General features: G+C 47.1%; 4 protein-coding genes across 8 annotated transcripts in view; all 4 read left to right on the top strand.

Moving 5' to 3' along the window:
* pir (pirin) overlaps positions 1-3,870 on the top strand; it is a 146,334-nt gene extending 142,464 nt beyond the window's left edge. Inside the window, exon 7 of the mRNA XM_086006518.1 lies at positions 3,584-3,870. Coding sequence (XP_085862644.1) covers positions 3,584-3,708 — 125 coding nt within the window. The 3' untranslated portion in view covers positions 3,709-3,870. The remainder of the gene's footprint in view (positions 1-3,583) is intronic.
* Positions 3,871-55,395: 51,525 nt separating this feature from the next.
* vegfd (vascular endothelial growth factor D) lies at positions 55,396-150,980 on the top strand. Of its 2 annotated transcripts, none has more exons than XM_086006517.1 (7): positions 55,396-56,111; positions 128,135-128,327; positions 128,424-128,614; positions 142,793-142,935; positions 144,732-144,823; positions 144,924-145,065; positions 148,284-148,795. In XM_086006517.1, exons 1-7 carry the CDS (start codon positions 56,019-56,021, stop codon positions 148,291-148,293), a joined length of 864 nt encoding a protein of 287 aa, XP_085862643.1. In that variant the 5' UTR covers positions 55,396-56,018; the 3' UTR covers positions 148,294-148,795. The 2 variants fall into 2 exon arrangements, with proteins under 2 accessions (XP_085862643.1, XP_085862642.1); XM_086006516.1 differs by lacking the exon at positions 148,284-148,795 and adding an exon at positions 150,743-150,980 and having other exon boundaries at positions 55,399-56,111.
* Positions 150,981-161,318: 10,338 nt separating this feature from the next.
* Positions 161,319-192,317, top strand: piga (phosphatidylinositol glycan anchor biosynthesis, class A). 2 transcript variants are annotated; one of them, XM_086006515.1, is made up of 5 exons: positions 161,319-162,078; positions 164,817-164,949; positions 174,983-175,115; positions 185,532-185,738; positions 191,974-192,124. In XM_086006515.1, the coding sequence occupies exons 1-5, from the start codon at positions 161,427-161,429 to the stop codon at positions 191,998-192,000; spliced, it is 1,152 nt and encodes a 383-aa protein (XP_085862641.1). In that variant the 5' UTR covers positions 161,319-161,426; the 3' UTR covers positions 192,001-192,124. The 2 variants fall into 2 exon arrangements, with proteins under 2 accessions (XP_085862641.1, XP_085862640.1); XM_086006514.1 differs by having other exon boundaries at positions 161,326-162,078; positions 191,834-192,317.
* A 15,605-nt stretch (positions 192,318-207,922) lies between these two features.
* Positions 207,923-403,064, top strand: LOC147107462 (ankyrin repeat and SOCS box protein 9-like). Of its 3 annotated transcripts, none has more exons than XM_086006512.1 (8): positions 207,923-207,993; positions 236,974-237,098; positions 257,103-257,182; positions 288,683-288,790; positions 293,455-293,605; positions 320,965-321,099; positions 338,194-338,385; positions 364,666-368,247. In XM_086006512.1, the coding sequence occupies exons 2-8, from the start codon at positions 237,011-237,013 to the stop codon at positions 364,788-364,790; spliced, it is 879 nt and encodes a 292-aa protein (XP_085862638.1). In that variant the 5' UTR covers positions 207,923-207,993; positions 236,974-237,010; the 3' UTR covers positions 364,791-368,247. The 3 variants fall into 3 exon arrangements, with proteins under 3 accessions (XP_085862638.1, XP_085862639.1, XP_085862637.1); XM_086006513.1 differs by lacking the exons at positions 207,923-207,993; positions 364,666-368,247 and adding exons at positions 236,756-236,860; positions 402,851-403,064; XM_086006511.1 differs by lacking the exon at positions 207,923-207,993 and adding an exon at positions 236,756-236,860.
* Positions 403,065-576,716: the final 173,652 nt, after the last annotated feature.

Here is a 576,716-nt window from a genome sequence, read left to right as displayed (position 1 = left end):
CCCAATTCCTACAGGGGTTACATTTGCTATCCTCCAATCTGCAGGAACCATTCCAGGATCTACAGAATTTTGGAAGATGACAACCAATGCGTCCACTATTCCAATGGCCACTTCTTTCAAAACCCTAGAATGCAGGTCATCCGGTCCTTGGGATTTATCGACTTTTAGTCCCATTAATTTTGCTAGTACTGTTTTTTTACTAATAATAATTTCTTTAAGTTCCTCATTCTCGTCACACCCTTGGTTTTCTCGTATTTCTGGGAGGTTTTTTGTGTCTTCCTCCGTGAAGACAGAAACAAAGTATTTATTTAATTTCTCTGCCATTTCCTCATTCCCCATTATAAATTCTCCTGTCTCTGACTGTAAAGGACCTACATTTACCTTCGCCAGTCTTTTCCTTTTCACATACCTATAGAAGCTTTTACAATCTGTTTTTATATTTTTCGCTAGTTTGTGCTCATATTCCATTTTCCCTTTCTTTATCAATTTCTTGGTCCCCCTTTGCTGATTTCTAAAAAGATCCCAATCCTCAGGCTGACCGCTTTTTTTGGCAACTTTATCGGCTTCTTCCTTTGACTTAATACTAGCTTTAATTTCTTTTGTTATTTACTAGTTGGATCACTTTTCCTTTTGGGTTTTTATGCCCTAGAGGAATATATCTTTGTTGCAAATTATGCATTATTTCCTTGAATGTTAGCCATTGTATGTCCACCTTCATACCTTTTAGTGTAGTCTCCCAATCTACCATGGCCAACTTATCCCTCATACCCTTGTAGTTTCCTCTGTTTAGATTGAAGACCTTAGTTTCAGATTGGACTACATCACTCTCAAACTTAAAATAAAATTCAATCATATTATGGTTACTTGTTCCTAAAGGCCCCTTTACCACAAGATTATTGATTAGCCCTTTCTCATTACACAGTACCAGATCCAGAATAGCCTGTTCCCTGGTTGGTTCCTCCACATACTGATCCAGGAAACCACCTCGCATGCATTCCAAGAATTCGTCCTCCACACCATTAGTGCTAATTTGATTTGCCCAGTCAATATGTTAATATGTTAAAGTCCCCCATGATTACCATATTGCCCTTGTTGCATGCACTTCTAATTTCTTGATTGATACTGTGCCCTACATTATTACCACTACTGTTTGGTGGCCTATACACAACTCCCACCAATGTCTTCCGCCCTTTGCTGTTTCTTAGCTCCACCCAAACTGATTCCGGTTCTACATCACGATCTGCCAAGCCAAGATATTTTATCTCTACCGTACTGATCTCATCCCTTATTAACAGCGCTACGCCACCTCCTTTTCCTTTTTGTCTGTCCTTCCTAAATGTTGAGTACCCTGGAACATTCAGTTCCCAGCTTTGGTTACCCTGCAACCATGTCTCTGTAATGGCAATTACATCATACCCATTTACTTCTATTGGTGCCATTAATTCATCCACCTTGTTGCGAATGTTACGTGCATTTAGATAAAGTGCCTTCAACTTTGCTTGTTTAATATTTTTCTGCACTTTGACCCTCTTTACTGTTGGCCTTTGTTTCTGCTCCCTACTAGTTTTGCTGACTACTTTTCTAACTTGCACTTCCAGCTTTGTTTCTCTCCATTCTGGGCCCACACTTAGGTTCCCAGCCCCCTGACAAACTAGTTTAAATCCTTCCCAACAGCACTAGCAAACCCCCCTGCAAGGATATTGGTCCCATTTCTGCCGAAGTGTAACCCGTCTGGCTTGTACAGGTCCCACCTTCCCCAGAATCGATCCCAATGCCTCAGGAATTTAAATCCCTCCCTCCTACACCATCTCTCCAGCCATGCATTCATCTGGTCTATTCTCCTATTTCTGCTCTCGCTAGCACGTGGCACTGGGAGTAATCCTGAGATTACTACCTTTGAGGTCCTGCTTTTTAATTTATTTCCTAGCTCCCTATATTCTGCTTGCAGGACCTCGTCCCTCTTTCTACCTATGTCGTTGGTACCGATATGGACCACGACCTCTGGCTGTTGACCCTCCCCCTTCAGAATGTCCTGCAGCCGCTCAGTGACATCCTTGACCCTGGCACCAGGGAGGCAACCTACCATCGTGGAGTCACGTCTGCGGCCACAGAAACGTCTATCTGTTCCCCTTACGATAGAATCCCCTATCACTATTGCTCTCCCACTCTTTTTCCTCCCCTCCTGTGCAGCTGAGCCACTCGTAGTGCCACGGACTTGGCTCTTGCTGCATTCCCCTGAGAAACCATCTCCCCCATCAGTATTCAAAATGGAAAATCTGTTGGAGAGGGAGATGGACCCAGGGGACTCCTGCACTACCTTCCTAGTTCTTTTACTCTGTCTGGCGGTCACCCATTCCCTGTCTGCGCACTCTTTACCTGTGGTGTGACCACCTCGTTAAACAAGCTATCCATGAAGATCTCAGGACTGGACAGACTAGATGCAGGAAGGATGTTCCCGATGGTAGGGGAGTCCAGAACCAGGGGACACAGTCTAAGGATAAAGGGTAGGCCATTTAGGACAGAAATGAGGAGGAATTTCTTCACCCAGAGAGTGGTGAACCTGTGGAACTCTCTACCACAGAAGGCGGTGGAGGCCAGTTCATTAAATATATTCAAGAAGGAGTTGGATATATTTCTTAAGGCTAAAGGGATCAAGGGGTATGGGGAGAAAGCAGGGACCGGGTACTGAATGTGGATGATCAGCCATGATCGCATTGAATGGCGGAGCAGGCTCGAGGGGCCGAATGGCCTACTCCTGCTCCTATCTTCTATGTTTCTATGTTTCAGCCTCGCGGATGCTCCACAGTGACACCAGCCACAGCTCCAGCTCCGAAACGCGGATTTCGAGTAGCTGCAGCTGAAGACACTTCCTGCACACGTGTTCGCCCTGAACACCGAAAGTGCCCCTGACTTCCCACATAGCATGGGAGGAGCACTCCTCGCTGCCAAGATGCCCTGTCATGTCCTACCCTTAATTTACTCCCTTTACTTCAAGAATATTAAATACACTAGGGACCTTACTTCACTTTAAACACTACTTACTCTAAACTAGAGACCTTACTTTTACTTTAATGACTGGACTGTAGAAATACTCACCAGGTCCTACTTACCAATTAGCTCCTTCCCTTGTGCTGACGTCATTTTTAATCTCTGACGTCACTTTCGAATGCTGCTGTTCCCAATAGCTCAGTCTGGGCCTCAAGCCTCGTGCTTTACTTCCTCACTCCTCCTTTTCCCTCACAGGTTGGTCCGCTCTCGCTGCTACTCCCAATTAGTGAACCAGATGGGTTTTTACGACAATCTGATAGTTTCATGGTTATCATTACTGACACTAGCTTTTTATTCCAGATTTATTTAATTAACTGAATTTAAATTCCCCAGCTGCCATGGTGGGATTTGAATTTACGTCTTTGGATTATGAGTCCAGTGACATTTCCGCTATGCTACCGTTCCCGCCAATTCAAGGGGACACTGGAGGAGTAACTGCCATGATTTTTTATAGAAATAAATGGATTTATTTTAACATTTGACATAAACTAAATAATGGATAAAGTGGATTTAAAACCTGTCCCTCTTTGCCCAGGTCCATTTGTGATGAATTCTCAGCAGGAGATTGCTGAAGCTTTAGAGGACTATAGAACCAGCAAAAATGGATTTGAAAAAGCAAAAAGCTGGAAGTCAAAAGCTGTGTCTGAGAGAAGGATGTGAAATCTGAACAAAAAGTGAATTGCTAAATGCAAAATGCTTACTAACTTTACGAAGAACACATTTAGATTAACATGCTCTGTTTCCACTCCATGCATCCTCAATAATTTGTTATACTCTGAACTACAGCTGTTTGTCCTTGTTAATTAAAGCACAATATCTCAATCAGAATAGGCTGATTTCTTTAAAAACTTGTTATAGTTGCTCAATTCTTGAAAAAGTACAATATTGCTCAATTTATTCAGGATATTGCGTCCTCCGGTTAATTGGATTGTTCTTTCAAAGAGCCGGCACACGCACGATGGGCTGAATGGTCTCATTCTAATGATCACATCTGAAGTTGAGGGGCAGGTTCATTGCACGGCAGTTTGGAATTGCCTGGGTCGGGACAGTTTCTAATCCACCCCGCACTGCCTGGGTCGGGGCAGTTTCTAATCGCCCCCCCCTCACTGCCTGGGTCAGGGCAGTTTCTAATCCCCCCCCCCCCCACTGCCTGGGTCAGGGCAGTTTCTAATCCCCCCCCCCCACTGCCTGGGTCGGGGCAGTTTCTAATCCCCCACTGCCTGGGCCGGGGCAGTTTCTAATTCCCCCCGCACTGCCTGGGTCGGGGCAGTTTCTAATCCCCCCCCCCACTGCCTGGGTCGGGGCAGTTTCTAATTCCCCCCCGCACTGCCTGGGTCGGGGCAGTTTCTAATTCCCCCCCTGCCTGGGTCGGGGCAGTTTCTAATTCCCCCCCCCCTGCCTGGGTCGGGGCAGTTTCTAATTCCCCCCTTGCCTGGGTCGGGGCAGTTTCTAATTCCCCCCCTGCCTGGGTCGGGGCAGTTTCTAATTCCCCCCCTGCCTGGGTCGGGGCAGTTTCTAATTCCCCCCCTGCCTGGGTCGGGTCAGTTTCTAATTCCCACCTGCTTGGGTCAGGGCAGTTTCTAATCCCCCCTGCCTGGGTCAGGACAGTTTCTAATTCCCCCTGCCTGGGTCAGGACAGTTTCTAATACCCCCTGCCTGGGTCAGCACGGTTTCTAATACCCCCCTGCCTGAGTCGGGACAGTTTCTAATTACCCCCAGCCTGGTCCGGGCCATTTCTAATCCCCCCCACCCAGCCTGAGTCGAGGCAGTTCCTAATTTCACCTGTGCCTGGGTCGGGGCACTTTCTAATTCCCCAACTGCCTGAGTCGGGGCAGTTTCGAATTCCCCCCCTGCCTGAGTCGGGGCAGTTTCGAATTCCCCCCCTGCCTGGGTCGGGGCAGTTTCTAATTCCCCCCCTGCCTGGGTCGGGACAGTTTGTAATTCCCCCCCTGCCTGGGTCGGCACAGTTTGTAATTCCCCCCCTGCCTGGGTCGGGACAGTTTGTAATTCCCCCCCTGCCTGGGTCGGGACAGTTTGTAATTCCCCCCCTGCCTGGGTCGGGACAGTTTGTAATTCTCCCCCTGCCTGGGTCTCGACAGTTTGTAATTCCCCCCCTGCCTGGGTCGGCACAGTTTGTAATTCCCCCCCTGCCTGGGTCGGGACAGTTTGTAATTCCCCCCCTGCCTGGGTCGGGACAGTTTGTAATTCCCCCCCTGCCTGGGTCGGGACAGTTTGTAATTCCCCCCTGCCTCGGTCGGCACAGTTTGTAATTCCCCCCCTGCCTGGGTCGGGACAGTTTGTAATTCTCCCCCTGCCTGGGTCTCGACAGTTTGTAATTCCCCCCCTGCCTGGGTCGGCACAGTTTCTAATTCCCCCCTTGCCTGGGTCGGGGCAGTTTCTAATTCCCCCCCTGCCTGGGTCGGGGCAGTTTCTAATTCCCACCTGCTTGGGTCAGGGCAGTTTCTAATCCCCCCTGCCTGGGTCAGGACAGTTTCTAATTCCCCCTGCCTGGGTCAGGACAGTTTCTAATACCCCCTGCCTGGGTCAGCACGGTTTCTAATACCCCCCTGCCTGAGTCGGGACAGTTTCTAATTACCCCCAGCCTGGTCCGGGCCATTTCTAATCCCCCCCACCCAGCCTGAGTCGAGGCAGTTCCTAATTTCACCTGTGCCTGGGTCGGGGCACTTTCTAATTCCCCAACTGCCTGAGTCGGGGCAGTTTCGAATTCCCCCCCTGCCTGGGTCGGGGCAGTTTCTAATTCCCCCCCTGCCTGGGTCGGGACAGTTTGTAATTCCCCCCCTGCCTGGGTCGGCACAGTTTGTAATTCCCCCCCTGCCTGGGTCGGGACAGTTTGTAATTCCCCCCCTGCCTGGGTCGGGACAGTTTGTAATTCCCCCCCTGCCTGGGTCGGGACAGTTTGTAATTCCCCCCTGCCTCGGTCGGCACAGTTTGTAATTCCCCCCCTGCCTGGGTCGGGACAGTTTGTAATTCTCCCCCTGCCTGGGTCGGGACAGTTTGTAATTCTCCCCCTGCCTGGGTCTCGCCAGTTTGTAATTCCCCCCTGCCTGGGTCGGCACAGTTTGTAATTCCCCCCCTGCCTGGGTCGGGACAGTTTGTAATTCCCCCCCTGCCTGGGTCGGGACAGTTTGTAATTCTCCCCCTGCCTGGGTCGGGACAGTTTGTAATTCTCCCCCTGCCTGGGTCGGGACAGTTTGTAATTCCCCCCTGCCTCGGTCGGGACAGTTTGTAATTCTCCCCCTGCCTGGGTCGGGACAGTTTGTAATTCTCCCCCCTGCCTCGGTCGGGACAGTTTGTAATTCTCCCCCTGCCTGGGTCGGGACAGTTTGTAATTCCCCCCCTGCCTGGGTCGGGACAGTTTGTAATTCCCCCCCTGCCTGGGTCGGGACAGTTTGTAATTCTCCCCCTGCCTGGGTCTCGACAGTTTGTAATTCTCCCCCTGCCTGGGTCGGGACAGTTTGTAATTCCCCCCCTGCCTGGGTCGGGACAGTTTGTAATTCCCCCCCTGCCTGGGTCGGGACAGTTTGTAATTCCCCCCCTGCCTGGGTCGGGACAGTTTGTAATTCTCCCCCTGCCTGGGTCTCGACAGTTTGTAATTCTCCCCCCTGCCTCGGTCGGGACAGTTTCTAATTCCCCCCCTGCCTGGGTCGGGACAGTTTGTAATTCTCCCCCTGCCTGGGTCTCGACAGTTTGTAATTCCCCCCTGCCTGGGTCGGGACAGTTTGTAATTCCCCCCTGCCTCGGTCGGGGCAGTTTGTAATTCCCCCCTGTCTGGGTCGGGGCAGTTTGTAATTCCCCCCTGCCTCGGTCGGGGCAGTTTCTAAATATCCCCCTGTCTGGGTCGGGGCAGTTTGTAATTCCCCCCTGCCTCGGTCGGGACAGTTTGTAATTCTCCCCCTGCCTGGGTCGGGACAGTTTGTAATTCTCCCCCCTGCCTCGGTCGGGACAGTTTGTAATTCCCCCCCTGCCTCGGTCGGGACAGTTTGTAATTCTCCCCCCTGCCTGGGTCGGGACAGTTTGTAATTCTCCCCCCGCCCCCCGCCTCGGTCGGGACAGTTTGTAATTCTCCCCCCTGCCTCGGTCGGGACAGTTTGTAATTCTCCCCCCTGCCTCTGTCGGGACAGTTTATAATTCCCCCCTGCCTGGGTCAGGACAGTTTGTAATTCTCCCCCCGCCCCCCGCCTGGGTCGGGACAGTTTGTAAATCCCCCCCCTGCCTGGGTCGGCACAGTTTGTAATTCCCCCCTGCCTGGGTCAGGACAGTTCCTAATTCCCCCACTGCCTGGGTCGGGACAGTTTGTAATTCCCGCCCCCTGCCTGGGTCAGGACAGTTTGTAATTAACCCATGCCTGAGTCGGGACAGTTTGTAATTCCCCCACTGCCTGGGTCGGGGTGTAGGGGGGCATCCATTACCTGGTTTACAGTAATTTACCTTCCTTTACCTGGTTTACGGTAATTCACCTGGTCAGACAGCTTTTGCTGCTGCACTCTGACCAATCCCAATCAGCGGTTTCAAATCGCTAAACCCACCGTTCCAGTTCTGACTGGAGGAACTTATATTTAAAGATATATTAAAATGGACAAATGGTCTGGATGTGAGAAAGTCAAATTTTATTAAACTAAGGAAACAACACCACACGATTAAAGCAATCACTGTAAAATTGCTTAAATAGGGGAGGGAAAGAAACGGACACAACGAGGGAAAAACGACTAAAATAACAATTCTTAACGAAATCCCCACTTTACCCCCACCCCTAAGCCTACCCTAAGTTGCCTTGTGGAAGGCCAGAAAAATATATGCTCTCCACTTGCAATGCTAGCTCCGTGCCCTGCGATCTTAGATCTTCACTGCCCAGAAGTGAAAACACCCCAGTGTTTTTAAAAGTAAACTGCTGGTGTTTATCTTCCACAGACAGATGCCACACTGTAGAAGGCACATGGAGGCAAGCCAGAGAGAGAGAAAGAGAGAGAGGCCTCCGAGAAGCTATCTCTATATACCCCAATTTTGGGGCCAAAATGTTCCCGCCCACATCCGGAAGTTTCTGGGCTAAAACAAAAGGATCCAAACTATCCCCTTGTCTGGGATGGGTTTGAATAAAGTTGCCATTGTCTGTGATGGCTGTCGATAAAACTGCAGGGGTTTTGAATGTGTCTTCATTCACCTTGATGGGTTTGAATGGGGTTGTATCACTATGTAAACAGAAACCCATTGTGGTCACTGAAACTGCAGTCTCAAGTGGTTTATTCCCTTATGCAAACATCCTTGTAGTAGTTTCCTGTAAACAAACATCGATTGTCTCTGCTGGGAGGGGCTTCCCAAACTGCCTTTGATTGGCAGATTCAAACGGGCTACTCCCCAGTGTAAACAAGCAGCTGTAGGCTACCTGACCCTCCCAAATACCACAGGGTGATTGACAGCTCGGGCCCCATTCAAATGCTAATGGCCTGTCTGTCCTTTTTACTGCTGAAAATTCTGTTTCAAAACTCAAGAGTACATCTTTATTTTTTTAATAAAATGTACTATCTTTAAAGTGTGCGATTTTCACAAAGTCCTTTGATTCTGGTGTCCAAGTGCTGCTTAGCTCACGGGCTCCTTAACGCAGCCTTTTGCTGTTCTGGGCACATTTTAAAAACATTGTCCAACCCAGAGACAATTTAAATTCCACAAGTCTTCGTCCAGGATGTGGATTAATATTTCCCGATCTTCGGGGGCTGAGGGGATTTTGCGAACCCCTACATTCCACCCTTTGGATACTTCCACCTTGCTTGCAGTATCCACTTGAAGAAGTGAGCACAATTTTCCGACCCCCGACAAACAACCATCCCCTGTCAGTGAGTCTGGAGGTCAGCGACCGGTGGGGTAGTACCCAAAGGAACTGACTGAGGAGGAACATCCTGAGCAGAAGCCACAGCGGCTGGGTGTTGAATGGTCTGAGTCCACGTATTTACCTTGTCCAAAATGCTTTGGAGAAGTTGCTCAAGGTGGCTGAGGAAAGCACCTTGATGGGAGAGAATAGAACAAAATTCCTCCATCACTGCTGGGTCCATACTGGCTCAGTCTTGATGTCAGGGCAAGGCTGGTTCTGGACCCAAGTGCAGACAGACGAGGCGAGAAGCAGGTATGCAGGTATGCAGTCTTAAATAAAAGTACTTTACTAGAATCACACAGGTAAACAGTTACAAACATAGGAGCTCAAGACAAACTACCACTAGGCAAATGGCTTGTCAAGACTGAGCACGGAGGGAAGAAACCACAGAAGTTAAATACAAGCAAAAACAGGTGAAACCAATAAACCTGATAAAAGGCAGTTAAGTAATAAACACAGGAGAAACTAGTAACAATTAGCAAAGGGAAAAAAACAAGTGAAGGTGCCATCTAGGGGTTACTGAGGGAACTAACTGGCACCCTCACAGGACCCCCTCCCCTATGAATGGTCAGGGTGGCGACGGCGAAAATCCCTGATGAGTTCAGGATCCAAAATGTCCCGGGCCGGAACCCAGGAACGCTCTTCAGGACCATAAGAATTCTGCAAAGCGAGCCGTCAGCCCATGAGGAACATTGTGACACACACAATCGGCGTGCTGAAGCAGCGGTTCCGCTGTTTGGACCATTCCAGAGGAGCACTGCCGCACTCGCCTGAGCGAGTCTCACACTTCGTGGTTATTTGCTGCATGCTCCAGTAGCTCGCTACCCTACATTCCCAGCCAATGCCAGCAGACATTGCCACCCCAGCAGAGGAGGAGGAGGAGGAGGAGGAGGAGGAGGATGGGAGGGAGGTACTAGCTGGAAGGGCCGTGCGTCTGAGGCTGATCAGAAATCGCTTCTAGGCCCCTCTGACGGAATGCTTGTAGCCAATCCAAGAACAGGAATGGAACCGACCTCATACCCCCAAGCCTGTGAAGGGCAAGATGCATGTAAAGAGCAGGCATGGCCATTTTAAATGAACAAAGTGTTTATTACAACAAAAGTTCTCCCAACATGATTAAACAAAACGAACAGAAATCAGAACTCACACACAGAAACATTTGTCTCTCCCTCCCGTGAGACTGGTGAAATAAAACATTACATTCAGCAGAAACATTTGTCTCTCCCTCCCGTGAGACTGGTGAAATAAAACATTACATTCAACAGAAACATTTGTCTCTCCCTCCCGTGAGACTGGTGAAATAAAACATTACATTCAACAGAAACATTTGTCTCTCCCTCCCGTGAGACTGGTGAAATAAAACATTACATTCAACAGAAACATTCGTCTGGGCTTGCGTCAACCTGGACAGGGGCTTCAGGGACACCCCTCAGTTCTTGCCCCCTGATGGGGATCGTGGTCTTTTACTACTCTGGCCCCTTCCCACCCTGGAGCTCCTCCTTAAGGGGACCCCAGTGGCTGCGGCAAGGCTGGGGGAGGCCTGCTGACTGTCCCTGAGTGCAGATGCCCCTAAGGTGCGTCCTGGACGACCTCTGGGCCTAGAGGGCCCAGCAGCTGACTGCTCCACCTGTGCATGGGTGGAGGCAGTCTGTCCTGCGGGTGGAGGCAGTCTGTCCTGCAGGTGCTGGCAGCTGCAGTGGTGAAGTGCCAGTGGTGGCAGCAGGCATGTTGTCATCCTGAGAGAGGACAGCACCTCCCTGCTCCACCAACACACTGGCACTCCCACGGGGCAACACCTCAGCATCCGGAGCAATCTGTTGGAGCACAGATTGCTGGCCTGCTGCGGTGCTGTGAGGGCCCTGGGTAATCATGCCTGAGCCATCGAGGGTGGCAGCAGTCACTGGTCGCGTGGCCTCCATTTGCATCTGTCGGAGACCAGCAAGTGACTGCGTGGCAGCACTTAGCACTTGCATGGCAGGTCCCATTACTTCAGCGAAGCCCTGGACAGTCCTTTCCATTGCCTCGGCCAAGCCCTGGACACTCGTTTCCATTGCTCCACTGAAGCGCTGGACTCTCATTTCCATTGCTCCGCAGAAGCGCTGGACACTCGTCTCCATTGCTCCGCAGAAGCGCTGGACACTCCTTTCCATTGCTTCGCTGAAGCCATGGACAGTCCTCTCCATTGCTCCGCTGAAGCCCTGGACAGACCTTTCCAATGCTGACCTGAAGTCCTGTGCACTCCGGGCCTGTGCTGCACCGATGTCTTGGACACTGGCCGCCAGTGTCTTGATGGTTTCAGGCAACCTGGCCACTGCAGCCATGAGCTCAGTGTGCCTCCGGCCAGCCTGGGCGCTCATCTGCGAGAGGGCACGCACCTCCTCTGCACTCTGTGCAGCAGTCATCGTGGCCTGACTCGCCCTCTGGGGAGACGGCCCCCGAGCTTCCCTACTCCCCCTGCATTGCTGCAGCCCGCTGGTGCCCGCAACTGGCTCCTCGTCCGAGCTGGCCCCCCCACTCCCCTCCTGGGAAGGTGTGCCCCCAGTCCGCCGCAGCGCTGTCTCACCTGAGGCTTCTTCAGATGGTCTGGCTTCCTCATGATCATTGCCTCCAGAGTCACCCATAGTTGCAGCTTGAGTGCCCGCCTCCTCCTTGGACGAGACAGCAGCTGAAAGGAGGGAGGGACAGGAGTGCCTTTAGCATGAGGTCAGGGTGGCAGCAAGGGAGGCATGAGTGCTGCAATGTACTGGAGTGGGTCGACAATCAGAGATCATGCTGGTGGGGGGAACAAGTGGTAGGGGAGAGATCCAAAAGGCGAGAACCTTACCATCATAGGCCACTATGGGGTCGGCAGATGCAGAGGTGACAGGAGCACTCAGCCGGGTCCCCATGATCGTCCGGACCCTCTCCTCCAGTTCGCTGAGGGCCTGGATGTTAGGCGCGCCTCCTCCATGGCGCCTTTGCTCGCGCCTCATTTGGCCCAGCTTCGCCTGCAAGAGAAAGGATGGGAATTGCTGTAACATGCTGCTCTGAGCACACATCACCTGCCCCCCATGGTTGAATAGCCCTCATATCATGCAGTCAGCTCACATCACCTGCCCCCCATGATTGATTAGCCCTCACATCATGCAGTCAGCACACATCACCTGCCCCCCATGGTTGAATAGCCCTTACATCATGCAGTCAGCACACATCACCTGCCCCCCATGGTTGAATAGCCCTTACATCATGAAGTGAGCACACATCACCTGCCCCCCATGGTTGAATAGCCCTCACATCATGCAGTCAGCACACATCACCTGCCCCCCATGGTTGAATAGCCCTCACATCATGCAGTCAGCACACATCACCTGCCCCCCATGGTTGAATAGCCCTCACATCATGCAGTCAGCACACATCACCTGCCCTCCATGGTTGAATAGCCCTCACATCATGCAGTGAGCGCACATCACCTGCCCCCCATTGTTGAATAGCCCTCACATCATGCAGTCAGCACACATCACCTGCCCCCCATGGTTGAATAGCCCTCACATCATGCAGTGAGCACACATCACCTGCCCCCCATGGTTGAATAGCCCTCACATCATGCAGTCAGCACACATCACCTGCCCCCCATGGTTGAATAGCCCTCACATCATGCAGTCAGCACACATCACCTGCCCTCCATGGTTGAATAGCCCTCACATCATGCAGTGAGCAGCATGTGCATGTGTCTTTCCTGAAAGGGCCACGGGTGCTGGCTGACAGATGGCTTCTGTGGGTTCGGACACCCTCTAGCCATAAAGTCAGATGCACATGGAGGGATGAATAAGATCGTGGAAAATGCACTCACCCTAACGACCCGAGTGAGGTCGTTGAACTTCTTTCTGCACTGGACCGCACTCCTATGGACCACGCTTCTGGATGCCACTCTGGTAGCCACTTCCCAACAGGTGGCGCCCTCCTGCCATCCTCAGGGTACAGTGTCTGACGGTGGCGCTCCACAGCGCCAACCAAAGCCTGGAGGGCCACCTCGTCAAAGCGCTCAGCCCTCTGCCTCACCCTCAGCATGTCTGCACAGCCTGGAGTACCTCTGGTAAGTCTGATCCGAATTTAAGGCATGCCAGGAAGTGCTTTGTCTGGTGATCCTAATTGACCCGCCCCTTTAAGAGCTGTCCGGCACCAGTGTGTCTCGGGATCAGTGATTATTGACGGCACCTGCTCTCCGCCGCGCCGCAGCGATATTGGGTAGCGCCTCCGCGTTAGCGCCTTAACAGTCGCGTGCAGCACCTGATTTACCGCCGCAAACACCATCAGGGGCGCAACGACCCAATATCGCGGCAGGTGGCACTAATTCGCAACTGGCGGTAGTCTTTGCGCTTCGCCAGATCTAACGCCCCAAACGGGGCTATACCGAATTTCTAGGCCTCCATCTTTCTGTTACATGGGGCATGATCTGCTCCACTAAACCTTTGGTCGCAGGCCAGCTTATAAGCTGCCCTTACCTCCTTAACCTTTTCCTCCTGCTCTGTTACTTCTGAGGTGAGGCAGGCATTCTCTTCCCGCAGTCTCATCTCGTTACTCTTAACTTCTGTAATTTGGCACTTTAGGAACTCTATCTTGTGCCTCGCATGGCTTTTGCCCTCGCTAGCTTCTTGGGTGAGGTGTGCATTTTCCTCCTGTAGCCTCATCTCACTGTCCCTAACCTCTGTGACTTCCTGCACAAGGTGCTCTATCTCTGCCTGGCATTTCATGACCTCTAGTGTGAGGCATGCATTTTCTTCCCGCACCCTCATCCCACTATCTCTGGCCTCATTCACCTCTCTTATGAGGTGTTCTACCTCCACCTGGCCTTTTTCAAACTCTGACTCCCGATTCTTGGCCTCTTTAACCTCCTCCCGCACCCTCATTTCACCCTTCTTAACCCAGCCACCTATACCATAATAGGTCAGCTTACATGCTGCCGCTAACTTCTGCAGGGCTACCCACAGACTAAAAGCAAGAAAAGCAAGAGCTGATGCTTTCTCCAGATCCAGACCACTTATCATATCAAAAACTGCCTCCAGTCCTCCCGCGGTCGCCAATTTGTAGGGGGGCATCCTTTACCTGGTTTACGGTAATTTACCTTCCTTTACCTGGTTTACGGTAATTCACCTGGTCAGGCAGCTTTTGCTGCTGCACTCTGACCAATCCCAATCAGCGGTTTCGAATCGCTAAACCCACCCTTCCTGTTCTGACTGGAGGAACTTATAATTAATGATATATTAAAACGGACAAATGGTCTGGATGTGAGAAAGTCAAATTTTATTAAACTAAAGAAACTACACCACACGATTAAAGTAATCACTGTAAAATTGCTTAAATAGGGGAGGGAAAGAAACGGACACAACGAGGGAAAAATGACTAAAATAACAATTCTTAATGAAATCCCCACTTTACCCCCACCCCTAAGCCTACCCTAAGTTGCCTTGTGGAAGGCCAGAAAAATATATGCTCACCACTTGCAATGCTAGCTCCGTGCCCTGCGATCTTAGATCTTCACTGTCCCGAAGTAGTGAAAACACCCCAGTGTTTAAAAGTAAACTGCTGGTGTTTAACTTCCACAGACAGACTCCACACTGTAGAAGGCACACGGAGGCAAGCCAGAGAGAGAGAGAGAGAGGCCTCCGAGAAGCTATCTCTATATACCCCAATTTTGGGGCCAAAATGTTCCCGCCCACATCCGGAGTTTTCTGGGCTAAAACAAAAGGATCCAAACCATTCCCTTGTCTGGGATGGGTTTGAATAAAGTTGCCATTGTCTGTGATGGCTGTCGATAAAACTGCAGGGGTTTTGAATGTGTCTTCATTCATCTTGATGGGTTTGAATGGGGTTGTATCACTATGTAAACAGAAACCCATTGTGGTCACTGAAACTGCAGTCTCAAGGGGTTTAATCCCTTATGCAAACATCCTTGTAGTAGTTTCCTGTAAACAAACATCGATTGTCTCTGCTGGGAGGGGCTTCCCGAACTGCCTTTGATTGGCAGATTCAAACGGGCTACTCCCCAGTGTAAACAAGCAGCTGTAGGCTACCTGACCCTCCCAAATACCACAGGGTGATTGACAGCTCGGGCCCCATTCAAATGCTAATGGCCTGTCTGTCCTTTTTACTGCTGAAAATTCTGTTTCAAAACTCAAGAGTACATCTTTATTTTTTTAATAAAATGTACTATCTTTAAAGTGTGCGATTTTCACAAAGTCCTTTGATTCTGGTGTCCAAGTGCTGCTTAGCTCACGGGCTCCTTAACGCAGCCTTTTGCTGTTCTGGGCACATTTTAAAAACATTGTCCAACCCAGAGACAATTTAAATTCCACAAGTCTTCGTCCACGATGTGGATTAATATTTCCCGATCTTCGGGGGCTGAGGGGATTTTGCGAACCCCTACAGTGGCAGTTTGTAATGCCCCCCTGCCTGGGTCAGGGCAGTTTGTAATTGCCCCCCTGCCTGGGTCGGGACAGTTTGTAATTCTCCCCCTGCCTGGGTCAGGACAGTTTGTAATTCTCCCCCTGTCTGGGTCAGGGCAGTTTGTAATTCCCCCCGTGCCTGAGTCAGTGCAGTTTGTAATTCCCCCCTACCTGTCTCGGGACAGTTTGTAAAAAAACCCTGCCTTGGTCGGGACAGTTTGTAATTCCCCCCCTGTCTGGCTCGGGACAGTTTGTAATTTCCCCGCTGTCTGGCTCAGGACAGTTTGTAATCCCCCCCCCACCGCCTGAGTCGGGCAGTTTCTTATTCCCCCACTGTCTGGCTCAGGACAGTTTGTAATTCCCCCACTGCCTGGGTCGGGGCAGTTTATAATTCCCCCCTGCCTGGGTCGGGCCAGATTGTAAACTCCCATTGCCTGGGTCGGGCCAGATTGTAATTCCCCCACTGCTTGGGTCGGGACTGTTTGTAATTCCCCCCCTGCCTGGGTCGGGGCAGTTTGTAATTTCCCCCCTGCCTGGGTCGGTACAGTTTATAATTCCCCCCTGCCTGGGTCGGGACAGTTTGTAATTCCCCCTGCCTGGGTCGGGCCAGTTTGTAATTCCCCCCCCTGCCTTGGTCAGGACAGTTTCTAATTCCCCCCCTGCCTGGGTCAGGGGCAGTTCCTAATTCCCCCCCTGCCTGTGTCGGGGCAGATTGTAATTCCCCCCCGTCTGGCTCGGGGCAGTTTGTAATGCCCCCCCTGCCTGGGTCAGGGCAGATTGTAATTCCCCCCTGCCTGGGTCAGGGCAGATTGTAATTCCCCCCTGCCTGGGTACGGGCAGTTTGTAATTCCCCCCAAATAACAACAGAGAATGCTGGAAAAACTCAGCAGGTCAGGCAACATCCGTGGAGAGAAATTTGAGTTGACGTTTCGGGTTGAAACCCTTCTTCAAAACTGGAAAGAAAATAAAAAGATCGAAGGCAAAGCTGCGATCGAACAAAAGAAGAAAAGGAGACAATAAAAGGTATTAGAAGCCAGATGAGATGGTAATGGGCCCATGGAGACAAAAGGCAGCTGAGATTAGGTGTGAAGTGTACTGGCAGGATAAGGACAGCTGCCAGGTGAGAGAGAGAAACAAAAGGAAAGGAGGGGGGGGGGAAAGGAGGACCCAAAACAAAGGGGTGGAAAAAATTTAAAGGACAAAAGTAAGAGAGGCCGAGGTTGTGACCTGAAATTATTGAACTCGATATTGAGTCCGGAAGGCTGCAAAGTGCCTAATCGGAAGATGATTTGCTGTTCCTCGAGTTTACGTTGAGCTTCCGTGGAACAATACAAGAGGCCAAGGACGGTGAGGTCCAAGTGGGAATGGAGCGGTGAATTAAAATGACAGGCGACCGGAAGCTCGGGGTCACCCTTACAGACTGAACAGAGGTGTTCCGCGAAGCGGTCACCCCCCTGCCTGGTTCAGGGCAGTTTCTAATTACCCCCCTGCCTGGGTCAGGGGCAGTTTCTAATCCCCCCCCCCCGCCAGGGTCGGGGCAGTTTGTAATTCCCCCCCTGCCTGGGTCGGGACAGTTTGTAATTCCCCCCCTGCCTGGGTCGGGGCAGTTTGTAATTCCCCCCCTGCCTGGGTCGGGACAGTTTGTAATTCCCCCCCCTGCCTGGGTCGGGACAGTTTGTAATTCCCCCCGTGCCTGGTTCGGGACTGTTTGTAATTACCCCCCTGCCTGGGCTGGGGCAGTTTGTAATGCCCCCCTGCCTGGGTCGGGGCAGATTGTAATTCTCCCCTGCCTGGGTCGGGACAGTTTGTAATTCCCCCCTGCCTGGGTCAGGGCAGATTGTAATTCCCCCCCTGTCTGGGTCGGGACAGTTTGTAATTCCCCCCCTGCCTGGGTCGGGACAGTTTGTAATTCCCCCCCTGTCTGGGTCGGGACAGTTTGTAATTCCCCCCCTGCCTGGGTCGGGACAGTTTGTAATTCCCCCCCTGCCTGGGTCGGGGCAGTTTGTAATTCCCCCCCCTGCCTGGGTCGGGGCAGTTTGTAATTCCCCCCCTGCCTGGGTCGGGGCAGTTTGTAATTCCCCCCCCTGCCTGGGTCGGGACAGTTTGTAATTCCCCCCCTGCCTGGGTCAGGACAGTTTGTAATTCCCCCCCTGTCTGGGTCGGGACAGTTTGTAATTCCCCCCTGCCTGGGTCGGGACAGTTTGTAATTTCCCCCCCCGTGTCTGGGTCGGGACAGTTTGTAATTTCCCCCCTGCCTGGCTCGGGACAGTTTGTAATTTCCCCCCCGTGTCTGGGTCGGGACAGTTTGTAATTTCCCCCCCGTGTCTGGGTCGGGACAGTTTGTAATTTCCCCCCCGTGTCTGGGTTGGGACAGTTTGTAATTTCCCCCCCCTGCCTGGGTCGGGACAGTTTGTAATTTCCCCCCCCTGCCTGGGTCGGGACAGTTTGTAATTTCCCCCCCGTGTCTGGGTCGGGACAGTTTGTAATTTCCCCCCCGTGTCTGGGTCGGGACAGTTTGTAATTTCCCCCCCCGTGTCTGGGTCGGGACAGTTTGTAATTTCCCCCCTGTCTGGGTCGCGACAGTTTGTAACTCCCCCCCCCCCCCCACCGTGTCTGGGTCGCGACAGTTTGTAATTTCCCCCCCCTCCCCCCCGTGCCTGGGTCGGGACAGTTTGTAATCCCCCCCCTGACTGGGTCAGGACAGTTTCTAATTCCCCCCCAATGCCTGGGTTGGACAGTTTCTAATTTCCCCCCACTGCCTGGGTTGGACAGTTTCTAATTCCCCCCCCCCCCCCCCACCGTCTGGTTTGGGGCAGTTTGTAATTTCCCCCCTGCCTGAGTTGGGGCAGTTTCTAATTCCCCCTGCCTGGCTCGGGACAGTTTGTAATTCCCCCTGCCTGGCTCGGGACAGTTTGTAATTCCCCCTGTCTGAGTCGGGACAGTTTGTAATTCCCCCCCTGTCTGAGTCAGGACAGTTTGTAATTCCCCCCCTGTCTGAGTCGGGACAGTTTGTAATTCCCCCCCTGTCTGAGTCGGGACAGTTTGTAATTCCCCCCCTGCCTGGCTCGGGACAGTTTGTAATTCCCCCCCTGTCTGAGTCGGGACAGTTTGTAATTCCCCCCCTGTCTGGGTCGGGACTGTAGTGTATGTACCCGTCTACCTTTAAGAGAACTATTGTATGTAACCGTCCACCTTTAAGAGAACTACTTTAGGTGTTGCACTACTTTGTTGGCTTCTGTATACTGTAATACCGATGGTGACCACACCGGTATATAAGTGCTGTGTCAGGAAGTATTGGGCAGATTCGCCCTGACCTTCGAATAGTAAAGTCCTGTTTTAAGTTACTCTTGGAGTCTGTGTATTAATTAACTAAACAACCCACAGACTTTACAGTGGCGACGAGTCCGATCGTACCCTGCGGCAACAATACTTCCGAAGCAGTTAACGAGCGTCTAGAAGAGGCAACCGCCCTCGTCATTCTGCTGGGAGAAAACTCGAGTCTGCAGAGCTGGAAAGGAGGAAGAATTCAGAGACAAAGACTTCCATCAGCAACAGGCACTGACTGTCCCTTCTGCCACGGTGAGGAGTGAGCCGATCAGCACGAGAAGCAAGGCGGCCACGGTGACTGTGAGTAAGGGAAAAGCAAAAAGAATAACCGGAGGATAAGGGCGGTGCACTCGACCACGGTCGAGGGGGAAAGGAGCCGGACAGAAGTCGGGCCCAGAGGCGCTGAGACTGGGGCAGCGTGGAGCAAGGAAGCCGCGGTACAGACAGGCTGGGGACGCAACGGCGTCGTGAGACAGCTAGACCGCGACCGGCGAAAAAGGCCGGGCAGCGACCGAAGCCACGAAGCGCTGCGACCGGGAGCGTAGGCGCGGGAAGATATAAAAACTCAGCCGCAGCCGGGGAGGGAAGCACCGGACTGCGAGAGGGCTGGGAGGCGCGATTGGGAGCCGAGCGAGCGGGAGAGGCAGAGCCGACCAAGGGAGACTGAGCGAGAGCCAGTCCAGCGGCTGAAACTGTTCGCCGTCAACGGGGTGTACCCAGCGCCGGTAGAGCCGAGCGAGCGGGAGAGAGACAGAGCCCGAGCAAGGGGAACTGAGCGAGAGCCAGCCCAGCGGCTGAAACTGTTCGCCGTCAACGGGGTGTACCCAGCGCCGGTTGCCCTGCCGAGAAAAGGGAAAGCACTGAAGCCGACGCGCAGGCTGTGAACCTGAAAGCCAGCGGCCATCGCCCGTGGGGAAAGTGTACCCCTCCCGCCAGGGGAAGAAACGCGGGAAGCCGCCATTAGGCGGAGAAGAAGACAGAAGCGGGAAACCGCCATTGAAGTGGGCGGGGAGAGAAGATAAGCGCGGGAAACCGCCATTTTCGCGGGAAAACCGCCATCTTGGAAAAAAAAAAATTTAAAGAAATAATTCGTGGTGTTATCAGGAAGAGAGGAAGATGCCTAAGCGTGGTAACATCAATGATTTTAATTCCGAGGTAGAAGACTGGGCCACGTATGTGGAACACATTGAGATCTATTGTGAGGCCAATAAAATAGAAGAAGATGACAAAGCTATAACCTTGCTAAACTCGATGGGCGCGAAGACATACGAGCTCTTGAAGCATCTACTAGCACCAGCTAAACCGGCGGATCAGACTTTCGATGATATTGTGACTGTTCTGAAGGATCACTTGAACCCCACACCGTTGATGTTGGCGGAACGATTCAAATTCTATGCGAGAACGCAAAGGAAAGATGAAAGCAACGCAGAATACTTGGTCGAACTGCGTAGACTAGCGAAACACTGCCAGTTTGGAGGGAATCTGACAGAGGCGTTGCGAGACAAATTCATGTGCGGAATGTCGAAGGAAGAAACACAAAAACGACTGCTCGAAGAGAACGATCTTACACTTGAGAAGGCTGTCCTTATTGCTGCATCGAACAAAGCCGCAGCGAAAGGAACGGCGGAAATGCAGCTAAAGGCAGCGGCACTCAGGGTGCAGCAAATTACTTCGGGTACAACGAAATGCTATCGTTGTGGGAAGACAACACACGACCAGAACCAATGCTGGTTTAAAAACCAGGAATGTAGGAAATGTGGCAAGCTCGGTCACATAGCTAAGGTATGCCGGTCAGGAAAGAAGACCAACAATAATGAGTCACCACAAAAGAGGTACAGGAAGGTACATGAGGTGACTAGGAAGAGTCCGGAAGAACAGAATTCGGACTCACACTCCAACTGCAAGGAACTGGATAGTCTGAGAATTCACAATGTGAGTAATGAAGCTGACCGACAAGCTATCTGGATCACACTACAGATTGCAAAAGTCCAAGTGAAAATGGAAGTGGGCACCGGATCGGCGTTGACGGTCATGAATAAGCATGATTATAAAAAGTTATTCAAGCATATTCCCCTACGGGATACGGAACTAGTATTGAAGACATACACGGGGCACAAAGTATACCCCATCGGAAAGATAGAAGTCAAGGTGAGATACAAGGACAAAGAGCACCAAAGGATGGACATGTATGTGTTGCCTGAGGGAGGTCCACCACTTCTGGGACGGGAGTGGATCAAGAAAATAAAGATAGACTGGCATTCACTAAACACCATGACGGTAGATTCCGGAAAGGAAGATGTCAAACCTGAACGGTTGTCCAGAATATTAGACGAAGCTAAAGAGGTATTCCAGCAAGGACTGGCAACGCTGCGAGGAATTAAAGCAAAGGTTAAGATTGCAGAACAAGCAAGCCCAAAATTTTTCAAAGCCAGATCGGTACCTTACGCGATACGACCTGCTGTGGAGGCAGAACTGGAAGAACTTGAACGATCAGGGGTACTGTCAAAAGTGGACTGGAGTGAGTGGGCCACGCCCATTGTTCCCGTCATGAAGTCTTCACCAAGTAAGAAGCCAGGGGGACCGGGGAAGGTCCGCATCTGCGGAGACTTCAAGATCACAGTGAATCCGGTGCTTCACACGGTACAATACCCGCTTCCGCGGATTGAAGATATCTTTGCTTCGTTGGCTGGAGGGAAACACTTCACCAAGATAGACCTGGCACAGGCATACTTACAAATGGAAGTCGAGGAAGAGTCGCGTCAGTACCTCACCATCAACACACACAGAGGCTTGTATCGTTATAATAGACTGGTTTTTGGGGTAGCTTCGGCTCCAGCAATTTGGCAGAGGGCCATGGAGCAGGTATTACAAGGAATTCCAAGCACGCAGTGTTACTTAGACAATATCCTGATTACGGGAGAAGACGAGGAAGAACACCTCACAAATTTGAAACTGGTGCTCACTAGGTTGAAGGAATATGGCCTTCGAGTTAATCGCAAGAAATGTGAGTTCTTCCAAAAACGGATCTCGTACTGCGGTCATGTCATTGACCGAGAGGGGCTGCACAAGTCTCCTGACAAGATAAAAGCTGTCGTGAAGGCCCCCGCTCCGGAAAACGTATCACAGTTAAGATCATTCTTGGGGTTGATTAATTATTATCACAAGTTTCTGCCGAATCTATCCACGGTGCTGCATCCGCTGAATGCTCTGTTGCGGAAAGAAGTACCATGGAAGTGGAGTGAGGAATGTAAAAAGGCCTTTCGCAGAAGCAAGGCGTTGATTACCTCTGAAGAAGTGTTGGCTCATTTCAACCCAACGTTACCTCTTCATCTAGCTTGTGATGCTTCCCCCTATGGAATTGGAGCAGTACTTTCACACAAGTTACCAAATGGCTCGGAAAGGCCAGTGGCATTCGCGTCCCGATCATTGACCTCCGCGGAGCGAAATTATGCTCAAATATGCTCAAGGCCCTCAGCCTTGTGTGGGGCGTAAAGAAATTCAATCATTATCTGCAGGGCAAGAAGTTCACATTACTTGTTGGTGTCCATATTCAACCCTAACAAGGCCGTTTCCACCATGACAGCGCAAAGGTTACAGAGGTGGTCCGTGTTACTTGGGGCACACCAATATGACATCGAATACAAAAGGTCCAAACAGCATGGAAATGCTGATGGGTTATCGCGCTTGCCATTGCCGATAGTAGAAGAAGCGACTACAGTGGACCCGGTAGAGATGTTCCACTCATCCATAGTGGAATGTCTACCAGTAACAAATTCGATGATCGAAAACGAAACAAGAAATGACCCGACTCTCTCACGAGTCTATGATTTAACGGTGGAGGGATGGCCAGCACAGGGCGAACCAACGCTGCCAGCATTTTTGCAGAGAGAAGAACAGCTGTCAGTGTGTCGAGGAACCCTGATGTGTGGATCTAGAGTGGTGATTCCACCCAAACTTCAACAGAAGGTGTTAAAGGAGCTGCACGAGGGACATCTGGGTGGAGTGAAAATGAAGAACCTAGCAAGAGCGTTTGTGTGGTGGCCAGGCATTGATGGGGACATCGAAGAAATCACTAAGAGCTGTCTAGGATGCCAGAAGGTCCAAAACGCGCCACCACAGGCTCCTCTGCATCCATGGGAGTGGCCCTCATCTCCTTGGCAAAGGGTACACATCAACTTTGCTGGTCCATTTATGGACTCAATGTTTCTAATAGCGGTGGATGCACACTCCAAGTGGCCGGAGGTAATAAAGATGTCCACCACCACCACGGAAAAAACCATCACAGTGTTAAGGACCATGTTTGCTAGGAATGGGCTGCCGGAACAGATCTGTTCTGATAATGGACCGCAATTTGTGTCCGAAGAATTCAAGAAATTCTTAAAGAGCAATGGGGTTAAGCACTACACGTCAGCCCCATACCATCCCGCCTCCAATGGATTGGCTGAAAGGTTTGTCCAGACCTTCAAGAAGGCCATAAAGGCCATGGGTAATGAAGCCATTAACTTACAACATAAGGTGGATAGCTTCTTGTTGGCGTACAGGAATGCAACACATGCGGTCACAAATCAAACTCCCGCCATGATGTTTTTTAATAGACGACTAAGATGCCGGCTGGATTTGCTTAAGCCAAACGTCAGAAGGGACATAGAGAACCGGCAATTCCAGGGCATGAATGAAAGGCCAACTAGATCTTTTCAGATAGGTCAACAAGTTTTGGCCCGGGACTACCGTACCGAGAAATGGCAGCCTGGAACTATCGGAAAAAGGCTAGGGCCGTTGATGTATACGGTGGACATTGGGGACAGTATAATAAGGCGCCATGTTGACCAGATCATAGGGTCAGCCACAAATGGCCAACCTACTCCACCACCGTACACGGTTAATGTTGAGACAGAGATACCCAGAACACCTACCTCCGATCTGGTAATACTGGAATCAGATGAACCTGACACTGTCCTTCAAGCCGAATCGACCTTGCCAGAAGCACCTACTACCCCGCCGGAAGTTACGACACCACCGAGGCGTTATCCGGACAGAGTCCGGAAACCTCCAGAGAGACTGAATCTGTGAACTGTCTTGCATAAAGTTGTATATATGTTATAATGTATGTTTAATCAGTATGTTGTAAGCTAAAAAGGGAGGATTGTAGTGTATGTACCCGTCTACCTTTAAGAGAACTATTGTATGTAACCGTCCACCTTTAAGAGAACTACTTTAGGTGTTGCACTACTTTGTTGGCTTCTGTATACTGTAATACCGACGGTGACCACACCGGTATATAAGTGCTGTGTCAGGAAGTATTGGGCAGATTCGCCCTGGCCTTCGAATAGTAAAGTCCTGTTTTAAGTTACTCTTGGAGTCTGTGTATTAATTAACTAAACAACCCACAGACTTTACAGAGACAGTTTGTAATTCCCCCCCTGTCTGGCTCGGGACAGTTTGTAATTCCCCCCCTGTCTGAGTCGGGGCAGTTTGTAATTCCCCCCCTGTCTGAGTCGGGACAGTTTGTAATTCCCCGCTGTCTGAGTCGGGACAGTTTGTAATTCCCCCCTGTCTGGGTCGGGGCAGTTTGTAATTCCCCCCCTGTCTGAGTCGGGACAGTTTGTAATTCCCCCTGTCTGAGTCGGGACAGTTTGTAATTCCCCCCCTGTCTGAGTCGGGACAGTTTGTAATTCCCCCCCTGTCTGGCTCGGGACAGTTTGTAATTCCCCCCCTGTCTGAGTTGGGACAGTTTGTAATTCCCCCCCTGTCTGAGTCGGGACAGTTTGTAATTCCCCCCCTGTCTGAGTTGGGACAGTTTGTAATTCCCCCCCTGTCTGGCTCGGGACAGTTTGTAATTCCCCCCCTGTCTGGCTCGGGACAGTTTGTAATTCCCCCCTGCCTGGCTCGGGACAGTTTGTAATTCCCCCCCTGCCTGGGTCGGGACAGTTTGTAATTTCCCCCCTGCCTGGCTCGGGACAGTTTGTAATTCCCCCCCTGTCTGAGTCGGGACAGTTTGTAATTCCCCCCCTGCCTGGGTCGGGATAGTTTGTAATTTCCCCCTGTCTGAGTCGGGGCAGTTTGTAATTCCCCCCCTGTCTGGCTCGGGACAGTTTGTAATTCCCCCCTGCCTGGCTCGGGACAGTTTGTAATTCCCCCCCTGCCTGGGTCGGGACAGTTTGTAATTTCCCCCCTGCCTGGCTCGGGACAGTTTGTAATTCCCCACTGCCTGGCTCGGGACAGTTTGTAATTCCCCCCCTGTCTGAGTCGGGACAGTTTGTAATTCCCCCCACTGTCTGAGTCGGGACAGTTTGTAATTCCCCCCTGTCTGAGTCGGGACAGTTTGTAATTCCACCCCTGTCTGGCTCAGGACAGTTTGTAATTCCCCCCTGCCTGGCTCGGGACAGTTTGTAATTCCCCCCCTGTCTGAGTCGGGACAGTTTGTAATTCCTCCCACTGCCGGGTCTGGATTTAGCAAAGAGGAATTTGGTGTATTTGGACTTTCAGAAGGCTTTCGATAAGGTCCCACATAAGAGATTAGCGTGCAAAATTAAGGCACATGGGATTGGGGGCAAGGTATTGACTTGAATAGAGAACTGGTTGGCGGACAGAAAGCAAAGAGTTGGAATAAACGGGTTGTTTTCCGAGTGGCAGGCAGTGACTGGTGGGGTACCGCAAGGATCGGTCCTAGGACCCCAGCTGTTCACAATATATATTAATGATCTGGACGAGGGAATTGGATGTAATACCTCCAAATTTGCAGATGACACAAAGCTGGGTGAGAGGGTAAGCTGTGAGGAGGATGTTGTGAAACTCCAGTATGATTTGGACAGGTTGGGTGTGTAAGGGGTCGTTTTAACGAGCTTATGGTGTGCTAAATCGGTTTTGATTTTCGCACTACTCGTGAGCGGTTTTGAAGCGCTCCCCCCTCACGGTTCTAGACACTGGGCTTATTGCCAGACAACCTTTGTGTGTTGGCCCAACTCGTGACTCGGAAGACAAATGGTCAGATGAGACAGATTGACTTTTAAATCAAAACGATCTTTATTTTTGAAAGAGAATGTACACAGAGAAAAATGGCAAGAATAAATGCAGACGAAAAATAACGTTTCTCACAGAGGACTAAATTATACACTGAGAAAAATAACTTTAAAGCATATAAACAGTTCTAAAATAGCGATAAGCTAAAAGCAGGGGTGAGGGAAGCGCACGGACACATCGAGGGATAAATCACACTCCTGACTTACAAATACCCTTAACGTTACAAACCCTCCCGTTACTGAATATACCTCAATTATGTCAGTTAGGTAGAGTTGGGCCTTTATGCTCACCAGAATTTCAAAACCCTTCTGGACCTTGGTACTTCTTGTTACGTCTGGAATTTCCGATCTTCCTTATGGGACCGGCTCCTGGACCCTGTTACTTGGTGTCGTCCAAGACCTCCGACCTTCCTTATGGGACCGGCTCCTGGACTCGCTCTCCTGTACAATCTTTGGAAGTCCTCTGAAATCCTCGAGCCGTTTTCTGTTCCGCACGGTCCTCGAACTCCTGATGGTAACTGGACTTGGACATCACGGTGTGAACCGTCTCCGGAGGAGTCTTCCTTACTCTGGTCGAATCTTAGACTGCCTTGCTGATGATTTACCTGAACGGTTATACTCTTTTCTGGCCCTAATCTTGGCGCCAAATCAACCGTTTTCCTTTGTTAAGGTTGCTTTAACAAAAGCAAGCACATTAATTTTAACTGCTCGCAAATCGAACTAATGGAAATCCGTTTAGTGTCCCTCCGTTTGTGTATGCTCAGCGGTTTCTGAGATCGGTTACCGCTCTGCCAGCGATTAGCGCACCTCCAGGTGCTAATAGTTTTGTTTACTGCTGTAACCACATTACAATATCAAAAACAGTAAGGTTCTGGATCCTTCTAATCGATGATGACTCAGACTGCTTTTAGGTACTGTGTGTGCGTCCTTTTGAACTGGGCCATGAGAACTGCCAACTCCATTCTGTGTTCTCACAATGTGGCCACTTCAGGGGCCCTACCCGTATACTGTATTTCATGGATTTTTGCGAATCCTACAGTCCCCCCTGTGATACAATGAGCATCTTCAATCGTCTTTGTATCATAACATGTCTTTGGATGAGCACAAATCCATTCCCTCCCCAATTGACCTTCCCCGTAATTTACCTTGCTAAGGAGTGTACCTCGCCTGCACTTTCCTCATTCCGAACAACGAAGTTTGAGAAAACATTTCCTATTGGAGACAAACCTCTAAACAATATACAGACTCACCTAGAGTCATAACAGAATAATCATAATACAATATAATGTGAAATCAAACAAGGTACAGAACAATCCAAAATATTACAAAACCATCCAATGGAATGCCTTATACATTCATTCTAAAATAACAATAACTAAACCTTACTTAGCAAACTATGGTGTATGTACATGTTCCGTCCGTCTCCGGACGGCCAGCTTAAAATCTGTGGGGACTGTCGCAGGCCTCCCCCTGCGGCGTTCCCACCTCAGGTTCAGCTGCTGGTTGTGAACTGTTTAAAATTCCCACAGCTTTCCTACGGGGGTATCTTTTTACAGTAACCGGCGACCAGACCTTTTCAATGCTACACTGAGGGGCAAGACCTAAGACCTCTGGCTCCTCCCCTTTACCGCTGTCGGGGGCGGGAACTTCGTCCTCCGACTCGGCTTCACTTTGGCCAGGGACAGGACCTAGGACCTCCGGCTCCTCCCCTCCTGGGTCCCAGAACAATGGGGGAGTCTCCCGCTTAGATGGGACAACTCCTCCCCTCACGCAGGCTGCACGTCCAGCCTGTGTGACCTGTGGCTGCAGCTCCCCTACAGCGTTTGACTCTTTACTGGCCTTTTCAGCCCCTGCTGTCTGTTTCCCTGCCTCCGGCTTAAACAGCTTGCACTGTTTAATATACCTGGCAGCTAGCCAGTAATCTAGTTTTATCTCCTCTTCCCTACCCACTCCTGTACTGGGGGCAGGTATCCCCTCACCACCCGCTGCTGGTGGTTGAAAATCTTCATGAACCATTTTAAAAACCTTTAGCTGACCCTCTAAACTGCCAGCCCTCGCTGTTAACCTAGCGTTCTCCTCCCTTAAAGCCTGCTCAATTAACTTAGCCTCCACAACCTGGCACCGCAGGTATTCCTCCATTTTACTGGAGGTCTTTTCCTGTGCATGTCTTTCTGGGGGACACAGGTCGACAGGCTGCGCTGGCTCTAGTCATTGTGTGGGGGCAGAGGTGGGGGAGGGAACTACAGCAGCTGTACTTCCCTGGCCAGTCAGAAGAGACCGCATGGCCTCTAAAAATGACTCGATCCCAGCGGGAGCAATTTCTGTCTCTGCCTTTTGGACTGGGGCTGTGGGAACTTTTTCCCTTGTGTCCTTCCAGGGATTCTTACAGTCCCTGCGCCAATGCCCCTCCTTCCCGCAACCGTAGCACGTTTGCCTGCTTTTGTTGGGACGGCTCCTTTCCTGGCGCCACTCTTTACGGGGCTGGTCACCAGGCCTGACCTCACAAACCTTCCCATTTTTCGGGGGGGTTTCACTATCTCTACCATTTCTAAAAGTGACTGTGAGTTGACGGATCACCGTCGTCTCCGTGGTCAGAGGGTTTCGGGGGTCGAACCAAGCCATTGACTGCATTCGAACGTGGGACAGGGAGTTATTCATAAGGCACCTTAGCCAGTGAACTAACGGTTCCCCGTCCAGGTGCGCTCGCGCCGGCATTCCCGGGCACGCATCCTGGTAGACTGGCCACAGCCTGTCCGCGAACGCCTGCGGGAATTCCCCGGGGAGCTGGACTGTTCTCTCTACCTGGGAGAACGGACTCCCCTCGTTCATCCCCATGGCCTCCAGGATCTCTTCCTTGAGCTTGCCATAATTCTCCTGACCCCTCTTACACTCATCGGGTAGCGTCTGGAGGAGATCGCTACCCAGGGAGAACAGCATCATTTTGGCCTTTTCTGCCTCATCGCAGTCATTCACACAGGCCGCCTGCTCTATCTCCCTAAAGTGCAGGGAAGGGTCCCCCCTCATGGTGAGCTTGGGGATGTAGCTCACCATGGAACGCAATTGTTGCGTACCGTGTGGAATCTGGAATTGGTTCTGGATGTCCCCAGTTTCCCCGTCGTTACCGGGTGGTCCGTACCTCCGCTGTATAACGGGGTACACCGGTCCTGGTCCCTGACTCTCTCTTGGGCTAGCCTGGCCTACCTGGGGTTCTTCATCCCCCACCTGCTCCTGTTCCCAGACCTCTGGAAAACTAGGGGCTAGGGGTGGTGGCTGTGCAACCTCAGGTTCCCTAACCCGTTTTGTTCTGGGGGCTGCCTGCGGGACTGCCCTGACTGGTTTGCCGTTAAATTCGGCCTGGCCGATTTTTGGGCTAATGAGACATATCATCCCCTTTGCTTTGGCCAACTCCATACGTAGGCTTTCAATTTCCTGCCTACAGGGTCCGTGGTCTGCTTCCTCAATCCCCTGAGCGCAAGCCATCTTATAAGCTGCTTTTACCTCGGCTACTTTCTCCTCCTGTGCCTTAAGTTCCCCCGTGAGACTGCTAATTTCCGCCTTTAACTTCCTTTCTCTTTCCCTAGATTCTCTTGCTTGGTACTCAACATGTTCTACCCTAAAACTAGCACTCCCCTCTAACTCAGCTATCTTGCCCTTTAGCCTTTCTACCCTGGCTTGGTGCTCACACTGTACTTCAGCGGCCTGGCTTTCCATGTGCTCTACTTTCCCTCGATGATCCCGGACCATCGCTGCCCTCTCTTGGCTTATTGCTTCCAGGGCCACTAGCACTTTCCCTTCTGCTGCAACCTTTTCCTGCAGCTCTTGGGACAAATGCCTAATCTTAGATTCTTTACTGGCCACCGCGTGGTCCAGTACCAGAACCTGCTTTTTGTAACACATGAGCCATACCTCTTTCTCAATGCCCTTGCGGTGCTTTTTACTAGCCGTCCACTGAGCGGCTGCCTTTAGGGGACGCTCGGCTCCTAACATGTCATACACCCATTTTTTCACTACATTGACTTTCCCACACACGTAGGAAGCTAACTTATCTTCCATCACATCTGTCTCACCCGAGTCTTTGTCCACCACACAAGGTTTCTGTAGCCAGTGTCCTGCCGTGGTCGCCATTCTGTAAGGGGTCGTTTTAACGAGCTTATGGTGTGCTAAATCGGTTTTGATTTTTGCACTACTCGTGAGCGGTTTCGAATCGCTCCCCCCTCACGGTTCTAGACACTGGGCTTATTGCCAGACAACCTTTGTGTGTTGGCCCAACTCGTGACTCGGAAGACAAATGGTCAGATGAGACAGATTGACTTTTAAATCAAAACGATCTTTATTTTTGAAAGAGAATGTACACAGAGAAAAATGGCAAGAATAAATGCAGATGAAAAATAACGTTTCTCACAGAGGACTAAATTATACACTGAGAAAAATAACTTTAAAGCATATAAACAGTTCTAAAATAGCGATAAGCTAAAAGCGGGGGTGAGGGAAGCGCACGGACACATTGAGGGATAAATCACACTCCTGACTTACAAATACCCTTAACGTTACAAACCCTCCCGTTACTGAATATACCTCAATTGTGTCAGTTAGGTAGAGTTGGGCCTTTATGCTCACCAGAATTTCAAAACCCTTCTGGACCTTGGTACTTCTTGTTACGTTTGGAATTTCCGATCTTCCTTATGGGACCGGCTCCTGGACCCTGTTACTTGGTGTCGTCCGGGACCTCTGACCTTCCTTATGTGACCGGCTCCCGGACTCGCTCTCCTGTACAAACTTTGGAAGTCCTCCGAAATCCTCGAGCCGTTTTCTGTTCCGCACGGTCCTCGAACACCTGATGGTAACTGGACTTGGACTTCACGGTGTGAACCGTCTCCGGAGGAGTCTTCCTGACTCTGGTCGAATCTTAGACTGGCTTGCTGACGATTTACCTGAATGGTTATACTCTTTTCTGGCCCTAATCTTGGCGCCAAATCAACCGTTTTCCTTTGTTAAGGTTGCTTTAACAAAAGCAAGCACATTAATTTTAACTGCTCGCAAATCGAACTAATGGGAATCCGATTAGTGTCCCTTCGTTTGTGTGTGCTCAGCAGTTTCTGAGATTGGTTCCCGCTCTGCCATAATGGGAATCCGTTTAGTGTCCCTCCGTTTGTGTGTGCTCAGCGGTTTCTGAGATTGGTTACCGCTCTGCCAGCGATTAGCGCACCTCCAGGTGCTAATAGTTTTGTTTACTGCTGTAACCACATTACAATATCAAAAACAGTAAGGTTCTGGATCCTTCTAATCGATGATGACTCAGACTGCTTTTAGGTACTGTGTGTGCGTCCTTTTGAACTGGGCCATGAGAACTGCCAACTCCATTCTGTGTTCTCACAATGTGGCCACTTCAGGGGCCCTACCCGTATACTGTATTTCATGGATTTTTGCGAATCCTACAGTCCCCCCTGTGATACAATGAGCATCTTCAATCGTCTTTGTATCATAACATGTGTTTGGGTGAGCACAAATCCGTTCCCTCCCCAATTGACCTTCCCCGTAATTTACCTTGCTAAGGAGTGTACCTCGCCTGCACTTTCCTCATTCCGAACAACGAAGTTTGAGAAAACATTTCCTATTGGAGACAAACCTCTAAACAATATACAGACTCACCTAGAGTCATAACAGAATAATCATAATACAATATAATGTGAAATCAAACAAGGTACAGAACAATCCAAAATATTACAAAACCATCCAATGGAATGCCTTATACATTCATTCTAAAATAACAATAACTAAACCTTACTTAGCAAACTATGGTGTATGTACATGTTCCGTCCGTCTCCGGACGGCCAGCTTAAAATCTGTGGGGACTGTCGCAGGCCTCCCCCTGCGGCGTTCCCACCTCAGGTTCAGCTGCTGGTTGTGAACTGTTTAAAATTCCCACAGCTTTCCTACGGGGGTATCTTTTTACAGTAACCGGCGACCAGACCTTTTCAATGCTGCACTGAGGGGCAAGACCTAAGACCTCTGGCTCCTCCCCTTTACCGCTGTCGGGGGCGGGAACTTCGTCCTCTGACTCGGCTTCACTTTGGCCAGGGACAGGACCTAGGACCTCCGGCTCCTCCCCTCCTGGGTCCCAGAACAATGGGGGAGTCTCCCGCTTAGATGGGACAACTCCTCCCCTCACGCAGGCTGCACTTCCAGCCTGTGTGACCTGTGGCTGCAGCTCCCCTACAGCGTTTGACTCTTTACTGGCCTTTTCAGCCCCTGCTGTCTGTTTCCCTGCCTCCGGCTTAAACAGCTTGCACTGTTTAATATACCTGGCAGCTAGCCAGTAATCTAGTTTTATCTCCTCTTCCCTACCCACTCCTGTACTGGGGGCAGGTATCCCCTCACCACCCGCTGCTGGTGGCTGAAAATCTTCATGAACCATTTTAAAAACCTTTAGCTGACCCTCTAAACTGCCAGCCCTCGCTGTTAACCTAGCGTTCTCCTCCCTTAAAGCCTGCTCAATTAACTTAGGCTCCACAACCTGGCACCGCAGGTATTCCTCCATTTTACTGGAGGTCTTTTCCTGTGCATATCTTTCTGGGGGACACAGGTCGACAGGCTGCGCTGGCTCTAGTCATTGTGTGGGGGCAGAGGTGGGGGAGGGAACTACAGCAGCTGTACTTCCCTGGCCAGTCAGAAGAGACCGCATGGCCTCTAAAAATGACTCGATCCCAGCGGGAGCTATTTCTGTCTCTGCCTTTTGGACTGAGGCTGTGGGAACTTTTTCCCTTGTGTCCTTCCAGGGATTCTTACAGTCCCTGCGCCAATGCCCCTCCTTCCCGCAACCGTAGCACGTTTGCCTGCTTTTGTTGGGACGGCTCCCTTCCTGGCGCCACTCTTTACGGGGCTGGTCACCAGGCCTGACCTCACAAACCTTCCCATTTTTCGGGGGGGTTTCACTATCTCTACCATTTTTAAAGTGACTGTCAGTTGACGGATTACCATCGTCTCCGTGGTCAGAGGGTTTCGGGGGTCGAACCAAGCCATTGACTGCATTCGAACGTGGGACAGGGAGTTATTCATAAGGCACCTTAGCCAGTGAACTAACGGTTCCCCGTCCAGGTGCGCTCGCGCCGGCATTCCCGGGCACGCATCCTGGTAGACTGGCCACAGCCTGTCTGCGAACGCCTGCGGGAATTCCCCGGGGAGCTGGACTGTTCTCTCTACTCGGGAGAACGGACTCCCCTCGTTCATCCCCATGGCCTCCAGGATCTCTTCCTTGAGCTTGCCATAATTCTCCTGACCCCTCTTACACTCATCGGGTAGCGTCTGGAGGAGATCGCTACCCAGGGAGAACAGCATCATTTTGGCCTTTTCTGCCTCATCGCAGTCATTCACACAGGCCGCCTGCTCTATCTCCCTAAAGTGCAGGGAAGGGTCCCCCCTCATGGTGAGCTTGGGGATGTAGCTCTCCATGGAACGCAATTGTTGCATACCGTGTGGAATCTGGAATTGGTTCTGGATGTCCCCAGTATCCCCGTCGTTACCGGGTGGTCCGTACCTCCGCTGTATAACGGGGTACACCGGTCCTGGTCCCTGACTCTCTCTTGGGCTAGCCTGGTCTACCTGGGGTTCTTCATCCCCCACCTGCTCCTGTTCCCAGACCTCTGGAAAACTAGGGGCTAGGGGTGGTGACTGTGCAACCTCAGGTTCCCTAACCCGTTTTGTTCTGGGGGCTGCCTGCGGGACTGCCCTGACTGGTTTACCGTTAAATTCGGCCTGGCCGATTTTTGGGCTAATGAGACATATCATCCCCTTTGCTTTGGCCAACTCCATACGTAGGCTTTCAATTTCCTGCCTACAGGGGCCGTGATCTGCTTCCTCAAACCCCTGAGCGCAAGCCACCTTATAAGCTGCTTTTACCTCGGCTACTTTCTCCTCCTGTGCCTTAAGTTCCCCCGTGAGACTGCTAATTTCCGCCTTTAACTTCCTTCCTCTTTCCCTAGATTCTCTTGCTTGGTACTCAACATGTTCTACCCTAAAACTAGCACTCCCCTCTAACTCAGCTATCTTGCCCTTTAGCCTTTCTACCCTGGCTTGGTGCTCACGCTGTACTTCAGCGGCCTGGCTTTCCATGTGCTCTACTTTCCCCCGATGATTCCGGACCATCGCTGCCCTCTCTTGGCTTATTGCCTCCAGGGCCACTAGCACTTTCCCTTCTGCTGCAACCTTTTCCTGCAGCTCTTGGGACAAATGCCTAATCTTAGATTCTTTACTGGCCACCGCGTGGTCCAGTACCAGAACCTGCTTTTTGTAACACATGAACCATACCGCTTTCTCAATGCCCTTGCGGTGCTTTTTACTAGCCGTCCACTGAGCGGCTGCCTTTAGGGGACGCTCGGCTCCTAACATGTCATACACCCATTTTTTCGCTACATTGACTTTCCCACACACGTAGGAAGCTAACTTATCTTCCATCACATCTGTCTCACCCGAGTCTTTGTCCACCACACAAGGTTTCTGTAGCCAGTGTCCTGCTGTGGTCGCCATTCTGTACGGGGTCGTTTTAACGAGCTTATGGTGTGCTAAATCGGTTTTGATTTTCGCACTACTCGTGAGCAGTTTCGAATCGCTCCCCCCTCACGGTTCTAGACACTGGGCTTATTGCCAGACAACCTTTGTGTGTTGGCCCAACTCGTGACTCGGAAGACAAATGGTCAGATGAGACAGATTGACTTTTAAATCAAAACGATCTTTATTTTTGAAAGAGAATGTACACAGAGAAAAATGGCAAGAATAAATGCAGATGAAAAATAACGTTTCTCACAGAGGACTAAATTATACACTGAGAAAAATAACTTTAAAGCATATAAACAGTTCTAAAATAGCGATAAGCTAAAAGCGGGGGTGAGGGAAGCGCACGGACACATCGAGGGATAAATCACACTCCTGACTTACAAATACCCTTAACGTTACAAACCCTCCCGTTACTGAATATACCTCAATTGTGTCAGTTAGGTAGAGTTGGGCCTTTATGCTCACCAGAATTTCAAAAACCTTCTGGACCTTGGTACTTCTTGTTACGTCTGGAATTTCCGATCTTCCTTATGGGACCGGCTCCTGGACCCTGTTACTTGGTGTCGTCCGGGACCTCTGACTTTCCTTATGTGACCGGCTCCTGGACTCGCTCTCCTGTACAATCTTTGGAAGTCCTCCGAAATCCTCGAGCCGTTTTCTGTTCCGCACGGTCCTCGAACTCCTGATGGTAACTGAACTTGGACTTCACGGTGTGAACCGTCTCCGGAGGAGTCTTCCTGACTCTGGTCGAATCTTAGACTGCCTTGCTGATGATTTACCTGAACGGTTATACTCTTTTCTGGCCCTAATCTTGGCGCCAAATCAACCGTTTTCCTTTGTTAAGGTTGCTTTAACAAAAGCAAGCACATTAATTTTAACTGCTCGCAAATCGAACTAATGGGAATCCGATTAGTGTCCCTTCGTTTGTGTGTGCTCAGCAGTTTCTGAGATTGGTTCCCGCTCTGCCATAATGGGAATCCATTTAGTGTCCCTCCGTTTGTGTGTGCTCAGCGGTTTCTGAGATCGGTTACCGCTCTGCCAGCGATTAGCGCACCTCCAGGTGCTAATAGTTTTGTTTACTGCTGTAACCACATTACAATATCAAAAACAGTAAGGTTCTGGATCCTTCTAATCGATGATGACTCAGACTGCTTTTAGGTACTGTGTGTGCGTCCTTTTGAACTGGGCCATGAGAACTGCCAACTCCATTCTGTGTTCTCACAATGTGGCCACTTCAGGGGCCCTACCCGTATACTGTATTTCATGGATTTTTGCGAATCCTACAGTCCCCCCTGTGATACAATGAGCATCTTCAATCGTCTTTGTATCATAACATGTCTTTGGGTGAGCACAAATCCGTTCCCTCCCCAATTGACCTTCCCCGTAATTTACCTTGCTAAGGAGTGTACCTCGCCTGCACTTTCCTCATTCCGAACAACGAAGTTTGAGAAAACATTTCCTATTGGAGACAAACCTCTAAACAATATACAGACTCACCTAGAGTCATAACAGAATAATCATAATACAATATAATGTGAAATCAAACAAGGTACAGAACAATCCAAAATATTACAAAACCATCCAATGGAATACCTTATACATTCATTCTAAAATAACAATAACTAAACCTTACTTAGCAAACTATGGTGTATGTACATGTTCCGTCCGTCTCCGGACGGCCAGCTTAAAATCTGTGGGGACTGTCGCAGGCCTCCCCCTGCGGCGTTCCCACCTCAGGTTCAGCTGCTGGTTGTGAACTGTTTAAAATTCCCACAGCTTTCCTACGGGGGTATCTTTTTACAGTAACCGGCGACCAGACCTTTTCAATGCTACACTGAGGGGCAAGACCTAAGGCCTCTGGCTCCTCCCCTTTACCGCTGTCGGGGGCGGGAACTTCGTCCTCCGACTCGGCTTCACTTTGGCCAGGGACAGGACCTAGGACCTCCGGCTCCTCCCCTCCTGGGTCCCAGAACAATGGGGGAGTCTCCCGCTTAGATGGGACAACTCCTCCCCTCACGCAGGCTGCACGTCCAGCCTGTGTGACCTCTGGCTGCAGCTCCCCTACAGCGTTTGACTCTTTACTGGCCTTTTCAGCCCCTGCTGTCTGTTTCCCTGCCTCCGGCTTAAACAGCTTGCACTGTTTAATATACCTGGCAGCTAGCCAGTAATCTAGTTTTATCTCCTCTTCCCTACCCACTCCTGCACTGGGGGCAGGTATCCCCTCACCACCCGCTGCTGGTGGCTGAAAATCTTCATGAACCATTTTAAAAACCTTTAGCTGACCTTCTAAACTGCCAGCCCTCGCTGTTAACCTAGCGTTCTCCTCCCTTAAAGCCTGCTCAACTAACTTAGCCTCCACAACCTGGCACCGCAGGTATTCCTCCATTTTACTGGAGGTCTTTTCCTGTGCATGTCTTTCTGGGGGACACAGGTCGACAGGCTGCGCTGGCTCTAGTCATTGTGTGGGGGCAGAGGTGGGGGAGGGAACTACAGCAGCTGTACTTCCCTGGCCAGTCAGAAGAGACCGCATGGCCTCTAAAAATGACTCGATCCCAGCGGGAGCAATTTCTGTCTCTGCCTTTTGGACTGGGGCTGTGGGAACTTTTTCCCTTGTGTCCTTCCAGGGATTCTTACAGTCCCTGCGCCAATGCCCCTCCTTCCCGCAACCATAGCACGTTTGCCTGCTTTTGTTGGGACGGCTCCTTTCCTGGCGCCACTCTTTACGGGGCTGGTCACCAGGCCTGACCTCACAAACCTTCCCATTTTTCGGGGGGGTTTCACTATCTCTACCATTTCTAAAAGTGACTGTGAGTTGACGGATTACCATCGTCTCCGTGGTCAGAGGGTTTCGGGGGTCGAACCAAGCCATTGACTGCATTCGAACGTGGGACAGGGAGTTATTCATAAGGCACCTTAGCCAGTGAACTAACGGTTCCCCGTCCAGGTGCGCTCGCGCCGGCATTCCCGGGCACGCATCCTGGTAGACTGGCCACAGCCTGTCTGCGAACGCCTGCGGGAATTCCCCGGGGAGCTGGACTGTTCTCTCTACTCGGGAGAACGGACTCCCCTCGTTCATCCCCATGGCCTCCAGGATCTCTTCCTTGAGCTTGCCATAATTCTCCTGACCCCTCTTACACTCATCGGGTAGCGTCTGGAGGAGATCGCTACCCAGGGAGAACAGCATCATTTTGGCCTTTTCTGCCTCATCGCAGTCATTCACAAAGGCCGCCTGCTCTATCTCCCTAAAGTGCAGGGAAGGGTCCCCCCTCATGGTGAGCTTGGGGATGTAGCTCTCCATGGAACGCAATTGTTGCGTACCGTGTGGAATCTGGAATTGGTTCTGGATGTCCCCAGTTTCCCCGTCGTTACCGGGTGGTCCGTACCTCCGCTGTATAACGGGGTACACCGGTCCTGGTCCCTGACTCTCTCTTGGGCTAGCCTGGTCTACCTGGGGTTCTTCATCCCCCACCTGCTCCTGTTCCCAGACCTCTGGAAAACTAGGGGCTAGGGGTGGTGGCTGTGCAACCTCAGGTTCCCTAACCCGTTTAGTTCTAGGGGCTGTCTGCAGGACTGCCCTGACTGGGTTGCCGTTAAATTCGGCCTGGCCGATTTTTGGGCTAATGAGACATATCATCCCCTTTGCTTTGGCCAACTCCATACGTAGGCTTTCAATTTCCTGCCTACAGGGGCCGTGGTCTGCTTCCTCAAACCCCTGAGTGCAAGCCATCTTATAAGCTGCTTTTACCTCGGCTACTTTCTCCTCCTGTGCCTTAAGTTCCCCCGTGAGACTGCTAATTTCCGCCTTTAACTTCCTTTCTCTTTCCCTAGATTCTCTTGCTTGGTACTCAACATGTTCTACCCTAAAACTAGCACTCCCCTCTAACTCAGCTATCTTGCCCTTTAGCCTTTCTACCCTGGCTTGGTGCTCACGCTGTACTTCAGCGGCCTGGCTTTCCATGTGCTCTACTTTCCCCCGATGATCCCGGACCATCGCTGCCCTCTCTTGGCTTATTGCTTCCAGGGCCACTAGCACTTTCCCTTCTGCTGCAACCTTTTCCTGCAGCTCTTGGGACAAATGCCTAATCTTAGATTCTTTACTGGCCACCGCGTGGTCCAGTACCAGAACCTGCTTTTTGTAACACATGAACCATACCGCTTTCTCAATGCCCTTGCGGTGCTTTTTACTAGCCGTCCACTGAGCGGCTGCCTTTAGGGGACGCTCGGCTCCTAACATGTCATACACCCATTTTTTCGCTACATTGACTTTCCCACACACGTAGGAAGCTAACTTATCTTCCATCACATCTGTCTCACCCGAGTCTTTGTCCACCACACAAGGTTTCTGTAGCCAGTGTCCTGCCGTGGTCGCCATTCTGTAAGGGGTCGTTTTAACGAGCTTATGGTGTGCTAAATCGGTTTTGATTTTCGCACTACTCGTGAGCGGTTTCGAATCGCTCCCCCCTCACGGTTCTAGACACTGGGCTTATTGCCAGACAACCTTTGTGTGTTGGCCCAACTCGTGACTCGGAAGACAAATGGTCAGATGAGACAGATTGACTTTTAAATCAAAACGATCTTTATTTTTGAAAGAGAATGTACACAGAGAAAAATGGCAAGAATAAATGCAGATGAAAAATAACGTTTCTCACAGAGGATTAAATTATACACTGAGAAAAATAACTTTAAAGCATATAAACAGTTCTAAAATAGCGATAAGCTAAAAGCGGGGGTGAGGGAAGCGCACGGACACATCGAGGGATAAATCACACTCCTGACTTACAAATACCCTTAACGTTACAAACCCTCCCGTTACTGAATATACCTCAATTGTGTCAGTTAGGTAGAGTTGGGCCTTTATGCTCACCAGAATTTCAAAACCCTTCTGGACCTTGGTACTTCTTGTTACGTCTGGAATTTCCGATCTTCCTTATGGGACCGGCTCCTGGACCCTGTTACTTGGTGTCGTCCGGGACCTCTGACTTTCCTTATGTGACCGGCTCCTGGACTCGCTCTCCTGTACAATCTTTGGAAGTCCTCCGAAATCCTCGAGCCGTTTTCTGTTCCGCACGGTCCTCGAACTCCTGATGGTAACTGAACTTGGACTTCACGGTGTGAACCGTCTCCGGAGGAGTCTTCCTGACTCTGGTCGAATCTTAGACTGCCTTGCTGATGATTTACCTGAACGGTTATACTCTTTTCTGGCCCTAATCTTGGCGCCAAATCAACCGTTTTCCTTTGTTAAGGTTGCTTTAACAAAAGCAAGCACATTAATTTTAACTGCTCGCAAATCGAACTAATGGGAATCCGATTAGTGTCCCTTCGTTTGTGTGTGCTCAGCAGTTTCTGAGATTGGTTCCCGCTCTGCCATAATGGGAATCCATTTAGTGTCCCTCCGTTTGTGTGTGCTCAGCGGTTTCTGAGATCGGTTACCGCTCTGCCAGCGATTAGCGCACCTCCAGGTGCTAATAGTTTTGTTTACTGCTGTAACCACATTACAATATCAAAAACAGTAAGGTTCTGGATCCTTCTAATCGATGATGACTCAGACTGCTTTTAGGTACTGTGTGTGCGTCCTTTTGAACTGGGCCATGAGAACTGCCAACTCCATTCTGTGTTCTCACAATGTGGCCACTTCAGGGGCCCTACCCGTATACTGTATTTCATGGATTTTTGCGAATCCTACAGGTCAGAAAAATGGCAAATGCACTATCATGTGGATAAATGTGAGGTTATCCACTTTGGTGGGAAAAACAGGAAGGCAGATTATTATTTGAATGGCAATAGATTGGGAGAAGGGGAAGTGCAACCAGACCTGGGTGGCCTTGTGCACCAGTCGCTGAAGGTAAGCATGCAGGTGCAGCAGGCGGTTAAGAAGGCAAAAGGTATGTTGGCCTTCGTAGCGAGAGGGTTTGAGTACAAGAACAAGGATGTCTTGCTGCAGTTGTACAGGGCCTTGGTGAGACCACACCTTGAGTATTGTGTGCAGTTTTGGTCGCCTTATAAGAACATAAGAACATAAGAAATAGGAGCAGGAGTAGGCCAATCGGCCCCTCGAGCCTGCTCCGCCATTCAATAAGATCATGGCTGATCTGATCCTAACTGCCAATCCACTATCACAGAACCATCTCCTGCATATAACAGAATTAGACACACGAAATAGGAGCAGGATCAGGCTACATGGCCCCTGGGCCCGCTCCGCTACCCACAGGGCCATGACCGATCCGAACCTAGACTCATGTCCAAATTCCTGCCCGCTCCCCGTAGCCCTTAATTCCCTTTACTTCTAGGAAACTGTCTATTTCTGTTTTAAATTTATGTAATGATGTAGCTTCTACAGTTTTTTGGGGCAGCATATTCCATGGACCTACCACCCTCTGAGTGAAGTAGTTCCTCCTCATCTCAGTTTTGAAAGAGCAGCCCCTTATTCTAAGACTATGCCCCCTAGTTCTAGTTTCACCCATCATCGGGAACATCTTCCCTGCATCCACCCAATCCAACCCCTTCACAATCATATATGTTTCAATAAGATCGCCTCTCATTCTTCTGAACTCCAATGAGTAGAGTCCCAATCTACTCAACCTCTCCTCATATGTCCATCCCCTCATCCCCGGGATTAACCGAGTGAACCTTCTTTGTACTGACTCGAGAGCAAGTATGTCCTTTCTTAAGTATGGACACCAAAACTGTACGCAGTATTCCAGGTGCGGTCTCACCAATACCTTGTACAACTGAAGCAATACCTCCCTATTTTTATATTCTATCCCCCTAGCAATGAAAGCCAACATTCCATTGGCCTTCTTAATCACTTGCTGCACCTGCATACTAACCTTTTGAGTTTCGTGCACCAGGACCCCCAGATCCCTTTGTACTTCAGTACTTTCCAGTTTCTTGCCATTAAGATAATAACTTGCTCTATGATTTTTCCTGCCAAAGTGCATAACCTCACACTTTCCAGTATTGTATTCCATCTGCCAAATCTCTGCCCACTTACTTAGCCTGTCTATGTCCCCTTGAAGGTTTTTTATGTCCTCCTCACTCACTACTTTCCCCCCCATCTTAGTATCATCTGCAAGCTTTGATATGTTACACTCGGTCCCCTCCTCCAAATCGTTAATATAGATTGTAAAGAGTTGGGGACCCAGCACTGACCCCTGCGGAACACCACTAGTTACTGATTGCCAGTCTGAGAATGAACCATTTATCACAACTCTCTGCCTTCTGTTAGATAGCCAATCCTCTATCCATGCCAGAATATTTCCCCCAATCCCGTGATTTTTTATCTTAAGCAATAATCTTTTGTGTGGCACCTTGTCAAATGCCTTTTGGAAGTCTAAATACACTACGTCCACTGGTTCCCCTTTATCCACCCTATATGTTACTTCCTCAAAGAACTCCAGCAAATTTGTCAAACATGACTTCCCCTTCATAAAACCATGCTGACTTTGCCCTATTAAATTATGGTTATACAAATGTCCTGTTACTGTCTCCTTAATAATGGACTCCAAAATTTTACCTACCACAGATGTTAGGCTAACCGGTCTATAGTTTCCAGCCTTCTGTCTACTGCCCTTTTTAAATAAGGGTGTTACATTAGCAGTTTTCCAGTCTGCCGGGATCATTGCCGAGTCCAGGGAGTTTTGGAAAATTATTACCAATGCATCCACAATCCCTACCGCCACTTCCCTCAAGACCCTAGGATGTAAGCCATCAGGTCCAGGTGATTTATCAGCCTTGAGTCCCATTATTTTACCAAGTACCACTTCCTTAGTGATTTTGATCGTGTTTAGCTCCTCCCCCCCTTTAGCCCCCTGTTTGTCCAGTGTTGGGATATTCTTAGTGTCTTCTACTGTAAAGACTGATGTAAAATGTTCATTCAGTGTTTTTCCATCTCCATATTTCCCACCATTAATTTCCTGGTCTCATCCTCTAAGGGACCAACATTTACTTTAGCCACCCTTTTTCTTTTTATACAACTATAAAAACTCTTACTATCTGTTTTTATATTTTTTGCTAATTTACTTTCATAATCTATCTTCCCTTTCTTAATCAATCTTTTTGTTATTTTTTGCTGTCTTTTAAAGTTTTCCCAATCCTCTATCCTCCCACTAGATTTGGCTACCTTATATGCCCTTGTTTTTAGTCGAATACTATCCTTAATTTCTTTACTTAGCCACGGATGGCTGTCTTTTCTTTTACACCCTTTTCTTCTCAGTGGAATATATACTTTTTGGAAGTTGTAAAATAACTCCTTAAATGTACACCACTGATCATGTATCGTCTTACCCTTTAATCTATTTTCCCAGTCCACTCTACTCAATTCCGCTCTCATACCTTCATAGTCTCCTTTATTCAAGCTTAGCACGCTTGTTTGAGATCCAACCTTCTCACCCTCTAATTGAATATGGAATTCAACCATGTTATGGTCACTCATTCCAAGGGGATCCTTTACTAGGACATTTTTAATTAATCCTGTCTCGTTACACAGGACCAGATCTAAGGTTGCCTGCCCCCTGGTCGGTTCAGTTACATACTGCTCAAGAAACCCATCCCTAATACACTCAATGAACTCATCCTCAAGGCAGCCCTGCCCAATTTGATTTGTCCAATTAATATGATAGTTAAAATCCCCCATAATTATAGATGTTCCCTTATTACAAGCCTCAACTATTTCCTGATTGATACTCCGTCCAACAGAGTTGCCACAGTTCAGAGGCCTATAGACTACGCCCACTAGTGTTTTTTTCCCCTTATTATTCCTTACCTCCACCCAAACTGTTTCATTGTCCTGATCTTTTGACCCAATATCATTTCTCTGTATTACAGTGATTCCTTCCTTTATTAACATAGCCACCCCACCTCCCCTTCCTTCCTGCCTGTCCTTCCTGATCGTTAAATAACCTGGTATGTTTAATTCTCAGGCATTGTCACCCTGCAGCCATGTTTCTGTAATGGCCACAAGATCATAACCATATGTAGTTATTTGCGCCATTAACTCGTCTATTTTGTTACGAATGCTACGTGCATTCAGATAGAGAACTTTCAAAGATGTTTTGTGACACTTAGTTCCTGCTTTTGCCCTTTTTATTACTTTACCTTTTACTCCATGCCTTCTGCCGCTTCCTGACATGCTCTGGTTTTTAATTTCCCCACTGCTACCTAAGTCTATGACCTTCTCTGTTGTCATTTGTATTATTTGCTCTCTTGGAACCTTCCCCCCACTAGTTAGTTTAAAGCCCTCTCTACAGCCCTAGTTATATGATCCACCAGGACTCTAGTCCCAGCACTGGCCAAGTGAAGCCCGTCCCAATGGAACAGCTCCCTCCTGCCCCAGTACTGGTGCCAGTGTCCCAGGAAGCAAAACCCATTTCTCCCACACCAGTCTTTGAGCCACGCATTTAAATCTCTAATTTTTTTTGTCCTAGCCAAATTCACTCGTGGCTCAGGTAATAATCCAGAGATTATTACCCTTGTGGTTCTGCTTTTTAATTTGGCCCCTAGCTGCTCAAACTCCCTCAGCAGAACCTCCTTCCTTGTCCTATCTATGTCGTTGGTACCAACATGGACCACGACAACTGGATCCTCCCCCTCCCACTCCAAGTTTCTCTCCAGTCCAGAGGAGATGTCCTTAACCCTGGCACCGGGCAGGCAACACAGCCTTCGGGACTCTCGCTCTCGGCTGCAGAGAACTCTATCTATCCCCCTAACGATACTATCCCCTACCACTACAGCATTTCTTTTAACTCCCCCCACTTGAATGGCCCCCCGCTCCACGGTGCTGTGGCCAGGTTGCTCATCCTCCCCGCAGTCCCTGTTCCCATCCTCACAGGGAGTAAGAGCCTCGAACCTGTTGGACAGATGCAAGGGCTGCGGCTCCTCCAACACTATCTCCTGGATCCCCGTACCTGCCTCACTTCTAGTCACACCATCCTGACCCTGGCCACAGACTACATCTGAATTAATTGATCTAATTGGTGTGACTACCTCCTGATACACAGAGTCCAGGTAACTTTCCCCCTCCCTGATGTGTCTCAGTATTTGAAGCTCGGACTCCAGCTCTTCAACACGGAGCCGGAATTCCTCGAGCAGCCAACACTTACTGCAAATGTGATCACCGTGAGCATCAATGGTGTCCACCAGCTCCCACATATTGCAGCAGCAACACATCGCCTGATCTCCCATTCTATGTAATTAATTAAATCTATTAATATTATTCTTAAATACCCTCTGCCTCGATTCTAGATGGTGTATATCACACCTTATAGAAACTATAAACCAAGGAGATTTAAGCTTAAAAAGGGAGAAATACTTACCAACCAATCACTTACCCGCTTTGTGGTGACGTCACACTTGAATACTTTTTACCTCTCTCCTTCCCTGAGATTGGAGATTGGTATGCCTACCTGAGCATCTGGGGCCTCTTGTAGTCGCTCTGCCGCTCAGCTCCGCCTCCACCCGCTGCCGATGCCGCACTGGGGCCTACCTGAGCCTCTGGGGCCTCTTGTAGTCGCTCTGCCACTCAGCTCCACCTCCACCTGCTGCCGATGCCGCACTGGGGCCTACATGAGCCTCTGGGGCCTCTTGTAGTCGCTCTGCCGCTCAGCTCCGCCTCCACCCGCTGCCGATGCCGCACTGGGGCCTACCTGAGCCTCTGGGGCCTCTTGTAGTCGCTCTGCCGCTCAGCTCCACCTCCACCCGCTGCCGATGCCACACTGGGGCTTACCTGAGCCTCTGGGGCCTCTTGTAGTCGCTCTGCCGCTCAGCTCCGTCTCCACCCACTGCCGATGCCGCACTTATCTGAGGAAGGACGTTCTTGCCATGGAAGGAGTGCAGCGAAGATTCACCAGGCTGATACCTGGGATGGCAGGAATGACGTATGAGGAGAGATTGTGTCGATTGGGCTTATACTCACTGGAGTTTAGAAGATTGAGAGGGGATCTCATCGAAACCTATAAAATTCTGTCAGGCCTGGACAGACTAGATGCAGGAAGGATGTTTCTGATGGCCGGGGAGTCCAGAACCAGGGGTCATAGTCTAAGGATAAGGGGTAAGCCATTTAGGACTGAAATGAGGAGGAATTTCTTCACCCAGAGAGTGGTGAACCTGTAGAATTCTCTGCCACAGAAGGCGGTGGAGGCCAGTTCATTAAATATATTCAAGAAAGAGTTGGATATATTTCTTAAGGCTAAAGGGATCAAGGGATATGGGGAGAAGGCAGGGACAGGGTACTGAACTTGGATGATCAGCCATGATCTCATTGAATGGCGGAGCAGGCTCGAAGGGCCGAATGGCCTACTCCTGCTCCTATCTTCTATGTTTCTATACCTATCTTTTACCACATGCACGGGCTGCTGCTATCACTTTTAGTGACTCCTTTGATAGGCCTCGGGCGGAAGCCCTCACTGATGATGACTCTAACCTAGCTGATGACAACCCTACCCTAGAAGCCTTCACTGATGACGACCCCACCCTAGCGGCATCTTGGCAATCTGGAAGGAAGTGTTTCTTCTGTGGAGGTGCATGCCACTATAGGAAATTCTGTCCTGCTTGTAACGCAACCTGCAATCATTGCAGTAAGAAAGGTCACTTTTCTAAGGTATGCCAGTCAAGAGCCTCTGCTAGTAAGAAAGGCCACTTTTCTAAGGTATACCATTCGAGAGCCCCTGTTAGTTTTGCAGCTACTATCTATAAAACAGCTCCTCCCCCAAGAGCCACTACTAAGGTTACAGCTACTATCTATAAAACTGCTCCTCCCCCAAGAACCACTACTAAGGTTACAGCTTTCAAGGGTAAAACTGCTCCTCCTCCCATCACAGCTGTTTTTCCCCAACGTCTGTCCCATGCAGCCACGAATGTTTCGGTAAATGGACACATTTTGAGTGCACTAATCGACTCATGCAGCTTTGACAGCTTCATTAGTGAACGGGTGTCAGTAAGTTAAAACTGCATATTTACCCCTCGGACAGGGAAATTGCAATGGCTCTGATGACACTGACCACCAACTCTTCTGACTTTTGTCTTGTCGACCTTATTCTTAATGGCCGCACTTATTTCTCCACCCGGCTCGGGGTGCTCAAAAACCTATGCAGTGATGTGCTCCTGGGACAGGATTTCCAGAAACAACACAAAAGACTCACTTTCGAGTTTGGAGGGTCAAAGCCGGAGCTTACTATTTCCAAAGTACCGTTTTGTGCGCTTTTGGCGGCTTCGCTTGACGAGCCCTCCTTGTTTGCCAATCTTTCCCCCCAATGTAAGCCCATAGTCACTAAATCACGACGTTTCAGCCAAGATGATCTATCCTTTATTGAGGCAGAGATCTCTCGCCTTCTAGTTGACGGTATCATTGAGCCATGTTCATCTCCCTGGCGGGCTCAAGTCGTCGTTATTAGAAATACTCTGAAGCAACACAAGAAACATCTTTGCATTGATTACTCGCAAACTATTAACCAGTATACCAACCTGGATGCCTACCCACTACCACGTATCGATGACATGGTCAATAACCTTGCCAACTACAAGGTGTTTTCAACTTTTGACTTAAAGAGCGCGTACCATCAAGTACCGTTAAAAGACTCTGACAAAAAGTATACGGCCTTTGAAGCCAATGGTCGGCTTTACCAGTTTTGTCGCCTTCCATTTGGGGTCACCAATGGGGTGGCCATCTTTCAACGGGCAATGGATAGCCTCGTCAAACAGGAGAACTTAACGGACACTTTTCCATATCTGGATAATATCACCATTGCTGGTCATGACCAGAAGGAGCATGATGCCAACCTCCAGAAATTTTTTGACGTTCTCCGTCATCGCAACTTAACCTTAAATGAGTCCAAATCTGTGAAATCAGTACCATCGTGGGTTTCCTCCGGGTGCTCCGGTTTCCTCCCACAGTCCAAAGATGTGCGGGTTAGGTTGATTGGCTATGATAAAATTGACCCTTAGTGTTAGGGGGATTAAATACGGGGATAGGGTGGGATATGTGTTGGTGTAGGGGTTACGGGGATCGGGTGGGATATGTGTCAGTGCAGGCTCGATGGGCCGAAATGGCCTCTATCTGCACTGTGAGGTTTCTGTGATTCTGTGATCAGTCAACATCCTTGGCTATTGGGTGGGCAATGGTGTCATCAAACCGGATCTGGAGCGACTTTGTCCGCTTCAGGAGCTCCCTCCCCCTACGAATCTCGGCTCTCTTCGTCGGGCACTCGGCATGTTCGCCTATTATGCGAAGTGGATACCCCACTTCTCTGACAAGGTCCAGTCCCTGCTTCACGCAAAGTAATTTCCGTTGCAGGCAATGGCTATTTCAGCTTCAAGCGACAACTGGAAAAAGCCACGATTCGTTCCATCGATGAAACTCTCCCTTTCGTGGTCGAGTGCGATGCATCAGAGGTGGCGATCTCGGCTACCTTGAATCAAGGTGGTCGACCTGTTGCATTTCTCTCCAGAACTTTGCAGGGTAGCGAGCTCCATTATCCTCCTGTTGAGAAGGAGGCTACGGCTATCATCAAAGCAGTACATAAATGGAGTCATTTTCTCGCTCATCGCATTTCACGCTTATAACCGATCAGCGCTCCGTGGCCTTTATGTTGGATAACCGGAAATGCACTAAGATCAAGAATAACAAAATACAGCTCTGGAGGATGGAATTGGCCGCCTTTGGCTACACCATACATTATCGACCCGGCAAAAAGAATGTGGCCCCGGATACCCTTACGCGTGCATTCTGCTGTTCCATGTCAACTTCGACTCTTGTGGATCTTCATACTGATTTATGCCCTCCTGGCATTACCCGTATGTTGCACTTTGTGCGATCTAAAAATCTAGGAACGTGCTCCACTTGTAGAATTTGCATGGAATTAAAACCGCAATTCTTCCATCTATCGGATGGCTCGCTCATACACACTATACAGCCTATGCAGCAACTCAGCATTGACTTTAAAGGGCCATTGCCTTCCCCAAACACCTACTTGCTTACTATGGTGGACGAATATTCACACTTTCCCTTTGCTTTCCCCTGTCCCAATATGCTTACTTCCACAGTGATCAAATGCCTCGATCAGGTCTTTTCCCTGTGCAGTACGGCCAATTTCATCCACTCTGATCGGGGTCCCTCCTTCATGTCAAGCGAACTCAAAAGTTATCTTTCTCAACGGGGAATCGCCACAAGTAAAACAACACCATATCATCCCATCGGTAACGGACAGGTTGAGAGATACAATGCTATCATTTGGAATGCTGTTCGTCTTGCACTGAGGTCACACAATCTACCAGACCAGTAGTGGGAAACTGTGCTCCCTGACGTGTTGCATTCCATCAGGTCTCTTCTTTCTACGTCCACCAACGTTACTCTTCACGAACGATTCTTCGGGTTCCAGCGTCGCCCCACTCATGGGACGTCTCTGCCATCATGGTTGGCAGCTCCCGGCCCCGTGCTATTCCGAAGATTCATTTGATCTTCCAAGAATGATCCCCTCGTCGACGAGGTGGAACTAACAGATGTTAATCCCACATACGCGCACGTGCGGTACCCTGATGGCCGGGAGTCCACCGTTTCACTCCGAGATCTGGCCCCCTGTCCAACCGGTCCCATGGACCCCACTGATAGAGGGATCCATATTAATGATGCCAATATTCTGCGCTCCTTTGAGGATGACACCCTACCCGGGACATCAAGGGATCTGCCGGCTACTCCGCCGAATCAACTCGGGGAGCAGAGCGCTCCCCATGGGATGGCCACCCGAAGCCTGGACACTGGACAATCACCAGCTACCAAGCAAGATGAAGCCAGCTCTGCGCCTGTGGGGACCCGTACCTGGAGTCATGATCTCCCCAGTCCCCCTCAGATCGATCAAGGCAACACGGGCCCTGTCAACCTACCTATACGAACCAAGCGACCCAGGGACCAAGACACGGTCCGAGGAGACATGCCTTCCGGCCACAAACAGAGATCGAAACAACTGCAGCTCTTCGTGGTCCGTTATATCTGCTAGAAGGAAGTCGCTGGACTTCCAAATCTTTCAGGTGGGAAAAATGTAATGAATCTTACCATTTATGTAGAAATGACTCATGAGATAACACTGGGCAGCCAGCTGGTGGCGCCGTCTGAGGAAAGTATAAATACTCGGGTGTGGGCCCAGCTTGCTCAGGACGTTTTTGTAACCAGGAACTAGTGATGTAACTAGTAACTCATGGTTGTGAAACAGTTGATTAAAGCTTTGTTTTATACTCAAACCAAGTGCTTACTAGTTTTCTTATGTCAGTGTGTGTCAGTGCATTTGGTGCGAGGGGTTGATCCTTGCTGCACTGGGGCAATGTGTGAGTCAGTGGATTTGGTGCAGGGGTCGTCCTTGCTGCACTGGGGCGCTGTGAGGTGCAGGGAATTTGATGCGAGCGTCGTCCTTGCTGCACTGGGGCGATGCATGGGTCAGTGGATTTGATGCGAGTGTCGATCCCTGCTGCACTGTTGTGATGTGTGGATCAGTGAATTTGGTGCGAGGTGTCGATTCTTGCTACACTGGGGCGATGTGTGGGCCAGTAGGTTTGGTACGAGTGTGGCTCTTGTTGCACTTGGGCGATGTTTGAGTCAGTGGATTTGGTGTGGGGGTCGTTTCTTGCTGCATTGGGCTGATGTGTGGGTTAGTGGATTTGGTGTGAGGGTGGAACTTGCTGCACTGGAGCGATATTTGGGTCAGTGGATTTGGTGTGAGGCCTCGATCCTTGCTGCACTGTGGCAATCTGTGGGTCAGTGGATTTGTTGCGAAGGGTCGATCCTTGCTGCACTGGGGCAATGTGTGGGTCAGTGCATTTGATGCTAGGGGTTGATCCTTGCTGCACTGGGGCAATGTGTGAGTCAGTGGATTTGGTGCAAGGGTCATCCTTGCTGCACTGGGGCAGTGTGTGGATTAGGGGATTTGATGCGAGCGTCATCCTTGCTGCACTGGGGCAATGTGTGGGTCAGTGGATTTGATGTGAGCGTCGTCCTTGCTGCACTGGGGTGATGTGTGGGTCAGCGGATTTGATGCGAGTGTCGATCCTTGCTACACTGGGGTGATGTGCAGGTCAGTGGATTTGATGTGAGGTGTTGATGCTTGCTGCACTGGGGTGATGTGCAGGTCAGTGGATTTGGTGCGAGGGTGGAACTTGCTGCACTGGGGCAATAAGTGCGTCAGTGGATTTGGTGCAAGGGGGCGATCCTTGCTGCACTGGGGCGTTTTGTGGGTCAGTGAATTGGATGTGAGAGTCGATACTTGCTGTACTGGGGAGATGTGTAGGTCAGTGGATTTGGTGCGAGGGTCGATCCTTGCTGCACTGGGGCAATGTGTGGGTCAGTGGATTTGGTGCGAAGGGTCGATCCTTCCTAAACTGGGGAAATGTGTGTGTCATTGAATTTGGGTCAAGGGTTGGTACTTGCTGCACTAGGGCGATGTGTGTGTCAGTGGATTTGGTTCAAGAGGTCGATCCTTCCTGCAGTGGGGTGATGTGTGGTTCAGTGGATTTGGTTCAAGAAGTCGATCCTTCCTGCATTGGGGTGATGTGTGGGTCAGTGGATTTGGTGTGAGGGGGCGATCATTGCTGCACTGGAGCGATGTTTGTATCAGTAGGTTTGGTGTGAGGGGTCGATCCTTGCAGTACTTGGGTGATCTCTGTGTCACTGGATTTGGTGCGAAGGGTCGAATCTTGCTGCACTGCTGTGATGTGTGTCTCAGTGGATTTGGTGCGAGGGTGAAACTGGGGCGATGTGTGGGTCAGTGGATTTCGTGCGAGTGGTCGATTGTTGCTGCACTGGGGCGATGTGTGGGTCAGTGTATTTGGTCTGAGGGTCGATCCTTACTGCACTGGGGCGACGTGTGGGTCAGTGGATTTGATGCGAGGGTCGATCTTTGCAGCACTGGGGCAATATGTGGGTCACTGGATTTGATGCAGGGGTCAATCCTTGATGCACTGGGGTGATGTGTGGGTCAGTGGATTTGGTGAAAGGGTCAATCCTTGCTGCATTGGGGCGCTGTGTGTGTCAGTGGATATGGCGTGAGGGGTCGAGACTTGCTGCACTGGGGCAATGTGTGTCATAGAGTTTTACAGCACAGAAAGAGGCCCTTCGGCCCATCGTGTCTGCGCCACCCATCCATCCCTGTCCAGTCTAATCCCATTTTCCAGCATTTGGTCCATAGCCTTGTATGCAATGGCATTTCAAGTGCTCATCCAAATGCTTCTTGAATGTTGTGAGGGTTCCTGCCTCCACCACCCTTTCAGGCATTGAGTTCCACATTCCAACCACCCTCTGGGTGAAAAAGTTCCTCCTCAAATCCCCTCTAAATCTCCTGCCCCTTACCCTGAATCTATGCCCCCTTGTTATTGACCCCCCCACTAAGGGGAAAAGTTCCTCTTTATCTACCCTATCTATGCCCCTCATTATTTTGTACACCTCAATCAGGTCCCCCCTCAGCCTTCTCTGCTCCAAGGAAAACAACTCCAGCCTGACCAGCCTCTCTTCATAGCTGAGGCGCTCCATCCCAGGTAACATCCTGGTGAATCTTCTCTGCACCCTCTCCAAAGCAATCACATCCTTCCTATAGTGAGGCGACCAGAACTGCACACAGTACTCCAGCTGTGGCCTCACCAGCATTTTGTACAGCTCCATCATAACCTCCCTGCTCTTATATTCTATGCCTCGGCTAATGAAGGCAAGTATCCCATATGCCTTTTTAACCACCTTATCTACCTGCTCCGCTGCCTTCAGGGATCTATGTACATGTACACCAAGGTCCCTCTGACCCTCTGTACTTCCTAGGGTCCTACCACTCATTGTGTATTCCCTTGCCTTATTTGTCCGTCCAAAATGCATCACCTCGCACTTTTCAGGGTTAAATTCCATTTGCCACTTTTCCGCCCATCTGACCAACCCATTTATATCGTCCTGTAGCCGAAGGCTTTCCTCCTCGCAATTTACCACCCCACCAATTTTCGTGTCATCTGCGAACTTACTGATCATACCTTTTACATTTTCATCCAAATCATTTATGTAGATCACAAACAATAAGTGACCCAGCACCGATCCCTGAGGTACCCCACTGGACACATGCTTCCAGTCACAAAAGCAACCTTCGACCATCACCCTCTGCCTCCTGCCACTCAGCCAGTTTAGGATCCAACGCGCCAAGGCACCCTGGATCCCATGGGCTCTTACCTTCTTGACCAGTCTCCTATGCGGGACTTTGTCAAAAGCTTTACTGAAGTCCATGTACACCACATCCACAGCATTTCCCTCATCCACCCCACTAGTCACCCCCTCGAAAAATTCGATCAGATTTGTTAGACATGATTTACCCTTGACAAAGCCATGCTGACTATCCCCGATTAATCCTTGCCTCTCCAAGTGGAGATTAATTTTGTCCCTCAGAATTTTTTCCAATAATTTCCCCACCACAGATGTTAGACTCACTGGCCTGTAATTCCCTGGTTTATCCCTGCTACCCTTCTTGAATAATGGTACTACGTTAGCTGTTCTCCAGTCCTCTGGTACATCCCCTGTGGCCAGAGAGGTTCTGAAAATTAGTGTCAGAGCCCCTGCAATCTCCTCCCTTGCCTCCCACAGCAGCCTGGGATACATCTCGTCCGGGCCTGGGGATTTATCCACTTTTTGGCCCGCTAAAACCGCTAGCACCTCCTCCCTCTCGATGCTAATATGTTCAAGTATGTCACAGTCCCCTTGCCCGATTTCTATGTCTGCATCGTCTTTCTCCATAGTGAACACAGATGCAAAAAATTCATTTAAAACCCCGCCTACATCCTCTGGCTCTACACACAGATTGCCACTTTGGTCCCTAATGGGCCCTACCCTTTCCCTGGTTATCCTCTTGCCCTTAATATACTTATAAAACATCTTAGGATTTTCCTTTATTTTGCTCGCCAGTGTTATTTCATGGCCCCTCCTCGCCCTCCTAATTTCTTTTTTAAGTATGCCCCTGCACTTTTTATACTCCTCTAGGGCTTCTTCTGTCTTTAGTCTTTTGTAACTGCCAAAAGCCCCCCTCTTATTTCTAATGCATTTTTGTATATCCCTTGTCATCCAAGGTTCCCTTTGCTTGTTGGTCCCACCCTTGACCTTTACAGGAACATGTTGGCGTTGTACTCTCTCTATTTCCCTTCTGAAATAGAGAGAGTACAACGCCAACATGTTCCTGTAAAGGTCAAGGGTGGGACCAACAAGCAAAGGGAACCTTGGATGACAAGGGATATACAAAAATGGGTCAGTGGATTTGTTGCGAGGTGTCAATCCTTGCTGCACTGGGGTGATCTGTGGGTCAGTGGATGTGTTGCGAGGGGTCGATCATTGCTGCACTGGGGCAATGTGTGAGTCAGTGGATTTGGTGCAAGGGTCATCCTTGCTGCACAGGGGTGCTGTGTGGATTAGAGGATTTGATGCGAGCATCATCCTCGCTGCACTGGGGCGATGTGTGGGTCAGTGGATTTAATGCATGTCGATCCTTGCTACACTGAGGCGATGTGCGGGTTGTGGATTTGGTGCGAGGGTGGGACTTGCTGCACTGGGGCGATATGTGCGTCAGTGGATTTGCTGCAAGGGTGCGATCCTTGCTGTACTGGGGAGATGTGTGGGTCAGTAGATTTGGTGTGAGGATGGAACTTGCTGCACTGGGGCGATGTGTGTCAGTGGATTTGGTGCGAGGGGTCGATCCTTCCTACACTGAGGCAATGTGTGTGTCAGTGGATTTGGGTCAAGGGTCGATCCTTGCTGCACTGATGTGATGTGTGGTTCAGTGGATTTGGTGCAAGGATGGAACTTGCTACACTGGGGTGATGTGTGGGTCAGTGGATTTGGGGCAAGGGCTGATCCTTGCTGCACTGGGGCGATGTTTGTGTCAGTAGATTTGGTGTGAGGGGTCGATCTTTGCTGCACTGCTGCGATGTGTGTCTCAGTGGATTTGGTGCGAGGGTGAAACTTGCTGCACGGGGCGATGTGTGGGTCAGTGGATTTCGTGCGAGTGGTCGAATGTTGCTGCACTGGGGTGATGTGTGGGTCAGTGTATTTGGTCTGAGGGGCGATCCTTGCTGCACTGGGGTGACGTGTGGGTCAGTGGATTTGATGCTAGGGTCGATCCTTGTAGCACTGGGGCGATGTGTGGGTCAGTGTATTTGGTCTGAGGGTTGATCCTTGGTGCACTGGTGCGATGTGTGGGTCAGTGGATTTGGTGCGAGGGTGGAAAATGCTGCACTGGGGCGATGTGTGGGTCACTGGATTTGGTGCAAGGGTAGATATTGCTGCACTGGGGCAATGTGTAGGTCAGTGGATTTGGTGCAAAGGATCGATTCATGCTGCACTGGGGCAATGTGTGCGTCAGTGGATTTGATGCGAGGTTCCATCTTTGCTTCACTGGGGCGATGTGTTGGTCAGTGGATTTGCTGCGAGGGTCGGTCCTTGCTGCACTGGGGTGATCTGCATGTCAGTGGATTTGGTGCGAGGGGTCGATTCTTGCTGCACTGCGGCGATGTGTGAGTCAGTGAATTTGATACGACAGTCGACCTTGCTGCACTGGGGCGATGTGTGGATCAGTGAATTTGATGTGAGGTTTGATCCTTGCTGCACTGGTGCAATGTGTGAGTCAGTAGATTTGATGCGAGGGTCGATCCTTGCTGCACTGGGGCAATGTGTGGTGCAGTGGATTTGATGCGAGGGTCGATCCTTGCTGCACTGGGGCCATGTGTGTATCAGTGGATTTGATGCAAGGGTCTATCCTTGCTGCACTGGTGCGATGTGTGGGTCAGTAGATTTGGTTCGAGGGTGGAACTTGCTGCATTGGGGCAATGTGTGTAAGTGGATTTGGTGCAAGGGTCGATCCTTGCTGCACTGGGGCAATGTGTGGGTCAGTGGATTTGGTGCGAGGGGTTGATCCTTGCTGCACTGGGGTGATGTGTGGGTCAGTGGGTTTGATGCGTGGGGTCGATCCTTGCTGCACTGGGGCGATGTGCGGATCAGTTGATTTGGCGCGAGGGGTCGATACTTGCTGCAGACTAGCACTTGGTCGATGTACGTGTTATTTTCTGGGAGCATTACTGCTGCTGGGAGTGGTGGGGTGTTGGGCTTGTGTTGGAAGCCAGCCATGATTTGATTGCAGTCTCGGCCTGAGGTCTGGATCCCATTTAAACCATATGCTGCTGCAGTTTCTAATGAAGTTCCTGCAGCAGAAGATTTGAGACAAAGTCAGAGTCCAGCCCCCTGCAATCCACAAATCCGGTTAGTGAGAACACAAACTCCCACTGGAAGCTTCAGAAAGGAAGAAAGAAGGAGTCGCATTTAGTCTGAATTCTTTGTCAAGGGAAGTACAACGGAATCTTGCTGTTTGAGCAAGTCAAGAAATAAATCGTTTCTCAAAGTATCTCAGCATTAGAGCAGCATCTGTCTACTTCATACTTCATGGTGAGACGCAGAAGTTTCTTTCGGAATTTATCTTTGTTACATGGCTATCAGGTACTGCATCTGACAAGAAAACTAGCTGTGATGTTGAAATCCAACCTTTCATCAATGGAGCAGTAAAACAGTTGGGTACAGGAGTATGCAGCAAATCTCCTTTCTGGCTAATGATGATATGGTTACCGATTGTTACAGAATTTCAGTAATTAGACTTAAAGTCAGAAGATCTGTAATCCCGGGTCGAGCAATGTAATTCTGAACTGTGATCGATTGTGCTACTGTGTAAAGCTATCAAGCCTGATCAAAAAGCAACAGCAACACTTACCTCTGCCAATCAAAGGGCCACAATGAAAACGCATTATAGTGTTTGTCTACATCTTGTCATTTTGTCACTTCTCCAGCTGTTACAAGGAGATTACTATGAGCACGACCCCAGACTGGTAGGTGAACTGCTATAGTTTATGTACTGCTCACTAAGTAAATGACTCAAACGTTTCCAACACTGAAGTGGACTGTTGCCAAGGAATGTGATATCATTGCAAACATATATTTTAAAAACCTGAGGTAATGAAATGACTAGTTATTGTATATGATGCTTTCTCATTTTAATATAGAAGAAAGGAAAGTGAATTTGTATTGTTTCTTACGTTTGGTGCATGGCTCCTCCGAGAGCTCAGTGAATTTGTCAAGGGCATAGCTGAGTTATATAAAGTCAATCTGAGTATAAAGCTGATTCCCTTATTAGATTTCTGCTGATGTTTTCACTAATGTTAATGAATAGAGGAAAACATACCCCACAGGCCAAAACGTTGACAGGTTGGATCCTCTGTGCTGAGTTAAGTGATCTCACCTGGGTGGCAGGGAAAAAGCTGCTTGGCCTCAGTGCCACTGCTTCAGGAACAGAAAAGTCTGTTGAGGATTGCCACTCCCAACTGCTATCCGCTGAACCCATTTCAAAGTGTGTATGCATGGCCATCGGGTGAGGATAGGACTGGGCCTGGGCACAATGCCTACCATGGTCCAATTGGGTGTTGCCACATGAACAATGGCTCTGTGAGAGAGCTGTGGAGCCAAACCCCAGTCAGGAGAGGAAGGAGGACATTGCTGAGGGAAAATAAAGTCAAGGTCCTGAATTTTTGGGTTTAGAGAAGAAGGGTAATTTAAATCTTTGAATATTTGTTTTGATATATAGTGCACACATAAGGTGCTTTATCCTGTCTTTTCTGAAACAAGTTTAGTAGGATTGTTCTCACCACCATTAGAATTGCATCCACTATGTGGAGTCCTCCATGTGCTAGGAGACAGAATTAGATTATTCTCCGAAACAACTGCATTTCCATCATAGTCTATTGTTATGCATCACAAACCACCTGATTAGCTGTGTAACCACCTGATTAGCTGTGTGACTCACTCGCCCCGGCATAGTGTCAGCTAAAAACAAACATATCTATAATAATACAAAACAACTAGGGCTTCCATACAAAAAGTGCAAACGAGAGAATCCCTTGTTGGTTTAGAGCCAGTCGTATACGTTCAAAAAAACAATTTTGGACGGTTGTTCATTATTTAGGTGTCAGTTATGCATCAGTGGGCAGCACTCTCTCCTCTGAGTCAGAACGTCGTGTGTTCAAGTCCCACTCCAGAGACTTGAGCACAAAATCTAGGCTGACACTCCCAGTGCGGTGCCGAGGGAGTGCTGCACTGTTGGAGGTGCCATCTTTCGGATGAGACATTAAACCCCTCAAGTGGACATAGTAAGCACGGCTCTATTCTAAGAAGCACAGGGGAGTTGTCCTGCTGCCTTGGAAAACATTTATCCCTCAACTAACACCATCAATAAAACAGATTATCTGGTCATTGCTGTTTGTGGGATCTTGCTGTGTGCAAACTGGCTGCTGCTTTTCTCTACATTACAACAGTGACCACACTTTAAAAGTACTTCATTGGCTGTGAAGCACTTTGGGACGTCCTAAGGTTGTGAAAGGTGCTATAGAAATGTAATTTCTTTCATTATTGTCCAACACAATCCATTTTGCTCTGTGTATGCTGCACATTGACTATAACATCCTCATCCTCGTTTCCAAAGCCTTCCTTTAATTTTACTTAACCCTCTGCCCAGCACGCATCCTCTCCTCTTCAGACACTGGCTCTCTGTGTGTCCCCATCCTCTGCTCCAGTCCTCAGCCATCATTCCCTACACCCTGGAATTTGCATTCTAAACTCCTCCACATGCCACCATGAATTCGGCCACCAAACTCAATATCACTTCCTGCCCAGATCCCGACTCTCCTGTGAAGTGACTTGAGATATTTTGCCACGTGAAGGTGCTATAGAACTGGATGCTGTTTACCCTGCACTTCCCACCCTTTCTGCACTGCCATTGACAGCTAAGGGGAACGAGGGGCGAAGGAATGCTGAATTTCCAACAGGAAAATACAAACATGTAGCTGTGAAGAAAAATCATAAAAATGGTTTGGAGAAAGTAAAGCATGCTGGAAATCCATTACAATCCACCAGGAGGGAGAGCCAGCCAGGCTTCCCATAACATATCCACGCCATAACTAAGACCGCCTATTTCCCCTCCATAACATTGCCCATCTCCGCCACTGCCTCAGCTCATCGGCTGCTGAAACCCACCTCCATTACTTTGTTACCTCTAGACTTGACTATTCCAACGCACTCCTGGCTGGCCTTCCACGTTCTACCCTACATTCACCCATCACCCCTGTGCTCGCTGACCTACATTGGCTACCGGTTAAGCAACGCCTCGATTTTAAAATTCTCATCCTTGTTTTCAAACCCCTCCATGGCCTTGCCCCCTGTGACCTCCTCCAGCCCTACAGCAACAACAACAACATGTATTTATATAGCGCCTTTAACGTAGTAAAACATCCCAAAGTGCTGCACAGGAGTATTTTAAGACAACGAATTTGACACTGATCCACATAAGGATAAATTAGGGCAGGTGACCAAAAGCTTGGTCAAAGAGGTAGGTTTTAAGGAGTGTCTTAAAGGAGGAAAGAGAGGTTGAGAGGCGGAGAGGTTTAGGCAGGGAATTCCAGAGCTTAGGGTCTAGGCAACAGAGATTGAGCGATTATAATCAGGGATCCTCAGCACTCTGAAATATCTGTGTTCCTCCAATTCTGGTCTCTTGCGCATCCCCTGCTTTTAATCACTCTACCATTGGTGGCTGTGCCTTCAGCTGCCTGGGCCCTAAGCTCTGGAATTCCCTCCCTAAACCTCTCCACCTCTCTTTCCTCCATTAAAATGCTCCTTAAAAACTACCTCTGACCAAGATTTTGGTCACCTGCCCTAATATCTCCTTATCTGGCTCTGTGTCCAATCTTGTTTGATAACACTCCTGTGAAGCACCTTGGGACGTTTTACTACGTTAAAGGCGCTATATAAATACAAATTGTTGTTGTTATGTTACACCCGTTGCTTTGCTTTGTCTGTCGGATGCAGGCATTCACACTTCTCAGTAAAATAGCAATGTACCTGCCATCAGAGCAAAAAGGGGCGGGTTTATTTTAGTGATTTTTATTGTAATATTCCTCACATTGAGTATTTCCCAGCGGGAACTCTGCATCATATTAGAATGAATTCTTGTTATTGCTGGACTAGGCTGATGTTCACGTTACCAGGGTGAAAGTGATTGTAGCTAAAAATTGTGTAACTTTTGGCAGATTTAAAAATGCTAATGATTCTAAAGTTAGTATTTGTAACACCCCGTGAGAGGTTGCCAGCTTGTCCTGAGTTAGGTCGCCTTTGAGCTGCAGGTTAAGATTGCCCGAATGGTGGGGCTGCAGTATTGTAGCTCTAGTTCTCCACATTGGACTCTTCACATAGATCCCTGACTAACAGCAGAGAGAAGATTCTTTCACCCACTCAGTCTAGTTTGAGCTCAAGCTGAGGTCGTATGGGTGAAAGAGCAGTGTGGCGAACTCCCTGCACTCCCTGGAGATTTCATGGGAATCGTGATTTAACTTTGAATCTCCACTTGCGAATTTGACCAAGCCCTTGAGATTCCTGACTAACGCATTTCATTTGAAACATTCTGTTCTAGTCATACAGTAAGTCATACGGTTTAAAGCCTGACTAGACCCCAATAGTTGGTGACTAATCTGGTGTTAAACTGACCCACGTTGATATAATGAAAAAGTAAGACAGAAGTGAATCTGCCTCTGAAGTAGAGACTGTGGGGGAGAAATTCCCCACCCGTTAGTGCCTTAAGAGGGCGATAAGTGGGGCGCTAACCAACTAGCGCCCGGGTGCGGCGAGCCCTGCGCCTCTCGCGAAATTGAGCGGACATTTAGCGGCGGCGTTAAACCCTACCGCCCGCTCTCCTGTGCATGCAGATCTTGACGTCATTCCAGAGTGCAACGCCCTTGGGGCACCCCGGACCAGAAATTCAGTGGTGCCCCCCTCCTTTCCACCTGTCGCTACCAACGACAGGTTGACTGGAACGCTTCCCAGTCGCTGTGGGGCTGGGGGGGCGCTATTTAAAGGGGGCTCTTCCTGTCTTCTGTGTGGTAGCCATTTTTGGACCACTCGTTCTGTGAGAGAGAGAGAGATTTGCTGAGAGACAAAGGGAGAAAGAGAGACTTCTGCATTGAGCCAACGCTGTCTGAGGTAGTTTTGGCTTCTGCCCATAACTTTGTAGTTGCTTTGCTTTTTCACCGGCATAACTTTGATTGCCCACATATTATGGGGGCTGCAATGGATGGGCACGTCATGCTTCTCCATCACATTGAGGGGGCACAGAGACGCAGAGATAGAGTGGCAATCATGGCCAGACGGAGGAGGGCCAACAGGCGTCGGTACAGGAGACCTTACCATCCCAGGGTTTTTCGACAACAGTTCTCATACATCAATATTCATAGAATTCACAGAATCACCACAGTGCAGATAGAGGCCATTTCGGCCCATCGAGCCTGCACCGACACATATCCCACCCGATCCCCGTAACCCCACATATTTAATCCCCCTAACACTAAGGGTCAATTTATCATAGCCAATCAACCTAACCTGCACAATATGTCTGAGGAGCAGTGTTTGCGAAGGCTGCGATTCAGCAAGGAGGTGGTCACTGAGCTCTGACACCTCCTCCAGCCAGATCTGCAACCTCAACTGAGGAGCAGGACGTCTCTGTCGGTGGCAGTGAAGGTAACAGTGGCTCTCAACTTTTATGCCACCGGCTCCTTTCAATCTGCTACTGGGGACATTGCCAATATGTCCCAGTTTGCGGTGCATTGCTGCATCCGTCAAGACACGGTGGCATAGTGGTTAGCACTGTTGCCTCACAGCGCCAGGGACCCGGGTTCGAATCCGGCCTCGGGCGACTGTCTGTGTGGAGTTTGTACATTCTCCCCGTGTTTGCGTGGGTTTCTCCGGGTGCTCCGGTTTCCTCCCACAGTCCAAAGATGTGCGGGTTAGGTTGATTGGCTATGATAAATTGACCCTTAGTGTTAGGGGGATTAAATACGTGGGGATAGGGTGGGATATGTGTTGGTGTAGGGGTTACGGGGATCGGGTGGGATATGTGTCGGTGCAGGCTCGATGGGCTGAAATGGCCTCTATCTGCACTGTGGGGTTTCTGGGATTTCTGTGAAGTCACAAATGCCCTCTTTAAAAGGAGACAAGAGTACATCTCTTTCCTGATGACCCCCGGCAAGCAGCAAGATCGCGCAGCAGGCTTTGCAAGAATAGCGGGCTTCCCCATGATGCAGGGTGCCATTGACTGCACCCATGTGGCTTTGCGGGCGCCGCAAGAGAATGCTGAGGATTTCCGCAACCGAAAGGGCTTCCATTCCTTGAACGTCCAGTTGGTCTGTGACCACAGACAGCTGATACTCGCTGTCAATGCCCAATTTCCAGGCAGCAGCCACGATGCCTTCATCCTGCGCCAGACTTCTGTGGCAGACCTTTTTGAGGCCCCTCTTCACCCAGGAGGCTGGCTTCTCGGGGACAAGGGCTATCCTCTGTGCACTTGGCTGATGACCCCGCTCCGTTCGCCCAGTACCCCTGCAGAAGAACGATACAACAAGAACCATCAAGCTACCAGGAACATCACTGAGCACACAATTGGCGTGCTCAAGCAACGGTTCCGCTGTCTGGACCACTCTAGAGGAGCCCTGCAGTACTCGCCTGAGCAAGTCTCCCACTTCGTTGTTGTCTGCTACATGCTGCATAACCTGGCAATCCTCAGGACCCAGCCAATGCCAGCGGGCCTTGGAGCACCAGCAGAGGAGGAGGAGGAGGAGGAGGAGGAGCATCAGCACCAAGACGGGAGGGAGGCACAAAGTGCAAGGGCCGCCCGTCAAAGGCTTATCGCAAGTCGCTTCTAGGCCCCCTCTGAGGGAATGGCTTCTGCCATTAAGAGAACCTGAATGGAACCATGCCGCAACCCCTAAGCCGGTCAAGGCAACAATGAGTGCAAAGAGCAAACATGCACATTTTGAATTAACACACTTCTTTATTAACAAAACTGTGTATCCTTCTCGCATGACAAAGTAATAGAAAGAAAGACACAAAGAAACAGTCACAACCTGGAGACAATGTCTGAAACAGTAACAAAGATATGACCACGATCCTCGGCCTTTTCAAAAAAACAATGAAACACATTTTGCCACACCTTCTACTTTTTGCCCTTCGAGGGTGATCTGCTTCCCTTGCGAAATTGCCCCCTTCCCACCCTGCAGCTCCTCCGCACTGGGACCCCAGTGGCTGCAGCAAGGCTGGGGGAAGGCTGCTGAGTGTCAGAAACTGAGACTGCAGATGCCCTTGAGGGACAGCCTGGACCAGCTCTGGGCCTGGAGGGCCCGGCTGCTGACGGCTCCAACTCTGCATGGGCGGCAGCAGTCTGTCCTACAGGTGGTGGCAACTGCAGTGGAGAAGTGACAGTGCTGGCAGCAGGAATGCTGTCATCCTGAGAGAGGACAGCAATTCCCCGCTCGACCGACACACTGACACTCCCACGGGGCAGCACTTCAGCATGCGCAGCAATCTGCGGGAGCACAGATTGCTGGCCTGCTGCGGCACGGTGAAAGCCCTGGGGAAATCTGCCCAATCCAGCGAGGGTGGCAGCAGTTAGTGCTCGCGTGGCCTCAATCTGCATCTGCATGAGACCACCCACTGACTGCATTGCAGCACTTAGCATTTGCGTGGCAGACGCCTGTGCTGCACCGAAGTCCTGGACACTCCTTGCCAGTGACTCAATGGATTCGGGCATCCTTGCCACTGCAGCCATGAGCTCAGTGTGCCTTTGCTCCGCCTGGGCGCTCATTTCAGCGAGGAGCTGCACCTCTTCTGCGCTCACTGTAGCAGGACTGGAGGCCATACTCTCCCTCTGGGGAGAAGGCCCCCGAGCTTCCCTACCCACCTCGCGTTGCTGCAGCCCGCTGGGTCCTGGAGCTTCACCCTCATCAGACCATTCCCCCCACCCCGCTCCCCTCCAGGGGAGGCGTGTCCCCAGTATGGCCATGGGCTGCCTCGGCAGAGGGTTGCGCTGACGGTCCGGCTTCCTCTTCCTCCTCGCCTTCAGATTCACTCCCAGTGGCAGCTTGAGGGCCCACCTCCTCACCTGGTGAATCAGCATCTGAAAGCAGGGAGGTACAAGAGTGGCAGCAAGTGAGGAACGAGTGCAGCAATGTACTGATTTGGATCGAGAGTGTCAAAGGATGCTGTTGTGAGGAACAAGTGGAAAGAGAGAGGTCAAAAAGGTGATGACCTTACCATTGCTGGCCAGAACAGGGTCGGTTTCTCCAGTGGCGACGGGGCCAAGCATCTGACTTGCCACAATCCGGTGGACTCGCTGCTCCAGATCAGTCAGGGCTTGAAGGTGAGGCCGGCCTCCCCCGGTCCGTTGCTGCTGTCTCCTATTATGTGCCAGCTTGCCCTGCAAGAAAAAGGACGGGGTCTGAGTAAAGATGCAGTCATGATCTTGGCTGAAATGCCTCCCATGGTGGAATAGCCCTTACTGTGTGCAAAGTGCTGAATGTGCATGTGAGTTTCCTGAAAGGGCCAAAGGTGTTGGAGGAGTGCTGGGCATTGGAGCTTTCAAGACCCTTTGGCCATAAAGCGAGGTCAAGATGGAGGGATGAAGAGGTTTCTGAAAAAGGCACTCACCTTGACGACCCGAGTGAGGTCGTTGAACTTCTTCCTGCATTGCACAGGGGTCCTAGGCACCATGCTGCTGGAGGTCACTCTGTGAGCCACCTCCCTCCAAGCTTTTCGGTACTCGCTGGGCAGAGGCCTCCTGCCACTCTCCAGGTACAGGAGAGATCGCCTGCGTTCCACCGCGCCTACCAGAGCCTCCAAGGCCCCCTCGCTGAAACGCTGCACTCGCTCCCTGGCCCTCTCCATGGTCCTTGGCTGCAGGATTTGGCAACAGGTCTGTCCAGGCCGAGATTCAGGGCTCCGATGCGCAGGGTGCGGCTGCAAATCAAGATCGACCCTCCTCTTTATGAGCTGACCGGCACCAGCGTTTCTGTGTGCAATCGCTAACTGACAGCACCTGCGCTGCGCCCGCCCTCTGAGTTAGCGCCTCGCTCCTCCGGCTTAGCGCCTTAAGAGAGTCATGCAGCGCCTGATTTAGCGCTGCAATCGGCTCCAAGGGCGAGACAGACCAATTTCGCAGTAGGTTTGCGCCCGGCCGAGAATTGCGCCCCAAATGGGGCGATACCAAATTTCTCCCCCTGTGTTTTTGGATCACAACAGTATATTCTTAAATAAATAATAAAATTCACCATATTACAAAGTTCATAGAAGTGACATTCAGCAGAAATTACTGCAGTAATTGTGGATTTTGCTAGTTTGTAATGAAATAAATGTTTGGAGTTCAGTGGAATGGCCAATCAATGCTGCCCTCTGCTGTCTGAGAATCTATTTCAGCAGATTTCCTGAACTCCAGAGCGCATGGCTTTGAGCTAGACTTCTCTAAAGCCCTCACACCAGAACCACAGTGGTAGTAAAACCACCCTATCCTTCCCAAATGGCAAGTTTCCTGGGGAAGAGGAAGCCTGTTCATGCAGTGAAGATGAAAGCCCACATGTGCATAGTGTGTATTAATGTGTAGTCATTTTGTTTCCTGGCAGTAACTGAGCATTGTCTCATTTTCCCCACATTACTAAAATTCCTTTTGGGATATTCCCGTTTAACACATGTAAAGTTTTGGATTAAGGGTTTGTAGCTTGTTACACCCCAATTCATGGCAAACACACAAATGTACTCATGCTTGGCATTAAAGCAGTGGAAAGAGCCACCACAGAACGCAGCAGAGACACTGCCAGCCCCCTTGCTGGGGCAAAGCTTTGCTGGACATGATCATGGGATGGAGGTAGGGCTACGATATTGTAGCTCCAGTTCTACACCCTGAACTCGCATCTGGCGTCCAACAAGCTTCAACATTGGCAGTGGAGCCTCAGCAGTACGAGGCCTTTCCTTTTAAGTTTATCTGCTGTGCTCCTATTATTTAACCCAGAAAGAAAAGATTTTGGTTGCTAGGAGACCAAGGGGGAAAAATTCGGTTGCTTTGCGCCTCCCGTTAGCAAGAGGGCACTAATGGGGCGCAAAGCAACTAGCGCCCAGGTGCAGCAATGTTTGCGCCACTCACTAAATTGACCAGACATTTTGCGGCGGCGCTAAACACTACCGCCACGAACTCCTGCGCCCGCAGATCGTGACGTCATCAAGTATGCAACATCCTGGTAGCGCCCCGGACCGGATATTGAGTGGCACCCCCTGCCTTACCACCTGCCACTAGCAACGACAGGTTGAGGGGAGCGTTTTGCAGTCGGGAAGGGACTGGGGGAGCGCTATTTAAAGGCGACCGCTTCCTGCCTTTTTTTGTCAACGATATTTTTGCACCACGCATTCTGAGAGAGAGAGAGACTTCTGGAGAGATTCAACACTGTGTGAAGGAGTTTTGGGTACCGAGCAGCACTTTGCAGGTTCATTTTGATTTGACTTTCCTTGCATCGATTTAGAAGAGACTTGGGGGCTGCACGCTGAGCTCTTTCCCTGGGCCTCTCCATTGTTCTTTCCAGCAGATTTGATGTACAGGTCTCGCCAGGCCAAGATTCATAGAAACATAGAAGATAGGAGCAGGAGTAGGCCATTTGGCTCCTCAAGCCTGCTCCGCCATTCAATGAGATCATGGCTGATCATCCAAGTTCAGTACCCTGTCCCTGCCTTCTCCCCATATCCCTTGATCCCTTTAGCCTTAAGAAATATATCCAACTCCTTCTTGAATATATTTAATGAATTGGCCTCCACTGCCTTCTGTGGTAGAGAATTCCACAGGTTCACCACTCTCTGGGTGAAGAAATTCCTCCTCATCTCTGTCCTAAATGGCTTACCCCTTATCCTTAGACTGTGACCCCTGGTTCTGGACTCCCCGGCCATCGGGAACATCCTTCCTGCATCCAGTCTGTCTAGTCCTGTTAGAATTTTATAAGTTTCAATGAGATCCCCTCTCATTCTTCTAAACTCCAGCGAGTATAAGCCCAATTGACCCAATCTCTCCTCATACGTCATTTCTGCCATCCCAGGTATCAGTCTGGTGAATCTTCGCTGCACTCCCTCAATGGCAAGAACATCCTTCCTCAGATAAGGCGACCAAAACTGCACACAATACTCAAGGTGTGGTCTCACCAAGGCCCTGTACAACTGCAGCAAGACATCCTTGTTCTTGTACTCAAACCCTCTCGCTACGAAGGCCAACATACCATTTGCCTTCTTAACTGCCTGCTGCACCTGCATGCTTACCTTCAGCAACTGGTACACAAGGACAGCCAGGTCTCGTTGCACTTCCCCTTCTCCCAATCTATTGCCTTTCGGATAATAATCTGCCTTCCTGTTTTTGCCACCAAAGTGGATAACCTCGCATTTATCTATATTATACTGCATCTGCCATGCTTCTGCCCAATCACCCAACCTGTCCAAATCATACTGGAGTTTCTCAGCGTCCTCCTCACAGCACACACGCCCACCCAGCTTTGTGTCGTCTGCAAACTTGGAGATATTACATCTAATTCCCTCGTCTAGATCATTTATATATATTGTGAATAGCTGGGGTCCTAGGACCAATCCCTGCGGTACCCCACTAGCCACTGCCTGCCAATCAGAAAAAGAGCCATTTATTCCAACTTTTTGCTTCCTGTCTGCCAACCAATTCTTTATCCAAGTCAGTACTGTTAGATCCATGTATTTTTGATGTAGTGTGTCCTACAATAACTAAACACTCAGACTGCAGGAACAATTCAACAGGTATTTACTGGATGAGGGTTACTCTAAAAACTAACGTACAGATCCCTACTCAGGGTTTATATACAGGTGTGGTCACTGCCGGTACTACAGTATACAGGAGCTGTAAAAAGTAGTTCTCCCCTTAAAGGTACATACACTACAATTCCTCCCCTTTTAGATTTACAGTACCATAACATTCATTTTACAATTAACACTTTTAACATGCACATTAACTGAAAATAGTCCATTTATAAATTCAGTCTTTGGGGCGGCTTCCTGATCCTTTCTGGATAGCGCCTTTCCTGAATGTCTTGTTCTTGGTGCGGAGGCCCCCTGTCGTCAGTTGGTTCATCAGCTTCCGATGCTACTGTTTCTGGGGTAGATGCTACCTGTATGTCGGGTTCATCACCAGGTGGGCGAGACATGGGGTTGACTCATTCCTGTGACTCTAGGATTTGGTCAACATTGTAAAGTCTGTGGGTTGTGCAGTTAATTACGACACAGACTTCAGGAGTAACATACAACAGGACTTTACTATTCGAAGGTCAGGGCGAATCTGCCCTATAAATCATGCCACAGCACTTATATACCGGTGTGGTCACCGTCGGTATTACCGTATACAGAAGCCAAACAAGTAGTGCCACACCTAAAATAGTTCTCTTAAAGGTGAACGGTTACATACAATAGTCTCTTAAAGGTAGACGGTTACATACACTACAATCCTCCCTTTTTAGCTTACAACATACTATTTCTCATTAACATACATATATTCAACTTCAGGTAAACAATTTACAGATATAGTCTCTGTGGGAAACAGTTCACAGGTTCAGTCTCTGTGGGAACAGTGTATAGATTCAGTCTCTAATCTTGACTCGGTCCAAACAACATCGCTGTGGTGTAACCGGTTCACATTGCTAGCGTGACTCCTCCACTAGTCTTCCCCTTGACGTAACAGCTTGAACTTTCGTCCTGCTGAACCAGCAATGCTGACTTTTACAAACAGCTGTATTGCCTTGGTAATTTTTCTTACTTTCCAACTGATTTATCTCCCTTTGTAGGGCCCACGTGCATGATCTGATAGGAGTGATAATGATTTTGATGGTTATCATCTTCTGCTTCTTCTTTTTCTTTTCTGCTTCTTGGAGACTCTCGGGGCTCCCTTATCAGCTGCCAGCTGTAGCGCCACCATCTCTCTATGTTCCTTAGACTTTAAGTGCTTCATCCTGATTTCTGCACTTTGGGAGTTTTCATCACAAGCTGGGCAGACCAGATCCTCGTAATATTCAGTGTCACTCAACAGGTCATGGTAATATTCGGTGTCGTCCTGAGCTAGTCTAGCAAGAGGGCCTGCTACTTCTTCCGTACCCAACTGGACGTTAGCCGACTGTTGTTCCCTCCCTAGACATCTTTCCTGAAGAGACTTCTTCATGCGTTCATATTCATCCCGCTCTTCCTGGGTTTCCTGCAAATCCTTCACTAATGACCTCGTTTGTGATTTCAATACTTCCCCTTCCCTCGGGGATTGATTGATCAGGCTATTCAATCCTTCTACTGGAGCAGCTGTTTCAACATTCTGCTGTTCACATTGACGTGATTCAGCGTACTTTTGGCATCCCTGTAAAATCTGTGTTGCAACCTCAGCTATTTCCATAACTTTTGAGAGCTCCGAACTCCTTCCCTTTGAAGATTGAAGCTCGTGTTCAGATTGTTCCCATTGTAGAGTCTTGTCCTTCAGCATATGAAGGAGTTGGCTGACCGTTAACTCTTCCACGGGAACACTGTGGGTCAGAGTCTTCTCCATTTCATCCACCTTTTCCTCCAATGCTTTCACCTTCTTTTCCTCTTGTACTTTGGCTTCCAGCGCTCGGAGAAGTTGCGCCTTGATGCTCTCTAGCTCATGTTCAGAGGCCATTCTTACAGTCTCTGTGTTTCTTACAGTTCCCTTTTCTTCCACTGAACGGATTCCCAGTTGAATCTGTTCTTCAAGTTGTTGAATCTCGGTCATTGCCGCCCCATATTTGTCTTGGGTTTCCTTTAATATTTTTATGAGTTCTTGTACATCTTGTCTTTCAGGTTCTGCCATGTCTTTCACCTCTAATTTCTCATCTATGGATGGAACTTCTACCGATGAGTCTGTCTTGGCCTTGAGCTCATCAAGAATTTCCTGCAGCCTTTGGACTTCTTGCTCATGTTCAACCTTCAGTTGCTCATATGCTTCCACTGAAACTAGCTTTTCGGAGGTTGCCGAGTTAACCCCTTCCAGAATTGTAGCCTGGGCCTGTTCATACTGTTCTTTCAACTTCTCACACTCTGCTTGTAAGGAGTCGTAGAGAAGAACTGGAATAAAATCCTGGCTTCCTGCAGATTCCTCTTCATTTGCTTCTTCCTGCAAATATTCTAACTCCTGAACAGCATAAGGGAGATGTGATCGGTAATTGGTCACGATGGCTCTATGGTCGCTCTCTGCTTGAGCTAGCTGCTTCTGTTGTCTTTCCAGATTCTCCCATTCGGTATCATAGAACTTTTTCATTGTTTTCATCTCTTGTACGAGACGGTAACTCAATTGTTCTAATTGTTGTCGTAATTTGAAATAAGTTTGAGTCCGAGCTCGGTGTTCTTCCGTCATGGATATGTCCGTAACTTGAACAGGCTCAGAATTTTCTGTCGAACTAGGTTGTCTTTGTTCGGTGGAGTTCTGTTCTGAAACTTTGTTCTTCTCTGGAGCATAAGCCTTTATGCATGCCTTCGTTTTTCCAACCTTCGTCGGCAAGTCCATTTCAGCCTTGTCTTTCATATTTGGGTTGGTCTTATCGTCATCCGTTTCAGAATCTGAGCTGATTGTCTGCACCGAGTCCTCACTCGTTATGGCTTTTAGATAGTGCCATTCCATGTCTATTTTCTTGATCCACTCCCGTCCTAGAAGTGGTGGTCCTCCCTCATGTAGTACGTATAAGTTCATTCTTGGGTGTTCTTTACCCCTATCTCTCACTTTGACTCTTATCTTTCCCATGGGGTATACTTTATGCTCCGTGTATGTCTGCAATACGAACTTGGTATCTCTTAAGGGTATATGTGAGAATAGCCGGTGGTAATCCCTTCGATTTATGACTGATAGAGCTGATCCAGTGTCCAACTCCATTTTCACTTGGATTCCAGCTATTTTTAGCATGACCCAGATAGTTTGTAGGTCAGCTTCCTTACTCACATTGTGAATTCTCAGACTACCCAGCTCCTGGCCGTTTGGGTCTGAGTCTGAATTCTGTTCGTCTGAACTCTTCTCAGCCACCTTGTGTACCTTGTTGTACTTTTCCTGTGATGGCTTCCTTTGGTTGTTGGTCCTTTGGTTGTTGGTCTTCTTCCCTGACCGGCATACCTTAGCTATGTGACCCAGTTTGCCACATTTCCTACATTCCTGGTTCTTAAACCAGCATTGGTTCTGGTCGTGTGTTGTCTTCCCACAACGATAGCATTTTGTTGTTGTCGAGGTAATTTGATCCACACTTAGTGCTGCTGTCTTTAGCTGCATTTCCGCAGTTCCCTTCGCTGCGGCTTCGTGCGATGCTGCAATAAGGACAGCCCTGTCAAGTGTAAGGTCGTTCTCTTCGAGTAGCCGCTTTTACGTTCCTTCCTTTGCCAACCCGCACACGAACTTGTCTCGCAATGCCTCTGTCAGATTCCCTCCAAACTGGCAGTATTTCGCTAGTCTACGCAGTTCGACCAAGTATTCTGCGTTGCTTTCGTCTTTCCGTTGCGTTCTCGCATAGAATTTGAATCGTTCCGCCAACATCAACGGTGTAGGGTTCAAGTGGTCCTTCAGGACAGCCACAATATCATCGAAAGTCTGATCCGCCGGTTTAGCTGGTGCTAGTAGATGCTTCAAGAGCCCGTATGTCTTTGCGCCCATCGAGTTCAGCAAGGTTATAGCTTTGTCATCTTCTTCTATTTTATTGGCCTCACAATAGATCTCAATGCGTTCCACGTACGTGGCCCAGTCTTCTACCTCGGAATTAAAATCGTTGATGTTACCACGCTTAGGCATCTTCCTCTCTTTGGGAACAACACAAGTATTTCTTTAAATTATTATTTCTTTTTTTTTCTAAGATGGCGGTTTTCCCGCGAAAATGGCGGTTTCCCGCTCTTATCTTCTCTCCCCGCCCACTTCAATGGCGGTTTCCCGCTTCTGTCTTCTTCCCCCCTAATGGCAGCTTCCCGCGTTTCTTCCCTGGCGGGAGGGGTACACTTTCCCCACGGGCGACGGCCGCTGGCTTTCAGGTTCACAGCCTGCGCGTCGGCTTCAAGGCTTTCCCTTTTTTTTTTATGGCAGGGTGACCGGCTCTGGGTACCCCGTTGACGGCGAACAGGTTCAGCCGCTGGGCTGGCTCTCGCACAGTTCCCCTTGCTCGGCTCTGTCTCTCTCCCGCTCGCTCGGCTCTACCGGCACTGGGTACACCCCGTTGATGGAGGACAGTTCAGCCGCTGGACTGGCTCTCGCACAGCTCCCCTTGCTCGGCTCTGCCTCTCTCCCGCTCGCTCGGCTCTACCGGCGCTGGTTACACCCCGTTGACGGAGGACAGTTCAGCTGCTGGACTGGCTCTCGCGCAGTCTCTCTTGGTCGGCTCTGCCTCTCCCGCTCGCTCGGACCCCAATCGCGCCTCCCAGCCCTCTCGCAGTCCGGTGCTTCTCTCCCCGGCTGCGGCTGAGTTTCTCTCTTCCCGCGCCTACGCTCCTGGTCACAGCGCTTCGTGGCTTCGGTCACCGCCCGGCTTTTCCCGCCGGTCGCGGTCTCTCACGACGCCGTTGGACCCGACTTTTTGTCCGGCTCCTTTTCCCCCTCGACCGTGGTCGAGTGCCCAGCCCTTATCCTCCGGCTATTCTTTTCACTTTCCCTTACTCACAGTCACCGTGGCAGAAGGGACAGTCAGTGCCTGTTGCTGATGGAAGTTTTTGTCGCTAAAATCTTCCTCCTTTCTATTGCTGCAGCCTTGAGTTTTCTCCCAGCCGAATGACGAGGGCGGTTGCCTCTTTTCGACGCTCTTTCGTTGCTTTGAAATTATTGTTGCCGCAGGGTACGATCGGACTCGTCGCCACTGTAAAGTCTGTGGGTTGTGCAGTTAATTACGACACAGACTTCAGGAGTAACATACAACAGGACTTTACTATTCGAAGGTCAGGGCGAATCTGCCCTATAAATCATGCCACAGCACTTATATACCGGTGTGGTCACCGTCGGTATTACCGTATACAGAAGCCAAACAAGTAGTGCCACACCTAAAATAGTTCTCTTAAAGGTGAACGGTTACATACAATAGTCTCTTAAAGGTAGACGGTTACATACACTACAGACATGGCGTCTCACAATGTTCTCCCCAACATCCACTGTGTACATTAGTGGCCCCTGCCGTGTGCATATCGTTCCTGGTTGCCATTTCTCTGTTCGGTAGTCGCGGGCCAAGACTGGTTGCCCTACATTGAAGCTCCTTGTCGGCTTCTCATTGATGTACTGGAATTGCTTATTCTCAACATCTCTTCGTACATTTGGTCTGAGCAAATCCAGATGAGATCTCAACCTTCGGTTAAAGAACATCATGGCCGGGGTCTGGTTGGTGACTGCATGTGTCGCATTTCTGTAGGCTAACAGGAAATTGTCCACCTTATGCTGCAGTGGAATGTCGTCATCGCACATGGCCCTTACTGCTTTCTTAAAGGTTTGTACGAACCTCTCAGCCAATCCATTTGTGGCTGGACGATACGGGGCGGATGTGTAATGCCTTACCCCATTCCTTTTCATGAATCTTCGAAACTCTTCAGACACAAACTGTGGTCCGTTATCAGAGCAAATCTGCTCTGGCAAGCCGTTCCTGGCAAATATGGTCCGTAGGACTGCAATAGTTTTCTCCGTGGTGGTGGACGACATTTTGATCACCTCAGGCCATTTCGAGTGCGCATCCACGGCTATTAGAAACATTGAGTCCATGAATGGACCAGCAAAATCAATATGCACCCGTTGCCATGGAGATGAGGGCCAATCCCATGGGTGTAGAGGGGCATGTGGTGGTGCATTTTGGACCTTCTGGCATCCTGAGAAGCTCTTTGTCAGGTCCTCGATTTGCTGATCGATCCCCGGCCACCACACATAAGCCCTAGCAAGGCTTTTCATTTTTACCCCTCCCAGATGGCCTTCGTGAAGCTCATTGAGCACTCTCTCCCTTAACTTGGGTGGAATTACCACTCGGGATCCACACATCAAGGTCCCCTGGCATACTGACAGCTGTTCTCTTCTGGATGAGAATGCTGGCAACAGTGAGCCGCCATGTGTTGGCCATCCCTTCACCGTCAAGTCATATACCCGAGACAGTGTCGGGTCATTTCGGGTCTCCTTCTCTATATCAGCGTTAGTTACTGGCAAGCGTTCAATTATAGTCGAATGAAATATTTCGACAGGGTCCACTGCTTGTGCTTCCTCCGCAGTAGCAGGCGTGATAGCCCATCAGCGTTTCCATGCTGTTTCGTGCCCTTATACTCAATTTCATATTGGTTCGCCCCTAGAAAAAGCGACCATCTTTGTAGCCGTTGCGCAGTCATCACCGGCACGCCCTTCTTTGGATTAAAGATGGAGACAAGTGGTTGGTGGTCCGTCAGCAAGGTGAATTTCTGCCCGTGCAGATAGTGGTTGAACTTTTTTACTCCCCACACTAGGCTAAGGGCCTCCCTGTCAATCTGGGCGTAGTTACGCTCGGCTGAGGTTAGTGACCGAGACGCAAAGGCTACCGGCCTCTCCGAGCCGTCCGGGAACTTGTGCGACAGCACCGCTCCAATGCCATAGGGTGATGCATTACACGCCAACCGAATTGGTAGTGCTGGGTTGAAATGAGCCAACACCTCTTTTGATGTGATCAATTCTTTGCACTTCTGGAAAGCTCGTTTACATTCGTCATTCCACTTCCATGGTACCCCCGTTTGCAGGAGGGTGTTCAGTGGGTGTAGTACTGTAGACAAATTCGGCAAGAACTTATGGTAGTAGTTCACCAGCCCGAGGAATGACCTCAGTTGTGGCACATTTTCCAGTGCTGGGGCCTTGACTACTGCCTCAATCTTTTCAGGGGACTTATGTAACCCCTCTTCATCAATAACGTGGCCACAATACGAGATCTGCTTCTAGAAAAACTCGCATTTGTGGCGATTTGCTCGGAGCCCATATTCCTTCAATCTAGTGAGCACCTGCTCCAGGTTGGCAAGGTGAGTACTGTCATTTTCGCCCGTGACCAGGATGTCGTCCAAATAACACTGGGTCCCTGGAATCCCTTGCAGGACTTGATCCATTGCCCTTTGCCAAATAGCCGGAACTGATGCTACCCCGAACACCAGCCGGTTGTATTGGTAGAGGCCTTTATGAGTGTTGATCGTGAGGTACTGTTTCGAGGCTTCTTCTACTTACATTTGCAGGTACGCCTGGGCCAGATCAATCTTAGTGAAGCGTTTCCCTCCAGATAGCGAGGCGAAAATATCTTCAATCCGTGGAAGCGGATATTGTACCGTGTGAAGGACTGGGTTCACTGTCACCTTAAAGTCCCCACAGATGCGAACCTTCTTTGGTTCCCCAGGCGTATTACTCAACGACCTCTTCATTACAGGAACGATGGGTGTAGCCCACTCGCTCCAGTCCACTTTGGACAGTACTCCTGAACGTTCCAAACCTTCCAGCTCTGCTTCGACGGCTGGGCGGATCGCATAAGGCACCGGCCTTAAAAAACTTTGGGCTTGCATTTTCCTCTATTTTGATCGTCGCTATTATTCCTTTTAGTGTTCCGAGTCCCTCCTGGAATACTTCTTGTGCGTCAGTTAGCATTTTTGACAGTCGGCCAGGTGTGACGTCGTCATCCTTTTTGGCATCTACTTGTATGGAATGCCAATCTAGCTGTATCTTCTGGATCCATTCACGTCCTAGTAGTGGTGGTCCTCCATGTGGCAATACATATAGGTCCATTTTTGGTGTTTCCTTACCGTTATATACAACGTTCACCCTTATTTTTCGTTTGGGGTAGACTTTTTGCCCCGTGTACGTCTTCAAGACAATCTCTGTACCTCTCAAGGGTATATGTGAGAATAGCCGCTTGTAGTCCCTTTGGTTTATGACTGTTAGGGCTGATCCTGTGTCCAATTCCATTTTCACTTGGACTCCAGCTATCTTGAGCGTGACCCAGATAGTTTGATGATTCTCCGTTTGGATCACCTTATGTAGTTTCAGACAACCCAGCTCCTTGCTTCCGGAGTCTGTATCACTTTTCTGTTCATCTGAACTACTCTCCGTCACCTTATGTACATTCTTGTGCTTCTCCTGTGGAGATTTCTTGCTGCTGGTTTTCATTCCCGACCTGCAGACTCTTGCTATGTGTCCTGCTTTTCCACACTGTCTGCACACTTTGTCCTTAAACCAGCAATCATTATGGTCGTGTGTTGTTCTGCCGCAGCAATAACACTTCACTGTTCCGTATGACATTTCATTTGTGCCATATTCTTGCGGTCTCCGTTGTATCTCTGCAGTGCCCCGTGCGGCTGCTTCGTGTGATACTGCCATGCTGAAAGCCTTTTCCAGCATAAGGTCCTTTTCAGATAAAAGCCGTTTCTGGTTTCCTTCACTTTGAAGCCCACACACAAACTTGCCGCTCCAAACTGGCAGTGTTTCGATAGCTTACGCAGTTCCGTTAAATACTCAGCATTACTTTCATCTTTATGCTGGTTCCTTTTGTGAAACTTAAATCTTTCTGCTATCAGCAGCGGTGTGGGGTTTAAGTGGTTCTGTAGGGTTAACACTATGTTTCCAAAATCCTTGTCCACTGGCTTCTCTGGGGTTACTAGGTTCCGCAGTAAGCCATACGCTTTTGCACCCATGGAATTCAACAATAGCAGCGCTTTCCTCTCATCTGGCACTTCATTCGCCTTGCAGTACACTTCTATGCGTTCGACATATGTCATCCAATCTTCGACTTCATTGTCGAACGCTGTGATACTGCCACTCTTCGGCATCCCTGGGTGTGGTTAGACTGGCTCAAAATGGCGTTTTCCCGCGCTTCCCTTCTTCTCCACTGCGGCTCAAAATGGCGTTTCCCCGTGCTCTCCCTTCTTCTCCGCTGCGGCTCAAAATGGCATTTTCCCACGCTTCCCTTCTTCTCCGCTGCGGCTGCTCGGCCCTTGAATACCGACTGCGCTCTGCGCGTTTCCCTTTCTTCCCCGCTGACGCTGCTCGTCCCTTGAACACCGGCTGCGCTCTGCACATTTTCTTTCGCGCCTCTCGCTCTTCTCCCATCGACGCCGTTCGGTTCTGAACACTGGCTGCGCCCTGTGCGCTCTACCCTCTCTCTTCTCCCGTCGATGCCGCTCGGTCCTGAACACCCGCTGCGCCCTGTGCGCTCCACCCTTTCTTTTATCCCGTCAACGCTGCTCGGCCTTTTCTGTGCCGTCGGTCGGCTCTAGCTGCCGCTGTCCAGGAAGGGTCTGCGCCATACCTGTTGCCAGCCCATTTCGCTGGACCACCGTGGCTGGAGAACCAAGCCCAGCTCTCAACAGCCTCCCCTGCGATGCTCAATCTCTGCTGGATGACTGGGCGGTTGCTCGTGGTCGACGCCCGTGCTTCTGGCCTCAACTTTCTTCCACTGTTCTCCAGGAGCGAATCCCTGGGAGGTAATGCAGAGTTGCAGGTAGGTTCGAATCTGCCTCGTCGCCACTGTTAGATCCATGTATTTTTGATGTAGTGTGTCCTTCAATAACTAGACACTCAGACTGCAGGAACAATTCAATAGGTATTTACTGGATGAGGGTTACTCTAAAAACTAACGTACAGATCCCTACTCAGGGTTTATATACAGGTGTGGTCACTGCCGGTACTACAGTATACAGGAGCTGTAAAAAGTAGTTCTCCCCTTAAAGGTACATACACTACAAGTACCTTGCCCCGAATCCCATGTGCCTTAACTTTACACGCTAACCTCTTATGCGGGACCTTATCGAAAGCCTTCTGAAAGTCCAAATACACCACATCCACTGGTTCTCCCATATCTATTCTACCAGTTACATCCTCAAAAAATTCCAGTAGATTAGTCAAGCACGATTTATCTTTTGTGGATTCATGTTGACTTTGTCCGATCCTGTCACTGTTTTCCAAGTGCTCTGCTATTACATCTTTTATAATGGACTCTAGCATTTTCCTCACTACCGATGTCAGGCTTACCAGTCTATAATTCCCCGTTTTCTCTTTACCACCTTTTTTCTATAGTGGGGTAACATTAGCTACCCTCCAATCCATGGGAACTGTTCCGGAGTCTATAGAATTTTGGAAGATGACCAGCAACGCATCTACTATTTCTAGGGCCACTTCCTTAAGTACCCTAGGATGTAGATTATCAGGCCATGGGGATTTATCAGCCTTCAATCCCGTCAATTTCCCTAACACCATTTTCCTACAAATACTGATTTCTTTCAGTTCCTCCCTTTCATTAGACCCTATGTTCCCCAACATCTCTGGGAGGTTATTTGTGAAGACAGAACCAAAATATGTATTTAATTGGTCAGCCATTTCTTTGTTCCCCATTATAAATTCCCCTGATTCTGACTGCAAGGGACCTACGCTTGACTTCACCAATCTTTTTCTCTTCACATATCTATAAAAGCTTTTACAGTCAGTTTTTATGTTCCCTGAAAGCTTACTCTCATACTCTATTTTCCCCCTCTTAATTAATCCCTTTGTCCTCCTTTGCTGAATCCTAAACTGCTCCCAATCCTCAGGTTTACTGCTTTTTCTGGCCAATTTATATGTCTTCTCCTTGGATCTTAAGCTATCCCTAATTTCTCTTGTTAGCCATGGTTGAGTCACCTTTTTTGTTTTATTTTTATGCCAAACAGGGATGAACAAATTCTGTAGTTCATCCATGCGATCTTTGAATGTTTGCCATTGCCTATCCACCATCAACCCTTTGAGTAACATTCCCCAATCAATCCTACCCAACTCGCGCCTCATACCATTGTAGTTTCCTTTATTTAAATTCAGGACCCTAGTCTCTGAGTCAACTACTTCACTCTCCATCTTAATGAAAAATTCTATCATATTATGATCGCTCCGACCCAAGGGGCCTCACAGAAGATTGCTAATTAACCTTTTCTCATGACATAATACCCAGTCTAAGATGGCCTGATCTCTAGTTGGTTCCTCGACATATTGGTCCAGGAAACCATCCTGTATACACTCCAGGAATTCCTCCTCCACAGTATTGTTACTAATTTGGTTAGCCCAATCTATATGTAGATTAAAGTCACCCATGATAACTGCTGTGCCCTTATTGCACGCTTCTCTAATTTCCTGTTTAATGCCATCCCCAACCTCCGCATTACTGTTTGGAGGTCTGTATACCACTCCCACTAACGTTTTCTGCCCTTGGTATTTCTCAGTTCTACCCATACAGATTCCACATCATCAGAGCTAATATCCTTCCTTTCAATTGTGTTAATCCCCTCTTTAACCAGCAATGGTACCCCACCTCCTTTTCCTTTTTGCCTATCTTTTCTGAATATTGACTACCCCTGGATGTTGAGTTCCCAGCCTTGGTCACCCTGGAGCCATGTTTCTGTAATCCCAATCATATCATATCCGTTTACCTCTATTTGCGCAGCTAATTCATCCACCTTATTACGAATGCTCCTCGCATTAAGGCACAAGGCCTTCAGGCTTGTTTTTTTAACACTATTATTTACTGTGGCCATGTTTGATTTAAACCCTTGATTTCTCTGACTGCCACCTTTGTTTTTCTCCTTCCTGTCTTTTGCTTCTATCATTGTTTCCCTTTCCTCTGTCTCCCTGCTCAGGTTCCCAACCCCCTGCCATTTTAGTTTAAACCCTCCCCCTCAAGGCTGCAATGAGCAAGGCGTGGATGGAGAACAAGATCGACCCTCCACTTTAAGAACTGGCCTGTGCCAGAGTGTCTGTGTTCCATTGCTGACTGACATCACATGAACTTCGCCAGCGCTCTGAGGTAGCGCCTCGCTCCTCGGCGTTAGCGCCTTAAGAGAGGTGTGTAGTGCCTGATTTAGCGCTCCAATCACCTCCAGGGGCGATAGAAGCCAAATTTGCAGTCATAGGCAATAATTAGCGCCAGGCGTTAAACTTTGCGCCCGGCCGATAATTGCGCCCCAAACGGGGCGATACCGAATTTCTCCCCCCAATGCTCCTTTCTGACACCCTTCTCATTACAGCTCTACAAAAGCTTTATATACTTGCAAAGCAAAACTGTAATGAGGTGCATGAGTCTACAAGAATGATCATTGAATACACTATAGCGATATTAAAGCAGAGATTTGGGTACCTAGACTGATCAGGGATGTCCTACAATTAAAAATATCTGTTAATAAATGAAAGTCAGCACAGATTTGTTAAAGGCAAATAAGAACATAAGAACATAACAAATAGGAGCAGGAGTAGGCCATTTGGCCCTTCAAGCCTGCTCTGCCATTCAACAAGATCATGGCTGATCTTCTACCTCAACTCCACCTTCCCACACTATCCCCATATCCCTTAATTCCCTTTGTTCCCAAAAATGTATCGACCTCTGTCTTGAATATACTCAATGGCTGAGAATCCACAGCTCTCTGGGATAGAGAATTCCAAAGATTCACCACCCTCTGAGTGAAGAAATTTCTCCTCCTCTCAGTCCTAAAGTCCCTTATTCTGTGACTGTGACCCCATGTTCTAGATTCCCCAGCCAGGGGAAACATTTTACCAGCATTAACCTTGTCCAGCCCCTTAAGAATCTTATATGTTTCAATTAGATCACCTCTCATTCTTCTAAACTCTAAGGAATATAGGCCTAGTCTACTCAATCTCTCCTCATAGGGCAATCCCCTCATCCCAGGAACCAGTCTAATGAACCTTCACTGCACTCCCTGTAAGGCAAGTATGTCTTTCCTTAGGTAAGGAGACCAGAACTGTACACAGTACTCCAGGCATGACCTCACCAATGCCCTGTATAATTGTCATGGTGTGGAGATGCCGGTGTTGGACTGGGGTGGACAAATGTAAGAAGTCACACAACACCAGGTTATAGTCCAACAGTTTTATTTGAAATCACAAGCTTTCGGAGCGCTGCTCCTTCATCAGGTGAAGTGCAGAGATGCATAAAGACACAGCTTATATAGTCAGAGAATAATGCCAGATGATTACAGGTAATCTTTCTAACTGCCATTTATCACACCTCGGCAGAGAGATAATCACAGCAATCAAAGGTGTGAATGGTGTCCAAACAGGTCAGTCAGGAAAACATTACATCAAAGAACAATGAGGTGGGGTCACAAGGGGTCAAATGTTGCAGATGTTTCTTCCTATGGACCCACGGCGAAGAATCACTGAAAAGACTACACGATAACATCAACAACTTCCATCCCACCATCAAACTCACCATGGACTACTCCTCAGAATCGGTTTCATTCTTGGACACATGAAAGCTTGTGATTTCAAATAAAACTGTTGGACTATAACCTGGTGTTGTGTGACTTCTTACATCTGTATAATTGTAATAAGACTTCTTTACTCTTATACTCTAATCCCTTTATAACAAAAGCTAACATACCATTTGCTTTCCTAATTACTTGCTGTTAACTTTCTGTGACTCATGTACAAGGACACCCAGGTCCCTCTGAGTGCAAACATTTCCCAGTCTCTCACCATTCAAAAAATATTCTGCTCGTGTTGACTATCTGATTGAGTTCTTTGACGAAGTAACAGAGAGGGTTGATGAGGTTACTGCGGTTAATGTTGTGTATAGGGTCTTTCAGAAGGCGTTTGACAAAGTGACACATAATAGAATTGAAGCCCATGGGATTAAAGGGGCAGTGGCAGCACAGATACACAATTGACTAAGGGACAGAAAGCAGAGAGTAGTGGTGAACGGTTGTTTTTCAGACTGGAGGGAATTGTACAGTGGTCATAGTCATAGTCATAGAGTTGTACAGCACAGAAAGAGGCCCTTTGGCCCATCGTGTCCGCGCCGACCATCAAGTCCTGTCTATTCTAATCCCATTTTCCAGCACTTGGTCCATAGCCATGGCGTTTCAAGTGCTCATCTAAATGCTTCTTGAATGTTGTGAGGGTTCCTGCCTCTACCACCCTTTCAGGCAGTGAGTTCCAGATTCCAACCACCCTCTGGATGAAAAACATTTTCCTCAAATCCCCTCTAAACCTCCTGCCCCTTACCTTGAAACTATGCCCCCTGGTTATTGACCCCTCTACTAAGGGCAAAAGTTCCTTTCTATCTAGCCTATCTATGCCCCTCATAATTTTGTACATCTCAATCAGGTCCCCCCTCAGTCTTCTCTGTTCTCAGGAAAACAACCCCAGCCTGTCCAGTCTCTCTTCATAGCTGAAGCGCTCCAGCCCAGGTAACATCCTGGTGAATCTCCTCTGCACCCTCTCCAATGCAATCACATCCCTCCTATAGTGTGGTGACCAGAACTGCACACAGCATTCCAGCTGTGGCCTAACTAGCGTTTTGTACAGCTCCATCATAACCTCCCTGCTCTTATATTCTATGCCTTGGCTAATGAAGGCAAGTATCCCATATGCCTTTTTAACCACCTTATCAACCTGTGCTGCTGCCTTCAGGGATCTATGTACATGCACACCAAGGTGCTTCTGATCCTCTGTCCTTCCTAGGGTCCTACCATTCATTATGTATTCTCTTGCCTTGTTAGTCCTCCCAAAATGCATCACCTCACACTTTTCAAGGTTAATTTCCATTTGCCATTGTTCAGCCCATCTAACCATCCCGTCTATATCGTCCTGTAGCCTAAGGCGTCCCTCCTCTCTATTTACCACTCCACCAATTTTCATGTCATCTGCGAACTTACTGATCATACTTCCTACATTCATATCTAAATCATTAATGCACACTACAAACAGCAAAGGACACAGCACTGAACCCTACGGTACACCACTGAACACAGGCTTCCAGTCACAAAAACAACCTTCGACCATCACCCTCTGCCTCCTGCTACTAAGCCAATTTTGGATCCAATGTGCTAAAATGCCCTGGATCCCATGGGCTCTTACCTTCTTGACCAGTCTCCCATGTGGAACTTTGTCAAAAGCCTTACTGAAGTCCATGTAGACTACATCAACTGCACTACCCTCATCCACACACCTAGTCACCCCCTCGAAAAATTCAATCAAATTGGTCAGACATGATCTCCCCCTGACAAAGCTATCCCTGATTAATCCCTGTCTCTCCAAGTGGAGACTAATTCTGTCCCTCAGAATTTTTTCCAATAATTTCCCTACCACTGATGTTAGGCTCACTGGCCTGTAATTCCCTGGTTTATCCCTACTACCCTTCTTGAACAATGGTACTACATTAGCTGTCTTCCAGGCCTCTGGCACCTCCCCTGTGGCCAGAGAGGTTCTGAAAATTTGTGTCAGAGCCCCTGCAATCTCCTCCCTTGCCTCACACAGCAGCCTGGGATACATCTCCTCTGGGCCTGGGGATTTATCCACTTTTAAGCCCGCTAAAACCGCTAGTACCTCCTCCCTCTCAATACTAATTTGTTCAAGTATATCACAATCCCCCTGCCTGATTTCCATGCCTACATCACCCTTCTCCATAGTGAACACAGATGCAAAATATTCATTTAAAACCTCACCTACATCTTCCAGCTCTACACACAGATTGCCACTTTGGTCCCTAATGGGCCCTACTCTTTCCCTGGTTATCCTCTTGCCCGTGGTGTCCCCCACAGGTCGGTATTAGGACCACTGCTCTTTTTGATATATATTAATGACCTGGACTTCGATATACAGAGCATAATTTAAATATTTTGAGATGACCGAAACTCGAAAATGAAGTAAACAATGAGGTGGATAATAAAAGACTTCAGGAGAACATAGACAGACTGGTGAAATGGGCAGACACATGGCAGATGAAATTTAATGCAGAGAAGTGTGAAGTGATATATTTTGGTAGAAAGAATGAGGAGAGGCAATATTAACTAAATGGTACAATTTTAAAGGGGGCACAGGAACAGAGAGACCTGGGGGAGTAACTACACAAATCTTTGAAGGTGGCAGGACAAGTTGAGAAGGTTGTTAAGAAAGCATATAGGATCCTTGGCTTTATAAATCGAGGAATAGAGTACAAAAGCAAGGAAGTTATACTAAGCCTTTTAAATCACTGGTTAGATCCCAGTTGGAGTGCTCTGTTCAATTCTGGGCACCACACTTTAGGAAGGATGCCAAGACCGAGGAGAGGGTGCAGAAGAGATTTACTAGAATGGTACCAGGGGTGAGGGAATTCAGTTATGTGGAGAGACTGGAGAAGCTGGGTTGTTCTCCTTAGAACAGAGAAGGTTAAGGGTTCAATTTGATAGAGCTGTTCATAATCATGAAGATAATTTGATAGACTAAGTAAAGAGAAATTGTTTCCAGTGACAGAAGGGTTGATAACCAGAGAACAGAGATTTAAAGTAATTGGCAAAAGAACCAGAGACGAGATGAGGAGAATTTTTTAACTTAGTGAGTTGTTATGATCTGGAATGCACTGCCTGAGAGGGTGGTGGAAGCAGGTTCAACATTGAAAAGGGAATTGGATAAATACTTGAAAGGGAATAATTTGCAGGGCTATGAGGAAATAGCAGAGGGGTGGGAAAATTGGATAGCTCTTTCAAAGAGCAGGCACAGGCACGATGGGCTGAATGGCCTCCTTCTGTGCTGTATCATTCTAGGCTTCTATTATTCCAACCCAGCCAAAGTCTCCCACATTATTGTAGTCCACATTTACAAAATTATACAACACAAGAAAGCATCAATGTAGAGCACCTGGAGGAGGCAGACAACAAACATCAACAAGGAGAAGGCATAGAGGAGCTGAAGGATGCTGAAGATACAGCTGTTGAACTGCCATTGCTATAGCCAGCTAATCATTGAGGAGACCGTCTCACAACTAACCCATCCCCCCACTACACAAACAGCCCTTCCAACATCTCCACCATTCTCGCAACAAGAACGCCTTCATCTATATTGCCTTCGCCTCCTAACACCTGCCAAAGGTACCATTCCTGTCACCTGCAGATACAGAGCATGTTGCAGACACAGTCAAATTCAAAACTTAGGTTCTTCCTGTAAATATGATCTGAGTTGTTGCTAGTGCTTGCCTCCCCAGTGCTACCCCTTGTTAACAGTGTCTCTACAACCTAATCTACTGCTTGCTTTGGGCTGCGGAAGAGCAAGAATATTTGAGCTGGCTGAGGCTGCTGCGTGTCCATTAGAGGCTCTTGGGATTGAAGTAACCTCATCCTCTGGGGGCAGGTCCCTGAGATATCCTCATTGAAGGCGCCATCACTTCTTCAACTGTGGGGGGACACCTGGCCCTTACTGTTTTCTCATGAATGCACAGTAAGTGAAGGGAGGAAGGAGATTCGGAGACATTGTCAAACTGAGAGACAGCAGCATCGACAATACAATTTCATGTCTACCCGTGTTACTGGGCATTCTCACAATGTCTACCTGTGTTACTGGGCATTCTCACAATGGCTACCTGTGTAACTGGGCACTCTCTCACAAGGTCTATCAGTGTTACTGGGGATTCTCTTACCATGTCTAACCCTGGGCGCTCTATCACCATGTCTACCCAGGACACTCTTTCACCATGTCTACCCTGGGCACTCTCTCACCATGTCTACCCTGGGCACTCTCTCACCATGTCTACCCTGGGCACCCTCTCACCATGTCTACCCAGGACACTCTCTCACCATGTCTACCCAGGGCACTCTCTCACCATGTCCACCCTGGGCACACTCTCACCATGTCTACCCTGGGCACTCTCTCACCATGTCTACCCCTGGGCACTCTCTCACCATCTCACCATGTCTACCCCTGGGCATTCTCTCACCGTGACTACCCTGGGAGCTCTCTTACCATATCTACCCCAGGCACTCTCTTACCATTTCTACCCCGGGCACTCTCTCAACATGTCTATCCTGGGCAGTCTCTCGACATGTCTTCCCCGGGCACTCTCTCACCATGTCTACGCCCGGGCAACCTCTTACCATGTATACCCATTACTGGGCAGTCTCTTACCATGTCTACCCTGGTCACTCTCTCATCATGTAGAGCACGGGCACTCTCTTAACATGTCCACCCTGGGCACTCTCTCACGATGTCTAGCCTGGACACTCTCTCGCCATGTCTACCCTGGGCACTCTCTCACTTTGTCTACCCTGGACACCCTCTCACCATGTCTACCCAGGACACTCTCTCACCAGCTCTACCCGGGGCACTCTCACACCATGTCCACCCTGGGCACTCTCACCATGTCTATCCTGGGCAGTCCCTCGTCATGTCTTCCCCGAGCATTCTCTTCCCATATCTACCCTGGGCACTCTCTCAACATGTCTACCCCGGGCACTCTCTCACCATGTCTACCCCGGGCGCTCTGTGACCTTGTCTACCCATTATTGGGCAATCTTTTACCATGTCTACCCCGGGCACGCTCTCATCATGTCTACCCTGGGCACTCTCTCACCATGTCTACCCTGGACACTCTCTCAGCATGTATACCCCGGGCACTCTGTGACCTTGTCTACCCATTATTGGGCAATCTTTTACCATGTCTAACCCGGGCACTCTCTCATCATGTCTACCCTGGGCACTCTCTCACCATGTCTACCCCGGGCACTCTCTTACCATGTCTACCCATTACTGGGAACTCTCTTACCATGTCTACCCTGAGCACTGTCTCATCATGTTTACCCCTGGGCATTCTCCCACAATGTCTACCCCCGGGCACTCTCTTACCATGTCTACCCTGTTACTGGGCCCTCTCTCACCATGTCTACCCCGGGCAATCTCTTACCATGTCTACCCCGGGAACTCTCTCACCATGTCTACCCCTGGGCACTCTCTCACCATGTCTACCCCCGGGCACTCTCTTACCATGTCTACCCATTACTGGGCACTCTCTTACCATGTCTACCCTGGGCACTCTCTAACCATGTCTAACCGTTACTGGGCACTCTCTTACCACGTCTACCCTGGGCACGCTCTCAGCGTGTCCACCCTGGGCACTCTCTCACGATGTCTACATCAGGCACTCTCTATCCCTGCTACTGGGCACTCTCTCACCATTTCTACCTCTGTTAATGGGCACGCTCTCACCATGTCTACCCTGTTAATGGGCACTCTCTCCATGTCTACACTGTTACTGGGCACTCTCTCACCATGTCTACCCTGGGCACCCTTTCAACAGGTCTACCCTGGGCACTCTCACACCATGTCAACCCTGGGCACTCTCTCACCATGTCTACCCTGGACACTCTCTCACCAGGTCTACCCTGGACACTCTCTCACCAGGTCTACCCCGGGCACTCTCTCACCATGTCTATCCTGGGCAGTCTCTCGTCATGTTTTCCCCGGGCATTCTTTTCCCATATCTACCCTGGGCACTCTCTCACCATGTCTACCCTGGGCACTCTCTTCCCATATCTACCCCGGGCACTCTCTCACCATGTCTACCCCGGGCAATCTTTTACCATGTCTACCCCGGGCACTCTCTCACCATGTCCACCCTGGGCACTCTCTCACAATGTCTACCCTGGACACTCTCTCACCATGTCTACCCTGGGCACTCGCTCACCATGTCTACCCTGGGCATCGTCTCACCATTTCTACCCAGGACACTCTCTTACCATGTCTACCCAGGGCACTCTCTCACCATGTCCACGCTGGGCACTCTCTCACCATGTCTACCCTGGGCACTCTCTCACCATGTCTACGCCCGGGCAGTCTCTTACCATGCATACCCATTACTGGGCACTCTCTTACCATGTCTATCCTGGGCACTCTCTCATCATGTATAGCGCCGGCACTCTCTTACCATGTCCACCCTGGGCACTGTCACGATGTCTACCCTGGGCACTCTTTCACCTTGTCTACCCTGGACACCCTCTCACCATGTCTACCCAGGACACTGTCTCACCAGCTCTACCCGGGGCACTCTCACACCATGTCCAACCTGGGCACTCTCTCACCATGTCTACCCTGGACACTCTCTTCCCATGTCTACCCCGGGCACTCTCTCACCATGTCTACCCCGGGTGCTCTGTGACCATGTCTACCCATTATTGGGCAATCTTTTACCATGTCTACCCCGGGCACGCTCTCATCATGTCTACCCTGGGCACTCTCTCACCATGTCTACCCTGGACACACTCTTCCCAGGTCTACCCTGGACACTCTCTCACCATGTCTACCCCGGGCGCTCTGTGAGCATGTCTACCCAGTATTGGGCAATCTTTTACCATGTCTACCCCGGGCACTCTCTCATCATGTCTACCCTGGGCACTCTCTCACCATGTCTACCCAGGGCACTCTCTTACCACATCTACCCATTACTGTGAACTCTCTTACCATGTCTACCCTGGGCACTGTCTCATCATGTTTACCTCTGGGCATTCTCCCACGATGTCTACCCACGGGCACTCTCTTACCATGTCTACCCTGTTACTGGGCACTCTCTCACCATGTCTACCCCGGGCACTCTCTCACCATGTCTACCCCTGGGCACTCTCTCACCATGTCTACCCCCGGGCACTCTCTTACCATGTCTACCCATTACTGGGCACTCTCTTACCATGTCTACCCTGGGCACTCTCTTACCATCTCTAACCGTTACTGGGCACTCTCTTACCATGTCTACCCAGGACAATCTCTTGTCATGTCTACCCCGGACACTCTCTTACCATGTCTACCCTGGGCACGCTCTCAGCATGTCCATCCTGGGCACTCTCTCACGGTGTCTACATCAGGCACTCTCTATCCCTGTTAATGGGGACTCTCTCACCATGTCTATCCTGTTACTGGGCACTCTCTTACCATGTCAACCCTGGGCACTCTGTCACGATGTCTACCCTGGAAACTCTCTCGCCATGTCTACCCTGGGCACTCTCGCACCATGTCTACCCTGGGCACCCTTTCACCATGTCAACCCTGGGCACCCTTTCACCATGTCTACCCAGGACACTCTCTCACCATCTCTACCCGGGGCACTCTCTCGCCATGTCTACCCAGGACACTCTCTCACCATGTCTACCCTGGGCACTCACTCACCATGTTTACCCTGGGCACTCTCTCACCATGTCTACCCTGTTACTGGGCACTCTCTCACTGTGTCTACACTGTGACTGCGCACTCCCTCACCATGTATACCCCGGACACTCTCTCATCATGTCTACCCTGGGCACTCTCTCACCATGTCTACTCCAGGCACGCTATTACCATCTCTACCCATTACTGGGAACTCTCTTACCATGTCTACCCTGGGCACTCTCTCATCATGTGTAACCCTGGGCATTCTCTCACCATGTCTACCCCCGGGCATTCTCTTACCATGTCTACCTTGTTACTGGGCACTCTCTCACCATGTCTACCCCAGGCAATCTCTTACCATGTCTACCCCGGGCACTCTCTCACTATGTCTACCCCTGGGCACTCTCTTACCAAGTCTAAACATTACTGGGCACTCTCTTACCATGTCTACCCTGGGCACTCTCTCATCATGTCTACCCCGGACACTCTCTTACCATGTCTACTCTGGGCACGCTCTCAGCATGTCCACCCTGGGCACTCTCTCATGATGTCTACATCAGTCACTCTCCCTCCCTGTTACTGGGCACTCTCTCACCATTTCTACCCATGTTAATGGGTACTCTCTCACCATGTCTAACCTGGGCACTCTCTCAACAGGTCTACCCTGGGCACTCTCACACCATGTCAACCCTGGGCACTCTCTCACCATATCTACCCTGGACACTCTCTCACCAGGTCTACCCTGGACACTGTCTGACCATGTCTACCCTGGGCACTCTCTCCCCAGGTCTACCCTGGGCACCCTATCACCATTTCTACCCTGGGCACTCTCTCATCATGTGTACCCCGGGGCACAATCTCACCATGTCTACCCCCGGGCACTCTCTTACCATGTCTACCCATTACAGGGCACTCTCTAACAATGCATACCCTGGGCACTCTCTCACCATGTCCACCCTGGGCACTCTCTCACCATGTCTACCCTGGGCACTCTCTTACCATGTCTACCCCTGGGCATTCTCTCACCATGTCTACCTCTGGGCACTCTCTTACCATGTCGACCCCTGGCACTCTCTCACCGTGTCTACCCTGGGCACTCTCTATCCATGTCTACCCTGGACACTCTCTTACCATGTCTACCCTGGGCACTCTCTTACCATGTCTACCCAGGACACTCTCTCACCAGCTCTACCCAGGGCACTCTCACACCATGTCCACCCTGGGCACTCTCTCACCATGTCTATCCTGGGCAGTCCCTCATCATGTCATCCCCGAGCATTCTCTTCCCATATCTACCCTGGGCACTCTCTCACCATGTCTACCCTGGACACTCTCTTCCCATGTCTACCCCGGGCACTCTCTCACCATGTCTACCCCGAGCGCTCTGTGACCATGTCTACCCATTATTGGGCAATCTTTTACCATGTTTACCCCGGGCACTCTCTCATCATGTCTACCCTGGGCACTCTCTCACCATGTCTACCCAGGGCACTCTCTTACCACGTCGACCCATTACTGTGAACTCTCTTACCATGTATACCCTGGGCACTCTCTCATCTTGTATAGCTCTGGGCATTCACCCACGATGTCTACCCCTGGGCACTCTCTCACCATCTCTACCCGCGGCACTCTCTCACCATGTCCACCCTGGACACTCCCTCACCATGTCTACCCCGGGCACTCTCTCATCATGTGTACCCATTACAGGGCACTCTCTTACCATGACTACCCTGGGCACTCTCTGATCATGTCTACCCCGGGCACTCTCTTACCATGTCCAGCCTGGGCACTCTCTAACAATGTATACCCTGGACACTCTCTCACCATGTCTACCCCGGGCACTTTCTCACCATGTCTACCCCGGGCGCTCTGTGACCATGTCTACCCATTACTGGGCAATCTTTTACCATGTCTACCCCAGGCAGTCTCTCATCATGTCTACCCTGGGCACTCTCTCACCATGTCTACCCAGGGCACTCTCTTACCACGTCTACCCATTACTGTGAACTCTCTTACCATGTCTACCCTGGGCACTGTCTCATCATGTTTACCTCTGGGCATTCTCCCACAATGTCTACCCCCGGGCACTCTCTTACCATGTCTACCCTGTTACTGGGCCCTCTCTCACCATGTCTACCCCGGGCAATCTCTTACCATGTCTACCCCGGGCACTCTCTCACCATGTCTACCCCTGGGCACTCTCTCACCATGTCTACCCCCGGGCACTCTCTTACCATGTCTACCCGTTACTGGGCACTCTCTTACCATGTCTACCCTGGGCACTCTCTTACCATGTCTAACCATTACTGGGCACTCTCTCATCATGTCTACCCAGGGCACTCTCTCATCATGTCTACCCCGGACACGCTCTTACCATGTCTACCCTAGGGACGCTCTCAGCATGTCCACCCTGGGCACTCTCTCACGAGGTCTACATCAGGCACTCTCTATCCCTGTTAATGAGTACTCTCTCACCATGTCTACCCTGTTACTGGGCACTCTCTCACCATGTCTACCCTGGGCACTCTTTCAACAGGTCTACCCTGGGCACTCTCACCCCATGTCTACCCCAGGCACACTCTTACCATGTCGACCCCGGGCACTCTCTCACCATGTGTATCCCGGGGAACCCTCTCACCATGTTTACCCCCGGGCACTCTCTTACCATGTCGACCCATTACTGGGCACTCTCTTACCATGTCTACCCTGGGCACTCTCTCATCATGTATACCCCGGGCACTCTCTTACCATGTCCACCCTGGGCACTCTGTCACGATGTCTACCCTGGACACTCTCTCGCCATGTCTACCCTGGGCACTCTCAGACCTTGTCTACCCTGGGCACCCTCTCACCATGTCTACCCAGGACACTCTCTCACCATCTCTAGCCGGGGCATTCTCTCACCATGTCCACCCTGGGCACTCTCTTACCATGTCTACACATTACTGGGCACTCCCTTAGAATGTCCATCCTGGGCACCCTCTCACGATGTCTACCCTGGACACTCTCACACCTTGTCTACCCTGGGCACTCTCTCACCATGTCTACCCTAGGCACCCTCTCACCATGTCTACCCAGGACACTCTCTCACCATCTCTACCCGGGGCACTCTCTCACCATGTCCACCCTGGGCACTCTCTCACCATGTCTATACTGGGCAGTCTCTCATCATGTCTATCCTGGGCAGTCTCTCGTCATGTCTACCCGGGGCACTCTCTCACCATGTCCACCCTGGGCACTCTCTCACCATGTCTATCCTGGGCAGTCTCTCATCATGTCTATCCTGGGCAGTCTCTCGTCATGTCTACCCTGGGCACTCTCTCACCATGTCTATCCTGGGCAGTCTCTCATCATGTCTACCCTGGGCAGTCTCTCGTCATGTCTACCCTGGGCACTCTCTCAGCATGTCTACCCTGTTACTAGGCAGTCTCTCACCGTGTCTACACTGTTACTGTGCACTCTCTCACCATGTCTACCCCGGGCACTCTGTTACCATGTCTACCCATTACTGGGCACTCTTTTACCATGTCTACCCCGGGCACTCTCTCATCATGTCTACCCTGGGCACTCCCTCACCATGTCTACCCCAGGCACTCTCTTACCATGTCTACCCATTACTGGGAACTCTCTTACCATGTCTACCCTGGGCACTCTCTCACCATGTTTACCCCTGGGCATTCTCTCACCATGTCTACCCCCGGGCACACTCTTACCATGTTTACCCTGTTACTGGGCACTCTCTCACCATGTTTACCCTGGGCAATCTCTTTCCATGTCTACCCCGGGCACTCCCTCACCATGTCTACCCCTGGGCCCTTTCTCAACATGTCTACCCCCGGGCACTATCTTACCATGTCTACCCGTTACTGGGCACACTCTTACCATGTCTACCCCGGACACTCTCTTACCATGTCTACCCTGGGCACGCTCTCAGCATGTCCACCCTGGGCACTCTCTCATAATGTCTAAATCAGGCACTCTCTATCCCTGTTACTGGGCACTCTCTCACCATTTCTACCACTGTTAATGGGCACTCTCTCACCATGTCTACCCTGTTGCTGGGCACTCTCTCACCATGTCTACCCTGGGCTCTCTCTCAGCAGGTCTACCCTGGGCACTCTCACACCATGTCAACCCTGGGCACTCTCTCACCATGTCTACCTTGGACACTCTCTCACCAGGTCTACCCTGGACACTCTCTCACCAGGTCTACCCTGGGCACTCTCTCACCATGTCTACCCCAGGCACTCTCCTACCATGTCTACCCTGGGCACTCTCTCACCATGTGTACCCCGGGGCACACTCTCACTATATCTACCCCCGGGCACTCTCTGTCTACCCATTACTGGGAACTCTTTTACCATGTCTACCGCGGGCACTCTCTCATCATGTCTACCCTGGGCACTCTCTCACCATGTCTACCCTGGGCACTCTCTCACCATGTCTACCGTGGTTACACTCTCACCCTGTCTACACAGGACACTCTCTCACCATCTCTCCCCGGGGCACTCTCTCACCATGTCAACCCTGGGCACTCTCTTCCCCTTACTATACCAGACACTCTCTCAACATGTCTACCCTGGGCACTCTCTCACCATGTCTACCCTGGGCACTCTCTTCCCATGTCTATACCAGACTCTCTCTCACCATGTTTACCCCGGGCACTCTCTCACCATGTCTACCCTGGGCACTTTCTCACCATGTCTACCCTGGACTCTCTCCAACCATGTCTACCCTGGGCACTCTCGCCAGGTCTATCCTTGGGCACTCTCTCACCATGTCTACCCTGGGCATTCTCTAACCAAGTCTACCTGTTACTGGGCACTCTCTCACCATGTCTACCCTGGTCACACTCTCACCATGTCTAACCCTCGGCACTCTCTTACCATATCTACGCCAGGCACTCTCTCACCATGTCTACTCCGGGGCACTCTCGTACCATGTCTACCCCAGGCACCCTCTTACCATGACTACCCTGGGCACTCTCTCACCATGTCTACCCCTGGGCACTCTCTTACCTTGTCTACTCCGGACACTCTCTTACCATGTCTACCCTGGGCACTCCCTCACCACATCTACCCAGGGAACTTTCTCACCATATCTACCCTGGGCACACTCTCACCATGTCTACCCTGGACTCTCTCTCACCAAGTCTACCCTGGGCACTCTCTCACCAGTTGTACCCCTCGGCACTCTCTCACCATGTCTACCCTGGGCACTCTCTTACCATGTCTACCCTGGGCACTCTCTTCCCATGACTATACCAGACACTCTCTCAACATGTCTACCCTGGGCACTCTCTCACCATGTCTACCCTGGGCACTCTCTTACCATGTCTACCCTGGGCACTCTCTTACCATGTCTACCCCGGGCACTCTCTTACCATGTCTACCCTGGGCACTCTCTCACCATGTCTACCCTGGGCACTCTCTTACCATGTCTATACCAGACACTCTCTCACCATGTCTACCCTGGGCACTCTCTTCCCTTGTCTATACCTGGCACTCTCCTACCATGTCTACCCTGGGCACTCCCTTACCATGTCTACCCTGGGCACTCTCTCAGCATGTCTACCCCTGGGCACTCCCTTACCATACCTACCCCTGGGCACCCTCTCACCAAGTCTACCTGTTACTGGGCACTCTCTCACAATGTCTACACTGGGCACTCTCTTCCCATGTCTATACCAGGCACTCTCTCACCATGTCTACCCCGGGCACTCTCTCAGCATGTCTATCCTGGGCAGTCTCTCGTCATGTCTTCCCCGGGCATTCTTTTCCCATACCTACCCTGGGCACTCTCTCACCATGTCTACCCTGGGCACTCTCTTCCCATATCTACCCTGGGCACTCTCTCACCATGTCTACCCCGGGCAATCTCTTACCATGTCTACCCCGGGCACTCTCTCACCATGTCCACCCTGGGCACTCTCTCACAATGTCTACCCTGGACACTCTCTCACCATGACTACCCTGGGCACTCTCTCGCCATGTCTACCCTGGGCACTCTCTCACCATGTCTATCCTGGGCAGTCTCTCGTCATGTCATCCCCGGGCATTCTTTTCCCATATCTACCCTGGGCACTCTCTCACCATGTCTACCCTGGGCACTCTCTTCCCATATCTACCCCGGGCACTCTCTCACGATGTCTTCCCCGGGCAATCTCTTACCATGTCTACCCCGGGCACTCTCTCACCATGTCCACCCTGGGCACTCTCTCACAATGTCTACCCTGGACACTCTCTCACCATGTCTACCCTGGGCACTCTCTCACCATGTCTACCCTGGGCATCGTCTCACCATTTCTACCCAGGACACTCTCTCACCATGTCTACCCAGGGCACTCTCTCACCATGTCCACGCTGGGCACTCTCTCACCATGTCTACCCTGGGCACTCTCTCACCATGTCTACGCCTGGGCACTCTCTTACCATGTATACCCATTACTGGGCACTCTCTTACCATGTCTATCCTGGGCACTCTCTCATCATGTATAGCACCGGCACTCTCTTACCATGTCCACCCTGGGCACTCTCACGGTGTCTACCCTGGACACTCTCTCACCATGTCTACCCTGGGCACTCTCTCACCTTGTCTACCCTGGACATCCTCTCACCATGTCTACCCAGGACACTCTCTCACCAGCTCTACCCGGGGCACTCTCACACCATGTCCATCCTGGGCACTCTCTCACCATGTCTACCCTGGACACTCTCTTCCCATGTCTACCCCGGGCACTCTCTCACCATGTCTACCCCGGGCTCTCTGTGACCATGTCTACCCATTATTGGGCAATCTTTTACCATGTCTACCCCGGGCACGCTCTCATCATGTCTACCCTGGGCACTCTCTCACCATGTCTACCCTGGACACACTCTTCCCAGGTCTACCCTGGGCACTCTCTCACCATGTCTACCCCGGGCGCTCTGTGAGCATGTCTACCCAGTATTGGGCAATCTTTTACCATGTCTACCCCGGGCACTCTCTCACCATGTCTACCCAGGGCACTCTCTTACCACATCTACCCATTAATGTGAACTCTCTTACCATGTCTACCCTGGGCACTGTCTCATCATGTTTACCTCTGGGTATTCTCCCACGATGTCTACCCCCGGGCACTCTCTTACCATGTCTACCCTGTTACTGGGCACTCTCTCACCATGTCTACCCCGGGCAATCTCTTATCATGTCTACCCCGGGCACTCTCTTACCATGCCTACCCCTGGGCACTCTCTCACCATGTCTACCCCCGGGCACTCTCTTACCATGTCTACCCATTACTGGGCACTCTCTTACCATGTCTACCCTGGGCACTCTCTTACCATGTCTACCCAGGGCACTCTCTCATCATGTCTACCCCGGACACCCTCTTACCATGTCTACCCTGGGCACGCTCTCAGCATGTCCACCCTGGGCACTCTCTCACGGTGTCTACATCAGGCACTCTCTATCCCTGTTAATGGGCAATCTCTCACCATGTCTATCCTGTTACTGGGCACTCTCTTACCATGTCATCCCTGGGCACTCTGTCACGATGTCTAACCTGGAAACTCTCTCGCCATCTCTACCCAGGGCACTCTCTCGCCATGTCTACCCAGGACACTCTCTCACCATGTCTACCCTGGGCACTCACTCACCATGTTTACCCTGGGCACTCTCTCACCATGTCTACCCTGTTACTGGGCACTCTCTCACTGTGTCTACACTGTGACTGCGCACTCTCTCACCATGTCTACTCCGGACACTCTCTCATCATGTCTACCCTGGGCACTCTCTCACCATGTCTACTCCAGGCACGCTATTACCATCTCTACCCATTACTGGGAACTCTCTTACCATGTCTACCCTGGGCACTCTTTCATCATGTTTCCCCCTGGGCATTCTCTCACCATGTCTACCCCCGGGCATTCTCTTACCATGTCTACCCTGTTACTGGGCACTCTCTCACCATGTCTACCCCAGGCAATCTCTTACCATGTCTACCCCGGGCACTCTCTCACTATGTCTACCCCCGGGCATTCTCTTACCATGTCTACCCTGTTACTGGGCACTCTCTCACCATGTCTACCCCAGGCAATCTCTTACCATGTCTACCCTGGGCACTCTCTCATCATGTCTACCCCGGACACTCTCTTACCATGTCTACTCTGTGCACGCTCTCAGCATGTCCACCCTGGGCACTCTCTCATGATGTATACATCAGTCACTCACTTTCCCTGTTACTGGGCACTCTCTCACCATTTCTACCCATGTTAATGGGCACTCTCTCACCATGTCTAACCTGGGCACTCTCTCACCATATCTACCCTGGACACTCTCTCACCAGGTCTACCCTGGACACTCTCTGACCATGTCTACCCTGGGCACTCTCTCACCTTGTCTACCCTGGGCACCCTCTCACCATGTCTACCCCGGGCACTCTCTCATCATGTGTACCCCAGTGCACCATCTCACCATGTCTACCCCCGGGCAGTCTCTTACCATGTCTACCCATTACAGGGCACTCTCTAACAATGCATACCCTGGGCACTCTCTCACCATGTCCACCCTGGGCACTCTCTCACCATGTCTACCCTGGGCACTCTCTTACCATGTCTACCCCGGGCACTCTCTCACCATGTCTACCTCTGGGCACTCTCTTACCATGTCGACCCCTGGCACTCTCTCACCGTGTCTACCCTGGGCACTCTCTATCCATGTCTACCCAGGACACTCTCTCACCAGCTCTACCTGGGGCACTCTCACACCATGTCCACCCTGGGCACTCTCTCACCATGTCTACCCAGGACACTCTCTCACCAGCTCTACCCGGGGCACTCTCACACCATGTCCACCCTGGGCACTCTCTCACCATGTCTACCCAGGACACTCTCTCACCAGCTCTACCTGGGGCACTCTCACACCATGTCCACCCTGGGCACTCTCTCACCATGTCTATCCTGGGCAGTCCCTCGTCATGTCTTCCCCGAGCATTCTCTTCCCATATCTACCCTGAGCATTCTCTCACCATGTCTACCCTGGAGACTCTCTTCCCATGTCTACCCCGGGCACTCTCTCATCAAGTCTACCCTGGGCACTCTCTCTCCATGTCTACCCAGGGCACTCTCTTACCACGTCTACCCATTACTGTGAACTCTCTTACCATGTCTACCCTGGGCACTGTCTCATCATGTTTACCTCTGGGCATTCACCCACGATGTCTACCCCCGGGCACTCTCTTACCATGTCTACCCTGTTACTGGGCACTCTCTCACCATATCTACTCCGGGCAATCTCTTAGCATGTCTACCCCGGGCACTCTCTCACCATGTCTACCCCTGGGCACGCTCTCAACATGTCTACCCCCGGGCACTCTCTTACCATGTCTACCCGTTACTGGGCACTCTCTTACCATGTCTACCCTGGGCACTCTCTCACCATGTCTACCCTGGGCACCCTCTCACCATGTCTACCCAGAACACTCTCTCACCATCTCTACCCGGGGCACTCTCTCACCATGTCCACCCTGGACACTCCCTCACCATGTCTACCCCGGGCACTCTCTCATCATGTGTACCCCGGGGCACCATCTCACCATGTCTACCCCCAGGCACTCTCTTACCATGTCTACCCATTACAGGGCACTCTCTTACAATGTCTACCCTGGGCACTCTCTGATCATGTCTACCCCGGGCACTCTCTTACCATGTCCACCCTGGGCACTCTCTAACAATGTATACCCTGGACACTCTCTCACCATGTCTACCCCGGGCACTCTCTCACCATGTCTACCCCGGGCGCTCTGTGACCATGTCTACCCATTATTGGGCAATCTTTTACCATGTCTACCCCGGGCACTCTCTCATCATGTCTACCCTGGGCACTCTCTCACCATGTCTACCCAGGGCACTCTCTTACCACGCCTACCCATTGCTGTGAACTCTCTTACCATGTCTACCCTGGGCACTGTCTCATCATGTTTACCTCTGGGTATTCTCCCACAATGTCTACCCCCGGGCAGTCTCTTACCATGTCTACCCTGTTACTGGGCCCTCTCTCACCATGTCTACCCCGGGCAATCTCTTACCATGTCTACCCCGGGCACTCTCTCACCATGTCTACCCCTGGGCACTCTCTCACCATGTCTACCCCCGGGCACTCTCTTACCATGTCTACCCGTTACTGGGCACTCTCTTACCATGTCTACCCTGGGCACACTCTTACCATGCCTAACCGTTACTGGGCGCTCTCTTACCATGTCTGCCCCTGGGCACTCTCTCACCATGTCTACCCCTGGGCACTCTCTCACCATGTCTACCCCCGGGCACTCTCTTACCATGTCTACCCGTTACTGGGCACTCTCTTACCATGTCTACCCTGGGCACACTCTTACCATGCCTAACCGTTACTGGGCGCTCTCTTACCATGTCTGCCCCTGGGCACTCTCTCACCATGTCTACCCCCAGGCACTCTCTTACCATGTCTACCCGTTACTAGGCACTCTCTCACCATGTCTACCCAGGGCACTCTCTCATCATGTCTACCCCGGACACTCTCTTAACTTGTCTACCCTGGGGACGCTCTCAGCATGTCCACCCTGGGCACTCTCTCACGATGTCTACATCAGGCACTCTCTATCCCTGTTAATGGGCACTCTCTCACCATGTCTAACATGTTACTGGGCACTCTCTCACCATGTCTACCCTGGGCACGCTTTCAACAGGTCTACCCTGGGCACTCTCACACCATGTCAACCCTGGGCACTCTCTCACCATGTCTACCCTGGACACTCTCTCACCAGGTCTACCCTGGACACTCTCTCAACAGGTCTACCCGGGGCACTCTCACCCCATGTCTACCCCAGGCACACTCTTACCATGTCTACCCCGGGCACTCTCTCACCATGTGTACCCCGGGGAACCCTCTCACCATGTTTACCCCCGGGCACTCTCTTACCATGTCTACCCTGTTACTGGGCACTCTCTCAACATGTTTACCCCGGGCAATCTCTTTCCATGTCTACCCCGGGCACTCCCTCACCATGTCTACCCCTGGGCCCTTTCTCATCATGTCTACCCCCGGGCACTCTCTTACCATGTCTACCCTGGGCACGCTCTCAGCATGTGCACCCTGGGCACTCTCTCATGATGTCTATATCAGGCACTCTCTATCCCTGTTACTGGGCACTCTCTCACCATTTCTACCACTGTTAATGGGCACTCTCTCACCATGTCTACCCTGTTGCTGGGCACTCTCTCACCATGTCTACCCTGGGAACTCTCTCAGCAGGTCTACCCTGGCCACTCTCACACCATGTCAACCCTGGGCACTCTCTCACCATGTCTACCTTGGACACTCTCTCACCAGGTCTACCCTGGACACTCTCTCACCAGGTCTACCCTGGGCCCTCTCACACCATGTCTACCCCAGGCACTCTCTTACCATGTCTACCCTGGGCACTCTCTCACCATGTGTACCCCGGGGCACCCTCTCACTATATCTACCCCCGGGCACTCTCTTACCATGTCTACCCATTACTGGGAACTCTTTTACCATGTCTACCGCGGGCACTATCTCATCATGTCTACCCTGGGCACTCTCTCACCATGTCTACCCTGGGCACCCTCTCACCCTGTCTACCCAGGACACTCTCTCACCATCTCTCCCCGGGGCACTCTCTCACCATGTCTACCCTGGGCACTCTCTTCCCATTACTATACCAGAGAATCTCTCAACATGTCTACCCTGGGCACTCTCTCACCATGTCTACCCTGGGCACTCTCTTCCCATGCCTATACCAGACACTCTCTCACCATGTCTACCCCGGGCACTCTCTCACCATGTCTACCCTGGGCACTTTCTCACCATGTCTACCCTGGACTCTCTCCCACCAGGTCTACCCTGGGCACTCTCTCACCAAGTCTACCTGTTACTGGGCGCTCTCTCACCATGTCTACCCTGGTCACACTCTCACCATGTCTAACCCTCGGCATTCTCTTACCATATCTACGCCAGGCACTCTCTCACCATGTCTACTCCGGGGCACTCTCTTACCATGTCTACCCCAGGCACCCTCTTACCATGACTACCCTGGGCACTCTCTCACCATGTCTACCCCTGGGCACTCTCTTACCTTGTCTACTCCAGACACTCTCTTACCATGTCTACCCTGGGCACTCCCTCACCATGTCTACCCAGGGCACTTTCTCACCATATCTACCCTGGGCACACTCTCACCATGTCTACCCTGGACTCTCTCTCACCAAGTCTACCCTGGGCACTCGCTCACCAGTTGTACCCCTCGGCACTCTCTCACCATGTCTACCCTGGGCACTCTCTTACCATGTCTACCCCTGGCACTCTCTTACCATGTCTACCCTGGTCATGCTCTCACCATGTTTAACCCTGGGCACTCTCTTACCATGTCTATGGTGGGAACTCTCTCACCATGTCTACCCCTGGGCACTCTCTTACCAGGTGTACCCCTCGGCACTCTCTCACCATGTCTACCCCTGGCACTCTCTTACCATGTCTACCCTGGTCATGCTCTCACCATGTTTAACCCTGGGCACTCTCTTACCATGTCTATGGTGGGAACTCTCTCACCATGTCTACCCCTAGGCACTCTCTCACCATGTCTACCCCTGGGCACTCTCTTACCATGTCTACCCTGGACACTCTCTTACCATGTCTACCCTGGGCACTCTCTCACCATGTCTACCCTGGGCACTCTCTTCCCATGACTATACCAGACACTCTCTCAACATGTCTACCCTGGGCACTCTCCCACCATATCTACCCTGGACTCTCTCTCACCAGGTCTACCCTGGGCACTCCCTTACCATATCTACCCCTGGGCACCCTCTCACCAAGTCTATTTGTTACTGGGCACTCTCTCACAATGTCTACACTGGGCACTCTCTTCCCATGTCTATACCAGGCACTCTCTCACCATGTCTACCCCAGGCACTCTCTCACCTAGTCTACCCCTGGGTACTCTCACACCATGTCTACCATCGGCACTCTCTCACCGTGTCTACCTTGGGCACTCTCTCATCTTGTCTACCCTGGACATTCTCTCACCATGTCTATCCTGGGTACTCTCTCACCATGTCTACCCTGGGCACTCTCCCACCATATCTACCCTGGACTCTCTCTCACCAGGTCTACCCTGGGCACTCTCTCACCATGTCTACCCTGGGCACTCTCTCACCATGTCTACCCTGGACACCCTCACACCAGGTCTACCCTGGGCATTCTTTCACCATGTCTACCCTGGGCACTCTCTCACTATGCCTGCCCTGGGCACCATCTCAACATGTCTACCCCTGGGCACTCTCTCACCATGTCTACCATGGGCACTCTCTCACCATGTCTACCCTACTGTTACTGGGCACTCTTTCACCATATCTGCCCTTGGGCTCTCTCTGACCAAGTCTACCTGTTACTGGGCACTCTCTCACCATGTCTACCCTGGGCACGCTCTCACCATATCTACCCCTGGGCACGCTCTCACCATATCTACCCCTGGGCACTCTCTTACCATGTCTATGCCGGGCTCTCTCTCACCATGTCTACCCTGGACACTCTCTTACCATGTCTACCCCTGGCACTCTCTCTCCATGTCTACCCTGGCCACGCTCTCACCATGTCTAATGCTGGGCACTCTCTTACCATGTCTACGCTGGGCACTCTCTTCCCATGTGCGAGAATTGGCGGGAATCGTGGGCTGAGGGGCTGTATAAAGGCTTCCGAGACCCAGGTAAGGCCTCAGTGCGAGAATCGGTGGGAATCGCGGGCTGAGCGGCTGTATAAAGGCTCCCGAGACCAGGTAAGGCCTCAGTGTGAGAATCGGCGGGAATCGTGGGCTGAGCGGCTGTATAAAGGCTCCAGAGACCAGGTAAGGCCTCAGTGTGAGAATCGGCGGGAATCGCAGGCTGAGCGGCTATATAAAGGCTCCCGAGACCAGGTAAGGCCTCAGTGCGAGAATCGGCGGGAATCGCGGGCTGAGTGGCTGTATAAAGGCTCCCGAGACCCAGGTAAGGCCTCAGTGCGAGAATCGGCAGGAATCGCGGGCTGAGCGGCTGTATAAAGGCTCCAGAGACCAGGTAAGGCCTCAGTGCGAGAATCGCGGGCTGAGCGGCTGTATAATGGCTCCCAAGGCCCAGGTAAAGCCACAGTGCGAGAATCGCGGGCTGAGCGGCTGTATAAAGGCTTCAGAGACCAGGTAAGGCCTCAGTGCGAGAATCGGCGGGAATCGTGGGCTGAGCGGCTGTATAAAGGCTCCCGAGACCCAGGTAAGGCCTCAGTGCGAGAATCAGCGGGAATCGCGGGCTGAGCGGCTGTATAAAGGCTCCCGAGACCCAGGTAAGGCCCCAGTGCGAGAATCGGCGGGAATCGCGGGCTGAGCGGCTGTATAAAGGCTCCCGAGACCCAGGTAAGGCCTCAGTACGAGAATCAGCGGGAATCACGGGCTGAGCGGCTGTATAAAGGCTCCCGAGACCCAGGTAAGGCCTCAGTGCGAGAATCGGCGGGAATCGTGGGCTGAGCGGCTGTATAAAGGCTCCCGAGACCCAGGTAGGTTTACCAATCTCCAGTCTGGGGACTCAGAGGGAAGGATAGAGGTAAAAAGTAATCCAAGTGTGACGTCACCAGAAAGCGGGTAAGTGATTGGTTGGTGAGTATTTCTCTGTTTTTAAGCTTAAATCTGTGGTTTATAGTTTCTAAGGTGCGATATTCATCATCTAGAATCGGGGCAGAGGGTATTTAAGAATAATATTAATAAATTTAATTAATTACATAGAATGGGAAATCAGGTGATGTGTTGCTGCTGCAATATGTGGGAGCTGGTGGACACCATTGATGCTCACGGTGATCACATTTGCAGTAAGTGTTGGCTGCTCGAGGAATCCCGGCTCCGTGTTGAAGAGCTGGAGTCCGAGCTTCAAACACTGAGACACATCAGGGAGGGGGAGAGTTACCTGGACTCTGTGTATCAGGAGGTAGTCACACCAATTAGATTAATTAATTCAGATGTAGTCCGTGGCCAGGGTCAGGATGGTGTGACTAGAAGTGAGGCAGGTACGGGGATCCAGGAGGTAGTGTTGGAGGAGCCGCAGCCCTTGCTCTTGTCCAACAGGTTTGAGGCTCTTACTCCCTGTGAGGATGGGAACGGGGACTGCGGGGAGGATGAGCAACCCAGCCACAGCACTGTGGAGCGGGGGGCCATTCAAGTGGGGGGAGATAAAAGAAATGTTGTAGTGGTAGGGGATAGTATCGTTAGGGGGATAGATAGAGTTCTTTGCAGCCGAGAGCGAGAGTCCCGAAGGCTGTGTTGCCTGCCCAGTGCCAGGGTTAAGGACATCTCCTCTGGGCTGGAGAGAAACTTGGAGTGGGAGGGGGAGGATCCAGTTGTTGTGGTCCATGTTGGTACCAACGACATAGATAGGACAAGGAAGGAGGTTCTGCTGAGGGAGTTTGAGCAGCTAGGGGCCAAATTAAAAAGCAGAACCACAAGGGTAATAATCTCTGGATTACTACCTGAGCCACGTGCAAATTTGGCTAGGGTAAATAAAATTAGAGAGTTAAATGCGTGGCTCAAAGACTGGTGTGGGAGAAATGGGTTTTGCTTCCTGGGACACTGGCATCAGTACTGGGACAGGAGAGAACTGTTCCGCTGGGACGGACTTCACTTGGCCAGTGCTGGGACTAGAGTCCTGGCGAATCGAATAACTAGGGCTGTAGAGAGAGCTTTAAACTAATTAGTGGGGGGGAGGTTTTAAGAGAACGAAAAATAAAAATGACAGCGGAGAAGGCAATAGAGCAAGGTAGCAGTGGGGGAATTAAAAACCAGAGCGTGTCAGGAAGGGACAGAATGTATAATGATAATAAAGGTAAAGTAGTAAAAGGGGTAAAAGCAGGAATAAATTGTTAGAAAACGTATTTGAAAGTTCTTTATCTGAATGCACGCAGCATTCGTAACAAAATTGACGAGTTGACGGTACAAATAACCACACATGGGTATGATCTGGTGGCCATTACGGAAACATAGCTGCAAGATAATCATGACTGGGAACTAAACATACAAGGGTATTTGACAATTAGGAAGGACAGACAGGAAGGAATGGGAGGTGGGGTTGCTATGTTAATCAAGGATGGAATCACTGCAATAGTCAGAAATGATATTGGGTTAAAGGATCAGGATAGTGAAATAGTTTGGGTGGAGATAAGGAATAATAAGGGGAAAAAGTCACTAGTGGGCATAGTCTATAGGCCTCCTAACAGTTGCAACTCTGTTGGTCGGAGTATAAATCAGGAAATAGTTGGGGCTTGTAATAAGGGAACAGCTATAATCATGGGGGATTTTAACTTTCATATTGACTGGACTAATCAAATTGGGCATGGCAGCCTTGAGGAAGAGTTCATAGAGTGTATTAGCAATGGGTTCCTTGAGCAGTATGTAACTGAGCCAACCAGGGGGCAGGCAATCTTAGATCTGGTCCTGTGTAATGAGACAGGATTAATAAAAAATGTCCTAGTAAAGGATCCCCTTGGAATGAGTGACCATAATATGGTTGAATTCCAAATTCAGTTTGAGGATGAGAGAGTTGGATCTCAAACCAGCGTACTGAGCTTAAATAAAGGAGACTATGAAGGTATGAGAGTAGAATTGACTAAAGTGGACTGGGAAAACAGATTAAAGTGTAAGACGGTACAAGAGCAGTGGTCTACATTCAAGGAGATATTTCACATCTTTCAAGATAAATATATTCCACTGAGGAAAAAGGGGCATAAAAGAAAAGACAGCCATCCGTGGCTTAGTAAAGTAATAAAGGATAGTATCCGACTGAAAACAAGGGCATATAAAGTAGCCAAATCTAGCGGGAGGATAGAAGATTGGGAAGCATTTAAAAGCCAGCAAACAATAACTAAAAGATTAATTAAGAAAGGGAAGATAGATTATGAAAGTAAACTAGCAAAAAATATAAAAACAGATAGCAAGAGTTTCTACAGCTATATAAAAAGAAAAAGGGTGGCTAAAGTGAACGTTGGTCCCTTAGAGGATGGGACCGGGAAACTAGTGGTGGTGAACATGGAGATGGCAAAGACGCTGAACAAATATTTTGTATCAGTCTTTACAGTACAGGACACTAAAAATATCCCAACACTGGACAAACAGGGGGCAATGGGGGGGGGGAGGAGCTAAACACGATTAAAATCACTAAGGAGATGGTACTCAGTAAAATAATGTGACTTAAGGCGGATAAATCCCCCGGACCTGATGGCCTACATCCTAGGGTCTTGAGAGAAGTGGCAGTAGGGATTGTGGATGCATTGGTGATTATTTTCCAGAGCTCCCTGGACTCAGGAAAGGTCCCGGCAGATTGGAAAACTGCTAATGTAACACCCTTATTTAAGAAGGGAAGTAGACAAAAAGCTGGAAACTATAGACCAGTTAGCCTAACATCTGTGGTTGGCAAAATGTTGGAGTCCATTATTAAGGAAACAGTAACAGAGCATTTGGATAAACATAATTTAATAGGACAGAGTCAGCATGGTTTTATGAAGGGGAAGTCATGTTTGACAAATTTGCTCGAATTCTTTGAGGATGTAACATACAGGGTGGATAAAGGGGAACCAGTGGATGTAGTGTATTTGGACTTCCAAAAGGCATTTGACAAGGTTCCACACAAAAGATTACCGATCAAGATAAGAAATCACGGGATTGGGGGTAATATACTGGCACGGGTGGAAGATTGGCTATCTAACAGAAAACAAAGAGTTGGGATAAATGGTTCATTCTCGGGCTGGCAATCAGTAACTAGTGGTGTTCCGCAGGGGTCAGTGCTGGGACCCCAACTCTTTACAATCTATATTAACGATTTGGAGGAAGGGACCGAGTGCAACATATCCAAGTTTGCCGACGATACAAAGATGGGAGGGAAAGCAGTGAGTGAGGAGGACATAAAAAACCTGCAAAAGGACATAGACAGGCTAAGTGAGTGGGCAGAGATTTGGCAGATGCAATATAATGTTGGAAAGTGTGAGGTTATGCACTTTGGCAGAAAAAATCAAAGAGCAAGTTATTATCTAAATGGAGAGAAACTGCAAAGTGCTATAGTACAAAGGGATCTGGGGGTCCTGGTGCATGAAACACAAAAAGTTAGTATGCAGGTGCAGCAGGTGATCAGGAAGGCCAATGGAATTTTGGCTTATATTGCAAGGGGGATGGAGTATAAAAACAGGGAAGTCTTGCTGCAGTTATACAGGGTATTGGTGAGGCCACACCTGGAATATTGCGTGCAATTTTGGTTTCCATATTTAAGAAAATATATACTTGCTCTCAAGGCAGTTCAGAGAAGGTTTACTCGGTTGATTCTGGAGGTGAGGGGGTTGACATATGAGGAAAGGTTGAGTAGGTTGGGACTCTACTCATTGGAGTTCAGAAGAATGAGAGGCGATCTTATCGAAACATGTAAGATTGTGAGGGGGCTTGATTGGGTGGATGCGGTGAGGATGTTTCCACTGATGGGTGAGACTAGAACCAGGGGGCATAATCTAAGAATAAGGGGCTGCCCTTTCAAAACTGAGATGAGGAGAAACTTCTTCACTCAGAGGGTAGTAAATCGATGGAATTTGCTACCCCAGAGAGCTGCGGAAGCTGCAACATTAACTAAATTTAAAATGGAGATAGACAGTTTCCTAGCAGATAAGGGAATTAGGGGTTACGGGGAGAGGGCAGGGAAGTGGACGTGAGTCAAGATTTGGATCAGCCATGATCCTATTGAATGGCGGAGCAGGCCCGAAGGGCCATATGGCCTACTCCTGCTCCTACTTCTTATGTTCTTATGTCCATACCAGACACCCTCTCAACATGTCTACCCCGGGCACTCTCTCACCATGTCTACCCTGGGCACATTCTCACCATGTCTACCCTGGACTCTCTCTCACCAGGTCTACCCTGGGCACTCTCACCATGTCTACCCCTGGGCATTCTCTCACCATGTCTACCCTGGGCACTCTCTCACCATGTCTACCCTGGTCACGCTCTCACCATGTCTAACCCTTGGCATTCTCTTACCATGTCTACCCTACTGTTACTGGGCACTCTCTCACCATATCTGCCCTTGGGCTCTCTCTGATCAAGTCTACCTGTTACTGGGCACTCTCTCACCATGTCTACCCCTGGGCACTCTCTTACCATGTCTACACCGGGCACCCTCTTACCATGTCTGCCCTGGGAACTCTCTCACCATGTCTACCCCTGGGCACTCTCTTACCATGTCTACCCTGGGCACTCCCTTACCATGTCTACCCTGGACACTCTCACACCAGGTCTACCCTGGGCATTCTCTCACCATGTCTACCCTGGGTACCTTCTCACCATGTCTACCCCTGGGCACTCTCTCACCATGTCTACCATGGGCACTCTCTCACCATGTCTACCCTAGAGTTACTGGGCACTCTCTCACCATATCTGCCCTTGGGCTCTCTCTGACCAAGTCTACCTGTTACTGGGCACTCTCTCACCATGTCTACCCTGGGCACTCGCTCACCATGTCTACCCTACTGTTCCTGGGCACTCTTTCACTATATCTTCCCTTGGGCTCTCTCTGACCAAGTCTACCTGTTACTGGACACTCTCTCACCATGTCTACCCTGGGCACGCTTTCACCATATCTACCCCTGTGCACTCTCTTACCATGTCTACGCCGGGCTCTCTCTCACCATGTCTACCCTGGACACTCTCTTACCATGTCTACCCCTGGCACTCTCTCTCCATGTCTACCCTGGTCACGATCTCACCATGGCTAACGCTGGGCACTCTCTTACCATGTCTACACTGGGCACTCTCTCACCATGTCTACCCTGGGCACTCTCTTCCCATGTCTATACCAGACACCCTCTCAACATGTCTACCCCGGGCACTCTCTCACCATGTCTACCCTGGGCACTTTCTCACCATGACTACCCTGGACTCTCTCTCACCAGGTCTACCCTGGGCACTCTCTCACCAGGTGTACCCCTCAGCACTCTCTCACCATGTCTACCCTGCGCACTCTCTCACCATGTCTACCCAGGACACTCTCTCACGATGTCTACCCTGGGCATTCTCTCACGATGTCTACCCTGGACACTCTCTCACCATGTCCACCCTGGGCACTCTCTCACCATGTCTACCCTGGGCACTGTCTTACCATGTCTACCCTGGGCACTCCCTTACCATGTCTACCCTGGGCACTCTCTCACCATGTCTACCCCTGGGCACTCCCTTACCATGTCTACCCCTGGGCACTCTCTCACCAAGTATATCTGTTACTGGGCACTCTCTCACAATGTCTACCCTGGGCACTCTCTTCCCATGTCTATACCTGGCACACTCTCACCATGTCTACCCCGGGCACTCTCTCACCAAGTCTACCCCTGGGCACTCTCTCACCATGTCTACCCTCGGCACTCTCTCACCCTGTCTACCTTGGGCATGCTCTCATCTTGTCTACCCTGGACATTCTCTCACCATGTCTATCCTGGGCACTCTCTCACCATGTCTACCCTGGACTCTCTCTCACCAGGTCTACCCTGGGCACTCTCTCACCATGTCTACCCTGGGCACTCTCTCACCATGTCTACCCTGGACACTCTCACACCAGGTCTACCCTGGGCATTCTCTCACCATGTCTACCCTGGGCACTCTCTCACCATGTCTACCCTGGGCACCTTCTCACCATGTCTACCCCTGGGCCCTCTCTCACCACGTCTACTCTACAGTTACTGGGCACTCTCTCACCATATCTGCCCTTGGGCTCTCTCTGACCAAGTCTACCTGTTACTGGGCACTCTCTCACCATGTCTACCCTGGACACGCCATCACCATATCTATCCCTGGGCACTCTCTTACCATGTCTACGCCGGGCTCTATCTCACCATGTCTACCCCTGGGCACTCTCTTACCATGTCTACCCCTGGCACTCTCTTACCATGTCAACTCCGGGCACTCTCTCAGCAAGTCTACCCCTGGGCACTTTCTCACCATGTCCAGCTCGGGAACTCTCTCACCATGACTACCCTGGGGACTCTCTCAGCAAGTCTACCCTGGTCACCCACTCACCATGTCTAACCTGGGCCCTCTCTCACCATGTCTACCCCTGGCACTCACTTAGCAATTCTACCCTGGGCACTCTCTCACCATGTCTACTCTGGGCACTTTTTTACCATGTCTACCCCGGGCATGCTCTTACCATGTCTGCCCCGGGCACTCTCTCACGATGTCTACCCCTGTTACTGGGCACTCTCTCACCATGTCTACCCCTGGGCACTCTCCCACCATGTCTATCCTGGGCATTCTCTTACCATGTCTACCCCAGGCACTCTCTTACCATATCTAACCCTGGGCACTCTCTCACCTTGTCTACCCCGGGCACTCACTCATCATGTCTACCCTGGGCACTCTCTCACCATGTCTATCCTAGGTACTGTCTCACCATGTCTACTCCGGGCACTCTCTCACCATGTCTCCCCCGGGCACTCTGTTACCATGTCTACCCATGTAACTGGGCAATCTCTCACCATATCTCAGGATTGCTACCAGTGCCACGTGCTAGTCAGAGAAGAAATAGAAGGATATTTCAGATGAATATGTGGCTAGAGGAATGTTGCAAGGGGGAGGGATTCAAATTCCTGGGACATTGGAACCGGTTCTGGGGGAGGTGGGACCAGTACAAACTGGACGCTTTGCACCTGGGTGGGACATGAACCGATGTTTGCTAGTACTGTTGGGGAGGGTTTAAACTAAAATGGCAGGGGGTGGAACCTGTGCAGGGAGACAGAGGAAAGGGAAGCAAGGGTAGAAACAAAAGACAGGAAGGGGAAAAGCAAAAGTGGAAGGCAGAGAAATCAAGGGTGTAAATCAAACAGGGCTACAGTAAATAATAATTCTAAAAGGACTAAGAGTGTTAAAATAAAACAAGCCTGAAGGCCTTGGGGGAAAAATTTAGTTGTGTGCGCCTCCCGTTAGCGCCGTAGGAGGGCGCAAATTGGGGCACAAAGCAACTAGCGCCCTGGCGCGGCCATGTTTGTGCCGTTCACGAAATTAACTAGACATTTTGCGGCGGCGCTAAACACTACCGCCACAATCTCCTGCGCCGGCAGATCATGACGTCAGTCGAGTGCACAACGCCCCGTTAGCACCTCTGACCAGATATTGAGTGGCGACCCCTGCCTTACCACCTGCCGTTGGAATGACAGGTTGAGGTGAGCGTTTTGCTGTCAGAAAGGGACTGGGGGAGCGCTATTTAAAGGCGACTACTTACTGCCTTTTTTTGTCGGTGACATTTTTGCACCACGCATTTTGAGAGAGAGCGACTTCTGGAGAGATTCAATGCTGTGTGAAGGAGTTTTGAGTACTGAGCAGCACTTTGCAGGTTCATTTTGATTTGCCCTTCCTTGCGTCGCCAGCGCTCTGATGTAGCACCTTGCTCCTCGGCATTTGCGCCTTAAGACAGGTGTGAAGCGCCTGATTTAGCACTCCAATCGCCTCCAGGGGCGATAAAAGCCAAGTTTGCCGTTGGAGGCGATAATTAACGCCAGGCGCTAAACTTTGCGCACGGCCAATAATGTCGCCCCAAACGGGGCGATACTGAATTTTTCCCCCTTTGTGGCTTAATGCGAAGAGCATTCTTAATAAGGTGGATGAATTAGCTGCGCAAATAGATGTAAACGGATATGATGTAATTGGAATTATGGAGACATGGCTTCAGGGTGACCAAGGCTGGGAATTCAACATCCAGGGGTATTCAATATTCAGGAAGGACAGGCAAAAAGGAAAAGGAGGTAGGGTAGCATTGCTGGTTAAAGAGGAAATTAACACAATAGTAAGGAAGGATATTAGCTCTGATGATGTGGAATCTGTATGGGTAGAGCTGAGAAATACCATGGGGCAGAAAACGTTAGTGGGAGTTGTATACAGACCCCCAAACAGTAATGCTGAGGTTGGGGATGGCATTAAATGGGAAATTAGAGACACGTGCAATAAGGGCACAGAAGTTATCATGGGTGACTTTAATCTACATATAGATTGGGCTAACCAAATTAGTAACAATACTGTGGAGGAGGAATTCCTAGAGTGTATACGGGATGGTTTCCTGGACCAATATGTCGAGGAACCAACTAGAGATCAGGCCATCTTAGACTGGGTATTATGTAATGAGAAAGGATTAATTAGCAGTGTTGTTGTGCAAGGCCCCTTGGGGAGGAGCAATCATAATATGATAGAATTCTTCATTAAGATGGAGAGTGAAGTAGTTGACTCAGAGACTAGGGTCCTGAATTTAAATAAAGGAAACTAGGACAGTATGAGGCGCGAGTTGGCTAGGATGGATTGGGAAACGTTACTTAAAGGGTTGACGGTGGATAGGCAATGGCAAACATTCAAAGATCGCATGGATGAACTACAGAATTTGTTCATCCCTGTTTGGCATAAAAATAAAACAATAAAGGTGACTCAACCGTGGCTAACAAGGGAAATTAGTGATAGCATAAGATCCAAGGAGAGGATATATAAATTGGCCAGAAAAAGCAGCAAACCTGAGGATTGGGAGCGTTCTAGGATTCAGCAAAGGAGGACAAAGGGATTAATTAAGAGGGGGAAAATAGAATATGAGAGTAAGCTTGCAGGGAACATAAAAACTGACTGTAAAAGCTTCTATAGATATGTTAAGAGAAAAAGCTTGGTGAAGTCAAGCGTAGGTCCCTTGCAGTCAGAATCAGGGGAATTTATAATCACAGAATCACAAAAACCCCACAGTGCAGATAGAGGCCATTTCGGCCCATCGAGCCTGCACCGACACATATCCCACCCGATCCCTGTAACCCCTACACCAACACATATCCCACCCTATCCCCGTAACCCCACGTATTTAATCCCCCTAACACTAAGGGTCAATTTATCATAGCCAATCAACCTAACCTGCACATCTTTGGACTGTGGAAGGAAACCGGAGCACCCGGAGGAAACCCACGCAAACACGGGGAGAATGTGCAAACTCCACACAGACAGTCGCCCGAGGCCGGATTCGAACCCGGGTCCCTGATGCTGTGAGGCAACAGTGCTAACCACTATGCCACTGTGTCATAATGGGGAACAAAGTAATGGCAGACCAATTAAATAAATACTTTGGTTCTGTCTTCACAAAGGAGGACACAAATAACCTCCCAGAGATGTCGGAGAACATAGGGGCTAATGAGAGGGAGGAATTGAATGAGATCAGTATTTGTAGGGAAATGGTGTTAGGGGAATTGACGGCATTGAAGGCCAATAAATCCCCAGGGCCTGATAATCTACATCCTAGGGTACTTAAGGAAGTGGCCCTAGAAATAGTAGATGCATTGCTGGTCATCTTCCAAAATTCTATAGACTCTGGAATAGTTCCCATGGATTGGAGGGTAGCTAATGTAACCCCATTATTTAAAAAAGAGAAAATGGGGAATTATACGCCTGACATCAGTAGTGGGGAAAATGCTAGAGTCCATTATAAAAGATATAATAGCAGAGCACTTGGAAAACAGTGACAGGATCGGACAAAGTCAACATGGATTTACAAAAGGTAAATCATGCTTGACTAATCTACTGGAATTTTTTGTGGATGTAACTGGTAGAATAGATAAGGGAGAACCAGTGGATGTGGTGTATTTGGACTTTCAGAAGGTTTTCGATAAGGTCCCGCATAAGAGATTGGTGTGCAAAGTTAAAGCACATGCGATTGGGGGTAAGGTACTGACTTGGATAGAGAACTGGTTGGCAGACAGGAAGCAAAGAGGAAATAAATGGGTCTTTTTCCGAGTGGCAGGCAGTGACTAGTGGGGTACCGCAGGGATTGGTGCTAGGACCCCAGCTATTCACAATATATATTAATGATCTAGATGAGGGAACTAGATGTAATATCTCCAAGTTTGCAGATGACACAAAGCTGGGTGGGCGTGTGTGCTGTGAGGAGGATGCCGAGAAACTCCAGTATGATTTGGACAGGTTGGGTGATTGGGCAGAAGCATGGCAGATGCAGTATAATGTGGATAAATGTGAGGTTATCCACTTTGGTGGCAAAAACAGGAAGACAGATTATTATCTGAACGGCAATAGATTGGGAAAAGGGGAAGTGCAACGAGACCTGGGTGTCCTTGTGCACCAGTCGCTGAAGTTAAGCATGCAGGTGCAGCAGGCAGTTAAGAAGGCAAATGGTATGTTGGCCTTCATAGCAAGAGGATTCGAGTACAGGAGCAAGGATGTCTTGCTGCATTTGTACAGGGCCTTCGTGATACCACACCTTGTGTGCAGTTTTGGTTGCCATATCTGAGGAAGGATGGTCTTGCCATGGAGGGAGTGTAGCGAAGATTCACCAGACTGATACCTGGGATGGCAGGAATGATGTATGAAGAGAGATTGGGTTGATTAGGCTTACATTCGCTAGAGTTTAGAAGAATGAGAGGGGATTTCATTGAAACTTATAAAATTCTAACAGGACTAGACAGACTAGATGCAGGAAGGATGTTCCCGATGGCAGGGGAGTCCAGAACCAGGGGTCACAGTGTAAGGATATGAAGTAAGCCATTTAGGAATGAGATGAGGAGGAATTTCTTCACCCAGAGAGTGGTGAACCTTTGGAATTCTCTACCACAGAAGGCAGTGTGGTAAACCACTGTTATTGTATCCTACTGTTATCGTTATTGCATATTGTTACCTCTGGTTGGCGCTGTGTACCAATGCATGCCTCAGCTGGCTCCGCCCACATGACCAGGTATAAAGGTGGGTGTTTCGGCAACCCACTTCCTTCTTGGAACCAGTTGGCCATGAGAGGCATGCTCTGTTCTTTAGTTAATAAAAACCTCTTCATTACTTTCCTAATTCATCGCCTTTTATGGAGTAATTGATAAGCGTATCAGGCAGTTGATGCCAACTTATTAAATATCTTCAAGAAGGAGTTAAATATATTTCTTAAGGCTAAAGGGATATGGGGAGAAAGCAGGTACAGGGTACTGAATTTGGATGATCAGCCATGATCTCATTAAATGGCAGAACAGGCTCGAGGGGACGAATGACCTACTCCTGCTCCTATGTTTCTATGCCATTTGCCTTCCTTATTGCTTGCTATACATGCATGCACTCTCTCACCATGTCTACCCCTGTTACTGGGAACTCTCTCACCAGGTCTACCCTGGGAACTCTCTCACCATGTCTACCCCTGTTACTGGGAACTCTCTCACCATCTCTACCCCTGTTACTGGGAACTCTCTCACCATGTCTACCCTGGACACTCTCTCACCATGTCTACCCCTGTTACTGGGAACTCTCTCTCCATGTCTACCCTGGGCAATCTCTCACCATGTATACCCCGGGCACTGTCTCACCATGTCTACCCCGGGCACTCACTCACCATGTCTACCCCTGTTGCTGAGAACTCTCTCACCATGTCTACCCCTGTTATTGGGAACTCTCTCACCAGGTCTACCCTGGGCACTCTCTCACCATGTCTACCCTGGGCACTCTCTCAACATGTCTATCCTGGGCACTCTCTCACCATATCTATTCTGGGCACTCTCTCACCATGTCTACCCTGGGCACTCTCTCACCAGGTCTACCCTGGGCACTCTCTCACCATGTCTACTCTGGGCACTCTCTCACCATGTCTACCCTGGGCACTCTCTCACCATGTCTACCCTGGGCACTCTCTCACCATATCTACTCCGGGCACTCACTCACCATGTCTACCCCTGTTGCTGAGAACTCTCTCACCATGTCTACCCCTGTTATTGGGAACTCTCTCACCAGGTCTACCCTGGGCACTCTCTCACCATGTCTACCCTGGGCACTCTCTCACCATATCTACTCCGGGCACTCACTCACCATGTCTACCCCTGTTGCTGAGAACTCTCTCACCATGTCTACCCCTGTTATTGGGAACTCTCTCACCATGTCTACTCTGGGCACTCTCTCACCATGTCTACCCTGGGCACTCTCTCAACATGTCTATCCTGGGCACTCTCTCACCATATCTACTCCGGGCACTCTCTCACCATGTCTACCCTGGGCACTCTCTCACCATGTCTACTCCGGGCACTCTCTCACCATGTCTACCTCTGCGACATTGCCCATCAGACGCAGCATCATGGTTGGGTCCACAACTAATGGAGTTGCCAATCATTTCCATCCTGGAAATCATGGGCTCCAAGCTCCGTGCAAAGCCCCGTGCAATGTTGGGTCCTGACCCCACCATGCTCCTTGTCAGTGACAAGAGGCTCTCTGGCAGGTCAGCCATTGCACCTAGCATTTCTTTGTGCATGACCATCACCCTTCTTCTGAAGGCCAAGCCATTGAAGTCCTCATCTGATTGCTCTGCTGCAGAACTGGTGCTTGACCTTGCCCTCTGGGGGAGCTGGCTTCCTGCACTACCCTTTCGCCCTGGCCTGGCTGCAGCCCAGCTGTGCCCAGTGACTCACGACAGATCCCACCTGTATACTACCCTCTGCAGCTCATGCTGTGCCATATTCTGAGCTGGTACCTTGGAATGTCAGATCAAGTGACAGTGTCTCTTCTTCTCCAATGTGTTTGGGTGATTTGCCTGCCATGGTTGAAAAGCTGACATTGTGTGCAAGGTGTGAGATGTGGGTGTGAGGCTTGCAGCAGTGTTAAGTGTGTGAGGGTGAGGTGAAGCTATGATAGTGAGGTATGAGTGGTGATTACTAGAGATTGTTGTTGGGTGAATGATGGGGGTGTGAGGCTAATGGTGCAGATGTTGGGATATGGCATTTGAAGATGCATTCACTTATCTTGACCATACGTGTGAGGTCATTAAACTTCTTGTGGAAGTGGATCCAAGTCCTGCGGGGGCAACACTTATGGCACTGATGGCTTCAGCGATCTCCTCCCAGTGCCCTCTGCCATTCTGTCTGGAAGGCCTCTTGCCCCCCTGTGGGTAGAGGACCTGATGTCCTCTGTGTACAATTAAGGAAAGCTTCCTGGAAATTTCTCTCCAATTCCCGAAGATCAGAACACCATGATAGCCCACAAATCTTCATAAATTACCAGCTCACCCTCCAGAACTGGAAATGTTCTCTCCACTCAGAAACTTGTCGAGTTCCTGTTGAAAGGGCTCATTAACAGTTTGTTTCAGAGGGTTAATCGAGAGAACAATCAGGAGGAAAGTGGTCTCGCTGCTTGTGCCAGTTAGCACAGCAGCTCAGGCCAAGATTTCTGAGCAAGACCCTTACCTAGCCCTCTAAACTAGAGAAAGACGTGCAGTCTAAGGAGAGCATAGAAAATGAAGAAGAAGAAAATATGAAATAATATCTGAAGACATTTTTTTTAAAACACATGAATTAGACATTCACGGTGGAACATATAAAATCCACACAGATTTCACAACAAACTCAGGTGGGTTAGTTACCCGCTCAGAATTCAGCCCTTTCCCAACACCTGGCATCTTAAGCTGCGGGGATCTGCCGGTGACTGAGGGCCTGCATAAAGCAAGCAAGGGCCTTATGAATTGATACAAATCAGGGTCCTATTACATCAATTAGAGCCTGATTACCCTTTAATCTGGGCTTAAGCAGGGAAGTCTTTCCCGCCAAGTGAAAGCAGGCCGGCAGTTGTCAGGAAGGACCTAAAGGCCAAGAAGGTAAGTCAGAAACCTTCCTCTGAGGGTCAGATGGAGCAGGAGAGCTCCTGTGGCCTCCACAAGGAAGGTTGTGGTCTTCCCTGCCCTAAACTCTCCTCCTTCCCTTGCCCCGAGGCTCTCACGAAACCCCCTCCTCGCCGCGTAGCTAAGAAACCAGCAGGTGGCATGGGCCTGCCCGATCTTCACCTGCCTGCAGCCACTTTGTGCCCTCTCACCGCCCCTTGTAGGCTGCAAGTGGGCCAGCAGAATTTAAACAAAACCTGCCAGTTAAAATCACTGGCAGGCAGGAGATTAACTCGCGGTTTCCTGTTCCTACTTAAAATCCTCCCCTTGCTTTCCTGCCTCCACATTTATTGTGCCAGCCATTGGGATTTCCAGGCATTTTTGATACCCAAACAAGGTTTGAACATGTTGAAATATACTTTAAATATTATCAAGCTTTGTAATTGCTGCCAATGTTTTTTATTCCAATATGTAGCCACATCCATTTACATTTTCTGTAAGCAGACCCCTTTGCTTGCTTTGCAACATTCATACTCATGTTGGAATCCTCCAGACTGTCCACTGAAAGTTACCTAAAGAAAGCTGCTTTGGGATTAAAGTGGGTGAGATTGCAAGAAATGAGTTTTGGAAAACCAATCTTAGCTCTTTATACCCGACTGTGGTCAATACCTTTACTCAATGTGAAAGATACCTTTTGATAGTCTTTATCGCTGAGGAGAAGGATTAATTACAGCTCTTTGCCCAGGCTGTTTGGTACCAGTTCAACAGTTCTACTTGTTCTGTTAATGTAGAAGTGAACATCTGAGGGCTGGGTGGGAAGTGCAAACCTGACATTTAAGTTTTGTGTTACAGACTCTTATCCAGGTTCATTGTTATTAAGAGAGTTAGTGAAGCATTCCATTCATTATTATTTTGTGAATGGAGAAGTTGTAAGCTAAAAGTTATAATTTTGTGGAAACCAGGTTAATCTTTTGCTACTATTTAATTTTTACTCTGGTAATAAGCCTTATTTGTCACCAATCTGCTAGGGTGGTACTTCTTGGTACCAAGATTCAAGGAACAAGCAGAGTATGAGATGGCTCATGTCATTTCATGTGAGCTAATTGCAATAACAAGGGGCCTCACAGCGCCAGGGACCCGGGTTCAAATCCGGCCTCGGGTGACTGTCTGTGTGGAGCTTGCACATTCTCCCCGTGTTTGCGTGGGTTCTCTCCGGGTGCTCCGGTTTCCTCCCACAGTCCAAAGATGTGCGGGTTAGGTTGATTGGCCATGATAAAAATTGGTCCTTAGTGTTAGGGGTGATTAAATACGTGGGGTTACGGGGTTACGGGGATAGGGCTTGGGTGGGACGGCTGTCGGTGTAGGGACCGGGTGCTAGGGTTTGGATGATCAGCCATGATCTCGTTGAATGGCGGAGCAGACTCGAGGGGCCGAATGGCCTACTCCTGCTCCTATCTTCTATGTTTCTATGTTTCTATAAGAACATAAGAAATAGGAGCAAAAGTAGGCCATTTGGCCCCTCGAACCTGCTCCGCCATTTAATGAGGTCAAGGCTGATCTGATCTTGGGCTCAGCTCCATTTCCCTGCCTGCTCCCCATAACCCATCACTCCCTTATTGTTCAAAAATCTGTATCTCCACCTTAAATATATTCAATGACCCAGCCTCCACAGCTCTCTGGGGCAGAGGATTCCACAGATTTATGACCCTCTGAGAGAAGAAATTCCTCCTCATCTCAGTTTTAAATGGGAGACCCCTTATTCTGAAACTATGCCCCCTAGTTCTAGATTCCCCCATGAGGGGAAACATCTTCTCTGCATCTACCTTGTCGAGCCCCCTCAGTATCTTATATGTTTCAATAAGATCACCTCTCATTCTTCTAAATTCCAATGAGTATAGGCCCAACCTGCTCAATCTTTCTTCATAAGTCAACCCCTTCATCTCAGGAATCAACCTTGTGAACCTTCTCTGAACTGCCTCCAATACAAGTATATCCCTGTTTAAATAAGGAGACCAAAACTGTATGCAGTCCAGGTGTGGTCTCACCAATGCCCTGTACAGTTGTAGCAGGACTTCCCTGCTTTTATACTCCAGCCCCCTTGCAATAAAGGCCAACATTCCATTTGCCTTCCTGATTACTTGCTGTAGCTGCATGCTAACGTTTTGTGTTTCATGCACAAGGACCCCCAGGTCCCTCTGTACTGCAGCATTTTGTAATCTCTCTCCACTTAAATAATAATTTGCTTTATTTTTCTTACCAAAGTGGATAACCTCACACTTTCCCACATTATACTCCATCTGCCAAATGTTTGCCCACTCGCTTAGCCTGTCTATATCCCTTTGCAAATTCTTTGGGCTGGATTTTACCTGCCAAGACAAGTTGGGGACGGGACTGCTGCCTTCCGGATTCTAGTCCCACCTGCAGCGACGTCCGATGCACAGACGCTATTTTCCCCTGATTGGCCTCGTTATGCCCACCCTACGGGCTTGCCGGCCAATTAAGGGAAAGCTGGTGTCAGGTGACGTCAGTTGATGACGCTTCATCTGCCGGCTTTCTTAAAGTGACACGAACTTTTATTTTTGACAGATGATCTGTCAGTGTTTGACAGCATTGTGGTGCTCTCAAACACTGACAATCACTGTACAAAGGTGAGCCCTTCCACCCAGGCTCTCCAATGACTCTCTCCTTAGGATAAAACAGATGCCAGCTGTAGGTGAGGGTACAGAAGCGATCTGTCACTTCTCCCAATGAGGTGAGGCCACACAAACACTTCAAAGCTTGTCACCTACAGAAAAATCTAAACACATTAAAAATGACTTTCCCAACATTTCCTTACCTCTGATACTCACCAGTGTCCCATTGCATCCTTCACACCACTTCTGCAGCTGTCATCTATACACAAACATAACAACAGACCCACATCACACCTCACTTATCCTGGCGGGGTTCCCTGACATCGGGAAGCCCGCAGCAGAAGTCTCAAAAGGGGAAAAAGCCTCTTAACTGCCTGTTAACTACCTGTTAACTGGCAGTTAAGTGGCTATAATCCTCTTCCCACCGCTAGGAGTCTTGTCCCTGCGCAAATCAGGTACCCGACTCCCGGGAAGATTGGTTGGAGGCGGGTTGGGAGTGGGTTCGGGACCCGCTCCCATTTTTGGGGGTTTTCCCAGCAGTCCCGCTTCCAGACCTGCCTCCTCAGGGCTGGTAAAATCCAGCCCCAAGTGTCCTCTTCACAACTTGCTTTCCCACCTATCTTTGTATTATCAGCAAATTTGGCTACATTACACTCGGTCCCTTTATCCAAGTCATTAATGTAGATTGTAATTAGTTGAGGCTCCAGCACTGATCCCTGTGGCACCCCACTAGTTACCGTTTGCCAACCAAAAAATGACCCATTTATCCCGACTCTCTGTTTTCTGTTAGTTAACCAATCCTCTATCCATGCTAATATATTACCCCCAACCCCGTGAGCTCTTATCTTGTGCAGTAACCTATTATATGGCACCTTATCGAATGCCTTCTGGAAATCCAAATACACCACATCCACTGGTTCCCCTTTATCCACCCTGCTCATTACATCCTCAAAGAACTCCAGCAAATTTGTGAAACACTATCTGGTGAGCACCTGAAAATGGTAACACGGCCCTCTGAACATCGGCAATGCAATCTCTTCCAATAAAACCATTTTCATTCACTGCAATGTACATTTTATTTTATGTATGAGAAATCAAACTCTGCTTGAGATCAAATTTTATGGATAATTTTCTACAATTAGTCAAGCTAAAGCTGTACGAAAAAATTGGGCAAAACAGACATAACATCAATATATAAAACCGAAGAAAATTAATATAGCATTGAGACTTCAAGTTACAATTGGTTGGTTTACCAGTAATATGAGCTAGCTCATTTCATTGCGCTGTCGTGTTCTGTGAATCAAGCATATACCACAATGATTGTGCAGATCAATATACAGATACCCAACACAGAATCGCATGATTGCTAATAGGGAAATTTAGAGAGTTCACCTCTCCATGTGATGTTAGGTTATTTACTATCTTTTATGTATGATAAAACAGGTTTTGTTAGTTACTTGAGATCCTGAATTCATGGTTCTTTTGCCATTTTTGGTAGAGCAGCCCTCCCAGTCCAGTGGCTCAGGTGGTAGCTGGTGTTGACATGTTTGCAAATAGATTCTGGTGTTACATCTTCTTCCAAAGTTAGTGGCTAAGACTTGGAAATAAAGAAAAGACAGCAGAGCAATGCTAAATACTCAGCTTTTGTAAGCGGAGGTGCGGGATGAGGATCTTTTCTTCACATGGTAGCTTCTGGTTAGGGGTAATGAGTTGCAGTGTACCTTGTAAATGATGTATCTCTCTTCACTTCATTCTGTTACCACAAAGCAGAAATCAGCACCTCCTGATGCCAGTTTCAGAATGATTCCAATCTGGCTCTAATATTAGCCCAGAAATTCGGGTCGGAGGCTTCCCGCGGGTGCAAGCCGGATTTACCTAGCGCGCCGGCCGTTGAGCTGTGGGCCTGCGTGGGATTCCGATCCTGGGCCTCCTCCAACTGCCAGCGCACAGTGCTTGCGTATCCCAGGGGCGCAGTTAGTTCGATGCACCCCCTGGGATCACGTGGGCCATGGAGAGCCAATGGTAGCAGGGAATGCTTCATTCATAAAATTGACAGGAAGAGCTGTCAAAACTATAAATACTATAAGCCCCAAAACATCACTAAAACTTCAAATAAATATTTTTTTTAAATCACATTTTTAAAATAGCTATAAATTACATAAAATAACTATTTTAAAGAATAATTTAAATTTTTGAAAAAATTAATTACATTTTCTAACGGGGCTAAAATAAACTTACCTTTCTTTAAAGTATTTAAAAATAATAAACCTGCGGAAAAAATGTTTTAATTTTAATTAATTCACCACTTACCTTGTTAAAAGCAGGCCTTGTGCCTGCTTTTTACATGTGCAACTCCTGGAGACTTACCCTCCCAGAGAAACCTGCAAAAAAAACGTAAGTTCCATGCGCATGCGCTGCCTCTCCGGTGCACGCATTCGACTTCTGAACCCCTTCCTTTGAGGGAATGGAAGTTCCGGTTTCCCGCGCATGCACAGTGCATGCATGAAACCGGCACTTCCATTGGGCCTACGGGTGAGTACAGTCATCCCATAGATCGAATACACACAGCTTTGACAGAAAATACATTGGAAATGAGGACAATTGAATTTTGTTAAGATCAAGGCTTTCATCGTCACAAGATATTGAAGCAATAATGTTTTATCTCATCCTTTTATCTCAATGTGTTGTATGGGTTTCAGTTATTAGTAATTGTGATTATTTTTATCCTTGGATATTTTGCGATTAAGTTGGCAGATCTAAACATGAGATATCATGAGTAACTCTTTGCTGTCTTAAGAAACCACAGAATTGTTCCAAAATTGCTAGAAATTTAAACTTTAGTCTTTAAAAACGAAAGTGAAAACAAAAAGATGGAGCACAGGATGGTCAGATGTGGGCTCACTCCCATCACGCCCCACATGGTGAGTTCCTGGTCTAAGCCGGGCCATGGGGGGGAGGCTGAGATGTGCCTTCTGTTGTGTATGTCCCTTTAAGGGAATAACTGGTCTTAGACTGCAGTACCGGCAGTGACCACCCTTGTATAAAAGGCCCTAGCAGGCTTCTGTAGTTTCAGTTTCAAGCTGCCTCTTGTTCAGTAAAGTACCTGTTAAACTGTTCTCCCGAAGTCCGTGTATTATTGAGGCGCGGACTTTACAGTGGCGACGAGTAAGTTCGAACTCACCTGCAGTGTGGCATCATCTCACGGGGATCTCGCCTGAAAGGAAGGTCCTGGAAGGTCGTAGTCTGAGCAACGGGCGTCGACCGAGGGCAACCGCCCAAAGAATCCATCGGTGTTTGGAGAATTGCGGGAGAGACTGTAGTTCCAGCGAATCGTGCTGGTAGCAGGTAGCGCGCTGACCCTTCCGGACTGCGGCGGGCTCAAGCTCGATCGAGCGGCTCTACAAATCGGGCCGCGCAGCGTCGCCGGGAAAAGAAAACAAGAGAGAGAGGGTGGAGCGCACAGGGCACGGTCGGTGCTCGAGAACAGGACAGCGGAGAGAAACTAAATGGGGGGGAAGGAAAGCGAGACACGCCGAAGCTGCGGGTCGCCGCCATTACCCCGTAGAACGCTAGGAGCAGCGTGGCAGTAAGGGGAAGAAGCAAAAGCACGGGAGGCGCCATTTTATCCCGTTGGGGAAGAAGCAAAAGCGCGGGAGGCGCTATTTTATTCCATTGGGGAAGAAGCAAAAGCATGAGAGGCGCCATTTTAAATCGCCCAAGATGCCGAAAAGTGGCAGTATCACTGCTTTCGACAACGAGGTAGAAGACTGGACCACATATGTGGAAAGAATTGAAGTGTACTGCAAGGCAAATGAGGTGGCTGATGGAAAGAGGGCGTCGGTATTATTAAATTTGATGGGTGCGAGTACGTACGGCCTATTGCGGAATTTAATTACCCCAATGGAGAAAAGTTTTGAGGAGATTGTTCATATCTTACAGGAACATCTAAGCCCTACACCACTGCTGATAGCAGAAAGATTCAAGTTCCATAAAAAAAACCAGCACAAAGATGAGAGCAATGCTGACTATCTTACGGAACTATGCAAGTTATCAAAGCACTGCCAGTTCAGAGCAGGACTGGCAGACACCTTACGGGATAAGTTTGTCTGCGGGCTCCAGAGTGAAGGAACCCAGAAACGACTACTTTCAAAAAAGGACCTGACGTTAGAACAGGCTTTCAGCGTGGCAGTATCCTACGAAGCAGCAGCACGGGAAGCTGCGGAAATACAACAGAAACCACAAGAATACAGCGCTAACGAAATGGCGTATGGAGCCGAAAAGTGCTATCGCTGCGGCAGAACAACCCATGAGCAGAAGGACTGCTGGTTTAAAGACAAAATATGCAGGCAATGCGGGAAAATGGGACATATAGCAAGAGTCTGCAGGTCGGGAAAGAAGACCAACACGACAAGAACTATTAAGGAACAGTACAGGAAAGTAAAGAAACTGACAGATAGTAGTTCAGAAGATCAGGAGAGTGATAAGGACTCCGGGAGCAGGCGACTAAGTTCTTTAAAGTTACACAACATGATCGCAAAAGAAGATCACCGAACCATTTGGGTCACCCTCATGATAGTAGGGTCCCCAGTGAAGATGGAATTGGACACAGGATCAGCCCTAACTGCCATGAATCGACGAGACTATGAGCGGCTATTCTCACACATACCCTTAAAGGACACGTCCATTGTATTGAAGACATACACGGGGCAAAAGGTCTACCCCAGAGGAAAAATAAGGGTGCCAGTTGAATATAACGGAAAGGAAACACAGAAACTATACATGTATATACTACGAGATGGAGGACCACCATTATTGGGACGTGAATGGATCCGAAGACTACAATTGGATTGGCATTCCATTCTGGCACTAACTGTGACTGACAAAAAAGATGATGACGTCGCACCTGGACGTCTGTCACAAATTCTATCTGACGAGGAAGAGGTGTTCCAACAAGGACTTGGGACTCTAAAAGGAGTAAAGGCAACCACAAAGATTGAGGATAACGCAACCCCAAAATTTTTCAAGGCCAGACCGGTGCCATACGCGATACGCCCAGCTGTGGAAGCTGAACTGGAGAGTCTGGAGCGTTCGGGGGTGCTGTCTAAGGTGGACTGGAGCGAGTGGGCCTCACCCATCGTTCCTGTAATGAAGAAAGCATTGAGCAGCACGCCTGGGGAGCCAAGGAAGGTTCGCATCTGTGGGGACTTCAAGGTGACTGTGAACCCAGTCCTGCACACAGTACAGTATCCGCTTCTGCGGATAGAAGATATTTTCGCCTCACTATCTGGAGGGAAACGTTTCACAAAGATTGACCTGGCTCAAGCGTATCTACAAATGGAGGTGGAAGAAGCATCTAGGAAATACCTCACGATAAACACTCACAAAGGCCTTTACCAGCACAATCGACTGGTATTTGGGGTAGCATCAGCCCCGGCTATGTGGCAGAGGGCAATGGAACAAGTCCTGCAAGGGATCCCGGGGACCCAGTGTTATTTGGACGACATCCTGGTTACGGGCGAAAATGACAATGAACACCTTGCCAACCTGGAACAGGTGCTCACGAGATTGCAGGAATATGGGCTACAAGCCAACCGTCCCAAATGTGAGTTCTTCAGGAGACAAATCTCGTATTGTGGCCACATGATTGATGAGGAAGGGTTGCATAAGTCGCCGGACAAGATTGAGGCTGTAGTCAAGGCTCCAGCACCAGAAAATATGTCGCAACTGAGGTCGTTCCTCGGGTTGGTAAACTACTACCATAAGTTCTTGCCGAATTTATCTACAATTCTGCACCCACTGAACGCCCTCCTTCAAACTGGTGTAACATGGAAATGGAGTAATGAGTGTAAGCGTGCCTTTCAGGAATGTAAATGCCAAATCACTTCAAAAGAAGTATTGGCCCACTACAACCCAACACTACCGATTCGGTTGGTATGTGATGTGTCACCTTACGGCATTGGAGCGGTGCTGTCACACAAATTCCGTGACGGTTCAGAGAGGCCAATAGCCTTTGCATCGCACTCGCTAACCTCAGCCGAGCGTAACTACGCCCAGATTGACAGGGAGGCCCTCAGCCTGGTGTGGGGGGTGAAGAAGTTCAATCACTATCTGCACGGGCAGAAATTCACCCTACTGACTGATCATCAACCCCTGGTCTCAATTTTTTAACCCAAAGAAGGGCGTTCCGGTGATGACGGCGCAACGGCTGCAAAGATGGTCACTTTTTCTAGGGGCACATCAGTATGACATAGAGTACAATGGTACGAAACAACATGGAAACGCTGATGGGCTGTTGCACCTACCGTTGCCTACGGCGGAAGAAGCACCTGCAGTGGACCCGGTGGAGATATTCCATGCGACCATAGTCGAATGTTTGCCTGTTACAAACGCAAGTATTGAGAAGGAAACCCGAAATGACCCGACACTCTCTCGGGTCTATGATTTGACGGTGAAGGGATGGCCAGCATATGGCGACTCACTGTTGCCAGCATTCTCGCCAAGGAGGGAACAGCCGTCAGTGTGCTGGGGAACCTTGATGTGTGGATCCCGAGTGGTAATTCCACCCAAGTTGAGAGATAGAGTACTCAATGAGCTCCACGAGGGTCATCTGGGAGGGGTAAAAATGAAGAGCCTAGCCAGGGCGTTTGTGTGGTGGCCGGGAATCGATAAAGAAATCGAGGATATGACCAAGAGATGCACAGGATGCCAGAAGGTCCAAAACGCTCCACCACAGGCCCCGCTACATCCATGGGAGTGGCCCTCATCTCCATGGCAACGGGTACACATTGATTTCGCTGGTCCATTTATGGACTCAATGTTTCTAATCGCTGTGGACGCCCATTCGAAATGGCCAGAGGTCATTAAAATGTCCTCCACCACCACGGAGAAAACTATTGCAGTCCTAAGGACCATCTTCGCCAGGAATGGGTTGCCAGAACAGATCTGTTCCGACAATGGCCCACAGTTTGTGTCAGAGGATGTCCGGAGGTTCCTGAAGAATAATGGGGTGAAACATTACACATCTGCCCCATATCATCCAGCCACAAATGGATTGGCTGAGAGGTTTGTTCAGACCTTTAAAAAGGCCATAAAGGCAATGTATAATGACAACATACCACTGCAACACAAGGTGGATAACTTCCTGTTTGCTTACCGGAATGCGACACATGCAGTAACCAACCAAACTCCAGCCGTACTGTTTTTCAACCGGAGACTAAGATGTCGCTTGGATTTGCTCAAACCAAACATAAGACGAGATGTTGAGGATAAGCAGTTCCAGCACATAAATGAAAAGCCAACCAGGAGCTTCAAGATAGGGCAACCAGTCTTGGCCTGCGACTACCGAACAGAAAAATGGCAGCCAGGCACGATATGCACACAGCAGGGACCACTAATGTACACAGTGGACATTGGAGAGAGCATCGTGAGATGCCATGCTGACCAGATTCTAGAGTCACAGGAACAAGCCAAACCTATACCACAAGCATGTGCACCTGGTAATGAGCCCGAAGTACAGATTGCATCTACCTCAGAAGCAGGGGTATTGGAAGCTGACGAACCAACCAATGACAATGAGCCAGAATTGACTCCACCGCCAGAACAGGATACTCGAGAAAGGCGCTATCCAGTCCGGATCAGGAAGCCTCCTCAAAGACTGAACTTATAAATGACTATTCCAGTTGATGTATATATATTACTGAGAAAATTGTAATTGTAATTAGTTATTATTTAGTTGTTAAATGAATGTTATGTACTGTTTATCTAAAAGGGGAGGAATTGTTGTGTATGTCCCTTTAAGGGAATAACTGGTCTTAGACTGCAGTACCGGCAGTGACCACCCCTGTATAAAAGGCCCTAGCAGGCTTCTGTAGTTTCAGTTTCAAGCTGCCTCTTGTTCAGTAAAGTACCTGTTAAACTGTTCTCCCGAAGTCCGTGTATTATTGAGGCGCAGACTTTACACCTTCTGCTTGTGTTTCCCCAGAGAGAAGAAAGGAGGAAGCTGGGAGACAAGTAGACAAGTTAATCTGAGTCACTATTATGTATCTCTTAGCAGAAGCATCAAAAGCAGCTATAAGAGAGGCTGAGAGACAGTGTATTGGGGAGGCACCTTAGGAGACGACTATAGGGGCAAATTAAAGAAACTTTTTTTTTTCTGGCCAATGTTTCTCCCTTCCTCTTCCAGAAGGCATTGCCATTTGTGGTCGTGGTTTTGTGTGTGTCTGTACCCTGCCCAAGATACCAATATTCATTTGTGAGTCTTGGCAATGAATGTCAGCAGGGTGACTTTGAGTCTTCAACCCCAGATGCGCACACACACACTTCCACCAGGAGTCGCTGGGTTGTAAGGAAGAGAAGGGACCCTGACTGATATTCCCCATCCTAATCCAGGGCAGTGAGGCCAATTCCAGCATGGCTAGTGCTACTTCATCTGAAGAAACTAATTCAGATCATACCTCAGGCTTTGCTGGTCTGCATGGGCCAGCCATTCACCATTTCCAGTTTTGAAGAAGGGTTTCGACCCGAAACGTCAACTCAAATTTCTCTCCACGGATGTTGCCTGACCTGCTGAGTTTTTCCAGCATTTTCTGTTGTTATTTCGGATTTCCAGCATTTGCAGTATTTTGCTATCATTCACTGGATAAACTCACTGAGCAAAAAGTTACTTTCTAAATAGGAATAGTATGTTTTAATCAATGAACATGTTTATTTAATTTTACTACGTGATTTGCATTTACCAAAAAGGCTGTAAAGCTGAGTCTGAGCATTGCTGAACGAAGAGAGCTCTTTCGTTGTGTTATGTTTCTGGTTCTGTTCCCTTTCAGAAGCAGAAGAGAGCAAGTTTAGAGCAACAGATCAGAGCGGCTTCAAATGTGAGGGAATTACTGTCAATTATTAACTCATCAGATTGGAAACAGTGGAAATGCCGTCAAAAATTCAAATATCTGGCAGGCTTTGACACACGATCACGATCAACCAGGTTCGCTTCTCCATACTATGGTGCAGAAACTCTCAAATGTAAGCTTATTTATTTCCAAACCTCTTCCTTTTTATATTTGCAATAAACGTGGGAAGTTTCATTTACAGCATATTTGCTATTTGTTTTCAATGTAGCCATCGATGATGAATGGCAGAGGACGCAATGTGTCCCCAGGGAATCCTGTGTTGATGTTGCTAAGGAGCTTGGAAGAAGCACCAATACCTTCTTCAAACCTCCATGCGTGTCTGTATTTCGATGTGGTGGATGCTGCAATGAAGAAAGTCTAGTCTGCAAGAACATCAGCACTTCCTACATCCGCAAAGAGGTGGCTGTGTAGTTTATTTTTTTAAGAAAGTAAATCTTGTTTACATTGGAAAGTTAGTTGGTTACACTTAGTACATGAAAACTGTACTATCCTTCAAAATGAGCCCCCTTGGTACTTTCCAGTTAATGATTTCATTACACATGGATTTATTATAAAGCTCTGGTTAGACCCTATTTAGAGTACTGAATTCAGTTCTGGGCACCGCACCTCAGGAAGGATATATTGGCCTTGGAGGGGGTGCAGCACAGATTCACCAGAATGATACCGGGGCTAAAAGGGTTAAATTATGAGGACAGGTTGCATAGTAGGCTTGTATTCCCTCAAATATAGAAGATTGAGGGGGTGATGTAATTGAGGTGTTTAAAATAATTGAAGGATTTGTTAGGGTAGACAGAGAGAAACGATTTCCTCTGGTGGGGGAGTCCAGAACAAGGAGCATAACCTTAAAATTAGAGCTCGGCCATTCAGGGGTGATGTCAGGAAGCATTTCTTCACACACAGGGCAGTGGAAATCTGGAACTCTCTCTCCCAAAAAGCTGTTGAGGCTGAGGATAATTGAAAATGTCAAAACTGAGATTGATGGATTTTTGTTAGGTAAAATTGCCTATGTTAAAGGTTATGGAACCAAGGCGGGTAGATGGAGTTAAGATACAGATCAGCCATGATCTAATTGAATGGTGGAACAGGCTTGAGGAGCTGAATGGCCTCCTCCTGTTCCCACATTCCTAATTGCCAATTAAACTCACTGCAGATAGTTAGGGCTGATACTTAACAGGGTAAGTACCATTTTAATGACAAGATTTATGTTCTTGCAATGCCACTCAACCTCTTTGGCCCAGAAAGATCGCAATTGAAACTGTGGAGTCTCAATTCCAGTTAGTAAATTGTTGTTAGAGATTTTTTTTTAATTACATTTTTAATTTCTTTTCTTACTTTTTCTTTGTCTTTTATCTAATTTATTTCCATTTCTGTACCTGATTTGACTCTAATTCACCTTATTTCCTTCTCCATTGTTCCTTCTCCTTTCTCCATCCTTAAATCTCATTGGTTAAGGAGATAGACTGTTGTCCCTCTCGTTACTGCTCGCACTTCCAGCAAAAACATTTCAAGCTGAAGGGTGATCGAAAAAGTCTAACGGCAATATTCTCTGCATTACTCTGTCCCTAAGAATCCAACTTGCAACACTGCAGTTCTGAAGCAGCGGGAGGAGCAACTGCAATGTAATCTGGGTGGAACCAAACATTTTGCAAATAAGACTTATTGAGCCAAAATTCAGCAAAGCGTTATAGAGCACATAACAACACGTGGTACAAAGGTTAATGATGTAAAGTGCAGGCAGTTGTCCCAGTGGTGGAAAAATGTAATGCTCCTGAGCAAATTTCCACACCTTTCTCAGCTTCACCGTAACTCATGCTATCCAGTTCAGTCATTTTAAAGGACACATGGAAAAGCTGTGAAAATAAATGCTTTAATGGAATTATAAATAATTGTCCCTTATACAGAACAGCAGTTTTCAAAGGAGTGGCAAAGTTAAAACAAATAAAATGTTGCAGCGTGGGTACAAGAAATGATTGAATGATGGCAATGTCAATATAGATGCCAAATATCTTCACTTAATAGTTAGCTTATTGGAGTGACGTGTTGCAGAAATGATTACAGAAGCATAGAGCCTGAAATTCTGGTAGAGTTGGAGGGCAGAAGTGGGGCTGGAATTTGGCGCACAACTGAAATCTGCTTTGCCTCTCACCCCATTTCAAATGTAGTCTGAGGGAAGCTGGCAAGTCTTCCATCAGCCCCCTCCCATGTCCAAAGGCTCCTTTGGGAGCAGTCTAAGGGAGTTCCTGAGTGACTCCAGAAATTCCACCCATTATGCTCTCCCTACTCCCAGCAGGACCTACACCAGCTAAGAGCTCACACAGATCCAGTACTGGACCATACAAAGGCCCCAATTACCTTTAAGTATCTGGCCATTGTTATCTTCATGGAAAATAAAATGCCTTTTCCCTTTGGCTCCACCATCCAAGCAGCAGGATACCACTCCTCAGCTCAGTCAGGGTAGGTGCCTCTGTTGTCCATAAAGGTGTAGCCACCGACCTCAACTATTTAAATGACCCAATGAGCCCAATAAGGGAGGGGGCGGTTTTGGACTTAGTTTTAGGGAATGAAGCTGGGCAGGTAGAAGGCATATCAGTGGGGGAGCATTTTGGTGCTAGTGACCATAATTCAGTTAGATTTAAGATAATTATGGAAAAGGACAAGGATAGACCAGGAATAAAAGTTCTAAATTGGGGAAAAACAAATGTTGCTAAGCTCAGAGGGGATTTAGCCATAGTGGACTGGAAACAGCTACTTGAAGGTAAATCAGTGTCAGAGCAGTGGGAGGCATTCAAGGAGGAGATCCGGAGGGTTCTGACCAAATATGTGCCCTTAAAGAAAGATCTAGAGCCCCCCTGGATGTCTAGGGACATATAGGGCAGGATTTTAACTCAGGAGTCAAGACCTTTTGACAGATGAAATATCCGTGTTTCACAGCTGTTTAAAGCTGTCAAACACTGACAGTCTTACTTCTAACCTGAATCCTTCTCCACAGACTCAGTTAGAAATCTCTGCTGCACAGAAAGCTGAAGGCTGTCACTTTTGACAGTTTGCAGCCATTCTGCTTTCTGTGCCGGTGAGATGAGGGACTCCCGGGATCTAAAGGAAGGAAAGCTGAAAAGGTAAGAAAAGGTAATTTAAATGTCTTTAATTACATTAGACACACCAAACACACTTACCTTTGCACTCATGCGCACATCACTCACCTGAACACCGACATCTCGACCCCTCCAAGTCCTTCAACCCGACGGCCCGCCTCCTCTAACTTGGCGTGGTTTGGAGCCATCGGGAATCCCACACTTCAACCTTAAAAATCATAATTAGGTAAAAACTACCTGTTAACTACCTGTTAACAGGCAGTTAATTGGCACTAATCCCTTCCCGCCTCGCGTAGGCGGGTCCCAGTGTGGGGCGGATACCCGCCTCCTTTGAAACTGGCACGGAGGCGGGTTTGGGTGCGGGATGGGGTCGGGACCCCTGATTTCGAGATTTTAACCCCCACCCCCCCCCCCACACCTCCAATCCTGACTCCACGGCCCAATGAAAATCCTGCCGATAGGGTAGGATAAAGAAAAAAAGGGAGACGTATGACAGATACTGAAGGCTAAATACTGCAGAATCTTTAGAGAAGTACAGAAAGTGCAGGGGTGCAATTAAAAAAGATATTAGGAAAGCAAAGAGAGAGCATGAAAAAATTTTGGCAAGTAAAATCAAGGAAAACCCAAAGATGTTTTATAAATATATTAAGAGTAAGAGGATAACTAAAGAAAGGGTAGGGCCTATTAGAGATCATGAGGGAAGGTCGTGTCTGACAAACTTGATTGAATTTTTTGAGGAGGTAACAAGGAGGGTAGATGAGGGTAGTGCATTTGATGTAGTGTATATGGACTTTAGCAAGACTTTTGATAAGGTTCCACATGGCAGACTGGTCATGAAGTTAAAAGCCCATGGGATCCAGGGCAAAGTGTCAAGTTGGATTCAAAACTGGCTCAGAGGCAGGAAGCAGAGGGTAATGGTTGATGGGTGTTTTTGTGACTGGAAGGCTGTTTCCAGTGGGGTTCCGCAGGGCTCAGTACTAAATCCCTTGCTTTTTGTGGTATATGTCAATGATCTAGACTTGAATATAGGGGGTATGATTAGGAAGTTTGCAGATGATACTAAAATCGGCTGTGTGGTTGATACTGAAGAAGGAAGCTGTGGACTGCAGGAAGATATCAATAAATTGGTCAGGTGGGTAGAGCAGTGGCAAATGGAATTCAATCCGGAGAAGTGTGAGGTAATGCATTTGGGGAGGGATAACAAGGAAAGGGAATACACATTAAATGGTAGGACACTGAGTAGCGTAGAGGAACAAAGGAACCTTGGAGTGCATGACCACCATTCCCTGAATGTAGCAGGCCAGGTAGATAAGGTAACCACCTTACGTAATGCTTGCCTTTATTAGCTGTGGTATAGAATACAAGAACAGGGGGGTTATGCTTCAACTGTATAAAACATTAGTTAGGCCTCAGCTAGAGTACTGCATGCAGTTCTGGTGGCCACATTACAGGAAAGATGTGATTGCCCTAGAGAGGATACAGAGGAGATTAACAAGGATGTTGCCAGGAGTAGAGAATCTTAGCTATGAGGAAAGACTGGATAGGTAGGGTTTGTTTTCCTTGGAACAGAGGAGGCTGAGGGGAGACCTTATTGAGGTGTATCAAATTATGAGGGACCTAGATAAAGTGGATAGAAAGAACCTATTTCCCTTAGCAGAGGGGGCAGAAACCAGGGGGCACAGATTTAAAGTAATTGGTGGAAGGTTTAGAGGGGATTTGAGGGGAAATCTCTTCACCCAGAGGGTTGAGGGGTCTGGATCTCACTGCCTGAAAGAGTGGTAGAGGCAGGAACCCTAACCACATTTAAAAAGTACTTGGATGTGCACTTGGGATGCTCTAGCCTGCAGGGCTACGGACCAAGAGCTGGGAAGTGGGATTAGGCTGGATAGCTCTTTGTTGGCCGGCGCGGACACGATGGGCTGAAATGGCCTTCTTCTGTGCTGTAACTTTCTATGATTCTATGACCCTGCCCCTAGTATTTGAGATGGGATCCGTTGCATTTGAGGTTGGCGATCGGGAGTCCTCCACTGTTGGTGGTAGAGCGGGGACCCCAAAATTTCAAGACCTGTCATTTTGTTTCGTTTTGTTAGCAGAAACCTAGCAAAGGCCTAAACTCTATTCAGAAGGGAAAACACGGCGGACCGAGAAAGCTTGCTTTGCCAGAGTTCCGCAAATGTAGACTTTTCCACTGCACTGTAACCTGAGCTCCAGTTTCACATTGTCATGTTCATTTACATCTAATAAAATGAGCTGAATAGCAGAGCAGCACAATGCTGCATGTTCTTGTTCAACTGCAATTAGACCCATTGGTGTCAACTTTTAGTTTGAGATCACGCGATCAATAACAACTGGGTTAATGTGTTTGTGTGAAGTTCATGTGTCTGTTATCATAACAAACCCTTTTATAAATTAATCCCTTCATTAAAATAGCAGACACAGGAATTTTATATGAAACTATTAACGGGTTTGTTACTAATATGGCAGCTAGATTTCAACCTCTAAGTTTCCACCGCTGATAAAAGAGGGGAGGGGCGTTCTGATACTGTGGTGTATGTAACCTGTTCCACCTTAAGAGAACTTAAGCCTGGTCCACCTTAAGAAAGGTACTACTTTCTTTGGCTACTGTGTACGTAATACCGGTGGTGACCACACCGGTATATAAGCACAGTGTAATAATATTGTATTCAGTATAGTCCGACCTCCAACCAGTAAAGACCTGTTGAATTTACTCTTGTGGTCTGTGTAGTAATTCTCACTATAACACACAGACTTAACAGTGGTGACGAGTCCGATTCTTACCCTGCTGCAGTAATTTCCACGGCGACTTTGTCCACAGACAGGACGTCGAAGAGAGGTTTCCACCCTCATCACCTACGGGAAGACAAGTCGAGCGGCAGGCATCGAGCAACCGGAGTGCAGAAGACATCCGGACCTCGAAGCCTCCATCAGCGACTGTCAGCTTCTTCTACTACCTCGTGGTGGGTAAGCCGGGCAGCGACGCGACAGAAAGTCAACCGCGTTGGCTGTACAGACGGGGCTGGGAAGACGGAGGAATAAGGGCGGTGAGGTCAATCGCGACCAGAGATACGGGCCGGGCCGCTTTCGAGCGAGAGGCGCAGCGCGGGACATCGATCGCGACCGGAGATAAGGGCCGCATTCGGGCTAAAGGCGCAGCGTCTGGGGAACCTGAAGGCGCGAGAGCCGCGGTGAAGCGGAGACAGCGTCGGGGGACGGGTGAAGACCGCCAAGCGCAGGAAAACCGCCATTTTGTGGGCGGAGGACGACGGCAAGAGCGGGAAGCCGCCATCTTAGATAACATTAAAAATACGATAAATTGCTACGATGCCTAAACATGGGAACATTAATGCCTTCGACAGTGATATAGAAGACTGGGCTATGTATGTAGAACGCATACAAAACTATTGTAAGGCAAATAAAATTCCTGAGACAGATAAAGCACTAACATTACTAAACTTAATGGGTGCGAAGACATATGGGCAATTGAAACACCTGTTATCACCAGATGAACCGGCGGATAAGACGTTCGAACAGATTGTTACTGTCCTAAAAAAATCATCTTAGCCCCACGCCGCTGATGCTAGCGGAACGATTTAAATTTTACGATAGAAGACAGCTGCAAAATGAAAGCAATGCTGAATATTTGATGGAATTACGTAAGCTAGCAAAATATTGTCAGTTTGGAACGGGACTGACAGAGGCACTTCGAGATAGATTTGTGTGTGGTTTATTTAAACAGGGTACACAAAGGCGACTGCTCGAGGAGAATGAGCTGTCTCTTGAGAAGGCGGTCACTTTGGCAGCAGCACACGAGGCCGCAGCGAGAGGCACGGCAGTAATGCAGCTACGGCCACCGGAACTCGGTACAAACAAATTGGGTTTGAGTTCTGTCAAATGTTATCGTTGTGGAAAGACAACGCACGATCAGAACCAGTGTTGGTTTAAAAACCAAGAATGCAGAACGTGTGGCAGGCTTGGCCACATAGCTAAAGTATGCCGGTCAGGAAAGAAGACCAGCAATAAAAAGTCACCGCAAGGAAAATATGCAAAGGTACACAAGGTGACAAAGAACAGTTTGACCGAACAGAAGTCAGATTCAGACGCTAGCAGTAATGAACTGGATAGCTTAAGAATACACAACGTTGGTAAGGATACAGACCTCCAGACAATTTGGGTCACTCTTAAGATAGCAGGAGTCCAAGTAAAAATGGAATTGGACACTGGATCGGCATTGACGGTCATGAATAAGAAAGATTACAGAAGGTTATTCCAACATATTCCCTTACAGGATACGGAGATTATATTGAAAACGTACACGGGGCAAAGAGTGTACCCCATCGGAAAAATAGAGGTAGAAGTGGTCCACAAGGGCAAAGGAAGCCAAGTAATGGACTTATATGTGCTACCTGAAGGAGGTCCACCGCTACTAGGATGGGAGTGGATTAGGAAAATGAATATGGACTGGCACTCCTTGAAAGCACTAACGGTAGATTCCGGGGAAACAGCTGTCAAACCTAAACGATTGTCCAGAATATTGGATGAGGCTAAAGAGGTGTTCCAGCCGGGACTGGGAACACTGAGAGGAATTACGGCAAACATCAAGATTGATGAACATGCACAACCAAAATTTTTTAAAGCCAGACCGGTACCCTATGCAATACGACCTGCGGTTGAAGCGGAGCTGGAAGCACTAGAACGTTCAGGGGTACTGTCTAAAGTAGATTGGAGTGAGTGGGCTACGCCCATTGTTCCTGTTATGAAACGTCCTGCGAACAATAAGCCAGGAGATCCAGGGAAGGTTCGCATCTGTGGAGATTTCAAGATCACCGTTAATCCGGTGCTTCACACGGTGCAGTATCCACTTCCACGGATTGAGGATATTTTCGCTTCACTGTCTGGCGGGAAACACTTCACCAAGATAGACCTGGCGCAGGCGTACTTGCAGATGGAGGTTGAAGAAGAGTCACGCCAATACCTCACGATCAACATGCATCGAGGGTTGTACCGGTACAATAGGCTGGTTTTTGGTGTGGCATCGGCTCCAGCAATTTGGCAGAGGGCCATGGAGCAGGTATTACAGGGAATTCCAGGCACACAATGTTACCTGGACGACATTCTGATCACAGGTGATGGTGATGAACAGCATCTCGCTAACTTGGAACTGGTGCTCAACAGACTGAAAGAGTATGGACTTAGAGTAAATCGGCAGAAATGTGAGTTCTTCCAGAAGCGGATCTCGTACTGTGGTCATGTCATTGACCGGGAGGGGCTTCATAAGTCTCCTGACAAGATAGCGGCAGTTGTAAAGGCTCCCGCTCCGGAGAATGTCTCTCAGTTGAGGTCGTTTCTAGGATTAATTAACTATTACCATAAATTTCTGCCAAATCTATCCACGGTGCTGCATCCATTGAACGCTCTTTTACAGAAAGGGGTACCATGGGACTGGGGCAAAAACTGTAAGAAGGCATTTCGCAAAAGCAAAGAATTGATCACCTCAGAGGAAGTGTTGGCTCATTTCAACCCGACACTGCCTATTCGGTTGGCTTGTGATGCTTCTCCATATGGTATTGGGGCAGTACTCTCACATAAATTGCCAAATGGCACGGAAAGGCCAGTCGCGTTTGCATCCAGATCATTGACCTCCGCTGAGCGCAACTATGCGCAGATCGATAGGGAGGCCCTTAGCCTTGTATGGGGAGTGAAGAAGTTTAATCATTACCTACAGGGCCAAAAATTCACACTTCTGACGGACCATCAACCGTTGGTGTCCATTTTTAACCCTAAGAAGGGTGTTTCGGTGATGACAGCACAGCGTCTCCAGAGATGGTCTCTTTTCTTAGGGGCACATCAATATCAGATAGAATTCAAAGGTACGAAACAGCATGGCAATGCTGATGGCCTGTCGCGCCTGCCACTACCTGAAGATGAAGACACGACGGAAGTTGACCCTGTTGAGTTATTTCATTCGACCATTATCGAGTGTTTACCTGTCACCAACACAAGTATTGAAAGAGAAACCAGGAACGACCTGACACTGTCCAGAGTCTACGAGGTGACAGTGAAAGGATGGCCAACACGGGGTGATCCTCTGTTACCGGCATTCTCGGCAAGGCGAGACCAGCTGTCCGTCTGCCATGGTACTTTGATGTACGGGACAAGAGTGATTATTCCTCCCAAGTTAAGGGAAAGAGTTTTAAAAGAACTACATGAAGGTCATCTGGGGGGAGTTAAAATGAAAAGTCTTGCTAGGGCTTACGTATGGTGGCCGGTTTTGACCAACAGATTGAGGAGTTAACGAAAAGCTGTGCTGGGTGTCAAAAAGTGCAAAATGCACCTCCGATAGCACCGCTACACCCATGGGAATGGCCTTCAGCCCCATGGCAACGCATACACATTGACTTTGCTGGTCCATTCATGGACTCCATGTTCCTAATCGTGGTGGACGCACATTCCAAATGGCCAGAAGTCATCAAGATGAATACCACTACTTCAGAAAAGACAATTGCGGTGTTAAGAACAATATTCGCAAGGAACGGATTGCCAGAACAGATCTGTTCGGACAACGGACCACAGTTTGTATCGGAAGAATTCCAACAATTCTTAAAGAAGAATGGAGTTAAACATTATACCTCTGCCCCATATCATCCGGCGACAAACGGGTTGGCTGAAAGATTTGTCCAGACATTCAAAAAGGCTATTAAGGCCATGAATGATGATCAGATTCCGCTGCAACACAAGGTCGATAAGTTCCTGATGTCATATAGAAACGCCGATCATGCCGTGACTAACCAAAGTCCTGCTATGATGTTTTATAACAGGAGGTTGCGGTCCAAGTTGGACTTGATAAAATCAAATGTGCGGAGGGAAGTGGAAAACAAACAGTTTCGGCATATTAACAGCAAGACCACTCGAACTTTCGACGTAGGACAACCAGTGATGGCAAGGGGCTATGGAAACAACAAATGGCAGTCCGGAACAATCCGGGCCAGACAAGGACCTCTGATGTACACCGTAGATATTGGTCATAATGTGATAAGGCGTCATGCGGGTCAACTGGTAGAGTCGAGAGCAAGGGTCGAACCCATGGTTGTGACAGAGACAGCTGTGGAAGACGTTTATGAACCTGAAGCATCTACCTCGGCCGAGAATGTATTTGATGATGATGACACCCAATACATTGGCAACCAACTAGAGGAGGCACCTCAACAACAAGAATCAGAGACCACTGAAAGGCGTTATCCAAGCCAAGTCAGAAAGCCTCCAGAGAGACTGAACCTTTGAACTGTTATACCTGAAGTTATATATGTCATAGAGTCATAGAGTCATAGAGTAATACAGCACGGATAGAGGCCCTTCGGCCCATCGTGTCCGCGCCGGCCATCAAGCCCTGCCTAATCTAATCCCATATTCCAGCATTTGGCCCGTAGCCTTGTATGCTATGGCATTTCAAGTGCACATCCAAATGCTTCTTAAATGTTGTGAGGGTTTCTGCCTCCACAACCCTTTCAGGCAGTGAGTTCCAGATTCCAACCACCCTCTGGGTGAAAAAGTTCTTTCTCAAATCCCCTCTAAACCTCCCGCCCTTTACCTTGAATCTATGCCCCCTAGTTATTGACCCCTCTACTAAGGGAAAAAGCTCCTCAGCATCCATCCTATCTATGCCCCTCATAATTTTGTACACCTCAATCATGTCCCCCCTCAGCCTCCTCTGCTCCAAGGAAAACAAACCCAATCTGCCCAGTCTCTCTTCATAGCTGAAGCGCTCCAGCCCTGGTAACATCCTGGTGAACCTCCTCTGCACCCTCTCTAACGCGATCACATCCTTCCTGTAGTGTGGCGACCAGAACTGCACACAGTATTCCAGCTGTGGCCTAACCAGTGTTTTATACAGCTCCATCATAACCTCCTCGCTCTTATATTCAATGCCTCGGCTAATGAAGGCAAGTATCCCATATGCCTTTTTTACCACCTTATCCACCTGTTCCGCCGCCTTCAGGGATCTGTGTACTTGCACACCCAGATCCCTCTGACCCTCCGTCTTGCCTAGGGTCTTTCCATTCATTGTGTATTCCTTTGCCTTGTTAGTCCCCCCAAAGTGCATCACCTTGCACTTTTCCGGGTTAAATTCCATTTGCCACTGTTCCGCCCATCTGACCAACCCATCTATATCGTCCTGCAGACTGAGGCTACCCTCCTCGCTATTTACCACCCTACCAATTTTTGTATCATCCGCGAACTTACTGATCATACCCTTTACATTCATATCCAAGTCATTAATGTAGACCACAAACAGCAAGGGACCCAGCACCGATCCCTGTGGTACCCCACTGGCCACAGGCTTCCAGTCACAAAAACAACCTTCGACCATCACCCTCTGCCTTCTGCCACTAAGCCAGTTTTGTATCCAATGTGTCAAGGCACCCTGGATTCCATGGGCTCTTACCTTCTTGACCAGTCTCCTGTGCGGGACTTTATCGAAGGCCTTACTGAAATCCATGTATACCACATCCACTGCATTACCCTCATCCACACACCTAGTCACCCCCTCAAAAAATTCAATCAAATTAGTCAGACATGATCTTCCCTTGACAAAGCCATGTTGACTATCCCTGATTAATCCTTGCCTCTCCAAGTGGAGACAAATTTTGTCCCTCAGGATTTTTTCCAATAATTTTCCTACCACTGATGTTAGGCTCACTGGCCTGTAGTTCCCCGGTTTTTCCCTACTACCCTTCTTGAATAATGGTACTACATTAGCGGTTCTCCAGTCCTCTGGCACATCCCCTGTGGCCAGAGAGGTCCTGAATATATGTGTTAGAGCCCCCGCAATCTCCTCCTTTGCCTCACACAGCAGCCTGGGATACATTTCATCCGGACCTGGGGATTTATCCATTTTTAGGCCAGCTAAAACCGCCAATACCTCCTCCCTCTCGATGTTAATATGTTCGAGCATATCACAGTCCCCCCGCCCTATTTCTATGTCTACATCGTCCTTCTCCATAGTGAAAACAGATGCAAAAAATTCATTTAGAACCCCTCCTACATCTTCCGGCTCCACACACAGATTGCCACTTTTGTCCCTAATGGGCCCTATTTTTTCCCTAGTTATCCTCTTACCCTTAATATACTTATAAAACATCTTTGGATTTTCCTTTATTTTGCTCGCCAGTGTTATTTCATGGCCCCTCCTTGATCTCCTAATTTCTTTTTTAAGTATCCCCCTGCACTTTTTGTACTCCTCTAGGGCTTCCTCCGTCTTTAGCCTTTTGTATCTACCAAAAGCCCTCCTTTTTTTCCTAATCCATTCTCGTATATCCCCTGACATCCAAGGTTCCCTGTGGTTTTTGGAACCACCCTTGACCTTTACGGGAACATGTTGCCATTGTATGATCTCAATCTCCCTTCTGAAAGCCTCCCATTGCTCCGATGCGGATTTTCCTACAAGTAGCTGATCCCAGTCCATTTTGGCCAGATCCTGCCTTATCCTATTAAAATCGGCCTTCCCCCAATTTAGAACCTTTATTTCAGGCCCATCCCTGTCCTTTTCCATGACCACCTTAAATCTTACCATATTATGGTCACTATCACCAAAGTGCTCACCTACTAGCACTTTTTCCACTTGGCCGGCCACATTCCCTAGAATTAGGTCCAGTACCGCCCCCTCTCTTGTAGGACTTTCTACATGCTGGCTCAAAAAGCTCTCCTGGATGCACTTTAAGAATTCTACACCCTCTGAGCCTTTCACACTCTGACTATCCCAGTTAATATTGGGGAAGTTGAAATCCCCCATTATTATTACCCTATTATTTGCACATTTCTCTGAGATTTGCCTACATATCTGTTCCTCTATCTCCCCCTGACTGTTTGGAGGCCTATAGTACACTCCCAGCAAAGTGCTTGCCCCCTTTTTGTTTTTAAGCTCCACCCATATGGCCTCATTAGAGGACCCTGCTAATATATCATCCCTCCTTACTGCAGTAATTGACTCCTTAATTAATATTGCGACACCCCCTCCTCTTATACCTCCCCCTCTGTCTCGCCTGAAGATTCTGTACCCCGGAATATTGAGCTGCCAATCTTGCCCTTCCCTCAACCATGTCTCCGTGATAGCAACAATATCATACTCCCATGTGTTTATCAACACCTTCAGTTCATCCACCTTATTTGCAAGACTCCTTGCATTAAAATAGATGCCATCCAGCCTTGCCCTTATATATTTGCCCTGTCTACCAAGCTGACTTGTTTTTTTCTCTATAATTGGCAGCACATCCCCCCCTATTTCAGCTCCCCTCTGTATCCCATCCCCCTGCCAAGTTAGTTTAAACCCCCCCCAACAGTGCTAGCAAACCTCCCCGCAAGGATATTTGTCCCGCTCTGGTTCAGGTGCAACCCGTCCGACTTGTACAAGTCCCACCTTTCCCAGAAGCAGGCCCAGTGATCCAGGAAAGTAAAACCCTCCCCCCTACACCAACTCTTTAGCCACGCATTCATCTGCTCTATCCTCCCATTCCTATACTTACTAGAACGTGGCACTGGGAGTAATCCAGAGATTACAACCTTTGAGGTCCTGCTCTTTAATCTGTTACCTAGCTCCCTAAATTCTTGATGCAGGACCTCATCCCTCTTTTTACCTATGTCGTTGGTACCAATGTGGACCACGACCACTGGCTGTTCACCCTCCCCCTCCAGAATGCCCTGCAGCCGCTCAGTGACATCCTTGACCCTGGCACCAGGGAGGCAACAAACCATCCTGGATTCACGTCTATGGCCACAGAAACGCCTATCTGTTCCCCTTACTATAGAATCCCCTACCACTATTGCTCTCCCACTCTTTTTCCCCCCTTCCTGGGCAGCAGGAGCACCCCCAGTGCCAGGAAGTTGGCTGCTGCTGCCTTCCCCTGGTGAGTCATCCCCCTCAACAGTATCCAAAGCGGTATACTTGTTTGAAAGGGGGGATGTTTATTTGGGGATATGACTGTTAAGCTAAAAAGGGAGGATTGTGGTGTATGTAACCTGTTCCACCTTAAGAGAACTTAAGCCTGGTCCACCTTAAGAAAGGTACTACTTTCTTTGGCTGCTGTATACGTAATACCGGTGGTGACCACACCGGTATATAAGCACAGTGTAATAATATTGTATTCCGTATAGTCCGACCTCCAACCAGTAAAGACCTGTTGAATTTACTCTTGTGGTCTGTGTAGTAATTCTCACTATAACACACAGACTTAACAGATACAACCATTCAACTGCTTCAGATTATTAGTTTAAAACAAGGAATGAATGTTGAATACAAAATCAAAATACTGCGGATGTTGGAAATCTGAAATAAAAACAGAAAATGCTGGAAATACTCAGCAGGTCAGGCAGCATCTGTGTAGAGAGAAACACAGTTAATGTTTCAGGTCGATGAACTTCCATCAGAATGAATATTGAAATTGTGTCACTAATATTTCACTTGTATCTCCAGCTCTTTGAGATTGCCATTCCCCTGACCAATATACCAGAGCTCTTGACTATCAGAGTTGCGAACCACACTTCTTGTAAATGCATCTCCAGTCGACATGCATACTCCATCATTCGAAGGTCAATCCTCACACACAAAGAATACAGGTAAATGAAATCCCCTCCCACCTAGGGATACTTCTGATAAACTCACTGTTGGGAATGCAACAGCCAGTGTGGAATTGGACCAAACACCACTCCAGTCCTGCATTTTTATTTCATTTGAAAACTTAAAAATGAAACTATTTGATAATGTGGGTTCCCCCTGCAGTTCCACACACTGTAAGTTCCCAATCTCAGCCAGGCTGGCTGGGGGGAGGTGCTGAGCTCACGCAGATGCTAACCCAGCTGGCTCAGAGGAACAAAGCAAAATGGAGGGCGACTTACTACCAAGCCATTATGCACTTTCAGTGTACGAACATAAAACCTGCAGTATAATGAAGTCACTGATCTGACAGAACACCTGTTTGCCAAGCATATGCAGCAGGTAGTTTCAAATTACTTTTAGCTTTCACTGGTTGTAGCATGACTGCAACCGATGCAAAGTAAACTTTCAAAACTGTTTTAGTGTTAGGAAAGGCTGTTTAAAAACATAACAAAATTGAAATGGCATTTGGGCACAGCTGACCACAGACACCGTTTCATTGGGGGAATTTTAACACCAAAAAACAGGTGGGTTGGGATCGGGTAGGAATGCAAATCCTAACCCAACCCGCCCACTTCTGGGTTTAAAGGAGGCGGGACAGAGGGGCAGTCCGCCAACCCGCTGCCTGTCATGAGGAGGGTTGGCTCTTTAAATGTGATAATGAGGCCCTGAAGCCTTTGCTTTGTTTAACTGTGACCGGCTGGGGGTCCCGTGGCTTGGGATTTCCAGTAGCAGCAGCAAGGCGAGGACAACCTTGGGGAGCAATCCTTGTGGACCGGGAGGAACAGGAGTGCTTCCTCCCAGCCCCGCAAGCTCCCCCACCATCAGCCCGCCCCGCCCGGCTGGAAGCTAGGCTGTCAATCAGGAGGGATCAGCAGGGAACCTGTCCATGAGGTCACACACATGCTGTGGAGTTAAAACGCCAGCGTGCTCTACTGACACCCCACTCCCGCTCCGGGCAGGTCATCGTATCTTAAATCTCAAAGTATCAGTTTGGTTGAATGGTAACACTCAACTTTGAGTCAAAAGGCTGTGAAATTGAACTCCACTCCAGAGATTGAGCTCAGAATCTAGCTGATACTTCAATCCAGTTCTGAAGGAGTGCTGCACTGTCGGAGGTGCAGCCTTTCAGATAAGACATTAAACCGAGACCCTGTCTGCCTGTGCAGGTGGATGGAAACGATGGTTTTGCTCTTTAAAGGTGGGCATGGAGTTTTTCAGGTGCTGGGCAACAGCAACAAAACCAACTCATTGTTTATTCAAATCAGCTCTGTTTCTGGCACCCTGCTGTACATAACTTAGCTCCCATTTTTGCCTGCAAAATGACAGTGATTACAGTAGAGAAGTAATTCATTGGCTGTGAAAAGAAGCTACACCAATTTGAATGTGCCATGTTAGCTAAGAATCAAATGCATGTTATCCCATAGTCCAAGTACGCACAATTTCAGTGCAGCGGATACAAACCCAAAATTAAAGTAATAATTCTCATCGACTGATCAAAAAAAAAATCCTATTAGAATAGTAATTAATGTTTGGAATACATGAACTGTATCCTTCAAAAGGCACTTGAATGTAATGTGTAGCTGTTTATTACTGATAAGTTCAGTGTAAGAGCTGTGCCTTTTACAGACAAATAACACAACACATAGCACATGTTGTATCTGGTTCATTTAGGGGTTCTATGTTGTAGAGAGAATACGCCAGTGTAAGTTTAACAGCAGAGACAAAAGGACTAACAGGTTGCTGCTATGACTTCCAGCTGTCTGCACAATGAAAATCACTGCTCCAGGGGCCTGGTGTGGGACAAGCAGAAATGCCACTGTGTGACTTCTTCCAACCAAAGAGAAGATGGTGACAAACTCCATATTTTAGAATTTGTTTCAGATTTCAAACATTACAAAATCAATAGGTGTGAGCTGCACTTTCTCAAATGTGTTTCTTTTCCGTCCAGAACTTTCTCCCATTGCAGAACTGGCCATCTGTGGGCCCTACATGCAGTTCAATGAGGATCTGTGTGATTGCGTCTGCAGGAACATGGAAAATCATGAAACATGCTCGCAGAAACAGAAAGCGTTTGATCCAGATTCCTGCAGGTGGGAACACTGATAACCTAACCAAGTTAATGTGATACATTGAGAGGGTTAAAGAAAAACAGTAAGAATAGCAAACTCTCACTGTATTGGCAAAGATTATGTGAAGCCTCCATTTTATATCATAGAGTCATAGAGTTATACAGCACAGAAAGAGGCCCCTGGTGTCCACGCCAGCCATCAAGCCCTGTCTAATCTAATCCCATTTTCCAGCATTTGGTCCGTAGCCTTGTATGCTATGGCATTTCAAGTGCTCATCCAAATGCTTCTTGAATGTTGTGAGAGTTCCTGCCTCTACCACCCTTTCAGGCAGTGAGTTCCAGAAAAAGTTCTTCCTCAAAACCCCTCTAAACCTCCTGCCCCTTACCTTGAATCTATGCCCCCTTGTTATTGACCCCTCTACTAAGGGAAAAAGTTCCTTTCTATCTACCCTATCTATGCCCCTCATAATTTTGTACACCTCAATCAGGTCCCCCCTCAGCCTTCTCTGCTCCAAGGAAAACAACCCCAGCCTGTCCAGTCTTTCTTCACAGCTGAAGCGCTCCAGCCCAGGTAACATCCTGGTGAATCTCCTCTGCACCCTCTCCAAAGCAATCACATCCTTCCTATAGTGTGGTGACCAGAACTGCACACAGTATTCCAGCTGTGACCTAACCAGCGTTTTGTACAGCTCCATCATAACCTCCCTGCTCTTATATTCTATGCCTCGGCTAATGAAGGTAAGTATCCCATATGCCTTTTTAACCACCTTATCCACCTGTTCTGCTGCCTTCAGGGATCTATGTACATGCACACCAAGGTCCCTCTGATCCTCTGTCTTTCCTAGGGTCTTACCATCCATTGTGTATGTGATGAAATATTCCATTCATCACTGCCTGTGACTGTGGTCGGTTTCAGTGTCATTTCCCTTCCCCCAGTCCTCATTGTATTGTTTATTGGAATGTGCTGGAATGTGCTGTGTGTGTAGGGCTCCGCCCATACCTGGCCCCTTTTGTAAGCTAGCTCAGTCTGGCCTCAGTCTCCAGAAGGAAGATATCTCTCTCTCTTACGTGTTACGTTCTAAGTTAATAAAAGCCTTGTTTTGTTTCGCTAACATCGAGTCTCGGAATTATTGAGGCACATCAGTGTATTCCCTTGCCTTGTTAGTCCCTCCAAAATGCATCACCTCACACTTTTCAGGGTTAAATTCCATTAGCCACTGTTCTGCCCATCTGACCAACCCATCTATATCGTCCTGCAGACTGAGGCTACCCTCCTCGCTATTTACCACCCCACCAATTTTCGTGTCATCTGCAAACTTACTGATCATACCTTTTACATTCACATCCAAATCATTAATGTAGACCACAAACAGCAAGGGACCCAGCACCGATCCCTGCGGTACCCCACTGGACACAGGCTTCCAGTCACAAAAACAACCTTCCACCATCACCCTCTGCCTTCTGCCACTAAGCCAGTTTTGGATCCAATGTGCCAAAGCACCCTGGATCCCATGGGCTCTTACCTTCCTGACCAGTCTCCTGTGCAGGACTTTATCAAAAGCCTTACTGAAATCCATGTAAACCACATCCACTGCACTATCCTCATCCACACACCTAGTCACCCCCTTGAAAAATTCAATCAAATTGGTCAGACATGATCTTCCCTTGACAAAGCCATGCTGACTATCCCTGATTAATCCTTGCCTCTCCAAGTGGAGACTAATTCTGTCCCTCAGAATTTTTTCCAATAATTTCCCTACCACAGATGTTAGGCTCACTGGCCTGTAATTCCTTGGTTTATCCCTACTACCCTTCTTGAATAATGGTACTATGTTAGCTGTTCTCCAGTCCTCTGGCACATCCCCTGTGGCCAGAGAGGTTTTGAAAATTTGTGTCAGAGCCCCTGCAATCTCCTCCTTTGCCTCACACAGCAGCCTGGGATACATCTCATCCAGGCCTGGGGATTTATCCACTTTTAAGCCTGCTAAAACCGCTAGTACCTCCTCCCTCTCGATGCTAATATGTTCAAGTATATCACAATCCCCCTGCCTGATTTCTATGTCTACATCGTCCTTCTCCATAGTGAATACAGATGCAAAAAATTCATTTAAAACCCCACCTACATCTTCTGGCTCCACTTTGGTCCCTAATGGGCCCTACTCTTTCCCTAGTTATCCTCTTGCCCTTAATATACTTATAAAACACCTTAGGATTTTCCTTTATTATGCTCGCCAGTGTTATTTCATGGCCCCTCGTCGCTCTCCTAATTTATTTTTTAAGCATCCCCCTGCACTTTTTATACTCCTCTAGGGCTTCCTCTGTCTTTAGTCCTTTGTATCTGCCAAAAGCCCCCCTTTTTTTCCTAATCCATTCTCGTATATCCCTTGACATCCAAGGTTCCTTGGGCTTGTTGGTCCCACCCTTGACCTTTATGGGAACATGTTGCCATTGTACTCTCTCAATTTCCTTTCTGAAAGACTCCCATTGCTCCGATGTGGATTTTCCTGCAAGTAGCTGATCCCAGTCCACTTTGGCCAGATCCTGCCTTATCATATTAAAATCGGCCTTCCCCCAATGTCCTGTAATACTGATCCTTGTATAATTCTATTTCTAATACTTATACATGTACTTGACTAGAGAATTTTCCATGGTTATATTTATCTACAGCCCTATTACATAGATGACTTTGCCTGTGGGGTAATTGTCAGAGCCAGAGGTCTGAGGAACAGTAGTATTGGATGAATAAGCCACACCTACAGGACTCGGTCCAGCCTTGCTCTATCTGCCCAACTTTGATTTGACCTATTTGCCAGATCCAAACATTGGCAGTCCGCACCCTAGCAGTCCGCACACTGACAGTCCGCGCACTGGCATTCTGCGCACTGGCAGTCCGAGCACTGGCAGTTTGCGCACTGGCAGTCCGCGCACTGGCAGTCCACGCACTGGCAGTCCGCACACTGGCAGTCCGAACACTGGCAGTCCGCACACTGGCAGTCCGAACACTGGCAGTCCGCAAAATGGCAGTCCGCACACTGCAAAATTACAAGAGTCTGTGGAATGAGAAAGAGCCTTTAGCTCATCAAGCTGAGTTATAGACGGCTTGGTGCCGCAGACAGCTCCAGACCACTGTCAGGCTAGGGTCCTGTCAGACCCTGAACCATCATTGCTTTGTGACTTTTTGGGCTAAAAGTATTTCCCTGTGACAAACCTTCTGACATTATTTTGTTCACTCTTCTAAAGGAAGCATTAACGTGTTCATTTTAAACAGCAGAGCTCCGCCATAAAAACAGCAAACACAGCAATCTCACAGGTCAGCAGCTAATATTGCCTAGCAGTCATTGTATTGTAGAAATTTGAAAAAATCTTATATCTCACTGAAAATCTTCACATATTTGTTAGATTTGTGATTTTGATAAAGCAGCATCATTGGTAAACTGGATGGGGCATGTGCTCATCGAGCACCAGAATCCGAGCATTGCTGCAATAAATACCACAGCTTCGCACTTTTAATTTAATTTGTTTCCTTGCCATCATGCTGCACAGAAATTAGCAGAAAACCTTCTCCAAGCCTTCAGCTGTCATTCCTGTGACAGCTCCTGCAAGCAACCTTTCCCTGGGAGCAGGCAGCTGTGGGAGTCCGAGTTGATTCTCTCCTACCTAACCCAAATATATGAATGCCCAATGTAGGGCCCATACTGCTGCCGTAACAGGGATCAGCTAAGTCAGCATACAACACAGATCAGAGATGGGAGCATCCTGGGCCGGCACAGACACGATAGGCCGAATGGCCGCCTTCTGTGCTGTAAATGTCTATGATTCTATGGCTCAGGTACTCATTAGTTAAGATCACGAAGCCATCAAGGCAGTACAAAGAGGTTTCTTTTAACCATTTAAAGATATGGCAAGAATTTCATTTTGCTCACCAAGCAGTCGTGATAACAGCGTCTGTCCTCAGCACAGCACAATGCGGAGTCAGGAAGCTGGCCCACTCACAGGGTCAGGCCTTGCTAATGTTTTGCCGCCGCCAATCTCGGCGCTTACTTGTAGTGGAAAAGCTACTGGCTGCAGCAAGCAGCTGGCCAACCGGTAAAGCCTATCGGGTGCAGGCTCGATGCTGGGGCGGGGGGGGGGAGCAATGCTGGGGAGGGGGTGATGGCAGGGGAGATGCTGTGGGGGGCAATTGTGGGGGGAGATGCTGTGGGGGGGGCGATGCTGGGGGAGGGCAATGCTGGGGGAGGGCGATGCTGCGGGGGGGAGATGCTGGGGGGGACGATGCTGGGGGAGGGAGATGCTGGGGGAGGGCGATGCTGGGGGGGGAGATGCTGGGGGGGGATATGCTGGGGGGGGCGATGCTGGGAGGGTGCGATGCTGGGGGGGGAGATGCTGGGGGGCGATGTTGGGGGGGGCGATGTTGGGGGGGGCGATGCTGGGGGAGGGCGATGCTGGGGGGGGGCGATGCTGGGGGAGGGCGATGCTGAGGGGGGCGATGCTGGGGGGGGAGATGTTGGGGGGATGCTGGGGGGGGGCGATGCTGGGGGGGGCGATGCTGTGGGGGGCGATGCTGGGGGAGGGCGATGCGGGGGGGGCGATGCGGGGGGGCGATGTGGGGGGCGCGATGCTGGGTGGGCGATGCGGGGGGACTGATGCGGGGGGGCGATGTGGGGGGCGCGATGCTGGGTGGGTGATGCGGGGGGAGCGATGCGGGGGGGGCGATGCTGGGGAAGGTCGATGCTGGGGGGAGCGATGCCGGGTGGGTGATGCGGGGGGAGCGACACTGGGGGGAGCGACGCTGGGGGGCGCCACTCTGGGGGGAGTCACTCTGGGGTCGCGATGCTGGCACAGGAACGATGCGGGGGGAGCGATGCCGGGTGGGTGATGCGGGGGGAGTGATGTGGGAGGGCGATGCGGGGTGGGCGATGCTGGGTGGGTGATGCGGGGGGTCGATGCTGGGTGGGTGATGCGGGGGGAGCGATGCAGGTAGGTGATGCGGGGAGAGCGATGCGGGGGGGCGATGCTGGGTGGGTGATGCGGGGGGAGTGATGTGGGGGGGCGATGCTGGGTGGGTGATGCGGGGGGAGCGATGCGGGGGGAGCGATGCGGGTAGGTGATGCGGGGGGAGCGATGCGGGGTGGGCGATGCTGGGTCGGTGATGCTGGGTGGGTGATGCGGGGGGAGTGATGCGGGGGGGGTGATGCGGGGGGGCGATGCGGGGGGAGCGATGCGGGTAGGTGATGCCGGGGGGGCGATGCTGGGTGGGTGATGCGGGGGGGGGCGATGCGGGGGGAGCGATGCGTGTTGGTGATGCGGGGGGCGTGATGCGGGGGGGTGATGCGGGGGCGTGATGCTAGAATACTTTTTTGGTGCAAAGCTGAGACTGCTTTGCACAAACAAGCTGTGCAGTGTCAGAATAAAGCAAACAGCAATGCCTGCACAGAAATATTCCTCAGTAACGATAAAGCACATGCAATCTTCCCAGGTCTTCTGTAATATTATTTAGTTTAAACTTTTGTTATATTTTAAATCTACAAAGTTTCTGGGTGAAATTTCAATTGATAATTTCAGCTAAAAGATTGTATGAAATGTGATTTTCTTTTACTTGGTACTTGTGTCGACCTTTTCCTAAAATTATCGACAGGTGGTATTTCAGCTGCTCTATCACTATCCCTGTTTAAGCTGCTCTCTCTCTGTTCTTGTTACAGTTGTGTGGACAGACCTGCCTGTCTATACCACAGCAGATCGTGTGCTGTGGGGATGGTCTTCAATGAGAAGCACTGTCAGTGTGTGTGGAAGAACAAACACTGACGCTGTGTACAGAGAGAAGGCAACTGACAATCGTGGATTTTGATTTTAACAAAAGTGCTAGTTCTATACTTCTAGCCTTGTTTTAAATTATTGATACTGTAGAATTATGTAAAATATTAAACCACTTAGCAGTCACTGACGTCTTATGTTTATCCTTTCCAGAATGTGAGCAGCATATTATCTACGTAATAAACATCTGTACAAATTCTCTGTTGAATTACTGGTCAAAATGCACCATACATTGCAGCATCCTAACACTCAATGTACATTGTTCTCTTCCATTATACTTTCTCCATTTATTTTCTTCTTTTGCATTAACCCCATTCCAATGCCCAGCTGAGCAAGTGCGCTGGCAACATGTTCCAGTGCCAGTGCTGTTCTGAAAAGAGAGATTCAGAGCTGTGCTATTATTGCTTATCCGAGAGGAAAGGCCAAGGCTCATATTGCGGAATAGCACCAAGGTTGAAAGGAGTGAAAGAAATGAGGTAGCTCAGGATTAATTGGCACCAAGCTTTGGGCTTTGAAAGCCTGAAGATTGTAGAGGAAGACAAGTCTAGGAGAGGAAAGAATTGGAGCAAAAGACCATACAGGAGTCTTGACTTCACGAGTGAGGATAACAACATCTTCAGGGTACCGTGTCTCCAACCATAACCTTAGCCAAAATGGCTTTGGCTTAATCAGATTTGCCACTGATATACAACGCTCTCAAATAGAGATGCTTCACCTACCATCCCTCAACCTAAGACAAAGAAACCCTTAACAGACACTTTTATTTGAATAATTCAAGTCTCTGCACCTAGCTACAAATTCATATCAAAATTTTGAAACATGAAATTTGGATATCTAACTTGAAAGCGGATGGATCGCCTTCAATCACACGGAATCAGGCGGAATGCATTCCGCCTGATTGCCACCTGCACTTGATGGCATGCCTGGGATCAGGCTAAACATACAGGAACTTGGGTTCACTGAAGCAACTTTAGACCTCTCCAACGTGTATATTACAAGCACCACTGAGTTGAATCTGTTTTAAAATTCAAATTTGTCTATTAATACTTAAATATAACTATTTAACTATTTAACCCATATTCGCTCCATCACCAAAACCGCCTACTTCCACCTCCGTAACATCGCCCGTCTCAGGTCAGCTGCTGCTGAAGCCCTCGTCCGTGCCTGTTACCTCTAGACTCGACTATTGCAATGCTCTCAAGGCCGGCCTCCTACCTTGCACCCTCCATAACCGTGAGCTCATCCAAAACTCTGCTGCCCGTGTTCTAACTCGCACCAAGTCCCATTCACCCATCACCCCTGTGCTCGCTGACCTACATTGGCTCCCGGTCCAACAATGCCTTGTTTTTAAAATTCTCATACTTGTTTTCAATTCCTTCCATGGCCTCACCCCTCCCTATCTCTGTAATCTCCTCCAGCCCTACAACTGCCTCACCCCTGCCCCCCCACTGAGATCTCTGTTCTCCTCCAATTCTGGCCTCTTGCACATCCCCAAATTTTATTGCTGCACCGTGCCTTCAGCTACCTGGGCTTAAACTCTTAAATTAACACCCTAAACCTCTCCATCTCTCTCTCCTCCTTTAAGATGCTCCTTAAAACCTGCCTGCTCGGTGTTAAATTTTGTCTGTTTATGCTCCTGTGAAGCACCCTGGGATGTTTTACTAGTTTAAAGCAAGTGCAATTTGATGTTGTACAGTGAATCAGTATTGCACAAAATGTTGCTTTTTGTGGGACCTTGCTGTGTGTAAAATACTGCTTTCAGCTACAGGTGAATATTACAAGCCTGGTAAGGATACAATTGTGTGATTGCTTTACACTTGGTAGCTGTTCAACATCTGGGAATATAGCCAGCAGCTGAGACCCGTTGCCTGCACATCCTGCGTCACGTGAGAACTCCAGGACGCTTTGTGTGTCCTCGATAACCAGGTGTGCAGGAAGTGCCTCTGACTGCTCGAACTTATGGAGCGGCTTGAGTCACTGCAGGGCAGACGAGAAAAAATACTTTTATTTCTACAGCATTTTTCATGACCACCGGACGTCTCAAAGCGCTTTACAGCCAATGAAGTACTTTTGAAATGTAGTCACTGTTGCAATGTGGGAAATGCAGCAGCCAATTTGCATACAGCAAGATCCCACAAACAGCAATGTGATAATGACCAGATAATCTGTTTTTGCCATGTTGATTGACGGATAAATATTGGCCAGGACACCGGGGAGAACTGAGAGGCTGAAAGTTTCCTGGAGCGCACGTTCCAGGAGGTGGTCATGCAGCTACTGAGAGTTCAGGAGAAGAGTAAGTGGATGGCCATCTGACAGGGCAGGAAGAGGCAGACAGTGCAGGAATCCTCCGGGAGTGTGGCACTCACAAACCGATTTCTGTGTCGACACCTCAGGGGAGCGCAGTCGCGAGCACATCCACGGCACCGTGGGGCATATAGCTGCACAGGGGGGCACAGTGAAAGGTAGCAACGCAGTGGTCAGGGGATTCAACAGTCATGGGGATAGACAGGCGTTTCTGCAACCGCCGACGTGAGTCTCGCGTGGTGCGTTGTCACTGAACGAGTGCAGAACATTCTGTGGGGGTGGGGAAGGGGAACTGCCAGATTTCATGGTCTATGTTGGAACCAATGACATAGGAAAGAAAAAGGCTGAGGTCTTAAAGACAGAGTTTCAGGAGCTAACGAGGGAACTAAAGAGCAGGACCTCAAAAGTAGTAATCTCTAGATTACTCCCAGTGCCACGTGCTGGTGAGTATAGGAACAGAAAGAAAAAGCAGGTTAATGCGTGGCTGGAGAAATGGTGCAGGAGGGAGGGCTTCAGATTCCTGGGGCTTTGGGACCAGTTCTAAGCAAGAGGGATCTGTTCAAGGTGGACAGGGTGCACCTGAAGGCTAGTCAGTCTAACATCGGTGGTGGAGAAACTTCTCGAGACCATAATCTGAGACAAAATTAATTGGCACTTGGAAAATAATTAGTTAATTAATAACAGTCAACACGGATTTGTTAAAGGTAAATCATGTCTGACAAACTTGATTTGAGGTCTTCGATGAAATAACGGAGGGTTGATGAGGGTAGCGCAGTCGATGTTGTGTATATGGACTTTCAAAAGGTGTTTACTAAAGAGCCATATAATAGATTTATTAGTAAAATTAAAGTCCATAGGATTAAAGGATTAGTGGCCGCAAGAGAAAGCAAGGAGAGCAGTGGTGAACAACTGTTTTTCAGACTGGAGGGTAGTCTGCAGTGGTGTTCCCCAGGGGTCGGTATTAGGACCACTGCTCTTTTTGATATATATTCATGATCTGGACTTGGGTATGGCGGCACAATTTCAAAGTCTGCAGATGACACAAAACTTGGAAATGTAGTAAACAGTGAGGAGGATAGCAACAGACTTCAGGACACAGACAGACTGGTGAAATGGGCAGACACATGGTACCTGTTGTGTTTTCCCTCCCAAATGTTTGCAATCCATTCTAAGACTTGCCTTTGGAAGCTTCAATATACCGGCACTTCCCCCTTTTATCATGTGACTGCCCTATTGCTGGCAAGTAGAACTGAGAAACATTACTGAAGTTACACTCTGCTCCAATTGAGAGCAGTTTGAAATGAAACAAGAATTTTGAGTGCTAAACTTTTAAGTGAACAGAGCTGAATGCTGGAGGGTGGGAGGGGGATTTTGTAAACAAATAGAAATTGTCTTCGTCACTAAAGATCTGTGTTTGTAAACTTTCCTCATCTGGCTGTGAGCAGCCTTCTGGTTATCAGAACTTCGACAGCACCTCCCAAACCCACTAACTCCACCACCTAGCAGGACAAGGGCAGTAGGTGCATGGGAACACCAGCACCTCCAAGCCACACATCATCCTGACTTGGAAATATATCGCCATACCTTCATCGTCGCTGGTTCAAAATCCCAGAACTCCCTCCCTAACAGCTCTGTGGGAGTACCTTCACCACACAGACTGCAGCGGTTCAAGAAGGCGGCTCATCACCACCTTCTCGAGGGCAATTAGGGATGGCCAATAAATTTTGCCAGCCACACCCACACCCCGAGAATTAATTTTTAAAAACTTCTCGCACCACAGCTGCTGGCACAAAACCACGAGCAAAGACATTCAACTGCCAGGGACCCAACCTTTATAAGGTAAATGTAGTAACATTGTCAAACTGTGGAAAAGTGTCAACAAGACCCAGAAGATACGCACCCACCCAACCCCACATGGTAGTTATCCATCGTCTGAGAGTGTCGTAAGTGTAAGAAAGGGGAAATCTTCATTTCTGAGTCTCCCTACTAACTCCCAAATTGAGAGAACAATAATTAGCTAGATTAGTCAAGAGCCAATTGTGAGAAGTCAATAAGGATATTTCCTTCTCAAGGTGGGGAATTGTAAGAAATCGTGAATTGTAAGAAATTGGAAATTGTAAGAAATAATAGTCTTATAAAATATGGGTTTCCCTAGCTCAGCAGTCTGCTGAGTTGATGACACAGAACAATTCTAATCATGTCAGATAAAGATTTTCACAGAGAACTAGTTACAAGATCATAACACAGACAGGCCTTCGAGTAGGCATAGCTGGGCCTGGTAAAAGGTTGAGTAAGGAGCCTCATGATAAACAAACTGTCCAGGAGAAGGTAGCAAGATGTCCAAACAAGAGATAAGCTGAGGGATGATCTCATGGGGACAGCCGGGGTTTGCCATAGGTACTTATTCCCCTGTAATTGGAAATTGAATGGGTAACAAATGATTGACAAGAGATATCCACCGACCCCGCAATATAAATAATATAAACGGGCAGCCAAAAGTGAAAAATAGGCAGAAAGGGGATCTCATGCTAGCTTCGGCCGAACACCTCCGCCAGCTCGGGAGACGATCAAAGAGGAAGAGACCACTGCCGCAAGCTGCAGGGATCCGAGACCACCGTTCTGCCTCAACCCCCGTCTGTCTGTTCAGGGGCCGGTAAATCGTTCTCATCTGTTACGGGCTGTATGTCTACTATGTCTATCCTGATTTAACTATATTTCAACTGCCACTCCTTAATAAAGCGACCTATGACTGCTAAGACTCTTTGGGTCATCTGTGTGTGACCTGTGATCCAAATCTTACATAAGGAACAGGTTCCACTGTACAGGTCCTGTACTTGGCACTTCAGTTTTGTTGTTATATCTGCTTCTAAACTTAAGTGCTTAGCATTGTTGCAGCTGATTAGGTGCTGCTCACACGCTCTAATACAAAAGCAAAATACTGTGGATGCTGGAAATCGGAAATAAAAACAAAATGCTGGAAATACTCAGCAGGTTGGGCAGCATCTGTGGAGAGAGAAACAGAGTCAACGTTTCAGGTCGCTGACCTTTTGTTCACGTTCTGACGAAAGGTCATTGACCTGAAACATTGACTCTGTTTCTCTCTCCACAGATCCTGCCTGACCTGCTGAGTATTTCCAGCATTTTCTGTTTTTATTTCTGCTCATATGCTCAGCTGGTTCTTCAAGATTGTTGAGGAAATGTTTATAGTACGATGAGCAAGGGGAGCGGTCAGAGATAAAGGTAGGCCCAAGAGCCCAGAGCTCAGAGGGAGCGCGAGCGTCAGGGAGCAAAGTAAAAAAAAACTAAAGTGATGTCAGCACAAGGGAAGGAGCTGATTGGTGAGCATGAAGGGATAATTACTAGTCCTAGCCCCTTTCGGGCTACCCCGGATCAGGCGTATTCCCCAGATGTTCACCTTCAACTAAAGTTAGAGGTAGCCGAATCCCAAAGACGCTTAATTGGTCTAAAGGTCCAGACTATCTCTCCCTAAAGGAAAGGAATGACCTGAAGATGTTACCGTCCTCCAGATAGCACTTTTAACAAGTTTAGCTAGACTGTAACCTTCCGGATATTATGAGGGTCCAGAAAACTCCCCCAGAATTCTGCAACTCCTCACCAAAGAACATACAGAGATTGAGTTCGCGAGTTTGATACAGAAGTACTATGTGAGACATTTCTAAAAAAATATGTAATTAAAGTAGGTGTTTCAATCGCAACATTAACAGTTCCAAATAGAAAAATCTTTTACAATCTTATCATCAGAGATCCTTATTCTCAAATCTTAACTTTGTTACATTTTTACATTTCTTAGTCTATTCCAGGATATCCACCAAAATCAAATACAGGTACCTTTTTGATCCCTGACTCAAAGAGTTGAAGACCTACAGAGCTTGCCTCTGAAGCCTGAGAATCGCTTTTCCCCTTTCAGCGAATTTGTCTTCCTATTTGAAAGTCCAATTTTTATATTCTTTCTCAGTGGTATATCCTTTGAAGTTTTCTGCTGATGTAAGCTAATTATCTCTAGTCATTTTTGTTGACTTCTATTCTTACAGTCAGTTCAGCTATAGCAAGCAGACTTGTGCCTCTACCTTTAGGTGTTCAAAACTTATCATAAAAACAATGTGATGGCTATGCATCTTTTTGATGTCATTCTTATCAAAGTCTCCTGTTTGTATCTTTTGCATTTAGAACACCTCAACTGGTTGTACCACAGACTCGTGTCTCCGTGTTTCATTTGATGTCAGGTGTTTCTTTTACTTTATGTCATTTTTACCAAGGCACGTTTCTTTATAATGTTCTGTGTTTCTTTCCGAAGTGTTGGTTTATAACACCTAAACTGGGTTTGGCTATTGTGTTCTTTCCAAGGCTTCAGACTTTTAGGAACCTTTAACTTTCTACTTCAACAGGGCTATTGATTCAGTGTCAACAACTTATCTTATCTCAAAAGCCTGTATGCTGTTTACAGCTTTTGATTGTTAATACTTCCAGACTTCCAGACCCATATGTCATGTTTTAATAAGGCTTTTTCTTTCATAGGATGGTGTATTTTTCTGAATATGGCTATTCCTTCACAAGTAGCTGGTGATTTTTTTTAAAGTATTGAGTTTATTTCTGTTAAGTTAGTTAATAGTCTATTAAGTAGAGGCATGGCAGGGCACCTCGGTCTTGTGGAATGCACATCTTGTGCAATGTGGGAACTCCAGGATGCTTCCTGTGTCCTGGACAACCACGTGTGCATGAAGTGTCGTCAGCTGGAGGAGCTTGAGCTCCGGGGTTCGGAGCTTGAGCAGCAGCTGGCGTCACTGCGGTGCATCCGTGAGGCTGAGAGCTACGAGGATAGCACGTTTCAGGAGGTGGTCATCCCGCAGCTTAAGAGTGTGCAGGCAGAGAGGGAATGGGTGACCGTCAGACAAGAAGAACCAGGCAGGTATTGGAAGAGCCCCCTGAGTGCATATCGCTAGCTAACTGGTTTTCAGTTCTAAATACTGGTGAGGACGATGGTACCTCTGGGGAGTGCAAGCAGAGCTAACTCCACGGCACCATGGGTGGCTCAGCTGTACAGGAGGGGGTAGGAGGAGGAAGATCTGGAAAGCAATAGTGACAGGGGATTTAATAGTGAGGGGAACAGACAGGCATTTCTGCAGCCACAGACATGATTCGAGGATGGTATGTTGCCTCCCTGGTGCCAGGGTCAAAGGTGTCACTGAGCGGCTGCAGAACATCGTGAGGGGGGAGAGTGAACATCCAGAGGTTGTGGTCCATATTGGTACCAACGACATCGGTAGAAAGAGGGATGAGGTCCTGCAAGCAGATTTTAGGGAGCTAGGAAAGAGATTAAAAAGCAGGACCTCAAAGGTAGTAATCTCTGGATTACTCCTGGTGCCACGCTCGAGTGACTATAGAAATCAGAGAATAGAGCAGATGAATGCGTGGCAGGAGAGATGATGCAGGAGGGAGGGCTTTAGATTCCTGGGACTTTGGGACTAGTTCTGGGGGAGGTGGAACCTGTACAGGCTGGACGGGTTGCACCTCAAGAGAGCCTGGACCAATATCTGCGTGCTTTTTTTGCAGTGCTTTTGGGGAGGGTTTAAACTAATTTGGCGGGGGGTGGGCACCAGGATGTACCATTGGAAAGGAGAAACAAAGTGCACAAAGGTTGGGAGAGACAGATAGCACTAGAGTAAGAAATAGTATGGTAGGGTCAGACTAAGAGAATACAAGAAGGTCTAAGATAGGTTTACAGTGCATGTGTGTAAATGCACGAAGCGTGGTAAATAAGGTCGGTGAGCTGCAGGCGCAAATAGCCACATGATGTTGTGGTGATAACAGAGACCTGGCTCAAAAACGGGCAGAATTGGGTACTAAATATTTCTGGATATAAGGGGGGAGAAATTCAGTTGGTTGCGCCACCCATTAGCGCCTTAAGAGGGCACTAAGTGGGTCGCATACCAACTCGCGCCCGGGCGCAGCACTCCCCATGCCTCCCGCTAAATTCCGTGGGACATTAGTGGTGGCGCTAACCGTTAGCACTGCGCCGCTGCCGATGATGTCATCAGTGTGCGCAGCGCCCCGCTGACGCCCCGGCCGCGATATTCGGCAGCACCCCCTGATTTACCGCCGGACGCTATGTCCGCCAGGATCAGGGGGGCCTACCTGCGGCCGGGGAGGCGCAAATTAAAGGCGAGGTGCGGGGCGGCCATTTTTGTTGTTGGCCACCTGCCAGCACCTGCCTACGCTCCCGACCCCGGCCTCCTGAACCCCCCCTCCGGCCCCGCGGAGTGCCGGCTGCGCTCCAAGAGCCTGGCACTTCTCCTCGGTGCCGGGCTCTTTTGCCTGCACTTCCGATCCTCGGGGGTCCAGCTGGGCCCCAGATCGCGCTGCACAAGGCCCCTCCCCTTTAAGAAGGGGAGGAAGGCCTGCAATACCGCAGCGCGACGTGCCGCAGCGTGTGATGCTGCAGCATGTTGCACCATGATATTCACTCGCAGCGCCCCACAAGAGGGATGCGGGGTGCCTCCAGTAGCGTCGCGCTTCCCTTTGGGGCACAACCACTCAATTTCCGGTGCGGGGGCGCGAATGGTTCCGGGGCGCTACTTTTAGCGCCCTGGCGAGGCTGGCGCCCCAAACGGGGCTATACTCAATTTCTCCCCCAAGGTGTTCAAGAAAGATAGGGAAGGAAAGAAAAGAGGTGAGGTGGCAGTATTAAGGAGAATATTACAATGCTGGAGAGAGAGGATGTCCTGGAGGGGTCAAGGACAGAATCTATTTGATTAGAGTTAAGAAACAATAGAGATGCCATTACACTACTAGGTCTGTTCTATTGGCCACCAACTAGTGGGAAGGATATAGAGGAGCAAATTTGCATGGAAATTACAGAAAGGTGCAAAAACTATAGAGTAGTGATAATGGGGGACTTCAACTATCCGAATGTAGGCTGGGATAGTAATAGCGTTGTTAGGGTGAAAATTATATAGCTTAAAGCAGCAACATAAAGAGTTAAAGAACGTATTGTAAGAAGTGAACTTGTAAATAAGAAACATGGGCACAAGACAAAACAAACTCAGCTTAAGACGGGGCAGGAATTAACTGTTTGTGACTGCTCCCATTAAAACCATTGTGCTTGACATTATTGTTGAACAGTTATTGAATGTGGGAAACACTAAATATTTCACAATTATTCAGTGGTGCAGCCTTCTGCAAACTATTTGCTGAAAGCCCTTTGGATGTATTAATGTAATTCTACTATTCTATAATGCAAAGTCGATGAATCAAAATTGTGTGTATTGATGAGTTACAGTAATTAGTAGCTGCAAAACTGCCCAACATTCTGGAAGGCTCCATATCATTCCTGTGAGGACAGGGGAGTTGTTGCTGGGGGAGCGTGATTGGTTGAAGACACCTGTGTGTAATATTTTGCTGTAAAGTATAAAAGAAGTTTCAATACCTTGTTGCTGGGGGAACGTGATTGGATGAGGACAAGAGAATTGTTGCTGGGGGAACATAATTGGATGGACACATTTGTATAAAGTTTCAATACCTTGTTGCTGGGGGAACATGATTGGGTGAACACATTTGTGTGTAGTGTTTTGCCTGTATAAAAGAAGTTTCGATATCACTGTAATGGTGAGAAGGTGATCACTAGACCGCAGGGTCTATGGCTCTTCTCCCAGAGCGCTCTGACCAATAAACTGTGAGCTTCTACTTTGAGACAGACTCGAGTGAATCTATTTTTCACCAACAGTGTAAAGGGCAGAGAGAGGGAAGAATTTCTGAAGTGTGTTCAAGAGAACTTTCTTGATCAGTATGTTTCTGGCCCACTGAGGAAGGAGGCATTGCTGGATCTGGTTCTGGGGAATGAGGTGGGTCAAGTGGAGCAAGTGTCAGTAGAGGAACATTTAGGGAATAATGCATAGTATCATAAGGTTTAGATTAGCTATGGAAAAGGACAAGGAGCAATCTAGAGTAAAAATATTTATTTGGAGGAGGCCAATTTCAGTGGGTTGAGAACGGATCTGGCCCGGGTAAATTGGAATCAAAGATTGGCAGGCAAAACTGTAATCGAACAATGGACTGCCTTTAAAGAGGAGATGGTTCAGGTAGAGTCGAGGTACATTCCCACAAGGGGGAAAGGTAGAGCAACCTTCGCCCCCTACAACCCCGCCCCCAGCCCTCCTCAACTTCGCCCCGCCTCTTCCGGCCGCGGCGCTGACTGTTGGGAGTTGGTTGTTCAAACCCGGGCGGGTAGGTTCGGTGGACTCCCGGGTCCTGATGGCGGCCTCCCCAGGTCTCAAGCACCGGGTGTGCATGGTGTCGGACTTCTTCTACCCCAACATGGGCGGGGTGGAAAGCCACATCTACCAGCTGGCGCAGTGCCTGGTAGAGCGCGGCCACAAGGTGCTGGTGCTGAGCCACGCCTACGGCGCGCGGCGCGGCGTGCGCTACCTGACGCGCGGCCTAAAGGTGTACTACCTGCCGCTGCGCGTGCTCTACAACCAGTCCACCGCCACCTCGCTCTTCCATAGCCTGCCGTTGCTGCGCTGCGTGCTGGTGCGCGAGCGCGTCAGCCTGGTGCACGCGCACAGCTCATTCTCTGCGCTCGCGCACGACGCCCTCTTCCACGCGCGCGCCTTGGGCCTGCGCACCGTCTTCACTGACCACTCGCTCTTTGGCTTCGCCGACCTCAGCTCGGTGCTGACCAACAAACTGCTCACCGTGTCGCTGTGCCACGGCGGCGGACACACCATCTGCGTCTCCTACACCAGCAAGGAGAACACCGTGCTGCGGGCCGCCCTCAGCCCCGACGCCGTCTCCGTCATCCCCAACGCCGTGGATCCCACCGACTTCACCCCCGGCACTGGCACCGAGCCCCAGCCCGGCACCCTCACCGTGGTGGTGATCAGCAGGCTGGTGTACAGGAAAGGTACGGCCCTTCCCTTCCCCACCCTTTCTCTAACTCCCCCTCTACATTATGTTAGCTGTGGCTCAGCGGGTAGCACACTCGCCTCTGAGTCAGAAGGTTATGGGTTCAAGCCCCACTCCAGAGACTTGAGCGCACAAAGATAGGTTGATACTCCAGTGCAGTGTTGAGGGAGTGCTGCACTGTTGGAGGTGCTGTCTTTCAGATGAGACGTTCAACCGAGGCCCCGTCTGCCTTTAGGTGGACGTAAAAGATCCCATGGAACTATTTCAAAGAAGTGCAGGGGAGATGTCCCTGGTGTCCTGGCCAATATTTATCCCACAACCAACTGCTCTTTATCTGAAGGATTGGAGTGATTTTGTGCTCAAGTCCCTGGAGTTGGAGGTATTAGGCCCGGTGACCAAAAGCGTGTTGAAAACGGTAGGTTTTACGTTGTGTTTTGAGGGAGAGGCGAAGAGGTTTTGGGAGTTCATTCTAGAACTTCACACCTAGGCAGCTGAAGGCAGGGCCGTCAATGGTGGAGCAATTTTTCAAGAATTGGAGGAATTCTGAATTCTGAGATCTCTCAGGATAGTACTCAATGTTCCCTGTAATTCAAAATACAGCACATGCATGGTTATTCATAGGAACGGGAGTCAGCATTGAGCCCCTTGAGCCTGTTCTGCTATTCATGAGATCATGACTGATCTGCGACCTAACTCCATATACCTGCCTTTGGCCCATATCCCTTAATATCTTTGGTCAACAGAAAGCTATCGATCTCCGATTTAAAATTAACAATTGATCTCGCATCAGTTGCCGTTTGCGGAAGAGAGTTCTACACACAGAGTGGTAAGAAGTTTGGAAGTGTTTCCTAACTTCACTAAAAAGTCTGGCTCTAATTTTTAGACTATGGTCTATAGTCCTAGAATCCCTAACCAGTGGAAATAGCTTCTCTCTCTCAACCCTATCTGTTCCCCTTTACATCCTGAAAACTTCGATCAGATCACCCCTAAGTTCTAGGGAATACAACCCTAATTGGTGTAATCTCTCTTTGTAACTTAACCCTTAAAGTCCTGGTATTATTTTGATAAACCTACGCTGCACTCCCTCCAAGGCCATTATATCCTTCCTAAGGTGTGGTGCCCAGAACTGCTCACAGTACTCCAGGTGTGGTCTTACCAGGGGTTTGTGCAGCTGCAGTATAATTTCTACCCCCTTGTATTCTAGTCCTCTAGATATAAAGGCCAGCATTCCATTAGCCTTTTTGAATTTTTTCTGTACCTGTTCATGACATTTTAATGGTCTATATACCTGGACCTCCAAGTCTCTCTGAACGTCCACTATTTAGCTTTTCACCATTTAGAAAGTACCCTGTTCTATCCTTTTTAGGTCCAAAGTGGATGACCTCACATTTGCTTACATTGAAATCCATTTGCCACAGTTTTGTCCATTCACTTAATCTATCAATATTCTTTTGTAATTTTATGCTTTCATCTACAATGTTGCCTATCTTTGTGTCATCTGCAAATTTGGATATATGACTTTCTATGCCATCATCTAAGTTAATAAATACTGTGAATAATTGAGGCCCCAACACTCCTACCCATTATCCCTACTCTCTACCTCCTGCCGCTCAGCCAATTTCCTAACCAGATTAATAATTTGCCCTCAATTCCGTGGGCTTCTACCTTAGTTAACAGTCTCTTATCACAGAACAGAAATCACAGAAACCACACAGTGCAGATAGAGGCCATTTCGGCCCATCGAGCCTGCACCGACACATATCCCACCCGATCCCCGTAACCCCTACACCAACACATATCCCACCCTATCCCCGTAATCCCACGTATTTAATCCCCCTAACACTAAGGGTCAATTTATCATAGCCAATCAACCTAACCCGCACATCTTTGGACTGTGGGAGGAAACCGGAGCACCCGGAGTAAACCCACGCAAATGTGGGATTTTATCAAATGCCTTCTGGAAGTCCATATAAATAACATCCATAGACATTCCCCTGTCCACTACTTTAGTCACCTCAAAAATTTCAATCAGGTTTGTCAGGCATGACCTACCTTTCACAAATCCATGCTGGCTCTCTCTGATCAACTGAAAAGGTGTTCAGTCACTCTATCCTTATTTATAGACTCTAGCAATTTCCTGACAACAGATGTTAGGCTAACTGGTCTATATTTCCCTGACCAAAAAAATTGCAGAGATATGGGGAAAGAGCAGGGGAGTGGGACTAACTGGATTGCTCTTCGAAAGAGCCGGTGCAGACTTGATGGGCCGAATGGCCTCCTTCTGTGCTGTACTATTCTGTTACTCTCTGGTTCTGAAGGGTGAGGTAAAAATCCAACTCTCGCTCCAGCAAATTCTGAGCCGTTGTCTCCTCAGTGCCAATTTTTGTCTGATTACTCTCCTGTGAAGCGGCCGGGATGTTTTATTGTGTTAAAGGCGTTCTATAAATGCAAGTTATCACTCAGTTGCTTCCTGCGCTCCCACTTGCTGCTTTTCACTTGTTTAGAGTTAGTACTGTATCAAAAGGATTTTTTCTTTTTTTTTCTGTGGTGGTGGGGTGTATTTAACATTTAAAAAAAAAGGACAAACAGATTGTGAATGTTGGGGAATCTTGGCCATAAGCCAACACTACTACAGTGGCCTAGTGTGCTGGAACACAACCTGGCTCTATTCTTTTGATTTTGTACTTCAGCCATTTTTTGAATTGCTAATATTAATGTTTGTTATTACACATTTAGGAATTGATTTGCTTGCTGGTATAATTCCTGAATTATGCCAGAAATATCCAGATTTGCACTTTCTCATTGGTGGTGAGGGACCTAAACGGATTGTATTGGAGGAAGTCCGGGAAAAATACCAGCTTCATGACCGGTAATGGGACATTTCCACACTTCACTTTTGTTGGGGAGAAACCGCAGTAATGTTGGTCTTATTCCCAAAAATGGTTTAATTATTGTTTTATAACAGGATTAGAATTCAAATTGTACCTCTTGTATGGATACAGTACAACTTTATCGAACAAACTCTAATTTTTGTAGGTTTTTGCCTGCTGCATGCCTGGATTTTTCACTAATTTAGGTAACATAATTTCTATTGAAGGAGAAAGCAATAATGCTAAGTACTTGACTGTAAATGACTTCTGGTTGATATTTAATATTCATATATACTTACAGAGCTATCCATTGTACTGCATTTCCCAGCTTTAATACATTGCTCACCCTAGCATGCTTTGGTTTTTGCAAATTAATAAGGATGGCTTACAGTGCTTCACAAATGAGCCAAGTAAATATTTATTTTGAAAATGAGTATTTAAATAAAAATCCTGTCTGTATGGGATGGGAAATATTTCAGTAGCTTTTAATTCCTAGTTTTTAAGAGTCCACTTTATCAAACAAAATTACTTTAAAGTAATTCGTCCCCAAACATTTGGCTCCTGCTCCATTTTGGTGCAAATAGTGACTTGGAAAGGGGGGCCTAGAAATCCGACGCACTGCGCTCATTTTACAGGTGTAAGGGTCCAATATGGCGGGTGGTGAGCGCACGCTCATTCCGTGGCAGAAGTGCGCCACCTGCCATATTGAATTAGAAACATAGAAGATAGGAGCAGAAGTAGGCCATTTGGCCCCTCGAGCCTGCACCTACACTTCACCAGGGAGGCTGTCACTGAGCTCTCTCACCTACTGCAGCCACAACTCCAGCCTCAAACCAGGGCATGGACAGCATTGCCTGTGGCTGTAAGGGTCACTGTGGCCCATAACATTTATGCAACAGGCTCCTTCCAGGTTGTAGCAGATGACAGCTCCCAGTTTGCTGTGCACTGTTGTATTTGTGACATCAGAGGCGCTCTACGCATCACCTTGCCAATGGAGTGGAGCAGGATGAGAGACCACTAGGGTTTGCCTGCAGTTGCAGGCTTCCCCAGGGTACAAGGTGCCTTGTGTGCTCACCATCGCCAGCCTGACATCTCTCGGAATAGAAAGGGATTCCAATCCGTCGCTGTCCAGCTTGTTTACAACCACAAGCAGCACATCGTGAAGGCGTGCTTTCCTGGCAGCAGTCATGATTCATTCATCCTGCACCAGTTCTCTGTACCGACTTTATTCCAATCCGGCTGTCTAGTCACAGGCTGGCGTCTGGGTGAAAAGGATGTATCCCCTCCAGACACGGCTCATAACTCCAGTCAGGAGCCCAGGCACAGCAGAGCTGGTCGACAATGTTGCCATCAGAAATATCATTTGAGTAAACATTGGGTGTTCTGCTTCGAGTGGAGCTTTGCAGTGCAGCCCTGGCCATGTATCCAGATTTATGGTTGTGTCTTGTGTGTTGCATAACTTCATGATAATGAGGGACCAGCCCTTAACACCACCTGGGGAGCAAGAAGTGCAGGAGGAAGAACAACATCGACCAGCACTGGCTGTAGGTGCCAGAGTCCTTGGTAAGCAACCCGTCCAAGAATGCTTCACGTCACACAACAGTCCTGTAATCCTTAGCACCACCATCCTTACTCCCAGCAGCCGATAGCTTTTCTTGAGTCTTATGGACCTTTCCCTCCCTTCTCTACGAATATTAAAGCACCAACACCCAAAAAACTGAATCCATGAACTCAATTCCATCTGTGTGTAATATTTAACAGGAATAATAAGAATCACTGTTGTGCAACCCCTTAGTGCCTGTCTAGTGTGCTTGTTAAAGAATTCAAGTGTTTCCCCAGTGGCTGCAGTTTAGGAGGTGGAAGGGTGGCTGAGCTTCCATTGAGGACACTGTAGTTGACTGTTGTGAGCGAGCAACAAGCAGCTCTGGGCCTTGAGGTCCTGGCTACAGACTGCAGCATCACAGCATAGGCTGGAGCAGTGTGGCCCAGCTGGATGTGGCACTGGCGGAGTGGATGGCAGGGGAGCAGGTATGATGTCATCCTGAGAGAGGACCGCAGGTGTCTCCCGAGGAACCAAGGCCACGCTCATGGGACTACGCTTTAGCCCTCCTGCAGCTCTGTGAGAACAGAGTGCAGGAGCGAAGTGACGTTCTGGAAGCCCCTTTCAGCACTGGCCTCGAGCCAAGCTGATGGGCGTCTGAGCTTCTATAGCAGTAGTGTGAGCTGTCAGGAGCAGCTGCATGATGATGGGACCTGTAGTCGTGCAGATAAAGCTGACAACTCTGTTCATGTTGGACAGAATGGTCTCCATGCTTTGCATGAAGCCCCAATGCAAATTGGAGCCTGACTCCTCCATCTCTGAGCTATTGTGCTGACTAACAGGCTGCCCAGTGCACCTAGTATTTCCCACTGTATGCCCATCAGCCTTCTTCCATAGTTTGGGCCTCAAAGTTAAGTTCTGAGTCCTCTGCAGCAGTGCTGGTATGTGATCTTTGCTCTCTGGCGAGTTGGCACCTGTGGACTCCTATCCCCCCGCCCAAGCTCCTGCACGCTTGTACCCAGAGATTCACCATGTGAAGGCCCCTCCTCTTGCCTACTATCTAAAGCCGGCATGGTGCCAGTCTCTGATCTGGTGCTTGCTAGGGTGTGATCGAGTGATGCTGCATCTTCAGGAAGGCTGGCTTCCTCTAACTGAAATGGCATAGGGGCTTTCACATCTTCTGGGCCTGCAGTGAAAGAGAAACAAGGGTTAGCTTGTGGTGTGAAGGTGGAGTAAAGAGAGATGAGTGGCTGGTGAAAGCATCTGCTGTTTGTTATGCAGACTGTGTGGAGAGAGAGGGAAGTGAGATGGGAAAAGGAGGATCCAGTGTGAAGATACCGTGTGACCTCTCCTCCAGCGTTGCCCGTAGCCACAGCCGTGTCTCCCCCGGCCATGATGGACAGCACGTTTTCTTCCAGAAGGGACAGGGTGTGCAGTTGGGCCGGCCTCCTGCTGCATGTTGTGCGTGACTATCTCCTGCAAGGAAGAAGGGAGTGTGTTCATTAGTGTTGTGAGCAACGTTCTCTTTAACCCGCGCAGCTCTTCAGGGATCCTGCGCAGCCGGCTTTTCAATGCAAGAACTGTGTGTCTGGTATTTTGAATGGGCCATGCAGCTCCTTAAAGGAGCCGTACAGTGCCAAAAAAAATTACAGGGAACATTGGTTGTGAGGTGTAGAAAATGTATCTTGTCATGGTTTAATAGTTGACATGCTATAAGGCACAGATCACAACATGAACAGAATGCATCATAAACAGAGTGGGAGGTTGAGAATTTGGTCAGCGGGGAAGGAGGTGCACCTTTTAGTTTAATTTGTTTACTATAAACCAAGTGAATTAATCCTGACATAAACTCCATTCCCTGGCCACCGACTCCATCCCACTCCCTAGCATCTGTCTGAGGCTGAACCAGACCGTTTGCAACCTTGGTGTCATTGACCCTGTAATAAACAAATAATTTAACAGTACGTTTGTGTTAATGGAACATTGTTGAGCTGTAAAGTTGTTAGAAAAGCCTTTTCCTTTTATTGATAATGTGACTCAATAATGTGCTTGTATTGTAATCTCCTCATTCATGGCACATAAATGTTATTGTGATGCGTGGTGGTTCTAGCCTTGCGGTGTCCAAAATCAGCTCATGAGCTGTGCATGCAGCTCTTCTGTGGCTGAGGTGCTGCTCTTTGCTTAGCTGCAGCTGCCTCCAAGCATCCTGGCAAAGTAGGAAACTGGAATTGATGCTGCAACCACTTCCATAAACCTTCACACTATAGAGTGTGAATCTGCCTTAGGAAACACCAGTTTCAGTGGCAAAATCACAAGATCATTTATAATAGCTTTACAGATCCTACAAACCTTTTCAGTGACACAGTGGCGCATCACAGTGGCCACCACATCCTGAGGACTGCCTGCAAGCTGGCCTGTAAAAGATGCGAATTGAGAAGTGACCGAATTCAGAGGGAACAGAAGACACGTGGGCAATCGGCTTTCTTTCAATAACCCTCTCTTACACTGGCTGCTGTTCCTCTGCCGTGAATAATCCAGGCTGACTCATACAGACGAGACATTAAATCAAGGCCCTATTTGCCCCCTCAGGTGGATGTAAACAATCCCGTGGCACTGTTCAAAGAGCAGCCGAGGAGTCCTCCGCAGTGTTCTCAACCAACACAACTGAAACAGATTATCTAGTCGTCATCTCATTGCTGTTTGTGGGAGCTTCCCCCACATTACAACAGTGACTATAGGCTGAACATTGGCTGTAAAGTGCTTTGGGACGCCTGAGGTTGTGAAAGGCACTATATAAATGCAAATCCTTTTATTGAGGCTAGTAAGCATCACTGTACTGAGTGTCACCTGTGATTAGGTTTCTCTTTTTTTGTAAACGAGTTTTATACTTGTCACTTTTTTTACAGGATAATTTTGGCAATATTTAGTCAAAGCTTGTGTCTGAATGACACTTGATTATGTTAGATGGGTAATTAAGAATTGAGTTTTAAGTGCTTTATTGCTGTATGTTGTGTTATTGATAGCCTATCTATCTCCTGTTATTAAACAGCTTATTTAAAAAGGGGTGCCTAATAAAGGGTTAGCAGTTGTTGATTATTTAATAACTGCCTGGAGAGCTTAGAACTAGGGTCACAGTCTCAGGACATAGACAGACATAGACATAAATATAGAAGATAGGAGCAGGAGTAGGCCATTCGGCCCTTCGAGCCTGCTCCGCCATTCAATGAGATCATGGCTGATTGTCCAAATTCAGTACCCTGTCCCTGCCTTCTCCCCATATCCCTTGATCCCTTTAGCCTTAAGAAATATATCCAACTCTTTCTTGAATATATTTAATGAACAGGCCTCCACCGCCCTCTGTGGCAGAGAATTCCACAGGTTCACCACTCTGGGTGAAGAAATTCCTCCTCATTTCGGTCCTAAATGGCTTACCCCTTATCCTTAGACTATGACCCCTGGTTCTGGACTCCCCAGCCATCAGAAACATCCTTCCTGCATCTAGTCTGTCCAGGCCTGACAGAATTTTATAGGTTTTGATGAGATCCCCCCTCAATCTTCGAAACTCCAGTGAGTATAAGCCCAATCGACACAATCTCTCCTCATACGTCATTCCTGCCATCCCAGGTATCAGCCTGGTGAATCTTCGCTGCACTCCTTCCATGGCAAGGACGTCCTTCCTCAGGTAAGGCGACCAAAACTGCACACAGTACTCAAGGTGCGGTCTCACCAAGGCCCTGTACAACTGTAGCAAGACATCCTTGTTCCTGTACTCGAACCCTCTTGCTACGAAGGCCAACATACCATTTGCCTTAACCGCCTGCTGCACCTGCATGCTTACCTTCAGCGACTGGTGCACAAGAACACCCAGGTCTCTCTGCACTTCCCCTTCTCCCAATCTATTACCATTCAAATAATAATCTGCCTTCCTGTTTTTGCCACCAAAGTGGATAATCTCACATTTATCCACATTATAGTACATTTGCCATGTTTCTGCCCAATCACCCAACCTGTCCAAATCGTACTGGAGTTTCACGACATCCTCCTCACAGCTTACCCTCCCACCCAGCTTTGTGTCGTCTGCAAATTTGGAGATATTACATCCAATTCCCTCGTCCAGATCATTAATATATATTGTGAACAGCTGGGGTCCTAGGACCGATCCTTGCGGTACCCCACTAGTCACTGCCTGCCACTCGGAAAACAACCCGTTTATTCCAACTCTTTGCTTTCTGTCCGCCAACCAGTTCTCTATCCAAGTCAATACCTTGCCCCCAATCCCATGTGCCTTCATTTTGCACGCTAATCTCTTATGCGGGACCTTATCGAAAGCCTTCTGAAAGTCCAAATACACCACATCCACTGGTTCTCTCTTACCTATTTTACCAGTTACATCCTCAAAAAATTCCAGTAGATTAGTCAAGCATGATTTACCTTTTGTAAATCCATGTTGACTTTGTCCGATCCTGTCACTGCTTTCCAAGTAACAACAGAAAATGCTGGAAAAACTCAGCAGGTCAGGCAACATCCGTGGAGAGAAATTTGAGTTGACGTTTCGGGTCGAACCCTTCTTCAAAACTGGAAAGAAAAGAAACTGGATCGAAGGCAGGGCTGCGATCGGACAAAAGAATAAAAGAAACAAAAGAAGTAAAAGAGATTAAAAGCTAGACGAGATGGTAATAGGCTGAGATTAGGTGTAAAGTGTACTGGCAGGGCAAAAGATAGCTGCCAGGTGTGAGAGAGAAACAAAAGGAAAGGTGGGGGGGGGGAAGGAGTGGAACAATTACAAGAGAATAGCAGAGCACTTTTCAAGTGCTCTGCTATTACATCTTTTATAATAGACTAGCATTTTCCCCACTACCGATGTCAGGCTTACCGGTCTATAATTCCCTGCTTTTTCTCTACCACCTTTTTTGAATAGTGGGGTAACATTAGCTACCCTCCAATGCATGGGTACTGTTCCAGAGTCTATCGAGTTCTGGAAGATGACCAGCAATGCATCTACTATTTCTAGGGCCACTTCCTTAAGTACCCTGGAATGTAGATTATCAGGCCCTGGGGATTTATCGTCCTTCAGTCCCATCAATTTTCCTAACACCATTTCCCTACAAATACTGATTTCTTTCAGTTCCACCTTTTCATCAGACCCTATGTTCCCCGGCATCTCTGGGAGGTTATTTGTGTCCTCCTTTGTGAAGACAGAACCAAAGTATGAATTTAGTTGGTCTGCCATTTCTTTGTTTCCCATGATAAATTCCCCTGATTCTGACTGCAAGGGACCTACGCTTGACTTCACCAGTCTTTTTTTCTTCACATATCTACAAAAGCTTTTACAGTCAGTTTTTATGTTTCCTGATAGCTTTCTCTCATATTCTATTTTCCCTTTCTTAATTAATCCCTTTGTCCTCCTTTGTTGAATCCTAAACTGCTTCCAATCCTCAGGATTATTGCTTTTTCTGGCCAATTTATATGTCGTCTCCTTGGATCTTATGCTATCCCTAATTTCCCTTGTTAGCCATGGTTAAGTCACCTTTTTTCTTTTATTTTTATGCCAGACTGGGATGAACAAATTCTGTAGCTCATCCATTCGGTCTTTGAATGTTTGCCATTGTCTATCCACCATCAACCCTTTGAGCGCCATTCCCCAATCAATCCTACCCAACTCGCTCCTCAGACCATCGTAGTTTCCTTTATTTAAATTGAGGACCCTTGTCTCTGAGTCAACTGCTTCATTCTCCATCTTAATGAAGAATTCGATCATATTATGATCGCTCCGACCCAAGGGGCCTCGTACAACAAGATTGCTAATTAATCCTTTCTCGTTACATAATACCCAGTCTAAGATGGCCTGATCTCTGGTTGGCTCCTCGACATACTGGTCCAGGAAACCATCCCGTAAACACTCCAGGAAATCCTCCTCCTACAGTATTGTTACTAATTTGGTTGGCCCAATCCATATGTAGATTAAAGTCACCCATGATGACTGCTGTGCCCTTATTGCACGCTTCTTTAATTTCCCTTTTAATGCCATCCCCAACCTCCACCTTGCTGTTTGGAGGTCTATATACCACTCCCACTAATGTTTTTTTCCCCTTAGTATTTCTCAATTCTACCCATACAGATTCCACTTCATCAGAGCTAATATCCTTCATTACAATTGTATTAATCCCTTCTTTAACCAGTAATGCTACCCCACCTCCCTTTCCTTTTTGCCTATCTTTCCTGAATATCGAATACCCCTGGATGTTGAGTTCCCAGTCTTGGCCCTCCTTGAGCCACATTTCCGTAATCCCAACCAAATCATATTCGTTTACCTCTATTTGCGCAGCCAATTCGTCCACCTTATTACAAATGCTCCTCGCATTAAGACACAAAGCCTTCAGGCTTGTTTTTTTAACGCTCTTAGACCTATTAGAATTATTATTTACTGTGGCCATGTTTGATTTAAACCATTGATTTCTCTGACTGCCACTTTCGTTTTTCTCCTTCCTATCTTGCTTTTATCCCTGTTTCCCTTTCCTCTGTCTCCCTGCTCAGGTTCCCAACCCCCTGCCATTTTAGTTTAAACCCCCCCCCCCCCCCCCCCCCCGAACAGTGCTAGCAAACCTCCCCGCAAGGATATTTGTCCCGTTCTGGTTCAGGTGCAACCTGTCCAACTTGTACCAGTCCCACCTTCCCCAGCAGCAGGCCCAGTGATCCAGGAAACTACAGCCCTCCCTCCTGCACCAACTCTTTAGCCACGCATTCATCTGCTCTATCCTCCTATTCCTATACTCACTAGCACGTGGCACCGGGAGTAATCCAGAGATTACAACCTTTGAGGTCCTGCTCTTTAATCTGCTGCCTAGCTCCCTAAATTCTTGATGCAGGATCTCATCCCTCTTCCTACCCATGTCATTGGTCCCAATGTGAACCACGACCTCTGACTGTTCACCCTCCCCCTTCAGAATGCCCTGCAGCCGTTCAGTGACATCCTTGACCCTGGCAGCAGGGAGGCAACAAACCATCCTGGAGTCACGTCTACAGCCACCGAAACGCCTATCTGTTCCCCTTACGATGGAATCCCCTACCACTATTGCTCTCCCACTCTTTTTCCTCCCTTCCTGAGCAGCAGAAGCACCCCTGGTGCCAGGAAGTTGGCTGCTGCTGCCTTCCTCTGGTAAGTCATCCCTCTCAACAGTATCCAAATCGGTATACCTGTTTGAGAGGGGGGTGGCCACAGGGGTCCCCTGCACTACCTACCTGCCTCTACTGCTCTGCCTGATGGTCACCCATTTGCCTTCTGCCTGTGCAGCCTTTACCTGCGGTGTGACCAACTCACTAAGCGTGTTATCCACGACCCTCTCAGCATCGTGAATGCTCCAAAGCCCATCCACAGCTCCAGCGCCGCAATGCAGTTTGCTAGTAGCTGCAGCTGGATGCATTTCTGGCACACATGGTCGTCGGGGACACCGGCAGTGTCCCTGAATTCCCACATAGAGCAAGAGGAGCATAACACGGGGCTGGGCTGTCCTGACATGACTTACCCTTTAATTTAAATTAAATCAATACCACCAATTTAATGATATATACTCAAGGGCGCTTGCCTGCCAGCAGTCCCTGCTACACCACAGAGACCCTAGAAACTATAAACCACAGAATTTAAGTTTTGTAAAGAAGGAGAAAGAGTAAATACTTACCAACCAATCACTTACCCACTCTCTGGTGACGTCACACTTGGATTACTTTTTACCTCTCTCCTTCCCTCGGACATTGGAGATTGGTACGCCTTACCTGGTCTCGAAGCTGTTTATCAACTTGCCGCCGCTCAGCCTCGTTCTCTCGCAGGTCCGCCCGCCTGCCTCCGCTGCTCTGAGGCCTTACCTGGTCTCTGAGCTGTTTTTCAACTCACCGCCGCTCAGCCTCGTTCTCTCGCAGGTCCGCCCGCCTGCCTCCGCTGCTCTGAGGCCTTACCTGGTCTCGAAGCTGTTTTTCAATTCGATAAGGGGTCAGCCATTTAAGACTGAGATGATGATGAGGAATTTCTTCACTGTGAGTTGTGAATCTTTGAAATTCTCTACCCCAGAGGTTTGTGGATATTCAAGGGTGTGATCGATAGATTTTTGGACTCCAGGGGAATCGAGGGATACGGGGATCGGGCGGGAAGGTGGAGTTGAAGTCAAAAATCAGCCATGATCTTATTGAATGGCGGAGCAGGCTCGAGGGGCTGCATGGCCTACTCCGGCTCCTAATTCTTTTATTCAATGCAAGAACATGTGTTTGTTCTCTTTATAAAAAAAAAACTAACGAACTGTTGTTAACACGCCCAATAAATCTTATTTTGCTGCACAACTTGCATCCTCAAAACCTGTTTTAAAGTTAAACAGCAAATTGCTCAATATTTAGTGCAATCACTGGGCAGTATAATAACAAATGCCAGTTAAAGATAAGAATATATGTATTTTTTAGCCATTTTGTCGGCTGTTGCTTCTATTTTGCCTTTTTTCTTTTTACAGAGTACGCCTTCTGGGTGCCCTTGAGCATAAAGATGTGAGAAATGTTTTGGTGCAGGGTCACATTTTCCTCAACACTTCTCTGACGGAAGCCTTTTGTATGGCAATAGTTGAAGGAGCAAGTTGTGGTCTCCAGGTAAAGCAATTCCAAAATGTCCTGATCTATGTATAGAGGCTCTCGGTCAGCTATTTGGGTCTGATGCATCTGTAAACCAGTGGAGTTCACCTTACTACTAATTTGAAGATAATCTTCCCAATCAAAGCCTTCTGTTCTTCATTAAAAACAGATTAAACTTAGTTTTATTTTTCCAAGAGAAAAAAAAATAGAAATCAAATAGGGAATTCAGAAGAAACTCCTTTACCCAAAGGGTGGTGAGAATGTGGAACTCTCTACCACAGGGAGTGGTTGAGGTGAATAGTGCAAATGCATTTAAGGTGGGGGCTAGATAAGCATATGAGAGAGAAAGGAATAGAGGGTTATGCTGATAGTTAGATGAGGAAAGATGGGAGGAGCTGCGAGTGCTTGGGCCGAATGGCCTGTTTCTGCGCTGTATATCCTATGTATAAAACCTATAACTGGGAGTGTTAATGTACCCGAAGGACCTGAATTAACATTTAAATTTATCTGCACACAATTGAAATTGCTTAAGAGTATGTGTTAAAGTTGTTTTTGAACAGTAGAAACCTGATTGTCTTTGTGGGTACAGCTGTCAAGCTTGCAGTATAAACTTAACATTAATTAAACCTCAAGTATTCTAATGAAAATTATTTTTTGTAAGTAAGTATATATTTTCTCTTTCCTTCCTATGTCATCCCTGCAGCCAGTAGCATGGTCAAGAATCATAGAATAGTACAGCACAAGGAGGCCATTTGGCCCATCGAGTCTGCGAAGAGCAGTCCAGTTAAACCCACTCCCCCGTTCTTTCCCCGTATCCCTGCAGTTTTTTCTCCTTCAAGTATTTATCCAGTTCCATTTTGAAGGCTACTATTGAATCTGTATCCACCACCCTATCAGGCAGTGCATTCCAAATCCTAACCACTTGTTGCTTAAAGTTATTCCTCATGTCACATCTGGTTCTTTTGCATAGGATTACATGGGATATACGGCACAGAAACAGGCTATTCGGCCCAACCAGTCCATACCTGCGTTTATGCTCCACTCGAGCCTCCTCCCGTCTTTCCTCATCTAACTATCAGCATATTCCCTTCTCCCTCATATGCTTATCTAGCCTCCCCTTAAATGCATCTATACTAGTTGCCTCAACTACTCCCTGTGGTAGTGAGTTCCACATTCTCACCACCCTCTGGGTAAGGAAGTTTCTTCTGAATTCCCGATTGGATTTGTTGGTGACTACCTTGATGGCCTCTAGTTATTCTCTTCCCCACAAGTGGAAACACTCTCTGTATTTACTCTATCAAAACCTTTCATAATTTTAAAGACCTCTATTAGGTCACCCCTGAGCCTTTTTTCAAGTGAAAAGAGGCCCAGCCTATTCATCCTTTCCTGATAGGTATACCCTCGCATTTCTGGTGTCATCCTTGTAAATCTTCTGTGCACCCTCTCCAGTATCTCTATATCCTTTCTATAATATAGCGAACAGAATTGTACGCAGTACGCCAAGTGTGGTCTAACCAAGGTTCGATTCAAGTTTAGCATAACTTCACTACTTTTTCAATTCTATCCCTCTAGAAATAAACCCTAGTGCTTGGTTTTCTTTTGTTATGGCCTTGTTAATCTGTGTCGCAACTTTGTGATTTGTGTATTTGTACTCCGAGATCCCTTTGTTCCTCTACCCCACCCAGACTCACCCCCTCCAAGTAAAAAGTGACCTCCCTATTCTTCCTACCAAAATATAATACCTCACATTTCTGTGTTGAAATGCATTTGCTAATTACATGCCCATTCTCCAAGTTTATTAATATTCTCCTGTAATTTGTTGCAGTCCTTCTCATTATTGACTCCCCCCAGCGCGCCCCCCCCCCCCCCCCCCCCCCCAACACACATTTGGTGTCATCCACAAATTTAGAAATTGTGTTTTTGATTCCAAAGTTTAAATCATTGATATAAATTGTGACCAACAGTGGTCCCAGCACTGATCCTTGTGGAACACCACTCCCCACCTTCTGCCACTGGGAATAGTTACCCTTTACCTCTACTCTCTGCTTTCTGTCCTGAAGCCAGCTAGCTATCCAACCTGCTACTTGTCCCCTGACTCCACATTCTCTGACCTTATTCAATAGTCTATGATGTGATACCTTATCGAAGGCCTTTTGAAAATCTAGATAAATTACATCTACTGCATTACCCTTGTCTACTCTCTGTTACCTCTTCAAAAAATTCACTAAGGTTGGTCAAGCAAAACTTTCCCTTTTGAAATCCATGCTGACTATTCATCATTATTATAACTTTGGTTTCTAGATGTTCTATTTTCTCCTTTAGTAGGGATTCCATTATTTTTCCTACCACCGATGTTAAACTGACTGGTCTATAGTTCCCTGGATATGTTCTATCTCCCTTCTTAAATATAAGTATTACATTAGCTATCCGCCAGTCCTCTGGCACTACACTTTTTTTAACGGATTATGCATGTGGTAATGCCTCTGTTATCTTCCCTAGATTCTTTTAAAATGCGTGGATGTAATCTGTCCGGACCAGGGTTTTTTCCTCTTGAGTTTGATTAGTTTATTTAATATATCTCCCCTTTTTATTTTAAATACATTTACTAACCTCATGATCCAACCTCATGATCCAATGTCATGTCCACCTGTTCCATCTCCCTGGTAAATACTGAAGCAAAGTAATTATTTAATATTTCTGCCATCTCTATCGTGACCTGTGGTATTATTCTGTCCATCCCTTAATGGCCCTATTCCCATCCTGACCATTTTTTATTTACGTGCCTATAAAATATTTTACTGTTTTGTTTTATGTTCCTTGATAATTTAATTTCATAGTTCCTCTTTTGCCAATCACAAATCTGTGTCCTCTCGTTATCGACCCTGGATATTGGAAACAGTTTCTTGTGGGAGACTACAGTCTCCCGCGTAAAGAAATAGGCAACACAGCGAGCTACAAGAAATAGGTCTTTACTCCAACTCTCACAATACAGTACTGAATTCGTAAAGCCCGCGAACCTGTGATGACTCACGGATTGGTCACCTGCTGGAACCTGATTGGTTTTCCTTCTCTCAGCAGCAGGCAAGTCTGAGCATGCCTTATTCCTCTCAGCTTGCAACTGTCTTGCGGGGGGAGGGGAATACAGCAGTTAAAAGGGGATTATACAGGTTTATCTACATACATACAGTGTTTCCCCAATGTGGCAACGCCACATACGCCCCCCCAGAATCCTCGTTAACTGTAAAAGTCAGTCTCTGCGGAGGTTTGACCAAACGGCCGTAGCGGCTGTAGTAGCCATCTGGCGTGTGAGGAGGGCTGTCTGGGAGGTGGGCCGGTTGGTTCGTCGGCTGGTCTGCCGGTGGGCTGGCTGGACGGGCTGCCGGCGAAGGTGGGGCGGCGGCCGGGAAGTAAGGTTCTGGCGTGTCTTGGTCCTCTTGTGGGGCCGCCGCCAACGCGGGAGGTCTGCCCCGCCGTGGGGGAAGAGCCGGACGAAACGGGAAGCTGAGGTCCAGGTGCGCCGGTTTGAGGCGGTCTACTGAAATAAGGTCCGGTTTCCCGCCGACGTCGATAAGAAAAGCTTTGTCCCCTGTCTCCAATACTGAGAAGGGGCCGGTGTATGGTGCCTGCAGCGGGCCTCTGTGCGCGTCCCGGCGCACGAAGACGAACTCCGCATGTCGTAAGTCCCGAGGCACGTAGGACGGCTGTGGGCCGTGTTGCGAAGTGGGCACTGGACGGAATTGCTGGGCCGCGTCCTGGTGCAGGGAAAGCTGTCTGGCGGCCGACCACGGCTCCGTTGTCAGGGGGAGGAAGTCGCCTGGTACTCTGAGCGGTTGGCCGTAGACCATCTCGGCCGCGAAGGTCCTCTTTGGGCGTGGTGCGCAATCCCAGGAGGACCCAGGGTAGTTTGTCGATCCAGCTGGTGTCGGCCAGGCTGGCGCGGAGGGAGGCTTTCAAGGAACGATGAAAGCGCTCGCAGAGCCCGTTGGCCTGCGGGTGGTAGGCTGTTGTCCTGTGCAACTTGGTGCCGAGGCCGGCGGTGATGGCATTCCACAAGTGGGAGGTGAACTGGTGGCCTCTGTCCGAGGATATGTCGGTCGGCACGCCGAACCGGGCCACCCATGTCGAGACGAATGCTCGCGCGACGTCGGTCGTGGTGGTGGAGGCGAGGGGAACCGCCTCGGGCCATCTGGTGGTGCGGTCGACGATCGGGAGCAGGTGTGTGAAACCGTGCGACGGCGGCAAGGGGCCTACCAGATCGACGTGGACATGGTCGAAACGCCTCTCGGGCACCGGGAAACACTCCAATGGCGCCTTGGTGTGCTGCTGGACCTTAGCGCGCTGACACGCCACGCATGTGTTGGTCCAGTCTCTCTCATCCTTGTGGAGTCCAGGCCAGACGAACTTGACGGACATGAGTTTCTGAGACGCACGCATCCCTGGATGTGAGAGGCCGTGGATGATGTCGAAAACTCGCTTGCGCCAGGCGGATGGGACGACCGGCCTAGACGAGGGGACTGAGACGTCGCACAGGAGGGTTGTGCCGGCTGCGTGGAAGTGGATGTCGGCCAGAGTGAGGCTGGTGGTTGACGTCCTGAGGGCCTGGATCTCCGCGTCGGCGGCCTGGTCTCTCGCCATGCTGGCGTAGTCGACGCCCAGGTGCACTGTGTGGAGCGAGGGTCTTGAGAGGCAGTCGGCCACCAAATTGTCTTTGCCGGCGACGTGGCGGATGTCCGTGGTGAACTCCGAGATGAAGTTGAGTTGGCGCTGTTGGCGCGCGGACCAGGGTTCGGTTACTTTGGCCATGGCGAAAGTGAGCAGCTTGTGGTCCACGAATGCGGTGAACGGCCGGCCTTCCAGGAGGAAACGGAAGTGCCGGATTGCCAGGAACAGGGCCAGGAGTTCTCTGTCGAACGTGCTGTAGGCCTGCTCGTTCTTGCGCAGCTGTCGGCTGAAAAATGCCAGTGGCTGCCACGCGCCTTCGACCCACTGTTGCTCGACAGCGCCGACGGCGTAATCCGAGGCGTCCGTGGTGAGGGCGGTCTTGGTGCCCGGGATGGGGTGGGCCAGTAGTGTGGCGTTGGCCAAGGCGCTTTTGGTCTGGTGGAAGGCTGTCGCCATCTCGCTGGACCAGGTGAGTTGCTCTTTGCCCGTTTTGCCCCTGGTGGCTTCGTAGAGGGGGTGCATGAGTGAGGCGGCCTTGGGCACGAAACGGTGATAGAAATTGACCATCCCCAAAAATTCCTGCAGCGCCTTGACCGAGGTGGGCTGGGGAAAGTCCGCCACCGCCTGCACCTTGGAAGGTAGGGGAATGGCTCCCCTTGGCGCGATTCTGTGGCCGAGAAAGTCAATTTGGGCTGCTCCGAACTGGCATTTGGCCGGGTTGACGATTAGCCCGTGTTGGCTGAGGCGCTGGAAAAGAGAGCGCAAATGCGCGATGTGCTCGGCCTTGCTGGTGCTGGCCACGAGGATATCATCCAGATAGACGAACAGGAAGCTCGGGTCCTGTAGGACGGAATCCGTGAGCCGTTGGAAGGCCTGTGTGGCGTTCTTGAGCCCGAAGGGCATGCGCAGGAAACGGTCCAAAGGGGGTGATGACCGCCGTCTTCTGGACGCCTGCGGGGTGGACGGGGACCTGATGGTAGCCGCGAATCAGGTCGACCTTGGAAAAGACGGACTTTCCTGCTAGGTGTGCAGAGAAGTCTTGGATGTGCGGAATGGGGTATCTATCGGGCGTGGTGGCGTCGTTGAGCCGTCTGTAGTCACCGCAGGGGCGCCAGCCACTGCCCGGCTTGGGCACAATGTGGAGGGGGGACGACCAGGGGCTGTTCGAGCGGCGGATGATGCCCAGTTTCTCCATCGTGGCGAATTCTTCCTTGGCCACCGCCATCTTGGCTGGGTCCAGGCGTCTGGCTCGGGCGAACACTGGTGGTCCCGTAGTGGCGATGTGGTGCTCGACACCATGCTTGGCTGCCGCGGCTGAGAAGGTCGGTTGTGTGAGCCTCGGGAAATCTGCGAGTAGTCGGGCGTAGTCGTCATCCGCCGGGGCAGAGCAGGACCCGACGAGGGCCGGGCTGTTGCTCTGCTGGCAGGCCAGTGAAGCGAAAGTTGCTGCGTCGATCAGGCGCCTGTCGCGGACGTCGACCAGGAGTCCGTGGGCGCAAAGAAAATCGGTGCCCAGCAAGGGATGTGCCACCGAGGCCGTCACGAAATCCCACGTAAATCGCTGGCCGTTGAAACAAACCGCGGCCCGTCGCTTTCCAAAAGTAGCGATGGCTGCGCCATTTGCCGCCACGAGGGGTGGGCCGCTGCAGCCTGCCTGGATGTCGAGCTGGGAGGCAGGAATTATGTTGCATTGGGCTCCGGTGTCGCAAAGGAATCTGCGCCTTGAAAGGGAGTCGGTTATGTGCAGCAGTTTACCTGCGGTGCCGATGGCCATCGTGGCGGCGGGGGTGCGGTCGAGCGGGCCTAGACGGCGGCACGGGGCTGGCGCGTTGGGCCGGGCGGCCATCTTGGTTTGATCGAAAGAGCAGGGTGCTCTGCAGCGTTGGGCTTTGTGGCCGAAACGCGCGTGGTAGTAGCATAGTTCTGCGGCCTGGCGTGGCGGCGCGCGCTCGGTGGTGTCGGGGAGCCTCGCGGCTGCACAGCCGAGTTGGGCGACGGCGAAGACTTTGTCCGCGGCGGCTGCCAGTTGTACGCAGTCCGTGATCGGGGACCCCGCGAGGGCAGTCTGTACCTGCTGAGGAAGCAGGCTGAGGAAAAGGGCCCGAAACAAGAAGCACTGTGGTTCAGAGCCCAGGAGCGCAAGCATCCGGCTCATCAACTGGGTCGGGGTAGAGTCAGCGAGGCCTGGTAGTGAAAGAAGCCTACCGGCCCTCTCCTCCCCGGACCGGCCGTAAGCCTGCAACAAGCGGTCCTTAATGGTTGAGTACTTGCCGGTCTGTGGAGGGTTCCCCAGCAGGTCGAGAACTTCGGCGGCGGTGGAGCTTGCTAGTGCTGAGACTACGTGGAGGTACCTTTCTTTATCGTCTTGAACCCTGCGAAGGGTGAATTGGGCCTCCGTGTGCGCGAACCAAGCTGGTGCTTGGTGTTCCCAGAAGGTGGGGCGCTTCAAGGACGCGGCGCCGGCCGACATCGGGCTGCTGCTGGTTGCCGTCGGGTCGTTGCTGGCCTCTGTAGGGCTACGTGAGTCGGGGGCTTCGGCCGCCGACATTCGGGGTCACCAATGTGGGAGACTACAGTCTCCCGCGTAAAGAAATAGGCAACACAGCGAGCTACAAGAAATAGGTCTTTACTCCAACTCTCAATACAGTACTGAATTCGTAACGCCCGCAAACCTGTGATGACTCACGGATTGGTCACCTGCTGGAGCCTGATTGGTTTTCCTTCTCTCAGCAGCAGGCAAGTCTGAACATGCCTTATTCCTCTCAGCTTGCAACTGTCTTGCGGGGGGAGGGGAATACAGCAGTTAAAAGGGGATTATACAGGTTTATCTACATACACACAGTGTTTCCCCAATGTGGCAACGCCACATTCTCTTCATTTGCTATCTAAATCCTTCATGATTTTAAACACCTCCATCAAATCTCCTCTTGGCTTTCTCTGCTCTAATGAAAACAACCCCAGCTTCTCTAGTCTCGCCACATAACTGTAATCCCTCATCCCTGGAACCGTTCCAGTAAATCTCTTCTGTATCCTCTCCAAAACCTTCACGTCCTTCTTAAAGGGTGGTGCCCAGAATTGGGGACACAACACTCCAACTGGGGCTGAGGTTTAGCATAACTTCCTGGCTTTTGTACTCTATGCCTCTCTTTTTGTCTACATCACAATAGTGACTGTACTTCATTGGCTGTGAAGTGCTTTGGAATGTTCTGAGGTCGTGAAAGGCGCTATAGAAATTCAAGTTCTTTCTTAGTCCCTCACTGTGGGGAGGCACCTCTTTTTTGCTGATCATTCTTCGAGATTTGTTTGTCCCTGGCATTTATTGCCCATCCCTAGTTGCCCTTGAGAAGGTGGTGCTAGCCGCTGCCTTGAACTGCTAGAGCCCATAGGTGAAGGAACTCTCTCAATGCTGTTGGTTGGGGAGTTCCAGGAGTTTGACCCAGCAACAATGAAGACTGGATGGATTGCCTTGGTGGTGATGGTATTTCCATGCACTTGCTCCCCTTGTGCTTTTAGGTGGTCAAGGTTGGTTGGTGTGGGAAGTGTTGCTGAAGGAGTCTTGGTGAGTTGCTGCAGTGCATCCTGTATATAGTACAGATTGCAGCCATGGTATGACGGTGGTGGAGGGACTGGAGGTTTAAGCTAGTAGACAAGGTGCCGATCAAGCAGACTACTTTGTCCTGGATGGTGTCGAGCTTCTTGTGTTTGCAGCTGCACTCACCCAGACAAGTGCAGAGTATTCCATTACTCCTGACTTGTACCTTGTAATTGGTGGTGAGGCTCTGGGGAAATCAGGATGAGACACAATCACTGCAGAATACCCAGCCTCTGACTTGCCCTAGTAGCCACAGCATTTATGTGGCTAGTCCAGTTAAGGTTCTGATCCATGGTGACCCCCAGGCTGTTGATGGTGGGGGCTCGGCGATGTGCCATTGAATATCAAGGGGAAGTGGTTAGGCGCTCTCGTTTGAGATGGTCATTGCCCGGCACTTGCGTGGGGCGAATGTTACTTTTTGTGAACAGGGCATACCTGGGCCACTTCCTGTATGGTCGGGTAGTGCCAGTGTTGTAGCTGTACTGGAACTGCTTGGCTAGAGGCACGGCTAGTTCTGAAGCACAGGCTCCAGCACTGCAGCCGGGATGTTGTCCGGGCCCGTAGCCTTTGCTGTATCCAGTGCGTTCAGCCATGTCTTGATATCACATGGAGTGAATCGAATTAGCTGAAGACTGGCTTCTGTGATGGTGGAGATCTTAGGAGTAGGCTGAGATGGATCATCCACTCTGCACTTCTGGCTGAAGATGGTTTCAAACAATGTTCCCTTTAAGCTGCGCAGCGCTCGGAAGCTCCTGTGCAGCTGGCTCACCAGCTTTTAAATGGGAAAAACTGAACATGAGCAGTATTTTGAATGGGTTGCGCAGCCCCTTAAACGGGCCATGCACCCCCCAAAAAATTCAAGGGAACATTGGTTGCAAATACTTCCGCCTTGTCTTTTGCACTCCTGTGCTGAGCGTCGCAGTCTTTGAGGATGGGGATGTTCTTGGAGCTTCCACTCCCATTAGTTGCTTAATTATCCACCACATTGATGACCGGATGTGGCAGGACTATAGAGCTTAGACCTGATCCATTGGTTGTGGGATCACTTAGTTCTGTCTATAGCATGGTGGTTTTTCTGCTTAGTCCTGTTATAGCTTCATCAGGATGGCACCTGGTGCTGCTCATGACATGCTCTTCTAGGCTCGTCATTGAACCAGGGCTGGTTACTTGGCTTGCTGTTCTTGAAAGAGTGAGCCGGGCAATGAGGTTACAGACTGTGCTGGAATACAATTCTGTTGTTGCTGATGGCTCACAGGGCCTCAAGGATGCCCAATTTGGAGCTGCTAGATCTGTTAATCTATCCCACTTTGCACGGTGGTAGTGCCACACGATACGATGGCGGATGTCCTTCATGTGAAGATGTGACTTGGTGGTCACTCCTACCCGTACTGTCATGGTCAGATACATCTGCACCAGGCATATTGGCGAGGATGAGGTGAAGTCGATTATTCCCTTGTGTTGGTTCTCCCACCACCTGTAGCAGGCCTAGACTGGCAGCTATGTCCTTCAGGACTCAGCCAGCTCGGTGAATAGTGGTACTACCGAGCCACTCTTGGTGATGGACACTGAAGTCCCCCACCCAGAGTACATTCTGTGCCCTTGCTACCCTTAATGCTTCCTTCAAACGGTGTTGAACCTGGAGGAGTACTGAATCATCAGCTGGGAAGGGCAGTAGGTAGTAGTCAGCAGGAGGTTTCCTTGCCATGTTTGACCTGAAATCATGAGCCTTCATGGAGTCTGCAGTGTTGAGGACACCCAGGGACATTTCCACCCCCTGCACTATACCACTGCTCCCATCTCTGATGCGTGTGCCCTGCCATTGGGACAGGATATACCCAGGAATGTTGATGGAGGTTTAGGTGTTGACTGGTGGGTGCAATTCTGAGTATGACTAGATCAGGCTGTTGCTGGATTAGTATGCTGGACAGCTCTGCCAACTTTGGCACCAGTCCCCAGATGTTAGTGAGGAGGACTTTGCAGAGTCGGCTGGGCAGGGCTTGACTAGTGATAGCACGGCTGAGACGGGGAAACTCGCTGACTGTGGAGTTCCATGTGTCACCTAAGCCCTGTTACTCTGGCACGCTGCATCCTCCAGTGAAGGTCCTTATTCATTATACATTATAAGCTGAGTTACCTCCTAATTTAGCTTCAAAACTGGTTGTTCTGTGCTTTTGCCAAAGGTTGTGAGTACCAAGGTTGGTGGGGTGCCAGAGGTTCTACCTGAGGATCTTATCATCTTGTGTGAGCCCACTGTAAAGTCCCTGTGTGAGGGATTGGAAACTGCTATTACCCGGCAACGGCTAGGGATACTGCCACCAGCTGAAACAATCCATGACAGAGTGAAGAATTTGTACACATGGAGAAATGTGGCAGAACGCACTGAAAAGGTAGGTACTTTTTTTTTTACATCAGTCGTTGAGTCTTACTGTTTAGTATGGGCCTTGGGGGACTCTGATGTGAGAGTAATTCTTTTGAAGTAAAGCAAACCAAACATTAATAAGCTTAACATGTTAGTACATAATGGAATCAGGGCTTGTGATAGTAGTTTCCCCCAAATATGGTTTTTGTGCATAACAAAGAGAAGTATAGATTAGAGAGGCCATTTAGCCTGTCTAGCTCATATTCCATAGAAATCTATGAATTTCTCCCCCAAACAAAGCATTAAGCTGCCTCTTGAATGACTGACTCTCGGCATTTTGCGTCCATCCTGGCCCCCCACTCTCCATCCGGACCCGACCTGCCCTTTGTGCCCACCCCCCACTTTCCATCCAGACCACGGTTGGATGCTAATTGCCCTTTGTCATGATATGCCTGTTGGAGTTGCTCTCATTGCTGGCCTGGAGCGGTTATTTGATTGGTCGAGCTGACCATGATGACAGCTCCCCTCTCCAATACAACGTTGCTGGTGTTTCCATGATGTTTACACCTGTGCTGCACACTATTTTTAAGATAACCAATAAGCAGTAACCAAGGAGGTAAAGCGCACACAACAGTCACATTCTGCTTTTTGCCGTACTATTTTACCAACAAACACTCACAAAAGTTAAAGTTCACATGCATACGCCACGTGAATGAGTGTTGAGATCACACTGCCCAATGACTGTCTATTAATTATTTTTAATTTACTAATCAAAAATGCAATTAGTCACATCTGGATTCCCAGTTAGCCACATGTGGCCAGTGGCTAATGTATTGGACGGCACTGGTGTAACCCATATAAATAGAATAAAATATTCCCTGTAAATGGCACGCTGGCTGTTAGAATGATGGACTGAAGTTGCAGTCTTAAACTGCACCTGTATGCAAAAACGCTTCCAATTAATCATCGCTGCTATAAAAATTTGGCTTTACTGAGCTATTAATATTTTGCCATACTATACAGGATTTTAAGTTTGTACCTGCACAATTACAATGCATTAGTTTGAGAGTTCAGATAAATATTTTCAAATGGTCCGGACCTAAAATTAAGTCCTGGTTCTTAGACCACAAATACTGCAGGTGTGAATGTACCAGAAACAACATATATAGGATTTATCCATATTCCTGTTATTAAATTGGTCTCAACCAGCAATTCAAAGTGAGATTGAGTACCATTTAGATTATATGACTCGTACTGTACCAGTTTCAGTATCATAGAATGATTACCGTATGGAAGAAGGCCATTTGGCCCGTCAAGCCCATGCCGACTCTCACCTAGTCCCTTTCCCTGTAGCCCTGCAATTTTTTTTCCTTCAGATACTTATCCAACTCTCTTTTGAAAGCTGTGATTGAATCTGCCTCCACCACCCTTTCAGGCAGTGCATTTCGGATCTTAATCACTCGCTGCATAAAAAAGTTTTTTTCTTACGTCGCCTTCGTTTCTTTTGCCAATCACCTTAAATCTGTGTCCTCTGGTTCTTGACCAATGGGAACAGTTTCTCTCTACTCTGTCCAGACCCCTCATGATTTTGAACACCTGTACCAAATCTCTCAATCTTCTCTGCTCCAAGGAGAACAGCCCCAGCTTCTCCAGTCTATCAACGTAACTGAAGTCCCTCATTCCTGGAATCATTCTCGTAAATCTTTTCTGCACTTTCTCTAAGGCCTTCACGTCCTTCCTAAAGTGTGGTGCCCAGAATTGGACACAGTACTCCAGTTGGGGCAGAACCAGTGTTTTATACAGGTTCATTGTAATTTCTACACTTTTGTACTCTATAGCTCTATTTATAAAGCCCAGGATCCAGTAAACCTTTTTAACTACTTTCTCAACCTGCCCTGCCACCTTCAACAATTTGTGCACACATACCCCTAGGTCTCTCTGTTCATGCACCCCCTTTAGGCTTGTACCATTTAGTTTATATTTCCTGTCCTCATTCTTTCTACCAAAATCACTTTGCACTTTTCTGCATTAAATTTCATCTGCCACGTGTCTGCCCATTTCACCAGCCTGTCTATGTCTTCCTGAAGTCTATCACTATCCTCCTCACTGTTCACTATACTTCCAGGTTTTGTGTCATCTGCAGATTTCGAAATTGTGCCCTGTCCACCCTGTATATCAGGAAAAGCAGTGGTCCTAGTACCGACCCCTGGGGAAACACCACTGTATACCTTCCTCCAGTCTGAAAAACAACCGTTCCCCACTACTCTGTTTCCTGTCACTTAGCCAATTTCATATCCATGCTGCCAGGGATCCGGGTTCGAATCCGGCCTCGGGTGACTGTGTGGAGTTTGCACATTCTCCCCGTGTTTGCGTGGGTTTCCTCCGGGTGCTCCGGTTTCCTCCCACAGTCCAAAAGATGTGCGAGTCATATAAAGTTGCCAGAAAAAGTAGTAAGCCTGAGGATTGGGAGCAGTTTAGAGTACAGCGAAAAAGGACCAAGAGATTCATTAAGAGGGGAAAAATAGAGTATGAGAGTAAACTTGCAAGGAACATAAAAGTGGACTGTAAAAGCTTCTACAAGTATGTAAAAAGAAAAAGATTAGTGAAGACAAATGTACGTCCCTTATCGTCAGAAACAGGAGAATTTATAATGGGGAACAAGGAAATGGCTGAGCAATTAAACAAGTACTTTGGTTCTGTCTTCAGGGAAGAGGACACAAATAACTTCCCAGAAATGTGAGGGAACCAAGGAGCTAGCGAGAAGGAGGAATTAAAGGAAATTAGTATTCGTTTAAAAAAAATAGTGCTGAAGAAATTAATGGGACTGAAAGCTGATAAATCCCCAGGACCTGATAATCTGCATCCCAGAGTACTAAAAGAGGTAGCCATGGAAATAGTGGATGTATTGGTTGTCATCTTCCAAAATTCTATAGATTATGGAACAGTTCCGGCAGATTGGAGTGTGGCAAATGTAACCCCACTTTTTTAAAAAGGAGGGAGAGAGAAAACCAGGAACTACAGCCTAACATCAGTAGTAGGGAAAATGAAGGATGTGATAACAGGACACTTAAAAAATATCAACAGGATTAGACAAAGTCAACATGGATTTATGAAAGGGAAATCATGTTTGACAAACCTACTGGAGTTTTTTGAGGATGTAACTGGTAGAATAGATGAGGGAGAACCAGTGGATGTGCTGTATTTGGATTTTCAGAAGGCCTTTGATAAAGTCCCAAATAAGAGGTTAGTGTGCAAAATTAAAGCACATGGGATTGGATTGAAAATTGGTTAACAGACAGGAAAGAGAGAGTAGGAATAAATGGGTCTTTGTTGGGGTGGCAGACGGTGACTAGTGGGGTACCACAGGGATCAGCGCTTGGGCCCCAGCTATTCACAATATATATCAATGATTTGGATGAGGGAACCAAACGTAATATTTCCAAGTTTGTTGACGACAGAAAACTAGGTGGGATTGTGAGTTCCAAAGAGGCATTAAGGCGATTTAGACAAGTTGAGTGAGTGGGCAAAAACATGGCAGATGCAGTATAATGTGGATAAATGTGAAGTTATCCACTTCGGTAGGAAAAACAGGAAGGTAGAGTATTATTTAAATGGTGATAGATTGGGAAATGTACAAACGGACCTGGGTGTCCTTGTACACCAGTCACTGAAAGCAAACATGCAGGTGCAGCAAGCAGTTAGGAAGGCAAATGATATGTTGGCCTTCATTGCAAGAGAATTTGAGTACAGGAGCAAAGATGTCTTACTACAGTTGTATAGGGCCTTGGTGAGACCACACCTGGAGTACTGTGTGCAGTTTTGGTCTCCTTACCTAAGAGAGGATATACTTGCCTTAGAGGGAGTGCAGCATAAGTTCACCAGACTGATTCCTGGGATGGCAGGACTGTCGTATGAGGAGAGATTGGGTCGACAAGGCCTGTATTCACTAGAGTTTAGAAGAATGAGGGGGGATCTCATTGAAAGGTATAAAATCCTGATGGCTAGACAGACAGGGAGGATGTTTCCCCTGGCTGGGGGGTCACAGCCTCAGGATACAGGGTAGGACATTTAGGACTGAGATGAGAAATGTCTTCACTCAGAGGGTGGTGAACCTGTGGAATTCTCTACCACAGAAGGCTGTGGAGGCCAAGTCACTGAATATATTTAAGCAGGAGCTAGATAGATTTCCAGACACACAAGGCACCAAGGGGTATGGGGCGAGAGCGGGAATATGGTATTGAGATAGAGGATCAGCCATGATATTGAATGGCGGAGCAGGCTCGAAGGGCCGAATAGCCTACTCCTGCTCCTATTTTTCTATGTTTTATGTTTCATTGGCTGTAAAGCACTTTGAGACGTCCTGAGGGCGTGAAAGTCTTTCGTTCTTTTCACCCAGGGCTTGAGCTGCTGCCTACAGCAACACCGACTCCCCACTGGCATACACAATTCTAGGTGAAGTAGATAACCTCACTGTGCTCCTATCACAGAAAATGCTTTGTCTTTGTTCCTGACCTGTTGACTGTTGGGTGCTTGATGCATTGAGCATTAGAGCTAAGGTTGGAAGACTCGTTTTAACCAACCTTTACCAATTATAGGGATACTATTGATGATGAGTTATTTTTGAAAATGGTTCTTGTTTCGAGAGTAGTTGTGAATATAAATCTCAAGTCTCACAAATGAACTCAATTATCATTTGCACATCACTGTGTACTTTCCACTCATTGTGCTTTGCTTTTTGAACGCTTTTCCATCAACATCTTTGTCAGGGGTATTCCAAAATTTAAAAGCAGTTTTGAAAAGGCTAGTCCAGTGAGATTCTTTCAGTAACTGTACTAGATGAGTGAGTACAACCATTGTACAAAAAAATCATTAAATTCTGCTTGCTCTTTAAAGTTGCACCTTTACTTACCAACCAGAATTACAAGTGTTTCCTATCTTGTATTCCTGTCTCATAAGAACTTAAGAAATAGGAGCAGGAGTAAGCCATATGGTCCCTCGAGCCTGCTCTGCCATTCAATAACTGAACTTCTACATTAACTCCCCTATCCCCATATCCCTTGATGCCTTTCATGCCGGTCGATCTCAGTCTTGAATAGACTCATCGACTGAGCATCCACAACCCTCTGGGGTAGAGAATTCCAAAGATTCACAACCTTCTGAATGAAGAAATTTCTCCTCCTCCTCAGTCCTAAATAGCCGACCCCTTTTCCTGAGACTGTGACCCCTAGTTCTAGACTCTCCAGCCAGGGGAAATAGCCTCTCAGCATCTACCCTGTCAAGCCCTCAATGAGATCATCTCTCATTCTTCTAAACTCCAGAGAGTATAGGCCCATTCTACTCAACCTCTCCTCATAGGACAACCCTCTCATTCCAGGGATCAATCTAGTGAACCTACGTTGCACTGCCTCCAAGGCAAGTATACCCTTCCTTGGGTAAGGAGACCAAAACTGCACGGTACTGCAGGTGTGGTCTTGCCAAAGCCCTATATAATTGCAGCAAGACTTTCTTACTCTTATACTCGAAACGCCCTTGTAATAAAGGCTAACATACCATTTCTCTTCCTAATTGCTTGCTGTGCCTGCTTGTTAACTTTCTGTGATTCATGTACAAGGACCCCCAAATCCCTCTGAATTCCAAGATTTACTAGTTTCTCACCTTTTAAAAAATATTCTGCTTTTCCATTCTTCCTACCAAAGTGGATAATTTTACACTTCCCCACATTATACTCTCTCCGTCACCTTTTGCCCACTCACTTAACTTTTTCCCTTTGTAGCCTCTTTGACCTCCTCACAGCTTACATTCTTACCTAGCTTTGTATCATCAGCAAACTTAGATATGTTACACTCGGTCCCATCATCTAAGTCATTGATATAGATTGTAAATAGCTGAGGCCCAAGCACTGATTCTTGTGGTACCCCACTAGTTACAGCCTGCCAACCCAAAAATTACCCACTTATTCCTACTCTGTGTTCTGTCCATTGCAATAAAGGCTAACATACCACTTGCCTTCCTAATTGGTTGCTGTACCTTGCATCTCCTCTTGATGGCCTGGCAATGGTCCTGAATCCAGTACCAATACATAACTGGGTGGTTCTAACCTTGCTTCTTGTGATTTTGTTTTAGGTTTATGACCGAGTGGCCAAAGAGGGGTTGCTGCCTATGAACAAACGATTGTACAAATTAATGACCCACTGTGGTCCTGTGGCTGGTTGTATTTTTGCTTTAGTTGCTGTTTTGGACTTCCTTTTCTTGTTGATTTTAAGGTGTATAGTTCCAGATTCCATGATTGACATTGCTGTTGATGCCACAGGTGTGAACGGAACTTGGAAGCAAGAACGGGAACTTTCAACAATTGAAAAACTTGGGGAAACTCCACCTTGCTCTGAAAGGAACAGTCGCAAAGTGCGAGCTTAATGCTTTTGTTTATAGCTGCTTCTGGACCCTAGATTTGAATCCTTTGGGATTATCAAATTGTTTTTTGCAGTTTTTCTGTTTTGTAGGATGGAGTACCTTCGTCTAGCTGTTTTGCTACCTCTTAAGTAGCCATTATGAACTTCAGCTGCATAGAAATTAAAGCAGAATTTAATATATGGATGAAAACTTCTAACCGATGTAATTGTCAAATTTCTATGTGTTCATTTATGTATGATCTCTCCTTCCCCAGCAGTTCTGAAAACTTTGGTCAGTACTTTGTGCCATCAGGTCACTCCTGCTGTAAGAATTTTTTAGTACAGTGAAAATGTTAGTAATTTATCTTTTGTCCTGCAGAGCTGCTTTCCTGGCTACAGCCTACTTTTAAATCAGTCATTTCATTCTATTTATCTGATAATTCAAATTATTTAGCACAAAATTCCCACTTTGTGTTATTTACATTCAAATTATCGGATAATTCACAGTTTTTTAGCACAAAAAAGACTTAACATTTTGAAGAGTACACTATACTCATTCCTCTCCAAGTCTTTTTTTTTGATCAGCACATTTAATCAACACATTTTAAGTCTCAAGTTACTGAGCAATAGAATTTCCTGGAAATACTCAGGTCAGGCAGCATCTGTGGAGAGAGAAACAGAGTTAACGTTTCAGGTCGATGACCCTTGCATCCGCAGTATTTTACTTCGGTGTTGCTGTAGAATTTCTGTTTGCTTGCTATGCAGTGCAGAATCTCTTTCCAAAGGGACACACCCGACTTGCCTAAATCCAGAGAGCTAAGGCTCATGTTAGCGGCACCAAGGCTTAGGAATCTCCAGATGTTTGCAGGGGTACTGAAGGAGCTAAAACCCACAACTTGTACATAGCACTGACTCTACCTGTCCATGAGCCAGCCAATCAGGCTCAAATCAGCAGCACAGAAGGAGGCTATTTGGCCCATCTTGTCCGTGCCGGCAGACCAAGAGCTATCCACCCTAATCCCACTTTCCAGCACTTGGTCCGTAGCCTTGTAGGTTATGCACTTCATATCCATGTACTTTTTAAATGTGATGAGGGTCTCTGCCTCTATCACCCTTTCAGGCAGTGAGTTCCAGACCCTCACCACCCTTTGGGTGAAAACATTTCTCCTCAAATCCCCTCTAAACTTCCACCCAATTACTTTAAATATATGCCCCCTGGTTATTGATCCTTCTGCTAAAGGAAATAGGTCCTTCCTATCCACTCTAGTCCCCTCATGATTTTATACACCTCAGTTAGGTCTCCCCTCAGCCTCCTCTGTTCCAAAGAAAGCAACCCCAGCCTATCCAATCTTTCCTCATAGCTAAAATTCCCCAGCCCAGGCAACATCCTCGTAAATCTCCTCTGCACCCCCTCTAGTGCAATCACATCCTTCCTGTAATGTGGTGACCAGAACTGCACGCAGTACTCTAGCTGCGGCCTAACTAGTGTTTTATACAGTTCAAGCATAACCTCCCTGCTCTTATTCGATGCCTCAGCTAATAAAGGAAAGTATCCCGTATGCCTTCTTAACCACCTTATCTACCTGTCCTGTTACCTTCAGGGATCTGTGGCCATGCACTCCAAGGTCCCTCTGATCCTCTGCACTTTTCTGTCCTATCATTTATGTTGTATACCCTTGCCTTGTTAGCCTTCCCCAAATGCATTACCTCTCATTTCTCCAGATTGAATTCCATTTGCCACTGTTCTACCCACCTGACCAGACCATTGATATCTTCCTGCAGTGACCTGGAATACTGCAGATCTGCCTGGCCAGGTATTGGATTATCGAGTTTGCTACAAAAGGTTGATTTGGTTCTGAACTTCCATTGTCAGGGGTGTCATGTTGAGCCCAAGAAGAACCCACTCCTTCCTCCCCTCATCTGTGTAAACAAAAAAAAAAGGGAAAAAGGGCAATAAGCATAAAGCAGATTACTGTCAGCCTAATTCAGTAGTGGGTAGGTTTCTGAGAGATCGTAAGTGTTTAAAGACAGCCAGCAGTCCCATGCAAATATCGGGTCACCGGTAAAACTCGCCGTAATGTAAAAGGCATGTTGTGTCTGACAAATTATGACTTTTTATTAGGAAATATAGGAGTGTATTGATGATGGAAAGGCTATAGATTAATGATCTGGATTTGGGTACAGTATAGAGAGCATGGTTAGTTCTAAAGAGGATTTCCAAAAGATATGGAAAAGTTAGTAGATGTGCGGTGATACATTTTGGGAAGAATAAGGAAAGACCATATATACTAAATAACAAAGCTTTAAAAAGAATAGAGCAGCAGAGAGACTTGAGGGGTCTGATACATCAATCTTTAAAGGTAGGAGAAGTTTATAAAACTAAGGATCCTAAGTTTTATAAATGGGGGTGTGGACGTCGGTGTTGGGGGAGGGGGGAGAGAGGGGGCTGTGATCACTGCAGGGAGTGTACATCGGTTTTGGGGGAGGGGGGAGAGGGTCTGTGATCACTGCAGGGAGTGGACATCAGTGTTGGGGGAGGGGGGGCTGCGATCACTGCAGGGAGTGGACGTCGGTGTTGGGGGAGGGGGGAGAGGGTCTGTGATCACTGCAGGGAGCGGACATCGGTGCTGGGGGAGAGGGCTGTGATCAATGCAGGGAGTGGACATCGGTGTTGGGGGAGAGGGGGCTGTGATCACTGCAGGGAGTGGACATCGGTGCTGGGGGGGAGAGGGGTCTGCGATCTCTGCAGGGAGTGGACATCGGTGTTGGGGGAGGGGTGAAGAGAGGGCTGTGATCACAGCAGGGAGCGGACATCGGTGTTGGGGGAGGGGAGAGAGGGGGCTGTGGTCACTGCAGGGAGTGGACATCGGTGCTGGGGGGGAGAGGGGTCTGCGATCACTGCAGGGAGTGGACATCGGGGGAGGCGGAGAGAGGGGGCTGTGATCACAGCAGGGAGCGGACATCGGTGTTGGAGGGGAGAGAGGGGGCTGTGGTCACTCCAGGGAGTGGAGATTGGTGTTGGGGAGGGGGAAGAGGGGGGCTGTGATCACAGCTGGGAGTGGACATCGGGGGAGGGGGAGAGAGGGGGCTGTGATCACTGCAGGGAGTGGACATCGGTGCTGGGGGGGAGAGGGGTCTGCGATCACTGCAGGGAGTGGACATCGGTGTTGGGGGAGGGGTGAAGAGAGGGGGCTGTGATCACTGCAGGGAGTGGACATCGGTGTTGGGGGAGGGGAGAAACGGGGCTGTGATCACTGCAGGGAGTGGACATCGGTGCTGGGGGGGAGAGGGGGTTGTGATCACTGCAGGGAGTGGACATCAGTGTTGGGGGAGGGGGCTGTGATCATTGCAGGGAGTGGACATCGGTGTTGGGGGAGAGGAGGCTGTGATCACTGCAGGGAGTGGACATCGGTGTTGGGGGAGAGGGGGCCGTGATCACTGCAGGGAGTGGACATTGGGGGAGAGGGGGCTGTGATCACTGCAGGGAGTGGACATCGGTGTTGGGGGAGGGGAGAGAGGGGGCTGTGATCACTCCAGGGAGTGGGTTGGAGATTGGTGTTGGGGGAAGAGGGGGGCTGTGATCACAGCAGGGAGTGGACATTGGTGCTGGGGGGGAGAGGGGGCTGTGATCACTGCAGGGAGTGGACATCGGTGTGGGTGGAGAGGGGGCTGTGATCACTGCAGGGAGTGGACATTGGTGTTGGGGGAGAGGGGAGAGAGGCGGCTGTGATCACTGCTGAGAGCGGATACCGATGCTGGGAGGGGATGGGAGAAGAGAGTCTGCGGAAGGGGGGAGGCCGAAGGCTTCCTTGAGGGGAGCTGGGGGGACCAATCCTGCTCCTCCTGCTGGCCCACAAGGAATGCTGGGAAAGGCTCTTGCCTTCTGAAGCCGGCAGCTCCCGCCTCCCTTTCACTGCCAGGTTTCCTGACCCCTGGGAAAACAACCCAGCAACTGTTGCATTTAAATCAGGCTTCCAGTTGCCCTGTGGGAGCCTGATTTAACTCTGTTAATAAAGCTTCCCGTCTCTCCACAGCGAGACGCTTGCACACCACGCAACCCCCGCTGTGAAAATGGCAACAGATGTGTACACAGCGAGTTGGGGACTCATTCCATGTTTTTACCTTTTTACTCCTCCACCCTCCACCACCGTGACCCTCTACTGCCTGCTGGGGGTTTTGGGTGGCCTGAGTGTCCAAACTGTGACCTTTCGGCTGCATGATGTTTCCAAGCCCTGGCAAGGCTGTCCTCAAAACTGAGGCCATTCAATCCATTTCTGCTTAAAAATCCTGGGCCCAGATTTCTGAGGTCCCTGTTCTGTCACTGGAAGTACATCAGGGTGAGACTCTTGGCTCAGCAGCTGACTGAGAATCTGAGGGCAGGCTCATTTTAATAATTGGGCCGGTTAGCCCTCGCCTGTAATAATATGTTTGTGGTCTACATTAATGACTTGGATATGAATGTAAAAGGTATGATCAGTAAGTTTGCGGATGATACAAAAATTGGTAGGGTGGTAAATAGGGAGGAGGGTAGCCTCAGTCTGCAGGACGATATAGATGGGTTGGTCAGATGGGCGGAACAGTGGCAAATGGAATTTAACCCGGAAAAGTGCGAGGTGATGCACTTTGGGGGGACTAACAAGGCAAGGGAATACACAATGAATGGAAAGACCCTAGGCAAGACGGAGGGTCAGAGGGATCTGGGTGTGCAAGTACACAGATCCCTGAAGGCGGCGGAACAGGTGGATAAGGTGGTAAAAAAGGCATATGGGATACTTGCCTTCATTAGCCGAGGCATTGAATATAAGAGCAAGGAGGTTATGATGGAGCTGTATAAAACACTGGTTAGGCCACAGCTGGAATACTGTGTGCAGTTCTGGTCGCCACACTACAGGAAGGATGTGATCACGTTAGAGAGGGTGCAGAGGAGGTTCACCAGGATGTTACCAGGGCTGGAGCGCTTCAGCTATGAAGAGAGACTGGGCAGATTGGGTTTGTTTTCCTTGGAGCAGAGGAGGCTGAGGGGGGACATGATTGAGGTGTACAAAATTATGAGGGGCATAGATAGGATGGATGCTGAGGAGCTTTTTCCCTTAGTAGAGGGGTCAATAACTAGGGGGCATAGATTCAAGGTAAAGGGCGGGAGGTTTAGAGGGGATTTGAGAGAGAACTTTTTCACCCAGAGGGTGGTTGGAGTCTGGAACTCACTGCCTGAAAGGGTTGTGGAGGCAGAAACCCTCAACATTTAAGAAGCATTTGGATGAGCACTTGAAATGCCATAGCATACAAGGCTACGGACCAAATGCTGGAATATGGGATTCGATTAGACAGGGCTTGATGGCCGGTGTGGACACGATGGGCCGAAGGGCCTCTATCCGTGCTGTATTACTCTATGACTAAGAGGTGCTGGAGATTCAGAGCTGCAACTTATTACTCCGATAGGGAGGGGGTGCCAGAGGCTCTTAATGTGCTCAAGATTCGTTCTTCACAGGAAACCAAAGCTGACATCATGAGATAATCAGAGCCCCAAGACAACCTCTCCCTAAAAGTCTCTACTAGGAGGGGGGCGGCGGCAGGTGGATAACCCACCTGTGCTGTTGCAGCTCCCCCCTCCACCACCTGTAATGATCAATAACGTCATTCTATAGTGGACACTAGGTGGCGCCGTAGAGCTGTGTATTGCTGTGTATATAGTATGTGTTTAAGACTACACTACCCACGATGCACTAGGCTACCCACAAGGCAGTAGTCAAGATGGAAACCTCTAGAATGATGCTGTAGAAGTCCTCATGTACTGAAGTCCTCATATACTAAATAAAGTGACTAGCTTAGAAGCTAGCTGTGTTCATAAGAATGTCTATTTATTAATAAACATAACATGGTACCAGGATTGGTAAATATCTGCTAAAAAATTGTGAAAAGCGACATGGAGAATTTGAAGCCACCCGAGCGTTTGAAACTCACGGAAAATGTCGACTACAATTGGCGGATTTTTAAACAACAATTCGAACTCTACATTGCTGCCATCGGGTTCGGTACGAAGCCAGACGCAAGGAAACTAGCATTGCTGCTCACGGTTGCAGGCCCACAGGCGATAGAGGTATTTAATACATTTGTATTTAATCCAGAGGAGAACAGGGAAAATTTAGACGATGTGCTAAAGAAATTTGATACACATTGTTCTCCCAAAAAGAATGAGACCTATGAAAGATACATGTTCTGTTCAAGGACACAGCAGCAAAATGAGACTTTTGATAGCTTTATAACTGATCTGAAACTGAAAGCACAGACATGTAATTTCTCTGAGCTGAAAGCATCCATGATTCGTGACCAAATTGTGTTTGGTATTCATGATGAAAAGGTCAGGGAACGTCTGTTGAGAGAAACTGAACTAACATTGGAAAATGCTGTGAATATATGCCAAGCCAGTGAGCTAACTCGACAGCACGCAAAGACGTTCAGTGAAATCAATAATGATGCGAGTGTAGTAAGTGCTGCTGTCAGTGCTGTGCCCTACAAGGGGAAGAAACATGGGCAGAACAGAAATGAAAAGCAATCGGAGGAAGCAATTTTTAATTGTAAATGCTGTGGTTACAAACACCAGTTAAGACAATGCCCAGCGTTTGGAAAAACGTGCACAAAATTTCATGGAAAGAATCACTTTGCCAAACAATGCTTTTCAAAAGTAAAAACAAAGAAAGGGCAACAAAACCGAGTTAATGTGATTGAGGACACTGATTTAAGTGAGACATTTTTTGTAAGAATGGTGTCATGTGACAATATAGAAAAGGATACAGAAAATGTGCAGCCCTCAGGAATAAACAATGCTGAACATAAAGTTAATGCAGTAAAAGAGGACGAATGGATGATCCCACTGCAGGTAAATGGAGCATTAGTTACATTGAAACTAGACACTGGGGCAAAAGCAAACTTAATCAGTATGAGTGAGATTAAAAATATGATAGAAAAGCCCAAAATACAGAAAAAGTCAGTACTACTGAAGGACTATAATGGACAGAAAATAGATAGCTTAGGTGTATGCAGACTTAAAGTGACAGTCAAAGACAAAGTGCATCTCATGTTTTCTGTTGTGGCTGAAGGACTTGATTCACTACTGGGTGACAAAGCTTGTGAGGACTTCGAATTGGTCAAGAGAGTATACCGTATCAACTGTGCCATAAACAGACCAGATGACTCAGTGGATTCTGTAGTAAATAATTTCCAGGATGTGTTCAAAGGATTTGGAGTTCTACCATTCAGTTACAAGATCCAGCTAAAGGAGGATGCTCAGCCAGTGGTACATGCTCCATGAAGAGTTCCAGCACCCCTGCGTGACCGGCTCAAGAAAGAACTGGACAAAATGACCACACTAGGAGTCATCAGGAAAGTCGAAGAGCCAACAGACTGGGTTAACTCCATGGTATGTGTAAAGAAAAAGAACAATGATCTAAGAATATGCATGGATCCAAAGGACTTAAATGCAAACATAAAACGTGAACACTACCAGATTCCCAAGCGAGAAGAAATCACCAGTGAAATGTCAGGTGCCAGATACTTTACAAAGCTCGATGCCTCACAAGGATTTTGGCAACTAAAACTGGATGAAGAGAGCACCAAATACTGTACCTTCAACACCATTTGGCAGGTATTGTTTCCTCAATGCCTTTCGGGATAATATCTGCATCTGAAATCTTACATAGAGCAAAATTGAAGGTCTGGAAGGAGTCCGGGTCTATGTTGATGACATTATCATCTGGGGCTCCACACTAGAAACACGAGACTATATAAGAGCAGATCGATGACAATGCCGCAACTGCATCTTGTCAATCACTACCAGAACAATCTCATGAAGACACATCAGACTTACCCATGTTGAGAAGATCCACACGTGAAGTAAAAAAGCCTGATAGACTTAATCTTTGAGTATAATGTAAAGCTTTGAAAATGTGTTGACTTGTGAAAATGTTTGTTTATAGAGCACTAACAAAAGTGTTACTGATATCATCTTTATTGTTTTTCTTGAAAGTTGATTGACATTGATTTTGTTTAACCTCAAAGAAAGGGGGATGTAATGATCAATAACATGTCATTCTATAGTGGACACTAGGTGGAGCCGTAGAGCTGTGTATTGCTGTGTATATAGTTGTATGTGTTTAAGACTACACTACCCACGATGCACTAGGCTACCCACAAGGCAGTAGTCAAGATGGAAACCTCTAGAATGATGCTGTAGAAGTCCTCATGTACTGAAGTCCTCATATACTAAATAAAGTGACTAGCTTAGAAGCTAGCTGTGTTCATAATAAGAATGTCTATTTATTAATGAACATAACACCACCCCCACTGCTGCTGGTCCGAAATTACCAAGGGATCTTTAATGGGTGAACCTGGCACGCCTCGGTTCTGTCCCACTGTCTCAATTTCCTGCCCTCCGTATGGACAATCCACCAGGATTGTGCCCTTTCCACCCGAGGAACTTTGGCCTCCTTAGTTACTGGTTGTTTGAATTTTGCGGTACGATGGTTTAGAAAGAGCTACTTTTAGTGGGGCTGCCTCATTGGTGGATAAGTGCTACATCAGAACATCAGAATTTGTTAATATTAGTAACAAGATATATTGAAATTAATGGGAATATGTATTGAAACTATATACGACAACCAGACTCGATGGGGCACATCTATGAGGTTACTATGACCAAAAGTTGGCCAATGCCATCTCTGGATCAGCAGGGGAATGTCCATCACGCATAGCCCTTGGCCATGTACAGTAAGTACTATAAATCTCAATTACCCAAACTGATCCCAAATTTTTCTCTAGTATCATGTGGGTCGATGGAGGTTCAGAGAACACTGGCACTCATTCCCTATTCCAGAGCAGCCAGACATAATCAGTAGCACTTAGTCATCCTCTGCTTTACCTCAGCCTCATGTTCTCTGCCTGACAGCTATTTTTACAAGTTAATTAAATGGACTACAAACTTATTAATGCCTATATGATGTGGTAATTCAGTTTGATGTTCTTGCTTTGTATTATGCTGCTGCCTATCATTTAACTAGTGATTACATTTTCTGATCTGATGGGCCAAATGATGTAATTAAGTTAACACAAATGCAAACTACTGTGGATGCTGGAAATCTGAAATAACAACAGAAAATGCTGGAAACACTCAGCAGGTCAGGCAGCATCTGTGGAGAGAGAAACCGAGTCAGTGTTTGAAACATTAACTCCGTTTTTCTCTCTCCATGGATGCTGCCTGACCTGAGTGTTTCCAGCATTTTCTGATGTAATTAAGTTATTGTGTTAACAATATCGGGTGAAAAGAATGGTGGAACTAAGTTTATATTTTGCATGTTTTACAAATTGTACATTAGTCTGCTTTAATTTCTGTACACAAGATATCGCTAATACACAAGATATCCCAAAAGCTATCCTTCAACATCATGGAGCATAAACATGGACTGGTTGAGTCGAATGGCCTGTTTCTGTGCTGTATATCCTATGTAACATCCTGGGGGGTCACCATTGGCCAGAAACTTAACTTACTGTGGCTACAAGAGCAGGTCAGAGGCTGGGTATTCTACGGCGAGTGTCTCACCTCCTGACTCCCCAAAGCCTTTCCACCATCTACAAGGCACAAGTCAGGAGTATGATGGAATACTTCCCACTCACCTGGATGGGTCCAGCTCCAACAACACTCAAGAAGCTCGACACCATCCAAGACAAAGCAGCCCGCTTGATTGGCATCCCATCCACCACCATAAACATCCACTCCCTCCACCACCGGCGTACCGTGGCTGCAGTGTGTACCATCTACAAGATGCATTGCAGTAACTCGCCAAGGCTTCTTCAACAACATCTCCCAAACTCACGACGTCTACCATCTAGATGGACAAGGGCAGCAGGTGCTTTGGAACACCACAACCTTCCAAGTTCCCCTCCAAGTCACACACCATCCTGCCTTGGAAATATATCGACGATCCTTCATCGACGCTGGGTCAAAATCCTGGAACTCCCTCCCTAACAGGGAGTACCTTCACCACACAGACTGCAGCAGTTCAAGAAGGCGGCTCACCCTCAACCACCTTCTCGAGGGCAGTTAAGGATGGACAATAAATGCTGGTCTTGCCAGCGATGCCCGCATCCCGTGAACGAATAAATAATTTAAAAAAGGCTTTGTGACTCTACCTCCCAACCAGCAGCAACACTGGAGTGGATGTGCTGGATTGGTTGAAGCCGACAGCCAGGGAGGCCCAGTTACAAACCACATCCTCCCAGTCACTGACCCGCTCAAATCCGGCAAAGTTGTCGTTACCAACAGCGAAGCAAGACCTTTTGCAACAGGAGCCGGTGGTACCAACACAGTGCAGGCACAATATAAAGGCAGATAAACTGGAACATAAAGTTCTTCATTTGGAGCCCCATCACTTGTTCAAGCCCTGCTTTCCTACACAAAATATTAACATGATCCAGGACCCCAACCAATACTGACACACCCTGCACGCACTCGGATAGGGATGTGAATTTCCCGGGCACTGCTGTTAGCAGCCTGGAAGCATTTTTCCCTTTAAATTTCTCACCGTAGTAGTGTCCCCTTCCTGCCGCCACCCGCTCTTGAACATCACCCTCCCCCCACCCCCCCTGCCCCGCAACCCCACCACAGAACGTCAGTTGTCACTTAGCAATGACCAGAAATATTAAAAAATCTCTGTTTTTAGGACAAGCAGCTTCAGTTTTTTTTAACAAAATCAAAATACTGCAGATGTTGGAAATCTGAAATAAATACAAAATGCTGGAAATACTCAGCAGGTCAGGCAGCATCTATGGAGAGAGAAACAGAGTCAATGGGCAGGATTTTCATTGGGCCATGGAGGCGGGATTGGCGGTGTGTGGGGGTGTTAAAATCCCGAAATCAGGGGGCACGAACCCATCCTGCCCCCAACCCGCCTCCATGCCAGTTTCAAAGGAGGTGGGTACTTGACCCGCACTGGGACCCGCCTCCCTGAGGCAGGAAGGGGATTAGTGCTAATTAACTGCCTGTTAACAGGCAGTTTTTAGCCTAATCCCTATTTTCATTGTTGAAATGTGGGATTTCCGATGGCTCCAAACCACGCTAAGTTAGTGAGGCGGGCCGTCGGGGTGAAGGGCTTGGAGGGGTCGAGATGTCCGGTGTTCAGGTGGGTGATGGGTGCATGAGTGCAGAGGTAAGTGTGTTTGGTGTGTGTAAAGTGTTTAAAGAAGTTGTACTTACATTTACTTACCTTTACAGCCTTCTTTCCCTCAGATCGCGGGAGTCCCTCATCTCACCGGCACAGAAAGCAAAATGGCCACGATCTGTCAAAAGTTCCAGCATTCAGTTTTCTGTTCCGGGGAGATCTCTAAATCATCCTGATGGGAAGGAATTAACTTGGAGTACAGATTATCAGTGTTTGACAGCTTCAAACAGCTGTCAAACACTGATATTTCATCTGTCAAAAGGACTTGACAGATGAAATATCAATCTGTGACGCCACCTGTTGCCAGGTGGCCTTTCATTGGCCTGCTGAGCCCACTGGGTGGGCTCAACAAGGTCAATCAAGTCAAAATCGCATGGGTTGGCTAGAACTCGATGGAGGCGGGACTACAACCCCAAAAGTTGTAGTCCCGCCTCCTACCCAACTCCTCAATGAAAATCCAGCCCAATGTCTCAGGGTAACTCTTTCTCTCTCCACAGATGCTGTCTGACCACCTGATTATTTCCAGCATTTTCTGTTTTTATTTCAGTTTTATTTTAAATCGGACATACCATATACATGGCATAACTAACCAAAAATAATTTTCTCCACTTCGTATTTGCTTTCCTCTCATCCAAAATATCTCGCCTAACCTTGGCTTCATGTTTGTAATGATTGCTAACTCCATGCTCTCCTCCGTCTGCCACTCTGGTGACCTTGCAATGATGGTCTGTGTCAGGGAACACAGTGCAGATGGTGTTGGGATCCCAATGTCCCTTATTTTGTGAAAGTGGTCCATTCTTACTACAGAAAATAGAGAGGTTTCCCGAATTAGAATTAGCCTCCCCCAACAGCATTCTTCAACCTTCTTAATGTTGCAGGGAGATTTAGGAAATCTACAACAGATCACAAAGGCAGCTAGCACTGCACCAAACATGCATATCTACTAGAGGAGCAGTCTAAAATGTTAAACACCTGGATGATCTCCAACCCTATAATTCCATGGTACATGCCTCAGGCATCATTCAATGTCTTCCAGTTGCCAGAGATCTGTGTATTCATGCTCACATACGGCGAACACCTCGAGTCTCTTCGCCGGGAGCAAGCGGAAGCCAAGTGCAAACAGCGCAAGGAGCATACATCAACCCAAGCACCCCATCCACCCGCCCCTTCAATCACCGTCTGCCCCACCTGTGACAGAGACTGTAGGTCCCGCATTGGACTCAGCAGTCACCTGAGAACTCATTTTTAATGTGGAAGAAAGTCATCCTCGGTTCCGAGGGACTGCCTGAGAAGAGAAGAAGCCCTTGCCCTTCTAGGTGGTAGAGGCCCTGAGTTTGGGAGGTGCTGTCAAAGAAGCCTTGGCGAGTTGCTGCAGTGCATCTTATAGATGGTACACACTGCAGCCACGGTACACTGGTAGTGGAGGGAGTGAATCTTTAAGGTGGTGGATGGGATGCCAATCAAGCAGGCTGCTTTTTTCTGGATGGTGTCGAGTTTCTTGAGTGTTGTTGGAGCTGCACACATCCAGGCAAGTGGAGAGTATTCCATCACACTCCTGACTTGTGCCTTGTAGATGGTGGAAAGGCTTTGGGAAGTCAGCAGGTGAGACACTCGCTGCAGAATACCCAGCCTCTGACCTGTTCTTGTAGCCACAGTATTTATGTGGCTGGTCCAGTTAAGTTTCTGGTCAATGGTGACCCCCAGGATGTTGATGTTGGGGGACTCGGCGATGGTAATCCCATTGAATGTCAAGGGGTGATGGTTAGAAGCTCTCTTGTTGGAGATAGTCATTGCCTGGCACTTATGTGGCACGAATGTTACTTGCCATTTATCAGCCCAAGCCTGAATGTCATCCAGGTCTTGCTGCATGCGGGCATAGACTGCTTCATTATCTGAAGAGTTGTGAATGGAACTGAACACTGTGCAATCATCAGTGAACATCCCCACTTCGGACCTCATGATGAAGGGAAGATCATTGATGAAGCAGCTGAAGACGGTTGGGCCTAGGACACAGCCCTGAGGAACTCCTGCAGCGATGTCCTGGGCTGAGATGATTGGCCTCCAACAACCGCAACCATCTTCCTTTCTGCTAGGTATGACTCTAGCCAGTGGAGAGTTTTTCCCCTCATTACCATTGACTTCAATTTTACTAGGGCTCCTTGATGCCACACTCGGTCAAATGCTGCCTTGATGTCAAGGGCAGTCACTCTCACTTCACCTCTGGAATTCAACTTTTTTGTCCATGTTTGGAGCAAGGCTGTAATGAAGTTTGAAGCCGAGTGGTCCTGGCGGAACCCAATCTGAGCATCAGTGAGTAGGTTATTGGTGAGTAAGATAGCACTGTCGATTTTCCTTTGTTTAGCATGCATGTAGTCCTGATTTGCAGCTTCCTCATTTTTAGGTACGCCTGGTGCTGCTCCTGGCATGCTCTTCTACACTCCTCATTGAACCAGGGTTGGTCGCCTGGCTTGATGTTAATGATTCAGTGAGGGATATGCCGGGCCATGACAGATTGTAGTGGAATACAATTCTGCTGCTGCTGATGGCCCACCGCACCTCATGGATGCCCAGTTTTGAGCTGCTAGATCTGTTCTTAATCTATCTCATTTAGCACGGTGGTAGTGCCGCACAACACAATGGAGGTGTCCTCAGTGTGAAAATGAGAGTTTGTCTCCACAAGGACTATGTGGTGGTCACTGCTACCAATACTGTCATGGACAGATGCATCTGCAACAGGTAGATTGGTGAGGATGAGGTCAAGTAGGTTTTTCCCCTCGTGTTGGTTCTCTCATACCTGCTGCAGGTCCAGTCTGGCAGTTATGTCCTTCAGGACTCGGCTAGCTTGGTCAGTTATGGTGCTACCGAGCCACACTTGGTGATGAACATTGAAGTCACCCACCAGCAGAGTACTGATTCATCAGCTGAAGGGAGGGCAGTAGGTGGTAATCAGCAGGAGGTTTCCTTGCCCATGTTTGACCTGATGCCATGAGATTTCATGGGGTCCGGAATCAATGTTGAGGACTCCCAGGGCCACTTCCTCATGACTGTATACCACTGTGCCGCCACCCCTGGTGGGACAGGACATACCCAGGGATGGTGATGGAGGAGTCTGGGACATTGGAAGGTATCAGTAAGAGTCAGGCTGTTGCTTAACTAGTCTTGGGACAACTCTCCTAATTTTGGCACAAGTCCCCAGATGTTGGCGAGGAGAATTTTGCAGGGTCGACTGGGCTGGGTGTGCCCTTGTCGTGTCCGAAGCTGGTTGCGAGGTCAATGCCGGGTGGTCCGTCCGGTTTTATTCTTACTATTGTTTCTTGTAGCGGTTTGTTACAACCGAGTGACTTGCTAGCCCATTTCAGAGGGCAAATTAAGAGTCAACCACATTGCTGTGGGTCTGGAGTCACATATAGGCCAGACCAGGTAAGGACAGCAGATTTCCTTCCCTAAAGAACATTAGCGAACCAGATGGGTTTTTACTACAATCATGTAGTTTCATGGTCACCATTACTGACACTAGCTTTTTATTCCAGGATTTATTTAATTAACTGAATTTAAATTCCCCAGCTGCCATGGTGGGATTTGAACTCACATCTCTGGATCATTAGGCCAGACCTTTGGATTACTAGCCCAGTAACATAACCACTATGGTACCATTCCCACAACTCCATGTTCCCGCCAGCTCCCCATAGCCCTTGATACCCCTGGAGTCCAAAATTCTATCTATCTCAGCCTTGAATGTACTCAATGACTCAGCCTTTTGGGGTAGAGAATTCCCAAGATTCAGAGCCCTCTGAATGAAGATATTTCAGCTTTTGATTCTTTATTAAGTTGTCAGCTTTTGAGAGATTTTTTTTTGCATATTTGGATTAAGGTGCAGACAGGGAGGAAAGCTGTGTGATCCTAAGACACAGCGTGGCTGTGACAATGGAATAAATACCACTGTGGAGTTTGATGAAAACTACCTTTCTGGAGCAATTTCTCTCATGTTACACAACATGACCCTGTCTACATCTTGTTCCTGCTTCAGGGAAATGCTGAGCTGGCTGCCCATCCCACAGCTGTGTGACCTGCCAAAGCAGATCTCTGAGCATTTGTCCAAGTATATGTACATAGAGCTCTGCTCATTTATGCCCAGATCAATTTACATTTTCAACATTTGCAAAGAGCTGACAAACACATTTACCAACAAAAAGTTAAAAGTAAAGTTTAAAACATTTGCTGTGAATCAACTCCATAGTTGTACTGAAGTTGGTGCAAAGGCTCCTTGAGGTGATCTCACATTGGTTGCCAAAAATAAGTTCCTGGTGACTTTAACCACTGGTTTTGAAAAGGAAAAAATTGCAGGACTATGGGGAAAGAACAGGGAAGTGGAACTATTTGGATAGCTCTTTCAAAGAGCAGGCACAGGCACGATGGGCTGAATGGCTGCTGTATCATTCTATGATAGTTATAACCTTTTGCTTCATTCAATGCAAATGAGTGGTATATCTGGCCTATCAGTGCCCATGATAGCGATGCAATGTACTGTATGTTCTGCACTACTGCCACTTAGTGACCAACAAAGAACTGCAGCTGCTAGGAACTCTGGGGAGATTTTAAGGGGCAGTCCCTCCAAGGAATGGCAACTGAGATAAGGTAGGAAGTCTCTGGTGCTCCTGGAGGGAAAATGCTTCATATAAAAAAGGTTAGAAATATGCTGATTTTGTTTTTTGACATATGATAGATCTGAGTCTTGGTATTGGCAAGCTCAGACCTGTGGAAACAGGTTTGTTCACAGAGAAGCCGTGTTCATCACTGCAAACCAGTGAAACTCGACAAGGCCAGCTCACACTTTATATTTGAAAATAAATAGTTTAGCGTAGGGTGGACAGAACAAGTCCTACCCTATACCTGGTAATAAAATCATGCTGGAAAGGTTTCTAAGGAGTCTGGACTTTAAGGCCTGTGACAGGTTTAAAGCTCTTGCTTTTCAGATCTTTTAACATTGTCTGCCTCCTCCAAAGCCAATGAGTTACTCATTTAACCAGGTGACCTTGGAAAGATGCCAGGGAGGGGCCACATGTCTCCCCATACGGAGCGAGGTAGGGAAGCTGGAGGGAAAGTCACCTCAGGCTGCTCTTACATAAAGAGCTGTCACCATCGGCTAAAAGCTCAGTGTGAGTTTCAGTCACAAGTCAGCTGCATACCCAAGACTTCACCTCATGGTGAGCTGCGTCTCAGCCACAGGTCTGTGCCAGCTTTCATCCTCTTACTGCTCATGTGGCCACTGATGTTCTTCGATTGTTGTCAGAGTAACAGAGTTCTATCTCCTGGCGAGAAGCCTTTGTGAATGTTAGTGAAAAAGTCAAGGTGAGTATAATGCAGGGTGAAACCAGTGCTTCACATACACTTCTGATTCAAATATAAGTGTTGGTTAGACTGGGAAACACAGGCCTCGATTTTACAACCCCACTGCTACCCCCCCCCCCCCACGCAAAGGGTGGGGGGTGGGAGAGGGGATGGGGTGGGGCGGGGTTAAAATACTGGGCTTGAGCAACCCAACCACGTTGCCGCCCCTTTAAATTTCAATGTACAGAAATGAGGCTATCCATGAGGCTCCTGCAAAAGGCAGGCAGGGGCCTAATTAACATTCAAAGTCGCAGCCTGATGACATTGACACTGCGACTTAAATGTAACAGCGAGTGAGGGGGTGACCCACGCTTTGGGATTCCCGGCAGCTGATCCAAGACTGGAGGTGCCGACTGGCCAAGGTAAGTGCTGATGATCAGCTTCTTTTAGCACTCCTTGTGGGCCAGGAGGAGCAGGAATGGCCCTCGGGCTCCACAGGATAATAAGGACTGCGACAGCCAGAGCTCCCAACCCATGATCACACCCCCAGATCTACCTTTCTCACGGCTGGGCTGGGACATCCTCTAGACCAGCGATATTGCACTATCCTGGAATGGGCGCGCTGCATTGGAATACCCGTTCAGGGTGTGCAGCTTCCCACATACATGTGAAAACAACCCCCACAGACATGTGAACACAGCCCCCACATACGTGTGAACACGACCCCCCCACATACGTGTGAACACGGCTCCCACATACATGTGAACACAGCCTCCCACATACGTGTGAACACAACCCTCACATCCTTGGCTATGGTATTATTTATTTTTCTTTTAAGTTCCCCTTAGCTAAGGAATTCTTTGTTGAATCATTTGTGCAATTGAAAATATGTATTCTATTACTTTCTAACCTGTTTGCAAATTGAATCTTTGCCAAAACAATTCCATTATTCACGATGTGTGTTAGCTGTGGCTCAGTGGGTAGCACTCTCTAGGTAGGAGGGGCTAGGAGTAAGCAGGTGCTGCTGGTTGCCTGACTACTGCAGGGAGTTGGAGTGAGCTTGTAAAAAGTTGGTGGTGGTTTTTTTTTTAAGGTTTTAGGGTCTTTTTTGTCTCATAAACAGCAGCCAGATGGCTGCTGAGGGGCCTGGAATGCCAGGCCACTCAGAGGACAGAGTTCCCAAGATGAATTTAATCAGGGGAGAAACTGTTGTTGGAAGGAAGAGAACATAGAAACATAGAAGATAGGAGCAGGAGTAGGCCATTCGGCCCCTTGAGCCTGTTCCGCTATTTAATGAGATCATGGCTGATCCTCCAAATTCAGTACCCTGTCCCTGCTTTCTGCCCATATCCCTTGATCCCTTTGGTCTTAAGAAATATATCTAACTCCTTCTTGAATATATTTAGTAAGTTGGCCTCAACTGCCTTCTGTGGTAGAGAATTCCACAGGTTCACCACTCTCTGGGTGAAGAAATTCCTCCTCATTTCAGTCCTAAATGGCTTACCCCTTATCTTTAGACTATGACCCCTGGTTCTGGACTCCCCTGCCATCAGGAACATCCTTCCTGCATCTAGTCTGTCTAGTCCTGTTAGAATTTTATAAGTTTCAATGAGCTCCCTTCTCATTCTTCTAAACTCTAGCGAATATAAGCCTAATTGACTCAATCTCTCTTCATACATCATCCCTGCCATCCCAGGTATCAGTCTGGTGAATCTTTGCTGCACTCCCTCCATGGCAAGAACATCCTTCCTCAGATAAGGCGACCAAACCTGCACACAATACTCAAGGTGTGGTCTCACCAAGGCCCTGTACAACTGCAGCAAGACATCCTTGCTCCTGTACTCGAATCCTCTCGCTATGAAGGCCAAAATACCATTTGCCTTCTTAACCGCCTGCTGCACCTGTATGCTTACCTTCAGCGACTGGTGCACAAGGACACCCAGGTCTCGTTGCACTTCCCCTTTTCCCAATCAATTGCCATTCAGATAATAATCTGCCTTCCTGTTTTTGCCACCAAAGTAGATAACCTCGCATTTAGCCACATTATACTGCATCTGCCATGCATCTGCCCAATCACCCATCCTGTCCAAATCATATTGGAGTTTCTCTGCATCCTCCTCACAGCACACACACCCACCCAGCTTTGTGTCATCTGCAAACCTGGAGATATTACATCTAGTTCCGTCGTCTAGATCGTTAATATATATTGTGAATAGCTGGGGTCCTAGGACCGATCCCTGTGGTACCCCACTAGTCACTGCCTGCCACTCGGAAAAAGACCCGTTTATTCCAACTCTTTGCTTTCTGTCTGCCAACCAGTTCTCTGTCCAAGTCAATACCTTGCCCCCAATCCCATGTGCCTTAACTTTACACGCTAATCTCTTATGCGGGACCTTATCGAAAGCCTTCTGAAAGTCCAAATACACCACATCCACTGGTTCTCCCTTATCTATTTTACCAGTTACATCCTCAAAAAATTCCAGTAGATTAATCAAGCACGATTTACCTTTTGTAAATCCATGTTGACTTTGTCTGATCCTGTCACTGTTTTCTAAGTGCTCTGCTATTACTGTCTTGTTTTGCATACTTTGTATAAAAATAATAACTTGCAGGACAACGGAGTATTATAGTTTAAACTCTTTTATGAAGCATTAGGTCTGATCTTACTCACAGCAGTACAGTGGGGACAAGATGGAGTTAGGACCCCTTACAGATGCCTACAGGCCAATGACAACTCAGCATGTGATCACATGTGAATATAACAGGTATTCCTTACAGATGCCTGCGGGCCAATGATAATTCAATATGCAAATTTAACATCCCCTTTTAAAAGAAAAATGTTATGCATTACTTTTAAACCTTTCTTCTACATAATGTTCTCGGTAGCATAAACATATAAGTAAACTCAGCATTTAACTAGCACTGAAAACATCTCAACGTTTCAATGACGATATACAGTTTTTTTTTAGGGCAGCGATCCGCCTACACCCTTTGACAGTTTACAAGTCAAGGATAACTCTAGGCCTGACCTCTCGTCCCAACCTTGTGTGGTATGGAACTGAGCATGCTCCTGAATCGGTCAACAAATCAGGTTCAGGTTTAGGTTCAGGTAAGTATGATGTGTTTTGTGTATTGCTCTGTTCATCACACTCTGTTGAACTGATCCTCTCGTCGGAATGACGGTGTTGTTCCTTGGTGTTCAGGAGGTGCCTGCGATTGCGGCGGTACACCTGTCCTTCTGGGGTGCGGACGTGATACGATCGCTCAGTGTCAGCTGGCTGGATGACGACTGCTGGCTTCCAGTAGTCATGCTCCTGGATTCTGACGGATTCTCCATTGTGCAGCGACGGCAGTAGTCTAGCTGACCTGTCATAGTATCTCTTTTGCTGTTGCTGTCTCCGTACATGTTTTGCATGCACTTGCTTGCAACTGACGACCTCTGGCTGCAGCTGCTGGTTGGTGCTTGGAAGGATTGAGCGAAGTCTGTGGCTCATCAACAGCTGTGCTGGTGATTTGAAGTTGTCAACCGGAGTGTTGCGGTACTCAAGGAGACTGATGTAGGGGTCTCTTTTGTCCGCTTTGGATTTGTCCATGAGTGCTTTTGCAATCTGGACAGTTTTTTCAGCAAGGCCATTACTTTGAGGGTAATGTGGGCTTGATGTGACATGTGTGAAATCCCATGCCTTGGCAAACGACTCAAACTCTTTTGATTTGTATTGGGGGCCATTGTCTGAGACTAAAGTCTCTACAATGCCATGCCTGGCAAAGGCTGCCTTTAGCTTGTGGATCACAGCTACAGATGTGGTGCTGTGAAGCATGTCCAGTTCAAAACATCTGCTGCAGTAATCAACAGTCACTATGTAGTCCTCGTTGTTCCATGTGAACAGGTCCATTGCCGCGACCTGCCAGGGCCTGTCTGGGATACGGTGAGGTATCATGGGCTCTTTGACATTTGATGGGCGGCGTTCTAGTCAAATGGAACATTTTCCGACAATGTCCTCAATGTGTTTGCACATTCCGGGCCAAAACATAATGTCACGTGCTCTTTGTTTGCATTTTTCCATGCCCATATGTCCAGCATGAATTTTTGTCAACATCTCTTTGAGACTGGTCGGAATGATGATTTTCTCCCCTTTGAAGAAGATTCCGTTGATTTGTGACAGTTTGTCTCTGTGGTTCCAGAATTCAGATATGCTCTGAGGGCATTTCCTCCTTTCCTCAGGCCATCCTTCATGTATGACTTTGCTCAGCTGTGTGAGTTGTGCATCTTTCTCTGTTCCTAATCGGATCTCCTTCAGTTTTGAGTCTCTCACAGGTAAGCTGTTGTACACCATGTGCACCTGCACATCCATGCCTTCACTAAGGCTGCTGTCCTGGTAGCTAAGAGACTTTCTGGAGAGCGTGTCTGTGACAGGAATGTCTTTGCCTGGACGGTGAATGATTGTGAAGTCGTACTTCTGTAGCTGAAGGATCATTCTCTGTAGCCTTGGTGGGGCTGCGGCTAGTGGTTTCCTCATGATTGACTCGAGGGGCTTGTGGTCGGATTCCACAATGACTTGTCGGCCATAAACGTACTGGTGGAAACGCTTACTGTAGTGTATGTACCTTTAAGAGAGAACTACTTTTACAGCTCCTGTATACTGTAGTACCGGCAGTGACCACACCTGTATATAAGCCTTGCGCATGCCTCAGTACCCCCAGTCTTGAGACTACCCTCCTCCAGTAAATACCTGTTTATTGTTAAGTTACAGCATCCGTGTGGTTATTGAAAAACATCATACTCTCAGAATCACGGATCTAACAGTGGCGACGAGTGTCGATTCGAATCTACCTGCAACTCTGCATTTCCCTTTGAGGATTCACTCCGGGAGGGCGGTGTAAGAAAGTCGAGGCCAGGAACACTGGCGTCGACCACGAGCAACCGCCCAGTCGTCCGGCAGAGAGTGAACATCGCAGGGGAGGCTGTGGAGAGCCGGGCTTGGTTCCCCAGCCACGACGATCAGCAAGAGACTGACGACAGGTCCAGCGCAGACCCTTCCTGGACAGCGGTGGCTGGAGCCGACCGACGGTGGAGAGAAAGCCGAGCAGCGTCGACGGGGTAAGACAGAGGGTGAAGTGCACAGGGCGCAGCCGGGGGTTGAAAACCGAGCGGCGTCGAGAAAAAAAACAAAAAAACCGGAGAGAGAGAGGGTAAAGCAACAGCCGGGTTCAGGACTGAGCGGCGTCGAGAAAAAAAAAAAGAACGCGCAGAGCATAGCCAGGGCTCAAGGGCTGAACAGTGTCCGTGGGGAGAAGAAGGGAGAGCGCAGGAGACGCCATTGAGCCGCGGAGAAGAAGGAAGAGCGCGGGAGATGCCATTTTTAGAAGCCGCAGCGGAGAAGAAGGGCGAGTGCGGGAAGGAAGGAAAGCGCGGGAGATGCCATTTTGTGCTAGCGGAGAAGAAGGGGAAGCGCGGGAGACGCCATTTTTGATAGTTAAATCACACCCAGGGATGCCGAAGAGTGGCAGTATCTCTACGTTCGACAATGAAGTCGAAGATTGGGCGACATATGTGGAACGTATTGAGGTGTACTGCAGGGCGAATGAAGTGCCAGATGCTAGGAAAGCACTGGTTTTGTTAAATTCCATGGGTGCAAAAACTTATGGGTTACTGCAAAATCTAATAACCCCAGAGAAGCTGGTGAACAAGAATTTCGAAAGCATAGTAGAAATCCTACAGGACCACTTAAACCCCACACCACTGCTGATAGCAGAACGATTTAAGTTCCATAAAAGGAACCAACACGAAGACGAAAGCAATGCTGAGTACCTAACGGAACTGCGCAAGCTATCGAAACACTGCCAGTTTGGAGCGGGACTAGCAGATACGTTAAGGGACAAGTTTGTGTGTGGGCTACAAAGTGAAGGAACCCAGAAATGGCTTCTATCAGAAAAGGATCTTACGCTGGACAAGGCTTTCAGTATGGCAGTATCACATGAAGCAGCCGCAAGGGGCGCTGCAGAGATACAACGGAGACCGCAAGAATATGGCACCAATGAAATGTCCTATGGAACAGGGAAGTGCTATCGCTGCGGCAGAACAACACATGACCAGAAGGATTGTTGGTTCAAGGACCAAGTGTGCAGACAGTGTGGAAAAGCAGGACACATAGCAAGAGTCTGCAGGTCTGGGAAGAAAACCAACAATAAGAAATCTCCACAGGAGAAGTACAAAAAGGTACACCAGGTGATGGACAGTGGTTCAGACGAACAGAAAAGTGGCACAGACTCCAGAAGCAAGGAGCTGGGTTGTCTGAAACTACATAAGGTAACCAAAATGGAGGATCACCAGACTATCTGGGTTACACTCAAGATAGACGGAGTCCAAGTGAAAATGGAATTGGACACAGGATCAGCCCTAACAGTCATAAACCAAAGGGACTACAAGCGGCTATTTTCACATATACCCTTGAAAGCTACAGAGATTGTCTTGAAGACTTATACGGGGCAAAAAGTCTACCCCAAAGGAAAAATAAGAGTGAAAGTGATATATAAAGGCCAGGAAATACCTAAAATGGATATATATGTATTGCCAGATGGAGGACCACCACTGCTAGGATGTGAATGGATCCAGAAGATACAATGAGATTGGCATTCCATACAGGCACTGAAGGTTGAGGTCAAAAAGGATGACGACGTCACACCTGGACGACTGTCAAAAATGCTAACTGACGCAAAAGAAGTGTTCCAGGAGGGACTCGGAATACTAAAAGGCATAACAGCAATGATTAAAATAGAGGAAAATGCAAGCCCAAAGTTTCTTAAGGCCAGACCAGTGCCTTATGCGATCAGACCAGCTGTCGAAGCAGAGCTGGAAGGGTTGGAACGTTCAGGAGTACTGTCCAAAGTGGACTGGAGCGAGTGGGCTACACCCATCGTTCCTGTAATGAAGAGGTCGTTGAGTAATACGCTTGGGGAACCAAAGAAGGTCCGCATCTGTGGGGATTTTAAGGTGACAGTGAACCCAGTCCTTCACACGGTACAATATCCGCTTCCACGAATTGAGGATATTTTCGCCTCGCTATCTGGAGGTAAACGCTTCACCAAAATTGATCTAGCCCAGGCGTACTTGCAAATGGAGGTCGAAGAAGCTTCGAAACAATACCTTACGATTAACACTCATAAAGGTCTCTATCAATACAACCGGCTGGTGTTCGGGGTAGCCTCGGCTCCGGCTATCTGGCAAAGGGCAATGGATCAAGTCCTGCAAGGGATTCCAGGGACCCAGTGTTATTTGGACGACATCCTGGTCACGGGCGAAAATGACAGTGATCACCTCGCCAACTTGGAGAAGGTGCTCACCAGATTAAAGGAGTATGGGCTACGAGCTAATCGCCACAAGTGCGAGTTTTTCCAGAAACAGATCTCGTATTGTGGCCACGTCATTGATGAAGAGGGGTTACATAAGTCCCCTGAAAAGATTGAGGCAGTAGTCAAGGCTCCAGCACCGGAAAATGTGTCACAACTGAGGTCGTTCCTCGGGCTGGTAAACTACTACCACAAGTTCTTACCAAATTTGTCCACGGTATTACACCCACTGAACACCCTACTGCAAACAGGGGTACCATGGAAGTGGAATGACGAAGGTAGACGAGCTTTCCAGAAGTGTAAAGAATTGATCACATCAAAAGAGGTGTTGGCCCATTTCAACCCAGCACTACCAATTCGTTTGGCATGTGATGCATCACCCTACGGTATTGGAGCAGTGCTGTCGCACAAATTCCCAGACGGGTTGGAGAGGCCAGTAGCCTTTGCGTCTCGGTCACTAACCTCAGCCGAGCGCAACTACGCCCAGATTGACAGGGAGGCCCTCGGCCTAGTATGGGGAGTAAAAAAATTCAACCACTATCTGCATGGGCAGAAGTTCACCTTGCTGACTGACCACTAACCACTTGTCTCCATCTTTAATCCTAAGAAGGGCGTTCCAGTGATGACTGCACAACGGTTACAAAGATGGTCCCTGTTTCTAGGGGCGAATCAATATGAAATAGAATATAAAGGCACGAAACAGCATGGGAACACTGATGGGCTATCGCGCCTGCCACTGCCTACTGTGGAGGAAGCACCAGCAATGGACCCTATCGAGATATTTTATTCGTCAATAATTGAACGATTGCCAGTAACTAACGCGGATATAGAGAAGGAGACCCGCAATGATCCGACGCTGTCTCGGGTATATGATTTGACGGTGAGGGGATGGCCAACACATGGCGACTCACTGTTGCCAGCATTCTCATCCAGAAGAGAACAGGTGTCAGTATGCCAGGGGACAGTGATGTGTGGATCCAGAGTGGTGATTCCACCCAAGTTAAGGGAGAGAGTGCTAAATGAGCTACATGAAGGTCACCTGGGGGGAGTGAAAATGAAAAGCCTTGCTAGGGCTTATGTGTGGTGGCCGGGAATCGATCAACAAATCGAAGACCTAACTAAGAGCTGCTCAGGATGTCAGAAGGTCCAAAATGCACCACCACATGCCCCTCTACACCCATGGGAGTGGCCCTCCTCTCCATGGCAACGGGTGCATATTGATTTCGCTGATCCATTCATGGACTCGATGTTCTTAATAGCAGTGGATGCTCATTCGAAGTGGCCTGAGGTGATAAAAATGTCCTCAACCACTACAGAGAAAACGATTGCAGTCCTACGGACCATATTTGCCAGAAACGGTTTGCCAGAGCAGATTTGCTCTGATAATGGACCACAGTTTGTGTCCGAAGAGTTTGGAAAATTTATGAGAAGGAATGGGGTAAGGCATTACACATCCGCCCCGTATCATCCAGCCACAAATGGATTGGCTGAGAGGTTCGTACAAACCTTTAAGAAGGCGATAAAGGCCATGTGCAACGATGAAATTCCACTACAGCATAAGGTGGACAATTTCTTATTAGCCTACCGAAACGCGACACATGCAGTTACCAACCAGACCCCGGCCATGATGTTCTTTAACCGAAGGTTGAGATCTCGTCTGGACTTGCTCAGACCAAATGTGCGAAGAAATGTTGAGGACAAACAATTCCAGCACATCAATGAGAAGCCGACAAGGAGCTTCAATGTAGGACAACCAGTCTTGGCCCGTGACTACCGAACAGAGAAATGGCAACCTGGAACGATATGCACAAGGCAGGGGCCATTAATGTACACAGTGGATGTCGGGGAGAACATTGTGAGATGCCACGTTGATCAGATCTTAGCGTCACCGGAACAAGTCAACCCCATGTCTCGAGTACCTGGGGATGAACCCAACATACCGGTAGCATCTACCTCCGCACCAGTAGCAGTGGAAACCGATGAACTACTCGATGAAAAGGGGCCAGAATCGCCTCTGCACCAAGAACGAGAACCTCAGGAAAGGCGCTATGCCGAAAGGGTCAGGAAGCCGCCCCAAAGACTGAATCTATAAATGGAATATTGTTGTCTAATGTACATGTTAAAGTGTTAATTGTTATTTGAATATTAGGGGGACTACTAATCTAAAAGGGAAGGAATTGTAGTGTATGTACCTTTTAAGACAGAACTACTTTTACAGCTCCTGTATACTGTAGTACCGGCAGTGACCACACCTGTATATAAGCCTTACGCATGCCTCTGTACCCCCCAGTCTTGAGACTACCCTCCTCCAGTAAATACCTGTTGATTGTTAAGTTACAGCATCTGTGTGGTTATTGAAAAACATCATACTATCAGAATCACGGATCTAACACTTGCATCCAAACAGAATTGCATATAGCTCTTTCTCGATTTGAGCATAGTTGATTTCACTGTCTGTGAGAGATCTGGAAGCGTAGCCGATGGGCTTTCCTTCTTGCAGTAATACTGTGCCTAGTCCATACTTTGACGCGTCCACTTGTAGTCTGAGCTCTTTGTTGGGGTCGAAGTAGGCAAGAACTGGTCCTGGTTCTCTGGTGATTAGGTCTTTCATTTTCTGAAATGCTGTGTCGTGTTGTTTGCCCCACAAGAACTCATTGGATTGTTTGAGCAACTGACGCATGGGTGCGTGGATTTCGGAGAGGCTCGGGGCAAACTTGGCTAAGTAGTTAACCATGCCTAGTACTGTCTCTAGCTCTGCGCAGTTCTTTGGCGGCTCCATCTTCTTGATGGCGGCGATTTTCTCTGGATCCGGCTTAATGCCGTCAGTTGAGAGGCGATGCCCGAAATAACTGATCTCGGTGGATCCAATTATGCTTTTCTCGGGGCTGAGCCTTTCTCCCGTGATCTTTGTAGCATCGCACGGAGGTTCCTGTCATGTTCCTCTCTATTCCTGCCATAGTTGAGGATGTCGTCTACGATTGCGACTACTCCATCGAGGCCTTCATAGGTTTCGTCGATCTTCTGCTGAAATTCATCCTGAGCTGAGATAAGACCAAATGGTAAACGCAGAAATCGGTAGCGTCCAAATGGTGCAGTTACCAACCAGACCCCGGCCATGATGTTCTTTAACTGAAGGTTGAGATCTCATCTGGACTTGCTCAGACCAAATGTGCGAAGAAATGTTGAGGACAAACAATTCCAGCACATCAACGAGAAGCCGACAAGGAGCTTCAATGTAGGACAACCAGTCTTGGCCCGTGACTACCGAACAGAGAAATGGCAACCTGGAACAATATGCACAAGGCAGGGGCCATTAATGTACACATTGTTAGCTTAGATGACTTCCGTGAGCTTGATAGTCCAGTATCCTGATCATGCGTCCATTACACTGAAGTAATGCGCTCCCACTAGCTTGGGTGTGATGTCATCTAGCGTTGGTAGAGGGTAGTGAGGGCGTTTGATATCCTTGTTCAAATCTCTGGGGTCGAGACAGACTCTGAGCTTGCCTGTACGTGGTTTCTTAACCACTACTAACGCATTGACCCACTCTGTCGGTTCTGTTTCCCGGACAATTATTTCTGTATTCTTCATGCTCTGCAGCTCCTCCTTCAGGCAACTACGTAGAGCAAGGGGTATCCTTCTCGGTGGGCAAACCACAGGGGTTGCTGCTCGGTCAAGGTGAATAGTGCATTCACCTGGGAATAGTCCGATTCCTTTGAAAACGTCAGCAAACTCCTCCATGACTGTCTGCTTTTCAACTGGTGCTGTCAATGATAGCACTAGCTTGACGAGGTCCATGTCTAAACATGCCTTTAGACCTAGCACTGGAGGTGCTCGAGTGTCAACAATGTAAAAGTCCAACATCAGGTCGCTTTCTTTGTACTTCCATTTCATCACGCATGTGCCTTTTACAATGAGCTGCTCACCCCCATAGCTGGTCAGTCTGCATGAGGTGGGCTGTAGCTCACACTCATCCTTCAAGCTGTGATACTCACTCAGAGGAATTACATTAACCTGAGATCCAGTGTCTAGTTTAAACTTAAGCTCTTTGCCCTGTTTTCCTATCTCAATATCGGCAAAGGCTTGCTTAGTCTCTGAAATCTGTTTTTTCTGTGACACAGAATCAATAAACAGTTCCTCTGCATTTGGCTCGCTATCTGGCATTTGGGTGTCGTGCACTGTGTGTACTGCTTTCCGAAAACAGTCCTGCAAACTTTAGCAAAGTGGTTCCGTTTACCACATTTAGCACATTGTCTTCCTTTGGCAGGGCAATGCTCCTTTTCTCCATGCATCTTGTTTCCACAATATCCACAGTTTTTGAAGCATTTTATGTCTGTGTCGCCCATTTTCAGAACTCTCTCTGTTCTTTCTGTTCTGAAACACGCTCTCTGGGCGGTGTTCTTTGGTGTGTGTCTATTAACTGCGTGCACTGTCTGTTCACATGAGCTGTTCGTGGCGCCGGTTATGGTTTTCAACTGTGCTTGGGCTATCTCGTGCAATCTAGCTATGTCCATAGCTTTGTCCAGCATTAGCCCGGACCCAACATTCAAAAGTTTCTCTCTCACTTTAGCTGAATGTATTCCAAACACAATGCAGTCTCTGACCATCTCATCTTTATCTTCTGCATATTCACAGCCTTTTACCAGCAGTTTTAACTCAGTCACGAACTGTTCAAACGACTCACTAGCTCCTTGTGCTTTCTCCTGAAACTTGTACCTAGCGAATATTATATTTGTCTTGGGCATCACATATGATTCAAAACGGTCAAAATAACTTTTCAGTACCTTTGCTTCATCCGCGGTGAGAGACCATGTGTTAAAAATGTTTCTCCCTTTTTCTCCGATCCACAGGAGTAGGTAGCTGCATCTTTCTTCCTCCCCTTTTCTTTTCAGTGGACCCGAGAATATCAACTGCATGTGTTGCTTGAACTTGCGCCATTCTCTATGTAAGTTCAAAGATTCCCAATTCATTTGAGGTAAGGGAGCTCCAACGATGTCCATTTTCAATCCCTGTTCTGACACCATGTCTTGTTTTGCACACTTTGTATAAAAATAATAACTTGCAGGACAACAGAGTATTACAGTTTAAACTCTTTTATGAAGCATTAGGTCTGATCTTACTCACAGCAGTACAGTGGGGACAAGATGGAGTTAGGACCCCTTACAGATGCCTATGGGCCAATGACAACTCAGCACGTGATCACATGTGAATATAATAGGTATTCCTTACAGATGCCTGCGGGCCAATGATAATTCAATATGCAAATGTTACAATTACATCTTTTATAATGGACTCTAGCATTTTTCCCACTACCGATGTCAGGTTTTTCTCTACCACCTTTTTTAAATAGTGAGGTTACATTAGCTACCCTCCAATCCATTGGAACTATTCCAGAGTCTATAGGCCCAAAGATTTGGGCCGGGACCCTAGGAGGTTTGGAAAAGAAAACACGGTGGTGGTTCAGCGCGAGGATAAGGAGATATGAGCTTGGGATATTATCCAGGCGGTACATGAGGACTGTGGTGAGGGAAGCTGCTTTGCCTGCCGACCAAAGCTGAATGTTGGGTTCGAGGTGACGGTCAGTGGCCGAGAGGAGGTGGAAAGACTTTTACTCAGTTTGAAGGTTGGTGATAAGTTCTTGGTGGTAAGTCTGCTATATTCGGAAGACGTGGTGGTCTCATTCTTAAACTTGCCAGTTTAAATTGAGGACGAGGTGCTAATCAAAAATTTGGAGTTGTGGGACATTAAAATTTGCTCGGCAATAAAGAGGAGGTACTATCCAGGAACACGGGTAGCAGATGGAACCCCTTACATAAAGGTGCGGTTCCCAGAGGGGGTGAAATTATTACTGTAGAGCATGAAATTTGAGACAATGGAAGGAGTGCAGTACTTCCAAAAACTGCATTATAACCAGGTGAAGGTTTGTTATGATTGTCTTGGATACGACCATCTTGTAAGAAACTGTCCGGACTTGTACTGTTATAATTGTGGCCAGTCTGGACACATCGCTCAGAGCTGCAAGGCAGAGAGCTGTGGGGTGTGTCACAAAAGCCCCACCTGCTGTGAGTTTGAGGCAGAAGGAAGCTCTATGAGTGACGAGGAGATGAGAGAAGGAGCAGGAGCTGTGAGTGGAACGGCCAGAGGAGCGGAGCAGGCGGCGGACACAGCTGGTAAATTGAAGGAGAAAAGAGTGCAGGAAGAGGCAGAAAATTGCGGAGTAGAGGACAGGATGGAGATGGTGGAAAGCACATGAAGTACAGTGGAAAATGACAGACAGCATAGGTCGAGGGCAGAGTCGAGCTATAATATGGTTCAGCTCTCCCTAAAGAATCTGGGGTCCGCGGGGGGAGAGGAGACGGGAGCGGGGTGCGTGGTAATTGTACGTACTCCAAAGAAAGACGGAGAGTCGGACATCTCGGTGAGCAGGAGGGTGCAAGAGGCAGGAGCCTTAAAGGGGCAGCAGGACGGGAGTGGCGAGACAAAGATGCCAGAAGGGGGCAATATTGGTGCGCCATTGTCCCAGAGAGAGAAGGATCAGGGAGCAAGGGATGATGAGGCCGAAGGGCGCGGCACTGTTGGAGAAACCACGATAGCAGGAAGATTCTCTATAGGAGATGATGTATCTGATGGGGAGCAGAATTATTTATCTGACGGGGAGCAGGAACAGAAGGTCACAGAAGAGCTCGAGAGTGAGGAATCAGAGGGGGAGAGAGGCATGGAAGTCAGGGGTGGGGTGGCATTGTGTGGAAAGGGAAAAGTTAGTGAGGGGCAGAAGGAGGGAGAAGGGGCACCTCCTCGGCCCAAACCTAATGCAAGGAAGAGGCTGAAACAGCAGGGGAGGTTCAAACAGGAGATGAAAAAGAGCCGGAGAAAGCAACAGCTGCCCGAAAAGTTGAGAAGGAGCATGAGAGGAGGGAAGGGCCAGAGATTAAATGATGGGGAGATTATCAGGCATACTTCCCTTATTCGGAGCCATGATTACATTGGTCTCGATTAATGTGAACGGACTGAGGGGTGAGAAGAAATTGCAGCAGTTGTTGCAGTGTTTTAAAGGCACTGACTTGTGTCTGCAAGAAATCTTTTGGGATGAGGATATCCCAGAAAGAGTTCGGAAGGTTTGAAAGGGAGAGGTGTCAGCAAGTTGTGCAAACAATAACCGTAGAGGGGTGGCTGTTTTGGTGAGTCCGTCCATAAAAGAGAACGTCGCCTTGGTGAATAAGGACACTGAGGGGAGATTTTTATGGCTAAGGGTAAAAATAGAGGAATTTAAATCTGATCTCTAATATCAATGCACCGAACGACCATTACAAGTGGCGCGAGTTTTTTCAGTGGTTAGTCACTGAAGTGGCAGAGGTGGAAAACCCTTGTACCGTATAGTGGGGGATTTTAATGTATTTTTATCTCTGATGGACATTTCAGCCCAGATGACCTTTAAGGATGATAACTCCAGAGGGATGATTGTAAAAATGATGGCAAATTTAAATTTGAGAGACTTATAGAGAGGGATCAGAACCCCATAAAAAGGGCGTTCTCTAGAACAGTAATACAAAAGCAAAATACTGCGGATGCTGGAAATCTGAAATAACAACAGAAAACGCTGGAAAAACTCAGCAGGCCAAGCAGCATCCGTGGAGAGAGAAACAGAGTTAACGTTTCAGGTCGAAGACCTTTCGTCAGAACTGGAAACAAGCAGGAAAAGGAACAGATTTTAAAGCAAGTTTAGGGGCTGGGAAATGGGGGAAGGGATGAAATAAGAAAAGGGAAGGTCTGTGATAGGATGGAAGGCAGGAGAAGAAAAGAGGCATGAAGAGATATTCAAGGCAAGAGGAAATGGTAATGGGACAGGTTAAGTAACAAAGGATGGCTCTAGATGGAGTGTGAATTGCGCTGGCAGAATGAAAGACAGCTGCCATGTGGGAGGGGGAAAAACCAAAACAAAAGGCAAGCACAAACAAAAAGTGTGGATAAAAAATATATGTGATAGGGGCCGAGGTTATGATCTAAAATTGTTGAACTCTATGTGAGTCCAGAGGGCTGTAAAGTGCCTAATCGAAAGATGAGGTGCTGTTCCTTGAGCTTACGCTGAGCTTCCGTGGAACAATGCAAGAGGCCGAGGACAGTGAGGTCTGAGTGGGAGTGGAGCGGTGAATTAAAGTGACAGGCAACCGGAAGCTCAGGATCCCCCTTACGGACTGAACGGAGGTGTTCTGCAAAGCGGTCACCCAATCTGCGTTTGGTCTCCCCAATGTAGAGGAGACCACATCGTGAGCAGCGAATACAGTATAGTAAATTGCAAGAAGTACAAGTAAATCGCTGTTTCACCCGGAAGGGGTGTTTGGGGCCCTGGACAGTGGGAAGGGGGGAGGTATAAGGGCATGTGTTGCATCTCCTGCGCTTGCACGGGAAGGTGCCGGGTGAAGGGGAAAGGGTGTGGGGGGTGATAGAAGAGTGGACTAGGGTGTCGCGAAGGGAGCAGTTCCTACAGAATGCTGAAAGGGGAGGTGAGGGGAAGATGCATTTGGTGGTGGGTTCACGCTGCAGGTGGCGGAAATGGCGGAGGATGATCCGTTGAATGTGGAGACTGGTGGGGTGAAAGGTGAGGACAAGGGGAACTCAATCGTGGTTCCGGGAGGGAGGGGCAGGGGTGAGGGCAGAAGTGCGGGAGATAGAACGGACATGGTTGAGGGCCGTGTCAACCACAAATATTCTATAGGTATATTTCTTAAGGCTAAAGGGATCAAGGGATATGAGGAGAAAGCAGGGACAGAGTACTGAATTTGGATGATCAGCCATGATCTCATTAAATGGCGGAACAGGCTTGAGGGGCCGAATGGCCTACTTCTGCTCCTATCTTCCATATTTCTACAGTAGAGGGGAATCCCCTGTTCCTTTTCCTGCTTGTTTCCAGTTCTGACGAAAGGTCTTCGACCTGAAACGTTAATTCTGTTTCTCTCTCCACGGATGCTGCCTGGTCTGCTGAGTTTTTCCAGCGTTTTCTGTTGTTTCTCCAGAACAGGTTGGGTGGGTGATGTTTTAAAACAGAGCCGAATAGATTTTGTGTTAATGCGGGAAGAGTTAAGTTCTGAGGTGATGGAGATTTATTATAAAAATGTATTTTTTAGTGACCACTCGACTTTAACTCTTAGAATTAGGAACAGCAGAGTTAAGATCATTCCAGGGGTGTGGATTTTAAACAATCAAAACCTGAAAGAAATTGCTTATGAAGAAGGGATTTTAAATATAATAAGCAATGCTCAGAAGGAACCTTTGTTCTTGAAAGAAAGAAGAGTTTGGTGGGACAGTTTCAAGAATGAGGTAAAAGTTTTGTCGGTACATTATGGGAAAGAGAGAGTGGCAGCTAACTGGCGTCGAGAAGAGAATATAAGATGTCTGTAAAGCAGTTGACGGAGGGGATAAGGGAGCTGAGACTAAGTTCCGGGTTTTAAAGGAAGTGTGAGAATTATTGCAAGCTGAAAAATGCAAGGGGGCCATTCTCCGTGCAAAGGCTAAAGATGCACTAGATATTTTCTAGAGCAAGAGAAGCTGCGACAGAGATTATCACTAATTGGAGAGTTGAAGGTTGGGGAGAAGATCATTAATGAAAGTGGGGAGATTGTAGAGGAGCTTTTATCAAGAGTTATATACAAAAGAAGACCCTTCCAATTTGACGATGGAGAAGTTTACTGCTTTTATTGAAGAGGGTTTAAAGGAGGATGAGAGAAGCATGTATGACAAAGAAGTAGGATTAGCGGAAATAAAAGTAGCAATAAGTGGAATGAAGGGGTGGGGGGGGCGGGGGGGTCGGGGGGGGGGGAAGCCCAGGGCCCGATGGACTAAGTGCAGAATTTTATAAAGAATTTTTTGAGATTTTAAGTCCATTGCTCTTAGAGGTTTTTAAGGAGATTAAAATTGAGGGAAGGAGCAGGAGTAGGCCATTCGGCCCCTCGAGCCTGCTCCGCCATTCAATGAGATCATGGCTGATCATCCAAATTCAGTACCCTGTCCCTGCTTTCTCCCCATATCCCTTGATCCCTTTAGCCTTAAGAAATATATCTAACTCTGCCTTGAATATATTTAATGAATTGGCCTCTCCTGCCTTCTGTGGTAGAGAATTCCACAGGTTCCCCACTCTCTGGGTGAAGAAATTCCTCCTCCATCTCTGTCCTAAATGGCTTACCCCTTATCCTTAGACTGTGACCCCTGGTTCTGGACTCCCCGGCCATCGGAAGCATCCTTCCTGTGTCTAGTCCTGTTAGAATTTTATAAGTTTCAATGAGATCCCCTCTCATTCTTCTGAACTCCAGCGAGTATAAGCCCAATCGACCCAATCTCTCCTCATACGTCATTCCTGCCATCCCAGGTATCAGCCTGGTGAATCTTCGCTGCACTCCCTCCATGGCAAGAACATCCTTCCTCAGATAAGGTGACCAAAACTGCACACAATACTCAAGGTGCAGTCTCACCAAGGCCCTGTACAACTGCAGCAAGACATCCTTCCTGTACTCAAACCCTCTTGCTACGAAGGCCAACATACCATTTGCCTTCTTAACCGCCTGCTGCACCTGCATGCTTACCTTCAGCGACTGGTGCACAAGGACACCCAGGTCTCGTTACACTTCCCCTTCTCCCAATCTATTGCCATTCAGATAATAATCTCTCTCCCTGTTTTTGAAACCGAAGTGGATAACCCCGCATTTATCCACGTTATATTGCATCTGCCATGCTTCTGCCCAATCACCCAACCTGTCCGAATCATACTGGAGTTTCTCTGCATCCTCCTCACAGCACACATGCCCACCCAGCTTTGTGTCCTCTGCAAACTTGGAGATATTACATCTAGTTTCCTCATCTAGATCATTAGTATATATTGTGAATAGCTGGGGCTAGGACCGATCCCTGCAGTACCCCACTAGCCACTGCCTGCCACTCAGAAAAAGACCCATTTATTCCAACTCTTTGCTTTCTGTCTGCCAACCAGTTCTCTAGCCAAGTCAATACCTTGCCCCCAATCCCATGTGCCTTAACTTTACACGCTAATCTCTTATGCGGGACCTTATCGAAAGCCTTCTGAAAGTCCAAATACACCACATCCACTGGTTCTCCCTTATCTATTTTACCAGTTACATCCTCAAGAAATTCCACTAGATTAGTCAAGCATGATTTACCTTTTGTAAATCCATGTTGACTTTGTCCGATCCTGTCACTGTTTTCTAAGTGCTCTGCTATTACATCTTTTATAATGGACTCTAGCATTTTCCCCACTACCGATGTCAGGCTTAAGGTCTATAATTCCCCGTTTTCTCTCTACCACCTTTATTGAATAGTGGGGTAACATATTAGCATCGAGAGGGAGGAGGTACTAGTGGTTTTAGCAGGCTTAAAAGTGGATAAATCCCCAGGCCCGGACGAGATGTATCCCAGGCTGCTGTGTGAGGCAAAGGAGGAGATTGCAGGGGCTCTGACACAAATTTTCAGAACCTCTCTGGCCACAGGGGATGTGCCAGAGGACTGGAGAACAGCTAATGTAGTACCATTATTCAAGAAGGGTAGCAGGGATAAACCAGGGAATTACAGGCCAGTGAGCCTAACATCAGTGGTAGGGAAATTATTGGAAAAAATTCTGAGGGACAGAATTAGTCTCCATTTGCAGAGGCAAGGATTAATCAGGGATAGTCAGCATGGCTTTGTCAAGGGAAGATCATGTCTGACCAATTTGCTTGCATTTTTCGAGGGGGTGACTAGGTGTGTGGATGAGGATAGTGCAGTGGATGTGGTATACATGGATTTCAGTAAGGCTTTCGATAAAGTCCCACATAGGAGACTGGTCAATAAGGTAAGAGCCCATGGGATCCAGGATGCCTTGGCACATTGGATCCAAAACTGGCTTAGTGGCAGAAGGCAGAGGGTGATGGTCGAAGGTTGTTTTTGTGACTGGAAGCCTGTGTCCAGTGGGGTACCGCAGGGATCGGTGCTGGGTCCCTTGCTGTTTGTGGTCTACATTAATTACTTGGATGTGAATGTAAAAGGTATGATCAGTAAGTTCGCAGATGACACGAAAATTGGTGGGGTGGTAAATAGCGAGGAGGGTAGCCTTAGTCTGCAGGATGACATAGATGGGTTGGTCAGATGGGCGGAACAGTGGCAAATCGAATTTAACCCTGAAAAGTGTGAGGTGATGCATTTTGGAGGGACTAACAAGGCAAGGGAATACACAATGAATGGTAAGGCCCTAGGAAAGACAGAGGATCAGAGGGACCTTGGTGTGCATGTACATAGATCCCTGAAGGCAGCAGAACAGGTGGATAAGGTGGTTAAAAAGGCATATGGGATACTTGCATTCATTAGCCGAGGCATAGAATATAAGAGCAGGGAGGTTATGATGGAGCTGTACAAAACACTGGTTAGGCCACAGCTGGAATACTGTGTGCAGTTCTGGTCGCCACACTATAGGAAGGATGTGATTGCTTTGGAGAGGGTGCAGAGGAGATTCACCAGGATGTTACCTGGGCTGGAGCGCTTCAGCTATGAAGAAAGACTGGACAGGCTCGGGTTGTTTTCCTTGGAGCAGAGAAGGCTGAGGGGGGACCTGATTGAGGTGTACAAAATTATGAGGGGCGTAGATAGAAAGGAACTTTTTCCCTTCGTAGAGGGGTCAATAACAAGGGGGCATAGATTCAAGGTAAGAGGTAGGAGGTTTAGAGGGGATTTGAGGAAGAACTTTTTCACCCAGAGGGTGGTTGGAATCTGGAACTCACTGCCTGAAAGGGTGGTAGAGGCAGGAAACCTCACAACATTCAAGAAGCATTTGGATGGGCACTTGAAATGCCATAGCATACAAGGCTACGGACCAAATGCTGGAAAATGGGATTAGATTAGACAGGGCTTGATGGCCGGCGCGGACGCGATGGGCCGAAGGGCCTCTTTCTGTACTGTATAACTCTATGACTCTATCACCCTATAACATTAACTACCCTCCAATCCATGGGTACTGTTCCAGAGTCTATCGAATTTTGGAAGATGACCAGCAATGCATCTACTATTTCTAGGGCCACTTCCTTAAGTACCCTAGGATATAGATTATCAGACCCTGGGGATTTATCGGCCTTCAATCCCGTCAATTTCCCCAACACCATTTCCCTACAAATACTGATTTCTTTCAGTTCCTCCCTCTCATTAGACCCTATGTTCCCCGACATCTCTGGGAGGTTATTTGTGTCCTCCTTTGTGAAGACCGAACCAAAGTATGTATTTAATTGGTCTGCTATTTCTTTGTTCCCCATTATAAATTCCCCTGATTCTGACTGCAAGGGAGCCATGTTTGACTTCACCAATCTTTTTCTCTTCACATATCTATAAAAGCTTTTACAGTCAGTTTTTATGTTCCCTGCAAGTTTACTCTCATACTCTATTTTCCCCTTCTTAATTAATCCCTTTGTCCTCCTTTGTTGAATCCTAAACAGCTCCCAATCCTCAGGTTTACTGCTTTTTCTGGCCAATTTATATGTCCTCTCCTTGGATCTTATGCTATCCCTAATTTCCCTTGTTAGCCATGGTTGAGTCACCTTTTTTGTTTTATTTTTATGCCAAACTGGGAGGAACAAATTCTGTAGTTCATCCATGCGATCTTTGAATGTTTGCCATTGCCTATCCACCGTCAACCCTTTGAGTGACATTCCCCGATCAATCCTACCCAACTCGCACCTCATAACATTGTAGTTTCCTTTATTTAAATTCTCGCACAGGATTGCTAATTAAACCTTTCTCATTACATAATACCCAGTCTAAGATGGCCTGATCTCTAGTTGGTTCCTCGACATATTGGTGCAGGAAACCATCCCGTATACACTCCAGGAATTCCTCCTCCACAGTATTGTTACTAATTTGGTCATAAGCTTAGCTTATAAAAAATAAAGGGGATAGAAGGGAACTGAAGAATTGGAGGCCCATCACATTATTAAATGTGGATTATAAGATCTTGGCGAGGGTTATGGCAAATCGTATGAAGGAGGTGTTGCCGCAGATAGTTTCGCACTCTCAGTCCTATGGAGTCATAGGCCAGGACATCACAGACTCTGTGGTCTCAATCCAAGATCCGATAGAGCTCATGGAAGAGAGTGGGAGGGAGGCTTATGTATTAAAGATAGATCAAGAGAAAGCCTTTGACAGGGTCTCTCATGAGTTTTTATTGATGGTTTTGGAAGCATTTGGTTTCGGGGAAAATTTCATTGAGTGGATAAGGATTTTTTATTCAAACATATTTAGCTGCGTTAAATGTAATGGTTTTTTATCCACGTATTTTCCAATATGGAGGTCAGTGAGACAGGGTTGTCCCCTGTCCCCATTGTTGTACACATTGGTAGCAGAACCATTAGGTTACATGATGCGAAAGAAAGGAGGTGTAGTTTGGATTGCGGTTCCCAGTTCCAGGCTGGTGTCAGCGATACACCAATATGCAAATGACACAACCTTAACATTGAGAAATGGGGAGTCAGTGAGGAAAGCTATGGGCGTAGTGGAGGAATATTGTAGAGCTTCAGGAGCCAGAGTGAATTATAGTAAGTCCCAATGCCTGGTTGCAGGAAGAGGTAGGGGGGAATGGTTGGAGGAAAGCCCCTTTAAGTTGGTGGAGGTTTTGGAAGTTCTGGGGGTGCATATGGGGTGCAAGAAAGTGGATCGATTAAATTGGGAACCAAAGGTTATGAAAATTAAGATTTTGGGAAGATGGGAAAGAAGGTGGTTGAAAGTGCAAGTAAGAGTGACAGTGGTGTCTGCTCTCCTGCTATCTAAGCTATGGTACTTATTGACGGTGGAGGATATTCCTGAGTGGGCGGAAAAGTCCATTTGAGAGGCTTGTGTGAGGTTTTATGGGAAGGGAAATCAGCCTTGGTTGCTTACAATACCATCATTGGACGGAGAAATCAGGGAGGACTCAATTTCCCAGATGTTGATTTGAAGAAAAAATCCTTTAGAATCAAATGGGTGAAGAGATTTCTTCAGAAGGCAAATACAAGTTTTTGGAAGAGTTGTTTGAGCATTTTTTAAAAATGAAGTGGGATAGGAGGGCAGGGGATATTGTATATGGTGTTGAGATACCGCGGCAAACGTGGGAGTCGAGACCAGAGCCAGTGAACCAGTACAGCTTTTTATTTCAGCCTCATAGCAAAACAGGAACTAGAAAAGCCCGCGCATCCACTTAAATACTTCCCAGACAGGAAGTGCTCCCGGCAGCCTGTCCCTGCGGGAAACAAGTTGCTGGAGGAAAGGGCCCCCGGCTGGGGGCTTCTGCTTAGACTGTCTGTGCCGCCGTGAGCGGATTATGTCCAGTGGTGGCGTGTCGCCACAGAGCTCCCCCCAGAATCCGCTTAGGAGGAGTGGACGAGTCGTGACGGTGGTCTAATGGTTCTGCCGCAGCGGCTCTGAGTGGTCGCCGGTCTGGTTGGTTGGGTCGGGCAGTTCGCCGCCGGCTGTGCTGGCTTGCCGGGGGGATGGCCTCTAGTTGGAGGCTGGGCCACGGGGACCTGTTCCCCTGGTTCTGTGTGTGCTGGTTTGAGCCGGTCGATGGAGACTGTCTCGACCCTGTCGCCGAGTCGCAGCTTGAAGACCTTGTCCCCGGTTTGTAGTACCTCGTACGGACCGTCGTACGGGGGTCGCAGGGGCCCGCGGTGCGCGTCGTGTCGCACGAAGACAAAGCGCGCCTGCTGTAAATTTGGCGGGACGTGAGGTGCGAGTTCGCCGTGTCGGTTGACCGGAAGTGGGGCGAACTGCTGAGCGGAAGAGAAAGAGTCGAGCCGCTGCTGTTCGGCCGACCAAGGCTTGGTAGGCTCCGGAAGGAATTCGCCTGGGATGCGCAGCGGTTGTCCGTAGACTAACTCCGCTGCCGAGGACTGGAGGTCTTCCTTGACCGCGGTGCGTAGGCCGTGTAGCACCCACGGTAGGCGGTCAGTCCAGGTACTGTCCTGCAGGCCGGCGCGGAGTGAGGCCTTGAGTGACCTGTGGAAGCGTTCACAAAGTCCGTTGGCCTGCGGGTGGTACGCCGTGGTGCGGTGGAGCGTCACCCCGAGGTTGCGCGCTGTGGCCGTCCAGAGTTCGGAGGTGAACTGGGCGCCTCTGTCGGAGGTTATGTCGGCCGGTACGCCGAACCTCACAACCCAGGTGTTAACGAACGCCCTGGCGATGTCGGCTGTGGTGGTGGAGGTCAGTGGCACTGCCTCAGGCCAGCGTGTGTAGCGGTCGACCATCGTGAGGAGATAAGTTTGGCCTTGCGATGGCGGCAGGGGACCGACGATGTCGACGTGTACGTGGTCGAAGCGGCGGCTGGGTACCTCGAAGTCTCCCAGGGGTGCTTTGGTGTGCAGCTGTACCTTAGCCCGTTGGCAGGCGAGGCAGGAGGTGGCCCAAGTCCGAACATCTCTGCTGAGGCCGCGCCAGACGAAGCGCTTGGAGAGGAGTTTGACGGATGCGCGGGAACCCGGGTGAGAGAGCCCGTGGAGCGCGTCGAAGACGCGGCGGCGCCAGGTCTCGGGGACGACCGGCCTGGGTTGGCCAAGTGAGACGTCGCACGTGACTGCCGTGGCTTCGGGCCCGTGCACGACCTTGGCTAGGCGTAGCCCTGGCAGGCTGGTAGCCGCCGAGAGGAGGTCTGGGTCCGTGAGCTGGGCCGCTGCTAGTTGTGCGTAGTCGACCGCGAGGTGATTCGCACAGACGGCGGGACGGGAAAGGCAGTCGGCGACCACGTTGTCTCTACTGGAGACGTGCTGAATATCCGTAGTAAACTCGGAGACGGCCGCGAGCTGGCGTTGCTGCCTAGCGGACCAGGGTTCGGTGTGCTTGGCCATCGCGTATGTGAGTGGCTTGTGGTCCACATACGCGGTGAAGGGGCGGCCTTCCAGGAGGAACCTGAAATGGCGGACCAACAGGTGGAGTGCGAGAAGCTCGCGGTCGAAAGTGGAGTATTTGACCTCCGGGAGGCGCAGTTGGCGGCTGTAGAAAGCAAGTGGCTGCCACGCGCCATTGACCCACTGCTCGAACACGGCCCCGACCGCGTGGTCGGAGGCGTCGGTGGTGAGCGCGACCCGGGCATCGGCCCTCGGGTGCGCGAGCAGAGTGGCGTCGGCGAGCGCGTTTTTGGTGGCGTCGAAGGCGGCTGCCGTGTCAGTGGTCCAGGCTACGTCCATCTTGCCGGATTTTCCTCGGAGGGAGTCGTATAGGGGCTTCATGAGGTCTGCGGCTCTGGGGATGAACCTGTTGTAGAAGTTCACCATCCCGAGGAACTCCTGGAGGCCCTTGATGGTTGTGGGGCGGGGGAATTGCTGGACGGCCTGCACCTTGTTGGGCAGGGGGACGGCCCCAGCAGGGGTGATGTGGTGACCGAGAAAATCGATCTCGGTTAGGCCGAATTGGCACTTCGCCGGGCTGAGGATGAGCCCGTGTTGGGCTAGGCGCCCGAACAGGATGCGAAGGTGTTCGAGGTGTTCCTGTTTGGAGGAGCTGGCCACGAGAATGTTGTCTAGATAGACGAATAGGAAGTTCAGGTCCCGGAGGACTGAGTCCATAAGGCGCTGGAAAGCCTGTGCTGCATTCTTGAGGCCGAAGGGCATCCTCAGGAACTCGAACAGGCCGAATGGGGTGATGACGGCCGTTTTGGGGATGTCCGCGGGGTGTACGGGGACTTGGTGGTAACCGCGCACCAGGTCGACTTTGGAAAAGACGGTTCGTCCGGCCAGTCGGGCCGAGAAGCCCTGGATGTGTGGCACCGGGTATCGATCAGGGGTGGTGGCGTCGTTGAGGCGGCGGTAGTCCCCGCAAGGGCGCCAGCCTCCGCCGGGCTTGGGGGCGATGTGGAGGGGCGAGGCCCAAGGGCTGCTGGAGCAGCGGATGATGCCGAGTTGTTCCAAAGTGGTGAACTCGGCCCGCGCGATTTCCAGCTTGGCCGGGTTGAGTCTGCGGGCGTGGGCAGAAACTGGGGGGCCGGTGGTGGGGATATAGTGTTCCACACGGTGCTTGGCGGCTTTGGCCGAAAAGGTCGGGTTAGTGAGGGCGGGAAACTCAGCTAGGAGTGCCGAGTAGTCGTCCGTGGCTCTGGCGAGGCAGTAGGTCGTCGGGCCGGCCGAACGGGCCGGGGTAAAGGCGCTGGGGATGGGGGCCATAGTGTTGATGTCGACGAGGCGGTGCCTCGGAATGTCGACAAGGAGGCCGTGGGCGCGTAGGAAGTCGGCGCCGATGAGTGGGCAGAGGACCTTGGCTGTGAGGAACTCCCAGCGGTAGCGGCGGCCCGCGAGGTCGAGCGTGACCATGCGGGTGCCATATGTGCGGATTTCAGAGCCGTTGGCTGCAGCCAGTGTGATGCCGCGTTGGATCTCGAGGGCGGAGGCGGGGGTGATGCTGTGCTGGGCCCCTGTGTCGCACAGAAATCGGCGGTTGGTTCTGTCGTCAGTGACATACAGTAGGGGCTCCTTCTGCCCCGCGGCCATCGCGGGGGCCGATGCGGGGGCCGGTGCGGGGGGGGGTTTGAAGGTACACGGTGGCGTGCAGCGTTGAGCCCTAGCGCCAAAACGGGTGTGGTAGTAGCAGTGACCCGGAGTGGTAGGGCGGTCGGGCCTAGCGGCCCGGGAAGACCGCGTGGTCGCTGCCGTGAGGTCGGGCGCGACGTCGCGAGCGGCCTGTGCAGAGAGCAGCCGGTCGGCCTTTTCGGCTATATCATTCAGGTCCGTGGAGTCAGACTCCACAATGAGCGGGCGGATGCTGGCGGGGAGCTGCCGAATGAAAAGCGTGCAAAAAAGGGCGCCGGGATTTTTGTCGTCTGAGAGGGACAGCATGTGGGAAAGCAGGTCTGATGGTGAAGCGTCACCAAGGCCGGGGAGGTCCAGGAGTTGGCAGTGGCGCTGGTAAGAGGACATTTGAAATTTTTTAAGTAGCGCAGCCTTCAGATGTTCGTGCTTGCCATCCGTTGGTGGATTCTGCAGCGCTGCCCAAACCTTGGGGACTGTAGCGTAGGTGAGCGAGGCGACGAGGTAGTCGTACTTCGTGGCGTCGACTGTAATGCCTTTCAGCCGGAATCTGGACTCAGCTTGAACGAACCAGGCTTCGGCGAGGTTCTCCCAAAAGTCTGGTAATTTAACCGTGACTGCGTTTGTATCCGCCATGCTAGCTTAGGATTCGTCCTGAGCGTCGGGGTCACCAGTGTTGAGATACCGCGGCAAACGTGGGAGTCGAGACCAGAGCCAGTGAACCAGTACAGCTTTTTATTTCAGCCTCATGGCAAAACAGGAACTAGAAAAGCCCGCGCATCCACTTAAATACTTCCCAGACAGGAAGTGCTCCCGGCAGCCTGTCCCTGCGGGAAACAAGTTGCTGGAGGAAAGGGCCCCCGGCTGGGGGCTTCTGCTTAGACTGTCTGTGCCACCGTGAGCGGATTATGTCCAGTGGTGGCGTGTCGCCACAATGGAATACAATAATAGGTTTTTGAAATCGATTAAACCTCTCCCTAGGTTTTATAAGGGGGTTGTAGAGACTTGAGCCCAAAGAATAGGTGGGTTAACATTGAAGGAGGCGTTTTATTTAATCAAGCTTTTCTAAAACCTGGTATTATATGTGTGAAAGATGTATTATATGAGGTAATTCCAGGTTGGTTGCTGGAAGCGATAGTGAGGGACATGGTGTGGGAGGAGGATCAGAAGGCAGAGGAAAAAGCAATTATGATCATGTATGAGAAGATTGTGAGGGCAATGCCACAGGATTGGATAGAAGAAATAAATGCGGAAATCTCCAAAGGAAGTAAAATGCATCCCGCTTTTCTAAGCTTTCTGCTGGAGAAAGGGGGAGAGTTGGTCCAATTTGACAACTGTAGTACTCGAGATTTCTATGAGGCATTTATAGAATGTAGATTCAAGACACCTGCTGGTTTGGAGTTTTGGCAGAGTATATACCCACAGCTGGACTTCAACAGGATTTAGAAGGGAGTGTGGGCAAATTTTAAATGTCCAGAGTGGATTGAACTGGATTTCAAATTGGCTCATAACCAGATTTTTACCATGACGGTCTTGTGTAAGATTGGGCGAGTGGAGGGGGCAACTTGCCCAGTGTGTGGACATGGGATGAGACTCTGTCCCATTTACTGGTGTTATGTCCGCAGTTAAATGATTTTAAGTACTATGTTAGACAGTTGTGTGAGGTTTTTTTTGCTGGGTGGGGACCGAAGAGCGAGAATGTGACTCTCGTGGGATTCAATTTTGAGATGGGGATTGCAGGAGAGTCTGCCCGAGTCCAGCGGGGCGGCAGTTAATTTAATGTTCAGTTTGGCTAGATTCGTGATTGTGCAAAGAAGGAATGCTCTGGTTTTTAAGGGGAGGAGAATAAATCTTTAAATATAAGCTAAAATATCATTATAAGGCTCTGTGGATGTTTTATTCAGAAAGGAATTTAAAGATAGTATTTTATGATCAATTTTTAAGTACAATCAATATGTTACAGGAGACAAATTAAATTTCAGGTTTTGATGTTTTATGTGGGGGCGGAATGGCTGTGCAGAGCGATGGAATGGATTTGAATGATACAATGGAATGATCATGATGTTGTTAATGTTCAATAAATTATATATTTTTAAAAAGTGGGTAGCACCCTTGCCTCTGAGTCAGAAGGTTGTGGGTTCAAGTCCCATTCCAGAGACTTGAGCACAGAATCTAGGCTGACTCTCACTCACTGAACTGGTTGTTCGGGGTCAATCACAGGTTTTCCTGCTCTATCAAATTTCACTGCTGCTACCGTTTTCTTTGATTGGCTGTGGCACACAAAGCATCATCACATCCGTGCTTTCAAGTGCTCGGGCTTGTTGAAAGTCTGGTTCAGCAGCACCAGCAGCTGTCACCGCCTTCAGTCAGGTAATGTGGCATAAAGTGCAGTAAAGAGTTAGAACTTAAACCCATCTTTACCCATTCCCATAAGCATTTCTCACTAAAATGCAAAATAAGCAACTTGCGGCTTTTTTTTGCAGGGAGTGTTGTAAAATGCAGCTACATTTCTGGTGAAAGATGGCTACTGAGAATGAAAAGAGCAGACAGCCCGAGGCTGCAGGTCGGAGCCTGCACGGGGATTACATCTCCAACCCGCTGATGAGTGGTAAGCTTTTCAGATAACTAACACAAAATAGTGAGAGTCTTATACATTTCTGACCCAGTTACCCGTGCTGTGTTTTTAGCTCTCCTTGGAGGAGGAGTAACGTACTCGGAGAGCAGTCTGCTTCCTCTTTAATCTATTTTAATGGAAAACACGTGATCAGATCAAACACTGTAGCTTGTTTTTTTCCAGTCCTCAGGCTGGCCACTCGTAAACATTTGACATTTGGTTCACATTACTAGTTAAATGTGTGTTGGGGGAGTTGAGTGTGGAGGAAACATTCAGATGTGCAGTGTTTATTTTGTTAGACAGTAGGAGGCCCGATCCTGCTGAGGTAGACAGACTGGCGCTCACCTTTTGGATCCCAGATTTGGTATATTGTGCAGGAAGGGGAAGAAATGGTTTTAAACAGGAGCTCAAGTTGAGCCTGATCAGTTTGCAATCTTCCAGCTGCTTCTAGTGCACAAAATGTAGGATTGAGGTGTAGTCAGGAGGTGCGCTGACCAAACTACCTCAAATGGGTGTCAGCACTTTAGAAAAGCCCCTGTTACATTGTGCAGTTGCTCCTTTGTTGTTGTTACTTGCATACAGCGTCTTTCGCCACCTCAGGGCGTCCCAAAACGCTTTACAGTCAATGAAGTACTTTTGAAGTGTGGGCACTGTTGTAATGTAGAGGCAGCGGACCTGGGTGAAGCGGCGGCGGCAGCGGAGCTAACTTAAACTGAGGCAGCAGCAGGTAGGCCCCACAGCGGCGGCAGACCTGGGTGAAGCGGCGGCGCTAACAAAACCGAGGCGGCAGCAGCAGGTAGGCCCCACAGTGGTGGCGGACCTGGGTGAAGCAGCGGCGGCGGAGCTAACTTCAACCGAGGCGGCAGCAACAGGTAGACTTAACAATCTCAGAGCAGGAGAGAGAGAAGTAAAAAGTAATCAAAGTGTGACGTCACCAGAAAGCAGGTAAGTGATTGGTTGGTGAGTATTTCTCTCTTTCTCCTTTTTTCCAAACTTAAACTCTGTGGTTTATAGTTTCTAAGTTCTCTGTGGTGTACCGGGGACTGTTGGTAAACAAGGGCCCTTGAGTATATCATTTAATTATAGTGTAATTGGTGGTATTGATTTGATTTAATTTAAATTAATTAAAGGGTAAGTCATGGCAGGAGAGCTCGGCCCTATGGTATGCTCCTCCTGCGCTATGTGGGAAATCAGGGACACTTCTGTGTCCCTGACGACCATGTGTGCAGGAAGTGTATCCAGCTGCAGCTACTGGCAGACCGCATTGCGGCACTGGAGCTGCGAATGGATACATACTGGAGCATTTGCGATGCTGAGGACATCGTGGATATCACGTTTAATCAGTTGGTCACACCACAGGTGAAGGTTGCACAGGCAGAAAGGGAATGGGTGACCACCAGGCAGAGTAGTAGGCGCAGGCAGGTAGTGCAGGAGCCCCCTGTGGTCATCCCCCTCTCAAACAGATATACCACTTTGGATATTGTTGAGGGGGATGGCTTATCAGGGGAAGGCAGCAGCAGCCAACTTCCTGGCACCAGGGGTGGTTCTGCTGCACAAGACGGGAGGAAAAAGAGGGGTAGAGCTATCGTAATATTGCGGCCGCAAATGAGACTCCAGGATGGTGTCTCCCTGCTGCAAGGGTCAAGGATGTCTCGGGGTGGCTGCAGGACATTTTGGAAGGGGAGGGTGAACAGTCAGTTGTTGTGGTGCATATAGGTACCAACGATATAGGTAAAAAAACGGGATGAGGTCCTAAAAACTAGGGAGTTAGCAGGTAAATTAAAAAATAGGACCTCAAAGGTAGTAATCTCAGGATTGCTACCAGTGCCATGTGAGAAATAGAAGGATATTTCAGATGAATACATGGCTAGAGGAATGGTGCAAGGTGGAGGGATTCAAATTCCTGGGACATTGGAACCAGTTCTGGGGGAGGTGGGACCAGTACAAACTGGACGGTTTGCACCTGGGCAGGACCGGGACCGATGTCCTAGGGGGAGTGTTTGCTAGTGCTCTGGGGGAGGGTTTAAACTAAAATGGCAGGGGGTTGGGAACCTGAGCAGGGAGACAGAGGAAAGGGAAACAAGGATAGAAGCAAAAGACAGGAAGGAGAAAAACAAAGGTGGCAGTCAGAGAAATCAAGGCTTTAAATCAAACATGGCCACAGTAAATAATAATTCTGAAAGGTCTAAGAGCGTTAAAAAAACAAGCCTGATGGCTTTGTGTCTTAATGCGAGGAGCATTCATAATAAGGTGGATGAATTAGCTGCACAAATAGAGGTAAACTAATATGATATGATTGGGATTATGGAAACATGGCTCCAGGGTAGCCAAGGCTGGGAACTCAACATCCAGGGGTATTCAATATTCAGGAAAGATAGGCAAAAAGGAAAAGGAGGTGGGGTAGCATTGCTGGTTAAAGAGGGGATTAACGCAATTGTAAGGAAGGATATTAGCTCTGATGATGTGGAATCTGTATGGGTAGAACTGAGAAATATCAAGGGGCAGAAAACATTAGTGGGAGTGGTATATAGACCTCCAAACAGTAATGCGGAGGTTGGGGATGGCATTAAAAGGGAAATTAGAGAAGCGTGCCATAAGGGCACAGCAGTTATCATGGGTGACTTTCATCTACATATAGAATGGGCTAACCAAATTAGTAACTATACTGTGGAGGAGGAATTCCTGGAGTGCATACGGGATGGTTTCCTGGACCAATATGTCGAGGAACCAGCTAGAGATCAGGCCATCTTAGACTGGGTATTATGTAATGAGAAAGGATTAATTAGCAATCTTGTTGTGCGAGGCCCCTTGGGTCAGAGCGATCATAATATGATAGAATTCTTCATTAAGATGGAGAGTGAAGTAGTTGACTCGGAGACTAGGGTCCTCAATTTAAATAAAGGAAACTACGATGGTATGAGGCGCAAGTTGGGTAGGATTGATTGGGGAATGTCACTCAAAGGGTTGACTGTGGATAGGCAATGGCAAACATTCAAAGATCGCATGGATGAACTACAGAATTTGTTCATCCCAGTTTGGCATAAAAATAAAACAAAAAAGGTGACTCAACCGTGGCTAACTAGGGAAATTAGGGATAGCATAAGATCCAAGGAGAGGACATATAAATTGGCCAGGTAGTTAAGAAGGCAAATGGTATGTTGGCCTTTGTAGCGAGAGGGTTCGAGTGCAAGAACAAGGATGTCTTGCTGCAGTTGTACAGGGCCTTGGTGAAACCACACCTTGAGTATTGTGTGCAGTTTTGGTCACCTTATCTGTGGAAGGATGTTCTTGCCATGGAGGGAGTGCAGCGAAGATTCACGAGACTGATACCTGGGATGGCAGGAATGACGTATGAGGAGAGATTGGGTCGATTGGGCTTATACTTGCTGGAGTTTAGAAGAATGAGAGGGGATCTCATTGAAACTTATAAAAATCTAACAGGACTGGACAGACTGGATGCAGGAAGGATGTTCCCGATAGCCGGGAAGTCCAGAACTAAGGATAAGGGGTAAGCCATTTAGGACTGAGATGAGGAGGAATTTCTTCACCCAGAGAGTGGTGAACCTGTGGAATTCTCTACCACAGAAGGCAGTGGAGGCCAATTCATTAAATATATTCAAGAAGGAGTTGGATATATTTCTTAAGGCTAAAGGGATCAAGGGATATGGGGAGAAGGCATGGACAGGGTACTGAATTTGGCGATCAGCCATGATCTCATTGAATGGTGGAGCAGGCTCGAGGGGCCGAATGGCCTACTCCTGCTCCTATCTTCTATGTTTCTATGTTTTTCTTAGCAATTTAATGATCTGACCTTCACTTGCCGTCTGTGGCCGTTCGTTATCAAAACTTAGTCAAAACTGCTTTTGACTCTGCAGCTACATTTTGAACAAGTTCTAGTTTTTTTAGTTACCCAGGAGTAATTATGGGTAATATTATTTGGTCAATGACTACACTTGAAGTTATACGTATATGATTCTCATCTACTAAATATCTTTAAATATCAGCCTTTCGTACACCTCTTTAACCAGCAATGCTACCCCACCGCCTTTTCCTTTTTGCCTGTTCTTCCTGAATATTGAATACCCCTGGATGTTGAATTCCCAGCCTTGGTCACCCTGGAGCCATGTCTCCATAATCCCAATTACATCATATCCGTTTACAACTATTTGCGCTGCTAATTCATCCACCTTATTGCGAATGCTCCTCGCATTAAGACACAAAGCCTTCAGGCTTGTGTTTTTTAACACTCTTAGGCCATTTTGAATTATTGTTTACTGCGGCCATGTTTGATTTAAAGCCTTGATTTCTCTGACTTCCATTTTTGCTTTTCTCCTTCCTGTCTTTTGCTTCTATCCTTGCTTCCCTTTCCTCTATCTCCCTGCATAGGTTCCCAACCCCCTGCCATTTTAGTTTAAACCCTCTCCCAGAGCACTAGCAAACACTCCCCCTAGAACATCGGTCCCGGTCCTGCCCAGGTGCAAACCGTCCAGTTTGCACTGGTCCCACCTCCCCCAGAATCGGTTCCAGTGTCCCAGGAAGTTGAATCCCTCTCCCTTGCACCATTCTTCTAGCCACATATTCAGCTGAAATATCCTTCTATTTCTACTCTGACTAGCATGTGGCACTGGTAGCAATCCTGAGATTACTACCTTTTTGAGGTCCTAATTTTTAATTTACCTCCTAACTCCCTATATTCAGCTTTTAGGACCTCATCCCGTTTTTTTACTTATATCGTTGGTACCTATATGCACCACGACAACTGGCTGTTCACCCTCCCCCTCCAGAATGCCCTGCAATTGGGTCTAAAGGTCCGGACTATCTCTCCCTAAAGGAAAGGAACAACCTGAGAATGTTACCATTCTCCAGATAGCACTTTTAAGAAGTTTAGCTAGACTGTAACGTTCCGGATATCATGAGGGTCTGGAAAACTCCCTCAGAATTCTGCAACTCCTCACCAGAGTGTACAGAGATTGAGTTCGCGAGTTTGATACCGAAGTCTTATGTGAGACAATTCTTAAAATTATATAGATTTATTAAAGAACCGACATTTAATTTACAGTTGGTGAGCCAATCGCAACATTAACAGTTACAAAAAGAGAAAACTTACAATCTTATTATCAGAGAATCTTACTTTTAAATCTTACAGTATTACAGTTCTTAGTGTTCTACAGGATATTCACCAAAATCAAATACCTTTGATCCCCGAGGTACAAAGAGTTGGAGACTTACAGAGCCGCCTCTGAAGCTGAGAATCGCTTTGCCTGATTAAAGCAAGTCTGTTATCCCATTTGAAAGTTCAATATTTATACCTTTTTCCAGTGGTATTTCCTTTAAGGTTTTCTGCTGATGCTAATTATCTTTAGTCATTTTTCTGCCTATTTCTGCAACTCTTACTGCCACCTCAGCCAGACTCGTGTCTCATGTCTAGGTGTTCCAAGTTTACCATATAAAAACCAATGTGACTGCAGGTGTTCCTTACTTTGTCATCTTTACGAAGTGTAAATTAGAACACCTTATCCATGGTGAACCATTGGCCCCGATTTTCGGCTTGTGTGGGAAACGGTCGGGTTTCCCCGAATGTGGGGTTTCTGACACACACAAAAAAGTGTCAGCCAGCTCCATGCAATTTTCCCTCAATTGGCCAATTAATTCCCAGCATGTGGGAAGCCTTGCTAATTGTCCAATTCGAGTCAGAAATCCCCACAGTATGATGTCATCATCCGTGGTGCTTTCCAGGTCCATAGCAAGCACTGCATCCTCTGAAGGCTTCCAAATGAACCATACAGGATGGCAGAGGAGCCTGCAGCAGCTGTGGCCAGTGCCAGACCCCGAGCTGCCTTCAAAATCGACGAGGCTTCACTGCAGGCATTATTGGATGGGGTTAGGGCCCACAGGGAGGTCCTCTTCCCTAGGTCAGGGAGGAAGAGGCCTCCCACTGAGACCAATGCTGCATGGATGCAGGTGTCAGCAGATGCCAACTCGCTGGGAGTCACCAGAAGAACCTTGGCATTACATCTCTAACTCCTTCCTTTACTCCCCCACAGTACCATCCAGAGCCCCCGTCCTCACTGTGGAGGAGGAAGAGGCTGTGCAGCCAGACTCCTCAGAGGAAGCTCCAACCTCTGAGGGCACAGCGTCAGCAGAAGTAAGCGCACCCAGCACCAGCGCAGACACTCACACCTCGGGGGGACCTACGGGACGTAGAGTAGTGTTGTCACCTGGTGTTTCACAGCTCACAAGTGAGCCTCAGCAGATTCTGGAGACAGGGACAGCAGTGGAGAGTCCTCGTCGGAGGGCGCAGGACACTGCCAGCTCAGCTCAGCTGCGCTGCATGTCGACCCTTTGCCTCTGGATCCATCCGCAAGAGAAGAGGTGATGGATCTCCATGCACAGATGCAGGAGTCTCTGGCAGGTTTCATCTCCAGGGTCGCTGCGAGTGTGGAGCGAATGGAGGAGTCCATAGCGACCATGAGCAGAGCCTTTGTGGAGTCATTGGCGCATGAAGGCATCACCATGGAAAGGTTGGCAACCTCCATGGAGGAGATAACTCGCCAGGGTACGGAAAACATGGTGAGTGCACATAAGAGAATGACATCTCTTGACGAGCGTTGGCCATCTGTTGAACAGAGAAACCAGCTCCTCATGGAAGTCCTTCTGAGTAGGACTGCCAGTGCAGATACGGGTCCCCATGGCCCCCTAAAGCGCAGCAAGGTGCTCTCAAGCCACTTCCAAGCGCTGGCCCCTTCTGGTCTGTGCAGCTTCAGGTGAGTGAGCAGCAGCCTGGTGCTCCTGGTGCTCATCATGCTGTTCCTGGTTCTGCTGCTGCCGTCTCTGCTGCTGGAGATCCTCTAATGGCAAGAAGGGAAGGAAAAAAAGGCGTCCCATGCTTCTCGTAGATGCCTCCGCTGAGTAAGCGCTGAGTGAGGGTGGCGAGAGGGGCTTCCCAGGAGATCGCATTGGAGAAGTGTGTGAGGCTCCAACCTTCCACAGCTGCGCCCAAGCCTTGAAGAAGTAGCCCCAAACCTGCAACAACAAGGTCCTTCAACATACAAGTGCTGTCCCTCTAAATCGCAGCTTTCCCTGACCTGCAGCTGACAGCAAGCAAGCCAGCAAGCTTCACGCCAGCTCTCAGCAGCGGGGTTCCCCGCAGGCGGGTTTCACGTGGGGAAAGCCCCAAAGTCGCAACGGTCCCGGAAAATTGACTTCAACAAGCTGATTATTGGTAATTAGTGTGCCGACAACCAGTCCCGCCAGCGGCGGCCGGGACTGAAGCGGGGCGCGGGGAAACGGCGGTCCGAAAGTCGGACGGGGCGGGGAATCAGGTGGGGGGGGGGGGTCCCGACCTGCTTTTTCGCCGATTTTCGGCCCCCGGCCGCCTGAAAAGCTGCCCGACGGCGGCCAGAAAATTGACCCCATTGTTTTTGTTCCCAAAGGTCAGCCTGTCGGAGGCCTTCACCTTCTGTTTCAATAAGGTTATTTATTCAGGGTCAACAAATGTTTTATTTCAAAAGCCAGAATGCTTTCATAGCTATTTCATCGTTGGGTTTTAATAAGGCTTTTAAGATGGTGTATTTTCTGAATAGGTTATATGGCTCATTCCTTCACAGCCAGTGTTTGCTAGTCTGGGCCAGGTTTCAGACTTTATCACCTGACCATGTGGTGCATTTGTCTGACGATAACATGTTTTCCAGTGTTTTTGGAGGGCAAGAGACAGGGACGAAGGTTATGCCCTCTCATTCTGGATTCCCCACACGAGGAAATAGTTTCTCTCTACCTTATCAATTCCTTTAACCATCTTAAACACCTCAATTAGATCACCCCTTAATCTTCTAAACACAAGGGAATACAACCCAAGTCTATGCAACCTGTCCTCATAATTTAACCCTTTTAACCCCAGTATCATTCTGGTGAATCTGCACTGCACCCCCTCCAAGCCCCTCCAATATCCTTCCTGTGGCGTGGTGCCCAGAACTGAACCCATTACTCCAGATATGATTTAACCAGAGCATTATATAACGCTCGCATAACTTCCACCCCTTTCTATTCCAGCCCTCTTGAGATGAAGGCTAACATTCCATTATCCTTTTAAATTTTTTTTGTACCTGTCCATTATTTTTAAATGATGGACCCCTAAATCTCTCTGCTCCTCCACAGTTCCTAGTTTAGAGTCATAGAGTTATACAGCACGGATAGAGGCCCTTCGGCCCATCGTGTCCGCGCCGGCCATCATGCCCTGTCTAATCTAATCCCATATTCCAGCATTTGGTCCGTAGCCTTGTATGCTATGGCATTTCAAGTGCTCATCCAAATGCTTCTTAAATGTTGTGAGGGTTCCAGCCTCCACAACCCTTTCAGGCAGTGAGTTCCAGACTCCAACCACCCTCTGGGTGAAAAAGTTCTTTCTCAAATCCCCTCTAAACCTCCCGCCCTTTACCTTGAATCTATGCCCCCTAGTTATTGACCCTTCTACTAAGGGAAAAAGCTCCTTAGTATCCATCCTATCTATGCCCCTCATAATTTTGTACACCTCAATCATGTCCCCCCTCAGCCTCCTCTGCTCCAAGGAAAACAAACCCAATCTGCCCAGCCTCTCTTCATAGCTGAAGCGCTCCAGCCCTGGTAACATCCTGGTGAATCTCCTCTGCACCCTCTCCAAAGCTATCACATCCTTCCTGTAGTGTGGCGACCAGAACTGCACACAGTATTCCAGCTGTGGCCTAACCAGTGTTTTATACAGCTCCATCATAACCTCCTTGCTCTTATATTCTATGCCTCGGCTAATGAAGGCAAGTATCCCATATGCCTTTTTTACCACCTTATCCACCTGTTCCGCCGCCTTCAGGGATCTGTGCACTTGCACACCCAGATCCTTCTGACCCTCCGTCTTGCCTAGGGTCTTACCATTCATTGTGTATTCCCTTGCCTTGTTAGTCCCCCCAAAGTGCATCACCTCGCACTTTTCCGGGTTAAATTCCATTTGCCACTGTTCTGCCCATCTGACCAACCCATCTATATCGTCCTGCAGACTGAGACTACCCTCCTCGCTATTTACCACCCTACCAATTTTTGTATCATCCGCGAACTTACTGATCATACCTTTTACATTCATATCTAAGTCATTAATGTAGACCACAAACAGCAAGGGACCCAGCACCGATCCCTGTGGTACCCCACTGGCCACAGGCTTCCAGTCACAAAAACAACCTTCGACCATCACCCTCTGCCTTCTGCCACTAAGCCAGTTTTGTATCCAATGTGCCAAGGCACCCTGGATTCCATGGGCTCTCACCTTCTTGACCAGTCTCCTGTGCGGGACTTTATCGAAGGCCTTACTGAAATCCATGTATACCACATCCACTGCGTTACCCTCATCCACACACCTAGTCACCCCCTCAAAAAATTCAATCAAATTAGTCAGACATGATCTTCCCTTGACAAAGCCATGTTGACTATCCCTGATTAATCCTTGCCTCTCCAAGTGGAGACTAATTTTGTCCCTCAGAATTTTTTCCAATAATTTTCCAATAATTTTCCCACACCATTTTCCCTGCACCCCTTTAAAATTGTGCCATTTAGTTCCTATTGCCTCTCCTCATTCTTCCTACCAAAATGCTTCACTTCACGCATTAAATTTCATCTGCCATGTGTCTGCTATTTCACCAGTCTGTCCATGTCCTCCTGAAGTCTGTTACTAACCTCTTCAATGTTTATTGCATTTCCATATTTTATGTCATCTGTAAACTTTAAAATTATGCCCTCTATACCCAAGTCCAGGTCATTAATATATATCAAAAAGAGCAGTGGTTCCAACACCGACCCCTAGGGGACACCACTGCAGACTACCCTCCAGTCTGAAAAACAACTGTTCACCACTACTTTCTTTCTGTCTCTTAGCCAATTTTATATCCATGCTGCCACTGTTCCTTTAATCCCACGGGCTTCAATTTTGCTAACAAGTCACTTTATCAAATGCCTTTTGAAAGTCCATATGCATAACCCTCATCAACCATCTCAGTTATTTCATCAAAGATCTCAATCAAGTTTGTCAAACACGATTTGCCTTTAACAATTCCATGTTGGCTGTCACTTATTAACCCAGGTTCTTCCAAGTGACATTTTTTTCCCCAGATTATGGTCTCTTATTAAGGTACCACATCACCGATGTTGGACTGACTGGCCTGTAGTTGCCAGGTTTATCCCTCTCCCTTTCTTTGAACGGGGAGAGGGATATTTGAAACCCTCCAGTCCTTTGGCACCATCCCCATATCTAAGGAGGATTGGAAGATTGAGGCCAGAGCCGCCATAATTTCCACCCTTACTTCCCTCAGTAACCTAGGATACCACCCATCTGGACCGGGTGACTTTTCTACTTTGAGGACAGCCAACCTTTTAAGTACCTCCTCGTTATCTATTTTTCTCCTATCCAATATTGCTACTGCCTCCTCCTTTACTACTATATTGGCAGCATCCTCTTCTTTAGTGAAGACAGATGCAAAGTACAGTACTCATTTAGTACCTCAGCCATGACCTCCATAAGAAGATCTCCTTTTTGGTTCCTAATCGGCCCAAGGCTTCCTTTGACTGCCCTTTTACTATTTATATGTTTATAAAAGACTTTAGTGTTCCCTTTTATGTTAACTGCTAATATTTTCCATACACTCTCTTTGCCCCTCTTCTTTCCTTTTTCAGTTCATCTCTGCACTTTCTGTATTTTGCTTGTTTCGCTACTGTATTATGAATCTGACATTTATAATGAGCCTAATTTTTCTGTTTCATTTTAATCAAATTTCTTTAGTAATCCAGGAAGTTCAAGATTTGGATGCCCTTCCTTTACCCCTCATAAGAATGTGTTTAGTCTGTACCCGAACTATCTCCTCTTTGAAGGCCTCCCATTGCTCATTTACTGTTTTACCTGATGATCTTTGTTAGAGAAATAACCACAAGCCATTTATAAGTAAAAGGAAAACAAAAACCCTAATCATATCAGATTAAACCAAATCCTATGTATATAAGAATAAGATATCTTGCAGTTTGGTCTCCCCACTGTAGAGGAGAAGGCAAGTGTTACATTGTTGGCTTATGTGGCAGTGCAGGTCATTTGCACCACAAGATTGTGGGCATGAGCCAGTGCCCTCGAGTCACCCGCTGATACCTAATACTTAACCTGCAGCACCATCCTGCTAGATGATAGGAAAGGCAGAAGGAATCCAATAGCGCCAACCTCCTCCTTCAGAAAAACAAGGTCCCCAGTACAACCTGCATGCAACTTACTGTACAGCACTTTAATCCTGGCTCTGTGTCGATATCAGATTGGCTTTTGTGTGTTATTTACCTCAGTTTATATAATAATATCCTGTGCCTCTGTTCTCCTGTAAACCTGTTGATGACTGTCTTCGTTATTCTAAATAGGTCTACAGGAGCCACAAGTCAGGCTCTGCTCCAGTGATAATACGAACAAGCTCTGCTCCACTGGACATCATTATGTCCAGTGGGCTATGGACAGCATTTCTGCGCATACCACCACTGAAGCAGATCTTCATGGCCCGGATTTTGCGGGGCCAATGACGGCATACCCACCATCGTAAGCCCTCAGAATGGCCATGCAAGTTCTGGGTTTCCGCATGCGCTGCACATGTGCGAAAACCCGGAACATGCGATCTATCAAGGTTCGCCTTGATACATCGTTCGCATCCGTCCCAAAACACTTTCGCTGGCGCAGTGTTGCCCAATGTAAGGGTTAAAATAAATGTTAAATTAAAATTTTTAAAATGATTAAAACATACAAAAACATTTAAAATTAGTTCATGTAAATTTTGGCCCTGATTAAAATGTTTTTATTATTTTTCAAAAGATTACATTTTTATTTTAAATGCTTTTCAAAGGGACTTTAATTAATTTTGAGCATGGGAATATTTATTTTTATTAGACTTGTGTTAATTATTTATTTATTTGGGGATTTCTCAAGCTTTTAATAAGCCCATAAAAAATGCAAACCAAGCCTGTCTCCAGTGGTGTACCGCCGGGATCAGTGCTGGGTCCTTTGCTGTTTGTAGTGTACGTTAATGATTTAGATATGAATGAAGGAGGTATGATCAGTAAGTTCGCAGATGACACGAAAATTGGTGGAGTGGTAACTAGCGAGGAGGGAAGCCTCAGGCTACAGGATGATATAGATGGGTTGGTTAGATGGGCAGAACAGTGGCAAATGGAATTTAACCCTGAAAAGTGTGAGGTGATGCATTTTGGGAGGACTAACAAGGCAAGGGAATACACAATGAATGGTAGTCTTATGTTCATTAATAACTAGACATTCTTATTATGAACACAGCTAGCTTTTGCTAGACCTTTTATTGAGCACATGTGGACTAGGTACTGTATCTGTGGAGGCTTCCATCTTGACTGCTGCCTTGTGGGTAGCCTAGTGCCTCATGGGTAATGTAGTCTTCATATCATACAGCTGGGTAGTGTAGTCTTATACCTACAGCTATATACAGCTCTACGGCTCCACCTAGTGTCCACTATAGAATGACATGTTATTGATCATTACATCCCCCTTTCTTTGAGGTTTAACAAAATCAATATCAATCAACTTTCAAGAAAACAATAAAGATAATATCAGTAACACTTTTGTTAGTGCTCGATAAACATAAACATTTTCAAAACAGTCAACACATTTTCAAAGCTTTACATTGTACTCAAAGATTAAGTCTATCAGGCTCTTTTACTTCACGTGTGGATCTTCTCAACACGGGTAAGTCTGATGTGTCTTCATGAGATTGTTCTGGCGGTGAATGACAAGATGCAGTTGCGGCATTGTCATCAATCTGCTCTTGTATAGATCGAGGTCTCCTTGCGATCTTTGCTTGGAGAGGGTTTCAGTGTTTCCTTCACTCTTCATGCCATAACTCTCAATGTAGTCAATGCACTCTCGAAAAACTGCTGGCAGCTGGATCCCATCATACAGCATAGTCCTCTCAGCAGCCTCGGCTAATGGAACACCAAAGATTGGCCTGAGGGAAGGAGTATCCACCGGAACTGCTTCCTGCTCTGGTGCAGGCTTCTCCTTTTTCTCTTTCCACTGCTTAACAACATCTGCTGCGGTTATATCTTTGGACTTTTTCTCCTTGTGTTTTTCCTCTTTGTGCTTTTCTTCCTTTGGCTTCTCTTTGACCTTGAAGTCTTTTTCTTTCTTCTTGGAGAAACTAGGCTTTTTGAAGACATGGATACCCTTTGGCCTTTTCATCCTTGATGGGCTCTCTGCTTCATCACCTGAGTCATCTGGTCTGCTTATGGCACAGTTTATAAGGTAGACTCTCTTGACCAGTTCTAAGTCTTCACAAGCTTTGTCACCTAGTATCGAATCAAGTCTTTCAGCCACAACAGAAAACATGAGATGATGCACTTTGTCTTTGACTGTCACTTTAAGTCTGCATACACCTAAGCTATCTATTTTCTGTCCATTATAGTCCTTCAGTAGTACTGACTTTTTCTGTATTTTGGGCTTTTCTTTCATATTGTTAATGTCACTCATACTGATTAAGTTTGCTTTTGCCCCAGTGTCCAGTTTCAATGTAACTAATGCTCCATTTATCTGCAGTGGGATCATCCATTTGTCCTCTTTTACTGCATTAACTTTATGTTCAGCATTGTCTATTTCTGAGGGCTGCACATTTTCTGTATCTTTTTTTGATATCGTCACATGATACCATTCCTACAAAAAATGTCTCACTTAAATCAGTGTCCTCAATCACATTAACTCGTTGCCCTTTCGTTGTTTTTACTTTTGAAAAGCATTGTTTGGCAAAGTGATTCTTTCCATTACACTTTGTGCACATTTTTCCAAACGCTGGGCATTGTCTTAACTGGTGTTTGCAACCACAGCGTTTACAATTAAAAATGTCATCCTCCGATTGCTTTTCATTTCTGTTCTGCCCACGTTTCTTCCCCTTGTAGGACACAGCACCGACAGCAGCATTATCACTCATGACATTCGCATCATTATTGATTTCACGGAAAGTCTTTGCGTGCTTTCGAGCTAGCTTGCTGGCTTGGCATATTTTCACCGCATTTTCCAAATTTAGTTCGGTTTCTCTCAACAGACGTTCCCTGACTTTTTTATCATGAATACCAAACACAATCTGGTCACGAATCATGGATGCTTTGAGCTCAGAGAAATTACTTGTCTGTGCTTTCAGTTTCAGATCAGTTATAAAGCTATCAAAAGTCTCATTTTGTTGCTGTGTCCGAGAACGGCTGATGTATCTTTCATAGGTCTCATTCTTTTTGGGAGAGCAATGTGCATCAAATTTTTTTAGCACATCTTCTAATTTTTCTCTGTTCTCCACTGGATTAAATACAAATGTATTAAATACCTCTATCGCCTGTGGGCCTGCAACCGTAAGCAGCAATGCTATCTTCCTTGCGTCTGGCTTCGTACCGAATCCGATGGCTGCAATGTAGAGTTCGAATTGTTGTTTAAAAATCTGCCAATTGTAGTCGATTTTTTCCTCGAGATTCAAACGCTCTGGTGGCTTCAAATTCTCCATGTCGCTTTTCACAATTTTCAGCAGATCTTCACCACCCTGGTACCATCTTATGTTCATTAATAACTAGACATTCTTATTATGAACACAGCTAGCTTTTGCTAGACCTTTTATTGAGCACATGTGGACTAGGTACTGTATCTGTGGAGGCTTCCATCTTGACTGCTGCCTTGTGGGTAGCCTAGTGCCTCATGGGTAATGTAGTCTTAATATCATACAGCTGGGTAGTGTAGTCTTATACATACAGCTATATACAGCTCTACGGCTCCACCTAGTGTCCACTATAGAATGACATGTTATTGATCGTTACAGGTAGGACCCTAGGAAGGACAGAGGATCAGAGGGACCTTGGTGTGCATGTACATAGACCCCTGAAGGTAGCAGGACAGGTAGATAAGGTGGTTAAAAAGGCATATGGGATACTTGCCTTCATTATCCGAGGCATAGAATTTAAGAGCTGTACAAAACGCTAGTTAGGCCACAGCTGGAATACTGTGTGCAGTTCTGGTCGCCACACTATAGGAAGGATGTGATTGCATTGGAGAGGGTGCAGAGGAGATTCACCATTGGAGAGGGCGCAGAGGAGATTCACCAGGATGTTACCTGGGCTGGAGCGCTTCAGCTGTGAAGAGAGACTGGACAGGTTGGGGTTGTTTTCCTTTAGAGCAGAGAAGGCTGAGTGTACAAAATTATGAGGGGCATAGATAAGGTAGATAGAAAGGAACTTTTCCCCTTAGTAGAGGGGTCAATAACCAGGGGGCATAGTTTGAAAGTAAGGGGCAGGAGGTTTAGAGGGGATTTGAGGAAAAACATTTTCACCCAGAGGGCGGTTGGAATCTGGAACTCACTGCCTGAAAGTGTGGTAGCGGCAGGAACCCTCACAACATTCAAGAAGCATTTAGATGAGCATCTGAAACGGCATAGCATACAAGGCTACGGACCAAGTGCTGGAAAATGGGATTAAAATAGACAGGGCTTGATGGCCGGCATGGACACGATGAGCCGAAGGGCCTCTTTCTGTGCTGTATAACTCTATGGGGTTCATTTCTAGAGGGATAGGAACAAGAGTAGACCATTCAGCCCCTTGAGCCTGTTCCGCCATTCAGTTAGATCATGGCTGATCTGCAACCTAACTCCATATACCTGCCTTTGGCCTATACCCCTTAATACCTTCGGTTAACAAAAATCTATCAATCTCAGATTTAAAATTAACAATTGATCTAGCATCAATTGCAGTTTGCGGAAAAGAGTTTCAAACTTCTACTACCCTTTGTGTGTAGAAGTGTTTCCTAATTTCACTCCTGAAAAATCTGGCTCTAACTTTTAGGCTATGTCCCCTAGTCCTAGACTCTCCAAACAGCGGAAATAGTTTCTCGCTCTCTCTAACCTATCAGTTCCTCTTAAATCATGAAAACTTTGATCAAATCACCCCTTAACCTTCTAAATTCCAGGGAATACAACAGTGTGTGTAATCTCTCCTCGTAATTTAACCCTTGGGGTCCGGGTATCTTTCTGGTAAATCTACGCTGCACTCCCTCCAAGGCCAATATATCTTTCCTACAGTGTGGTGCCCAGAACTGCTCTCAGTACTCCAGGTGTGGTCTAACCAGTGTCCTGTATAGCTGCAGCATAACTTCTACCCCCTTGTATTCTAGTCCTTTGATATAATGGCCAGCATTCCTTTAGCCTTTTTGATTATTTTCTGTACCTGTCCATGCCATTTTAACAATCTATGTACATGGACCTCTAAGTCTCTTTGGACCTCCACTGTTTTTAGCTTTTTGCCATTTAGAAAGTACTCCGATCTATCCTTTTTTAGGCCCAAAGTGGATGACCTCACATTTGCCTATATTGAAATCCATTTGCCACAGTTTTGCCTGTTCACTTAATCTATTAATATCTCTTTGTAATTTTATGCTTCTATTTACACTGCTTATAATGCTGCCTATCTTTGTGTCATTGGCAGTCTTGGATATATGGCTCTCTATCCCATCATCTAAATTGTTAATAAATAGGGTGAATAGCTGAGGCCCCAACACAGATCCCTGCGGGACACCACTAGTCACATCCTGCCAATTTTAGTACCTACCCATTATCCCTTCTCTTGGTCTCCTGCTGCTCAGCCAATTTCCTAACCAGGTCAATAATCTGCTTTCAATTCCATGAGCTTCAACTTTAGCTAACATTCTCTTATGAGGGACTTTATCAAATGCCTTCTGGAAGTCCATATAAATAACATCCATAGATATTCTTTAGTCACCTCAAAAAATTCAATCAGGTTTGTCAGGCATGACCTACCTTTCACAAATCCATGCTGGCTCTCTGACCAGCTGAAAATTTCCGAGGTGTTCAGTCACCCTATCCTTAATTATAGACTCTAGTAATTTCACAACAACAGATGTTAGGTTAACTAGTCTATAATTCCCTGGTTTCCCTCTCTCGCCAGTCTTAAATGGCAGAGTGACATGCGCAATTTTCTAATCTAAAGGAACGGTTCCTGAATTGAGAGAATTAGGGCATCTGCAATGTTCTCAGCTACTTACTTTACAACCCTGGGATGGAAACCTTTTTTTAAAATTCATTTATGGGACGTGGGCATCGCTGGCAAGGCCAGCATTTATTGCTCATCCCTAATTGCCTTTGAGAAGGTGGTGGTGAGCCGCCTTCTTGAACCGCTGCAGTCCGTGCGGTGAAGGTACTCCCACAGTGCTGTTAGGGAGGGAGTTCCAGGATTATGACCCAGCGACGATGAAGGATTGGCGATATACTTCTTAGTCAGGATGGTGTGTGACTTGGAGGTGGCAGTGTTCCCATGTGCCTGCTGCCCTTGTCCTTCTAGGTGGAAGAGGTCGCGGGTTTGGTAGGTGCTGCCGAAGAAGCCTTGGCGAGTTGCTGCAGTGCATCTTCTGGACCTGGGGCACAGAAATCTAGGCTGACACTCCAGTGCACTACTGAGGGAGTGCTGCACTGTTAGAGGTGCCGTCTTTCAGATGAGACATTAAACCGAAACCCCGTCTGCTCTCTCAGCTGGGTGTAAAAAATTCCATGGCACTATTGCCAAGGGTATCCTGGCCAATATTTATCCCTCAATCAACATCGCTAAAACAGATGAAAAAGGTGGTAGAGAGAAAACGGGGAATTCTAATAAGCCTGACATCGGTAGTGGGGAAAATGCTAGAGTCCATTATAAAAGATGTAATAGCAGAGCACTTGAAAAACAGTGACAGGATCAGACAAAGTCAACGTGGATTTACAAAAGGTAAATCATGCTTGACTAATCTACTGGAATTTTTTGAGGATTTAACTGGTAGAATAGATAAGGGAGAACCAGTGGATGTGGTGTATTTGGACTTTCAGAAGGCTTTCGATAAGGTCCCGCATAAGAGATTAGCATGCAAAGTTAAAGCACATGGGATTGGGGGTAAGGTACTGACTTGGATAGAGAACTGGTTGGCAGACAGGAAGCAAAGAGTTGGAATAAACGGGTCTTTTTCCGAGTGGCAGGCAGTGACTAGTGGGGTACTGCAGGGATCGGTGCTAGGACCCCAGTTATTCACAATATGTATTAATGATCTAGATGAGGGAACTAGATGTAATATCTCCAAGTTTGCAGACGACACAAAGCTGGGTGGGCATGTGTGCTGTGAGGAGGATGCAGAGAAACTCCAGTATGGCGAGTCGGGTGGAGGCAGTGCAGCGCAACGAGCAGCAGCAGCAGCCACGACGACCCGCTGCAGCACGTCGGCTGGCAGCTCCATGGCGGGAGGCTCGCAGTCCGACTGGGAGGAGGGGAGCCGGGCATGGCGGCCAGAGGTCGGATCGTGAGCGGGAGAAGCAGACCACCACTTGGAGCCGGCAACAGTGAGGAGGAGGACGAGGAGGACGGAGCGGCTGAGGGACATCGTGCTCCCACTGCCACTGGAAGCCATTGTATTGACTTTCTGAACATGGCGCTGTATGACATGTCCCTACAGGGAGTAAGCAATCCATTGTAATTGTACTTGTACTGGTTACATATGGCAAATAAAATTGAATTGAATGATTTGGACAGGTTGGGTAATTGGGCAGATGCATGGCAGATGCAGTATAATGTGAGGTTATCCACTTTGGTGGCAAAAACTGGAAGGCAGATTATTATCTGAACGCAATAGATTGGGAAAAGGGGAAGTGCAACGAGACCTGGGTGTCCTTGTGCACCAGTCACTGAAGGTAAGCATGCAGGTGCAGCAGGCGGTTAAGAAGGCAATTGGTATGTTGGCCTTCATAGCGAGAGGATTCGAGTACAGGAGCAAAGATGTCTTGCTGCAGTTGTACAGGGCCTTGGTGAGACCACACCTTGAGTATTGTGTGCAGTTTTGGTTGCCTTATCTGAGGAAGGATGTTCTTGCCATGGAGAGAGTGCAGCAAAGATTCACCAGACTGATACCTTTGATGGCAGTAATGATGTATGAAGAGAGATTGGGTCGATTGGGCTTGTATTCGCTGGAGTTTAGAAGAATGAGAGGGGATCTCATTGAAACTTATAAAATTCTAACAGGACTAGACAGACTAGATGCAGGAAAGATGTTCCTGATGGCGGGGGAGTCCAGAACCAGGGGTCACAGTCTAAGGATAAGGGGTAAGCCATTTAGGACAGAGATGAGGAGGAATTTCTTCACCCAGAGAGTGGTGAACCTGTGGAATTCTGTACCATAGAAGGCAGTTGAGGCCAATTCCTTAAATATATTCAAAAAGGAGTTAGATATATTTATTAAGGCTAAAGGGATCAAGGTAGATGCGGAGAAGGCAGGGACACGGTACTGAATTTGGATGATCAGCCATGATCTCATTAAATGGCGGAACAGCTCGAGGGGCCGAATGGCCTACTCCTGCTCCTATCTTCTATCTTTCTATTATCTGGTCATTATCACATTGCTGTTTTGTGGGAGCTTGCTGTGTGCAAATTGGCTGCCGCGTTTCCTGCATTACAACAGTGACTACACTTCAAAAGTACTTCATTGGCTGCAACGTGTTTTAAATTTCCATTTGGGGTTTTTAATTTACTTGAACATAAGTACAATGAAATGTTATTCTAAAGTAGCAGGGTCTCCATTTTCCTCTTGGAGTTTCTTCTGGTCTTTGGACTGTAGAGAAATCTGTGCCAGGCCGTATCAGCTCTCGGCCATTGGGAGTCGTACCCATATTGGTTTAAAAATTCAAACCTGCCACCCTTACACATTTGGCGCTGTTAATTTTTAAGTGGATTTGCTAGCAGTGTCACTCTTTATGATGATAAATCTCACTCTGAACACATCCTCAAATGTTTGTAGCTCTGTTCAATCCAGTGCAGGAGCAACCATGTTACTGTGCCAGCTTTGATGAGCTTTGTCAATACAATATTTATTTGATTAGTGCTATCTGATATTTAGTTCTGAGTTTAAAGGTCGCTCTCTTTGATTTATTTTGTTGATTTTAGACACTGCATCAGACTGGTCCCCACTTCATGATGCTGCTATTCATGGACGGCTGATATCACTCCGGCAGCTCATCAGCCAGGTAGTCACAGCATTTTACTTTGACATTACTACAGTCTGCTCTCACTCCCGAGCAAACAATTCTCAAATCATTTGTTTATCCTTTTTAACATTTTTGTTTCAATATTTTGAATGAAATCATTTTGAGGGCAATAATATTTTCAGATTATATGTACTGTGAAGCCACTGAACCAATCACTGTCCTTCCCCTTCCCCAGCAATGTCTCAACATCATCTCCTGATTCCTGTCCCTCAGTTCCAATCAATGGCTTTCTCTTAACACTTATCTAAGAGACTGCCATAGTTTTGTATTAAGCTCCTCTCCCCTGTGCTCTGTTAGCAAATTGTGTCAGCAACAATGCCAGAAGGGCCAAAAAAATCATTTAACCTTGATCAAGATGAGGGAAAGGGAACATATTTCCTTTGGGAGCACTCAAGGGGTAGTTTTCCATCTCCGAGCTCCTAATGGGGAGCCTCGCCCATCAGCAGCATGTATCAGAATTTCAGGCACACCTTGGACCTGGATCACAAATTCAGAGCATTTTTCCTCATCAGCACCAAGTACTCCCAGGACAGGTATAGCTCAGCTAGATACAGAGTAAAGCTCCCTCTACTCTCCCAGGTCCGGTATAGCACAGCTAGATACAGAGTAAAGCTCCCTCTACTCTCCCAGGTCCGGTATAGCACAGCTAGATACAGAGTAAAGCTCCCTCTACACTCCCAGGTCCGGTATAGCACAGCTAGATACAGAGTAAAGCTCCCTCTACTCTCCCAGGTCCGGTATAGCACAGCTAGATACAGAGTAAAGCTCCCTCTACTCTCCCAGGTCCAGTATAGCACAGCTAGATACAGAGTAAAGCTCCCTCTACTCTCCCAGGTCAGGTATAGCACAGTTAGCGTGAAAAGGGAATGGTAGCATAGTGGTTATGTTACTGCACTAGTAATCCAGAGAGCTGGGCAAATGAGCCAGAGATGTGCTTTCAAATCCCACCACAGCAGCTGCAGAATTTAAATTCAGTTAATTAAATAAATCTGAAATAAAAAGCTAGTGTCAGTAATGGTAACCATGAAACTACTGGATTGTCTTAAAAACCCATCTGTTTCACTAATGTCCTTTTAGGGAAGGAAATCTGCCATCCTGGCCTGGCCTAGCCTATATGGCCTGGCAGCACGGTGGCATAGTGGTTAGCACTGTTGCCTCACAGCGCCAGGGACCCGGGTTCGAATCCGGCCTCGGGTGACTGTCTGTGTGGAGTTTGCACATTCTCCCCGTGTTTGCGTGGGTTTCCTCCGGGTGCTCCGGTTTCCTCCCACAGTCCAAAGATGTGCGGGTTAGGTTGATTGGCTATGATAAATTGACCCTTAGTGTTAGGGGGATTAAATACGTGGGGTTACGGGGATAGGGTGGGATATGTGTTGATGTAGGGGTTACGGGGATCGGGTGGGATATGTGTCGGTGCAGGCTCGATGGGCCGAAATGGCCTCTATCTGCACTGTGGGGTTTCTGTGATTCTGTGATATGTGACTCCAGACCCACAGCAATGTGGTTGACTCTTAATTGCAAGCCACACAGTTGTAACAAACCACTATAAAAAACAATAATGAGAATAAAACCGGATAGACCACCCGGCACTGACTTTGGACACGACAAAGGCACACTCAGCCCAGTTGACCCTGCAAAGTCCTCCTCACTAACATCTGGGAGCTTCTGCCAAACTTGGGAGAGCTGTCCCACAGACTAGTCAAGCAACAGCCTGACATAGTCATACACACAGAATCATACCTTTCAGCCAGTGTCCCAGATTCCTCCATCACCATCCCTGGGTATGTCCTGTTCCACCAGAGGTGGCGGCGTAATGGTATACAGTTGGGAGGGGGTGTGGCCCTGGGAGTCCTCAACATTGACTCCGGACCCCATGAAATCAGAAATCTCCTGCTGATTACCACCTACCACCTTCCCTCAACTGATGAATCAGTACTCCTCCATGTTGAACACCACTTGGAAGAAGCACTGAAGGTAGCAAGGGCACAGAATGTACTCTGAGTAGGGGACTTCAATGTGCATCACAAAGAGTGGCTTGGTAGCACCACTTCTGACCGCGCTGGCTGAGTCCTAAAGGACATAGTTTCTAGATTGAGAACCAACTACTGACTGAGTCTGCACCAATCTACCTGTCACAGATGCATCTGTCCATGGCAGCAGTGACCACCGCACAGTCCTTGGGAGATGAAGTCCGGTCATCACACTGAAGATACCCTTCATCGTGTTGTGTGGCACTACAACTGTGCTAAATGGGATAGATTCAGAACAGATCTAGCAGCTCAAAACTGAGCAGCCATGAGGTGCTGTGGGCCATCAGCAGCAGCAAAATTGTATTCCTTCTTCTTCTTAGGAACTGAAGATGACTTGCTTCCACATTAAAAATGAGCTCGCAGGTGGCTGATTAGGCCAATGCGGGACCTACAGTCGCTGTCACAGGTGGGGCAGACGGTGGGTGGGGTGCTTGGGTTGACGTGCGCTGCTTGCGCTTGGCTTCCGCTTGCTCCCGGCGAAGAGACTCAAGGTGTTCGGCGCCTTCCCGGATGTTTCTCCTCCACTTTGTGTGGTCTTGGGCCAGGGATTCCCAGGTGTCGGTGGGGATGTTGCACTTTTTCAAGGAGGCTTTGAGGGTGTCCTTGAAGCGTTTCCTCTGCCCACCTGGGGCTCTATTGCCATGCCGGAGCTCCGAGTAGAGCGCTTGTTTTGGGAGTCTCGTATCGGGCATGCGGACAATGTGACCCGTTCATCGGAGCTGATTGAGCGTGGTCAGAGCTTCGATGCTGGGGATGTTGGCCTGAGCAAGAACACTGACGTTGGTGCGCCTATCCTGCCAATGGATTTGCAGGATCTTGCGGAGGCAGCGTTGGTGGTACCTCTCCAGTGCTTTGAGGTGCCTGCTGTACATGGTCCATGTCTCTGAGGCATACAGCAGGGCGGGTATCACTGCTGCCCTGTAGACCATGAGCTTAGTGCCGGGTTGGAGGTCCTGGTCTTCGAACACTCTCTTCCTCAGGCGACCGAAGGCTGCACTGGCACACTGAAGGCGGTGTTGGACTTCGTCATCGACGTCTGCCCTTGTTGACAGTAGGCTCCCGAGGTATGGAAAGTGGTCCACATTGTCCAAGGCCTTGTCGTAGATTTTGATAATCGGGGGGCAGCACTGTGTGGCGGGGGCAGGTTGGTAGTGGACCTTTCTCTTACGGATGTTTAGTGTAAGGCCCATGTTCTCGTATGCTTCTGTGAAGGTGTTTACAATGGTTTGGAGTTCGACCTCTGAGTGAGCGCAGACGCAAGCATCGTCTGTATACTATAATTCGACGACAGAGGATGGGACGACCTTGGATCGGGACTGGAGGCGACGGAGTTTGAACAGTTTCCCGTTTGTTCTGTAAATTAGCTCCACTCCAGTGGGGAGCTTACTGAAGGTGAGATGGAGCATTGCAGCAAGGAAGATTGAGAAGAGCGTTGGTGCAATGACACAGCCTTGCTTGACCCCGGTTCGTACGTGAATTGGGTCTGTGGTGGAACCGTTGGTCAGGATCACGGCTTGCATGTCATCGTGAAGCAGGCAGAGGATAGTGACAGACTTTTGAGGGCAGCCGAATTTGAGGAGGACACTCCATAATCCCTCACGGTTGACAGTGTCGAAAGCCTTTGTGAGATCAAAGAAGGCCATGTACAGCGGTTGGTGCTGTTCCCTGCATTTCTCTTGTAATTGACGTGCGGTGAAGATCATGTCCATTGTGCCCCTTAGTGGGCGGAATCAGCATTGCGACTCTGGGAGGAGCTCTTCGGCCACTGGGAGAAGGCGATGGAGGAGGATTCTTGCGATGACTTTCCCTGTGGCAGATAGCAGGGAAACTCCTCTGTAATTACCGCAATCGGACTTGTCACCTTTCTTGAAGATGGTCACAATTACGGCGTCTCTGAGATGGGCATGCTCTCCTCCTTCCAGATAAGAGAAATGAGTTCATGAATTCGTGCCAGTAGTGCTTCTCCGCCATGCTTTAGTGCTTCGGCAGGGATTCCATCTGCTCCTGAGGCCTTGTTGTTCTTCAGTTGTCGGATGGCCTTTTCAACCTCATGCCGGGCTGGGATTGTGCTGAGATGGTGGCGGGTAGCATGCTGTGGGATGGAGTTGAGGACACTCGTGTCGAAGACAGAGTCGTGGTTAAGGAGATCTTCAAAGTGCTCCTTCCAGCGGGCACTGACTGCTTCCCTGTCCTTGATGAATACCTCTCCATTCTTGGCTCGCAGTGGGGAAGGGCCTTGGGTGCTTGGGCCGTAGATGGTCTTGACTGCACTAAAGAATCCACGCACGTCGTGGTTGTCGGCCAGCTGCTGGATCTCCTGCGCTTTCTCCACCCACCATCTGTTCTTTAGGTCACGAGTTTTTTGCTGGACCTCGGCCTTCAGGCTGCTTTTTTGCTCTCAAGTTCTGTCATAGAGTCATATATGGCCTAGAAATTGGGTTGGTAGCGCCGGCGCTGAGCGCCTAAAGAGACCTAGAATTGGGGTGAAGCGCTATGTTGGGGCGGACGCTATGAAGATAGCGCCAACTCAGATATTGACTATACATTTAGCGCCTGCGCTACGTGTTTGCGCGCGCCCGCGAGCGCAAGCAGCTCATGACGTCATTTCAGTGTGCAATGCCTTTTAGGAGCGCCTGAGCGCATATTGGGTGGCGCCCGGAGCCTTAGCGCCCAGCGCTATTAGTGACAGTTCGAGGGAGGGCTAACAGGCCCTTCTCGGAGTAGGGGGGCACTATTTAAAGGGGACAGCTCTACTGCAGAATCTTCTGCCACTTGGCCTGCTCATTGCGCTCGCTGCTAGAGAGAGTTGGCGAGCTAATGTGGAGCGGAGTTCTGGGATTTGAGCTTTACAGTACTTGGTACCTTCAACCCTGTCCGAAGCACTTGCACCACTACACCTAAAAGCCTTTTGACCAACTGGCATCGGAATGGGAGCTTGTTTGGAGGGCGACTGACCTCATCTGCACTCTGTGCAGCAGTCATGACGACCTGCCTTGCCCTGCGGGGAGACGGTGGCCGAACTTGCCTATCCCCCCTGCGTTGCTCCATGCCTCTTGGTCCGGCAACTGGTTCATCCTCAGAGCCACCCCCCTCCCCTCCAGGGGACTACTATCCCCAGTCTGCAGATGTCTCCGCTCCCTGGATTCTGCAACGGCTGGTCCGGACTCCTCCTGGTCCTCGCCTCCGGTGGCACTGGCAGCTTCAGTGCGTTGAGCCTGAGTTGGTGCTGCTTCATCTGAAAGTGGGAGGTGGAAGAGTGGCTTTAGCAAAAGGACAGGTTTGCTGAAAGGCATGCCAGATTGCAGCAAGGCTCTGACATGGCTGCACACTGAGGATGCATGCTGGCGGGGGGACCAAGTGGAAGGCAACAGGTGGAAAAGGTGAGAGTCTTACCCTCGCTGTCGGTAATGGGGTCGGCAGATGCAGTGGTCACTGGACCAGACAGACGTCCTCCAAGTATCTGGTGCACTCTCTCCTCCAGATCCGTGAGAGTGACCACTTGTGTAGGTCCGCCACCGGTTCGACGCTGCTCCTTTCTAATCTGTGCCATCTTGGACTGCAGGGGAAAGAAGGGGAGGTTCTGTTACATGAGGCCTTGAGACCTCATTGCATGCCCCCCATGGTGCAAGAGCCCTTACATGAGGCCTTGAGACATCTCTCCATGTGTGTGGTCAGAAAGGGCCATGGGTGCATACTGACAGATGGCCATTGGCGCATCATTGCAGCAGGGTGCCCGAAGTCAGCTGCAGATGGAGGGAAGCACAAGTTTGGTAAACCATCACTCACCCTAACGATCCATGTGAGGTCGTTGAATTTCTTCCTGCACTGAACAGCGGTCCTGGTCGCCATGCTGCTGGAATTCACCCTCACAGCAACCTCCCTCCAAGATCGTCGATAAGCCTTCTGATTTGGCCTCTTGCCATTATCCGGATACAGGACCTCTCGACGGTGCCTCTATCTGCACTGTGGGGTTTCTGTGATTCTGTGAACTGCAGCCACTAAGTGGTCCAGAGCCTCAGTGCTGAAGCGCTCTGCTCTCTGCCTAACCTTCTCCATAATGCACAAGTTTCTAACGCCAGACAAGGGCGAGCGCTGAATCTGAGGCCTACAGGGCGTTGGGTGTTTAAGCTCAGTTTGACTGACCCGCCCCTTTAAGAGCCGGCCGGCGCCTGTAGGTCTCGTGCTTTCCCGTAATTGAGTTCACCTGCGCTGCGCCCATCCGCGTCGATATTGAGTAGCACCTGACCTTTTGCACCTGACCTTTTGCGCCTTAAGAGCACCGTGCAACAGCTGATTTAGCGCCTCAATCCCCTTTGGGGGCGATGCAACCCAATATCGAACCAGGCGGCGATAAGTTTCGTCTGGCTATAAACTTTGCGCATCGCCAGTTCTAACGCCTCAAGCGGGGCTATACCCAATTTCTAGGCCAAAGAGTTTTACAGCACAGAAAGAGGCCCATCGTGTCCGCGCCGGCCATCAAGCCCTATCTAATCTAATCCCATTTTCCAGCATTTGGTCCATAGCCTTGTATGCTATGGCATTTCAAGTGCTCATCCAAATGCTTCTTGAATGTTGTGAGGGTTCCTGCCTCTACCACCCTTTCAGGCAGTGAGTTCCAGATTCCAACCACCCTCTGGGTGAAAAAGTTCTTCCTCAAATCCCCTCTAAACCTCCTGCCCCTTACCTTGAATCTATGCCCCCTTGTTATTGACCCCTCTACTAAGGGGAAAAGTTCCCTTCTATCTACCCTATCTATGCCCCTCATAATTTTGTACACCTCAATCAGGTCCCCCCTCAGCCTTCTCTGCTCCAAGGAAAACAACCCCAGCCTGTCCAGTCTTTCTTCATAGCTGAAGCGCTCCAGCCCAGGTAACATCCTGGTGAATCTCCTCTGCACCCTCTCCAAAGCAATCACATCCTTCCTATAGTGTGGCGACCAGAACTGCACACAGTACTCCAGCTGTTGCCTTACCAGCGTTTTGTACAGCTCCATCATAACCTCCCTGCTCTTATATTCTATGCCTCGGCTAATGAAGGCAAGTATCCCATATGCCTTTTTAACCACTTTATCCACCTGTTCTGCTGCCTTCAGGGATCTGTGTACATGCACACCAAGGTCCCTCTGATCCTCTGTCTTTCCTAGGGTCTTACCATTCATTGTGTATTCCCTTGCCTTGTTAGTCCATCCAAAATGCATCACCTCGCACTTTTCCGGGTTAAATTCCATTTGCCACTGTTCTGCCCATCTGACCAACCCATCTATATCGTCCTGCAGACTGAGACTACCCTCCTCGCTATTTACCACCCTACCAATTTTTGTATCATCCGCGAACTTACTGATCATACCTTTTACATTCATATCTAAGTCATTAATGTAGACCACAAACAGCAAGGGACCCAGCACCGATCCCTGCGGTACCCCACTGGACACAGGCTTCCAGTCACAAAAACAACCTTCCACCATCACCCTCTGCCTTCTGCCACTAAGCCAGTTTTGGATCCAATGTGCCAAGGCAACCTGGATCCCATGGGCTCTTACCTTCCTGACCAGTCTCTTATGCGGGACTTTATCAAAAGCCTTACTGAAATCCATGTAAACCACATCCACTGCACTACCCACATCCACACACCTAGTCACCCCCTCGAAAAATTCAATCAAATTGGTCAGACATGATCTTCCCTTGACAAAGCCATGCTGGCTATCCCTAATTAATCCTTGCCTCTCCAAGTGGAGACTAATTCTGTCCCTCAGAATTTTTTCCAATAATTTCCCTACCACTGATGTTAGGCTCACTGGCCTGTAATTCCCTGGTTTATCCCTGCTACCCTTCTTGAATAATGGTACTACGTTAGCTGTTCTCCAGTCCTCTGGCACATCCCCTGTGGCCAGAGAGGTTCTGAAAATTTGTGTCAGAGCTCCTGCAATCTCCTCCTTTGCCTCACATAGTAGCCTGGGATACATCTCGTCCGGTCCTGGGGATTTATCCACTTTTAAGCCTGCTAAAACCGCTAGTACTTCCTCCCTCTCGATGCTAATATGTTCAAGTATATCACAGTCCCCCTGCCCGATTTCTATGTCCCCATTGTCCTTCTCCATAGTGAACACAGATGCAAAAAATTCATTTTAAACCCCACCTACATCATCTGGCTCTACACACAGCTTGCCACTCTGGTCCCTAATGCGCCCTACTCTTTCCCTAGTTATCCTCTTACCCTTAATATACTTATAAAACACCTTAGGATTTTCCTTTATTTTGCTCGCCAGTGTTATTTCATGGCCCCTCCTCGCTCTCCTAATTTCTTTTTTAAGTATCCCTCTGCACTTTTTATACTCCTTTAGGGCTTCCTCTGCATTTAGTCCTTTGTATCTGCCAAAAGCCCCCCTTTTTTTCCTAATCCATTCTCGTATATCCCTTGACATCCAAGGTTCCCTGGGCTTGTTGGTCCCACCCTTGACCTTTACGGGAACATGTTGCCATTGTACTCTCTCAATTTCCTTTCTGAAAGACTCCCATTGCCCCGATGTGAGTTTTCCTTCAAATAGCTGATCCCAGTCCACATTGGCCAGATCCTGCCTTATCATATTAAAATCGGCCTTCCCCCAATTTAGAACCTTTATTTCCGGTCCATCCTTGTCCTTTTCCATGACTACCTTAAATCTCACCGAGTTATGGTCACTATCACCAAAGTGCTCACCTACTAACACTTCTGCCACTTGCCCGGCCACATTCCCTAGAATTAGATCCAGTACCGCCCCCTCTCTTGTAGGACTTTCTACATGCTGGCTCAAAAAGCTCTCCTCGATGCACTTTAAGAATTCTGCACCCTCTAAGCCTTTCACACTCTGACTGTCCCAGTTAATATTGGGGAAGTTGAAATCCCCCACTATTATTACCCTATTATTTGCACACTTCTCTGAGATTTGCCTACATATCTGTTCCTCTATCTCCCCCTGACTGTTTGGGGGCCTATAGTACACTCCCAGCAATGTGCTAGCCCCCTTTTTGTTTTTAAGTTCAACCCATATGGCCTCATTAGAGGAACCTGTTAATATATCATCCCTCCTTACAGCAGTAATTGACTTCTTAATTAATATTGCGGCACCCCCTCCTCTTTTACCCCCCCCCTCTGTCTCGCCTGAAGATTCTATACCCCGGAATATTGAGCTGCCAGTCTTGCCCCTCCCTCAACCATGTCTTTGTGATAGCAACAATATCATACTCCCATGTGTTCATCAACAACTTCAGTTCATCCACCTTATTCGTAAGACTCCTTGCATTAAAATAAATGCCATTCAGCCTTGCCCTACTCCCTTGTGCCGTTACATATTTGGTCTGCCTTCCAGTCTGACTTGTTTTTTCCTCTATATTTGGCTGTACATCACCCCCTATTACAGCTCCACTCTGTACCCCATCCCCCTGCCAAGTTAGTTTAAACCCCCCTGAACAGTGCTAGCAAACCTTCCCGCAAGGATATTTGTCCCGTTCTGGTTCAGGTGCAACCCGTCTGACTTGTATAAGTCCCACCTTCCCCAGAAGCAGGCCCAGTGATCCAGGAAACTAAAGCCCTCCCTCCTGCACCAACTCTTTAGCCACACATTCATCTGTTCTATCCTCCTATTCCTATACTCACTAGCACGTGGCACCGGGAGTAATCCAGAGATTACAACCTTTGTGGTCCTGCTTTTTAATCTGCTACCTAGCTCCCTAAATTCTTGCTGCAGGACCTCATCCCTCTTCCTACCCATGTCATTGGTCCCAATGTGAACCACGACCTCTGACTGTTCACCCTCCCCCTTCAGAATGCCCTGCAGCCGTTCAGTGACATCCTTGACCCTGGCACCAGGGAGGCAACAAACCATCCTGGAGTCACGTCTACGGCCACAGAAACGCCTATCTGTTCCCCTTACGATAGAATCCCCTACCACTATTGCTCTCCCACTCTTTTTCCTCCCTTCCTGAGCAGCAGAAGCACCCCTGGTGCCAGGAAGTTGGCTGCTGCTGCCTTCCTCTGGTAAGTCATCCCCCTCAACAGTATCCAAATTGGTATACTTGTTTGAGAGGGGGATGGCCACAGGGGTCCCCTGCACTACCTGCCTGCCTCTACTGCTCTGCCTGATGGTCACCCATTTCCCTTCTACCTGTGCAGCCCTTACCTGCGGTGTGACCAACTCAGCAAACGTGTTTTCCATGACCCTCTCAGCATCGTGAATGCTCCAAAACCCATCCATCCGCAGCTCCAGCGCCTCAATGCGGTCTGCTAGTAGCTGCAGCTGGATACATTTATGGCACACATGGTCGTCAGGGACACAGGCAGCATCCCTGAATTCCCACATAGAGCAAGAGGAGCATAACACGGGGCTGGGCTGTCCTGACATGACTTACCCTTTAATTAATTTAAATTAATTCAATACCACCAATTAAAGATATACTCTAGGGCACTTGTATGGTTTACCGACAGTCCCCGCTACACCAGAAAGACCTTAGCAACTATAAACCACCGAGTTAAAGTTTAAAATATAGAGAAATACTCACCAACCAATCACTTACCTGCTGCCTGGTGATGTCGCACTCTGATTACTTTTTACCTCTCTCCCCGCTGCTGAATTGGTCGGGCCTCGCTGCTGCCACTGCTTTTAAGCCTCACCCCCGGTGTTTCCAGATCAGAAATGCCTTGCGCTTGCGGCTTATTAGCTCCTGGTCATTCTCGTCGAACCAGTCTTGGTGTTTCCTGGTTGAGTGACCGAGCGTCTCTTCACAGGTGCTGATTATGGAGGCCTTGAGTGCAGGCCAGACGCTGTGGGCACTCTGTGTCTCTGCATCACTGGGAGTCGTCAGGTTGTTTGTGAGGCGCAGGCTGAATAGGGCTTTCTTAGCGGGGTCTTTGAGTGCTCCAGCGTTAATTTTCCTGCGGCATTGTTTCTGTTGCCGCCGCTGTTTTGGGGCTACATTGATGGAGATGACAGAGCGGATTAGGCGGTAGTCTGTCCAGCAGCCATCAGCTCCTGTCATGGCACGGGTGATGCGGACGTCCTTGCGGTCCCTCGCTCGGACGATAACGTAGTCCAGCAGATGCCAGTGCTTGGAATGAGGGTGCTGCCATGAAGTCTTGTACTTGTCTCTCTGACGGAACAAGGTGTTGGTTATGATGAGGCCATGTTCTAAGCATTTCGACAGGAGGAGGGTACCGTTGGAGTTGGCTTTCCTTACCCCCTCTCTGCCGATCACATCTCTCCAGAGGTCTGTGTCCTTTCCAACTTTGGCGTTGAAGTCGCCAAGGAGGACCAGCTTGTCGCCCGTTGGGACTCGGGACAGGGATTGTTCGAGGCTGGAGTAGAATTCCTCTTTGGTCTCGTCTGTGGCTTCCAGTGTTGGGGCGTATGCACTGATGACTGTAGCGCACTGGTTTCGGGCTAGGGTGAGTCGAAGAGTCATGATGCGCTCGTTTATACCACTACAAACTGTAACCTCATGGCCTGGCATATCCCTCTCTACCATTACCATCAAGCCAGGGGACCAACCCTGGCACAATGAGGAATGTAGAAAAGCATGCCAGGAACAGCACCCGGTGTACCTAAAAATGAGGTGCCAACCTGGGGAAACTGCAACACCGGACATGCATGCTAAACAGCAGAAGCAGCATGCTATAGACAGAGCTAAGCAATCCCGCAATCAATGGATCAGATCAAAGCTCTGCAGTCCTGCCCCATCCAGTAGTGAATGGTGGTGGACAATTAAACAACTACCGGGAGAAGGAGGCTCCATGAATATCCCCATCCTCAATGATGACTGAGCCCAGTACACGAATGCAAAAGACATGGCTGAAGCTTTTGCAACCATCTTCAGCTAGAAGTGCCGAGTGGATGATCCATCTCAACCTCCTCCCGAGGTTCCCACCATCACAGAAGCCAATTCGATTCAATCCTCGTGATATCAAGAAAAGGCTGAGTGCACTAGATACAGCAAAGGCTATGGGCCCCGACAACATCCTGGCTGTTGTGCTGAAGACTTGTGCTCCAGAACTAGCTGTGCCTCTTGCTAAGCTGTTCCAGTACAGCTACAACACTGGCATCTATCTGACAGTGTGGAAAACTGCCCAGGTATGTCCTGTCCACAAAAAGCAGGACAAACCAATCCGGCCAATTACTACCCCATCAGTATACTCTCAATCATCAGCAAAGTGATGGAAGGTGTCGTCGACAGTGCTATCAAGCGGCACTTACCAATAACCTGCTCACCGATGCCCAGTTTGGGTTCCACCAAGACCACTCCGCATCAGACCTCATTACAGCCTTGGTCCAAACATGGACAAAGGAGCTGGATTCCAGAGGTGAGCATCAAGGCAGCATTTGACTGAGTGTGGCATCAAGGAACCCTAGTAAAATTGAAGTCAATGGGAATAAGGGGGAAAACTCTCCAGTGGCTTGAGTCATACCTAGCACAGAGTAAGATGTTTGTGGTTGTTGGAGGTCAATCACCTCAGCCTCAGGACATCGCTGCAGGAGTTCCTCAGATCAGTGTACTAGGCCCAACCATCTTCAGGTGCTTCATCAATGACCTTCCCTTCATCATAAGGTCAGAAGTGGGGATGTTCGCTGATGATTGCATAGTGTTTAGTTCCATTCGCAACTCCTCAGATAATGAAGCAATCCATGCCTGCATGCAACAAGACCTGGACAACATTCAAGCTTGGGCTGTTAAGTGACAAATAACATTCTTGCCACACAACTGCCAGGCAATGATTATTTCCAACAAGTGAGAGTCTAACCACCATCCCTTGACATTCAACAGCATTAACATCTTTACACCCTTTTTTGAACAATGGTGTAACATTTGCAATTCTCCAGCAGGGGAGTGGAACTAATTGGATTGCTCTTTCAAAGACCCGGCACGGGCATGATGGGCCGAATGGCCTCCTCCTGTGCTGTATGATTCAATGAATCGATAAACATCTCGCAACCGGTGTGCTAGAGGTTTTTTTTCAATATCTTTAAGATTATTTCACTGAGCAAGCGGAAAAAGCAAAATACTGCGCATGCATTCACTCCAACGCGAGAGTTTAGGCAGACTGTTCATCCGTGGGGGCAGGCGGCGCAGCATAGCCAAGCCCTATCCACCGTCCAAGCATGCAAGAATGTTTCCACTTGTGGGGATGAGGGGATGAGGATAACTAGAGGCCATCAATATAAGATAGTCACCAAGAAATCCAATAGGGAATTCAGAAGAAACTTCTTTACCGAAAGAGTGATGAGAATGTGGAACTCGCTACTACAGGGAGTGGTTGAAGCAAATAGTATGGATGCATTTAAGGGGAGGCTAGACAAGCATATGAGGGAGAAGGGAATAGAGGGTTATGCTGATAGATTTAGATGAGGAAAGATGGGAGGAGGCTCGAGTGGAGCATAAACGCAGGCATGGACTAGTTGGGCCGAATGGCCTGTTTCTGTGCCATATATCCTATGTAATGTAATCCAATATTGGCAAACAACGATGTAGAACAGCATTGGGAAACAATTAAAACAGTGCTCAACAGAGTGCAGGAAAAATATATTCCGCTAAAAGTAAAGAACAAACTAAACAATAATGAGACTCCATGGATGAATAAAGCCATAAGGGAACAATTGAGGGTAAGGAAAGAGGCATACATTAAGTACATAGACAGTAGGGGAGTGCATGATAAGGGAGAATACAAAAAGATTAGGAGAGAAGTCAAAAAAACAATTAGGGAGGCAAAGAGGAACTATGAAATTAAATTATCAAGGTGTAGGAACGTGGGTTCCTAACTAAAAGACTGAGTTCTACTCAGGCGATCAAACAAAATGAACTTTAATGAAACAAACAGGCTTTAACAAGAAACTGCAGGATAACATCGAATGTAGGTCTGCTCTCTCTGGAGGCTCCACGAGGACTGCCCCTGCAGTCCCGTGGCTGACGTCATCACGTCATCACGTTTTCCGCCAGTGGGGAATCATGTGATGAACGGCGTGACGTCATCACGTTTTAGCCGCGCTGTTAAAGTAACCACGCTCTGTACAGTTAAACAGCATAAATAAAGATACAGACTCAGGCTGTAGCTAACATGTTGTTAAAGGAATTATATACAAACGATCTGAGTCCTTTGGTGGCTCCGCCACAAAGGAACATAAAACAAAATAGTAAAATATTTTATAGGCACATCAAATTAAAAAGGAAGGTTGGGATGGGAATAGGGCCATTAAGGGATAGACAGGATAATACCACAGGTAACGATAAAGAGATGGAAGCAATATGAAATAATTATTTTGCTTCAGGATTTACCAGGGAGATAGAACAGGTGGACATGACATTGGATGATGAGATTAGCAATGAGATTAGTGCATTTAAAATTTTTAAAAAGGGGATATATTGAATAAATTAATCAAAAAGAGGAGAAAACCCCTGGTCCGGATGGATTGCATCCTCATTTTAAAAAAATCTAGGGAAGAGATAGCAGAGGCATTATTTAATAATTCGTTAGAAAAAGTTGTAGTGCCAGAGGACCGGCGGATAGCTAACATAATACTGATTTTTAGGAAAAGGGATAGAACATGTCCAGGGAATTATAGCACGGAGATGAAGGCGACAGAAGAAGAGCTCAGCACGTGCCGAGCTCGAAATTCATTGAGGTGGGGGTGTAAGGGGATGAAGCTCAGGCCTTTGCTGAGGACTGATCGTTTGGGGTCAGAGAGGGGATGGTCAGAGGGGATGGTGAAAACACGGCAGGAGGTGAGATTGGAAAAAGGTTAGAGGAAAGTGAAGGGGAACAAGGTTCTGGAGGGACATTGGTGTCCAAGAGTTGTTGAAGCTTGCGATCCTTGACACCTGAAAGGAAGAAAAAATGTTTTTTGTTTGAGGCAAAGGATGAAATGGAACTGCGGACCAGGACAGCTTTGAGATAGAGTGAGTTGGTGCTGCTGAAGAGAGAGGTCGAGAGTGTGCATGTGGCGACGCATGGCATTGAGCGTGGATCTCCGGCGAGAGCAGTGGTTCGAGGAACGCTGAATATCATGGAGATAGCTGTAATCCTGGATGGATCCAAAACATGAAGGGGGGGATTTCAGTTAGAATCCATGTGGAATAAGTCGGAGCCGGAGACAGTTGCTGAGGAAAGAGATGTGACTGTGAAAGCGAGTTTTGGTAGATACCTGATCAAACATGAAAAGGGAAATAGAAAGCAATGAAGATGAACAAGGTAAAAGAGACAAACCGAAATGAGAGAAGAGCAGAACTTCTTCAAGGTGGTCATTAAGAACATAAGAAATAGGAGCAGGCGTAGGCCATTTGGCCCCTCAAGCCTGCTCCGCCATTTGATAAGATCATGGCTGATCTGGTCTTGGCGTCAAATCCACTTCCTGCCAGCTCCCTGTAACCCTTGACTCCTTTATCGTTCAAAAATCTGTTTATCTCCACCTTAAATATATTCAATGACCCAGCCTCCACAGCTCTCTGGGGTAGAGAATCCCAAAGATTCATGACCCTTTGAGAGAAGAAATTCCTCCTCATCTCCGTTTTAAATGGGCAACCCCTTATTCTGAAACTATGCCCCCTAGTTCTAGATTCCCCCATGAGGGGAAACATCCTCTCTGCATCTACCCTGTCAAGTCCCCTCAGAATCTTATACGTTTCAATAAGATCACCTCTCATTCTTCTAAACTCCAGTGTGTATAGGCTCAACCTTTCTTCATAAGACAACCCCTTCATCTCAGGAATTAACCTAATGAACCTAGAAGAGAAGTGGCAGTGAATTAAATACTAATACAAATGCAAAATACTGCGGATGCTGGAAATCTGAAATAAAAACAGAAAATGCTGGAAATACTCCGCAGGTCAGGTATCTGTGGAGAAAGAAACAGTTAACGTCTGAGGTCGATGACCTTTCGTCAGAACTGGAAAAAGTTAGAGATGTAGCAGATTTTAAGCAAGTGCAGGGGCAGGGAAAGCGGGGGGGAAGAGAGGAAAGAACAAAAGGGAAGGTTTGTGATAGGGTGGAAGGCAGGAGTGATTAAATGACAAAAGTTATGATAGTGCAAAGCAAAAGGAGATGGTAATGGGACAAATAAACAAACAAAAGATGGGTTTTGAAAAGGTGTAAATGGGAATGGCAGAATCATCAACAGCTGCCATGTGAAAAAATAGGGTCAGAGGTTATGGTCTGAAATAGTTGAACTCGATGTTGAGTCCAGAAGGCCATAAAGTGCCTAATCAAAAGATGAGGTGCTGTTCCTTGAGTTTACATTGAGCTTCGTTGGAACAGTGTAAGAGGCCGAGGGCAGAGGTGTCAGAGTGGGAGTGGAGTGGAGAATTCAAGTGACAGGCGACCGGAAGCTCGGGGTCACGCTTAAGGACTGAATGGAGGTGTTCTGCGAAGCTGCATTTGGTCTCCCCAGTGTAGAGGAGAACGCATCGTGAGCAGCAAATACAGTATACTAAATTGCAAGAAGTACAAGTAAATCGCTGTTTCACCAGGAAGGAGTGTTTGGGGCCCTGGACAGTGGAAAGGGAGGAGGTAAACATAAGAACATAAGAAATAGGAGCAAGAATAGGCCATTTGACCCCTTGAGCCTGCTCCGCCATTCAATAAGATCATGGCTGATCTTAGGCTCAAAGCCACTTCCCTGCCCGCTCCCCATAACCCTTCACTCCCTTACCTTGCAAAAATCTGTGTATCTCCACCTTAAATATATTTAATGACCCAGCCTCTAGGGCAGAGAATTCCACAGATTTACAACCCTGAGAGAACAAATTCCTCATCTCAGTTCTAAAAGGGCGACCCTTTATTCTGAAACTATGCCCCCGAGTTCTAGATTTCCCCATCTACCTTGTCGAGCCCCCTCAGTATCTTATATGTTTCAATAAGATCACCTCTCACTCTTCTAAATTCCAATGAGTATAGGCCCAACCTGCTCAACCTTTCCTCATAAGTCAACCCCCTCATCTCAGGAACCAACCGAGTGAATCATCTCTGAACTGCCTCCAATGCAAGTATATCCTTCCTTAAATAAGGAGACCAAAATTGTACGTAGTACTCCAGGTGTGGTCTCACCAATGCCCTGTACAGTTCTAACAGGACTTCCCTACTTTTATACTCCATTCCCTTTGCAATAAAGGCTAACATTCCATTTGCCTTCCTAATTACTTGCTGTATCTGCATGCTAACTTTTTGTGATTCATGTACAGAGGTAACTCAACATTTTGCAATCTCTCCCCATTTAAATAATAATTTGCTTTTTTATTTTTCCTACCAAAGTGGATAACCTCGCATTTTCCCACATTAAACTCTATCTGCCAGATTTTTGCCCACTCTCTTAGCCTGTCTATATCCCTTTGCAGGTTCTTTGAGTCCTCTGCACAACTTGCTTTCCCACCCATCTTTGTATCATCCACAAACTTGGCTACATTACACTCGGTCCCTTCATCCAAGTCATTAATGTAGATTGTAAATAGCTGAGGCCCCAGCACCGATCTCTGTGGCACCCCACTAGTTACCGTTTGCCAACGGTAGACAGACTAAGTGAGATCTTATATGTTTCAATAAGAGGTTATCCACTTTGGTAAGAAAAATAAAAAAGCAAATTATTATTTAAATGGGGAGAGATTACAAAATGCTGAGGTAGAAGGACCCCCAGATCCCTCTGTACATGAATCACAAAAAGTTAGCATGCAGATACAGCAAGTGAGGTTTTAAATGAATATCTTGCATCTGTGTTCACTATGGAGAAGGACGATGTAGTCATAGAAATCAGGCAGGGGGATTGTGATATACTTGAACAAATTAGTACTGAGAGGGAGGAGGTACTAGCGGTTTTAGCGGGCTTAAAAGTAGATAAATCCCCAGGCCCAGAGGAGATGTATCCCAGGCTGCTGTGTGAGGCAAGGGAGGAGATTGCAGGGGCTCTCTCACAAATTTTCAGAACCTCTCTGGCCACAGGGGAGGTGCCAGAGGACTAGAGAACAGCTAATGTAGTACCATTATTCAAGAAGGGTAGTAGGGATAAATCAGGGAATTACAGGCCAGTGAGCCTAACATCAGTGGTAGGGAAATTATTGGAAACATTCTGAGGGACAGAATTAGTCTCCACTTGGAGAGGCAAGGATTAATCAAGGATAGTCAGCATAGCTTTGTCAGGGGCAGATCATGTCTAACCAATTTGATTGAATTTTTTGAGGGGATGACTAAGTGTGTGGATGAGGGTAGTGCAGTTGATGTAGTCTACATGGACTTCAGTAAGGCTTTTGACAAAGTCCCACATGGGAGACTGGCCAAAAAGGTAAGAGCCCATGGGATCCAGGGCAATTTGGCACATTGGATCCAAAATTGGCTTAGTGGCAGGAGGCAGTGGGTGATGGTCTGTGTTCAGTGGTGTACCGCAGGGATCAGTGCTGGGTACTTTGCTGTTTGTTGTGTACATTAATGATTTAGATATGAATGTAGGAGATATGATCAGTAAGTTCGCAGATGACACGAAAATTTGTGGAGCGGTAAATAGCGAGGAGGGAAGCCTCAGGACGATATAGATGGGTTGGTTAGATGGGCAGAACAGTGGCAAATGGAATTTAACCCTGAAAAGTGTGAGGTGATGCATTTTGGGAGGACTAACAAGGCAAGGGAATACACAATGAATGGTAGGACCCTAGGAAGGACAGAGGATCAGAGGGACCTTGGTGTGCATGTACATAGATCCCTGAAGGTAGCAGGACAGGTAGATAAGGTGGTTAAAAAGGCATATGGGATACTTGCCTTCATTAGCCGAGGCATAGAATATAAGAGCAGGGAGATTATGATGGAGCTGTACAAAATGCTGGTTAGGCCACAGCTGGAATACAGTTCTGGTCGCCACACTTTTGGAAGGATGTGATTGCATTGGAGAGGGTGCAGAGGAGATTCACCAGGATGTTACCTGGGCTGCAGCGCTTCAGCTATGAAGAGAGACTGGACAGGCTGGGGTTGTTTTCCTTAGAGCAGAGAAGGCTGAGGGGGGACCTGATTGAGGTGTACAAAATTATGAGCGGCATAGATAGGGTAGATAGAAAGGAACTTTTCCCCTTAGTAGAGGGGTCAATAACCAGGGGGCATAGTTTCAAGGTAAGGGGCAGGAGGTTTAGAGGGAATTTGAGGAAAAACTTTTTCACCCAGAGGGTGGTTGGATTCTGGAACTCACTGCCTGAAAGTGTGGTAGAGGCAGGAACCCTCACAACATTCAAGAAGCATTTAGATGAGCACTTGAAACGGCATAGCATACAAGGCTACGGACCAAGTGCTTGGAAAATGGGATTAGAATAGACAGGGCTTGATGGCCGGCACAGACACGATGGGCCGAAGGGCCTCTTTCTGTGCTGTATAACTCTGACTCTATGACAACCGGAAATGACCCATTTATCCCGACTCTCTGCTTTCTGGTAGTTAGCCAATTCTCTATCCATGCAAATGTATTACCCCCAACGCCGTGAGCTCTTATCTTATGCAGTAACCTTTTATGTGGCACTTTATCGAATGCATTATGGAAATCCAAATACACCACATCCAGTGGCTCACCCTTATCCACCCTGCTCGTTACATCCTCGAAGAACTCTAGCAAATTTGTTAAACATGATTTTCCTTTCATAAAACCATGCTGACTCTGTTTGACTGCATTGTGATGTTCTAAATGCCCTGCTACTGCTTCCTTAATGAAGGACTGCAGCATTTTCCCAAAGACAGATGTTAGGCTAACTGGTCTATAGTTTCCTGCTTTCTGTCTCCCTCCTTTCTTAAATAGGGGTGTTACATTTGCGGTTTTCTAATCCACTGGGACCTCTCCAGAGTCCAGGGAATTTTGGTATATTGCAACCAATGCATCCACTATCTCTGCAGCCACTTCTTTTAAGACCCTGGGATGCAGGCCATCTGGTCCAGGGGACTTGTTGTCTTTTATTCCCATTATTTTACCAAGTACTTTTTCCTTAGAGATAGTGATTGTCATTAGTTCCCCCCTCCCTGTGGCCCCTTGATTATCCATTATTGGGATGTTGTTAGTGTCTTCTACTGTGAAGACAGATTCAAAATATTTGTTCAGAATCTCTGCCATTTCCCCGTTCCCCATTATTAATTCCCCATTTTCATCCTCTAAGGACCAACGTTTACTTTAGCTACTCTCTTCCTTTTTATATACCTGTAGAAGCTCTTACTTTCTGTTTTAATATTTCTTGCCAGTTTACTCTCATAATTCATCTCTTTTTTTGGTCATCCTTTGCTGATTTTAAAAAAATTCACAATCCTCTGGCCTACCACCAACTTTGGCAACATTGCATGCCTTCGTTTTCAATTTGATACCATCCTTTACTTCCTTAGTTAGCCACAGATAGTGCTCCCTCCTCTTAAAATCTTTCTTTCTCACTGGAATATATTTTTGTGAGAGTTATAAAATATCTCCTTAAATGTCCGCCATTGGATTTCAACTGCCTTACCTTTTAATTTATTTTTCCAGTCCACTTTAGCCAGTTCTGCCCTCATGCCATTGTAACTGCCTTTGTTTAAGATCAGGACACTGGTTTAAGATACAACTTTCTCACCCTCCAACTGAATTTGAAATTCAACCATGTTATGATCACTCTTTCCGAGAGGATCCTTTACTATGAGATCATTTATTAATTCTGTCTCATTACACAGTACCAGATCCAAGATAGCCTGCTCCCTGGTTGGTTCCATTACTTACTGTTCTAGGAAACCATCCTGGATACACTCTATGAATTCCTCCTCAAGGCTACTATGGCCAATTTGATTTGTCCAATCAATATGGAGATTAAAATCACCCAGGATTATTACCATACCCTTTTCACAGGCCTCCATTATTTATTGATTTATACTCTGTCCAACAATATTGCTACTGTTCGGGGGCCTGTAGACTACGCCCACCAGAGACTTTTTCCCCTTATTATTTTTTATCTCCACCCAAACCGATTCTACATCTTAGTCTTCTGAGCCAATATCACTTCTCACCACTGCACTTATCCCATCATTTACCAACAAAGCCACCCCACCTCCCTTTCCTTTCTGTCTATCCTTCTGAATTGTCATATACCCTGGAATATTCAGTTCCCAGCCCTGGTCACCTTGCAACCCCGTCTCTGTAATGGCGATCAGATCATACCCATTTGTATCTATTTGTGCCGTCAACTCCTCTATCTTGTTACGAATGCTGCGTGCATTCAGATATAGAGCTTTTAACTTTGTCTTTTTACCATTTCTCCTTGTTTTGGCCCCATTTTCTGTTGCACTCTTATTTTTAAACATTCTGTCCCTTCCTGTCACACTCTGGTTAATATTTCCTCCATCTCTATCCTGCCCTATTGTTTTCTCATTTCTCATTGACTTTTTAAGTTCCCACTTAGCTGGACCCTCCCCCTCCCACTATTTAGTTTAAAGCCCTCTCTACAGCCATAGAGTCATAGAGTATTACAGCACAGAAAGGGGCCCTTCGGCCCATCGTGTCTGCGCCGCCCATCCATCCCTGTCCAGTCTAATCCCATTTTCCAGCATTTGGTCCATAGCCCTGTATGCAATGGCCTTTCAAGTGCTCATCCAAATGCTTCTTGAATGTTGTGAGGGTTCCTGCCTCTACCACCCTTTTAGGCATTGAGTTCCACATTCCAACCACCCTCTGGGTGAAAAAGTTCCTCCTCAAATCCCCTCTAAATCTCCTGCCCCTTACCCTGAATCTATGCCCCCTTGTTATTGACCCCCCTACTAAGGGGAAAAGTTCCTCTTTGTCTACCCTATCTATGCCCCTCATCATTTTGTACACCTCAATCAGGTCCCCCCTCAGCCTTCACAGACACAGAATCACAGACACCCCACAGTGCAGATAGAGGCCATTTCGGCCCATCGAGCCTGCACCGACACATATCCCACCCGATCCCCGTAACCCCTACATATCCCACCCTATCCCCGTAACCCCACGTATTTAATCCCCCTAACACTAAGGGTCAATTTATCATAGCCAATCAACCTAACCCGCACATCTTTGGACTGTGGGAGGAAACCGGAGCACCCGGAGGAAACCCACGCAAACACGGGGAGAATGTGCAAACTCCACACAGACAGTCACCCAAGGCCGGATTCGAACCCGGGTCCCTGGCGCTGTGTGGCAACAGTGCTAACCACTATGCCACCGTGCTGCCCTTCTTTGCTCCAAGGAAAACAACCCCAGCCTGTCCAGTCTTTCTTCATAGCTGAAGCGCTCCAGCCCAGGTAACATCCTGGTGAATCTTCTCTGCACCCTCTCCAAAGCAATCACATCCTTCCTATAGTGAGGCGACCAGAACTGCACACAGTACTCCAGCTGTGGCCTCACCAGCGTTTTGTACAGCTCCATCATAACCTCCCTGCTCTTATATTCTATGCCTCGGCTAATGAAGGCAAGTATCCCATATGCCTTTTTAACCACCTTATCTACCTGTTCCGTTGCCTTCAGAGATCTATGTACATGTACACCAAGGTCCCTCTGACCCTCTGTACTTCCTAGGGTCCTACCACTCATTGTGTATTCCCTTGCCTTATTTGTCCGTCCAAAATGCATCACCTCGCACTTTTCAGGGTTAAATTCCATTTGCCACTTTTGCGCCCAACTGACCAACCCGTCTATATCGTCCTGTAGCCTGAGGCTTTCCTCCTTGCAATTTACCACCCCACCAATTTTCGTGTCATCTGCAAACTTACTGATCATCCCTTTTACATTCTCATCCAAATCATTTATGTAGATCACAAACAACAAGGGACCCAGCACCGATCCCTGAGGTACCCCACTGGACACAGGCTTCCAGTCACAAAAGCAACCTTCGACCATCACCCTCTGCCTCCTGCCACTCAGCCAGTTTAGGATCCAACGCGCCAAGGCACCCTGGATCCCATGGGCTCTTACCTTCTTGACCAGTCTCCTATGCGGGACTTTGTCAAAAGCTTTACTGAAGTCCATGTAAACCACATCCACAGCATTTCCCTCATCCACCTCCCTAGTCACCCCCTCGAAAAAGTCAATCAGATTTGTCAGACATGATTTACCCTTGACAAAGCCATGCTGACTATCCCCGATTAATCCTTGCCTCTCCAAGTGGAGACTAATTTTGTCCCTCAGAATTTTTTCCAATAATTTCCCTACCACAGATGTTAGGCTCACTGGCCTGTAATTCCCTGGTTTATCCCTACTACCCTTCTTGAATAATGGTACTACATTAGCTGTTCTCCAGTCCTCTGGTACATCCCCTGTGGCCAGAGAGGCCCTAGTTATTTGATTCGCCAGGACTCTAGCCCCAGCATGGTTCAAGTGAAGCCCGTCCAAACAGAACAGCTCAGTCTTATCCCAGTACTGGTGCCAGTGCCCCACAAATTGACAACCATTTCTCCCACACCAGTCTTTGAGCCACTTGTTCATTTCTCTGATCTTATTTACCCTATGCAAATTCACTTGTGGCTCAGGTAGTAATCCAGAGATTATTACCTTTGTGGTTCTGCTTTTTAATTTAGCCCCTAGCTGCTCATACTCCCTCAGCAGAACCTCTTTCTTTGTCCAATCTATGTCATTGGTGCCTATATGGACCATGACAACTGGATCTTCCCCCTCCCACTCTAAGTTCCTCTCCAGCCCAGAGGAGAAGTCCCTAACCCTGGCAGGCAACACAGCCTTCGGGACTCGCGCTCTTGGCTGCAAAGAACAGTATCTATCCCCCTAACTATACAGTCCCCTATCACTACAACATTTCTTTTTACTCGAACGATAGCAAAATACTGCGGATGTTGGAAATCCGAAATAACACCAGAAAATGCTGGAAAAACTCAGCAGGTCAGGCAACATCCGTGGAGAGAAATTTGAGTTGACGTTTCAGGTCGAACCCTTCTTCAAAACTGGAAAGAAAAGAAGATAGATCGGAGGCAGGGCTGCGATCGGACAAAAGAATAAAAGAAACAAAAGAAGTAAAAGAGACAATAAAAGGTATTAGAAGCTAGACGAGATGGTAATAGGCTGAGATTAGGTGTAAAGTGTACTGGCAGGGCAAGAGATAGCTGCCAGGTGTGAGAGAGAAACAAAAGGAAAGGGGGGGGGGAAAGGAGTGGAAAAATTACAAGAAAAAATGAAATAGGGGCCGAGGTTATGATCTGAAATTGTTGAACTCGATATTGAGTCCGGAAGGCTGCAGAGTGCCTAATCGGAAGATGAGGGCTGTTCCTCGAGTTTACGTTGAGCTTCCGTGGAACAATACAAGAGGCCAAGGACGGTGAGGTCCGAGTGGGAATGGAGCGGTGAATTAAAATGACAGGCGACCGGAAGCTCGGGGTCACCCTTACGGACTGAACGGAGGTGTTCCGCAAAGCGGTCACCCAATCTGCGTTTGGTCTCCCCAATGTAGAGGAGACCGCATCGTGAGCAGCGAATACAGTATACTAGATTGCGAGAAGTACAAGTAAATCGCTGTTTCACCTGGAAGGGGTGTTTGGGGCCCTGGACAGTGGGAAGGGGGGGAGGTATAGGGGCAGGTGTTACATCTCCTCCGCTTGCACGGGAAGGTGCCAGGCGAAGGGGAAGTGCTGTTTGGGGTGATAGAGGAGTGGACTAGGGTGTCTCGGAGGGAGCGGTCCCTGCAGAATGCTGAAAGGGGAGGGGAGGGGAAGATACGTTTGGTGGTGGGATCACTTTGGAGGTAGCGGAAATGCCGGAGGATGATCCGTTGAATGTGGAGGTTGGTGGGGTGAAAGGTGAGGACAAGGGGAACCCTATCGTGGTTCTGGGAGGGAGGGGCAGGGGTGAGGGCAGAAGTGCGGGAGATAGAACTGACACGGTCGAGGGCAGTGTCAACCACGGTAGAGGGGAATCCTCGGTTGCGGAAAAAGGAAGACATGTCGGAAGCACTGGTGTGGAAGGTGGCATCGTCGGAGCAGATACGGCGGAGACGGAGAAACTGGGAGAATGGAATAGAGTCCTTAGAGGAAGCGAGGTGGGAGGAAGTGTAGTCCAGGTAGCTGTGGGAGTCAGTGGGCTTGTAGTGAATATTGGTCGATAACCTATCCCCAGAGATGGAGACGGAGAAGTCGAGGAAGGGAAGGAAAGAGTCAGAGATGGACCATGTGAAGGTGAGGGAAGGGTGGAAATTGGAGGCAAAGTGAATGAAATTGTCAAGTTCGGGACGAGAGCAGGAAACGGCACCGATACAGTCATCAATGTATCGGAAAAAGAGGTGAGGGAGGGGACCCGAGTAGGACTGGAACAAAGATTGTTCCACATAGCCCACGAAAAGGCAGGCATAGCTAGGACCCATGCAGGTACCCATGGCAACACCTTTGATTTGGAGGAAATGAGTGGAGTTAAAGGAGAAGTTGTTCAATGTGAGAACAAGTTCAGCCAGGCGGAGGAGGGTGGTGGTGGATGGGGACTGGTCGGGCCTCTGTTCAAGGAAGAAGCGGAGCGCTCTCAGGCCATCCTGGTGGGGGATGGAGGTGTAGAGGGATTGTATGTCCATGGTGAAAAGGAAGCGGTTGGGGCCAGGAAACTGGAAACTGTTAAAGTGGCGGAGGGCGTCCGAAGAATCGCGGATGTAGGTGGGAAGAGACTGGACAAGGGGAGAAAAGAGTTAAGATAGGAAGAGATAAGTTCCGTGGGGCAAGAACAGGCTGAAACGATGGGTCTACCAGGGCAGTCCTGTTTGTGGATCTTGGGAAGGAGATAGAAACGGGCTGTGCGGGGTTGGGGAACTATGAGGTTGGTGGCAGCGGGGGGAAGATCTCCAGAGGAGATGAGGTCAGTGACAGTTTTGGAAACGGTGGTTTGATGTTCGGTAGTGGGGTCATGGTCCAGGTGGAGGTAGGAGGAGGTGTCGGAGAGTTGGCGTTCAGCTTCCGCTAGGCAGAGGTCAGTGCGCCAAACAACAACAGCACCACCCTTGTCAGCGGGTTTAATGACAATGTCAGGGTTGGATCTAAGAGAATGGAGTGCTGCAAGTTCAGAGGGAGGTAGGTTGGAGTGAGTGAGGGGAGCAGAGAAATGGAGATGGCTGATGTCACGGCGGCAGTTAGCGATGAAAAGATCTAGAGAGGGTAAGAGGCCAGGGGGAGGGGTCCAGGTAGAACGGGAATTCTGCAAGCGGGAGAAAGGGTCAGTTGTGCGGGGGGAAGACTCCTGGCCAGAGAAGTGGGCACGGAGACGAAGGCAGCAGAAAAAGAGCTCAACATCGTGCCGAGCTCGAAATTCATTGAGGTGGGGGCGTAAGGGGATGAAGCCCAGGCCTTTGCTGAGGACTGATCGTTCAGGGTCAGAGAGTGGAAGGTCAGAGGGGATAGTGAAAACGCGGCAGGGGGTGAGATTGGGAGAAGGGGGGTCAGAGGAAAGTGAAGGGGAAGAAGGTTCCGGAGGGGCGTTGGTGTCCAAGAGTTGATGAAGCTTGCGATCCTTGACATCGAAAAGGAAGAAGAAAAGTTTTTTGTTGAAGCGTCGGATGAGTCGAAGGATGAAATGGAACTGTGGACCCGGACAGCTTTGAGATAGAGTGCGCCGGTGTTGCTGAAGAGAGAAGTCGAGAGTGTTCATGTGGCGCCGCATGGCGTTGAGCGTGGATCTCAGGATGCGGCGAGAGCAGTAGTTCGAGGAACGATGAATATCTTGGAGCTATTTGTAATCCTGGGTGGATCCGAAGCATGAAGGGTGGAAGTTTAGTTGGAATCCACGTGGAATAAGTCGGAACCGGAGACAGTTGCTGAGGAAAATGATGTGGCTGTGAAACCGAGTCTTGGCAGATACCTGATCAAACACGAGAAGGGAAACTGAAAGTAATGAAGATGAACAAGGTTGAAGAGCCAAACGGAGATCCCGTCGAAGAGAAGAGCAGAACTTTTTCAAGGTAGGCATTCCTAGAAGAGGTGTGGCAGTACTCCCCCCACTTGAATGGCTCCCTGTACCATGGTGCTGTGGTCAGATTGCTCATCTTCCCTGCAGTCCCTGCCCTCGTCCACACACGGAGCAAGAACCTCGTACCTGTTAGACAAGGCCAAGGGCTGTGGCTCCTCCATCACTACCTCCTGGTCCCAATATCTGCCTCGCTTGTAGTCACAGCCTCCTGTCCCTAACCATGGGCCAAATTGGAAGTAATTACTCTAGTGGGTGTGACTGCTTCCTGGAACTTAGTGTCCAGGTAACGCTCCCCCCCCCTAATGTGTCGCAGTATCCGAAGCTCGGACTCCAGCTCATCAACTCTAAGCCAAAGTTCCTCGAGCAGCCAACATTTGCTGCAGATGTGGTCACTGTGGACCTCACTGGTGTCCACCAGCTCCCACATGCAACAACAACAACACATTGCCTGGTCTCCCATCTCAATTAATTCATTAATTTGTTTTTAAAATTTGTAACACGTATATCTTTTGATCTACACCAAGGCACTTAAATTTAGACGCCCAAGTTTGGAAAAAAACGAGAAATAGAGAAATACTCACCAACCACTCACTTACCTGCTTTCTGGTGACGTCACACTTCCATTACTTTTTACTTCTTTACACTCACCAGTCCGCGCTGCCTGGTGTCCCGCTGCTTTGAGTACTGCCGCCGCTGATACCGCCTCCAATTAGGTAAAAGGGCAGCTGTTGCATCTCGGAGAAATGCAACAACTATAGAGCAGTGATAATGGGGGACATCAACTATCCTAATCTAAACTGGGATAGTAATAGTGTAAAGGGCAGGGAGGGGGAAGAATTTCTGAAGTGTGTTCAGGAATGTTTCTGGCCTGACGAGGAAGGAGGCATTGCTGGATCTGGTTCTGGGGAATTAAGTAGGGCAAGTGTCAGTAGGTGAACGTTTAGGGAACAGTGATCATAGTATCATAAGGTTTAGATTAGCTATGGAAAAGGACAGAGAGCAATCAAGAGTAAAAATACTTAATTGGAGGAAGGCAAATTTCAGTGGGATGAGAACGGATCTGACCCGGGTAAATTGGAATAAAAGATTGGCAGGCAAAACTGTAATTGAACAATTGGCTGCCTTTAAAGAGGAAATAGTTCGGGTACAGTTGAGGTACTTTCCCACTAGGGGTAAAGGCATGGCAACTAAAGTCAGAGCTCCCTGGATGACAAAAGAGAGAGAGACTAAGATGAAACAGTAAAAGAGTGCGTATGACTGATGTCAGGTCAAGAATACATTTCAGAATCAGGCTAAATATAGAAAGTTCAGAGGAGAAGTGAAAAAGAAAAGAGGGCAAAGAGAGGGTATGCAAATAAAATGGCAGCCAACATAAAGGTAATCCAAAACTCTTTTATAGGCATATAAATATTAAAAGGGTAGTAAGAGGAGGGGTGGGACTGATTAGGGACCAAAAAGGAAACCTACGCATGGAGGTAGAGGGTATGGCTGAGGTATGAGTACTTTGCATCTGTCTGCACCAAGGAAGAAGATGCTGCCATAGACATAGTAAAGGAGGAGTTGGAGGAGATACTGGATGGGATAAGAATTGATAAAAATGAGATACTAGAAAAGCTGGCTGTACTTAAAGTAGATAAGTCACCAGGACCAGATGGAATGCATCCGAGGATGCTGAGGGAAGTGAAGGAATTGCGGAGGTTCTGGCCATAATCTTCTAATCCTCCTTAGAAATGGGGGTGGTGCCAGAGGACTGGAGAATTGCAAGTGTTACACCTTTGTTCAAAAAAGGGTGTAAAGATAAACCCAGCAACAATAGGCCAGTCAATTTAACCTCGGTAGTGGGGAAGCTTTTAGAAACAATAATCAGGGACAAAAGTAAAAGTCACTTGGACAAGTGTGGGTTAATTCAGGAAAGCCAGCATGGATTTGTTAAAGGTAAATCATGTTTAACTTGATTGAGTTTTGCGATGAGGTAACAGAGAGGATTGATGAGGGCAATGCCAATGTGTACATGGATTTCCAAAAGGCGTTCGATAAAGTGCCGCATAGTAGGCTTGCCAGCAAAGTTGAAACCCATGGAATAAAAGGGACAGTGGCAGCATAGATACAAAATTGGCTAAGTGACAGGAAACGGAGAGTAGCAGTGAACGGTTGTTTTTCGGACTGGAGGAAGGTATACAGTGGTATTCCCCTGGGGTCGGTACTAGGACCACTGCTTTTTTTGATATATATTAATGACTTGGATGTGGGTGTACAGGGCACAATTTCAAAATTTGCAGTTGACACAAAACTTGGAAGTATAGTGAACAGTGAGGATGATAGTGATAGACTTCAAGAAGACATAGACAGGCTGGTGGAATGGGCGGACACGTGGCAGATGAAATTTAATGCAGAAAAGTGCGAAGTGATACATTTTGGTAGAAAGAATGAGGAGAGGAAATATAAACTAAAGGGTACAATCCTAAAGGGGGTGCATGAACTGAGAGACCTGGGGGTATATGTGCACAAATCATTGAGGGTGGCAGGACAGGTTGAGAAAGCAGTTTAAAAAAGCTTTCAGGATCCTGGGCTTCATGAATAGAGGCATAGGGGTCGATTTTCATTGACCCGTGGAGTCGGGATTGGAGGCGTGCGGGGGGTTAAAGTCTCGAATTCGGGGATCCCGACACCGTCCCGCCCCCAACCCGCCTCCATGTAAGTTTCAAAGGAGGCGGGTACCCGCCCCGCACTGGGACCCGCCTACCCGAGGCAGGAAGGGATTAGTGCCAAGTTAACAGGCAGTTTTTAGCCTAATCCCTATTTTTAAGCTTGAACTGTGGGATTCCCGACGGCTCCAAACCACGCCAAGTTAGAGGAGTCGGGCCGTTGGGTTGAAGGACTTGGAGGGGTCGAGATGTCGGTGTTCAGGTGAGTGATGGGCGCATGAGTGCAAAGGTAAGTGTGTTCGGTGTGTCTAAAGTGTGTAAAGAAGTTTAAATTACCTGTACTTACCTTTACAGCCTTCCTTCCTCTAGGTTTCGGGAGTCCATCATCTAACCGGCACAGAAAGCAGAATGGCTGCGATCTGTCAAAAGTGACAGCCTGCAGCTTTCTGTGCCAGTGAGATTTCTAACTGAGTCTGTGTAGAAGGACTCAGGTTAGAAGTAAGACTGTCAGTGTTTGACAGCTTCAAACAGCTGTGAAACACTGATATTTCATCTGTCAAAACGTCTTGACAGATGAAATTTCAGTCTGTGATGTCACCTGTTGCCGGGTGGCCCTTAATTGGCCTGCTGAGCCCGCCCAGCGGGCTCAACAAGGTCAATCAAGTTAAAATCGCGTGGATTGGCCGCATCTCGATGGAGGTGGGACTCCAACCCCGAAAGTTGTAGTCTTGCCTCATTCCCGACTTCTGAATGAAAATCACCCCCATAGAGTTACAAAAGCGTGGAAATTATGATGAACCTGCCTAAAACACTGGTTCTGCCTCAACTGGAATATTGTGTCCAATTCTGGGCACCGCACTTTAGGAAGGATGTGAAGGCCTTAGAAAGGGTGTAGAAAAGATTTACGAGAATGAATCCAGGGGTGAGGGATTTTCAGTTACATAGAAAGACTGGAGAATGTGGGGTTGTTCTCTAGAGCAGAGAAGATTGAGAGGAGATTTGATAGAGGTGTTCAAAATCATGAGCGGTCTAAACAGAGTAGATAGAGAGAAACTGTTCCCATTGGCAAAAGGGTTGAGAACCAGAGGACACAGATTTAAGGTGATTGGCAAAAGAACCAAAGGCGACATAAGAAAAGAAATGTTTACGCAGCGAGTGGTTAGGATCTGGAATGCACTGCCTGAAAGGGTGGTGGAGACAGACTCAATCACGGCTTTCAAAAGAGAGTTGGATAAGTACCTGAATGAAAGAAATTTGCAGGGCTACAGGGAAAGGGCAGGGAAGTGGGACTAGTTGAGGTGCTCTTGCAGAGAGCCGGCATGGGCTCGATGGGCCGAATGGCCGCCTTCCACGCTGTAACCCTTCTATGATCTCCTGCGCTTGCACGGGAAGGAGCCGTGGGAAGGGGCTGTGGTGTTGGATGTGAGTGAGGAGAGGACTAGGGTGTCGTGGAGGGAGCGGTCCCTTCAGAATGCTGAAAGGGAGGGGAGGGGAAGATGTTTTGGTGGGATCATGCTGGAGGTGATGGAAATGGCAGAGGATGATCCGTTGAATGTGGAGGCTGGTGGGGTGAAAGGTGAGGACAAGGGGAACCCTATCGTGGTTCTGGGAGGGAGGGAGGGGAAGGGGTGAGAGCAGAAGTGCGGGAAATGGAACGGACACAGTCGAGGACCATGTCAACCACGGTAGAGGGGAATCCTCAGTTGAGCAAAAAGGAAGACATATCAGAAGCACTAGTATGGAAGGTGGCATCGTCAGAACCGATGCGACGAATAATATCTATTTCTAGTAAAGTAGGCATGTAGATCAAGAAGCCAACACTTTTTCTTACTGTAGGTCATATACTACAAACTCAACCGCTATTAACTGTACATCACGAGCCATGCGACCATTCAAAAAATAGATATTTGTCTTCCAGGACCAAAGCGCAAATCTCCTTACAATGAACCAAGTCTCACCGCTCCATGAAGCCTGTCTCGGGGGACACACTGCCTGTGCAAAATATCTGCTGGAAAATGGAGCTAAGGTAAGCTATGCTCACAATCCAGGAATGAGGAACTGTTAGATTAGCTTCACATCTATTCTCTGGAAGGAACAAGCCACTGGCTGTGCAGCATTGCTACACTGGCAACACTTTAAAAGCATTTCAAAACCTACTGGTTTTACAATTAGTTACTGGAGTACAATATCAATTAGTCCTGGCTGTCTTGTCCACGGTTTTAAACACGCCTTTTTATTGTTGCTCTACCAACACAAACAAATACAAAGTTCATAAAGCATAGAATCATAGAATGGTTACAGCACGGAAGAAGGCCATTCAGCCCGTCGAGCCCGTGCCGGCGCTCTGCAAGAGCACCTCAGCTAGTCCTGCTCCCCCGCCCTTTCCCCGTTGCCCTGCAAATGTTTTTCTTCCAGGTACTTATCCAACTCCTTTTTGAAATCCGTGATTGAGTCTGCCTCCACCACCCTTTCAGGCAGTGCATTCCAGATCCTAACCACTCATTGAGTAAAAATGTTTTTTCTTATGCCGCCTTTGGTTCTTTTGCCAATCACCTTAAATCTGGTTCTCGACCCTTCTGCCAATGGGAATAGTTCCTCTCTATCTACTCTGTCCAGACCCCTCATGATTTTGAACACCTCTATCAAATCGCCTCTCAATCTTCTCTGCTTTAAGGAGAACAACCCCAGATTCTCCAGTTTATCCACGTAACTGAAGTCCCTTATCCTGGGAATCATTCTCGTTAAACTTTACTGCACCCTCTCTAAGGCCTTCACATTCTTCCTAAAGTGCGGTGCCCAGAATTAGACACAGTACGCCAGTTGAGGCAGAACCAGTGTTTTATACAGGTTCATCGGAATTTCCATGCTTTTGTACTCTATGCCTCTATTCATGAAGCCCAGGATCCTGAAAGCTTTTTTAACCGTTTTCTCAACCTGCCCTGCCACCGTCAACGATTTGTACACATATACCCCTAGGTCTCTCTATTCATGCACCCCCTTCAGGATTGTACCCTTTTTAGTTTATATTTCCTCTCCTCATTCTTTCTACCAAAATAATGTATCACTTCACACTTTTCTGCGTTAAATTTCATCTGCCACGTGTCCACCCACTCCACCAGTCTGCCTATATCCTCTTGAAACCTTTCACTATCCTCCTCACTGTTCACTATACTTCCAAGTTTTGTGTCATCTGCAAATTTTGAAATTGTGCCCTGTACACCCATATCCAAGTCATTAATATATATCAAGAAAAGCAGTGGTCCTAGTAACAACCCGTGGGGAATACCACTGTATACCTTCGGCCAGTCCGAAAAACAACCGTTCACCACGACTCTCTGTTTCCTGTCACTTAGCCAATTTCATATCCATGCTGCCATTGTCCTTTTTATTCCATGGGTGCAACTTTGCTGGCAAGCCAATTATGTGGCACTTTGTCGAATGCCTTTGGGAAATCCATGTACACCACATCAACCGCATTGCCCTCATCAACCTTCTCTGTTACCTCATCAAAAAACTCGATCAAGTTGGTTAAACACGATTTGCCTTTAACAAATCCATGCTGGCTTTCCTTAATTAATCCATACTTGTCTAAGTGACTGATATTGTTGTCCCTGATTATTGTTTTTAAAAGCTTCCCCACTACTGAGGTTAAACTGACCAGCCTATAATTGCTGGGTTTATCTTTACACCATTTTTTGAACAAGGGTGTAACATTTGCAATTTTCCAGTCCTCTGACACCACTGTTTATAAGGAGGATTGGAAGATTATGGCCAGTACCGCCGTGATTTCGTCCGTCACTTTCCTCAGCATCCTAGGATGCATCCCATCCGGTCCTGGTGACTTATCTACTTTAAGTACAGCCAGCCTTTCTAGCACCTCATTTTTGTCAATTCTTATCCCATCCAGTATCTCCTCTACCTCCTCCTTTACTATGTCTATGGCAGCATCTTCTTCCTTGGTGAAGGCAGGAGCAAAGTACTCATTTAGTACCTCAGCCATACCCTCTACCTCCATGTGTAGGTCTCCTTTTTGATCCCTAATCAGCCCCTCCCCTCCTTACTGCCCATTTACTGTTTATATGCCTATAGAAGACTTTTGCATTACCTTTTATGTTAGCGGCCATTCTATTCTCATACCCTCTCTTTGCCCCTCTTATTTTCTTTTTTCAATTCTCCTCTGAACTTTCTATATTTAGCCTGATTCTCAGATATATTCTCGACCTGACATCTGTCATATGCACTTTTTTCTGCTTCATCTTACTCTCTATCTCTTTCACCATCCAGGGAGCTCAGACTTTAGTTGCCCTGCCTTTCCCCCTAGTGGGAATGTACCTCGACTGTACCCGAACTATTTCCTCTTTAAAGGCAGCCCATTGTTCGATTCCAATTTACCCGGGCCAGATCCAATCTCATCTCTCTGAAATTTGCCTTCCTCCAATTAAGTATTTTTACTCTAGATTGCTCTCTGTCCTTTTCCCTAGCTAATCTAAACCTTATGATACTATGATCACTGTTCCCTAAACGTTCACCTACTTGCTCCACTTGGCCCACCTTATTCCCCAGAACCAGATCCAGCAATGCCTCCTTCTTTGTTGGGCCGGAACCATACTGATCAGGAACGTTCTCCTGAACACACTACAAAAGCTCTTCCCCTCTTCCTGCCCTTTACACTATTACTATCCCAGTCTATATTAGGATAGTTGAAGTCCCCCATTATCACTACTCTACTGTTCTTGCATCTTTCGGTAATTTCCCAGAACAAACAGTGGGGACATTTTCCACCGGGTTACCCCCATTTCCTGCCATAACTTTGGTGGGAGATCAGCAGAAACTGGAGAAATGTCCGCTTTTAGCCACTTACACTGTTCCTCCAGGATTTTTACATCATCTGCCAAAGTTATGGCAGGAGATCAGAGAACCCTACGGAAATTCTAAGCAAGTGATGAAGCTTCACTTCTGGTATTCTTTATAGACTTATTCAACAGAATGTAACACCTTCCTGCTGTTGCATGGTTTTCATTTTTGTTTAATGTTCCATTTAATCTTCTCCAACTTGCGCTTGGCTAATAGCAGAGTAAAATAACTCTCAGAAAAATCAAAACTCCTCATTCGCACCCGTGGAGGTTTCTGCAGGTACCAGTTGAGGGAATTTTGTTGTCGCCCAGCATCCGTTCTAAACTCCCAAAATACATGAAAAACAGAAATTTATTACTAAATATATTGGGCAGATGCACCTCATTCATGTCCACAGTTGTATCTTCTGGGCCTGTCACAAATATCAACAAACAAGTCAGGAAGCTTCAAATTTCTCCACAAGCAAGATGCAGTCTTGGATAATTGACAGTAACCTCGTCTATCACAACAGCAAAGGACTTTAAATATGCTGTATCCCCTTCAAAGTCACTTTGTATTTCTCACCCAGTATAAGACTCCATTTTCACAACATAGTTGAGTGTATTTTAAACCTTGTCCCCTTCGCGGACTACTTCAAATAACCATCGTAGAGACTCTACATTGAAGATCATCATTTACCTCCTCCCCACCAGCAATCACACCACGTTCTGTTTTATACAGCCAGTCATACAACACTTTCAACAAAACCTTTCTCACCCCTTTTTTTGGGACCATATTGCCATGGATGATGGTGCAAGTCAAAAGGAGATGATAATGGGACAAGTAAAGAAACAAAAGATGGGTCTAGAGGAGGAAATAGCAGAATCATTAGTAACCGCCACTGTCTGGAAAAAATGGGAGCAGAAATATTACAAATATCATTATACACTGAATAGGAAACAAGGTCCAAAATCTAGTTTTCTCTGTGTTTCCGCATATCAAAAACTTATCACCTGGACTTAAAAGAGCCTCCATTACTCTAATTTCAGTTTTGGGGATTCACCCTGAATTTTGAATTTCCAATTTTATATCGTTCTCTACTTGAATTTCCATCCCTCTGATCGGTCCCAGTGTGTTTAATCCCATCCTGGTTGTTTCATGAAGCTTTATGCAGGACAGTCTCTCTCTGGAGCATGTGTCAGAGCTTTGAGCAAAGGGTTTTAGTTAGTATTGATACAGCCTATGTTCTCACTCTCCTGAGCCACATTATCCCTTTCATGTAGTGATGATGTCAGCGTGACAGAGCACGTATGAGACCCACTCTTCAGTGCATCTTCAAACAACTGTAATTATACTGAATACAATTGAGGAAAACATTAGCTTTTGCAGTTAAAGATTGAAACACTCGTTGCATTCTTAAGGTTAATTAAGCTAAGGCTTAAAAAAGTGTTAACACTGAATAAGGTGGAAACGGGGTGGAGCCAGCAGGTCCAATCATTCACAGACATTTTTAAAGCAACAGTACACTGGAAACAAAAGAAATCTGTAGCATTTTACTTCCATCATTCATTTCTCACAACAATTTTAATTTCTGTCGTTTGCTGTGGGCTTTTAATTTCTCTTTTCTACCTAATTCTTTTGTTACCCCACTTAGAGTGTCCATCTTGCAGACTGATTCCTACATTTTCAGTCTGGATCCAACCAGTTACTTTATTGAAACACTGAGAGACATCTATATATTTGTTTTCTTAAACTGAAACATGAGCACATACTGATGTTAAAGCAACATTTATAAATGGTCACACTAAAACTGATATAGTGACGTAAACTTGGGCACCAACCCTTCTCTTCTGCCAGGTAAATATAGCTACAATTGACTGGAACACTCCGCTATACAATGCATGCTACAGTGGCAGTGAGGCCTGTGTAACCCTGCTCTTACAACATGGAGCCAAGCCCCAGGGAGAATGCACATTGGCTTCACCCATACATGAAGCAGCAAAGCGAGGTAAGTGATCCAACAGCACACTCCTCAGCCTCTTACTGTGTATGCAATGTATACTGCCACCGCAGACTTTGAGGGAATCACTTGTACTTTAACATCAAAACTCCGTGGAAATCGAACCTCAGACTGCTAACAGGTGCAGGGAAACTGTCTCTCGGGGCTGACCAATTTGATTTATTTTCATTGAAATAAAGCTTGCTGTAACAGTAATAAAGCTACTGCTGTGGCTCAGCGGGTAGCACACTTGCCTCTGAGTCAGAAGGTTATGGGTTCCCACTCCAGAGACTTGAGCACATAAAGCTAGGTTGACACTCACTGCAGTGCTGAGAGAGTGCTGCACTGTCGGAGGTGCTGTCTTTCGAATGAGACGTTAAACCGAGGCCCCGTCTGCTCTCTCAGGTGGACGTAAAAGATCCCATGGCACTCTTTCGAAGAAGAGCAGGGGCGTTATCCCCGGTGCCCTGGTCAATAGTTATCCCATAACCAACATAACAAAAACAGATTATCTGGCCATTATCACATTGCTATTTGTGGGACCTTGCTGTGCGCAAATTCGCTGCCGCATTTCCCACATTACAACAGTTATTCCACTTCAAAAGTACTTCATTGGCTGTAAAGCGCTTTGAGACGTCCGGTGGTTGTTAAAGGCGCTATATAAATGCAAGTCTTTCTTTCTAAAGTATGAGGAATAGTTGCAATTAATAGAATCATAGAATAGTACAGCACAGAAGGAGGCCATTTGGCCCATCGAGTCTGCACCGGCTCTTTCGAAGAGCAATCCAGTTAGTCCCACTCTCCTGCTCTTTCCCCATATCCCTGCAATGTTTTCTCCTTCAAGTATTTATCCAATTCCCCTTTTAAGGCTACTATTGAATCTGTATCCACTACCACATCAAGCAGTATATTCCAAATCCTAACCACTCGTTGCATAAACAAGTTTTTCCTCATGTTGCCTCTGGTTCTCCAGTCAAATTAAATTTGTGCCCTCTCGTTATCAACCCTTCAGCCATTGGAAACAGTTTCTCTTTATTTAATATATCTAAACACCTCTATCAAATCTCCTCTTAACCTTCTCTGCTCCAAGGAGGACAACCCCAGCTTCTCCAGTCTATCCACGTAACTGTAATCCCTCATCCCTGGACCCAGTCTAGTAAATCTCTTATGTACCCTCTCCAAAGCCTTCACATCCTTCCTGAAGTGTGGTGCCCAGAATTGGACACAGTACTCCAGCTGGGCGAACTAGTGTTTTATATAGGTTTAGCATCACTTCCTAGTTTTTGTACTCTATGGCTCTGTTTATAAAGCCCAGGATTCCATATGCTTTATTAACTGTTTTGTTAACCTGTCCTGCACAAACACCCCCAGGTCTCTCTGTTCTTGTACAAATGACAACAGCAACAACAACTTGTATTTATATAGCACCTTTAACGTAGTAAAACATCCCAAGGCGCTGCACAGGATTATTTTAAGATAACAAATTTGACACCGATCCACATAAGGATAAATTCGGGCAGGTGACCAAAAGCTTGGTCAAAGAGGTAGGTTTTAAGGAGCGTCTTAAGGAGGAAAGAGAGGTAGAGAGGCGGAGAGGTTTAAGCAGGGAATTTCAGAGCTTAGGGCCTAGGCAACAGAAGGCACGACCACCAAAGGTTGAGCGATTATAATCAGGGATGCTCAAGAGGGCAGAATTAGAGGAGCGCAGATACCTCGGTGGGGTTGTGGGGCTGAAGGAGATTAGAGATAGGAATGGAGGGATTTGAAAATGAGGATGAGAATTTTGAAATTGAGGCGCTGCTTAACCGGGAGCCAATGTAGGTCAGCGAACACAGGGGTGATGGGCGAACGGGACTTGGTGCGGGTTAGGACACGGGCAACCGAGTTTTGGATGACCTCAAGTTTACGTAGGGTGGAATGTGGGAGGCCAGCCAACAGTGCATTGGAATAGTCAAGTCTAGAGGTAACAAAGGCATGGATGAGGGTTTCAGCAGCGGATGAGCTGAGGCTAGGGCGGAGACGGGCGATGTTACGGAGGTGGAAGTAGGCGGTCTTTGTTATGCTGCGAATATGTGGTCGGAAGCTCATTTCAGGGTCAAATATAACCCCAAGGTTGTGAACAGTGTGGTTCAGCCTCCGACAGATGTTAAGGAGAGGGATGGAGTCAGTGGCTAGGGAACGGAGTTTGTGGTGGGGACCGAAAACAATGGCTTCAGTCTTCCCAATATTTAATTGGAGAAAATTTTTGCTCATCCAGAACTGTATGTTGGACAAGCAGTCTGACAATTTAGACACCGTGGAGGGGTCGAGAGAAGAAGTAGTGAGGTAGAGCTGGGTGTCGTCAGCGTACATGTGGAAACTGACGCTGTGTTTTCGGATGATGTCACCAAAGGGCAACATGTAGATGAGAAATAGGAGGGGGCCAAGGATAGATCCTTGGGGGACACCAGAGGTAATGATGTGGGAACGGGAAGAGAAGCCATTGCAGGTGATTCTCTGGTTACGATTAGATAGATAAGAATGGAACCAGGCGAGTGCAGTCCCACCCAGCTGGACGACGGTGGAGAGGTGTTGGAAAAGGATGGAGTGGTCAACCGTGTCAAAGGCTGCAGACAAGTCAAGAAGGATGAGGAGGGATAGTTTACCTTTGTCACAGTCACAAAGGATGTCATTTGTGACTTTGATGAGAGCCGTTTCGGTACTGTGGCAAGGGCGGAAACCTGATTGGAGGGATTCAAACATGGAATTGCGGGAAAGATGGACACAGATTTGGCAGACGACAACACGTTCAAGGACTTTGGAGAGGAAACGGAGGTTAGAGATGGGGCGGTAGTTTGCAAGGACGGAAGGATCAAGGTTTGATTTTTTGAGGAGAGGGATGATGACGGCAGATTTGAGGGAGAGGGGGACAGTACCTGAAGAGAGAGAACCATTAACAATATCAGCTAACATGGGAGCCAGAAAAGGAAGTTGGGTGGTCAGCAGATTGGTGGGAATAGGGTCGAGGGAGCAGGAAGTGGGTCTTCTAGACAAGATTAGCGCAGAGAGATCATAAGGGGAGATCGGAGAGAATCTGGAGAAAGATGTGAGTTCAGGGCTAGGGCGGGGGGGGGAACCTTAGAGGAAGTTTGGTCCAGTGGGCTAGGGGAAGGAAGGGAAATGGCAGAGGCAGCTGAACAGATGGTCTCAATCTTAGAGACAAAGAAGTCCATGAGCTCCTCACGCTTGTTATCGGGGTGGAGAAGACGGGAGAGGGATTTAAGAAGTTTGAGATCAGTTCAGTCTCTGGCCATGGAGCCGTTAACCACGCCCTGTCTCACTCTGCTCCTCCTCCAGGTAGTCCATAATAATCAGGAACGGATACAGTGCTTTCACCTTCCTTACACATAGAAAGAAGAGGGTGTCCTGAAAGTAATTGCCTTCAGACATTAACAGGACTCTGGCTAGAAAAACTGGCAAAAAATGACTGCCAAAACTGAGAGAATTAGGAAAATAAAACTCTCAGAACAATTTCCAGGCAGATGAGGTGAGGCTCCACATTTCTAATATTCAAGACTGTCACTGACCTCATCTCCTCTGGAGATCTTCCCCCCGCGGCCACCAACCTCATAGTTCCCCAAACCCGCACAGCCCGCTTCTACCTCCTTCCCAAGATCCACAAACAGGACTGCCCTGGTAGACCCATCGTTTCAGCCTGTTCTTGCCCCACGGAACTTATCTCTTCCTATCTTGACTCTATCTTTTCTCCCCTTGTCCAGTCTCTTCCCACCTACATCCGCGACTCTTCGGACGCCCTCCGCCACTTTAACAGTTTCCAGTTTCCTGGCCCCAACCGCTTCCTTTTCACCATGGACGTACAATCCCTCTACACCTCCATCCCCCACCAGGATGGCCTGAGGGCGCTCCGCTTGTTCCTTGAACAGAGATCCAACCAGTCCCCATCCACCACTACCCTCCTCTGCCTTGCTGAACTTGTTCTCACATTGAACAACTTCTCCTTTAACTCCACTCATTTCCTCCAAATCAAAGGTGTTACTATGGGTACCCGCATGGGTCCTAGCTATGCCTGCCTTTTCGTGGGATATGTGGAACACTCTTTGTTCCAGTCCTACTCGGGTCCCCTCCCTCACCTCTTTTTCCAATACATTGATGGCTGCCCTGAACTAGACAATTTCATTCACTTTGCCTCCAATTTCCACCCTTCCCTCACCTTCACATGGTCCATCTCTGACGCTTCCCTTCCCTTCCTCGACTTCTCCGTCTCCATCTCTGGGGATAGGTTATTGACCAATATTCACTACAAGCCCACTGACTCCCACAGCTACCTGGACTACACTTCCTCCCACCCCGCCTCCTGTAAGGACTCTCTCCCATTCTCCCAGTTTCTCCATCACCACCGCATCTGCTCCGACGATGCCACCTTCCACACCAGTGCTTCCGACATGTCTTCCTTTTTCCTCAACCGAGGATACCCCTCTACCGTGGTTGACTCGGCCCTCGACCGTGTCCTTTCTATCTCCCGCAGGCCCTAGAGGAGTATAAAAAGTGCAGGGGCATACTTAAAAAGGAAATTAGGAGGGCGAGGAGGGGCCATGAAATAACACTGGCGAGCAAAATAAAGGAAAATCCTAAGATGTTTTATAAGTATATTAAGGGCAAGAGGATAACCAGGGAAAGGGTAGGGCCCATTAGGGACCAAAGTGGCAATCTGTGTGTAGAGCCAGATGATGTAGGCGGGGTTTTAAATGAATTTTTTGCATCTGTGTTCACTATGGAGAAAGACAATGTAGACATAGAAATCGGGCAAGGGGACTGTGACATACTTGAACATATTAGCATCGAGAGGGAGGAGGTACTAGCGGTTTTAGCAGGCCAAAAAGTGGATAAATCCCCAGGCCCGGACGAGATGTATCCCAGGCTGTTGTGTGAGGCAAAGGAGGAGATTGCAGGGGCTCTGACACAAATTTTCAGAACCTCTCTGGCCACAGGGGATGTACCAGAGGACTGGAGAACAGCTAACGTAGTACCATTATACAAGAAGGGTAGCAGGGATAAACCAGGGAATTACAGGCCAGTGAGCCTAACATCTGTGGTAGGGAAATTATTAGAAAAAATTCTGAGGGACAAAATTAGTCTCCACTTGGAGAGGCAAGGATTAATCGGGGATAGTCAGCATGGCTTTGTCAAGGGTAAATCATGTCTGACAAATCTGATTGAATTTTTCGAGGGGGTGACTAGGTGTGTGGATGAGGGAAATGCTGTGGATGTGGTTTACATGGACTTCAGCAAAGCTTTTGACAAAGTCCCGCATAGGAGACTGGTCAAGAAGGTAAGAGCCCATGGGATCCAGGGTGCCTTGGCGCGTTGGATCCTAAACTGGCTGAGTGGCAGGAGGCAGAGGGTGATGGTCAAAGGTTGCTTTTGTGACTGGAAGCCTGTGTCCAGTGGGGTACCTCAGGGAACGGTGTTGGGTCCCTTGCTGTTTGTGATCTACATAAATGATTTGGATGAGAATGTAAAAGGTATGATCAGTAAGTTCGCGGATGACACGAAAATTGGTGGGGTGGTACATTGCGAGGAGGAAAGCCTCAGGCTACAGGACGATATAAACGGGTTGGTCAGATGGGCGGAAAAGTGGCAAATGGAATTTAACCCTGAAAAGTGCGAGGTGATGCATTTTGGACGGACAAATAAGACAAGGGAATACACAATGAGTGGTAGGACCCTAAGAAGTACAGAGGGTCAGAGGGACCTTGGTGTACATGTACATAGATCCCTGAAGGCAGCGGAACAGGTAGATAAGGTGGTTAGAAAGGCATATGGGATACTTGCCTTCATTAGCCGAGGCATAGAATATAAGAGCAGGGAGGTTATGATGGAGCTGTACAAAACGCTGGTGAGGCCACAGCTGGAGTACTGTGTGCAGTTCTGGTCGCCTCACTATAGGAAGGATGTGATTGCTTTGGAGAGGGTGCAGAGAAGATTCACCAGGATGTTACCTGGGCTGGAGCGCTTCAGCTATGAAGAAAGACTGGACAGGCTGGGGTTGTTTTCCTTAGAGCAGAGAAGGCTGAGGGGGGACCTGATTGAGGTGTACAAAATGATGAGGGGCATAGATAGGGTAGATAAAGAGGAACTTTTCCCCTTAGTAGGGGGGTCAATAACAAGGGGGCATAGATTCAGGGTAAGGGGCAGGAGATTTAGAGGGGATTTGAGGAGGAACTTTTTCACCCAGAGGGTGGTTGGAATCGGGAACTCACTGCCTGAAAGGGTGGTAGAGGCAGGAACCCTCACAACATTCAAGAAGCATTTGGATGAGCACTTGAAATGCCACTGCATACAAGGCTATGGACCAAATGCTGGAAAATGGGATTAGACTGGACAGGGATTGATGGACGGCGCAGACACGATGGGCCGAAGGGCCTCTTTCTGTGCTGTATGACTCTATGACTTCTGCCCTCGCTCCTGCCCCGCCCTCCCGGAACCACGATAGGGTTCCCCTTGTCCTCACCTTTCACCCCACAAGCCTCCACATTCAACGGATCATCCTCCGCCATTTCCGCCACCTCCAAAGTGATCCCACCACCAAACGCATCTTCCCCTCCCCTCCCCTTTCAGCATTCCGTAGGGACCGCTCCCTCCGAGACACCCTCTATCACCCCCAGCACCCCTTCCCCTTTGCCTGGCACCTTCCCATGCAAGCGCAGGAGATGTAACACCTGCCCTATACCTCCCCCCTTCCCACTGTTCAGGGCCCCAAACACCTCTTCCAGGTGAAACAGCGATTTACTTGTACTTCTTGCAATCTAGTATACTATAGTCGCTGCTCACGATGCGGTCTCCTGTACATTGGGGAGACCAAACGCAGATTGGGTGATCGCTTTGCGGAACACCTCCATTCAGTCCGTAAGGGTGACCCCGAGCTTCCGGTCACCTGTCATTTTAATTCACTGCCCCATTCCCACTCGGACCTCACCGTCCTTGACCTCTTGCGTTGTTCCACGGAAGCTCAACGTAAACTCGAGGAACAGCACCTCATCTTCCGATTAGGCACTTTACAGCCTTCCGGACTCAATATCGAGTTCAACAATTTCAGATCATAACCTCGGCCCCTATTACATTTTTACTTATATTTTTTATCCACACCTTTGTTTTGGTTTCCCCCCCACCTTTCCTTTTCTCTCTCCCACATGGCAGCTGTCTCCCATTCTGCCAGCGCATTTCACACCTAATCTAGAGCTGTCTTTTGTCTCCACTAGTCCTATCATCACCTCATCTCATTTTGAATACCTCTTAATGTCTCTTCTCTTTTGTTCTCTCCCAGCCCGGCCTCTTAATCTATTTCATTCCCTGTGCCTCTTTAGTCTTGATAAAGGGTTTTGACCCAAAACGTTGACTCTAATTTCTCTCCACGGATGTTGCCTGGCCTGCTGAGTTTTTCCAGCATTTTCTGTTGTTATTTCGGATTTCCAGCATCTGCAGTATTTTGCTATCGTCCACATTTCTAATGATCCTTTGCTGGCCTCCCAGGCTGAGAGTCATGTGAGGGCCACAAACCACCTCAATATCAGGTCACTTGCACCGTTATTGTTCGGTCTAAATGGCTGCCGCGCAAATAAGGGCGCAATTCCAGAAAATTGACGCTCGCCATTGACTGCAGTGGTGGACTGAGCGATGAGAACAAACTTTTATCGACTTAGGCGAGCAAGTGTCCCAGCAAATAATGGCGCAACTCAACTAATGGCTTAACTCACTCCATTATTTCCTGGAACTTTTACGTATCAATGATGACGCACATTGTTAATATGACGCAAGTTTTCAGCAAATTCAGGCTAAATGTTCAGTAGAGGATTTTCTTTTGCCAAAGTGTAGTCAGAATGTAGCCAGCCGCCCAATGCCTGTAAGGTAAATGTGCCTGAGGTGCTAGCAGAGCTAGGCTGAGTGGAACTTCAGCCACTTCACAATTTGACTTTAACTTACCTATCTATAGCTATAACTTTTTCGATTATAAATTCTTTTGTGCACATTTATATTGGAAGCTGCCTATGTCCATTTGTCATGCTTGAATTATATTCTCATGCTGAGAGGTTGTTTCCCCTGGCTGGAGTGTCTAGAACCAGGGACCACAGTCTCAGGATAAGGGGTCGGCCATTTAAGACTGAGATGAGGAGGAATTTCTTCACTGAGGATTGTGAATCTTTGGAATTTTCTACCCCAAAGGGCTGTTGATGCTGAATCGTTGAATATATTCAAGACTGAGAGCGATAGATTTTTGGGCTCTCGGGGAATCGAGGGATATGGGGATCAGGCAGGAAAGTGGAGTTGAGGTCGAAGATCAGCCATGGTCTTATTGAATGGCAGAGCAGGCTCGAGGGGCCGTATGGCCTACTCCTCCTATTTCGTATGTTCTCCCTCTTCGGCCGGATTTATAAAAATTTATAATGGGAAGTTATAAAAGGGGAGAGGGATAAACCTGGAAACTATAGTTTAATGTCAGTGGTGGGAAAACTACCAGAGACCATTGTCAAGGACAAAATTAATTCTCACTTGGAGAAGCATGGGTTAATAATGGACAGCCAGCATGGATTTGTTAAATGCAAATTGTGTCTGACTAACCTGATTGCGTTCTTTGATGAAGTAACAAGAAAGACTTGCATTTATATAGCACCTTTCACGGCCACCAGACGTCTCAAAGCGCTTTACAGCCAATTAAGTACTTTTTGAAGTGGAATCACTGTTGTAATGTGGGAAATGCGGCAGTCAATTTGCGCACAGCAAGCTCCCACAAACAGCAATGTGATACTGACCAGATAATCTGTTTTTGTTATGTTGGTTGAAGGATAAATATTGGTTGGGACATCGGGGATAACTTCCCTGCCCTTCTTCGAAATAGTGCCGTGGGATATTTTACGTCCACCTGAGAGAACTGAGAGGATTGATGAATGTAGTGCAATTGTATATATGGGGGGAGAAATTCGTGTTAGCCAGTAAAGTTGTCGGTGTCACTGGTGACTGGAGTAAATGGCCACAACACCAATGGGCACAATTGGTATGGGGGGCCGGAGATTAATGGCGCAGCGCTGACCTTCCGTGCAACGCCATCCTGGTGACATTGCTGGAAACATCCGACTCAAAGTTCCTGTGCAGGTGTGACGTTTGAGCTTCGCACAGCTTCTGGAAGCGAGTCTGTGGAGCTCGCAAGGAAATGTGGGCAATGAAAAGCCTGTGGATTAAAGGGGCCATGCACTCAGAAGTAATATAAATTAAAATCCAGTGAAACAATGCAGTTTTAAGTCCTTTCTGTTTTTTCAAAAAAAAAATTACATTATAAAGAAGTCCCAAATGTGAATATTCAGCTCTTAAAGCTGAATTCCCTTCCAAACCTCATAAAATGGGAAAACTGCTTCAGCACTAACACACATGGCTCAGCAAGCCAGGGAAGGGGCACCCAGGGTCTCGCACGCAGCACTTCAGCTTTGTGCAGGGGGCCAACACTACAAGTGAGCTCCTCTACCCACGGGGGCCAGGACACCCTCCAGAAAGAAGGATGTGGGAGAACATCCCGAGGCCGTTGCTGCCAGCAGTGTCACCCCCACCACCTGGCTCCAGTGCCCAAAGAAGCTTCATGACCTCCGACTACTGGTCAAGGTCAGTGAATGTATCATCAAAAGCCATCTCCTACCAACTGCACCACTAGCCTCACATACTGCTCAATGCATGACTCCCCCACCCCCAATCACTCCCCTTGGAGGAGACGGTGCTGGCCATTCTTGGCAGGGGCATGGCTGAGCCCTTGGCCAGCGGCGAGGCTGAAAGGATACAAGATTGTGGTATCCTCATACGTTATCCTCCTTCTCGCATTCACCTCTTGTTTTCCCGCCCTCCCGTCACCACAACTCCACCCTTGTGCCTTCCTCATTTCACACCCCAAGAAATGCAGCCTGCCCAGCCAATGTTTGGCCAAGAAGAAGATTGATTTGACACTCCCAGCCACCAGCTCCTCCAGGTCAACCGCAGGGTCATCTGCAGTCTCCCCCACTGAAAGTCAGCAGCCTCCACCAGCCATGCTGCAGTCACTGGGGTAGCACTGCGCGACATCAGTAGGATAGGCAAAGGCACACACAAGTCAGTCACTAAGAGAATGCATACGGGTGATGAGTTGATTTCTTGATGTCATATTGGATGTATAGACGTATATTTGGATAGTTGGATTGGAAAGTTTGCTTTTATTTCAGTATTGTGGCCAAGGGGACGCTGTGCTGGTCAGTAACAGAGGGAAGGTAAGGTATGGGACAAATGTTGAAAGGGGAATTGGGGTTGTGGTCACTGGGACCGCAGGCAGATGATTCCATCCTGGATGTCCTGTCCAGAAATGGGCTGCCTGGGATGCATCCTTCTGTCTGCTTCCTCCTCTTCGGCTTCCTTCTCTTCTCTTCTGTGTCTTCCTCTTACCTCTGCGAGCGGATTCTGTAAGTAGGAAATGACAGCATAAAATGCTGGAAATACTCAGCTGGTCCGGCAGCATCTCAACGTGAGACGTGAACTCTGTTTTCTCTCCACGGATGTTGCCTGATCTGTTGAGTATTTACAGCATGTTCTTTCTTCTCAAAGGCCTTAATTTATCATCTGAGCCCTTGCAAGCGTCCAGCAGCACTCCCTACACATTTTAAAAAAAACTTTTCACATCTATTGCAGCAAGCCACTACTTCAGTGAAATTAAAAATCCCAGTAAAAAAGCTTACCTGAAAGATGTGTTTGTCCCTTTAAGAGGTGCTGACATCGCCACTGTCAGCCTGCTTTCCCCAGTGTGCTTAGGACGCTTACGGTCGAAGTTCGCGTTTGTGGCGTTAAGTCGGTGTTGCATGCTGCTTGACATCACAATGTCGCCATTTTGTTCGGGATGGCGCTCCCAGTTACCGGCAGCGCAAAGGTAGGGACCAAAACAGCGGCCGCATTTTAGTGGAGCTGCAGAGTGGTGCTAAGTCCACGAATTTCTAGCCCCTTGACTTTAAAAAGGCATTTGATAAAGTACCACATAACAGACTTATTCGAAAAATAGAAGCACATGGTACTTGAGTACATAATTGGTTAAGGAATAGGAGGCAGAGATTAGTGGTGAACGGATGTCTTTCTAACCGGAGAGAAGTATGCAGTGAGGTCCCCCAGGGGTCGGTATTAGGACCATTGCTTTCCTTGTTATATATAAATGACCTAGACTTGGGTATAGGGAGTATAATTTAGAAGTTTGCAGATGATACAAAACTTGGCAATGTAGCAAATAGTGAGCAGGATAGTAGAAGACTTCTGGAGGACATAGACAGACTGGTGAAATGGGCAGACACACGGCAGATGCAATTTAATGCAGATAAGTGTGAAGTGATGCACTTTGGGAGAAACAACACGGAGAGGCAGTATAAACTAAATGGTATTTTAAGGTGATAGCAAAATACTGCGGATGCTGGAAATCTGAAATAACAACAGAAAACGCTGGAAACACTCAGCAGGCCAGGCAGCATCCGTGGAGAGAGAAACAGAGTTAACATTTCAGGTCTGGGACCCTTCATCAGAACTGGAAAAAGCTGGAGATGTAACAGATATTAAGCAGGTGCAGAGACAGGGAAGGGGGAGGGGTGGGGGTGGTGGGACGGGAGGAAGGAATTGAAGGAATATACTGTGCTTAGGTAAGAGGCAGGAAAGATAAAATGTTGCAAATGGGAATGGCAAAATCATACAGCATGAAAAATGGGGGCAGGGGTTATAGTTTGAAATTGTTGAACTCAATGTTGAGTCCAGAAGGCTGTAAAGTGCCTAATCGAAAGATGAGGTGCTGTTCCTCGAGCTTACGTTGAGCTTCATTGGAACAATGTAAGAGGCCGAGGACAGAGAGATCAGAGTGGGAGTGAAGCGGAGAATTAAAGTGACAGGCGACTGGAAGCTCAGGGTCACCCTTACGGACTGAACGGAGGTGTTCCGCAAAGCAGTCGCCCAATCTGCGTTTGCTCTCCCCAATGTAGAGGAGACCACATCGTGAGCAGCGAATACAGTATACTTTGTTCGGGGTCAGAGAGAGGGGAAGGTCAGATTCATTTGGGGTCAGAGAGGGGAAGGTCAGATTCGTTCGGGGTCAGAGAGGGGAAGGTCAGATTCGTTTGGGGTTTAAGGTGGATGCAAGAACAGAGGGACCTGGGGGTGCATATTCACAAATCCTTAAAGATGGCAGGGCAAGTTGAGAAGGCGGTTAAGAAAGCGTGTGGGATACTTGGCTTCGTAAATAGGGGCATTTAATACAAAACCAGGGGAGTCATGGTAAACTTTTACAAATCATTGGTTGGACCTCAGCTTGAGTATTGTGTACAAATCTGGGCACCGCACTTTAGGAAGGATGTCAAGGCCATGGAGAGGGTACGGAGGAGGTTTACCAGGATAATACCAGGGATGAGAGACTTCAGTTACGTGGAGAGATTGGAGAAGTTGGGATTGTCCTCCTTAGAGCAGAGAAGGTTAAGGGGAGACCTAATAGAGGTATTCAAATTATGAGGGGTTTTGATAGAGCAAGTAGGGAGAAACTGTTTCCTCTGGCAAGTATGTCGATAACCAGAGGTCATAGATTTAAAATAATTGGCAAAAGAACTAGTGGGGAAATGAGGAGAAACTTTTTCACACAGAGGGTTGTTGTGATCTGGAACGCATGACCTGAAAGGGCAGTGGAATCAAATTCCATAGGAACTTGCAAAAAGCAATTGGACATGTATTTGAAGACGACTGTCTGTGTGGAGTTTACACATTCTCCCTGTGTCTGCGTGGGTTTCCTCCGGGTGCTCCGGTTTCCTCCCACAGTCCAAAGATGTGCAGGTTAGGTTGATTTGGCTATGATAAATTGACCCTTAGTGTTAGGGGATTAAATACGTGGGGTTACGGGGATAGGGTGGGATATGTGTCGGTGCAGGCTCGATGGGCCGAAATGGCCTCTATCTGCACTGTAGATTCTGTGATTCTGTGACTAACTCGCAGGGTTATGGGGAAAAGCTGGGGTATGGGACTAAATTGGACAGCTTTTTCAAATAGCCGGCACAGGTGTGACAGGCCGAGTGCCTCCTTCTGTGCTGTATGATTCTACGATTATATGAAGTTAACAAGAAGTGGGCGCAGACATAAGACTTTAGTATTTTGTATATATGCCATCAAATCAAATATTACAGAAAAATAAGGACAGAATTATAGGACATAAAATGGTGCCTGAATTCTGTCTGTGCATCTTGGTCCAACTATTCCCCAATTTTAACCCCAATTCACCTAAAGATTACAACTCATCTGGAGTCCCCGTGCACAGCACCATGGGAGATCCATTAGTATTGTATCATTTCCCCATCAGTAGGAAGTCAATGCTGGAGTCAGTAATCATGGTGTGGTTATAATGTCCCACTACCGTAACTGTGGAGTGGTATCTATAAACCCAGCAGTGATATGAGACTGGGGTTCACTAGCCATCTCATAGTGCTTGGGGCATTAAGTTTGAGACATTCAGTTCGAGAACCAAGGTTTTAAACTTAAGTATGGCTGACTTTGAAGGAATGAGATGTAAGCTGAATACGTTAAACTGGGCTGAGCTATTAACCGGTAAACCCACAGAAAACAATGGGAGTTATTCAAAGAAGTATTTAGTACAATACAAGACCAATACATATCCTAAAGAGCAAAAGTTTCACTTGTACAGTCAAGCAACCATGGTCAATATATGAAGTAAGACGCAGTGTAAAACACAAATGCCAAGAAAAACGGTAACCCAGTGGACTGGGAGAAATATAAAAAGCAACAAAGGGACCAAAGAAAATATTAAGAGCTGCAGAAAGGGAATACGAAAAAAAATCCTGTAATATAAAGGCTAATAGTAAAAGTTTTTATAAGCCAAAGAGAGTGCCTGAATGGGCCCATTAAAGTCAGACACAGGCGATACTGTGGTAGACAACAAGGTAATGGCAGATTTATTAATAGAGTACTTTGCATCCTTTTCACAGTAGAAGAAAAGGATCAAAAGGGAAACTAAAAATAAATCAAGGGGACAAACTAACTAGATTCAATATAAGTAACAAAATGGTAATGGAGAAAATAATGGGACTTAGGATAGATAAATCTCCAGGACCTGATGATTTCCACCCCAGGGTATTAAAAGAAGTAGGTAAGGAAATTACAGAAGCATTAGTTATAATCTTTCAAAGCTCTCTTGATTTGGGAATTGTGCCGTTAGTTTGGAAATTTACTAATGTCACTCCATTATTTAAGAAGAGAGGGAGGAAGTAACCATGTAACTGCAGACCTGTTAGTCTAATGTCAGTTGTGGGGAAGCTACTAGAATCTGTCATTAGGGATAGAGTGACTGAGTACTCGAACAAACATGAGCTGATCAGAGAGAGCCAGCATGACTTTGTTGAGGGTAAATCATGTCTGACTAATCTAGTTAAAAAAATTTTGGAGATCACTAATGAGGTAGATAAGGAGTATCTATGGATATTATCTATATGGACTTCCAGAAGACATTCCACAAGAGCCCACGCAAGAGAGTATTGGCAAAATTGAGAGCGTACGGAATTGGAGCTAGCCTTGGGAGGTAGGAGACAGAGAGTAGGGATAAAGGGTAGGTACTATGACTGGTGGGATGGGACATGTAATGTTCTCCAGGGATCTGTACTGAGGCCTTAACTTTTCACTATATTTATTAATGACTTGGATGAAGGAGTAGAGGGTGAGGAGTTGGGCTCAGTAGCACCCATTTTTTGGGTGCTACGAGTGCCCTTAGAGTTCCAAAATGGCATCCGTGTTGCACCAAAAGTACGCAGAGCAGGCAGAACATGACGTCTGTTGGTTTTAATAAACGAACAGTTTTGAGATCTGTAAGGTGTTCAGTTCCCTTATGCCTTACACGTCATGATGCCAGCGCTGCCATTTTGCAGTTCAATGCTCCAGCCTTTGCCCTCTTTTAAGCTTGCACAGCTGAACATGTTAAGCAGCAGGAAGGACCCCTCACCAGCGCTATTTAACGGGGTCATCAACTACTTACAGGTTAGCTGCTGGTTGATTCTTCTGGCTGTTGCTACAATTCTACACGTTTTTGGTGCTTTTCATTGTTGGTTCAAGTTTCAGAAGTCTACAGAGAGTGGTGTGGCAGGTGCTGAAGTACTTTTTGCTGACTTCAAGGCTGCTGCACCAACCAGTTGCTCCCAGACATGGGTGCACTAGTAAGCCTTCCTCTTGGAATAGAGCATGACTGGGAGAATGAGCAGAGGTCATGCAGAGCAGGACAAGCTGCTAGAAGAGGGAGGAGGAGGGGAGAAGGGCTCTCAGTAGGAGGCCATATCCACCCAGGGAGTTCAGGGAGCAATTCTCCTACCTGAGCCTCAGGGAGGAACAATATGTGAGATGTTTGCGCTTCACTAAGGAGGTCATCACTGAAATCTGCCACCTGCTGCAGCCACAACTCCAACATCAGAGCAGGGTAAGGGCCGCATTGCCAGTGGCTGTGAAGGTGACCGTGGCAATTAAACTTTCTGCATCTGGTTCCTTCCAGGCTGGTGCTAGAGATATTAGCAACATTTCGCATTTTGCCATCCACTGTTGCATAAGGGGGAGTCACTGAGGCTCGCTATTCATTTCATTCCCTCTTGCCAAAGACAAGCGGGTGGAGCGAGCATGAGGGTTTGATCAGATTGCAGACCCCATGGTGCAGGGTGCCATTGACTACACACACATTGCTTTGCGGGCACCACATGTCAACTCTTCTGTGTACCGGAACCGAAAGGGATTCTACTCCCTCAGCGTCCACCTAATGAGTGACCATAGGCAGCGTATCATGCAGGTCAATGCCCGGTATCCTGGCAGCAGTCATGGTGCATTTATTCTGCGGCAGCCTGCTGTGCCATCTGCATTTCAGCCACCACTGCAAACCAAAGGGTGGCTACTGGGTGATTAGGGCTGACCACATGGCTCATGGCTTTTGTTCACAACCCATGTACACATGTGCAGCACACTTACAATGAGAGCCATGATAGCCACAGGAAATGTGATAGAGCAGACCATTGGTGTGCTGAAGCAACAATTCCGCTGCCTGGACCACTCTAGAGGAGCCCTGCAGTACTCGGCTGACTGGGTCTCAAGATTTGTGGTGATATGCTGCACGCTGCACAACCTTGCCATCATGAGGGGACAGCCCTTGCCATCAGCTATCAGGCGAGAAGCTGAGGAACATGAGGAGGAGGAGGAGGAGGCGGAAGAAGAAGAAGAGGAAGGGAGGCGGCAACCTAGACGGCCCCTTTCTGCCCGGGCTGTCCATGAAGAACTCATGAAGTAACTGCGATACCAGTAGCTACAACCCCAATTCCCCATTCACCAACAGTATCTTCCTTCTGTCACTGACCATCACAACTTGACCACAATGCAAAAATAAAAGTCACCACAAAATAAACATTCCGAAACAAATTTATAAATGAAATCATGCCATATTGCATACAAACATAAACTAATCACCCTTGAATATTCCCTTAGTGCCTGTTTTCCGTGTGCCTTTGCCTGTCCTAGTGCACCTATGCAGTACTACCCCAGTGGCTGCAGCATTGGTGGTGTAAGGCTGCTGACTTTCAGTGGAGCAGTCTGCAGATGGTCTTTGTAGGATGACATTGAACAGCTCTGGGCCTAGAAGACCCGGCTTCAGACCGCACCATCTTGGCGTGGGCGGCAGCAGTCTGGACGGGCTGGTTGATGGGCAACAGCAAGGGCACTGGCAGAGTGGCAGGGTAGGAGGATGAATGCTGTCATCCTGAGAGAGGACAGCAGGTTCGTGCTCCACGGAACTACTGCCACTCCCCCGGGGCAGTGCCTCAGCAATCCTGGTAATCTTTTGGAGGACAGATTGCTGGACTGCTGTGACACCCTGCAAGCCCCTTTCAACACTGGTAACCGCAGCCATGATGGCAGCAATCTGAGCAAGCTGACCTTACATGACATCAGTCTGAGCTTCTACTGCAGCACTCAGACTTTTGGTGGAAACTGCTTGTGCTGCAATGGAAGCTGAGACATCGGCTGTCAGATGCTGAATCATGGTTGGGTCCACAAGTGTGCTAAAGGAGTTGGCCACCACTTCCATGCTGGAAAGGATGGGCTCCAAGCTCTGCGCAAAGCCCCGTGCCAAGTTGGTGCCAGACTCCTCCATGCTCCTTAACATTGAACGCAGGCTTTCAGGCAGGCCTGCCACTGCACAAAGCATTTCATTGTGCATAACCATCAACCTTCTTCTGTTGCTTGTCCCATTTTGAAGTCCTCACCTGAGTCCTCTACAGCAGAACTTGTGTGTGATCTCGCCCTCCGGCGAGCTGGCACCTGCGCTACCCTTTTCCCCTGCCCTGGCTGTAGCCTACTCGTACCCGGTGTCTCACCATGTGCCGATCCCGCCTCTAATCTATCCTCTGAGATACGTGCAGTGTCAGTATCTGGTGGCTGTGAGTGTGAAATCAAGTGACAGTGTGTCTTCATCATCACTCTCTTGTTGGTGTTTCTTCAATGCCTGGCCAGGTTGCAGTTCTTGGGTATTTTGAAAGGAGAAAGGCACAAGGATAAGGTTGTGGTGGGGGCTGGGGGAAAGTATGAAAAGAAAGAAAGACTTGCATTTATATAACGCCTTTCACAACCACCGGACGTCTAAAAGTGCTTTACAGCTAATTAAGTACTTTTTTGAAGTGTAGTCACTGTTGTTACTTAGGAAACGCGGCAGCCAATTTGCGCACAGCAAGCTCCCACAAACAGTGTGCCGATCAGAAAGACTTACGAGGCCTCCGGACAGACTGACATACCCGAACTGGTAGTACACTTCACCCCGCCGGACTCAAATCTAAACAAGGGGTGAATGTGGTAAACCACTTTTATCGTTCACTATCGTTACACTATGGTTATCACTGTTTACACTGTTGTGTCACTACACAAGGTCACCTCTTGTCACACTGTTATACCTGGGCTGACCACAGCTGACTCTGCCCATGGCTCCGCCTGCTTGCCCAGGTATAAAGGTGGTCGACTGGCTGGTATTCCTCCTTGTTGGACCCGATCGCCCACGAGGGTGGGCTCTGTTATTTAGCCAATAAAAACCTATAGTTACTATCTTAACTCGTCGCTTTTCATTGGATGAATTGATAGGTATATCAATGACCAGATAAAAATTGGCCAGGACACTGGGGATAACTCCCCTGCTCTTCTTCGAAATAGTGCCATGGGATCTTTTACATCCACCTAAGAGAGGTTTAACGCCTCATCTGAAGAGGTGCATGCTTACACTATCTGCAGCTTTTAAGTCAGAAGAGATTGTGGGATGAAGGGTAAGTGGGATGTGAGAAGGAGGATTAACTGTGAGGATATCCTCATCTTCAATTGATTTAGCCAGGGGCTCTGCATTAGCCGTTCCAATAATGGCCAGCACCGTCTCCTCCATGGGGATAAGGACATGCAGGGGCGCCTCTCCACCGCTGGTTAGCTGCTGCTGCCTCTAGTTGTGTGCCACCTTGTCCTGCAAGAGAAAGGGAAGTGTGTCAGTAAGTGTGGTCGATATATTTGGGTGATGTGGCTGTCAGGGTTGAATAGCTGGCAGTGTGTGCAAGCTGCAAAATATGGGTTTGAGGCATGCAACAGTGCTAAGTGTGTGAGGGTGAGGTGAAGCATATGAATGTGAGGTATGAGTGGTGATTGCGATAGAGATTGTTGGTAGGTGAGTGATGGGGGTGTGGTGCATTGAGCAGTGGCTGAGGCTAGTGGTACAGATGGTGGGATATGGCATTGGAAAATGCATTTGCTGACCTTGACCACTCGTGTGAGGTCATTAAACTTCTTGCGACACTGCATCCAGGTCCTCGGGGCTAAACTCCTGGCATTGACCTCCACAGCTATCTACTCGCACTGTCTTTTCCCCATGTGTATGGAGGGCCTCCTGGTCCCCCGCAGCTACAGGACGGCTCCCCTCCTTTCCACCTCCTCCACCAAGACCTCCAGTGCAGCAGCGGGAAACCTTGGGGGCCCGCTCTCACCCATGTTGAGTCATTCTTTCCCAGGTTAGATTCACTTGCAGAAGACAAGAGAATCTTTGGAATTCTCTACCCCAAAGCACTGTGGATGCTGAGTTGTTGAGTATATTCAAGGCTGAGATAGATAGATTTTTGGACTCCAGGGGAACCAAATGGCCTACTCCTACTTCTTATGTTCTTATAACTTGGTTATGTTGCTAAAAGCAAACTTGTTGAGGATAAAAAGAACTCTTCATTGAGGAATCTTGCTTAATATCCAATGGTTCTGATTTCCTTGTTAATGTTCCTTATTCAACTTTCACCATCAAAAACAGATTAACTGGTCACCTCTGTGGGATCTTGCTGTGAATAAACTGACTGCCATATTTGCCTCCATAACAGAATCTGCTTTATATGTGAAGCATGTTCAGGTGTTTCTGAGAGATATGATAAGGTGTTATTTAAATTCATCTCTCTTTCTGTTCTGGCTTCATACTCTCAGGATATTGCTGGAAGATCAAGAAAGTTCAGCTGAGGTTCACTGTTGAATATTAGTGTCAGCCGTGGCTCAGTGGGCAGCACTCTCGCCTCTGAGCCAGAAGGTTGTACACAAAATCTAGGCTGACATTCCAGGGCCATACTGAGGAAGTGCTGCACTGTCGGAGGTGCTCTCTCAAGTGGATGTAAAAGATCGCATGCAACTATTTTGAAGACCACCAGGGGAGTTATCCCCGAGGTCCTGGCCAATATTTATCCCTCAATCAACATCACTAAAAACAGATTATCTGGTCATTATTGCATTGCTGTTTGTGGGAGCTTGCTGTGCACAAATTGGCTTTCGTGTTTCCTACATTACACCAATGATTTCACTTCAAAAGTACTTCATTGGCTGTAAAGCGCTTTGGGAGGTCTGGTGGTTGTGAAAGGCGCTATATAAATGCAAATATTTTTTTCTCCTAACAGAAGTAGTGAGAGAATGCCAGCGCCGAGCTGTATCTCACAGTTGGGTGATTGCGGATCCACAGTCTGCTGTAGAAATGCAGTGCTTCTGGCTGTGATCTTCTTGCTGCAGATTGTATCAAACTGAGAGCACAGGCCAAGATACAGCGGATAGAAATTGGACCTTTGAACAAGTGCCATTCTCGGGGACCGACGTCCCGCACCCTAAGGACACCTAATTGATGTCCAACCTGATATTGGGTCAGGCCATTTATGCTAATGAGGGGCCTAATGTCTGTTTTAGGACTCCTCCAGGAGAGTGGGTTGCCCTGAGCAACACAGGTCCAGCAAGGAGTACCCTTCCCAGCTCCACGCCACTCCTCACAGCTGCAGCTGGCCCATCACCGGCCATCTGCTCCGGTTACCCTCCCCAGGACTTATCGTCAGGCCACTACCAGCAAAGCGCCCACAAACAGGCCCAAGGGATTTTCCACCCAGAGACGCAAAATGTTTTTCAATTAGTCCTTCACAGCCAATCCTATGACGTAGTTGCTCATTTGCTTTCTGCTCTACTGCCCTTCTTCACAAGAAACCTTCAACCACTAAAAGATGCTAACACAGAACATACTAATATAATAAAATTAGCACTAACTTTATAACAGCTTAAATCAAATACAGACATAAACATATATCAGCCAAAAAGAATTTGTTTGTAGAAAGTAAGAGACTTGATGTTTGAATGTTAAAGTTGTAGGAATAGTCAGATCCCTAACTGAAGCACTGAGGTCGAGTCAGTCCGATAATAAAATGAAGTTTAATAGAAACTAGAGAACAAACAATTGCATGCAGGAGAAATAATCAACAGGTCTTTTCTGGTGCTGGTTTCACGAGGTCTGAGTTGGGAACCTCCCACCCTATGACGTCATCACGTTTCCCGCCGTTCGGGGCGTCACGTGACCAACGTGATGACGTCATCGCGCTGATTCTGGGGCTTATCCAGAACGGCTATTTACATATAGTAAACAAACATAGGTGCTGTAGCACTCTGTTAAAGGCAGTTATACATTTATACAGGAGTCCGTTGGTGGCTTTGCCACATGCGCCCCCCCAGAAGTGTCTTTAACCTCAAAAGTCAATCGCAGAGGAGGTCGGACAAGCCTGTCCGAATGACTCCGATATTCCCGGAGAGGAATGGGCTGGTCAGACAATGAGCTGGTCTGCAGAACAGTCGGGTCAGGCGAGGTGGTCATGGGCGGCCGCCCACGACGCGGTGGCTGCGCTGCCTCGACCGGTTGCTCAAGGTCCAGGTGTGCAGCTTTGAGGTGGTCCACGGAAATGTGGTCAGGCTTGCCCCCGACGTCCACTAAAAAACTCTTAGCGCCCGCCTGCAGTACCTGGAAAGGGCCTGTATATGGAGGCGTGAGAGGACTACGGTGGGCGTCATGCCGGACGAAAACGAATTTAGCCTGCATAAGCTCCGGCGGAATGTGGGACGCGGGCAACCCGTGATGCGACGTCGGAATGGGCCGGAAAGATTGCGCTGCGGCCCGGTGAGCCTCCAGTTGTTCGGCCGCCGACCAAGGACGCGTTGGTGATGGAAGAAACTCGCCGGGCACCCGGCGCGGCTGGCCATAAACCAGTTCGGCGGCCGATGCCTGCAGGTCCTCTTTAGGTGCTATGCGTAACCCGAGCATCACCCACGGCAGCTTGTCCATCCACGCGGTCCCCTGGAGGGTGGCTCTCAGTGACGCCTTCAAGGACCGATGAAAACGTTCGCATAATCCATTGGCCTGCGGATGGTAAGCCGTGGTCCGATGGAGCTTGGTGCCCAAACCCAAGGCTACGGTGTTCCACAAAGCAGACGAGAATTGCGGCCCGCGATCCGATGAAATATCAGACGGAACGTCGAAACGTGCAACCCAGGATGAAAGAAAAGCCTAGGCGACATCCGCGGAGGTGGTGGACATCAAAGGAATAGCCTCCGGCCACCTGGTGGTACAGTCGACTATGGTCAGAAGATGGGTGAAACCTTGTGACGGCGGGGTCGACATGGACGTGATCAAAACGCCTCTCCGGTACCTCTAATACGGCGATGGGAGCTTTGATGTGGCGCTGCACCTTAGCCCTCTGGCACACGACGCAGGTGTTGGCCCAGTCACGGACATCGTTTCGCATTCCCCTCCAGACGAACTTGGACGCCAGCAATTTTTGTGAAGCCCGCACGCCCGGGTGCGCAAGCCCATGAATGGCATCGAAAACGTTCCTACGCCAGGACAGCGGAACGATCGGGCGGGGGTCTCCCAAGGAGACGTCACAGAGCAAGGAGGTGCCAGCCGAGTGGAAAAGCACATCCGCTGGCTGCAGGCAGGACGAGCCAGTGCAGAAAGCCTGTGTTTCCGGATCAGCCGCTTGGTCAGCAGCCATGAGTGAATAATCGAGTCCCAGCTGGACGGCCTGGACAGTCGCACGCGAGAGGCAATCAGCGACCATGTTGTCCTTGCCGGCCACGTGCCGGATGTCGCTGGTGAACTCGGAAATAAAGGTGAGCTGTCGTTGCTGTCGAGCTGACCATGGCTCAGCCGTCTTGGCCATGGCAAATGTCAGGGGCTTGTGATCCACAAACGCGGTGAATTGGCGTCCTTCCAATAGAAAACGAAAATGGCGGATGGCCAGAAACAATGCCAACAGCTCCCTGTCGAACGTGCTGTAGCTACGCTCGTTACGACGCAATTGGCGACTAAAAAACGCCAGCGGTTGCCACGTCCCATCGACCCATTGCTCCTGCACGGCGCCTACAGCGTAGTCTGAAGCATCCGTCGTGAGCGCGATGGTGGCACCAGGCAGCAGGTGCGCCAACATCATTGCGTTTGCGAGAACATCCTTCGTGTCCACAAAAGCGCGACCCATCTCCGATGCCCAAACCACAGGTTCCTTCCCCGGCTTCCCTCTGAGTGCCTCGTAGAGCGGCTGCATCAGCTGCGCGGCCCGGAGGACAAACCTACCATACCAAGGAACTCCTGGAGCGCTTTAACGGATTGCGGGCGCGGGAAAGCAGCGATGGCCGCCACCTTCGACCGAAGCGGCAGTGCCCCTGCTGCAGTGATGCGGTGGCCCAAAAAGTCAATCTGCCGCAGTCCGAATTGACATTTGTTTGGGTTGATTATAAGGCCTTGCTGATGGAGGCATCGAAAAAGGAGGCACAGGTGTTGTAGATGTTCCTCTTTCGAAGCACTGGCGACCAGGATGTCATCGAGATACACAAAGAGAAACTTAAGATCCCGCAGCACTGAATCCATAAGGCGCTGGAACGCCTGTGCTGCATTTTTGAGTCCGAACGGCATTCGGAGGAATTCAAACAGTCCAAAAGGGGTAATGACCGCCGTCTTCTGGACGTCCTGGGGGTGGACAGGCACTTGATGGTACCCCCGGACGAGGTCGATTTTGGAAAAAAACGAATTGCCTGCCAAATGAGCGGAGAAATCTTGGATGTACGGTATTGGGTACCGGTCGGGAGTCATGACCTCATTGAGGCGCCGATAATCGCCGCAGGGCTGCCAACCACCACCGGGCTTAGGGACGATATGAAGCGGCGACGACCAGGGACTATCCGAGTGGCGAACAATTCCCAGTCGCTCCATGGTGGCGAACTCCGCCTTCGCGGCCTCAAGTTTACTGAGCTCCAGCCGTCGAGCCCGGGCATAAACCGGGGGGCCGGTCGTTGCGATGTGGTGTTCTACACCATGTTTAGCGATCGCCGCCGAGAAGGTGGGTCGAGTGAGATCTGGAAATTCCCCAAGCAGGCGGGTGAAGTCGTCGGGCGCCGGCACGGTGCAGGAACCCGCGTGGGGCGTGCCTGAGCCCCGAAAACAGGGGATGGAGGCAAACATGGCGGCGTGAATCAGACGGCGATTACGTAAATCAACCAATAGGCCATTGGTACAGAAGAAATCAGCGCCGAGGATTGCCTGTGCGATTTTGGCGGTTATAAACTCCCAGTGGAAAAGTTGCCCGCCAAAACACACCTGGATCCGCCGCTTCCCGAACGTACGAATAGCGCTGCCGTTGGCGGCCTGGAGTGGAGAACTGCGCCTCCCTGACCTGACGTCGAGGAGCGAAGCGGGAAGGATGCCACACTGAGCTGAGCGCCCGTGTCGCACAAAAACCACCGGCCCGAAATGGAGTCGGTGATATACAATAATTTCCTGGAATCGCCAACTGCCATCGTAGACGCGAAACCGACCTCGGGGTCGTTCTTCCGTTCACGCAATCGGTGCTGCTGGTTCCTCGGTGCAGTTGGCACGAAACTGCATGGGTGTCGGCAACATCTGGCTTTTGGACTGAAACGGGCGTGGTAGTAGCAGAGGCCGGTCGGTGGAGGCGCCGAGGTGGGATTTTTCGGGGCGGGACGCTTCGAGGTGGCACAGTACTGCTGCATCACCGCATAAATGGTGTCGGCTTCGGCCGCGAGCGCTACACAGTCCGTAGCCTCCGACCTGGCGAGGGTTGCTTGCACCTGCTCGGGGAGCTGGCTCAGGAACAGTTCCCGAAACAGAAAACACTGCGGCTCAGACCCAAGGAGCGTGAGCATCTGGCTCATCAACTCAGATGGTTTAGCGTCACCTAACCCAGGTAGTGTGAGTACACGTTGCGCGCGCTCCGCTTTCGTGAGGCCGAAAACCTGCATTAGTCGTGCCTTAAGCGTATCATACTTGTTATCCACGGGCGGGGTCTCCAGCAGACTGGTGATCCGTGCAGCCGTCGAGCTGTCCAGTGCGGAGACCATGTAAAGATAATGGGTCTGATCCAGCACGATGTTCCGAAGCTGGAACTGAGCCTCCGCTTGGACGAACCAGGAGGCCGCCTGTTGTTCCCAAAATTGAGGGAGCTTCAAAGTCGCTGCATTAACACCCATCGTTTTGTTCTGCGCGTCCTCCGCGAAAATCGTCCGTGAAGTCTCGGGGTCACCAATGTAGGAATCGTCAGATCCCTAACTGAAGCACTGAGGTCGAGTCAGTCCGATAATAAAATGAAGTTTAATAGAAACTAGAGAACAAACAATTGCATGCAGGAGAAATAATCAACAGGTCTTTTCTGGTGCTGGTTTCACGAGGTCTGAGTTGGGAACCTCCCACCCTCTGACATCATGACGTCATCACGTTTCCCGCCGTTCGGGGCGTCACGTGACCAACATGATGACGTCATCGCGCTGATTCTGGGGCTTATCCAGAACGGCTATTTACATATAGTAAACAAACATAGGTGCTGTAGCACTCTGTTAAAGGCAGTTATACAGGAGTCCGTTGGTGGCTTTGCCACAAAGTAAAGGTGGGTGAGGACGAGAATTAGACGGTTGGCACACTGCTCTTGAACTGGCCTTTTAATGCATGAGAGGAGTTACACCATCTCCTCCTGCTGCAGGCAAGCATCTGGGCATTTCCACAAAGCAAAATTGATGCGAGATCTATTGTTAATTTTAAATCTGAGATTGATATATTTTTGTTAACTAAAGGTATTAAGGGATATGGGCCAAAGGCGGGAATATGGAGTTAGGTCGCAGATCAGCCATGATCTCATTGAATGGCGGAACAGGCTCGAGAGGCTAAAAGGCTTATTCCTGTTCCTATGGTCTCCACCGAGCAGCTCCTCAGAGTAGGTTGGCTGAGATTGGTGACTCAGCGATGTGGAGGATCAGAACAATGGAGCCAGGTCCTGTGGTGCCCCACCCTGGGAGCATGCTCAATGCACTGCGACTGACTGCACTGTTATTTATATGAATGGGGACTGAGTGTATACTTGCCATGGCCAGACCATTGCAAACATGGAGTTTTTTTTACAAACAGAAGTGAAATTCAGAAACCATTGAAATGAGGTCCACATTCAGATAAGACTGTGGAGATGAGATGTAGGCTTCCTCCCTCTGTCAAGTGTATGGGTGTGAGTTTAAACAGAGCCTATCCATTTCCTGGTGCTATGAGGCTACAATAAAAAGTGTCCTCTAATCAGCACTAATTCCACAGCCTTATTCAGAAAACCACCAAGATAGCTGGAGTGAGAAACTGACAATCTCACACTGGTGAAATACCCGATGCTGTATCTAAAGTTGGGGTTAAGGCATGTTGGTTTACATTCTATTAGATTTGATTGTCTACAGATTTTCAGGGCCAATGGTTTACAGTGAATTAATGTAAAATTCTGTTGTTTATGGAGAATTATGGGATTTTTGGGGATCACATTTTGCAATTCAGTCCAATTTTTGGTGAAAGCCAGTAACACAGAATCTTACAGCACAGAAGGAGGCCATTCAGCCCATCGAGTCTGTTCCAGCTCTTTTGAAGAGCTATCCAGTTAATCCCGCTCTTTCCCCATATCCCTGCAATTTTTTCTCCTTATTTAGCCAATTTCCTTTGACTATTGAATCTCAGCCAGTGCATTCCAAATCCTAACCACTTGTTGCCTGAAAAAATGTTTTTCCTCCTGTCGCCTCTGGTCCTTTTGCCAATCACCTTAAATCTGTGGCCTCTGGTTATCGACCCTTCAGCCACTGGAAGAGTTTCCCTGATTGTGACTCAATTACAGTTTGCTGCAAGGTCAAGGTTTGTAGTCTGCCCTCTGCTTGCTGTGACCATGTGCTGTAACAGGGTTAGTCACTTAATTAATGCAGCATGCTGGGATCAGCTTTATTCTGTTGTATGTTCTCCTGTTGCCGCTTCCCCTGATGATCAGACTGAGACTGGGATCTTGCTGCACACTAAACTGCTGCTATGAACCCACACTTTTTGAGTAATGCAGCATCTGTGTATAATATTTCATTTTCAGTTGCATTAAATATTAACTACAGGGTACCATCATAACAACAACAACTTGTATTTATATAGTGCCTTTAATGTAGTAAAACATCCCAAGGTGCTGCACAGGAGTATTAAAAGACAAAAAATTTGACACCGAGCCACATAAGGAGAAATTAGGGCAGGTGACCAAAAGCTTGGTCAAAGAGGTAGGTTTTAAGGAGTGTCTTAATGGAGGAAAGAGAGGTAGCGAGGCGGACAGGTTTAGGCAGGGAATTCCAGCGCTTAAGGCCTAGGCAACAGAAGGCACGGCCACCAATGGTTGAGCGATTATAATCAGGGATGCTCGAGGGCAGAATTGGAGGAGCGCAGTTATCTCGGGGGGCGGGGGGGGTGGCGTTGTGGGGCTGAAGGAGATTACAGAGATAGGAAGGGGCGAGGCCATGGAGGGATTTGAAAACAAGGATGAGAATTTTGAAATTGAATTTTTAAATTAAATGGTTCCAATGTGTAGAATTTTCAAATATCTTCTATACAGTTTGGGAGTTGTGTCAGGATCAAAAAGAATCTGGGCTGCTTTGTGTAAAATACCTTCTCAATATAATTCCAGGTCACACAAAGTGTTTGACAATCTTGTTGAATCACGGGATGCCCATTGATCACAGTGTCAAACATCTGGGGACACCCCTTTATGTAGCCTGTGAAAACCATCAGATGGACTGCGTGAGAAACTTGCTAAGCTCAGGTAAATCTCTTCCTTCTAATTCTTCAACAGTTACTAAGGAAAATATCTGTACATATCATTTCCAAACTGGACTACATTGTCTATATTGTTGCCTTTGTGAAATCCCTGATAATATGTTTTTTCTGCCAGATTATATTATAACCTTTCCGTGAATCAACTGAGGTGAAGAAATCACTGTGATAGTGCTCAGATAATGTTACACCTATGTGCAAATATATGGGTAAACTGAAATGAAAGCTGATCAGGCCTGATGCCACTAATAGGAACAGGAGTAGACCATTCAGCCCCTCGAGCCTGTTCCGCCATTCAATGAGATCATGGCTGATCTCCAACCTAACTCCATTTACCCACCTTGGTTCCGTAACCCTTAATACCCTTGCCTAATAAAAGTCTATCAATCTCAGTTTTTAAATTTTCAATTGATCCTCAGCCTCAGCAGCTTTTTGGGGGAGAGAGTTCCAGATTTCCACTGCCCTGTGTGTGAAGAAGTGCTTCCTAACATCACCCCTGAACGGACTAGCTCTAATTTTAAGGTTATGCCCTCTTGTTCTGGACTCCCCCACCAGAGGAAATAGTTTCTCTCTATCTACCCTAGCAAATCCTTCAATCATCTTAAACACCTCAATTAGGTTACCCCTTAATCTTCTGGGGTAAAAATTCGGTATTGACCATTTTGGGCGCTAATTAGCGCCGGTGACCGCAAAATTCAGTTTTATCGCCCCAAGAGGGAAGTGGAGCTAAATCAAGCTCTACACATTCCTCTTAGTGCGCTACCGTCGGAGAGCGGGGCCCAACCGCAGAGCGCTAAATCAAGCTCTACGCACTCCTCTTAGTGCGCTAACATCGGAGAGCGGGGCCCAACCGCAGAGCACTACTCAAGTTCCGGCACTGCCAATTACAAGTACTCAGACAGACTGGCGCCTTCCAGTTCTTAAAGGGGAGGTTCAATTATGTTGCAAAACCTCACTCTGATCATTGCTGCTTGTGAACTGGGCCTGCAAGGAGCTGCAAACCAACCATCATTGAGAAATCTCATGATTGATCAGAGGCCCAGGGAGAGAGCTCGCCGGTTCAGCGACCAGGCTTTGGAGGCTCTGGTCACGGCTGTGGAACGCCGACGGGCAGTGCTCTTCCCGGACTCTGGCAGGAGGCCATTGCCACAGGACTTCAGGAGGATGTGGAGGGTGGTTGACCAGCAGGTGTCAGCCAGAAGTGTGGTCCACAGGACTCCCGCCTAGTGCCGCAAGAAGTTCAACAACCTCACTCGGGTGGTCGGTGAGTAGATGCTTCAAAAATCTCTACACGCCACCATCTCAACCTCACTCTGTGCACAGACGGTATAAACTGCCAAATCCCCAACACTATGCCCACCTACTAAAAGTGACATCCACATCTCACGCCTTACATACATTAACTATGGTAGACACATCTGCCAAACACATGGCTGCACACTCACTCACACGCTATCCTTTTTCTTGCGGCCAAGCTTGCTCATAACATGAGGGAGCAGCAACGCACGGGAGGAGGTCAGCCGGAGCTTCACGCCCTTACAGACCTGGAGGAGCGAGTGAGCAGCATCATTGCGGCCCAGGTCATGGGCGCTGTGGCAGTCGGAGACATTGACCCCCTTGGTTCATCACCACTCCCTCTTCTCCCATACAACTTCCCCCTCACAACACAAGCCATTCCCACTTTCCATCTAAGTATACTGACATAAGAAAACTACTAGGTGCTTGGTCTAAGCGTTAAACAAAGCTTTAATCAACTGTTTTACAACATGGAGGTCTAGTTGTGTCCTTCACTAGTTCCTGTTAAGAATGTCCTGCGCAAGCTGGGCCCGTGCTCGAGCATTTATACTCTCCCTGGACAGCGCCACCCGTAGGCTGCGCTGTATTATTTCATAAGTCTTTCTTTCATGAATGACTGATTCATGTCATATACTGTCTCCATTCCTTGCTCCCTTCCTGCCCCCCTCCCCTGACGTTGAACCCACTCTTGTGCCTTTATGCTTTCAGGTAATCAGCCACCATCTGAGTAACCTGTCCTTCAGCCTCCCAGTGGCAGCGACATGGGAGAGGAGGAGGAACAATCCAGAGCCTCATTGCCTGTGTCTCCCGAGGACGAGAGGTCCGACAATGGGGCCACGCGGTCGCTGGAGGAGAGCAGAGGAAATGGGTCTGATGTGGGTGAAGCTCCGGGACCCAGCGGGCTGCAGCAACACCATGTGGAAAGGGAAGCTCGGGGGCCATCTCCCCGGAGGGTGAGTGCGCGCACGAGTTCTGCTGCACAGGACTCAGATGAGGACCTCGAGGTGTGGAGGCGTTGACCACACGGGCGATGAGCCTGCATACTGAGCTCACGGGTGCAATGACAAGGGTGCCCGAGAGCATGGAAGCACTGGCTAGGAGCGTGGAGGAGTCCGCCTCCAGCATTGCACTCATCTCTCTGCAAACCATCAAGCCCATCCTTGGCAGTTTGCCAAGGATGGTTGCCTCGCAGAGAGACCGTGGGGACCCAGGCCTCATGCCGCATGTCATGGGGAACGTGGCAGCTATTGCAACACAGGCAGAAGCACCGCAATGGCTTAGTGCTGTGATGGAGTCAGTGGCATCCAATCTCAGACTGCTCTCATGCAGTCTCAAATTGATGCCACACAAGCGCTGACTGCTGCCATCATCGCTGGGTCGCCCACAGTCCACCGGAGATCTCATGGTGCCGCAGCATGCCGGCTGTGCTCCAGCAGATTGCTCCGGATGCTGAGGTACTGCCCCAGGGGAGTGGCAGTGTGTTGGTCGAGCAGGAAGGTGCTGTCCTCTTTCAGGATTACAGCATTCCTGCTCCCACCAGTGCCACTCCACCATTGCACTTGCCACAGCCTGTAACCCAGCCAGCCCAGACTGCTGCCATCCATACTGAGTTGGTGCAGTCTGCAGCCGGGCCTTCCAGGCCCAGAACTGGCCGAGGGTGTCCTGCAAGGCCATCTGTAGTCTCTGGCTCCCAAACTCAGCAGCCTTCCACCAGCCCTGCTGCAGCCACTGAGGCCACATTACGGAGGAGCAGTAGGGTTGGGAGGGTAGAGCTCCAAAGGGAAGAAATCATTGAGGAAGGGGGAGTAAGTAATACGGTATTAGCAAATGGGGGGAGTATATGTAAATAATTTGATGTGTTTGTAAATATATTGTTCAGTTTGGTAACAAATAGTTCAGCTTGCTAAGAAAGAGTTATGTTTGTTGATAAATTGTTGTGTTTGTTTGTTATTGGTTGTGTTTCATAAGAGGGAGTTGTGCACAATAATAAATAGTTAATTCGACATAGCACATGATGTTTCTCATTTGAACTTTGCCTGGTGATAGGGGCTACGAGCTGGCTGTGATGATGTGGTTGTGCTGCGCAAAGGCCATGTGATATTTCATTTATTGGAAGTGCTGTCTAATGAGACGATCACGAACGGCCCTTGCAGAAGCAAGATTGAGTGGTTCCATCCTACATTGCTGCTGCTTCTCCTCCTCTTCATCCTCCTCCTCCTGTTCGATCATGTTCCTGGTGGCGCTATGGCTGTCATTGTATGCGTGCTGAGCAGGAGTGTTGGGGTTGTGGAGGGGTGTCATCAGCCAGTTGGCAAATGGATAATCCTTGTCTCCGAGCAGCCAGCCGCCAGCTTCGTGTGGTGGGTGGAACAGTGATGGGACTCCGGTCTCACGCAGGATGAATGCATCGTGGCTGCTGCCAGGATAGCGGGCATTGATGGCAAAGATGCACTGTCTGTGGTCGCACATCAACTGAACGTTCAGAGAGTGGTAGCCTTTGCGGTTACGGAACACCTCTGCATTGTGATGAGATGCCCGCAATGCCACGTGGGTGCAGTCAATGGCGCCCTGAACCATGGGGAAGCCCGCTATCCTTGCAAAGCCACATGAGCGTTCATCCTGTTCAACTGGTCATGGGGAATGAGATGTACTCCCTTCTCCTTCTGTACAGAGCATTTGTCACCTCCTGGATGCAGCAATGGATGGCGAACTGCACAATATCCCCTGTTGACGCCTGGAAGGCGCCGCTGGCGTAGAAATTGAAAGTGACTGTGACCTTCACTGCCACTGAGAGAGACGTCCTGGTCCTGAGCTGAGGCTGGAGCTCTGGCTGCAGGAGGTGGCAAAGCTCTGTGACCACATCCTTGCTGAAGCGATGAATGCAGGAGAACTGCTCCCAGAATACCCTGGGAGGGTAAGGCCTCCTGTTGGCCCTCCTCCCTCTGGCCACATTTTCCAATCTTTCTCTCTGCCTCTGCTGCCTCCAACAGTGAAGCTGGAGGGCAGTACAGCCCCCACTAAGTATTGGAAATGTTGCACTATCCAAATAAAAGTGATAAATTTTTCTCAGGCACAAAACTCCAATTAGAAAAGGCTCAAATAGGTCAAAACTCCTGTCTGTTTCTGTCAAACTAAGAATATCCCAACACTGGACAAACAGGGGGCTCTGGGGGGGAGGAACTAAATACGATTAAAATCACTAAGGAAGTGGTACTTGGTAAAATAATGGGACTCAAGGCGGATAAATCCCCTGGACCTGATGGCTTGCATCCTAGGGTCTTGAGGGAAGTAGTGGTAGGGATTGTGGATGCATTGGTAATAATTTTCCAAAACTCACTGGACTCAGCAAAGGTCCCGGCAGATTGGAAAACTGCTAATGTAACACCCTTATTTAAAAAGGGTAGTAGGCAGAAGGCTGGAAACTATAGACCTGTTAGCCTAACATCTGTGGTTGGTAAAATGTTAGAGTCCATTATTAAGGAGACAGTAACGGGACATTTGGATAAACATAATTTAATAGGACAAACTCAGCATGGTTTCATGAAGGGGAAGTCATGTTTGACAAATTTGCTTGAGTTTTTTGAGGAAGTAACATACAGGGTGGATAAAGGGGAACCAGTGGACGTAGTGTATTTAGACTTCCAAAAGGCATTTGACAAGGTGCCACACAAAAGAGTATTGCTCAAGATAAAAAATCACGGGATTGGGGGTAATATTCTGGCGTGGGTGGAGGATTGGCTCTCTAACAGAAAGCAGAGAGTTGGGATAAATGGTTCGTTCTCAGATTGGCAACCAGTAACTAGTGGTGTTCCGCAGGGGTCAGTGCTGGGTCCCCAACTCTTTACAATCTATATTAACGATTTGGAGGAGGGGACCGAGTGTAACATATCAAAGTTTGCGGATGATACAAAGATGGGACGGAAAGTAGTGAGTGAGGAGGACATAAAAAACCTGCAAAGGGACATAGACAGGCTAAGTAAGTGGGCAGAGATTTGGCAGATGGAATACAATACTGGAAAGTGTGAGGTTATGCACTTTGGCAGGAAAAATCATAGAGCAAGTTATTATCTTAATGGCAAGAAACTGGAAAGTACTGTAGTACAAAGGGATCTGGGGGTCCTGGTGCACGAAACTCAAAAAGTTAGTATGCAGGTGCAGCAAGTGATTAAGAAGGCCAATGGAATGTTGGCTTTTATTGCTAGGGGGATGGAATATAAAAACAGGGAGGTATTGCTGCAGTTGTACAAGGTATTGGTGAGACCGCACCTGGAATACTGCATACAGTTTTGGTGTCCATACTTAAGAAAAGACATACTTGCTCTCGAGTCAGTACAAAGAAGGTTCACTCGGTTAATCCCGGGGATGAGGGGGTGGTCATATGAGGAGAGGTTGAGTAGATTGGGACTCTACTCATTGGAGTTCAGAAGAATGAGAGGCGATCTTATTGAAACATATAAGATTGTGAAGGGGCTTGATCGGGTGGATGCGGTGAGGATGTTCCCAATGATGGGTGAAACTAGAACTAGGGGGCATAATCTTAAAATAAGGGGCTGCTCATTCAAAACTGAGATGAGGAGAAACTTCTTCACTCAGAGGGTGGTAGGTTTGTGGAATTTGCTGCCCCAGAAAGCTGTGGAAGCTACATCATTAAATAAATTTAAAACAGAAATAGATAGTTTCCTAGAAGTAAAGGGAATTAAGGGTTACGGGGCGCGGGCAGGAAATTGGACATAAGTCTAGGTTCGGAATGGTCATGGCCCTGTGGGTAGTGGAGTGGGCCCAGGGGCCGTGTAGCCTTGTTCTGCACCTACTGTGTTCTAATTCTGTGTTAGATTTCAGGAGATGGTTTTATTCCTGTTCCTGGCTGGGGAGGAGATCGCCTTTACAGAAGGTAAGTACTGTAGAAAATATAGGGACAGAGTGATCTCCTGGAAGAATTTCGATCGCCTAGATGGGTCGGAGAGGAATTTCCCAGATTTTTTTCTCCCAAATTGGCCATTGGGTCTTTATCTGGTTTTTCGCCTCTCCCGGGAGATCACATGGGTTCGGGTGGATGCAGAGTGATAGCAGATTTGAGGTTAGGATCAGATCAGCCACGATCTTATTGAATGGTGGAGCAGGCTCGAGGGGCCGATTGGCCTACTCCTGCTCCTATTTCTTATGTTCTTATGTTCTAAACTGACAAGGCAGCATTGTTTGCTGACTAAAAGAAAAACGAAAGTTCATGCCTTTAACCAGCACTCCGCCAGCTTTCAGCCGACTGCAAACTGCCTCCTCTACCTGTCGTTCCTAACAGCAGGCGCTGAGGTAGGGGCGAGAATGAATTTCCAGTCCGGGGCGATGCGCGGCTGGATGACTTCACGATATCCAGCCGCAGGCGGGCGTGGCGATAGTGGTTAGCGCCGCTGCAAACAGCCAGGTGAATTTTTGCGGGCGGCACGAACATCGCCGCACCTAGGCGGTAAGTCATTAGCGCCCTGTTAGCGCCCCCCGGAGGTGCTAAGGTACCCAATTTCTAGCCCTCTATGTTCTATATTATATTCTATAATCTCTTGCAGGTGGTCATCCTGTAGTCATGTTTGGTGGCTGGTGGGTTAACAGCAGGATGGAGCAGGTCAGGTTTCTGGTCCAACAAAAGGTGTAAATGGGTAGTTTGTGTGAACGTTATTAAACATCTTATTGAGGTAGTCTACTCCAGGCAACCCCACATCTGTGAGTCTGATCGGGGAAGGTGAAAATCCTTTAAGGAGTGGGAATGGTGGGGTGGGTTTTCATATTCCAACCTCACAGGTTATAGCTTAGTAAAAGTAGGGGGCTCAAACCTGTATATAATCTGGGATCTCATCTCAGATGTGGGTGGACATGTTTGTTAGCGCCTGGCAGCTGTTGATGCTTGGAGTCAAAAATGTACATAAACATTTATATCCTTTGGACCAGTCTGTCATTTCATGTTAACATTATAGCTTCTAACAGTCTTAATGTGCAAATTTTCTGTGACCCATTTTTAATGGTCAGGTACCCAGTGAGGTTATAGTGGAGGCTCGAGGGGCTGAATGTAGATGTTCCATCCCCATCTATAACATCATGTGGAGAGCCCCCCATGACACAGATGACCGCAGTTACAGGCTCAAAGGGCTGAATGGCCTACTCCTGCTCCTATTTCTTGTGTACCCTATAATTCCAAGCACAGGAGCCAATGCAGTTGCACTCTTACAAAAGCAAAATACTGCGGATGCTGGAAATCTGAAATAAAAACAGAAAATGCTGGAAATACTCAGCAGGTCAGGCAGCATCTGTAGAGAGAGTTAATGTTTCAGGTCGATGACCTTTTGTCAGAACTGGAAAAAGTTGGAGATGTAACAGGTTTTAAGCAAGTGTAGGGGCAGGGAAAGGGGGAGGGGAGGAAAGAACAAAAGGGAAGGTCTGTGATAGGGTGGAAGGCAGGAGTGATTAAGAAACAAAAGGGATGATGGTGCAAGGCAAAAGGAGATGGTAATGGGGCAAGTTAAGAAACAAAAGATTACTCTAGATGAAGTGTAAATTGCAATGGCAGGATGATCGACAGCTGCCATGTGAGAGAAAAAAAAATGATGGGGGCCGAGGTTATGGTCTGAAATTGTTGAACTCAATGTCGAGTTCAGAAGGCTGTAAAGTGCCTAATCGAAAGATGAGGTGCTGTTCCTTGAGCTTACGTTGAGCTTCATTGGACCAGTGTAAGAGGCCGAGGACGGAGAGGTCAGAGTGGGAGTGGAGCGGAGAATTAAAGTGACAGGCGACCGGAAGCTCAGGGTCACCCTTACGGACTGAATGGAGGTGTTCCGTAAAACGGTCACCCAATCTGCGTTTGGTCACCCAATGTAGAGGAGACCGCATCGTGAGCAGCGAATACAGTACACTAAATTGCAAGAAGTACAAGTAAATTGCTGTTTCACCTGGAAAGTGTGTTTGGAGCCCTGGACAGTGGAAAGGGAGGAGGGAAAAGGGCAGGTGTTGCATCTCCTGTGCTTGCACGGGAAGGTGCCGGGCGAAGGAGAAGGGGTGTTGGAGGTAATAGAGGAGTGGACCAGGGTGTCGCGGAGTGGGCAGTCCCTTTGGAATGCTGAAAGGGGAGGTGAAGGGAAGATGTGTTTGGTGGTGGGATCACGCTGGAGGTGGCGGAAATGGTGGAGGATGATCCGTTGAATGTGGAGGTTGGTGGGGTGAAAGGTGAGGACAAAGGGAACCCTATCGTGGTTCTGGGAAGGAGGGGAAGGGGTGAGAGCAGAAGTGTGGAAAATGGAATAGAGACGGTCGAGGGTCGTGTCAACCACAGTAGAGGGGAATCCTCAGTTGAGGAAAAAGAAAGACATTTCGGAAGCACTAGTATGGAAGGTGGTATTGTCAGAGCAGATGCGGCGGAGATGGAGAAACTGGGAGAATGGAAGAGAGTCTTTACAGGAAGCGGGGTGAGAGGAAGTGTAGTCCAGGTAGCTGTGGGAGTCAGTGGGCTTATATTGAATGATAGCAAAATACTGTGGATGCTGGAAATCTGAAATACCAACAGAAAACGCTGGAAAAACTCAGCAGGCCAGTCAACATCCATGGAGAGAGAAATAGAGTCAACGTATCAGGTCGAAGACCCTTCTACAGAACTGAGAAGAAAAGGCAGGAAATGAAACATTAAAAGGCAGTTTTGGGGCTGGGAAATGGGGGAGGGGATGAAAGAAGAGACATTAAGAGATATTCAAGGTGAGACGAGATAGTAATAGGACAGGTAAAGAAACAAACAATGGCTCTAGATGAAACTGAAAGCAAAGTTGAAGAGCCAAATGGAGATCCCATCGAAGAGAAGAGCAGAGCTTCTTCAAGGTGGGCATTCCTAGAAGAGGGATGGCAGTGAACCAAACACTAATACGATAGCAAAATACTGCAGATGCTGGAAATCCGAAATAACAACAGAAAACGCTGGAAAAACTCAGCAGGCCAGGCAACATCCGTGGAGAGAGAAACAGAGTCAACGTTTCGGATCGAAACCCTTCTACAGAACTGAATAGTGAATGTTTGTCAATAGCCTATCCCCAGAGATGGAGACAGAGAAGTCGAGGAAGGGAAGGGAAGAGTCAGAGATGGACCATGTGAAGGTGAGGGAAGGGTGGAAATTGGAAGCAAAGTGAATGAAATTTTCTAGTTCAGGGCAAGTTACACTCTTTATCAGTTCAAACACTCCTTGTTGAACATGAGCAGTGAAGTTTCATCCCTTACTTTGTCTGGGCCACTCATTCGCAGTAGTTCTGTTCTGTACAGCTTTGCCCTATATATGTAAAAACTCAAATGTAGAGTTGACTCTTGGATACTGAAGTAGATTTATTGGAGCCTGCATTAGGCTCTGGGAAATCCATGACTTTGTGGTTCCCATACAATGACTTCAAATTTATCATGTATTCGCAGAAATCACCAGGGTCAAATTTGTGAGCCCTTCCGACGGTTCCAAACTCCCCTATGGCTTCTGATCCCTCCCTCCCTCTGACCCCCGATGTGTCTCCGGCCCCCCAATCTCTCCGACTCTCTGATCGATCTACGGCCCCCGACCAACGATCTCTTCCTCCTTCCTCTCCACTCCCCGGCTGCGGCTTGGTGCCTCAAAGTTCCCGGACAGCCAACCAGCCTTTCAATCAGGCTGGCTGCGGCCGGGAAACAGAGACAAAATGTTAATCAGGCCCTGCCGTTAAATTTGGCAGGACCTGAGGGTAATACATTCTTCCAGGTTTCTCGACCACTAAACTGCCCTCCCCGCCCTCCGCTTCCTCCCCGCCTCCAAGTTAATATCCGGGCCAATGTTTCCACTTGTGGGGGTGTCCAAACCTAGGAGCCATAAATATAAGATAATCACCAATAAACCCAATAGAGAATTTAGGAGAAACATCTGCCCAGTGTAATGTCCGTGTGTAATTGAGACACGGACTGCAGAAGTTGGTTATAACAGGTGTTTACTGAATGGAGACAAAACTGGAACTACTATACAAAGTTACTACACAGGCTTATATACAGGGGTGGTCACTACTGGTACTGCAGTATACAGGGGCTGCAGAATATGGTTCCTTCTTCAAGGTACATACACTACACCCAGAGAGTGGTGAGAATGTGGAACTCGCTACCACAGGGAGTTGTTGAAGTGAATAGCATAGGTGCCTTTAAGGGGAAGCTAGATAAACACATGAGGGAGAAGGGAATAGAGGTTTATGTTGATGGAGTGAGATGAAGAGGGGTGGGAGGAGGCTCGTGTGGAGCAGAAACACCAGCATGGACCCGATGGGCCAAATGTTCTGTGTCTGTGCTGTAAAGATCGGAGGAGGCTCGTGTGCAGCATAGAGACCGGCACAGACTGGTTGGACCGAGTGGCCTGTTTCCGTGCTATACACTCTATGTAATTCTGTGTAAAGAGGCACATCAAATTATACTTTAAAACTCAAAAGCACAAAAATTCAAAAATGGGTTTAGAATGCATGTACGTAAACACACAAAGTGTGGTGAATAAGGTTGGTGAGCTACAAGCACAATTAGCCACGTGGCAGTATAATGTTGTGGCAATAATCGAAACGTGGCTTAAAAATGGTGAGGACTGGGTACTTAATATTCAAGGGTACAAGGTGTTCAGAAAAGATAGGGAAGGAATAAACGGAGGTGGGGTGGCAGTGCTGATTAAGGAAGACATTGTAGTGTTGGAAAGGGAGGATGTTCTTGAGGGGACAAGGGCAGAATCCATTTGGTTAGAGTTGAGGAGCAAAAGGGGTATTATCACGCTATTGGGGGTATTCTATAGGCTCTGCTGTGGCTCAGTGGGTAGCACACTCCCCTCTGAGTCAGAAGGTTGTGGGTTCAGAGTCCCACTCCAGGGACTTGAGCACATAAATCTAGGCTGACACTCCAGTGCAGTGTTGAGGGAGTACTGCACTGCTGGAGGTGCCGTCTTTTGGATGAGACGTTAAACCGAGGCCCCGTCTGCTCTCTCAGGTGGACGTAAAAGATCCCATGGTACTATTTCAAAGAAGAACAGGGGAGTTATCCCCGGTGTCCTGGCCAATATTTATCCCTCAATCAACATAACAAAAACAGATTATCTGGTCATTAACACATTGCTGTTTGTGGGAGCCTGCTGTGCATAAATTGGCTGCCACGTATCCCACTTTACAACAGTGACTACACTCCAAAAGTACTTCATTGGCTGTAAAGCGCTTTGAGACGTCTGGTGGTCATGAAAGGCGCTATAATAATGCAAATCTTTTTCTTTCTTTCTCCAAATAGTGAGAGGGAGGTAGAGGAGCAAATCTGCAGAGAACTCGCAGAGATAAGCAAGAGCTATAGAGTGGTGATATGGGGGACTTTAATTACCCAAATATCGATTGGGATAATGGTAAGGTAAAGGGAAAGGAGGGGGAGGAATTTCTGAAATGTGTTCAGGAGAATTTCCTTGACCAGTATGTTCTTGGCCCAACTAGGAAGGAGGCATTGCTGGATCTGGTGCTGGGGAATGAGGTGGGCCAGGTTGACCAAGTGTCTGTGGGAGAACACTTGGGTACGAGTGATCATCATATCATAAAATTTAGATTAGTAATGGAGAGGAACAAGGAACAATCGAGAGTGGAACTTCTAAACTGGAATAGGGCTAACTTCAATGGGATGCGAAAGGATCTAGCCAGGGTAAACTGGAAAAACTGTGATGGAACAATGGGTGATCTTTAAGGAGGAGATGTTCCAAGTACAGGCTAGGTACATTCCAACAAGAGGGAAGGGTAAGGGAACCAAAGCAAGGGCTCCTTGGATGACGAGGGAGATAGAGAAGATGATGAAACAAAAAAAGAGGGTGTATGATGCATGCCAGGTGAATTTTTCAAGGGAGAACCAGACCAAATACAAAAAGTTGAGAAGGGAAGTGAAGATGAAAATAAGATTGGCAAAGAGAGAATATGAGAGTAGAATGGCGGTTAGCATAAAAGGGAACCCAAAAATCTTCTACCGGCATGTAAACAGTAAGCAGGTAGTAAGAGGCAGGGTGGGAACTATTTAGAGACAAAGAAGGTGATATATGCTTAGAGGCACAGGGCAAGGCTAGAATACTCAATGAGTACTTTGTATCGGTGTTTACTAAGAAGGTGAATGCTGACAAAATATCGGTAGAAGTTGAAAACGTAGAAGCAATGGAAGGGGTAAAAATTGATTGACAGGATGTACTAGAAAGGCTGGGTATGCATAGAGTGGATAAGTCACCTGATGCACATGGCTTGCATCCCAGGTTGCTAAGGGAATTGGGGGAGGAGATAGCGGAAGGGCTGGCCATAATTTTCCAATCTTCCCTAGATGCGGGGGAGGTGCCTGAGGATTGGAAAGTGGCAAATGTGACACTATTGTCCAAGAAAGGGTGCAAGGACAATCCTAGTAACTACAGGTCGGTCAGTTTAACATCAGTGGTGGGTAAAGTTTGAGAAACAATAATCAAGGAAAAAATTAACGGGCACTTGGAGAGGTTTAAGCTAATTAAGGAGAGCCAACATGGATTTGTAAAAGGCAGATCATGTTTGACAAATCTAACTGAATTTTTTGATGAAGTAACGGGGAGGATTGATGAAGGGAATGCAATGGATCTTGTCTACATGGATTTTCGGAAGGCGTTTGACAAAGTACCACATAAAAGGCTGGTTAACAAAATTGAGGCTCATGGAATAGGTGGGTCAGTGACAGCTTGGATAAGGAATTGGCTTAAGGTCAGAAAACAGCAAGTTGTGGTAAATGGCTGTTTTTCAGACTGGAGGATGGTAGACAGTGGTGTTCCCCAAGGGTCAGTGCTGGGGCCATTGCTTTTTTTTATATATATATAAATGACCTGGATATTGGAATAGAGTAGAATTTCTCGATTTGCCGATTACAACAAACTTGGGGGGGGTGACAAACAGTGATGATGACACCAATCGACTGCAACAGGACATAGAAAGGCTAGCAGAATGGCCAGACAAGTGGCAGATGGAATTTAATACAGAGAAGTGAGGTTATGCATTTTGGCAGAAGGAACAGGGAGAGGCAATATACACTTAATGGCACAGTTTTAAAGAGTGTGCAGGGACAGAGGGACCTGGGAGTTAATGTGCATAGGTCCCTGAAGGTGGCAGGACATATTGAGAGAGTGGTTAGCAAAGCATATGGGATCTTGGGCTTCATAAATAGAGGTATTGAGTACAAAAATAGAGAAGTTATGCTGAACCTTTCTAAAGTGCTGGTTAGGCCACAACTGGAGTATTGCATCCAGTTCTGGTCACCACACTTTAGGAAGGATGTGAAGGCCCTTGAGAGAGTGCAGAGGAGATTTACCAGAATGGTTCCGGGGATGGGGGATCTTAGCTACAAGGACAGTTTGGAGAAGCTGGATTTGTTTTCATTAGAGCAAAGGAGGTTGAGGGGTGATTTGATAGAAGTGTACAAGATTATGACGGGTTTGGATAGGCTAGACTGTTCCCACTAGTTGATGGTACAAGGACTAGCGGACACAGATTTAAGGTTTTGGGCAAGAGATACAGAGGATGTGAGGAAAAACTTTTTTACACAGCGAGTGGTGAGGACCTGGAACTCGCTACTGACGGAAGTGGTGGAAGTGGAGACACTCAATGTTTTCAAGGGGAGACTGGATAGGCACTTGAGGGAAATAAACTTGCAGGGCTACGGGGATAGAGCGGGGGAATGGGACTGACAGGATTGCTCTAGAGCACCAGCGCAGACTCGATGGGCCGAATGGCCTCCTTCTGTGCCGTTATGACTCTGACTATGACCATTCCTGATTAGAAATCCCTTGCTATTTGCAAGAACTCAAACAGAGGTGTGTATCTGCAACTGATGGTGATGTTAGCCTGCCTTTAGGCCTCCACTGTTGCGGCTCTGATCCCTCTGACTTCTTCTGTCTTAGGAGAAGCCTACTTGCATCTACAATAACTTTATGTCCCATCATATTAAAACCTGAATGAATTCTGCTCTCAATCTCTGTTTCTCCAGTGAAAACAAGCCCAGTTCTGTGACGTACCTTTCTAAAGCTATAAGACTTGGAGTTATCTTGTTATGCTTCTCAATGTCCTTTTTGAAGGTTGGATGGCCAGTTACCCACAATATTCTAAATGGGCACTCAACAATGACGTATATCCAGGACAGCCTGGATTTCTAAACCACAGCATGTGGGCCCACGTTATCCTGAACCCTGGCAATGAAGGCCTTAAAGCCTAGAAAACTCCCTCCAATTCGCACTATTATTTTTTAATGCTGGATTATCTTGCTTAAACTTTGTGGGCCTGAAGGTTTGCAAAGGGCTGTTTTTAGCACTGTTGCCTCATTGGTGAAGAAATCCTAAATCAGAATACCAAGGTCTGTTACGATGAGTAATTCAAGAGATACACAAATTAATGGGAACACGGGTTCAGACTTTATGGCCGGCATTCTCCTCTTTGGGGTGAATTTCTGGCAGGGCGGAGCTTCTGTCCAGCCCTGCAAATCTGCCTCAACCCCAACCCATTTCCCTGGGTCGATGCTTATCAGAAATGCATGGCAGTCTCCTGGCAGGATTCCCATTGTCAAGAGGATGTCTACCAATGCGAAGAGCAGGGACGATGCTACCTTACCAGAGGAGCCAGCAAGGGACTTAAAAGGGCAGAAGTGCTTTGAAGATCGAAGCTAATGTTTCACTAAAGCTTCAGCCAGGACTACGGTCTTCAGTAATTAAACGTTAGATGACTGGAGGAGAAGAGGCAGCTACGGGGCCCACTGCCTCCACAAGGGCACCTCAGGGCTCTTACGACCACTTTCCTAAGGACAGCTGCAGGTGGATGGGAAGAAACTCACCTGGAGCCTATCCCCGCCCCCATTTACATATGGCATGCAACAAAGGAGAGGCTACAGGCTGTTCTGACAGAGGTCAGGGGAGAGAATGATAGGACAGACAAAAAGGCAGCGGAGGGCTCTCTGCCTGCAATGCCTTCATTCTGTGCCATAATCCCGCCTGCTTAATTTAACATTGTAGGACAATGCCACGTTTTGGTTCATGTCTTGCTTTACAGCAAAGGTAAGATCGGGAACTTGCTCCTGTCCTGGTGACTCGTTGGTAGAGTCTGCCAGTCCTGATTAAAGGAAGGCATATGTTATATGCAATGTTAAACTAAATCAGCTTCCTCTTTCTTTCTTTCTTTCCCAATGTTTCTTTCCCAATTTTTATCCTAATGTCTCTTGACACAAAGGGGTACATTTCTACTTTGTGCTCCCAGTTAGCCTAACCTACCAAGAGCACATATTGGAGATTTGCCAGTACACTGGCCACAATTTCCCATTGTTTAAATTAATGGTTAGAATCTTTACAGCACATGCCCAAAGTTCTAATAAGTGCTCTCAGAAGATAAGACTCCCCACTGAGGGCCCAAAATCAGAGAATCCCCCTACATTGTATTCCTTTTCCATCTCTGTCAACATTCTCCTCTGTATCAATGCCAATGCTGATGACATCTATTTCTCTTCCTGCTTTCCAATGTAGAATGCCTTACTTCAACTCAGGCTGCACTTTAAATTATAATACTCACCTCATTGAGGTGTGAAGATTCAGTACAAAAGCAGCCTAAGAACTTTAATCCCCAACCCCACCTGGAGCACTGGGTTCAGTTCTGGGCACCATACTTCAGGAAGGATATGTTGGCCTTGGACGGGGTAAAGCACAGATTCACCAGAATGATACCAGGGCTAAAAGGGTTGAATTATTAGGACAGGTTGCATGGACTAGGCTTGTATTACCTTGAGTTTAGAAGATTAAAGGGTGATCTAATTGAGGTGTTTAAGATGATTGAAAGAGTTGAGGGGTCGATAGAGAGAAACTATTTCCTCTGGTGGGGGAGTCCAGAACAAAAGGGCATAAGCTTAAAATTAGAGCTAGGCCATTCAGGGGTGATGTCAGGAAGCACTTCTTCACACAAAGGGTAGTGAAAATCTGGAACTCTCCCCCCCCCCAAAAAGCTGTTGAGGCTGGGGGTAAATTGAACATTTCAAAACTGAGATTTAGATTTTTGTTAGGCTATTAAAGGATATGGAACTAAGGCGGATAGATGCAGTTAAGATACAGATCAGCCATGATCTAATTGAATGACGGAACAGGCTCGAGGGGCTGAATGGCCTCCTCCTGTTCCTACATTCCTAACCTTCTGGGCTTGTTACACTCTGTAGTGCTGTGCTGCTAACAACAACAAATTGAATTTAGATAGCGCCTTTAACATTGTAAAACATCCCAAGGTGCTTCACAAGAGCATTATCAAACAAAATTTAAAATCGAGCCACATAAAGAGATATTAGGATACGTGACTTAAAGCTTGGTCAAAGAGGTAGATTTTAAGGAGCATCTTAAAGGAGTAAAGAAAGGTAGAGAGGTTTAGGGAGGGAATTCCAGGTCTAGGTAGCTGAAGGCACAGCCGCCAGTGGTGGAGCGCTGAAATTCAGGGATGCACAAGAGGCCAGAATTGGAGGCAAGCAGAGATCTCCGAGGATTGTAGGGGTGCAGGCAGTTAACAGAGATAGGGAGGAGTGAGGCCATGGAAGGATTTGAAAACAAGGATGAGTATTTTAAAATTGAGGCGTTGTTGGACTGGGAATCAATTTCTGATCTGACTCTTAACTTTTTTTGTTCAATATTCCAATTTATGGAGTGTTCAACCTCCCACGGTTTCCCAGCTTCATAATTTCAGCAGATACTAAAACAATCATTTGAAATCATCATTTTCCTTCCTATAATTATCTTGTTTAGGTGCCAATGTTAACATGAGCAAAAATCTTGAATCTCCACTTCACGTGGCAACCAAGAATTCGGATACACAGCTAGTCAATCTACTGCTGGAACATGGAGCGGACACTGACACCAAGAATGCTGAAGGGAAACGGCCCATTGATCTTGCATTACCAAACAGCTCTTTAAAAGAATTGCTTTTGCAATGGGAAGGTACTGGCAAAAAAGTATTCATTTCTTAAAATAAAGGTACAGGAAACAGCAAAGAGTATGTTACAATGTGTGAAAGAAGTGACAGAGGGTACCTTTGTACTACAGTATATGTAGACAATAGTACCTTTCCTGTATTCTTACTATTACCAGCATTCTCCTCTTCCATTATAAAAGACTGCGCCCCTGTCATACAGTGAGTACTTTAATAGCTTTGCTTTTATATTTGAAGCAAGTTTAAATATTACATAAAGGGTAATCTATTGCACCTTATAGGAACATAGGAACAGGAGGGGGCCATTCATCCCACCAAGCCTGTTCTGCCATTCAATTAGATCACCGCTGATCTGTATCTTAACTCCATTTACCCACCTTTGCTCCATATCCCTTGATACCCAACAGAAATCTATCGGTCTCGGTCTTGAAATTTTCAATTGTCCCCCAGCATCCACAGCCTTTTAGGGGAGAGAGTTCCAGATTTCCACTACCCTTTGTGTGAAGAAGTACTTCCTGATTTCACGCCTGAATGGTCTGGCTCTAATTTTCAGGTAATGTCCCCTTGTTCTGGACTCCCCCACCAGAGGAAATAGTTTCTCTCTCTACCCTATCAAATCCCTTTTTCATTTTAAACACCTCAATTAGGTCACCCCTTAAACTTCTAAACACAAGGGAATACAAGCCTAGTCTTGCATAGAAATACATAGGATATAGAGCATAGAAATAGGCCATTCGGCTCAACCAGTCCATGCCGGTGTTTATGCTCCACTCGAGCCTCCTCCCGTCTTTCCTCATTTAAATTTATCAGCATAACCCTCTATTACCTTCTCCCTCATCTGCTTATTTAGCCTCCCTTAAATGCATCCATGCTATTCGCCTCAACCATTCCGTGTGGTAGTGAGTTCCACATTCTCACCACCCTCTGGGTAAAGAAGTTTCTTCTGAATTCTCTATGCAACCTGTCCTTGTAATGTAATCCTTTAAGCCTTTGCAGAATTTGTACATGTGGCCTTTCTTGAATATGAAATAACTTGCCACCTGTTAATATTCATACGCACTAATTATAACACACACATGTCAAATGCAACTGTTTTGTTTGGGAGGAAGGAGGTGCAATGATCATCTTTTGGCAGCACAACATATTGTTAGAGTAAGCCTGTAATTCCTTTTCTCTGACAGTATTCACTCATTGTTTTAACTTCAACCACCAATTTTGACTTGAAATTTTAGAACAACCCATTTTAAACTGGATGTCAAATTTCAGTCAAATATGCTGTAGGTGTGTTCCTGCATGTTAATGTGTAAGTCTATGAAGATACCGCAGTAACCTATTAAAAGGTGGTGTGGTGAAATACAGCTGGACTGATCCTCTATGGTGGGGCAACCTGTAATGATATCAGCAAATAGAGATGGTATTTGCCTGTTCGATTATGATGCCTTAACAGCATGTTTGCATGTATTGATTGCTTGTGCCAGACCAGCAGAGGGCATGTGACAGAGACAAGCAAGGCAGTTGAGTTTAGTTTCAGTTTCGTTCTAGATGGATCACTAGCATGGTGTCTCCTGAAATGCTGTATAAAGAGTTGAACAGACTTTAGATTGAAAGACATTCTCTTTCATAAATGTCTCGTCATTGAACCCACAAAGAAATCAATACATGGTGTCAGAAGTGATTGAAAGAGATGAAGAGGAAAAATCTGAAGTTAAATCAGCTCTCCACAAATTAGCAAGCCAAAAGAGAACATCGTTACTTACCATTAGAGAATAGCTAACGAAGTGAAAAATGGAAGGTTTACTCCCACCGGCGAAGCTTCAGTTGACAGGTAATGTGGCTGAAAATTGGAGAAGGTTCAAACAACGTGTGGGGTTGTATTTATCAGCAATCGGAGCTGACGAGAAAAGTAATAAAAGGAAATCGTCACTGTTCTTACATGTCGTGGGTGATGAAGTGCTGGAGGTGTATAATAACTTCACATTCGCTGCTGATGGAGACAAAAGGAAGCTAGATAAAATAATGGAACAGTTTGAGGCCTACTGCATACCTAAACGTAACGTGACATTTGAGAGGCACAGATTTTTCACGTGTACAGAAAACGGGTGAGACTATTGATCAGTATGTGACTGAACTGAGAAACAGAAGCAAATCGTGTGAATTTGGGGGACTGACAGACTCGCTGATAAAAGACAGACTGGTGTGTGGTATTCCGGATAATGGTCTAAGGGAAAGACTGCTAAGAGAGCAAGATCTAGACCTGGGAAAAGCCATAGCACTGTGTAGGGCTACAGAGACTGTGAAGTTGCAGGCAAAGGAGCTGTTCAGTGACAGTAGCTGCAACGTGGATGCAGTGAGTAAGAACGGACACAAACCATTTAACAAAAAGCGCCAATGTGAAAAAAGAGGCGTGGCCAGCGAACGAAAATGAAAGGGACAATCGAAAGTCATGTAGTCGATGCGGTACACAACATCCACCAAGAAAGTGTCCAGCATATGGTAAAACATGCAATAGTTGCAACAAGAACAACCATTATGCCCGTTGCTGTAAGAACCAAATGCAACAAAGCAAGGTCCATGCAGTAGATGAAAGCGACATAGAGGAGTTCTATGTAGATGTTGTGTCTGAAAACAAAAGAGAAGAAAGAGACTGGATGTTGACACTAAAAGTGAATGACATACATATTACATTTAAATTGGATACTGGAGCACAAGTTAATGTGATATCAGAGACTGATTTTAAGAAAATTAGACCCAGACCAAAGATACATGGAATAAAAGTGAAAGTGACAGGATACTCGGGTACTGATATACCAGTGAAAGGAAGATGCATTGTCAAAGTAACACACAAGGACAGAGAGCACACGCTAGCATTAATCGTGGTGCCAAAGGATGTGCAAGCCATACTAGGTTTAAAAGCCTGTGAGAGACTGAACCTGGTAAAGAGAGTCCTCGTTGTGGAAAGCGAAGGAGAGACAGTCTATGATGAACTCATGAAAGAGTACAACGACCTATTTAAGGGTCTAGGCTGCATTCCAGGAGAACACACGATCAGAGTAGATAAAAGTATGACACCGGTCATACATCCATGCAGAAAAGTTCTGTTTGCTCTTCAAAAGCAACTGAAGGCAGAGTTGGACAGGATGGAAAGCCTGAACGTGATTCAGAAGATAGATGAGCCAACTGAGTGGGTGAGTTCCCTCATCGTAGTGGACAAAAAGAATGGAAAGCTCAGAATTTGCCTGGATCCAAGAGATCTAAACAGAGCAATAAAGAGAGAGCACTTCAAGCTTCCTACACGTGAGGAAATCATGTCACAGTTTGCAACTGCAAAGTATTTCAGCAAGTTAGATGCATCATCAGGATTTTGGCAGATGAAGCTGGACGAGGCAAGTTCAAGACTGTGCACGTTCAACAGTCCATTTGGCAGATACAGATTCCTAAGGTTACCATTTGGCATTGCCTCAGCTCCTGAAGTGTATCGCAAAACTATCCATGATCTATGAGCACCTGGAGGGAGTTGATACATCAATGGATGACATCATAGTATGGGGAACCACGAGAACTGAGCATGACGAGAGACTGAAAAAAGTGCTGGAAGCAACAAGGAAAACAAACCTGAAGCTGAATAGAGAGAAATGCCAGCTCGGGGTGACAGAACTGACATTCGTGGGAGATATCCTTAGCAGTGAGGGCATCAGACCAGATCCCAGAAAGGTGTCCGCCATTGAGAATATGCCAAAACTACAATGCAAAAAGGACGTGCACAGGTTTAATGGAATGATCAACTACATGGGGAAATTCATATCCAACCTCTCAGAAAAGATGGCGCCACTGAGAAGACTAACTGAAAAGAACATAGAATGGGAATGGAATCATGAGCATGAGAAGTCATGGATCGATCTAAAGAAACTGCTCACAGAGGAACCAGTTCTGAGGTTTTATGACCCAGCGAGACCCATCAAGGTATCATCAGATGCATCACAGAGTGGGCTCGGTGCCGTTCTTCTGCAAAAATATGACTACTGGCAACCTATTGCATATGCATCGCGCTCAATGACAGACGCGGAGACGCGATATGCTCAAATAGAAAAGGAGCTGCTCAGCATTACATACGCCTGTGAAAGATTTCACCAGTTTGTGGCAGGACAAGCAATCAGTGTAGAGACTGACCATAAGCCCTTGATTGCATTGTTCCAAAAGCCACTAAATAGCTGTCCGCTTAGAATACAAAGAATGATGATCAGGCTGCAACGCTATACACTGAATGTTGCGTACACACCGGGTAAGCTGATGTATACAGCAGACACGTTGTCCAGAGCTGTAGACCCAAGTGAGCCCGCAAAACACCACAATGGATGAAAAAGTGAACGCCTACGCGGACATGATCACAAGTGCACTGCCCATAGCAGATGCAAAAATGGAGCTCATAAAGAATGAGACAAACAAAGATGAAACAATGAGACGACTGAGAAAAAGCATCTTGGATGGATGGCCCAACATGAAGCAAGACTGCTCACCTGACATGGCAGAGTACTGGAACTGCAGGGCGGAACTATCAGTGGTCGAAGACATCGGGCCAGAAATTGGTGAACGGGGCTTGCCGCGCGTGCAAGCCCCGTATATGCACTTACCCCGCGCTACTGCCGATCAGCTCCAGGGACGCCTGGACTTGGTGTTTGAAAAAGAAGAATCCCGGGCAGCGTATGACGTCACGCCGCCCAGGAGTGCAGCCAGCGCGAAGCCAGGAGCGTGCAGTGCAAGTGAGACACGCCCCTTGAGGTCTCAGTTTCACTGGACACGCCCCCAATGTTTCTGTCAAGCTGCTAAGCATTTTTACATGCAAAGCAGCAGTTTAAATAGGTTTTTGGAAGTTTTTTGAAGATTTTGGTAACTTTTATAAACTTTTTAAAATGTTTACATTATTTTGAGTAATCTGAAGTAGTTTTAAAGAGAATTGAAGCAATTTAAAGACTTTTAAAAGCCCTAAAAGAATTTTTTTAATTCCATTTATTTATTTAGCAATGTCGTCGCCATACGTGTCTTCACACTGTTCCCTTTGGGGAACTGTATGAAGTGGTGGAAGGATTTATGGCCATGATTAACGCTCATTCCGTGACCGTAACCATCTTTGAACCAGCCATTAGGGCGGTTAGTCCGATGGCGGGAGGTTTTTACGGGCTCCCACAAGCTATACAAGGAGGGGGGCCACCCACACCCACGGACGCAAATATCCCACTGGATGTCAACCCAGAATTTAGAGCCGGAGCTCCGACTCCACTTGCCGGGACTGTCTGGAGCGGGGTTCGAAACCCTACCCTGATCTGGCCCAGCGGCGGGGATCCTACCGCTATGACAAAGGCCCAATCCGATTAGCAACGTGAAATGGCAGCATAGGGCTCCAGTCACGGGGAGGGAAAAGGCGCAGGAAACGTATGGGTGTCACCTTTTGTGCGGAGTGGGCCTTTTGCGTAGCAGTAAGCATCCCCGCCGCTGGGCCAGAAGGAGTAGGGTTTTGAACCCCACTCCAGACAGTCCCGGCAAGTGGAGTCGGAGCTCCAACTTTAAATTCTGGGTGGACATCCAGCGGGATACTTGCGTCCGTGGGTGTTGGTGGCCCCCCCCCCCTCAGATGGGTTGTGGGAGCCCGTAAAACCCTCCCGCCATAGGACTAACCACCCTAATGGCTGGTTCAAAGATGGTTACGGTCACGGAATGAGCGTTAATCACGGCCATAAATCCTTCCACCACTTCATACAGTTCCCCAAAGGGAACAGTGTGAGGATACGTACGATGATGACCTCTTGCGCAATGCACCTCCTTGGACCCTCAGTCGCAGATGCGAGGGGGCAAGTCGTGCAATTGTTAAATTTTTCATTTTATTGACATGTAAAATGTTGGCCCAGTAATTCCCTTCCAAATGCGCGAGTACGGTCGGGGTACTTACGCATCTGGCCGGATGAAATGCCGGTTTTCAGCATGCACAGTGCATGTGGGGAAAACCGGCATTTCCTGTCCTCTGAACGAAGGGGTTCAGAGGCAGAACGCGTGCGACTGCACAGGCAGCGCGTGCGCAGTATAATTTGCCGCTTTCATTAATGCTTTCAGTGAGGTCAAGTCATTACAACTTACACATGAAAAAAGCATGGGTACAGTTGCTCCAGAGGCTGCGGAGGAAGATATTTATTATCGTGGAGCTTCTGAAAGTATGTATGTCTGTATATATTCCTTTGCGTGTTATGTATATATTCCTTTACTTATGTGTATGAATGTATTATTTAATTATGACTTTCAGAGAAAGTAACTTATTGGAAAATCATAATTAAAAACATACATTCATACACATTAGTAAAGGAATATAAAACATACATACATATACGTAAAGGAATATATGTGGACATACATACATAACTCATTCTCACATTCCATTCACACAGCCACAATTGCTCCTTCTACCTACCGTTCTGAAAACCCTTTTTAAAAATAAAAAAATAAAAAAAAAAAATTAACTTTAAAACTTACTTAAAATTTCTTAAAATAACTTCCCTCCCTTTCCCAAACAAAAATATTGCATTTCAGAAGCTCCACGGTAAAATATATCTTCCTCCGCAGCCAATGAACAACTTTACACTTGCTTTTTTCAAGTGTAACTTCTAAGGACTTACCCTCACTGAATCCATCATTGAAATCCACAAAGTTCACTGCGCAAGCGCTGCCTGTGCAGTCGCACGCGCTGTAAATAGACCTCGGGTCTGGAAATGCCGGCGTTCCCCGCATGCGCTGTTCCTGCTGAACGCCGGCATTTCCAACGGCCAAATGCGTGAGTACCCCGACCGTACTCGCGCTTCTGGCCGCGAATTTCTGGCCAATCATCTACAAAGGAAGCAAAATAGTTATCCCAAAGAGTCTGAGAAAAGAAATGTTAAAAAAGATCCATGGAGGACATCTGGGAATCGAAAAGTGTAAGAAAAGAGCACGAGAGGTGATGTACTGGCCACGAATCAACCAAGATGTGACAAATGAGGTGTCAAACTGCACAATATGCCTGAAATATCGAGCAAGCAATCCGGTAGAACCACTAAAGCCACACCCAGCGCCAGACAGACCTTACCAGAAGGTAGGCGCTGACCTATTCGTATGTCAAGGGAAGGACTATCTTGTAGTCACAGACTATTACTCCCTGTATCCAGAGGTTTGTAGACTGTACACCACCACTGCAGATGCTGTGATAACATGTATGAAAGCCATATTCTCCAGACATGGCGTGGTAAGCGAGGTCTTCACAGACAACGGACCTCAGTTTTACAATGCAAGTTTCCGACACTTTGCCAAAGAGTGGGACTTTGTCCACACAACGTCAAGTCCTCACTTTCCACAGTCCAATGGTCTAGTGGAAAAATCGGTCCAGACAGTGAAAAGACTGATGTACAAGGCAAAAGACAGTGGAACTGACTTCTACCAGAGCATGCTTGTATACCGCACAACGCCGCTCGAGTGTGGTATGTCACCAGCCCAACTCCTGATGGGACGTCGGCTAAGGTCAAACCTACCCATCCCGGAGAACCTCCTGAAAACAAAAGAGGGGGAGAAAGTGAGGAAGTTCAAAGAACAACAGAAAGAAAAGCAAAAGTACTACTATGACAGAGGAACACAAAACCTACCTGAACTCCACACTGGTGACCAAGTAAGGTTCAAAGACAAAACAAGCATATGGACTCAGAAGGGAACTGTCCTGAGTGAAGTTCAACCAAGATCATACACCATTCAGACAGATGAGGGTGCTGTTCTGAGAAGAAATCGTCGAGATCTTCTCATGGGACCAGCCACAGCAGGTCAAGAGACTGGTACTGTTGAACAACCTGATCACACAGCTGAGAAACCATCATCTGAGGCAACAACTCAGATTTAAGGACAATCAATCAGAAAATCCTCAAGACACGTGAAGCCTCTTGAGAGACTCATTGAGCAAATTTAAGGACTATTGCTATAGAAGGAAGTAATGTTATCTTATTCTTTCTTCAAGTTCTAGTGTATTGACATATTTCATGTGAACACACAAAGCAAGGTTAAAAAACCTTGATCATGATAATGATAATGTAAGTTCATTAAGTGTTACAGTTAAAATGCAGATTAATACAAAGAAAACATGTTAGTTAAAAGTAAAATACTTTTGTTTTAAGAAAAGGACATGTAATGATATCAGCAAATAGAGATGGTATTTGCCTGTTCGATTATGATGCCTTAACAGCATGTTTGCATGTATTGATTGCTTGTACCTGACCAGCAGAGGGCATGTGACAGAGACAAGCAAGGCAGTTGAGTTTAGTTTCAGTTTCGTTCTAGATGGATCACGAGCATGGTGTCTCCTGAAATGTTGTATAAAGAGTTGAACAGACTTTAGATTAAAAGACATTGGCCTAGAAATTCAGTATAGCCACTTTTGGGGCGGTACAGTCGGGCGGCCGCTTAAGTTTGCGCCTGGCGCAAAGTCGCGCCCCCTTCGCCGATATTCAGTCGCATCGCCCCAAGAGGTTGCTGCTGCGCTAAAACAGGCGATGCACGACTATCTTTAGGCGCTAAGCCAGCGGTGCTGAGCGATACCCCCGAGGCCGGGCAAAGCGCAGGTGCGGCGAGTTCTTGATTGACGGCAGACACTCTGGCGCCGGTCACCTCTTAAAGGGGGAGGGTGGATTTGTTTGCCTGCCACGCCCTGCACACTGCAGCCCTCAACCTAGGCCTGACCACTTCAGCTTCACCTGTACAACGCCCAGGACTATGGAGAAGGCCAGGGAGAGAGCGCAGCGCTTCAGCGACGGAGACCTGAGGGTGCTGGTTGGCGGAGTGGAGCGCAGGCGCCATGTTTTGTTCCCAGAAGGTGGCAAGAGGCCGCTGCCCAGCGCCTACCGGAAAGCCTGGAGGGAGGTGTCCAACAGGGTGTCTTCCAACAGCGTGGTTGCCAGGACTCCTGTGCAATGCCGGAAGAAGTTCAACGACCTCACTCGGGTTGTCAGGGTGAGTACCCTTTCCAGTGTCCTCCTCATCCTTGCATGTGCACCTCACATTATGGGCAAAGGGACCTGAAAGCCCTAATGGCCAGCCCTCATCCAGCAGCTATGGGACTGGCATGAAAATCAATTGCACATTCAGCACTTTACACACTGTCTAAGCTATTCGACCATGGGAGGCAGTGCAGACAAGATCAGGGCTACACACTGTACTTAGAGGCCGTCCTTTCTCTTGCAGGCCAAGGTTGCACACTACCGGCGCAACTGAACTGACACCGGCGGAGGCCGTCCTGACCTCAAAGAGCTCTCCGACCTCGACCAGCGTGTGGAGCGCATTATGGGAGGCCGGCTGATTCGCCCCGTCGCCAGTGGAGATGCCGACCCTGTTCTGGGCACCAATGGTAAGGGCATCACCTTTTGGACCTCTCTCGTTCCACTTGCGCATCAGATCAGCATCCTTTGCCAATGTCCGACCAATGCAGTGAATGGCACCACTCATGCCTCCCTCGCTGCCGCCCTGTCCTCACTCTAAAGCTACTCTTGTGCCTTCCTGCTTTCAGATGGTGAATCGCCAGGTGAGGAGGCGGGCCCTCAAGCTGCCACTGTCAGCCCTTCGGAAGACGAGGAGGAGGAAGAGGAAGCCGGCCCATCAGTGCCACCCTCAGCCGCGCCAGCCCATGGCGATGTAGGGGACACGTCTTCCCTGGAGGAGAGCCGGGGGGAAGGGTCGGAGGAGAGTGAAGCTCCGGGGCCCAGCGGCCTGCAGCAACGCGGGAGGGGTGGGGAAGCTAGGCGGACTTCTCCCCAGAGGGTGAGTGCCGCCTCCAGTCCTGCGACGGTCAGCGCAGAGGAGGTGCGCCTCCTTGAGGAAATGGCCGTCCAGGCTGAGCGCAGGCACACTGAGCTCATGGCTGCAGTGGCAAGGATGCCTGACTCCATAGAGTCACTGGCAAGCAGTGTGCAGGAATTCGGGGCAGCACAGGCCAGGAGTCTGCAACAATTCAGTGCAGCACAGGCCAGGAGTCTGCAGGACATCGCGGCAGCACAGGGCAGGAGTCTGCAGGACTTCGCGGCAGCACAGTCGGCTTCTAGCCAAGTGCTCAGTCGTGCCGTCCATTCACTGGCTAGTGTCATGCGGACACAGACCAGGACCACACGGGCACTAACTGCTGCCACCCTCGCTGGATCAGCCAGGCATCGCCAGGGCACTCGCCGCGCAGCAGCAGCCCAGCAGTCTGTCCTTCAGCTGTTTGCTGCGCATGCTGCAGTGCTGGCCCGTGCGACTGCCAATGTGTCAGGCGACCAGCGAGCACCTGCAATCTGCCAGGTTGCCTCCATTCCTGCAGCCGACACTGCCACTCCACCATTGCAGCTGGCACGAGCTGCTGGACAGACTGCTGCCGCCCAGCCACAGTTGGAGCAGTCAGCAGCCGGCCACTCCAAGGCCAGAGCTGGTGCAGGCCGACCCCCAAGGGCATCTGCCGTCTCGCCATCTGCCCCTCAGCAGCCTTCCCCCAGCCTTGCTGCAGCCACTGGGCTCCCATTGAGGAGGAGCTGCAGGCCGGGCAGGGGCCAGGTAAGGATGCGCAAGGCATCGCCCTCGCAGGGCAAAAAGTAGAGGCATGCACAAATGCCTGGTGCTTGTTGTAAGGCCGACACTGGTACAGTTGTTTTTGTGTAAGGCCGAGACTGGTGTCTTTCTTTCTTTATGTAAGGCCGAGACTGGTGTCTTTCTTTCTTTATGTAAGGCCGAGACTGGTGTCTTTCTTTCTTTATGTAAGGCCGAGACTGGTAGTTTTGTGTTTTTGGAGGGGGCTTCTCCACATGAGCATGTAATGTGGAAAGGGCAGAGGTTTTCAATAAATTATTGTGGTTAAATTGCAGTGTGCATGGTTTTTTGGTTAAGTCTTGGTTGCCTTGGTCGGCTGAGGGCTTGTGGAGCGGCTACATTCATCTGCTGACATTGGCACAAGCCAGTCCCTGAGAGGGGGCCTAGAACCGACGTTCAATAAGCCGGCGACGGGCGGCCCTTGCACTTTGTGCCTCCCTCCTGTGCTGGTCATCCTCCTCCTCCTCAGGTGGTCCTCCAATCTGTGGTGGCAGTGGCTGAGTCCTGCGGATAGCCAGGTTGTGCAGCATGCAGCAAACAACCACGAAATGGGAGACTCGCTCCGGCGAATACTGTAGGACTCCACCGGAACGATCCAGACAGCGGAACCGTTGCTTCAGGACGCCGATTGTTTGTTCGATGATGTTCCTGGTCGCTTGATGGCTCTCATTGTATCTCTCTTCAGCAGGGGTGCTGGGCGCACAGAGCGGGGTCATCAGCCAGGTACACAAAGGATAGCCTTTGTCCCCGATAAGCCATCCGCGTGGGTGAGGCTGGGCCTGGAACATTTCTGCCACAGAAGTCTGTCGCAGGATGAAGGCATCGTGGCTGCTGCCTGGAAAGCGGGCATTGACAGCTAGGATGAGCTGCCTGTGGGGTCACACCAGCTGTACGTTCAGCGAATGGTAGCCCTTCCGGTTGCGGTAATCCTCGGCATTCTCCAGAGGTGCCCGCTGATGTGCCTCAATAATCCCGAGACTCGATGTTAGCGGAACAAAACAAGGCTTTTATTAACTTAGAAGATAACACGCAGTGGAGAGAGGTATCTTCCATCTGGAGCTCTGCAGTACTGGATATGAGGCCAGACTGAGCTGGCTTACATAGAGGCCAGGTATGGGCGGAGCCCTACACACAACACATTCCATACATTCCAATATACAATACAATGGTGAGGAGAAACCTGAAACCAACCACAGTCACAGGCAATACAATGGTGAGGGGAAACCTGAAACCAACCACAGTCACAGGCAGTGATGAATGGAATATTTCATCATACCCGCAAAGCCACATGCGTGCAGTCAATGGCGCCCTGCACCATGGGGAAGCCCGCGAATGCTGCAAAGCCCATTGCACGCTGTTGCTGCTTGGCAAGGGCCATGGAGAAGGAGATGAACTGACGTCTCCTTTTGAGAAGGGCATTGGTGACCTGGCGGATGCAGCAATGCACGGCGAACTGGGAGATGTTGGCAATGTCCCCAGTAGCGGCTTGGAAGGAGCCGGTGGCATAGAAGTTGAGAGCCACCGTCACCTTCACTGCCACCGACAGAGATGTCCTGCTCCTCAGCTGTGGCTGCAGATCACCGCCAAGCAGCTGGCAGATCTCTGTGACCACGTCCCTTCTGAATCGCAGCCTCCAAACACACTGCTCCTCAGACATGTTGAGATAGGAGAACTGCTGGCGGTATACCCTGGCTGGGTAAGGCCTCCTTTGCCGATGCCTGTTGCCCCCTTTCCGTCTAGCCAGGGCTGCCACTCTCTCACGGCGTCTGTGAACCCTTTGGATGTAATTGAGAAAGCCTGCGTTGACACCCATTGCAGCCCCCATAATATGCTGGCAAACAATGAGATGTCAATGAAGGCAAAGACTAGTGGAAATCTGTGGCCTGAAGCCAGAAGTACCTGTTCGAGTGTTGGGCCAAAGCAGAAAGCTATCTAACGTGGTCTCTCTCCAAAGATCCGTTTCGCAAGAGGGAGTGCTGCGAAATGGCCGCCTTTTATATTGCAGGAGCAGTGCCCTTTAATTTGCGCCCCCCGCGCCCCGCATCGGCTGAGCACCGTTCCACTTAACAGTCGCTAGGGGTGCCAGGCGCACAATGGGGCGTTGCCACTGAAGTTCCGGTTGGGGGCGCACAAAGGGTGTTGCACGAGGAAATGACGTCATGATCTGCGCGCTCAGCTGAGCGCGCGCAAAGACTTTGCGCCGCCGCTAAATCTCTAGTGAAGTTGGGGCGAGGCGCAGGTCTCGCTGCGCCCGGGCGCTACCCGCCTAGCGCCCGACATCTACTCCTCCTAAGGCGCTAACGGCTGGCGCAACCAACTGAATTTCTAGGCCATTCTCTTTCATAAATGTCTCGTCATTGAACCCACAAAGAAATCAATACACAACCTACAACTGTATTCGGTGTCTTCGGGTTAGGAAGACAGTGCATTAGGTGTTAAGTTTGAACCTCGGTTAGCACACTCCTATATTCCACCACTTATCAGGTGATGCAGAATCAGGTGGTCCCGGACCACCTCAGTGTAGTCAGCGGGACATTCAAAGAACAGCTAGTTGCTGCATTACGCTGATTCCCTTAACCAATGAATGTAACTCCCAGAGCGCTACATTGATGGTCAGACAACTAGTTATTCAGGTCTTGAACTATTACCAGTAGAAATAAAAAGAGTGATTTGGTTAGCCTGAGTTGTGGAGTTACAAACATGGTTTTGACATGTTATCACCTGATATTATACATAAGCATAGTGCAGCTTTGTAGCATTCTGGTTCATTTAGGCAAGACTACTCTGTTGATCTCTATCTCTAAAAGTCTTGCATCAAATATGCATGTTATTACAGATGATAAACATTTAATAAAAGAAAAATAAAGCCAGGCATTTCATCTTGGAAATTGAAATTTACAAGCAATTTCCCAACCTCTGATTAACCTGAGTAATTTACAAGCACCACAGGGAGTACTTGGGCAGTGGCCTTAAAAGAACAGGCCTGGTTAGCAGCTAAGCATTACAACTATATATTCATTAAAATATTATTACATATATATATTAGTTGATCTCCAATAGCATTATTATAAGACGACAATGGAGTCTAACGTTTTGCTTACTCTGAGCTGATGTTGCCACTTTCTTTCTCATCAAGATCTTGCAGTTGTCTCTCGATAGCTTGGTTTATCCATGCGGTTGGGAATAGGGACTGGGAACACAAAGGGCAGGCTTTGGACCTGCGAGGCTAACCTGACACTGATTCTCCTGCTTCGTCAGGGCCACTTTGTGTTTTCTGGACAATGGATGTTTGGAGGCTTGATGATACTTGCTGCTGCTGAGGTCTATGTCCAACTTGGGCAGTCCCAGTCTGCAACCCATTCCAAGAGGCTTCTGATCTATTGAAACATCCGTTCCGTGCCCCCCCGTAACTATATTATTCTCTCCTTTTCTTGCTGTTTCTCTTTGTTACTCTTTCACTTTGTCTGTGACTCTTGTCTTTCTCCCTTTTTAAAAATCTTTCTGTTACTCTGCCCCTCTCTCTGTTATTCTCTACCTCTGTCTTTCTCACTTTGTCCCTCTCTCTGTTACTCTCTACCTCTGTCTTTCTCACTCTGTCCCTCTCTCTCTTATTCTCTACCTCTGTCTTTCTCACTCTGTCCTTCTCTCTGTTACTCTCTACCTCTGTCTTTCTCACTCTGTCCCTCTCTCTCTTATTCTCTACCTGTGTCTTTCTCATAGAATCATAGAAAGTTACAGGATGGAAGGTGGCCATTTCGGCCCATCGTGTCCATGCCGGCCAACAAAGAGCTATCCAGTCTAACCCCACTTCCCAGCTCTCGGTCCGTAGCCCTGCAGCTTACAGCATCCCAAGTGCACATCCAAGTACTTTTTAAATGTGGTTAGGGTTTCTGCCTCTACCACCCTTTCAGGCAGTGAGTTCCAGACCCCCACAACCCTCTGGGTGAAAAACTTTCCCCTCAAATCCCCTCTAAACCAATTACTTTAAATCTGTGCCCCCTGGTTTTTGACCCCTCTGCTAAGGGAAGTAGGTCTTTTCTATCCACTTTAGGCCCCTCATAAGTTTATACACTGTGATGAAATATTCCATTCATCACTCATCAGTATTTCTCTGCCTGTGACTGTGGTTGGTTTCAGTTTCATTTCCATTGTATTGTACTGTGTGTAGGGCTCCGCCCATACCTGGCTCCTATGTAAGCTGGCCCAGCCTGCAGCACATCCAGTACGGCAGACCTCTGGATGGAAGATACATTCTCCTCTGTGTGTTACCTTCTAAGTCAATAAAAGCCTTGTTTTGTTTCGCTAACATCGAGTCTCGGATTTATTGAGGCACATCATACACCTCAATAAGGTCTCCCCTCAGCCTCCTCTGTTCCAAGGAAAACAAACCCAGCCTATCCAGTCTTTCCTCTTAGCTAAGATTCACTACTCCCGGCAACATCCTTGTAAATCTCCTCTGTACCCTCTCTAGTGCAATCACATCTTTCCTGTAATGTGGTGACCAGGATTGCATGCAGTACTCTAGCTGAGGCCTAACTAGTGTTTTATACAGTTGAAGCATAACCCTCCTGCTCTTGTATTCTATGCCGCGGCTAATAAAGGCAAGCATTCCGTATGCCTTCTTAACCACCTTATTTATCTGGCCTGCTACCTTCAGGATTTGTGGACATGCACTCCAAGGTCCCTTTGTTCCTCTACACTACTCAGTGTCCTACCATTTAATGTGTACTCCCTTTCCTTGTTTGCCCTCCCCAAATGCATTACCTCACACTTCTCCTTTCTCACTCTGTCCCTCTCTCTGTTATTCTCTACCTCTTTCTTTCTCACTCTGCCCTTTCTCTATGGGGTAGATTTCCAATTTGCCGCCTAGGTATACTTCTGGTGTTGTTGAAAATGAAAACCGACCAGATAATCTGTATTGCCAATTATATGGCCAGGTGGAAAATTAGAAATCTGCTTCTATGTGAAATTCTTTTAATATAATTTCATAACTTATTATTACTCACTTTTGACTCTCACTCTGCCTCTCTTCTCTTTTTGTTACACTCTTCAACAGGAATCAACAACAACAATGTTTAGTTGGGGGAAATTTCTGCTCATCCAGTACTGGATGTTGAACAAGCAGTGTGACAATTTAGAGACAGTGGAGGGGTCAAGAGAGGTGGTGGTGAGGTAGTGAGCCAGAGTGTCAGTTCACGACCAGTGTTCTGTTGTAGACTTTAGGCCCATTGGATCTGTATTAACTTGCAAAGTCTCACCCCCAGTGCCCTGGATTTTAATGAAAATCTTTCCATCCAATTTCTTCCACTCATTCCTATTTTCTTTGCTCTAATTTAAAGCAATAAATCCCAGAGGCGAGGTTTTATAAATAGTGGCAGAGCGTACAAAAGGAAGGAAGTTATGATGAACCTTTATAAAACACGGGTTCGGCCTCAACTGGAGTATTGTGTCCAAATCTGGGCACTGCACTTTAGGAAGGATGTGAAGGCCTTAGCGAGGATCCAGAAAAGATTTACAAGAATGGTTCCAGGGATGAGTTACTTCAGTTACGTGGATAGACTGGAGAAGCTGGGGTTGTTCTCCTTAGAGCAGAGAAGGTTGAGAGGAGATTTGATAGAGGTGTTCAAAATCATCATAAGGGGTCTAGACAGAGTAGATAGAGAGAAACTGTTCCCATTGCATAAGTACCTGAAGGAAAATAATTTGCAGGGATACGGGGAAAGGGCAGGGGAGTGGGACTAGGCGAAGTGCTCTTGCAGAGAGCTGGCATGGGTTCAACGGGCCAAAAGGCCTCCTTCTGTGCTGTAACTATTCTATGATTCTATGACCTCCCTATGAAGCTGCTGATCCAGGAGCCGTCTTGAATCCAGTGAGGAAGGTGAAGACCCAGCAGCCAGTGGGAGCTGTGTCGATATTGACTTGAAACATATTCTAAATATTCCCAGACATGATGTGCCTCATTTTCTTCATGTAGGGCCTCGCAATGTTAGGTGTGCGGCAGGCAGATATGGTGCTGTGTGTTAGCGGGGATGACTGCAGTGGTATTTAAGAGATGAAGCTGGTTTAGAGGTTATGCAGTGGGCTGAGCAAACACCTGTCATGGCGGCTTTATGCCAGTTATATATTTTTTGTGATTAGACTAATCAGAAATGACACTACAGAAAGGGTACTGAGATGTAATTGGTTGAATTGACAGTATGAAGCAGTGGACATTGAGATGACATACCGTCATCATGTTCCTACCTGCTTGTTTTGCTTACATTCCACATTAGCTGAAACTGGTATTGTTTCCTTGTGTTTATTTATAAATATTAATTTTTGATTTGGGGAAAATACATGCTGGCTTGGTCCCAACTCCCAGAGTATGGATCTAATTAAGGAGGAGATGGGATGTGGAACAGCAGGGGGGGTTGGCAGTATAGAACCATAGCATGGTTACAGCACGGAAGGAGGCCATTCGGCCTGTCGAGCCCGTGCTGGCTCTCTGCAAGAGCACTTCAGCTAGTCCCACTACCCCTCCCTTTCCCGCTAGCCCTGCAAATTTCTTTCCTTCAGATACTTATCCAACTCCCTTTTGAAAGCCACGATTGAATCTACCTCCACCACCCTGTCAGGCAGTGCATTCCAGATCTTAACCACCCGCTGCGTAAAAAAGTTTTTTCTTACATCGTCTTTGGTTCTTTTGCCAATCACCTTAAATCTGTGTCCTCTGGTTCTCGACCCTTCTGCCAGTGGGAACAGTTTCTCTCTATCTACTCTGTCCAGACCCCTCATGATTTTTGAACACCTCTATCAAATCTCCTCTCAATCTTCTCTGCTCCAAGGAGAACAACCCCAGCTTCTCCAGTCTATCAACGTAACTAGAGTCATAGAGTTTTACAGCACAGAAAGAGGCCCTTCGGCCCATCGTGTCCGCGCCGCCCATCCACCCCTGTCCTGTCTAATCCCATTTTCCAGTATTTGGTCCATAGCCTTGTATGCAATGGCATTTCAAGTGCTCATCCAAATGCTTCTTGAATGTTGTGAGGGTTCCTGCCTCTACCACCCTTTCAGGCAGTGAGTTCCAGATTCCAACCACCCTCTGGGTGAAAAAGTTCCTCCTCAAATCCCCTCTAAATCTCCTGCCCCTTACCCTGAATCTATGCCCCCTTGTTATTGACCCCCCTACTAAGGGGAAAAGTTCCTCTTTATCTACCCTATCTATGCCCCTCATCATTTTGTACACCTCAATCAGGTCCCCCCTCAGCCTTCTTTGCTCTAAGGAAAACAACCCCAGCCTGTTTAGTCTTTCTTCATAGCTGAGGCGCTCCATCCCAGGTAACATCCTGGTGAATCTTCTCTGCACCCTCTCCAAAGTAACTGAAGTCCCTCATCCCTGGAATCATTCTCGTAAATCTTTTCTGCACCCTCTCTAAGGCCTTCACATCCTTCCTAAAGTGTGGTGCCCAGAATTGGACACAGTACTTTATACAGGTTCATCATAACTTCCACACTTTTGTACTCTATACCTCTATTCATGAAGCTCAGGTACCCGCAAGCCTTTTTAACTGCTTTCTCAACGTGCCCTGCCACCTTCAACGATTTGTGCGCACATACCCCCAGGTCTCTCTGTTCATGCACCCCCTTTAGGCTTGTACCATTTAGTTTATATGTCCTCACCTCATTCTTTTACCAAAATGTATCATTTCACACTTTTCTGCATTAAATTTCATCTGCCACGTGTCCGCCCATTTCACCAGCCTATCTTTCTGAAGTCTATCACTCTTCTCCTCACTGTTCACTATACTTCCAGGTTTTGTGTCATTTGCAAATTTTGAAATTGTGCCCTGTGCACCCACGTCCAAGTCATTAATATAGATCAAGAAAAGCAGTGGTCCTAGAACTGATCTCTGGGGAACCGTTCACCGCTACTCTCTGTTTCCTGTCACTTAGCCTATCCGTATCCACACTGCTACTGTCCCGATCATTCCATGGGTTTCAACTTTGTGGCACTTTGTCGACCGCCTTTTGAAAATCCATGTACAGGAAACTTTCGTTTATCCGGAGGTTAAATATCCGGAAAGCTCTATCTACCGGCAAAATTCAGGAGTCGGTTCAGATAATGTTTTTTCTTTTCGTTGCTTCTTTTCTCCAGTCCTGGCTCTGCAAGCGTCTCTGTAGCTAAGCAACAGCTTCAGCTAGACGCTTGGAAGCTGCGCCGACTGTATTGAAGCTGTTGCTAAGCAACAGGGTTTGTTGCTTCACACGGAGCTCTGAGCTCCGTATGTTTTAACATTAGCGCTGGTTTCTACGGCAGTTTTGATCTAATGGCACCAGCTCGGTCCCGTCGGTGCCGGATACCAGAAAGTTTCCTGTCCACCACATCAACCGCATTGCCCTCATCAACCCTAGAGTTATAGAGTCATAGAGTTATACAGCACAGAAAGAGGCCCTTCGGCCCATCGCGTCCACGCCGGCCATCAAGCCCTGTCTAATCTAATCCCATTTTCCAGCATTTGGTCCGTAGCCTTGTATGCTATGGCATTTCAAGTGCTCATCCAAATGCTTCTTGAATGTTGTGAGGGTTCCTGCCTCTACCACCCTTTCAGGCAGTGAGTTCCAGATTCCAACCACCCTCTGGGTGAAAAAGTTCTTCCTCAAATCCCCTCTAAACCTCCTGCCCCTTACCTTGAATCTATGCCCCCTTGTTATTGACCCCTCTACTAAGGGAAAAAGTTCCTTTCTATCTACCCTATCTATGCCCCTCATAATTTTCTACACCTCAATCAGGTCCCCCCTCAGCCTTCTCTGCTCCAAGGAAAACAACCCCAGCCTGTCCAGTCTTTCTTCATAGCTGAAGTGCTCCAGCCCAGGTAACATCCTGGTGAATCTCCTCTGCACCCTCTCCAAAGCAATCACATCCTTCCTATAGTGTGGCGACCAGAACTGCACACAGTATTCCAGCTGTGGCCTAACCAGCGTTTTGTACAGGTCCATCATAACCTCCCTGCTCTTATATTCTGTGCCTCGGCTAATGAAGGCAAGTATCCCATATCCCATATCCACCTGTTCTGCTGCCTTCAGGGATCTATGTACATGTACACCAAGGTCCCTCTGATCCTCTGTCTTTCCTAGGGTCCTACCATTCATTGTGTATTCCCTTGCCTTGTTAGTCCCTCCAAAATGCATCACCTCACACTTTTCAGGGTTAAATTCCATTTGCCACTGTTCTGCCCATCTGACCAACCCATCTATATCGTCCTGCAGACTGAGGCTACCCTCCTCGCTATTTACCACCCCACCAATTTTCGTGTCATCTGCGAACTTACTGATCATACCTTTTACATTCACATCCAAATCATTAATGTAGACCACAAACAGCAAGGGACCCAGCACCGATCCCTGCGGTACCCCACTGGACACAGGCTTCCAGTCACAAAAACAACCTTCGACCATCACCCTCTGCCTTCTGCCACTAAGCCAGTTTTGGATCCAATGTGCCAAGGCACCCTGGATCCCATGGGCTCTTACCTTCTTGATCAGTCTACTATGCGGGACTTTATTGAAAGCCTTACTGAAATCCATGTATACCACATCCACTGCACTTCCCTCATCCACACACCTAGTCACCCCCTCGAAAAATTCAATCAAATTGGTCAGACATGATCTTCCCTTGACAAAGCCATGCTGACTATTCCTGATTAATCCCTGCCTCTCCAAGTGGAGACTAATTCTGTCCCTCAGAATTTTTTCCAATAATTTCCCTACCACTGATGTTAGGCTCACTGGCCTGTAATTCCCTGGTTTATCCCTACTACCCTTCTTGAATAATGGTACTATGTTAGCTGTTCTCCAGTCCTCTGGCACATCCCCTGTGGCCAGAGAGGTTCTGAAAATTTGTGTCAGAGCCCCTGCAATCTCCTCCTTTGCCTCACACAGCAGCCTGGGATACATCTTGTCCGGGTCTGGGGATTTATCCACTTTTAAGCCTGCTAAAACCGCTAGTACCTCCTCCCTCTCGATGCTAATATGTTCAAGTATATCACAGTCCCCCTGCCCGATATCTATGTCTACATCGTCCTTCTCCATAGTGAACAGAGATGCAAAAAATTCATTTAAAACCCCACCTACATCTTCTGGCTCCACACACAGATTGCCACTTTGGTCCCTAATGGGCCCTACTCTTTCCCTAGTTATCCTCTTGCCCTTAATCTATATATATAAAGGAGTCGATCTGTCTGTCTGTCCTTCTGCCTGTCCTCGGGTGTGCGTCTGTCCGGCTATGCGCTCGAAAGTTATACGGCGTACCTACGCGCGCGTTACCTCCTAAGAAAGCTTACGCTTCCGGGACGCTCGTAAGCGTATTTACTTTTCGGTCGGACGAAAATTGTTCGCGCCTTATGCAAAAAACCTTCAAAATTAAACTCATTATCTGCTAGCATTGATTGACTGACGTCAAGGTTCGACCAATCCTGTGCCGTCATGATTGACCAATCCTACAGTACGGTCCCCTGATGGTTGGCCAATCGGTGTGTGTGTGTGTGTGGGCGGGACTAATCATTTTCATCTTGGGGATCTGGCAGCCACTGTTTCACTGCCATTACTTCAGCTTCCAGCTCAAACTACTTTGATCATCCAGCATTGAAAAAGTTAGTATCTCTTTTAAAAATAACATAAGATTCACCAAAAACGTTTTATAAGTACTTTCACTTTCATCTTTCAAGGTATTAAAAGGTAGAAATGTTGCCCGGCAGCAGATTCACAAAGGGACACAGACAGGGCCCCAAAGCCTGGGACTCCATTTAAACCGCCCGGCAGCAGATTCACAGAGGGACACAGACAGGGCCCAAAGCCTGGCACTCGATTTAAACCGCCCGGCCCAAAACAGCCCTGGCAAAGCCGGGCTCCCCCCAGCTAGTATACTTATAAAACACCTTAGGATTTTCCTTTATTTTGCTCACCAGTGTTATTTCATGGCCCCTCCTCGCTCTCCTAATTTCTTTTTTAAGTATCCCCCTGCACTTTTTATACTCCTCTAGGACTTCCTCTGTCTTTAGTCCCTTGTATCTGCCAAAAGCCCCCCTTTTTTTCCTAATCCATTCTCGTATATCCCTTGACATCCAAGGTTCCCTGGGCGTGTTGGTCCCACCCTTGACCTTTACGGGAACATTTTGCCATTGTACTCTCTCAATTTCCTTTCTGAAAGGCTCCCATTGCTCCGATGTGGATTTTCCTACAAGTAGCTGATCCCAGTCCACTTTGGCCAGATCCTGCCTTATCACAGTAAAATCGGCCGTCCCCAATACAGAACCTTTATTTCCGGCCCATCTCTGTCCTTTTCCATGACTACCTTAAATCTCACCGAATTATGGTCACTGTCACCAAAGTGCTCACCTACTAACACTTCTACCACTTGCCCGGCCACATTCCCTAGAATTAGGTCCAGTACCGCCCCCTCTCTTGTAGGACTTTCTACATGCTGGCTCAAAAAGCTCTCCTGGATGCACTTTAAGAATTCTGCACCCTCTAAGCCTTTCACACTCTGACTATCCCAGTTAATATTGGGGAAGTTGAAATCCCCCACTATTATTACCCTATTATTTGCACACTTCTCTGAGATTTGCTTACATTTCTGTTCCTCTATCTCCCCCTGACAGTTTGGGGGCCTATAGTACACTCCCAGCAAAGTGCTTGCCCCCTTTTTGTTTTTAAGTTCTACCCATATGGCCTCATTAGAGGAACCTGTTAATATATCATCCCTCCTTACAGCAGTAATTGACTCCTTAATTAATATTGCGACACCCCCTCCTCTTTTACCCCCCCCTCTGTCTCGCCTGAAGATTCTATACCCCGGAATATTGAACTGCCAGTCTTGCCCCTCCCTCAACCATGTCTCCGTGATAGCAACAATATCATACTTTTTGAAAAAGGGTTTCGACCTGAAACGTCAACTCCAATTTCTCTCCATGGATGTTGCCTGACCACCTGGGTTTTTCCAGCATTTTCTGTTGTTATTTCGGATTTCCAGCATCTGCAGTATTTTGCTATCATACTCCCATGTGTTCATCAACACCTTCAGTTCATCTACCTTATTCGCAAGATTCCTTGCATTAAAATAAATGCCATCCAGCCTTGCCCTACTCCCTTGTGCCGTTACATATTTGCTCTGCCTTCCAAGCTGACTTGTTTTTTCCTCTATATTTGGCTGTACATCACCCCCTATTATAGCTCCACTCTGTATCCCATCCCCCTGCCAAGTTAGTTTAAAACCCCCCCAACAGTGCTAGCAAACCTCCCCGCAAGAATATTTGTCCCGTTCTGGTTCAGGTGCAACCTGTCCGACTTGTACAAGTCCCACCTTCCCCAGAAGCAGACCCAGTGATCCAGGAAACTAAAACCCTCCCTCCTGCATCAACTCTTTAGCCACGCATTCATCTGCTCTATCCTCCTATTCCTATACTCACTAGCACGTGGCACCGGGAGTAATCCAGAGATTACAACCTTTGAGGTCCTGCTCTTTAATCTGCTACCTAGCTCCCTAAATTCTTGCTGCAGGACCTCATCCCTCTTCCTACCCATGTCGTTGGTCCCAATGTGAACCACGACCTCTGACTGTTCACCCTCCCCCTTCAGAATGCCCTGCAGCCATTCAGTGACATCCTTGACTCTGGCACCAGGGAGGCAACAAACCATCCTGGAGTCATGTCTATGGCCACAGAAATGCCTATCTATTCCCCTTACGATAGAATCCCCTACCACTATTGCTCTCCCACTCTTTTTCCTCCCTTCCTGAGCAGCAGAAGCACCCCCGGTGCCAGGAAGTTGGCTGCTGCTGCCTTCCTCTGGTAGGTCATCCCCCTCAACAGTATTCAAATCGCTATACCTGTTTGAGAGGGGGATGGCCACAGGGGTCCCCTGCACTACCTGCCTGCTTCTACTGCTCCGCCTGATGGTCACCCATTTCCCTTCTGCCTGTGTAGCCCTTACCTGCGGTGTGACCAACTCACAAACCCTCTCTGTTACCTCATCAAAGAACTCAATCAAGTTAGTTAAACACAAATTGCCTTTAACAAATCTGTGCTGGCTTTCCTTAATTAATCCACACTTGTCCAAGTGACTGTTAATTTTGTCCCTGATTACTGTTTCTAAAAGCTTCCCCACTACCGAGGTCAAACTGACTGGCCTGTAGTTACTGGGCTTATCTTTACACCCTTTTTTGAACAATGGTGTAACATTTGCAATTCTCCAGTCTTCTGGCACCACCCCTGTATCTAAGGAAGATTGGAATATTATGGCCAGTACCTCCGTGATTTCCTCCCTCAATTCCCTCGGCATCGTAGGATGCATTCCATCTGCTCCTGGTGACTTATCTACTTTAAGTACAGCCAGCCTTTCTAATACTTTCTCTTTATCAATTTTTATCCTATAATGTATCTCCACCTCCTTTACTATGTCTATGGCAGCATCCTCTTCCTTGGTGAAAACAAATGCAAAGTACTCATTTAGTACTTGAGCCATACCCTCTGCCTCCATGCATACAGTATACAGTAGCAGCAGTTTAGATGGGAGCGTGCTGGTTGTAGTAGGGGTGCATCTGCTTATATATGGGTAGCATTTTGTATAACGTTACACCGAAGGATCCTGCAAGAGAACTGCCACCATTTATCCTAGTTTTAACATTTTGACATTTGGATCGGGCTGTGACTTCATGAATACACCAATCTTCAGAACTGAATTGGAACTCAAATACTGAAGAAGGTCTACATCTCACCATCTGAGTATAAACACCGGCATAGGCTTGGTCCAAATACCTGATTATGTTCTGTACCTTATATACAATAATGAGAAAGCAGCTCTCCACACTACTGTGTCAGCTGTGGTAGGCTCTGAGTCAGAAGGTTGAAGGTTCAAGTCCCACTTCAGGGACTTCAGCACATAAAGCTCCGCTGACTCTCCACTGTCAGAGGTGCCGTCTTTCGGATGAGACATTAAACTGAGGTCCCGTCTGCTCTCTCAGGTGGATGTAAAAGATCCCACGGCACTATTTCGAAGAAGAGCAGGGGAGTTATCCCCGGTGTCCTGGCCAATATTTATCCCTCAACCAACATAACAAAAACAGATTATCTGGTCATTCTCACATTGCTGTTTGTGGGGTCTTGCTGAGCGCAAATTGGCTGCCGCATTTCCCACATTACAACAGTGACTCCACTTCAAAAGTACTTAATTGGCTGTAAAGCACTTTGAGACGTCCGGTGGCCGTGAAAGGTGCTATATAAATGCAAGTCTTTCTTTTACTATACACACACACTGTTTGACCATATATACTATGTAATAGTACGCTCTAATATTTAATCATATCTAATATTAAATCATGTATACACACACCTGAGCATCACACAATTACACTTGGATGATCTTTGAGAAAGCCCCTACTTGTCTATGTGGGCCTGTAGCTAATTAAATATTAATCACCATTGCTCACAGTACAGTTACTAATCCATTTTTAACTAAACAGATAAACGTCCCCTCATGATGCATATTTTATTATGCATACACACACAATAAGTATGCACCAAATATACATTTTTAAGTTGTACATATTCACTGTATTATAATTCAGGGTTTATCAAAATAATACAGACACAGGCAATCACCTGGACTGCTAGCCTTTTATATTAGGTATTACGCCCACAAAAATCTGTGATCGCACTCTGTCTCCCCAAACATGACAGGGTGGGAATTCTACCTACTGACCCCAGGTGCCCCTGGACCTCATTGGAATTCCTGGAGTCAGGATACATAAGTACAGTGGGTGGGTGTCCACACCCATATCGTCTGCTAGATGTTGTGGGGAGAAGGATTAATGATGCTGACCAGCTGCTGGGCCTAGCGCCAACATGTCTTGTCGAAGAAGCATAGACTTCAAAGAATTGACCATTTTCAAGACCTTATTGCTGCAGCGAAGTATTTCTTAACCGACTGCTGTAAGGAAAACAGTCTCATCAGATTTGGTGGGCCCTGATTCCACCACCTGGCGGCAATGTACACCTGACCTGCCAGGCGATGGGCACCTGACCCGCCAGGCGATGGGCACCTGACCCGCCAGGCGATGTGCACCTGACCTGCCACCTGGCAGCAATGTACACCTGCTTCTTGGAGACGACACTGGTGGTCATTCCATCAGATGCAGTCATCCCATCAGTTTCACCTCTTTCCCTGATGCCACCCTCAAAGGTGTAAGGAGCAATAACTGGGCCCACCTCAATTTCTGCTCCTGTTAGACCCGCTTCGATAAAGACCCCAGTGCAACCATAACTCTGTGGCAATTCAGGGCCAATACGTTTATCTTTGTGTACAAAACAAATTGCCCTAGTTCTCAAAGGGTTATGAGTAAAGGGCCAGTTCCATGATCCCGTGCTCTCAGTGGGAACCTGAGCTGACAGGGAGCATGAGGCGAGCAGGGAGCATGAGGTGGGCAGGCATTAATGAACAGAAAGTCACCAGCTGTAATGGACTCACGCGGAACTAGGCTCCCAACTGGGGTGGGATCACTGAATTGGCTTTTATATGTTATAACCATGTTACCATTAATATTTTCTTAAAGAGAACTAAGCTGATGTTTTGTTTCCGTAACTGTCGTTAACTGGATCTTCAAATCAAACTTTCCCTGTCGTAAATCCACTGCACTCTGCTTTCTATAGGACCACCCTCCTTGAAACAGTTGTGTCGACTGTACATTCGGAAATGTTTGAGTAATTCTCAGCTCATTACCATATCCAAGTTACCCATCCCACAGCAGCTAAAGGACTTCCTGTGCTACAGGTAATGACTTCAGAGACTGCACCACCCATATCAAAAACTCATTCTGATTCCAAAGTTAGGACCTGGGCCTTTGTTCTCTGTTCTTTGTTGTGACCCAATCTACAGTCCACAAGTGTAGACTGGCACTGCTCGGATTAGAGGTATGTGTGTTATACCAGGTTTGTCAGTCTTGTTATTCTGTATGTGCTGCACCAGGATTACTGTATCTTTATTTGCAGATTGCTCATTAGTGATGCCACTGAGTATCCCCAAAGGGAAAATTCAGAGAGAAGGAGGATGGAGGAGGTATATTGCAAAAAAATTAAGTTACAAACATTTTTTATTTTACCTCAAAAGACCTTCTTAGCGGACGTCTTGGCCTGGGAATAGGACCGTGCAGTGTCTGTTTCTCAGCGCTAAACAGCTTCCTAAGCCTCCGACATGGTGGGCAGGAAACGCACACTCTTTACACTCGGTAATGTGCCACTGCCATATTGGTGTAGGCAAAAAAACAGGCATTACACCCTTTGCATATTCAAATAAAGTGCCTACCACCTGTTTGGGGCCCTCACTGCGCGATCGGCGTGCCCTGTACACAACTGGAGCTGGGCAGGCTGCACGCAGGAAAACCAGGTCTAAATGCAGCCTAACTGGCAGTCCTTCAATGGACGCCTGCAGGCCGCAGCCAACAAGGTGAGTGTTTAAAATATACTCATTGAATGTGGAGCCAGGAGGAGCAGGAGTGAACCTGACCCGACAGTCAAAGAGCACGGGTCACTGACGGCCACTGACCCCCGATAGTCTCTGCCGCCACCTTCCCCGATCTCACCCTCCCCATTCCCACCCTCCCCGATCCCAACCTTTCCCCACCTTCCCCGATCTCACCCTCCCCGATCCCAACCTCTCCCCACCCACCTCGATCCCAACCTTTCCCCACCCTCCCCGATCCCGATCTCATCCCACCTTCCCCGATCCCACCGTCCCCGATCCCGACCTCTCCCCATCCTCTCCCAACCTATCCCGGCTGTTACCCACTCTTCCGATCGCTCCCATTCCTGGTCGCACCCCCCCCCCCCCCATTCCTGTCCCCATTAAGGATGGGTCTAAGGGCCGATGCTTGCGTGGCGGCAGTCCAATGTTCAGAACTTCTGCACCAGCGAGCTGCCCAGGATGCCCATTAGGAGTCCCAGCTTGCCCGCTCGAATTTCTAGGCCTTTACCTGTAAACTAGGCCCCCAGTTTTGACTTCTGTCTGGGCCCTACTACACAGAATGGAACCATTATTTTCACAGCAGCAGCCACGCATAGTTTTGGCGGTATTCGGTTGTGAACCTTATTAAGATTTTTATTGTGCCTATTTGTTCTTCTGAAGTTGAGCTCTCCTGCTTGAACTCAAGGACAATGACACATTTCAAGCAGTTATTACCACAAATAGTGTTAAAATTGAGAGATATATTTTCATCTTCATTCACAGCATTGGTAATCCTGCAAATGGTGATACTTTTTGTTTGGTTCCTGTCCCTCTGGTCTGTTAAATCCCCAATTGATGCTTTTCTTAATCAGTAGCCTTGGCATAAGGTTTTTACAAATTAATCAAGACAATCATTAGAGATTCCAGTAACCCACCGATCAGGAAGGTGCTCTGAGCTCTTCAGGTGCCCGCCTGTTGTAAAATCCGAAACAGGGAAAGTATTTTGGAACATTCGGTGGGTTAGTATTGGGCTTATGAGGATAGGAGTTGAGATATGACTTGGGAACAGTGGCAAATGGAGGTTGAGGTACTTCCCCGTAGGGAAGACTCATACAGCACAGAAGGAGACCATTTGGCCAGTGCCAGCTATTTGAAAGAGCTGTCCAATTTAGTCCCACACCCCAGCTATTACCCCATAACCCTGCGAGTTAGTCCTCTTCAAATACATATCCAATTGCTTTTTGAAAGTTCTTATGGAATCTGATTCCACCGCCCTTTCAGGTAGTGCGTTCCAGATCACAAAAACCATCTGTATGAAAACATTTCTCCTCACTTCCCCTCTAGTTCTTCTGCCAATTATTTTAAATCTATGACCTCTGGTTATTGACATACTTGCCAGAGGAAGCAGTTTCTCCCTACTTGCTTTATCAAAACCCCTCATAATTTGGAATACCTCTATTAGGTCTTCCCTTAAACTTCTCTGCTTTAAAGAGAACAATCCCAGCATTTTCAATCTCTCCACGTAACTGAAGTCCCTCATCCCTGGTATCATCCTGGTAAACCTCCTCTGTACCCTCTCCATGGCCTTGACATCCTTCCTAAAGTGTATAAAGCCAAGTATCCCGTATGCTTTCTTAACCACCTTATCAACTTGCCCTGCCACCTTTAAAGATTTGTGAATATGCACCTTAAAATAATACTATTTAGATTTATACTGCCTTTTCAGGTTGTTCTTCCCAAAATGCTTCACTTCACACTTAGCCGCATTAAATTGCATCTGCGATGTGTCTCCCCATTTCACCAGTCTGTCTATGTCCTCCTGAGGTCTGTTACTATTCTGCTCACTAATTACTATATTGCCAAGTTTTGTATTGTGCGCAAACTTCAAAATTATACTCCCTATACCCAAGTCCTGGTCATTTATATATAAGAAAAGCAATTGTCCTAATACTGACCCCTGGAGGGACCTCACTGCATACTTCTCTCCAGTTAGAAAAACATCCGTTCACCACTACTCTCTGCCTCCTATCCCTTAGCCAATTACGTACCCAAGTTACCACCGTCCCTTTAATACCATGTGCTTCTATTTTCCGAATTGGTCTATTATGTGGTACTTTATCAAAAGTATTTGAAAGTCCATATATACAGCATGTGCTGCACTACGTTCATCAACCCTCTCTGTTACTTCATCAATGAACTCAATCAGGTTAGTCAGAAACAATTTGCCTTTAACAAATCCATGCTGGCTGCCTCTTAGTAACCCATGCTTCTCCAAGTGAGAATTAACTTTGTCCTTGACAATGGGCTCCAGTAGTTTGGCATTAGACTAACTGGCCAGTAGTTACCAGGTTTTATCCCTCTTCCCTTTTTTGAACAGGGGTGTAACATTTGCAATCCTCCAGTCCTCTGGCACCATTTCCGTATCCAAGGAGGATTGAAAGATTGAGGTCAGAGCTTCTGCTATCTCCACCCAGGCTTCCCTCAGCAACCGTTCAGTTCAGTTCAGTTCAGTTCAAATGCTTTATTGGCATGAAAGTTTACAGAGAACCATATTGCCAAAGCTTACATAGCAAAAAGGTACAGTTTTCCAACATTCTGTAGGTGTCAATCGATTTGACATTTGTTGGGTATATACAATATTACTTTTAAACAATATTAATTTTAAACAGTCTTTCTACTTCATTTGGTACGTTCAATATTAATTTTAAACAGTCTTACTTTTAAACAGTCCTCAGGTTGTGACATGTTGTTACATATTTAGCCCCAAGGTATGGTCTGTCTCCTTCTCCTAGGACTAATCTCAATTTTGACAGATCATCCAATTCCTTGAAATCTGGGGTTGTTTGGCTTAGCTTGTTGAATAATATGTTTCTTGATGTGTTGAATTTTTCGCATTTTAGGAGGAAATGCATTTCTGTTTCAACCTCGCCAGCCAGACATTGATCGCATATTCTATTCTCTCTAGGCTGCCAGGATTTCTTGTATCTGCCTTTTTCAATTTCCAGTTGGTGGTCGCTTAGTCTGTACCTGGTGAGGGTCTGTCTCTGTTTTGTGTCTCTGATGGTCGTGAGGTAGTCTGCCAGTTTATATTCTCTTTTTAGGGCCCGGTAACATTCTAATCTGCTTTGGCTTTCGGTTATTTTGTTCCAATGTTCCAGGTAGGTTTCTTTGCATTTTTTAATGATTTGGTTCACTCGGATTGGTGTTTGGACGGCTGTGTTGGTCTGGGGCTGGTCAGGGTCCGGCTGAGTACTTAGTTTCAGTAGCAGCTGACTCAGGGGACTCTTTTCTGGGTTTAGCTCTTGGGTCTGAAAGGCTTTGAAATGAAGGGTGTCTGGGGAGCTAGATTTGAGGTGATTTAGGAAGTTTAGTGCTCGTTTTTGGATGTTTATTATCAGTGGGTATCTGCCTAGTTCGGCTCTGCATGCATTTGTTGGCGTTTTTCTTTGGGTGCGAAGGATGCTTCGGCAGAATTCTGCATGTAGGGCTTCTATTGTGTGTTTTTCCCATTTAGTGTAGCAACCTAGGATGCATCCCATCTGGGCCTGGAAGGAGTGAAAACTGGAATGTAGTTCAGCTTTTACTTTCATAAAACTTCCAGTAGGTTATTACAGAAAGCCAATGGCAAAGGCTTTGCTGAAGTTCAACATGGTGATGACAGATGCATGGAGTAGGGGGAACATAAAATTAAAGATGGAGAACTTTCTGTAAACAAAAGGTTCCCTCTCTTATACAACCCAGAGGCAATGAATACCAAAAATATTGAGCCTTCTCTTCCAACCCACTTGTGGTTTTATTGTTAAAATCAGGTAACTCACTGAATTTTTGTGCACTGGTCAACATTTGTCCCTCATCCAACACCACCAAAAATCGATTATAAACAAATACTGTTTATGGGATCTTGTTGTGCACAAATTGGCTGCCACGTTTGCCTACAGAACAGTTCAAAAGTAGCTCATTAACTGTGAAGCTCTTTGAGCTATCCTACCGATGTGAAAAGCGCAAATTAATGTAAATCCATCCTGCCTTTCCTTTTTTTCTCTTTCTTTTTGGAGTGGGGAGGGGCTGTTCACATTCCTACCTGAAGTGCCTAGTCAGAAATGGGGCTATTATATATGATTACCTATTTCTTATAATTGGCGGGTAAACAATTACCCAGAAAGGCACATTTTCTCTACTGCATGCAAAAGCAATTGGGGCCAGTGCCTTCAGCACTGTTGACTGAAAGATTGTAAGAGTGGTCTGGGAACCCAATTCTTTATCATGTCTACAGAGGCAGCACTTTACAGGTAAAGCAGCTGCCAAGCATGTAAAGGATAAATAGTTAAGTGACACAGCTTGGCTTTAATACCATTCTTCACTAACTTTTACCACTACCGCTAATGTCAATAAAATGGTTTCTAATGTTTGAAGGTGTCAGGGTAGCACTCTCGCCTGTGAGTCAGAAAGTTGTGGGTTCAAGTTCTCTCTATACTAACAGAAACAGTCTGCTTCTACATACAGTACCTTGTCTCACTTTTTCATCATTTTAAAACCTTCTGTTTTGTCGCCCATAATGGATTGGGCCTTGTTTGAGACATCTATCTGAGATCCTGCTAACTGGCTGATCTCTGTTTGTGATGCCTTGAGCATTGAAAGGCTTAAAGAATATGCATTTTTATCCTTTTATCTTAAACTAGCTGAAGTGCCCGGCGGTGCCGAGGCTTTTTCGAGGGAATGTTGTTGTTGGAAGAGAGAGAGAGAGCGACTGGGGGGAAGAGAGAGAGCGACTGGGGGGAAGACAGGGAGGGGAGGGGGGGAGGAGGGGAGGGGAGGGCGGGGAAGGGAGGGCGGGGGGGGAGGGGAGGGAGGGCGGGGGGGGAAGGGAGGGGAGAAGGGAGGGTGGGGGGGAGGGAGGGCGGGGGGCCCCCCCCGAGGGTCGCGACCTCCCCCGCCCGAGGGTCGCGGCCCCCCCCCCCCCGAGGTGAAGACCGCCGATTGCACGCGCAGCAGGAGCTGAGACGCGGCGTCTCTGGCTCGGCTGGCGGGCCCGGTTGCCAGGGTAACCGTGACGCTGACCAAGCCCCGCCCCCGGGCCGAGCCAGAGAGAGAGAGACGCCGCATCTCAGCTGCTCCTGCTGCGCGCGCGGCCCCCCCCCGAGGGTCGCGGCCCCCCCCCCGAGGGTCACGGCCCCCCCCGAGGGTCGCGACCCCACCCCCCCCCCCCCGGCCCGAGGTGAAGACCGCCGATTGCGGCTGTGCGAGACGGCCGGCCGGGGTTGCCAGGGTAACGCTTGACGCTCAGCAAGCCCCGCCCCCCGGCCGAGCCAGAGAGAGATGCCGCGTCTCAGCTCCTGCTGCGCGCGCACCCTAGTGGCGCTGGGCTGAGGCTCGGCCCTCCAGCCTTCGAGTGGGGCCGGGAGGTGCCTAGCTCGGGCGTGGATGCGGAGGAGACGCCGAGGCTTCTAGGCCTACCTGGAAAAACGGGGAAAGGTAGGAAAATTAATGAGATTAGATAAGTTAATTACTTTCTAAATCATTTTTTTTAAAAACAATATGTGTTTTAAAAGCAACGTTTTTTTTTAAGACGCAGAAAGCGGGAAAAAGAAAGGAAAAGTTTGGAATCAAGATGGCGGCGACTCACCTCGGTTCAGAAGGATAAGGCCCGGTCACACGCGCACCGATTGGCCCGGCGGCACACGCCAGCAACCCGGCGTACGATTGGTCGAGCTCGAGGTCACTCTGTCGCTAATGAGCGGATAATGAGATGCTAATGAGCGGAACGTTGAAGATTTTTGGGATACCGCGGGCGGGATTTTAGCCCGGCCGAAACGTAAATACGCTTAAAACCGTCTCGGAAGCGTAAGCTTTCTTTGGAGGTAACGCGCGCGTAGGTACGCCCTGTAACTTTCCAGCGCATAGCCCGACAGACGCACAGGCGATGACAGACAGACAGAATGACAGACAGATCGACCGATTTATATATATAGATGAATTTGAATTGGAATTTTAAATGCACACAACTTTTTCTATTTTATACAAACGATATTTTTAAAAAGTTTCATTGTGATTTTTAAAGCCATTCAGGTGTGTAGTACATTTATTCCGTTTCTAAAGTGTATTGTACATTAAGACAAATGTTGTAAACTCTAAACCTTTTCTTTGTTTCTGTATTTTCATAATAAAGTTACAGAAGAAATGTGCTATGTTTTTGTTCTGGTACTGAAATATTACCAATGTTCTCGTATTGTTTCTATTGTAAACAGGCCTAGAATGTTGTAAGAAATCTCGATTGGTGGTTGGTGGTGGGTGGTGGGTGGGGGGGGGGGGAGGTGGAGCGATGGTTGGCGATTTCCTCTTTAATATTTGCACCAAAGTTCCTAATCACGTTTTTTTGCTCTTCACAGTGAGGAAGTCTGCACTCGGGGTCAATCTTTTGTCCCTCCAATTTTCTCCAATCTTCTGAAAATGCTGGTTCTTGTTCTGATGCAGCTCCATGGACACTCTGCTACCTCAGCCAACTAACCATCCTTCATCTGGACCTGACCAGTGGGTATGAGCAGGCTGTTTGTCTGTGGGGAGTCCAGACCAGCTCACCTTGTCCTCACTCAACAGCCCCATGGGAACTTTTCAGCAGGATTCACTAGAGGGGAGGAAATTCTGGATAACTTAATTTCCCTGCCCAATGTAGGGGCACTGAATATGATTAAATGCCCCTACTGTTGAGTCTGTGTTTCCAAATGTAGTTATGCTGAATAACTGGACACAGACTACAGAAATAATTAAACAGGTCTTTAGTAATTGAGGGTCAGGGCTGAACTGGAATACACTTTGCTCCACAGGGTTTATATACTGGTGTGGTCACCACCGGTACTACAATGTACAGGAGCCATCAAAAAGTAGTCCATCACCTTAAGGTATCCTCTTAAGGTGGTACAGGTTACATACACTACAATTCCTCCCCTTTTAGCTTAACAGTGTACACCCCAATTTAAACATTACATGGATAACATATATACAACTTTCACACAAAACTGTTCAAAGATTCAGTCTCTGAGGAGGCCTCCTGATCCGGGCCGGATAGCGCCTTTCAGGGGTCTCTGGTTCTCGTTGCTGGGGTGACTCACCCATTTGATCTCCTATGGATTGAACATCATCATGTACGTTCGAGTCTGAGGTAGATGCTACAGGCTCAATAACTTCTTCAACTGGTGTCTCTGCCGTAGACATGGGGTCGACCCTTGTTCTCGATTCCACAAGTTGGTCAGCATGACGTCATATTACGTTCTCTCCAACGTCTACCGTGTACATCAAGGGTCCTTGTCGGGCACGAATTGTTCCGGATTGCCATTTATCATTCCTATAGTCCCTGGCCAACACTGGTTGTCCTATTTCAAAACTCCGAGTGGCCTTGTTATTTACGTGCTGGAATTGCTTGTTTTCGACTTCCCTACGCACATTGGGTTTTAACAAATCCAACCGGGACTGCAACCTCCTGTTATAGAACATTATGGCAGGGATTTGATTTGTCACTGCATGCGTGGCGGTTCGATATGCCATCAGGAAATTGTCCACCTTGTGTTGTAGTGGAATATGGTCTTCGCTCATGGCCTTTATCGCCTTTTTGAACGTTTGTACAAATCTCTTGGCCAACCCATTTGTAGCCGGATGATATGGGGCAGATGTATAGTGTTTCACCCCATTCTTTTTCATGAATTTCTGGAATTCTTCTGACACGAACTGTGGTCCGTTGTCTGAACATATTTGTTCCGGCAACCCATTCCTTGCAAATATGGTTTTTAGAACTGCGACCGTCTTTTCAGAGGTAGTGGTCGACATCTTAATCACTTCTGGCCATTTAGAATGTGCGTCTACTGCTATCAAAAACATGGAATCCATGAATGGACCTGCAAAGTCAATATGCACACGTTGCCATGGGGTTGAAGGCCATTCCCACGGATGCAGCGGTGCAATTGGAGGTGCATTTTGAACTTTTTGGCATCCTGAGCAGCTTTTAGTCAGATCCTCTATTTGTTTGTCGATACCTGGCCACCACACATAAGCCCTAGCAAGGCTTTTCATCTTGACTCCCCCCAGATGACCTTCATGCAATTCCTTCAGAACTCTCCCTTAATTTAGGAGGAATAATCACCCTTGTTCCATACATCAATGTTCCTTGACAGACGGACAGCTGTTCTCGTCTGGCTGAGAATGCTGGTAACAGTGGGTCGCCATGTGCTGGCCATCCCTTCACTGTCAAATCGTAGACCCGAGACAGTGTCGGGTCGTTTCGGGTCTCTCTCTCAATACCCGCATTGGTGACTGGTAAGCATTCGATGATGGTCGAGTGAAATATCTCGACAGGGTCAACTGCCGGTGCCTCTTCCGCTGTAGGTAGTGGCAGGCGTGACAGCCCATCAGCATTACCATGTTGCTTTGTACCTTTGAATTCGATATCATATTGATGTGCCCCTAGGAAAAGGGACCATCTCTGAAGCCTCTGCGCCGTCATAACCGGAACACCCTCCTTAGGGTTAAAAATGGAAACCAACGGCTGGTGATCTGTCAGCAGCGTAAACTTTTGGCCTTGCAGGTAATGGTTAAATTTCTTAACTCCCCACACGAGGCTGAGAGCCTCCCTATCTATCTGAGCATAGTTGCGCTCTGCGGAGGTCAATGATCTGGATTCGAACGCGACTGGCCTTTCCAAGCCATTTGGAAACTTATGTGAGAGCACTGCCCCGATACCATATGGAGAAGCATCACAAGCTAAGCGAATTGGATTAAGTGAGCCAACACTTCCTTAGAGGTGATCAGTGCCTTGCTTTTTTGAAAAGCCCGCTTACAATCATCGCTCCACTTCCATGGTATTCCCATTTGCAAAAGAGTGTTCAGCGGGTGTAACACCGTGGATAAATTTGGAAGAAACTTGTGGTAATAGTTAACCAACCCAAGGAACGACCTCAACTGGGATACATTTTCCGGAGCGGGAGCTTTCACAACAGCTTCGATCTTGTCAGGTGACTTATGGAGCCCCTCCTGGTCAATGACGTGGCCGCAGTACAAGATTCGCTTTTGAAAGAACTCACATTTCTGGCGATTAACTCTGAGCCCATATTCTTTCAATCTGGTGAGCACCTGCTCCAAATTCGCGAGGTGATCCTTATCATCATCTCCTGTAATCAGAATGTCGTCCAGGTAGCATTGTGTGCCTGGAATTCCCTGCAATACCTGCTCCATGGCCCTTTGCCAAATGGCTGGAGCCGATGCCACTCCAAAAACCAGTCTATTATACCGATATAAGCCCTTATGTGTGTTGATCGTGAGATACTGGCATGACGCTTCATCAACTTCCATCTGTAGGTACGCCTGCACCAGGTCTATCTTGGTGAAGTGTTTCCCGCCAGACAGCGAAGCGAAGATATCTTCAATCCGCGGAAGCGGATATTGCACCGTGTGAAGAACCGGATTAACAGTGATCTTGAAATCGCCACAGATGCGAACCTTCCCAGGTTCCCCCGGCTTGTTGCTCAACGAACGCTTCATGACAGGAACAATGGGTGTGGCCCATTCGCTCCAGTCCACCTTTGACAGTACTCCTGAACGTTCTAGGCCTTCCAGCTCTGCTTCCACAGCAGGTCGTATCACATAAGGTACAGGTCTGGCTTTGAAAAATTTTGGGTTTGCATGTTCTTCAACCTTGATGTTTGCCGTAATTCCTTTCAGTGTTCCCAGTCCCTGTTGGAACACCTCCTTAGCATCGTCCAATATTTTGGACAGTCATTTAGGTTTGACGTCGTCCTCTTTACAGGAATCTACAGTCAGTGCTTGTATGGAATGCCAGTCCACATTTATTCTCCGGATCCATTCCCGTCCCAGTAGTGGCGGACCTCCATCAGGTAACACATACAAGTCCATTTCCTGACTTTCTTTACCATTGTAGACCACATTTACTTTTATCTTTCCTTCTATTTGCCCCGTGTATGTTTTCAATACAATCTCCGTATCCCTCAGGGGAATGTGCGAGAATAACCTTTTGTTAATCTTGCTTATTCATGACCGTCAATGCCAATCCAGTGTCCAATTCCATCTTCACTTGGACTCCTGCTATCCGAAGCATGACCCAGATAGTTTGGTGGTCTGCTGTGTTACCCACATTATGTATTTTTAGACAACCCAGTTCCTTACTGCTGGAGTCTGAATCCATCTTCTGTTCATCCGAACTGTTCTCTGTCACCTTGTGTACTTTTTTGTACTTCTCCTGCGGCGACTTTTTGCTGCTGGTCTTCTTTCCTGACCGGCATACTCTCGCTATGTGACCAAGTTTGCCACATTGCCTGCATTCTTTATCTTTGAACCAGCACTGGTTCTGGTCATGCATTGTCCTTCCGCAACAATAGCACTTTACTGCGCCCAATGCCATTTCATTGGTGCTGAATTCCAATGGCCTTTGCTGTATCTCTGCAGCGCCTCGTGCTGCTGCCTCGTGCGATGCTGCAATGCTGAAAGCTTTGTCCAGCGTAAGACCCTTTTCCTCTTGCAGTCACTTCTGGGTTCCTTCCCTTAGGAGCCCCAAAAACAAACTTATCTCTCAGTGCGTCTGCTAGTCCTGTACCGAACTGACAGTACTTTGATAACTTGCACAGTTCGATTAAGAATTCAGCGTTGCTTTCCTCTTTAAGTTGAATTCTTTTGTAGAATTTAAATCGTTCCGCTATCAGCAGCGGCGTGGGGTTTAAATGCTCTTGCAGGATAGTAACAATATCCGCGAAACTCTTTCCTACCGGTTTATCTGGTGTTACAAGGTTCCTTAATAACCCGTACGTCTTCACACCCATCGAGTTTAATAGGGTTAGTGCTTTCTTATCCTCCGGTACCTCATTCATTGTACAGTAAACTTCGATGCGTTCCACATAAGTGGCCCAATCTTCCACATCGCTATCAAAAGCAGTGATGTTACCCGTTTTTGGCATCCTTGTTGAGTTTCCTTTCCTTCGGATATGATTATTATTTTATTATATTTTTTTCAAAATGGCGGCTTTTCCCGCGCTTGTCTTTTTCCCCCGCCGACTCAAAATGGCGATTACCGCGCTGTTGCCGTTCTCGCCTCCCAGTGGTCCTTTATTTTCCCCTACGCTGCTGCTCTTGTTCCCCGCCGCTCCTGCGGTCCTTGTGGACATAAACGCTTTTCTGGCTGCTGCGCGTCTCTGCCCCGATTGCAGTCCGGCCCCTGACACCGGCTGCGGTCGTGTTCTCCGCCCTTTTCATCGTTTCCCTCCCCTTCTCTTACTGACAACTCGGACGACTTCCCCCCCGTGCCGCTCGATCGGGCTTACCCGCCGCTGTCATCGAAGGGATGTTCACTGATGTTTGACTTCGTGGCCAGAAACCAACCCGGGTTCCCGATTGCCTCCCGTGCTATGCAGTGCCCAGCAGGATGTTGAGGGTGGATGTCCTTGATCGACGCCCGTTTCAGAGGCGAAGCTTCCTTTGATGCAACTGCCGCTAGGTAAGATCAGACTCGTCGCCACTGTTGAGTCTGTGTTTCCAAATGTAGTTATGCTGAATAACTGGACACAGACTACAGAAATAATTAAACAGGTCTTTAGTAATTGAGGGTCAGGGCTGAACTGGAATACACTTTGCTCCACAGGGTTTATATACCAGTGTGGTCACCACCGGTACTACAATGTACAGGAGCCATCAAAAAGTAGTCCATCACCTTAAGGTATCCTCTTAAGGTGGTACAGGTTACATACACTACACCTACTGACACCTCAGCTGAAAGCTAAATTGGCAGAGATGGCATCAAACCTGGAATCTTCCTGATCTGTGTGGGTTGGTCTTATACTTTGTATTAAATTTACTAATTGAGATTTTGAGCAGGTCACATTTGACTTCTAACCATGTAATATATACATTATGAGCTGTGTAATACACAGCATAATTGATAATATCAAGTCTGCCAACTCTGACATTTGGTGGGAGTCTCTTGCGGAAGATCAGGATTTCCTTCTTCAGACTCACGATGTTTTGTATGTCAGGACTATGCCTGGAATTCCCCTCATATCACTCGCCCTTCAGTGAAACAAAGCAAGAGAATGCCATGGAGGTAGGGCTATACCAGCATTTATAGCGAAAGTAAAAGCCCACTTGTAGTGGCGCTTTGTAATTTCCAAACATGCAGCCACTGAGCTTTGAGGCTTTTAACAACGAGTAGACGCGTGTCGAAATAAAACGTTCCAAAACGTAACTTTGTCTTTAAACTGTTTACTGTAACACCTTACAAACAGAATTACAAAGCAAAACACGTTTAAACGAACACGTTCAAAAACTGTATTGCTCCAGCCCTCAAAGCTTTTACCTTCTCTCTAGCCTCGTGGAGCTTGAACTGTAAAATGGCTGGATACCATGTGACAAGCTTAAGGACTGTACCATTGTAGCAAGAATAAAGGGGGTGTCTCAGACTATACTACTGGAACAAGAAAATAGGGGGTTTCTCAATACAATAAGTCAGTCAGGTAAATTAACTATTATACTATTTAACCAATATTTTAAAGTATTTTCTTTCTTAAACTTTCATGACTCTTACACCACTATTAAATCAATAGGGCCTATAGTTTTGATAGAAAACTTTTACTGCTGGAAGAGTCACGTACTCATAGTCAAGCAATCAGTCAAAGCTTTCTGGAGGTGAGGAAAGAAACAGTTGGCGGAAAGGAACAGGAGAGGAGGATACGTGCGTTTATTGTACTTGGCTGTGCCTTGCGTCCCATATGACAGCCTCAGCTTTGCTTATGCTTCTGGCATGAGTTAACACCTCAGATATTTGGATGTTGCTGAAAATCTGGAGCTCAGGAGATAAACAGGAAATCTGACAAAAACAGAAAATGCTGAAAATTCACAACAGGTCCAAAAACACCTAAAAAGAGAAAAGAAACTAGCTTAGCATCCTGGGTGTAAATCCTATGTCAGCACTGGAGACTGGAAGGTAAGTGAGCCACAATAGGTCTGAGGAAAGCCAAGGAGTCTTGCCAGGCCCTGATACTGCATTCACACCACAACTGAAGGGTCCTTGAAGTGACGCCACTTCATACTAACTGCACCTTAGGGTCTAAATGGTTCCTAAGCCCTTGCACATTTATCAGAGAATTGTTAACACTAAAAACGGTAATTAAACGACTGATGCTGTAAAGGTCAGCTCCAATTTAACTGATTTTCTAATTCAGAATCTAATAGCCTCTATCCCAGGCAGGCCTGTACAGGAAACTTTCTGGTATCCGGCACTGACGGGACCGAGTTGGTGCCGTACCATCAAAACTGCCGTAGAAACCAGCGCTAATGTTAAAACATACGGAGCTTTTGAGCTCCGTGCGAATCAACAAACCCTGTTGCTTAGCAACAGCTTCAAGACAGTCGGCCGCAGTTTAAAAGCGTCTCTGTAGCTAAGCAACAGCTTCAGCTAGACCTTGCAGAGCCTGACTGGAAAAAAAAAGCAACGAGAAGTAAAAAAACTTATAGGAAACGGTTCCTGAATTTTGCCGGTAGATAGAGCTTTCCGGACATTTAACCTCTGGTTAAATGAAAGTTTCCTGTATATAATACAATGCAGAATTATCCTGTTAATAAGATTTCACTAACAGTCCTATACCTCTGACAAGCCAAGTCAGTGTTCTGAGTGCCTCACCCATGTTCTCTTCTTGCTCCATGCGTACTGTGTGTGAACACAAGGCCACCAGTTGAGAGGGGTGGGGGGTATAGAAACATAGAAGATAGGAGCAGGAGTAAGCCATTCGGCCCCTCGAGCCTGCTCCGCCATTCAATGAGATCATGGCTGATCATCCAAATTCAGTACCCTGTTCCTGCCTTCTCTCCATATCCCTTGATCCCTTTAGCCTTAAGAAATATATCCAACTCCTTCTTGAATATATTTAATGAATTGGCCTCTACTGCCTTCTTTGGTAGAGAATTCCACAGGTTCACCACTCTCTGGGTGAAGAAATTCCTCCTCATCTCTGTCCTAAATGGCTTACCCCTTATCCTTAGACTGTGACCCCTGGTTCTGGACTCCCCGACCATCGGGAACATCCTTCCAGCATCTAGTCTGTCTAGTCCTGTTAGAATTTTATAAGTTTCGATGAGATCCCCTCTCATTCGTCTAAACTCCAGCGAGTACAAGCCCAATCGACCCAATCTCTCCTCATATGTCATTCCTGCCATCCCAGGTATCAGCCTGGTGAATCTTTGCTGCACTCCTTCCATGGCAAGAACATACTTCCTCAGATAAGGTGACCAAAACTGCACACAATACTCAAGATGTGGTCTCACCAAGGCCCTGTAGAACTGCAGCAAGACATCCTTGTTCCTGTACTCAAACCCTCTTGCTACGAAGGCCAACATACCATTTGCCTTCTTAACCGCCTGCTGCACCTGCATGCTTACCTTCAGCGACTGGTGCACAAGGACACCCAGGTCTCGTTGCACTTCCCCTTCTCCCAATCTATTGCCATTCAGATAATAATCTGCCTTCCTGTTTTTGACACCAAAGTGGATAACCTCACATTTATCCACGTTATATTGCATCTGCCATGCTTCTGCCCAATCACACAATCTGTCCAAATCATACTGGAATTTCTCGGCATCCTCCCAGCTTTGTGTCGTCTGCAAACTTGGAGATATTACATCTAGTTCCCTCATCCAGATCATTAATATATACGAATATAATTATATACACATTAACATATATGGGTGGAGGGGGAGACTGCCTGAAGACACAGTACATTAGGAGTGGGCCTTCCAGGTACTGGGCTGCCATGGTGCCTTGCCTGGAGCACACGGCGAGGGCCAGTGCCAAGAGGTGAGTTAAAAAGCCTCTGTTCTCTATTAATGGCAACAATCCTCCCCTAGACTGCATCTGAGGGGGGCATGCTTGATCATCCTACCTACAGACCCGCAGCTGTCTTTGGAGCCAGGGTGGGAGATGCAGCAGGAGCACAAGACGGAGGATGATGTGTATACCGAGGCAGAGCAGCGCCTCGTGAAGTGGGGAAAAGGAGGGGACGCCTTCACATTGCCGCACTGTACTATGAGGGTGTTGAGGTGGAGGAGACGGGAGACCAGGATACCTATCACAGATGTTGTACATATGGACTTTTGGAAGGCATTCAACAAATTGCCATACCGTATGCTTATTAAGAAGATAGAAGCCCATAGAAAGTGGTGGTGTGGATACGGAATTGGCTCAGTGACAGGAAGCAGAGGGTGGTGCTGGATGGATGTTTTTCACACTGGGAGGTGGTTTGCAGTGGTATTCCCCAAGGGTCAGTTTTGGGTCCATTTATCTTTACAGTTTTTATAAGCGACCTAGACTCGGGTGTCGGGAGCAACATTATACAGTTTGCAGATGATACGAAACTTGGCAAAGTAATAGATAGTGATGAGGATAGTTGTAGGCTTCAGAATGACTTAGACAGGATGGTGAAATGGGCAGAAGCATAGCAGATGGAGTTCAATGTGGAGAAGTGTGAAGTGATGCACTTTGGGAGGACTAATATGGAAAGACAGTATACTATAAATGGTTCGATTTTGAAAAGTGTAGATGAGCAGAGAGACCTTGGTGTCCATAGGCACAAATCCTTAAAGGTGGTACAGCAAGTTGATCAGGTGGTTAAACAGCAAATGTGTTACTTGGGTTTATAAATAGAGGAATAGAATATAAAAGCAGAGATCATGCTAGAACTTTATAAATCACTGGTTAGGCCTCAGCTGGAGTATTGTGGACAATTCTGGCCACCACACTTCAGCAAAGCTATAAAGGCCTTAGAAAGGGTACAGAGGAGGTTTACCAGGATGTTACCAGGGATGAGGGACTTCAGTTATGAGGAGAAGTTGGGAAAGTTAGGACTGTTCTCCTTGGAATAGAGAAGATGAAGAGGTGACCTGATCGAGGTTTTCAAGATGATGAGAGGTGTTGATAGAGAAAAACTATTCCCTCTGGTGAGTGGGTCAATAACCAGAGGTCATAGATTCAAAATCATTGGCAAAGGATCTAGAGGGGATATGAGGAGAAATGTTTTCACCACCTGAAGAGGTGGTGAAAGCTGATTCCATCAATAATTTTAAGAGGGAGTTGGACGGGTTCTTGAGGATGAGGAACTTACAGGGTTACAGACAAAAAGTGGGGGTGTGGGACTGGGCACGACTGCTCCTTCAAAGAGCCAGCACAGGCACAACGGGCAGCGAGGAAGCAAGCACCCCTCTAGAGCCGGTAAGACCAGACCTCGTCAACTACTCGCCTGACTTAGTACGGAGGATCAGAGAGACTCGAAATAGTGGGTAAATGTGCCAAGTTCCCCATTGAAGCAGGGTAGGCAGTGGGAGGGAATGAAGAGGCAAGGGGTGCAAGACTACACGGGCCCATGATTGAAAAGCAGGATGATACTGGAGCTTTGGAAATAATTGTGCACTCTGGGGTCCATGACCCATGATTTGCGACACCTCACAATGGGGCAGGAAATGGATTGTTTGTGCAAGGTGGTTGCTCTGGGCTTCCTGGATCTGTCTGGACAGCCACCGTCCAGCTGATGCCAGTGCCCCATGATCCAGCACCAACCTGCAGCGCTGGCAGTCACAGTCTAACAGACATGCTGCCAAGTTTCAGGAAGGTAGCACATCCCCACATGCCCCCCACCACCCCCGCCCACAGGCTTCATGTCAGGCTGCTCAGAAGCTCTCTCCAGACACAGTCAGTAGCTGTCCCATTGCTGGAGTCAGCTGCTGGGAGTTGAGAGCTAACACAACTCCATGTCCCTTCAATGTAGCATTGGGATTTCCCCCTGCACTTCTCTCTGACTCTGATGAACCAGTCAGATGCAGCACCAGGCAATGTGACCTCATCAAGGCTACACCCCTCCAATTCTGGCCTCTTGCACATCCGCAATGTTAATCATTCCACCATTGGCATCCGTGCCTTCAGCTGCCAAGGCCCTAAGCTCTGGAATTCCCTCCCTAAACCTCTCTACCTTTCTTTCCTCCTTTAAGCCACTCCTTAAAACCTACCTCTTTGACCAGGCTTTTGGTCACCTACCCTAATATCTCCTTATGTGGCTTGGTGTCAAATTTTGTTTGATAACGCTCCTGTGAAGCGCCTTGCGACATTTTACAATGTTAAAGGCGCTGTATAAATGCAAGTTGTTGTTGTTGAGGCACCAAGGGAAATAGCGCTGTCTCCCGGGTGTAGGGTGCCTGTTTGCTTGCTGAGCCCACCTCATAATAATGGGATACAAGGAAATGGCAGAGGCATTGAACAAATATTTTGTATCCATCTTCACAGTCGAGGACACTAAAAACATCTCAGTAATAGTAGAAAATCAAGGGGCAAAAGGGAGGGAGGAACTTAAAACAATCACTATCACTAGAGAAAAAGTGCTAGGCAAACTAATGGGTCTAAAGGCTGACAAGTCCCCTGGACCTGATGGCCTGCATCCTAGGGTCTTAAAAGAAGTGGCTACAGAGATAGTGGGTGCATTAGTTGTAATCTTCCAAAATTCCCTTGACTCTAGAAAAGTACCTGCAGATTGGAAAACCGCAAATGTGACACCCTTATTCAAAAAAGGATGGAGACAGAAAGCAGGAAACTATAGGCCAGTTAGCCTAACATCTGTCATTGGCAAAATGTTCAAATCCATTATTAAGGAAGTAGTAGCAGGGCATTTAGAAAATCATAATACAGTCAACATGGTTTTAAGAATGGGAAATCATGTTTGACAAATCTACTGGAGTTCTTTGAGGAGGTAACGAGCAGTGTGGATAAAGGGGAACCAGTAGATGTAGTGTATTTGGATTTCCAAAAGGCATTTGACAAGGTGCCACATAAAAGGTTACTGAATAAGATAAGAGCTCATGGGGGGTAATATATTAGCATGGATAGAGGATTGGCTAACTAACAGAAAATAGAGTTGGGATAAATGGGTAATTTTCAGAATGGCAATCTGTAACTAGTGGGGTGCCACAGGGATCAGTGCTGGGGCCTCAACTATTTTCAATCTACATTAATGACTTGGATGAAGGAAGCGAGTGTATTGTAGACAAATTTGCGGATGACACAAAGATAGGTGGGAAAGCAAGTTGTGAGGAGGACATAAAGGGCTGGATTTTCATTGGGCTGTGGAGTCAGGATTGGAGGCATGTGGTGGTTTAAAATCCCGAAATCGGGGGTCCCGACCCCCATCCCGCACCCAACCCGCCTCCATGCCAGTTTCAAAGGAGGCAGGTACCCACCCCGCACTGGGACCCGCCTCCCTGAGGCGGGAAGGGGATTAGTGCCAATTAACTGCCTGTTAACAGGTAGTTAACAGGCAGCTTTTAGCCTAATCCCTATTTTCATTGTTGAAATGTGGGATTCCTGACGGCTCCAAACCACGCCAAGTTAGCGAGGCGGGCCATCGGGATGAAGGGTTTGGAGGGTTCGAGATGTCCGGTGTTCAGGTGAGTGATGGGTGCATGAGTGCAGAGGTAAGTGTGTTTGGTCTGTGTAAAGTGTTTAAAGAAGTTCTACTAACGTTTACTTACCTTTACAGCCTTCCTTCCTTCAGGTCTCGGGAGTCCCTCATCTCACCGGCTCAGAAAGCAGAATGGCCGCGATCTGTCAAAATCTGCAGCCTCTGCTTTCTGTTCCGGGGAGATTTCTAAATCATCCTGAGAGGAAGGAATTAACCTAGAGTACAGATTGTTAGTGTTTGACAGCTTCAAACAGCTGTGAAACGCTGATATTTCATCTGTCAAAAGGTCTGGACAGATGAAATTTCAATCTGCAATGTCACCTCTTGCTGGGTGGCCCTTAATTGGCCTGCTGAGCCCGCTGGGTGGGCTCAACAAGGTCAATCAAGTCTAAATCGCGTGGGTTGGCTAGAACTCGATGGAGATGGGACTACAACCCCAAAAGTTGTAGTCCCGCCTCCTCAATGAAAATCCAGCCCAGAGATTCTGCAAAGGGATATAGATAGGTTAAGCGAGTGGGCAAGAATTTGGCAGATGGAGTATAATATGGGAAAATGTGAAGTTATCCACTTTGGTAGGAAGAATAGAAAAGCAAATTATTATTTAAATGGAGAAAGACTACAGAATACAGCGGTACAGAGGGATTTGGGTGTCCCCATACATGAATCACAAAACGTTAACACGCAGGTGCAGCAAGTAATTAGGAAGGCAAATGGAATGTTGGCCTTCATTTCAAGGGGGATAGAGTATAAAAGTAGAGAAGTCTTGTTACAACTGTACAGGGTGCTGGTGAGACCACACCTAGAGTACTGAGTACATTTTTAGTCCCCTTATTTAAGGAGGGATATATTTGCATTGGAGGCAGTTCAGAGAAGGTTCACTAGGTTGATTCCTGGGATGGAAAGGTTGTCTTATGAGGAAAGCTTGAGCAGGTTTTGCCTATACTCATTGGAGTTCAGAAGAATGAGAGGAGATCTTATTGAAACATATAAGATTCTGAGGGGATTGGACAGGGTAGATGTTGCCCCTTGTCAGGGAATCTAGAACAAGGGGGCATAGTCTCAGAATAAGGGGTCGCCCATTTAATGCGGAGATGAGAAATTTCTTCTCTGGAGGTCGTGAATCTTTGGAATTCTTTATTCCAGAGAGTTGTGGAGGCTGAGTCATTGAATATATTCAAGGCTGAGATAGACAGATTTTTGAGCAACAGGGGAGTTGAGGGTTATGGGGAGCGGGCAGGAAAGTGGAGTTGAGGCCAAAATTGGATCAGCCATGACCTCATTAAATGGTGGAGCAGGCTCGAGGGGCCGAATGGCCTACTCCTGCTACTATTTCTTATGTTCTTATGTTCTTTCTCACCTTTTATGCCCTGCTATTGTTCCACATTCAATTTCTGTAAATAACGCACTGAAGTCTCTCAAATTTACAATGGTTGTGGCAGTATTTTTATACATAATCAAGCTACTACCGATAATTGCTCAACCGTTAATTACTGGTTCCGTAGGCTTTGGCAGATGCTTCCCGCTATCTCAACTGTCCCGGATCCAAGGTCCTTACTCTTGCCTTTCTGCAGTTTTGTTTATCTTATCCGGCCTCCAGTTACCATTATCTTTGTTCATAGTTCCTGATTCAAGGTTTTGTGGAGAAACTTTATTACAACTACTGCTACTGTTAAATGCTGACACTACGCTCTGGTCTGATTTTGGTCAAGCTTCCCATCATGCCTTGAAGTTACAGTAACATTTTAATAGCATGGCTTCTAATGCAACAGTAATACACATTTAAAGGTTATCCAAACCTACAGGTTACCCTAGCAGCCCCTCCTGTTGGCCCCTGGTCAGACCTCGTCTGATCCAGGTAGGACATACCTAAATCCCAGAATTCTCTACCTGCTGGATTGTCCAGGGATCCAACTGGACTCCCGCAAGTGTCAAATCCATAAATTACATGGTCCTCTTACAGCCTCACCGATGTCCTAGTAACATTGGCTGTGCTTGGGACCTAGTCGGCCAGATTTATATCGCATACACGTCCCACTTTTCCCCAGTCTCTGAGAGTGGCACCTTGGCTACTGACACGGGGGCTACCCCCTATTTGACATCATCACCATTTGCACCGCCTGGGATATCATCCGTTTTTGACAGTTTTTAACAGATGCATATACTGAGTTTGCACATTCTCCCCGTGTTTGCGTGGGTTTCCTCTGGGTGCTCCGGTTTCCTCCCACAGTCCAAAAATGTGCGGGTTAGGTTGATTGGCCATGATAAAAATTGACCCTTAGTGTTAGGGGGGATTAAATACGTGGGGTTACGGGGTTACGGGGATAGGACTTGGGTGGGATGGCTGTCGGCGTAGGGACCGGGTGCTAGGGTTTGGATGATCAGCCATGATCTCGTTGAATGGCGGAGCAGGCTCGAAGGGCCGAATGGCCTACTCCTGCTCCTATCTTCTATGTTTCTATGTTTCTATGATGATAAGGATGAGCGCGGAGGCAATGGCGGCTGCCATTCTACGTATGTCCCATCAGTTAGGTTGTCTTTGGCCCTTTCCTACTGGGCATATAGCTGAAGCTCCCTGCCTTTTAACTCCCAGCCTTCTCGCCATTCTTTTGGTCAAGTCCACCTCCACTCTTCCCCGTGAGGGCCTGTTTACTTCACATAATGTATTCCATTGTGGTTTTCAAGGCCTGTTCCACTGCCACCCTAGTGGCCCTCCCTGGTGTATCATCCAAACTCAACTCGTCATCCCACCATGAGCTGAAGACCAAGCTGGCGAGGGTTCTGCCTGGTAGATGGAAATCTCCCAAGGTAAGAGAGTCTGAAACTTGAAGGCGAAATGTATGATTATTTGCACATACCAATCCTCCGTAGAGGTAGTTCTTCTCATCGCTCAGAAAACACCACTGAGTTGGAGATGCCTGAATCACCCTAAAGACACCTTCCAGAGGCTCTACCATTACCACCACTGCTGAGCCCTCATCTATCAGTTTCAGGGTGTTACAGGTACACACTATGTAGTGCTCCGACTCAGTACAGCACTCATCTGTGGTCATCAGGAGGGTGCCATTCTTGCCAGGTGCGACGTATCCGCGGGTACCCACCTGGTACGCTGATTTGCCTCTGAACACTCCCAGAGACTCTACTTTACATCCCCCCTGATATGACCTCAAAGGTTGCAATCTCTGGATTACTCCCAGTGCCACGTGCTAGTGAGTATAGGAATAGGAGGATAGAGCAGATGAATGTGTGGCTAAAGAGTTGGTGCAGGAGGGAGGGCTTTAGTTTCCTGGATCACTGGGCCTGCTTCTGGGAAAGGTGGGACTTGTACAAGTCAGACGGGTTGCACCTGAACCAGAGCGGGATAAATATCCTTGCAGGGAGGTTTGCTAGCACTGTTCGGGGGGGTTTAAACTAAAATGGCAGGGGGTTGGGAACCTGAGCAGGGAGACAGAGGAAAGGAAAACAGGGATAAAAGCAAAAGATAGGAAGGAGAAAAACAAAAGTGGCAGTCAGAGAAATCAACGGTTTAAATCAAACGTGGCCACAGTAAATAATAATTCTAATAGGTCTAAGAGCGTTAAAAAAACAAGCCTGAAGGCTTTGTGTCTTAAAGAGAGGAGCATTTGTAATAAGGTGGATGAATTGGCTGCGCAAATAGAGGTAAACGAATATGATTTGGTTGGGATTACAGAAACGTGGCTCAAGGATGGCCAAGACTGGGAACTCAACATTCGATATAGGAAAGATAGGCAAAAAGGAAAGGGAGGTGGGGTAGCATTACTGGTTAAAGAAGGGATTAATACAATTGCAATGAAGGATATTAGCTCTGATGATGTGGAATCTGTATGGGTAGAATTGAGAAATACTAAGGGGAAAAAAACATTAGTGGGAGTGGTATATAGACCTCCAAACAGTAAGGTGGAGGTTGGGGATGGCATTAAAAGGGAAATTAAAGAAGCGTGCAATAAGGGCACAGCAGTCATCATGGGTGACTTTAACCTACATGTAGATTGGGCCAACCAAATTAGTAACAATACTGTGGAGGAGGAATTCCTGAAGTGTTTACGGGATGGTTTCCTGGACCAATATGTCGAGGAACCAACCAGAGATCAGGCCACCTTAGACTGGGTATTATGCAACGAGAAAGGATTAATTAGCAATCTTGTTGTACGAGGCCCCTTGGGTCGGAGCGATCATAATATGATCGAATTCTTCATTAAGATGGAGAATGAAGTAGTTGACTCAGAGACAAGGGTCCTCAATTTAAATAGAGGAAACTACGATGGTCTGAGGAGCGAGTTGGGTAGGATTGAGTGGGGAATGGCGCTCAAAGGGTTGACGGTGGATAGGCAATGGCAAACATTCAAAGACCGAATGGATGAGCTACAGAATTTGTTCATCCCAGTTTGGCGTAAAAATAAAACAAAAAAGGTGACTCAACCGTGGCTAACAAGGGAAATTAGGGATAGCATAAGATCCAAGGAGAGGACATATAAATTGGCTAGAAAAAGCAATAATCCTGAGGATTGGGAGCAGTTTAGGAGTCAACAAAGGAGGACAAAGGGATTAATTAAGAAAGGGAAAATAGAATATGAGAGTAAGCTTGCAGGGAAGATAAAAACTGACTGTAAAAGCTTTTATAGATATGTGAAGAGAAAAAGATTAGTGAAGTCAAGCGTAGGTCCCTTACAGTCAGAATCAGGGGAATTTATAATGGGAAACAAGGAAATGGCAGACCAACTAAATGCATACTTTGGTTCTGTCTTCACAAAGGAGGACACAAATAACCTCCCAGAGACGTCGGGGAACATAGGGTCTGATGAAAGCGAGGAACTGAAAGAAATCAGTATTTGTAGGAAAATGGTGTTAGGAAAATTGAAGGGACTGAAGGCCGATAAATCCCCAGGGCCTGATGGTCTACATCCCAGGGTACTTAAGGAAGTGGCCCTTGAGATAGTAGATACATTACTGATCATCTTCCAGAACTCGATAGACTCTGGATTGGTACCCATGGATTGGAGGGTAGCTAATGTTACCCCACTAATCAAAAAAGGTGGTAGAGAAAAAGCGGGGAATTATAGACCAGTAAGCCTGACATCGGTAGTGGGGAAAATGCTAGAGTCTATTATAAAAGATGTAATAGCAGAGCACTTGGAAAGCAGTGACAGGATCGGACAAAGTCAGCATGGATTTACAAAAGGTAAATCATGCTTGGCTAATCTACTGGAATTTTTTGAGGATGTAACTGGTAAAATAGATAAGGGAGAACCAGTGGATGTGGTGTATTTGGACTTTCAGAAGGCTTTCGATAAGGTCCCGCATAAGAGATTAGTGTGCAAAATTAAGGCACATGGGATTGGGGGCAAGGTATTGACTTGGATAGAGAACTGGTTGGCGGACAGAAAGCAAAGAGTAGGAATAAACGGGTCGTTTTCCGAGTGGCAGGCAGTGACTAGTGGGGTACCGCAAGGATCGGTCCTAGGACCCCAGCTGTTCACAATATATATTAATGATCTGGACGAGGGATTTGGATGTAATATCTCCAAATTTGCAGACGACACAAAGCTGGGCGGGAGGGTAAGCTGCGAGGAGGATGCCGGGAAACTCCAGTACGATTTGGACAAGTTGGGTGATTGGGCAGAAACATGGTAAATGCACTATAATGTGGATAAATGTGAGGTTATCCACTTGGTGGCAAAAACAGGAAGGCAGATTATTATTTGAATGGCAATAGATTGGGAGAAGGGGAAGCGCAAAGAGACCTGGGTGTCCTTGTGCACCAGTCGCTGAAGGTAAGCATGCAGGTGCAGCAGGCGGTTAAGAAGGCAAATGGTATGTTGGCCTTCGTATCAAGAGGGTTCGAGTACAGGAACAAGGATGTCTTGCTACAGTTGTACAGGGCCTTGGTGAGACCGCACCTTGAGTATTGTGTGCAGTTTTGGTCACCATACCTGAGGAAGGACGTTCTTGCCATGGAGGGAGTGCAGCGAAGATTCACCAGGCTGATACCTGGGATGGCAGGAATGACGTATGAGGAGAGATTGTGTCGATTGGGCTTATACTCACTGGAGTTTAGAAGATTGAGAGGGGATCTCATCGAAACCTATAAAATTCTGTCAGGTCTGGACAGACTAGATGCAGGAAGGATGTTTCTGATGGCCGGGGAGTCCAGAACCAGGGGTCATAGTCTAAGGATAAGGGGTAAGCCATTTAGGACTGAAATGAGGAGGAATTTCTTCACCCAGAGAGTGGTGAACCTGTGGAATTCTCTGCCACAGAGGGCGGTGGAGGCCAGTTCATTAAATATATTCAAGAAAGAGTTGGATATGTTTCTTGAGGCTGAAGGGATCAAGGGATATGGGGAAAAGGCAGGGACAGGGTACTGAATTTGGATGATCAGCCATGATCACATTGAATGGCGGAGCAGGCTCGAAGGGCCGAATGGCCTACTCCTGCTCCTGTCTTCTATGTTTCTATGTTTCCCATTCTTGTGCCCCTGTGGCATCATCATTAGAAATCTAAATGCATCCGCTGGCCCCCCGCCTGCTGGTCGGGTTACCAAGAGCTCCTGTCTATCTTCCTCCCAGTTAATCAGATTGAGACTGCTGACTTCCTTCTGCACATGTCGGGACACCATCACAAACCTGATGTCTTCAATGTCTGATTCAACACGATCAATCAAGTCCCGAGCCAGCATGTCACATGCTCGCCTCTTGGACTGTAAATCACTCGCCTTTATTATGGCTTTCCCTAGGTCCTCTATACCTCTCTGTAACCCGGTTCCCTGCACTTCTACTGCCGTAAGCACATACCCCATTCCCTGAGCTGTGAACCGCAGGCCCTTGGCGCTTTCCTGTGTTACCCAGGAGGCATAGCTATCCAGGCCCGTGATTTGCCATGAATTTAGGGCCGAGTTGGCACTTCCCCTAATATACTCCATCTCCGCCACCCCTTGGGGGCCCCTACTTCGGGTGCTATGCGGTCCTTATAATCACTAAGTAATCGCTGCAATTTATGCTTTGCCCAAGTAATTGATGCTGGGTGATCACCACAATTGGCCTCCAACGCCGACAGGTTATAGGTTACCTCTAAAGTGACTATAGTTACATCATGTAACAGTGCCTTCGGGCCCCCGACCCTGATCATGCCATCCGTTAGAGGTGGCACTATGGTGGGACATCGTGACGGCTTTTGATATCCACATGTTGTTAAATCAAAGCGTCTTATATCAGCACATCCCAATTGCTTAAGAACATCGCTACACAATTCTTGGCAATATTGTCCCTCAAGTCCTGGTTCCCAAATGAATGGGTGTCATTTAGTCTACCCTGCTATAATATTGATGGTACTGATGACCACGCCCGTTGTTTTTCTGTGCTGCCCCTTGTGCGGCGAGCAGGTGTATAACCGACGTCCCAGTCCCGTGGCGTCATCAGATGTGCCGGTGACCGTTATATCTCCATCAGTATCCATGCTAGTTTGTAGTTTTGTATAACTGTCACTTCTGGGTCGGATAACAGGGATTCAGACCAAGTTGAAGGAGTCTGCTTGTGTGGTGCTGGGCAAACCTCAAGTTCATATGACCAACCGCCCGAGGCCCTGATCTTTCCCTTTGTGATGGGCAGGGAGGCCGTTCCAATCGGACTGGTTGTCCAGGGGTGGACAGTTCATGGTTGCTGCCACAGTTAGGGTCCCAGTATCCTTGTCCCATATTACATTTGGAATTGATTTTCCATACCTTGATCATATGGGTGCGTGCGGTGACCCGGTCCATGATCCATATATTGGGTTTCTTTACTGATAGGTATATCAAGCATGCCGTCTACCTGAGCTGGAATTGGGGGGGGGGTGGGGGGGGGTAAAGGTGGTGTCTCCGGAATGCCCGAGGGTGCGAGGTCTCGCAAGGAGACTGTGTCCTCCCGCCCGTCCGGGTAAGCCACATAGGCGTACTGGGGGTTGGCGTGCAGGAGGTTCACCTTCTCGACCAGGGGGTCCGTTTTATGGGTCCTCACGTGCTTTCGCAGCAGGACGGGCCCCGGGGAGGTCAGCCAGGTTGGTAGTGTGGTTCCCGTAGTCGACTTCCTGGGGAAAACAAACATTCGTTCATGGGGGGTGGCGTTAATGGCAGTGCAAAGTAGTGACCGGATGGAGTGCAGGGCTGCCGGGAGGACTTCCTGCCAGCGGGAGGTTGGGAGGCCCTTAGACTTTAAGGCTAAGAGGACGGCCTTCCATACCGTCGCGTTCTCTCTTTCTACCTGGCCGTTCCCTCGGGGGTTGTAGCTGGTGGTCCTGCTTGCAGCAATACCTCTCGCTAGTAGGAACTGACGGAGTTCCTCGCTCATGAAGGAGGAGCCCCGGTCACTATGTATATAGTTTGGGAACCCGAACAAGGCGAAGAGGTCGTTCAGGCATTTGATGACCGTGGTACTGGTCATGTCTGGGCAGGGGAAGGCAAAGGGGAAACGGGAGTACTCATCAACGATGTTGAGGAAATACACATTACGGTCAGAGGACGGGAGGGGCCCCTTAAAGTCGATGCTCAGGCGCTCGAAGGGGCGGGTGGCCTTGATCAGGCTTGCTCTGTCCGGCCTAAAGAAGTGCGGTTTGCACTCGGCACAGGTCTGGCAGTTCCTGGTCATGGTCCTGACCTCCTCGATGGAGTATGGCAGGTTGCGGGCCTTAATGAAGTGGTAAAGTCTGGTGACCCCGGGGTGGCAGAGGTCGTTGTGGAGGGTCTGAAGTCTATCACTTTGCGCGCTGGCGCATGTAATTCGTGACAGAGCATCAGGGGGATCGTTCAGCTTACCTGGCCGGTACAAGATATCATAATCATAGGTGGATAGTTCGATTCTCCACCTCAATATCTTGTCATTCTTGATTTTGCCCCTCAGCTTGTTATTAAACATAAACGCGACCGAACGCTGGTCGGTGAGGAGGGTAAATCGTTTGCCTGCCAGGTAATGCCTCCAGCGTCGTACCGCCTCCACAATCGCTTGGGCCTCCTTCTCGACCGACGAGTGTCGGATCTCAGGGCCCTGTAGGGTCCTTGAGAAGAAGGCCACTGGTCTCCCCTCCTGGTTAAGGGTAGCGGCTAGGGCAAAGTCGGATGCATCGCTCTCCACTTGGAAGGGGATGGACTCGTCCACTGCGTGCATTGTGGCCTTGGCGATGTCTCCCTTAATGAGGGAGAAGGCTGCGCACGCTTCCTCCGTAAGGGGGAAGGATGTGGACTTCATGAGGGGTCTGGCTTTGTCTGCATAATTGGGCACCCATTGGGCATAGTAGGCGAAGAGCCCCAGGGTTCTCTTCAGAGCCTTTGGGCAGTGGGGGAGGGGTAGCTCCATGAGGGGACGCATTCTTTCGGGGTCGGGGCCGATGACTCCGTTCTCTACTACACAGCCGAGGATGGCAAGGCGCGAGGTGTTAAACACACATTTCTCCTTATTGTAGGTGAGGTTCAGCCGTTGGGCTGTACGGAGGAATCTCTCCAGATTAACGTCATGGTCCTGCCGGTCGCGGCCGCAGATGGTGACGTTATCTAGGTAGGGGAACGTGGCATGCAGCCCGTTCTGGTCAACCATCCGGTCCATCTCCCTTTGGAAGACCGAAACCCCGTTGGTGACGCCGAAGGGAACCCTAAGGAAGTGGTAGAGGCGGCCGTTCGCCTCGAAGGCTGTATACTGGCGGTCCTCAGGGCGGATAGGGAGTTGGTGATAGGCCGACTTAAGGTCGATGGTGGAGAATACCCGGTACTGCGCAATCTGATTGACCATATCAGATATGCGGGGAAGGGGGTATGCATCCAGCTGGGTGTACCTGTTTATGGTCTGGCTGTAGTCGATGACCAGGCGGTTTTTATTGCCGGTCTTAGCGGCCACGACCTGGGCACGCCAGGGGCTGGTGCTCCCCTCGATGATGCCCTCCTTCAGGAGACGCTGCACCTCAGAGCTAATGAAAGCTCTGTCCCCGGCGCTGTACCGCCTGCTCTTGGTCGCGACGGGTTTGCAGTTGGGGGTGAGGTTAGCGAACAGGGAAGGTGGCGGGACCTTGAGGGTGGATAGGCCGCAGGTGTTACGCGGTGGGCGGTTTAAAATCTGTTGGTTGTCGACTGTGAGTGGGGGGAGGGGTCCGCCGTATGCTAGCGTGACGCTTTGGAGGTGGGATTGGAAGTCTAGCCCTAGTAGGACAGCAGCGCATAGCTGGGGGAGGACGAGGAGTTTAAAATTTTTATACTCCGTACCCTTAACCGATAGGGTCACAACACAGTAGCCGCTGATGTCTGTGGCGTGGGATCTCGATGCCATCGAGATCCGGTTGCGCGTTGGCAGGACAGGGAGGGAGTAGTGGCTCACCGTGTCTGGGTGGATGAAACTCTCCGTGCTTCCGCTGTCGAACAGGCAGGTCGTGGCGTGGCCGTTTACTCTGATGTCCATCATTGACTTGGACAGGTGATGCGGGCGGGCTTGGTCCAGTGAGACGGAGGCTAGTGTATAGCTGAGCGAGTCGTTGTAGTCTGCGGGTGAGGCGGTAGTCGGGTCTAGAGGCACGGTGGCGGTCGAGCGTGGTGGGTAAAATGGCGTCTCCCACGAGGTTGGACAAAATGGCGGAGAAGATGGCTGCCCCCGTAACTCACATGAGGCACTGCTGGTGTCGGTTGCCTGTATCAAAGATGGCCGCCCCCATGACTCACATGTGGGGATGCTGGCCTCTGTTGCCTTGAAGGAAGATGGCCGCCCCCACAGCTCGCATGAGGCACTGCTGGCCTCTGATGATCCACCTCTGCAGGCCTTAGCGAAGTGGCCTTTCTTCAAACAGTTTGAGCAGGTAGAGTTCTTGGCTGGGCAGCGCGACCTCGGGTGTTTCGACTGGCCACAGAAGAAGCAGCCGGCGGCCCGATCGCGGGGGTCCGATGTCGGAGCCGGTACCGGGGGTGGCGGTCTCGATCGGGTCCGGGACGCCGACGCTGAGGTAGGTCCCAGGGGGGGTGCTGCGGGGGGTATCGTGGTCGGGGTCGGTCCCAAGTCCCAGGGTCGCGAGTTACAGTACCTTGAGTATGCCTCGAGGTCCCGATGGGCCACCTCTAGAGAGAGAGCGAGGGCTGCAGCTTTGTCCACGTCGAGGTCCCTTGCTTCCAGTAGTCTTTGCCGTGAGTAGTCGGACCGCAGGCCTTTCACGAAGGCATCGCGGACATTGTCTTCAGTATTTTCTGCAGCCGTTACCGCTTTAAAGTTACAGTCTCTGCCGAGTGCTTGTAGCACCCGTAAAAATTCCTCCACGGGCTCTCCTGGCTGTTGCGGGCGGGATCTTAGGAGGTGTCTGGCATACATGGAATTTACCGGGGTTTGGTACTGTCTTTTCAGCCGGTTGATGGCGTCCTCGTATGTTTTGAGGTCCCGGATGAGTGCGAATACTTTAGGGCTCACTTGGGCGTTCAGAACTCTTAGCATGGATTTCTGAGGCACGCTGGATTCTCCCAGGTAGGCTTCGAAGCAGCTCAGCCAGTGTTCAAAGTCGAGGGCTGAGTTTGCTGCCTGTGGATTTAGGTCCAGGTACGGTGGTCTGAGGGCTCGCAGCCAGGCAGGCTGCTGTGGCTGTTGTAGCTGGGCGTCTGGCTGGTCGCTTGGCTGGTCGTTTGACTGCTCAAGTGTCGACATTTTAAAATTTAGCCAATAAAATTGATATACCTATCAATTCATCCAATGAAAAGCGATGAGTTAAGAAAGTAACTATAGGTTTTTATTGGCTAAATAACAGAGCCCACCCTCATGGGTGATCGGATCCAACAAGGAAGAACACCAGCCAGTCGACCACCTTTATACCTGGGCAGGTAGGTGGAGCCATGGGCGGAGTCAGCAGTGGTCAGCCCAGGTATAACAGCGTGACAAGAAGCGACCTCGTATAGTGATACAACAGTGTGAACAGTGATAACGATATAACAGTGATAACTATAGTGTAACGATAGTGAATGATAAAAGTGGTTTACCACATTTACCCATTACCCTTTTCCCCCTGTGCCAGTTGCATGTATTGTCCTGGATGCAAACAAGTACTTTTATCGATGTGCACGGTGGGCACCGCCCACGCTACCATAATTGTTGGGAGGGTGATCGCCATCATGGCTGTCCACCAGGCCGCCATTGTGAGATAGTTTTACCTGAAACAAATTAAGAGATCTGCTGCTAGCTTTCCTGTTGGTAGAAACAGAATATGAGTCATACGGCTTAACCTTGGACCAATGTTTCCATCTACCCCCCTTTTGGATGTCCAAACACACACATGTATCGCTGGTCAATAGGCCCGTGTAAGTGTAAGGGTTGGGGCTTCTTTAAACTGGTTTAAAGTAATTTTCCTGGTCTTGCAGCCTTTGCCTGCACTCGGACCAATTCCAATAAAACCAATTTTAAAACAGCGGTTTCGAATCGCTACCCCACCTTCCAGTTCTGACTGCAGGGCTTATAATTATTGATATTAAAACAGACACGTAGTTTGGATGAGAGAAAAAAATCAAGTTTTATTAACTAAAAGAAACTATAATCAAAATATCAAACTATCCCACACACACACAGTAATTACAGTAAAATTGCTTAAAATGGGGTAAGGCAGACGGCAAAAACGAGGGGTAAGTGACTACAATGTTGGTTGAACAATCTTAGTAATATCCCCTTAAATTACCATCCCCCAAACTCCTTAACTAGGTTGCTTTGCTGAGGAGTCAGAAACTCTGCTCACATGTGGTCCAGCGAAGTGAGAGAGAGAGAGAGAGAGAGAGAGGCTCACCTATGGTCCCAGGAAGTAAAAGAGAGAGATAGCTTCTGAGCAGTTATCTTTATACCTGGCGAGGCCCCTGCCGTTCTGCCTTGCAAGGACTGTGTGCAAAATTCCCCCCCCAAAGGGTCCAATACACAAGAGAAAGCTATGATTGGCTAACAGAGTGGTTGGACTGGGTTAATGTGTCTTCCGGAGCTCCCTGGGCTGAAACAAAAGGGAAATACAACTGCTCTGTTGTGCAGAATGCTAGGTGATTTAGACCCATTCAATTGTTACACGTTTCCCATTCAAGGTACAAAAGTCTCTTCTGCAGTTTAGATGTATCCACTCGATATACAAACAAATGCTAATAGCATTCAGTTGCTTTGTAAACAAAGCATTGTCCTTTGTCTTCATTGAACCGTACTTCCAGACACAGAAAGCTGCTTTCCAAGCCTCTTTTGTCTTCGGCCATGTGGTGCGACAGCCATTTTTATCCCTGGAAATTTAAAAGCACAACGCCCAGGGATTCTTTAATCAAAAAAATTGATCTTCAGAACTGTAAATTATTGCGAATTCTTACATAAGGCCCAGTCCACCGAGGCGCCAGTCCCGGTTTGGACGGCACCCCTTTTACCATTACCCTGTCTCCCACTTTTGGGAACCCCGATGACTCGGGCTCAGGCCCATGCCCGTGTCGATCTGCCGCTTCTTGCTGTTGCTTTACTTCCACTTTCATCCTTGAAGCTGCTTACATAGCTCCGCTACATACCGTGTAATTCTATCCCTCAGCGGCCCTGTTTCACTACACCCTTCTATCACCCCTTCTGGCAATCTCATAGCCCTCCCAGTCATTAATTCATACGGAGTCAGCCCTATTGTCCGGTTGGGGGTTGCCCGCAACCTCATTAATATGGTCGGGAGGACATCCACCCAGTTCTTACCCGTGCTCGCAATCGCTTTTGCTATAGCCGTTTTTAGGGTTCTATTCATACGTTCCACCATTCCAGAACTCTGAGGGTAGTAAGGTATGTGGAACCTCTGCTTTACCCCCAATAACTGACATGCCGCCTTCATGACCCTACCCCTGGTCTGAATCCATTTGTAGGGGGACCCTCCACCGGGGTATCACCTCCTCTGCCAAGATTCTTGCGGCCATATCGGCAGTGCAATTTCATGTTGGGAAGGCCTCTACCCAGCGAGTGAAGTGATCCATTATCACCAGGCAGTAGGTCTTTCCCCTACTCTCTGGAAGGGGACCGGTGAAATCGATTTGTAGGTTTTCCCATGGTCCCTTCAGTCTTGGTTGATTTCCCATACGAATCTTTATCCCCTTTCCTGGGTTATACTGCGCACAGATCAGGCACCTCTGGCAGTGCTTTGCCACGTCCCTGATGTATATCCCCGTGATAGATTTCTAGTAAATTCTGCCTGATACACTCGGGGGCTACCACCTGGTCTGCCCCTTCCAACTTCCATACCCCAATCATATCTCCCTTTGCCCCGTGACTCTCCCATACCTCTCTCTCTTCCTTTGACATATCTTTGTGCAGTTGCACCATATTTACTTCCTCTGGTCCGATGGTGCAAGCTGCCACCAGGGCCAGAGAAGGGGGCATATTTTCGGCAGCCTCTTTAGCTGCCATATCAGCCCATTTGTTTCCTTTCTGTATCCAATCGTCCCCCTTCTGATGTGCTTTTGCCTTGACTACTGCTACCTCTAGTGGGAGCCCTGCAGCCTCCACCAGAGCCTTTACTAGCACTTCATGTTTAATGTGATCCCCTGAGGATGCTATAAACCCCCTTTGAGCCCATGAGGCCATATAATCGTGGACTACGCCGAACGTATCAGTGTAAATATTCACTCGTTTCCCTGGACAAGCCCATAATGCTTCGATAAGAGCCATCAGTTCCGCTACCTGGGTCCCCTCCTTCCAGAGCTCCTTGTCGGACCACCTGACCATCCTTCCTCATGACTGCCCATCCCGTATGGGGGTGTATCACTTATAAATTTCCTAGAACCATCGACAAACATTACCTCACACTCACCTTCAAGTGGGCTATCTTTTACCCCACAACTTTCCTCTTCCTCTACCGCTAGTTCACACTGATGTTCTTCGCCTTCCGTTAATATGCAGCCTGCAGGGTTTAATCCACCGTCTTTAACAATCTGTATGGACTTATCCTTTGGGATAAGTACCGCTTCCCACGCTGCTCTTCAGCTATCTGATACTGCTCTTAACCTTCCAGTATTAAGTAGGATATTGTTTATGTGGTTTGTGGGTTTCCCCCTTGATAAGAACATAAGAACATAAGAAATAGGAGCAGAAGAAGGCCATTCAGCCCTTCAAGCCTGTTCCGCCATTCAATGAGATCATGGCTGATCTTCTGCCCCAACTCCATTCACCTGCCCTATCGCCATATCCCTTGATGCCCTTACTAGTCAGAAATCTATCCACTTCTGTTTTGAATATACCCAATGACTGAGTCTCCATAGCCCTCTGGGGTAGAGAATTCCAAAGATTCACCACCCTCTGTGTGAAGAAATTTCTTCTCATCTCAGTCCTGAATGGCCTACCCTTTATCCTGAGGCTGTGGCCCTTGGTTCTAGACTCCCCAGCCAAGGGAAACATTCTCCCACTATCCACCCTATCAAGCCCTGTAAAAATGTTGTATGCTTCAATGAGATCCCCTCTCATTCTTCTGAATTCAAGAGAATACAGGCCTAGTTTACTCAATCTCTTCTCATACGACAGTCCCGCCATCCCAGGAATCAATCTCGTGAACCTTCATTGCACTCCCTCTATGGCAAGTATATCCTTCCTTAGGTAGGCAGACCAAAATTGTACACAGTACTCCAGGTGCGGTCTCACCAAGGCCCTATATAATTCAGAGTAAGGCTTCTTTACTCCTGTACTCAAATCCTCTTTTAATGAAGGCCAGCATATTATTTGCCTTCCTAATGGCTTGCTGCACCTGTACATTCACTTTCAGTGACTCATGTACAAGGACATCCAAGTCCCTTTGCCGTCTGCATTCCCCAATCTTTCACCATTTAGGAAATACTCCGCCTTTTTGTTTTTTCTACCAAAGTGGATAACTTCACATTTATCCACATTATATTCCATCTGTGATGTTCTCGCCCACTCACTGAGCCTCTTCACATCCTCTTCACAACTGACACTGCCACCTAGCTTTGTATCATCAGCAAATTTGGAAATGTTACATTTAGTCCCCTCATCCAAATCATTGATATAGATTGTGAATAGCTGGGGCCCAAGCACCGATCCTTGTCACAGCCTGCCATCCTGAAAAAGACCTGTTTATCCCTACTCTTTGTTTTCTGTCTGTTAACCAATTCTCAATCCATGCTAGTATATTACCCCCAATTCCATGTGCCCTAATTTTGTTCACCAACCTCTTGTGTGGGACCTTATCGAAGGCCTTCTGAAAATCCAAATACACCACATCTGCTGGTTCCCCTTTATCTGCTCCACTAGTTACCTCCTCAAAGAAATCCAATAGGTTTGTTAAACAGGATTTCCCTTTCATAAATCCATGTTGACGCTGCCCAATCTTACTATTCGTTTCTAAGTGCCCAGTTATTGCATCCTTTATAATAGATTCCAGCATTTCCCCAACTACTGATGTGAGGCTAACAGGTCTGTAGTATCGACCCTTCCACAATCTTGTTTGTGTCTAGCCCATACCTCCGGAAATTGGGAACACACAAGCCGTCCAATCCAAATTCCATGTAACTTAAACTTCAATTTCAATTCTTCTAACAGTATGTTTAACTCTATTCTGATTGTTTCATTAATTAGATAGTTTCTCGGAGTATGTGTCAATGCAGGGACACAAATGTCTCCAGAAAGCTATCAATTTACTACACGTCCCTGACTTTCACTAGAAAGCTACAAAAATTCTCATTTGGTAGTGTAATTTTTCTTACACCCTCAATCCCTTCCTCTCTCCATTTTACACAACCCATTAATTACCATTCATATCTCATTCATGAGCCCTGGAGGAACTTTACTGTCCAGTACAATACTTAAGATAGAAAACATAGATCAAATGTTCTCACTTAGTCCAAGTTATTATCACTTTTTATTTATCATTATTTTAGAGGAACTTTTATTTTCCCAAAAGCACGGTGGCATAGTGGTTAGCACTGTTGCCTCACAGCGCCAGGGACCCGGGTTCGAATCCGGCCTCGGGTGACTGTCTGTGTGGAGTTTGCACATTCTCCCCGTGTTTGCGTGGGTTTCCTCCGGGTGCTCCGGTTTCCTCCCACAGTCCAAAGATGTGCGGGTTAGGTTGATTGGCCATGATAAATTGACCCTTAGTGTTAGGGGGATTAAATACGTGGGGTTATGGGGATAGGGTGGGATATGTGTCGGTGCAGGCTCGATGGGCCGAAATGGCCTCTATCTGCACTGTGGGGTTTCTGTGTGATTCTGTGTGAAAAGTAACCCAGCAGCGCTCCGAAAGCTTGTGATTTCAAATAAAGCTGTTGGACTATAACCTGGTGTTGTGTGATTTCTTACAATATATAGTGCCTGAGTCCATTTTGTCATTTCAAAATTATCCTAAAATCCAAACAGCAGTACTGTTGAACTGACAGGTTTTGTCAATGTTCAATTTCATTTCTATCAATTTATCTTATCAATTCCAATTTCAGAAACAAGTGATTCCCAGGCTAGGTGGTTTACATGGTGTTTTAACATTAGAGACAGAAGTGCTACAATTAGTTTACAAGGTAACTTCCATATAATAAAAAAAAGCAGAGAATCCATTGTGGCTCTGCTTAAGAGCCCAAGGGATAATTTATCAAATCATAATTTTCCCTCCGTCACTGTGGGGAAATATTAACTTAAAATTAAGACACTTAAATTTAACCAATTTGATTGAATTTTTTGAGGGTGTGATTAGGTATGTGGACGAGGGTAGTGCAGTTGATGTAGTCTACATGGACTTCAGTAAGGCTTTTGACAAAGTCCCGCATGGGAGACTGGTCAAGAAGGTAAGAGCCCATGGGATCCAGGGCAATTTGGCACATTGGATCCAAAATTGGCTTAGTGGCAGGAGGCAGAGGGTGATGGTCGAAAGTTGTTTTTGTGACGTGTGTCCAGTTGTGTACTGCAGTTTGTAGTGTACATTAATGATTTAGATATGAATGTAGGAGGTATGAGTAAGTTCGCAGATGACACGAAAATTGGTGGCGTGGTAAATAGTGAGGAGGGAAGCCTCAGGCTACAGGACAATATAGACGGGTTGGTCAGATGGGCAGAACAGTGACTGTAAAAACATTGAATATAACTGGAGAAAAATTAGTTTTTCACATTTAAACAAATCAAATTGCTTTGGAAGATTTCACCATAGCAACCGCAACTCCAACGTTAAATCTTCGACTGAAACTTAAACATTTGTTAAACATATATTCCTGTAGGGCAGTGGTTCCCAACCTGTGGTCCACGAGGGTACTGCAGGTGGTCCGTGAAAAAGTGGTCCAAACCCTTAAAATAAATGTGTCTGTTGTCTCCACAGATGTTGAATGACCCGCCGTGTGGTTCCAGTGCTTTTATTGCTGTTTAAAGCTGGGTTTTGGGGATGAGCTGATGGAAGTGAAAACCTGCCGTGGATGGAGGGCGGGTTGGTTTTCTGGAAGGAGCAAATCAACTGGGCCGAAAAATCAGCTCCAGACAAATTCACAAAAATATTTCCCACCTCACTACCACACAACGGCAAGTACTGCTCCAATCTATCATATAAACCCAACTAGTGCCCCCTCAATTCAACAATCTTCACCAGTGTCCCCACTATTATACAACCTCAGGTGTGCATGTTCGGAGTGTGGGTCTTTGACAGAGGGTTTTATACAACAGCAGTCGCCAGTCCTCTTGTGTCACACTAAGTAAAACTAGATATAAGATCCTCAATAATAAATCCAGTAGGGAATTCAGGAAAAGCTTGTTTATGCAAAGAGTGGTTGGAATGTGGAACGCAATACCACAGGTACTAGATATCAGAGAGGGGAGCAGAGAAATTTCAGCTGTGAGTTGGCTCCATGGCTTAGCTGGTCAAAGCACCTGTCCAGTATACAGAAGAGCCTGTGTTCCATTCCCAGCGTGGCATTTTTTAAAGAACAAAATATTCTCTTATGATCCCACAGATCAAAACCTCTGCTCTAAGGAGAACAACCCCAGCTTCTCGTTTGAAAGTGCTGCAATCCTTTGGGATGGGAACGGATAAAGGCTCATCACACGCACATCATAAATACATATTAAAGTCTAACTGTCATTCGGCCAACATACTAACATTTCCTCCAGTCTGCAACAGACAGTTATCGGTTTATTAATGGCCATTAAAACAATTATTCATCATGATATTGCCTTTAATTATATGTTCGTGTAATTGATTTAATAAACTGCACAACTGTTTTATAAAAATCAGACCGGAAATCACCCCCTGGCCCACCAGGGAACGCTCCACCCAGCAGCTGTGAGAGCTGTAAATATACTGGGTGTATCCCTGCCAGATACAAATGTATTCCTGACTTGTGTTCGATGTAAATGTTTATTATCTCTGCAACTTACAAGTGTCTGTAGATATATCTGAATTAATTATTCATTTATTGGGAAGCATCTGTTTAATTGTGAATTGAGACAGTGCATTCCAGAGCCCAACAACTCGCAGTGTGAAAAACAAATGGTTCCTAATGTCGCCTCGGATTCTTCTGCCAATCACTTTCAATCTGTGTCCTCTGGTCACCGACTCTTTAACCACTGGAAAAATGTTTCTCCTCATTTACTATATCAAACCCGTTCATGAATTTAAACACCTCTGTCAAAACCTCTGCTCTAAGGAGAGCAACCCCAGCTTCTCCAATCCCCCACATTCTGAAGTCCCTCATCCCTGGTACCATTCCAGTAAATCACTTCTGTTCATTTCTTCCTTCTAAAAAGCACGAACAGAATAAAAAGAGAGAGAAATAAATACTGAGCAAATGGATGTGAATGTTTAAGAACATAAGAAATAGGAGCAGGAGTAGGCCATTCAGCCCTTCGAGCCTGCTCCGCCATTCAATGAGATCATGATTGATCTTAAAAGGTGAAATAACAGAAAATCTGGGTTTTATGATTGGTCAGTGAGAGGAATCCATCTTTCAATCGGGCTTTGGCCGTTCGATTTACTGATAAAGTCAGACAGAGAGGACTGTTGCAGACAGGACCAGCTAGCTCAGTCGGTAAAACATGAGACTCTTAATCTCAGGGTCGTAGGTTCAAACCCCACGTTGGGTGGTTATTTTTACTGCTGATTTTACAGGTGATCCCCAGCTCTGAATTCCGCGGCAGAGAGTCCAAGGAGTGTTTGATGTAAATGAGGTTCAACAACAATATCAGAAAATCTCTCCATGATTCTGGACTCTTGTCTCTCTCTCGTTGAACTTCATATCATTTCACCTGCAGCTCGGCATCAGTGAAACTCAGTGGGACTTCGGGCCAGTCTCTCCCTTCACAACGCATGAGTGCCGAGAAAACAACGGGTAATTTTACACACATGTTGTGCTCTGTAACTTCTTATAACAACCCTGTGAGGTCTCCCCTGGTGTGTCAGCTTTAAATGTTTATAAACACGTCAGCAGAACATTAACATAACCTGAGCTCCGAGATGTCAGTAGGAGAGCATTTTGGTGACAGTTGACCATAATTCGGTGAGATTTAAGGTTGTCATGGAAAAGGACAAAGATGGACCAGAAACAAAGGTTCTAAATTGGGGGAAAGCTGATTTTAATATGATAAGGCAGGATCTGGCCACAGTGGACTGGGATCAGCTGCTTTTAGGAAAATCCACATCAGAGCAGTGGAAGTCATTCAGAAAGGAAATAGAGAGAGTACAACACCAACATGTTCCTGTAAAGGTCAAGGGTGGGACCAACAAGTCAAGGATGTCAAGGGATATACAAAAATGGATTAGGAAAAAAAGGGAGGCTTTTGGCAGATACAAAGGACTAAAAACAGTGGAAGCCCTAGAGGAGTATAAAAAGTGCAGGGGGATACTTAAAAATTAAATTAGGAGAGCGAAGAGGGGGCATGAAAAAACACTGGCAGGCAAAACAAAGGAAAATCCCAAGGTGTTTTATAAGTATATTAAGGGCAAGAGGATAACCAGGGAAAGAGTAGGGCCCATTAGGGACCAAAGTGGCAATCTGTGTGTAGAGCCAGAAGATGTAGGTAAGGTTTTAAATTAATATTTTGCATCTGTGTTCACTATGAAGAAGGACGATGTAGGCATAGAAATCAGGCAGGGGTATTGTGATATACTTGAACAAATTAGCATTGAGAGGGAGGAGGTACTAGCAGTTTTAGCAGGCTTAAAAGTGGATAAATCCCAAGGCCCTGACGAGATGTATCTCAGGCTGCTTTGTGAGGCAAGGGAGGAGATTGCATGGGCTCTGACACAAATTTTCGGAACCTCTCTGGCCACAGGGGAGGTGCCGGAGGACTGGAGGAGAGCTAACGTTGTACCATTATTCAAGAAGGGTATCAGGGATAAACCAGGGAATTACAGGCCAGTGAGCCTAACATCAGTGGTAGGGAAATTATTGGAAAAAATTCTGAGGGACAGAATTAGTCTCCACTTGGAGAGGGCAAGGATTAATCAGGGATAGTCAGCATGGCTTTGTCAGGGGGAGATCATGTCTAACCAATTTGATTGAATTTTTCGAGGGGGTGACTAGGTATGTGGATGAGGGTAGTGCAGTTGATGTAGTCTACATGGACTTCAGTAAGGCTTTTGACAAAGTCCCACATGGGAGACTGGTCAAGAAGGTAAGAGCCCATGGGATCCAGGGCAATTTGGCACATTGGATCCAAAATTGGCTTAGTGGCAGGAGGCAGAGGGTGATGTTGAAGGTTGTTTTTGTGACTGGAAGCCTGTGTCCAGTGGGGTACCGCAGGGATCAGTGCTGGGTCCCTTGTTGTTTGAAGTGTACATTAATGATTTAAATATGAATGTAGGAGGTATGCTCAGTAAGTTCGCAGATGACACAAAAATTGGTGGAGTGGTAAATAGTGAGGAGGGAAGACTCAGGCTACAGGACGATAAAAACGGGGTGGGCTGATGGGCAGAACAGTGGCAAATGGAATTTAACCCTGAAAAGTGTGAGGTGATGCATTTTGGGAGGACCAACAAGGCAAGGGAATACACAATGAATGGTAGGACCCTAGGAAGGACAGAGGATTAGAGGGAGCTTGGTGTGCATGTACATAGATCCCTGAAGGCAGCAGGACAGGTAGATAAGGTGGTTAAGAAGGCATATGGGATACTTGCCTTCATTAGCCGAGCAGGGAGGTTATGATGGAGCTGTACAAAACGCTAGTTAGGCCACAGCTGGAATACTGTGTGCAGTTCTGGTCGCCACACTATAGGAAGGATGTGATTGCATTGGAGAGGGTGCAGAGGAGATTCACCAGGATGTTACCTGGGCTGGAGCGCTTCAGCTATGAAGAGAAACTGGACTGGCTGGGGTTGTTTTCCTTAGAGCAGAGAAGACTGAGGGGGGACCTGATTGAGGTGTACAAAATTATGAGGGGCGTAGATAGAAAGGAACTTTTCCCCTTAGTAGAGGGGTCAATAACCAGGGGGCATAGTTTCAAGGTAAGGGGCAGGAGGTTTAGAGGGGATTTGAGGAAAAACTTTTTCACCCAGAGGGTGGGTGGAATCTGGAACTCACTGCCTGAAAGTGTGGTAGAGGCAGGAACCGTCACAACATTCAAGAAGCATTTAGATGAGCATTTGAAACGCCATAGCATACAAGGCTACGGACCAAGTGCTGGAAAATGGGATTGGAATAGATAGGGCTTTATGGCTGGCGCGGACACGATGGGCCGAAGGGCCTCTTTCTGTGCTGTATAACTCTATGGCCTAGAAATTCCGTATGACCACGTTCGGGGCGCTACAGTCGGGCGGCCGCTAAAGTTTGCGCCCGGCGCAAGTTCGCGCCACCTTCGCCGATATTCAGTCGCATCGCCCCAAGAGGTTGCTGCTGCGCTAAAACAGGTGATGCACGACTATCATTAGGTGCTAAGCCGGTGGTCCGGGGCGATACCCCCGAGGGCGGGCGCAGCGCAGGTGCGGCGAGTTGCTGATTGACGGCAGACACTCTGGCGCCGGTCAGCTCTTAAAGGGGGAGGGTGGACTTGTCTGGCTGCCATGCCCTGCGCACTGCAGCCCTGAAGCAAGGCCTGACCAATGCTGGTTCATCAGTTCTACGCCCTGGACCATGGGGAAGCCCGCTATTCTTCCAAATCCCATTGTACGCTCTTGCTGCTTGTCCAGGGTCATGGGGAAGGAGATGTACTGACGTCTCCTTCTGAAAAGGGCATTGTTCACCTGTCGGATGCAGCAATGTACCGCGAACTGGGAGATGTTGGCAATGTCCCCAGTAGCGGATTGGAAGGAGCCGGTGGCATAGAAGTTGAGAGCCACCGTCACCTTCACTGCCACCGACAGAGACATCCTGCTCCTCAGCTGTGGCTGCAGATCTCTGCGAAGCAGGTGGCAGATCTCAGTGACCACCTCCCTTCTGAATCGCAGCCTCCAAACACACTGCTCCTCAGACATGTTCAGATATGAGAACTGCTGGCGGTATATCCTGGGTGGGTAAGGCCTCCTGTGCCGACACCTGTTGGCCCTTCTCCGTCTGGCCATGACTGGCACTCTCTCACGGCGTCTCTGATCCCTTTGAATTATATGTGGTGACTCAAGGCTATGGCACTGAAAGTGAAATCCAAGTGCAAAGCTCTGGCCTGAAGCCAGAAGTACCTGTGCGAGCGCTGAGTCAAAGCAGAAAGCTCTCTGCCTTTGTCTCTCACACAGGATTGGCACAAAATGGCTGTCACTTATAATGCAGGAGGAGTCCCCTTTAAATAGCGCCCCCCGCACCCCGCAGCGACTGGGAACCGTTCCCCTCTACCAGTCGCTGGGGGCACCAGGCGCAAAGAAGGGCGGCGCCACTGAAGTTCCGGTTTGGGGCGCACAAAGGGCGTTGCACGATTAAATGACGTCAGGATCTGCGCGCGCAGCTGAGCGCGCGCAAAGACTTTGCGCCGACGCTAAATCTCTAGTGAAGTTGGGGAGAGGCGCAGATCGCGCTGCGCCCGGCCGCTAGCCGCCTATCGCCCAACATCTCCTCCTCCTAAGGCGCTACCAGCTGGCGCAAGCAACTGAATTTCTAGGCCTATGACTCTATCTGATCAGGCCCCATTCCCCTGAAGTGATTAATGAGCAGGAGGAATTAGAGTTTCTTTAAAAGAATGACACGAAAATCGCTTTGATGCGAGGACGAAATAGCTCAGTTGGGATTCGGCAGCTTTTAGATATTTTGTGTCTCTTTCTTTGGGTTTTTTCTCGAACTTACCAATTTAAACTGAAGTCTTTTATCCTCCACTGAAGGGTTGGGTTTGATTAGAGAGAGACATCAAGGATGGAAACTATTTCTATTGGCTGAATTTAGCTTTTATTTCTCTGTCTCCTTCTGCCCCTTTCTCTGGTTTTTGTCTATCTCGGTGCTGGGTGAACATTTGATTTGATGCATTTGTCCTAAACTGATGTCTTTTACATATCTCGGGGCGGTCAGACTCGCTCTGTCTGTGTGTTACTGCTTGTGACCATTAACGGGAACAGGCCGCGACTTAAACGTTTATCAGCAAACCGAAGAACGACAAAGCAACAGAAAGATGTGTTGCTCCGACCAGTGCAAAGGTGAAATGGATGTTATTGAAAATAATTTTCCCCTGACAGTTTGTGTAGATTTTTTGTAAAGTCTGGATTTTCAATGTCAGGAGAAACCGAAAAGGTAAGAAATAAACTGATGACCCGTACAGGGATTAAACCCGTGTTCTTAGCGATATTAGCACCATGCTCTAAACAACTGTGATAAAAGCTATCCGGATTATTCGAGCCCCGCGCTGGGCGGTTTGTGTTTTATTTCTCACACTGGGTCACAGAGTTATTGTACAGACAATGAACACACCACATCCCTTAAACATTATTCAGATATAAAATAATCACTGTTCGATAAAAACCGAGTATGTAAATCGAAAGTAACAGAAAAAGAGCACTTAATTGTGAAAAGAATGATTGCACCAACAGCGAAGGGAAATCTGCCGCCCTCAGCCATTCTAATCCTGTGACTGTGGAAGTTTGGTTCGGGCACAGGTTTGACTGTGACGACACGAACACCCGCCCCCGCACCGCCCCGCACCATCCATGTTAAACCTGAAAAGTGTCTGGCAAAAATTCGGAACAAGCGGGGAGGAAGTAACCCTTCGGAGAGGTTTGTGTTTCTGAATCCCTAACCCGTCTGGCTCTTTTTGACATGTCCTCATTCAATGTACAGACCCTCTCCTCAGTCTGTCCCTCGAGACCCGTCACCTCACATTTCTCTCCAGCTAATTTCAAAACATGTTTTACTCACCCCTCCAGGATTGTCCTGGAGTCCCCAATACTGTGTCAATCGTAGCACTTTCTGAAATACTACCCGTGTCATGTGTTAGTCAAGAGAGACAAAGGGGAATTAGGCAGACCAAGCGTAGCTGAGCCTTTGCTGGAGTGAAACACGGCTTCGTTTCATGAAACAGTACTACAGCTTTCGGAATAGAGGGAGCTTATAGAGACCTGATGGGTTCCACCGAAACAAAAGGGTTTGAGATGTTGGCAGGCAGGACAGATAGAATGTGGGGAGTGTTTAAACTCGATGCTGTACTTGTTCTATGGGGTTCCTTCAAGGAGGTGATTCTGAATAGAAACATAGAAGATAGGAGCAGGAGTAGGCCACTCGGCCCCTCGAGCCTGCTCCACCATTCAATGAGATCATGGCTGATCATCCAAATTCAGTACCCTGTCCCTGCCATATCCCTTGATCCCTTTAGCCTTAAGAAATATATCTAACTCCTTCTTGAATATATTTAATGAATTGGCCTCTACTACCTTCTGTGGTAGAGAATTCCACAGGTTCACCACTCTCTGGGTGAAGAAATTCCTCCTCATCTCTGTCCTAAATGGCTTACCCCTTATCCTTAGACTGTGACCCCTGGTTCTGGACTCCCCGGCCATCAGGAACATCCTTCCTGCATCTAGTCTGTCTAGTCCTGTTAGAATTTTATAAGTTTCAATGAGATCCCCTCTCATTCTTCTAAATTCCAACGAGTATAAGCCCAATCGACACAATCTCTCCTCATACGTCATTCCTGCCATCCCAGGTATCAGCCTGGTGAATCTTCGCTGCACTCCCTCCATGGCAAGAACATCCTTCCTCAGATAAGGCGACCAAAACTGCACACAATACTCAAGATGTGGTCTCACCAAGGCCCTGTACAACTGCAGCAAGACATCCTTGTTCCTGTACGCAAACCCTCTCGCTACGAAGGCCAACATACCATTTGCCTTCTTAACCGCCCACTGCACCTGCATGCTTACCTTCAGCAACTGGTGCACAAGAACAGCGAGGTCTCGTTGCACTTCCCCTTCTCCCAATCTATTGCAATTCAGATAATAATCTGCCTTCCTGTTTTTGACACCAAAGTGGATAACCTCGCATTTATCCATGTTATATTGCTTCTGCCCAATCACCCAACCTGTCCAAATCATACTGGAGCTTCTCGGCATCCTCCTCACAGCACACACGCCCACCCAGCTTTGTGTCGTCTGCAAACTTGGAGATATTACATCTAGTTCCCTTGTCTAGATCATTAATATATATTGTGAATAGCTGGGGTCCAAGGACCGATCCCTGCGGTACCCCACTAGCCACTGCCTGCCACTCAGAAAAAGGCCCGTTTATTCCAACTCTTTGCTTTCTGTCTGCCAACCAGTTCTCTATCCAAGTCAATACCTTGCCCCCAATCCCATGTGCCTTAATTTTACACGCTAATCTCTTATGCGGGACCTTATCGAAAGCCTTTTGAAAATCCAAATACACCACATCCACTGGTTCTCCCTTATCTATTTTACCAGTTACATCCTCAAAAAATTCCAGTAGATTAGTCAAGCACGATTTACCTTTTGTAAAACCATGTTGACTTTGTCCGATCCGGTCACTTTTTTCCAAGTGCTATGCTTCCTTTATTATGGACTCTAGCATTTTCCCCACTACTGATGTCAGGCTTACCGGTCTGTAATTCCCCGTTTTCTCTCTACCACCCTTTTTGAACAGTGGGGTAACATTAGCCACCCGCCAATCCATGGGTACTGTTCCAGTCTATCGAATTTTGGAAGATGACCAGCAATGCATCTACTATTTCTAGGGCCACTTCCTTAAGTACCCTAGGATGTAGATTATCAGGCCCTGGGGATTTATTGGTCCTCAATCCCATCAATTTCCCTAACATCATTTCCCTACAAATACTGATTTCTATCAGTTCCTCCATTTCATTAGACCCTATGTTCCCTGACATCTTTAGGACTTTATTTGTGTCCTCCTTTTTGAAGACAGAACCAAAGTATGTATTTAATTGGTTAGCCATTTCTTTGTTCCCCATTATAAATTCCCTTGATTCTGACTGCAAGGGAACTACGCTTGACTTCACCAATCTTTTTCTCTTTACATATCTATAAAAGCTTTTACAGTCAGTTTTTATGTTCCCTGCAAGCTTACTCTATTTTCCCCCTCTTAATAAAACCCTTTGTCCTCCTTTGTTGGATCCTAAACTGCTCCCAATCCTCAGGTTTACTGCTTTTTCTCACTAATTTATATGTCCTCTCCTTGGATCTTATGCTATCTCTAATTTCCCTTGTTAGCCACGGTTGAGTAACCTTTTTTGTTTTATTTTTATGCCAAACTGGGGTGAACAAATTCTGTAGTTCATCCATGCGATCTTTGAATGTTTGCCATTGCCCATCCACCGTCAACCCTTTGAGTGACATTCCCCAATCAATCCTACCCAGCTTGCACCTCATACCATCGTAGTCTCCTTTATTTAAATTCAGGACCCTAGTCTCTGAGTCAACTACTTCACTCTCCATCTTAATGAAGAATTCTATCATATTATGATCGCTCCGACCCAAGGGGCCTCGCACAACAAGATTGCTAATTAATCCTTTCTCATTACATAATACCCAGTCTAAGGTGGCCTGATCTCTAGTTGGTTCCTCGACATATTGGTCCAGAAAACCATCCCGTATACACTCCAGGAATTCCTCCTCCACAGTATTGTTACTAATTTGGTTAGCCCAATCTATATGTAGATTAAAGTCACCCATGATAACTGCTGTGCCCTTATTGCACGCTTCTCTAATTTCCCGTTTAATGCCATCCCCGACCTCCGCATTACTGTTTGGAGGTCTATATACCACTCCCACTAACGTTTTCTGCCCCTTGGTATTTCTCAGTTCTACCCATACAGATTCCACATCATCAAAGCTAATATCCTTCCTTACAATTGTGTTATTCCCCTCTTTAACCAGCAATGCTACCCCACCTCCTTTTCCTTTCTGCCTATCTTTCCTGAATATTGAATACCCCTGGATGTTGAGTTCCCAGCCTTGGCCACCCTGGAGCCATGTTTCCGTAATCCCAATCATATCATATTCGTTTACCTCTACTTGTGCAGCTAATTCATCCACCTTATTACGAATGCTCCTCGCATTAAGACAGAAAGCCTTCAGGCTTGTTTTTTTAATGCTCTTAGATCTTTTAGAATTATTATTTACTGTGGCCATGTTTGGTTTAAACCCTTGATTTCTCTGCCTGTCACTTTTGTTTTTCTCCTTCCTGTCTTTTACTTTTATCCTTCTTTCCCTTTCCTCTGTTTCCCCGCTCAGGTTCCCAACCCCCTGCCATTTTAGTTTAAACCCTCCCCCAGAGCACTAGCAAACACTCCCTCTAGGACATCGGTCCCAGCCCTGCCCAGGTGCAAACCGTCCGGTTTGAACTGGCCCCACCTCCTCCAGAACTTGTTCCAATGTCCCAGGAATTTGAATCCCTCCCCCTGGCAGCATTCCTCTAGCCACGTATTCATCTGAAATATCCTTCTATTTCTACTCTGACTAGCACATGGCACTGGTAGCAATCCTGAGATTACTACCTTTGACGTCCTGTTTTTTAATTTACCTCCTAACTCCCTATATTCAGCTTTTAGGACCTCATCCTGTTTTTTACCTGTATCGTTGGTACCTATATGCACCACCATAACTGGCTGTTCACCCTCCCCCTCCAGAATGCCCTGCAGCCGCTCCGAGACATCGTTGACCCTTGCATCAGGGAGGCAACACACCATCCTGGAGTCTCGTTTGCGGCCGCAGAAATGCCTATCTATTCCCCTTACAATAGAATCCCCTATTGCTATAGCTCTCCCCCTCTTTTTCCTCCCGTCCTGTGCAGCAGTGCCACCCCTGGTGCCAGGAAGTTGGCTGCTGCTGCCTTCCCCTGTTAAGCCATCCCCCCCATCAGTATCCAAAGCGGTATATCTGTTTGAGAGGGGGATGGCCACAGGGGACCCCTGCACTACCTGCCTGTGCCTAGTACTCTGCCTGTTGGTCACCCGTTCCCTTTCTGCCTGTGCCACCTTTATCTGCAGTGTGACCAACTGATTAAACGTGCTATTCACGACGTCCTCAGCATCGTGAATTGTCCAGTATGTATCCAACTGCTGCTCCAGCGCCGCAATGCGGTCTGCCAGTAGCTGCAGCTCGACACACTTCCTGCACACGTAGTTGTCAGGGACACAGGAAGTGTCCCTGAGTTCCCACATAGCGCAGGAGGAGCATACCACGGCACTGGGCTGTCCTGCCATGACTTACCCTTTAATTAATTGAAATTTAATTAAATCAAATCAATCCCACCAATTACACTACAGATAAATGATATATTTTAGGGCCCTGGTTTACCAACAGTCCCCGCTACACCACAGAGACCCTAGAAACTATAAACCACAGAGCTAGAGTTTAAAAAAGAAAGAAATACTCACCAACCAATCACTTACCTGCTTTCTGGTGACATCACACTTCGATTACTTTTTACTTCTCTCCCTCTCTGAGATTGGAGATTAGTAAACTTACCTCTGTTCTCTGGGGCCTTTTATAGCCTCGCCGCTCACGTTTCCCGCCGCCGCCGCTGCCGCTGACACTGTGAGGCCTATCTGGTCACTGGGGTCTTATTGTATCCGAGATATTACATCTAGTTCCCTCATCTAGATCATTAAGATATATTGTGAATAGGATCGATCCCTGCCACTCGGAAAAAGACCCGTTTATTCCAACTCTTTGCTTTCTGTCTGCCAACCAGTTCTCTATCCAAGTCAATACCTTGCCCCCAATCCCATGTGCCTTAACTTTACACGCTAATCTCTCATGCGGGACCTTATCGAAAGCCATCTGAAAGTCCAAATACACCACATCCACTGGTTCTCCCTTATCTATTTTAGCAGTTACATCCTCAAAAAATTCCAGTAGATTAGTCATGCATGATTTACCTTTTGTAAATTCATGTTGACTTTGTCCGATCCTGTCACTGTTTTCCAAGTGCTCTGCTATTACATCTTTTATAATGGACTCTAGCATTTTCCCCACTACCGATGTCAGGCTTACCGGCCTATAATTCCCCGTTTTCTCTCTACCACCTTTTTTAAATAGTGGGGTAACATTAGCTACCCTCCCAGGTACTGTTCCAGAGTCTATCGAATTTTGGAAGATGACCAGCAATGCAGCTACTATTTCTAGTGCCCTTAAGTACCCTAGGATGTAGATTATCAGGCTCTGGGGATTTATCGGCCTTCAATGCCGTCAATTTCCCTAACACCATTTTCCCACAAATACTGATTTCTTTCAGTTCCTCCCTCTCATTAGACCCTATGTTCCTCGACATCTCTGGGATGTTATTTGTGCCCTCCTTTGTGAAGACAGAACCAAAGTATGTATTTAATTGTTCCGCCATTTATTTGTTCCCCATTATAAATTCCCCTGATTCTGACTGCAAGGAACCTACACTTGACTTCACCAATCTTTTTCTCTTCACATATCTATAAAAGCTTTTACAGTCAGTTTTTATGTTCCCTGCAAGCTTACGCTCATACTCTATTTTCCCCCTCTTAATAAATCCCTTTGTCCTCCTTTGTTGAATCCTAAACTGCTCCCAATCCTCAGGTTTACTGCTTTTTCTGGCCAATTTATATGTCCTCTCCTTGGATCTTATGCTATCCCTAATTTCCCTTGTTAGCCATGGTTGAGTCACCTTTTTTGTTTTATTTTTATGCCAAACAGGGATGAACAAACTCTGTAGTTCATCCATGTGATCTTTAAATGTTTGCCATTGCCCATCCATCGTCAACCCTTTGAGTAACATTCCCCAATCCATCCTAGCCAACTCAGGACCCAAGTCTCTACTTCACTCTCCATCTTAATGAAGAATTCCATCATATTACGATCGCTCCTCCCCAAGGGGCCTCGCACAACAAGATTGTTAATTAATCCTTTCTCATTACATAATGCCCAGTCTAAGATGGCCTGATCTCTAGTTGGTTCCTCCAAATATTGGTCCAGGAAACCATCCCGTATACACTCCAGGAATTCCTCCTCCACAGTATTGTTACTAATTTGGTTGTCCCAATCTATATGTAGATTAAAGTCATCCATGATAACTGCTGTGCCGTTATTGCACGCTTCTCTAATTTCCCGTTTAATGCCATCGCCGACCACTCCCACTAACGTTTTCTGCCCCTTGGTATTTCTCAGTTCTACCCATACAGATTCCACATCATCAGAGCTAATATCCTTCTTTACAATTGTGTTAATCCCCTCTTTAACCAACAATGCTACCCCACCTCCATTTCCTTTCCTGAATATTGAATACCCCTGGATGTTGAGTTCCCAGACTTTTTTTTAATTCATTGATGGGATGTGGGCGTCGCTGGCTAGGCCTGCATTTAGTGCCCACCCCTAATTGCCCTTGAGAAGATGGTGGTGAGCCGCCTTCTTGAACCGCTGCAGTCCATATGGTGTAGACACCCACAATGCTGTTAGGAAGGGAGTTCCAGGATTTTGGCCCAGCGACAGTGAAGGAACGGCGATACAGGTCCATGTCAGGATGGTGTGTGGCTTGGAGGGGAACTTGTAGGTGGTGATGTTCCCATGCGTCTGCTGCCCTTGTCCTTCTAAGTGGTAGAGGTCGCGGGTTTGGAAGGTGCTGTTGAAGGAGCTTTGGCGAGTTGCTGCAGTGCATCTTGTAGATGGTACACACTGCAGCTACAGTGCGCCGGTGGTGGAGGGAGTGAATGTTGAAGGTGGTGGATGGAGTGCCAATCAAGCGGGCTGCTTTATCCTGAATTGTGTCAAGCTTCTTGAGTGTTGTTGGAGCTGCACTCATTCAGGCAAGTGGAGAGTATTCCATCACACTCCTGACTTGTGCCTTGTAGATGGTGGAAAGGCTTTGGGGAGTCAGGAGGTGAGACACTCGCTGCAGAATTCCCAGCCTCTGGCCTGCTCTTGTAGCCACAGTATTTATATGGCTGGTCCAGTTCAGTTTCTGATCAATGGTAACCCCCAGGATGTTGATAGTGGGGGATTCAGCGATGGTAATGCCATTGAATGTCAAGGGGAGATGGTTAGAGTCTCGCTTGTTGGAGATGGCCATTGCCTGGCACTTGTGTGGTGCAAATGTTACTTACCACTTGTCAGCCCAAGTCTGAATGTTGACCAGTTCTTGCTGCATACGGACACGGACTGCGTCAGTATCTGACGAGTCTCAAATGATGCTGAACAATGTGCAATCATCAGCGAACATCCTGACCTTATGATGGAGGGAAGGTCATTGATGAAACAGCTGAAGATGGTTGGGCCTAGGACACTGCCCTGAGGAACTCCTGCAGTGATGTCATGTGATTGAGATGAATGACCTCCAACAACCACAGCCAACTTCCTTTGTGCTAGGTATGATTCCAACCAATGGAGAGTTTTCCCCTTGATTCCCATTGACTTCAGTTTTGCTAGGGCTGCTTGATGCCACACTCGATCAAATGCTGCCTTGATGTCAAGGGCAGTCACTCTCACCTCACCTCTTGAGTTCAGCTCTTTTGCCCATGTTTGGACCAAGGCTGTAATGAGGTCAGGAGCTGAGTGGCCCTGGCAGAACCCAAACTGGGCGTCAGTTAGCAGGTTATTGCTGAGTAAGTGCCGCTTGATAGCACTGTCGACAACACCTTCCATCACTTTGCTGATGATTGAGAGTAGACTGATGGGACGGTAATTGGCTGGGTTGGATTTGTCCTGCTTTTTGTAGACAGGACATACTTGGGCAATTTTCCACATTGCCGGGTAGATGCCAGTGTTGTAGCTGTAGTTGGCCACCCTGGAGCCATGTTTCCGTAATCCCAATCATATCATATTCGTTTACCTCTATTTGCAATGGATCAACATGTACCCATGCAAAGCAAAGGTACTGAGCGTCATTACAGTCCAGCCTGGTTCAACGGAACTAACAAACAATTCATCCAGAAGAGAAAAAGGGATTTAAGGCCATGACGGTAAATGGCACAGAATTCAGGCAGCTTCAAAACCAGAAGGCAAGACATGAGTGTAAAAACTGCAACAGAATGGCGAAGAACAATTTCACATTGAACATGGCAAGTGAAGAGAAGGGTGATAACAGTGCCGGAGGTAAGTTGTGACATGATTCACAACATGTTTTAAATGGCTTACTTACATTGTGGTCCGCAAAAGTTTTTGATGCCGATGTAGTGACCGCATAAAGGAAAAGGTTGGGAACCGCTGCTCTAGGGCATAAAAACCCAAAAGGAAAAGTGATCCAACCATAGCTAACAAAAGAAATTAATGCTAGTATTAAGTCAAAGGAGGAAGCTTATAAAGTTGCCAGAAAAAGCAGTCAACGTGAGGATTGGGATCTTTTAATAAATCAGCAAAGGAGGACCAAGAAATTGATAAAGAAAGGGAAAATGGAATATGAGCACAAACTAGCGCAAAATATAAAAACAAATTGTAAAAGCTTCTATAGGTATGTGAAAAGGATAAGACTGGTAGCCAACCAGTTCTCTATCCAAGTCAATACTCAGTATTTGTAGGGAAATGGTGTTAGGAAAATTGATGGGACTGAAGGCCGATAAATCCCCAGGGCCTGATAATCTACATCCCAGGGTACTTAAGGAAGTGGCCCTATAAATAGTAGATGCATTGCTGGTCATCTTCCAGAACTCGATAGACTCTGGAACGGTACCCATGGATTGGCGGGTAGCTAATGTTACCCCACTATTCAAAAAAGGTGGTAGAGAAAAGGCGGGGAATTATAGACCGGTAAGCTTGACATCGGTAGTGGGGAAAATGCTAGAGTCCATTATAAAAGATGTAATAGCAGAGCACTTGGAAAGTAGTGACTGGATCGGACAAAGTCAACATGGATTTACAAAAGGTGAAACATGCTTGACTAATCTACTGGAATTTTTTGAGGATGTAATTGGTAAAATAGATAAGGGAGAACCAGTGGATGTGGTGTATTTGGACTTTCAGAAGGCTTTCGATAAGGTCCCGCATAAGAGATTAGCGTGCAAAAGTAAGGCACATGGGATTGGGGGCAAGGTATTGACTTGGATAGAGAACTGGTTGGCGGACAGAAAGCAAAGAGTTGGAATAAACGGGTCGTTTTCCGAGTGGCAAGCAGTGACTAGTGGGGTACCGCAAGGATCGGTCCTAGGACCCCAGCTGTTCACAATATATATTAATGATCTGGACGAGGGAATTGGATGTAATATCTCCAAATTTGCAGACGACACAAAGCTGGGCGGGAGGGTATGCTGTGAGGAGGATGTCGTGAAACTCCAGTACGATTTGGATAGGTTGGGTGATTGGGCAGAAACATGACAAATGCACTATAATGTGGACAAATGCACTATAATGTGGATAAATGTGAGGTTATCCACTTTGGTGGCAAAAACAGGAAGGCAGATCATTATTTGAATGGCAATAGATTGGGAGAAGGGGAAGTGCAAAGAGACCTGGGTGTTCTTGTGCACCAGTCGCTGAAGGTAAGCATGCAGGTGCAGCAGGCGGTTAAGAAGGCAAATGGTGTGTTGGCCTTCGTAGCAAGAGGGTTCGAGTACAAGAACAAGGATGTCTTGCTGCAGTTGTACAGGGCCTTGGTGAGACCACACCTTGAGTATTGTGTGCAGTTTTGGTCGCCTTACCTGAGAAAGGACGTTCTTGCCATGGAAGGAGTGCAGCGAAGATTCACCAGGCTGATACCTGGGATGGCAGGAATGACGTATGAGGAGAGATTGTGTCGATTGCGCTTATACTCACTGGAGTTTAGAAGATTGAGAGGGGATCTCATCGAAACCTATAAAATTCTGTCAGGCCTGGACAGACTAGATGCAGGAAGGATGTTTCTGATGGCCGGGGAGTCCAGAACCAGGGGTCATAGTCTAAGGATAAGGGGTAAGCCATTTAGGACTGAAATGAGGAGGAATTTCTTCACCCAGAAAGTGGCGAACCTGTGGAATTCTCTGCCACAGAGGGCGGTGGAGGCCAGTTCATTAAGTTTACTCAAGAAAGAGTTGGATATATTTCTTAAGGCTAAAGGGATCAAGGGATATGGGGAGAAGGCAGGGACATGGTACTGAATTTGGATGATCAGGCATGATCTCATTGAATGGCGGAGCAGGCTCGAAGGGCCGAATGGCCTACTCCTGCTCCTATCTTCTATGTTTCTATGGTCCTTTACAATCAGGGACAGGCGAATTTATAATGGAGAATGAGGAAATGGCAGAGAAATTAAATAAATACTTTGTTTCTGTCTTCACGGAGGAAGTGTCTGTGTGGAGTTTGCACATTCTCCCCGTGTTTGCGTGGGTTTTCTCCGGGTGCTCCGGTTTCCTCCCACAGTCCAAAGATGTGCAGGTTAGGTTGATTGGCCATGATAAAATTGACCCTTAGTGTTAGGGGATTAAATACGTGGGGTTACGGGGATAGGGTTGGATAGGTGTTGGTGTAGGGGTTACGGGGATCGGGTGGGATATGTGTCGGTGCAGGCTCGATGGGCCGAAATGGCCTCTATCTGCACTGTGGGCTTTCTGTGATTCTGTTTCTGTGAAGACACAAAAAACCTCCCAGACATACGAGAAAACCAAGGGTGTGGCGAGAATGAGGAACTTAAAGGAATTATTATTAGTGAAAAAACAGTACTAGCAAAATAATGGGACTAAAAGTCGATAAATCTCAAGGACCAGATGACCTAGTTACATCCTCAAGAACTAGTGAAGTAGACAAAGGGGAACCGGTAGATGTGGTGTATTTGGATTTTCAGAAGGCCTTCGATAAGGCCCCACACAAGAGGTTGGTGAACAAAATTAAGGCACATGGAATTGGGGGTAATATACTAGCATGGATTGAGAATTGGTTAACAGACAGAAAACAAAGAGTAGGGATAAACGGGTCTTTTTCAGGATGACAGGCTGTGACTAGTGGGGTACTGCAAGGATTGGTGCTTGGGACCCAGCTATTCACAATCTATATCAATGATTTGGATGAGGGGACTAAATGTAACATTTCCAAATTTGCTGATGACACAAAGCTAGGTGGCAGTGTCAGTTGGAAGAGGATGTGAAGAGGCTTCAAGTGGATCTCGACAGGCTCAGTGAGTGGGCGAGAACATGGCAGATAGATTATAATGTGGATAAGTGTGAAGTTATCCACTTTGGTAGAAAAAACAGAAAGGCAGAGTATTTCCTAAATGGTGAAAGATTGGGGAATGCAGATGCTCAAAGTGACCTGGGTGTCCTGGTACACGAGTCACTGAAAGTGAATGTGCAGGTGCAGCAAGCCATAAGGAAGGCAAATGGTATGCTGGCCTTCATTACAAGATGCTTTGAGTACAGGAGTAAAGAAGTCTTACTCCAATTATACAGGGCCTTGGTGAGACCACACCTAGAGTACTGTGTACAATTTTGGTCTCCTTACCTAAGGAAGGATATACTTGCCATAGAGGGAGTGCAACGGAGGTTCACGAGATTGGGGAAATCAAAACCTAAAATGCAGTTTCTGTAAAAAAGGACTTTGTATTTTGGAAAACAGACAGCAAACATTGAATATGTATTACGCCAGATCGTAGACAGATCAAAACCAGTTAGGCCTATACTTGAGGCCATCAAGTTGTCTGCATAAATAATTGGAAACAGCTTATGGGAGCCGTCAAGGCTGGACAGGCCGATTAGAATGCATTAATAACAATACAGCTCAGACATCAGGCCATTAGGTGCGATAAACGGCCATCTAAAACAGTTAGTTTAGATTGCTATAATTATTTAAAATAGCCCGCCAAAATTGAAACAATGAACTAACCTGATTTGGCACGCAGATAAGGGGGCTTCGAAAGGAGTATAACTGTGGGCCCCGGGTAGCAATCACGTTCTTGACTCTTGCGCTCTTGACTCTGACCTCTCGTCTGGTCTTGGGCTGCCGCCGCCCATACTCGTGCCCAGGCCTCGTGGCGGGTTCTCTCCTCGCTCCCCGTAGCAGAGTTTCAGCAACTAAATACACCATACCAATTGCGGGGAAGGGGAACGAGACCCGAGTCCATAGCCATCCAGGACGTCCAGGCCACAAAAAGGGGCGAGACGAAAGTGAGTAGGCAGTCCAGGACTTGTATAGTAACTGAACGAGACGAGACAAATCGAGATGAAGAAGAAGGTAACAACTCGATAAGAGCAGAGCAGGGCAGCGAAAAACGTATTGATGAGGCCAAGTGTCTAGTTATAAGCTGGCGCTTAGTGAGACGAACATTCTTGCTGAGCACTGCGAAAACGCAGGTGTTCACGCCACGACGAGTATACTGGCATTTTAATGCTTGGGTAGGAAAATCTAGGCAGTTACCGCCGACGACCGCCCGAGGGAGAAGAAGAGGAGAACCCATCGTGATGAAATGATGACGGCAGCGGAGGAGAAGAAGGTGTGTCGCAGCAGCAGCTCCAGCACCGCGCCCCTGAAGACCATGTGGCGACGGGGTACCTAAGAGGACAGAAAACCAAACCTCAAAACCTGCATTCGTTAAACAGTTGGCTTTGCTTTGGATTGGTGAGCATGAATTCTGGCCCCTCATAGCTTAATCTAGTTAGGTATAGGGGGTGGGATAAGGATAAGGGAATTGTTAATGTAGTTTGTTTTCCCTCGATGTGCCGTGTGTTCCCCATTCCCTGAATAAGTATAGTTATTTTGTATTTTGCCTGTAATTTATACCAGTGACTTTTCATAAGACTGTTTTATTTTCTGTTTTAATAAAATCTTGGTTTTCTTACATCCAAACCACTTGTCTACTCGAGTTTTTATGTATCGCCGTCTGTACCTATGTCTGGTGTCTAGAACCCGGGGCGTGGGAGCGATTCGAACCACTCACAAACAGTCAGGGGCATAACTGGCACGCGCCACACCCGCCACCCCTACAGAAAATGGCGACCGCAGCAGGACACCGGCAACAGGGTTGCGACACAGTAGACAATGGTTCAGATGAGCAAACCATGATGGAGGAAAGGATTTCTGATTATGTGTTTAGCAAGGTGAATATCACTAAGAAGTGGATCACCACTCTGTTAAGGGCTGGGCGTCCAGTAGATGCAGCAGCTAAGTGGACAGAGGGAAAGGAACACAAGAAGTCCTTAGAGAAGGCAGTTTGGCTGATGTGTTTCAAAAAGCAGGTCCAGCTTTTGGACAGGCTCATTGCAGCACAGGCAGCTGAGTTAAGGGAGTCAGCCCTGGAGATCCAGGATAAGGCTCTAGCAGGGGAGAAGCTTTGCAGGCCCTGAATCAGGAGAGAGTGCATTTAATGGGATAGCACAAAGCCCAGTTGGAATACCTACGGTGTCAAGTCACCGAGGCCAAGGGAAATGAACTAAGGTTGCGGGAGAAGAACGCCTGCTTGACAAGGCAGATTAGGGAACAGGAAGAGAAAGTACAGGAGGTAAAGGCAGCGTACAAGCTAGCAAACGAACAGGGGTTTGAGGAGGCAGACCACAGCCCCTGTAAAGAGCGGATAGAAAATCTGAGCTGGGCCCTCCGGAAGGCAAAAGGCATGGTATGCCTCATAAGCCCAAAGTCAGGCCAGGCAGATTTTATGGGGAATGAGGGGAGGACAGTTCCAACATTACCGGTAGTGCCCAGGGACGACCCGGTTGAGAGAGAGGAGATCTCACGGCCACCACCCGTAACATCAAGTTTCAGTGAGGTTTGGCAGCAAGGGGGGGTGGAGCCAGGGGTTGAGCCAGAGGTGGAGGTGGAGGCGGAGGTAGAGCATCCCCGCCAGTGAAGTCGGAGCCGGGACCGATGTGCCCAGCACGGCATCGGAGGCTCGGCCTACCCGTCGATGGCGATGATGAGGGACCCCTCCAAAACCAGTTCGTATTACCCTTTAACACCCAACAGCTTAGGGCTATGGTCAACCATATCCCGAAGCTCTCCGAAAAGGGAGACCCCTCGATCCACTTCAGGGACATAGAGCAGGCAGCCAGCGTCAATGACTACGATGGCGCTGAGCAGGCCAAGATGGTGCTATTCTCCCTGGAGAGTAGTCTCCTCCAATCCCTCTCTGACGAGTGTAAAAAGGGGGCAGAGCGGGTATGAGGAGCTTAGAGATGCGGTTCTGGAAGCCATGGGGATGAATGAGGGAAGTCCTTTCTCCCGTGTGGAGAAGACGGTCCAGCTCCCAGGGGAAACCCCGCAGGCTTTCGCGGACCGGCTGTGGCTGGTGTACCGGAGGGCCTGTCTGGGGATGCCGAACCGGGGGTTCCTGAACGGGGATCTGCTGGCCCATTGGCTCCGTTGCCTGGTGGTGAACAGCTTGCCACAGGTCCAGGCCAAGGCAGAAGTCTGGTTCGACCCCAAAAATCCCCAGACCATCGAGCTTACGGTGATTAGGCAGCTGACTCTGGCCTATAAAAACGGTAGGGGAGCCGATACACACCCACCTAAGGGGAAGGTGCATGAGGTAAAACCCGGACCGGGTAGGAAAGAGTGGCACCAGGAAGGGACTAACCCCCCCAACACCAAGACCAATTGTTACGGGTGTGGGAAGGATGGTCACTGGCGGAAGGAGTGCAAAAACCCTTGGAAAGATAACAAGGGAAAGGATTCCACAGCCCCAGCCCAAAAGGTGAACCCCAAGAAAGCGCAGATCGGCCAGCAGGAGGTGAAATTCCTCGGCCTGACCATGCATGCTGGAGAAAGGGCCATAGATAAGGCTAGGAGAGAAGTGGTACGAGAACTATCGGTCCCCAACACAGTAACGGGTGTGAGGTCGTTTCTAGGGCTAACCGGGTACTGCAGGGATTTTATTGAGGACTATGCAGCCACCGCAGCCCCTCTGCTCCGACTCCTACACAAGGGAGTGGAGTGGCTTTGGGACGAGGGTTGCCAGGCAGCATTTGTCAGGCTCAAAAAAGTTGGGGGGAATGAGTTTTTCCTGGAGGTAGCAGCCAGCGGGGACAGCCTGAGTGCTGTGCTGCTCCAAGAGCGGCACGGCCGGCTGCGGCCGGTGGCCTACTCCTCCAGGATACTCATGGATGTGGAGAGGAGCTACTCCAACTGTGAGTGGCACCTTTTGGCCACACATTGGGCTGTGAAAAGGTCACTGATCTTCACAGGCACCTCTCCCATCACCCTCCTCACCCATCACACACCCACCCAGATGCTTCTGGACGGGAGGATCAAGGATGGGACAGTGAGCAGTGCCCGCATTGCCCACTAGACCTTGCTCCTCTCACAGATGGATCTTAGAGTGAAGGGTCTCTGCAAGCCAAAGCTCGCAGCCTACCTGGTATATCCTAGAACAGCCCACCGGTGTTCCATTGAAGGGGTTTGGGAAGTAAACATAGGTTTACGGGCCGGGATACATCCCACAGGCCGCGAGATCTACGTAGACGGTTCCAGCACGGTATCTGCTGGCGAGCGCCTCATGGGGTGTGGAGTTTACGACCCAGCGGCAAACATTGCCCTGGCGATTAAGCTCCCCAGCACCATGAACGCCCAGTAGGCTGAATTGTCCGCGGTGGTGTACGTTGTTACACACCCCAAAATCTTCCCCACCCCCTACACGATTTGCTCGGACAGCATGTTCATGTGCAATTCGTGTACGGAGTACCTGGCCATCTGGCCCCGCCACGGATACACCTCCGCTGACGGGAGACCCCTCACAGTAAAACCCCTGCTGGAAAAGATCCTGGCAGCAGTGGGGGAGGAAGGGGAGGTTTTCATTCACAAGGTGAAAGCCCATTCCTCCACAGAACCCTGTGGCCAAGGCAACCAGCAGGCTGACTTGCTCGCCAAAGAGGGTGCCCGCACAGGCACTTTCTGGGACCCATTTGGGTCCAGACCCATGGCGGCGGTCAGAGGTAGGGACGGGACCCAAGGGAGTGTAGGGGTAGTGTTAGCCCTGGACCTTAAGACGGTCCAAGCCCAAGACCCCGTCCTCAAAGCCGTCCTCGGTGCAGTCGCTGAGGGAAAAGGAGTAGAGGGTCCATACGGCACAGCGACCCTCTCCGTTAAAGAGGGCATGCTGTTCCGGGGGGAACAGTGAGTTGTGCCGCAGCAGCACCGGAGGGAATTCCTTCAACTGACCCATGAGGGTTCAGGAGCGGGACACCCCGGGCCTGAGACCACTTGGCAGTGGGTGGAACAGGCGGGATGGTGGCCGGGACTCAGGGACGATGTCCATGAGTTCTGTGCAGGCTGTCTTGTGTGCGTTGCGAATAACCCTGACTCCCACAAAAGGAATGTACCTATGGGACACATCCGGAGGGTAGAGGGACCATGGCAGTCGATACAAGTCGACTACATCGGGCCCCTGCCCACCGCCCAGGGAGGCTATAAATACTGCCTAGTCCTGGTGGATGTGTTTACCAAATGGGTAGAGGCCTTTCCCTGCAGAACAGCCACAGTTCTGGGTACTGCCAGGATCCTGGTCTGGGAAGTGTTCTCGCGGTGGGGACTACCGCAGTATGTGGCGTCCGACCAAGGGAGCCACTTCACCGGACAGGTGATGCAGAACACCCTGATGCTGTTAGGCATTGAGGGGAAACGGCACGTGGCCCACAAACCCCAGTCATCGGGGATTGTGGAACGTATGAATCGGGCCCTAAAGGAAAGGTTGAGGAAGGAGACGGTGGACTCGCCCCGTAAATGGGCCGAGGTCCTACCGTTGGTTTTGATGGGGATCCGGGCCAGCCAGTCTAAAAGCACGGGGTACTCCCCGTACGAGCTGATGACCGGCAGAGTTATGCGGACCCCCATGTCACCCATGTACTAGCCCCGGTGCTAACAGAGGGTCAGCTCAGGGAGGTAAACCGGGACAGGTTTGCCCGAAACCCCTTTGAGCACCTGAAAAAGGTCTACGAGCAGGTGGCTGGGAACATGGGGAGGCAGCATCGGAGTAACCGATTACTGCACGAACCCAGAAAGCACCACGAGTGGGAGGTAGGAGATCAGGTCATGGTGAGAAACTATGCCCGAGTAGGGAGTTTGGAACCATTATACATGGGGCCCTACAGCATTGTAGATAAAGCCAGCCCCATGATGCCCCGGCGTAAAAAATGGTTTCATATCAACCAGTGTAAGCTGTTTACACCTGAAAAGGGAAAACGGCCAGTTGGGGTGAGGTCTGAGGATAAAGATCCTCAGCCTGCAGAAGGAGCGAGTTCACAGACTGCACATGCAGGCGCTGTGGCTTGCTTAAAGGGAGTGGCCATCCCGCCCATCGATTGGGACACTCCCCCACTCTTCTGGGATCCAGACGAGGGGGAGGGACCTGAGGGCAAAAACCCCGCCCCTAACCCAGGTGTAGAGAGGGAGGGACCTGAGGTCAAAAATCCCGCCCCGGACCCAGCCATGGGACCTGGGGGCGGAGACTCTCAGCTCGCAGCAGCAGGCTGCGAAGAGTTACCTGCCCCTAGCCCAGGTTCGGGAGAGGTCAAGCTTGAGGGAGCAGCGCTTCGGGCTAAAGGCCCACCGGCCAAGAAATCCCCACTCACCAAGGCCCCCAGAAGGTCCCCACAGATGCCTCAGCCGAGAAAGCCATGGTCACCAGATCTCCAGTTACCAAGGGCCGCCCTTCGAGTCAGGGGGCGGTCCAAGGACAGAGGTCCTCAGCCAGCAGCCACGGGCTGCGAGGGACCAACAGTGCAGGATGGTGCGGCCACGCAGGAGGTAGCGGTGTGCCGCAGTCCAATCAGGAATTAGCCTGGCCGCCCGGAGACGGGTGGCGGATGTACATAGTTTAGGTAATTTAAGTTTTTGTTGTTGTTGTTAAGTTTAGGTATTTAGCTTAAGTTTGGGTGTTTTAGCTTAAGTTAAATAAGGTGATGGGTAGTGTTAATTAAGTAGTAATCTGCCAAGAGTGTGTATTTGAGTCGAGGTTGCGGGACCCGACTATGCTTCACCCAAGCCAGAGAATCTCTTGGGGACCTGGCTGCATGTTTTTGTATCTTTTTGCAGAAAGACTTTCAGGATGAATGGGATCGTAATCCTATTCGCCCTGATTGGGATGAGCGTCGGAAGGCGAGGCGACGTGGAGGACTCGCACATCTACGGGTGCTCGGGAGAAAAGGCTCCAGTGGTGACTGCTGGGAGCAGCGAACAAGGCACGGAGGGACCTGCCGTCTATGCCCACAAGGGAAGATGGCCCGGGTGGTTGGGATCCAACTCCATCCGGTATTCCAGCCAGACCGGATTCACCTACGGGGAGGCCTCCCTCCCCTGCCCCAGCGTACAGGTTGTGGCCTCACGAATCGGGGTCACTGAAGGGAAACGCATGTGCCTGACTTGCACAGGACAGATTCCCCTGGGAAGATGGTGGTGGCTCAGGAAGCTGAGCATGGACATGGGGGATCACACCGCCAACTGGGAATGGATGGGAAACGACACCCACCGAACAGTCACCGGGACCCAAGAAGGCACTAGAGTATGTTGGGACAAGTGGTGGGAATCGGAACAGGGGATCTATGTCTGTATGTGGGGGTCGAAAAGGGCCTGCCCTACGGGCGTATCTATCATCTTCTCTGCAGCCTGGCAGGATAAGGGGAAGGGGGTAGAATGGGATTCCCACCTACACACATGCATAGTCCCGCGGTACCCAGCCCCAGTTAAAGCCACTGAGCTAGTGGCGCGTGCCCGAAAGCCCGTGCCCATGACTCAGGCAGCAAGGACACCACCACCAAGGGACCAGGGAATGGGCTGGTACTAGTACCTACCGACCAGATGCTGTATCAGGGGGTACACTGCACGGTAGCCTCCGTGATTTTAAATCTCACCGAGGTACATTTACCGGAGTGGTGTCTGTTGGATCCGTGGTTCAGTGGATAAATAATTACACGGATGCTGTACATAAACAAATAACAGGTCTTTACTGGAGGAGGGTAATCTCTAGACTGGGGTACAGAGGCATGCGCACAGCTTATATACCGGTGTGGTCACTGCCGGTACTACAGTATACAGGAGCTGTAAAAAGTAGTTCTGACTTAAAGCACATACACTACAATTCCTCCCTTTTTAGATCAATAATACCCCCTTACTATTCAAATAACAATTACATTTTTACAGGTACATTCAATAACAAAAGTCCATTTATAGATTCAGTCTTTGGGGCGGCTTCCTGACCCTTTCGGGATAGCGCCTTTCCGGAGTTTCTTGTTCTTGGTGCAGAGGCGATTCTGACCCCCTTTCATCGGGTAGTTCATCGGGTTCCACCGCTACTAGGTCTGAAGTCGATGCTACCGGTATGTCGGGTTCATCCCCAGGTACTCGAGACATGGGGTTGACGCATTCCTGTGATGCTAAGATCTGAACGACGTGGCGTCTCACAATGTTCTCCCCGAAATCCACTGTGTACATTAATGGCCCCTGCCTTGTACATATCGTTCCGGGTTGCCACTTCTCTGTTCGATAGTCCCGGGCCAAGACTGGTTGCCCTACATTGAAGCTCCTTGTCGGCTTCTCGTTGATGTGCTGGAATTGTTTGTCCTCAACATTTCTTCGCACATTTGGTCTGAGCAAGTCCAGACGAGATCTCAACCTTCGGTTAAAGAACATCATGGCCGGGGTCTGGTTGGTAACTGCATGTGTCGCATTTCGGTAGGCTAATAAGAAATTGTCCATCTTATGCTGTCGTGGAATTTCCTCATCGCACATGGCCTTTATCGCCTTCTTAAAGGTTTGTATGAACCTCTCAGCCAATCCATTGGTGGCTGGATGATACGGGGCGGATGTGTAATGCCTTACCCCATTCCTTTTCATTAATTTTTGGAACTCGTCGGACACAAACTGTGGTCCATTATCAGAGCAGATCTGCTCTGGCAAACCGTTTCTGGCAAATATGGTCCGTAGGACTGCAATCGTTTTCTCTGTAGTGGTTGAAGACATCTTTATCACCTCAGGCCACTTTGAATGAGCATCCACTGCTATTAAGAACATTGAGTCCATGAATGGACCAGCGAAATCAATGTGTACCCATTGCCATGGAGAGGACGGCCACTCCCATGGGTGTAGAGGGGCATGTGGTGGTGCATTTTGGACCTTCTGGCATCCTAAGCAGCTCTTAGTTAGGTCTTCGATTTGTTGATCGATTCCCGGCCACCACACATAAGCCCTAGCTAGGCTTTTCATTTTCACTCCCCCCAGATGGCCTTCATGTAGCTCATTTAGCACTCTCTCCCTTAACTTGGGTGGAATCACCACTCTGGATCCACACATCACTGTCCCCTGGCATACAGACAGCTGTTCTCTTCTGGATGAGAATGCTGGCAACAGTGAGTCGCCATGTGTTGGCCATCCCCTCACTGTCAATTCATATACCCGTGACAGCGTCGGATTATTGCGGGTCTCCTCTATATCCGCGTTTGTTACTGGCAATCGTTCAATTATCGATGAATAGAATATCTCGATAGGGTCCACTGCTGGTGCTTCCTCCACAGTAGGCAGTGGCAGGCGCGATAGCCCACCAGCGTTCCCATGCTGTCTCATGCCTTTATATTCTATTTCATATTGATTCGCCCCTAGAAACAGGGACCATCTTTGTAACCGCTCTGCAGTCATTACTGGCACGCCCTTCTTAGGATTAAAGATGGAGACAAGTGGTTGGTGGTCAGTCAGCAAAGTGAACTTCTGTCCATGCAGATAGTGGTTGAATTTTTTTACTCCCCATACTAGGCTGAGGGCCTCCCTGTCAATCTGGGCATAGTTGCGCTCGGCTGAGGTTAGTGACCGAGACGCAAAGGCTACTGGCCTCTCCAACCCGTCTGGGAATTTGTGCGACAGCACCGCTCCAATGCCGTAGGGTGATGCATCACATGCCAACCGAATCGGTAGTGCTAGGTTGAAATGGGCCAACACCTCTTTTGATGTGATCAATTCTTTACACTTCTGGAAAGCTCGTCTACGTTCGTCATCCCACTTCCATGGTACCCCTGTTTGCAGTAGGGTGTTCAGCGGGTGTAATACCGTAGACAAATTTGGTAAGAACTTGTGGTAATAGTTTACCAGCCCGAGAAATGACCTCAGTTGTGACACATTTTCCGGTGCTGGAACCTTGACTACTGCCTCAATCTTGTCAGGGGACTTATGTAACCCCTCTTCATCGATGACGTGGCTGCAATACGAGATCTGTTTCTGGAAAAACTCGCACTTGTGGCGATTAGCTCGTAGCCCATATTCCTTTAATCTGGCGAGCACCTTCTCCAAGTTAGCGAGGTGATCACCATCATTTTCGCCCGTGACCAAGATGTCGTCCAAATAACACTGGGTCCCTGGAATCCCTTGCAGGACCTGATCCATCGCCCTTTTCCAGATAGCCGGAGCTGAGGCTACTCCAAACACCAGCCGGTTGTATTGATAGAGACCTTTATGGGTGTTGATCATAAGGTAATGTTTTGAAGCTTCTTCTACCTCCATTTGCAAGTACGCCTGGGCTAGATCAATTTTGGTGAAGCGTTTACCACCAGATAGCGAGGCGAAAATATCCTCAATTCGTGGAAGCGGATATTGCACCGTGTGAAGGACTGGGTTCACTGTCACCTTAAAATCCCCACAGATGCGGACCTTCTTTGGTTCCCCAGGCGTATTACTCAATGACCTCTTCATTACAGGAACGATGGGTGTAGCCCACTCGCTCCAGTCCACTTTGGACAGTACTCCTGAACGTTCCAACCCTTCCAGCTCTGCTTCAACCGCTGGTCTGATCGCATAAGGCACTGGTCTGGCCTTCAGAAACTTTGGGCTTGCATTATCCTCTATTTTAATTGTTGCTGTTATTCCTTTTAGTGTTCCTAGTCCCTCCTGGAACACTTCTTTTGCATCAGTTAGCATTTTTGACAGTCGTCCAGGTGTGACGTCATCATCCTTTTTGGCCTCCACCTTCAGTGCCTGTATGGAATGCCAATCTAAATGTATCTTCCGGATCCATTCACGTCCTAGCAGTGGTGGTCCTCCATTTGGCAATACATATATATCCATTTTAGGTATTTCCTGACCTTTATATGTCACTTTCACCCTTATTTTTCCTTTGGGGTAGACTTTTTGCCCCGTATACGTCTTCAAGACAATCTCTGTAGCTTTCAAGGGTATATGTGAAAATAGCCTCTTGTAGTCTCTTTGATTTATGACTGTTAGAGCTGACCCAGTGTCCAATTCCATTTCCACTTGGACTCCGTCTATCTTGAGTGTAACCCAGATAGTCTGGTGATCCTCCATTTCAGTTACATTGTGTAGTTTCAGACAACCCAGCTCCTTGCTTCCGGAGTCTGTGTCACTTTTCTGTTCGTCTGAACCACTGTCCATCACCTGGTGTACCTTTTTGTACTTCTCCTGTGGCGATTTCTTACTGTTGGTTTTCTTCCCAGACCTGCAGACTCTTGCTATGTGTCCTGCTTTCCCACACTGTCTGCACACTTGGTCCTTGAACCAGCAATCTTTCTGGTCATGTGTTGTTCTGCCGCAGCGATAGCACTTCCCTGTTCCATAGGTCATTTCGTTGGTGCCATATTCTTGCGGTCTCTGTTGTATCTCTGCAGCTTCGTGTGATACTGCCATACTGAAAGCTTTGTCCAGCGTAAGGTCCCTTTCTGATAGAAGCCGTTTCTGAGTTCCTTCACTTTGTATCCTACACACAAACTTGTCCCTTAACGTGTCTGCTAGCCCCGCTCCAAACTGGTAGTATTTCAATAGCTTGCGCAGTTCCGTTAGGTACTCCGCATTGCTTTCGTCTTTGTGTTGGTTCCTTTTATGGAACTTAAATCGTTCTGCTATCAGCAGCGGTGTGGGGTTTAAGTGGTCCTGTAGGATTTCTACTATGCTTTCAAAATTCTTGTTTACCGGCTTCTCTGGGGTTATTAGATTTCGCAGTAACCCATAAGTTTTTGCACCCATGGAATTTAACAGAACCAGTGCTTTATTAGCATCTGGCACTTCATTCGCCCTGCAGTACACCTCAATACGTTCCACATATGTCGCCCAATCTTCGACTTCATTGTCGAATGTAGAGATACTGCCACTCTTCGGCATCCTTGGTTGTGCGTTAACTATCACCAATGGCGCCTCCCGTGCTTCCCCTTCTTCTCCGCTGGCACAAAATGGCATCTCCCGTGCTTTCGTTCCTTCCCGCGCTCGCCCGTCTTCTCCGCTGCGGCTTCGCAAAATGGCGTCTCCTGCGCTCTTCCTTCTCCACGGCTCAATGGCGCCTCCCACGCTCTCCCTGCTTCTCCGTGGCTCAATGGCGTCTCCCGTGCTCTCCCTGCTTCTCCGCGGCTCAATGGCGTCTCCCCTTGCTCCCTGGCTGTTCTTTTGATATTTGTCGACGCCGCTCCGACTAGAACCCGACTGTTTCTTACCCTCTCTCTCTCCGGTTTGCAGTATTTTTCCTCGGCGCCGCTCGGTGATCAACCCCCAGCTGTGCTCTGCTCTCTTCACCCTCTTTCTTACCCCATCGACGCTGCCCGGCTCTCTCTCTCTGCCGTCGGTCGGCTCCAGCCGCCGCTGCTCGCGAAGGGTCTGCTCTGGACCTGTCGTCGGTCTCTTACTGCTCGTTGTGGCTGGGGAACCAAGCCCGGCTCTCCACAGCCTCCCCAGCGAAGTTTGATCTCTGCCTGACTGCTGGGCGGTTGCTCGCGGTCAACGCCCGTGTTCCTGGACTCAACTTTTTTTGTTTTTCTTTTGTTTTATGTTGCAGGTAGATTCGCATCAACACTCGTTGCCACTGTTGGATCCGTGGTTCAGTGGATAAATAATTACACGGATGCTGTACATAAACAAATAACAGGTCTTTACTGGAGGAGGGTAATCTCTAGACTGGGGTACAGAGGCATGCGCACAGCTTATATACCGGTGTGATCACTGCCGATACTACAGTATACAGGAGCTGTAAAAAGTAGTTCTGACTTAAAGCATATACACTACAGTGTCCCAAAGAAACAGAACAGCCCTATTAAAGGACATGTTCAAGAAGTTTTATGAGTTCAATTTTGCCCATGTTGACAAAACTGAACTGTACACCACACACCGAGAGTTTTTGGTTAATGCAGGGAGGCAAAGAAGGGGAGTATGGAATTAAGTTTTTACTGCGTTTAATACTGGGTCCTCTGTCATCAACAGTTTAGATGACATAGAGCTGCAGACCCAGATAAACGGTTTAAAAACACAGTTAAGAAAGCTATTACTGGATGAGAACATGGTAGTGGGCTCAGAGTTGCATGAGGACCAGGCCATGACGGTCCATTTAAGGGAGATCATAGCGGAGTTGGAAAAGCACGCAAAGACGGTAAACGTTCTCATAAGGGAGGACAGAAATGCTTCTGACCAGGCTGTGCAGAATGAGGTGTGCGTGTTATACGGGGTGTGGTTGCTGGGCGAAGGCCGCAGTAATCTGGAGGATTTAAAACAGGGTTTAGTCCCCTCCTGGATTAGCAATAAGCACCTCGCAGCCCTCCGCCCATTTGTGTTGTGTATTTTGAATGTGTATTAGAATTGTCCCACATGGGATACTGTAGTGGTGATTTGCAATGCACTATGGGAAATGTAATGCATTGAGTGAAGAAGCACATTGTAAATAAAATGGCCGTTAACTAAACTCTCCACCCCGGAGTCCTTCTTAATTGCTATATAGGTAAGGGTATAAAACCCCTTGAGCCACAACAAAACTGGCGACGAGGACGACGGACTTGCGCATCACTTTGCACTGGAATCGGCGATGTTTAAAGTAAGAAGTTCCTGTCTTTTCTTAATGGCACGCCCGCAGTTTAGTGCTGATGCAATTGCCTTGTAAAGGTGGCGGTTCGTGTGTTACACAAATAAGAAGGGGGAGGAAATATGTTGTGCATTTTGAATGTGTATTAGAATTGTCCCACATGGGATACCATAGTGGTGATTTGCAATGCACTACATTTCCCATAGGCAGCACGGTGGCATAGTGGTTAGCACTGTTGCCTCACAGCGCCAGGGACCCGGGTTCAAATCCGGCCTCGGGTGACTGTGTGGAGTTTGCACATTCTCCCCATGTTTGCGTGGGTTTTCTCCGGGTGCTCTGGTTTCCTCCCACAGTCCAAAGATGTGCGGCTTAGGTTGATTGGCCATGATAAAAAATTGGCCCTTAGTGTTAGGGGGGATTAAATACGTGGGGTTACAGGGTGGAGCCCCCAGCAGGTCCTTGATCCTCTGTTTCTTGGGTTACCTGTGGCGACTGTCTTGGCAATAACTGGTCTACATGCCATCTCCATGTTCGGTCGTCTCCGGTGCGGACTTGGTATGAAACGGGGCCCGTCTTTTGAATGACCGTAGCTGGGACCTACCGCTCCGGGGTGGTGTAGTTATGCGCGAGGACTTTGCCCCCCACCACAAAGTGTCGTTTTTTGGACCTTTGAGCTCGTCTGCTGACTTGATCCTGCTGATTGGCGTGCACCACTGCTTCTGTGGACGTTGGCCTCAGCAGGTCAAGGTGTGTCCGTAGCTGCCTTCCCATGAGTAGGTAAGCAGGAGATGCTCCAGTCGTAGCATGAGGCGTGTTTCAGTATTTCAGCAAGAAAGCATTCAGGCGCTGCTTTAGAGGAGGATCACTTCTTGCCGTTTTCAACGCGCGTTTCAGCGTTCTGACAAATCTCTCTGCCAATCCATTTGTGGATGGATGATAAGGTGCGGAGAACGTGTGCTGGATTCCATTGCTCTTAAGGAACTCCTCCATCTCCTGGGATGTGAACTGTGTTCCATTGTCGGTTACGATCTGCTCCGGCAGACCAAATCGGCCGAACATCTCTCTCAGAGTCTCGATGGTTTTCTCCGTAGTGGTAGTGGACATTACTGCAACCTCAGGCCATTTGGAATGGGAGTCCACCGGGACCAGGAACATCGCTCCTTCCACTGGTCCCGCGAAGTCCAGATGGATCCGTTGCCACGGTGTCACCGGCCATTCCCATGGATGCAGTGGCGCTGCTCTTGGCGTATCCCTGGTTGTCTCGAATGATGGGCATGATTTCTCTTCAACTTCAATTTCATGATCCAGAGCGGGCCACCAGAAGTAGATTCGTGCCAACTCCTTCATCCGGACAATACCACAATGTCGTGAATGCAGCTCATTGAGGACACGTTTCCGCAGCTTTGGTGGTATGATCACTTGCATGCCCCAAAGGAGGCATCCTGACGTGACAGACAACTCCTTCCCTCTTGACAGGTAAGGTAGGAGCTCAGGTGGTGCGTCTGACACCCGTGATCCGTCTCCTCACATCACCCGATCCAGCACCTTGGATAGCATAGGGTCCACTCTGGTCTCTTTCTTGACCTGCCGGGCCGTGACAGGGGCATTGCTCACCATGTCAAAGTAGAAAATCTTCTGCTCACAGCCTTCAGAGGGCACAGGCAGCGGAAGTCTTGACAATCTGTCCGCATTGCCATGTGCTGCTGACCTCCGGTATTTGATGTTGTAATTGTGAGCATTTAACATCAGCGCCCAGCGCTGCATCCTGCACGCTGCAAGGGAGGGTATCCCTGTGTGTGGAGCAAAGATCGATGTCAGAGGACGATAATCCGTCAGCAAGGTGAATTTCCTTCTGAACAAGTAGTGTTGGAACTTTTTGATTCCAAAGATGATGCCCAAAGCCTCTTTTTTGATCTGTGGGTATTTCACCTCCGCCTTGCCCAGGGACCTTGACGCGAGTGCAATCGGCTTCTCTTCGCCTGAGGGAAAGATGTGGGACACGACCGCGTTGGCGCCATAAGGCAACGCGTCACAGGCCAGCTGAATCTGCAACGATGGGTCAAAGTGCGTCAACACTCTGGGGTCAGTCAAAGCTGCTTTGGCTTTCTTGAATGCAGCTTCGCACTCCTTTGTCCACGCCCAGGCCTTGCCCTGACACAGGCTCTGATGGGGAGCTGAATCTCCATGTGTTAATGGTGAATGGAGGCTCATCAGGCTATGGAGTCACTCCACTACTGGAGGGAATACCGGTCAAAATGGAGTTGGATACGGGGGCCGCTGTCTCCTTGATTTCAGAGAAGCTATTCAAAGAAAAACTGAACCACCTATAACTGATGCCAGCCAAGCTCATCTTAAAGACCTACACTGGGGAAACAGTCCCAATGCTGGGTAAGACAGAGGTCAAGGTGGAGCTTAATGGACAAACCGTGATGCTGCCAGTTTACGTGGTCAAGGATGACTATCCATCCCTGATGGGCAGGCCATGGTTGGAGAAAATTTATCTGGATTGAAAAGAAGTGAATGCGGTGTCAGTCGAAGAGGCAGGGCTAGCGGCGGTGTTGACAAAAGCATGCGGCTGTCTTTGACGGAGAATTGGGGAGTATGAAGGGGATTACGGTCAAACTCAAGCCTGACAGCCAGCCATGATTCCTAAAGGCCAGGAACGTTCCCTACACCCTCAGACCAAAGGTAGAGGCTGACCTGGAGCATCTGGTCAAGATAGGGGTCCTGGTACCAGTGATGAAGCGTGACGGCGCAGTTCGCTTATGTGGAGATTTCAAAGTAACAGTGAATCCTGTGCTCTCAGCTGAACAGTACCCCCTCCCCATCATTGAAGATCTTAAGTGGCATTCCAGGGGTACAATGTTATCTCGACGATATCCTTGTCATAGGAAAGGACGACAACGAGCCTCTGCAGAACCTGACGAAGACACTGGGAAGACTTGAAGAATATGGCTTACGCGTTCGCAAGCACAAATGCGAATTTTTCAAGCCATCAGTGGAGTACCTAGGCCATGTCATCGACGCGGACGGCCTACACACAGCACCGTCGAAAGTGAAAGCCATTGCCGACGCTCCTGCACCTACAAATGTCGGCCACCTGCGGTCATTCTTAGGTCCCCTGAACTATTACGGAAAGTTTATTCCACAGCTGGCATCACTGTTGAAGCCATTACATGAGTTGCTGTGTCAGGGCAAGGCCTGGGCGTGGACGAAGGAGTGCAAAGCTGCATTCAAGAAAGCCAAAGCAGCTTTGACTGACCTCAGAGTGTTGCCGCACTTTGACCCGTCGTTGCAGATTCAGCTGAGAAAGCATTAAGCCCGTGCCAGCTCCGGCTAGCTTCCGAAGCCTACCGTGGATTGTGGGCGGTCCAACCACACAATCGTGGGAGTAGTAGTTAGGATGCCGGTCATGGATAGGACAGCCCGACCCGCACCGGTATACAGGGTGGAGAACATTGGAGTCATTCAAGGGGGTGCGCACATTCATTTCACAGCGGTCCCACCTTACGTCATAAAGTGGGAGCACGCTATGACAGGTACTGACCTCTCAGGGTGCCGGAGCCGGGGAGCACACATGTAGTGTCCCCAACACTTGAATGCCTATTCAAAACTGCAGTGTGGGTTCAGAGCTGCTGGCGCGAAACCTATAAATTGCACCATGGAGGCCATGTTCCCCTGCAGGTAGCCTATATAGGAGGTGGGACATACTGTGTCACCACCGGCACGTCCCACTACCAGCATGGACAGCATAGCTGGTGTCCGGTCAGTGACAGCAGTTTCTGTTTTAAACCCGAGGCAGAAGTTCAAGTGGCCCAGGAGCGAATTGCCCCATTCCTGAACCCTCCACTGTTCACCTCACTGTGAAGGAGAATTTTACGAATTTGCAGAAGTACATAGCGTACTTCGGCTATGATATTCCCCCTCTCCCTGAACACCTTACCAAAATACTCAAAGCTGTTATAGTTTCGCAGAAACATTTTTACACTCTAGAGCAGAAAACAGTGGAGATAGGGGCTAAGATATTGGATATTGTGATTCCACCCTGGTGGGACATTTTCAATAACATGGAGGTCCCTTCGTGGATCAGACTGGCTTCCCACATTCTCATGGTTTGCCAGTTAGGGATAGTGTTGTATCTAGTTTGCATTCAATGTAAGGGAAAAGGCCAGATCTTAGAATTCCAAAACCAGAGAATCTGGAAGGAACATTATGTGAAGGTGGAGGGAGATACGCTTGTTTAAGTCTTTTCCTTGTACTCTGATTAAAGATTGTTGTTTTTTTGTGTTTGTTGTTTTTTAATAAAGTTTTTTTTGTTTTTTTGCGACGTGTTTAATAAAGATATATGTGTACCAAGTGGTGCAGGGGTATTGGACCCCCTCCATGCTTGGATGTGTGTAGAAGTCTGTAATTTATCCTATGTATGCTTATGTACACTACATTTTCGCGGAATGGGAAGTGCATGTGTCGTGGGTATATTAGATAGTTAATTACAGGGTTGACTATGGAGGGTCAGAAAATTTTGCTCACCTTTAAGAATGATACTTCAAGCAAGTTTTAGTATCACAGGGGGGAGTGTAAGATTTGCAAAATTCCCACATTCTCCCCAAAGTTATTAATAAAAGGGACCCTGCATGGACATTTTAAAAAGGGTACCCAAAGATGGCGTCCGCACCTCGTGACCAAAAGCCTGCAAGATTTTAAAAGCTTGGACTCTGTGGCAGCACAAGCAGCTTTTGGGGAAATTGAAACCTAAAATGCAGTTTCTGTGAAAAAGGACTTTGTATTTTGGAAAGCAGACACAGGACTTTGAATATGCATTAAGCCAAATTGTAGACAGACCAAAAGCAGTTAGGCCTATACTTGAGGCCATCAAGTTGTCTGCATAAATAATCGGAAACAGCTTAAGGAAGCCATCGAGGCTGGACAGGCCAATTAGAATGCATTAATAACAATACAGCTCAGACATCAGGCCATTAGGTGCGATAAACGACCATCTAAAAACAATTAGTTTAGATTGCTACAATCATTTAAACTAGCCCATCAAAATTGGAACAATGAACTAACCTGATTTGGCACGCAGATAAGGGTTTTCGTAAGGAGTATAACTGCAGGCCCCGGGTAGCAATCTCGCGCTTGCTCTTGCTCGCTTGCTCTTGTCCTTGTCCCCGTTCTCGTGGCTCCGGGCTCTTGGGCTGCCGCTTGCAATCGTGCCCTGGCTTCGTGGCGGGTTCTCTCCCCGTAGCAGAATTTTCAGTAACTAAGGACACCATACCAATAGCAGGGGAGGGGAATGAGACCCAAGTCCATAGCCATCCAGGACGCCCAGGCCAGAAAAGGGGTGAGACAAAAGTGAGTAGGCTGTTCAGGACTTGTATAGTAACTGAACGAGACAAGACGATAGGAGATGAAGAAGACGGTAACAACTCGATAAGAGCAGAGCAGGGCAGCGAAAAATGTATTGATGAGGCCAAGCGTCTAGTTATAAGCTGGCGCTTGGTGAGACGAACATTCCTTGTTGAGCACTGCGGTTTTATGAAGGGGAAGTCATGTTTGACAAATTTGCTGGAGTTCTTTGAGGAAGTAACGTATAGGGTGGATAAAGGGGAACCAGTGGACGTAGTGTATTTAGACTTCCAAAAGGCATTTGACAAGGTGCCACACAAAAGATTATTGCTTAAGATAAAAAATCACGGGATTGGGGGTAATATTCTGGCATGGATAGAGGATTGGCTATCTAACAGAAGGCAGAGAGTTGGGATAAATGGTTCATTCTCAGACTGGCAATCAGTAACTAGTGGTGTTCCGCAGGGGTCAGTGCTGGGTCCCCAACTCTTTACAATCTATATTAACGATTTGGAGGAGGGGACCGAGTGTAACATATCAAAGTTTGCAGATGATACTAAGATGGGAGGGAAAGTAGTGAGTGAGGAGGACATAAAAAACCTGCAAGGGGACATCGACAGGCTAAGTAAGTGGGCAGAGATTTGGCAGATGGAATACAATACTGGAAAGTGTGAGGTTATGCACTTTGGCAGGAAAAATCGTAGAGCAAGTTATTATCTTAATGGCAAGAAACTGGAAAGTACTGAAGTACAAAGGGATCTGGGGGTCCTGGTGCACGAAACTCAAAAGGTTAGTATGCAGGTGCAGCAAGTGATTAAGAAGGCCAATGGAATGTTGGCTTTCATTGCTAGGGGGATTGAATATAAAAATAGGGAGGTATTGCTTCAGTTGTACAAGGTATTGGTGAGACCGCACCTGGAATACTGCGTACAGTTTTGGTGTCCATACTTAAGAAAGGACATACTTGCTCTCGAGTCAGTACAAAGAAGGTTCACTCAGTTAATCCCGGGGATGAGGGGATGGACATATGAGGAGAGGTTGAGTAGATTGGGACTCTACTCATTGGAGTTCAGAAGAATGAGAGGCGATTATTGAAACATATAAGATTGTGAAGGGGTTGGATCGAGTGGATGCGGGGAGGATGTTCCCGATGATGGGTGAAACTAGAACTAGGGGGCATAGTCTTAGAATAAGGGGCTGCTCTTTCAAAACTGAGATGAGGAGGAACTACTTCACTCAGAGGGTGGTAGGTCCATGGAATATGCTGCCCCAAAAAGCTGTAGAAGCTACATCATTACATAAATTTAAAACAGAAATAGACAGTTTCCTAGAAGTAAAGGGAATTAAGGGTTACGGGGAGCAGGCAGGAATTTGGACATGAGTCTAGGTTCGGATCGGTCATAGCCCTGTGGGTAGCGGAGCGGGCCCAGGGGCCGTGTAGCCTGATCCTGCTCCTATTTCGTGTGTCTAATTCTGTTAGTTTCAGGAGATGGTTCTGTGATAGTGGATTGGCGGTTAGGATCAGATCAGCCATGATCTTATTGAATGGCGGAGCAGGCTCGAGGGGCCGATTGGCCTACTCCTGCTCCTATTTCTTATGTTCTTATGTTCTAAAATGCAGGTGGCCACGCCACGACGAATATATTGGCGTTCTTAAGCTTGGGTAGGAAAATCTAGGCAGTTAAAACTGCCAACTGCCCTGTAGGCACAACGTTGCCGCCGCCGACCGCCCGAGGGAGAAGAAGAGGAGAACCCATCGCGACGATTCGACAATGGCAGCGGAGGGAAGAAGGTGTGTCGCAGCAGCAGATCCAGCACCATGCCCCTGAAGACCACGTGGCGACGGGGTACCTAGAAGGACCAAAGAACAAACCTCAAAACCTGCATTCGTCAAACAGTTGGCTTTATTTTGAATTCTGGCCTTAGACATAAGGGGCTGGGATAAGGATAAGGGGATTGTTAAGATAGTTTGTTTTCCCTCAATGTGCCGTGTGTTCCCCATTCCCTGTATAAGTATAGTTATTTTGTATTTGCCTGTAATTTTATACTAGTAACTTCTCGTAAGACAGTGTTAATTTCTATTTTAATAAAATCTTGGTTTTCTTACATCCAAACCACCTGTCTACTCGAATCTTTCTGTATCGCCGGCTGTACCTAAGTCCGGTGTCTAGAACCCAGGGGCATGGGAGCGATTCAAACCACTCACAAACAGTGAGGGGCATAACTGACTGGGCGCACGCGCCACACCCGCCACCCCCTACACATACCATCCTGAGAGCTCAAGTCTTTCCACACTACACCATTCCAGGCTGAGAGCTCAGGTCTTTCCATACTAGACCATTACAGTATTAGAGCTCAGGTCCTTCCGTGCAACACCATGCCAATCTGTGAGCTCAAGTCTTTCCACACTAAACCATTTCAGTCTGAGATTTCAGATCTTTCCATACTACTCCATTCCAGCCTGAGAGGGTTGATGGTGGATAGGCAATGGAAAACATTTAATGATTGCATGGATGAACTACAGAATTTGTTCATCCCTGTTTGGCATAAAAATAAAACAAAAAAGGTGACTCAACCGTGGCTAACAAGGGAAATTAGGGATAGCATAAGATCCAAGGAGAGGACATATAAATTGGCCAGAAAAAGCAGCAAACCTGAGGACTGGGAGCAGTTTAGGATTCAGCAAAGGAGGACAAAGGGATTAATTAAGAGGGGGAATATAGAATATGAGAGTAAGCTTTCAGGGAACTAAAAAGTGACTGTAAAAGCTTCTATAGATATGTGAAGAGAAAAAGATTGGTGAAGTCAAGTGTAGGTCCCTTGCAGTCAGAATCAGGGGAATTTATAATGGGGAACAAAGAAATGGCTGACCAATTAAATACATACTTTGGTTCTGTCTTCACAAAGGAGGACACAAATAACCTTCCAGAGATGTCGGGGAACATAGGCACTAATGAGAGGGAGGAATTGAAAGAAATCAGTATTTGTAGGGAAATGGTGTTAGGGAAATTGATGGCATTGAAGGCCGATAAATCCTCAGGGCCTGATAATCTACATACTAGGGTACTTAAGGAAGTGGCCCTAGAAATAGTTGATGCATTGCTGGTCATCTTCCAAAATTCTATAGACTCTGGATTAGTTCCCATGGATTGGAGGGTAGCTAATGTAACCCCACTATTTAAAAAAGGTGGTAGAGAGAAAATGGGGAATTATAGACTGGTAAGCCTAACATCGGTAGTGGGGAAAATGCTAGAGTCCATTATAAAAGATGTAATAGCAGAGCACTTGGAAAACAGTGACAGGATCGGACAAAGTCAACATGAATTTACAAAAGGTAAATCATGCTTGACTAATCTACTGGAATTTTTTGAGGATGTAACTGGTAGAATAGATAAGGGAGAACCCATGGATGTGGTGTATTTGGACTTTCAGAAGGCTTTCGATAAGGTCCCGCATAAGAGGACTGTGTAAAGTTAAAGCACATGGGATTGGGAGTAAGGTACTGACTTGGATAGAAAACTGGTTAGCAGACAGGAAGCAAAGAGTTGGAATAAACAGATCTTTTTCCGAGTGGCAGGCAGTGACTAGTGGGGTGTCGCAGGGATCGCTAGGACCCCAGCTATGCACCATGGCCCAGAAAGTATTGTTTAAAATAGTTATTTTATGTAATTTATAGTTATTTTAAAAATGTGATGTTTAAAAAAAAAATTATTTGAAGTTTTAGTTATGTTTTGGGGCTTATAGTATTTATAGTTTTGACAACACTTCCTGTCAATTTAATGAATGGGCATTTCCCTGCTACCATTGGCTCTCCATGGCCCACGTGATCCCAGGGGATGCTTCGAACTAACTGTGCCCCCGGGCGCCGGCAGTTGGAGGAGGCCCAGGATCGGAATCCCACGCGGGCCCACAGCAGAACGGCCGGCGCGCTAGGTAAGTGCAGGTCGGAGGCTTGCATCCACGGGAAGTCTCCGACCCGAATTTCTGGGCCAATATATATTAATGATCTAGACGAGGGAACTAGATATAATATCTGCAAGTTTGCAGATGACACAAAGCTGGGTGGACATGTGTGCTGTGAGGAAAATGCAGAAAAACTCCTGTATGATTTGGACAGGTTGGGTGATTGGGCAGATGCATAACAGATGCAGTATAATGTGGATCAATGCGAGGTTATCCACTTTGGTGGCAAAAACAGGAAGGCAGATTATTATCTGAATGGCAATAGATTGGGAAAAGGGGAAGTGCAACGAGACCTGGGTGTCCTTGTGCACCAGTCGCTGAAGGTAAGCATGCAGGTGCAGCAGGCGGTTAAGAAGGCAAATGGTATGTTGGCCTTCATAGCGAGAGGATTCGAGTACAGGAGCAAAGCTGTCTTGTGGCAGTTGTACAGGGCTTGCAGTTTTGGCCACCTTATCTGAGGAAGGATGTTCTTGCCATGGAGGGAGTGCAGCGAAGATTCACCAGGCTGATACCTGGGATGGCAGGAATGACGTATGAAGAGAGATTGGGTCGATTAGGCTTATATTCGCTAGAGTTTAGAAGAATGAGAGGGGATCTCATTAAAATTTATAAAATTCTAACAGACTAGATGCAGGAAGGATGTTCCTGATGGCGGAGGAGTCCAGTACCAGGGGTCACAGTCTAAGGATAATGGGTAAGCCATTTAGGACTGAGGTGAGGAGGAATTTCTTCACCCAGAGCGTGGTGAACCTGTGGAATTCTCTACCACAGAAGGCAGTTGAGGCCAACTTATTAAATATATTCAAGAAGGAGTTAGATATATTTATTAAGGCTAAAGGGATCAAGGGATATGGGGAGAAAGCAGGGACAGGGTACTGAATTTGGATGATCAGCCAATGGCCATCATTAAATGGTGGAACAGGCTTGAGGGGCCGAATGGTCTACTCCTGCTCCTATCTTCTATGTTTCTATGTTTCTATACTACACCATTCCTGTATGAGAGCTCAGGTCTTTACACATACCATTCCAATCTGAGAGCTCTGGTCTTTCCATAGAACACCATTCAAATCGGAGAGCTCTGGTCTTTCCATACTATGCCATTCCAGTATTAGAGCTCAGGTCATTCCGTGCAACACCATTCCAGTCTGAGAGCTCAGGTCTTTCCACAATAAACAATTCCAGTCTGAGTTCTCAGATCTTTCCACATTACGCCATTCCATTCTGAGAGCTCCGTTCTTCCACACATCACCATTCCAGTCTGAGAGCTCTGGTCTTTCCATGCTACACCATTATGATCTGAGAGCTCAGGTGTTTACACACTACACCATTCCTGTCTGAGACCTTAGGCCTATCAACACTAAACCATTCCATCCAGAGAGCTCTGGTCTTTCCACACTAAACCATTCCAGTCTGAGAGCTCAGGTCTTTCCACACTATACCATTCAAGTCTGGGAGCTCAGGTCTTTCCACACTAAACCATTCCAGTCTGAGAGCTCAGGTCTTTCCACACTATACCATTCAAGTCTGGGAGCTCAGGTCTTTCCACACTAAACCATTCCAGTCTGAGAGCTCAGGTCTTTCCACACTATACCATTCAAGTCTGGGAGCTCAGGTCTTTCCACACTAAACCATTCCAGTCTGAGAGCTCAGGTCTTTCCACACTATACCATTCAAGTCTGGGAGCTCAGGTCTTTCCACACTATACCATTCCAGTCTGAGAACTCAGGCCTTTACAGACTACACCATTCCAGTATTAGAGCTCAGGTCATTCTGTGCAACACCATTCCAGTTTGAGAGCTTGGGTCTTTCCATGCTACACAATTCCAGTCTGAGAGCTCAGGTGGTTCCACACTGCACCATTCCAGTCTGAGAGCTCAGGTCTTTCCACACTATACCATTCAAGTCTGGGAGCTCAGGTCTTTCCACACTAAACCATTCCAGTCTGAGAGCTCAGGTCTTTCCACACTACAGCATTCCAGTTTGATAGCTCAGGCCTTTGCACACTACACCATTCCAGTTTGATAGCTCAGGCCTTTACACACTACACCATTCCAGTCTGAGAGCTCAGGCCTTTACACACTACACCATTTCAGTATGTGAGCTTAGGTGTCTCCACACTACACCATTCCAGTCTGAGGGCTCAGGCCTTTACACACTACACCATTTCAGTATGTGAGCTTAGGTGTCTCCATACTACACCATTCCAGTCTGAGAGCTCAGTTCTTTCCATACTACACCATTCCATCCAGAGAGCTCAAGGCCTAGAAATTCAGTTGTTAGTGCCAGCCGCTAGCGCCTTAGGAGGAGGAGAAGTGGGGCGCTAAGCGGTTAGCGCCCAGGCGCGATCTGCGCCTCTTGCGAACTTCACTCAAGATTTAGCGGCGGCACAAAACCACAGTGCCCGCTCAGCTGCACGCGCAGATCCTGACGTCATTTCATGGTGCAATGCCCTTGGTGCGCCCCGAACCGGAACTTCAGTGGCGCCGCCCTTCTGTGCGCCTGGCGCCCCCAGCGACTGGTAGAGGGGAACGGTTCCCAGTCGCTGTGGGGCGCGGGGGGTGCTATTTAAAGGGGACTCCTCCTGCATTATAAGTGGCAGCCATTTTGTGACAATCCTGTGTGAGAGACGGATATTTGGAGAGAGACAAAGGGAGAAAGCTTTCTGCTTTGACTCAGCGCTCGCACAGCTACTTCTGGCTTCAGGCCAGAGCTTTGCACTTGGATTTAACTTTCAGTGCCATAGCCTTGAGTCGCCACATATAATGGGGGCTGCAATGGGTGGAAACGTTGGCTGTGCATTCAAAGGGCTCAGAGACGCTGTGAGAGAGTGCCAGTCATGGCCAAACGGAGAAGGGCCAACAGGTGTCAGCACAGGAGGCCTTACCCACCCAGGATATACCGCCAGCAGTTCTCATATCTGAACATGTCTGAGGAGCAGTGTATTCAGAGGCTGCAATTCAGAAGGGAGGTGGTCACTGAGATCTGCCACCTGCTTCGCAGAGATCTGCAGCCACAGCTGAGGAGCAGGACGTCTCTGTCGGTGGCAGTGAAGGTGACGGTGGCTCTCAACTTCTATGCCACCGGCTCCTTCCAATCCGCTACTGGGGACATTGCCAACATCTCCCAGTTTGCGGTACATTGCTGCATCCGCTAGGTGACCAATGCCCTTTTCAGAAGGAGACTTCAGTACATCTCCTTCCCCATGACCCTGGACAAGCAGCAAGAGCGTGCAATGGGATTTGGAGGAATAGCGGGCTTCCCCATGGTCCAGGGCACCATTGACTGCACGCATGTGGCTTTGCGGGCGCCTCTAGAGAATGCCGAGGATTACCGCAACATCCAGTTGGTGTGTGACCACAGGCAGCTGATACTAGCTGTCAATTCCCGCTTTCCAGGCAGCAGCCACGATGCCTTCATCCTGTGCCAGATGTCTGTGGCAGACATTTTCGAAGCCCAGGCTCACCCATGAGGATGGCTTCTCGGGGACAAAGGCTATCCTTTGTGCACCTGGCTGATGACCCTGCTCCGTGCGCCCAGCACCCCTGCTGAAGAGCGATACAATGACAGCCATCAAGCTACCAGGAACATCATTGAGCACACAATCGGCGTGCTCAAGCAACGGTTCCGCTGTCTGGACCATTCCGGAGGAGCCCTATATTACTTGCCTGAGCGAGTCTCCCATTTCATTGTAGTGTACTGCATGCTGCACAATCTGGCTATCCTCAGGACTCAGCCACTGCCAGCAGACATTGGAGGACCACCAAAGGAGGAGGAGGAGGAGGAGTAGCACCAAGACGGGAGTGAGGCACAAAGTGCAAGGGCCGTCCGTCGGTGGCTTATTGCAACTCGGTTCTAGGCCCCCTCTCAGGGAATGCATTGTGCCAATGAAAGAACATGAATGGAGCCGCTCCACAAGCCCTCAGCCGGTCAAGGCAACAAATAGTTCAAAGTGCAAACATGGACAATGTGATTAAAGAAATTTTTTTACTGTGCAAACTCTGTGCCCTTCCTGCATGACAAACTAATTCAGATAAACCCCCCAAAAAACAGCCAGAGACATAACTGGCTCTCACAACCTTCAGAAAATGAAAAAAACAGTTAAACAAAAATGACCATGATCCTTGGCCCTCATATAAAAAACAAACACAACAGTCTCGGCCTTCATACATAAAAAAAACATTCTCGGCCTTCATATATAAACACAACATTTGGCCACACCTTCTACTTTTTCTCCTGTGAGGGTGATGCGCCTCGCTTCCGCGAATGGCCCCTTCCCGCCCTGCAGCTCCTCCTCAATGGGACCCCAGTGGCTGCAGCAAGGCTGGGAGAAGGCTGCTGAGGGTCAGATGGTGAGACGCCAGATGCCCTTGGGGACAGCCTGGACCAGCTCTGGGCCTGGAGGGCCCGGCTGCTGACTGCTCCAACTCTGCTTGGGCGGCAGAAGTCTGTCCTACGGGTGGTGGCATCTGCAGTGGAGGAGTGACAGTGTTGGCTGCAGGAATGCTGCCAACCTGACAGAGCACAGGCACTCCCTGGTCAGGTGATACACTGGCACTCGCACGGGCCAGCACTGCAGCATGCGCTGCAATCTGCTGAAGCACAGACTGCTGGACTGCTGCGGTGCGGCAAGGGCCCTGGCGATGCCTGGCTGATCCAGCAAGGGTGGCAGCAGTTAGTGCCCGTGTGGCCCTGATCTGTGTCTGCATCAGACCAGCCAGTGAATGCACGGCACGACTGAGCACTTGGCTGGAAGCCGCCTGTGATGCAGGGAAGTCCTGCTGACTCCTAGCCTGTGCTGCCGCGAAGTCCTGCAGACTCCTTGCCTGTGCTGCACTGAATTCTTGCAGACTCCTGGCCTGCGCTGCCCCGAATTCCTGAGCACTCCTTGCCAATGACTCTATGGAGTCAGGCATCCTTGCCACTGCAGCCATGAGCTCAGGGTGCCTGCGCTCAGCCTGGGCACCCATTTCACCAAGGAGCCGCACCTTCTCTGCGCTCACCGTAGCAGGGCTGGAGGCCGCACTCACCATCCGGGGAGAAGGCCGCCGAGCTTCCCCACCCCTCCCACGTTGCTGCAGCCCACTGGGCCCCAGAGCTTCACTCTCCTCAGACCCTTCCCCTCTGCTCCCCCCCAGGGAAGACGTGTCCCCATCATGGCCATGGGCTGCCTCGGCTGAGGGTGGCACTGATGGGCCGGCTTCCTCTTCCTCCTCCTCCTCGAATTCAGAATCACTGACAGAGGCAGCTTGAGGGCCCGCCTCCTCACCTGGCGAATCAGCATCTGAAAGCAGGGAGGCACAAGTGTTGCTTTAGCGTGAGGACAGGGCGGCAGCGAGGGAGGAATGAGTGCTGCTATGCACTGCATTGGTTCGATAGTGGCAAAGGATGCTGGTGTGAGGCACAAGTGGAAAGAGAGAGGTCAAAAAGGTGATGACCTTACCATTGCTGTCCAGAACGGGGTCGGCATCTCCAGTGGCGACGGGGCCAATCAGCCGGCCTGCCATAATGCGCTCCACACGCTGCTCCAGGTCGCTGAGCTCTTTGAGGTCAGGATGGCCTCCCTCAGTCCGTCGCTGCTGCCTGCGATTGTGGGCCAGCTTGCCCTGCAAGAGAAAGGACGGCCTCTAAGCACAGTGTCAAGCCCTGATCTTGCCTGCACTGCCTCCCATGGTGGAATAGCCCTGACAGTGTCAAGCCCTCATCTTGGCTGCACTGCCTCCCATGGTGGAATAGCCCTGACAGTGTCAAGCCCTCATCTTGCCTACACTGCCTCCCATGGTGGAATAGCCCTGACAGTGTCAAGCCCTGATCTTGCCTGCACTGCCTCCCATGGCGGAATAGCCCTGACAGTGTCAAGCCCTGATCTTGCCTGCACTGCCTCCCATGGTGGAATAGCCCTGACAGTGTCAAGCCCTGATCTTGCCTGCACTGCCTCCCATGGTGGAATAGCCCTGACAGTGTCAAGCCCTGATCTTGCCTGCACTGCCTCCCATGGTGGAATAGCCCTGACAGTGTCAAGCCCTGATCGTGCCTGCACTGCCTCCCATGGTGGAATAGCCCTGACAGTGTCAAGCCCTGATCTTGCCTGCACTGCCTCCCATGGTGGAATAGCCCTGACAGTGTCAAGCCCTCATCTTGCCTACACTGCCTCCCATGGTGGAATAGCCCTGACAGTGTCAAGCCCTGATCTTGCCTGCACTGCCTCCCATGGTGGAATAGCCCTGACAGTGTCAAGCCCTCATCTTGCCTGCACTGCCTCCCATGGTGGAATAGCCCTGACAGTGTCAAGCCCTCATCTTGCCTGCACTGCCTCCCATGGTGGAATAGCCCTGACAGTGTCAAGCCCTGATCTTGCCTGCACTGCCTCCCATGGTGGAATAGCCCTGACTGTATCAAGCCCTGATCTTGCCTGCACTGCCTCCCATGGTGGAATAGCCCTGACAGTGTCAAGCCCTCATCTTGCCTGCACTGCCTCCCATGGTGGAATAGCCCTGACAGTGTGTAAAGTGCTGAATGTGCAAGTGATTTTCATGAGAGTCCCATAGCTCTTGGATGAGGGCTGGGCATTGGGGCTTTCAGGTCCCTTTGGCCAGAAACTGAGGTGGACATGCAGGGATGAACAGGATAGTGGAAAGGGTACTCACCCTGACAACCCGCGTGAGGTTGTTGAACTTTTTCCTGCATTGAAGTGGAGTCCTGGCAACCATGCTGTTGGTGGTCACCCTGTTTGCCAGCTCTCTCCAGGCTTTTCGGTATTCGCTGGGAAGCGGCCTCCTCCCACTGTCAGGGAAGAGGACACGTCGCCTGCGCTCTACTGCGCCAACCAGTAGCCTCAGGGCACCCTCGCTGAAGCGCCCCGCTCGCTCCCTAGCCTTCTGCATGGTCCTGGGTGTAGAAATGATGATCCAGCAATGGTCAGGCCTTGCTTCAGGGCTGCAGCGTGCAGGGCGTGGAAGCCAAACAAGTCCAATCTCCCCCTTTAAGAGCTGACCGGCGCCAGCGTGTCTGCCTTCAATCAGCAACTCGCCGGAGCTGCGCTGCGCCCGCCCTCGGTGTTAGCGCCTCGGCTCGCCGGCTTAGCGCCTTATGATAGTCGTGCATCGCCTGCTTTAGCGCAGCAGCAACCTCTTGGGGGGATGCAACTCAATTTCGGCGAAGGTGGCGCTAAGTTGCGCCGGGCGCTAAATTTAGCAAACGCCCGGCTGTAGCGCCCCAAACGTGGCGATACTGAATTTCTAGGCCCAAGTCTTTCCACACTACACCATTCCAGTTTGAGAGCTCGAGTCTTTCCACACTAAATGATTCCAGTATGATAGCTCAGGTGTTTCCACACTACACCGTTCCAGTCTAAAAGCTCAGGTCTATCCACACTACACCATTCCAGTCTGAGAGCTTAGGTCTTTCCACACTACACCATTCCAGTTTGGGAGCTCAGGTCTTTCCACACTACACCATTCCTGTTTTAGAGTTCCGGTCTTTCCACACTACACTATTCCAGCCTGAGAACTCAGGTGTTTCCACAATACACCATTCTAGTATGAGAGCTCAGGTGTTTACACACTACACCTCCCCAGTCTGAGAGCTCAGGTGTTTCCACACTACACCATTCCTGTCTGAGCCCATAGGTCTATCCACACTAAACCATTCCATCCAAGAGCTTAAGGCCTAGAAATTCAGTATCGCCACGTTTGGGGCGCTATAGTTGAGCGTGCACTAAATTTAGCACCCGGCGCAAATTATCGGCACTTTCAGCGAAATTGATTTGCTTCGCCCCAAGGGGTTCTTGGTGCGCTAAATCAGGCGCTGCACGACTATCCTAAGGCGCTACCACCGAGGGCGGGCGCAGCGCAGGTGTGGCCAGTTCGTGATTGCAGGCAGACACGCTGGCGCCGGTCACCTCTTAAAGGGGGAGGGTCAATTTGGCTTGCAGCCACGCCCTGCACATTGGAGCCCTGATTCTCGGCCTGGACAGACCTGCTGCGACATCGTAATGCCTATGACCATGGAGAGGGTCAGGGAGCAAGCGCAGTGGGTCAGTGAGGGGGCCCTAAAGGTTCTGGTTGGCGCAGTGGAGCGCAGGTGACCTATCCTCTTTCCGGGCAGTGGCAGGAGGCCGCTGCCCAACGAATATCGAAAAGCTTAGAGGGAGGTGGCACACAGAGTGACCTCCAGCAGCATGGTACCTAGGACCCCGACGCAATGCAGGAAGAAGTTCAACGACCTCACTCGGGTTGTCAGGGTGAGAACCCTTTCCAGTATCCTCTTCATCTGTGCATGTGCACCTCACTTTATGGCCAAAGGGTCCTGAAAGACCCAATGCCCAGCCCTCATCCAACACCTATGGGCCTCTCATGAAACTCACATGCACATTCACCACTTTACACACTGTAAGGACTATTCGACCATGGGAGGCAGTGCAGCCAAAATCAGAGCTTCACACTGTAAGTGCTATTCCACCATGGGAGGCAGTGCAGCCAAGATCAGGGCTTCACAATGTAAGGGCTATTCCACCATGGGAGGCAGTGCAGCCAAGATCAGGGCTTCACACTGTAAGGGCTATTCCACCATGGGAGGCAGTGCAGCCAAGATCAGGGCTTCACAATATAAGGGCTATTCCACCATGGGAGGCAGTGCAGCCAAGATCAGGGCTTCACAATGTAAGGGCTATTCTACCATGGGAGGCAGTGTAGCCAAGATCAGGGCTTCACACTGTAAGGGCTATTCCACCATGGGAGGCAGTGCAGCCAAGATCAGGGCTTCACACTGTTAGGGCTATTTTACCATGGGAGGCAGTTCAGCCAAGATCAGGGCTTCACACTGTACCGAGAGCCCGTCCTTTCTCTTGCAGGGCAAGCTGGCGCACAATAGGAGGCAGCAGCAACGGACCGGGGGAGGCCGTCCTGAGCATAAAGACCTGAGCGATCTGGAGCAGCGAGTGGAACGGATTATGGCAGGCCGGATGATTGGCCTCATCGCCACTGGAGATGCCGACCCCGTTCTGGACAGCAATGGACACCTTTTTGACCTCTCTCCTTCCACTTGTGCCTCATACCAGCATCCTTTGCCACTATCGAACCAATGCAGTGCATTGCAGCACTCATGCCTCCCTCGCTGCCGCCCTGCCCTCACGCTAAAGCAACTCTTGTACCTCCCTGCTTTCAGATGCTGATTCGCCAGCTGAGGAGGAAGGCCCTCAAGCTGCCACTGTGAGTGATTTGGAAGGCGAAGAGGAGGAAGAGGAAGCCGGACCATCAATGCCACCCTCAGCCGAGGCAGCCCATGGCCATAATGGGGACATGTCTTCCCTGGAGGGGAGCAGGGGGGAAGGGTCTGAGGAGAGTGAAGCTCCGGGGCCCAGCGGGCTGCAGCAACGCGGGGGGGGTGGTAGGGAAGCTCGGCGGCCTTCTCCCCGGAGGGAGAGTGTGGCCTCCAGTCCTGCTACAGTGAGCGCAGAGGAGGTGCGGCTCCTCGCTGAAATGGGCGCCCAGGTGGAGCACAGGCACACTGAGCTCATGGCTGCAGTGGCAAGGATGCCTGACTCCATAGAGTCACTGGCAAGGAGTGTACAGGAATTCAGGGCAGCACAGGCAAGGCATCTGCAGGACTTCAGGGCAGCACAGGCAAGGAGTCTGCAGGACTTCGGTGCAGCACAGGCGGCTTCCATGCAAGTGCTTAGTCGTGCCATGCAGTCACTGGCTGGTCTGATGTAGACACAGATCAGGGCCACACGAGCACTAGCTGCTGCCACCCTCGCTTGGTCACGCAGGATTCGCCGGGGCCCTCGCCGCGCCGCAGCAGGCCAGCAGCCTGTGCTTCAGCAGATTGCTGCGCATGCTTCAGTGCTGCCCCGTGTGAGTGCCAGTGTCTCGTCCGATCAGGGAGTGCCTGTGCTCTGTCAGGTTGGCAGCATTCCTGCTGCCAACACTGTCACTCCTCCACTGCAGCTGCCACCACCCGTAGGACAGACTGCTGCCACCCATGCAGAGTTGGAGCAGTCAGTAGCCGGGCCCTCCAGGCCCAGAGCTGGTCCAGGCCGTTGCCCAAGGGCATCTGCCGACTCACTATCTGACACTCAGCAGCCTTCCCCCAGCCTTGCTGCAGCCACTGGGGTCCCATTGCGGAGGAGCTGCAGGGTGGGAAGGGGCCAATCTCGCAAGCGAGGCAGATCACCCTCGCAGGCGAAAAAGTAGGAGGTGTGGCAAAATGCTGTGATTTTTTTTAGTGAAGGCCGAGGATCATGGTCATTTTTGGTTAAGTCTTTTGTTCATTGTCTCCAGGTTGTGAGAGCCAGTTATGTGTCTGACTGTTTTTTTGGGGGTTTCTCTGCATTTGTTTGTCATGCAGGAAGGGCACAGAGTTTGTTAAATAAATAATTGTCTTTATTCAGATTGTGCTTGTTTGCTCTTTGAACTATTTGTTGCCTTGACCGGCTCAGGGTTTGCGGACCGGTTCCATTCTTGTTCTTTCAATGGCACAAGCCATTCACTCAGAGGGGGCCTAGAACCGACTTGCAATAAGCCGCTGACAGACGGCCCTTGCACTTTGTGCCTCCCTCCCATCTTGGTGCTCCTCCTCCTCCTCCTCCTCCTCTGGTGGTCCTCCAATGTCTGCTGGCAGTGGCTGAGTCCTGAGGATAGCCAGGTTGTGCAGCATGCAGCACACTACAACAAAATGGGAGACTCGCTCAGGCGAGTACTGAAGGGCTCCCCCGGAATGATCCAGACAGCGGAACCGTTGCTTTAGTACGCCGATTGTGTGCTCAATGATGTTCCTGGTCGCTTGATGGCTGTCATTGTATCGTTCTTCAGCAGGGGTGCTGGGCGCACGGAGCGGGGTCATCAGCCAGGTGCACAAAGGATAGCCTTTGTCCCCGAGAAGCCAACCTCCTGGGTGAGCCGGGGCTTCGAAAAGGTCTGCCACAGAAGTCTGGCGCAGGATGAAGGCGTTGTGGCTGCTGCCTTGGAAAGCGGGAATTGACAGCTAGTATCAGCTGTCTGTGGTCACACACCAACTGCACGTTCAACGAATGGAACCCCTTCTGGTTGCGGTAATCCTCGGCATTCTGTAGAGGTGCCCGCAAAGCCACATGCGTGCAGTCAATGGCGCCCTGGACCATGGGGAAGCCCGCTATTCTTGCAAATCCTATTGCGCGCTCTTGCTGCTTGTCCAGGGTCATGGGGAAAGAAATGTACTGACGTCGCCTTTTGAAGTGGGCATTCGTGACTTGGCGGATGCAGCAATGCACCACGAACTGGGAGACATTGGCAATGTCCCCAGTAGCGGATTGGAAGGAGCCGGTGGCATAGAAGTTGAGAGCCACTGTCACCTTCACTGCCACCGACAGAGACGTCCTGCTCCTCAGCTGAGGCTGCAGATCTGTCTGAAGCAGGTGGCAGAGCTCAGTTACCACCTCCCTTCTGAATCGAAGCCTCTGAATACACTGCTCCTCAGGCATGTTGAGGTATGAGAACTGCTGGCGGTATACCCTGGGAGGGTAAGGCCTCCTGTGCCGACGCCTGTTGGCCCTCCTCTGTCTGGCCATGATTGGCACTCTCTCTCGCCGTCTCTGAGCCCTCTCAATGCAATGGAGAAACCCAACGTTTCCACCCATTGCAGCCCCCATAATATGTGGCCACTCAAGGCTATGGCACTGAAAAATCAATCCAACTGCAAAGTTCTGGGCTGAAGCCAGAAGTACCTGTGCGAGCGCTGAGTCAAAGCAGAAAGCCTCTCTGCAAATCTCTCTCTCTCTCACTCAGAAGGAGTGGGCCAAAAATGGCTACCACTAAGAAGCCAGGAGGAGCCCCCTTTAAATAGCGCCCCCCCCAGCCTCACAGCAACTGGGAACCGTTCCAGTCAACCAGTCGCTGGGAGCGCCAGGTGGAAAGAAGGGGGGGGGGCGCCACTGAAGTTCCGGTTCGGGGCGCACCAAGGGCATTGCACCATGAAATAACGTCACGATCTGCGCGCGCAGTTGAGCGGGCATTGCGGTTTTGCGCCGCCGCTAAATGTCCGCTCAATTTTGCGAGAGGCGCAGGTCACGCCGCGCCTGGGCGCTAGCCGCTTCGCGCCCCACTTATCGCTCTCTTAAGGCGCTAGCGGCTGGCGCTAACAACTGAATTTCTCCCCCTAATTCTTTCCACACTACACCATTCCAGTTTGAGAGCTCATGTCTTTCCACACTACACCTTTCCAGTTTGGGAGCTCAGGTCTTTCCACACTACACCATTCCAGTTTGAGAGCTCAGGTCTTTCCACACTACACCATTCCAGTTTGGGAGCTGAGGTCTTTCCACACTACACCATTCCAGTTTGGGAGCTGAGGTCTTTCCACACTGCACCATTCCAGTATGAGAGCTCAGGTGTTTCCATACTACACCATTCCTGTCTGAGAGCTCAGGTCTTTACACACTACACCATTCCGGTATTAGAGTTCAGGTCATCCCGTGCAACATCATTCCAGTATGAGAGCTATAGTTTTTCCATACTACACCATTCCAGCCTGTGAGCTTAGGTCTTTCCAGACAACACCATTTCACTCTGAGAGCTCAAGTCTTTCCACACTACACCATTCCTGTATGACAGCTTAGTGCTTTCCACACTGAACCATATCATCCTGAGAGCTCAAGTCGTTCCACACTACACAATTCCAGTCTGAGAGCTCAGGAAATTTCTTGCTACACCATTCCAATCTGAAAGCTCAGGTCAGTTCTGTGCAACACCATCCCAGTCTAAGAGCTCAGGTCTTTCCAGACTACAAACTTCCAGTCTAAGAGCTCAGGTCTTTCCACACTACAAACTTCCAGTCTGAGAGCTCAGGTCCAACTCCGAACTCCAAACTCCAAACTCCTAACTCCTAACTCCAAACTCCTAACTCCAAACTCCTAACTCCTAACTTCTAAATCCGAACTCATAACTCCTAACTCCAAACTCCTAACTCCAAACTCCTGACTCCAAACTCCTCACTCCTAACACCGAACTCCAAACTCCTAACTCCTAACTCCAAACTCCAAACTCCTAACTCCAAACTCCAAACTCCTAACTCCAACACCAAACTCCAAACTCCTAACTCCAAACTCCAAACTCCAAACTCCAAACTCCTAACTCCAAACTCCTAACTCCAAACTCCAATCTCCTTACTCCTAACTCCAACAGCAAACTCCTAACTCCTAACGCCAAGCTCCAAAATCCTAACTCTTAACTCATAACTCCAAATTCCTAACTGCTAAATCCAAACGCCAAACTCCTAACCTCAACTCCAAACTCCTAGCTCCAAACTCCAAACTCCTAACTCCAAACTCCTAACTCCTAACTCCAACACCAAACTCCTAACTCCAATCTCCAAACTCCTAACTCCAAACTCCTAACTCCAAACTCCAAACTCCTAACTCCTAACTCCAAACTCCAAACTCCTAGGGCTAGATTTTCAGTATAGACAGTTTTGGGGCGCTAAGCTTAGCGCCCGCCCGAAGTTATCGCCCGCCCCAAAGTAGCGCCCCGTTGCCGGAAATTCAGTGGCTTCGCCCTAAGAGGTTGGTGGAGCGCTAAAAGAGGCGTTCCACTAGTATCTTTAGGCGCTAAGCCGGCGGTGGAGAGCGCAACACCCGAGCTCGGGCGCAGCGCACGGCAGACACTCTGGTGCCAGTGAGCTCTTAAAGGGGAAGGGTGCATGTATTTTTTTCAAATGCAAAGTCTGGGGAGAAAGGAGGAGGAGGAGGAGGAGGAGGAGGAGGAGGAGGAGGAGGAGGAGGAGGAGGAGGAGGAGGAGGAGGAGGAGGAATGATTGGTGCCCGGAAACATAAATAGACCGTTCAGAACAACACACAGCTTACTTCCACACAACACATGCAGAGTGCCTTTTGTACGAGTGCCCTTTAATTTGCGCTCCCCAGGGTGTGTTGCGTTCCATTTTACAAACGCTCTGGACGCCAGGCGCACAATGGGGCGGTCCGACTGAAGTTTGGATTCGGGGCGGCAAAAGGGCGTTGCACGAGGATGTGACGTCATTTTCTGCGCGCGCATCCGGGCGGCCGCTAAACTTTGCGCCGGCGCTAACGGGCAACTTAATTTGGGGCGGGGCGCAAACTGCGCTGCGCCCAGGCGCTACACGCATAGCGCCCGAAAATCACTTCTCTTAAGGCGCTAACTGCTGGCGCAAGCAACTGAAAATCTAGCCCAGTGTGTTGTTGTGAACGGTGTATTTTTTTTCTCCTTTTATTTTTTTCCTCCTCCTCCTCCTCCTCCTCCTCCTCCTCCTCCTCCTCCTCCTCCTCCTCCTAAAAAAACACATCCACCCTTCCCCTTTAAGAGCTCACTGGCACCAGAGTGTCTGCCGTGCGCTGCGCCCGAGCTCGGGCGCTGCGCTCTGCACCGCCGGCTTAGCGCCTAAAGATAGTAGTGGAACGCCTCTTTTAGCGCTCCACCCACCTCTTAGGGCGAAGCCACTGAATTTCCGGCAACGGGGCGCTACTTTGGGGCGGGCGCTAACTTCGGGCGGGCGCTAAGGTTAGCGCCCCAAAACTGTCTATACTGAAAATCTAGCCCCGTACCTCAACTCCTAACTCCTAACTCCTAACTCCAAACTCCTAGCTCCAAACTCCAAACTCCTAACTCCAAACTCCTAACTCCTAACTCCAACACCAAACTCCTAACTCCAATCTCCAAACTCCTAACTCCAAACTCCTAACTCCTAACTCCTAACTCCTAACTCCAACACGAAACTCCTAACTCCGAGCACCAAACTCCTTACTCCAAACTCCAAACTCTTAACTCCAAACTTCTAACTCCAAACTTCTAACTCCAAACTCCAAACTCCTAACTCCTAACTCCAAACTCCAAACTCGTAACTCCAAACTCCAAACTCCTAGCTACAAACTCCAAACTCCAAACTCTTAACTCCAAACTCCTAACTCCAAACTCCTAACTCCTAACTCCTAACTCCTAACTCCTAACTCCAACACGAAACTCCTAACTCCGAGCACCAAACTCCTTACTCCAAACTCCAAACTCTTAACTCCAAACTTCTAACTCCAAACTTCTAACTCCAAACTCCAAACTCCTAACTCCTAACTCCAAACTCCAAACTCGTAACTCCAAACTCCAAAATCCTAGCTGCAAACTCCAAACTCCAAACTCCTAACTCCAAACTCCAAAGTCCTAACTCCAAACTCCTAACTCCTAACTACAAAGTCCTATCTCCCAACTCCAACACCAAACTCCTAACTCCAACACCAAACTCCTAACTCCGAACACCAAACTCCTTCCTCCAAACTCCTAACTCCAAACTCCTAACTCCTAACTCCTAACTCCAAACTCCAAACTCCAAACTCCAAACTCCAAACTCCAAACTCCTAGGGCTAGATTTTCAGTATAGACAGTTTTGGGGCGCTAAGCTTAGCGCCCGCCCGAAGTTATCGCCCGCCCCAAAGTAGCGCCCCGTTGCTGGAAATTCAGTGGCTTCGCCCTAAGAGGTTGGTGGAGCGCTAAAACAGGCGTTCCACTAGTATCTTTAGGCGCTAAGCCGGCGGTGGAGAGCGCAACACCCGAGCTCGGGCGCAGCGCACGGCAGACACTCTGGTGCCAGTGAGCTCTTAAAGGGGAAGGGTGCATGTGTTTTTTTCAAATGCAAAGTCTGGGATGATGATGATGATGATGGAGGAGGAGGAGGAGGAGGAGGAGGAGGAGGAGGAGGAGGAGGAGGAGGAGGAGGAGGAGGAGGAGGAGGATATGGCCGGAAACATAAATACACCGTTCACAACAACACACTGGTTACTTCCACACAACACATGCAGAGTGCCTTTTATACGAGTGCCCTTTAATTTGCGCTCCCCAGGGTGTGTTGCGTTCCATTTTACAAACGCTCTGGACGCCAGGCGCACAATGGGGCGGTCCGACTGAAGTTTGGATTCGGGGCGGCCAAAGGGCGTTGCACGAGGATGTGACGTCATTTTCTGCGCGCGCATCCGGGCGGGCGCTAAACTTTGCGCCGGCGCTAACGGGCAACTTAATTTGGGGCGGGGCGCAAACTGCGCTGCGCCCAGGCGCTACACGCATAGCGCCCGAAAATCACTTCTCTTAAGGCGCTAACTGCTGGCGCAAGCAACTGAAAATCTAGCCCCTAATTCCTAACTCTTAACTCCAACATCAAATTCCTAACTCCTAGCTCCAAACGCCAAAATGCTAACTCCAAACTCCAAACTCCTAACTCCAAACTCCAAACTCCTAACTTCTAGCTCCAACTCCTAACTCCTAACTCCAAACTCCTAGGGCTAGATTTTCAGTATAGACAGTTTTGGGGCGCTAAGCTTAGCGCCCGCCCGAAGTTATCGCCCGCCCCAAAGTAGCGCCCCGTTGCTGGAAATTCAGTGGCTTCGCCCTAAGAGGTTGGTGGAGCGCTAAAACAGGCGTTCCACTAGTATCTTTAGGCGCTAAGCCGGCGGTGGAGAGCGCAACACCCGAGCTCGGGCGCAGCGCACGGCAGACACTCTGGTGCCAGTGAGCTCTTAAAGGGGAAGGGTGCATGTGTTTTTTTCAAATGCAAAGTCTGGGATGATGATGATGATGATGGAGGAGGAGGAGGAGGAGGAGGAGGAGGAGGAGGAGGAGGAGGAGGAGGAGGAGGAGGAGGAGGAGGAGGAGGAGGATATGGCCGGAAACATAAATACACCGTTCACAACAACACACTGGTTACTTCCACACAACACATGCAGAGTGCCTTTTATACGAGTGCCCTTTAATTTGCGCTCCCCAGGGTGTGTTGCGTTCCATTTTACAAACGCTCTGGACGCCAGGCGCACAATGGGGCGGTCCGACTGAAGTTTGGATTCGGGGCGGCCAAAGGGCGTTGCACGAGGATGTGACGTCATTTTCTGCGCGCGCATCCGGGCGGGCGCTAAACTTTGCGCCGGCGCTAACGGGCAACTTAATTTGGGGCGGGGCGCAAACTGCGCTGCGCCCAGGCGCTACACGCATAGCGCCCGAAAATCACTTCTCTTAAGGCGCTAACTGCTGGCGCAAGCAACTGAAAATCTAGCCCCTAATTCCTAACTCCTAACTCCAAAACCAAATTCCTAACTCCTAACTCCAAACGCCAAAATCCTAGCTGCAAACTCCAAACTCCAAACTCCTAACTCCAAACTCCAAAGTCCTAACTCCAAACTCCTAACTCCTAACTACAAAGTCCTATCTCCCAACTCCAACACCAAACTCCTAACTCCAACACCAAACTCCTAACTCCGAACACCAAACTCCTTCCTCCAAACTCCTAACTCCAAACTCCTAACTCCTAACTCCTAACTCCAAACTCCAAACTCCAAACTCCAAACTCCAAACTCCAAACTCCAAACTTCTAGCTCCAACTCCTAACTCCTAACTCCAAACTCCTAATTCCTAACTCCTAACTCCAAAACCAAATTCCTAACTCCTAACTCCAAACGCCAAAATGCTAACTCCAAACTCCAAACTCCTAACTCCTAACTCCAAACTCCTAACTTCTAACTCCAACACCAAACTCCTAACTCCAAGCTCCAAACTCCAAACTCCTAACTCCGAACTCCAAAATCCTAACTCCGAACACCAAACTCCTAACTCCTAACTCCAAACTCCAAACTTCTAACTCCTAACTGCTAACTCCAAACTCTTAACTCCTAACTCCTTACTCTAACACCAAACTCCTAAATCCTTACACCAAACTGCATACTCCAAACTCCAAACTCCTAACTCCAAACTTCTAACTCCTAACTCCAAACTCCAAACTCGTAACTCATAACTCCAACACCAAATTCCTAGCTCCTAACTCCAAACTCCTAACTCCAAACTCCTAACTCCAAACTTCTAACTCCAACTCCAAAATCCTAACTCCAAACTCCAAACTCCTAACTCCAAACTCCTAACTCCAACACCAAACTACTAATTCCTAACTCCAAACTCCTAACTCCCAACTCCTAACTCCTAACTCCAAACTCCTAACTCCTAACTCCTAACTCCTAACTCCAACATGAAACTCCTAACTCCTAGCACCAAACTCCTTACTCCAAACTCCAAAATCCTAACTCCGAACTCCAAACTCCTAACTCCAAACTCCTAACTCCAAACTCCTAAATCCACATTCCAAAATCCTAACTCCTAACTCCAAACTCCTAAATCCACATTCCAAAATCCTAACTCGTAACTCCAAACTTCTAACTCCAAACTTCTAACTCCAAACTCCAAACTCCTAACTCCTAACTCCAAACTCTTAACTCCAAACTCCAAACTCGTAACTCCAAACTCCAAAATCCAAACTCCTAAATCCAAACTCCTAACTCCTAACTCCTAACTCCAAACTCCTAACTACAAACTCCAAACTCGTAACTCCAAACTCCAAACTCCTAAATCCAAACTCCTAACTACAAACTCCTAACTCCAAACTCCTAACTCCAAACTCCAAACTCCAAACTCCTAACTCCAAGCTCCAAACTCCGAACTCCAAACTCCTAACTCCAAACTCCGAACACCAAACTCCTTACTCCAAACTCCAAACTCCTAACTCCAAACTCCAAACTCCTAACTCCAAGCTCCAAACTCCTAACTCCAAACTCCTAACTCCAAACTCCGAACACCAAACTCCTTACTCCAAACTCCAAACTCCTAACTCCAAACTCCAAACTCCTAACCCCAAACTCCAAACTCCTAATTCCAAACTCCAAACTCCAAACTCCTAACTCCAAGCTCCAAACTCCTAACTCCAAACTCCTAACTCCAAACTCCGAACACCAAACTCCTTACTCCAAACTCCAAACTCCTAACTCCAAACTCCAAACTCCTAACCCCAAACTCTAAACTCCTAACTCCTAACTCCAAACGCCAAAATGCTAACTCCAAACTCCAAACTCCTAACTCCAAACTCCAAACTCCTAACTTCTAACTCCAACTCCTAACTCCTAACTCCTAACTCCAACACCAAACTCCTAACTCCAAACTCCAAACTCCTAACTGCTAACTCCTAACTCCTAACTCCAAAATCCTAACTCCGAACACCAAACTCCTAACTCCTAACTCCAAACTCCAAACTCCTAACTCCTAACTCCGAACGACTAACTCCAATCTCCAAACTCCTAATTCCTAACTACTAACTCCAACACCAAATTCCTAACTCCTAACTCCAAACGCCAAAATGCGAACTCCAAACTCCTAATTCCAAACTCCTAACTCCTAACTCCAAACTCCTAACTCCTAACTCCAAACTCCTAACTCCTAACTCCTAACTCCAAACTCCTAACTCCTAACTCCAAACTCCAAACTCCTTACTCCTAACTCCAACACCAAACTCCTAACTCCTAACCGCAACTCCTAACTCCAAACTCCAAACTCCTAACCCCAACTCCAAACTCCAACACCAAACTCCTAACTCCTAACCCCAACTCCTAACTCCAAACTCCAAACTCCTAACCCCAACTCCTAACTCCAACACCAAACTCCTAACTCCTAACCCCAACTCCTAACTCCAAACGCCAAACTCCTAACCCCAACTCCAAACTCCAAACTCCTAACTCCAACACCAAACTCCTTACTCCAAACTCCAACCTCCTAACTCCTAACTCCAAACTCATAACTCCAAACTCCAAACTCCAAACTGCAAACTCCTAACTCCAAACTCCAAACTCCTAACTCCAAACTCCAAACTCCAAACTCCTAACTCCAAACTCCAAACTCCAATCTCCTTACTCCTAACTAAAACACCAAGGGCTAGATTTTCAGTTTAGGCAGTTTTGGGGCGCTAGCTTTAGCGCCCGCCCGAAGTTAGAGCCCGCCCCAAAGTAGCGCCCCGTTGCCGGGAATTCAGTGGCTTCGCCCTAAGAGGTTGGTGGAGCGCTAAAAGAGGCGTTCCACTACTCTCTTTAGGCGCTAAGCCGGCGGTCCAGAGGGATAGCGCCCAGGCGGGGCGCAGCACGGGTGCGGTCATTTTTGCACTGACAGCAGACCCCGTGGTGCCGACCAGCTCTTAAAGGGGGAAGGGACGAATTAGTCTGCTGCCACGCCCTGCACACTGCAACCTTGCAAAGAGGCCTCAACACTACTGCTCAGCCCCAGGGAGTCATGGCAACGCCAGAGAAGGCCCGTCAGCGTGCCCTGCGCTTCTCAGAGGGTGATCTGGACATCATGCTCACAGCTCTGGAGGTGAGGCGCAAGATCTTGTTTCCAGACAGTGGGAGGAATCCAACCCACCACGACTACACCAAAGCCTGGAAGCAGATCGCCCAGAGGGTGACATTCACCGGCGAGGCCCCCAGGACCCACACACAATGCCGTAAGAAGTACAACGATCTGACCAGGATTGTGAGGGTGAGTAGCCTTTCCAGTCTCCTCCTCATTCTTGCATGTACACCTGACATGATGGGCAAAGGGACCTGAAAGTCCTTTTGGCCAGCCCTCAGCCAGCAGCATTGGGACAGTCATGAGCATCAAATGGCCATTCGGCACTCTACACTTTGGCCAAGCTATTCCACCATGGGAGGCAGTGCACACTACATCAGGGCTTCACTCTGTCCAAGCTATTCCACCATGGGAGGCAGTGCACACTACATCAGGGCTTCACTCTGTCCAAGCTATTCCACCATGGGAGGCAGTGCACACTACATCAGGGCTTCACTCTGTCCAAGCTATTCCACCATGGGAGGCAGTGCACACTACATCAGGGCTTCACTCTGTCCAAGCTATTCCACCATGGGAGGCAGTGCACACTACATCAGGGCTTCACTCTGTCCAAGCTATTCCACCATGGGAGGCAGTGCACACTACATCAGGGCTTCACTCTGTCCAAGCTATTCCACCATGGGAGGCAGTGCACACTACATCAGGGCTTCACTCTGTCCAAGCTATTCCACCATGGGAGGCAGTGCTCACTACATCAGGGCTTCACTCTGTCCAAGCTATTCCACCATGGGAGGCAGTGCACACTACATCAGGGCTTCACTGCGCACTTACAGCCCGTCCTTTCTCTTGCAGGCTAAAGTAGCGTTTAATCGCCAGGCCCGTGCCAGGGGTGGCCGCGCCAAGCTGCAGAAGCTCACTCGGCTGGAGGAGCGCGTGTGTGTGCTCATGGGAGCACGTGTGATTGTCCCCACAGCGTGCGGTGTATCCGACCCTCCACTGCCCGGCAATGGTAAGGACCTCTCCTTTTGGCCCTCTCGCGTCGCACTGGCCCATCCGAGCTACCTCCTTTGCCACTGTCCCACCAATGCGCTGAATCCCACCAGTCCTAACTCCCTCGCTGACGCCGTCTCCTCACTCTGAAGCTACTCTTGTGCATTCCTGCTTTCAGCTGGTGACGACCAGGACCCTGAGGCTGCCAGTGACAGCACCTCCAACCAGGAGGAGGAGGAGGAGCAAGCCGGACCTTCGGGGGAACAGTCACGTCCCGCAGGAGAGGAGGAAATGCTCGACACCTCCTCACTGGACGAGTGCCTGGAGGAACTGTCGCAGGGCAATGCAGCTTCTGGGACCAGTGGCGTCCAGCCACCCAGCAGCCGTGCGCGTGGCCCGCGGCCTTCCCCCAAAGGGGGGAAGGATCAGAGGGGAGTGCTGCTGCTCGGCACACTCGCCGTCACCAACGCGGCAAGGGTCCCCTAGTTCGGCCCCCTCCTCCCCAGCGGGAGAGTCGCGACTCCAGTCCGGACACCTTCACTTCGGAGGAGGTGCGGAAGCTCGATCAGATGGCCGACGACTCGGACCGGCGCCACACGGAGCTCATGAGCGTGGTGGGGCGCATGCCTGAGGCCATCGAGTCGCTGGCGACCAGTGTGCGCGAGTTCGGGGCAGCAACTGCCGCGACTGGCCGCATGCTAACTGATGCCGTCAAGACCCTGGCGGATGTGATGCGCGCGCACACCAGGACCACAGGGCCACTCACTGCTGCCACACGCGCTGTCTCAGGCAGGCATCGCCAGGGCAGGCGCCGCGCTGGACCATCCCAGCAAGCCGGCCGTCGGCTGATTGCTGCGGATCCTGCAGTGCGGGCCCGGCCGAGTGCCACCGCGCCACAGCACCAGCCAGCGCATCCCAGACGCCAGCTGGCCCACATTGCACCATCCGTCGCCGCCATTCCCCCTCTGGGGCGTCAAGGGCAAGCGGCTGCAGCTGATGGTGGCCAGGCTCAGGCGCGCCACTCAGGAGACGGCCCCTCGAGGCCCAAACGCCGTGTAGGCCGCCCCCCAGCGGCATCTGGCGGAAGGGCATCTGAGCCTCAGGCGCCTTCCCCCAGCCTCGCAGCAGCCACTGGGCAGAGCTTGCGAAGGAGCAGCAGGCAGGGCAGGGGAGGCAAAATGCTGGCCAAGGTCTCGCCCTCGCGGGCCACTCAGTAGAGGGTGTGGCCAGCTTTCCTTTAATATGGCGGTGGCCATCTTTATTTTGCCCATGGTTGTGCTTTTGGAGGGCTTTTTTTTTGCGTTAGGCCGACGTTGAGGCCCGGTTTCAATAAAGGTGGAGTGGCTCCTCCCCAGTTTGTGGGAGTGAGTCGTTTGTTGGGCTTTTTGTGGGGCCCGTTTATTGTTTTTGGGGATTCATGTGGGAAGGGCTTTTCATTTTTGTTTAATAAAAAATTATCTTTATTCATGCAGTCTCCATGGTTGTTCTTCTTAGTGTTTGTTGGCTTCGCCGGCTGAGGGCTTGCGGAGCGGCTGCATTCATCTTCCCTCATGGCCCCTGGCCATTCCCTGACAGGGGGCTTAGAAGTACCGTGTAATAAGGTGGCGTCGTGCGGCCCTTGGCCCTGGTCGCTCCCTCCTGGGAACGTACTCCTGCTCCTCCTCCTCCTCCTCCTCCTCCTCCTCATGCTCCTCCTGCTCCTCCTCCTGAGGTGCTGGTCCAACGTCAGGTGGCAGTGCCTGAGTCCTGCGGATAGCCAGGTTGTGTAGCATGCAGCAAACCACCACAAATTGGGAGACCCGGTCCGGCGAATACTGGAGAGCTCCTCCGGAGCGATCAAGGCAGCGGAACCGCTGCTTGAGGACCCCAATAGTTAGCTCGATGATGTTGCGGGTGGTTTGATGGCTCTCGTTGTAGGCCTCTTCAGCAGCGGTCCTGGGCGCGCGGAGCGGGGTCATGAGCCAGGTGCACAAAGGATAGCCTTTGTCCCCGAGTAGCCATCCTCTTGGGGGAGGCTGTGCCTGGAACATGTCATGCACAGTACTCTGCCGCAGGATAAAGGCATCGTGGCTGCTGCCTGGGAAGCTGGCATTGACTGCCATGATGCGCTGCTTGTGGTCACAGACCAGCTGCACATTCAGAGAATGGTAGCCCTTCCTGTTGCGATACTGCTCGCCATGCTCCAGAGGGGCCCGCAAAGCCACATGCGTACAGTCAATGGCGCCCTGCACCAAGGGGAATTCCCCGAGTCTGGAAAATCCCAATGCGCGCTGATGCTGGCTCTCCAGGGCCATGGGGAAGGAGATGAATTGGCTTCTCCTTCTGAACAGTGCTTCGGTCACCTGGCGGATGCAGCGATGCGCGCCGTACTGGGAGATGTTTGCTATGTCCCCAGCAGCGTATTGGAAGGAGCCGGTGGCATAGAAGTTCAATGCCACTGTCACCTTCACTTCCACCGACAGAGACGTCCTGCACCTGAGCTTTGGCCGCAGATCTCGGCGAAGCAGGTGGCAGATCTCTGCAATCACCCCCTTCCGGAATCGGAGCCTTTTAACACATCGCGCGGCACTCATGTTTAGGTAGGAGCGCTGCTGGCGGTATAGCCTGACTGGGTAAGGCCTACGTGGCCGACGCCTGTAGCCCCCTCTGCCTCTAGCCAGGGCTGCCCCTCTCACAATACGTCTGCGAGCCCTACGGACATGGAGCTGCAGCTCCGCGTTGGCACCCCATGCAACCCCCATCAAATCCTGGCAAACACTCTAATTTCCAAATGGCCACTTGCAGCGCTGTTGCCTGAGTCCAAAAATACCTGGCTCTTGCTGCTTGAAACCAGTTAGCTATCCTCCTTGTTGTGTCTCCAGAAATGCGTTGCACAAGACTGTTTTCTGAAATAATGGATGGCCTTTATACTGGAGAGGACGTTCCCTTTAATTAGCGCCCCCCGGGGCCCGCGCTGGTTGTGTTGCGTTCCTTTTTCCAAACGCTCCGGCCGCCCGCCGCACAATGGGGCGGTCCGACTGAAGTTTGCAATCGGGGCGGCCAAAGGGCGTTGCACGAGGATGTGACGTCATTTTCTGCGCGCGCATCCGGGCGGGCGCTAAACTTTGCGCCGGCGCTAACGGGCAACTTAATTTGGGGCGGGGCGCAAACTGCGCTGCGCCCGGGCGCTACACGCATAGCGCCCGGAAATCACTTCTCTTAAGGCGCTAACTGCTGGCGCAAGCAACTGAAAATCTAGCCCCAAACTCCTAACTCCTAATGCCAAGCTCCAAAACCCTAACTCTTAACTCATAACTCCAAATTCCTAACTCCAAACTCCTAACTCCAAACTCCAAACTCCAAACTCCTAACTCCTAACTCCTAAATCCTAACTCCAAACTCCAATCTCCTTACTCCTAACTCCAACTCCAAACTCCTAACTCCTAACTCCAACACCAAACTCCTAACTCCAATCTCCAAACTCCTAACTCCAAACTCCTAACTCCTAACTCCTAACTCCTAACTCCTAACTCCAACACGAAACTCCTAACTCCGAGCACCAAACTCCTTACTCCAAACTCCAAACTCTTAACTCCAAACTTCTAACTCCAAACTTCTAACTCCAAACTCCAAACTCCTAACTCCTAACTCCAAACTCCAAACTCGTAACTCCAAACTCCAAACTCCTAGCTACAAACTCCAAACTCCAAACTCCTAACTCCAAACTCCAAAGTCCTAACTCCAAACTCCTAACTCCTAACTACAAAGTCCTATCTCCCAACTCCAACACCAAACTCCTAACTCCAACACCAAACTCCTAACTCCGAACACCAAACTCCTTCCTCCAAACTCCTAACTCCAAACTCCTAACTCCTAACTCCTAACTCCAAACTCCAAACTCCAAACTCCAAACTCCAAACTCCTTGGGCTAGATTTTCAGTTGCTTGCGCCAGCAGTTAGCGCCTTAAGAGAAGTGATTTCCGGGCGCTATGCGTGTAGCGCCCGGGCGCAGCGCAGTTTGCGCCCCGCCCCAAATTAAGCTGCCCGTTAGCGCCGGCGCAAAGTTTAGCGCCCGCCCGGATGCGCGCGCAGAAAATGACGTCACATCCTCGTGCAACGCCCTTTGGCCGCCCCGATTGCAAACTTCAGTCGGACCGCCCCATTGTGCGGCGGGCGGCCGGAGCGTTTGGAAAAAGGAACGCAACACAACCAGCGCGGGCCCCGGGGGGCGCTAATTAAAGGGAACGTCCTCTCCAGTATAAAGGCCATCCATTATTTCAGAAAACAGTCTTGTGCAACGCATTTCTGGAGACACAACAAGGAGGATAGCTAACTGGTTTCAAGCAGCAAGAGCCAGGTATTTTTGGACTCAGGCAACAGCGCTGCAAGTGGCCATTTGGAAATTAGAGTGTTTGCCAGGATTTGATGGGGGTTGCATGGGGTGCCAACGCGGAGCTGCAGCTCCATGTCCGTAGGGCTCGCAGACGTATTGTGAGAGGGGCAGCCCTGGCTAGAGGCAGAGGGGGCTACAGGCGTCGGCCACATAGGCCTTACCCAGTCAGGCTATACCGCCAGCAGCGCTCCTACCTAAACATGAGTGCCGCGCGATGTGTTAAAAGGCTCCGATTCCGGAAGGGGGTGATTGCAGAGATCTGCCACCTGCTTCGCCGAGATCTGCGGCCAAAGCTCAGGTGCAGGACGTCTCTGTCGGTGGAAGTGAAGGTGACAGTGGCATTGAACTTCTATGCCACCGGCTCCTTCCAATACGCTGCTGGGGACATAGCAAACATCTCCCAGTACGGCGCGCATCGCTGCATCCGCCAGGTGACCGAAGCACTGTTCAGAAGGAGAAGCCAATTCATCTCCTTCCCCATGGCCCTGGAGAGCCAGCATCAGCGCGCATTGGGATTTTCCAGACTCGGGGAATTCCCCTTGGTGCAGGGCGCCATTGACTGTACGCATGTGGCTTTGCGGGCCCCTCTGGAGCATGGCGAGCAGTATCGCAACAGGAAGGGCTACCATTCTCTGAATGTGCAGCTGGTCTGTGACCACAAGCAGCGCATCATGGCAGTCAATGCCAGCTTCCCAGGCAGCAGCCACGATGCCTTTATCCTGCGGCAGAGTACTGTGCATGACATGTTCCAGGCACAGCCTCCCCCAAGAGGATGGCTACTCGGGGACAAAGGCTATCCTTTGTGCACCTGGCTCATGACCCCGCTCCGCGCGCCCAGGACCGCTGCTGAAGAGGCCTACAACGAGAGCCATCAAACCACCCGCAACATCATCGAGCTAACTATTGGGGTCCTCAAGCAGCGGTTCCGCTGCCTTGATCGCTCCGGAGGAGCTCTCCAGTATTCGCCGGACCGGGTCTCCCAATTTGTGGTGGTTTGCTGCATGCTACACAACCTGGCTATCCGCAGGACTCAGGCACTGCCACCTGACGTTGGACCAGCACCTCAGGAGGAGGAGCAGGAGGAGCATGAGGAGGAGGAGGAGGAGGAGGAGGAGGAGCAGGAGTATGTTCCCAGGAGGGAGCGAGCAGGGCCAAGGGCCGCACGACGCCACCTTATTACACGGTACTTCTAAGCCCCCTGTCAGGGAATGGCCAGGGGCCATGAGGGAAGATGAATGCAGCCGCTCCGCAAGCCCTCAGCCGGCGAAGCCAACAAACACTAAGAAGAACAACCATGGAGACTGCATGAATAAAGATAATTTTTTATTACACAAAAATGAAAAGCCCTTCCCACATGAATCCCCAAAAACAATAAACGGGCCCCACAAAAAGCCCAACAAACGACTCACTCCCACAAACTGGGGAGGAGCCACTCCACCTTTATTGAAACCGGGCCTCAACGTCGGCCTAACGCAAAAAAAAAGCCCTCCAAAAGCACAACCATGGGCAAAATAAAGATGGCCACCGCCATATTAAAGGAAAGCTGGCCACACCCTCTACTGAGTGGCCCGCGAGGGCGAGACCTTGGCCAGCATTTTGCCTCCCCTGCCCTGCCTGCTGCTCCTTCGCAAGCTCTGCCCAGTGGCTGCTGCGAGGCTGGGGGAAGGCGCCTGAGGCTCAGATGCCCTTCCGCCAGATGCCGCTGGGGGGCGGCCTACACGGCGTTTGGGCCTCGAGGGACCGTCTGCTGAGTGGCGCACCTGAGCCTGGCCACCATCAGCTGCAGCCGCTTGCCGTCGACGCCCCAGAGGGGGAATGGCGGCGACGGATGGCGCAATGTGGGCCAGCTGGCGTCTGGGATGCGCTGGCTGGTGCTGTGGCGCGGTGGCACTCGGCCGGGCCCGCACTGCAGGATCCGCAGCAATCAGCCGACGGCCGGCTTGCTGGGATGGTCCAGCGCGGCGCCTGCCCTGGCGATGCCTGCCTGAGACAGCGCGTGTGGCAGCAGTGAGTGGCCCTGTGGTCCTGGTGTGCGCGCGCATCGCCAGGGTCTTGACGGCATCAGTTAGCATGCGGCCAGTCGCGGCAGTTGCTGCCCCGAACTCGCGCACACTGGTCGCCAGCGACTCGATGGCCTCAGGCATGCGCCCCACCACGCTCATGAGCTCCGTGTGGCGCCGGTCCGAGTCGTCGGCCATCTGATCGAGCTTCCGCACCTCCTCCGAAGTGAAGGTGTCCGGACTGGAGTCGCGACTCTCCCGCTGGGGAGGAGGGGGCCGAACTAGGGGACCCTTGCCGCGTTGGTGACGGCGAGTGTGCCGAGCAGCAGCACTCCCCTCTGATCCTTCCCCCCTTTGGGGGGAAGGCCGCGGGCCACGCGCACGGCTGCTGGGTGGCTGGACGCCACTGGTCCCAGAAGCTGCATTGCCCTGCGACAGTTCCTCCAGGCACTCGTCCAGTGAGGAGGTGTCGAGCATTTCCTCCTCTCCTGCGGGACGTGACTGTTCCCCCGAAGGTCCGGCTTGCTCCTCCTCCTCCTCCTGGTTGGAGGTGCTGTCACTGGCAGCCTCAGGGTCCTGGTCGTCACCAGCTGAAAGCAGGAATGCACAAGAGTAGCGTCAGAGTGAGGAGACGGCGTCAGCGAGGGAGTTAGGACTGGTGGGATTCAGCGCATTGGTGGGACAGTGGCAAAGGAGGTAGCTCGGATGGGCCAGTGCGACGCGAGAGGGCCAAAAGGCGAGGTCCTTACCATTGCCGGGCAGTGGAGGGTCGGATACACCGCACGCTGTGGGGACAATCACACGGGCTCCCATGAGCACACACACGCGCTCCTCCAGCCGAGTGAGCTTTTGCAGCTTGGCGCGGCCACCCCTGGCACGGGCCTGGCGATTAAACGCTACTTTAGCCTGCAAGAGAAAGGACGGGCTGTAAGTGCGCAGTGAAGCCCTGATGTAGTGTGCACTGCCTCCCATGGTGGAATAGCTTGGACAGAGTGAAGCCCTGATGTACTGTGCACTGCCTCCCATGGTGGAATAGCTTGGCCAAAGTGTAGAGTGCCGAATGGCCATTTGATGCTCATGACTGTCCCAATGCTGCTGGCTGAGGGCTGGCCAAAAGGACTTTCAGGTCCCTTTGCCCATCATGTCAGGTGTACATGCAAGAATGAGGAGGAGACTGGAAAGGCTACTCACCCTCACAATCCTGGTCAGATCGTTGTATTTCTTACGGCATTGTGTGTGGGTCCTGGGGGCCTCGCCGGTGAACGTCACCCTCTGGGCGATCTGCTTCCAAGCTTTGGTGTAGTCGTGGTGGGTTGGATTCCTCCCACTCTCTGGGAACAAGATCTTGCGCCTCACCTCCAGAGCTGTGACCATTATGTCCAGATCACCCTCTGAGAAGCGCAGGGCACGCTGACGGGCCTTCTCTGGCGTTGCCATGACTCCCTGGGGCTGAGCAGTAGTGTTGAGGCCTCTTTGCAAGGCTGCAGTGTGCAGGGCGTGGCAGCAGACCAATTCGTCCCTTCCCCCTTTAAGAGCTGGTCGGCACCACGGGGTCTGCTGTCAGTGCAAAAATGACCGCACCCGTGCTGCGCCCCGCCTGGGCGCTATCCCTCTGGACCGCCGGCTTAGCGCCTAAAGAGAGTAGTGGAACGCCTCTTTTAGCGCTCCACCAACCTCTTAGGGCGAAGCCACTGAATTCCCGGCAACGGGGCGCTACTTTGGGGCGGGCGCTAACTTCGGGCGGGCGCTAAGGTTAGCGCCCCAAAACTGCCTATACTGAAAATCTAGCCCTAGGAGTTTGGAGTTTGGAGTTAGTCGTTAGGATTTAGGAGTTTGGAGTTTGGAGTTAGGAGTTAGGAGTTTGGTGTTCGGTGTTATGATTTTGGAGTTAGGAGTTAGCAGTTAGGAATTTGGAGTTCGGAGTTAGGAATTTGGTGTTGGAGTTAGGAGTTAGGAGTCAGGAGTTGGAGTTAGAAGTTAGGAGTTTGGAGTTTGGAGTTAGGAGTTGGAGTTAGAAGTTAGGAGTTTGGAGTTTGGAGATAAGAGTTTGGAGTTTGGAGTTAGCATTTTGGCGTTTGGAGTTAGGAGTTAGGAATTTGGTGTTGGAGTTTGGAGTTAGGAGTTTGGAGTTTGGAGTTAGGAGTTTGGAGTTTGGAGTAAGGAGTTTGGTGTTCGGAGTTAGGAGTTTGGTGTTGGAGTTAGGAGTTTGGTGTTGGAGTTAGGAGTTCGGACTTTGTAGTTAGGAGTTAGGAGTTAGGAGTTTGGAGTTAGGAGTTTGGAGTTTGGAGTTAGAAGTTTGTAGTTAGGAGTTTGTAGTTAGGAGTTTGGAGTTAGGAGTTAGAAGTTAGGAGTTTGGATTTAGGAGTTTGGATTTTGGAGTTTGGAGTTACGAGTTTGGAGTTAGAAGTTTGGAGTTACGAGTTAGGATTTTGGAATGTGGATTTAGGAGTTTGGAGTTAGGAGTTAGGATTTTGGAATGTGGATTTAGGAGTTTGGAGTTAGGACTTTGGAGTTTGGAGTTAGGATTTTGGATTTTGGAGTTTGGAGTTAGGAGTTTGGAGTTAGGTGTTAGGAGTTTGGAGTTAGGAGTTTGGAGTTTGGAGTAAGGAGTTAGGAGTTAGGAATTAGGAGTTTGGAGTTAGGAGTTAGGAGTTGGAGTTAGAAGTTTGGAGTTTGGAGTTAGGAGTTTGGAGTTTGGAGTTAGCATTTTGGCGTTTGGAGTTAGGAGTTAGGAATTAGGAGTTTGGAGTTTGGAGTTTGGAGTTAGTAGTTAGGAGTTAGGAGTTTGGAGTTTGGAGTTAGGAGTTAGGAGTTTGGTGTTCGGAGTTAGGATTTTGGAGTTAGGAGTTAGGAGTTAGCAGTTAGGAGTTTGGAGTTTGGAGTTAGTAGTTAGGAGTTAGGAGTTTGGAGTTTGGAGTTAGGAGTTAGGAGTTTGGTGTTCGGAGTTAGGATTTTGGAGTTAGGAGTTAGGAGTTAGCAGTTAGGAGTTTGGAATTTGGAGTTAGGAGTTAGGAATTAGGAGTTTGGAGTTGGGAGTTTGGAGTTAGTAGTTAGGAGTTAGGAGTTTGGAGTTTGGAGTTAGGAGTTAGGAGTTAGGAGTTTGGTGTTCGGAGTTAGGATTTTGGAGTTAGGAGTTAGGAGTTAGCAGTTAGGAGTTTGGAGTTTGGAGTTAGGAGTTTGGAGTTTGGAGTTAGCATTTTGGCGTTTGGAGTTAGGAGTTAGGAATTTGATGTTGGAGTTCGGAGTTAGGAGTTTGGAGTTTGGAGTTTGGAGTTAGGAGTTAGGAGTTAGGAGTTTGGAGTTAGGAGTTAGGAGTTGGAGTTAGAAGTTAGGAGTTTGGAGTTTGGAGTTAGGAGTTTGGAGTTTGGAGTTAGCATTTTGGCGTTTGGAGTTAGGAATCTGGGGCTAGATTTTCAGTATAGACAGTTTTGGGGCGCTAACCTTAGCGCCCGCCCGAAGTTAGCGCCCGCCCCAAAGTAGCGCCCCGTTGCCGGAAATTCAGTGGCTTCGCCCTAAGAGGTTGGTGGAGCGCTAAAAGAGGTGTTCCACTACTATCTTTAGGCGCTAAGCCGGCGGTCCAGAGGGATAGCGCCCAGGCGGGGCGCAGCGCGGGTGCGGTCATTTTTGGACTGACAGCAGACCCCGTGGCGCCGACCAGCTCTTAAAGGGGGAAGGGACGAATTGGTCTGCTGCCACGCCCTGCACACTGCAGCCTTGCAAAGAGGCCTCAACACTGCTGCTCAGCCCCAGGGAGTCATGGCAACGCCAGAGAAGGCCCGTCAGCATGCCCTGCGCTTCTCAGAGGGTGATCTGGACATAATGGTCACAGCTCTGGAGGTGAGGCGCAAGATCTTGTTCCCAGAGAGTGGGAGGAATCCAACCCACCACGACTACACCAAAGCCTGGAAGCAGATCGCCCAGAGGGTGACGTTCACCGGCGATGCCCCCAGGACCCACAAACAATGTCGTAAAAAATACAACGACCTGACCAGGATTGTCAGGGTGAGTACCCTTTCCAGTCTCCTCCTCATTCTTGCATGTACACCTGACATGATGGGCAAAGGGAGCTGAAAGTCCTATTGGCCAGCCCTCAGCTAGCAGCATTGGGACAGTCATGAGCATCAATTGGCCATTCGGCACTCTACACTCTGGCCAAGCTATTCCACCATGGGAGGCAGTGCACACTACATCAGGGCTTCACTCTGGCCAAGCTATTCCACCATGGGAGGCAGTGCACACTACATCAGGGCTACACTGCGCACTTACAGCCCGTCCTTTCTCTTGCAGGCTAAAGTAGCCTTTAATCGCCAGGCCCGTGCCAGGGGTGGCCGCGCCAAGCTGCAGAAGCTCACTCGGCTGGAGGAGCGCGTGTGTGTGCTCATGGGAGCCCGTGTGATCGTCCCCACAGTGTGTGGAGTATCCGACCCTCCACTGACCGGCAATGGTAAGGGCCTCGCCTTTTGGCCCTCTCGCGTCGCACTGGCCCATCCGAGCTACCTCCTTTGCCACTGTCCCACCAATGCGCTGGATGCCACCAGTCCTAACTCCCTCGCTGACGCCGTCTCCTCACTCTGACGCTACTCTTGTGCATTCCTGCTTTCAGCTGGTGACGACCAGGACCCTGAAGCTACCAGTGACAGCACCTCCGAGCAGGAGGAGGAGGAGGAGGAAGCCGGACCATCGGGGGAACAGTCACGTCCCGCAGGAGAGGAGGAAATGCTTGACACCTCCTCACTGGACGAGTGCCTGGAGGAACTGTCGCAGGGCAATGCAGCTTCTGGGACCAGTGGCGTCCAGCCACCCAGGAGCCGTGCGCGTGGCCCGCGGCCTTCCCCCCTTTGGGGGGAAGGATCAGAGGGTAGTGCTGCTGATCGGCACACTCGCCGCCACCAACGTGGCAAGGGTCCCCTAGTTCGGCCCCCTCCTCCCCAGCGGGAGAGTCGTGACTCCAGTCCGGACACCTTCATCTCGGAGGAGGTGCAGAAGCTGGATAAGATGGCCGAGGATTCGGACCGGCGCCACACGGAGCTCATGGGCGTGGTGGGGCGCATGCCTGAGGCCATCGAGTCATTGGCGACCAGTGTGCGCGAGTTTGGGGCAGCAACTGCCGCGAGTGGCCGCATGCTGACTGATGCCGTCAAGACCCTGGCGGATGTGATGCGCGCGCACACCAGGACAACAGGGGCACTCACTGCTGCCACACGCGCTGTCTCAGGCAGGCATCGCCAGGGCAGCCGCCGCGCTGGACCATCCCAGCAAGCCGCCCCTCGGCTGATTGTTGCGGATCCTGCAGTGCGGGCCCGGCCGAGTGCCACCGCACCACAGCACCAGCCAGCGCATCCCAGACGCCAGCTGGCCCACATTGCGCCATCCGTCGCCGCCATTCCCCCACTGGGGCATCAAGGGCAAGCGGCTGCAGCTGATGGTGGCCAGGCTCAGGTGCGCCACTCAGCAGACGGCCCCTCGAGGCCCAAACGCCGTGTAGGCCGCCCCCCAGCGGCATCTGGCGGAAGGGCATCTGAGCCTCAGGCGCCTTCCCCCAGCCTCGCAGCAGCCACTGGGCAGAGCTTGCGAAGGAGCAGCAGGCCGGGCAGGGGAGGCAAAAGGCTGGGCAAGGTCTCGCCCTCGCGGGCCACTCAGTAGAGGGTGTGGCCAGCTTTCCTTTTATATGGCGGTGGCCATCTTTATTTTGCCCATGGTTGTGTTGTTGGAGGGCTTATTTTTTGCGTTAGGCCGACGTTGAGGCCCGGTTTGAAGAAAGGTGGAGTGACTCCTCCCCAGTTTGTGGGAGTGAGTCGTTTGTTGGGCTTTTTGTGGGGCCCGTTCATTGTTTTTGGGGATTCATGTGGGAAGGGCTTTTCATTTCTGTGTAATAAAAAATTATCTTTATTCGTGGTTGTTCTTCTTAGTGTTTGTTGGCTTCGCCGGCTGAGGGCTTGCGGAGCGGCTGCATTCATCTTCCCTCATGGCCCCTGGCCATTCCCTGACAGGGGGCTTAGAATTACCGTGTAATAAGGTGGCGTCGTGCGGCCCTTGGCCCTGGTCGCTCCCTCCTGGGAACGTACTCCTGCTCCTCCTCCTCCTCCTCATGCTCCTCCTGCTCCTCCTCCTGAGGTGCTGGTCCAACGTCAGGTGGCAGTGCCTGAGTCCTGCGGATAGCCAGGTTGTGTAGCATGCAGCAAACCACCACAAATTGGGAGACCCGGTCCGGCGAATACTGGAGAGCTCCTCCGGAGCGATCAAGGCAGCGGAACCGCTGCTTGAGGACCCCAATAGTTTGCTCGATGATGTTGCGGGTGGTTTGATGGCTCTCGTTGTAGGCCTCTTCAGCAGCGGTCCTGGGCGCGCGGAGCGGGGTCATGAGCCAGGTGCACAAAGGATAGCCTTTGTCCCCGAGTAGCCATCCTCTTGGGGGAGGCTGTGCCTGGAACATGTCATGCACAGTACTCTGCCGCAGGATAAAGGCATCGTGGCTGCTGCCTGGGAAGCTGGCATTGACTGCCATGATGCGCTGCTTGTGGTCACAGACCAGCTGCACATTCAGAGAATGGTAGCCCTTCCTGTTGCGATACTGCTCGCCATGCTCCAGAGGGGCCCGCAAAGCCACATGCGTACAGTCAATGGCGCCCTGCACCAAGGGGAATTCCCCGAGTCTGGAAAATCCCAATGCGCGCTGATGCTGGCTCTCCAGGGCCATGGGGAAGGAGATGAATTGGCTTCTCCTTCTGAACAGTGCTTCGGTCACCTGGCGGATGCAGCGATGCGCGCCGTACTGGGAGATGTTTGCTATGTCCCCAGCAGCGTATTGGAAGGAGCCGGTGGCATAGAAGTTCAATGCCACCGTCACCTTCACTTCCACCGACAGAGACGTCCTGCACCTGAGCTTTGGCCGCAGATCTCGGCGAAGCAGGTGGCAGATCTCTGCAATCACCCCCTTTCGGAATCGGAGCCTTTTAACACATCGCGCGGCACTCATGTTTAGGTAGGAGCGCTGCTGGCGGTATAGCCTGACTGGGTAAGGCCTACGTGGCCGACGCCTGTAGCCCCCTCTGCCTCTAGCCAGGGCTGCCCCTCTCACAATGCGTCTGCGAGCCCTACGGACATGGAGCTGCAGCTCCGCGTTGGCACCCCATGCAACCCCCATCAAATCCTGGCAAACACTCTAATTTCCAAATGGCCACTTGCAGCGCTGTTGCCTGAGTCCAAAAATACCTGGCTCTTGCTGCTTGAAACCAGTTAGCTATCCTCCTTGTTGTGTCTCCAGAAATGCGTTGCACAAGACTGTTTTCTGAAAAAAGGATGGCCTTTATACTGGAGAGGACGTTCCCTTTAATTAGCGCCCCCCGGGGCCCGCGCTGGTTGTGTTGCGTTCCTTTTTCCAAACGCTCCGGCCGCCCGCCGCACAATGGGGCGGTCCGACTGAAGTTTGCAATCGGGGCGGCCAAAGGGCGTTGCACGAGGATGTGACGTCATTTTCTGCGCGCGCATCCGGGCGGGCGCTAAACTTTGCGCCGGCGCTAACGGGCAGCTTAATTTGGGGCGGGGCGCAAACTGCGCTGCGCCCGGGCGCTACACGCATAGCGCCCGGAAATCACTTCTCTTAAGGCGCTAACTGCTGGCGCAAGCAACTGAAAATCTAGCCCTAAACTCCTAACTCCAAACTCCAACCTCCTAACTCCAACCTCCAAACTCCTAACTCTAAACTCCAAACTCCAAACTCTAAACTCTAAACTCCAAACTCCTAACTCCTAAGTCCAAACTCCAAACTCCAAACTCCAAACTCCTAACTCCAAACTCCAAACTCCAATCTCCTAACCCCTAACTCCAAACTCCAAACTCTAAACTCTAAACTCTAAACTCCAATCTCCAATCTCCTAACTCCTAACTCCAAACTCCAAACTCCAAACTCTAAACTCCAAACTCCTAACACCTAACTCCTAACTCCAAACTCCAAACTCCAACCTCCTAACTCCAAACTCCAAACTCCAAACTCTAAAATCTAAACTCTAAACTCCAATCTCCTAACTCCTAACTCCTAACTCCAATCTCCAATCTCCTAACTCCTAACTCCTAACTCCAAACTCCAAACTCCAACCTCCAAACTCCAAACTCCAAACTCCAAACTCCAAACTCCTCACTCCTAACTCCAAACTCCAAACTCCAAACTCCAAACTCTAAACTCCAAACTCCAAACTCCTAACACCTAACTCCTAACTCCAAACTCCAAACTCCAACCTCCAACCTCCTAACTCCAAACGCCAAACTCCAAACTCAAAACTCCAAACTCCAAACTCCAAACTCCTAACTCCTAACTCCAAACTCCAGACTGTAAACTCCAAACTCCAAACTCCTAACTCTAAACTCCAAACTCAAAACTTTAAACTCTAAACACCAATCTCCTAACTCCTAATGCCTAACTCCAAACTCCAAGCTCCAAACTCCTAACTCCAAACTCCAAACTCCAAACTCTAAACTCCAAACTCCAAACTCTAAACTCCAAACTCTAAACTCCAAGCTCTAAACTCCAATCTCATAACTCCTAACTCCAAACTCCAAACTCCAAACTCCAAACTCCAAACTCTAAACTCCAAACTCCTAACTCTAAACTCTAAACTCCAAACTCTAAACTCTAAACTCCAATCTCCTAACTCCAAACTCCAAACTCTAAACTCCAAACTCGAAACTCCAAACTCCAAACTCCTAACTCTAAACTCCAAACTCCAACCTCCAAACTCCAAACTCCAAACTCCAAACTCCAAACTCCTAACTCCAAACTCCAAACTCCAAACTCCAAACTCCAAACTCCAAACTCCAACCTCCAAACTCCTCACTCCTAACTCCAAACTCCAAACTCCAAACTCCTAACTCCAAACTCCAAACTCCTAACTCCAAACTCCAAACTCCAAACTCCAAACTCCAATCTCCAAACTCCAAACTCCAAACTCCTAACTCCAAACTCCAAACTCCAAGCTCCTAACTCCAAACTCCAAACTCCAATCTCCTAACTCCTAACTCCTAACTCCAACCTCCTAACTCCAAACTCCAAACTCCAAACTCCAAACTCCAAACTCCTCACTCCTAACTCCAAACTCCAAACTCCAAACTCCTAACTCCAAACTCCAAACTCCAAGCTCCTAACTCCAAACTCCAAACTCCAATCTCCTAACTCCTAACTCCTAACTCCAAACTCCAAACTCTAAACTCTAAAGTCTAAACTCCAATCTCCTAACTCCGAACTCCAAACTCCAAACCCTAAACTCTAAACTCTAAACTCTAAACTCCAAACTCCAAACTCCTACCTCCTAACTCCTAACTCCAAACTCCAAACTCCAACCTCCTAACTCCAAACGCCAAACTCCAAACTCCAAACTCCTCACTCCTAACTCCAAACTCCAAACTCTAAACTCCAAACTCCAAACTCCTAACTCCAAACGCCAAACTCCAAACTCCAAACTCCTCACTCCTAACTTCAAACTCCAAACTCTAAACTCCAAACTCCAAACTCCTAACTCTAAACTCCAAACTCAAAACTCTAAACTCTAAACACCAATCTCCTAACTCCTAACTCCAAACTCCAAACTCCAAACTCCTAACTCCAAACTCCAAACTCCAATCTCCTAACTCCAAACTCCAAACTCCAAACTCCAAACTCCAATCTCCAAACTCCTCACTCCTAACTCCAAACTCCAAACTCCAAACTCCTAACTCCAAACTCCAAACTCCTAACTCCAAACTCCAAACTCCAAACTCCAAACTCCAATCTCCAAACTCCAAACTCCAAACTCCTAACTCCAAACTCCAAACTCCTAACTCCAAACTCCAAACTCCAATCTCCTAACTCCTAACTCCTAACTCCAACCTCCTAACTCCAAACTCCAAACTCCAAACTCCAAACTCCAAACTCCTCACTCCTAACTCCAAACTCCAAACTCCAAACTCCTAACTCCAAACTCCAAACTCCAAGCTCCTAACTCCAAACTCCAAACTCCAATCTCCTAACTCCTAACTCCAAACTCCAAACTCCAACCTCCTAACTCCAAACTCCAAACTCCAAACTCTAAAATCTAAACTCTAAACTCCAATCTCCTAACTCCTAACTCCTAACTCCAATCTCCAATCTCCTAACTCCTAACTCCTAACTCCAAACTCCAAACTCCAACCTCCAAACTCCAAACTCCAAACTCCAAACTCCAAACTCCTCACTCCTAACTCCAAACTCCAAACTCCAAACTCCAAACTCTAAACTCCAAACTCCAAACTCCTAACACCTAACTCCTAACTCCAAACTCCAAACTCCAACCTCCAACCTCCTAACTCCAAACGCCAAACTCCAAACTCCAAACTCCTTACTCCTAACTCCAAACTCCAGACTGTAAACTCCAAACTCCAAACTCCTAACTCCAAGCTCCTAACTCCAAACTCCAAACTCCAATCTCCTAACTCCTAACTCCTAACTCCAAACTCCAAACTCCAACCTCCTAACTCCAAACTCCAAACTCTAAAATCTAAACTCTAAACTCCAATCTCCTAACTCCTAACTCCAATCTCCAATCTCCTAACTCCTAACTCCTAACTCCAAACTCCAAACTCCAACCTCCAAACTCCAAACTCCAAACTCCAAACTCCAAACTCCTCACTCCTAACTCCAAACTCCAAACTCCAAACTCCAAACTCTAAACTCCAAACTCCAAACTCCTAACACCTAACTCCTAACTCCAAACTCCAAACTCCAACCTCCAACCTCCTAACTCCAAACGCCAAACTCCAAACTCCAAACTCCTCACTCCTAACTCCAAACTCCAGACTGTAAACTCCAAACTCCAAACTCCTAACTCTAAACTCCAAACTCAAAACTTTAAACTCTAAACACCAATCTCCTAACTCCTAATGCCTAACTCCAAACTCCAAGCTCCAAACTCCTAACTCCAAACTCCAAACTCCAATCTCCTAACTCCTAACTCCAAACTCTAAACTCCAAACTCCAAACTCCAAACTCTAAACTCCAAACTCCAAGCTCTAAACTCCAATCTCATAACTCCTAACTCCTAACTCCAAACTCCAAACTCCAAACTCCAAACTCTAAACTCCAAACTCCAAACTCCTAACTCTAAACTCTAAACTCCAAACTCTAAACTCCAATCTCCTAACTCCAAACTCCAAACTCCAAACTCTAAACTCCAAACTCGAAACTCCAAACTCCAAACTCCTAACTCTAAACTCCAAACTCCAACCTCCAAACTCCAAACTCCAAACTCCAAACTCCAAACTCCTAACTCCAAACTCCAAACTCCAAACTCCAAACTCCAAACTCCAACCTCCAAACTCCTCACTCCTAACTCCAAACTCCAAACTCCAAACTCCTAACTCCAAACTCCAAACTCCTAACTCCAAACTCCAAACTCCAAACTCCAAACTCCAATCTCCAAACTCCAAACTCCAAACTCCTAACTCCAAACTCCAAACTCCAAGCTCCTAACTCCAAACTCCAAACTCCAATCTCCTAACTCCTAACTCCTAACTCCAACCTCCTAACTCCAAACTCCAAACTCCAAACTCCAAACTCCAAACTCCTCACTCCTAACTCCAAACTCCAAACTCCAAACTCCTAACTCCAAACTCCAAACTCCAAGCTCCTAACTCCAAACTCCAAACTCCAATCTCCTAACTCCTAACTCCTAACTCCAAACTCCAAACTCTAAACTCTAAAGTCTAAACTCCAATCTCCTAACTCCGAACTCCAAACTCCAAACCCTAAACTCTAAACTCTAAACTCTAAACTCCAAACTCCAAACTCCTACCTCCTAACTCCTAACTCCAAACTCCAAACTCCAACCTCCTAACTCCAAACGCCAAACTCCAAACTCCAAACTCCTCACTCCTAACTCCAAACTCCAAACTCTAAACTCCAAACTCCAAACTCCTAACTCCAAACGCCAAACTCCAAACTCCAAACTCCTCACTCCTAACTTCAAACTCCAAACTCTAAACTCCAAACTCCAAACTCCTAACTCTAAACTCCAAACTCAAAACTCTAAACTCTAAACACCAATCTCCTAACTCCTAACGCCTAACTCCAAACTCCAAACTCCAAACTCCTAACTCCAAACTCCAAACTCCAATCTCCTAACTCCAAACTCCAAACTCCAAACTCCAAACTCCAACCTCCAAACTCCTCACTCCTAACTCCAAACTCCAAACTCCAAACTCCTAACTCCAAACTCCAAACTCCAAACTCCTTACTCCAAACTCCAAACTCCAAACTCCAAACTCCAATCTCCAAACTCCAAACTCCAAACTCCTAACTCCAAACTCCAAACTCCAAACTCCTCACTCCTAACTCCAAACTCCAAACTCCAAACTCCTAACTCCAAACTCCAAACTCCAAGCTCCTAACTCCAAACTCCAAACTCCAATCTCCTAACTCCTAACTCCTAACTCCAAACTCCAAACTCTAAACTCTAAAGTCTAAACTCCAATCTCCTAACTCCGAACTCCAAACTCCAAACCCTAAACTCTAAACTCTAAACTCTAAACTCCAAACTCCAAACTCCTACCTCCTAACTCCTAACTCCAAACTCCAAACTCCAACCTCCTAACTCCAAACGCCAAACTCCAAACTCCAAACTCCTCACTCCTAACTCCAAACTCCAAACTCTAAACTCCAAACTCCAAACTCCTAACTCCAAACGCCAAACTCCAAACTCCAAACTCCTCACTCCTAACTTCAAACTCCAAACTCTAAACTCCAAACTCCAAACTCCTAACTCTAAACTCCAAACTCAAAACTCTAAACTCTAAACACCAATCTCCTAACTCCTAACGCCTAACTCCAAACTCCAAACTCCAAACTCCTAACTCCAAACTCCAAACTCCAATCTCCTAACTCCAAACTCCAAACTCTAAACTCCAATCTCATAACTCCTAACTCCTAACTCCAAACTCCAAACTCCAAACTCCTAACTCCAAACTCTAAACTCCAAACTCCAAACTCCTAACTCTAAACTCCAAACTCTAAACTCTAAACTCCAATCTCCTAGCTCCTAACTCCAAACTCCAAACTCCAAACTCCAAACTCTAAACTCCAAACTCCAAACTCCAAACTCTAAACTCCAAAGTCCAAACTCCTAACTCTAAACTCCAAACTCCAACCTCCTAACTCCAAACTCCAACCTCCTAACTCCAAACTCCTAACTCCAAACTCCAAACTCCAACCTCCTAACTCCAAACTTCTAACTCCAACTCCTAACTCCTAACTCCAAACTCCTAACTCCAAACTCCAAATTCCTAACTCCAAACTCCAAAATCCAAAATCCTAACTCCAAACTCCAAAGTCCTAACTCCAAACTCCTAACTCCAAACTCCTAAATCCACATTCCAAAATCCTAACTCCTAACTCCAAACTCCTAAATCCACATTCCAAAATCCTAACTCGAAACTCCAAACTTCTAACTCCAAACTCGTAACTCCAAACTCCAAAATCCAAACTCCTAAATCCAAACTCCTAACTTCTAACTCCTAACTCCAAACTCCTAACTCCAAACTCCTAACTACAAACTTCGAACTCCAAACTCCAAACTCCTAACTCCTAACTCCTAACTACAAAGTCCGAACTCCTAACTCCAACACGAAACTCCTAACTCCAACACCAAACTCCTAACTCCGAACACCAAACTCCTTACTCCAAACTCCAAACTCCTAACTCCAAACTCCAAAATCCTAACCCCAAACTCCAAACTCCTAATTCCTAACTCCAAACTCCAACACCAAATTCCTAACTCCTAACTCCAAACGCCAAAATGCTAACTCCAAACGCCAAACTCTTATCTCCAAACTCCAAACTCCTAACTTCTAACTCCAACTCCTAACTCCAAACTCCAAACTCCTAACTTCTAACTCCAACTCCTAACTCCAAACTCCAAACTCCTAACTTCTAACTCCAATTCCTGACTCCTAACTCCGAACTCCAACACCAAATTCCTAACTCCAAACTCCAAATTCCTAACTGCTAACTCCTAACTCCAAAATCATAACTCCGAACACCAAACTCCTAACTCTAAACTCCAAACTCCTAAATCCTAACGACTAACTCCAAACTCCAAACTCCTAATTCCTAACTCCAACACCAAATTCCTAACTCCTAACTCCAAACGCCAAAGTGCTAACTCCAAACTCCTAACTCCAAACTCCTAACTTCTAACTCCAAACTTCTAACTCCTAACTCCAAACTCCAAACTTCTAACTCGTAACTCATAACTCCAACACCAAATTCCTAACTCCTAACTCCAAACTTCAAAATCCTAACTCCTAACTCTAAACTCCTAACTCCAAACTCCTAACTCCAAACTTCTAACTCCAACTCCTAACTCCTAACTCCAAACTCCTAACTCCAAACTCCAAACACCTAACTCCTAACACCAAACTCCAAAATCCTAACTCGTAACTCCAAACTTCTAACTCCTAACTCCAAACTCCTAACTCCCAACTCCCAACTCCTAACTCCTAACTCCAAACTCCTAACTCCTACTCCTAACTCCTAACTCCTAACTCCAGCACGAAACTCCTAACTCCGAGCACCAAACTCCTTACTCCGAACTCCAAACTCCGAACTCCAAACTCCTAACACCTAACTCCAAACTCCTAACTCCAAACTCTGAACTCCTAACTCCAAACTCCAAATTCCTAACTCCAAACTCCAAAATCCAAAATCCTAACTCCGAACTCCAAACTCCTAACTCCAAACTCCGAACTCCAAACTGCTAAATCCACATACCAAAATCCTAACTCCTAACTCCAAACTCCTAAATCCACATTCCAAAATCCTAACTCGTAACTCCAAACTTCTAACTCCAAACTTCTAACTCCAAACTCCAAACTCCTAACTCCTAACTCCAAACTCTGAACTCCAAACACCTAACTCCAAACTCCAAACTCGTAACTCCAAACTCCAAAATCCAAACTCCTAAATCTAAACTCCTAACTCCTAACTCCTAACTCCAAACTCCTAACTACAAACTCCTAACTACAAACTTCTAACTCCAAACTCCAAACTCCTAACTCCAAACTCCTAACTCCTAACTCCTAAATACAAAGTCCGAACTCCTAACTCCAACACCAAACTCCTTACTCCAAACTCCAAACTCCTAACTCCAAACTCCAAACTCCTAACCCCAAACTCCAAACGCCAAAATGCTAACTCCAAACTCCTAACTCCAAACTCCTAACTTCTAACTCCAACTCCTAACTCCTAACTCCAAACTCCTAACTCCAAACTCCAAACTCCAAACTCCTAATTCCTAACTCCTAACTCCAACACCAAATTCCTAACTCCTAACTCCAAACGCCAAAATGCTAACTCCAAACTCCAAACTCCTAACTTCTAACTCCAACTCCTAACTCCTAACTCCTAACTCCAACACCAAACTCCTAACTCCAAACTCCAAACTACTAACTCCTAACTCCAAACTCCTAACTCCCAACTCCCAACTCCTAACTCCAACACCAAACTCCTAACTCCTAAATGCAAACTCCAAAATCCTAACTCCTAACTCCAAACTCCTAACTCCAAACTCCAAACCCCAACTCCTAACTCCTAACTCCTAACCCCAAGTCCTAACTCAAAACTCCTAACTTCTAACTCCAACTCCTAACTCCTAACTCCTAACTCCTAACTCCTAACTCCTAACTCCAAACTCCAAACTCCAAACTCCAAACTCCTAAATTCTAACACCAACTCCTAACTCCTAACTCCTAACTCCAACACCAAACTCCTAACTCCAAATTCCAAACTCCTAACTGCTAACTCCTAACTCCTAACTCCAAAATCCTAACTCCGAACACCAAACTCCTAACTCCTAACTCCAAACTCCAAACTCCTAACTCCTAACCACTAACTCCAAACTCCAAACTCCTAATTCCTAACTCCTAACTCCAAACGCCAAAATGCTAACGCCAAACTCCAAACTCCTAACTCCAAACTCCAAACTCCTAACTTCTAACTCCAACTCCTAACTCCTAACTCCTAACTCCAACACCAAACTCCAAACTCCTAACTCCAAAATCCTAACTCCGAACACCTAACTCCTAACTCCTAACTCCAAACTCCAAACTTCTAACTCCTAAAAGCTAACTCCAAACTCTTAACTCCTAACTCCTTACTCTAACACCAAACTCCTAAATCCTAACACCAAACTCCATACTCCAAACTCCAAACTCCTAACTCCAAACTTCTAACTCCTAACTCCAAACTCCAAACTCCTAACTCGTAACTCATAACTCCAACACCAAATTCCTAACTCCTAACTCCAAACTCCAAAATCCTAACTCCTAACTCTAAACTCCTAACTCCAAACTCCTAACTCCAAACTTCGAACTCCAACTCCTAACTCCTAACTCCAAACTCCTAACTCCAAACTCCAAACACCTAACTCCAAACTCCGAACTCCAAACTCCTAACTCCTACACGAAATTATTAATTCCTAACTCCAAACTCCTAACTCCCAACTCCCAACTCCTAACTCCTAACTCCAAACTCCTAACTCCTACTCCTAACGCCTAGCTCCTAACTCCAACACGAAACTCCTAACTCCTAGCACCAAACTCCTTACTCCAAACTCCAAACTCCTAACTCCAAACTCCTAACACCTATCTCCAAACTCCTAACTCCAAACTCTGAACTCCTAACTCCAAACTCCAAATTCCTAATTCCAAACTCCAAAATCCAAAATCCTAACTCCGAACTCCAAACTCCTAACTCCAAACTCCGAACTCCAAACTCCTAAATCAACATTCCAAAATCCTAACTCCTAACTCCAAACTCCTAAATCCACATTCCAAAATCCTAACTCGTAACTCCAAACTTCTAACTCCAAACTTCTAACTCCAAACTCCAAACTCCTAACTCCTAACTCCAAACTCTTAACTCCAAACACCTAACTCCAAACTCCAAACTCGTAACTCCAAACTCCAAAATCCAAACTCCTAAATCCAAACTCCTAACTCCTAACTTCTAACTCCAAACTCCTAACTACAAACACCTAACTACAAACTTCTAACTCCAAACTCCAAACTCCTAACTCCAAACTCCTAACTCCTAACTCCTAACTACAAATTCCGAACTCCTAACTCCAACACCAAACTCCTAACTCCAACACCAAACTCCTAACTCCGAACACCAAACTCCTTACTCCAAACTCCAAACTCCTAACTCCAAACTCCAAACTCCTAACCCCAAACTCCAAACTCCTAATTCCTAACTCCAAACTCCAACACCAAATTCCTAACTCCTAACTCCAAACGCCAAAATGCTAACTCCAAACTCCAAACTCCTAACTCCAACATCAAATTCCTAACTCCTAACTCCAAACGCCAAAATGCTAACTCCAAACTCCAAACTCCTAACTCCAAACTCCAAACTCCTAACTTCTAACTCCAACTCCTAACTCCTAACTCCTAACTCCAACACCAAACTCCTAACTCCAAACTCCTAACGCCTAACTCCAAACTCCAAACTCCTAACTGCTAACTCCTAACTCCTAACTCCAAAATCCTAACTCCGAACACCAAACTCCTAACTCCTAACTCCAAACTCCTAAATCCTAACGACTAACTCCAAAATCCAAACTCCTAATTCCTAACTCCAACACCAAATTCCTAACTCCTAACTCCAAACGCCAAAATGCTAACTCCAAACTCCTAACTCCAAACTCCAAACTCCTAACTTCTAACTCCAACTCCTAACTCCTAACTCCAAACTCCTAACTCCAAACTCCAAACTCCAAACTCCTAATTCCTAACTCCTAACTCCAACACCAAATTCCTAACTCCTAACTCCAAACGCCAAAATGCTAACTCCAAACTCCAAACTCCAAACTCCAAACTCCAAACTCCAAACTCCTAACTTCTAACTCCAACTCCTAACTCCTAACTCCTAACTCCAACACCAAACTCCTAACTCCAAACTCCAAACTACTAACTCCTAACTCCTAACTCCAAAATCCTAACTCCGAACACCATACTCCAACACCAAACTACTAACTCCAAACTCCAAACTCCTAACTCCCAACTCCCAACTCCTAACTCCAATCTCCTTACTCCTAACTCCAACACCAAACTCCTAACTCCTAAATGCAAACTCCAAAATCCTAACTCCCAACTCATAACTCCAAACTCCTAACTCCTAACCCCAACTCCTAACTCCTAACACCATCCCCAGCTCCTAACTCAAAACTCCTAACTCCTAACTCCAAACTCCTAACTCCAACACCAAACTCCCAACTCCAAACTCCAAAATCCAAACTCTTAACTCCTAGCTCCAAAGTCCAAACTCCTAACTCCAAACTCCAAATTCCTAACTCCAAACTCCTAACTCCTAACTCCTAACTTCTAACTCCAACACCAAACTCCTAACACCAAACTCCTTACTCCAAACTCCTAACTCCAACCTCCTAACTCCAAACTCCAAACTCCAAACTCCTAACTCCAAACTCCTAACTCCTAATTCCAAACTCCTTACTCCAAACTCCAAACTCCTAACTCCAAACTCCAAACTCCGAACTCCAAACTCCTAACTCCAAACTCCTAACTCCAACACCAAACTCCTAACTGCAAACTCCTAACTCCCAACTCTGAACTCGATCTCCTAACTCCAACCTCCTATCTCCTAACTCCAAACTCCAAAATCCAAACTCCTAAATCCAAACTCCTAACTTCTAACTCCTAACTCCAAACTCCTAACTACAAACTCCTAACTACAAACTTCTAACTCCAAACTCCAAACTCCTAACTCCAAACTCCTAACTCCTAACTCCTAACTACAAAGTCCGAACTCCTAACTCCAACACCAAACTCCTAACTCCAACACCAAACTACTAACTCCGAACACCAAACTTCTTACTCCAAACTCCAAACTCCTAACTCCAAACTCCAAACTCCTAACCCCAAACTCCAAACTCCTAACTCCAACATCAAATTCCTAACTACTAACTCCAAACGCCAAAATGCTAACTCCAAACTCCAAACTACTAACTCCAAACTGCAAACTCGTAACTTCTAACTCCAACTCCTAACTCCTAACTCCTAACTCCAACACCAAACTCCTAACTCCAAACTCCAAACTCCTAACTGCTAACTCCTAACTCCAAAATCCTAACTCCGAACACCAAACTCCTAACTGCTAACTCCAAACTCCAAACTCCTAAATCCTAACGACTAACTCCAAACTCCAAACTCCTAATTCCTAACTCCAACACCAAATTCCTAACTCCTAACTCCAAACGCCAAAATGCTAACTCCAAACTCCAAACTCCTAACTCCAAACTCCAAACTCCTAACTCCAACATCAAACTCCCAACTCCAAACTCCAAAATCCAAACTCTTAACTCCTAGCTCCAAAGTCCAATCTCCTAACTCCATACTCCAAATTCCTAACTCCAAACTCCTAACTCCTAACTCCAACACCAAGCTCCTAACACCAAACTCCTTACTCCAAACTCCAAACTCCTAACTCCAACCTCCTAACTCCTAACTCCAAACTTCTAACTCCAAACTCCTAACTCCCAATTCCAAACTCCTTACTCCAAACTCCAAACTACTAACTCCAAACTCCAAACTCCTAACTCCAAACTCCTAACTCCAAACTCCAAACTCCAATCTCCTAACTCCTAACTCCAAACTCCAAACTCCAAACTTTAAACTCTAAACTCCAATCTCCTAACTCCTAACTCCAAACTCCAAACTCCAATCTCCTAACTCCAAACTCCGAACTCCAAACTCTAAACTCCAAACTCCAAACTCCAAACTCCAAACTCCTAACTGCTAACTCCTAACTCCAAACTCCAAACTCCAAACTCCAATCTCCTAACTCCAAACTCCAAACTCCAAACTCCAAACTCTAAACTCCAAACTCTAAACTCCAAACTCCAAACTCCAAACTCTAAACTCCAAACTCCTAACTCTAAACTCCAAACTCTAAACTCCAATCTCCTAACTCCTAACTCCAAACTCCAAACTCCAATGTCCTAACTCCAAACTCCAAACTCCTAACTCCAAACTCCAAACTCCAATCTCCTAACTCCTAACTCCAAACTCCAAACTCCAAACTCCAAACTCTAAACTCCAATCTCCTAACTCCTAACTCCGAACTCCAAACTCTAAACTCTAAACTCCAATCTCCTAACTCCTAACTCCAAACTCCAAAATCTAAACTCTAAACTCCAAACTCCAATCTCCAAACTCTAAACTCCAAACTCCAAACTCCTAACTCCAAACTCCAAACTCCAAACTCCAACCTCCTAACTCCAAACTCCAAACTCCAAACTCCAACCTCCAAACTCCAAACTCCAAACTCCAAACTCCAAACTCCAACCTCCAAACTCCAAACTCCTAACTCCTAACTCCTAACTCCTAATTCCAAACTCCTTACTCCAAACTCCAAACTCCTAACTCCAAACTCCAAACTCCGAACTCCAAACTCCTAACTCCAAACTCCTAACTCCAACACCAAACTCCTAACTGCAAACTCCTAACTCCCAACTCAGAACTCGAACTCCTAACTCCAACCTCCTATCTCCTAACTCCAAACTCCAAAATCCAAACTCCTAAATCCAAACTCCTAACTTCTAACTCCTAACTCCAAACTCCTAACTACAAACTCCTAACTACAAACTTCTAACTCCAAACTCCAAACTCCTAACTCCAAACTCCTAACTCCTAACTCCTAACTACAAAGTCCGAACTCCTAACTCCAACACCAAACTCCTAACTCCAACACCAAACTATTAACTCCGAACACCAAACTCCTTACTCCAAACTCCAAACTCCTAACTCCAAACTCCTAACCCCAAACTCCAAACTCCTAATTCCTAACTCCTAACTCCAACATCAAATTCCTAACTACTAACTCCAAACGCCAAAATGCTAACTCCAAACTCCAAACTCCTAACTCCGAACTCCAAACTCCTAACTTCTAACTCCAACTCCTAACTCCTAACTCCTAACTCCAACACCAAACTCCTAACTCTAAACTCCAAACTCCTAACTGCTAACTCCTAACTCCAAAATCCTAACTCCGAACACCAAACTCCTAACTCCTAACTCCAAACTCCAAACTCCTAAATCCTAACGATTAACTCCAAACACCAATCTCCTAATTCCTAACTCCAACACCAAATTCCTAACTCCTAACTCCAAACGCCAAAATGCTAACACCAAACTCCTAACTCCAAACTCCAAACTCCTAACTTGTAACTCCAACTCCTAACTCCTAACTCCAAACTCCAAACTCCAAACTCCAAACTCTTAACTCCTAACTCCAACACCAAATTCCTAACTCCTAACTCCAAACGCCAAAATGCTAACTCCAAACTCCAAACTCCTAACTCCAAACTCCTAACTCCAACATCAAACTCCCAACTCCAAACTCCAAAATCCAAACTCTTAACTCCAAGCTCCAAAGTCCAATCTCCTAACGCCAAACACCAAATTCCTAACTCCAAACTCCTAACTTCTAACTCCAACACCAAACTCCTAATACCAAACTCCTTACTCCAAACTCCAAACTCCTAACTCCAACCTCCTAACTCCTAACTCCAAACTCCTAACTCCAAACTTCTAACTCCAAACTCCTAACTCCTAATTCCAAACTCCTTACTCCAAACTCCTTACTCCAAACTCCAAACTCCAAACTCCAAACTCCTAACTCCAAACTCCTAACTCCAAACTCCAAACTCCTAACTCCAAACTCCAATCTCCTAACTCCTAACTCCAAACTCCAAACTCCAAACTTTAAACTCTAAACTCCAATCTCCTAACTCCTAACTCCAAACTCCAAACTCCAAACTCTGAACTCCAAACTCCAAACTCCAAACTCCAAACTCTAAACTCCAAACTCCAAACTCTAAACTCCAAACTCCAAACTCCTAACTCTAAACTCCAATCTCCTAACTCCTAACTCCAAACTCCAAACTCCGAACTCCAAACTCTAAACTCCAAACTCCAAACTCCAAACTCCAAACTCCTAACTGCTAACTCCTAACTCCAAACTCCAAACTCCAAACTCTAAACTCCAATCTCCTAACTCCAAACTCCAAACTCCAAACTCTAAACTCCAAACTCTAAACTCCAAACTCCAAACTCTAAACTCCAAACTCCTAACTCTAAACTCCAAACTCCTAACTCCTAACTCCAAACTCCAAACTCCAAACTCTAAACTCCAATCTCCTAACTCCTAACTCCAAACTCCAAACTCCAAACTCCAAACTCCAATGTCCTAACTCCAAACTCCAAACTCCTAACTCCAAACTCCAATCTCCTAACTCCTAACTCCAAACTCCAAACTCCTAACTCCTAACTCCAAACTCCAAACTCCAATCTCCTAACTCCTAACTCCAAACTCTAAACCCCAAACTCCAAACTCCAAACTCTAAACTCCAATCTCCTAACTCCTAACTCCTAACTCCAAACTCTAAACTCTAAACTCCAATCTCCTAACTCCTAACTCCAAACTCCAAACTCCAAAATCTAAACTCTAAACTCCAAACTCCAATCTCCAAACTCTAAACTCCAAACTCCAAACTCCTAACTCCAAACTCCAAACTCCAAGCTCCTAACTCCAAACTCCAAACTCCAAACTCCAACCTCCAAACTCCAAACTCCAAACTCCAAACTCCAAACTCCAACCTCCAAACTACTCACTCCTAACTCCAAACTCCAAACTCCGAACTCCAAACTCCTAACTCCAAACTCCAAACTCCAATCTCCTAACTCCTAACTCCTAACTCCTAACTCCAAAGTCCAAAGTCCAAACTCCAAACTCTAAACTCTAAACTCTAAACTCTAAACTCTAAACTCCAAACTCCTAACTCCTAACTCCTAACTCCTAACTCGAAACTCCAACCTCCTAACTCCAAACTCTAAACTCCAAACTCCAAACTCCTCACTCCTAACTCCAAACTCCAAACTCTAAACTCCAAACTCCAAACTCCTAACTCTAAACTCTAAACTCTAAACTCCAAACTCCTAACTCCTAACTCCTAACTCCAAACTCCAACCTCCTAACTCCAAACTCCAAACTCCAAACTCCAAACTCTAAACTCCAAACTCTAAACTCCAATCTCCAAACTCTAAACTCCAAACTCTAAACTCCAAACTCCAAACTCTAAACTCCAAACTCCAAACTCCAAACTCCAACCTCCTAACTCCAAACTCCAAACTCCAAACTCCAACCTCCAAACTCCAAACTCCTAACTCTACACTCCAAACTCCAAACTCTAAACTCTAAACTCCAATCTCCTAACTCCTAAGTCCAAACTTCAAACTCCAAACTCCAAACTCCAAACTCCAATCTCCTAACTCCTAACTCCAAACTCCAAACTCCAAACTCTAAACTCTAAACTCCAATCTCCTAACTCCTAACTCCAAACTCCAAACTCCAAACTCTAAACTCCAAACTCCAAACTCCTAACTCTAAACTCGAAACTCCAAACTCCAAACTCCAACCTCCAACCTCCAAACTCCTAACTCCAAACTCCTAACTCCTAACTCCTAACTACAAAGTCCGAACTCCTAACTCCAACACCAAACTCCTAACTCCAACACCAAACTACTAACTCCGAACACCAAACTCCTTACTCGAAACTCCAAACTCCTAACTCCAAACTCCAAACTCCTAACCCCAAACTCCAAACTCCTAACTCCAACATCAAATTCCTAACTACTAACTCCAAACGCCAAAATGCTAACTCCAAACTCCAAACTACTAACTCCAAACTGCAAACTCGTAACTTCTAACTCCAACTCCTAACTCCTAACTCCTAACTCCAACACCAAACTCCTAACTCCAAACTCCAAACTCCTAACTGCTAACTCCTAACTCCAAAATCCTAACTCCGAACACCAAACTCCTAACTCCTAACTCCAAACTCCAAACTCCTAAATCCTAACGACTAACTCCAAACTCCAAACTCCTAATTCCTAACTCCAACACCAAATTCCTAACTCCTAACTCCAAACGCCAAAATGCTAACTCCAAACTCCTAACTCCAAACTCCAAACTCCTAACTTCTAACTCCAACTCCTAACTCCTAACTCCAAACTCCAAACTCCAAACTCCTAATTCCTAACTCCTAACTCCAACACCAAATTCCTAACTCCTAACTCCAAACGCCAAAATGCTAACTCCAAACTCCAAACTCCTAACTCCAAACTACAAACTCCTAACTCCAACATCAAACTCCCAACTCCAAACTCCAAAATCCAAACTCTTAACTCCTAGCTCCAAAGTCCAATCTCCTAACTCCATACTCCAAATTCCTAACTCCAAACTCCTAACTCCTAACTTCTAACTCCAACACCAAACTCCTAACACCAAACTCCTTACTCCAAACTCCAAACTCCTAACTCCAACCTCCTAACTCCTAACTCCAAACTTCTAACTCCAAACTCCTAACTCCCAATTCCAAACTCCTTACTCCAAACTCCAAACTACTAACTCCAAACTCCAAACTCCTAACTCCAAACTCCTAACTCCAAACTCCAAACTCCAATCTCCTAACTCCTAACTCCTAACTCCAAACTCTAAACTCTAATCTCCTAACTCCTAAGTCCAAACTTCAAACTCCAAACTCCAAACTCCAAACTCCAATCTCCTAACTCCAAACTCCAAACTCCAAACTCTAAACTCTAAACTCCAATCTCCTAACTCCTAACTCCAAACTCCAAACTCTAAACTCCAAACTCCAAACTCCTAACTCTAAACTCCAAACTCCAAACTCCAAACTCCAAACTCCAACCTCCAAACTCCAAACTCCTAACTCCAAACTCCTAACTCCTAACTCCTAACTACAAAGTCCGAACTCCTAACTCCAACACCAAACTCCTAACTCCAACACCAAACTACTAACTCCGAACACCAAACTCCTTACTCCAAACTCCAAACTCCTAACTCCAAACTCCAAACTCCTAACCCCAAACTCCAAACTCCTAACTCCAACATCAAATTCCTAACTACTAACTCCAAACGCCAAAATGCTAACTCCAAACTCCAAACTACAACTCCAAACTGCAAACTCGTAACTTCTAACTCCAACTCCTAACTCCTAACTCCTAACTCCAACACCAAACTCCTAACTCCAAACTCCAAACTCCTAACTGCTAACTCCTAACTCCAAAATCCTAACTCCGAACACCAAACTCCTAACTCCTAACTCCAAACTCCAAACTCCTAAATCCTAACGACTAACTCCAAACTCCAAACTCCTAATTCCTAACTCCAACACCAAATTCCTAACTCCTAACTCCAAACGCCAAAATGCTAACTCCAAACTCCTAACTCCAAACTCCAAACTCCTAACTTCTAACTCCAACTCCTAACTCCTAACTCCAAACTCCAAACTCCAAACTCCTAATTCCTAACTCCTAACTCCAACACCAAATTCCTAACTCCTAACTCCAAACGCCAAAATGCTAACTCCAAACTCCAAACTCCTAACTCCAAACTCCAAACTCCTAACTCCAACATCAAACTCCCAACTCCAAACTCCAAAATCCAAACTCTTAACTCCTAGCTCCAAAGTCCAATCTCCTAACTCCATACTCCAAATTCCTAACTCCAAACTCCTAACTCCTAACTTCTAACTCCAACACCAAACTCCTAACACCAAACTCCTTACTCCAAACTCCAAACTCCTAACTCCAACCTCCTAACTCCTAACTCCAAACTTCTAACTCCAAACTCCTAACTCCCAATTCCAAACTCCTTACTCCAAACTCCAAACTACTAACTCCAAACTCCAAACTCCTAACTCCAAACTCCTAACTTCAAACTCCAAACTCCAATCTCCTAACTCCTAACTCCAAACTCCAAACTCCAAACTTTAAACTCTAAACTCCAATCTCCTAACTCCTAACTCCAAACTCCAAACTCCAATCTCCTAACTCCAAACTCCAAACTCCGAACTCCAAACTCTAAACTCCAAACTCCAAACTCCAAACTCCAAACTCCTAACTGCTAACTCCTAACTCCAAACTCCAAACTCCAAACTCCAATCTCCTAACTCCAAACTCCAAACTCCAAACTCCAAACTCTAAACTCCAAACTCTAAACACCAAACTCCAAACTCCAAACTCTAAACTCCAAACTCCTAACTCTAAACTCCAAACTCTAAACTCCAATCTCCTAACTCCTAACTCCAAACTCCAAACTCCAATGTCCTAACTCCAAACTCCAAACTCCTAACTCCAAACTCCAAACTCCAAACTCCAATCTCCTAACTCCTAACTCCAAACTCCAAACTCCAAACTCCAAACTCCAAACTCCAATCTCCTAACTCCTAACTCCTAACTCCAAACTCTAAACTCTAAACTCCAATCTCCTAACTCCTAACTCCAAACTCCAAACTCCAAAATCTAAACTCTAAACTCCAAACTCCAATCTCCAAACTCTAAACTCCAAACTCCAAACTCCTAACTCCAAACTCCAAACTCCAAACTCCAACCTCCTAACTCCAAACTCCAAACTCCAAACTCCAACCTCCAAACTCCAAACTCCAAACTCCAAACTCCAACCTCCAAACTCCAAACTCCTAACTCCAAACTCCTAACTCCTAACTCCTAATTCCAAACTCCTTACTCCAAACTCCAAACTCCTAACTCCAAACTCCAAACTCCGAACTCCAAACTCCTAACTCCAAACTCCTAACTCCAACACCAAACTCCTAACTGCAAACTCCTAACTCCCAACTCCGAACTCGAACTCCTAACTCCAACCTCCTATCTCCTAACTCCAAACTCCAAAATCCAAACTCCTAAATCCAAACTCCTAACTTCTAACTCCTAACTCCAAACTCCTAACTACAAACTCCTAACTACAAACTTCTAACTCCAAACTCCAAACTCCTAACTCCAAACTCCTAACTCCTAACTCCTAACTACAAAGTCCGAACTCCTAACTCCAACACCAAACTCCTAACTCCAACACCAAACTACTAACTCCGAACACCAAACTCCTTACTCCAAACTCCAAACTCCTAACTCCAAACTCCAAACTCCTAACCCCAAACTCCAAACTCCTAATTCCTAACTCCTAACTCCAACATCAAATTCCTAACTACTAACTCCAAACGCCAAAATGCTAACTCCAAACTCCAAACTCCTAACTCCGAACTCCAAACTCCTAACTTCTAACTCCAACTCCTAACTCCTAACTCCTAACTCCAACACCAAACTCCTAACTCCAAACTCCAAACTCCTAACTGCTAACTCCTAACTCCAAAATCCTAACTCCGAACACCAAACTCCTAACTCCTAACTCCAAACTCCAAACTCCTAATTCCTAACGATTAACTCCAAACACCAAACTCCTAATTCCTAACTCCAACACCAAATTCCTAACTCCTAACTCCAAACGCCAAAATGCTAACACCAAACTCCTAACTCCAAACTCCAAACTCCTAACTCCAACATCAAATTCCTAACTCCTAACTCCAAACGCCAAAATGCTAACTCCAAACTCCAAACTCCTAACTCCAAACTCCAAACTCCTAACTCCAACATCAAACTCCCAACTCCAAACTCCAAAATCCAAACTCTTAACTCCAAGCTCCAAAGTCCAATCTCCTAACTCCAAACTCCAAATTCCTAACTCCAAACTCCTAACTTCTAACTCCAACACCAAACTCCTAACACCAAACTCCTTACTCCAAACTCCAAACTCCTAACTCCAACCTCCTAACTCCTAACTCCAAACTCCTAACTCCAAACTTCTAACTCCAAACTCCTAACTCCTAATTCCAAACTCCTTACTCCAAACTCCAAACTACTAACTCCAAACTCCAAACTCCTAACTCCAAACTCCTAACTCCAAACTCCAAACTCCTAACTCGAAACTCCAATCTCCTAACTCCTAACTCCAAACTCCAAACTCCAAACTTTAAACTCTAAACTCCAATCTCCTAACTCCTAACTCCAAACTCCAAACTCTGAACTCCAAACTCCAAACTCCAAACTCCAAACTCTAAACTCCAAACTCCAAACTCTAAACTCCAAACTCCAAACTCCTAACTCTAAACTCCAATCTCCTAACTCCTAACTCCAAACTCCAAACTCCGAACTCCAAACTCTAAACTCCAAACTCCAAACTCCAAACTCCAAACTCCTAACTGCTAACTCCTAACTCCAAACTCCAAACTCCAAACTCTAAACTCCAATCTCCTAACTCCAAACTCCAAACTCCAAACTCCAAACTCTAAACTCCAAACTCCTAACTCTAAACTCCAAACTCCTAACTCCTAACTCCAAACTCCAAACTCCAAACTCTAAACTCCAATCTCCTAACTCCTAACTCCAAACTCCAAACTCCAAACTCCAAACTCCAATGTCCTAACTCCAAACTCCAAACTCCTAACTCCAAACTCCAAACTCCAATCTCCTAACACTAACTCCAAACTCCAAACTCCTAACTCCTAACTCCAAACTCCAAACTCCAATCTCCTAACTCCAAACTCCAAACTCCAAACTCCAAACTCTAAACTCTAAACTCTAAACTCCAATCTCCTAACTCCTAACTCCTAACTCCAAACTCTAAACTCTAAACTCCAATCTCCTAACTCCTAACTCCAAACTCCAAACTCCAAAATCTAAACTCTAAACTCCAAACTCCAATCTCCAAACTCTAAACTCCAAACTCCAAACTCCTAACTCCAAACTCCAAACTCCAACCTCCTAACTCCAAACTCCAAACTCCAAACTCCAACCTCCAAACTCCAAACTCCAAACTCCAAACTCCAAACTCCAACCTCCAAACTCCTCACTCCTAACTCCAAACTCCAAACTCCTAACTCCAAACTCCTAACTCCAAACTCCAAACTCCAATCTCCTAACTCCTAACTCCAAAGTCCAAAGTCCAAACTCCAAACTCTAAACTCTAAACTCTAAACTCTAAACTCTAAACTCCAAACTCCTAACTCCTAACTCCTAACTCCTAACTCGAAACTCCAACCTCCTAACTCCAAACTCTAAACTCCAAACTCCAAACTCCTCACTCCTAACTCCAAACTCCAAACTCTAAACTCCAAACTCCAAACTCCTAACTCTAAACTCTAAACTCTAAACTCCAAACTCCTAACTCCTAACTCCTAACTCCAAACTCCAACCTCCTAACTCCAAACTCCAAACTCCAAACTCTAAACTCCAAACTCTAAACTCCAATCTCCAAACTCTAAACTCCAAACTCTAAACTCCAAACTCCAAACTCTAAACTCCAAACTCCAAACTCCAAACTCCAACCTCCTAACTCCAAACTCCAAACTCCAAACTCCAACCTCCAAACTCCAAACTCCTAACTCTAAACTCCAAACTCCAAACTCTAAACTCTAAACTCCAATCTCCTAACTCCTAAGTCCAAACTTCAAACTCCAAACTCCAAACTCCAATCTCCTAACTCCTAACTCCAAACTCCAAACTCCAAACTCTAAACTCTAAACTCCAATCTCCTAACTCCTAACTCCAAACTCCAAACTCCAAACTCTAAACTCCAAACTCCAAACTCCTAACTCTAAACTCCAAACTCCAAACTCCAAACTCCAAACTCCAACCTCCAAACTCCAAACTCCAAACTCCAAACTCCAAACTCCAACCTCCAAACTCCTCACTCCAAACTCCTAACTCCTAACTCCTAACTCCAAACTCCAAACTCCTAACTCCAAACTCCAAACTCCAATCTCCTAACTCCTAACTCCAAACTCCAAACTCCAAACTCTAAACTCTAATCTCCGAACTCTAAGCTCCAATCTCCAAACTCTAAACTCCAAACTCCAAACTCCAAACTCTAAACTCCAAACTCCAAACTCCTAACTCTAAACTCCAAACTCCAAACTCCAAACTCCAACCTCCAATCTCCTAACTCCTAACTCCAAACTCCAAACTCCAAACTCTAAACTCCAAACTCCAAACTCCAAACTCTAAACTCCAATCTCCTAAATCCTAACTCCTAACTCCAAACTCCAAACTCCAAACTCTAAACTCCAAACTCCAAACTCCTAACTCTAAACTCCAAACTCCAAACTCCAACCTCCAAACTCCAAACTCCAAACTCCAAACTCCAACCTCCAAACTCCAAACTCCAAACTCCAAACTCCAAACTCCTCACTCCTAACTCCAAACTCCAAACTCTAAACTCCAAACTCCAAACTCCTAACTCTAAACTCCAATCTCCTAACTCCTAACTCCAAACTCCAAACTCCAAACTCCAAACTCCAAACTCCAAACTCTAAACTCCAAACTCCAAACTCCTAACTCTAAACTCCAAACTCCAAACTCCAACCTCCAAACTCCAAACTCCAAACTCCAAACTCCAACCTCCAAACTCCAAACTCCAAACTCCAAACTCCAAACTCCAAACTCCTCACTCCTAACTCCAAACTCCAAACTCTAAACTCCAAACTCCAAACTCCTAACTCTAAACTCCAAACTCAAAACTCTAAACTCTAAACACCAATCTCCTAACTCCAAACTCCTAACTCCAAACTCCAAACTCCTAACTCCAAACTCTAAACTCTAAACTCCAATCTCCTAACTCCTAACTCCAAACTCCAAACTCTAAACTCTAAACTCCAATCTCCTAACTCCTAACTCCAAACTCCAAACTCCAAAATCTAAACTCCAAACTCCAAACTCCAAACTCTAAACTCCAAACTCCAAACTCCTAACTCCAAACTCCAAACTCCAACCTCCTAACTCCAAACTCCAAACTCCAAACTCCTAACTCCAAACTCCAAACTCCTAACTCCTAACTCCAAACTCCAAACTCCAAACTCTAAACTCTAAACTCTAAACTCCAAACTCCAAACTCCTAACTCCTAAATCCTAACGATTAACTCCAAACACCAAACTCCTAATTCCTAACTCCAACACCAAATTCCTAACTCCTAACTCCAAACGCCAAAATGCTTACTCCAAACTCCTAACTCCAAACTCCAAACTCCTAACTTCTAACTCCAACTCCTAACTCCTAACTCCAAACTCCAAACTCCAAACTCCAAACTCCTAATTCCTAACTCCTAACTCCAACACCAAATTCCTAACTCCTAACTCCAAACGCCAAAATGCTAACTCCAAACTCCAAACTCCTAACTCCAAACTCCAAACTCCTAACTCCAACATCAAACTCCCAACACCAAACTCCAAAATCCAAACTCTTAACTCCTAGCTCCAAATTCCAATCTCCTAACTCCAAACTCCAAATTCCTAACTCCAAACTCCTAACTTCTAACTCCAACACCAAACTCCTAACACCAAACTCCTTACTCCAAACTCCAAACTCCTAACTCCAACCTCCTAACTCCTAACTCCAAACTCCTAACTCCAAACTTCTAACTCCAAACTCCTAACTCCTAATTCCAAACTCCTTACTCCAAACTCCAAACTACTAACTCCAAACTCCAAACTCCAAACTCCTAACTCCAAACTCCTAACTCCTAACTCCTAACTCCAAAGTCCAAAGTCCAAACTCTAAACTCTAAACTCTAAACTCCTAACTCCTAACTCCTAACTCCAAACTCTAAACTCTAAACTCCAATCTCCTAACTCCTAACTCCAAACTCCAAACTCCAAAATCTAAACTCTAAACTCCAAACTCCAATCTCCAAACTCTAAACTCCAAACTCCAAACTCCTAACTCCAAACTCCAAACTCCAAACTCCAACCTCCTAACTCCAAACTCCAAACTCCAAACTCCAACCTCCAAACTCCAAACTCCAAACTCCAAACTCCAAACTCCAACCTCCAAACTCCTCACTCCTAACTCCAAACTCCAAACTCCTAACTCCAAACTCCTAACTCCAAACTCCAAACTCCAATCTCCTAACTCCTAACTCCTAACTCCAAAGTCCAAAGTCCAAACTCCAAACTCTAAACTCTAAACTCTAAACTCTAAACTCTAAACTCCAAACTCCTAACTCCTAACTCCTAACTCCTAACTCGAAACTCCAACCTCCTAACTCCAAACTCTAAACTCCAAACTCCAAACTCCTCACTCCTAACTCCAAACTCCAAACTCTAAACTCCAAACTCCAAACTCCTAACTCTAAACTCTAAACTCTAAACTCCAAACTCCTAACTCCTAACTCCTAACTCCAAACTCCAACCTCCTAACTTCAAACTCCAAACTCCAAACTCTAAACTCCAAACTCTAAACTCCAATCTCCAAACTCTAAACTCCAAACTCTAAACTCCAAACTCCAAACTCTAAACTCCAAACTCCAAACTCCAAACTCCAACCTCCTAACTCCAAACTCCAAACTCCAAACTCCAACCTCCAAACTCCAAACTCCTAACTCTAAACTCCAAACTCCAAACTCTAAACTCTAAACTCCAATCTCCTAACTCCTAAGTCCAAACTTCAAACTCCAAACTCCAAACTCCAAACTCCAATCTCCTAACTCCTAACTCCAAACTCCAAACTCCAAACTCTAAACTCTAAACTCCAATCTCCTAACTCCTAACTCCAAACTCCAAACTCCAAACTCTAAACTCCAAACTCCAAACTCCTAACTCTAAACTCCAAACTCCAAACTCCAAACTCCAACCTCCAAACTCCAAACTCCAAACTCCAAACTCCAAAATCCAACCTCCAAACTCCTCACTCCAAACTCCTAACTCCTAACTCCTAACTCCAAACTCCAAACTCCTAACTCCAAACTCCAAACTCCAATCTCCTAACTCCTAACTCCAAACTCCAAACTCCAAAGTCTAAACTCTAATCTCCGAACTCTAAACTCCAATCTCCAAACTCTAAACTCCAAACTCCAAACTCCAAACTCTAAACTCCAAACTCCAAACTCCTAACTCTAAACTCCAAACTCCAAACTCCAAATTCCAACCTCCAATCTCCTAACTCCTAACTCCAAACTCCAAACTCCAAACTCTAAACTCCAAACTCCAAACTCCAAACTCTAAACTCCAATCTCCTATCTCCTAACTCCTAACTCCAAACTCCAAACTCCAAACTCTAAACTCCAAACTCCAAACTCCTAACTCTAAACTCCAAACTCCAAACTCCAACCTCCAAACTCCAAACTCCAAACTCCAAACTCCAACCTCCAAACTCCAAACTCCAAACTCCAAACTCCAAACTCCTCACTCCTAACTCCAAACTCCAAACTCTAAACTCCAAACTCCAAACTCCTAACTCTAAACTCCAATCTCCTAACTCCTAACTCCAAACTCCAAACTCCAAACTCCAAACTCCAAACTCCAAACTCCAAAATCTAAACTCCAAACTCCAAACTCCAAACTCTAAACTCCAAACTCCAAACTCCTAACTCCAAACTCCAAACTCCAACCTCCTAACTCCAAACTCCAAACTCCAAACTCCAACCTCCAAACTCCAAACTCCTCACTCCTAACTCCAAACTCCAAACTCCTAACTCCTAACTCCTAACTCCAAACTCCAAACTCCTAACTCCTAACTCCAAACTCCAAACTCCTAACTCCTAACTCCAAACTCCAAACTCCAAACTCTAAACTCTAAACTCTAAACTCCAAACTCCAAACTCCTAACTCCTAAATCCTAACGATTAACTCCAAACACCAAACTCCTAATTCCTAACTCCAACACCAAATTCCTAACTCCTAACTCCAAACGCCAAAATGCTTACTCCAAACTCCTAACTCCAAACTCCAAACTCCTAACTTCTAACTCCAACTCCTAACTCCTAACTCCAAACTCCAAACTCCAAACTCCAAACTCCTAATTCCTAACTCCTAACTCCAACACCAAATTCCTAACTCCTAACTCCAAACGCCAAAATGCTAACTCCAAACTCCAAACTCCTAACTCCAAACTCCAAACTCCTAACTCCAACATCAAACTCCCAACACCAAACTCCAAAATCCAAACTCTTAACTCCTAGCTCCAAAGTCCAATCTCCTAACTCCAAACTCCAAATTCCTAACTCCAAACTCCTAACTTCTAACTCCAACACCAAACTCCTAACACCAAACTCCTTACTCCAAACTCCAAACTCCTAACTCCAACCTCCTAACTCCTAACTCCAAACTCCTAACTCCAAACTTCTAACTCCAAACTCCTAACTCCTAATTCCAAACTACTAACTCCAAACTCCAAACTCCAAACTCCTAACTCCAAACTCCTAACTCCTAACTCCTAACTCCAAAGTCCAAAGTCCAAACTCTAAACTCTAAACTCTAAACTCCTAACTCCTAACTCCTAACTCCTAACTCCAAACTCCAACCTCCTAACTCCAAACTCTAAACTCCAAACTCCAAACTCCTCACTCCTAACTCCAAACTCCAAACTCTAAACTCCAAACTCCTAACTCTAAACTCTAAACTCTAAACTCCAAACTCCTAACTCCTAACTCCTAACTCCAAACTCCAACCTCCTAACTCCAAACTCTAAACTCCAAACTCCAAACTCCTAACTCCTAACTCCAAACTCCAAACTCCAAACTCCAAACTCTAAACTCCAATCTCTTAACTCCTAACTCCAAACTCCAAACTCTAAACTCCAAACTCCGAACTCTAAACTCCAAAATCCAACCTCCTAACTCCAAACTCCAAACTCCAAACTCCAAACTCCAAACTCCAAACTCCTAACTCCTAACTCCTAACTCCTAACTCCAAACTCCAATCTCCTAACTCCAAACTCCAAACTCCAAACTCCAAACTCTAAACTCCAAACTCTAAACTCCAATCTCCAAACTCTAAACTCCAAACTCTAAACTCCAAACTCCAAACTCTAAACTCCAAACTCCAAACTCCAAACTCCAACCTCCTAACTCCAAACTCCAAACTCCAACCTCCAAACTCCAAACTCCTAACTCTAAACTCCAAACTCCAAACTCTAAACTCTAAACTCCAATCTCCTAACTCCTAACTCCTAACTCCAAACTCCAGCTCCAAACTCTAAACTCTAAACTCCAATCTCCTAACTCCTAACTCCAAACTCCAAACTCCAAACTCCAACCTCCGAACTCCAAACTCCAAACTCCAACCTCCAAACTCCAAATCCTAACTCCTACCTCCTAACTCCAAACTCCAATCTCCTAACTCCTAACTCCAAACTCCAAACTCCAAACTCTAAACTCCAAACTCCAAACTCCAAACTCCAAACTCTAAACTCCAAACTCCAAACTCCAAACTCCAACCTCCTAACTCCAAACTCCAAACTCCAAACTCCAACCTCCAAACTCCAAACTCCTAACTCTAAACTCCAAACTCCAAACTCTAAACTCTAAACTCCAATCTCCTAACTCCTAAGTCCAAACTTCAAACTCCAAACTCCAGACTCCAAACTCCAATCTCCTAACTCCTAACTCCAAACTCCAAACTCCAAACTCTAAACTCTAAACTCCAATCTCCTAACTCCTAACTCCAAACTCCAAACTCCAAATTCTAAACTCCAAACTCCAAACTCCTAACTCTAAACTCCAAACTCCAAACTCCAAAATCCAAACTCCAAACTCCAAACTCCAACCTCCAAACTCCTCACTCCAAACTCCTAACTCCTAACTCCAAACTCCTAACTCCAAACTCCAAACTCCAATCTCCTAACTCCTAACTCCAAACTCCAAACTCCAAACTCTAAACTCTAATCTCCGAACTCTAAACTCCAATCTCCAAACTCTAAACTCCAAACTCCAAACTCTAAACTCCAAACTCCTAACTCTAAACTCCAAACTCCAAACTCCAAACTCCAACCTCCAATCTCCTAACTCCTAACTCCAAACTCCAAACTCCAAACTCTAAACTCCAAACTCCAAACTCCAAACTCTAAACTCCAATCTCCTAACTCCTAACTCCTAACTCCAAACTCCAAACTCCAAACTCTAAACTCCAAACTCCAAACTCCTAACTCTAAACTCCAAACTCCAAACTCCAACCTCCAAACTCCAAACTCCAAACTCCAAACTCCAACCTCCAAACTCCAAACTCCAAACTCCAAACTCCAAACTCCTCACTCCTAACTCCAAACTCCAAACTCTAAACTCCAAACTCCAAACTCCTAACTCTAAACTCCAATCTCCTAACTCCTAACTCCAAACTCCAAACTCTAAACTCCAAACTCCAAACTCCTAACTCTAAACTCCAAACTCCAAACTCCAACCTCCAAACTCCAAACTCCAAACTCCAAACTCCAACCTCCAAACTCCAAACTCCAAACTCCAAACTCCAAACTCCTCACTCCTAACTCCAAACTCCAAACTCTAAACTCCAAACTCCTAACTCCAAACTCCAAACTCCAAACTCCTAACTCCTAACTCCAAACTCCAAACTCCAAACTCTAAACTCTAAACTCCAATCTCCTAACTCCTAACTCCTAACTCCAAACTCCAAACTCTAAACTCTAAACTCCAATCTCCTAACTCCAAACTCCAAACTCCAAAATCTAAACTCCAAACTCCAAACTCCAAACTCTAAACTCCAAACTCCAAACTCCTAACTCCAAACACCAAACTCCAAACTCCAACCTCCTAACTCCAAACTCCAAACTCCAAACTCCAACCTCCAAACTCCAAACTCCTCACTCCTAACTCCAAACTCCAAACTCCTAACTCCTAACTCCTAACTCCAAACTCCAAACTCCTAACTCCAAACTCCAAACTCCTAACTCCTAACTCCAAACTCCAAACTCCAAACTCTAAACTCTAAACTCTAAACTCCAAACTCCAAACTCCTAACTCCTAAATCCTAACGATTAACTCCAAACACCAAACTCCTAATTCCTAACTCCAACACCAAATTCCTAACTCCTAACTCCAAACGCCAAAATGCTTACTCCAAACTCCTAACTCCAAACTCCAAACTCCTAACTTCTAACTCCAACTCCTAACTCCTAACTCCAAACTCCAAACTCCAAACTCCAAACTCCTAATTCCTAACTCCTAACTCCAACACCAAATTCCTAACTCCTAACTCCAAATGCCAAAATGCTAACTCCAAACTCCAAACTCCTTACTCCAAACTCCAAACTCCTAACTCCAACATCAAACTCCCAACTCCAAACTCCAAAATCCAAACTCTTAACTCCTTGCTCCAAAGTCCAATCTCCTAACTCCAAACTCCAAATTCCTAACTCCAAACTCCTAACTTCTAACTCCAACACCAAACTCCTAACACCAAACTCCTTACTCCAAACTCCAAACTCCTAACTCCAACCTCCTAACTCCTAACTCCAAACTCCTAACTCCAAACTTCTAACTCCAAACTCCTAACTCCTAATTCCAAACTCCTTACTCCAAACTCCAAACTACTAACTCCAAACTCCAAACTCCTAACTCCAAACTCCTAACTCCAAACTCCTAACTCCAAACTCCAAACTCCAATCTCCTAACTCCTAACTCCAAACTCCAAACTCCAAACTCCAAACTCCTAACTCCAAACTCCTAACTCCAAACTCCTAACTCCAAACTCCAAACTCCAATCTCCTAAATCCTAACTCCAAATTCCAAACTCCAAACTTTAAACTCTAAACTCCAATCTCCTAACTCCTAACTCCAAACTCCAAACTCCAAACTCCAAACTCCAAACTCTAAACTCCAAACTCCAAACTCCTAACACTAAACTCCAATCTCCTAACTCCTAACTCCAAACTCCAAACTCCAAACTCCAAACTCTAAACTCCAAACTCCAAACTCCAAACTCCTAACTGCTAACTCCTAACTCCAAACTCCAAACTCCAAACTCTAAACTCCAATCTCCTAACTCCAAACTCTAAACTCCAAACTCCAAACTCCAAACTCTAAACTCCAAACTACTAACTCTAAACTCCAAACTCCTAACTCCTAACTCCAAACTCCAAACTCCAAACTCTAAACTCCAATCTCCTAACTCCTAACTCCAAACTCCAAACTCCAAACTCCAAACTCCAATGTCCTAACTCCAAAGTCCAAACTCCTAACTCCAAACTCCAAACTCCAATCTCCTAACTCCTAACTCCAAACTCCAAACTCCAAACTCCAAACTCCAAACTCCAAACTCTAAACTCCAATCTCCTAACTCCTAACTCCAAACTCCAAACTCCAATCTCCTAACTCCAAACTCCAAACTCCAAACTCCAAACTCCAAACTCTAAACTCCAATCTCCTAACTCCTAACTTCTAACTCCAAACTCTAAACTCTAAACTCCAATCTCCTAACTCCTAACTCCAAACTCCAAACTCCAAAATCTAAACTCTAAACTCCGAACTCCAATCTCCAAACTCTAAACTCCAAACTCCTAACTCCAAACTCCAAACTCCAAACTCCAACCTCCTAACTCCAAACTCCAACCTCCAAACTCCAAACTCCAAACTCCAAACTCCAACCTCCAAACTCCTCACTCCTAACTCCAAACTCTAAACTCCTAACTCCAAACTCCTAACTCCTAACTCCTAACTCCAAAGTCCAAAGTCCAAACTCCAAACTCTAAACTCTAAACTCTAAACTCTAAACTCCAAACTCCTAACTCCTAACTCCTAACTCCAAACTCCAAACTCCAAACTCTAAACTCCAAACTCCAAACTCCTCACTCCTAACTCCAAACTCCAAACTCTAAACTCCAAACTCCAAACTCCTAACTCTAAACTCTAAACTCTAAACTCCAAACTCCTAACTCCTAACTCCTAACTCCAAACTCCAACCTCCTAACTCCAAACTCTAAACTCCAAACTCCAAACTCCTAACTCCTAACTCCAAACTCCAAACTCTAAACTCTAAACTCCAATCTCCTAACTCCTAACTCCAAACTCCAAACTCCAAACTCTAAACTCCAAACTCCGAACTCTAAACTCCAAAATCCAACCTCCTAACTCCAAACTCCAAACTCCAAACTCCAACCTCCAAACTCCAAACTCCTAACTCCAAACTCCTAACTCCTAACTCCAAACTCCAATCTCCTAACTCCTAACTCCAAACTCCAAACTCCAAACTCCAAACTCCAAACTCTAAACTCCAAACTCTAAACTCCAAACTCTAAACTCCAAACTCCAAACTCTAAACTCCAAACTCCAAACTCCAAACTCCAACATCCTAACTCCAAACTCCAAACTCCAAACTCCAACCTCCAAACTCCAAACTCCTAACTCTAAACTCCAAACTCCAAACTCTAAACTCTAAACTCCAATCTCCTAACTCCTAACTCCTAACTCCAAACTCCAGCTCCAAACTCTAAACTCTAAACTCCAATCTCCTAACTCCTAACTCCAAACTCCAAACTCCAAACTCTAAACTCCAAACTCCGAACTCTAAACTCCAACCTCCGAACTCCAAACACCAAACTACAACCTCCAAACTCCAAACTCCAACCTCCAAACTCCAAACTCCAAACTCCAATCTCCTAACTCCTAACTCCAAACTCCAAACTCCAAACTCCAAACTCTAAACTCCAAACTCTAAACTCCAATCTCCAAACTCTAAACTCCAAACTCTAAACTCCAAACTCCAAACTCTAAACTCCAAACTCCAAACTCCAAACTCCAACCTCCTAACTCCAAACTCCAAACTCCAAACTCCAACCTCCAAACTCCAAACTCCTAACTCTAAACTCCAAACTCCAAACTCTAAACTCTAAACTCCAATCTCCTAACTCCTAAGTCCAAACTCCAAACTCTAAACTCCAAACTCCAAACTCCTAACTCTAAACTCTAAACTCCAAACTCCTAACTCCTAACTCCTAACTCCAAACTCCAACCTCCTAACTCCAAACTCTAAACTCCAAACTCCAAACTCCTAACTCCTAACTCCAAACTCCAAACTCTAAACTCTAAACTCCAATCTCCTAACTCCTAACTCCAAACTCCAAACTCCAAACTCTAAACTCCAAACTCCGAACTCTAAACTCCAAAATCCAACCTCCTAACTCCAAACTCCAAACTCCAAACTCCAAACTCCAACCTCCAAACTCCAAACTCCTAACTCCAAACTCCTAACTCCTAACTCCAAACTCCAATCTCCTAACTCCTAACTCCAAACTCCAAACTCCAAACTCCAAACTCTAAACTCCAAACTCTAAACTCCAAACTCTAAACTCCAAACTCCAAACTCTAAACTCCAAACTCCAAACTCCAAACTCCAACATCCTAACTCCAAACTCCAAACTCCAAACTCCAACCGCCAAACTCCAAACTCCTAACTCTAAACTCCAAACTCCAAACTCTAAACTCTAAACTCCAATCTCCTAACTCCTAACTCCTAACTCCAAACTCCAGCTCCAAACTCTAAACTCTAAACTCCAATCTCCTAACTCCTAACTCCAAACTCCAAACTCCAAACTCCGAACTCTAAACTCCAAAATCCAACCTCCTAACTCCAAACTCCAAACTCCAAACTCCAACCTCCGAACTCCAAACTCCAAACTCCAACCTCCAAACTCCAAACTCCAACCTCCAAACTCCAAACTCCAATCTCCTAACTCCTAACTCCAAACTCCAAACTCCAAACTCCAAACTCTAAACTCCAAACTCTAAACTCCAATCTCCAAACTCTAAACTCCAAACTCTAAACTCCAAACTCCAAACTCTAAACTCCAAACTCCAAACTCCAAACTCCAACCTCCTAACTCCAAACTCCAAACTCCAACCTCCAAACTCCAAACTCCTAACTCTAAACTCCAAACTCCAAACTCTAAACTCTAAACTCCAATCTCCTAACTCCTAAGTCCAAACTCCAAACTCCAAACTCTAAACTCTAAACTCCAATCTCCTAACTCCTAACTCCAAACTCCAAACTCCAAACTCTAAACTCCAAACTCCAAACTCCTAACTCTAAACTCCAAACTCCAAACTCCAAACTCCAACCTCCAAACTCCAAACTCCAAACTCCAAACTCCAAACTCCAACCTCCAAACTCCTCACTCCAAACTCCTAACTCCTAACTCCAAACTCCAAACTCCTAACTCCAAACTCCAAACTCCAATCTCCTAACTCCTAACTCCAAACTCCAAACTCCAAACTCTAAACTCTAATCTCCGAACTCTAAACTCCAATCTCCAAACTCTAAACTCCAAACTCCAAACTCCAAACTCTAAACTCCAAACTCCAAACTCCTAACTCTAAACTCCAAACTCCAAACTCCAAACTCCAAACTCCAACCTCCAAACTCCAAACTCCAAACTCCAAACTCCAACCTCCAAACTCCTCACTCCAAACTCCTAACTCCTAACTCCTAACTCCAAACTCCAAACTCCTAACTCCAAACTCCAAACTCCAATCTCCTAACTCCTAACTCCAAACTCCAAACTCCAAACTCTAAACTCCAAACTCCAAACTCCAAACTCCTACCTCCAATCTCCTAACTCCTAACTCCAAACTCCAAACTCTAAACTCCAAACTCCAAACTCCAAACTCCAAACTCCAATCTCCTAACTCCTAACTCCTAACTCCAAACTCCAAACTCCAAACTCTAAACTCCAATCTCCTAACTCCTAACTCCTAACTCCAAACTCCAAACTCCTAACTCTAAACTCCAAACTCCAAACTCCAACCTCCAAACTCCAAACTCCAAACTGCAAACTCCAACCTCCAAACTCCAAACTCCAAACTCCAAACTCCAAACTCCTCACTCCTAACTCCTAACTCTAAACTCCAAACTCCAAACTCCTAACTCTAAACTCCAAACTCCAAACTCCTAACTCTAAACTCCAAACTCCAACCTCCAAACTCCAAACTCCAAACTCCAAACTCCAACCTCCAAAATCCAAACTCCAAACTCCAAACTCCAAACTCCTCACTCCTAACTCCTAACTCTAAACTCCAAACTCCAAACTCCTAACTCTAAACTCCAAACTCTAAACACCAATCTCCTAACTCCTAACTCCAAACTCCAAACTCCAAACTCCTCACTCCAAACTCCAAACTCCAAACTCTAAACTCTAAACTCCAATCTCCTAACTCCTAACTCCAAACTCCAAACTCCAAACTCCAAACTCCAAACTCTAAACTCCAAACTCCAAACTCCTAACACTAAACTCCAATCTCCTAACTCCTAACTCCAAACTCCAAACTCCAGACTCCAAACTCTAAACTCCAAACTCCAAACTCCAAACTCCTAACTGCTAACTCCTAACTCCAAACTCCAAACTCCAAACTCTAAACTCCAATCTCCTAACTCCAAACTCTAAACTCCAAACTCCAAACTCCAAACTCTAAACTCCAAACTACTAACTCTAAACTCCAAACTCCTAACTCCTAACTCCAAACTCCAAACTCCAAACTCTAAACTCCAATCTCCTAACTCCTAACTCCAAACTCCAAACTCCAAACTCCAAACTCCAATGTCCTAACTCCAAAGTCCAAACTCCTAACTCCAAACTCCAAACTCCAATCTCCTAACTCCTAACTCCAAACTCCAAACTCCAAACTCCAAACTCCAAATTCCAAACTCTAAACTCCAATCTCCTAACTCCTAACTCCAAACTCCAAACTCCAATCTCCTAACTCCAAACTCCAAACTCCAAACTCCAAACTCCAAACTCTAAACTCCAATCTCCTAACTCCTAACTCCTAACTCCAAACTCTAAACTCTAAACTCCAATCTCCTAACTCCTAACTCCAAACTCCAAACTCCAAAATCTAAACTCTAAACTCCGAACTCCAATCTCCAAACTCTAAACTCCAAACTCCTAACTCCAAACTCCAAACTCCAAACTCCAACCTCCTAACTCCAAACTCCAAACTCCAACCTCCAAACTCCAAACTCCAAACTCCAAACTCCAACCTCCAAACTCCTCACTCCTAACTCCAAACTCTAAACTCCTAACTCCAAACTCCTAACTCCTAACTCCTAACTCCAAAGTCCAAAGTCCAAACTCCAAACTCTAAACTCTAAACTCTAAACTCTAAACTCCAAACTCCTAACTCCTAACTCCTAACTCCAAACTCCAAACTCCAAACTCTAAACTCCAAACTCCAAACTCCTCACTCCTAACTCCAAACTCCAAACTCTAAACTCCAAACTCCAAACTCCTAACTCTAAACTCTAAACTCTAAACTCCAAACTCCTAACTCCTAACTCCTAACTCCAAACTCCAACCTCCTAACTCCAAACTCTAAACTCCAAACTCCAAACTCCTAACTCCTAACTCCAAACTCCAAACTCTAAACTCTAAACTCCAATCTCCTAACTCCTAACTCCAAACTCCAAACTCCAAACTCTAAACTCCAAACTCCGAACTCTAAACTCCAAAATCCAACCTCCTAACTCCAAACTCCAAACTCCAAACTCCAAACTCCAACCTCCAAACTCCAAACTCCTAACTCCAAACTCCTAACTCCTAACTCCAAACTCCAATCTCCTAACTCCTAACTCCAAACTCCAAACTCCAAACTCCAAACTCTAAACTCCAAACTCTAAACTCCAAACTCTAAACTCCAAACTCCAAACTCTAAACTCCAAACTCCAAACTCCAAACTCCAACATCCTAACTCCAAACTCCAAACTCCTAACTCTAAACTCCAAACTCCAAACTCTAAACTCTAAACTCCAATCTCCTAACTCCTAACTCCTAACTCCAAACTCCAGCTCCAAACTCTAAACTCTAAACTCCAATCTCCTAACTCCTAACTCCAAACTCCAAACTCCAAACTCCAAACTCCGAACTCTAAACTCCAACCTCCGAACTCCAAACACCAAACTACAACCTCCAAACTCCAAACTCCAACCTCCAAACTCCAAACTCCAAACTCCAATCTCCTAACTCCTAACTCCAAACTCCAAACTCCAAACTCCAAACTCCAAACTCTAAACTCCAAACTCTAAACTCCAATCTCCAAACTCTAAACTCCAAACTCTAAACTCCAAACTCCAAACTCTAAACTCCAAACTCCAAACTCCAAACTCCAACCTCCTAACTCCAATCTCCAAACTCCAAACTCCAACCTCCAAACTCCAAACTCCTAACTCTAAACTCCAAACTCCAAACTCTAAACTCTAAACTCCAATCTCCTAACTCCTAAGTCCAAACTCCAAACTCTAAACTCCAAACTCCAAACTCCTAACTCTAAACTCTAAACTCCAAACTCCTAACTCCTAACTCCTAACTCCAAACTCCAACCTCCTAACTCCAAACTCTAAACTCCAAACTCCAAACTCCTAACTCCTAACTCCAAACTCCAAACTCTAAACTCTAAACTCCAATCTCCTAACTCCTAACTCCAAACTCCAAACTCCAAACTCTAAACTCCAAACTCCGAACTCTAAACTCCAAAATCCAACCTCCTAACTCCAAACTCCAAACTCCAAACTCCAAACTCCAACCTCCAAACTCCAAACTCCTAACTCCAAACTCCTAACTCCTAACTCCAAACTCCAATCTCCTAACTCCTAACTCCAAACTCCAAACTCCAAACTCCAAACTCTAAACTCCAAACTCTAAACTCCAAACTCTAAACTCCAAACTCCAAACTCTAAACTCCAAACTCCAAACTCCAAACTCCAACATCCTAACTCCAAACTCCAAACTCCAAACTCCAACCTCCAAACTCCAAACTCCTAACTCTAAACTCCAAACTCCAAACTCTAAACTCTAAACTCCAATCTCCTAACTCCTAACTCCTAACTCCAAACTCCAGCTCCAAACTCTAAACTCTAAACTCCAATCTCCTAACTCCTAACTCCAAACTCCAAACTCCAAACTCCGAACTCTAAACTCCAAAATCCAACCTCCTAACTCCAAACTCCAAACTCCAAACTCCAACCTCCGAACTCCAAACTCCAAACTCCAACCTCCAAACTCCAAACTCCAACCTCCAAACTCCAAACTCCAATCTCCTAACTCCTAACTCCAAACTCCAAACTCCAAACTCCAAACTCTAAACTCCAAACTCTAAACTCCAATCTCCAAACTCTAAACTCCAAACTCTAAACTCCAAACTCCAAACTCTAAACTCCAAACTCCAAACTCCAAACTCCAACCTCCTAACTCCAAACTCCAAACTCCAAACTCCAACCTCCAAACTCCAAACTCCTAACTCTAAACTCCAAACTCCAAACTCTAAACTCTAAACTCCAATCTCCTAACTCCTAAGTCCAAACTCCAAACTCCAAACTCTAAACTCTAAACTCCAATCTCCTAACTCCTAACTCCAAACTCCAAACTCCAAACTCTAAACTCCAAACTCCAAACTCCTAACTCTAAACTCCAAACTCCAAACTCCAAACTCCAACCTCCAAACTCCAAACTCCAAACTCCAAACTCCAAACTCCAACCTCCAAACTCCTCACTCCAAACTCCTAACTCCTAACTCCAAACTCCAAACTCCTAACTCCAAACTCCAAACTCCAATCTCCTAACTCCAGCTCCAAACTCCAAACTCCAAACTCTAAACTCTAATCTCCGAACTCTAAACTCCAATCTCCAAACTCTAAACTCCAAACTCCAAACTCCAAACTCTAAACTCCAAACTCCAAACTCCTAACTCTAAACTCCAAACTCCAAACTCCAAACTCCAAACTCCAACCTCCAAACTCCAAACTCCAAACTCCAAACTCCAACCTCCAAACTCCTCACTCCAAACTCCTAACTCCTAACTCCTAACTCCAAACTCCAAACTCCTAACTCCAAACTCCAAACTCCAATCTCCTAACTCCTAACTCCAAACTCCAAACTCCAAACTCTAAACTCCAAACTCCAAACTCCAAACTCCTACCTCCAATCTCCTAACTCCTAACTCCAAACTCCAAACTCTAAACTCCATACTCCAAACTCCAAACTCCAAACTCCAATCTCCTAACTCCTAACTCCTAACTCCAAACTCCAAACTCCAAACTCTAAACTCCAATCTCCTAACTCCTAACTCCTAACTCCAAACTCCAAACTCCTAACTCTAAACTCCAAACTCCAAACTCCAACCTCCAAACTCCAAACTCCAAACTGCAAACTCCAACCTCCAAACTCCAAACTCCAAACTCCAAACTCCAAACTCCTCACTCCTAACTCCTAACTCTAAACTCCAAACTCCAAACTCCTAACTCTAAACTCCAAACTCCTAACTCTAAACTCCAAACTCCAACCTCCAAACTCCAAACTCCAAACTCCAAACTCCAACCTCCAAAATCCAAACTCCAAACTCCAAACTCCAAACTCCTCACTCCTAACTCCTAACTCTAAACTCCAAACTCCAAACTCCTAACTCTAAACTCCAAACTCTAAACACCAATCTCCTAACTCCTAACTCCAAACTCCAAACTCCAAACTCCTCACTCCAAACTCCAAACTCCAAACTCTAAACTCTAAACTCCAATCTCCTAACTCCTAACTCCTAACTCCAAACTCCAAACTCTAAACTCTAAACTCCAATCTCCTAACTCCTAACTCCAAACTCCAAACTCCAAAATCTAAACTCCAAACTCCAAACTCTAAACTCCAAACTCCAAACTCCTAACTCCAAACTCCAAACTCCAAACTCCAACCTCCTAACTCCAAACTCCAAACTCCAAACTCCAACCTCCAAACTCTAAACTCCAATCTCCTAACTCCTAACTCCTAACTCCAAACTCCAAACTCTAAACTCTAAACTCCAATCTCCTAACTCCTAACTCCAAACTCCAAACTCTAAACTCTCAACTCTAAACTCTAAACTCCAAACTCCAAACTCTAAACTCGAATCTCCTAACTCCTAACTCAAAACTCCAAACTCCAAACTCTAAACTCCAAACTCCAAACTCCAAACTCTAAACTCCAATCTCCTAACTCCCAACTCCAAACACCAAACTCTAAACTCTAAACTCTAAACTCCAAACTCCTAACTCCTAACTCCTAATTCCAAACTCCAACCTCCTAACTCAAAATTCCAACCTCCAAACTCCAAACACTAAACTCTAAATTCGAAACTCCAAACTCCTAACTCCTAACTCCAAACTCCTAACTCCAAACTCCTAACTCCTAACTCCTAACTCCAAACTCCAAACTCCAATCTCCTAACTCCTAACTCCAAACTCCAAACTCCAACCTCCAAACTCCAAACTCTAAACTCTAAACTCTAAACTCCAAACTCCTAACTCCAAACTCCTAACTCCAAACTCCTAACTCCAAACTCCTAACTCCAAACTCTAAACTCCAAACTCCAAACTCCTAACTCCAAACTCCAAACTCCAAACTCCAACCTCCTAACTCCAAACTCCAAACTCCAAACTCCAACCTCCAAACTCCAAACTCCTCACTCCAAACTCCTAACTCCTAACTCCTAACTCCAAACTCCTAACTCCAAACTCCAAACTCCTAACTCCTAACTCCAAACTCTAAACTCTAAACTCCAAACTCCAAACTCCTAACTCCTAACTCCAAACTCCAAACTCCAAACTCCTAACTCCAAACTCCAAACTCCAAACTCTAAACTCCAAACTCCAATCTCCTAACTCCTAACTCCTAACTCCAAACTCCAAACTCCAAACTCTAAACTCCAAACTCCAAACTCTAAACTCCAAACTCTAAACTCGAATCTCCTAACTCCTAACTCAAAACTCCAAACTCCAAACTCTAAACTCCAAACTCCAAACTCCAAACTCTAAACTCCAATCTCCTAACTCCCAACTCCAAACACCAAACTCTAAACTCTAAACTCTAAACTCCAAACTCCTAACTCCTAACTCCTAATTCCAAACTCCAACCTCCTAACTCAAAATTCCAACCTCCAAACTCCAAACACTAAACTCTAAATTCGAAACTCCAAACTCCTAACTCCTAACTCCAAACTCCTAACTCCTAACTCCTAACTCCTAACTCCAAACTCCAAACTCCTATCTCCTAACTCCTAACTCCAAACTCCAAACTCCAACCTCCAAACTCTAAACTCTAAACTCTAAACTCCAAACTCCTAACTCCAAACTCCTAACTCCAAACTCCAAACTCCTAACTCCAAACTCCTAACCCCTAACTCCTAACTCCTAACTCCAAAATCCAAACTCCTAACTCCAAACTCCAATCTCCTAACTCCTAACTCCAAACTCCAAGCTCCAAACTCCAAACTTTAAACTCTAAACTCTAAATTCTAAATTCCAATCTCCTGACTCCTAACTCCTAACTCCAAATTCCAAACTCCAAACTCGAAACTCTAAACTCCAAACTCTAAACCCCAAATTCTAAACTCGAAACTCCAATCTCCTAACTCCAAACACCAAACTCCAAACTCCAAACTCTAAACTCTCAACTCTAAACCCCAAACTCCAAACTCCTAACTCCTAACTCCTAACTCCAAACTCCAACCTCCTAACTCCAAACTCCAAACTCCAAACTCCAACCTCCAAACTCCAAACTCCTCACTCCTAACTCCAAACTCCTAACTCCTAACTCCTAACTCCAAACTCCAAACTCCTAACTCCAAACTCCAAACTCCAATCTCCTAACTCCAAACTCCTAACTCCAAACTCCAAACGCTAAACTCTAAACTCTAAACCCCAATCTCCAAACTCCAAACTCCAAACTCCAAACTCCAAACTCTAAACTCCAAACTCCAAACTCTAAACTACAAACTCCAAACTCCAAACTCTAAACTCTAAACTCTAAACTCCAATCTCCTAACTCCTAACTCCAAACTCCAAACTCCAAACTCTAAACTCCAAACTCTAAACTCTAAACTCCAATCTCCTAACGCCTAACTCCTAACTCCTAACTCCAAACTCCAAACTCTAAACTCCAAACTCCAAACTCCTAACTCTAAACTCTAAACTCTAAACTCTAAACTCCAATCTCCTAACTCCTAACTCCTAACTCCAAACTCCTAACTCCATACTCCAAACTCCTAACTCCTAAATCCTAACTCTAAACTCCAAACTCCAAACTCCAAACTCTAAACTCCAAACTCCAAACACTAAACTCCAAACTCCAAACTCTAAACTCCAAACTCTTAACTCTAAACTCCAATCTCCTAACTCCTAACTCCAAACTCTAAACTCTAAACTCTAAACTCCAAACTCTAAACTCCAAACTCCAAACTCTAAACTCTAAACTGTAAACTCCAATCTCGTAACTCCTAACTCCAAAATCCAAACTCCAAACTCCTAACTCTAAACTCTTAACTCTAAACTCCAATCTCCTAACTCCTAACTCCAAACTCCAAACTCCAAACTCCAAACTCTAAACTCTAAACTCCAATCTCCTAACTCCAAACTCCAAACTCTAAACTCTAAACTCTAAACTCCAATCTCCTAACTCCTAACTCCTGACTCCAAACTCCAAACTCCAAACTCCAAACTCTAAACTCCAAACTCCAAACTCCTAACTCCAAACTCTAAACTCCAAACTCTAAACTCCAAACTCTAAACTCCAAACTCCATACTCTAAACTCCAAACTACAAACTCCAAACACTAAATTCCAAACTCTAAGCTCCAAACTCCAAACTCCAAACTCTAAACTCCAAACTCCAAACTCTAAATCTAAACTCCAATCTCCTAACTCCTAACTCCTAACTCCAAACTCCAAACTCCAAACTCTAAACTCCAAACTCCAAACTCTAAACTCCAAACTCCTAACTCTGAACTCTAAACTCTCAACTCTAAACTCCAAACTCCAAACTCCAAACTCTAAACTCGAATCTCCTAACTCCTAACTCAAAACTCCAAACTCCAAACTCTAAACTCCAAACTCCAAACTCCAAACTCTAAACTCCAATCTCCTAACTCCCAACTCCAAACACCAAACTCTAAACTCTAAACTCTAAACTCCAAACTCCTAACTCCTAACTCCTAATTCCAAACTCCAACCTCCTAACTCAAAATTCCAACCTCCAAACTCCAAACACTAAACTCTAAATTCGAAACTCCAAACTCCTAACTCCTAACTCCAAACTCCTAACTCCAAACTCCTAACTCCTAACTCCTAACTCCAAACTCCAAACTCCAATCTCCTAACTCCTAACTCCAAACTCCAAACTCCAACCTCCAAACTCCAAACTCTAAACTCTAAACTCTAAACTCCAAACTCCTAACTCCAAACTCCTAACTCCAAACTCCAAACTCCTAACTCCAAACTCCTAACCCCTAACTCCTAACTCCTAACTCCAAAATCCAAACTCCTAACTCCAAACTCCAATCTCCTAACTCCTAACTCCAAACTCCAAGCTCCAAACTCCAAACTTTAAACTCTAAACTCTAAATTCTCAACTCCAATCTCCTGACTCCTAACTCCTAACTCCAAATTCCAAACTCCAAACTCGAAACTCTAAACTCCAAACTCTAAACCCCAAATTCTAAACTCGAAACTCCAATCTCCTAACTCCTAACTCCAAACACCAAACTCCAAACTCCAAACTCTAAACTCTCAACTCTAAACCCCAAACTCCAAACTCCTAACTCCTAACTCCTAACTCCAAACTCCAACCTCCTAACTCCAAACTCCAAACTCCAAACTCCAACCTCCAAACTCCAAACTCCTCACTCCTAACTCCAAACTCCTAACTCCTAACTAATAACTCCAAACTCCAAACTCCTAACTCCAAACTCCAAACTCCAAACTCTAAACTCTAAACTCCAAACTCTAAACTCCAAACTCCAAACTCTAAACTCTAAACTCCAAACTCCAAACTCTAAACTACAAACTCCAAACTCCAAACTCTAAACTCTAAACTCTAAACTCCAATCTCCTAACTCCTAACTCCAAACTCCAAACTCTAAACTCCAAACTCTAAACTCTAAACTCCAATCTCCTGACTCCTAACTCCTAACTCCAAATTCCAAACTCCAAACTCGAAACTCTAAACTCCAAACTCTAAACCCCAAATTCTAAACTCGAAACTCCAATCTCCTAACTCCTAACTCCAAACACCAAACTCCAAACTCCAAACTCTAAACTCTCAACTCTAAACCCCAAACTCCAAACTCCTAACTCCTAACTCCTAACTCCAAACTCCAACCTCCTAACTCCAAACTCCAAACTCCAAACTCCAACCTCCAAACTCCTCACTCCTAACTCCAAACTCCTAACTCCTAACTCCTAACTCCAAACTCCAATCTCCTAACTCCAAACTCCAAACTCCAAACTCCAATCTCCTAACTCCAAACTCCTAACTCCAAACTCCAAACGCTAAACTCTAAACTCTAAACCCCAATCTCCAAACTCCAAACTCCAAACTCCAAACTCCAAACTCTAAACTCCAAACTCCAAACTCTAAACTACAAACTCCAAACTCCAAACTCTAAACTCTAAACTCTAAACTCCAATCTCCTAACTCCTAACTCCAAACTCCAAACTCCAAACTCTAAACTCCAAACTCTAAACTCTAAACTCCAATCTCCTAACGCCTAACTCCTAACTCCTAACTCCAAACTCCAAACTCTAAACTCCAAACTCCAAACTCCTAACTCTAAACTCTAAACTCTAAACTCCAATCTCCTAACTCCTAACTCCAAACTCCTAACTCCAAACTCCAAACTCCTAACTCCTAACTCCGAACTCCATACTCCAAACTACTAACTCCTAACTCCTAACTCTAAACTCCAAACTCCAAACTCCAAACTCTAAACTCCAAACTCCAAACACTAAACTCCAAACTCCAAACTCTAAACTCCAAACTCTTAACTCTAAACTCCAATCTCCTAACTCCAAACTCTAAACTCTAAACTCTAAACTCCAAACTCTAAACTCCAAACTCCAAACTCTAAACTCTAAACTCTAAACTCCAATCTCGTAACTCCTAACTCCAAAATCCAAACTCCAAACTCCTAACTCTAAACTCTTAACTCTAAACTCCAATCTCCTAACTCCTATCTCCAAACTCCAAACTCCAAACTCCAAACTCTAAACTCTAAACTCCAATCTCCTAACTCCAAACTCCAAACTCTAAACTCTAAACTCTAAACTCCAATCTCCTAACTCCTAACTCCTGACTCCAAACTCCAAACTCCAAACTCCAAACTCTAAACTCCAAACTCCAAACTCCTAACTCCAAACTCTAAACTCCAAACTCTAAACTCCAAACTCTAAACTCCAAACTCCATACTCTAAACTCCAAACTACAAACTCCAAACACTAAATTCCAAACTCTAAGCTCCAAACTCCAAACTCCAAACTCTAAACTCCAAACTCCAAACTCTAAATCTAAACTCCAATCTCCTAACTCCTAACTCCTAACTCCAAACTCCAAACTCTAAACTCCAAACTCCAAACTCTAAACTCTAAACTCCAAACTCCAAACTCTAAACTCGAATCTCCTAACTCCTAACTCAAAACTCCAAACTCCAAACTCTAAACTCCAAACTCCAAACTCCAAACTCTAAACTCCAATCTCCTAACTCCCAACTCCAAACACCAACTCTAAACTCTAAACTCTAAACTCTAAACTCCAAACTCCTAACTCCTAACTCCTAATTCCAAACTCCAACCTCCTAACTCAAAATTCCAACCTCCAAACTCCAAACACTAAACTCTAAATTCGAAACTCCAAACTCCTAACTCCTAACTCCAAACTCCTAACTCCTAACTCCTAACTCCAAACTCCTAACTCCTAACTCCAAACTCCAAACTCCAACCTCCAAACTCCAAACTCTAAACTCTAAACTCCTAACTCCAAACTCCTAACTCCAAACTCCAAACTCCTAACTCCAAACTCCTATCCCCTAACTCCTAACTCCTAACTCCAAAATCCAAACTCCTAACTCCAAACTCCAATCTCCTAACTCCTAACTCCAAACTCCAAGCTCCAAACTCCAAACTTTAAACTCTAAACTCTAAATTCTAAACTCCAATCTCCTGACTCCTAACTCCTAACTCCAAATTCCAAACTCCAAACTCGAAACTCTAAACTCCAAACTCTAAACCCCAAATTCTAAACTCGAAACTCCAATCTCCTAACTCCTAACTCCAAACACCAAACTCCAAACTCCAAACTCTAAACTCTCAACTCTAAACCCCAAACTCCAAACTCCTAACTCCTAACTCCTAACTCCAAACTCCAACCTCCTAACTCCAAACTCCAAACTCCAAACTCCAACCTCCAAACTCCTCACTCCTAACTCCAAACTCCTAACTCCTAACTCCTAACTCCAAACTCCAAACTCCTAACTCCAAACTCCAAACTCCAAACTCCAATCTCCTAACTCCAAACTCCTAACTCCAAACTCCAAACGCTAAACTCTAAACTCTAAACCCCAATCTCCAAACTCCAAACTCCAAACTCCAAACTCCAAACTCTAAACTCCAAACTCCAAACTCTAAACTACAAACTCCAAACTCCAAACTCTAAACTCTAAACTCTAAACTCCAATCTCCTAACTCCTAACTCCAAACTCCAAACTCCAAACTCTAAACTCCAAACTCTAAACTCTAAACTCCAATCTCCTAACGCCTAACTCCTAACTCCTAACTCCAAACTCTAAACTCCAAACTCCAAACTCCTAACTCTAAACTCTAAACTCTAAACTCTAAACTCCAATCTCCTAACTCCTAACTCCTAACTCCAAACTCCTAACTCCAAACTCCAAACTCCTAACTCCTAACTCCTAACTCCGAACTCCATACTCCAAACTCTTAACTCCTAACTCCTAACTCTAAACTCCAAACTCCAAACTCCAAACTCTAAACTCCAAACTCCAAACACTAAACTCCAAACTCCAAACTCTAAACTCCAAACTCTTAACTCTAAACTCCAATCTCCTAACTCCAAACTCTAAACTCTAAACTCTAAACTCCAAACTCTAAACTCCAAACTCCAAACTCTAAACTCTAAACTCTAAACTCCAATCTCGTAACTCCTAACTCCAAAATCCAAACTCCAAACTCCTAACTCTAAACTCTTAACTCTAAACTCCAATCTCCTAACTCCAAACTCCAAACTCCAAACTCCAAACTCCAAACACTAAACTCCAAACTCCAAACTCTAAACTCCAAACTCCTAACTCTAAACTCCAATCTCCTAACTCCTAACTCCAAACTCTAAACTCCAAACTCCAAACTCCAAACTCTAAACTCCAAACTCCTAACTCTAAACTCCAATCTCCTAACTCCTAACTCCAAACTCTAAACTCTAAACTCTAAACTCCAAACTCTAAACTCCAAACTCCAAACTCCAATCTCCTAACTCCAAACTCTAAACTCCAAACTCCTAACTCTAAACTCCAAACTCCAAACTCCAAACTCCAAACTCCAAACTCTAAACTCCAAACTCCTAACTCTAAACTCCAATCTCCTAACTCCTAACTCCAAACTCCAAACTCTAAACTCTAAACTCTAAACTCCAATCTCCTAACTCCTAACTCCAAACTCCAAACTCTAAACTCCAAACTCTAAACTCTAAACTCCAATCTCCTAACGCCTAACTCCTAACTCCTAACTCCAAACTCCAAACTCTAAACTCCAAACTCCTAACTCTAAACTCTAAACTCTAAACTCTAAACTCCAATCTCCTAACTCCTAACTCCTAACTCCAAACTCCTAACTCCTAACTCCGAACTCCATACTCCAAACTCCTAACTCCTAACTCCAAACTCCAAACTCCAAACTCTAAACTCCAAACTCCAAACTCCAAACACTAAACTCCAATCTCCAAACTCTAAACTCCAAACTCTTAACTCTAAACTCCAATCTCCTAACTCCTAACTCCAAACTCTAAACTCTAAACTCTAAACTCCAAACTCTAAACTCCAAACTCCAAACTCCAAACTCTAAACTCTAAACTCTAAACTCCAATCTCGTAACTCCTAACTCCAAAATCCAAACTCCAAACTCCTAACTCTAAACTCTAAACTCTTAACTCTAAACTCCAATCTCCTAACTCCAAACTCCAAACTCCAAACACTAAACTCCAAACTCCAAACTCCAAACTCTAAACTCCAAACTCCTAACTCTAAACTCCAATCTCCTAACTCCTAACTCCAAACTCTAAACTCTAAACTCTAAACTCCAAACTCTAAACTCCAAACTCCAAACTCCTAACTCTAAACTCTAAACTCTTAACTCTAAACTCCAATCTCCTAACTCCTAACTCCAAACTCCAAACTCCTAACTCCTAACTCCTAACTCCTAACTCCAAACTCCAAACTCCAAACTCCAAACTCCTAACTCTAAACTCCAATCTCCTAACTCCTAACTCCAAACTCCAAACTCTAAACTCTAAACTCTAAACTCCAAACTCCTAACTCCTAACTCCTAATTCCAAACTCCAACCTCCTAACTCAAAATTCCAACCTCCAAACTCCAAACACTAAACTCTAAATTCGAAACTCCAAACTCCTAACTCCTAACTCCAAACTCCTAACTCCAAACTCCTAACTCCTAACTCCTAACTCCAAACTCCAAACTCCAATCTCCTAACTCCTAACTCCAAACTCCAAACTCCAAACTCCAAACTCTAAACTCTAAACTCTAAACTCCAAACTCCTAACTCCAAACTCCTAACTGCAAACTCCAAACTCCTAATTCCAAACTCCGAACCCCTAACTCCTAACTCCTAACTCCAAAATCCAAACTCCTAACTCCAAACTCCAATCTCCTAACTCCTAACTCAAAACTCCAAGCTCCAAACTCCAAACTTTAAACTCTAAACTCTAAATTCTAAACTCCAATCTCCTGACTCCTAACTCCTAACTCCAAATTCCAAACTCCAAACTCGAAACTCTAAACTCCAAACTCTAAACCCCAAATTCTAAACTCGAAACTCCAATCTCCTAACTCCTAACTCCAAACACCAAACTCCAAACTCCAAACTCTAAACTCTCAACTCTAAACCCCAAACTCCAAACTCCTAACTCCTAACTCCTAACTCCAAACTCCAACCTCCTAACTCCAAACTCCAAACTCCAAACTCCAACCTCCAAACTCCAAACTCCTCACTCCTAACTCCAAACTCCTAACTCCTAACTCCTAACTCCAAACTCCAAACTCCTAACTCCAAACTCCAAACTCCAAACTCCAATCTCCTAACTCCAAACTCCTAACTCCAAACTCCAAACGCTAAACTCTAAACTCTAAACCCCAATCTCCAAACTCCAAACTCCAAACTCCAAACTCCAAACTCTAAACTCCAAACTCCAAACTCTAAACTACAAACTCCAAACTCCAAACTCTAAACTCTAAACTCTAAACTCCAATCTCCTAACTCCTAACTCCAAACTCCAAACTCTAAACTCCAAACTCTAAACTCTAAACTCCAATCTCCTGACTCCTAACTCCTAACTCCAAATTCCAAACTCCAAACTCGAAACTCTAAACTCCAAACTCTAAACCCCAAATTCTAAACTCGAAACTCCAATCTCCTAACTCCTAACTCCAAACACCAAACTCCAAACTCCAAACTCTAAACTCTCAACTCTAAACCCCAAACTCCTAACTCCTAACTCCTAACTCCAAACTCCAACCTCCTAACTCCAAACTCCAAACTCCAAACTCCAACCTCCAAACTCCAAACTCCTCACTCCTAACTCCAAACTCCTAACTCCTAACTCCTAACTCCAAACTCCTAACTCCAAACTCCAAACTCCAAACTCCAATCTCCTAACTCCAAACTCCTAACTCCAAACTCCAAACGCTAAACTCTAAACTCTAAACCCCAATCTCCAAACTGCAAACTCCAAACTCCAAACTCCAAACTCTAAACTCCAAACTCCAAACTCTAAACTACAAACTCCAAACTCCAAACTCTAAACTCTAAACTCTAAACTCCAATCTCCTAACTCCTAACTCCAAACTCCAAACTCCAAACTCTAAACTCCAAACTCTAAACTCTAAACTCCAATCTCCTAATGCCTAACTCCTAACTCCTAACTCCAAACTCCAAACTCTAAACTCCAAACTCCTAACTCTAAACTCTAAACTCTAAACTCTAAACTCCAATCTCCTAACTCCTAACTCCAAACTCCTAACTCCAAACTCCAAACTCCTAACTCCTAACTCCTAACTCCGAACTCCATACTCCAAACTCCTAACTCCTAACTCTAAACTCCAAACTCCAAACTCCAAACTCTAAACTCCAAACTCCAAAAACTAAACTCCAAACTCCAAACTCTAAACTCCAAACTCTTAACTCTAAACTCCAATCTCCTAACTCCAAACTCTAAACTCTAAACTCTAAACTCCAAACTCTAAACTCCAAACTCCAAACTCTAAACTCTAAACTCTAAACTCCAATCTCGTAACTCCTAACTCCAAAATCCAAACTCCAAACTCCTAACTCTAAACTCTTAACTCTAAACTCCAATCTCCTAACTCCTAACTCCAAACTCCAAACTCCAAACTCCAAACTCTAAACTCTAAACTCCAATCTCCTAACTCCAAACTCCAAACTCTAAACTCTAAACTCTAAACTCCAATCTCCTAACTCCTAACTCCTGACTCCAAACTCCAAACTCCAAACTCCAAACTCTAAACTCCAAACTCCAAACTCCTAACTCCAAACTCTAAACTCCAAACTCTAAACTCCAAACTCTAAACTCCAAACTCCATACTCTAAACTCCAAACTACAAACTCGAAACACTAAATTCCAAACACTAAGCTCCAAACTCCAAACTCCAAACTCTAAACTCCAAACTCCAAACTCTAAATCTAAACTCCAGTCTCCTAACTCCTAACTCCTAACTCCAAACTCCAAACTCTAAACTCCAAACTCCAAACTCTAAACTCCAAACTCCGAACTCTGAACTCTAAACTCTAAACTCCAAACTTCAAACTCTAAACTCGAATCTCCTAACTCCTAACTCAAAATTCCAAACTCCAAACTCTAAACTCCAAACTCCAAACTCCAAACTCTAAACTCCAATCTCCTAACTCCCAACTCCAAACACCAAACTCTAAACTCTAAACTCTAAACTCCAAACTCCTAACTCCTAACTCCTAATTCCAAACTCCAACCTCCTAACTCAAAATTCCAACCTCCAAACTCCAAACACTAAACTCTAAATTCGAAACTCCAAACTCCTAACTCCTAACTCCAAACTCCTAACTCCTAACTCCTAACTCCTAACTCCAAACTCCTAACTCCTAACTCCAAACTCCAAACTCCAACCTCCAAACTCCAAACTCTAAACTCTAAACTCTAAACTCCAAACTCCTAACTCCAAACTCCTAACTCCAAACTCCAAACTCCTAACTCCAAACTCCTATCCCCTAACTCCTAACTCCTAACTCCAAAATCCAAACTCCTAACTCCAAACTCCAATCTCCTAACTCCTAACTCCAAACTCCAAGCTCCAAACTCCAAACTTTAAACTCTAAACTCTAAATTCTAAACTCCAATCTCCTGACTCCTAACTCCTAACTCCAAATTCCAAACTCCAAACTCGAAACTCTAAACTCCAAACTCTAAACCCCAAATTCTAAACTCGAAACTCCAATCTCCTAACTCCTAACTCCAAACACCAAACTCCAAACTCCAAACTCTAAACTCTCAACTCTAAACCCCAAACTCCAAACTCCTAACTCCTAACTCCAAACTCCAACCTCCTAACTCCAAACTCCAAACTCCAACCTCCAAACTCCTCACTCCTAACTCCAAACTCCTAACTCCTAACTCCTAACTCCAAACTCCAAACTCCTAACTCCAAACTCCAAACTCCAAACTCCAATCTCCTAACTCCAAACTCCTAACTCCAAACTCCAAACGCTAAACTCTAAACTCTAAACCCCAATCTCCAAACTCCAAACTCCAAACTCCAAACTCCAAACTCTAAACTCCAAACTCCAAACTCTAAACTACAAACTCCAAACTCCAAACTCTAAACTCTAAACTCTAAACTCCAATCTCCTAACTCCTAACTCCAAACTCCAAACTCCAAACTCTAAACTCCAAACTCTAAACTCTAAACTCCAATCTCCTAACGCCTAACTCCTAACTCCTAACTCCAAACTCCAAACTCTAAACTCCAAACTCCAAACTCCTAACTCTAAACTCTAAACTCTAAACTCTAAACTCCAATCTCCTAACTCCTAACTCCTAACTCCAAACTCCTAACTCCAAACTCCAAACTCCTAACTCCTAACTCCTAACTCCGAACTCCATACTCCAAACTCCTAACTCCTAACTCCTAACTCTAAACTCCAAACTCCAAACTCCAAACTCTAAACTCCAAACTCCAAACACTAAACTCCAAACTCCAAACTCTAAACTCCAAACTCTTAACTCTAAACTCCAATCTCCTAACTCCAAACTCTAAACTCTAAACTCTAAACTCCAAACTCCAAACTCTAAACTCTAAACTCTAAACTCCAATTTCGTAACTCCTAACTCCAAAATCCAAACTCCAAACTCCTAACTCTAAACTCTTAACTCTAAACTCCAATCTCCTAACTCCAAACTCCAAACTCCAAACTCCAAACTCCAAACACTAAACTCCAAACTCCAAACTCTAAACTCCAAACTCCTAACTCTAAACTCCAATCTCCTAACTCCTAACTCCAAACTCTAAACTCCAAACTCCAAACTCCAAACTCTAAACTCCAAACTCCAAACTCCTAACTCTAAACTCCAATCTCCTAACTCCTAACTCCAAACTCTAAACTCTAAACTCTAAACTCCAAACTCTAAACTCCAAACTCCAAACTCCAAACTCCTAACTCTAAACTCTAAACTCCTAACTCCTAACTCTAAACTCCAATCTCCTAACTCCTAACTCCTAACTCCAAACTCCAAACTCTAAACTCTAAACTCTAAACTCCAATCTCCTAACTCCAAACTCTAAACTCCAAACTCCTAACTCTAAACTCCAAACTCCAAACTCCAAACTCCAAACTCTAAACTCCAAACTCCAAACTCCTAACTCTAAACTCCAATCTCCTAACTCCTAACTCCTAACTCCAAACTCCAAACTCTAAACTCTAAACTCTAAACTCCAATCTCCTAACTCCTAACTCCAAACTCCAAACTCCAAACTCCAAACTCTAAACTCCAAACTCTAAACTCTAAACTCCAATCTCCTAACGCCTAACTCCTAACTCCTAACTCCAAACTCCAAACTCTAAACTCCAAACTCCTAACTCTAAACTCTAAACTCTAAACTCTAAACTCCAATCTCCTAACTCCTAACTCCTAACTCCAAACTCCTAACTCCTAACTCCGAACTCCATACTCCAAACTCCTAACTCCTAACTCCAAACTCCAAACTCCAAACTCTAATCTCCAAACTCCAAACTCCAAACACTAAACTCCAAACTCCAAACTCTAAACTCCAAACTCTTAACTCTAAACTCCAATCTCCTAACTCCTAACTCCAAACTCTAAACTCTAAACTCTAAACTCCAAACTCTAAACTCCAAACTCCAAACTCCAAACTCTAAACTCTAAACTCTAAACTCCAATCTCGTAACTCCTAACTCCAAAATCCAAACTCCAAACTCCTAACTCTAAACTCTAAACTCTTAACTCTAAACTCCAATCTCCTAACTCCAAACTCCAAACTCCAAACTCCAAACACTAAACTCCAAACTCCAAACTCCAAACTCTAAACTCCAAACTCCTAACTCTAAACTCCAATCTCCTAACTCCTAACTCCAAACTCTAAACTCTAAACTCTAAACTCCAAACTCCAAACTCCAAACTCCAAACTCCTAACTCTAAACTCTAAACTCTTAACTCTAAACTCCAATCTCCTAACTCCTAACTCCAAACTCCAAACTCCTAACTCCTAACTCCTAACTCCTAACTCCAAACTCCAAACTCCAAACTCCAAACTCCTAACTCCTAACTCCAAACTCCAAACTCCAAACTCCAAACTCCAAACTCCAAACTCCTAACTCTAAACTCCAATCTCCTAACTCCTAACTCCAAACTCCAAACTCCTAACTCCAAACTCCAAACTCCAAACTCCAATCTCCTAACTCCAAACTCCTAACTCCAAACTCCAAACGCTAAACTCTAAACTCTAAACCCCAATCTCCAAACTCCAAACTCCAAACTCCAAACTCCAAACTCTAAACTCCAAACTCCAAACTCTAAACTACAAACTCCAAACTCCAAACTCTAAACTCTAAACTCTAAACTCCAATCTCCTAAATCCTAACTCCAAACTCCAAACTCCAAACTCTAAACTCCAAACTCTAAACTCTAAACTCCAATCTCCTAACGCCTAACTCCTAACTCCTAACTCCAAACTCCAAACTCTAAACTCCAAACTCCAAACTCCTAACTCTAAACTCTAAACTCTAAACTCTAAACTCCAATCTCCTAACTCCTAACTCCTAACTCCAAACTCCTAACTCCAAACTCCAAACTCCTAACTCCTAACTCCTAACTCCGAACTCCATACTCCAAACTCCTAACTCCTAACTCCTAACTCTAAACTCCAAACTCCAAACTCCAAACTCTAAACTCCAAACTCCAAACACTAAACTCCAAACTCCAAACTCTAAACTCCAAACTCTTAACTCTAAACTCCAATCTCCTAACTCCAAACTCTAAACTCTAAACTCTAAACTCTAAACTCCAATTTCGTAACTCCTAACTCCAAAATCCAAACTCCAAACTCCTAACTCTAAACTCTTAACTCTAAACTCCAATCTCCTAACTCCAAACTCCAAACTCCAAACTCCAAACACTAAACTCCAAACTCCAAACTCTAAACTCCAAACTCCTAACTCTAAACTCCAATCTCCTAACTCCTAACTCCAAACTCTAAACTCCAAACTCCAAACTCCAAACTCTAAACTCCAAACTCCAAACTCCTAACTCTAAACTCCAATCTCCTAACTCCTAACTCCAAACTCTAAACTCTAAACTCTAAACTCCAAACTCTAAACTCCAAACTCCAAACTCCAAACTCCTAACTCTAAACTCTAAACTCCTAACTCCTAACTCTAAACTCCAATCTCCTAACTCCTAACTCCAAACTCCAAACTCTAAACTCTAAACTCTAAACTCCAATCTCCTAACTCCAAACTCTAAACTCCAAACTCCTAACTCTAAACTCCAAACTCCAAACTCCAAACTCCAAACTCCAAACTCCAAACTCTAAACTCCAAACTCCAAACTCCTAACTCTAAACTCCAATCTCCTAACTCCTAACTCCTAACTCCTAACTCCAAACTCTAAACTCTAAACTCTAAACTCCAATCTCCTAACTCCTAACTCCAAACTCCAAACTCCAAACTCCAAACTCTAAACTCCAAACTCTAAACTCTAAACTCCAATCTCCTAACGCCTAACTCCTAACTCCTAACTCCAAACTCCAAACTCTAAACTCCAAACTCCTAACTCTAAACTCTAAACTCTAAACTCCAATCTCCTAACTCCAAACTCCAAACTCCAAACTCCAAACTCCAAACACTAAACTCCAATCTCCTAACTCCAAACTCCAAACTCCAAACTCCAAACTCCAAACACTAAACTCCAAACTCCAAACTCTAAACTCCAAACTCCTAACTCTAAACTCCAATCTCCTAACTCCTAACTCCAAACTCTAAACTCCAAACTCCAAACTCCAAACTCTAAACTCCAAACTCCAAACTCCTAACTCTAAACTCCAATCTCCTAACTCCTAACTCCAAACTCTAAACTCTAAACTCTAAACTCCAAACTCTAAACTCCAAACTCCAAACTCCAAACTCCTAACTCTAAACTCTAAACTCCTAACTCCTAACTCTAAACTCCAATCTCCTAACTCCTAACTCCTAACTCCAAACTCCAAACTCTAAACTCTAAACTCTAAACTCCAATCTCCTAACTCCAAACTCTAAACTCCAAACTCCTAACTCTAAACTCCAAACTCCAAACTCCAAACTCCAAACTCCAAACTCTAAACTCCAAACTCCAAACTCCTAACTCTAAACTCCAATCTCCTAACTCCTAACTCCAAACTCCAAACTCTAAACTCTAAACTCTAAACTCCAATCTCCTAACTCCTAACTCCAAACTCCAAACTCCAAACTCCAAACTCTAAACTCCAAACTCTAAACTCTAAACTCCAATCTCCTAACGCCTAACTCCTAACTCCTAACTCCAAACTCCAAACTCTAAACTCCAAACTCCTAACTCTAAACTCTAAACTCTAAACTCTAAACTCCAATCTCCTAACTCCTAACTCCTAACTCCAAACTCCTAACTCCTAACTCCGAACTCCATACTCCAAACTCCTAACTCCTAACTCCAAACTCCAAACTCCAAACTCTAATCTCCAAACTCCAAACTCCAAACACTAAACTCCAAACTCCAAACTCTAAACTCCAAACTCTTAACTCTAAACTCCAATCTCCTAACTCCTAACTCCAAACTCTAAACTCTAAACTCTAAACTCCAAACTCTAAACTCCAAACTCCAAACTCCAAACTCTAAACTCTAAACTCCAATCTCGTAACTCCTAACTCCAAAATCCAAACTCCAAACTCCTAACTCTAAACTCTAAACTCTTAACTCTAAACTCCAATCTCCTAACTCCAAACTCCAAACTCCAAACTCCAAACACTAAACTCCAAACTCCAAACTCCAAACTCTAAACTCCAAACTCCTAACTCTAAACTCCAATCTCCTAAATCCTAACTCCAAACTCTAAACTCTAAACTCTAAACTCCAAACTCCAAACTCCAAACTCCAAACTCCTAACTCTAAACTCTAAACTCTTAACTCTAAACTCCAATCTCCTAACTCCTAACTCCAAACTCCAAACTCCTAACTCCTAACTCCTAACTCCTAACTCCAAACTCCAAACTCCAAACTCCAAACTCCTAACTCTAAACTCCAATCTCCTAACTCCTAACTCCAAACTCCAAACTCCTAACTCCAAACTCCAAACTCCAAACTCCAATCTCCTAACTCCAAACTCCTAACTCCAAACTCCAAACGCTAAACTCTAAACTCTAAACCCCAATCTCCAAACTCCAAACTCCAAACTCCAAACTCCAAACTCTAAACTCCAAACTCCAAACTCTAAACTACAAACTCCAAACTCCAAACTCTAAACTCTAAACTCTAAACTCCAATCTCCTAACTCCTAACTCCAAACTCCAAACTCCAAACTCTAAACTCCAAACTCTAAACTCTAAACTCCAATCTCCTAACGCCTAACTCCTAACTCCTAACTCCAAACTCCAAACTCTAAACTCCAAACTCCAAACTCCTAACTCTAAACTCTAAACTCTAAACTCTAAACTCCAATCTCCTAACTCCTAACTCCTAACTCCAAACTCCTAACTCCAAACTCCAAACTCCTAACTCCTAACTCCTAACTCCGAACTCCATACTCCAAACTCCTAACTCCTAACTCCTAACTCTAAACTCCAAACTCCAAACTCCAAACTCTAAACTCCAAACTCCAAACACTAAACTCCAAACTCCAAACTCTAAACTCCAAACTCTTAACTCTAAACTCCAATCTCCTAACTCCAAACTCTAAACTCTAAACTCTAAACTCCAAACTCTAAACTCCAAACTCCAAACTCTAAACTCTAAACTCTAAACTCCAATTTCGTAACTCCTAACTCCAAAATCCAAACTCCAAACTCCTAACTCTAAACTCTTAACTCTAAACTCCAATCTCCTAACTCCAAACTCCAAACTCCAAACTCCAAACACTAAACTCCAAACTCCAAACTCTAAACTCCAAACTCCTAACTCTAAACTCCAATCTCCTAACTCCTAACTCCAAACTCTAAACTCCAAACTCCAAACTCCAAACTCTAAACTCCAAACTCCAAACTCCTAACTCTAAACTCCAATCTCCTAACTCCTAACTCCAAACTCTAAACTCTAAACTCTAAACTCCAAACTCTAAACTCCAAACTCCAAACTCCAAACTCCTAACTCTAAACTCTAAACTCCTAACTCCTAACTCTAAACTCCAATCTCCTAACTCCTAACTCCTAACTCCAAACTCCAAACTCTAAACTCTAAACTCTAAACTCCAATCTCCTAACTCCAAACTCTAAACTCCAAACTCCTAACTCTAAACTCCAAACTCCAAACTCCAAACTCCAAACTCCAAACTCTAAACTCCAAACTCCAAACTCCTAACTCTAAACTCCAATCTCCTAACTCCTAACTCCTAACTCCAAACTCCAAACTCTAAACTCTAAACTCTAAACTCCAATCTCCTAACTCCTAACTCCAAACTCCAAACTCCAAACTCCAAACTCTAAACTCCAAACTCTAAACTCTAAACTCCAATCTCCTAACGCCTAACTCCTAACTCCTAACTCCAAACTCCAAACTCTAAACTCCAAACTCCTAACTCTAAACTCTAAACTCTAAACTCTAAACTCCAATCTCCTAACTCCTAACTCCTAACTCCAAACTCCTAACTCCTAACTCCGAACTCCATACTCCAAACTCCTAACTCCTAACTCCAAACTCCAAACTCCAAACTCTAAACTCCAAACTCCAAACTCCAAACACTAAACTCCAAACTCCAAACTCTAAACTCCAAACTCTTAACTCTAAACTCCAATCTCCTAACTCCTAACTCCAAACTCTAAACTCTAAACTCTAAACTCCAAACTCTAAACTCCAAACTCCAAACTCCAAACTCTAAACTCTAAACTCTAAACTCCAATCTCGTAACTCCTAACTCCAAAATCCAAACTCCAAACTCCTAACTCTAAACTCTAAACTCTTAACTCTAAACTCCAATCTCCTAACTCCAAACTCCAAACTCCAAACTCCAAACACTAAACTCCAAACTCCAAACTCCAAACTCTAAACTCCAAACTCCTAACTCTAAACTCCAATCTCCTAACTCCAAACTCTAAACTCTAAACTCTAAACTCCAAACTCCAAACTCCAAACTCCAAACTCCTAACTCTAAACTCTAAACTCTTAACTCTAAACTCCAATCTCCTAACTCCTGACTCCAAACTCCAAACTCCTAACTCCTAACTCCTAACTCCTAACTCCAAACTCCAAACTCCAAACTCCTAACTCTAAACTCCAATCTCCTAACTCCTAACTCCAAACTCCAAACTCTAAACTCTAAACTCTAAACTCCAAACTCCTAACTCCTAACTCCTAATTCCAAACTCCAACCTCCTAACTCAAAATTCCAACCTCCAAACTCCAAACACTAAACTCTAAATTCAAAACTCCAAACTCCTAACTCCTAACTCCAAACTCCTAACTCCAAACTCCTAACTCCTAACTCCTAACTCCAAACTCCAAACTCCAATCTCCTAACTCCTAACTCCAAACTCCAAACTCTAAACTCTAAACTCTAAACTCCAAACTCCTAACTCCAAACTCCTAACTCCAAACTCCAAACTCCTAACTCCAAACTCCTAACCCCTAACTCCTAACTCCTAACTCCAAAATCCAAACTCCTAACTCCAAACTCCAATCTCCTAACTCCTAACTCCAAACTCCAAGCTCCAAACTCCAAACTTTAAACTCTAAACTCTAAATTCTAAACTCCAATCTCCTGACTCCTAACTCCTAACTCCAAATTCCAAACTCCAAACTCGAAACTCTAAACTCCAAACTCTAAACCCCAAATTCTAAACTCGAAACTCCAATCTCCTAACTCCTAACTCCAATCTCCTAACTCCTAACTCCTAACTCTAAACTCTCAACTCTAAACCCCAAACTCCAAACTCCAAACTCCAACCTCCAAACTCCAAACTCCTCACTCCTAACTCCAAACTCCTAACTCCTAACTCCTAACTCCAAACTCCAAACTCCTAACTCCAAACTCCAAACTCCAAACTCCAATCTCCTAACTCCAAACTCCTAACTCCAAACTCCAAACGCTAAACTCTAAACTCTAAACCCCAATCTCCAAACTCCAAACTCCAAACTCCAAACTCTAAACTCCAAACTCTAAACTACAAACTCCTAACTCCAAACTCTAAACTCTAAACTCTAAACTCCAATCTCCTAACTCCTAACTCCAAACTCCAAACTCCAAACTCTAAACTCCAAACTCTAAACTCTAAACTCCAATCTCCTAACGCCTAACTCCTAACTCCTAACTCCAAACTCCAAACTCTAAACTCCAAACTCCAAACTCCTAACTCTAAACTCTAAACTCTAAACTCTAAACTCCAATCTCCTAACTCCTAACTCCAAACTCCAAACTCCTAACTCCTAACTCCGAACTCCATACTCCAAACTCCTAACTCCTAACTCCTAACTCTAAACTCCAAACTCCAAACTCCAAACTCTAAACTCCAAACTCCAAACACTAAACTCCAAACTCCAAACTCTAAACTCCAAACTCTTAACTCTAAACTCCAATCTCCTAACTCCTAACTCCAAACTCTAAACTCTAAACTCTAAACTCCAAACTCTAAACTCCAAACTCCAAACTCTAAACTCTAAACTCTAAACTCCAATCTCGTAACTCCTAACTCCAAAATCCAAACTCCAAACTCCTAACTCTAAACTCTTAACTCTAAACTCCAATCTCCTAACTCCTAACTCCAAACTCCAAACTCCAAACTCCAAACTCTAAACTCTAAACTCTAAACTCCAATCTCCTAACTCCAAACTCCAAACTCTAAACTCTAAACTCTAAACTCCAATCTCCTAACTCCTAACTCCTGACTCTAAACTCCAAACTCCAAACTCCAAACTCCAAACGCCAAACTCTAAACTCCAAACTCCAAACTCCTAACTCCAAACTCTAAACTCCAAACTCTAAACTCCAAACTCTAAACTCCAAACTCCATACTCTAAACTCCAAACTACAAATTCCAAACACTAAATTCCAAACTCTAAGCTCCAAACTCCAAACTCCAAACTCTAAACTCCAAACTCCAAACTCTAAATCTAAACTCCAATCTCCTAACTCCTAACTCCTAACTCCAAACTCCAAACTCCAAACTCTAAACTCCAAACTCCAAACTCTAAACTCTAAACTCCAAACTCCTAACTCTGAACTCTAAACTCTCAACTCTAAACTCTAAACTCCAAACTCCAAACTCTAAACTCGAATCTCCTAACTCCTAACTCAAAACTCCAAACTCCAAACTCTAAACTCCAAACTCCAAACTCCAAACTCTAAACTCCAATCTCCTAACTCCCAACTCCAAACACCAAACTCTAAACTCTAAACTCTAAACTCCAAACTCCTAACTCCTAACTCCTAATTCCAAACTCCAACCTCCTAACTCAAAATTCCAACCTCCAAACTCCAAACACTAAACTCTAAATTCGAAACTCCAAACTCCTAACTCCTAACTCCAAACTCCTAACTCCAAACTCCTAACTCCTAACTCCAAACTCCAAACTCCAATCTCCTAACTCCTAACTCCAAACTCCAACCTCCAAACTCCAAACTCTAAACTCTAAACTCTAAACTCCAAACTCCTAACTCCAAACTCCGAACTCCAAACTCCAAACTCCTAACTCCAAACTCCTAACCCCTAACTCCTAACTCCTAACTCCAAAATCCAAACTCCTAACTCCAAACTCCAATCTCCTAACTCCTAACTCCAAACTCCAAGCTCCAAACTCCAAACTTTAAACTCTAAACTCTAAATTCTAAACTCCAATCTCCTGACTCCTAACTCCTAACTCCAAATTCCAAACTCCAAACTCGAAACTCTAAACTCCAAACTCTAAACCCCAAATTCTAAACTCGAAACTCCAATCTCCTAACTCCTAACTCCAAACACCAAACTCCAAACTCCAAACTCTAAACTCTCAACTCTAAACCCCAAACTCCTAACTCCTAACTCCTAACTCCAAACTCCAACCTCCTAACTCCAAACTCCAAACTCCAAACTCCAACCTCCAAACTCCAAACTCCTCACTCCTAACTCCAAACTCCTAACTCCTAACTCCTAACTCCAAACTCCAAACTCCTAACTCCAAACTCCAAACTCCAAACTCCAATCTCCTAACTCCAAACTCCTAACTCCAAACTCCAAACGCTAAACTCTAAACTCTAAACCCCAATCTCCAAACTCCAAACTCCAAACTCCAAACTCCAAACTCTAAACTCCAAACTCCAAACTCTAAACTACAAACTCCAAACTCCAAACTCTAAACTCTAAACTCTAAACTCCAATCTCCTAACTCCTAACTCCAAACTCCAAACTCCAAACTCTAAACTCCAAACTCTAAACTCTAAACTCCAATCTCCTAACGCCTAACTCCTAACTCCTAACTCCAAACTCCAAACTCTAAACTCCAAACTCCAAACTCCTAACTCTAAACTCTAAACTCTAATCTCTAAACTCCAATCTCCTAACTCCTAACTCCTAACTCCAAACTCCTAACTCCAAACTCCAAACTCCTAACTCCTAACTCCTAACTCCGAACTCCATACTCCAAACTCCTAACTCCTAACTCCTAACTCTAAACTCCAAACTCCAAACTCCAAACTCTAAACTCCAAACTCCAAACACTAAACTCCAAACTCCAAACTCTAAACTCCAAACTCATAACTCTAAACTCCAATCTCCTAACTCCAAACTCTAAACTCTAAACTCTAAACTCCAAACTCTAAACTCCAAACTCCAAACTCTAAACTCTAAACTCTAAACTCCAATCTCGTAACTCCTAACTCCAAAATCCAAACTCCAAACTCCTAACTCTAAACTCTTAACTCTAAACTCCAATCTCCTAACTCCTAACTCCATACTCCAAACTCCAAACTCCAAACTCCAAACACTAAACTCCAAACTCCAAACTCTGAACTCCAAACTCCTAACTCTAAACTCCAATCTCCTAACTCCTAACTCCAAACTCTAAACTCCAAACTCCAAACTCCAAACTCTAAACTCCAAACTCCTAACTCTAAACTCTAATCTCCTAACTCCTAACTCCAAACTCTAAACTCTAAACTCTAAACTCCAAACTCTAAACTCCAAACTCCAAACTCCAAACTCCTAACTCTAAACTCTAAACTCCTAACTCCTAACTCTAAACTCCAATCTCCTAACTCCTAACTCCTAACTCCAAACTCTAAACTCTAAACTCTAAACTCCAATCTCCTAACTCCAAACTCTAAACTCCAAACTCCTAACTCTAAACTCCAAACTCCAAACTCCAAACTCCAAACTCTAAACTCCAAACTCCAAACTCCTAACTCTAAACTCCAATCTCGTAACTCCTAACTCCAAAATCCAAACTCCAAACTCCTAACTCTAAACTCTTAACTCTAAACTCCAATCTCCTAACTCCTAACTCCAAACTCCAAACTCCAAACTCCAAACTCCAAACACTAAACTCCAAACTCCAAACTCTAAACTCCAAACTCCTAACTCTAAACTCCAATCTCCTAACTCCTAACTCCAAACTCTAAACTCCAAACTCCAAACTCCAAACTCTAAACTCAAACTCCTAACTCTAAACTCCAATCTCCTAACTCCTAACTCCAAACTCTAAACTCTAAACTCTAAACTCCAAACTCTAAACTCCAAACTCCAAACTCCAAACTCCTAACTCTAAACTCTAAACTCTTAACTCCTAACTCTAAACTCCAATCTCCTAACTCCTAACTCCTAACTCCAAACTCCAAACTCTAAACTCTAAACTCTAAACTCCAATCTCCTAACTCCAAACTCTAAACTCCAAACTCCTAACTCTAAACTCCAAACTCCAAACTCCAAACTCTAAACTCCAAACTCCTAACTCTAAACTCCAATCTCCTAACTCCTAACTCCTAACTCCAAACTCCAAACTCCAAACTCTAAACTCTAAACTCCAATCTCCTAACTCCTAACTCCAAACTCCAAACTCCAAACTCCAAACTCTAAACTCCAAACTCTAAACTCTAAACTCCAATCTCCTAACGCCTAACTCCTAACTCCTAACTCCAAACTCCAAACTCTAAACTCCAAACTCCAAACTCCTAACTCTAAACTCTAAACTCTAAACTCTAAACTCCAATCTCCTAACTCCTAACTCCTAACTCCAAACTCCTAACTCCTAACTCCGAACTCCATACTCCAAACTCCTAACTCCTAACTCCAAACTCCAAACTCCAAACTCTAAACTCCAAACTCCAAACTCCAAACACTAAACTCCAAACTCCAAACTCTAAACTCCAAACTCTTAACTCTAAACTCCAATCTCCTAACTCCTAACTCCAAACTCTAAACTCTAAACTCTAAACTCCAAACTCTAAACTCCAAACTCCAAACTCTAAACTCGAAACTCTAAACTCCAATCTCGTAACTCCTAACTCCAAAATCCAAACTCCAAACTACTAACTCTAAACTCTAAACTCTTAACTCTAAACTCCAATCTCCTAACTCCAAACTCCAAACTCCAAACACTAAACTCCAAACTCCAAACTCCAAACTCTAAACTCCAAACTCCTAACTCTAAACTCCAATCTCCTAACTCCTAACTCCAAACTCTAAACTCTAAACTCTAAACTCCAAACTCCAAACTCCAAACTCCTAACTCTAAACTCTAAACTCTTAACTCTAAACTCCAATCTCCTAACTCCTAACTCCAAACTCCAAACTCCAAACTCCAAACTCCTAACTCTAAACTCTAAACTCCAATCTCCTAACGCCTAACTCCTAACTCCTAACTCCAAACTCCAAACTCTAAACTCCAAACTCCAAACTCCTAACTCTAAACTCTAAACTCTAAACTCCAATCTCCTAACTCCTAACTCCTAACTCCAAACTCCAAACTCCTAACTCCAAACTCCAAACTCCTAACTCCTAACTCCGAACTCCATACTCCTAACTCCTAACTCCTAACTCTAAACTCCAAACTCCAAACTCCAAACTCTAAACTCCAAACTCCAAACTCCAAACACTAAACTCCAAACTCCAAACTCTAAACTCTAAACTCTAAACTCTAAACTCCAAACTCTTAACTCTAAACTCCAATCTCCTAACTCCTAACTCCAAACTCTAAACTCTAAACTCTAAACTCCAAACTCTAAACTCCAAACTCCAAACTCCAAACTCTAAACTCTAAACTCTAAACTCCAATCTCGTAACTCCTAACTCCAAAATACAAACTCCAAACTCCTAACTCTAAACTCTAAACTCTTAACTCTAAACTCCAATCTCCTAACTCCTAACTCCAAACTCCAAACTCCAAACTCCAAACACTAAACTCCAAACTCCAAACTCCAAACTCTAAGCTCCAAACTCCTAACTCTAAACTCCAATCTCCTAACTCCTAACTCCAAACTCTAAACTCCAAACTCTAAACTCCAAACTCCAAACTCCTAACTCTAAACTCCAATCTCCTAACTCCTAACTCCTAACTCCTAACTCCAAACTCCAAACTCCAAACTCTAAACTCTAAACTCTAAACTCCAATCTCCTAACTCCTAACTCCAAACTCCAAACTCCAAACTCCAAACTCTCAACTCCAAACTCCGAACTCTAAACTCCAAACTCTGAACTCCAAACTCCTAACTCTAAACTCCAAACTCCAAACTCTAAACTCGAAACTACAAACTCCAAACTCTAAATTCCAAACTCTAAGCTCCTAACTCTAAACTCCAAACTCCAAACTCAAAACTCCAAACTCTAAACTCCAAACTCCAAACTCTAAACTCCAAACTCTAAACTCCAAACTCCAAACTCCAAACTCTAAACTCCAAACTCCAAACTCCAAACTCTAAACTCCTAACTCTAAACTCCAAACTCCAAACTCCTAACTCCTAACTCTAAACTCCTAACTCCTAACTCTAAACTCCAAACTCTAAACTCCTAACTCCTAACTCCTAACTCCAAACACCAAACTCCAAACTCTGAACTCCAAACTCCAAACTCGAAACTCTAAACTCTAAACTCCAATCTCCTAACTCCTAACTCCTAACTCCAAACACCAAACTCTAAACTCTAAACTCCAATCTCCTAACTCCTAACTCATGACTCCAAACTCCAAACTCTAAACTCCAAACTCCAAACTCCAAACTCTAAACTCCAAACTCCAAACTCCTAACTCCAAACTATAAACTCCAAACTCCAAACTCTAAGCTCCAAACTCCATACTCTAAACTCCAAACTACAAACTCCAAACTCTAAATCTAAACTCCAATCTCCTAACTCCTAACTCCTAACTCCAAACTCCAAACTCCAAACTCTAAACTCCAAACTCCAAACTCTAAACTCCAAACTCCTGACTCTAAACTCTAAACTCTTAACTCTAAACTCCAATCTCCTAACTCCTAACTCCAAACTCCAAACTCCAAGCTCCAAACACTAAACTCTAAATTCGAAACTCCAAACTCCTAACTCCAAACTCCTAACTCCTAACTCCAAACTCCTAACTCCTAACTCCTGACTCCAAACTCCAAACTCCGAACTCCAAACTCTAAACTCCAAACTCCAAACTCTAAACTCCAAACTCCAAACTCCTAACTCCAAACTATAAACTCCAAACTCCAAACTCTGAACTCCAAACTCCAAACTCTGAACTCCAAACTCCTAACTCTAAACTCCAAACTCTAAACTCCAAACTCCACACTCTAAACTCCAAACTATATACTCCAAACTCTAAATTCCAAACTCTAAGCTCCAAACTCTGAACTCCAAACTCCAGACTCTAAACTCTAAACTCTAAACTCCAATCTCCTAACTCCTAACTCCTAACTCCAAACTCCAAACTCTAAACTCTAAACTCTAAACTCCAAACTCCTAACTCCTAACTCCTGACTCCAAACTCCAAACTCCAAACTCCAAACTCTAAACTCCAAACTCCAAACTCCAAACTCTAAACTCCAAACTCCGAACTCCAAACTATAAACTCCGAACTCCAAACTCCAAACTCTAAACTCCAAACTCCAAACTCTGAACTCCAAACTCCTAACTCTAAACTCCAAACTCTAAACTCCAAACTCCACACTCTAAACTCCAAACTACAAACTCCAAACTCTAAATTCCAAACTCTAAGTTCCAAACTCCAAACTCCAAACTCTAAACTCCAAACTCCAAACTCCTAACTCTAAACTCCAAACTCCAAACTCCGAACTCAAAACTCCAAACTCTAAACTCCAAACTCCAAACTCTAAACTCCAAACTCCAAACTCTAAACTCCAAACTCCAAACTCCAAACTCTGAACTCCAAACTCCTAACTCTAAACTCCAAACTCTAAGCTCCAAACTCCAAACTCTAAACTCCAAATTCCAAACTCCTAACTCTAAACTCCAAACTCCAAACTCCTAACTCTAAACTCCAAACTCTAAACTCCAAACTCCAATCTCCAAACTCTAAACTCCAAACTCCTAACTCTAAACTCCAAACTCTGAACTCCAAACTCCAAACTCTAAACTCCAAACTCCAAACTCCTAACTCTAAACTCCAATCTCCTAACTCCTAACTCCTAACTCCAAACTCCAAACTCTAAACTCTAAACTCTAAACTCCAAACTCCTAACTCCTAACTCCTGACTCCAAACTCCAAACTCCAAACTCCAAACTCTAAACTCCAAACTCCAAACTCCAAACTCTAAACTCCAAACTCCGAACTCCAAACTATAAACTCCGAACTCCAAACTCCAAACTCTAAACTCCAAACTCCAAACTCTGAACTCCAAACTCCTAACTCTAAACTCCAAACTCTAAACTCCAAACTCCACACTCTAAACTCCAAACTACAAACTCCAAACTCTAAATTCCAAACTCTAAGTTCCAAACTCCAAACTCCAAACTCTAAACTCCAAACTCCAAACTCCTAACTCTAAACTCCAAACTCCAAACTCCTAACTCAAAACTCCAAACTCTAAACTCCAAACTCCAAACTCTAAACTCCAAACTCCAAACTCTAAACTCCAAACTCCAAACTCCAAACTCTGAACTCCAAACTCCTAACTCTAAACTCCAAACTCTAAGCTCCAAACTCCAAACTCTAAACTCCAAATTCCAAACTCCTAACTCTAAACTCCAAACTCCAAACTCCTAACTCTAAACTCCAAACTCTAAACTCCAAACTCCAATCTCCAAACTCTAAACTCCAAACTCCTAACTCTAAACTCCAAACTCTGAACTCCAAACTCCAAACTCTAAACTCCAAACTCCAAACTCCTAACTCCAAACTCCAAACTCCAAACTCTAAACTCCAAACTCCAAACTCCTAACTCTAAAGTCCAATCTCCTAACTCCTAACTCCAAACTCCAAACTCCAAACTCTAAACTCCAATCTCCTAACTCCAAACTCCAAACTCCAAACTCCTAACTCTAAACTCTTAACTCTAAACTCCAATCTCCTAACTCCTAACTCCAAACTCCTAACTCTAAACTCCAATCTCCTAACTCCTAACTCCTAACTCCAAACTCCAAACTCCAAACTCTAAACTCCAAACTCCAAACTCTAAACTCCAAACTCCTGACTCTAAACTCTAAACTCTTAACTCTAAACTCCAATCTCCTAACTCCTAACTCCAAACTCCAAACTCCAAGCTCCAAACACTAAACTCTAAATTCGAAACTCCAAACTCCTAACTCCAAACTCCTAACTCCTAACTCCAAACTCCTAACTCCTAACTCCTGACTCCAAACTCCAAACTCCGAACTCCAAACTCTAAACTCCAAACTCCAAACTCTAAACTCCAAACTCCAAACTCCTAACTCCAAACTATAAACTCCAAACTCCAAACTCTGAACTCCAAACTCCAAACTCTGAACTCCAAACTCCTAACTCTAAACTCCAAACTCTAAACTCCAAACTCCACACTCTAAACTCCAAACTACATACTCCAAACTCTAAATTCCAAACTCTAAGCTCCAAACTCTGAACTCCAAACTCCAGACTCTAAACTCTAAACTCTAAACTCCAATCTCCTAACTCCTAACTCCTAACTCCAAACTCCAAACTCTAAACTCTAAACTCTAAACTCCAAACTCCTAACTCCTAACTCCTGACTCCAAACTCCAAACTCCAAACTCCAAACTCTAAACTCCAAACTCCAAACTCCAAACTCTAAACTCCAAACTCCGAACTCCAAACTATAAACTCCGAACTCCAAACTCCAAACTCTAAACTCCAAACTCCAAACTCTGAACTCCAAACTCCTAACTCTAAACTCCAAACTCTAAACTCCAAACTCCACACTCTAAACTCCAAACTACAAACTCCAAACTCTAAATTCCAAACTCTAAGTTCCAAACTCCAAACTCCAAACTCTAAACTCCAAACTCCAAACTCCTAACTCTAAACTCCAAACTCCAAACTCCTAACTCAAAACTCCAAACTCTAAACTCCAAACTCCAAACTCTAAACTCCAAACTCCAAACTCTAAACTCCAAACTCCAAACTCCAAACTCTGAACTCCAAACTCCTAACTCTAAACTCCAAACTCTAAGCTCCAAACTCCAAACTCTAAACTCCAAATTCCAAACTCCTAACTCTAAACTCCAAACTCCAAACTCCTAACTCTAAACTCCAAACTCTAAACTCCAAACTCCAATCTCCAAACTCTAAACTCCAAACTCCTAACTCTAAACTCCAAACTCTGAACTCCAAACTCCAAACTCTAAACTCCAAACTCCAAACTCCTAACTCCAAACTCCAAACTCCAAACTCTAAACTCCAAACTCCAAACTCCTAACTCTAAAGTCCAATCTCCTAACTCCTAACTCCAAACTCCAAACTCCAAACTCTAAACTCCAATCTCCTAACTCCAAACTCCAAACTCCAAACTCCTAACTCTAAACTCTAAACTCTTAACTCTAAACTCCAATCTCCTAACTCCTAACTCCAAACTCCTAACTCTAAACTCCAATCTCCTAACTCCTAACTCCAAACTCCTAACTCTAAGCTCCAAACTCCAAACTCCAAACTCTAAACTCCAAACTCCAAACTCCTAACTCTAAACTCCAAACTCCTAACTCAAAACTCCAAACTCTAAACTCCAAACTCCAAACTCTAAACTCCAAACTCCAAACTCTAAACTTCAAACTCCAAACACCAAACTCCAAACTCTGAACTCCAAACTCCTAACTCCAAACTCTAAACTCCAAACTCCAAACTCCAAACTCCAAACTCTAAACTCCAAAGTCCAAAGTCCAAACTCCAAACTCCGAACTCTAAACTCCAAACTCTGAACTCCAAACCCCTAACTCTAAACTCCAAACTCTAAACTCCAAACTCCAAACTCTAAACTCCATACTACAAACTCCAAACTCTAAATTCCAAACTCTAAGCTCCAAACTCCAAACTCCAAACTCTGAACTCCAAACTCCAAACTCCTTACTCTAAACTCCAAACTCCTAACTCAAAACTCCAAACTCCAAACTCCAAACTCCAAACTCTAAACTCCAAACTCCAAACTCCAAACTCTGAACTCCAAACTCCTAACTCTAAACTCCAAACTCTAAGCTCCAAACTCCAAACTCTAAACTCCAAACTCCAAACTCCTAACTCTAAACTCCAAACTCCAAACTCCTAACTCTAAACTCCAAACTCTAAAGTCCAAACTCCAAACTCCAAACTCTAAACTCCAAACTCCTAACTCTAAACTCCAAACTCCAAACTCTAAACTCCAAACTCCAAACTCCAAACTCTAAACTCCAAACTCCAAACTCCTAACTCTAAAGTCCAATCTCCTAACTCCTAACTCCAAACTCCAAACTCCAAACTCCAAACTCTAAACTCTAAACTCCAATCTCCTAACTCCTAACTCCAAACTCCAAACTCCAAACTCCAAACTCTAAACTCCAAACTCCAAACTCCAAACTCTAAACTCTAAACTCTAAACTCCAATCTCGTAACTCCTAACTCCAAAATCCAAACTCCAAACTCCTAACTCTAAACTCTTAACTCTAAACTCCAATCTCCTAACTCCTAACTCCAAACTCCAAACTCCAAACTCCAAACTCCAAACACTAAACTCCAAACTCCAAACTCTAAACTCCAAACTCCTAACTCTAAACTCCAATCTCCTAACTCCTAACTCCAAACTCTAAACTCCAAACTCCAAACTCCAAACTCTAAACTCCAAACTCCTAACTCTAAACTCCAATCTCCTAACTCCTAACTCCAAACTCTAAACTCTAAACTCTAAACTCCAAACTCTAAACTCCAAACTCCAAACTCCTAACTCTAAACTCTAAACTCTTAACTCCTAACTCGAAACTCCAATCTCCTAACTCCTAACTCCTAACTCCAAACTCCAAACTCTAAACTCTATACTCTAAACTCCAATCTCCTAACTCCAAACTCTAAACTCCAAACTCCTAACTCTAAACTCCAAACTCCAAACTCCAAACTCTAAACTCTAAACTCCTAACTCTAAACTCCAATCTCCTAACTCCTAACTCCTAACTCCAAACTCCAAACTCCAAACTCTAAACTCTAAACTCCAATCTCCTAACTCCTAACTCCAAACTCCAAACTCCAAACTCCAAACTCTAAACTCCAAACTCTAAACTCTAAACTCCAATCTCCTAACGCCTAACTCCTAACTCCTAACTCCAAACTCCAAACTCTAAACTCCAAACTCCAAACTCCTAACTCTAAACTCTAAACTCTAAACTCTAAACTCCAATCTCCTAACTCCTAACTCCTAACTCCAAACTCCTAACTCCTAACTCCGAACTCCATACTCCAAACTCCTAACTCCTAACTCCAAACTCCAAACTCCAAACTCTAAACTCCAAACTCCAAACTCCAAACACTAAACTCCAAACTCCAAACTCTAAACTCCAAACTCTTAACTCTAAACTCCAATCTCCTAACTCCTAACTCCAAACTCTAAACTCTAAACTCTAAACTCCAAACTCTAAACTCCAAACTCCAAACTCCAAACTCTAAACTCGAAACTCTAAACTCCAATCTCGTAACTCCTAACTCCAAAATCCAAACTCCAAACTACTAACTCTAAACTCTAAACTCTTAACTCTAAACTCCAATCTCCTAACTCCAAACTCCAAACTCCAAACTCCAAACACTAAACTCCAAACTCCAAACTCTAAACTCCAAACTCCTAACTCTAAACTCCAATCTCCTAACTCCTAACTCCAAACTCTAAACTCTAAACTCTAAACTCCAAACTCCAAACTCCAAACTCCAAACTCCTAACTCTAAACTCTAAACTCTTAACTCTAAACTCCAATCTCCTAACTCCTAACTCCAAACTCCTAACTCCTAACTCCTAACTCCAAACTCCAAACTCCAAACTCCAAACTCCTAACTCTAAACTCCAATCTCCTAACTCCTAACTCCAAACTCTAAACTCTAAACTCTAAACTCCAATCTCCTAACTCCAAACTCTAAACTCCAAACTCCTAACTCTAAACTCCAAACTCCAAACTCCAAACTCTAAACTCCAAACTCCAAACTCCTAACTCTAAACTCCAATCTCCTAACTCCTAACTCCAACTCCAAACTCTAAACTCTAAACTCCAATCTCCTAACTCCTAACTCCAAACTCCAAACTCCAAACTCCAAACTCTAAACTCCAAACTCCTAACTCTAAACTCCAAACTCCAAACTCCAAACTCTAAACTCCAAACTCCTAACTCTAAACTCCAATCTCCTAACTCCTAACTCCTAACTCCAAACTCCAAACTCTAAACTCTAAACTCCAATCTCCTAACTCCTAACTCCAAACTCCAAACTCCAAACTCCAAACTCTAAACTCCAAACTCTAAACTCTAAACTCCAATCTCCTAACGCCTAACTCCTAACTCCTAACTCCAAACTCCAAACTCTAAACTCCAAACTCCAAACTCCTAACTCTAAACTCTAAACTCTAAACTCCAATCTCCTAACTCCTAACTCCTAACTCCAAACTCCAAACTCCTAACTCCAAACTCCAAACTCCTAACTCCTAACTCCGAACTCCATACTCCTAACTCCTAACTCCTAACTCTAAACTCCAAACTCCAAACTCCAAACTCTAAACTCCAAACTCCAAACTCCAAACACTAAACTCTAAACTCTAAACTCTAAACTCTAAACTCCAAACTCTTAACTCTAAACTCCAATCTCCTAACTCCTAACTCCAAACTCTAAACTCTAAACTCTAAACTCCAAACTCTAAACTCCAAACTCCAAACTCCAAACTCTAAACTCTAAACTCTAAACTCCAATCTCGTAACTCCTAACTCCAAAATCCAAACTCCAAACTCCTAACTCTAAACTCTAAACTCTTAACTCTAAACTCCAATCTCCTAACTCCTAACTCCAAACTCCAAACTCCAAACTCCAAACACTAAACTCCAAACTCCAAACTCCAAACTCTAAGCTCCAAACTCCTAACTCTAAACTCCAATCTCCTAACTCCTAACTCCAAACTCTAAACTCTAAACTCCAAACTCCAAACTCCAAACTCCAAACTCCAAACTCTCAACTCCAAACTCCGAACTCTAAACTCCAAACTCTGAACTCCAAACTCCTAACTCTAAACTCCAAACTCCAAACTCTAAACTCGAAACTACAAACTCCAAACTCTAAATTCCAAACTCTAAGCTCCTAACTCTAAACTCCAAACTCCAAACTCCAAACTCCAAACTCTAAACTCCAAACTCCAAACTCTAAACTCCAAACTCTAAACTCCAAACTCCAAACTCCAAACTCTAAACTCCAAACTCCAAACTCCAAACTCTAAACTCCTAACTCTAAACTCCGAACTCCAAACTCCTAACTCCTAACTCTAAACTCCTAACTCCTAACTCTAAACTCCAAACTCTAAACTCCTAACTCCTAACTCCTAACTCCAAACACCAAACTCCAAACTCTGAACTCCAAACTCCAAACTCGAAACTCTAAACTCTAAACTCCAATCTCCTAACTCCTAACTCCTAACTCCAAACACCAAACTCTAAACTCTAAACTCCAATCTCCTAACTCCTAACTCATGACTCCAAACTCCAAACTCCAAACTCTAAACTCCAAACTCCAAACTCCAAACTCTAAACTCCAAACTCCAAACTCCTAACTCCAAACTATAAACTCCAAACTCCAAACTCTAAGCTCCAAACTCCATACTCTAAACTCCAAACTACAAACTCCAAACTCTAAATCTAAACTCCAATCTCCTAACTCCTAACTCCTAACTCCAAACTCCAAACTCCAAACTCTAAACTCCAAACTCCAAACTCTAAACTCCAAACTCCTGACTCTAAACTCTAAACTCTTAACTCTAAACTCCAATCTCCTAACTCCTAACTCCAAACTCCAAACTCCAAGCTCCAAACACTAAACTCTAAATTCGAAACTCCAAACTCCTAACTCCAAACTCCTAACTCCTAACTCCAAACTCCTAACTCCTAACTCCTGACTCCAAACTCCAAACTCCGAACTCCAAACTCTAAACTCCAAACTCCAAACTCTAAACTCCAAACTCCAAACTCCTAACTCCAAACTATAAACTCCAAACTCCAAACTCTGAACTCCAAACTCCAAACTCTGAACTCCAAACTCCTAACTCTAAACTCCAAACTCTAAACTCCAAACTCCACACTCTAAACTCCAAACTACATACTCCAAACTCTAAATTCCAAACTCTAAGCTCCAAACTCTGAACTCCAAACTCCAGACTCTAAACTCTAAACTCTAAACTCCAATCTCCTAACTCCTAACTCCTAACTCCAAACTCCAAACTCTAAACTCTAAACTCTAAACTCCAAACTCCTAACTCCTAACTCCTGACTCCAAACTCCAAACTCCAAACTCCAAACTCTAAACTCCAAACTCCAAACTCCAAACTCTAAACTCCAAACTCCGAACTCCAAACTATAAACTCCGAACTCCAAACTCCAAACTCTAAACTCCAAACTCCAAACTCTGAACTCCAAACTCCTAACTCTAAACTCCAAACTCTAAACTCCAAACTCCACACTCTAAACTCCAAACTACAAACTCCAAACTCTAAATTCCAAACTCTAAGCTCCAAACTCCAAACTCCAAACTCTAAACTCCAAACTCCAAACTCCTAACTCTAAACTCCAAACTCCTAACTCAAAACTCCAAACTCTAAACTCCAAACTCCAAACTCTAAACTCCAAACTCCAAACTCTAAACTCCAAACTCCAAACTCCAAACTCTGAACTCCAAACTCCTAACTCTAAACTCCAAACTCTAAGCTCCAAACTCCAAACTCTAAACTCCAAATTCCAAACTCCTAACTCTAAACTCCAAACTCCAAACTCCTAACTCTAAACTCCAAACTCTAAACTCCAAACTCCAATCTCCAAACTCTAAACTCCAAACTCCTAACTCTAAACTCCAAACTCTGAACTCCAAACTCCAAACTCTAAACTCCAAACTCCAAACTCCTAACTCCAAACTCCAAACTCCAAACTCTAAACTCCAAACTCCAAACTCCTAACTCTAAAGTCCAATCTCCTAACTCCTAAATCCAAACTCCAAACTCCAAACTCTAAACTCCAATCTCCTAACTCCAAACTCCAAACTCCAAACTCCTAACTCTAAACTCTAAACTCTTAACTCTAAACTCCAATCTCCTAACTCCTAACTCCAAACTCCTAACTCTAAACTCCAATCTCCTAACTCCTAACTCCAAACTCCTAACTCTAAGCTCCAAACTCCAAACTCCAAACTCTAAACTCCAAACTCCAAACTCCTAACTCTAAACTCCAAACTCCTAACTCAAAACTCCAAACTCTAAACTCCAAACTCCAAACTCTAAACTCCAAACTCCAAACTCTAAACTTCAAACTCCAAACACCAAACTCCAAACTCTGAACTCCAAACTCCTAACTCCAAACTCTAAACTCCAAACTCCAAACTCCAAACTCCAAACTCTAAACTCCAAAGTCCAAACTCCAAACTCCAAACTCCGAACTCTAAACTCCAAACTCTGAACTCCAAACCCCTAACTCTAAACTCCAAACTCTAAACTCCAAACTCCAAACTCTAAACTCCATACTACAAACTCCAAACTCTAAATTCCAAACTCTAAGCTCCAAACTCCAAACTCCAAACTCTGAACTCCAAACTCCAAACTCCTTACTCTAAACTCCAAACTCCTAACTCAAAACTCCAAACTACAAACTCCAAACTCCAAACTCTAAACTCCAAACTCCAAACTCCAAACTCTGAACTCCAAACTCCTAACTCTAAACTCCAAACTCTAAGCTCCAAACTCCAAACTCTAAACTCCAAACTCCAAACTCCTAACTCTAAACTCCAAACTCCAAACTCCTAACTCTAAACTCCAAACTCTAAAGTCCAAACTCCAAACTCCAAACTCTAAACTCCAAACTCCTAACTCTAAACTCCAAACTCCAAACTCTAAACTCCAAACTCCCAACTCCAAACTCTAAACTCCAAACTCCAAACTCCTAACTCTAAAGTCCAATCTCCTAACTCCTAACTCCAAACTCCAAACTCCAAACTCCAAACTCTAAACTCTAAACTCCAATCTCCTAACTCCAAACTCCAAACTCCAAACTCCAAACTCTAAACTCCAAACTCCAAACTCCAAACTCTAAACTCCAAACTCCAAACTCCTAACTCCAAACTCCAAACTCCAAACTCTGAACTCCAAACTCCTAACTCTAAACTCCAAACTCTAAACTCCAAACTCTAAACTCCAAACTCCTAACTCTAAACTCAAAACTCCAAACTCCTAACTCAAAACTCCAAACTCTAAACTCCAAACTCCAAACTCTAAACTCCAAACTCCAAACTCCAAACTCTAAACTTCAAACTCCAAACTCCAAACTCCAAACTCTAAACTCCAAACTCTAAGCTCCAAACTCCAAACTCCAAAATCCTAACTCTAAACTCCAAACTCCAAACACCTAACTCTAAACTCCAAACTCTGAACTCCAAACTCCAAACTCTCAACTCCAAAATCCAAACTCCAAACTCTAAACTCCAAACTCCAAACTCCTAACTCTAAACTCCAAACTCTGAACTCCAAACTCCAAATTCTAAACTCAAAACTCCAATCTCCTAACTCCTAACTCCTAACTCCAAACTCCAAACTCTAAACTCTAAACTCTAAACTCCAATCTCCTAACTCCTAACTCCTAACTCCAAACTCCAAACTCCAAACTCTAAACTCCAAACTCCAAACTCTAAACTCCAAACTCCTAACTCCAAACTCCAAACTCCAAACTCCAAACTCCGAACTCTAAACTCCAAACTCCAAACTCCAAACTCTGAACTCTGAACTCCAAACTCCTGACTCTAAACTCCAAACTCCAAACTCTAAACTCCAAACTCCAAACACTAAACTCCATGCTGCAAACTCCAAACTCTAAATTCCAAACTCTAAGCTCCAAACTCCAAACTCCAAACTCTAAAATCCAAACTCCTAACTCAAAACTCGAAACTCTAAACTCCAAACTCCAAACTCTAAACTCCAAACTACAAACTCCAAACTCCAAACTCTAAACTCCAAACTCCAAACTCTGAACTCCAAACTCCTAACTCTAAACTCCAAACTCTAAGCTCCAAACTCCAAACTCCAAACTCTAAACTTCAAACTCCAAACTCCTAACTCTAAACTCCAAACTCCAAACTCCTAACTCTAAACTCCAAACTCTAAAGTCCAAACTCCAAACTCCAAACTCCAAACTCTAAACTCCAAACTCCTAACTCTAAAGTCCAATCTCCTAATTCCTAACTCCTAACTCCAAACTCCAAACTCGAAACTCCAAACTCTAAACTCCAATCTCCTAACTCCTAACTCCTAACTCCAAACTCCAAACTCCAAACTCCTAACTCCAAACTCCAAACTCTAAACTCCAAACTCTAAACTCCAAACTCCAAACTCCGAACTCTAAACTCTGAACTCCAAACTCCTAACTCTAAACTCCAAACTCTAAACTCCAAACTCCAAACTCTAAACTCCAAACTCCAAACTCTAAACTCCAAACTCCAAACTCCAAACTCCGAACTCTAAACTCCAAACTCCGAACTCTGAACTCCAAACTCCTAACTCTAAACTCCAAACTCTAAACTCCAAACTCTAAACTCCAAACTCCAAACTCTAAACTCCAAACTCCAAACTCCAAACTCCGAACTCTAAACTCCAAACTCCGAACTCTGAACTCCAAACTCTTAACTCTAAACTCCAAACTCTAAACTCCAAACTCCAAACTCTAAACTCCAAACTCCAAACTCTAAACTCCAAACTCCAAACTCCAAACTCCGAACTCTAAACTCCAAACTCCTAACTCTGAACTCCTAACTCTAAACTCCAAACTCTAAACACCAAACTCCAAACTCTAAACTCTAAACTCCAATCTCCTAACTCCTAACTCCTAACTCCAAACTCCAAACTCCAAACTCCAAACTCCTAACTCCAAACTCCAAACTCTAAACTCCAAACTCTAAACTCCAAACTCCAAACTCCAAACTCCAAACTCCGAACTCTAAACTCTGAACTCCAAACTCCTAACTCTAAACTCCAAACTCTAAACTCCAAACTCCAAACTCTAAACTCCAAACTCCAAACTCCAAACTCTAAACTCCAAACTCCAAACTCCAAACTCCGAACTCTAAACTCCAAACTCCGAACTCTGAACTCCAAACTCCTAACTCTAAACTCCAAACTCTAAACTCCAAACTCTAAACTCCAAACTCCAAACTCTAAACTCCAAACTCCAAACTCCAAACTCCAAACTCCGAACTCTAAACTCCAAACTCCGAACTCTGAACTCCAAACTCCTAACTCTAAACTCCAAACTCTAAACTCCAAACTCCAAACTCCAAACTCCAAACTCTAAACTCCAAACTCCAAACTCCAAACTCCGAACTCTAAACTCCAAACTCCAAACTCTGAACTCCAAACTCCTAACTCTAAACTCCAAACTCTAAACTCCAAACTCCAAACTCTAAACTCCAAACTACAAACTCCAAACTCTAAACTCCAATCTCTAAACTCCAAACTCTAAGCTCCAAACTCCAAACTCCAAACTCTAAACTCCAAACTCCAAACTCCTAACTCTAAACTCCAAACTCCAAACTCCTAACTCTAAACTCCAAACTCCAAACTCCTAACTCTAAACTCCAAACTCTAAACTCCAAACTCCAAACTCCAAACTCTAAACTCCGAACTCCAAACTCCAAACTCTAAACTCCAAACTCTAAACTCCTAACTCTGAACTCCAAACTCCTAACTCTAAACTCCAAACTCTAAACTCCAAACTCCAAACTCTAAACTCCAAACTACAAACTCCAAACTCTAAACTCCAATCTCTAAACTCCAAACTCTAAGCTCCAATCTCTAAACTCCAAACTCTAAGCTCCAAACTCCAAACTCCAAACTCTAAACTCCAAACTCCAAACTCCTAACTCTAAACTCCAAACTCCAAACTCCTAACTCTAAACTCCAAACTCCAAACTCCTAACTCTAAACTCCAAACTCTAAACTCCAAACTCCAAACTCCAAACTCTAAACTCCAAAATCCAAACTCCAAACTCTAAACTCCAAACTCCTAACTCTGAACTCCAAACTCCAAACTCTAAACTCTAAACTCCAATCTCCTAACTCCTAACTCCTAACTCCAAACTCTAAACTCTAAACTCTAAACTCCAAACTCCTAACTCCTAACTCCTGACTCCAAACTCCAAACTCCAAACTCCAAACTCTAAACTCCAAACTCCAAACTCCAAACTCTAAACTCCAAACTCCTAACTCCAAACTATGAACTCCAAACTCCAAACTCCGAACTCTAAACTCCAAACTCCAAACTCTGAACTCCAAACTCCTAACTCTAAACTCCAAACTCTAAACTCCAAACTCCACACTCTAAACTCCAAACTACAAACTCCAAACTCTAAATTCCAAACTCCAAACTCCAAACTCTAAACTCCAAACTCCAAACTCTGAACTCCAAACTCCTAACTCTAAACTCCAAACTCTAAACTCCAAACTTCAAACTCTAAACTCCAAACTCCAAACTCTAAACTCCAAACTCCAAACTCCAAACTCCGAACTCTAAACTCCAAACTCCAAACTCTGAACTCCAAACTCCTAACTCTAAACTCCAAACTCTAAACTCCAAACTCCAAACTCTAAACTCCAAACTACAAACTCCAACTCTAAATTCCAAACTCTAAGCTCCAAACTCCAAACTCCAAACTCTAAACTCCAAACTCCAAACTCTAAACTCCAAACTCCAAACTCAAAACTCCAAACTCTAAACTCCAAACTCCAAACTCTAAACTCTAAACTCCAAACTCCAAACTCCAAACTCCTAACTCTAAACTCCAAACTCTAAAGTCCAAACTCCAAACTCCAAACTCTAAACTCCAAACTCCTAACTCTAAACTCCAAACTCCAAACTCTAAACTCCAAACTCCAAACTCCAAACTCCAAACTCCAAACTCCGAACTCTAAAGTCCAATCTCCTAACTCCTAACTCCAAACTCCAAACTCCAAACTCTAAACTCTAAACTCCAATCTCCTAACTCCTAACTCCAAACTCCAAACTCCAAACTCCAAACTCTAAACTCCAAACTCCAAACTCCTAACTCCAAACTCCAAACTCCAAACTCCAAACTCCGAACTCTAAACTCCGAACTCTGAACTCCAAACTCCTAACTCTAAACTCCAAACTCTAAACTCCAAACTCCTAACTCTAAACTCCAAACTCCAAACTCTAAACTCCAAACTCCAAACTCCAAACTCCAAACTCCAAACTCCGAACTCTAAAGTCCAATCTCCTAACTCCTAACTCCAAACTCCAAACTCCAAACTCTAAACTCTAAACTCCAATCTCCTAACTCCTAACTCCAAACTCCAAACTCCAAACTCCAAACTCTAAACTCCAAACTCCAAACTCCTAACTCCAAACTCCAAACTCCAAACTCCGAACTCTAAACTCCGAACTCTGAACTCCAAACTCCTAACTCTAAACTCCAAACTCTAAACTCCAAACTCCAAACTCTAAACTCCAAACTCTAAACTCCAAACTCCAAACTCCAAACTCCGAACTCTAAACTCCAAACTCCGAACTCTGAACTCCAAACTCCTAACTCTAAACTCCAAACTCTAAACTCCAAACTCCAAACTTTAAACTCCAAACTCCGAACTCTAAACTCCGAACTCCGAACTCTGAACTCCAAACTCCTAACTCTAAACTCCAAACTCTAAACTCCAAACTCCAAACTCTAAACTCCAAACTCCAAACTCTAAACTCCAAACTCCAAACTCCAAACTCCGAACTCCAAACTCCGAACTCTGAACTCTAAACTCCAAACTCCTAACTCCAAACTCCAAACTCCAAACTCCAAACTCCGAACTCTAAACTCCAAACTCCGAACTCTGAACTCCAAACTCCTAACTCTAAACTCCAAACTCTAAACTCCAAACTCTAAACTCTAAACTCCAAACTACAAACTCCAAACTCTAAACTCCAATCTCTAAACTCCAAACTCTAAGCTCCAAACTCCAAACTCTAAACTCTAAACTCCAAACTCCTAACTCTAAACTCCAAACTCCAAACTCCTAACTCTAAACTCCAAACTCCAAACTCCTAACTCTAAACTCCAAACTCTAAACTCCAAACTCCAAACTCCAAACTCTAAACTCCAAACTCCAAACTCCAAACTCTAAACTCCAAACTCCAAACTCCTAACTCTGAACTCCAAACTCCTAACTCTAAACTCCAAACTCTAAACTCCAAACTCCAAACTCTAAACTCCAAACTACAAACTCCAAACTCTAAACTCCAATCTCTAAACTCCAAACTCTAAGCTCCAAACTCCAAACTCCAAACTCTAAACTCCAAACTCCAAACTCCTAACTCTAAACTCCAAACTCCAAACTCCTAACTCTAAACTCCAAACTCCAAACTCCTAACTCTAAACTCCAAACTCTAAACTCCAAACTCCAAACTCCAAACTCTAAACTCCAAAATCCAAACTCCAAACTCTAAACTCCAAACTCCTAACTCTGAACTCCAAACTCCAAACTCTAAACTCTAAACTCCAATCTCCTAACTCCTAACTCCTAACTCCAAACTCTAAACTCTAAACTCCAAACTCCTAACTCCTAACTCCTGACTCCAAACTCCAAACTCCAAACTCCAAACTCTAAACTCCAAACTCCAAACTCCAAACTCTAAACTCCAAACTCCTAACTCCAAACTATGAACTCCAAACTCCAAACTCCGAACTCTAAACTCCAAACTCCAAACTCTGAACTCCAAACTCCTAACTCTAAACTCCAAACTCTAAACTCCAAACTCCACACTCTAAACTCCAAACTACAAACTCCAAACTCTAAATTCCAAACTCTAACCTCCAAACTCTGAACTCCAAACTCCAGACTCTAAACTCTAAACTCTATACTCCAATCTCCTAACTCCTAACTCCTAACTCCAAACTCCAAACTCTAAACTCTAAACTCTAAACTCCAAACTCCTAACTCCTGACTCCAAACTCCAAACTCCAAACTCTAAACTCCAAACTCCAAACTCTAAACTCCAAACTCCAAACTCCTAACTCCAAACTATAAACTCCGAACTCCAAACTCCAAACTCTAAACTCCAAACTCCAAACTCTGAACTCCAAACTCCTAACTCTAAACTCCAAACTCTAAACTCCAAACTCCACACTCTAAACTCCAAACTACAAACTCCAAACTCTAAATTCCAAACTCTAAGCTCCAAACTCCAAACTCCAAACTCTAAACTCCAAACTCCTAACTCTAAACTCCAAACTCCAAACTCCTAACTCAAAACTCCAAACTCTAAACTCCAAACTCCAAACTCTAAACTCCAAACTCCAAACTCCAAACTCTAAACTCCAAACTCCAAACTCCAAACTCTGAACAACAAACTCCTAACTCTAAACTCCAAACTCTAAGCTCCAAACTCCAAACTCTAAACTCCAAACTCCAAACTCCTAACTCTAAACTCCAAACTCCTAACTCTAAACTCCAAACTCTAAACTCCAAACTCCAATCTCCAAACTCTAAACTCCAAACTCCAAACTCCTAACTCTAAACTCCAAACTCTGAACTCCAAACTCCAAACTCTAAACTCCAAACTCCAAACTCCTAACTCCAAACTCCAAACTCCAAACTCTAAACTCCAAACTCCAAACTCCTAACTCTAAAGTCCAATCTCCTAACTCCTAACTCCTAACTCCTAACTCCAAACTCCAAACTCCAAACACCAAACTCTAAACTCCAATCTCCTAACTCCAAACTCCAAACTCCTAACTCTAAACTCTAAACTCTTAACTCTAAACTCCAATCTCCTAACTCCAAACTCCAAACTCCAAACTCCTAACTCTAAACTCCAATCTCCTAACTCCTAACTCCAAACTCTAAACTCTAAACTCTAAACTCCAAACTCCAAACTCCTAACTCTAAACTCTAAACTCTTAACTCTAAACTCCAATCTCCTAACTCCTAACTCCAAACTCCAAACTCCAATCTCCTAACTCCTAACTCCTAACTCCGAACTCCAAACTCCAAACTCCAAACTCTAAACTCCAAACTCCTAACTCTAAACTCCAATCTCCTAACTCCTAACTCCTAACTCCAAACTCCAAACTCTAAACTCTAAACTCCAATCTCCTAACTCCAAACTCTAAACTCCAAACTCCTAACTCTAAATCCAAACTCCAAACTCTAAACTCCAAACTCCAAACTCTAAACTCCAAACTCCAAACTCCTAACTCTAAACTCCAATCTCCTAACTCCTAACTCCTAACTCCAAACTCCAAACTCCAAACTCTAAACTCTAAACTCTAATCTCCTAACTCCTAACTCCAAACTCCAAACTCTATACTCCAAACTCCAAACTCCGAACTCTAAACTCCAAACTCCTAACTCCAAACTCCAAAATCTAAACTCCAAACTCCAAACTCCAAACTCTAAACTCCAAACTCCAAACTCCTAACTCCTAACTCAAAACTCAAAACTCCAAACTCTAAACTCCAAACTCAAAACTCTAAACTCCAACCTCCAAACTCCAAACTCTAAACTTCAAACTCCAAACTCCAAACTCTAAACTCCAAACTCTAAGCTCCAAACTCCAAACTCCAAACTCCTAACTCTAAACTCCAAACTCCAAACTCCTAACTCTAAACTCCAAACTCTAAACTCCAAACTCCAAACTCTAAACTCCAAAATCCAAACTCCAAACTCTAAACTCCAAACTCCAAACTCCTAACTCCAAACTCCGAACTCAAAACTCCAAACTCTAAACTCTAAACTCTAAACTGCAATCTCCTAACTCCTAACTCCTAACTCCAAACTCCAAACTCTAAACTCTAAACTCTAAACTCCAATCTCCTAACTCCTAACTCCTAACTCCAAACTCCAAACTCCAAACTCCAAACTCTAAACTCCAAACTCCAAACTCCAAACTCCTAACTCCAAACTCTAAACTCCAAACTCTAAACTCCAAAGTCCAAAGTCCAAACTCCAAACTCCGAACTCTAAACTCCAAACTCCAAACTCCAAACTCTAAACTCCAAACTCCTAACACCAAACTCTAAACTCCAAACTCTAAACTCCAAAGTCCAAACTCCAAACTCCAAACTCTGAACTCTAAACTCCAAACTCCAAACTCTGAACTCCAAACTCCGAACTCTAAACTCCATACTACAAACTCCTAACTCAAAACTCCAAACTCTAAACTCCAAACTCCAAACTCTAAACTCCAAACTACAAACTCCAAACTCCAAACTCTAAACTCCAAACTCCAAACTCCAAACTCTGAACTCCAAACTCCTAACTCTAAACTCCAAACTCTAAGCTCCAAACTCCAAACTCCAAACTCTAAACTCCAAACTCTGAACTCCAAACTCCTAACTCTAAACTCCAAACTCTAAACGCCAAACTCCACACTCTCAACTCCAAACTACAAACTCCTAACTCTAAACTCCAATCTCCTAACTCCTAACTCCTAACTCCAAACTCCAAACTCTAAACTCTAAACTCTAAACTCCAATCTCCTAACTCCAAACTCCAAACTCCTAACTCTAAACTCCAAACTCCAAACTCTAAACTCCAAACTCCAAACTCTAAACTCCAAACTCCAAACTCCTAACTCTAAACTCCAATCTCCTAACTCCTAACTCCTAACTCCAAACTCCAAACTCCAAACTCCAAACTCTAAACTCCAAACTCCAAACTCCAAACTCCTAACTCCAAACTCTAAACTCCAAACTCTAAACTCCAAAGTCCAAAGTCCAAACTCCAAACTCCGAACTCTAAACTCCAAACTCCAAACTCCAAACTCTAAACTCCAAACTCCTAACACCAAACTCTAAACTCCAAACTCTAAACTCCAAAGTCCAAACTCCAAACTCCAAACTCTGAACTCTAAACTCCAAACTCCAAACTCTGAACTCCAAACTCCGAACTCTAAACTCCATACTACAAACTCCTAACTCAAAACTCCAAACTCTAAACTCCAAACTCCAAACTCTAAACTCCAAACTACAAACTCCAAACTCCAAACTCTAAACTCCAAACTCCAAACTCCAAACTCTGAACTCCAAACTCCTAACTCTAAACTCCAAACTCTAAGCTCCAAACTCCAAACTCCAAACTCTAAACTCCAAACTCTGAACTCCAAACTCCTAACTCTAAACTCCAAACTCTAAACGCCAAACTCCACACTCTCAACTCCAAACTACAAACTCCTAACTCTAAACTCCAATCTCCTAACTCCTAACTCCTAACTCCAAACTCCAAACTCTAAACTCTAAACTCTAAACTCCAATCTCCTAACTCCAAACTCTAAACTCCAAACTCCTAACTCTAAACTCCAAACTCCAAACTCTAAACTCCAAACTCCAAACTCTAAACTCCAAACTCCAAACTCCTAACTCTAAACTCCAATCTCCTAACTCCTAACTCCTAACTCCAAACTCCAAACTCCAAAATCTAAACTCCAAACTCTAAACTCCAAACTCCAAACTCCTAACTCTAAACTCCAAACTCTGAACTCAAAACTCCAAACTCTAAACTCTAAACTCCAAACTCTAAACTCCAAACTCCTAACTCTAATGTCCAATTTCCTAACTCCTAACTCCTAACTCCTAACTCCAACTCCAAACTCCAAACTCTAAACTCCAATCTCCTAACTCCTATCTCCAAACTCCAAACTCTAAACGCTTAACTCTAAACTCCAACCTCCTAACTCCTAACTCCAAACTCCTAACTCTAAACTCCAATCTCCTAACTCCTAACTCCAAACTCTAAACTCTAAACTCCAAACTCCAAACTCCAAACTCCTAACTCTAAACTCTAAACTCTTAACTCTAAACTCCAATCTCCCAACTCCTAACTCCAAACTCCAAACTCCAAACTCTAAACTCCAAACTCCAAACTCTAAACTCCAAACTACAAACTCCAAACTCTAAACTCCAATCTCTAAACTCCAAACTCTAAGCTCCAAACTCCAAACTCCAAACTCTAAACTCCAAACTCCAAACTCCTAACTCTAAACTCCAAACTCCAAACTCCTAACTCTAAACTCCAAACTCCAAACTCCTAACTCTAAACTCCAAACTCTAAACTCCAAACTCCAAACTCCAAACTCTAAACTCCAAAATCCAAACTCCAAACTCTAAACTCCAAACTCCTAACTCTGAACTCCAAACTCCAAACTCTAAACTCTAAACTCCAATCTCCTAACTCCTAACTCCTAACTCCAAACTCTAAACTCTAAACTCTAAACTCCAAACTCCTAACTCCTAACTCCTGACTCCAAACTCCAAACTCCAAACTCCAAACTCTAAACTCCAAACTCCAAACTCCAAACTCTAAACTCCAAACTCCTAACTCCAAACTATGAACTCCAAACTCCAAACTCCGAACTCTAAACTCCAAACTCCAAACTCTGAACTCCAAACTCCTAACTCTAAACTCCAAACTCTAAACTCCAAACTCCACACTCTAAACTCCAAACTACAAACTCCAAACTCTAAATTCCAAACTCTAACCTCCAAACTCTGAACTCCAAACTCCAGACTCTAAACTCTAAACTCTATACTCCAATCTCCTAACTCCTAACTCCTAACTCCAAACTCCAAACTCTAAACTCTAAACTCTAAACTCCAAACTCCTAACTCCTGACTCCAAACTCCAAACTCCAAACTCTAAACTCCAAACTCCAAACTCCAAACTCCAAACTCCTAACTCCAAACTATAAACTCCGAACTCCAAACTCCAAACTCTAAACTCCAAACTCCAAACTCTGAACTCCAAACTCCTAACTCCTAACTCCAAACTCCAAACTCCAAACTCCAAACTCTAAACTCCAAACTCCAAACTCCTAACTCCAAACTCTAAACTCCAAACTCTAAACTCCAAAGTCCAAACTCCAAACTCCAAACTCCGAACTCTAAACTCCAAACTCCAAACTCCAAACTCTAAACTCCAAACTCCTAACACCAAACTCTAAACTCCAAACTCTAAACTCCAAAGTCCAAACTCCAAACTCCAAACTCTGAACTCTAAACTCCAAACTCCAAACTCTGAACTCCAAACTCCGAACTCTAAACTCCATACTACAAACTCCTAACTCAAAACTCCAAACTCTAAACTCCAAACTCCAAACTCTAAACTCCAAACTACAAACTCCAAACTCCAAACTCTAAACTCCAAACTCCAAACTCCAAACTCTGAACTCCAAACTCCTAACTCTAAACTCCAAACTCTAAGCTCCAAACTCCAAACTCCAAACTCTAAACTCCAAACTCCAAACTCTGAACTCCAAACTCCTAACTCTAAACTCCAAACTCTAAACGCCAAACTCCACACTCTCAACTCCAAACTACAAACTCCTAACTCTAAACTCCAATCTCCTAACTCCTAACTCCTAACTCCAAACTCCAAACTCTAAACTCCAAACTACAAACTCCAAACTCCAAACTCTAAACTCCAAACTCCAAACTCCAAACTCTGAACTCCAAACTCCTAACTCTAAACTCCAAACTCTAAACTCCAATCTCCTAACTCCAAACTCTAAACTCCAAACTCCTAACTCTAAACTCCAAACTCCAAACTCTAAACTCCAAACTCCAAACTCTAAACTCCAAACTCCAAACTCCTAACTCTAAACTCCAATCTCCTAACTCCTAACTCCTAACTCCAAACTCCAAACTCCAAAATCTAAACTCCAAACTCTAAACTCCAAACTCCAAACTCCTAACTCTAAACTCCAAACTCTGAACTCAAAACTCCAAACTCTAAACTCTAAACTCCAAACTCTAAACTCCAAACTCCTAACTCTAATGTCCAATTTCCTAACTCCTAACTCCTAACTCCTAACTCCAACTCCAAACTCCAAACTCTAAACTCCAATCTCCTAACTCCTAACTCCAAACTCCAAACTCTAAACGCTTAACTCTAAACTCCAACCTCCTAACTCCTAACTCCAAACTCCTAACTCTAAACTCCAATCTCCTAACTCCTAACTCCAAACTCTAAACTCTAAACTCCAAACTCCAAACTCCAAACTCCTAACTCTAAACTCTAAACTCTTAACTCTAAACTCCAATCTCCCAACTCCTAACTCCAAACTCCAAACTCCAAACTCCAAACTCTAAACTCCAAACTCCAAACTCTAAACTCCAAACTACAAACTCCAAACTCTAAACTCCAATCTCTAAACTCCAAACTCTAAGCTCCAAACTCCAAACTCCAAACTCCAAACTCCAAACTCCTAACTCTAAACTCCAAACTCCAAACTCCTAACTCTAAACTCCAAACTCCAAACTCCTAACTCTAAACTCCAAAATCCAAACTCCAAACTCTAAACTCCAAACTCCTAACTCTGAACTCCAAACTCCAAACTCTAAACTCTAAACTCCAATCTCCTAACTCCTAACTCCTAACTCCAAACTCTAAACTCCAAACTCTAAACTCCAAACTCCTAACTCTAATGTCCAATTTCCTAACTCCTAACTCCTAACTCCTAACTCCAACTCCAAACTCCAAACTCTAAACTCCAATCTCCTAACTCCTAACTCCAAACTCCAAACTCTAAACGCTTAACTCTAAACTCCAACCTCCTAACTCCTAACTCCAAACTCCTAACTCTAAACTCCAATCTCCTAACTCCTAACTCCAAACTCTAAACTCTAAACTCCAAACTCCAAACTCCAAACTCCTAACTCTAAACTCTAAACTCTTAACTCTAAACTCCAATCTCCCAACTCCTAACTCCAAACTCCAAACTCCAAACTCCAAACTCTAAACTCCAAACTCCAAACTCTAAACTCCAAACTACAAACTCCAAACTCTAAACTCCAATCTCTAAACTCCAAACTCTAAGCTCCAAACTCCAAACTCCAAACTCTAAACTCCAAACTCCAAACTCCTAACTCTAAACTCCAAACTCCAAACTCCTAACTCTAAACTCCAAACTCCAAACGCCAAACTCTAAACTCCAAAATCCAAACTCCAAACTCTAAACTCCAAACTCCTAACTCTGAACTCCAAACTCCAAACTCTAAACTCTAAACTCCAATCTCCTAACTCCTAACTCCTAACTCCAAACTCTAAACTCTAAACTCTAAACTCCAAACTCCTAACTCCTAACTCCTGACTCCAAACTCCAAACTCCAAACTCCAAACTCTAAACTCCAAACTCCAAACTCCAAACTCTAAACTCCAAACTCCTAACTCCAAACTATGAACTCCAAACTCCAAACTCCGAACTCTAAACTCCAAACTCCAAACTCTGAACTCCAAACTCCTAACTCTAAACTCCAAACTCTAAACTCCAAACTCCACACTCTAAACTCCAAACTACAAACTCCAAACTCTAAATTCCAAACTCTAACCTCCAAACTCTGAACTCCAAACTCCAGACTCTAAACTCTAAACTCTATACTCCAATCTCCTAACTCCTAACTCCAAACTCCAAACTCTAAACTCTAATCTCTAAACTCCAAACTCCTAACTCCTGACTCCAAACTCCAAACTCCAAACTCTAAACTCCAAACTCCAAACTCCAAACTCCTAACTCCAAACTATAAACTCCGAACTCCAAACTCCAAACTCTAAACTCCAAACTCCAAACTCTGAACTCCAAACTCCTAACTCTAAACTCCAAACTCTAAACTCCAAACTCCACACTCTAAACTCCAAACTACAAACTCCAAACTCTAAATTCCAAACTCTAAGCTCCAAACTCCAAACTCCAAACTCTAAACTCCAAACTCCTAACTCTAAACTCCAAACTCCAAACTCCTAACTCTAAACTCCAAACTCTAAACTCCAAACTCCAAACTCCAAACTCTAAACTCCAAAATCCAAACTCCAAACTCTAAACTCCAAACTCCTAACTCTGAACTCAAAACTCCAAACTCTAAACTCTAAACTCCAAACTCTAAACTCCAAACTCCTAACTCTAATGTCCAATTTCCTAACTCCTAACTCCTAACTCCTAACTCCAAACTCCAAACTCTAAACTCCAATCTCCTAACTCCTAACTCCAAACTCCAAACTCTAAACGCTTAACTCTAAACTCCAACCTCCTAACTCCTAACTCCAAACTCCTAACTCTAAACTCCAATCTCCTAACTCCTAACTCCAAACTCTAAACTCTAAACTCCAAACTCCAAACTCCAAACTCCTAACTCTAAACTCTAAACTCTTAACTCTAAACTCCAATCTCCCAACTCCTAACTCCAAACTCCAAACTCCAAACTCCAAACTCTAAACTCCAAACTCCAAACTCTAAACTCCAAACTACAAACTCCAAACTCTAAACTCCAATCTCTAAACTCCAAACTCTAAGCTCCAAACTCCAAACTCCAAACTCTAAACTCCAAACTCCAAACTCCTAACTCTAAACTCCAAACTCCTAACTCTAAACTCCAAACTCCAAACTCCTAACTCTAAACTCCAAACTCTAAACTCCAAACTCCAAACTCCAAACTCTAAACTCCAAAATCCAAACTCCAAACTCTAAACTCCAAACTCCTAACTCTGAACTCCAAACTCCAAACTCTAAACTCTAAACTCCAATCTCCTAACTCCTAACTCCTAACTCCAAACTCTAAACTCTAAACTCTAAACTCCAAACTCCTAACTCCTAACTCCTGACTCCAAACTCCAAACTCCAAACTCCAAACTCTAAACTCCAAACTCCAAACTCCAAACTCTAAACTCCAAACTCCTAACTCCAAACTATGAACTCCAAACTCCAAACTCCGAACTCTAAACTCCAAACTCCAAACTCTGAACTCCAAACTCCTAACTCTAAACTCCAAACTCTAAACTCCAAACTCCACACTCTAAACTCCAAACTACAAACTCCAAACTCTAAATTCCAAACTCTAACCTCCAAACTCTGAACTCCAAACTCCAGACTCTAAACTCTAAACTCTATACTCCAATCTCCTAACTCCTAACTCCTAACTCCAAACTCCAAACTCTAAACTCTAAACTCTAAACTCCAAACTCCTAACTCCTGACTCCAAACTCCAAACTCTAAACTCCAAACTCCAAACTCTAAACTCCAAACTCCAAACTCCTAACTCGAAACTATAAACTCCGAACTCCAAACTCCAAACTCTAAACTCCAAACTCCAAACTCTGAACTCCAAACTCCTAACTCTAAACTCCAAACTCTAAACTCCAAACTCCACACTCTAAACTCCAAACTACAAACTCCAAACTCTAAATTCCAAACTCTAAGCTCCAAACTCCAAACTCCAAACTCTAAACTCCAAACTCCTAACTCTAAACTCCAAACTCCAAACTCCTAACTCAAAACTCCAAACTCTAAACTCCAAACTCCAAACTCTAAACTCCAAACTCCAAACTCCAAACTCTAAACTCCAAACTCCAAACTCCAAACTCTGAACAACAAACTCCTAACTCTAAACTCCAAACTCTAAGCTCCAAACTCCAAACTCTAAACTCCAAACTCCAAACTCCTAACTCTAAACTCCAAACTCCTAACTCTAAACTCCAAACTCTAAACTCCAAACTCCAATCTCCAAACTCTAAACTCCAAACTCCTAACTCTAAACTCCAATCTCCTAACTCCTAACTCCTAACTCCAAACTCCAAACTCCAAACTCTAAACTCTAAACTCTAATCTCCTAACTCCTAACTCCAAACTCCAAACTCTATACTCCAAACTCCAAACTCCGAACTCTAAACTCCAAACTCCTAACTCCAAACTCCAAAATCTAAACTCCAAACTCCAAACTCCAAACTCTAAACTCCAAACTCCAAACTCCTAACTCCTAACTCAAAACTCAAAACTCCAAACTCTAAACTCCAAACTCAAAACTCTAAACTCCAACCTCCAAACTCCAAACTCTAAACTTCAAACTCCAAACTCCAAACTCTAAACTCCAAACTCTAAGCTCCAAACTCCAAACTCCAAACTCCTAACTCTAAACTCCAAACTCCAAACTCCTAACTCTAAACTCCAAACTCTAAACTCCAAACTCCAAACTCTAAACTCCAAAATCCAAACTCCAAACTCTAAACTCCAAACTCCAAACTCCTAACTCCAAACTCCGAACTCAAAACTCCAAACTCTAAACTCTAAACTCTAAACTGCAATCTCCTAACTCCTAACTCCTAACTCCAAACTCCAAACTCTAAACTCTAAACTCTAAACTCCAATCTCCTAACTCCTAACTCCTAACTCCAAACTCCAAACTCCAAACTCCAAACTCTAAACTCCAAACTCCAAACTCCAAACTCCAAACTCCAAACTCCGAACTCCAAACTCCAAACTCTGAACTCCAAACTCCTAACTCTAAACTCCAAACTCTAAACTCCAAACTCCAAACTCTAAACTCTAAACTCCAAACTCCAAACTCCGAACTCTAAACTCCAAACTCCAAACTCCTAACTCCAAACTCCAAACTCTAAACTCCAAACTCCAAACTCCAAACTCCAAACTCCGAACTCTAAACTCCAAACTCCAAACTCTGAACTCCAAACTCCTAACTCTAAACTCCAAACTCTAAACTCCAAACTCCAAACTCTAAACTCTAAACTCCAAACTCCAAACTCCGAACTCTAAACTCCAAACTCCAAACTCCTAACTCCAAACTCCAAACTCTAAACTCCAAACTCCAAACTCCAAACTCCAAACTCCGAACTCTAAACTCCTAACTCCAAACTCTGAACTCCAAACTCCTAACTCTAAACTCCAAACTCTAAACTCCAAACTCCAAACTCTAAACTCTAAACTCCAAACTACAAACTCCAAACTCTAAATTCCAAACTCTAAGCTCCAAACTCCAAACTCCAAACTCTCAACTCCAAACTCCAAACTCCTAACTCTAAACTCCAAACTCCAAACTCCTAACTCAAAACTCCAAACTCTAAACTCCAAACTCCAAACTCTAAACTCCAAACTCCAAACTCCAAACTCTAAACTTCAAACTCCAAACACCAAACTCCAAACTCTAAACTCCAAACTCCTAACTCCAAACTCTAAACTCCAAACTCCAAACTCCAAACTCTAAACTCCAAAGTCCAAACTCCAAACTCTGAACTCCAAACTCCAAACTCCTAACTCTAAACTCCAAACTCCAAACTCCTAACTCAAAACTCCAAACTACAAACTCCAAACTCCGAACTCCAAACTCTGAACTCCAAACTCCTAACTCTAAACTCCAAACTCTAAGCTCCAAACTCCAAACTCCAAACTCTAAACTCCAAACTCCAAACTCCTAACTCTAAACTCCAAACTCCAAACTCTAAACTCCAAACACTAAAGTCCAAACTCCAAACTCCAAACTCTAAACTCCAAACTCCTAACTCTAAACTCCAAACTCCAAACTCTAAACTCCAAACTCCAAACTCCAAACTCTAAACTCCAAACTCCAAACTCCTAACTCTAAAGTCCAATCTCCTAACTCTAAACTCCAAACTCCAAACTCTAAACTCCAAACACCAAACTCCAAACTCCAAACTCCAAACTCTAAACTCCAAAGTCCAAACTCCAAACTCTGAACTCCAAACTCCAAACTCCTAACTCTAAACTCCAAACTCCAAACTCCTAACTCAAAACTCCAAACTACAAACTCCAAACTCCGAACTCCAAACTCTGAACTCCAAACTCCTAACTCTAAACTCCAAACTCTAAGCTCCAAACTCCAAACTCCAAACTCTAAACTCCAAACTCCAAACTCCTAACTCTAAACTCCAAACTCCAAACTCTAAACTCCAAACACTAAAGTCCAAACTCCAAACTCCAAACTCTAAACTCCAAACTCCTAACTCTAAACTCCAAACTCCAAACTCTAAACTCCAAACTCCAAACTCCAAACTCTAAACTCCAAACTCCAAACTCCTAACTCTAAAGTCCAATCTCCTAACTCCTAACTCCTAACTCCAAACTCCAAACTCCAAACTCTAAACTCTAAACTCTAAACTCCAATCTCCTAACTCCTAACTCCAAACTCCAAACTCCAAACTCCAAACTCTAAACTCCAATCTCCAAACTCCAAACTCTAAACTCCAAACTCCAAACTCCTAACTCCAAACTCCAAACTCTAAACTCCAAACTCCAAACTCCGAACTCTAAACTTCAAACTCCAAACTCCAAACTCCAAACTCCAAACTCTGAACTCTGAACTCCAAACTCCTAACTCTAAACTCAAAACTCTAAACTCCAAACTCCAAACTCTAAACTCCAAACTACAAACTCCAAACTCTAAATTCCAAACTCTAAGCTCCAAACTCCAAACTCCAAAATCTAAACTCCAAACTCCAAACTCCTAACTCTAAACTCCAAACTCAAAACTCCAAACTCTAAACTCCAAACTCCAAACTCTAAACTCCAAACTCCAAACTCCAAACTCCAAACTCTAAACTCCAAACTCCAAACTCTAAACTCCAAACTCCAAACTCTAAACTCCAAACTCTAAGCTCCAAACTCCAAACTCCAAACTCTAAACTCCAAACTCCTAACTCTAAACTCCAAACTCCAAACTCCTAACTCTAAACTCCAAACTCTAAACTCCAAACTCCAAACTCTAAACTCCAAAATCCAAACTCCAAACTCTAAACTCCAAACTCCAAAGTCCTAACTCTAAACTCCAAACTCTGAACTCCAAACTCCAAACTCTAAACTCTAAACTCTAAATTCCAATCTCCTAACTCCTAACTCCAAACTCCAAACTCTAAACTCTAAACTCTAAACTCCAAACTCCTAACTCCTAGCTCCTGACTCCAAACTCCAAACTCCAAACTCCAAACTCTTAACTCCAAACTCCAAACTCCAAACTCCTAACTCCAAACTATAAACTCCAAATTCCAAACTCCAAACTCTAAACTCCAAACTCCTAACTCTAAACTCCAAACTCCTAACTCAAAACTCCAAACTCTAAACTCCAAACTCCAAACTCTAAACTCCAAACTCCAAACTCCAAACTCTAAACTCCAAACTCCAAACTCCAAACTCTGAACTCCAAACTCCTAACTCTAAACTCCAAACTCTAAGCTCCAAACTCCAAACTCTAAACTCCAAACTCCAAACTCCTAACTCTAAACTCCAAACTCCAAACTCCTAACTCTAAACTCCAAACTCTAAACTCCAAACTCCAATCTCCAAACTCTAAACTCCAAACTCCAAACTCCTAACTCCAAACTCCAGACTCTAAATTCCAAACTCCCAGCTCTAAACTCCAAACTCCAATCTCTTAACTCCTAACTCCTAACTCCAAACTCCAAACTCCAAACTCTAAACTCTAAACTCTAAACTCCAATCTCCTAACTCCTAACTCCAAAATCCAAACTCCAAGCTCCAAACTCCAAACTCTAAACTCCAAACTCCAAACTCCTAAATCTAAACTCTAAAATCTATACTCCAATCTCCAAACTCCTAACTCCTAACTCCTAACTCCAAACTCCAAACTCCTAACTCTAAACTCCAATCTCCTAACTCCTAACTCCTAACTCTAAACTCTAAACTCCAATCTCCTAACTCCAAACTCCAAACTCCAAACTCTAAACTCCAAACTCCAAACTCTAAACTCCAAACTCTAAACTCCAAACTCCAAACTCCATACTCTAAACTCCAAACTCCAAACTCCAAACTCTAAACTCCAAACTCTAAACTCCAAACTCCAAACTCTAAACTCCAAACTCTAAACTCCAAACTCCAAACTCCAAACTCCTAACTCTAAACTCCAAACTCTAAACTCCAAACTCCAAACTCCAAACTCTAAACTCCAAACTCCAAACTCTAAACTCCAAACTCTAAACTCCAAACTACAAACTCCAAACTCTAAACTCCAAACTCCAAACTCCAAACTCCTAACTCTAAAGTCCAATCTCCTAACTCCTAACTCCAAACTCCAAACTCCAAACTCTAAACTCCAAACTCCAATCTCTTAACTCCTAACTCCTAACTCCAAACTCCAAACTCTAAACTCTAAACTCTAAACTCCAATCTCCTAACTCCTAACTCCAAAATCCAAACTCCAAACTCCAAACTCCAAACTCCAAACTCTAAACTCCAAACTCCAAACTCCTAAATCTAAACTCTAAAATCTATACTCCAATCTCCGAACTCCTAACTCCTAACTCCTAACTCCAAACTCCAAACTCTAAACTCCAAACTCTAAACTCCAAACTCCAAACTCCTAACTCTAAACTCCAATCTCCTAACTCCAAACTCCAAACTCCAAACTCCTAACTCTAAAGTCCAATCTCCTAACTCCTAACTCCAAACTCCAAACTCCAAACTCTAAACTCCAAACTCCAAACTCCTAACTCTAAAGTCCAATCTCCTAACTCCTAACTCCAAACTCCTAACTCTAAACTCCAATCTCCTAACTCCTAACTCTAAACTCTAAACTCCAATCTCCTAACTCCAATCTCCAAACTCCAAACTCTAAACTCCAAACTCCAAACTCTAAACTCCAAACTCTAAACTCCAAACTCCAAACTCCATACTCTAAACTCCAAACTCCAAACTCCAAACTCTAAACTCCAAACTCTAAACTCCAAACTCCAAACTCTAAACTCCAAACTCTAAACTCCAAACTCCAAACTCCAAACTCCTAACTCTAAACTCCAAACTCTAAACTCCAAACTCCAAACTCCAAACTCTAAACTCCAAACTCCAAACTCTAAACTCCAAACTCTAAACTCCAAACTCCAAACTCCAAACTCTAAACTCCAAACTCCAAACTCCAAACTCCTAACTCTAAAGTCCAATCTCCTAACTCCTAACTCCAAACTCCAAACTCCAAACTCGAAACTCCAAACTCCAAACTCCTAACTCTAAAGTCCAATCTCCTAACTCCTAACTCCAAACTCCAAACTCCAAACTCTAAACTCCAAACTCCAAACTCTGAACTCCAAACTCCTAACTCTAAACTCCAAACTCTAAACTCCAAACTCCAAACTCTAAACTCCAAACTCCAAACTCCAAACTCTAAGCTCCAAACTCTGAGCTCCAAACTCCAAACTCCAAACTCTAAACTCCAAACTCCAAACTCCTAACTCCTAACTCCAAACTCCAAACTCTAAACTCTAAACTCTAAACTCCAATCTACTAACTCCTAACTCCTAACTCCAAACTCCAAACTCTAAACTCCAAACTCGAAACTCCAAACTCCTAACTCCAAACTCCAAACTCTAAACTCCAAACTCCAAACTCTAAACTCCAAACTCCAAACTCCAAACTCCGAACTCTTAACTCCAAACTCCAAACTCCGAACTCCAAACTCCTAACTCTGAACTCCAAACTCCAAACTCTAAACTCCAAACTCCAAACTCCAAACTCCGAACTCTTAACTCCGAACTCCAAACTCTAAACTCCAAACTCCAAACTCCGAACTCTTAACTCCAAACTCCAAACTCCGAACTCCAAACTCCTAACTCTGAACTCCAAACTCTAAACTCCAAACTCTAAACTCCAAACTCTAAACTCCAAACTCCAATCTCCTAACTCCGAACTCTTAACTCCAAACTCCAAACTCCGAACTCCAAACTCCAAACTCTAAACTCCAAACTCCAAACTCCAAACTCTAAACTCTAAACTCTAAACTCCAATCTCCTAACTCCTAACTCCAAACTCCAAACTCCAAACTCCAAACTCTAAACTCCAATCTCCAAACTCCAAACTCTAAACTCCAAACTCCAAACTCCTAACTCCAAACTCCAAACTCTAAACTCCAAACTCCAAACTCCGAACTCTAAACTTCAAACTCCAAACTCCAAACTCCAAACTCAAAGCTCCAAACTCCAAACTCCAAACTCCTAACTCCAAACTCCAAACTCCAAACTCCAAACTCCGAACTCTAAACTCCAAACTCCAAACTCTGAACTGTGAACTCCAAACTCCTAACTCTAAACTCAAAACTCTAAACTCCAAACTCCAAACTCTAAACTCCAAACTACAAACTCCAAACTCTAAATTCCAAACTCTAAGCTCCAAACTCCAAACTCCAAACTCTAAACTCCAAACTCCAAACTCCTAACTCTAAACTCCAAACTCCAAACTCAAAACTCCAAACTCTAAACTCCAAACTCCAAACTCTAAACTCCAAACTCCAAACTCCAAACTCCAAACTCTAAACTCCAAACTCCAAACTCTAAACTCCAAACTCCAAACTCTAAACTGCAAACTCTAAGCTCCAAACTCCAAACTCCAAACTCTAAACTCCAAACTCCTAACTCTAAACTCCAAACTCCAAACTCCTAACTCTAAACTCCAAACTCTAAAGTCCAAACTCCAAACTCTAAACTCCAAAATCCAAACTCCAAACTCTAAACTCCAAACTCCAAACTCCTAACTCTAAACTCCAAACTCTGAACTCCAAACTCCAAACTCTAAACTCTAAACTCTAAACTCCAATCTCCTAACTCCTAACTCCTAACTCCAAACTCCAAACTCTAAACTCTAAACTCTAAACTCCAAACTCCTAACTCCTAGCTCCTGACTCCAAACTCCAAACTCCAAACTCCAAACTCTTAACTCCAAACTCCAAACTCCAAACTCTAAACTCCAAACTCCAAACTCCTAACTCCAAACTATAAACTCCAAATTCCAAACTCCAAACTCTAAACTCCAAACTCCTAACTCTAAACTCCAAACTCCTAACTCAAAACTCCAAACTCTAAACTCCAAACTCCAAACTCTAAACTCCAAACTCCAAACTCCAAACTCTAAACTCCAAACTCCAAACTCCAAACTCTGAACTCCAAACTCCTAACTCTAAACTCCAAACTCTAAGCTCCAAACTCCAAACTCTAAACTCCAAACTCCAAACTCCTAACTCTAAACTCCAAACTCCAAACTCCTAACTCTAAACTCCAAACTCTAAACTCCAAACTCCAATCTCCAAACTCTAAACTCCAAACTCCAAACTCCTAACTCCAAACTCCAAACTCTAAATTCCAAACTCCCAGCTCTAAACTCCAAACTCCAATCTCTTAACTCCT

This window comes from Somniosus microcephalus, chromosome 14, assembly GCF_052327205.1.
Source record: "Somniosus microcephalus isolate GS21.2 chromosome 14, FLI_Smic_1.0, whole genome shotgun sequence".
Taxonomy (NCBI): domain Eukaryota; kingdom Metazoa; phylum Chordata; class Chondrichthyes; order Squaliformes; family Somniosidae; genus Somniosus; species Somniosus microcephalus.
This window is presented reverse-complemented; position numbering and strand designations above follow the sequence as displayed.

Excerpts from the sequence above, each read along its gene's own strand:
- vegfd (XM_086006516.1), top strand. The coding sequence starts at position 56,019 with ATGAAAACGCATTATAGTGTTTGTCTACATCTTGTCATTTTGTCACTT. Across the intron at positions 56,112-128,134 it reads ATGAGCACGACCCCAGACTG|AAGCAGAAGAGAGCAAGTTT; the intron begins GTAGGTGAACTG and ends GTTCCCTTTCAG. Across the intron at positions 128,615-142,792 it reads CTTCCTACATCCGCAAAGAG|CTCTTTGAGATTGCCATTCC; the intron begins GTGGCTGTGTAG and ends TTGTATCTCCAG.
- LOC147107462 (XM_086006512.1), top strand. The coding sequence starts at position 237,011 with ATGGCTACTGAGAATGAAAAGAGCAGACAGCCCGAGGCTGCAGGTCGG. Across the intron at positions 257,183-288,682 it reads TCCGGCAGCTCATCAGCCAG|GACCAAAGCGCAAATCTCCT; the intron begins GTAGTCACAGCA and ends TTTGTCTTCCAG. Across the intron at positions 288,791-293,454 it reads TGCTGGAAAATGGAGCTAAG|GTAAATATAGCTACAATTGA; the intron begins GTAAGCTATGCT and ends CTCTTCTGCCAG.
- piga (XM_086006514.1), top strand. The coding sequence starts at position 161,427 with ATGGCGGCCTCCCCAGGTCTCAAGCACCGGGTGTGCATGGTGTCGGAC. Across the intron at positions 162,079-164,816 it reads CAGGCTGGTGTACAGGAAAG|GAATTGATTTGCTTGCTGGT; the intron begins GTACGGCCCTTC and ends TTACACATTTAG. Across the intron at positions 175,116-185,531 it reads GAGCAAGTTGTGGTCTCCAG|GTTGTGAGTACCAAGGTTGG; the intron begins GTAAAGCAATTC and ends CTTTTGCCAAAG.